The 434,184-nt window shown below is 37.0% G+C and overlaps 13 protein-coding genes and 3 long non-coding RNA genes across 28 annotated transcripts; 6 read left to right on the forward strand and 10 right to left on the reverse strand.

The window, feature by feature from the left end:
• Window positions 1-3,029: 3,029 nt before the first annotated feature.
• LOC123867829 (mannosyl-oligosaccharide alpha-1,2-mannosidase IA-like) lies at window positions 3,030-92,648 on the reverse strand. 2 transcript variants are annotated; one of them, XM_045910115.1, is made up of 10 exons: window positions 91,958-92,648; window positions 13,145-13,363; window positions 10,509-10,688; window positions 6,827-6,929; window positions 6,218-6,325; window positions 5,374-5,601; window positions 4,779-4,917; window positions 4,384-4,528; window positions 3,958-4,074; window positions 3,030-3,358 (listed from the first exon to the last, which is right to left on the reverse strand). In XM_045910115.1, exons 1-10 carry the CDS (start codon window positions 92,567-92,569, stop codon window positions 3,203-3,205), a joined length of 2,007 nt encoding a protein of 668 aa, XP_045766071.1. In that variant the 5' UTR covers window positions 92,570-92,648; the 3' UTR covers window positions 3,030-3,202. The 2 variants fall into 2 exon arrangements, with proteins under 2 accessions (XP_045766071.1, XP_045766072.1); XM_045910116.1 differs by lacking the exon at window positions 91,958-92,648 and adding an exon at window positions 15,144-15,583.
• Window positions 92,649-94,918: 2,270 nt separating this feature from the next.
• LOC123867863 lies at window positions 94,919-189,036 on the reverse strand. 8 transcript variants are annotated; one of them, XM_045910162.1, is made up of 6 exons: window positions 188,494-189,036; window positions 176,153-176,394; window positions 137,828-137,920; window positions 100,212-100,514; window positions 99,640-99,759; window positions 94,919-99,524 (listed from the first exon to the last, which is right to left on the reverse strand). In XM_045910162.1, exons 2-6 carry the CDS (start codon window positions 176,318-176,320, stop codon window positions 95,316-95,318), a joined length of 4,893 nt encoding a protein of 1,630 aa, XP_045766118.1. In that variant the 5' UTR covers window positions 176,321-176,394; window positions 188,494-189,036; the 3' UTR covers window positions 94,919-95,315. The 8 variants fall into 8 exon arrangements, with proteins under 8 accessions (XP_045766118.1, XP_045766126.1, XP_045766119.1 ...); XM_045910170.1 differs by lacking the exons at window positions 176,153-176,394; window positions 188,494-189,036 and adding an exon at window positions 149,861-150,055; XM_045910163.1 differs by lacking the exons at window positions 137,828-137,920; window positions 176,153-176,394; window positions 188,494-189,036 and adding exons at window positions 113,293-113,660; window positions 120,769-120,930.
• Window positions 140,787-163,537, forward strand: LOC123867868. Its single transcript, XR_006796523.1, has 3 exons — window positions 140,787-140,800; window positions 154,868-154,872; window positions 163,388-163,537. It is a non-coding gene; the product is annotated as an uncharacterized LOC123867868 (long non-coding RNA).
• A 1,141-nt stretch (window positions 189,037-190,177) lies between the features above and the next one.
• Window positions 190,178-192,790, reverse strand: LOC123867867 (DNA excision repair protein ERCC-1). Of its 2 annotated transcripts, XM_045910175.1 has the most exons (5): window positions 192,502-192,790; window positions 192,333-192,403; window positions 191,859-192,053; window positions 191,258-191,443; window positions 190,178-190,546 (listed from the first exon to the last, which is right to left on the reverse strand). In XM_045910175.1, exons 1-5 carry the CDS (start codon window positions 192,602-192,604, stop codon window positions 190,253-190,255), a joined length of 849 nt encoding a protein of 282 aa, XP_045766131.1. In that variant the 5' UTR covers window positions 192,605-192,790; the 3' UTR covers window positions 190,178-190,252. The 2 variants fall into 2 exon arrangements, with proteins under 2 accessions (XP_045766131.1, XP_045766132.1); XM_045910176.1 differs by lacking the exon at window positions 192,333-192,403.
• A 1,274-nt stretch (window positions 192,791-194,064) lies between these two features.
• LOC123867865 (Fanconi anemia group M protein) lies at window positions 194,065-210,392 on the forward strand. Of its 3 annotated transcripts, none has more exons than XM_045910173.1 (19): window positions 194,065-194,123; window positions 194,285-194,481; window positions 194,843-194,975; window positions 195,580-195,763; window positions 196,046-196,311; window positions 196,579-196,725; window positions 197,289-197,413; window positions 198,704-198,947; window positions 199,320-199,428; window positions 199,513-199,614; window positions 199,927-200,110; window positions 200,236-200,305; window positions 200,655-200,855; window positions 201,773-201,956; window positions 202,749-202,934; window positions 203,677-205,760; window positions 206,868-207,043; window positions 207,616-207,715; window positions 208,575-210,392. In XM_045910173.1, exons 2-19 carry the CDS (start codon window positions 194,333-194,335, stop codon window positions 208,791-208,793), a joined length of 4,863 nt encoding a protein of 1,620 aa, XP_045766129.1. In that variant the 5' UTR covers window positions 194,065-194,123; window positions 194,285-194,332; the 3' UTR covers window positions 208,794-210,392. The 3 variants fall into 3 exon arrangements, with proteins under 3 accessions (XP_045766129.1, XP_045766128.1, XP_045766127.1); XM_045910172.1 differs by having other exon boundaries at window positions 194,066-194,164; XM_045910171.1 differs by having other exon boundaries at window positions 194,066-194,481.
• Window positions 210,393-214,019: 3,627 nt separating this feature from the next.
• On the reverse strand, window positions 214,020-224,706 carry LOC123867866 (cell division cycle 5-like protein). The gene is made up of 16 exons (XM_045910174.1): window positions 224,492-224,706; window positions 224,134-224,399; window positions 223,020-223,150; window positions 221,568-221,727; window positions 220,605-220,773; window positions 219,764-219,898; window positions 219,058-219,212; window positions 218,479-218,637; window positions 218,330-218,405; window positions 217,890-217,982; window positions 217,421-217,589; window positions 217,061-217,243; window positions 216,288-216,493; window positions 215,707-215,869; window positions 214,861-215,000; window positions 214,020-214,376 (listed from the first exon to the last, which is right to left on the reverse strand). The coding sequence occupies exons 1-16, from the start codon at window positions 224,534-224,536 to the stop codon at window positions 214,230-214,232; spliced, it is 2,397 nt and encodes a 798-aa protein (XP_045766130.1). The 5' UTR covers window positions 224,537-224,706; the 3' UTR covers window positions 214,020-214,229.
• A 690-nt stretch (window positions 224,707-225,396) lies between these two features.
• On the forward strand, window positions 225,397-229,601 carry LOC123867892 (membrane-associated protein Hem). Its single transcript, XM_045910204.1, has 2 exons — window positions 225,397-225,591; window positions 225,893-229,601. The coding sequence occupies exon 2, from the start codon at window positions 225,894-225,896 to the stop codon at window positions 229,269-229,271; it is 3,378 nt and encodes a 1,125-aa protein (XP_045766160.1). The 5' UTR covers window positions 225,397-225,591; window position 225,893; the 3' UTR covers window positions 229,272-229,601.
• A 4,404-nt stretch (window positions 229,602-234,005) lies between these two features.
• Window positions 234,006-236,494, forward strand: LOC123867895. Its single transcript, XM_045910206.1, has one exon. The coding sequence runs from the start codon at window positions 234,173-234,175 to the stop codon at window positions 236,093-236,095; it is 1,923 nt and encodes a 640-aa protein (XP_045766162.1). The 5' UTR covers window positions 234,006-234,172; the 3' UTR covers window positions 236,096-236,494.
• A 3,647-nt stretch (window positions 236,495-240,141) lies between these two features.
• LOC123867893 (disintegrin and metalloproteinase domain-containing protein 10) lies at window positions 240,142-308,275 on the reverse strand. Its single transcript, XM_045910205.1, has 16 exons — window positions 307,725-308,275; window positions 277,220-277,413; window positions 272,311-272,377; window positions 264,617-264,808; window positions 253,427-253,595; window positions 251,991-252,156; window positions 251,533-251,700; window positions 251,178-251,349; window positions 250,586-250,797; window positions 249,934-250,168; window positions 248,730-248,847; window positions 247,936-248,105; window positions 247,206-247,468; window positions 246,245-246,477; window positions 245,690-245,862; window positions 240,142-245,242 (listed from the first exon to the last, which is right to left on the reverse strand). Exons 1-16 carry the CDS (start codon window positions 307,783-307,785, stop codon window positions 245,139-245,141), a joined length of 2,697 nt encoding a protein of 898 aa, XP_045766161.1. The 5' UTR covers window positions 307,786-308,275; the 3' UTR covers window positions 240,142-245,138.
• A 1,103-nt stretch (window positions 308,276-309,378) lies between these two features.
• On the reverse strand, window positions 309,379-314,784 carry LOC123867358 (methylthioribose-1-phosphate isomerase). Its single transcript, XM_045909358.1, has 7 exons — window positions 314,312-314,784; window positions 313,390-313,488; window positions 312,550-312,686; window positions 311,823-312,031; window positions 311,348-311,511; window positions 310,765-310,966; window positions 309,379-310,120 (listed from the first exon to the last, which is right to left on the reverse strand). Exons 1-7 carry the CDS (start codon window positions 314,441-314,443, stop codon window positions 310,005-310,007), a joined length of 1,059 nt encoding a protein of 352 aa, XP_045765314.1. The 5' UTR covers window positions 314,444-314,784; the 3' UTR covers window positions 309,379-310,004.
• A 414-nt stretch (window positions 314,785-315,198) lies between these two features.
• Window positions 315,199-316,916, forward strand: LOC123867314 (peptidyl-prolyl cis-trans isomerase-like). Its single transcript, XM_045909299.1, has 2 exons — window positions 315,199-315,368; window positions 316,275-316,916. Exons 1-2 carry the CDS (start codon window positions 315,300-315,302, stop codon window positions 316,701-316,703), a joined length of 498 nt encoding a protein of 165 aa, XP_045765255.1. The 5' UTR covers window positions 315,199-315,299; the 3' UTR covers window positions 316,704-316,916.
• Window positions 316,917-317,629: 713 nt separating this feature from the next.
• On the reverse strand, window positions 317,630-324,128 carry LOC123867315. The gene is made up of 3 exons (XM_045909300.1): window positions 323,977-324,128; window positions 320,656-320,831; window positions 317,630-319,077 (listed from the first exon to the last, which is right to left on the reverse strand). Exons 1-3 carry the CDS (start codon window positions 324,017-324,019, stop codon window positions 318,829-318,831), a joined length of 468 nt encoding a protein of 155 aa, XP_045765256.1. The 5' UTR covers window positions 324,020-324,128; the 3' UTR covers window positions 317,630-318,828.
• Window positions 324,129-327,490: 3,362 nt separating this feature from the next.
• On the reverse strand, window positions 327,491-349,271 carry LOC123867316. Its single transcript, XR_006796384.1, has 3 exons — window positions 349,131-349,271; window positions 333,914-333,919; window positions 327,491-327,502 (listed from the first exon to the last, which is right to left on the reverse strand). It is a non-coding gene; the product is annotated as an uncharacterized LOC123867316 (long non-coding RNA).
• Window positions 337,984-349,323, forward strand: LOC123867317. Its single transcript, XR_006796385.1, has 3 exons — window positions 337,984-337,994; window positions 338,656-338,660; window positions 349,265-349,323. It is a non-coding gene; the product is annotated as an uncharacterized LOC123867317 (long non-coding RNA).
• Window positions 341,355-365,152, reverse strand: LOC123867313. Its single transcript, XM_045909298.1, has 5 exons — window positions 365,093-365,152; window positions 343,816-344,048; window positions 343,384-343,487; window positions 343,122-343,243; window positions 341,355-342,770 (listed from the first exon to the last, which is right to left on the reverse strand). Exons 2-5 carry the CDS (start codon window positions 344,044-344,046, stop codon window positions 341,893-341,895), a joined length of 1,335 nt encoding a protein of 444 aa, XP_045765254.1. The 5' UTR covers window positions 344,047-344,048; window positions 365,093-365,152; the 3' UTR covers window positions 341,355-341,892.
• Window positions 365,153-383,014: 17,862 nt separating this feature from the next.
• On the reverse strand, window positions 383,015-431,602 carry LOC123867433 (A disintegrin and metalloproteinase with thrombospondin motifs 3-like). Of its 2 annotated transcripts, XR_006796419.1 has the most exons (18): window positions 430,971-431,602; window positions 430,406-430,512; window positions 429,890-430,058; window positions 427,130-427,295; window positions 412,653-412,793; window positions 411,795-411,914; window positions 408,280-408,412; window positions 404,463-404,632; window positions 403,735-403,886; window positions 402,052-402,170; window positions 401,554-401,662; window positions 400,017-400,384; window positions 397,077-397,177; window positions 392,576-392,698; window positions 389,780-389,884; window positions 385,140-385,272; window positions 383,255-384,759; window positions 383,015-383,104 (listed from the first exon to the last, which is right to left on the reverse strand). XR_006796419.1 is itself a non-coding variant. In XM_045909465.1 (17 exons), the coding sequence occupies exons 1-17, from the start codon at window positions 431,581-431,583 to the stop codon at window positions 384,481-384,483; spliced, it is 3,108 nt and encodes a 1,035-aa protein (XP_045765421.1). In that variant the 5' UTR covers window positions 431,584-431,602; the 3' UTR covers window positions 383,015-384,480. The 2 variants fall into 2 exon arrangements, 1 of the variants encoding a protein (XP_045765421.1); XM_045909465.1 differs by having other exon boundaries at window positions 383,015-384,759.
• Between the last annotated feature and the right edge of the window lie 2,582 nt (window positions 431,603-434,184).

Genomic DNA, 434,184 nt, shown 5'->3' on the forward strand with positions numbered 1-434,184 from the left:
ATTGTAACTTTGGTTTAAATGTTGAGTTTCTTAACTCAACATTTAAACCAAACCAATTCTTTCAAATTTGTTCGTTTAAGTTTGACGGTTAAATGTAATTTCGGTTAAAATCTTGTAAATCGAATCTTATTGTAAATCAAATCTTTGAAAAGAGCAACCGCTGAGTTTCTTGCTGGTTCTTCTCGGCAGGAAAGGCGTTCCGAACCAGTGGTAGATTCATTTGATGATTCAAAAGTATTTGTAAAGGTTTATTTGGATAAAAGTAATATTAAAGATGGTTGAAGTTTGATAATAAACTGTGATGAATAATAACAATGGCGCGAGTTTTATTGGAGCTAGCTCTCCTACTCTTACATACATACATTTATTTAGCTAAAATATTGTGGTTTGAATTAAAATAACTTCATGTAACATAGCGTTCCAAAACGCAAGGATTTTTGAACCGGCCATAGATATTATCTCGTTTTACCTCTCTGGCTTTTCAGTCACCTACTTGTCTTTGCTTTGTTTATGAATACTTTATGGCATGTAATTTACTTGGCAACGTCTTTTGTCGAACTTCTAATTCATTACAATATAACAATATATAAGTTTGTAAAAGGGACAGCTATATATTAGATAAGATAGTTTAACTTTACTACAATAATAATGATAAATAATAATTGGAAAGACAGAGAAAACAGAAATATTTTTCACATAATGATAAACTGATTTTGAAATAAGTCCCATTATACCGCCTGATCATATCCTAAATCATAGACATATATACTAACTGATAGTTTACGTACTTATAAAAAGAAATAGTTTTTGTGCCGATTTAAAGTGGCTCACCGAACGTACCGGTAATTACAATAATTGACGTCTTATCAAGTGGTCTTCGTGTTTATACAACGTACCGGTAATTACAATAATTGACGTCTTATCAAGTGGTCTTCGTGTTTATACAACGTACCGGTAATTACAATAATTGACGTCTTATCAAGTGGTCTTCGTGTTTATACATGTCTTATCACTAACATTTTGTTCAGAGTACGTTCACATGACTGCTGCTGTTAGCTCCAAAATTATTGTGATAGTCAAGTTGCTTCAAAGAAAAAACATCATTTGGGACGGCATGATGGGACTTATATCAGGATCAGTTTATCATTCTATCACACACATATCTAGCGTACTATGTAAATATTATTATATAATGTCTATAACCCAAAGCAATAACTGCACGCTTACACTCTGACTTCTAAAAATTAAGAAAAATATAACAGATAATAATTAAATTGAAATTAAATTAATTTATTTTTGTTTTTAACTATTGCTTCATATTACAAAATCATTAAATTAAATAATTTAACAATCTTTCTCTTATATTAAAAAAATGATAAAACAAGTCCTTTACAAAATTACGCGAGTTTATATTACATAAGCTAAGTTTAAAACCACGTCCACATCAACAAAAATTTGCACTATGAGGTGTTGAACTGTATGCCGTGTAAATATTGTCTCCGAATATTCAGATAAAAATTTCTAAAGACGTCAACAGTCAACAGTGACGATAATAAAATTGTGTATCTGTTATAGTCAAAAGCCGAAACGCCAGCACATCACGATTGGCCTAGGGAATCCTCAAATTGGCCCAGAGCGCTTAGTCCAAAGCGAAAATCCTGCCTAACAAGCTTTCAGGCAAATCTAGAAGACGTGTCTAAATCGTACTCCAAAGCCGAAACTTCAAGTTGTCTAGGCCCTTGTCCAAAGCCGAATTGACAATGTCACTATTGCCTAGTTACTAAGAAATTGTGAAATTGTCATTCTATTCATAATTGACTAGGCAAGAAATGACTAAATATAAAATGTTTTTGGGATTCTTATGTTTGTTGTTAGTAAAGTCATACAATTTAGAATTCCTGGGGGTTGTTAAGGCCAATAATGAAGTGCCGCCATTCCGGCTTTTGACAATAATAGGGCACAATAATAATTTTAGTCAAACGCGACGCACAACGCAAAGTTTTATAGGTGTGCATGCGGCTTAAAATGTACAGCTACATTTGGCCTATAACAACAAATGTATCTAAATTTACTATTGACTACAATATTTTATTATTTTTATATTGAGATATGCTTTCGCCTGCAAGCTCTTTTTTTCTAGTTACCGAATATATTATTAAGAGTTAAATAAATCAGTTAGGGTTTAAAGTTACGAAAATAAAAGGAATCGTCGAACACAGTGGTTCTGCTACAAAAAAAGTTTTGAAAACCTAAAATTATGATAAGGGTAAGACTCAAGACTCCAATAGAAACTTAATCCATACTTTCATACTAATATTATAAATGCGAATGTGTGTATGTCTATCTGCTAGCTTTTCACGGCCCAACAGTTAAACCGATTTTGATTAAATTTGATACAGAGTTAGCTTACATCCTGAGGACGGACGTAGACTACTTTTCATCCCGGAAAAGTTGAGTTCCCATGGGATTTAAAAAAATCTAAATCCATGCGGAAGAAGGAAGTCGCGGGTATCATCTAGTATCATAATAAAGTCAACAAAAAAGTCGAAAAATGTAGAGAAAAAGGTAAATCGGAGTGATTTTATACAATTCATTATAGAAAAAGGACAGCTTGCTAGAAAAAGGGCAGCAGTGTACAACAGAATCAGTATAGAATTAAAGAAAACAGCCACTCTATTAGGATAATACCACCCTTAGAGTGGTATTATATATTACATCATTATCTGGACTAGGCACCGGCCATTGTAATGTTTACCGTGAGATCACATCAGGGTCACTCGCTCAATAAAGAACCAAGTCAACATAACACTTTCATGTCCCGTCCACATTAACGACCAACAACGCAACAGCATTTCCCGTTTAACGTAGATGTGCCAGTAGCCACAATCAACGTACAACGGCATTCACAATGCCGTTTGGCGTTAGAAGATCATCATCATCTGAATCCACTACTTTGCCGTCCTATTTTTAAAAAGCGGCTAATTTTAAACTACTTAACTTTAGATATCACCGAAAGTTGTTTTTGCAGCTACCCGCTTTTTAGAAATAAAACGGCAGTACAGAACATGTGTTTCCTCTTAGAACGAGAACAGTAAACATGAATAAAAGACCGTAATGTGGTCGTACGGTAAGGAAAACAATCAATTTAATCCATAACATGTTCTTCATAAACGTTTGTGTCAACAGAGCGCTAGCTGGTTGCTTAGAGGCGGTTGTCCTCGTGCACCAGTAGCGGGGGCTTGGGCGCGGCGCGGTACAGCGGGTTGCGGTCTTTGACGGGGAAGGGGTGCGCCTCCGTGTTGAACACCCACTCTTCCAGCGGCAGCAGAGAGTCGTCCGAGAACAGCAAGTATAAGTACTGGGGGAAAACACAAAAACGGCTTGATGAAATATACATACGATCGAGTTACGCTCACGCTGGGAGACGTGTCTGAAGAGTTTTTATATGTGACTTTGTTCTAACGCCAAAAGAGGTTAGCATGAGACGTCAAAGTGTAGAGACTTGGAGTGAAATTCGGTGATGTTAATCAGACTCTAGCATTCCTGCTTCCAGCGTCACATTTCCTTGTTCCTTATTCAATTATGTTATGGTTGAAAAGATCACTTGGTAGTAATTGTTAGAACTACCACTTTATCCCGACAGTTGCGCAACAAGGCCATAAAAGTATACTTACTACCTGTATGGTCAGTTAGTTTTATGTATATGGAACTGGCTATACTGAGTCTCAGAGTACATTTATGCTGAGCTGTAAAACGCCATAATTTAAATTGTACGAGCTTCCAGGTATCATACATCTTTTAATAATTCATGAAACACTCGCTTATTGTATCGATATCAATAACTTTTAGAAAAGCTGGCAAACAAACAAAACAAACGATTTTAATTTCACATTGACCGGACCTCTTGTGGCGTCCTTTGAGATGAGTTTACTTGGGGATCCCCATCACAGTTATTACCTTGAGCGTCTCAGCGAGGAAGAAGCTCTGCTGCACGTCGTCACCCAGCGGCGTGGGATGGTACACGTTAACTAGTCCCGTGTACCCGCCCTCCACCCGGCAATGCTTTTCTAGAGCCTGCGAAGCATACAAAAATAATGTCACATCCAGTTTATAAAATAATATAAGAAACCTAGACTAAAAATAGTAAAAAGGAAGAATTTAAGGTTACAAAATGCATTTTGGGCAATGCAGTTCAAGTATTTCAAACAAAATGAAGCTGGTACAGACCGACAAGGCTCTTTTGGCACTTGAATGAGGGCGCTGTTGTAGCTTTATGCCGACATAGCGAACTATTAACAAGTGCACTTCTCAAGACGGCGGCTTTAGTTCCGATTTTGGCCACGCGCCAAAAGAGCATTTTCGGGCTGTAGGTAATATGTTCACCTGGACAGCTTCCCAGCCCCAGTCGCGGTACTTCTGGTCCTTGGTGAGGCGCCAGAGGATGAAGTAGCTCTCGAAGGTCTCGGGCCGTAGTAAGTACATCTTCTCGTTGCTCTTCATCGCGCGCGCCTCCGCGGCACCCGAGAACCTGCAATCATTATTTACTATGCGTTTTAAAGTAATAATAGGCGAAAGTTTGTACGCGTTTGTGTGAATATTTGTTACTCTTTCAAGCAAAAACTACTGGACGGATTTGGCTGTTTGGAATGGAAATGAAAAATTATACCCTGGATTAACACATAGGTCTTTTTATCCCCGAAAATCAAAGAGCAATCAAAACGCACGGGATTTTGAAAAACCTAAAAGTCGCGGGTATCAGCTAGTATAAAAATAATAACCTGAAAGCTTCTGGACTCAGCTTGGTATCGGCCCGAGCGTAGGCCTCGTGGCAGGTGTGCGTGAGCTTCTTGGCCACGTCCATGTACCTGTCACTCAGCGTGTTCTGCAGAGTTGTGGACGCCAGCGCGAACATGCCTCCTGCAATGTGCGATGTAAGCAGGATTAGACACCGTTAACTATCTGTTCTCTATCCTTCGTTCGTATCGTTCTCTGTGAAAACTTGTTATTAGCTTTAATTTTCTTCTGTTCTTATTAATTTACTCATTCGAATTGGCTGTAAGATCTGTGAACTAACCCAAATTCGCAATAAAGATAATTGAATTGAATTAGATTCGTCTAGATGGCGCGAGTGTCACTGGGTACATAAAGTAGGTACAGTCAAAGGCCGTAAGTCGTTTAGCACCTTAATGATCATATTCGCGTGACACGATTATGCACATGTGTTAGGTGTGTGTAGCGTGTTTATAGAAAAAGGTCATGAGTGTAGACAGGTTTTTGATGAAATAGTTTCGGGGAATTGCTACTCGAATGCTGAGGCCAACGGTACACAAAGTACAACAAAAGTGGTCCTAAAAGTGACTTGTAAAAACTTACCTGCGAAACAAGACAAGTGGTCCATTTTCTCCTCATAAACTCGTCCGTACTTGACCTCGGCGAGGTAGGAGAGGCCCGAGGGCGAAGTGCGCAGCATCTTGTCGAGCGCGGGCTGCATCGCCTCGTCGAACATCATCCGAGCTTGCTCGTCCTCGTTGTTCGTCACGAGCCACGCTTTTAACAGATACTCATAGAAGGAGTCGCCCAGTGCACCGAGTGATGTGTGTCCTGAAATATAATTTATCCATACTGATATAATAAATTCATGCTAATATTATAAATGCTCAATTGTGTCTGTCTGTCTGTCTGTCTATCTGCTAGCTTTTCATGGTCCAACAGTTTAACCGATTTTGATAGGTACAGAGTTCGCTTACATCTCGGGGAGGGACAGACTTTTTGTCTCGGATAATTCATCAAAGACCGTCCCATCCGTTTAACCAATTTATATGAAATTTGGTACAGAGTTAGCTTGCGTACTGACATAACTAGCATAGACAATTTATTATCCCGCAAGATCAAAGAATTCCCACGGGATTTTTAAAAACTTAAATCCACGCGGACGAAGTCGCGGGCATCATCTAGTTAGATATATGTAAACATAAAAAGGCTACCGACGACACTTTTCAAGGGAAGCTCTTTCAGTTGTTGTGTGATAAATCGTTCTACTTTGTTTCAGATTACCTCAATTTATATATCGTGGAGATTATAGTGTTTCATTAACTTCAGATAATTATTTAATTAATTGTGATTTCGTTCACACCTTAAGATTTATAGATCTCATTCAATTTCGTCTAATGGTTATTCTTTTAGTGAATGGTTAATCTAATAAAATAAATTATCATACTTTGGCCCCACATTCCGGTCCGCGGGTTGATGTAGTTGGGATAGAGGCCCTCCGGCTTCTGAATGTTGTGCAGCACGTCGCGGATGCGGTCCACCTTCTGTCTGTAAACTGAACAAAAGAACAAAAATTAGACTTTTTATACAAATTAGTGAAACTAAGCCTAGGTTACAGCTAGGTTGGTAGAACTCTACTGATTTAGATCGCATAATATAAACATAGTAGTCTAAGGTAGTTTTTCTAGTTATGTATTGTAAAATTATATAAAACATAATAAAAAGTTTATCTCCTTATTTCGGACTCAGCGAAATCAGAAATTATGCGATGGGATCTGAGAAACTATTGCATAGTATCCTAAGAATTTATATTAGTCTAAGGCAGGTTTTCTAGTTCTTTGTTCCAATTTCATGTAGTCTGCGGGTGGACACTTGGACGTACCTAACTCTTGGACAGCAGACAAAAGGCGACATGTATTGTAAAATTTTTATGTGAGTGGCGTCTTTCGTAGTAATAGATAGTTATCCACCATTATCACAGAATACTATTCTGTGATAATGGTGAGAGTCACGACCCTCAACGACGATAATCAAGCCGCAAAGGATGTCGACTCACTGTCATTTCCCGTCACTTCGCTCAGGTATGTGAACTCCATGTGCAGCGTTCCCACTTCTGAAAGAATACTGTTCGCGCCCGCCCAGTGGTACTGCCGGTTTACCTGTCGAGAGAACATTATTAAATAAATAAAAATCCAATCTAGATCAAAAATGATTGAAAATTTAAACACATTTTTTTTTTAAATTATGTAACCACAAATTCACGGTTTTCGGATTTATTCCATTACTTGTGCTATAAGACCTACCTACCTGCCAAATTTCATGGTTCTAGGTCAACGCGTAGTACCCTATAGGATTTCTTGACAGACACGACGGACGGACGGACAGACAGACAAACAGACAACAAAGTGATCCTATAAGGGTCCCGTTTGAGGTAGGAACTCAAAATGTACGCACTCATAGTTCCTTCAATTTGTAGTTCGCTTTAAGGCATATCCAGACAATTCTTTTTGATTCCTCCATCCATTCAAGTGTTTACCGAGCAAACGGTATTTCCGAAGGAGGTCGCCTAAAATATTACGAATTTTCCTTTGTACTGCTACTTACGAAAACCTACTTATATCATTTTAATATTTCATCTCTTTTGTTTCGACTTTACTTTTTGTTAAGTATCTTTTCTTCTGTCGGTATTAAATCCAAATTATAGTCATCAGAAAGATATGTATAAAGGCAAACATACAGAATGCGCGACGGACGGTTGCAATACAAGGAATGCCTAACTGAACTGAATCAAGGCATTGCGAACTGCAGCCGAACGCGGTTCAGTCAGCGTTATTAGACTGAGATGTATAGAACGCACTTTGACTTGGCTTAGACTTAAGACACTGTTAAAACGAGACAGCGCTATACCGCTGACATAAAACTGTCTCGTTTTAACTGAAGCTTAAATCTGAGCAAAGTCAAAGTACGCTTTATAGATCTCAGCCTTATACTTCCTTGCATTAATTCGAACAGTGTTTATGTACACGCGCATTCTGTGTAGACATGTTCAGTTGCACGTTTGAGTAAAAAAAAAATCGAACCAACGTCACAGTTCATAAAGTCGACTTTATGCTGCTACTAGCTGATACCCGCGACTTCGTTCGCGTGGATGTAGGTTTTTTAAAATTCCCGTGGGAACTCTTTGATTTTCCGGGATAAAAAGTAGCCTATGTGCTAATCCAGGGTATAATCTATCTCCATTCTAAATTTCAGCCCAATCCGTCCAGTAGTTTTTGCGTGAAGGAGTAACAAACATACACACACACACACACACACACACACATACAAACTTTCGCCTTTATAATATTAGTGTGATCGTAAAAGGACGCTGCGCTGTGCCTCGGATCCACTCGACAAGCAAAATTGGTGATTCAAAGAAAACTTCAATTAATTCTTTGCCCTAATTTTTGCAAAGTTGCGACATTCTGTATAAATTCTGATAATCTGATTAATTCGCCAATTATTGAGTACAGGTATAATAATAGGTCTCGGATAATTGGAGAGATCATTAAACAGCGTCTCGGGTTGAGCGATCTCGAGAGCAGTACAAGAATCTATTGAATTTTAAGTACTTATTTCAAATTAATTGTGATAAGGACACTCAGGGGACCTCTCGACCATTACTTGAACTCTTCTGTTTATTTATATTTTCGAATGTTTACCGAAGATCGTCGTAACTGGATTTTTGACCTGAAAATTGATTAATTTTATCAAATACCCAATATTTTAAGTTCTAAGGAATGTCCAAAGTAAATAAATGTTTCAGTTTTTTTTTGACATTTAGATGTCTTCAACTAACAATTTTAAGTTACTAACATAAAAACTTTAATTCTTCGAGCCATACAAATTAGTTAATTTAAATAAATTTTGAAATAAAAATATGTCCGTTATTTCATAGTCAAGGGTTTATTTAGCCACATTCGTTGAACCTACAGAGACTTTTACAATAATTGAAAATGTTAGAATTTGTGAAAGAGGAGGATGATTAAGGTAATAGAATAAGTACAGACCCTTTAAACTAAGTGGTTGTACTTACCAGTTGACTTTATCAAAATTATTTAAATCGCCGATATCGATAAACGTATGGCGGTTTTGAGCATTCGACGAATAAATTTCGTATCCAATGCTTTATTGATAAGAAAAAAGGTTTGCGCTCTGGCTAATGAGTGATTCGTAAAGGGAATGATAACGAGATGTAAGGTTGCCAATTTTTAACGAAATAAAATAAAGTTAATAATTAAAATTAAATTAATTTTTGATAAGTCTTTATATTTTACTGAAGGATCTGGTTGCCTACCGAATAAAATAAATGGAATATTTTCTGTCACAGTAAAATTGTGACCAACAAAACAGTAATTGCTCAGTTATTATTATTAAAATAATTAAATATAGCGTTTGGCGCCAAAATTTAGCAGTCCACCGCTAATGCGCGTGCCGCACTAGGCGATATTAAGATCATTGACAATAGCTACAGACAATAGCATACGTCTTAGGTATACGAAACGACCAATCGCCACGCGCGGATTTGCCGCCATAGCTCTAAATCGCTAAAATCCAGAGCAGTAAAGCAGGCCGAATTGTACGTTAATGGGAAAAAAATATGTTTCATTATTTTGCAAAGAAAACAGTGCTTTAATTCTTTTCATATTGTAAAGATGTATTTGGATGAAGTAAGTCAAGAAATGATATGTTTTGAATTCATAATCAAGATTTTAAGATATGAGCGTAGATAAATATAATTTGCACCCTTGTAATTTTTTTAAAGAATATTAGCCCTTTTCTCTCCGACTAAGCGTAAGCTTGTGCTAGGTACGACGACGACGGTTTGAACTTTGAACCACCGTTAGGAATTCAGTCCGCTTCTCAGCCGTTGAACTATTAAGGCTCTATTATAACGATTATTTTGCAAATCAATGAAATAAGGAAGATAAAAGAATGTGGCAAGAGGCAACCCTAACGCGCGGATCGCGGCGGTCGCGGTCGCTTTGAAGTGATAACGAAGTGCGGTTTGCAATGGCCATCGGATTTTGATTCGACAGTGATTTAATTAGAAATATTGTTCCAAGTTGAATAAAGAGAGATTGACTTTTTTGTGCGATTTTTAATTTCTTACCGCCTCCTCTTAATTTTTTAAATGTTTCCATTAACGTAATTGAAGTTGTATGAGTTGACTAAAAAAACAGAATGCACACTACCTTCTTGCAGTATTAAAATGAAGTAGGTAGAACTTATTTGATTGCAGGCCGCAATATGTGAGTCGATATGTTATTTGCAGATTTTATAGTAGGTACAGGCTATCAGTCTTATCAGACAAATAATATAGATATATTATCAAAGACACTTTTGAAATAATTTATAAAACTATGGACTACCTACTATAATTAAATTGTACTAGGCTTTATTACTATAGTGCGCGAAATGTCGAGATGGCAATCGGAGTGGTGACGCCCGCACTCCCGCACTAACTCGGTACAGATAGCGCGAGTGACGTGCGGGTGTGCGGGGTGTCTCACCTCATACTCATAAGTTAGGTACTTACGCTGAGTTACGCATTTTCTGTACTGAAAAGTATGTACTTTACGCTTTCTGGTCCCGTACCTAATGATGATCGTCGATAGGTTTATACGGAATGTCAATGGAGGTGTCGAAGGCTGACCGCAGCTTCGTGTGCTGTACAATGTAGTGATATTAGCACTGACCTTATTGGATGGGTTTATGAGCGCGTACGGAATGCCAGTGGGCGTGTCGAACGCGGGCAGCAGCGCGTCGGCCACCTCTGCAGCCTTGTCTCGAAAGACCATGTCGCCAGTCAGCGCGTAGCACGACAGGAGGCCGCCCACGAAGCGAATCGTTGTTTCAAACACTGACAGATCCGTGTCCTGAAAGGGAGGTGGAAGACATGGTATAAGTATTTACTATTCACGAGTCGGTAAGTACTAAGTAAGTTAGAAGCTATATCAGCAATAGTCTATTCTATTTCTAGAGCCCGAGAAAGTCATCTCTTCACGAAGCTGATTGTGGACACACTCTATGAACTATGCCCGAAACATGTTGTCTCTACTTCATTCTGGACTGTGTACCTAAGCTAGATAGTATTTTCATTATTAGGTATAGGTCTTCTACTATGTGGTTACGCTCTTGACAGAGCGGTCGTGGTCGTCACTGCCATGCTGTGGCACTCTTCACTATGCGTCTCCATTCTCTATTCACAGGTTAGGCATCTATAGACCTCACATTTCTGAAATTTTCCTTTAATTGGAATGCAAACAAATGAGAATAGGTCTCGTGTGTTTTTAATATACATCCAAAGTGTAACAAGCGCAGAAATAGGCACCGTTTAAACCGACGGCCGACGGCGATATTAAACCGTTGAAATTTTTTCTTACTATTTTGAGCACTATTCCGACGAAATAAAAGCATGCCTTGAATGCCATCTTGTTTTTATGACAATAATATTATTAGAGTTCATTTTATAGTCCTACATTTAACCTACATTTAGTCGTTTAGGTACCTACTTATAAACCAAGACTTTGTCTGGCCCGAAACTGGGTAACGTAATAAATTTTATTAATCTCTTTCTGTCTATTCTGTCTTAAACTCTCATAGTAGGTACATTATATTATAACCCAAGTTTCATAAACAGGAAAAAGATAAAAATTAATAACATCTTATTAACGTCACAATTGATATGATATATCTATCTACTGCATATGTTAAGTATTTACATACTTAACATAACCTTGAACAAAATGCAGGAACAAAAACCACCAACAATATAATTATATCTACTTAGCTATAAAAATATGAACTGTCTGTGGTCTGAATCAAATGACTAAGTATGTATTATCAATGATCTGGTTGTTAACGGTGGGCCTCAGAAAGCTCAGAGTCACTCAGCGGGCGATCTAGAGAGCTTTGCTTAGAGTATCTCTATGAGATCAAATTGTTAATGAAGAGATCCGGAGGAGTTAGGAGTCCATAGTTCGAAAAAGCAATGGTAAAGTCCCAAGGTTCTGGAATGGTGACCTCGCATTGGAAAGCACAGCGCTGCAAGACCCCAAACTATGTGGACAGACGACATCAAACGAGTCGCAGGAAGCCGCTGGATTCAGGCGGCGCAAGACCGCGGTGTGTGGAAGTCCTTGGAAGTCCTTACAAGAGACCTCTGTCCAGCAGTGCCAGTCTATTGATGATGATGATTATCCAAAACTTCTACATTTAGAATCAGTATAGTTTAAGCTACGGGCAAAGTCTAGTTTTGAATTTTCAATCGCGGCTTAACCAGGTTACAAATCCGTTAAAATAATTTAACCCACTGACACAATTTTACAAATTAAATAAACAGTTCATTACCGATAACTTATATCAACAAAAGTATTACAGTATTATTTGGTTAGCAATTTGCATTCGTTTTGTTAGCATAATACAAAAAATATTATATTCTAGGCCGCAAACGGTTGTTGGGGACAATAATCCATGACCGGACAAAGTCAATTGTTGGAATTTCGGCAAAACCAGCCAAACAACAAAATGTTTTGGTAATTATGTAAGTGTAGACAGTTTAACTTATTTTTTCTACTCAGTGATACTACTAACATTTGAGGAAAATAACTAATTGCTCGAAAGGCTGTTCGGTGTTATACCTATGAGATTATTACTCAAAAATAATGAATTGATAAAGATGATGAATTACCTAATGAATAAAGATACTTGCCAATAAAGATTTGGGTTTACTTGAAGACGAATTAGGTAGGTAGCAATATAAATATAAATTGAACCTGACTAGCTGAATCATGTTGCCTACATAGGTTGCTACTTCAACTTACTTCTATTTTAATTAGTAAATTGGGTTCGAGACCATTTTGTACTAAACGGTACATTCATTTTTAAACTTTTTACCTTCATAAATCAACCTCTTACTTACACTATCGGTACCACTACCAGCTACCACTGATCATGTATGTATGAGTAACTTATTCTGTACTTATTATTGATTTCAATGTTAAGGGAGACTTTGAACTCAAAATTATTGGGTTTCTGGTTAGCCACTACTAATGATTTGTATGGCTTCATTCAGTATACAGAAGGGCATTACGGTATTGCATTGGCCAGGCGTATATTTTTTTTATTCAATGACAAGCTTGATAATATTTGTAATCGACGATGTCAGTGAGTAACCTTGGAATTAACAGAAACTTCTTGATATTCTTTGCTCATGGCTATGTCGTCAGCTGTGGTGGTATCCAGGTTTTCGCCACCAAACACGTTCTCATGTATCTCAAGATCAAATTTGTATTCACAAACATATGCATTAACCTAAACGAAAATTACTTACAATTTCATTGATATGAAAATGATCGGCTATCCAATCCCTTCCTTCCCGGAACTCGTCCATCATGCCCATGATGTAGAGGGTGTCCATGCCGTCGACGATAGTGGCGCCCAGGTCTCCGCCGCCGAACACGCTGGTCAAGTGTGCCCGTTTGGACATCGGCTTCAGTTCGTTCTTGCCCCACGCGTACAACTTGTAGTTGTTCCAAGCGTGACGCATCATCTGTGAACAAAGAAACGACAAATTAATGAAGAACAATTTTTTTTCGCAATCTTCGAATTCATTATTGAATTAGACAACCTCTTTTTCACAGCGCGAGGTGTGAATAAGAGGTTGAGTTGTGACTGAAGCAGAAAAAACGGAGAGGAGAAAAGATCTGCAGAATTACTTAATAGGCCATTCCCATTAGAATAGAATAGAATTTTTTTATTCAAATAACCTTTTACAAATACTTTTGAATCGTCAAATGCATCTACTGCTGGTTTGGAATCCAGTTATTATTTTATATCCATATCTTTGTCATCTTGTTTTAGTATTTTGATTGGTCAATTCTTCTGTTAAAATTCGAAACGCTCCCTGATAACATCAAAAGCTTCTTTTTGATCCTTGACTGAGGCTCTTTCCAAACAAGCAATCTGATATTCAGCAAATAAATAAAATTTCATTTCATTTCATTTCAAGCTGGTTTGGTCTGGTACGAGGAACTAGACGAAAAGTAACATAAGAAGAAACTGCTATCAGTTGCTCGGATAAACAATTCAAGAAAAAGTAAAATAAACATAATACCCATCGCAAACAGCGATCACAGTAAAAAGGGCAAAACTACACGCCAAGTTCCAAGTTCCAACAGTCACTCTCAACATACACAAGAGAAAATTCGAAAAACATTGCTCTAGAAATGCATTTCGAAAACAAAGCATGTTTGTTTGTGCTTGAACTCCCATAGCAAAAGTTGTTTTTGTGAAACAAACTTTCCGACGACGTCCACATTTTCCCAAAGGCGGCACGGAAAAGAAGACCGTCGTTTTATAAAGCCTGCAAGCTGCAAGGCTGTAGCCCGAAGCGCAAGTTTTAATCTCAGCGGCGTACCCGACCGAACACTAATGAAAGGATATCGGACTTACGTCGGGACCATTAATTATTATTAGGTTCCAACAACTTTGCGGAGTGTCGCCATTCGCCAATTACTTTGAAAAACCCGACACTTCACCAATGAACAGTTAAACAGAATGAGGGCATTGGAAATAGACATTTTCAGGGACTGTTTTGTAGAAATTGCAAAGTTTGAAGATTATTAGTTATCTCGTCCAAGATCTTCGTCAATACATAAAGTTAAAACTGACGTTGGAGCTAGAGAGCTGAAATTTTGCCTTTATAACTAAGGTAGGCAAGAAAACAGGCCGGATTTTCGAAATTCTTACGAGATAAAGAGAATTTTTGACCGAGCGAAGCCTGTAAGCAGTCGCTAGAGTAGAGTAGAGAGTAGGAGGACAAATAAAGAAAAAAATATAATTTCCTTTAAAAACTAAAAACTTGTCGAATTTTGCTCAATTTAGAACTAGTGGAACTAGTTAACTATACCTAGTAGTTTTTCCTAGTATTGATAGCAGCGAGAAAAATTAAACTAAAATGAATGTTGATAAGATATCAATACGTAATGTAAGTATAGTCGACAATATAATCTTGTACGTTGTGATAGTTGCTAAAGTAGATATCATGAATGATGTAGATTACGGAATGAAGTACCTAGGTACTTATATTAAAAAAAAATTCTCTTGTATTTTTAATCTTTATTTGATCCTAATTTTTACGCAGAGTTAATTTTACTGCTATACCTGAATATACTATTCAAAACTTGTAGAAATTAGGAAATAGTCGAGTATCGGCATTGTACCGGGACCTAAATCGCTTGGCGTGACGTCTCTGCCGGTAAAGTGGTAACTAGCCACGGCCGAAGCTTCCCACCAGACCAAAATTTCAATACGGGGCCCATAATACACACCTCAGCGACTTTACGTTGTCTCTCAGCGGTCGTATTACGATCCCAATCCGCCTGTTTTGGGGGTTCAGCGTCCACCGATTGAACCGCTCGGGCCATTCTCTCCAACCTATTAACACCTTGACTATCCAACTGAGACACTCTGACCAACAAGAGCATAGTCACTACAAAAATCATAGCCGCGGTAGCATAACGTATTAATTTTCGCATTTTTGTTTTAAAACTAATAGCTGATAACACTTTTTTGCTACACAAAATTCACTGATTATAAGAGATAAAAAACTTATTTGATCGCTGAGTTTAATTTCAGCAAATTCCTGTTAATTAATATTAAGTCTCAATTGTACTAATTAAAATCACTACGTTTTTAATGCCCCATCAAAATGTAATGTTTGATTTTAAATGGGCAATGCGCGACTAAGCGCGCGCGCGTTGCTAACTTGTCTGAGGGAGGAAGGCGTAACTGAAGTTTGCACGTTATCGATATTCAACAATCGATTCGTGATCTCGATTCACTGTTAAGTGTAAATATGAAAGCCCTCTCTGTGTTTTATTGCAGTTTATCTTAATATAATTATAAGTTTTTTTTTTTAATTTTTACTCAGATACAAGTCAGCCCTTGACTGCAATTTCACCTGGTTTCAAGTGATGCAATCTAAGATGGAAGCGGGCTAACCTGGAAGGGGTATGGCAGTTTTTACTAAACCCATACCACTTTGGTTTCTACACGGCATCGTACCGGAACGCTAAATCGCTGGCAGCACGGTTTTGCCGGTAGAGCACGGCCGAAGCCTTCCATCAGACCAGACCAGAAATTTAGAAATTATAAAATTTCAAACCCTGCCGGGAATCGAACCCGGGACCTCCCACTAATAAGACCACAAACTGCGCCAGGGAGGTCTTCAAAATAGATTAGGTTCATCATCATCATCAACAACCCATTGCCGACTCACTACTGAACACGGATCCCCTCTCAGAATGAGAAGGGCTTGGACACCACGCTGGCCAAGTGCGGATTGGCAGACTTCACAGACCTTTGAGAACATTATGGGGAACTCTCAGTCATGCAAGTTTCCTCATGATGTTTTCCTTCACCGTACATTAGGTTAGGATAATACAAATCACATTAACGATATCCAAGTGACCGGAATCCGTGATGGTTAGCAATAATTTACGATCAACTATCACTAAAGATTTATTAGTTAACGAAAGTAGAGACAAACTAGCCATCATCATCATCATCGTCAACCGATAGACATCTACAGCTGGGCATACATAGGTCTCTTGTAGGAATATCCACACATCACGGTCTTGTGCCGCCTGAATTCAGCGGCTCCCTGCTACTTATTTAATGTCGTCTGTCCACTGGGTGGGGAGTCTACCTACACTGCGCCGTTCCAGCACCTAGGTATCCCAACGTCTATCGGTTATTCGGAATAAGTACCCTGCCCATTGCCACTTCAGTTCGCAACTAGGACCTCATTTCTCATTAAAACTATAGATTTTTTTTAAATTCAGTTGTAGATTATTTTCCCCCATTTTTACTCGTGAATAATGAATAGGGATATATAGGTGAACATTCGTTCGGCATTCGTAAACATGTAAACAACATGTAGGTAAACAAAGAGAGAATGCGATGATGTCAATCAATTTTCTTCTGTGAAACAAACAAAATGAGCTTCTCGCTTCCATTGTTTTAATTTCCATTTATGAAAAGTGATCACTCACTAATGTGATATCAACATACAGTTAAGTTGAAGTAAACTGGTGTAAGTCTTTCTGTAACGTAACAGGTAGATACCTACTAGTGTCATCGTTAGCTTTTAAAGAAGGGATTTTCAGAAATTACACTTAAAAGAAGCCAGAGCTGGGCAGTCAGTTTAAATACAGGAAAATTCAATACGTCATACCTAACAAGAAACTTTGACGTTTGGCTGTTTATTTAGGATTTCGACGCAAACTTGATTTCAGATTTATCGCTCTCCCAATTATTCCTCTATCGAATACCGTTAGAGGAAAACCGATCTTAATTAAAATCCTAGACTAAGCACGATACCTACTGGTGATACGAACGTTTATAAATCAACAGGCAAAAATGTGCAATAAATCACAATTCAAATATTATGATGTATTTGACCCAAAATTTAACATACTACTTCTAATAATTCATTTGATAATAGAGTTCAAAACTTACACGTTTCGATTTATCCGATAACCTTTATCTTCTAACCTCAATTATTGACATTACCCGATTAGACTTTCATCGTGTTCTGGTTATATAAAAGAAGTATCGTGTACCTATATGTCTTAAAGTCAATAAAAATCACACAAAAATTTGTTGTGGTTATGTATATAAAAGAAGCATCTGTACCTAAATTTTAAAGAAAATAAAAATCGCGTATAAATTGAAATGTGCATGGTAATGTGCGCGATCCTTACCCATAATACAGATTACAGATCAATTATTTTTGACAGGTATTTTTGATCTACATACTTTAAACTTAAGGAGCACCAAAAAATTACGACCTCCGCACCGCATGCGACAGTTGCATAGATTCTGTTGTCTTTCTTTAAACTTTAAGAGTGTCTGCATCTGTTTTCTTTTTAATACTGCAAAAAAAAAAAGACGGAATATGAATTTTAGATTTAAAAACCCAAATTTGAGTGCGCTTTAATCAATAAGTTCACGACTGGCACCTAAAGTCACGAGGTTTGACAGTCCTAAGTTACATTAAGTTTGTCTGTCCTTTTCTAATCACATTGGTAGGGAAAATATACGAATACTCTAAAAATTTACTGACTGACATTTTTGTGACATGCGGCGAACAGGGTATAAAGGACGTTTTTGAACGGGAAACGTCGATGTAAAAAGACGATCTTTCTAGCGGTACCCGCCAACCCTGACTTCCGTAACCAGAGCTTAGGATTCGGGTAATAAATATGCCAAAACAATGCAATGTTCGCAATATTTGTGGTGAACCGAGATATCCGGTAAGTAGTTAATTAAGTGCGAAAGGCGACACCAGAGTCCGCTGCGACTGGCGTAAATCTGAGGGCAGATTTACTGTTATGGCCGAACCAGATACCCACAAATACTCCTACGAAACTTAATAGATGCCATATTAAAATGTTTTAATGTCAACAACATTGCAATTATGAAAATGATGTTATGTTACTATGAAGTTATAATCATTATACGTCTATGAATCATACTAGCTTGAAGTAAGTAGTGACATGAATTTTGGATCTGTCAGAAAGTGTCTATCTGCCCGGCCTGTCTTTTTACGGCCATACAGATGTAGCCTAGGAAGGCTAATTTCTGTCCTAGAAAATTAAAGAGTTCCTACGCGATTCTTTAAAATCTAAATCCACATGGACGAAGTCGCGAGCATCATGTAGTTAATAATATTAGCTTCATAAGTTTACATTTTCTATAGTTTTAAGTTATTAGGTTTTGGTAAGAGCCATCTATTATATGCAAAGGTGGAAGCCGCGAGCGAACTATGTAAAATATTACATAGTTCGCTCGCGGCTTCCACCTTAATCGTTATAGATTAAATTATATAGAGTGGGTAGGTCATAAAGCCCAAAAAAAGCTAGTATGGCAGAGTCGCTAATATCCGCCTAGAAGTAATCTGGTAAGTACGTAATTAAACGCGTGTATCAGAGACGGTTCTGATTGCAGCACAACCGTAAATCTGTGAGACCAGATTTAGTGTTATGTTCCGACCAGCTAGCTGCAAATTGTTTCCATCGGAGCTCAAGAGACGACTTTCATACGTACGAGTACCTATAGGGTGCTCGCATAAAGAAGCAGGTTTTCGGTACCGACGGTCGATGCGGGTCGGTATCGGTATGTTTTCTTATACGGTCTATTACGTACCTCTCTCTCCCTATGTGAAAGCTTATAAGATAACATGGGGCTAATTTACCCGCACCGATCGGTACTGAGTACCTACTGACCCGAAACCCCTAGCTCTTCATGCTAACACCCAGTGAGAGGTAAGATTTTATGGTAAAGGTCCAGATAGTTATTAGAGCAGGTTATAATGTGATTACGCAGATCACTCGGTCTAATTTCTCAACATAAAATAGGTACCAAAACCTGTTACAGACAAGACGACATCGCGGTTTGACATCTTCGTGAAATTTTTGAGTTTTTCACACAGTTAACGTTAACCTAAGCAGTTACGTTCACTGTTTAGTTCCTAAGCGGTTTAGTTCAGCGCCCAATTCACTGGGCGCTGAACCGCCAGCTGTGATTTTCACGGTGAATGACGGTTAAAATAGGTGAGATCAATCAAGCCACACTCAGGTTATGAATTATGATATCACTGATATCTGAAACTTTTACGAAGCTTACAAGCTTGTCTTTGAAAGAGACTTGTTTGAACTAACAGATGATATACGAGTCCGGGGGATGACCAAGGAAGGCTCAATCGATCACTGGCAGCTACAACTTGATACCTCCGGCCGGCGCTTGTGGGCGTGTTGAACGATCCTATCTGAGATATTTCGCGCTAGACACCCGGCGATGACGCGGGGGACGTTTGGGAAAATTTATTGGTTGTACCTACCGTAGATATTACTCTAGTCTGATTTTTGATTCCGTGGAATCCTGACGTTTCTTTATGTTACCAGAGATAAAATGTTCCCACAAAAAAAAAAAAGAAAACAAGGACAAATCAACTAAAATATAATTCCTATGAATTCTAAGTTCTAAGTTTGGTTTTTTAATGTAGTACGTGCACACGCCATGTTTCAGTAAAAACATAACATGAAACATAAAATGATAGAGCTTGTTAACTAAGAATATGGCGTCAATTAGATTAGATGAGTGAAGTATGTCCATTATTGCTTGGACAATATTGTAATAATGATAAGATATCAAAATTATTAAATCTGATCGCAGACGCCTTATTTATATTATATATATATACTTATTATAGCGAAGGTAGTCTGAATTCACACGAACGGTTTTTCTAACAAGTGTAAATTAAAAATTTATAACACCCCCGACAAGTTAAGGTTACAGTAATAACTAAAAAAGAGCTGATAACCTTCAAACGGCTGAACCGATTTTCTTAGATTATAGCTAAGAACACTCTCGATCAAGCCACCTTTCAAACAAAAAAACTAAATTAAAAGTTCATTAGTTTAGGAGCTACGATGCTACAGACAGATACAGATACACACGTCAAACTTATAACACCCCTCGTTTTGGGTCGGGGGTTAAAAAGTAACTCGGACCCTCCCTTTGAAATTTATGAACAGTTTTCCCTCTATGCCAAAAGACCGGGATCACTGGTCGAAAAAATATTGTATTGACTTGTTATCGAACCGTGAGTGAATAGTCAGTTGAATTGTATAGTTCGCGACAGGTTGAGATGGCAATCGGGGTGGAGACACCCCGCACACCCGCATAGCCTCCGCGCTAACCCGCTCCGGGATGACGCAGGTGACGTGCGAGTGTGCGCGGTGTCTTCCAGGTGTTTTGCTAGCTAGGCTACGGGAATGATAGGACAGTGACGGGGAATTTCGTGATGCAATCGATCATTGTTTACGGCCATTTGACTCCTCCAGACGGCGCTTAGTGGCGTATTGAATGTTGATAATAATAATAATTCATTGTGCTTTCCGACACACATTAATATATTAATACTGAGACAAAAGGCATACACGGGACATTTAGACGATACTATCGACACTAGAGTCCATGATATTGTATTTTTAACCCCCGACCCAAAAAGAGGGGTGTTATAAGTTTGACGTGCATCTCTGTATCTGTCTGTGGCATCGTAGCTCCTAAACTAATGAACTGATTTTAATTTAGTTTTTTTTGTTTAAAAGATGGCTTGATCGAGAGTGTTCTTAGTTATAATCCAAGAAAATCGGTTCAACCGTTTGAAAGTTATCAGCTCTTTTCTTGTTACCGTAACCTTCACTTGTCGGGGTTGTTATAAATCTTTAATTTACACTTGTTAGAGTTAGGTTTAGACATAATAATATCGAGAGAAAGTAGAGATGTCAAATTACTAGAGCGTGCAATGGTACATTTAGGTATGTACAGTCAGTCATGCTTTTTGGCCCTGGGTCTGCCTATTAAATTTGTTATATTATGATGTAACTCTTGCGATGATGTATGATGATTTTATGTTTAATTATTACGTTTGTTTATATATTGAAAACGAACAAAAAGCTCAATCTATACTAATATTATATGCGACAGAGTATCTGTCTGTCTGTTAGCTTTTCACGAAGATGTTAAGCCTACAATACACAATTTACAAAGTTAAATCGTAGAGTCAATATTTCAGGAAGCTCCATTTGTTTATTACTTCTTTTATTTATTTATTTATTTACATTTTATTTTAATTCTTAAGCTTATTTGTTATGACAACATAGGGGTGCTTTTTTGTTGGCTGTTTTTATGTTCCATAAGTTATTCTGTTGCTCCATAAATATAATATCTCGATGGTTGGTTCCAGAGATCAATCGATCACTGCGAGGGACGCTTTGACACCTTTGGTGTTTGTAGGCGTGTTGAATAATAATTGCGCTATCTGAAACCTATTTTGCTGAACAACGGTAACGGGCGAATGGTACGAAAACACGAGAGAATTTGTCATCCCTGTTAGATAGATGGCTTCTGTCGTGCGTGAACATTACTATCATGTTACGGGACATAAAATGTAAGTCCTATATACAAAATATATTATATACAGCCTACGCTGTAAGCAACATTGTGAAACAATACGATCGTTCTCTTTGACCCACCTGAATCGCAGTGGAACTCAACTAGTAGTCAAACTTTTGCATCAAAGTTTAGGCGATTGATGCACATACGAGTACGTACCTACCTAACTGACTATCTTAGGGACGTTTTAACCATGCACTGACGAAACATTTACACAAAAACGTGTTGAAAACTTGTTTTTGTTCATGTATCGTGCTGTGTTGGTATTGTTGTGCTTGTATCAATAAAATATTGAAATCTGTCAAAAATTTTACCCGATTTTATAAAGTGCAAGCGGAAATTCTGAGTTATGAGAAGTTATGAGATTCGTCACATACGAGTACCTGTCAAACATTGCTATCTCATGGTAAAGAACTACTAAATATTGAACCCAATTGCTCTTTAATTAACTTAGTATAATTTTCAAAGCTTCAACACTGTGCACCGGTGTAGGAGATAGACTTACAACTCGAAAATTAGTATAGGTTCTAATCTTCCTTGCCTGCTTGTAAAAATAATCTTATAAAGTGCTGAACAGATTTTATCCTTTCAAATTTTCATCAATAGATTTCTGAACAACAGAACAGTCTGAAGCCGTGGTGAGTCCGAATAATCTATAAAAAGAATCGTAATTTTCACGGTAGGTACGCAAGTCACAACATCACAAGAACATGATATTCGGCAGCGTAAGCAGCCCTACAGAATTAAGTTAACGAGATGTCTCTCGTTCCGACTCCCGTCCCTTAATCGATGTCAGTCTCCGCGCTCCGTCCGCTGCCGGCTCTCTTTTCTGTTTCAATTTTAATTTAACGGATTGCTAGTTCGCTTTGCCTCGTTTACGTCGTAGGGGAAATGTTTCTATAAAGCCTCTATAACTCAACGGTTAAGGAGCGGACTGAAAATCGGAAAAGTCAGCAGTTCAAATCTCACCCCGTTGCAGTATTGTCGTACCCATTCCTAGCTTAAGCTTTACGCTTAGTTGAAGGGGGAAGACGAATATTAGTAATGAATAACGCGGCTATTCACACATGTCCAATGTCCAATGCAATTTTAAGATTAAACTCATCTTTAAAACTGAAGGACGTAGGGGTAGAAAAAGACGAAAAAAAGATTCCGACGAATTGAAAACCTCCTCCTTTTTTTGAAGTCGGTTAAAAACGACAGCAGCAGGCCTGGACTCAAAAAGAGCTGTAGCGCCAATGATGATGTCACTTCAATTCAAAGACTAATTTTCAAGTACATAGATATAAGTCAATTTGCGAAGAGATTATTTTTAACTAGCTGACGCCTGCGACTTCGTCCGCGTGAATTTAGGTTTTTCAAAATCCCGCTGGAAATCTTTGATTTTCCGGAATGAAAAGTAGCCTATGTATCAATCCAAGGTATAATCTATCTCCATTCTAAATTTCAGCCAAATCCGTTCCGTATTTTTTACGTGAAAGAGTAACAAACTTACACACATACATACAGACAGACAGATCTTTATAATATTAGTGTTATTTGGATCAAGTCTCTCTGATAGTAGTTCAACAGAAGGAAGGTAGCTGTCAATTAATTTTTAAGTAGCTACTGTTGTAGAAATGGGTCATAAAGTCACGAACGAGCCAGTCGTATTACACTAGGTTTTTGGATCTGAAGATTTCGTGACCAGACGTACAATGACGGCTTTTATTAAGATTATAGTGGGTATACTAAATGAAATAGGGCCGCATCGGTCGAAATGACAAGTTCACGACGCTTTGTCACGATAAGGCAAAGATGGGCGGAGGACGGGCCAAGTTTTTCACTAACGGAAAATCTGCATAATGAAACGTCTTCATTCTGATTCGAGTTTGGAGCCATTACATTCTATGGGATGGGGATTTCAAGGAGAAACTTGTGTTAAAGAAAAAGCAGTTTTCAACTCTCGGACTCTACAACTTCTACTGTTTAGTTTATTTCTTTTCAAATTGTATGAATTATCCACACATTCAATAGTTTTTTATTCCTTAATTCCGAAAAAAAAATTAACTCGTTAATCCAGTAATATTTCATAAAACTAGCACGGTTTAATTGGCACTTCTCGGCCGGGCAAAACTAAAACATAAAATCGGCTCAATAAATCTGAGTAGAGGAATTACAGTAGGTACTTATTCGAAATAGGTAGTAGGTAGGTTCGTAGGTACTTAGCCGGTGTGAAGCTGGAGGCAACCGCTGCGGTCATTAAGTCGAAAGTAATTAAAGAAATTAAAAAGAACGATTTCTTGCCAAAAATGCAGTAAAAAGTTAAAAAATTACATTTGAAAATGATGTCACACAGCCGCTTTTTTTCAATTTATAGCCAATGTCATTAGGGATGATGTAAAGATTCTACCAATACCCTATACATCCAAATCTGTTTAGGCATTTAGAAGTTATGGTGTAATAGAGAAACTCACATGAACCATGAAAACATTACTCTTCTTTTTTGGGCAGTTGTGTAAAAAAATATCAACCCTCGGGTCGCTCCGGTCGACGCGCCAAGTTTGCGTCATGACAGGGTAAGCGTGGACCGTATACGAGTAGGTACGCCGGCCGGCGAACTGAACGAGCTTTTCAGTAATAGAAAATCTGCATAATGGGACGTTCCCCTCCTGATTCGATTTGTTCGGAAAGCGTTATCCCCAGCTCGCTGCCTACCCTCCTAATGGACCGCTGCTATTCACTTAAGAAAAGACACTTTTTGTTAAACCTTTTACAAGACTCCTTGACTGTTTGAAAGTAACTTCCTTTGTAAACAATGTTACAGATAAAAACCGGCCAAGTGCGAGTCAGACTCGTGCACCGAGGGTTGCCCACTCGGGTGTTTTTATCCGACTTTTTGCACAATAAATCAAGAACTATTATGCATAAAAACAAATAAGTCTTGGAATGTACAGGCGAAGCCCTTACTATAATACCAATTATTTTTTATGACCACATTTTTTTTGTGATGTAACCGCAAAATCACGGTTTTTGGATTTTTCCCCTTTTAATTTTTTCCTTACAGACAGGCAGACAGACAGACAGACAACAAAGTGAACTTATAAGGGTTCCGTTTTTCCTTTTGAGGTACGGAACCCTAAAAATGTAAAACCGTATTCGTATTAAGGCCTATTTTAATCAAGTTGTAAATCGCATATCGACAGCTTAACCACAGTACAGCCACAGATTTGTGGTTGCGTCGTGTTACGAGCGAGTTAAGCCTTAGATCGCCATCGCGACAAATATGGGTCTTCGTAAACGATATCCAATATCGGCGTACCCTTGAGCATATTCGTGTTTCATGCCTGTTATAGACGTAGCGATCATGGAACTTTGTGAGACCAGTATTCCCCAAACGAAACGTGACACGGATAAAATGAACCGTGGTAAATAGGACTGATGACAATAAGAAATAATGTTATCATACCTGGGGAAAACAATTTAATGATGCAGATTAGGTACTGGTCGAAATACTTTTAGAAGAATCGTTTAAAAATATGTTACACCAGAGGTTGAAAGAGTTGGTACCTAAACAATGTATTGAATTTGAAGAACAATACGTCAGCAAAAAAGAACCGATTATACTCGTACGTTTAATTTTTCTCGACGTAATCTCTGAACAATAGGTATGATAAAAACTCGTCTGACAAATAGAATTTCCGCGGTTCCGTTCGTGTATTATGGCGCGGACAATGCAAATCCAATTTGTGTAGATTCGCCAGTCCCAGGGGCGTATTCGAATAAACATTTTGATGAAATAGAAGCTACGGCGGCCATTTGTCATAATCAGGTTGACGTCGCGGCCGGGCCTGCCGCACCTTCTGCTGCAAAGTATTCAAAATATTTAGCTAAACAATATTTTAATTTTTTCTCATAATTTATTACAGGGTTGACAGACCCCCCCACTAGGTCGAAATCAAACGAATCGCAAGGAAACGAATCAGCGGTGCAAGAACGTGGTGTGTGGATGTACCTACAAGGGACCTATGTCCGGCGGTGGACGTCTATCAGTTGATGATGAGTTAAGATATTTTAATATGTTCTTGAGAAACTTAACACTTACTTACAGCTTCAACAGCTGGGTCTAAAAACATGAGATTATGCAATATATGCAGGTATCAAGATTTTCTCAATAACGTACGTACGTAACGTAAAACCAAAATATAGAAAGTGGGATTTTGGCCTTTTTAAAACGGATTGTCAACCTACGAGATATTAGTTAGTCAAAATCTAGAGGCACTCGCAGGTGTCAGTAAAAAAATAATTTGAAGAGGGCAAAAGGAAGGTTAAAAGATAAATTGGACTTATATTAAAACCGATTTGTAAGACCCTCGAAAGATTAATAGTTAGAGAAGAAATTGCTTTACAATTCTTATCGTAATGTTGACTTTCCAAAGCTGCTAAAGTTGACACAGGTCTCGACAGGTCGACATGGCAATCGGGGTATGAGGCGGGGGGACGACCCACACACTCACACAGCGCCCGCGCTATCCCGCACTGGGTTAGCTCGGGGGCTATAGCCCGACTGACGATAATACAACCTAATGATTGTCAATGTTTAGAATTTAGATCGTGATTTCAAAAACGAATAGCAATCGTGCAGTAATCAAATAAATATCGCCATTAAATATAGCTTAATCTATATAAAAATACTAATTTCGATATTGTGAGGACTTCTCAGTCCGTATAATATCGAGAATGCTATAACTAAGCTTTGGTTTGAGTACTTAATTATTTTGCATTTTATTTATTAGTCTGCTTGGATGATAAGCGTATTTTTTCAGTCAAAGTAGATTGTAGGACAGTGTAAAGCTAAGCAGCAGCAGTGGTCAGAACCTCCCACGAAGAAAATAAAGACCTTTAACATAGACGAGATATAATTTATAAAAGTACTACCTACTCAAAATATTTGAAACTCGCCCACCGCTTTTGTTTCGTGTAGGTAGAAATATTGGATAAGTTAAGGGATCAGTCTCCTCATCCTTTCATAATATTGTTAGCGAGAAAAGTTTATTAATAATAAACAAACCGTATAAATAGTTTCTAATACTACCCTCTTAACTAGCTAAACGAGGAGTTACCGATTTATTGAAAGTTTACTATTTACCTACTAACCGACTTCCAAAAAGGAGGTGCTTCTCATTTTTTAGGTACATCGATTTTTTCGAGGTTTCGCAAAAAGTTGGCCCATAATATGAGATAGCTCTATTTATCAATTTTTAGAGTCTACGTAAATATCCGTCATTGGTCAAAATTCAAAAACACCAATTTAAAACGGTCCAAGGCATCATTAAATACAATTTTAACTCCAATACTATCTAACAAATGGATATTTATAGTGATAGATTTTCATTTTCATTTTCAGATTACCTTTGTATATATTTCTGACTTTACTAATTTCACTTACCTACTCCAAACATCGAAGTGTTGAATCAGTAGAGATGAAACCGGGAGACTCCGTTTCCCTTCAAGATATACCTTAACGGGGTTAACCTTATCACTTAAAGATTATATTTTCTATACATTGTGTAGTCTCTTCCCAGCTCGTTATAAACAGCGTGAGGAAATCTGAGCTTCTTATGGATGTGTATCGTGACTCGTTTATCTTTTAATGCTCTTTGTTCGAGAATTATTTCAAAATTATTGGAGCACTTTACCTTATAATATACCTTATAAACTGTTTTGATATAGGGGATATCAAAGCAGTTCCAACTCAAAAACACATTTAACTTAATATTCTCTCTTCTGCTCTCGATAGTTATTAAAATGCACTTTTTCTTACTTTATGAAAAAAAAAGTTTTTTTGAGACAGTGTTGATATTAGGTGTGCGAGACAAACAGTTAAATTCAAGTCTACGAAAACCTATGCAAAATCTTATATTTCTAGGCTCAGCGATTTGAACAGTAACATATAGATTGATTGGGAAGTGTGTGATGTGATTTCGAACTTCGATACCTGCTAACATAATATAGAGACGGTTTCTAAATTAAGACGCTCCAAGTTTCGAATGGCCTCGAGCATTTGGTTCCCTCTCGCCCCTCTACACCTCGACATTAATTTACTTTAATTTTTACCGCCATCTAGTGGCGGTAAACTGTACTACGGCTACAGGTCAACCAAGTTAACAACCTCAACATTGGCGAAAAAAGAAACGACATAGCACCGATGCGCTTAGCTTTTTAGGGTTCCGTGCCTCAAAAGGAAAAACGGAACCCTTCTGGGAACACTTTGTTGTCTGACCGTCTGTCTATCTGTTTGTGTGTCCGTTTGTCGTGTCTGTCAAGAAAATCCATAGGGTACTTCCCGTAGATCTAAAATCATGAAATTGGGCTGGTAGGTAGGTCTTATAGTACAAAGGAATAAATCCGAAAACCTTGAATTTGAGGTTACATCACAAAAAAAATATTCATTCAAAATTCCAAATTTCATGATTCTAGGTCGACAGGAAGTACCCCATAGGTTTTCTTGACAGACACGACGGACGGACGGACAGATAGACAACAAAGTGATCCTTTATGGGTTCCGTTTTTTCTTAACCCTAAAAATAGATAAAAAACTTAAAAACCATCAACACTAAATAGTAAAAGCAATTTAATTTACTATCCAAAAAATGATACTATAGAACTACATTTTACTCCTGTATACATAATAATGTGTTCGATAAAAATTAAATTATTTTTTATTTTTTAGTATTGGTGGGGGTTTTTTTTTATTATGCATAATAGTGATTGATTTATTATGCAAAATTGAAAAAAATACCCGAGTACGGGACCCTCGGTGCGCGAGTCTGACTCGCACTCGGTTGGTTTTTTTTCCATAGAGCAAAAGCGTGTTAGAAGCGGCAATGGAGAAAATTTAATGTGTGTTGATATCGTAAAAGACCTGAATTAATATTTTTTATTCAATTATAAATTAGCACTTGTTTGCTATCTCACCTGGTAAATAGCAGTAGGTAGTAAGTGACGATGTGAAGCGTACTTTGACTTTACTAAGACTACATTCAGAGTCAATATTGAATCGTGCTATAATGCATAAAATTTAAGAAAGTGCTTGCCATTTAAGTTCTATCCGTCAATTGATATTTGAAAAAACCGGCCAAGTGTGAGTCAGACTCACGCACTTAGGGTTCCGTACTCGGGTATTTTTTCCAACATTTTGCACGATATATCAAAAACTGTTATTCATAAAAATATGTTTTATAATGTACAGGTAAAGCCCTTTCATATGATACCCCACTTGGTATAGTTACCTTACTTTGAAAATCAAAGCACATTTAATTTTTTTTCAAACGATGTAACCAAATGCGGGGTTTTCAGATTTATTCCTGTACTTGTGCTATAAGACCTACCTACCTGCCAAGTTTCATGTCTCTAGGTCAACGGGAAGTACCCTATAGGTTTCTTGACAGACACGACGGACAGACGGACAGACGGACAGATGGACAGACAGACGACAAAGAGATCCTATAAGGGTTCCGTTTTTCCTTTTAAGGTCCGCAACCCTAAAAAGGGTAAAGGATAATAATATGTAAACCAGTGTCCTACCCGTTCAGAGTTCAGACCTGAGCCAATTTGGAAATTGTAAAATACTGACTCGATCGGGGGCTTGATATCGAACCCAGGACCTCCCACTTAAATGCAATAGGTATATAAATAAGATCATGTTAACAAACTGGATTAATTGAATTTATACACAAGGATGGTTGGTGAGAAATAAAAATGGTTTTGTAGGGGTAATAAAAAGTATATATTTTTTATATTAAATTTATGAATGAATAAAATATATGAAAATAGAATATGTTTGGTATTATAAAAGTGAGGCAGTATTAGTGATTTTCATCAGTTTATTTTAACACAGAAAATTATTTAACTTGTTACTGAAAATTAAATCTGATTCAAAAAATTAATCAGTGATTTAGATATTTTTATTTTATTTTTAAATTTCACTCATAACTTTGACCACAGTGCCGAGTGAGAGTGCAGATTGTGAGTTATGAATAAATTTACAAAATGCCTACACTTAAAAGAATTCAGAAGTCAATTTAGATGTGAAAGCCCTAAGGGCAACAATAATTTAGTTAATTTTATAAGTTATTAAAATGTTCGCGTAGAAGCTTATCAAGAGTTTCGATCTTTTAAATAACCTAACTGCAATATTAATTTGATCAGAGTGCACTTGATTTTGCAATCACTTAATCAAAATGGCGACCTAAACACAAAAGCGTTTAATAGTCATTCAGTCTCGAGTCGGAACGAGACTGGCTTAAAAATTATTATAATTTTTTTTTTTTATAATTTAAACTTTAATTATTACATTTTAATATTACTTTTAATTTACGTAATTTAATTTGTGTAGAATTAATTATGGACATATAATTACTGTCTGAAATAAAATATTTTTATTTATTTATTTATTTAAAAACCGTCATGCAGCCGTATTTGTACAAATTGATTGAAGATGGCTGCCCGGAAGAGATCGTGTGACGTCGAATGGGTCAAATATCTGTTTCATTACTTTTATTTTAAAATAATTCTTGAGAAATAAATTTTGAAAAGCTAACAAACTGAAACAAAACTTTCCTGGCTTCTTCACGCCTCGTGAAATAACCGAGTGCAGAGTGACCCATTATGCGACCCCTTCATGTTCACAACAACTGCAACAGGAGGTAACTCCTCGTTTGTTTGCAAGTAGGTAGGTAATAAATATATCCATTAAATTACAAAATCACCAAAGATGTATAGATAGATCCAATAAGAAAAAAACCGGTCAAGTGCGAGTCGGGGATAATATTAATCAAAACTATGTAATGTATTTACAAGTTTCCCTAAAATTTGCCTTAATAAGTAGGGCTATATATTTCGACATAATACTATGTACTATATACTAAGTACTAACTATTTCTGAAACCGGTAAAGAAGTTTTGCTTTAAATAAAAGTTGAAAAACTATAACCCGACTACGGAAAAATGAGACAACTTGAACTCGACTTGGTACAAGTAAAATAAACTAAAAAGAAAGAAACAAGATAGGTGCTTAGTGCATCGTCTTGAGTAAGATTCAATACGAATGCCGTGGTCGTGCGTTGTCGACAGCGTATTTCTTATCCTTGATTGACGGCATTCCCAATGATTTTATTTGTCTACCAAATTAGAATATTTTCTTTTTGCTATCGACAACGCACGACCACTGCATTTGTATTGAATCTTACTCAAGACGATGAAGACGATGATAGCACTAAGCACCTATCATGTTTTTGTTTTTTTTTGTTTCTTTCTTTTTAGTTTATTTTACTTGTACCAAGTCGGGTTCAAGTTGTCTCATTTTTCCGTAGTCGGGTTATAGTTTTTTTAACATTTTTTTTTATTTGAAACTTTTCCGTTGTCTATGATGCGACGACCAACCGAGGTCTCGTGAATGACCAACAGGTGGCGCTGAATAAGAAATAATAATTATAATAAAAAATGGTTTTCTGTCGCTTGGTATATTTTAATAATAACTATATTTATATTTATTAACTCAAAATTTTCTCCTCTTTCATTGGACATCTCACTCGACACAATAGCAATTAATTTTTTTTAAGACCCTCACTTTTTTGATGTAACATCCATCTGGCCGATTTTTTTTCGTATAAAATATAGCCTATGTCACCCGGGCCTTTACAACGAATCGATTGACACCTCATTCATCAAAATCGGCCCAGTAGTTTAGGCGCTACGGTGGAACACACAGAATCTGGATACAAACATACATACATACATACACTGCTAAAATCATAACCCTTCCTTTCAGCTTTGCCATAGTCGGGTAAAAAACGCTCAAGGTATTCTGTCTTTTTTATTTATTTGCCGCCTCTGCCACTTTCATAAGCTGCCGCGAAAACTCTGCGTCATCACTACATAGTATAAAACCCATAAACTGTCAGTCCCTACGTATGCTTAGATTTGCAAACGCTGGCTATGAGATAGGTCAAAAAAAGGGTTCCGTTTTTCCTTTTGAGGTACGTAACCCTAAAAATGTATGCCATCAAGAAATAATTAGTATTTTCAAATTTCAAAGGTAACTATTTATAACAAGTGGGGTATCATAATATTGTGAAAGGGCTTTACTACGTATATATTTTTATGCACAATAGTTTTTGATTTATCGTGTAAAATTTCGAAAAAATACCTGAGTACAGAACCCTCGGGGCGTGAGTAAACTACAACTAAAATAATAAAAGTAAACAAAGAATCTGTTGTTAGTAACCTACCTATCATGTACCTATCGTACAATTTGCAATATTATGAAGGTATATAGTACACGACAAATCGAGATGGCAATCGGGGTGGAGACGCCCCGCACACCCGCACAGTCCCCGCGCTAGCGAGCGGTGCGGGCGAGCGCAGGTGTGCGGGGCGTCCCCCCGCCTCATATTCCAATTGCCATCTCGACCTATCGCGAACTTTAGTCGGCGATAGGTCGAGGTAGGTTATTATAACTAGCATAGCTAGGTCGACATGGCAATCGGGATGGGGACGTCCCACTCACCCGCACAGCCCTCGCGCTAACCCGGTGCGGGATAGCGCGGGTGATGTGCGGCTCATTACCCGATTGCCATGTCAACCTGTCGCGTACTATGGGGTGCTTTTATAGGTACCTCTACCTACTTATAAAATAAGTTTTGACCATTATTGTAATCTGTGTCGGTAGGTAGGAAGTTACTAGGTAGGTAGGTACTTAGTACTTACCTACTTACAGTATTTTGCCCAGCTGCTTACAAGAATGACGCAACAAGGAATGGTGTGTGTTTATCTATATACTAATAAATAAAATTGGAGTGTCTGTCTGTAATTTCGAAATAACTACCTCATATAAAGCTCATAATATGGTTATTTGAACGATACCATAACCGAATCACACGTTTTTAAAATTTTTGTCTGTCTGTCTGTCTGTTTGAAAAGACTAATCTTCGGAACGGCTGAACCGATTTTGACGGGACTTTCACAGACAAGTAGAGGATTCATCAGGGTGTAACATAGGCTACTTTTTTAACCGACTTTCAAAAAAGGAGTTGTGTTTTTCTACCTATGTATACCGAAATCTTCGAGATTTCTGAACCGATTTGAGTAAATTTTTTTTTAATCGATAGAGGAACTTTGCGACATTGCTCTATAAAAAATTTAGATTCCAACTCCTCAATCCTGATGCTGCAGGGGATCTGATCACCAAAGTGGATGGGATTTAGAAACTGTCGTCGGTTATAACTTGATATTGAAGGTATATTTACCAAGTAAAGACTTTGTCGCGCGGTACGGATAGACTACTTTTGTTCTGGGAACTCAAAAGTTCCCACGGGATTTCTAAAAACCTAAATCCACGCGGGCGAAGCTGCGGGCATCAACTAGTTCATAATAAAAAGAAGAAAAGTTTGTATGAAGTAATCTCTGGAACTACTGAACCAATTTTGAAAATTCTTTCATCAGTAGAAAGCTACTGCTTTCTGCTAAGCATTATTCCTGAGTGACATAGGCTGTACCTATTTATTTTCAAAAAAGCCGTAGGTACGAAGCCGGGGGCGAGGCCGTTTATAGTAAGTAGTAGTACCTAGTTAGTCAGGAGTTTCAATGTTCCACTATGAGTGACAAGGTTTTGGATTCAATTCCAGGGATCGGGCCAAAAAAGTGTGCCGCACAATATTTTTATGTAATAATAGGTATATGGGAAGATAAGTAGGTACTTACGCGATTTTCATGCTTTCAATCTTTTGTAGTTGAGATCGTTTTAGTCGAGATATTTTCGGCATCCTGATATTTGACTATGATACCTTCGTACCTACCTAACACAATTTAAAACAACGAAATAACTCTAAAAAACACTACTAAGTACCTATTTACTATGGAGTTCACTAATATTTAGATGATAAAAGTTTCTTAAAACTAAAACAATTAATCATCCTTATTCAATAATTTATAAATAATAATTTCGCTACAATTACACAAAAAATATTTTCCGTAAATCGAGAGCGATTGGCGGGAAAAATTGCGCACATCCACCACGTCTGAAGGGCGCCTGCCGTATGCGTCGCGTCTCCCGCGCAGGGCCGACTAGGATTATTTTACCCAAATGTGAATTTTTCATAAAGAATGTCGAAATACAATAAAATACGTTTCGAAAGTGTATCATATATATATTCCCTATTATTAAATGTAAGATTTACTTTCATGGTTGCACAGGTAAAGAAGTTGATACACGATCTTATATGAAGCTACTATTGTATAAGATTCGTGTATTTATCATAATAAACGATTATTTGAAAAAAGAAACTCCACATAACTAAAGACCATTAACCAAACTATTGAACATATTTTTTTGAAAATTTTGTGATGTCATTTGTAGGACTAGATAGGTGTTGAATAACAATACTTTCAAAGGAATAATGTCGGCAGGCCCTTAAACCTAGATTCCGATGTGGTGCATTTAAAATGTATGGAATGTGCTTTCTATATTATATTCGCCGGTAAGGTGGTAGGAGTGACTAACTCAAAAGGCATCTTTGATTCAGTTTGATACGATATTAAGTAATACACATACATCTTGCGCCGTAAAGTAAAATGAGAGGATTATTGCTTTTATATTAGTACTGATTCTAATTTAAGTTCCAACTTAATTTTAAATTAATTTTAATGTTCGCGACACACTAGCGATGCGTCGCTGGCCCGTGTTCCTTTGCCCACGATCCTGTATCCCTACTGTCACGATTCAGAATCGCGTTCAAAACACGCGCGGCTGTATTCGCTACAAATGAAATCGCCGTGGGGGATGTCCCTAATAAGCAAGTTTTTATAAGCAATAGTTAATGAGCAATGCCTGTATTTATAACCTGTTAAATCTAGGGTAAACACTAGGCTGGTTCTGCAATAGAAGCTAGGAATGTAGTAATTAAACAGGCTTTAATGAATGAAACTTTGCCTGGAGACAACAAAACAATGAGCGCATGTTTTAACGTGCGAATGGCGATTTATATTTCCCTTTATCGCCCCATTAAGCGTTTCACTCCCATAGTGGCTCTATTCAAGCTGTTTCTAATACGTGAAGCGTCTGCTGAACACTCATTTGAATTTATAAACGGTGCATATAAGGACGTATTCAAATAGCGCGGTTATGTAGCATGCGTGCTACAAATTTGATATATGTAGTATAGTTTTATCGTCTATTGTCCAAGTGAGAAATGTGCATTTAGGAATTTAAGGAAACCCGTAGAGGATTTTTTCGGGATGAAAAATAGTCTATATCACTCTTTGCGGAGTTCTTTTTTTACGTAGGTAATACTTACTACAACTAGGTTTTGTTTTTATAAAACCAAAATGGCGGTAGAGATAGAAAGAAGTGAAGAAAGAAATAATGCATATCTCTAAATATGTCTTTTTAAATCATGATGATCTTTTCTAAACTATTTTATAATCATAAGCTCGTTTTAAGAATTAACCTGAAAGTCGAGTAGGTAAGATCTCTACATATTTTATTTATTAAAAAACACCAGCCATAGTGCAGTGCAAACCGCCACAGTCAAGTTTTTGAAAACTTTATCTTTTTTTACCGTTGTAGTTCGACAGCTACAGTGTGATGATTGAAATCATGTCTGTGATTAGCTGACACTCTCTCACTATTGGCTTGCAAATGCACTAATGCAGCATAAATTCAGTCAATCATAGCAATTGAGATTGTAGCAATGTGAACATCACAACTTTCGTGCTACGTTGTCAGCTATCACTTGCGATTCTACACGCAGCGTTTACGAGCGTTGCAAATCCCCGTGTGCACATGTCCTAACCGCAATGAAACGCCCGCCTATCAGGCCTACAGCAGCGCCCCCTATTTGTTAACGCGGGACGGAAGTTGGTGTAGGCGTGCATCGCAAACTACCTAGTTTCCGTAAACACGACTGTTCAATGAATGTATATGGGGCGCGCGAGTATATTGGCAACGATATATCACTTGATTATCTGCACGCGCTTGCGAAATGGCTTTCGTATAAAATAACATGTAAATAACACTGGTTATACATGATCAAGTGTACGGTCAAGTTTGCAGCGGACTTGGAGCGGGGGCGCGGCGTCCAGTCAACTGATAGCCAAACAGCGTTAAGTGTGCATAACATTGTGCACACTTATAGCCATAGACAGTCAAGTTTTCTCGCCGCTTCAAGTCCAGTACCGCGTACCAGTGTTATTTACATGTTATTTTATACGAAAGCCATTTCGAAAGCGCGTGCAGATAATCAAGTGACTTGATCGTGTATGGCAAGCGTTATGTCGACGCGCATATTTTATTATGCGAATTTTTATTTATTAAATCCATAATTAACATTATAAAGGCGAAAGAATGCCTGTCTGCCACGGCATATCCCTATAACCGATTTTAACAATTGGTACAGAGATAGCTTGCATCTAGGGGAAGGACACTGGCTTATTTTTATCCCGGAAATTAAAGAGACTAAGATATCGACCGATATGTAAAAATTTAATGAAAATGCAGGAAAACTGTCTATGACAACTTCAGCTTATAATGAAAATAAGTAAGTAATATCCGGTCTGAAATCCAAATGGTTTTAGAATTGAAGCAAGAACATTATTTGATCTATTACCTAGCTAGTATCGTGTAGGTAGATGCCTATTCTTTCTTTTTAGCAAGTAAAAATAAGCTCCACGCAGTTTGATGATATAAGGAAAAATATATTGTACCACAAGCCACAACAATACCTTTTCGGTATAAAGCATTTTTAATGTATGTTACTTTGCTATTTGTTTTGCAAAAAGGGCAGTACCGGACCAGCCTTTCAATAACACACCGACGACGCACGTAAATGTAAAAATAAATATTTGTATGTAGGTACGTATGAGCACACCTGTGAGCGCGTAATTTGGCCGAGGTGCCTGTAGGGTTGCTATTCTTTAGATTGTGACTTTTATATCACGGTGCAAGTCGCGACAAAGATACGTAATAAATAATAAATTGGTCGAACTCTTAAACAAAAGTGAAGTTAGTGTAAAGGGGCGCCGAGTACGTCTCTCACATGGATTAAATATACTAAAACAGGAAGCACAATTCTTGATCTATGCAAGAAGCATCTGTTTACGTTAAGTACACGAAACGACCTTAAAAGCGTTAAAAGGAATATAAAAGTAATATGAGGTCGAATATTATTAGTCACAAATCATCACAGAAAGGAAAAAAAGTGAATTTAGAAGAGGGACAAATGTAAGTACATACATACACTAAATAAATTGGGGGAATGGACGTGGTACAGAGACATAACATGGAAAGAACCGTAGGTACCGTCTGCATGTGATAGGAAATAGGAATACTAATTAACCTATCTATAACTCACGTAAAACGAATTACAATTCTGAAAAAAAAAATGTCTTTATTAAAGGAAATATATTCATTTGAATAAACATTGACGTAGTTATTCAAGAGCTCGGAAGGCAATTTGTAAAAGTGCTTTGTAGAGTTGTACCTGTCTAATCGACGAAACAAAGCATTGGGTGACTGCATAATTTCCGAGATTATGCTAAGTGAAAGAAGAACACGCTACAAGAGAGGGTACATTTAAAATAAACCATGACCTACTAAGCCCTGATCGCGCGACTAGAACAACAAGTCGCATAACGACATAACGTCGCATTGAATGCGTTTCAGTCGTTAATGGCAACGTTGCAAGCTCTGGACTCAGGAGCAGTAAAGCGTCTAAATTTTCGTGTCCGTCGTGCATCGCTTCCTTTGCACCCTTAGGTTGAAATCTATAGAGCGCAGTTTGACTTTGCTTAGTCTTAAGTTTCAGTTAAAACGAGACATATTTATGCCAGCGATATAACGCTGTCTCGTTTTAACAGTGTCTTAAGTCTGAGCAAATTCAAAGTGTAGATCTCAGCCTTAGTCTGACCAGATCTTAATTTAATTGTGATTTTGATTTACCTACCCGAGTAAAAAGTTAAGTAAGTACTTAAAGTTAGGTTTGCACAGAAGAAAACCTCTGTTCGAAAACATAGCCGCGATTCTGTTAAATAAAAGTTACGAACTCGTGGTTTATAAGGTTCACGTCATAATTTGCAATAAATTGGACGCCATGTGGTGCGATTTACTTCCTTGGGGATTTTGTGCCCTGTGGAGCAGCGTAAGGCTGAACAAAATTTGGTTTATCTTAGTGCAACATTTGTAAAGTATATCCACGAAACAAAATCGCCTTTCTGAAGTGGCTAAGTCTATCTGTTTGAGGGTTACCGTCTTCGTGCAGAGCCTAAGCTGACTAGAGGCTAAGTCGATTACCGTCTTCTTATCGCCTAATCCTTTAGCTACCTAATTGACTATCACTTTCTAACTTTCCAAGACAGAGTTGCATATAACGTGCCTCATTAAGGGCTAGTTTAGACTTCCGGAGAATCCGTGCGGTTGCAAACCGCGCGAACTTTATTTACATTAGCGTTTTTATATTTAAATCATCAAAATAAATAATATATAAAATCTCACTATGCATTGCGGAGACTGCGCGTTTCAGATCTGAAATAGTGTCCGTATAGGTAAGTTAACTGGACTCTAGTCTCTTATACAATATTCTCATTTCCCAAACTTACTGCTCTGGCTCTTATCAAAATTATTATAATGATTATTATATATTGATATAAGATTTTATGAGTTTCATTTGTTTCTAAAAAAAAAGTACAAATGTAAATAAAGTTCAGTAAAGTTGATATTGCGCTAAAGGTTCTACTTACGAGAACGTTTCGCTTTTAGACCCAGCCCTGAGATACGAGCAATAAAGACCCTTGCAAATATTTACGTCAATAATGCCAGAGAATTAGGTACTCACTACGAAAATCTTTTCTCTTCCTTATAGACGTCACTAACAAATCAAACATTTTTATTTAGTTTCACTTTGTATATTGCTTGAAATCTTGTAAAGGAATTTTTTATGACTCCTACTGAATCGATACTTATTAAAACTTACCTATTCGAATTTTGTTACCGTGACAATAGGTACAACCTAAGAAGAATACCGGCTTTGAACTCGTAAATCCTGATGTTATTTCAGAACTAGTCCACCTATACAAACCACTACGAAGACTAAGATCTCCCGACCAGTTAGTAGGCATCTTCAAGGCAAGCGCGCTCTATCATCACTTGCTAGCATGTATAATTGCAGCCAATTGCTAGTCTAAGACTGTGACTTGGATATTATGGAGGTATAGACTTGGTCATTGAATCTTTCAGTGTACTTAATGCTGCAGAGACATCAGAGACAGAGCAATCATGTGACATCTCCACAACCGTAGAGATCAAGAATGAAACTCAATTCTAGCCTTATCGACTAGAACATTTTTTATAACGGATACAGAAATTCACATGGAAAGTACTATTTAAAGATATACACAGAAAGGTAAATAGTGTAGGTACATTATGATAAAGTTAGTCAAAAGCTGCAATAACCTAGCTAATCGTACATACGAGTAATATTTTTCACACGTCTAGTCTAGGCATTGCGTCTGGGCTATATCTCTAAAGTAAACTTTCATTCCTCGCTAAGCTGACGGAGTTGAAGTTTAAGACTTTCGGCTTAAGGTAAAACCTGCATCCAAAGCCTTTGAAGAGCCGCTGCATTTCGAAGATCACGAACTACGACTTAGTAGCTTAACTGCGGTTTTGCTCGTCTTGTTACTTACGACTATTTTTTTTCTACAGAAAACCCCCTGATATTTTTATATTTCAGGTTCCTTGAATATTTGAATATATTTGAAAAATGTATTACTACTTATTTTATTTATGTATCACGAATATATATCACACTAATACCTATTATTATAAAGGCGAAAGTTTCTGTGTAGGTATATGTCTGTTACTCCTTCACGCAAAAACTAGCGGACGGATTTGACTGAAATTTGGAATGGAGATAGATTATTCCTTGGATTAACACATAGGCTACCTTTTATCCTAGGAAATCAATGAGTTCCCACTGGATTAAAAAAAACCATATATACGTCAACGAAGTCGTGGGTATCAGCTAGTTAATAGTCATAATGACGAAGCCACGCCATAGTCGACGTTTTCAAGTACAGATCTATAGGTTTTCTGCTAACAAGGTATAATTTATTTGTTCCTTGTTTAATGTTTATATTTAATTTATATTCCAAATAAACGTTTGTGTTGAGTGTTTGAGTAGAATATCATATTGTTCCCTTTATTTGCAAGGATGTTTTGATCAGTTAAATAATGAAGTCGCTCCCAAGTCCCTGCTCCCTCCTTGCTCTGACATCTTCTTTAACAAGCGATCGATTCCCTTCAAAAGCAATTAATGTTCGTCTTTTGAGAACATTGATTTTCCGTTCCGTAGTTGTCTACTTAATTTAGGTGTCAACGCCGGTCAATAAAAAAAAAAAATTGTCCGAACTCCATAGAAGTTCGGATATTTTTTAAAAAATATTACTCATGTTAATCATAACTAATATTCCCCTTTCCCCTCCACCTAAGCGTAAAGATTGTGCTAGGAGTAGGTACTTACGACAATAGTGCAACGGATGGGGTTTGAACCACCGAGATTTCGAATTTCAGTCCGCTCCTATAACGTTAAGCTATTGAGGCTTAAATAAATTTCCTTAGTATAATTTCAAACTCGTATAGTCTATAATTTTTTTTTTATTAGGTAGGTACCTACTGTAACTCTTTTCAGCTCAGTTTGACGGCGTGGATTGATTTAGGTTTATACAAATCCCATGGGGGCTCTTTGATTTTCTGGATAAAAAACTAGCTTATGTCACTTTCCAGATTAAGTTTAGAATGTACCAGCTATACTCACGTAAAAAGGACCCCAGATTGGTTCGAAAATAGTCGGACTTACATCAACTAAATACCTACGTGAGTATAGCTGGTACATTCTATACTTAAAATGGAAATAACTCGCGATAGTTTAAACATTAAAACTCTCCAGATTTTTACTTTATTCCAGCAAAAAATCACGTCGATCCGTTGATCTTTTGAGGTGTGATTGAATAACAAACCGACACTTTCGCATTTATAATAGGGGTAGTGATATCATATTATCAAGATTTAACTTTTATCAAGATTTACTATGTTTTCACTTAAATAGCATAAAATTAGACAGCAATGATAAATCATAGTAGTTAAAAACTTTAACAGCTTTGTTACCAGTAACAAGCTTTTATCTAAAGTGCTTACCCGCGGAATTCTTTCACTGAAATTGATCACCTAGACTTAAAAGGAAAAAGTAGAAAAACAGCAAGAAAGATTTATCTTCACGGACAGTTGTAACACTAACGATGCTCAATGGGACCGCGGAGAGACTACGACATGAGAAAGGCGGAATTGAGCCTCGTCACGGACAGAAGCATACACATATAGTGCAAGCATAGTGTCCAAATACACTCTTATCTATTTATCTTTTCAATGACAAAAGAAACGTTCTCAACATTACAGTTACATTAAACGCATATCCCCGGTTTCTACGCGGCATGGTACCAGCAGAATGCTAAAATGCTTGGCGGCTTTGATTAAGGAACTCTTGGCGGCACGGATTTGCCGGTAGGGTAATTTGGCTTTCTATCAAAATATATTCAGTTTTAAATATTCCAAGATGACACAAATTTTGGAGGCGGTGTAACTTTGAATATACCTACACATTTTTACGTAAATCTGCCCAACCACGTGCACAGAATTCAAGTAAGAACCAAACTACGTTTGTATATAATACGCTGGGGAGCGGGCTAGAGTTACTTATCAACACTATAATTATATACAAATACGTATATATTGTAACACCATAGCTCTCGCCACTAAACCACGGAGGCTTTCGAAACCATTTCATTAGGAGTTTCTGACGAGCTCTTGTGAGTGAATCTGTCAAATTATTATCGTTAATCATGTTTAAGCGTAAGTAACAAAGAGATCAATGAGCCTAGCATATAGAATTATTATTGAAATAAGTTTTTCAGATTACCAATTTTCACTCAAACGATTACTATCTAACCATCCTTATTTCTGAAGGTAAGATGTTAATCATTCTCAACCCTGATAAATTATTATCAAGGTCGGATCTTCAATAACCTGTAATATTAGGTCGTGATTAGATCAAAGGTATTTTTGCTTGAAAGCTTGTCCGCAACTTATCAGCAATTTAGTTTATTAGAGCGACAATAGAGCGACACTTGACTCTGAAGTTGTTTCAGGTCTCAGTATAATGCCTGCAAGCATTTGTCTAGATATCACCTATTACCACTTCCGTAGAATCTTTGCCTAAGATTCTAAACCCTTGAAATTATAAAGTTACCCTTAGAAGAGAAAGATTTTTATTCAAATAAACTTATACAAGTGCTTTTTAAGGAAGTTTATTCAAAAAAGCCAGACAGGACATCAAAACGTTCGATAACGACAAAAAGCCGCAATGTTAGCTTTTGGCTTTAATTATAAACAACATAATATATGATGGTCTTCAGCATGGTCGAAAGTACCTCTTACTGCATTGGTTATGTTGTTGCAATAATATTGACGCCACGCTGCTGGTGTTACTGAAATGTTATTGCTAAAATAAATACATACGTTTTCCGCAAATGTTTACACCCGGAGCGTTTTATAATGGCGACAATGTCGCTTCGCCGGAGACCGCATGACCCCGGACATGGAAAAGGCGGGCTGGGGATCAAAAGAGCGGTTGGGAGTTGCTTTATTTTTTAGACCTGATTTCTATATTCCCATATAGATCCAGGTGACAAAACAAAACAACAAATATGTAGGCGTGTATACGGCCTTAAAAATAGGTATATAATCACAAGAACAAACTATAAAAACCAACTCATAAATAACACATGCGTGTACATTGCATGTGTTTTGGCACACACGCTCGTTTGTGGATATATTCAATAGCGCTTTCGAGGAATAAAATGAAAAATTATAGGTATTCCAGCTCCAGCTCTAAAATGCAAATAGTATATTATTGAATTCTGTCACATTCAGCCCCATACTAGTTTGATGAAACATCTTAAGCGACTCTAGACCGTTAGGTACCTACCTATCTGCAGAAGTTGCAAGAGATTCCAGATAGATAATATCTAACAGGTAGACACCTATTGGTTAAAGCAAAGAAATAGATGCACATAAACAACAATAGATTAGCGCTAACTAGTAGTGAAGGTGGTGTTCAAAGTGAAGTCAAAACGTTTTGACAAGACGTGTATAGTGCGTACATTTATAAGTACCGGAAGTAACGTTATTAGAACTAAGGAACCTAAGCAAGATTTCTAAAGCTGACTCAAAACAGCTTCGTCTATCGCAGAAAATATTAGGTACATCCTACTATCATTTAGATTCAGAAAAGTTGAATAAACTTTAACAAGAAGCTTTGGGGATTCACTGAACGCGACGAAGCGCAATATGTATGCAGGATGCACATTTAGATATAGTTATATTCTTTCCGTAATATCGGGTCTTCGGAGCAAGACTACGATGCACCCGCATCGCTCGGTGCTCCTTATTGACTAACCTCAAAGAAATCGCCCTTTGCGAATACGAAATAGCTAGAAGTTTCTAAACGATTGTCAATTCCATTTTAAGTCGCTCGAATCCCCTCGCTCGTGCGCATATAAATTTTACAGTTCAAACGAATTTGTTGCTTTCGTAGTTCCAACATTCTTTCTGAAGTTTAATTTATATTCCAAATGTTAGGAGTTAACATCAAACTTAACTGTTTTAGAAAATTTAGCAAACCTTTCATTTATACATAATACAATTATTATATAAATAAAGATTTCTCTCTCAGCTTCGTATTCCTCATTGCTGATGGTCGTGACCTCGTTGAATTAATCACATAGGTACGACAATAGGGTAACGGCTGGTGTTTGAACCGCTCTTACCTTTCGCATTTCAGTCCGCTCCTTAACCGTTGAGCTATTGAGGCTCTAATCAGAAAGATATTTTGGTAATAAGTTGTACCGACCGGCTAAACGTGCTCCCCGAGACAGGGAGGAGGCGATAAGGGCAAATTCGAACCTCCCAACAATCGCAATTGATTGATATGCGATACCTCTGTCATGTCCCTCATAAATAAAGATTAAATAAAATTTGCATTTCTAGTCTAATAGCAATATGCAGTAGGCTAATATAAACACAAAGTCAAACAAAAACGATGCGGGTAGATTAAACTCTCGGCCAGCTTCCAACAAACAACGCAATAATTCCGCTATACGACAAGAGAGACAAAAACTGGGTACGCTTTGACCGAAATTAGAGCCCACTTGCGCATTTTTAACGCTAACCGGGATGCATTGTTCGCGTTTTCATTTGTTTAACATTTTGTCACTGTGGCCGTCATTGCTTGTTTAATTTTAATTTTATGATTAACAAAATCGGTCAAATATGAGTCGGACATGCATATGAAGAGTGCCGTACCTCCACAATCTGAGAATATTCTCAGATTGTGGTTAAAAGAAATAATGAAGAGCATTCTTATAACATTTTAAACAAACATGAGGTAAACGAATAAAGCAATGCGAGATATATCTTTAGAAGATCAAGAAGGAAATAGATTAATAAATCTTTACAGTACAAATCTATGTATACAAAAGGAAATGCTGTTTGACTGACTGGCTGATTGATCTATCAACGCACAGCTCAAAATTTTGGATGAATGGAGTTCGGCAAGCATATTATGACGTTAACATCCGCTAAGAAAGGATTTTTGTAAATTCAATCCCTAAGGGGGTAAAATAGAGGTTTTAAATTTGTGTAGTCCACGTGGACGAAGTCGCGAGCATAATCTAGTCTATACATATATAGTTTTAGATATGTTATGTATGTTAGTTCAAGTTGGCTAGAATGAGTGTTATTGCGTTTCGAAGACAAAAGAATGGAGAATAGAAAAGGAACTAAACGTCGATAACTTTCAGTGCAATGAAAGGCGTATCCGACGTCCGTACAAAGTTGCCAAAGTATTGTGTTTCCAGACTAGCGAGATCACAAATACATGCGGAGTTTTTATAATAGTATAGGTCACCTAAATACTTTGTTTTATTATCACCGTTTTTTTGAAACCAATATTAGTATATTCCTACAGTTACTTTATAATCAATATGCGTACGTCTACAGTCTGTTGCATTTTGAAGGCTCACTCAATGAACGGATCTTGACGGTTAGAGAGGTAGTTTGTATCCGAGATTGATATAAGGTACCTAGTAAAAAAAATTTGCTCCACGAAAAAATTTAAAGATGTTGAAGACAATCACACGCGGACAACAAAGTTGGTAATAGCAAGTTCGAACTCATTAATCCTAATCCAGACCTAACCAGTCCCCATCATCTCTATCTTATATATTATATATTCTTAGGCTTTCCAGCGGGTAAATGCCTACTTAATCTTTTAATTACGCTGCTTAAAAAGTTGTAAACGTAATCGTGTCATGAAACAGGGCCATCGTTTTGGTTCCAATTAGCAAAGTTAGCATTTGGCACGTACATTATCCAGCCAGCGTCGATGAACGACCTCTCGCAATGCCGCCATTCCACTCAGACCTGCGAGTAGTGCCCTCTTTGCATGCAATTACATAAGCAGTAAGCACTGCGTTTATTCACTTTAAACTTGCTAATTGTGTTAACAGTACCGTGCGTTTGTTTATTTGGAACACCAACGCGCAACGCTTTAAAATTTTGAATTTTCAAAACAGATAGTGACTAGCCAGACATGACTAGACAGTATTTTACTGGTTTTTCACCCCCGACCCAAAAAGAGGGGTGTTATAAGTATGCCACAGACAGATACACAGATACACACGTATCTGTGTATCTGTCTGTGGCATCGTAGCTCCTAAACTAATGAACCGATTTTAATTTTATTTTTTTGTTTGAAAGGTGGCTTGATCGAGAGTGTTCTTAGCTATAATACAAGAAAATCGGTTCAGCCGTTTGAAAGTTATCAGCTCTTTTCTAGTTACTGTAACCTTCACTTGTCGGGGGTGTTGTAAATTTTTAATTTACACTTATTAGCCAGTAGATTTAAATATCACAAATGTATCACAATATTCCCTACACTCCTTTACGATTTGCAATTTTCCCGTTTGGAGTACATTATGATTTATTTACTTGTGCCCTAGACTCCGATAAACTGTTTTCGTATCGATGTAATAAATATCTTGGAAGTTATGTCAGAGCATAATCTATACACAGGATCGCATCTGGAGTCACGAGGAGTATTGTACTGTGGCAATAAGATTTTTCACACGACCAGCGCGCGTGCAGTCTCCGAGACCAATATAAAATACATATTTCAACGATTCCATCTTGATAGCCAAGTACAAGAATCATGAGTTTTGATACTGCGATATAATGCTTTGAAAAACCGCAAGCAATAGACTCTGTTAGATACTGTTTCATCTGCTTGTTCCCTTTGGCCTTTAATAGTGTGTCAGATTCCGCTTTGAAAACACGTTTCTACCAAGTTGACAAAAAAAAAATATGTGTCGTGATGCCAGAAAAGTACTCAGTCGGTCTCAGGGCAGGAAGGAAGGACAGAATCTATCGGCAGGTCGTCTATGCGATAGACCAACCAAATTAAGATGCTGTGAGTGCAATCAGGTAGAAGTAGCAATGGTGAAAAGCGTCGCTAGCCACTCACAAAATTGACACAAAAAAATGAAGATAAAATGGAGTTTAGGTTTAGGTTTCATGTTTTTCAGTCTAAATGAACAGTAGACAGTTACAACTTAAGCTATCATTTTGTAGTAATTTTGTTGGTTTTATGTATCAAAAATACATTAATGAAGGGCGATGGAAACACTAATGGCAGGAAGGCTATTAGCAATAGAAACACGATACCAAAGGTTCTGCTGGCCGCAATCAATATCAGCCTTCTGCCCTTATAAACGTAACTGGGTATGTTTATGTGGGCCTTTTTTCAATCGCTTCGAAAAATAGCTTTTTAGAACTTGTTTGACTTTTCATCAGAGGAGTGTGTGATGCGGTAACTTATCTCTAAATTATGGTTCGCTACGAATTACGATCTTTCTATGTAACTCTCTCCGTAATAATATGGCTAGTGACCGAAAATTCTCAAAAACAAAGGTGTATGAAGAGATATTTAAGTGCGTAAGTAAATGCGTGCGCGGTAAATACGTTCTTCTTGAAAGATTATATCTCATAACCATAACGATAGAAAGGTATAATATAGGTGTATATTATGGGTTAGTTCCAAGAATTCTCATCATAGAAGAAATCAATTTGTCACGGTTTTTAATTCCCTCGAGTGTCTGTTATAATTCCGGAAATAAGAGGAAAATTTACAGAAAAACATTAGATTATAATTTCCTTTAAGGAAAATCAACAAGGTGGGGACATTCAGAGAGCTCCACAAAGACAAATCAGCGATGTTGTTTGAATAGGTTTGCGGGCAATCGGCAAAAGACATCACATTTGAGATCCAATTTCAGCGGGTGAGAGCAAACCGCGCATAAACCAACGTCGACTGCGCAAACAATTCATTTCAATTTGGAGGATGCCGGCGCCATCTGCAGCAGTGTCGCAGCGAACTGTGTGATCACGTTGGCCGACCACCCATAATATTTGCAAGTTCCTGTTTATTAAGCCACGTTTCCATTATGTTTATATTAGCATGCAAGTCAAATCGAAAATTTATAATTTCTAAAAGGTCTAGTCTAGCCTGGCCTGGAAGCTTCAGTTGTGGCTAATATTACTATCATTTTATCGGCAAAACCGTGCCGCCAAGCGATTTAGCGTTCCGGCACAATGCCTCGTAGAAACCATGTAGTGGTACGGGTTTAATACTTGTCTATCCTAGATAGGATCATTACTTACCAGCAGCTTCGATAAGCTGCTGGTAAGGCAATCAAAGGCTTTTCATTAATTAAAAAAAAATGACGTAACGTTCAGGTACGCTGCTGTATAGAAACTAGAAGGTAATTAGGGTTGTGCCTAATAAAAACTGCCATAGTCCATTTATTATGTAGTATTTCAGATTGCATCATCACTTACCACGGTGACTTTTTTTAACTAATTAGGCATGCGGTTGACTGCTATCACACCAAAATAGATGATTCAGCTTTAGGCGCAGCGCGCTTGTTCAAAAGGTGCCTATTCACTCTTCTTGAAGATTTCAATATAGTAGTTGGCAAGAAAACGGAAGCCGGAAGGGTATATTCTAGCAGTGTGTAATAGAAACAAGGAAGCGAATAGCTTCGTACAAGTCCGTAGAATTTTGACTGTGTAAAGGGTGAACTGTAGACCTTTACGATGCCATGCGGTCCAATAGTAAAATGACGAGGGGCAACTAGATCTAATAGTTCCTTAGCACACTCTCCGAAGTAGGTATCTGTATCCCGTTAGTCAAGGACTAACTTGTCCTTGACTAACGGGATACAATTTTTTTTATTCCTTGTAAGGAATAAAAAAAATTGTCAAGTGTGAGTCGGAATCGCACACAATAGGTTCCGTACTATCGTACAAGAAATTTTTTTTTTTGTGATGTAATTGCAAAACGTATTTCGGCTTTTCCCTTTAGTTGTGCTATAACATTGCTATCTGCCTTTAATGATTCTAGGTCAACGGGAAGTACCCTATAGGTTTAATTCCCTTGACGGATCTTCACAGACAAGAAAATTAAGTGATCCTATAAGGGTTCCTTGCTTCCTTTGGAGGTTCGGAACCGTAAAAACTATACTAGTAATCGGAAATCATGATAGATAAGTATCCTCTACATGAAGTTCAATTTCAGTATTTCAGTTCAGTATGTGGGAGACGGGAGCAACCGGTAAACCGCACATAAACTAGCGTGAATCGGCTGTACAAACAATTCATTTCAATTTCAAGTCGAGCATGCCAGCGTCAGCTGCTGCGACCGCAGCTAACTGTAGCAAGTCTAGCACATTGTTTCAGCATTTCTATTCTAGACTTTTTATTTTTCTCTATGTAAATTTTTTTCCATTAAAAATTGTTATGCCATCGTAATTAGACGACGATTGATGACCTCCCTGGCGGAGTGGTAAGCGCTGTGGTCTTATTAGTGGGAGGTCCCCGGTTCGATTCCCGGCAGAGGTTTGGAATTTCATAATTTCTATATTTCTGCTCTGGTCTAGTGGGAGGCTTCGGCCGCGGCTAGTTACCACCCTACCCGCAAAGCCGTGCCGCCAAGCGTTTTAGCGTTCCGGTACGATGCCGCGTAGAAACCAAAAGGGGTATATATGGGTTTAATAAAAACTGACTATACCTGTCCAAAAATAATGTTTTCGAAAACTTTGACCATTAACTCCCGAAAAAGTATAAACTATGTCATGGGATCTAATACCTTCTCTGATACATTGGCTATTAATAACAGAAGTAGAACTATTTTAGGAACAGATAAAGTAATCAAAATTACTCTCCATCGTTTGATATACCTAAGGCAAAGGTAATATTTCTCGGAATCTTATCAGGTAAACTAGAAAAGTTTCAAACAAACATACCAGCCTGGATGAGAAATTACTGGGAAGTTGGATATTTTGATGGAAATTACCATAAAAAGGAGGTGGTACTCAATTCAGCCGGTTTTTTGTAATGTATGTGCACTGATTTTTTTGAGGTTTCTGGACCACTTTGCACCCGACTTCGGCTATCTATATCCCATCCAAAATTTTAATAAGTAGCTTATTGTTACTATCATTTTGACCGTACATATTTAACATTTCTAATATAAACTGATGAATGAAAGTTCCTCGATGAAAATGTGGGATCTGTTTTGCCTCCTTCAGTTTTCAGATGGAAGCAATCTTCTTGGTTTTGTTTTGTAAATACGGTATCAAGGTTTATAATAATTTGGATTCTTTAGGGATACCAACGACTTTATTTTACTTTAATCGCTTGAACTCTATAAATCTAGCTTCTACAAATGAAACTCATGAAAACATTAAAAATATTCGCATCGACCTCTTACAAGGAGTCGGAGCAGAAAACAGGGCACTGAAAGCAGCCCGGGAGGGCGTCAAGTTGCTCGTTTTATATGCTAATTCGCCACGTCCTTATGAATATGAAAATTTTCTATTAGAACGTGTCGCTGTCAGCTATCCATTGATGTACTTCGGTACGTAGGACGCATTACCATAGTTTTTCGCCTGTCAGCTTTTCAGGGATGCAAATTAAATCAATAGCTGTCTCTTTTTTTAAGAGATTGGAGTGACCTAGTTTCACATCGTACGAGTAAATAGGAGTATATTCAATGAGTGTGTCATCATTTCGACGCTAAGCTCCCAACTCCCAAGTTGTAAATGGTCGAATGAGTTTGTTGATACTAACTTTGATCGTTCTTCCAACTGTCGACGAGTTTGTATGAAAACAAAACTAACTTTTTAGTGTCCACTTCGTATTTAACTAGCCAATCCACGTTTATTTAAGTTTTTTAAAATTTATGTGGAAGTATTTTTATTATGTTTCGATTCCGTGTAAAGTTTAAGTACATAATATGTGGTTATATTATTTTTAAATTTAATTTTAAGTACAATGACATATAATTTTTTAATTTATTTATCTGATTGAGTAATGTTTAGTTTTTAAATTTTTTTTCCGTCATGTAATGAGCCAGAATAATTTTAATATTCATAAAATCTCGTTTTGAAAAAAATCACTAACAATTTGCACACCAGGACCTGGTAGTATGTGTAAGGTGATTCAATTAATGTTAGACCTACTTGTACCCATATTATAGCGAATAAACCAATATTTATTGATTTATTTATTACCTATAAACCGCATTTCCATGCAGTTAGCAAGAAAGCGCGACCTGCATAATGAATATTTCCGCGTCTTCACCACTTCTTTGCGCTCCGCTCAACGATAGTTTAGTCTGGCTCATGAAATTTTCAAGAGGATCGCATATACTTCTTTTATTTATTCAATAGTCTGTGATTGAAATACGACGCATTCTGTGTAAAACTTTATTAGGTTTTTATATTTTTATGTACTCAAAAAAGAGAGATACTATTGCCTTAGTGTCTAGCGTTTTAGTACAGCCTGGACCAGCCAGCCGTCCATAGAAGAAGTTCAAGCTTCTCAACGGCAACTATAAAAAGTTCAAATGCTTCCATTCTGATGCCTGAGCTATACTCAACCGTCTCGCTGGAACCTAAACGGAAAATCTGCCGCTTCAGCATCTGAAAAGAAGCTAACGCAACGACAGCTGACAGTGTTCTATGGGCGTCAGAAACTAGAACAAAAAAATGTAAGAAAGATAGCCACTATAATGTATCGAGAAAAAGATGGTGATAAAGCAATGTTGGCCACCACGGTACCAAAAAATCAAATGACTATAGCGTTTTAACAGTAAACAAAAATCAATTGCATAACATTTTTGGAAATTGTAATCATCCATATAGGTACATAACTAAAAAATTACAAAAAAATTAACGTTTTCGATTAAAACTAAAAAATCTAAATATTTGGAATACTTTCAGATTTTTTTTTGTATTGTCAAGGAAATTATATACAATCGTGTTTAAACAAGTGGAATTTATATTATTAAAGACCTAAAAAGCATTTATATATTCACCTACGTCTATCGAAACATTAAAACTTGTATTTATAGTTTGCAAATAAAAAACTTCCAAAAGTCGCACAATTTTCTATATGGACCCGTTAAATCGCATTTGTCTACTTTAGAACTTAATAGCTCGGAGTTTCCTTTGTGTAGACTCAGTTCATTTTCTACTTACGTACTTTGAAGGGAAGCTTTTGTATTGCTAAAACCAAGCTTACGTTTTGTAATATTTTAGTTTAATAACGCGTAATTTGAGTGTTTGAATGCATTCAATTATGCGTTCAAGAACGTTATTATGTCATTAATATCCGTAGGTTTGTATAAGTTAACAATGTAGAGGCTGTGTATTATATTCTTATTAATTAATTGCTCAGTCGTATTTGTTCTGAAACAATGTAATTAATTATGGCTCACTTGTTTAAATACAGACTTAAGGACAATAGGAATATTTAGTTTCATTATTTTCCACAACAATTAAAGTTAATGCATCAACTATCATACTTATATTATAAAAAATGAGAAATTGTGTCGGTATGTTTGTTACTTTCACAGCCCATCCGCTAAACCGATTTTACCAGACGGGTACAAAGATAGCTTGCATTTCAGAGACGGATATAATTATTTTATATCCGGGAAAAGCCAAAGAATTCCTATGTGATTTTTAAACCTAAACCCACGCGGGCGAAGTTTCGGGCATCATCTAGCGTCCATAGAAATATTACGTAACCGATAACGATACACTTGTAGTTGTAAAGATTGTAGTAAAGTAAATAGAGTTTAAAAAAAATTCACATTCTCAAAAATTATTCTTAATGTTAAATAATTACAAATAACCACTCTCCCTGCAGAGTAGCTTAATTCAATTGCCACATTATGTGCTACATAAAAATAAAAATAGTAGCTTCTCTGTTCTGTGGTGTGCCATTTCAAAGTGCTAGATAGGACATAATTTGTCAGTTGATAGGTGTAGCAATGTCTTCGCTTCTGAAGCCGAAGTATAGTTTGGACTTTGGAGAACTCCCTGGAGTGTTGGAGAGTTTACTTATTATGTACGTCACGAACGAAAGCACGACACAGCACAGTTTTGAGCTTTGTAACGTCTGCAAACCTAGCTCATACCGTTTTGCACGTCTTTTACCGCTTGCAAAATGTGATTATGATGTCTTGATTCTAGAAATGGACTTGTTATCATTATTCCTAGTAGGTATATTTCGATTATTATCCAAGTTGTAACGTCAATGAATTCTTTGAGCTAAAAAAATTGGACTTTCATTATTTGTTAATGAAACTACGCAATCCAATCGCATGAGCAAAGCCAACAATGAACTTCGTTTCCTCCACATCGTGAACTCGAAGTCGACGTTGGTAACCTCGACATACCTAACATCGAACTTCGTTGCCTCGAAGTTTACGTTCGCAATCTCAAAGTCAATCTCCTTTACCTCGAAGTCGATCTTTTTTACCTCGAAGTCGATCTTCGTTACCTCAAGACGACTTTCGCTACCTACACTGATAACCTAAACATTTAGTTTTATAACAAGTTTTATAATCTCAACATCCGTCTTCGCTATCTCGAAATCGATCATCGTTACCTCAAGACGACTTTCGTTACCTACACTGATAACCTTCGTCACCTCTACAATGACTTTCGGTACCTCTAAGTCGATTTTTGTAACCTCGATATCGCCTTCGTTTCCTCGACATGGACCTTCGTGACCTCGAAGTCTACTTTCGTAACAACATTGACCTTCATCACTTCATTCACAAACCACCGCTGGCCCACTAAGAGCACGGGTTGTCTCTCACAATGAAAAGGGTTTCTACGTTCTAATGATAATAGAAGTAAATAGTAGCCTATAGCTAACATTGGATAGGTATACCTAACATCGGATACAGTCAGAAAATATGCATGCATAGCGTGGAATACCTAGAAGTTACCTAACAAGCAGGAATGGTATTTTCCTTGGTTCAAAAGCTTCAACGTAATATGACGCGACGTATTGGCGACAAAGTTATAAGTTCATAAAGGAAAAAGTTTTCCAAACTCTAACTGCATCTCAAGACAATTTTGCCAGGGTTGAATAGATTTTTTAAAATCATTATAAAGTTACTTGAACAGTCTGAAAAATCACCGTTTGAAAAAAACGAGTAAGTAAGAAAATAAAGACACTAAAACAAAATAATCAAAATGTTGATTTTGATAAGTTTACAGTAAATCTATAGCAGCGGTTGTTTTTGCAGTTTAAAACGCAACACAATTGCTAATCATCATTTAGCAATCATAATAACCTTGATACATATTTTAACGATAAAACAGCCAAAATTATTTAATAATAAAAATTTTAGCTACACTACACACTAGTATAAATTAAAAAATAACACCCCCGACAAGTGAAGGTTACAGTAACTAGAAAAGAGCTGATAACTTTCAAACGGCTGAACCGATTTTCTTGGATTATAGCTAAGAACACTTTCAATCAAGCCACCTTTCAAACAAAAAAAAAACTAAATTAAAATCGGTTCATTAGTTTAGGAGCTACGATGCCACAGACAGATACACAGATTCACACGTCAAACTTATAACACCTCTCTTTTTGGGTCGGGGGTTAAAAAAGAGGAAAATATTTTAATAGAATATGTATGTAGCAAATTGTTCAAAATAGCACAGGTCCCAGTGAGGCTATCACTGGGATTTTATGAAGAGAATAATTTACAATAGTATGATGTAACTAGTTTATTTAGTATTCTAGCTACATTCGAATGGTCTTGAATTTAAAAGGTATTCTGGAAGCCTCGATAATAAACTCCCTGGGGAGACCACGTGCTCGACCCATGGCCACGGTCTACTGCGCTTTATTTCACTAATATTAGCTTTAACTAGGTTGGCTAGCTAATTTTTAGGGCTCCATACCATAAAAAGGAAAAACGGGACCCTTATAGGATTACCTACTTTGTTGTCTGCCTGTCCATCTGTCCATCTAGCCGTAGCGTGTCTGTCAAGAAAACCTATAGGGTACTACCCGTTGATCTAGAATCATGAAATTTGGTAGGCTTTATAGAACAAATAAAGAAAAACCGTGAATTTGTGGTAACATCACAAAAAATAAATTAAAAATGTGTTCATGAACAAATAGTTAGTACCTACTTTCAATTTACAAAGTAAGATACTATTCGAATGGGGGGTATTATATGAAAGGGCTTTACTTGTAACATTCTAAAACAGATTTTTATTTTTTTTTATGCATAATAGTTTTGGATTTGTCGTGAAAAATGTCGGAAAAATACCCGAGTACGGAACCGTCGGTGCGCGAGTCTGACTCGCACTTAGCCGGTTTTCTAAGTAAGTATTTGTAAACGCACCGCATTATTATCCCATGAAAACCCCTTGTGTGATTTATAGAAAGAGGTCACTAGCATAAAAAATATGATGCTGAGAAAGAGAGAGAGTAAAGACCTTAGATCACATCATCACTTTCCATCAGGTCTGATTGTGTTCAAGCGCTTGCCTATAATGAATAAAAAAAGAGTTGCAAAAGTAAATAATTAACTGGGATACTTTTAGGAGTAAAATTTTAACAATATTGTAAAAGCCTTTAAACTAAAACAAGTTTAGCGTTAATAGTTTTTTTAGTGGTAATAAAATGCGAGGAGTTCCGCAGATGTCGGGCCGAGAGTGCAATGCGAGCAACAATCCGCGGGGCACGCTGCCAAACCAGCTAAGGCCGCGTACTTAAGATGCCTTAACTTACATGAATGCACCACAATGTTGCAGCTGCTGCCCGAAATACAGTTTTTAAGTTATTATCAAGATTTGTGGCTCGATTTTGCTTTGCTACATGTGCAAGATTTGCAGTAATGTAAAATTATTTAGGTGGATAAAACGTAAAAAAAGAATCTCCACGACAGGAGTTAGGATCTCACACTTGTAATACACACTTGTACCCGTTTATGTTACTTTATAATACACACAATAGATAACTAGGAAGCACGTCACCGGTCACACTGAAAGATTCAATGCACAGTTGCAGTGGAAACGCATACATTATCATCATCATATACACATCTCAATAGTCAATCCTTTGCCAATAAGTTCGGGTCTCCCTTCAGAATGAAAAAGGTGTAGACCATACTCCACCACACCAAGTACGGATTGGCAGACTTCACACCATCTTTGAGAACACTATGAACTTTTAGGGATGCAGATTTCGTCAGATTCAGAAGTTTTCCTTCGCCGTTAAAACAAGTGATATTTAATAAAAAATAGTCTCGAGTCTTGGGTGGAGACTCGATAGCTCAACGGTTAAAGAAGCGAACTGAAAACCGAAAGGTCGCCGGTTCAAACCCCACCCATTGCACTATTGTCGTACCTACTCCTAGCACCAGCTTTACGCTTAGTTGGAGCAGAAAGGGGAATAGTCAGCATGATAAACTTGGCTAATACTCTTTTAAAGAAAAAAAATTTAAGCATCAAAATACCAATATTCACAGAAATTCTTTTAAAGATGGCTTCCTTGCCACAGATCGAATGACTCAAATATCAATTTAATTAAACCAGCTTAAATCATTTCTAAAAATTCAAATGAATTTTTAACAAGAATGCTGTATGTGATAAAACTCGCTTGATTATTTTTAAATTAAAGGCTTCGATTTGTATTTCTTTGGTAACAAGTTTAATGCACCTGTACATATATAAACTAAAGTTTAATGATTTCTCTTCGGGTTGGTAAAGACGTACCTACACATACCTAATACTGCTACTACATTATTATTAGACGGTAAAATTTTAATTTTACTGAGACAAAACTATTGCCTAACGTTGTTAAGAGGGCTCTCTCCGTCACTCGTTTCATACAAACGTAGTTCCAATTTCGTTTGAATATTAAGCAACCAAAGTCCATGAAATGCAGACATATTCTAGAAACAAATATCTATGTTTGCGGTTTTCTAGATTTCTGTTAAAATATTCGGTTTCAAAGTTACACGGTCTTAAAAATTTACATACAAATCTTTGAGCCCCTGTAATTTTAAAACTACATATTTTTAGAAAAATCTAAAACACCACAGACACAGATATTAGTTTCTAGAATATGTCTGCAAAATTTCATGGACTTTGGTTGCTTAATATTCAAATGAAATTGGAACTACGATTGTATAAAACGAGTGACGGAGGAGCCCTGTTAATAAACTAATTGTTAACGTTTTACGCTGAACGACTATATAGAACGGACATACTAGGGCAAGTCTGTTTGTTTGGTTTGCGAACAGACGATGACGTAAAAGTCTTTGTATCACAGGTACATTCTACCTACTACTCATTCACCATTGTCGGTTTGGTTTTCTAACATAATTGTACTCAAAATACATTAATTTGATTAACTTAACTTTGAGATTTCTATACGATAAATGAAAGAAAATTCTCTAATGTTAACTCTTTATGAAATCAACAATACTTTTGTTATGTGGGACTAAAAGGATCTTGGCCCATTGTTGAATTTCTTTTTTTAACTTACTTTACTTAGTTAATTACTTTAATAATAAAGTAGGTAATATTCAGTTACTACTAGATGATGCCCACGACGAGCCTATAGACTGCGTAAACCGGGCTCAGACCGGGCAAAGTCGGCAGCAAAATCTATCAAAGCGGACCCCATCTAGGTCTAAATCGGAGAAGGAGGAGTTCCCACGACTTATTCCGCGTGGATTTAGGGTTTTAAAAATCCCGTGATCTCTTTGATTTTCCTGGATAACAATGTGTAGCCTTAGGTGGGTTGATTCAGGAACTGAGCTATCTATCTCCATTCCAAATTTCAACTTTCACATTCATAATATTACCTACGTAAGATTATTAATGAGTTCTACTTATCAAACTCAGAAAACTTAGGTAATTTCACACTGCTTTTATCCGAGATCAAAGAGCACCTTCAAAGAAAAATTTAAAGCCTATTCCTTAACTTTTCAAGACACGTATGAACGAACTTAAGCAATAAAACGGGAAAAGAGGCTTCCCTGTTCCCGGCCATAGCTTTTAGCAAGTTAAAGTTGTTGAAAGTGGCGCCCCGACGGGCAGGCGGCAACTTAGTGGTGGTCAACAAACTTAGTTGGCTTCGTGCTGAACGTGTAAAAACAAAGAACTTTTGAACTTTTTTTTCATTTCCGCTCTTTATTTTGATAAGAAGGCACATAGCATTTGGTACCTAGTTCTTCACAGTATGTCTTGTAAGTTGTAACATAACAAGTGTAAATTAAAAATTTATAACACCCCCGACAAGTGAAGGTTACAGTAACTAGAAAAGAACTGATTACTTTCAAACGGCTGAACCGATTTTCTTGGATTATAGCTAAGAACACTCTCGATCAAGCCACCTTCAAACAAAAACTAAATTAAAATCGGTTCATTAGTTAGGAGCTACGATGCCACAGACAGATACACACGTCAAACTTATAACACCCCTCTTTTGGGTCGGGGGTTAATAAATGCGAAAGTGTGTCTGTCTGTCTGCTAGCTTTTCACGGTTCATCCGTATAACCAATATTGACACAGTTTGGTACACATATTGATACAGATACCGACCTTGCATCCTTTTTACCGACCTTTTGGACGGACATAGGCTACTTTTTGTTCAGGAAATCAAAGAATCCCCACGGGATTTTAAATAAAATCTAAACAAAAGCGGACAACTTCGCGGGCTTCATCTATTTGGTACCGACATAGCTTGCATCCAAGACTGATAGATTATATATAGGCTACCAGTTATCCTGGAAAATCAAAGAAATCCTGAATTCACGCGGACATCATCTAGTTCTACATAAGAATAGTAAAGCAAAAAGCTTTCGAAATCATAGTTACTAGATGTATTGTTAGAAGCTTTTCACTAAGACTTCATCCATATTCAACAAGCTCGCGCCAAGGTCTCGGCCGCGCGGACTTTAACTGTGCCATTCTCAAGTATTAAGAAACTTGGTTTATTATTCACGACCGTCGAGAATTTTTACTGTGAGTCTACATCGTGGGCACTCAAATATTCCAACATCCACAATAATTCGTTTATGCCAATCCAACAGATTGAAATGTGTATCTTGGACGTGACTAAACTCTGATTTAAACTAAATTGTGATCGGTCCTCGGTTCTAATAAGTGCTTCCCTGCCCACTTTTTTTTTTCTTTTTCTCTTTATTGTTACAACTTTTTAGTACAAATAAAAAAACATTTGCTTACTGACTTTTCCGGTGAATTTTCACAATAATTTTCTTTTATACAAATCTTGTTCTGATAATAATTATGAACACAACAAAAAAAAAAATAGCCAAATAGGTCGAGCCACTCTCAAGTGATGATCTTTCATGCATGAGCAAATTGATTTTTAGGGTTCCATACCCGAATGTCCGTCCTTTTGGCTGTATCTTGTTAACCGTAATAGCTTAAAAGTTGAAATTTTCTCAGAATGTATACTTCTATTGCCGCTATAACAATAAATAAAAATGGCCGCTATGAAAATTAAAGAAAAAATAAGTTTTGTTTCTTGTACGATGGTACGGAACCCTTAGTGTGTGAGCCCGACTCGCACTTTCCATTATTTAACTATACTATAAGTATAAAGTAGAACTAATGTAAGGAATAAATGTTAATTTTCAAAAAAAAAAACATGTTTATTTCATGTTTATAGTAATGATACACATTACAGGCACGCGTTTACTCTAATTATTACAAATAGCCTGACACGACGGACAAAGCGAAAAAAGTTGTAAGAGAACCGCTAAATAGCTTAACAAAGATTTACAAGTAGATTAGGCCAGACCGAAGGCTTGTAATAATTCTACTGTCTGATGACCTACCTACGGCCAAATACCAATGAAATCGACATAATACACAAGTACGCGAACTGTGTCTTGTAGCCAATAGTAAAGTAATTTTCTTGCAGTCAAGGGCTAACTAGTATCTTAATTAAAAAAATGTCAGTCAGTCAAAAGTGATGTAATAATCACGTAGTAGCTTTTACAGTTCTGCTCTACAACACACCAAAATCAGGCTACATCACCGCACAGGATCAGCTGGTGTACGTATATTATATATTCCAACCTGCTGCCCCTTAAATCTTTCTTATCTTAATCTCAGTGCAATGCATTGAAAACCATACACCTCGTATCGGCGATCGAGAGTTTTGACAAATTAGCATGTTTCCAATAAACCAATCGAGAAATTTCTCTAAGCACACGCTACTTTAAGAGATCACAAAAAAAAAAACATTTAATTTTTATCAGAAACTAGCTTTTATTCGCGACTTTTGCACGTGCATTTAAGTTTTTTGAAACTTATGTAAAGATCCTTTATTTTTCTGATTTAAAAAGTATCCTTTGTCATTTCTCAGATAATGTTGAAGTTTTGTGCCAAATGTTAAAATAAGTTGCACAGTTGAACAAGAAGTAAAATCAAACCTACTACTACTACAATCCTACTATTTTTTTTTTCACTTGGACCATCTATCAGTTTACTTAATTACAACAAACGTACAGTTTATAATCATCACTTGAAATCAAGTTGTTTTGTAAGTTTGACCACATGCTCTTCGCCTAAGAGATCGAAAAGGAGAAGGTATACGATATCTTTAGTGCGATCTAGTCCACATAATGGCAGGGAACAAATTAATTCATTGCACGAGACGCGAGGCCGTCCTATCTGCGGCGATGCGTCTCGGCCCGAGGCCCGAGGGTGTCGAATATGAAAACTATCGTAATGAGATCAGGATTCTGGGAACATTACGTTGTATCGGCATTTGAGCTTTTGAATCGCTGACATGGCGAACAAATCTTATCGCGATTTTGGCTTTATCGCAGTTCGAACATAATATAAAGGCACGTCGGCAACAGTATATATACGGCAGGACCTCACACCGAACGTAGGAGTTAGCTCCTAGGGGTTTGTAATATCAGCAACTGCTGGTACTACAACTGAATGCTAGCCCATGGGAGGTGGTTTCCCTCAAAAGTCTCAGGCAACCACACGTTACATTGACCCTTCTGAATTCACTATAAATTAGTCTATCGACTGAGGCTCAATCTCCAAAATAAAGAAGGTTACAGTTTCTTGTATCGTATAAGTAGTATGTATGTCATGTATAGCTGCAGGGACCGGCTGGACACACCGCGCGTTGTTTAAAATGCGACAGATCTTAAGAGTTTACCTAGATTGAATTAATTCCAAGCGCAGTTCAGACCTTTAACTGAAATCTGAAAAAAAAATCTGTCGAGAGTCGGACTCGCACACGAAGGATTCCGTTCTAACGTCCAAGATATAACACTCTTAATTTTGTAGTGATGTAACCAGAACTTCAAGGTTTCCGAAGACATTGCTATCTGCCCAATTTCATTGGATTTCAATTTCAGCGGAGGCTTAGTAATAGGTCCTCGTTGGCGCCCTTCGGGTACGGAACCCTGAAATGATACAATGCGCCACAGCAGCGAGACTAACAGCTTGAATGATGCACGTCCCGCAGCAAAATGCGCCGGCAGCAACGCGGCTTCTACGCGAGCTCCGCTGTGTAAACGCCTTCATTCGGTTCCTTGTTTGTACCAGAATACCGCTATCATCGCTTCTAAATACTATGATCCATGTCGCACATGTCGCCGTCATGTCTGTCCAGAGCTTAAGCGACTTACCTAGATAATGGAACTAATGCCACACGAAAACAATGCCTAATGCGATCGCTCAGATAACGAGGCAATTAATTACTGCCACCACGGACGGCTATGACATGAATTAGTTTTAATGCCCACAGAATATTAATTAACTTTCCAATAATAATCAACTGGTATAGAATCACCTCTACCAGGCTGTAAAAACGTCATCACCTGATGATATACGGCTCCGAAATATGGTCGTTAACTATGGGCCTGATATGAAAACTCAGGCTGGGATTTATAGAGCGCACTTTGACTTTGATCAGCCACTGTTAAAAGAGACAGCGTTATACCGCTGGCATAAATCTGTTTTGTTTTAACTGAAAATTAAGTCTCAGCAAAGTCAAAGTGCACTCTATAGATTTCAACCTCAGAGCCACTAAGCGAGCGACGACGCGGACGGGGAGACCCATGATCATGGTAGGAGTGTCTCTACGAGTTCAAATAAGAAATGAAGTAGTGGACGTCTATCGTATGAGGTGTACTGTTTCAAAGGTCTAGCAAATATTTACTTTACCTACGCACTTTCTTACAAATGTAAGAATCAATTCGAAATATGATTCCAGTTATCAGTTTGTCCGATCAGCGATACAAATGTGACAAAGCGCCACGGGTTACCCCACGCGATCAATTCAGTATAACTTTGCTTTGATATTTCAAACCGAGCTGACGGCTAAATCCTTAAGCTTTCGATTATTTATGTGGCCTAAACCCAAATCCGCTCTCAGACCCTCTTCCTCCGCGTGTCACTACTTAAAGAGGAGTAATCATTCGCGGGTGCGGCTGAGTGGATTTTTCCATTCGGAAAATGGTCTAAAAAAATTAGGAATAATATTTCAAGGAAGGCTAAAACTTTTTTGCTTAGGGTCCTTTCAGACATGCTACAGCCAAACCACGTCAAAAATGTCTCCGGGCACAAAATTGCGTGAAAACGCCAGTTCCATTCACACATATCGTACCTACTCGTACCTACCACAATCTGCAGTTGTTTTGAGTGGTCATTACCGACCACATCGACGTGACCACAAAAGCAACCACAAACAAACGGCCGACTGGGATCACATTGCTACCATCCTACTAAGAGTATTGAGTAAGTTGTAGGTGCAGCACTGCAACTTCAAGAAGCTGCAGCCAGAGTGTAGACTATTCACATATTTTAACACACGATGCGACATTTTTATTGTATGTGGTTCGTCTGAATAGACGCTTTCCAGTATTTTCAACACTGTCTTAACTTTGAGAGAATACAAATATTTCTAGCGATTTTTTTTATGTCGCTCGTAAAAGATTGCGCAGTGGCGGAAGAGTGAATTGTGGAGTGCCCAAATAACTCTGTAGGAAACAATAAAGTGAGATTGCTTCTGACGCAGGGCCAGCACGTTCTGAATTAACAGCCTGCCACAGTCTGAATTAACTTTCCTACGCTTGCATGGAGTGGAGTAGGTCACAGCGCTTACCTGGAACAATGGAAATGTAACAATTAAGTTTTGAAGTAGGTTTATCATTTAAGTTTAGATTGCTTCGTTATTATTCGAATTCATATTTTACGACTCATTAGTCATGACCGACACTTTGTCTACGAGTAGGTAATTTTTTATAATAAATATACTGTGTGTGTGTACTTAAAATGATTTTCTCTGTTTTTTTTCCTCTTTTAAAATACTTATATAAGTTTTAATTTATTATTCGAAGCCATACAGACCACCTAACAATAATAATAATATGTAGTCATTGTTAAACTTTTTTTTTTTTTAATCTTTATTTTTTTGGGACTTTTGTCCGACACGGACACGCCAGTCCCATCGTAACCTAAATTACAATTACATTCTAAATAACATAGTGGAATGCAACAGATACAAGTGGAGAGATATTACTGCCTATGCAGAAATACATCAATAATACACTTGAATCCTTCTGCTGTCGGTGTACTTAACAGACTCGTAAAACTACCTATGTCAAATCTATTAATGCTATATCTTCGCACAAGACTCTCGAACACTTAAAGCTGTTCAAAGCATAATATTTATGAAAAGTCTAAGTTAAGGCTAAATAAAAAGTTAGAGGCGTGGCACAGACGTTTAGAGCCCTTGGGGTTATAAAGCCGTTGGAAAACAGAGAGTTGCTGCATTATTAGAGGAAGAAATTTCCTACAAAATAGTCTCAAAGTGATTGGTGTAGTTCATTACAAAGTGGACTGTTACCTTTTTTTATTAAGTAAATTGGCGCTAGCCACGGCTTTTACACTGTTCGTCAATAACTTCGCTATCTTACTCATAATAGTTACATAATCTTTCTCGAAATATATAAGTTTAAAGTAACAAACATAATATAGATTCAAAGGTAAAATAAAATTATATTTTATTTTTCATTACTATTACGAAGAACTAGAAATTGAAACACTCGCCTTTCGGACTGTGAAATTCACGAATTCAAATGTTTTGAGGATGTTTTAAAAATTCTTGTAAGGCATGGGGATTTACAGCTCGCCAAATCCAAGAATTCTTTCCGTGTCAGTCGATTATTATACATACCAAGGTGATCTCGTCATTTTACAAATCTAGTCCAACATTTTTTGTACCTAAAATTGAGTAGATTCAGGTGTTTTTTTTAAACTGAACTAAATTAAGAGTATCCGCATCTTTTTCTTTTAAATATTGCTAAAAAAGGACGGAAAACGAATTTGAAATTAAGAGACTAAAGGACTCTACTACTACTCTAGTGCACTCTAAAAACAATATGCTCACAACTGGTTCTTTGACTTAGGTCACGAGGTTTGACAGTTCTAAATTAAATTAGGTTTGTCTGTTCTTTTCTTATTACATTTCTTACATCAATAAGACAAAGATGCGAATACTTTAAAATTTTGTTGCGCTCAGAATCGGTACCACAAATAACTGTAAAATTTCTAACATTTCAATTGGAAATGGCGAGTGTCAAGCTCTTCCTGACATAGGCAGTTAGCGTCTTACAGCTTACTGCTATAACATCACCTGTGATGGTAATGATAGTGTCATAATAAGAGAGATGATGCAGTCTAAGTTAGAAGCGGGAACAAGTATAATAGTTTTCATAAAACCCATACTCAGCATGGATTGAAAAATCGCTTTCCGACAAGGTGTTTATTTTTAAAAAATGTTCCTAGTTTGCGTCTTTGTAAACATTAGATGAAAAGGATTGTTAGACCCTTGATGAAATCTGAATCTCTATGTTTATAGCCTACATCTCAATGTCGGAAAGCAACAAACTATGTTACACAGGGCCCGTTCGTGACGTGCTTTACAACTATACTCTTAGTACGACTTCATATGTCGCTAACATTGGTAGAACATCTAACATCGAAACACTATAAAGTCAGAGTAAAATGGACCTCAAAGCATTTGTTTGAAAGTCGTTTCTTTCAATTCTACTGAAATATTTTGCGTTATTTCCGCTTTGGGTGCACTGGAAGTAGAATGTATAAATAAATCCAAATTTTAATACAAACCATTTAGGTCAATTTTACTTTGACGTATAGTATTTTGATATTAGAGTTGAACATCCATGCTGTCGAGATGTGTAAACTTGTGCTTAGCCTACTGGTTCTCAAATGCACTTGGGAGGATTCCAATACTTCTCTATTCTAGAGACAGTTACTAGGATATATTTTTACCTAGACACTATCCGAAGATTGCTACGGAAAACTATACCAGGGCTATGATCATGAAGTTATTTAGCTAATAGTACTTACCTGGCCAATGCAATGTAAGACGCAAGTCGCGACCGTCTGTTCATCTTGTTTTATTGTAAGGAATTAAGTTCTAGGTGAGTGTAGGTTAATCCATACTACTATTATAAATGCCAAAGTGTGTTTGTCTGTCTGGATAGCTATATTCACGGCCGATCCATTTCACGTATATTGACAAAAGGTACAGCAATAGCTTACGTTCCGGGGATGGACATAGGCTACTCTTTGTCCCGAAAAACGCATGGGATCCAGAAAAACCTAAATCCACGTGAACGAATGTGCTTGCATTCTTGCGATAGATTTAGGCTGCTGTTCGTGCCGGAAAATCAAATCAGGATTTAACAAAACTAAATCACTGGACACCGCGGTCTTTAACTAGTAGGAACAGTTATTTTAAAAACACCCTTCAAACTGCCTTCAAAGGATTCCGAGCCCACAGTCGCTAATTACTCGTCTGCTATCACTCTCAAAGATCGCTTATGCGATACACCACATACACTCGACAGGGAAGTACAAGCTTCCTTTAAAATAGAAAATGAGCCACACAAAGGCTATGTACGAGCTATTAAGCTCTCAAGCAGGCAGACAGTTGTTACTCCTCTAACGAGTCTCTAGATTAGGCGCCGTAGTTTGTAACAAGCAACGATTTCTGCGTGCTCGTTTAGATATTATGGACTTAGTTTACCCCGATTTTAGATTAACAATCTCCCTGGTGCAGTGATAAGTGATGTGCTCATATTAGTGGGAGATCCCGGGTTCGATTCCCGGCAGGGGTTTGGAATTTTATATTTTCTAAAATTCTGGTCTGGTCTGGTACGAAGCTTCGGCCGTGGCTAGTCACCACCCTACAGGCAAAGCTGTACCGCCAAGCGATTTAGCGTTCCGGTACGATGTCGTGTAGAAATCAAACGAGTATGGGTTTAATGAAAACCGCCTACCCCTTCCAGGTTAGCCCGTTTCTATCTTAGACTGCATCATCACTTACCACCAAGTGAGATTGCCGTCAAGGGCTAACTTGTATACGAATAAAAAAAAACAGGCAATTTATTAAAATACTGTAATGTACATATAGATATCGTCGATTCAGGGTCAAACCAAGAGGTCCCTCACAGTTTACTCTGGTTTTACCAAGTAAAAACTAGTCACAGGTAAAATAGACAACCGAGTCGAAGACGAACATTAATAAATCACAAAGCAAACTAAAAACTAACTACTCATTGTAAAAAGTGCAGTCTTTAAAATTTCATGAGCAAGTTCAAACTATCGCTAGAGTGGGGGTGCAAAGAAGTGGAGAAGACACTGCAATATGCATTATGCAAGTCGTGCACTCGTAACTACTGCAAGTTGTGGAGGACTTGTTGACGTTTAGGTTTGTTACACAGACAAACCTAAACTACACACACACTATGATGACTAAACTACACACTATGATGGTTTTCTGCACACTAGATACAAATGCGAAATATTATCATGTTTATTCCAACATACTCAACAATATGGTAATTTTTAGGTTTCCGTACCTCAAAAGGAATCGTTTTTAGGGTTCCGTACTTCAAAAACAAAAACGAAACCTTTATAGGATCACTCTGTTGTCTGTCTGTCTGTCGTGTCTGTCAAAAAAGTCTCCTTTGGTTCCTACACGGCATCGTACCGAAACGCTTAATCGCTTGGCGGCACGGCTTTGCCACCAGGATGCTAACTAGCCACGGCCGAAGCCGCCTACCAGACCCATTTCATTTATTAATGACTAGCTTTTATCTGTAAAATTACTGGCATGTCTTATAAGTTTTAAGTAACTTCTTTACAGAGATGTGTGGTTAGACCAAAGACTTACAAGACTAACAGTGACAGATTAACGGTGTTACAAAAAATGAAACGTAAATGTGTGCGTGAAATAGAGTTGTCCTGATTTTAGCATTTGTATTATCGATAGTCTTACTGGCGAAATCATAGGACACTAATGAGTTAGTTTAACGAAGTGAAGTAAAAAATTTCAAAAGAAAAATAAAACCGACTTCAAAAACCAAAAACACTAAAAAGTAGAAAATAATTTTTGTTTAGCTACACATGTAATGTACCCTAGGTATGAAGTCGAGCGAGCATATTAAAACAAAATTAGACATCCAAGAGTGAAGCTCGCCCGACTTCATACATTACATGTGTAGCTAAACAAAAATTATTTTCTACTTTTTAGTGTTTTTGGTTTTTGAAGTCGGTTTTATTTTTCTTTTGAAAATTTTTTACTTGGAACAGGCCGAACTCTTACGGACCGATACTCAGGTAAACAATGACTTATCGGCATCTTGTTTCGCTATCTCGCTTTCGCTCGCGGCAGTGTATCTTATCTAACTACTCTCGCTCCCCCGCTTTGTCAGTCTTTGAGCGAAGCGAAAATTGTATGTCTATGGGTTAGACAAAGCAAAACAGAGGTAATATCCTGCAAACGTTCGCGGGTATTTATCAAAACGGGAACTAAATGAAAACGCAATATGTAACGGAAGTAACATCATAAGCTTTCCTTGCCGCGAAGGAACTGCTTGAAATAACTTCCTTTCAGACTAACTTAGTATCGTACTCTTTATACCTGTTATTTTTCTCATAAAATACCGCTTGTTTGACCAGATATTAAAAAAATGTAATAAAAAGTAGTTCAGAATAAATTTGTTGTTAGAGCGGCAATAGAAATGCACATTTGGTGAAAATTTTAACTCTACCTATTACGGTTAGCGAGATTTCACGAGAGTTCCCGAGCCCGTTGACAGACAGACAGATGGACAGAAAATGGAGGTTTAGAAATAGGTCCCCGTTGGCATCCATCGGACACAGAACCCTAAAACGTAGAAAATAGGTACGCTGGACTTGCGCTTTAAAACAGTGAGTAGGTACACGGTAGAGCTCATAAAGATGATATTTAAGGACCTGGAGAAGCAGGCGCGCCATGATGCATTAATGCACCGCATGTAGGTACCAACACAGCTGAAACTTTCTGAAAATTTTTACGACGCGACACCTAAGTATGCACTCGTTAAAGCATTGACTTACAACCTTGTTTTAGTAAAATCACGGAAACTGAATATCTGCACAATATAATACGTTAATTATTTATTTATGTCTCATGATAGCACACAATATACCTAACTTCAGTATAATTCAGTCGACATATTTACATAGTTAGAGAGACGCACAACAGACGGAAACGCTTGAGTGCAGAAACCAGCCCAGAGCGAAGAAAGAAAGAAGATGGCTAGAGGGAGAATAAATACTTGACAATATTATATCAATTTGAAAATAGTTTTAATACTTTCAGCTTGTAAGGGGTAAAAAAGGGGTTTGTTTGTGTAGTCCACGCGGACGAAGTCGCGGGCATAAGCTAGTTAGCAATAAAACGTCCGATGATTCGCAGATGTCGGGGCCGAGATCGAGAGTGCAATGCGAGCAACAATCCGCGGGGCACGCTGCCAAACCAGCTGAGGCCGCGTACTTAAGATGCTTTAACTTACATGAATGCTCCACAATACTGCAGCTGCTGTCCGAGATACAGTTTTAATAGCCTTTTGAGCCTAAGTTAGACTTGCTCTATAAGTTTAGTATAAAGAGTTAGGATTTATTTAGTCTTATGGCTTAGTTGTGGCCTGTGGGTAACACTAAATCTTTTGTTTTTTTAATTACTAAAAACACTTTTTAACCCCCGACCCAAAAAGAGGGGTGTTATAAGTTTGACGTGTGTATCTGTGTGTCTGTGTATCTGTGTATCTGTGTATCTGTCTGTGGCATCGTAGCGCCTAAACGAATGAAGCGATTTAAATTTACTTTTTTTTTGTTTGAAAGGTGGCTTGATCGAGAGTGTTCTTAGCTATAATCCAAAAAAATTGGTTCAGCCGTTTAAGAGTTATCAGCTCTTTTCTAGTTTTCTTGTAGAAAAGAAGGTAAGATAACCGTTAGGTTCATAATATTATGTCAATTGACAAATGTCAAGCTGTCAAGATGGACGTTGCCTAAATACATAATTATTTATTTGAAAATGATGTTTTGGAAAACTCAGATACTTTAGATCGTAGGCGCGGAATAGTCCAAGAAAATCAGTTCAGCCGTTTGAAAGTTATCAGGTCTTTTCGGTCTTTTCTAGTTACTGTAACCTTCACTTGTCGGGGGTGTTATAAATTTGTAATTTACACTTTTTAATTACTAAACTAGAAAAGTTTGTAAAACTAGCGTACTTAACACAACTAAGTTTTAAGTTATCATGCCATGAGTATATTTTATAGGTAACATAGCTAATGCTCGCCACTTCGTGTGGATTTAGGTTTTAAAAACCTTTGGGGACTTTTATTTCCCGAGATAAAAATTAGCCTTTAAGAATCCCGTGGAAACTCTTTAGTTTTCCAGGATAAAATGTAGCCTATGTCTTTCCCGGGATTTACATCCCGGGAAATAAAATCAGTTAAACTGTTATATAATATGTATGTATGTGTAATAGATAGACACACTTTCGCGTTTATAATAATATTAATATGGATATGTATTACAAACAGTACTTTTATGTGAAACATAGAGCAAAAATGGCAAGTGAGCTCTAAATATGTATGCATTATACAAGATGCTTACAAGAGTAAAAACAAAGAAACAGCATTTTTTTTTGTTTTCAGTAATTTTCTTGGACGCTGACTGCCGAGTGTAACTCGAATGGTCTACTTCTCTTAGCTGGAAGCATTTAACGTCGAATTAGCAACGTTGAACATAAAATCGTCTAAAAATAAATTGCGTGCAATTGTTTCGTTACAGCTGAGTAGTTAATTACATTTTTAGAGTTCCGTACCTCAAAAGGAAAAAAGCAATCGTTATAGGATCACTTTATTGTCTGTCTGTCTTTTGTGGGTGTCAAGAAACCTATAGGGTACTTCCCGTTGACCTAGGTCCTAGAATCATGAAATTTGGAAGGAAGGTAGCTAAGGTAGGCAGATTTTTTTTAAATAAAGTTCAAAGGACGGGCAACATCAAGCAGGTGGCCACTAGAAACAAGCCACACAAAACCGTGGAGTGGAGATCTTTTCAATAAACTTAGTCAAACAGTGATCGTCCATCGACAGGTCTAAAGGTATTGGTCATCCTTTTCATGATACTATCTGCGCAAAAGGATAGCAATAGATTTATAGTTTAGAGATACCTACAGAAGACCTTACCTTAGAGAAATTAAGTTAAACGTCTGAAAAATGAGAACTGATTTAAAGCAATTTGAAACTTAAACATTTCCATACATTTAAAAACTTCAACCAATAAAAAGAGAAAGAGGGATTCCAGTTCCCGATTAGCTTTCACCAAGCTTAAGTTTTTCAAAGCGGCAGCGCCCGGCCCCAAGGCTGAGTAAGTTAGCGGTGGCCAACGAAGTTAGCCGTCGTACTTCTGATGAAGTTATACAAACTTCTTAAGAAAACTAACTTTACTTAAATCAATGCGTTAAATATCTACGTGCAGACGACTATCACACTTCAAACTAATACTAATATTAGTTTGAAGTGTGATAGTCGTCTGCACGTAGATATTTATTTCTAAAAAGGTGAAAGTTTGTCTGTTACTATGTATGTGTGCATGTGTGTATGTTTGTTACTCTTTCACGCAAAAACTACTAGACGGATATGGCTGAAATTTGGAATGGAGGTAGATTATGCAATGGATTAACTAGGCTACTCTTTATCTCGGAAAATCAAAGAATTCCCACGGGATTTTTAAAAACCTATATCCACGCGAACGAAGTCATGGGCATCAGCTAGTAATGCATAAATTTTGAGAACTCACTCGCCATATTTGCTCTATATTCAACTGTCATGTTAAAAGTACGGTTCGCCCTTACTTACTACACCCTACTCAAGGACTAAAATCATTGACATTCATTTTATGAACATGACAGTTGGCACAAGCAAATATGGAAGGGGCTCCCAAAATTTATGCACTATATCCTGGATTATTTAGTCATCTCCAGTTCAGTTTGGGGCGATTGCCGGCCAATGTGTACCTAGACGTTTTTCCGAATTATGCCAAGATTCATAATTGTAGTTGCTGCTTTGTGTGGGCAGCCAGCGGTGAAGTGGCTGCACCACGCAACTTTGCCTACAGTGACTATCACCATCATCATCATTATCGGTTGATAATGATGATGATGCCTACGACCATGATAAGACCTATGTCCAGCTGTGGAGGTTGTCGGTTGACAACCTCCACAGCTGGACATAGGTCTTTTGTAGAGAATAACGCCTCCGTTAGATATCGCGTCGTCTGTCCGCCTAATGGACACTATAATCTTTAAAGACATAAATGAACTTTGTACACCCAGCCCAAAAAGGAGTGCATTACACTCCTTTTTGGGCTGGGTGTACAAACCCTGGGTGCACCCTTTTCAGGGTCCATCTAAGTATGTGCGTTTCTTAATTCCACCACAACTGCTAAATTCCTGAACAGATTTGGATGTAGGGGTATGGTTAGAATCCTTACATCCATACAGAATGAGCGAAAATGGCAATAATGTTTTTGAAAAAATCAATATCGCCGGATAGTAGAGTTTTTAATTTTTTAAATTAAGGTTGATAATATATAAGTAAGTAAGTGGGTACTTACTTACAACTTAGTTGTACAAACAGGTCGCAATAATTGGATCGATGTGGAAATATTTTTCCTGCGAGACGAAAGGTGAAAAGTAATTAACGAAGTTCGCTCCCGGAACGATTTTGCAGGCTGAAATAGGATTTGTTTGCCAAGAATTCAATCGGAGGAGATGGCGGTGTGAGGGAAGGCTGCTCTTTATTAGACCTGCCGACTTATTTGCTTCCTTCATTTAAAATTACATCGTTTTTAATTTTTGTTTCATGCGCGTGGATAATTTAAAAATCCCATGGGATTTTTTTGATTTTCTGCGATAAAAAAATTTCACATTTTTAATGTTATAAAAAGATTTTGAATTTTCATTTTTTTCATTTCATTTTTTGTAATGCTCTACCTATTACTTACTGTTCATGAAATACAGCTGATAGACGAACGGGCGGACAGACGGTTCCGTTGCCACCCTTCGGGTACGGAACCCTAAAAACTGCTCTTGCAAGTGGCTCTACTTTATTCCATATAAAGTACTTCATAAAATAATCCAACTTTTTGAAATAGTTTAAGTACTTAGTACGATTTAAAAGGAAGGAGCCTACATCTCTTTACAAGACCTGAATTACGTGAACAGACTCTGTGATACCCGTATGTAACATTTTTCGTTTAATATTCCAGACTGTGAAGACTTTTTGCCGCGACCTCGCCTCATAAGGACATCAATATTTCAACAACCACAATACGCTTACGCCAAATGAACACTAATTGAAATGTCGAGTATGCCGCTCCGGACCAAAATTAGTTCTAATTTTTAAATAATGAGGTGCAAGTACGAGGCTCTGGAACAATGAGAGGTGTAAAAACCGCTGCGTCAACTCACGTACGTCGTCGCAACCATGTTTGATGTTCGTTCGGGAACACACCACAGCTCGCAAGCCTGGCAGCCTACTACACGCAACAATACATGATTAATGCCTCACTGTAACACAAGTATGATTAATTTAGAGGCTCGACAGACGCCGGCGTGGTTGAACATCAAAAGGACCAACGCGAAATCCAATTTTAACGGACATTACGAGCGCGAGTCATAAGCGAACTCACGTTTAAAAAAACAACCTGCCAAGAGAAAAATTACAAATGCAAACACTCGATAAAGATAATGTGATTAAGCGAAGCACGATACATCACGACAGGGGGTAATGTTTAATGTATTCCCCGAGGGAAGTACGGCGTATTTCATTAAGAAGTTCTTATCGAGCGGACCGGGACGGTATTAAGATCAATCGAGATCAGATTAATCTTGTCGAAACAATTTTATTTTAAGTAAAAAGTTAAATACAACATTCGCCAATACAATACAAATAATACGAAACGGCTCGCTTTTAATATTTATTACAGTCTCTACATGAATGGTAACATTCACAGCACACATATCCTTAAATTCCTTGCTGAGGAAAAAAGATTTTGGAACTTAATAGCACTCATCGGTTACCAGATAAGAGATGTGTGCAAAAAGAAAAGTAAGATTCTTTGTTCCCGTCATCCATAATGATAACTGGATGTCCGTCAACCACAAGCGTTGCTGACATGACTGACATAATCAGTAAGTTATCTGTACATTGACTTTTGCTCCGATTAATAAAAAGTGAAGATAATAATGACATCTTTCGAAATAGAATATTTTTATTGTAAACTCTCCTAAAATTGGACACTGAGCGCAGAAAGAAAATATTTGGAATTTTGAAAACTGTTAGCAAAACATCAATTGCGGAGCCTTGTAAAAAGTTATTTAGAAATATTTTCCTTTATTATTTAATTGTTGTAGGACGATATTCATGTACGAAAAAAGTTCTATAATTCTTATAGATTAAAAATAAATTGCAAAAAAAAAATCTGTACCTATTTCTTAAAAGATCAGTCGCAAGATTTGAAACAAACGTACGAAACCGAAGCTAAATTAAGATTTATCAGTACTTAGACTTGATACAACTTAGAAGGGAATGCCATCTACGAAGAGCTACATCACAGCTTCCATCGTAATTCGTCACCATAGCAGTGTTGGAGCCTAGAATCTGCACGTTGTCACGACGGACTCGATGGATTTATGCTACACATTTCCCTACCTACTGTCCATTAAATCATTCTTATCTCTATCACTCTACAGCGCATTGAAACCATACGCCACGTATCGGCGATCGGGAGTTTTGACAAATTAGCTTTTACCGTATTGGATAGTTGAGATATTTTACTGAATAAAATATAAATCGACTATGACGCATTATACTTATTCACCTCAGTATATGATATTTCAATTGATGTGCTATATTAATGCAGTACTGCATTAGTAAGCTTTTAAATATGTAGTTACTGTACAACATGTCTGTACTGGTTTTTTTTAGATATAAGTAGATTACTTGCTTTAGATAGGATTTTACTTGTTTACATCATTATCAAACTGTTTGTTATACATGTATTCCTATGTGACTTTGTTGACTTATGACTTATCTCAATCTTTTACCAAAATCACGTCAATGCTGGCTGGCTTCGAGGTTGGTTATCCCGATAAACTCGAGTTTAACTATCATGTTCGGCTTTACTGCATAGAGTTTTATTATTCCGAGATCTGCCCAAAAAAAATATCGGCACGCAATAGCGATGCATTGTGGGGGGATATTGAAGCTTAGTGATGGCGCCCACTCGTTGACAGCACAATTGGTTATTTATGCCCAGGACGCTGCCTTCTAATTTACGACCACGATTCCGCCCGGCTTTACAGCCCGTTGCGGTGAACGTACCAGCCACCGCAGGACTTTGTTTGTTGCTAAGCTCCTGAACGTGAAATACCAACAGTAGATGCGTCAATATCGACGTATCGGTGGGATCGACAAATGAATAGCGGCCACGTAAAAGAATTTTGGAAAAAAAAAAAATTTTCTGGTGAACACTACCACTCTTCACGACCGTTAGGGAACTTGTAACAAAACATCGAGGCTTTGAGGTCACTGGCAGGCGTCAAACGTTCCTACATTTGACGCCAGTGAATCGCCTATTTTCCTTTGATTTCACGTCACTCATAGTCTAATACATATTTCACATATCATCGACTCAGGATCAAACCGAGAGTTCCCTCACTATAGTTTACTACTGACAATACGATTACGATCTGAGGGGTAATGCTATTCTGTATTTTTTTAACACTTAGCTAGTGGGTCGCCGTGTTGGATGAATTCTACACTTCATCCAAGGTCGCCATACAGTATTCAGGGACTAAAGCATTCACTAATTCCAAATCATGAGTTTTGATATGGAGATGACAGTTAGAGACAGAGTAGGGAACCAACGCATACAGATGGAGTTGAGGCAATTCCTTAGTACTCAGGGACTAAAGCATTCTCTAATTCCAAATCATGAGTTTTGATATGGAGATGACAGTTAAAGACAGAGTAGGGAACCAACGCATACAGATGGAGTTGAGGCAATTCCTTTTGATAACCTGCCTAAACTTCATCATTGATTTTTAAGCTTGAATGTCGTCAAGAGTTGATATCAAGAAACACTTTTACTCCACTAATAACTGCGCCGGTGGGTGTTGCGCTTAACAACAGTTGCTACAGTTCAAACTTTGTCACGAAAAATTACAGAATCTCGCTGTTTGACGAATTTGAATTTAGCAAAATTAAAATGTGGTTTTTATCATTGCTGCAATCATTGTATAATTGGTATAATTTCCGCAGAGTTTTAAGTTTCAGTAAGTACCTAGTAATCGATCGGTTCAGGTCCATCATGATCATTCATCAACGTCATCATAGCCCATCGGCAGCCCATTACTGAGGATGGTCTCCTCTCAGAATGAAAAGGGCTTAGACCATTGTCCGCCGATCACCACCCTGGCCAAGTGCGGATTGGCAGCTCGATTAGTGTCACAAAATACAGAGGCAAGGTTGAGACTAAAAGAAAAAAATCGATCAAGTGCGAGTCGGGCTAGCACACGAAGGGTTCCCTGCCATTGTACAAGAAATTACACTTTTTTTTTAATTTTCATGGCAGCCATTTTGAAAAATTATATTTTATTGTTATAGCGGCAGTAGATTACACATTCTGTGAAAATTTCAACACTCTATCTATACGTTCACGAGACGCAGCTCGCTGACAAACGGACAGTCGGACAGCGGAGTTTTAGTAAAGTCCCGTTGGCACTATTTTGGGTATGGAACCCTAAAAAGAGTTAAGACTAGCAGTGGATGCAGTATATTCCAGGGTTTTATGAAAGCGATCTATTTTGTGACAAGTTACAACTTTTCTCAAACATTTTAGAGCTTGACGGCTAAATTCTTAAGCTTCGTGTTATTTATGTGGTCGCCGCCCGCATCCCCTTTTAGACCCTTTCGACTGTGTGTCACAACCCACAACGTAAGAGGAGTAATCGTTTGCGGTTACTACTGAGTGCTGAGTGAATTTGTACATTTAGAAAAATGATCGAAGGAAACTAGAAGATTCATTCCTCATTCATCAATGTGTGGTGGTCATTTTAACAAATGGTTTCAGAAATCTCAGAGAAATCGATGTAGCTACGTACATAGAACAAACCAGACAAGTTCGAGTCAGGTTCGCGCACTGAGGGTTCCGTGTACTCGGGTATTTTTTCCGACATTTTGCATGATAAATCAAAAACTATTATGCATAAAAATAAACGAAAATCTGTTTTAGATTGTACAGGTTAAGCCCTTTCGAATGATACCCCGCTTTGTATAGTTATCTTACTTTGAAAATTGGAAATACTAATTTTATTATTTGTTCATCATGAAACACAATATATTATTTTGTGATGTAACCACAAATTCACGGTTTTCGGATATTTTCTTACTTGTGCTATAAGACCTACCTACCTGCCGAATTTCATGATTCTAGTTCAACAGGAAGTACCCTATAAGTTTTCTTGACAGACACGACAAATAGACGGACAGACGAACAGACAGACAACAACGTAATCCCATAAGGGTTCCTTTTTTCCTTTTGAGGTACGGAACCCTAAAAACGATAAAAATACAGAAAAATCTAAATAAGATCTACCATGGATTACATTGGCATTATATTTATTACATACTATTAGGAGCATTGTACGTTTCAAGAGCAGAGTTTTCAATTTTTACATAAAAAATAGCAAAATTAAAATTAGTGCAATAGAGGACACGCGCAATTTACCACCAACAATGGATGCGACACAGTCATGTCACATAAAATGCGTTATGAAATTGCGCTTTATAGCGAAACAATTACCTTCATAATAGCTTCAGCACTGCCAGCCATGACCGATTCTAGATGCCGCATATTCATTAAATAGAATAAAAACCAACGTTATTTTTTTTTTTCAATTTTAGACTAACGCTTGGCTGCAATCAGACCTGCTGGCAAGTGATGATTGCAGCCTTAGACGGAGCGCGCTTGCCTAGATGATGCCTATTCATTCTTGACTTGTAGGTACCCATATTAAAAGTTGGCATACATTATCGTAGCGTTTCGAATTAGAAACGCGGAGACAAATCGCTTCGTACGAATCGTACGAATCCGTGGAACTCTACTATTTTTCCTATTTTTTCCTACAACTTTTTGACGTTACGCGAGTCATTACAACGCGCAATCACAAGTTTCAATGGCAACGTGTCAGAAAGTCAATAGACTTCGACAGGAGACAGGATCGATTTTACATATTTGGAAAAAGGAATGATAGTTTTGAAAGAGGAATGAAAAGTAAAAAAGGCGCTTGGCACACAGGCTCGAATTTTAGACACGCCTAGGACGGACGGGTATCTAACTACTCCAAGTCCGTGGTAACAATAATCTACAGATATAGTACCCATTTGCTATGGAATGACAGTATTAGGTACCTACAAATATCACGGTTGGTAACTAACTATATACAGGGTTACTGGTAATATGTCGGCAATCCGTTAAGGGGGTGTAGGCGAAGTAATTTGCAACCAAATGACCCCTTATGACCCCTAGACAAATGTCAACCATTTTCGAGTAATTTGACTTTTTGTGTTTTTTAGAAGAATTTGAGGTATGCAACTTTGAAAATTTATAAAAAAAAAACCAATGCATGAATTTTTTTATTATTATTATTATTTGCTTACTAACACTTCAATACATAATAATCAACCATAAAATGACACTTATCTTTAATAGTTTTCAAATCACAGCTACAAATCTGTACAAGTTTCATAATTTACACCAGGTGGTCTGACAAAAATGGTCGATTTATGTAAAAAATTACTGAAGAACTTTATCGGCAGAACACATGAAAAACATGTGCAACTTCTCAGCTACCCAACGAGATACAATATGGTACCAGAAATCAGAAAATGGACGAAAAAAAATACAATTATTGTTAAAAAGACGAAATCGTCTGCAATCCAAAATTACAATAATCGTTTAGGAAGTTTAAAATAATTACGTAGATAAGTTACACTAAGCCATTAAAACTAAATTCTAAAGTTCACTTTCAAAATGTGACCCTCTATTTCTTATGCACAGGCGCATTCTTTTTCTTAATTGAGATTTTACTACATTACTAGTCAAATTGGTTCTTATTGAATTAGCTGCATTTATTATTCTAATTTTCAATTCTTCGACTGATGGCACTGGTGAGACATCGTACACTAGGCTCTTCATATGTCCCCAGACATAATAGTCCATAGGTGTCAGGTCTGGACATCTTGCTGGCCAAGGAGTTGGGCCTCCTCTGCCTATCCATCGATTGGGAAAATTAGTGTCTAACCATTGCCGAACTGTTATTCTCCAGTGTGCTGGACATCCATCGTGCTGGAATCTCATTCCTCTTCTTATTTCCAGAGGTACGTTTTCTACTAATGCAAATAAATGTTCTTTCAAAAAAGTCTCATACGAGCACTTCGTCACTTGGAGCGTACACACGTGGTCTTCCAGAATCGGATTGTCTCCTCTGCACCCGTCCCGTCTCTCTAATTCTTCGATAAACATCACTGAAGACAGACCTGTGTGGTACTCGGCGGCCAGGAAATCGGCGAAGATATTCACGGCGAGCGGCCAAAGCATTGCCGTCACAATATCCATAACAAAAAAGGATATTGGCATATTCCTCATTGGAGTACTGGGTTCTTTCTGCGGCCATTAGTCCTTTTGATGCGCCAAATTGTCGGGAGAGCAATAAATCAGAGTCCAATCACAAGCCAAATCACAGAGTATGCCAGAAACAGTCCATAAGAAAAAGCCAGGTCAATTCACTTCCAAATTCACAATGATGTAGGTACCAACTTAGGTAGAGATGATCTGTACAGTACGAGTGGCACAAGCAAACTGTAAATTTTTGCAGTTTTGCGCAAATTGTGAAACATTTTAAATGTCTTATCTTTTAAGTCTAAGAATTTATAAATACAATACAATTAAATAAGTTAAGGATCCCACCCTTCACCTAATGTACTTGCCAGTGCTTTAATTATTACCTATTCTCTGAAAAATGTTAGGCAAATCTGGCTATTTATGCCTTTGTTTTTTCTATCCAGTCACTAGATAATGTTTTTAAGCTCTTCTTATCCGAGAGCGCTGATTGGTGCACGTATTCACACAAAGGATTAAAAATGTCATTCTTGGAACTCTCATTATTTTTAGAGTGTTATTTTTAGAGTTTTATACTTCTAAAATGAATTGTAAGATTAATTATAACTCATTACTCATCCTAAATAAGAAATAAGAATATTACCATAAAATTCGACGTTGAGATATTATTTCGTATTCTTAAGACGATTTCATTTTTTTTCACAATAATTGCATTTTTTTCGGCCAATTCCTAATTTCTGGTACCATATTGTATCTCGTTGGATAGCTGAGAAGTTGTACATGTTTTTCATGTGTTCTGCCGATAAAGTTCTTCAGCAATTTTTTACATAAATCGACCATTTTTGTCAGACCACCTGGTGTAAATTATGAAACTTGTACAGATTTGTAGCTGTGATTTAAAAACTATTAAAGATAAGTATCATTTTATGGTTGATTATTATGTATTGAAGTGTTAACAAGCAAATAATAATAAAAATAAAAAAATTCATGCATTGGTTTTTTTTTTATAAATTTTCAAAGTTGCATACCTCAAATTCTTCTAAAAAACACAAAAAGTCAAATTACTCGAAAATGGTTGACATTTGCCTAGGGGTCATTAGAGGTCATTTGGTAGCAAATTACTTCGCCTACACCCCCTTAACAGATTGCCGACATATTACCAGTAACCCTGTATAAATATTTGCAACAACTACACCATAATCAGTATATTTTAACATGTTCAATGCTTTGAAAATTGTTAACACTGATAAACCTCACGGCAATCAATTTATATGTTAATTATTACTTATCGAGACCTACTGAATTAGCTTACATAACAAGTTTAAATATTTAATTAAAAAAAATCTAAATCAAAATGTTTTTTCAAATACATCCACTGGTTCGGAATACCTATCTTACCGAGAAGAACCAGCAAGAAACTCGACGGTTTCTTTTTGTTAGGGTACTCGAGTACGGAGCACTCGGTGCGCGAGTCTGACTCGCACTTGCCCGGTGATCATAGATAAGGGTTTCTTTTTCCTTTTGAGGTACGGAACCTTATAAAATGTGGAGAAGTTTCCCTAGCGCGTTTCTCAGCGCTCAGCATCCAGACATTGTGTTGGTTCTCACTTAAATACGAGTATATTAACCGACGACAAAACTCAATACAATTTCGTCGACACTTTCCAGAAATAAATATTAAAATTAAAATAAATAGTCCATGTACTTAATTTTTTGTAAAGTGCTCCGACGTGAAAAGGAAAGGGTCATATTTTCGATAAAAAATAATTTTGTGAATGTAGTTTCTTTGGGTATATAGAGTATAGTGGAAGAAAAGTCAAAGAGCAAATACCTATCTCTAAGACCTATCTGTTCGCGCTATCAAGGTCGAATCAGCTTAAGGTGAACATTGTGTGGCGTGAGAGCGATTAAGACTCAACCGTTGTGCACTAAGCTTTTAGTTAACGGTGCTTGAAACTTAGTATCGTGGTTAGAGCTTCCTAAAGGTCTTGTGGAACAGGATAACGCGGTAACTGCAAAAATCAGATCATGGATATTACTATAAAATATACCTACATGCTATTACTACCCATATTATTATAAAAAATCAAATTATAAAAGTGTGTTTGTTAATAATAATTGTTTGTTGGGCAACGAATCAAGGCAATTTTTTGCATGGATAACGTTAAAGATGTAGAAAGTGACACAGCTTGCTTTTTAACCTGGAAAATCAAAGGAATTAAAAAAAACTAAATTCACGCGGACATAGTTATACATTTATAACATGCATGTACTGACTCACAGATAAAACAGATAGTTATTGTGACGTATACAATTGCTTAAGAAGTTTTTGAAAATTTAACCCCTAAGGGAGTAAAATAGAGGTTTAGAGTTTGTGTAGTCCAAGCGGACGAAATAGCAGACTTGAGATAGTTTTTCGTCTATGTAATTATGTTTGCCAAATGATGAATGCCATTACTCAATCCTCAAACATTTTCACTCAAGGACCTCAATGGTATCTTAAAAAAGTGACAAAGTCTTAGCCACTAACTAGTATTACTAGTCCTACTAAGTTTATTTTAATATCCTACCTACTGTCATTATACTATTATCATCAACCATTCAAAATGGTTAAAGATATGTCCTGTAGCACTAGGTAAATTGCTGAGTACACCGGATGCTTACCGACATACACTGATAACATGGATCACGGGCTTGGGTGCTTAGCAAATCGACGTCCTTGGGAATATCTACCTAGCATCTACCATATGCATATTACATACCTACCTAATGAGCTATTCTTGACATGAGGTATAAGTATAATGTTTTGCTTGGATTAAATCTGATAAGATCCATCGTAAGTACCTACTTGCGAAATATTTCAAAAAAAATTACTTAAAATAATATCACAGTTGAATAGAAAACTAATGAAATATCTAACTTTTTGGTTTCGAAGGATGAATGAATTTACCTTTGAATTAATGAATTTACATACTTTTATTGTAGACCACAAAAACAGTACTTACGAAAAATTAAACACAAAATAGCAAAACAAAGTAGGTATAGGTTAATAATGTTTCTAAATAATTTAAAATACATAGGCCATAACTCAAAATTTAAAAAACCCCCGGCACAAAAACCTTTACATATAAGAAAACTAGAAAAGAGCTGATAACTTTCAAACGGCTGAACCGATTTTCTTTGATTAAAGCTAAGAAGTAGAACGCTCTCGATCAAGCCACCTTTCAAACAAAAAAAACTAAATTAAAATCGGTTCATTCGTTTAGGAGCTACGATGCCACAGACAGATACACAGATACACACGACAAAATTTATAACACCCCTCTTTTTGGGTCGGGGGATAAAAAAGCGTTCCAGGACCAATACGCAAAGGGGGACGCAGGTTCGAATCCTGCCAGTTCCGCAATTTTTGGCATAGGTAAATTATTTAGGAATTTTCTTGAAGTGTAGGTAAAACACTATCATAAAAATTATAAACAGTAATGGTGTACATAAGCAACAGATATATTTAGAGGTAGATAATGCAAGTAAATCGATGGTAGGTATACCTAAAGTCTACACATTTAATATTAACATAAACAAATACTTTTATAAATAAAAGAATCTTAATTAGGAAAATCGTTATATTATAAGTTATCTTTTTAGGCAGAGGTCATGTAACCATGCGAGTCATTCACCAAAACGAATTAATGTAGTATTTATGATTCACATACTCTTCTGTATCATAGTTAATTGGTATACGAAAAGATAAACGGACATGACGAAACTAAGTCGGTTTCCGTTCGAATATAACTAAGGAATCCTGAATATATTGCAGCCCACATGGCACATTATGACACAGCAACATACCTTGGCAGCTATCCAATTAATACATTTAAAATGTGATTACCCACATTTATATGTAGGTATATCAGCATTGCTGTCATTATACTGATCGCATATTACAGTCCAGCGCAATAGCAGGCAGTGAATTTTTCATCCATAATATTAATTCGAAAATGTGTCTGTATGTTTGTCTGTCTGATAGCTTTTGACAGCCCAACAGTTTAACTACAGATTTTGATGAAAGGTACAGAATTAGCTTACATCCCGGGGAAAGACATAAACTACTTTTTATCCCGAAAAATCAAATAGTTCCCACGGGATTTTTAAAGGCCCATCCGTTTAACCGATTTGTGTGTAATTAGTTACAGAAGTAGCTTGCATCCCGGAAATTGATATTGGCAAGTTTTATCCCGGAAAATCAAAGAGTTCCCACGGGATTTTCAATAAACCTAAATGCACGCGGACGAACTCGCGGGCATCGTCTAAAACTGAATAGTTACGGAATTCAAATCAGCTAAAGATATACCCAGATGATGTCATCGCGCATTTCTGGTAGGCTGTGAAAATTTGTTGATTTCGCCTCGTATCGTAATGTGTCATTAGCTTTAGATAATGATTATAATTTTATTCCGCAATAAACTCAAAATCGTTCGTTTACTTCATATCCTCAGAGCAATTAAAATGTGTCTGAGTTCATCACTCAGTCTAGTTAAACATATACAAGTGTAAATTAAAAATTTATAACACCCCCGACAAGTGAAGGGTAACTAGAAAAGACCGAAAAGACCTGATAACTTTCAAACGGCTGAACTGATTTTCTTGCACTATTCCGCGCCTACGATCTAAAGTATCTGAGTTTTCCAAAACATCATTTTCAAATAAATAATTATGTATTTAGGCAACGTCCGTCTTGACAGCTTGACATATTTTGGCAATTGACATAATATTATGAACCTAACGGTTATCTAACCTTCTTTTCTACAAGAAAACTAGAAAAGAGCTGATAACTCTTAAACGGCTGAACCAATTTTTTTGGATTATAGCTAAGAACACTCTCGATCAAGCCACCTTTCAAACAAAAAAAAGTAAATTAAAATCGGTTCATTCGTTTAGGCGCTACGATGCCACAGACAGATACACAGATACACAGATACACACGGTACACACGTCAAACTTATAACGCCCCTCTTTTTGGGTCGGGGGTTAAAAACAGACTCATGTTGTAGAAAGAGACTGTATCATAAGTAATAAGTATTAATATTTTCTTCTGAAAAAACCTGCCAAGTGCGAGCCGGACTCGCACGCGAAAGTTCCGTACGACCGTATAAGAGACAACACTTTTTTGTGATGTAAACACGAATTCACGATTTCCGGATATTTCCCTTTAGTTTATGCTTGTAGATTTTGATTCCCTTGACGAGCAAACCAAATCTTAATCGACTTTTAATGTTCAGGAGGTAATAAAAAAATAAGTGAGTAATTAATTTAAATATCCCTCTACGTAGCAATAACTAAGGTTCCTTCTTGTACCTACTAACGGGCTCTAAATACACATCTAGGAATTTATCGCGACATAATTATGCCAATTTGGTATAACATAAGAGTCAAGGAAAATAACTACACGATATAACTAGTTAGCCTATATTATTGTTTATTATAGTTAATTATACCTAGATAGTTACCTAAAGTCTGTATATATGATATAGAGCTACCAGCCTGTTTGTATGACAGAACCGGTCAAGTGCGACTCGGGCTCACACATGAAGGGTTCCGTACCATCGTCCAAGATATACCTAAAACACTTTTATGTAGAACACTGCAAGTTAATCAAAGACTGCGCCATCTATATGTTATTTTGTGATTATTTTTTTTCATTGTGATGTAACCACAAATTCACGGTTTTCGGATAGTTCCCTTAACTTGTGCTATAGGACTTAGCAGGACTTAGCTATCTGCAAAATTTCATGATTCTAGATCAACGGGATATAGGTTTTCTTGACAGACACGACCGATAGACGGACAGACAGACAGACTACAAAGTGATCCTATAAAGGTTCCTTTTTCCCCTTTTGAGGTACGGAACCACAAAAAGCCATATTGCGAGCAGAATTTTGAGCACGTTACCGATAACACGTGACCTGCACGTTCAATATTGTTACTTTTGCACATAATTCCTATAAATTATTCTTATCACACGCTCTGTGATAATGACAAACTTCGGGAAGAAATTTACATAACTACCCGAAATGCTCGGTATTTAAAAAGGGCTTAGGTACTTATAATATGTGCATGCAGTCCTATTTGTTTATATTATGTCCTAATATTTATATGTTACGAACATGTTTACGTAATACTGATTACTGATAGTCCAAGCCTTTATTGAGGTTTCAGTGACATCATGAGTTCAAATACGTCAAATAAGTTAGTGAAAGCTGATTATAGAAACTGACAACACTGCGCTGCGGAGTTGTTGTTTTCTATCCTTATATTTTTAACTTTTACTTTGGTCTTCAGGCACTAAGGAATTTTAAACGAAAATACATCTCGAAGCTTCCCGAACGCTGACCAACCGAGTTGGATTCGGCGCCTAAACTCAAATAAAAACAAACAAATAACTGAGAAATCTATACATTTACTAAATAAAATACAATTCTCTCAAAAATACAAAATTCTCAGTTGTTACATTTTAACATTTACTTTAATGGCTGAAAAAACAAAATTAAACACGTTTTTCCAGACATTTGTCAGGAAGCCCTTTGAATGTGCAGGTAGTAGGTACTCAGGTAGGTACAAAATGGCTTCTGGATTAACGTTGGTAAGTATTAATTGCCGAAAAAAATACAAAACAAACAAAATGTACTTTTGAAAATGCAAAATTCTGTGTGAAAATATTAATAACTAGGATAGCTCTTTATAATCATTGTGGAACTTAAAATTAATAAGTGACTCGACAATATTAGGTGAGAGTCCATCATCAATCTTATCTCAGGGTCTTATTAGTGGAAGGTCCCGGGTTCGATTCCCGGCAGGGATTTGGAACTTTAAAATTTCTAGTGTTGTCTGGCAGGAGGCTTCGGCCATGGCTAGATACCACCCTACCGGCAAAGCCGTACCGTAAAGCGATTTAGCGTTCCGATACGATGCTATGTAGAAAACAAAGGAGTATGGGTTTAATGAAAACTGCCATACCCATTCCAGGTTAGCACGTTTCCATCTTAGACCGCATCATCATTTGCCACCAGGTGAGATTGCAATCAAGGGCTAACCTATATCTGAATATAAAAAAATTGAAAAAATTTTATTGAAATTAACTGGACGTCAAAAAAAATCTAAAAGAGCAAGTTAATAATAAGATTAAGGCCAATGAAATTAGTAAGTAGTTCTGTGAACCATGCTCGTGTCGTGCGGATGCCAAAGTTCAGACGCCGCCGGCGAAATCAACGTTTTTACGAGACAATGGGAGATGATACAACTGCCGCGGTTCGGACATTAAGAGCAATAAACGAGTTCCGGGACACCGTCCCGTTTGCTAATTACAACGCGAGTTAGCTCTAGGGCTGATACAAAAGTCCTGATAATATTATTATGTTAAACAACGAAATTCATTTCATTTCTTATAATATGTAATAGCAAGCAAACGAGCAAGCAGTTCTACCTGATGCTGAAAATTTTGTAGAATTACCCACGAGAAGATTTTCGTGAATGTCGTAAAAGGGGACTAAGAAACAAGCCGAATTGCACACCAAACAAAGGCATTCTCAAGGAGGGTTGACGTCAGACAGACGGGCGGCTGTAAAAAGTACATAGTGTTATCTTGTATGAGGGTACGGAACACTTCGCGTGCGAGTCCGACACGTACTTAACCGATTTTTAATTCCGGAAATGATAGCTCGACATTTTCTAAAAAGAAGCAAGCACTCCATCCATCGCTGAAAATAAAAACGCTTTTAGAAAAATTCAACTATGCGGTACCGTCTGCCGACAAAGTAAACATGTCTTCTTCTTTTAGTTTGTGCCTCTCGAAGGAAACATGTTTGTAATTTCTACATAAAAAGAGGCAACCCTTATTACGATCGCAGCATCGTTTACCGTACACAACACAGCAAACTTAATAGATGCTGCATTTAGGACAGAGTGGAAGGTTTAATGGGGAATATTCAACCCTGCAATATCACATCAAAGGAATAATAAACTGTGATATTAAGTAACTGTGTTCTATCTTTGAAGTTTGAACTCCTCGGGAATTATTAATTTGCAAGTTTTATGCGGAACGGCAGTCTATATTTATCTTGCGCCGCGCTGCGAAGGTTTCGCTGGGTGCCTAGTTTGAGACTTTCATTTTCAATAATTAGGAGCATTTTTACTATCATCCTTTTCAACTTACGTAATTTTTGTTTCATTAGTGGATCAGGAGATTTCAGTTAGCTTGGTTTATCAATCGTTGGGCATATAGGTCTAGTATTCACATGTGGTTGCAGTTAATTTTGCTGTTGAGCTATTTTTATCAAATTTTTTCCCGTTTTCAATTTTTTTAGCTTAATGATGTCATTGGATCATCGAGATAGTTGTCTTTTAGCATTCTCCATTTAAGTAGCAATCGGGCCCATCACCTATGGATCTACAGACCTGAGACCTTGTATTTTATTAATCATCATCATCATCATCGTCAAGCGATAGACGTCCACAGCTGGACATAGTCTTTTGTTACCTGCCACGGTCTGGCGCCGCCTGAATCCAGCGGCTCCCTGCGACTCGTTTGATATCGTCTGTCCGCCTAATGGGGGGGTCTTCCAACGCTGCGCTTTCCGGTACGGGTTGCCATTCTAGCACCTCGGGACCCCAACGCCTATCGATTTTTCGAACTACGCCCACTGCCCATTGCCGCTTCAGCTTTGCAAACCAAAATTTTCGCTGGTCCCTTCATTATAGCATTTTAAGATTGCGGTAGACCAACCAAAGTTAGCCCTCGACTGCAATTTCACCTGGTGGTAAGTGATAACAGTCTTAGATGGAAGCGGGCTAACCTGGTAGGTTTATGGCAGTTATTATTAAGTCCATAACCCCTTTGGTTTCTACACGGCATCATACCGCTAACGCGCTAAATCGCCTGGGAATACCGGAATGCTAAATTACCACTCTACCTACCTAGGGTAGGGTAGGGTAGCGTAGCGTGGTAACTAGCCACGGCCAATGCCTCCCACCAGACAAGACCAATGATTTAGAAACCAAACCCTGCCGGGCATCGAACCCGGGACCTACCACTAATAAGACCACTGTGCCAGGGAGTTATATAAAAGAGATTTTTATGATTCATAACCAGAGATTGGATTTGTTCCGTAAATATCCTACGATTGAGACCTTTGCCGATTAACTATAATATGAACCGGTCTGACCTTCAAACAGGTTCATATGAAACGATATTGTTCCAAAAGTGTGTTGACTGTTGCGGTTCCGTGAGCGGTTGTTGACGCTACTTGTACTTGTAGGTCGACGATTGTCGTGGAATTCAGATGTATGTCAAGTCGGCGTGGAGCACAACCGATTGTAGGCACAATATAACCGTTACCGTCTTACGGTGGTATCAATAAAAATTGCTTCTTCCTATTACTAGTAGGTTAACTCAATAACGCCGCAATATTGCTTGTCTAACGGTCTAGCTAAGTTTAAGTATATTGACAGACAGAGACACAATCTCAAATGATGCTTTTTAGGGTACCGTATCTCCAAAGAAAAACGAACCCTTATCAGATCACTTCGTTACATGTCTGTCGTGCCTGACAATGGAATCAAAACTCGGGTAGTAAGGGTATTTCTCGTTGATCTAGAATCACAAGGTAAGTAGCAATATTTTGCAGCACAAATAAAGGGGGATATCCGAAAATTGTGGTTACGTCACAAAAAAATTAAAGTGTTATATCTTGTACGATGATACAGAATCCTTCGTGTCCGGATCTGACTCTCACTTGACCAATTTTTGCGACAAAATAATAACTAGGACTGGGAATAAGTAGGTACGTATTTAAGATGTCAGCCACATTTTTAGGGTTCCGAACCTCAAAAGGAAAAAGGAACCCTTATAGGAACACTTCGTTGTCTGTCTATCTGTCTGTCTGTCGTGTTTGTCATGAAACCTATGGGGTACTTCCCGTTGACATAGAATCATGAAAATATAACCGAGTATTGAATCCTCGGTGCGCGAGTCTGACACGCACTGGCCGGGTTTTTTTAAAAATATAACATGATCTCCTGAGCGCGGCTGGCTGTAATGTGTGATCAGTAATCACCATTATAGATGGGTAACTTGTAGGAGTTGAATAATTAAGATGAAGGCCTTTAACGTAATCATTTGAAGCTGGAACAGTTCGAAGGATAGGTCTAATACGTATGTACGTATAATGATACAAAAGGATAGATTTCAGTTGAGCTCATAATAGGTTATTAACATAGACATTTTGACTAAATAGCTCCTTGACATTTACTATAGCAAGATACACATTGCTATTACATGAAAACCGGTTCGCAATCAGACAGATAAGATATTTGCTATCTAGGTATATTAAAAGAAACTAAATACCTAAGCATTATTAAATACCTAGATGTTTTCTTATCCATAATATTGCGTAAGTATTATAAATGCAAAAGCGTATCTGACTGTCTGTTCATCTTTTCACGAATCATGCTTTTAAGTTTTAATCCATTTTGACGTTTGGTAGAGATACGTATGATTCCTGGGAAGGACATACTCTACAGATACTTTTAGCCCCGGAAATTTCCAGATTTCCAACGGGATTTTCAAAAACCAAAATCCACGCATCATTTATTTGGTACAGACCTAGCTTGCATTCTAGAGAAGTAATATACAGGCTACTTTTTTCTCAGAAAATCAAAAGTTCCCACGGGATTTTTAAAAGTAGCTATTCGCGGGCATATTCTAATATTATGTAAAAGTGTGTAATTACTTATTACAAATCATCGAAGTTCGAACCGATCTAGATGGGCAAAAAGATTCTGAAGATTAAAATATGCTACTAAAGTAATTAAATAAAAAGAGAAAGATGAATAAAAAATGTGATACCTAGTAACATAGTATTATTCTGTATTCGACGGACCAAATCGCGGGTAGGTAGGTAACCTATAAAAAGTTTGCGGAGTTTAAACTAATTTCGAATGAAAGACGTGGTCAGATCTCAGAAGCTACTATTTAAATTTACCTACCTACTCGTATATCTAATAGATAGATGTTGCTTATAATAAAAATCAACGGGTAAGTTTGTCTGCGCGATAGGTGTGCACAGTTTTTGTCGACGTCACAAATTCTTCGCAAATGATGTCACTACTCACTTGGTAAATGTGGAAATGTGGATGCAGTGTCGTAAGCGAGTTCCATTGAGCGGCGCCACGGTTCATCGACCAGAGCACAAGGGAAAGTGTGCAGGAAAACTTACGTAGGTACCTACCTTATGTTTGGTGTTTACCGTAATAATTAAAATGTATAGAAAGTGTACACCTTAGGTATGGTTTCTTCAAAACTAGCAGATCATCGCGACATTGTTCACACTGTTGTTTCGCGAATCACTGTTTTTTCCTGGGTCTAAGATTCTTATTTATTTTTATTAATTTATTCACATACAAGCTAACCCTTGACTGCAATCTCGCCTGGTGGTAATGATGCAGTCTAAGATGAAAGCGGGCTAACCTGGAAGGGGTATGGGAGTTTTTATTAAACCCATGCCCCTTTGGTTTCTACACAGCATCCTATCGGAACGCTAAATCGTTTGGCGACACGGTTTTATCGGTAGAGTGGTAATTAGCCACGGCCGAAGCCTCCCACGAGGCAAAATAATTCTAGGTTATGATATATAGGATAGGAAAAATTCTAGGATAAATAATGCCCTTAGGACAGAATTTTGGCCACGGTGGCTAATCGTCACAAAGATTAGCTACCTACGCAGGACTGGAGACATACTTATTTATTATTATTGTTTACTGAGACAATGTTACAGTGCACAAGCCCTTGCTTGAGTAGTAAAGTAACATTGTGGCTATTTCTTTTATAGGTAAATACGTACACACTACACTCCACAATCTCTAAACCAAATTGACAGGTTCTCCTATCTTATGCTATTTTTTCACAGGGATAATTAAAAAAGTGGATAGCTAAGTATTCAGCCCTGTAATTTTAATTAGTTTAGAGATTGTGTATGACAGAATTAGTCTACAGTGCAGTAATTACAGTATAAAATCTAGAACAATGAAGTAGGACATAGAGGTAAATACTTAAATTAATTGGCAGATGCTGAATTGAAACCCACAAAGCAAGATTGTACAGCCAAAAGCATTCAGCATACTATTCTGGATGAGGCAAAAAAGCTTGGTTTCTCTGAGATGAACTGAAGAATAAGGCGTTCAATAGATTTGCTTGGATATACTCAAGAAATGTCTGGCCATTGTGTGGATTTGACTCACAGCTCGCTCCAGCAATGCATTCTTAAACTATAATTTTAATTTAATTCTATTGGTTTTTCCAAAGAGTTCCTGTCATGATTATTAATTAATTCTAAGTAAACAGAAACAAAATTATAATTCTATTTGGTCTTAATTTGTATTAAGTCCAATGTAAATTTTATTATCTATAATGCTGTTGATTAGAAGTAAATGAATGATTTTAAAAAAAACTGTGCAAACCACCATGTTGCATTACTTCAGATTGGACTACTTGTCTTCTACACTCTGTAGAAGTACTTAAGAGGGGTCTCTCCGTCACTCGCTCCATACAAACGTGGTTCCAATTTCATTTGAATATTAAGCAACCAAAGTCCATGAAATTTTGCAGACATATTCTAGAAACTAATATCTAGTAGTAATCTCGGAGTAAGTGATGGAGAGAGGCCTGTTAATGTAAGCAATATGTTAAAGGTGATTTTCAATAAGTGTCAGTACACAAATAATGTAATAATTTTTAATGAAACTACCTATGTAGATTATAGAACTCTGGTTACATCTTATTTAAATCTGATAAGCGAGTGAAGATCATAAGTTTGCAAACATGTTGAAATGCTTATATATTTCTCAATGATAGATATTGTATTTAAAAATGATATGATGTGATTAAGTAGTTACTGTATATCATGAAATACTTATTACATTTTAGATGTATCATGTAAGTATTAGTACTTAAAAAATAAATGTAAATGTTTGCTTAATGTCAATCAATGCCCAAAATTAATAAAATTTATCCTATCTCTAATCCGTTGATAGATTACTTAACAATGTTATTTGTCAAAAATTGTATGGTCTTTTTACATTTTTATTAACAATGTCTAATGCTCAATCTATCTTTAACTTGTCGATAAGTTACTTAGCAGTTGTTAATTGTCAAAAACTTATCAACAGATTACAGATAGATTGATTTTAATTTTGGACGAAAGTAACTTATTGATAGGTTACAGATATGTCCATTATTAATTTCAGCCATTAGTGTTTTGAAGTAAGCAAATTATGATGATAACAAAGTAGAATAGCAATGTTTGTATCTCAATTATTCATAAAATAATAGAGCCAGCAATGTTGTCCAACATACCAATAGTTTTGGGATTTTGGACACTGCAAAGTGCAACTGATAAAGTTGACTACATCTACTAGCTTACCTCTTTAACAGTATCCCTTTTATGCCTGACATCTACATCTGTGCCTGGATCTAGCGCAGGTATCACATACTTTTGAACTGAACTATCCACCTTCTGGTTCGATGGCGATACATTCTTGTTAGCAGCATTATTACCTAATGCTGGCTCTTCTATAGCATCTACGGGAGGTTTGCTGGGCCCTCGAGATGATGAGCCAGAAGGCGCTACATCAAACTGCGGCCTCTCTAACACCTTCATTCCCATGTCCTCGTCTATCTTCGCTTGTAAGCGGTTCCTGTCCTCCACTACGTGAGGGTCGTCACCCCCTTCACCGTGTCGTGCGATTCCCACCACAGGGAAGTCGCCAACTTCGTTTTGAGCGAGAGGTGGTGGCATGAGAAGCTCCGGGCCAGCCTTCTGTATGCGTTTGTACACATTATAGACACTGTCGTTCACACTGGTGGAACTTTTAAACTCGGGCAAATAGAACAGTGCACCTAGCCACACGATACCAAATGTCAAGAGAACTGAAATAATCAAATATTTTTCGCGAAGACGAAACGAGCGTCTGGAAATGGACGGAACGGGCACCCCGTTAACAAATCGTTGGTAACTCGGTAAAATTCCCGTCATGTTTACGTAAACACGGTATCTAATAATATCCTAAATAATAACTAAACGTCAGATTCCAGCAGGCGACCCGTCATTGGTGGTCGCCATTAGAGAACTGAAATGAAATGAAAATGACAATTTTAAGGGTTGCTCTAGCAATGATCAAAAATTACCCCAAATATATACCTATTACTTATTTTGAAGAACTTAAATATCATACTTCACTCGATGAAATCCCTGCATTCATACAATTTATAATTTTAGTTTTTGTTAGTGTCATAATATTTCAGAGTTGTAACTTGTAATCCTTTTCTTTTACATCAACCATTTTCAGATCTTGTAATGTAATACAAGATATTACTGGTATTTTAACAACACTGGTATTGTAACATAGCATAGTATTTTTGCCACATAAAATAACAGCCGGGTTTTATAAAAGTCGATCGTGGTCGGTCTGATTTTTTCTATAATTTTATTTAACCTACATGATGTTCGCTAATTCATCCACGTTGATTTAGGTAGGTTTGTAAAAACCCATTGGAACTTTTTTATTTTGCACAATATTAAGTAATCCATGCCCATTTCTGGTATTCAAGCTACACCAAATTTCATCGCAATCAGTAAAAGGATGGATTGCGAAACAGTACCTGACAGACACATTTTCGCCTTTAAATGTTCTTATGGTACATCCATGTATAATTTCACCATAAAATCGGGAAAACAATTCTATATGGTAGCACTACCAAATTGCCAACTTGACACTCGTCACTTTCTTTTTATGCCTTTTTCGACGCTAAACATGGCTCTGGATTCTAATCTTTTCGAATTCGCATTAGAAGTTTAATAGAGACTTTGTCTATGTTGGCGTTTGCTGGCGCGCGTGCGGTGCTTTTTTGGAGTGTTTTTTTTTGTTATGAGTGGTCTGTTTTTGTGTTTTGCTGGTGTTTTTTGGTGGTGGAACTGACAGTCAACCTCACCTGCACGCGGAGCCCCCTGCCAATTAGCGAGCGAGGATATGACGACCGAAGAATAACCATTCCAATCTGCTAGGCTCTAAATAACACAAATCAGTGGCAGGCAGTATGCGAAAAGCCTAGCTCTGCGCTGACCAACCAGTTTGCCCAACGTGGTCATTTTAGGTCAATTTAGGTAGTTTGTAGGCTCTCGATAAACAGTGCCAACACACAAAGGCTCCAGTTCCCGGTCGGCCTGCTATTTCCTTACTCTAGGAGCAGTTGCGGTCACGGCAGGGCAGGGGTTCAGCCAGGTTTCAGCGAGGTTTCTGCGTGGTTTCGGTGAGGCCTTAGTAAAAGATCAGTGAGGTTTCTGTAAGATTTTAGTAAGATATCAGTGGGGCTTCGGTGAGGTATCTGTGAGGTTTCGGCATGATTTCGGTAAGCTTTCAATAAGATATCGGTGAGGTTTCGGCATGGTTTCAGCGAGGTTTCGGCGTGGTTTTGGTGATGTTTCGGCACGGTTTGGCATGGTTTCGTTGAGGTTCCGGTAAAGTTTTGGTGCAGTTTCGTTGAAGTTTCGGAATGGTTTTGGTATGGTTTCAATGAAATTTCGGTAAGGTTCCGGTGAGGTTTCGGCATGGTTTTGGTAAGGATTCGGTGGGGTTTCTTTCAGCGCGATTCGGTATGGTTCCGGTGCGGTTTCAACGTGGTTTCGCAAAGGTTTCGGTGAGATATCGGTGAGGTTTCAGCACGGTTTCAGCGAGATTTCGGCGTGGTTTCGGTAAGCTTTCGTTGAAGTTTTGGCGTGCTTTCGGTATGGTTTCGGTGAGGTTTCAGTAAGGTTTGGTGAGGTTTTGGTAAGGTTTCGGTGAGGTTTCCCCTAGGGGTGAATTCACCCCTAGATTTTTGTTCCAACTGATCTTAGAATTAATGTCTGCATCTATAATTTAGAGGGAACGTCTATCTTTCACAGGCAGATAGTAGTCCAGTCAAATTATTGATCGACCTCGGAATGAGAGAGAATAAGCTGTATTGAGGTTCACAAAAATTGGTTTTTTGCTTTTCCAGCTAAAGGGTAAGTTTTATCATAAAATATGTCGAACAAAAATTGTAGATCATGTATAAAAATTGTTTTACACTTTTTCCCTGAGAATCACCACTATATTATTATGTCGCGATTCAAAGATGAAATCAATTCAAGTTTGACCTTGAATAACTTACGAAGCATGGACGAAATTATATGTGATTTTTGAGACAACTTTTAGAAGCCCTAAATATACCAAAATTCAGCTTATTACCCTCTCATTCCGAGATTGGCCCCTTTTTATGCTAAATTGACTGGACTATAGAGCCCATGAATGAATATATTATTTACTCTTACTTGAGGGGTCTCTCGAGTGGTAATAAAACAAAAATTATTTTTAAATTATTATATTTTATTTAAGTAAATTTTAGAGTAACAAAATGTATTTAAAATGTTGCATACAAAAATAGCTTATCTAGGTACAAATTAATATACTTGGTTCTATAGAACAGGCAGGAAAAAAATACTTATGAATAATTAGGTAATTTAAAGAAGGGAATAATCTTTAAAAGGCTTAATTGAGATCAGTCGTATTCACTTCATTGAATATTGTATTCTTATCAATTTATTGTACCTTATCAAATACTCTTACCTATCTCTCATTAAATTCATTAGCATAATTTACATTCGCTGTTTACATTTTATTAAATAACAACTAACTACCTATCTATTTATAAAATCTTTTCAATCGGTAGGATTTATTCGTATTTCGTCATAGTCATGAATGCTATGAGCGGGGTTTGAACCTTGACATGTAATAATCGCAATCTGGGCAGTATATCGCCGGCGGGTTGACGGTTTTTTTACGACACAAATTGCAAGGCGGTTTCTGGCCAGACATCAATGACGTTGCCTGAGTGTCGCTCGCATAGTTTCCAGTCATCTGGGGCGGCACAGGGGAGTCCGTCCCTCCCTTTGTCCCCGGTTCGAAGGACACCGATTTCTTCTGCATCTGTTTCGGTGGCGGCAAGTGTTGATATGGGTTATAACCATTTTGGGAATACTGATATTGCTCAACACTTGGACCGTTATCCGAAGATTGGTTGTACATTGGGGTGCGCTGTTGAGAATTTGTGTAGTGCCTTGCATCACTGATGCGACTTTGGTTGTTCGCGTTGTTGTCGAGGTAATAGTTATTAGGAATCTTCTGGTAGTTATTGTTATTATAGTTCTCGACGGGCACGTCCCCGTGGGGCGGTGGAACTCGTTGGTAAACCGAATGGTTATTATTATAATGATTTGTACTATTCACTTGGGGGTATCGACTAGAGTAATCTGAGTTAGCGTAACTGGTCGGTGGGTTGTAGTAGCCAGGATAAGGTGCAGAAGTCTGCGAAGGTCTTAGGTGATAATAATTGTTGTTTTGTGTTTGGTGTACTTGGTTAGTGGGATGCGGGTAAGAATTCGGCATAGGTCTTTGAATGTTTGGAACATGTTTAGTCATATAGGGAGCGTTGTGCGGCGTAGGTGTCAGTCTGTTTGCAGGATTTTGGCTAAAGTTCGGTGGGCTGGTGCTGCTTTGATTGGAATATGCAGATGGCGGTTGATTATAAGGTATCGGGTTACTTGTATTCTGTTGAGAACTAGCCGGAAGAGCTTGATAAATCTGGTTATTGTTCGATAAATTTGGGTTCGGGTTCGATAGCACTGGTGAATTAGTACCATGTACAGACGTACTTTTCTGAGGATTAAATTGTTGTTGTGGCCGTGTTTGAGCAATTTCATACGTGGGGTAAGAATTCTGTACTCTATAATAATCGGCGTGGCCGCTATCATTGGGTGCGTAGGATGCTTGAGATAACGTTGATATCGTAGATCTCGAAGATTGACTATCGAATGATTCCGTTCTTTGAAGGGAAGATTTATCTGTTTGTAGGGGAATTGTTGTAAGTTCTGGTTTGTTCATTGCAGACTTTAACACTCTTTCTAAAATCGGATTGGGTATATAACTATCATCTTCTTGATCTTCTGCAGTTGCAACTAATATAACTTGGTCACAAAAAGAAACTGTCTTTTTCTTAGGTTTCGTTCGGTCACCATAAATTGTATCATTTACGTTCTTTTGGTCTTCGTCTTCGGGATACTTCGGGTCAATAGATGACGATGAAGCACGTCTCCCGTACATCCTACTATTTGTCTGATTGGAACAATTAATGACATCACGGCTTCCACCGATACCGACGTAGCCGACATGAGTTCGCTCCCCCTCATTAGATGCACTTTGCGTATTGTGTTCAAATCTTGAAGCAATGTTCCTGACGTTGTTATTATTTTCAAAGGTTTGTGTTGTGTTTTCGTTGCTATTCGAGAGTTGGCAATCGAGAGAACCAGACCGTTTTAATCTTAAAGCCGCTTGTTTTGCTTGTAATTCTCTAAGCCAATTATCTCCAGGTGTGCCGATAGTTTCTAATTGATTAAGCTTTGTGATACATTCTTCATTTCTAAGAATTTCATTTCTTTTTTCTTGTAACTGAGCCAGAAGTGAATCTTTTTGTATATCTCTATCATTATCGTTGTACCTGGCATAATTAATAGCATCGACATTATTATTACGTAGTTGTAATTTAAGAAGTTCATCCTGTAATTGCACTAAGTTTTGCTGTGCTATAACTATTGGTGGTGGAGGTGGAGGAAACTCTTCACTTGGTTGTCTTGAGTGGTTGACAGAATTCATTGGACTGGGATACGGTGGTAGTTCGAACATTGGCGGAGATCTCCTATTCGGCATTGCGCAATCGACAACATCCACGCCGTTATCAAATACGTGAGATAGATTTTGGATATTTTGCTGAGTTGGTAGTATGTTAGGCATGGTATCTCTTTTAACAGGGCTCTGTTCTTGATGGATCATAGCTTTAGTTACAACTGTATGGAAATTTTGGGATGTATCTGGTGAATCGTCTAGTCTATTGTTGTAGTGATTCATTGAATTGTCATCATAAGATGGAAGAAACGGCAGTGATTGATGTTCTTCACCATATTGTTCAGAGAACCCACCATCTTCTTCGTTATCTTGAGTATAAGAATATTCGCCTTGAGTAGAAGGTGGTAAAGGTTGTGGTGGCCGTGATTGGATGCCGTGCTCTATTACTTCTGATTCAAACTTAGTCCCGCTAAGCTGAGAAGTCGTTCGCAGTGGTGGCGGTGGAGGTACTTTTGCCGCAGTTAGTATTTTACCAGCGCTTCCATGAAAACTTTTTCTCATTAATTTGCTCCTCTCTAAATTAGGATTTGTACCACTCGCCGCTGAATATTCTAAATGTCCCTCAGACAAATAACCACTCAAATTACTTTTGTCCTCAGCTTTTCTTCTTCCTACATCTGCATCATCTACAGAAGATACGCGTACTTCTTTATTTTTAGTGTCATTGTTAGCGTCGGCTCCTTCCGTCAAATCCGGCATGGAACGGTTTTTTCTTCTAATTAATCCACCCATTAACAGTTTTCTGCGAATTTTATGCTGCTTTTTGTTTGCCTTCTTGTCTTCGGCTGGCTCTTCCTTTTTCTCAGGAGCTACGGATACTTCTTTTCGAGCGCGACTGCGGTCTTCGCTCCTTGAACGTTTTTCTCTTACTTTATCTTCATCTCGAGATTTATGTCGTGGTGGACGTTCTCTAGGAGGATTGTCTATATCATCGTCTATATTTTTAGGTGATTTTTTAGTTGAACCCTTCTTTTTCGGCAACGTTGCGTAAATTTCGATAGTTGTAGGTGAACTTTCGAGGCCGCATTTAGTGTTTCTCACTGCCGCTGATTGTGGAATTTCCGTGACCCTATTCATACCAGCCATACGTCGTTGGAGGCTACGAGCCCGCATCACACAAGTATTGTGTTTCATTCGAGCAAATGTCATCGTATGCGGATTGTTATAAGGTGCGTCCATTGCTGCGCGAGCTTTAGCCGCTGCAGCATCGCAAAGTACAAGAGCGGTTTCGTAATCAGCTGCATCTTCAGCATGACGTGATTTCTCTAACAACCTATCTGCTTCTAGACAAAGTGCTTCACAATCCCCTCGAGTGGTCAGCTCCGGAATCTGAGCAAGTTGTAAATTATGTCTTAACCCTTGCTGAAGGGGAAGACTGTCGGTTGACGATAAGGAATAAGAATCATAACCAGCGTCACATGAACCACCGCTAGATAATTCTCCCTTTCTAGTCGGACTACTCGGAATGCTACCAGGCCCTCGTCCTCTCGGATACATGTATGGACTTTCAACTGTCGAAGAGGAAGCAGACGATGCACTGTTTCTATCTCCACTCCAGTTGCCCGAATCTCTGCGTGCTCTAGGTCTCTCCTGTGTATCAGAAGCGGAGCTCGTGCTCAGACTTCTTGCTAACTGTGCCCGTCGACTGGCTTGAGCATCGAGCATGTTCTCGACAGTTTTTCTGCTCACATAATCGCTATCATTATCCGGGCCCGGAGTGACAGCTCTCCTGGCGTAACCGGCCATCGGTCGTTCAGGAGCGGGGGTGACGGCTCTTCGCGGCTCGGGTGCGGGGAATGGCACGACATCTTTTGGAGCGTGTCGTGTATCACAAGGCGTTCCATCTACTGCGGCGTACAAAAGTAAGAGAGGTTGAAATCTACCTCTTTTGCACTTCTCAACGACTTGTGACCACTCTGGTCCGATTTCTTTGACGTCAGCATCGTCGAAGTAAATCCATAACCTTAGCTTACTATGGAAGAAGAAAGTCGAGTAGTGTTTGCCGTAATATGTGACAAGACCAACGAGTTGATGGGTGGCGCGAGCAGCCCAAGCTCTGTCAACGCATGCGTGGAATGCGTCCGTGGGTCGTAATTCAGTACCCAATGCTGCGTAAACCGCTGCTACATGTTCGGCAGCTGGCCTCTCGGAATCCCAAACCATTCCAATAGATACAACTTCAGGACGATTCATCAATGTTCTGCAGATTTGTATTTTGGCTCCGCAGGCGTTCTGTTAAAAAAGATAAAACATAGTTTAAACTCTTATCACCATTCACTAAAAGAAATATTGGAATTTTGTGTTTAAATGGCATTGTTAAATATGAGAACTGATAATATGCACTTACAGGGCATTCTCGTATATCGCCCATGCCTCCAGCCTTTTTCAGTAGCAGGCCGAAGCTGTCGCCATGTTCGCCAAGAGCTGCCTGCGCGGTGAGAGCAGTTGCAGACACGTAGTGAACCATCTGCGGAAATAAACAATATCTTTTTAATATTTTCTCAAATATTTTGGAGCATTCGGATCACGTCTGTTTGAGTCCCATCTTATCCTCTACCGAGCTTTTAAGAAATATAGAAATAAGAAGGTAGCTTTTTTTTCAAGTAAACTTTTAGAAGTACTTTTGAATCATCAAGTGTGTCTTCCACTGTATCGGAATGCCTGTCCTATCGAGAGGAACCATCAAAAAACTTGGCACTCTTTAATATTCGAGTTCAATTTCTAGATTGCCTATCTATGGTTGTAGATCGCAGATTTTTTGTAACTCAGATTTTTTTGGTATATCTGATGTTATTCGGATTTATCCGGTGCGGTCCATAGTTATATCCGGTAAAGAATCTCTATTTAACTATCCACCAAATCTAAACCATTTAGTTTACTAGAGCCTAAGATCTATACGTAGTTTATGCCATAACAAACCTGAGTAAAAGGCAGAGGTTCCGAAGTAGCTTGACAGGCACCGCAAACGGACTGCTCCACCAGCATCATCGCAAACTTCCTATGGGGCACGCAATGTGGTGCCCTGCAAGCGTCATCGTCTCGCTTGTCCCCGCTGCCGGCGGCCACGTGAGCATGGACACGTAGAAGAAGGTGCTCGAAACATTCGCTCGCGTCGGCCATGCAGCCGAGTTGGAAGCGAGCTCCTCCACCGCCTAACGCCCTTCGAAGACTGTCGGCCGCTGGCGCTCGTTCTGCAGACCATTGCAGCTGGGCGAATAACTCCTGAAATTAACAAAAAAATTGATTTCAGTATTCTGCAGTCATGTAAGAGTTTTATGCTATACTATCCAAAGGGGACTTATATCTATTATTGTAAATGCGAAAGTGTGGGTAACTTTCCACGGCCCATAACCAATTTGACGAAATCTGGTACAGAGATAATTTACATACCAGAAACGGACATAATTATATACTATTGTTTATCTCGGAAAATCGAACAGATCCCACGGGGTTTTCATAAAATCGCGAGCATCATCTGGTCATTGGTAAATGATAAATCAAAGGGCAGATAATCTACTCCTATCTTATAGGAGTCAACTGACCCCTCAAAACCAAATAATATTTTAGTTGGAGGTCAGGAAACCTGCACAAATTGCTCTATATACTTAGAGCGATGTACTCCTGACTTTCCTGGCATTTTTGTTCATACATTACGGTGATACATACATAATTTTTTTTACAAACTTCTTAAAAATTCACACTGGTCTTAGCTCTTGTCTGGATTAGATACGATAAAAGCTTGCTTACTAAACTTATCTGACAAAAACTAAAGTAAAAGCGAGTCTAGGACGAAAGTTCATGGTTAGACGACAGTTCGACTTTATTTTCATTATTTAAGATTGAAATTTGTTTGGACCGGTCATTGTATGAAAACCTGTATGCCACGAATATGATAGGTCAAAAACACGCGCCTCATGACTTGGCGCCGATGTCGACGTAAAAATTTACGCTTTGTTTTTTACGTTTCGTAATCATTTATCGGTTGTTACGACAATGCTATTTATTGTACCTTCTGTAAGTTGTGACATGACTTCCAAATTACCCGCTTATTTTATTTTGATAAGTTGAAACTTTCTACATATAATATGGACGTAAAACCTAATTTTACAGTAGGTACTTAATCGAACACAGTTTCATGTGGCGATATATTTGTGTAACCACGTAGACAGCTATAGGTAATTAATAATAATAATAATAATAATTTTTATTTGATACTTATACATGGGTTACATATCAAGATTGAGATTCCTACCTTCTGCACTAGGAAATACCTGTATTGCAGAAGGTAGGAGTACAAAGTTTACTACAAGTACTTGTGTTTGTTTATGTGGGCGTGTGTGTGTGTGTGTGTGTGTGCGGTGTGTATGCTCGCGCGCTATTTCTTGACTATTAAAATATTTTCTGTTTCGTCATAGCCCTTAGCTACCAGCCAGCTTTTAACTGCTCTGGTTAGATCGAATTTATTTATTCTGCTTATGTTGATACCTTTGCTAACCCTGTTAAATATATTATATGCATATGATGAGCGAAATTCGAATTGTGTTCCAGCAAAGCATGTATTTGTAAAATGTGTAGGGAGTTTGATTACTCTTTTGCTATTGTTTATAGTGCAAGGATCAATTTTAGAGTGGAAGCGCAAAATTATTGAACATAAGTATTGTTGTCGGACATTAAGTACATTGCATTCTTTATATAAATCATCAGTGGGATATCTAAATGGTTTTTTAAAAATAGTTTTAAGTAAAGTTCTGTGAGCGCGTTCTAGCCGCAACATAAAAGTTTTGCCAGCCCCACCCCATGCACATATGCAATAGGTCATAATCGAAAGACATAGTGACTTGTAGACCATCATAGTTGTTTCGATAGGGGCAATATCTCTTAGATTCCTAAATAATGGGATGAGTTTCTTGATTTTATTAGAAGTGTTATGGATATGAGTTGACCAGCTAAGATGTTCATCTAATGTAATTCCAAGATATTTAACAGTTGTCTCTTTGGTTAAAATGTCACAGCTACAACAAGCGTCTAGCCCACTTTTCCGATTACAAGGATAAGTGTGAATAGGAAGTTTAAAGTCTTTGTCTGGGTTATTCCGAATTGATGTACTGAAACACACATACTTTGTTTTCACGGTGTTGATTGTAAGTAGGTTGTCCTCTAACCATGTCGTGATTTGCTTAAGACCTTCTTCAGCAAGCAACTTCACTTCTTTCCAATCACTGCCTTCAAATAAAACCACAGTATCATCGGCAAAACAAAATATGCGTCCAGATTTTGGGGACAGATTACAAAGTGGATTTATATAACTAAGAAATAAGGTGGGGCCCAGAACACTCCCCTGGGGGACACCATATCTAATGTTAGTAAATTCACTGGTAACATTACCAATTTTAACGCATTGTTGTCTATCCCTAAGGTAGCTCTTGAACCAGTCTAATGTAATACCCCTAACACCCATGTCGGAAAGTCTGTCAAGCAAGATAGGGATTGACACAGTATCGAAGGCCTTTTGCAAGTCAAGGAAAATACCAATACATTTCCTTCCCTTATCAAGGCACTTTGTAATATGATTAGTCACTTCTAGTACCGCGTCCAAGGTAGATCTATTGGCTCTAAAACCGAATTGGTTGGATCCAAGGAGATTTTTCTGTTCAAGGTACTTTATTAGTCTAGCGTTCACCACTTTTTCCACTATCTTACTTAATACACTTAATAGCGATATAGGTCTGTAGTTAGAAATTGACTCTTTGTCTCCACTTTTATATACTGGAATTACGACTGCTTTTTTGAAACTATCAGGAAAAACACCAGTAGATAAACTTAAATTCACCAGATGAACTATGGGTTCTAAGAGTAGATTTTTAAATCTTTTAATAAAGTACGTAGCTATTTGATCATGGCCTGGAGCACTGCTAGATTTTAGCTTTAAGATAATTTTATGAATTTCGCATATATCAGTGGGATAGAACATTAGTGAATTAAGGGGTGCATCGGATGCCATATTGGGATTATTATTTTTGCACTGCGCTCCCAATTTATTAATAATTGAAGTTGCAAGGTTATGCCCTATACTAGTAAAGTATTTATTAACCTGAGCTAATGACTCCTTAGGGGTGTTCATGATATTTATCAAGGCTGTAGCAGGCGCATTTGATGTAGGTAGGTTACAAATTTCTTTTACTGTGTCCCAAGTGCCTTTAGAATTACCTGCATTTTGTTTTAACTTTCCTTGTAAGTAGTTTCGTTTAAGTGACTTCAGTAAAGAGTTACAAGCATTTCTATACTGCGTATATGTAATTTTATTTAGTTCTGTTGGAGATTTTTTAAATATTCTATGAAGGCTATCCCTTTTTTTTATACATTTAACAATGCTATAATTAATCCATGGTTTAATAGGTTTTAGTTTTTTAGGAACAGTTGAGACATGTGTATTACTAATGATTATGTCCTTAATATTGTCAACTAGGAAATTTGCTGCAAAATTAGTGTCACTTGAGCTGAAATAGTTTACCCAGTCTAACTGTGTTAAGCTTTCCTCCATAGCTTTGTAGTTGTGAATATGCCTAGTTACATTTTGTGTTGATGAGTGTATTACTTTGTTACGTAGTTTTAAATTTAATAAAATAGGGGCATGGTCTGTTATTGTAGGTTCAAAGACAAAAGTTCTTGAATCGTTTATGTTTTTGATAGCAAAGTGATCAAGACAACGTAATTCTCTCGTAGGACAATTGACAGCTGGTATGAGAGCATTTAAAGCGAGAATATTTTGATACTCTTGGCTATAAGAACAGTGACTATCAGGTAAAAGGTCAAGGTTTAAGTCTCCAGTTAAGATGATTCGCCTATATTTTTTGCTTTCCAAAAACGTACCAAGAGATTCCAAAAACAGTTGCGGGTTACGAAAGCCTGCTGGACGGTATAAAGCTATAATATGAATATCCTTGAAAGTAATTATAAGACAGTTGGCCTCTGAAATTGAAGCTTCAAAAGTCGAGGCATGTATATGTGTTCTAATGTATACAATAACTCCATCATTTTGATTATGATTATTTTTTGTGTGAGAGCTCGAATAACCATCAACTTGTGGAGGATTCACTATATGCTGTGTCCAACATTCAGTTAAAACGAGTATGTCAGGTTTTATTTGTAATCGTGTTATGAAGACAAGGAAATCATCAAGGTTCTTGTTTATACTCCTAATATTCATGGTTAATATATTTAAGTACTGTGAGGTAGTATTATTGCTTAACATATAAGTATTATAAAATGTGTCAGGATCAGCCACTGCCGTACACGGCACTGAGGTATGCTGATCAATATCAGATGTTAAACTGTTCTGTATGTTATGATTGAATTTAAAAAGTGATAAAAATATACTAAAAGTTTATGTTGTTTAGTTTTAATTGTACCTATAAAAATGTTTTTTGTTGAGTATGATTCCAATGATTTGTAGTATTTAATGTAGTTAAGATAACAACATAATAGTTTAGATAGGAAAGTATAGATCTGTTTGGCATATCTGTGTGGATGCATCCTACTCGAACTTTTATAATTATTATTACAATTTATGCCATTGAGTTCAATTTTTGAGCTTATGTGATTCAAAATCAACATACTCATTATAAATTGTATTAACTCTCTTACAACTGGTATGGCCAGCTTACAACTTACAAAAACCTTGCATAACATTATAACTAATATACCAGACATTATCATGTTGGTGGGGTATAAAATATACAGTCCTATGCTGAGTCTTAGTAGTTTATCTGTGTGCAAAAAATGAAGAGTTACAGATTTTTTTATTAGTTTATCATAATTTAGAACATATGGTAGTAGTAGTATAGTGAAATTAATTAACTTAATTTTATGATAAAATAGTGTTATAGCTTTAAATAAGTGCCTTAAATATTTTATCACACTTATATTCAAATTCAAATTCAAATTCAAAATGTTTTTATTCAATTAGACTTTTACAAGTTCTTTCGAATCGTCAAAAGCATCTACCACTGGTTCGGAATGCCTTTCCTACCGAGAAGAACCAGCAAGAAACTCGGCGGTTGCTCTTTTCAAAGATTTGATATACAATATTATGCCATGTATAAAAGCAATTGAAGTCCTGCGCATTGCTGGAGCGAATCGAAGTTCAAATCCACGCTTTTTTATCATTTACATAATCTTCGATAGTATAATATGCTTTTCTCAAGAGCATATTTTTAATAGATTTTTTGAACCTGTGTAAAGGCAAGTCCAAAATTGACTGAGGAATTTTGTTATAGAAGATTATACCCATTCCCACAAATGACTTTTGGACCTTCCTGAGACGGAGTGTAGGAGTCGCAAGCCTGTTACGGTGTCTAGTCAGCCTGTTGTGTAGATCGCCAACCTTCTTGTAACTAAGAATATTTTGTCTTACAAAAATTATGTTGTTGTAAATATATTGAGAGGCTACGGTAAGGATACCTATTTCCTTAAATTTTTCTCGAAGTGAATCGCGTGGTTTTAAGTTATAAATTGCGCGTATTGCCCTTTTTTGTAATACAAAAATTCTCCCAATATCTGCCGCTCTACCCCATATTAAGATTCCATAAGACATAATACTATGAAAATAAGCAAAATATACTATCTTTGCGGTCTCCACGTCAGTTAATTGTCGAATCTTTCTAACCGCGTAAGCAGCAGAGCTTAGTTTGCCAGCAAGAGTTGATATATGGGTGCCCCATTGCAGCTTCGCATCTAAGGTTATCCCCAAAAATGTAGTAGTCTCTTCTATTTTCAAAATATCATTATTTATCATTAAATTAATGTTACTTGTGTTCTTGGTATTGGGCAGTGCGAATTCAATACACTTAGTTTTTTTTGCATTTAAAAGTAGATTATTTACAGTAAACCAGTGAGTTACCTGAGATATGGCACCATTTATATCGTCAAAATTGTCCTTATTTCTATCGACTTTAAAAATCAAAGACGTATCGTCAGCAAATAGTACGATATCGCAAATATTTTGGACTACATATGGTAAATCGTTTATGTATACTAAGAACATGAAAGGACCTAGAATAGAGCCTTGAGGAACACCCATTAGTGAGGCTGATCCGGATGACTTCACATCATTCACACATACTGTTTGAATACGATCACTAAGATAGGACGCAATGAGACCAAGCGCAGTGTCTTTGATTCCATAGTGGCTCAATTTAACTAAAAGAGTCTCGTGCTCAACGCAATCAAATGCCTTGGATAAATCACAGAAAATACCAATGGCATTCTGTGACCCCTCCCACGCATTGAATATATGCTTTAACAGCATTGCGGCCGCGTCGGTTGTTGATCGACCTTTAGTGAAGCCATACTGTTCAGAATGGAGTAGCTTATTTAAATTGAAATGCTGAAGCAGTTGGTTGAGCATGATTTTCTCAAATATCTTGCTCAGTGTTGGCAAAATTGAAATTGGCCTGTAATTGTTTGGGTCACTTTTGCTACCCGATTTAAAAAGAGGTATCAATTTACTACATTTCATGAGATCTGGAAAAGCGCCTGTATCCACAGACTCATTAAAAATTAAGGCTAGATATGGCGCAATAATATCAATAATATTGTTAATTATTTTTACTGATATTCCCCACAGATCTCCGGTTTTTTTGCTTTGTAAAGATTTGAACACTTTAACAATGTCATATGGAGTAACGTATTCAAACCTAAACAACACACCGCATTCAGTGACATTGGCCCTGAGAAGATCATAGGCTTCTGTTGGTGAAGAGCTAAGGGAACTAGTAGTGATGACTGGAATGTTCTGGAAAAAATTCTCAAATGTATTTGCAATTTCAATATTGGAGTCAATAATACGGTTATTAATTTTTAGCTCCAATTTATTGTTATTCACATCATTTGTCACACCTATTACATATTTTATCTTGTACTTTTCAGTGTTTAAATTATTATTATAGCACCATGACAGTAGAAAATGTAGCTTGTCATAATTTAGAACATAAAGTATCATTAGAGTAATAAAACTTATCAATTCAGTTTTATCATAAAATATTGTAATAATTTTTAATAAGTGGTTTAAATAGTGCCTTAAGTATTCTATAACAATTTTCCTACAGGTTTTGGTGCCTAAATCAGAGCAGTATGTCAATAATAAATGCAAAATATAAAGCAATAGTATAACAAAACTTAGGAACTTAGTTTTACCATAGTTTTTTTGTATTTGTTTAGATTGCATAAAATGTAATATTAACTGAGTATTTAAAGTATTATTCTTAAATGTAAGTCTTTGGGTATTATAGCCGTATATGTAGATATGTGTGTAGGGATGCCCTGTATGTAACTTATTATTAACATTAGTAATATTAAATAGCGAAGTAACTGACAATCTTATACTAATTGTATCTTTGAGTAACACTGATATAATACTAAAAACATAAAGTAATAAGACATTCAATAATAATTTCATAAAATTAAAAAACCAGAATTTAGCGACAAACCTAATTATTCTAATATTTTCCAGTACATATAATGTTATAAGAACCATCACTAGTTTAGGTTTTGCCAGGAAATACAGTTTTCCAAACAATAATAAGAGGTACGAGTATCTTGCAAGAGTAGCAATGACAAACCTACACCAATAATAATAATTGTTATTATTTAAATTATTGACTGTTATTTTGTTATACAATGACAAGTTGTTTTGCTTTTTACAGTAATTTGTATATATATCATAACAAAGATTACTTTTCTTCCGCAGTGATCTGAAATAACATGTAGAAACATAAGGATACCCGCACACTACATGAAAATTGTACCTATAAAAAAGTTTATAATAATGTTGTATTATTGGATGTTGTTTTGTGTTTATTGGTAAGTCGTTCCAGATCTTCATGATTGCGGATAGCACTAGCAGATTTTCCTTCGCGTGCTCGTACGTAGATAGTCCCGTTATTGCACCAGCAGAATTCGTATCCCAATTGTTTTGTTTGTATGCGGCACTCACGAAATAACAGTCTGTTTCTCTGCGTAAGCCGCTCGTTTATAAAGACTTTCTGTGCCGGTCCGGGTAGGTTCAAGTCGGTGCTAGTGATATTTCGGCGTGATTTGGATGCTTTGAGAAATTCGTCCCTCTTAGACCGCCGCAGTAAACGTACGACGATCGGACGAGGATACTTTCTCGCGTTTCCCGTGGCGTTCACAGCCGACAAAACACGCGGGCCCGCCCGTGAGGTCCAGTCTATATCTTGGTCTGAAACTTCCACACCGATTTTCTTCGCTAAAAGCAAGGCTAAATGGGTTGCATTCTCATTGGGACATTCGGGGATGCCACAGATTTCAATTTCATTTTTGAGATGATTTTGTGCTTGGGTGTTAATTTCCTGCTGTAGTTCGCCAATGGTGCATTTCAGAACGTCTATTTCTTCATTGCGGCGCTCGAGTGCACAGATTCTCGTTTCATTTGAGGCTACCGAAGACGTCAAGGTGTCGAGTCTCTCATTGCAACGGTTTAATGATGCTGTGGCTTCTTCTAATCTATTTTTAAGAGAAGAAATCTCTCCCGTGAGTAGCCTCACTGCTGATAATAGGCTTTGTACCTCGGATGTATCAGAGACATTAGTAATCTCGGTTGCCTGCTCTGATCTCTTACGAAGCGTGATATTTTGGGCATCGACGCTTAATTTAACGGGAGTTGAACTATTATCAACACCCTTCCTTTCTTGTGCGCTGCATTCAGGGCATAGCCAATTTTTTATACGGTCGGGTGTCAATGAGTTTAAGTTGATGCAACCGTTGCAAAAACGCCTTTTGCAAACTGGACCATTACATCCAATAGACGATCCTTCTTTGCTGCTCTTTAAACACCCAGCGCATTTCATTTTTAAAACAGATAAGTAGGTACCTGGTAGGTAGAAATTCGCACCGATCAACAACTGTGAGCGCGATGTTATTGACGTTTGCACGGCGCAACGGCGCGGCCCTGCGGCAGCGTCGGACGCGCAGTGACCGTTACTATTTCGCAAATAATAATTTAACACTGTTTTATGGGTCAAAAACACACTTTTTAGAAGAAATAACTTTATCACTGGTTTCACTAGATGCTATGTATTATTTTGATGTATGGTTTACTTTTGTACGAATACTTTAACTTGAGTAATAGGTAAATATAGCACAGAGCAATTTCATTACGATGTTACCTGCGCCTAGTCCGCGCGAGAAGTCAGAATTGTAGGTATATTATTCACAATACGAGAAGTAAACCATCTACTCTTAGTTGATTTAAAAACAACGCGTAAAAGACACGCAATGTACGGTGCTTAGGACATTCTTACCGTAAACTAACAATGATAACGTGAAAAAAACAAATTTCAGAACACTAAAGCGCCGTTTCTCCCAGAATTATTCTCATACATAATGCCTTAATTATGCCAGTGCAGTCTGCCCTGTGATGTCCATCTTTTCGTTTATTATTAAACATAAAACAAGGCGTGAAATTATAAAAAAATATTGTTATCCGGTTCACGAGCGGACGCATTGCATCGTGCCTTCCGCTTGCACCGATCGCGACAGCAAAACACATTACAAAAACTTAATTTTCATATGACGAGGAGTACCTACTTACTTAGCTTAAGCTAGTAGAAAAGTCAGGTACCTAATTAGATATAGGTAAGGTAGACTCTATCACGACTGACTCACATACTTTTAGTCAGGTTTTCAGTAAAAACTAATAAAATCTATACCAACATTCAACGCATTCTCTAGACTCCTGCACAAGATTAATCACACAAAGGAAAATTTTGGGATATTAATGCGGTGGGTTCCCAGATCCTTCCGCATATAATATAATATATTATGATACACCCCGCCCGACCTTAGATTATAAGGAGACCAATCCTTAATCTGACCCCGACTAAGAGAACGAGATTGTGGCTCTTATGTTTTAATGCACTCTTAAAAAAGGATCTTAATTTTTATATTATCCTAAGATGAAGTAGGTACCTAAGAAGACTTAGCTTAACTTAACAAAACAGAAAATCGAAAAATTCCACCAACACGCCTGTAGTTACTACGACTTTGACAGAATTCTATCATAACTTAGCAGTGGAACATTTTCCTATTTTATTTACGATGCACTTTTCCATTGATGCAAAGAGAACATGAGATAGCTACGCCAAGCCTCCGCCATATACGGAAATTAATGTATCGAGCAAAACACTGGAAAAGGTGAGAACTCGGCTAGTTCTCCCATTGTATGATTGTGAATTGAACCTTACTTTGTAGCTGCTTCTATTATGATTAGATAGGTAGGTATATGAACATACTTCCTTGCGCGAAATCTATTAACTTCTCTCTTATAACAACTAACGTAGATATCTAATAATCCATATCAATTTTGATTTAATAGGTAGGTAAGTACTTGTTTATTAGTTTCCTCAGTATTTTGCTATTTCGATTAATATTATTTAACAAAAGCTTGCCTAAATAAGATAAAGGACTTTGCAATTTCAGAAAGTCGGCATAAAGTTCAGATGTGGTAAAGTATAGGAAAGTGTACACAATGTATTTTCACACTTTTTAGTTTTGAGAGATAGATAGATAGATCCATGGAGATAAAATATTTATATCTCTATGGTTCGATCCCACAGCTATCTTTAATTTTCAATTCCCTAAAACTATTCAACCCAAGGCCTACTCCAAATTTCCCAAACCTACTTCTTGGACTCAAAGCCCTTTCCAATTCCTTCCTTAACTTACTAAGAACGCAAAAGTTTCAAAAATTACGAAAACTAGGTACCTACCTACCAAGTGAGCATGAATATTACAAACATCGATGATTACAAAACGATAGTTAGTTGTCTTTGTCAAAAGTTTTTTCAGGGAACAATACTCAATTCAAGGCACATCTTTAGAGTCTTGGCTATCGCTCGCGTCCGCATGAATACGAGCCTTGTTTTACATTTTAAACAAATTGCCGTTGGAGGCTTCGGCACAATAGCCTCTTAGGGGGTCAGAAACAGCCAATGCATCACAAGTTTTCTCTACTTACCTTGGGTACTGGAAACTGTATTGTTCTTTATTTTTAGGGTTCCGTAGGCCAACGAGATTCTGTTACTATGGCTTCGCTCTCCGTCCGTCGGTCTGTCAGTATGTCAACGGGCTGTATCTCATGATTCAAAAATATGGATAAAAGATGAACAGGTAGAGAGTTGAAATTTGCACAGAATATGTATATATTTCTATTGCCGCTATAATAACGAATAATAAAAAATCAAAATGCCTGTCATGTAAATTGAAAATACATAATCTTGTACAAGATTATGTATTATCTGAATCCTTCTTATTATTATTGAAGATTATTATCTGAGTCCTTCGTGCGCGAGTCTGACTCGCGCTTGACCGGTTTTTAAGTAGGTACACATTAGCGAAGACCAAACTGCAACTATGGAGTTTCAGGTATCAGCTATCAAGCTTATATCTGTATCTGTACTCTAATTGTATTTACAACTCCTTTTGAGTTGAAATTTAAAAATCCATAGAAGAGCGCTCGCCACATTTGCAGTTCTAACTGCGCTGGCCCTTATTCTTACAAAAGTTTTCTTGCGGAATTACAAAAGAAAACCTATTAAGGTGTTAATAAGCCTTCACAAGCATTACCTCATGTTTTAAAAGCGTATCTAAGTGAAGAAGCAACTTCATAGACCATTTATTATTTTAAGCTATCGATCGACCTACTAAACTAAGTAGGTAAGTAAGTAAGGCCTAGAAATCGGAAGTGGTTTCACTACTTAGTAAATATTCGCATGGATATGTAACTACATTGATTAAAATTTTGATACATAATATTACTAGTAATAATATAAAAACGCGTATGGACGTATGAAAATAATGTCTTCTTGACCAAATTTTGGACACGGCCAAGTGCAGCCTGATTCTGTTGAGAAAAGCCAACTATCTACTGTCAAAGGTAAACTCAGATTAAACCACATTATACAGTTTTATGTAACTTCTCATTTCAAGTATCGCTATTATTAAGCGCTTAATTATAGGACCTATATTATGCAACAATCAAGCGTCATTCGAGAGTCCATAGATCCGACCGAGCCGACCAAAGCATGGACTCCTGAAAACGTCAGAAGGTGTTAGGCATAGATATGTAGTGTTAGGCCGTGTATCAACCAATATAATATATTCCAATATCGTGTGTTATATAAAAATCGTGTGTGAAATCAGACCTATTTATGACTATGTATATGTATACCTACCTAAGTATGACTGTAATGTGTAAGGTATTTTGAGCATATTCAATGTACATTTAAACTATTTAGTGTAGTTCACATTGATTATGTAAAATATTTGCACGCCATTACATGGCAAGTGTAGTGACACTAAAATAAATTGTAAAATCTATGCTAACCTACATTTGAGCAAATAAATGATGATTTGATTTGATTTGAATACCACTTAACAGTAGTCAGTACCTACGCAGAAGATAATAAAATACTGCCGTCCTATGCCTACAAAACCTTTTCTATATATCTTCTTTAGATCCTCCTTCTCACCCGATCTTCTTCCGTATTTAACCGATGACGCTTTCAAACATTTTACCCTTTCTACTTACACCTACTCGATCATTTAATTTCTAATAACATGGACAAAAAGCAACACGAAACGTTCAATAATTAAATTGCCTATTTTATTTACCTACCACTTATTTACCTACTTACCCAATCCAATAATTACGAAATCATTACAAACTGTATTAGGCGTTTACTGTGAACCAGGTATCACCTAGGTAAGTGCTGCTGCATATTTAAGCAAACGACTGAAATCATTACAAATTAATGATCACGATTCCATTTAGGTAATAAATATTCCTGTTGAGGTTTTAATTAGGTAGAAGTTAGGTAGGTTTAACGATTATTCATTAGACAAGATAATCAAAGACTTAATTGTAATACGTATAGCATGTTTGATATTTACATACAATTTGAATTCAGTAAAGCACACTTACTTTGAAAAGAGACAAAGTGGTTTGACTTAGAAGTGATTCGGGTGGGTCTCGTCTTGCAGCGTAGGGCGGACGCGAGCGCGGAAGCGTGTTGTGGCGCACGCCGGCGAGCGAACCGCCTATCAAATCCTTAGGAGGCAGCAGCTCCCTGTCCTTCAAAACTTCGATCTTCTGCTTCTGTATCGCCGTCCCGCCTTTCCCTCCATCGTTCGTTTCCTTACGCTTGTACCGAAACTTGATCATTTCACCGACTAGTCCGCATAGCTCGCACTGAACACGAACACGATCGTCAGTCAGCGAATTAATTGAATTCGATCCCTCATTTAGATTCAATCTCCATACCAGTCGTGATCGAAGACAATGGCCGCGCGCTAAATATACATATCTCTATCAATCGCAGTCCGCGACAACTTCGTATAAGGCAATAAGTAAACTGCACACGTCCAATCGACTTAACATTTGGATTCCACTCCACTCGCAAGTTACGTTCAAGTATGCTTAGAAAAGTTTTATTACTCGCACCTATTTAGCTATAAAGGTGTTTTCGGCGGGAAGACACCGGCCGCGAACGGGTAGAGCGGCAGGTGGTTAAACGGGAAGCAATTAACAACTGCCGAATTGCGTCACTGTCTACGATAGGAAACCACTCAGACACCGATGAAAATCACCGCTAATGAAGTTACTTCAACTGTAAACTATCGGTTAAAAGTTAAGACACAGAGGGCCCGATACGCTCGCCTACGAGAAGGCTTTCTATGAGACTGACTTGACTTGAACTGGAGGCAGCGGCGCGGGGGCGGAAAAACCGAGCGCCTTTACCTTCCAGGTAGGCTTACTTTTTGTAATCTATTGTTGATGTCCCTCACGTGGGCTCAATTGCATCTCTTTCTAACGTGTGTATGTAAACATTTTGCTTCTCCGTCGATATGATGCACTTTGTTTATGTTTTTAGAGCGATAAGAAAAACTAGAAACACAAAGCTCAGCCATAAAGTTTTAATAGAGCTTTTTATTCCGGAACACGTGCGTGCTTACGATACTTACGTATTGTAATACGTTTCTAAAAATCTGTTAGGGATTTGCGAACTGTTAGTTTTTTTCCTTTACTTGTGATTGAAGCATAGTTCAAGATATATATTTTCAAGTAAGCTATCTTTAGTTGACTTACTTAAAATTAATAAATCAAAATATAGCCGCAACGACATAATTATAACTTCAAGGGTTTTTCAAAACATGATTCAACGCATAGATACTTAGATAGGTTCCTCTTTCAACTTAAATACAATAAATTATAAAACACGTACCTACTGACGATGTTACACAATGACTCATATTAGAAAAAATGTAAAGGAGCTATTTATTAAATAAACAGATTGACAAATGACCTAACGTCATGTTTGATATGGGTCAACACTTCAACAAGGATGAAGAAACTAAACTCTGTATCATATTACTATTAAAGCGTGTAAAATAGTAATTTGTTACGTATTTATCAGCTGAGTGCACTTTCTCGAAGTGAGTCAGAGTCGAAGTATGTCGGAGTCGTAAATATGTGGTCAGCTTCTATGCTACTGAAGGCAGCCAACAATATTAACTATGATGAGGCCTACTAAAATTTATTTATAGATGAGAACCTAGAAAACCCGTTTTTTTATTAAAAATCTATAAGTGCATAAATATAAAAATACTTGTCCTGACTGATTGACTGATCTATCAATTCAATGCCTAAATCTGAGGTTAGAAAATTTAAGTTTTGATAGTACGTATCTCTTATGAACACAAAGAAAGGATCTTCGGAAATTCCAATGCTAGAGGGGAAAGTTTGTATGAAAGTCTGTTATTTTTTTATAACCATAAAAATTGTTTTTTGGGCTCTCGGTTGAAAAATTAAGAAATGCGTATTTCGGGTTTTTCGGAAATTTCACTGTTTTCAAATGTTTTCAAAAATTCCATTCGAGCGAAGCCGGGTGCGGGGTCAGCTAGTTGGATCTAATGCTACTTGTATAAATTATAGAATTATACTCGTACGTTACCAAAGCTTTTTTAAATGCTTTAGATTTTAGAATAACCACTTTAAAGGACTTAAACTTTTTTTAAGCTTCCAATTAGATACGTAAATAACTTCGTATACGAAGATAAGCAAAACGGAAACTATTAACTCAGGGTGAACGATTTTAAAATGTGCTTGGTTATCGTAATGGGAAATCGTTTAAAATAAGTGAGTGATTCACTCACTTTAGCACATGTCGGCGTAAAACATTGTCTTGGGCTAAATGCTATGGGCAAAAATGGTCGGAATCAACTTTGCGTCTTGGCAAAGTTCCGCCCGTACCTAATTATTTTGCTTAACTTAACAATAACTTAAGATAGCCTTCCGTTATTATAAAATGTTCATAAGCAAGCCAAGCTGCTACTGTTCAAAAGTTTTTCTCGCGGGCTTTCTATCGATAGAGCGTTGAGAAAGACGCGAAAAATCTTTGTCGCATGATAGTTGCTTCGATAACTTGGGTTGCTGTATTGAAAACTCCCTATTAAAGCCTTTTGACAATATAATTTATATTTAGAAGAATCGTAGAGGCACAATATAACATACTACAGTTACTAGAGGCTTTCGGTACAACAGTACCTATACATTTGCCAGGAGAGCGTCTATTTTGTCGCTGTGATCTTCGTCCGTAAAATAAACGGTCTTATTTTCCTTTGTGTTCATTACGCAGGCTTTTTATGTCAAGCCCCACTAAGGTAAACGTTATAAAATGAGCCCACGCACGCAGGCCAATTTTTGTAAAGCTAACTAGATAAACATGGTTATGTATGAATGAGAACGATAAGCAAAATATTATGGTTTATTATGTGATTCACAATGAATAATGTTTTGACGAATATAAGGCAGATCGTCAAATGTATCTTACATATTCAACAATTAGGTAATTTAAAAGCGTACAATGGTACCTATTTTGATTAAATGACTTTGATTTTGATTTGGCTTGGCACATATTTTTTAGGCTTCATTAGGTAGCCTAAAAAGTATACTGTTAGACTAACAACACAAAACTGATACAAATATGTTGCTGTATCAGCCCGCCCACAGAATCTCATGAATACCTTTTTATGGTGAAAAATCTCCTTTTCTCCCAAACTTTTCTCTTCAAACTTTGCTTTATAAAATAACGTAATTAGTTAAACCTTTGTTCCATAAAAAAACTTATATAGCAATATATAGCACCTAATAATATCTGTAGGGAGTTGTAATTATAGTTGATGATGTTTATTCTATAGCTGATTAGTATTTCTCACAGTCAGCAGCAGCGCGTACGGTAACTGGATCGTCGGCTCCCTGTGAGAACCCTCCCACGGTCGGTTCGCTTCATTGAAATTATATCGTCGCTTTTACATCATTTTCTAATATCGTTCACACACATAAGTACTCAATGGTTCACACCTAATATGAACGCCTACACTTGTATTGTTCACTTATTACGGAAAAGACAGGAACCGTGGAACCCCTTTCGCATATCTAAATTGGTAAAACGCACAATAAAATTTTGCATACGTCGCGTTACTGTTACATGTATAAGTAGTTGTATTAGCTGTTTGTTAGTAAAAAAATACGTATAAATATACATTTTTAAAGAGTAATTTTTATTTCAGAGTTTCTAGTTAACTTACACTAGATAAAGTGTAGGCTCTACACTTTAGATGGAGCTTTGGTGTAGCACCACAGAATAATTTAGATTATTAGAGCCTCAATAGCTCAACCGTTAAAGGAGTGGACTGAAAACCGAAAGGTCGACGGTTCAAACCCCGCCTGTTGCACTATTGTCGTACCTACTCCTAGCACAAGCCTGACGCTTAGTTGGAGAAGAAAGGGGAATATTAGTCATTTAACATGGCTAATATTCTTTAAAAAAAAAAAAATTAGTTGGTAGCACGTACGTAAAAAAATATGTGTACAAATTACAATATGTAATTACTCTGCCGATATATGTATAGGTACGTATAAACGGTTTTTGACGGGAGGAGCAATAGATCTTGCAAAGTGGAAGCGACTTAGTAGAAAAGCGGACCCTGGCGTAAACCGTAACAAACGTTACGAAGAAGAAAATTCTACTTCCAAACCAAAAAGTCTAACCCTCTAAACTTTTCCAATAAATACTTATTTACCATTAGGAAACAATACGTGTCATATTCAATCTAAAAGCTATTTAAGTTCACCCTAAGGCACTGACTGCCCTAAGGCCAAAACTTTTCTCAACGCATAAGGAAAAACTAAAGTTATATAAAGAAGGTCAAAAGACTTTCTGTTCGAACTTCGAGGCAAAGCAGTTTAGTCATCATTTCTGCGAACAAGACGCCCATTCTCAAGCGGATCTGGGCGGCAATCTATCTCATACTTCCAAATAACGTTGCTTTATATGGATTTATCATTTTTTTGCCCAATATTCGATGAGGTACTACCTATTTAAGTTATCTAAAAGCCGATTAATCAAATACTATGTTATGGAAACTTGAACTTTAGTGTTGTTAAAATAAGGAGTATAATTTACAAACAATAGTAACATTATTGCTATTTTATAAGGTTTGAGATAATCTTTTGTACGCGCAGTTAAATGCGAACAATAAGCAAATATTGTTGAAGCAATAAGCGAAGTCTGTAATAATATTTCCATACGATTATTTATTTATACCTATGCTTTTTTTACTTATGTATCTGTATACGTTTGTGCTACTTATGCAATGAGAGATTTAGAGTAGAGGAAAAGCAATAAATTTAACATCAAAATTAACGTTTCTAAAACCGTACCTGCCTGTCAATAATTAAAAGCTATTAATTGTTACTGAATATTTTATTAACAAAGTATAGTTAATTTTGAGTAGTTGGTTAATTAAATTCTTTAAAAAAATAAAATTGTATTTTGCCCATTGTCAATTACAATATTTGTAAAACATCCGAATCGGTTTCTTCGTTCATCTTAACAAAGATATGCTACCTAACCTATCCATAAAAGAAAACTACCTATTTAGATACTTATACCTATTATATTAAGAAAAATAATAATCCTAGGCAGATATGTATCTAATGTGACTGACTGACTGATTGATCTATCAACGCACAGCTCAAATTACTGGATGAATCGGGCTGAAATTTGGCATGCAGGTAGCTATTATGACGTAGACATCCGCTATGAAAGAATTTTCGAAAATTGAAACCCTAAGGGGGTAAAATAGGGGGTTGAAAGTGCAGTCCACGTGGACGAAGTCGCGGGCATAAGTTCGTTTTACAATAATACATTTTTGCTGACGAGACTACGACTTCTGCATGCTAGTAAATAATAATGTAGCTAGGTAGATGAGTAACAGGCATAGGTTGGCGAGAAGAAAATAATCGACCATTTCTGAACTACATAACACATTCGTTTCGATTGGCTTTACGGTGGATTACACATACGGCAATCGATTTGTTCTATGCAACATCTGATTCAATCGCAGCTAGAGAAGTAACCTATTGTGTAAGTGCTATTACCTATCACACTAATATTATAAAGGCGAAAGTTTGTATGTGTGTGTGTGTGTGTGTGTGTGTGTGTGTGTGTGTGTGTATGTTTGTTACTCCTTCACGCAAAAACTACTGGACGGATAGGGCTGAAATTTAGAATGGAGATAGATTATACTGTGGATTAGCACATAGGCTACTTTTTATCCCGGAAAATCAAAGAGTTCCCACGGGATTTTTAAAAAACTACATCCACGCGTACGAAGTCGCGGGCATCAGCTAGTATAATAATATGTAAGTAGGTAGGTATGTTTACGATAAACTGAAACTGTTCTTGTGATAAACTAGTGCTGGCGTTGCACACAAATTCAGAGTGAACTAGAGTGAAGGAACTCTCGGTTTGATCCTGAATCGACGATAGTATTGGTATTAGGCTAGGCTGGCTATTAAAATAGGCGGTTTATAGGCTACCTAGCGTCAAATATGTAGGAACATTTATTGACGCCTGCTAGAGACGTTGAAATTCTATAAAAATACATAAAATAAATCCATACTGATCCATAACTTATTTAACACATGTACTTATTATAAATGCGAAATTGTGTTTGTCTGTCTATCATTTGATATGACTTCGTCCATTTGATTTTTTTTTTAATCTTTTAATTCAACGATGCAAAAAGTAGCCTATGTCCAATCGTCCATCCCAAGGATGGCAACTAATACAAGCTATCTCTGTACCAGTCAGAATCGGTTAAACGGATGGGTCGTGAAAAGCTAGGAAACAGACAGACAGACAAGCTTTCGCAAAAACATTAGTAGGGAAGTATGGATTGTCAATTTTCGTACGTAAAGTGATTGTCTATCGAACATTGTGGAGTTATGTGTGAGTGAACACTGAACAGACAATGGGCTCAATTCGATTTTAATTAGTCTCGTATTACAACAACTGTTACCAACTACGGCGAATAACAATATCGATTGTGTCCTCTATTGACAGACTGAATGGTAAATGTCGACACTTTTTCCGCGATTTTAGGTGGTACAAGAACGATGGCGAATTTTTTGGAGTTTCGAAACCGGGCGTAAAGTCCCCTGTTCTGTTTAAAATTGCATTTATTAATTGTGCCTGTAAAAGTAGACGTGTTGCCTTTCTTCTGAAAACTAATTTAAGTCAACCTTATTACAAACAACATCCCCTAAGTTATATGACTATTCTATAGCTATAGAGGAAAATAAGAAGGAGATGACTATTCTACACAAATGAATAAAATAAAAGTGCCCGTGTTAAGCTTTATAAATAACTGCCTACCTAAACATACCCTGCTCAATTTTAAAACTATACTGTTTGTCTGTTTTGCCCGGCTAATTTTCAAAACAACTGGACCAATTTTAAGGGGGCTCGCGTGCAGACAGAGGAATACGCAATGAAACATCTAGGCTACTTTTTATCACATGAAAACAAAGGGATCCTATGGGATGTTTAAGAAACTATATACACGAGAACAAAGTCGCGAAAAAAAATGTTAAATACCTTTAGACGTATTAGTCTAAAGTGGTTCTGTAGTATGAGATAGAGTCTACAATAACCAATCGAACTTTTAAAGTGGCTAAATAGAGTCAGGCTGAAGAAGTTTAATCGGCAATTAATTACATACAAGTACCTACTCGAAGTTACTCGGTAGGGACGCGAAGTCGTTAGTTTAATAATCCGTCAATAAAAATACCGTAAGTTGTTCGTATAAATTAACGTGTGATATTTCCTTAAGAGTGGAATTCGGCCCTGAACGTTATCGTTGCAATATAAGTTGTCGCAGACACATTTAAGCGAGTACATAAACTAATAGAGGTTGTATATTAGGCGCGATCGGCAAGGCTAACGAGTGATCTGTGATCACCTCGTGAATGTTCACTAGAATTCACTTCCAATATGTTACACCGCTCACTCGATTCAGGCACTTAACAATGACCTTTGACACAAACACTTACACTGACACAAATTGCAAAACTCCTACACAATTCTATATACTTCGTATAAAGTTTAATACAGTTATGTACGTATATAAATTGTTATCACACAAAATAAAAGCGTCTGTTGACTGTTCGCGGCGTTCGGATGGTAGCGTGTATGCCAGCCGTGTGACAGGCTGCGCAGGCGCTTGGGTAAGAACGAGATAGGAAATATAGGCTTCGGCGCCCCGTATACAACTTCACGAGTGCAAGCAAGACGCAAAATCGACGTAAGAGGGAGTCCAGTTAGTATCTCGTCTCGATATAGCAAAGATGAAGTCTTTGTGGCTAGAAGCTTTTGAACAAATGCTTTTCAATTAACATTTGTAGCGACAACTACCTATCTACTTTATAGTTTACACGTTTCGTTATGTGCGAAATTTATAACCTAACTAGTAACTAAAGTACTTTTATAGTAATACCATTCGACTATTTGTTTAACTTTGAAATAGAAAATCCTGAATTAAGAACACAGATTACCAAAACTTGGTACTTGGTAGTATTTTAATTTAATTTAGATTATTTTAATTTAGATAACTGTTGTAAAAATTAAAGATAAATAAAAGTTATTATTAAGTTACAGTTAAGCTATACTAGCTATTCTTAAACTTATTTAATTGCTTCTCAGCTTAAAAGATACGTACCTACGAGTATTAGATCATCGACCGAGTAAACGATTCATCTTAGATGTGGTAAAAAATCTATATACTTACTACTATTTTTTACGATTTAAATAAGTATGTAGGGTACTGATTGTAGTATTTGTTTATAGTTTTTAGCATGACAGACAGACAGACAAAAATTTTAAAAACGAGTGATTCAGTCGTGGTATAGTTCAAATAACGATATGAGCTTAATATGAGGTAGTTATTTTCGAAATTACTGACAGACACTTCAATTTTATTTATTAAAAGTATAGATTACTAGTACAATATGGATCGTTTAAACCCAATTGGTAACGCTGACCTAAAATATCGTTGGTTCAATGTTTAATGTCAGTTAACCTTTGACTCTACAATGAAAAAGTAAAAGTTCATTTCAATTTACGACGAATAGATTTACAGTTTATGTGACTTTGAGTATTTTATTCAAGGTTCATTTCTCTTAAATTTTTAAACTGTTTTAAAATTACTTTAGATAGTTGCTTGAAAATTCATGACTCTAGAACTAGTGCCTACCTATAATAAACATACAAAAACCTTTTTTATTTTAACTATATTTTTAACCTCCGACCCAAAAAAAAGGGTGTTATAAGATTGACGTGTGTATCTGTGTATCTGTCTGTAGCATCGTAGCTCCTAAACTAATGCACCGATTTTAATTAAGTTTTTTTTTGTTTGAAAGGTGGCTTGATCGAGAGTGTTCTTAGCTATAGGTAATCCAAGTAAATCGGTTCAGCCGTTTGAAAGTTATCAGCTCTTTTCTAGTTACTGTAACCTTCACTTGTCGGGGACGATATAAATTAATTTACACTTGCTATAATTTATTTATGAGTAATTATGCTTTCAGTTTTACACAGTTACCTAATAGCTACGTTAGAATCGAACACTAGCCTAGGTTACCTAGGAACGGACTCGAGATTACAGCACTAGAAGCCGGGTCAGTCAGCGACCGACCGGTTTGTGCAACTCGATGCGTTTCCACGGACACACGACACCCGTGTACCTACATAACTATACGTAACTGATAACGATAGTGTAACTCGACGCTTTATCACTACGCACTTGATGCAATTCTTCCGCTAACAGTAAAAGATTCAGAATCAGAACATATTATAAAGGGACTTATTAACGTTCATTACTTTTTAAAATTGGTCCACAAGTTGCTATTTATTTTTTGATAGGTACCTTAGACAATTTTTCACTACAAGAAAATATCAAACTTGATAATATGTTAACATTCTCAAAATATATCTTTTTTAGGGTTCCGTACACAAAGAGTTTCAACGGGACCCTATTACTAAGACCCCGCTGTCCGTCCATCCGTCCGTCTGTCTGTCAGCGAGCTTGTATCTCGTGAACCGTAATACCTAGATAGAGAGTTAAAATTTTCACAGAATGTGTATTCCTAGTGCCGCTATAAAAACAAATAATAAACATTTCAAAATTACCGCTATAAAAATTTTAAAAGTGGTATTTCTTGTACGATAGTACGGAATTCTTCGTGTGCTAGTCCAACTCGCGTTTGGCCGATTTTTTGTTCAGATATAAGTTAGTTCTTGACTGGAATCTTACCTAATAGTATCTAAGTGATGACGCAGTCTCTTGTCAAGATGGAAACATACATGAAAATAAATTTATGAAATGAATTGAAACCTACCTTACCTTAAAAGGCATTTGGGTATATTTATTTAAACAATAAATATATTTTTGTATTGAATTTAAATTGTTCTACGCTCAATAAAGTTATAAAGTGGGCATTATACTGAATTAATTAATACAATTTTATTTACAAGAACACGAATGCGAAAGTCGAAATCTTAGCAAGTCGATAAATTGTAAAAGTGGAATTTTGCTCCACTTTTACAATAATTCGACGTCTGGCCAAAATGCATTTTTAAATTAAATAATTTATTCCTTTTATTTATTACATGTGGTTACGTGTACACTAAAGCAATTGATCAAAGATGTATAATGTATATACACTGTACATTTTAGATACATTAATTAATTATTTATTTGTTATCAAGGGAATCGTATCTGGGTTAGAACAAACAGGCTAGCTATTTAAGCAACTAAATATACAATTCATAGGCAACTCTCAAAATATGAAACCACTTTCAAAAACCGCAAGAAAACGCAAATGCGAGTAGATTGGCAGATTAAACGTAAACTGGATGGATTGACCACATTTCTGTGAAGGGAACACCACAACATAGTAAGATCAACTCTAGACTGGAATCCCTAAGGAAGATGGCCTGGCTTGCAAAAACAATCTTGTCAGCTAGTTCGCGTGGACCAGGATGACGTGGAACAAGATAGATACATAGAACACTTTATTGCACACAAAAACACATAAAGGAACACAACACAGAAAGAAGAAAACAGAAAAAACAATTGTGTGCAAAGGGGGCCTTATTGCTTGGAGCAATCTCTACCAGGCAACCTTTGCTGAAAGGAGAAGCTAAGCTAGTGTTGTATAGTACCAAGTCGCAAGGAATTTTTAAACAAGGTCAAGTGTGTAGCTACGAGTAGGTAATAAGGGTTCCGTTTTTTGCCATTTAGCTACGGAACCATAAACCACTCGTTAGTGATAACCTCGTGGTTAATACGTCGGCCTCCTATTTGAGGGATAGGAGGTTCAATCCCAGGCACGTATCTCTGATTTTTGAGTACTTTGTGCGTTTCAAGCAAATAATGTAACTTGCTTTAAGGAAAACATCGCGAGGAAACCTGCATACCTGAGAGTTCTTCATAATGTTTTCAAAGGTGTGAGCGTCTACCAATGTGCTTCATGATGATGGTAGCGTAATAGGTACTGTAACCACATGTAAGCGCCCTCTGCCACACTAGGTGGACAGGACAAACGAAAGCCAAGACAAACAAAGTTTTTTGACTAATAAATTTTCATTTAATTTCAGCAGTGTACACTGTACAGTGTACAGAGTAGAATTACTAACGAAAACCAAGCCAACGAGTTGTCATCTTGCATCTATTTGAAATCTGTGCCATTGTTCCACTTCCGCACGCGGCTATCTCTTCCGACCAGTTCCGAAATTCTCCAACCCAACACCGGCTTAGTTTCATTTTACCAAAACATGTTTTATACATTGACTAGCTGATGCCCGCAGCTTCGCCCGCGTGGATTGGTCAGATCCCCTGCAGCATCAGGATTGAGGAGTTGGACTCCAAATTTTTTATGAAAGAAAGAATGTCGCAAAGTTCCTCTATCGATTAAAAAAGAAATGACGCAAATCGGTTCAGAAATCTCGGAGATTTCGGTGTACATAGGTAGAAAAACACAACTCCCTTTTTGAAAGTCGGTTAAAAAAGTAGCCTATGTTACGCCTTGGTCAATCCTCTACTTCCTTGTGAAAGTCCCGTCAAAATCGGTTCAGCCGTTCCAAAGATTAGCCTTTTCAAACAGACAGACCGACAGACAAAAATTTAAAAAACGTGTGATTCAGTTATGGTATCGTTCAAATAACCATATGAGCTTAATATGAGGTAGTTATTTCGAAATTACAGACAGACACTTTTATTTATTAGTATAGATAGTATGAGTAAAATCACAGGTGGATACTCAAAATCTCCATATGAAAAGCAGGAGAAAGGAGCCTCGATATAAATCTGATCGCACACTTTGAGGCGAATAATCAGCACTGCATTGTTAGGGTTCCGTACCTCAAAAGGAAAAAGGAACACTTATAGAGTCACTTTGTGTCTGTCGCACTGTCTGTCTGTCTGTCCGTCCGTCTGTCGTGTCTGTCAAGAAAACCTACAGGATAGGTACTTCCCGTTGATCTAGGGCTAGAATCATGAAATTTGGAAGGTAGGTAGGTCCTATAGCACAAGTAAAGGAAATAATCCGAAACCTGTGAATTAGTAGTTACATCACACAAAAAAAAAAGAATGCGTTTATGAACAAATATTTAGTATTTTCAACTTTCAAAGTAAGATAACTATACCAATGGGGTATCATATGAAACTTTCCTTTACCTGTAGGTACATTCTAAAACAGATTTTTATTTATGTTTATGAATAACAGTTTTTGATTTATCGTGCAAAATATCAAATAAAATACCCGAGTAGGGAACCCTTGGTGCGCGAGTCGGAGTCGCACTTGGCCGGTTTTTCTGTACTTGTCCACAAGAAATGTCCACGTTTTATGAATTTGAATATTCTAATCGCTATAAATCGCAATAATGATATAAATGTTAAAGTTTAGTTTTTCACGCCTTCAGGCCACAAGGACTGAACCCATTCGACTGTTTGGAATGGAGCTTATAGCCTGAATTTATCACAGCTACTTTTAATCCCGGAAAATTAAATAGTTCCCACGGGATTTAAGAAAACCTATATCCACGTAGATGAAGTTGAATATTCGTAATCAATCCATCCGCTGCGACACGTTTGGCTGCGACGACGTACGATCAACATTCTTTCCTTGATTCAAACAACTTATTCTGAATTACAAATAAATTCTTAGGTACCTACTTAAAATAATATAAATCTATAGCCTATATCAACCGTTGTAAAATCATTAAAGACATTCTCCTAGCTAGAGTGTTATTAGTTTTGTCGACATAAAAAGCTTGTACGGATTTAAATGCACGGTTCAAATTGTTTTTATGTTGCAAAACGCCAAGAAACTCTAAACGGCTGAAGAATTAAGCGCGTATAAAGGCATTACATTTGGCTTTGCCCCGCGGCTTTGCCCTCGTGGATCATTATCTTTACCAAGAGAAGCATGTTATATCGTAACGTCATAGCAGTCTGCATCGAGCACTTCTGCTTCGAAAGTTTTGTCTCAATCCGTCACTATAGTGCTTTGTACGTGAGGTGCACACTAGGGATGTTATGGATATATAATTTCGGATCCGGATATGGATATGGATATGGATATTGGTAAAAAATAATATCGGTTTCGGTTACGGTTATGGAAATATCGGATAATCCGAAATAATTTAATATTATTTCGGATTATCCGATATTTTCGGTTACGGATATTAATTTTTTAAGGAACTGTAAAATGTGAACTGATGAAGGTGTCGCATTCCAGCGGAGTGCACAGTTAATTCGTACGAGTGTAGTATTTAGTTAGACTCCGCCCTATCCGAAACTATCCAAAACTTTTATTACGGATTCAGTTACGGTTACGGATATTTTTTTATTTCGGATATCCGATAGTTTTGGTTACGGATATGGATATCCATAACAACACTAGTGCACACAAACAAATAGACAAACTATGAAATTTAACAGTAGAGATTAACTGTTCTGTGTCTGGTGTATTGCGACATACTCGTACGAACTAATAGTGATTGTAATTACAACAGATAATACCGTGCTAAGATAATGGTTGGAAACAATTCACATTCCGAACCACTTTTGTACCTGACCAATCGCTAGAGGTTGAAGGCTGGAGCCAGTATTAGGAATGCTACTAATAAATCATACATTTATCGCTATAAAAATGTAATTCTATTATTTTATTACGTTATATATAGACAGGTAGGTTTACGTCATAACATTAAACAATATTTGTTAAAATCTTCGTATTTAACCAAACCATCTTGGTGCCTGGTGCAGTTCGACCACGCGTTGTGCCAGATCAGATGTTTTTTCCACGCATATGCAAACTGTGGAACCAACTTCCTTTGACAGTGTTGCTACTAGATTTCAAGGGGCTGGTAAACAAATTCATGAAAGGCCGGCAACGTATTGACGATTCCTTTGGAGTTGCAAATGTTCATAAGCGGCGGTAATCACTTTATATCAAGTGACCCACTTGTTCGTTTTCTCGCTATTTTTATATTGAAAAATAAATTGTGTCTAAAAAATAACTTAAATATGTATCTAGATGATGGGCAAGAAATACATTTAGTTTAATAACCTCGTGGGAATTCTTTAATTTTCCGAGATAAAATAGCTTATGTCCAGTCTATGTAAAATATCCATGCAAAAATCATGTTGATCTATTACTCCATGGGAGCGTGACTGAAGAACAAACCAATAAAGAAACATACTTTCAGCTTTATACAGGTATTGTGCTTTATTAATTTGATTGCAAGCTTGTAACTTCTGAAATCGCTAATATTGGATTTATAGAACGAAATATTACGAAAGACTAAAAACAATAGAACAGAGTAGGATCAGAGCGATTATTTAACTACAGTAACGCCTTTCCACTCTTTTGTTAAATCAAACAATCGAATGTAGAGAAATATAAACGTAATTTTTTCCCAACTTCCCGGAAAACTGTTGTTATACTTTGATGTTTGATAAATGTAAACTTTGGAGTATGGAAGTAAACCTCATCGAAAATTCAAACTACATATTTAATACATAGCAACTTTTCCGCTAACGTATGAAATTACAATAATTATTATCTTCACACTGGATGATGTCCGTGTCTTCATCCGCATGGATTCAATTAATCCCGTGAGAACTCTTTGATTTTTCGGGATTAAATGTAGCCTATTAATTCAGGGTAAGTATAAGCTATCTCCATTCCGAATTGGAAGATACAAACATCCTTGCATTTATAATAATATCAAATAATATAATAAATAAATATCGATAAATAAAAGTCAAAGTCACATTTTCTTTATTCAATAGGTACTTAAGGCTCTCAAGAGAATCGAAAGCTCCTATTATAGAGAAAGCTTTCGATAAAATTGCCGTATTTTTAACCGACTTAAAAAGAAGATTCTGTATTGTGCCTGTATGTATGTAACTATGTATTATGCATGCATGAATTTAGGTATGTATGTTCATGTATGTAATATGTATATATTTGTAAGTATGTACCTAATTTATGCACTGTAACGGTTTTGCATATTTCATCTTTGAATAAAACAGTGTAGGTATATTTAGCAAATGTATACCTAAGTTAACCCGTGGCGGAAGTTTTTGATTTCTAACGTACCACACCGAAACTAAAACAATTTGATGCAGTCGTTAACCTTTATCTAAAGAGCTATCGAAAAAACAGTCGCTATTAAACTGAACTCTATCAATTATCAATTAATAAAGATTGTATCATCACACTAATCACACTTCACACTATATCACACTAATATATAATATTATAAAGGCGATAGGTTGTGTGTATGTGTGTGTGTGTGTATGTTTGTTACTCCTTCTCGCAAAAACTATTAGACGGATTTGACAGAAATTTGGAATGGAGATAGATAATATCCTGGAAGCACTTAGGTTACTTTTTATCTCGGAAAATCAAAGAGTTCCCTCGGTATTTCGAATAACCTAAATCCACACGGGCGAAGTCGCGGGTATTTTCTAATTTTCACCCTATGTAATACAAAAAGCTGTTGGTTGTCCTGATAAAATAAAATAAATAATTAGGTAGTTACGTAAAATAGCTGTACTTTGCCATAAAATATAACCACAGCGCCTTCAGTCGTGTGTCAGATGGCAATGACATCTGCGATTATGAGCGACGTGTGCGCAGACCACATAAAGCCATCGTGCGGCATGCAATGTTGTATTGTGTAATTGTTTAAAACACTTTCGAGTGTCAAGGTTTCATTTTTTCTGCAGTTTTTGTGAGTCATCTAACATATTCCCAGATTTAAACCTTTATTGACGGGTAACAAAAAAAATTGTTAATGTAATTACTACATCGTAGGCGGCTTTGCTCTCGTATGAATTCCGTAAAATTAGGCCTTATTCTTTGTCTAAGTTACATTGTAAAGGGAACCTCTGTTCAAAATTTCGGCTTCTGTAAGTTCTAGGTCCAAGAGTTTGAGCTGGGCGTTGATTAGGTTAGTACGTCTTTTTACATATTAGTCAGCTTAGGTTTATACCGACCATATTCAGCCTTCATGCAATTATGTTAATGATGATAGTAGATAATTAAGTATGGAGGTCGTAATTCGTTAATACCTAGGTAATACAGATAGGAACCATAATAATATAGTAATATCAATAAGATACACATGAATTAAAAGGTGCAGTTATTATTATCTTCATAATATATAAGTCTACGTATTAGCTTACAAAACGAATGATCTTCGTGATCACCTATAATAAAATGTTAATATTACCTGCAAATAGCAATAGTGTATTTAACAATTATAAAGGTGCATTCAAGATGTTATTATAAATAAATAAATAGGTAAGATATGCCTTTGCTGTACAAAAATAAGTAGTAGGTAGGTAATACATACCATAAAAATTATTTGGGTATAATATCGACACTGACATGTGCGCTTATAATCATGACTGATAATCACATACCTAATATAGATAAGCAGAAGCTCATTTGATTGCATGTAAAACCACATAAAATTACAATAAAAACTATAAAAGCAACCCACTGCTTGCCCACGCGACGAGCTGAGTAAAAATGGAAGCGATTAAGATTTGTATTAATCAAGTGAAAACGTTACGTAACGTAAACGATACGTTAACGTTAAAATACGGCGTAAATGCGTGGAGGCGATGACACGTGGCGCCGGCTAGTCGGATTCTAGTGACCAGTTAATAAGCTTATGACGTACTATATCGGAATCAAATGAATGATTTATAGGTACTGAACTTACTTGATAATTATTGTTAGGTAAGGAATATAAACTTAGTTAATCGGCTTGGGTTACAACTTGAGTATAACTTAGGTTTACGTAAGTTACAAACAGTAGGTAGGTAAATAAGTATGTAATACAGTACTTACTAAGCCTGAATTGGAGTTTTTATTCTATTCAGTGATGTAGATTTTAGAATAATAATACCTGTAGGCCTAAATTTAATTTAGAAAATAAATTCATGGAAAACTGAGCAAAATTACTAGGAGTTCAATAAATTTCGGTGAATTTCTTTGAAAGTTTGGGCCGGGTGGCTCGCGCTATTTTTCATTTTCTGCCCAACATAAAAATACGTAATATTTGCTGCAACTATTGAAGTATTATAATGTTTTTGTAATCTAGTAAATAACATGATAAATCATTTACATATTATACATTTTCAATTATTTCGTGACATTTTTTAAATAAAAATTTTAAGAAACTTAGGAGACGGCTATATTTTATTAGTTAGCCTTAATAAAATAGCTCAATGAGCGTTTACATAATAAATTAATATACTAACAAGTTGATTTAGTCCATTGCAATATTAACGATTAACATAGGTTGTATCGGGGCTTTCAATTAATCGGTCACTAATTTGGTGGGTGGAAAACCTTGCGACTGGGGTGATGTGGGAGTTAAGTGGCAATTACGAACCTCTTATTTTCTTTGTTTTCACTTCTGATGTGTTATTTATGCAAATAATATAGTGAAAACAACAGATGCGACCAGATCAATGGGTTCTAATGAATAATTAGGTAGGTGCTACTGCAATATGTCGACGGATTTTATCTACTAAATAGTAGACCAGTAATTCCGAGCAAAAATTTTGCGGGATGCCATTCATTTTTGTTGCTAACTTGATATCCAGCCAGTGCCGGCTAGGGCGTACCTAGTAGGTACCTAGTAACCCAGTTTTACGATAGTAGGTAGGTACGACAGAATTAGGAATAATATAAAGACGTAGGTACCTACACAACTACCAAGTCGTTTAAAAAATGCTACAGTTTTGAGGATATTACCATGTATCTTCTGTAATTCATCATCATTATGATGACAAACCATGGCCGGCCCACTACTGAGACCAGGTCTCCTCACAGACTGAGAAGTGTTTAGGCGATAAACCAGCATGCTGATTGGCAAACTACCACACCATTGAAAACATTATAGAGAACTCTCTAGCCCGCAGCTTCTCTTACGATGTTTTGTTTCACCGTTAAAGCTATAGTGATATTTAATTGCACATTAACGCACATAACTGCGAACAGTTCAAGCCCGGGATCGAACTCCAGAATCCTTTCCCCCTTTGAATAGGCAGTCGACTCTTAACTCTTAACCACCAGTCTATGACAGCGTCTTTTGTAATTACTCGACTGAAATTAATTCAAAAGCTTCATATGTATAGCTATCTACTAAACTCTATAGTGTAGAGTGCCCGACGTAAACGAGAAGTAAAACCGGTCCTGCAGCTGCGCGTGCGCTGCTCAGTGGACAACCGCGTTGGCGTATCTTGTATTATCTACCAATATTTTGTGGGGCTTGCATCGGTCAAGGGTATTAGTGTTTCGTGACTGAGCTATACCTAAAACTCGTAGGTACCTACTTACATGCAATATAGAAAGCTCTTCGGTCATTTGGCAAACCCGGATTCGCCCATATAGAATTTTGTAAGTCGGTGAGGGTCATTTCCAAAATCCTGAAACGCCTACCTTCTTCTTTATTTTTGACCGAATGTCCAAATGGGTACGAATTTTCATGTGAAAGGTACCTATGAATGCAAAAAATAATTTCAACCCCTATTTAACCCCCAGTTCAGTCAATCAGTCAGGACAAGTTTTTCTATATGTATACATTGGGAATAAAACTCTGCACCTACTATTACAGTTACCAGCTTAATCCTGAATTCTTTGATTATTAGGTATTTCATATAAGCTTGAGTTGAAGAACCTAACGTATTAGACTGGTAAGCACTAAGCACCTACCTATCTGTATAGCTATTAGCTACCGGCCGATCTATTATTTATAATGGTTTATGCCGCCAATGAAAACAATTCAAGGTTGACAGCCGATTTCATTTGCCCCTCACTATTGTGATACAGTAAATACCGAGCAAGAACCTAGGTGTAGGCGTCATCTTAAATGTTTCAATTAGCATCAGTAATTAGAGGTGACTACGATTCAAGTAGGTATCAAAGTAGTTATGGAAGCTTTAATAGGGAGAAAAACGACATTATTGTTGTGATAATAATACTTATTACTATATAAGGATATGCGTATTATCCGTATGTGGAAATAGGTACTTCTCAATAAGTTCGGCCAATTTCGCCTCGAAGCCTGTCGGCATAGAGTTTTTTTTTTGTTTCGTATGCTATACCATTTTTAACTGTAGGTATATGTCGCAGTGAAATGGCATAAGGCGGGAGTTAGTCAACTTCCTTTTAATGATAGGGCTAACGCCCGGGAGATGTTAAAACGACTGCTGCCAGGCACATGAATATTTATGTTCTAATTTAATTTAATCTTAGTAGGATATAGGTCTTAAAAATCCAGTAGGAACCCTTTGATTTTGCGAGACATATACTCGTAGTACTAGTCCGTCTCCTGGAACCAAGCAATCATGCTTATCGGTTAAATGGAGCCGTGAAAATGCAACAGACAGACGCACGCATTTGTAATATTAGTACTGAATGAGTTTTCTATCAAACGTACAGTCCGTAATACAATAAACCTATTAGATAATCCTCGTATCCTCCATCCGTAATACCTATTAGGTAGGTTCTCGCGTGATCCGAGAACATAAAGCGCGTACCACACTAAATCAAATTGTGAATAACCGGATCGAAGCATTCCTCGTCCGTACAAAACCAAGTGAAAAACTATCATTGTCTTTGTACACGCACGATGAAAATTGTAAGATTATATTTTTGTAGAAGTCTTGTAGTACCTAAATAATTTTTCCTACCTTCACATTTATCACAAATTCGACATTTCCATTGAAAATTGCATGGAATCGGATATTATATAGAGGTTAATTTAAAATGTTGACATATGCCATGTATATACCTTTCAATGCATATACCTATAACACAACACAACATGACGTCATAAAGCTCAAGGCACATTGCCGCAGAAGAGAGACAGAGAGAGAATGTTACAAAACAAATGAAACGTTTTCCACATTCAATAAAACAATCTCCACATGCAAGTAGTAGGTACATTTTTTTATTGTGGAAACAGCGATTATGCTCATGATAAAAATAATGATAATTTTATACTACATAGATTATGTAAAATTCAGAATGAAACACTGTAATGAAACTGCATTCATACATAAGTGCACAACAAGTAATTACAACAAATTAATGCATATTTTCATGCATAATCTACCTACTATACATATTTGAACATCTAAGTCCAGCTACCGGCAACTACTCCGCTCAGTTTACCGAAGGCACTCCGATCTGAATCGGAAAGTATACTGTCTGAATTCAATCCTACTTCATACTATCCTGATCCATAGCTTTTTTTCTAATTCTGGTAGGATCGGTGTATAAGAGCCCTTAAAGTAGCTTATACCACTCTCCCGTTCTTTGACTATATCCATGCAAAAAGCACGTCGCGTCGGTTAGTTGCTACGTTGCGACGTGATTGAAGGACAAACCAACAAACAAACACACTTTCGCATTTATAATCTGGCAGGTGAATTTGTTACTTGCTAGCTAAATTTTGTTCCAGCATGTTTTTTTTGTGATAAATAACTTGCCCATAAGGTAGATACGATTACGAGTCTGAAATACATTTTTTTATGGACAGTTATGTGCGTTTACCTATATTTCGATAAAATAGGTAAACCAATGATTGGTTCAGTGATAGATATTGCGCGGTGCAATAGCACCGTAATTGGCTGGCCCAGTTTGAATGCGACTTCGAGCACGTACAGCCACGACACACTTCCAGGAACGTGCCTAATTATTATCTAATTCTTGCTACAACCAAATTTTATTTGAATGAAACTTTGAATAATTACATCTATTTATTTCTTTGCAGTTCAATAGTTTTGACAACCTATCTGGTGCGCGGTTAGCATTGGTAGGCTTAGGTACACCCTTACGAAAGCTCACTCACATAGTTCACTCTGTCATTATAATCCTTAAAATTGATACGCAAATTCATACAACTTATTTTATAAGAATACAAGAATCAAGAATGAACATACCTCTAAGCCTATTCGTAGGTATGTGTAGGTACATGATGTTTATAATCAATTTATGCAAGATTGTAACTGCAACATAGGTACTCGTACAATAATGCCAATACTTGAATGTATTAGGTATTTTAATATATCATAGCGATTGTCCATGGTAACAACATACAATATATGACAATGAAAATATGATGTAAATAAATAATGTAAAGGTACCTACATAAAATTTGTATTTATCTCCATACACATTCTTATAGTATTATGGGAACCATACCATACACATATCAAAATAATAACATTGACATTTAAACATATAGGAGTGGATATAAACATAATTATTATTATATTTATTTTGAAGTCTTGATGCAAAAAAAATTACGAGATATTTTACCGCGCCCGATAGAATTATCCTGGCTGTTCAACGCGGTAATGTAATACAGTCAGTATTCTTCACCGATTCACAAGTAAGTAGGTAAGTAGATTCACAATCCACTTGTGGATAGGCACCGTATGATTAGGTTATGTCAGCTGGGTATACCTAATATCGATTGGCGGGCGAGCCACATAAGCACAGGACATAAGCTTGCGTTAAAGTTTACGATGGTTTTACTTGTAGTACGTCGACTCATAAACCCGCGGTCTTGTGATGATCCACCAACGAATCATCAAAACTACATAAAGCGCGCATGTTAACCAGGCGCTTTACTATGGTATAGCAATTTTTTTTTTAATTTACTTGGCAATCTTTTGGTAAAGTGCAACTTGGATACTGCGTAATAAGTATATTGTAATACGATGCTGTGTGTCCATGCCTGTGGTTATTTTCGCGCACTTCGGTAACTTAAGAGGTCAAGCACTCCATAATATACTTACGAGTAGGTATCTAGTTACTCCTTAAGTTACCGACATGAAACGTGTACAACTACAGCTACACGTTTCATGCCATTTTCGAGATAAGTACAAAATATTTATCAACTTAATTTAAAAAGTATTGTTACATTTTAGAAATCATCTTTGTTTTGGCAACAATGTGAATCGAACCTTATGATCAAAATAAATGCTGATTGGCTGTTTCTTGTTATTTTTGTAAGCTATGTACCTATTAAACGAAGGTAAGTAGTGTGCATACGGTATAAACTTAAAATCTATACCGTATTAAAATAACAAGAAGGGTCTTAATAACTTTCTACGGTATGCATAATCATTAATCAATAATCACAATGAAGCAATAATCTGTTGTTACCTACTCTACGTTCGCTCAAATCACTAAACTCGAGGACAAAAGTTCTACGAACTCATCTAAAGTCATACAAACAACTTGACGACTTCCAACTACAGTTTATTGTAAGAAGTCCGCACTAGTACAGTCAGCAAAACTTCGATAGTATCCATTTTAATTCTTATTCCAAACGAATAAGACTTATTTCACTTAATCAATGAGAAAAATAAAAAAGCTCATCGTGGATTTTGAGTACAATAAGTGTAACTAATTTACATTTTACAGTACCTTTTGACAGTGGATTGATTTTACATCAAGCCTGCATGGTTGAAACCTTGTGCGAAACGTTATATTATGGTGTTATTAAATTATTTATTTATCTTGAAATTAAAATGTCGAATGATGACGAGATGATGGCAACAATAATCTAACTCCGGAAACTATTAACAGTGTTACGGATACAGTTCAAATGATAAACAAAGTGATCCTATAAAGGTTCCGTTTTTCCTTTTGAGGTACGGAACCCTAAAAATTAATTATTACTACAACTTGATTAGATAACACCAAAGTAATAGGTGGTAGTAGGTACATGATATTATGACACTATAGATGACACACGCGACTTCATTTACGAGAATTTAGGCTATTCAAAACCTCGTAGAAGCTCTTTGTTTTTGCGGGATAAATTAACTTTAAATTTTGTCATTTTCTTCTACGGTCTGTCTAAAATTAGTGGGCGTGGGCCTGTAAGGTGAGCCTAAAATGGCTCTTACTCTATGGCTATATTCCTATCTATATATTATCTTATTCTACCTTCAATTTATGTAATGCAGACAATGTTTTCTCATAGACAACATTAAAAATAGTTCCAAAGACTTTAAAACAAAGCCACAAAGTCCATAGACAAAGGCTCATAAACTCAAGGTAAAGGCCCGACTGCATGATAGAGCTGGATAGCGAAATCACGACGTCGGTCGTAATATCTACGAACCAGTTCTTGAGCCTGAAATAATTTGCTTTGATATATTCCTGCGGTGAAGCTATTTTAAGCGATGTCGCGTAAGAATATAACGACTTTTGAGAAATAGTGTCTCATGCAGTTATGTTTAGCACACTACAAGGCTCTAGCGCTATTATGGAGATCTGAATATGAATGATAGTATACCAGAAGTATACATGTTTATACTAGAATAGAAGGAGTTCAACGCTTAAGATCCAATAATAACAATTAAGAAACAACCGTAGGACAAAAATTACTCGTAAGTATGGAGGGCCTAGGTAGGTACTACATCTATATCTTTTAAACCTATTCTTAGTTATTTATTAACTTTTCTAACTTTTGAACGAAAGCAATTTATAGCTCTTAAAACTATTGTTTCTTACCCACTCTTGTCATACTTTTGGAGCAAATCCATAAAGCAATTTAAACACGATCCACTCTACCGTTTTTAGCGTTCGGAAAAAACGAATACGGCAATAATTTCGAAAGCGCCTACGTCTTTTCATCTTTTAGTAGAACAAATCGCTACTGAGGATCTAATTTAGATGTTCTTTGAACGTGATGTACATACACGAAGAAAACAACATCCTTTTATTGTAAAAAACCGCGAAGTCATTTCAGTTTTACGTCCGAGACGTGTCGAAAGTTGGGGCCCAAAGATTTGAGGTCAAATGAGGTACTGAACTGTTCATTGTTCACGAAAAGGTCACGTCTGATTGGCCACTCGCGCCGTGCAAGACTAAACGAACCATTTTTTTTATAAATTATAATCTAACTTTTAAAGAATTGGCTGAAGCTAGTTTTTATCATGTTTTTTTACTCTATGTATATTTGTGTAAAGATACTAACTTATTCCTGTAATGATTTATAAAATAGTTTACTAAATAATAGCTGTATTATTTATCAAACTTTTAGTTACGATTCTTCTAGCTTCTAAAACGACTTCATTCCCGAGCCTCAAAAAAATTACACAAACTCTCAATTTTGTCCAATGGCGTATGACCGTGATAGCAAACCTATAACTTGCGTTACACAGGGTGAAAACGATATAGTAGGGTATGACAAATGTAGAGGCGCTGATAAATTGCTGATAAAAAGCTGCTTAGATATTATTGAGTAAACTTAAGGTATTAAAAGTTTATTTTAGTTACAAAATTAATGTCGAACAGGTAAAATTTTCCACCCTTGTATATGACAGTCATATTCATACGCCACATTCCTGGTTTCGCTACAAAAATGGTGCTAGTAATTTTATGTCAGATTAACGTTTCTTTCTTACCAGTTACTTACACAGAAATTCTCATGGATGGCCCTATGTAGAAAACAGATACAATAAACGTTTTGCAACTAATACTCGTAATTTAGACTTACCTTTAAAGCGCAAAAAATACACGAAGGTCCAAGACAAGCGTGGCCAGTGAGCTCGCGAAAACTGCGCCGGAATATATCCAGATGCCAGAGCACCTGCAACAACACACGACTAATATTACACCTTGAATATAACAGATACAAATTATCTATCCTTAGAACGCCTACATATGTCGACTACATAATATGTATTAGCCTTTTCAGTAAGTACCTATTATTCAAAATGAATACCGCTTACAAAAGCAATTACTATGTATTCTGTAAGTTAAATAATATTTAACGGTTATGAATATTAATAACTGGCTTTCCCAATATAAAACAAATGTGTAGACTATACTAATTATATTATCAAGAAACGCACTGATCAGCTAAATTATTGCATAATCATGATACAGTTTTCAAGCTACTATTACTAGTTCATTATAATACACACAAAATTGAATACTAGTATCTAAATTATTAATATTAAGACCATAATTTAGTATATAATCCCTTAAGAGACTTGTTAAATAAGTATAATTTAGCAATTCATATGTGAATAATTTCTAATACATACTGGTTTTCTATAAAATCGGGTCAATGCTATCCATAATAATAAAATTATAAAATTGGAAACAGTTCTCTACGTATCAAAATATTTAAGTAGGTAATCTAATAAAATATAACATTGTCAGTTTCACCGAAATCCTTTGCTGTGATAGCAAGTAATAAAACATCGAAACAACCTCCGAGAATTCACGATATTATTTAGTTCGTTAATTTTATCACTGATGTTCGAAAAATATTTAAAACTTGACTCGATGCGATGATCCGATAGTCCAATGTGCATATTGGCTCCGCATGCAAAAAAGTCAATTTCTCTGTGTTCTGAACGATTTTATAATTGAGTAGCTGATGCCCGCGACTTCGTTCGCGTGGATGTAAGTTTTTAAAAATCCCGTGGGAACTCTATGATTTTCTGGGATAAAATTTAGCCTATGTGCTAATCCAGGGTATAATCTATTTCCATTCTGAATTTCAGACAAATCCGTCCAGTAGTTTTTGAATGAAGGAGTAACAAACATACTCACACACATACACACAAACTTTCGCCTTTATAATATTAGTGTTAAGTGTGATTTTGAGTGTTTACAAGCTGTTATTTTCCACATCATTCTCACGGTTTCTGCATTCTTTACCAAATCGATCTTCTTCTATTTCTTCAACGTGTTCAATTTGTTTAGAAACTTTTACTTCACCAATAATGTTGTATTAACGTGTGGCATTAATTCACACTACCTTAGTTCGTTGAAAAATTAAGTAGAATAATAAATAAGTAAGTAGTATTAAGTAGAATTTAGCTTCGTGTTAGAGGTTAGTATCTTGATAACGCCACAGGCTTCGTGGCACGTTTTGCGTCAGGTGCGAGCAACATATGACGTCGCAAAAAACTTCGCACCGACTGAAGAGGATCTTATTCACGTCATTATATTACTTGTATGTGGACATGTTTGAGACCCTTGTTCAGCGACATAATATGTAGTTGCTTCATCTAATTTTGTACAAAATTATCCTTATCATATAATAATTAAAACCACTATCTATTAGAACATTATTTATCCCTTTAGAATTCGCATAGAATGACGAGTAATCTATAATGATATGAGATAAAACCGAAAAGTTTCAATTACATTATTTTAAGGTCCTGATTTAGGATGTGTTTCCACTGAAGCAGACCAGAGCGGAGTGATTGCTTTGCTTGATTGCTTGAACTTGATCGCGCTATTGAACATGTTTTCAATAGAGCAATCATGTTTTTGGTAGATGACGTGATAAAATTGGTCGGAAACGAGAAAACGGGCACTAAATATGGGATTTTTAAATATGGAAAAATTAAAACTATGGTCAAACCCACATATTATTTTATAAGGAACACCTACTCATTTCCTGTTATCGCCTACGCACTGAGACATTCATATTTGACATAATAGATTAAAATTGCATCGAATTTTAGTGCCTTTTTGGGTATATATATTGCGTTATATTCGCTGTGGGTTTTTACGCTGCAATATAATGGATTTCAACGATTTAGAAAAAAAATCTTGATTTAAATTATCTACATCTTTTAAGGATTGCCATTAGATTGGGGTACGAAAAAAAAACTAAGTATATATTCATCGAAAATACATGTTGAACAATAAAATATAAACTTAATTAATATTTAGTTATCCAGCAAGTTAGTTACTTACCACCTAATTTGTAACATAGTCTTGCCATAGTAGGCATTTAAGTTGGTAGAAACTTAAAAGTAGCCACCTGCTAATTAGGTACATACTTCTAATTCTAAATATGAATTGCTACCTTCGATGAAGGATTCTATATGGATAATTACTACATAAATAGATTGGACCTTGACAATGCACACTAACCTAACTAACCCATATAATATGTATGCCCGATTATGGTATGCACCTGCTATCGTGCAGTTTTTCGCAACGTTTTGGCGGACCCAGGCAGGTGTGGGGCAGGTTTGAGCAGATGCGTTACAATGATGCTGAATTATGTTCGTTTTATTTGAAAAAGAGTGTCAAAATAAGTCTTAGTTTGTAAAAAAAGTTGTCGACAACCTGATTATGCATCTGTTTTAGAATAGATAAGTGTTAATGTCTTCTATCGGAACTTTGCCTAACGTGGTTTCACCTGTCCAACAAAAATCAGTCGCTGCGATGCCCTATTTTATTCATTTCGTTGTTACAATAAATAGAATAGGTATAAATCGACAAAAAAGGTTAAATAAGTCCATAGATGCTTAATTAGTGCGATTATATGAAAGTGAGCGTAACTACCTACTTTCTTATACATAATTGCACGTATCATACCTACCGGTTTGAACTAAAGATTTTCAGCCGACCGATTAGAATTAAAACCATAGATTTATAGTCAAATATCATTGATTGAAACCGTATAAACCACAGATTAAAGATATACTATAATTATGTATAAACTGCTTTTAATAATTATTTGGTTGGCCGCGGTCTCCATGGCGTCCTAATGAGGTATGGGTCTAAAAAATAATAATTAATTAAATTTAAATATTGTATTGTTTTAGGTCAAATGTTAACAGATCTGACAACTACTTGCTTTAAACTTAAATTTGTGCAAGCAATTTTATTTTTATCATGGTCAACATTTAATCGTAACCGTAAGGTAACTTTAACCCCTTGCCATGCAACTGGGCCTCAGTAAAACAAACTTACTTTTTTATCTATCGATAACCTGATGCACCTGTTCTATTTTATCGATGGCCGATGGGCGACGGTGTAGAAAGATAAATATGTAGGGTAATTCTACGTCGTAAAACAGTTATAACTAATGTATTTTTATCACATTGTCTCTACGTTGCGTTGATTAAAACTTCAGATGTCAGAACTACTTAACAGAAAATATTTAGGGAAAATCACTCGAATATTCCAAGATTATTGTGGTTGGAAATAAATGGCAATAGTAGGGAAAGTGACTAAAATAAAATGTGTTGTGGAATAAAATGTGTGTGGATATTTAAAAATTTACATATTTAAAAGTTTGGAACCTTCGTAGCTTAAGTTTTAAGTTTACGTAATTAAGTCAGCATTACATTAATTAATTATTATTATCTTAGAAATTACAGAGTGTACCTACAGTGAAACCTATGTACTTTGAATAAATCACTTTAACTATGACATTACCTATCTAAAATACTTAGATACGCGTGAATTCCATATTTAACGTGGATTTAAATGGTTTTGCCAGTAGGTACGTAGAAGATGGTTCAATTAGTTTATATACATGTATACAAGTAGAAAAGTTAGGTAAAAAGCTTCGGATTTACGCTACAATTCAACAATGCAGTAGCGGAAGGACACCAGCTGCCTACCGTTAAAGCCTACAAGCTGCCGTCCGCAGATGAATGCTGATTCCTCAAGTCACGTAACAAGGTACTGTTAGAGAATTAGAAATTTAAAAAACTGCATATGTCTTCTACTATGCTTACTATGCTATCTGTTTCCATTTACATATAAGTACAGGTAAGTAGCACTAAAATAACACTTTACAAATTCCCTAATTTAGCTGATAAGAATTTTGTGGCATGCTTCAATTACTCTTCTAGAGCTTTTGTTTAAAAGAGAATAAATATTATGTATTGTTTGATGCAAGTTCAGCTTATGAATTAGTAGTGAAGTAATAACTCCATAATTTGTGGATTTTGGCATATAATGAGATAAGATAATATGTGTTTTACACATAATATTGATTACAAATTAATTATTATCTTCATATTAATTCACGAGAAGAATAGCTCAAGGATAGCTCTTCCCATCGCCCGGTGAGTGGCTCTGAGCTTTCATAGTTTGGGAGCTTAAATACGAACTTTATTACTATCGTACGTACTTTTTACATGTTATTAAGAAGAAAGCTCGAAAAGTTATCGCATTAAAAGTAAGAACTCGTCAGATAGTAACAAACTGGTAGCTCCTGTCCCGTTACGTTCGGCGCCGGCAACTCGTTAAGGTTGTGAGCTTGATAGAATCGTACGTACGTAACGTACCTACCCGTGGCTGTATGTTAACTAGAAACCATACGTACTATATTAGTAGAGCACAATCGTAATACAAATTCGTTTATTTACATGACCAAGAAACGATAACTCAATTACGAAAATTATTTCTATCATTTCATTTTTTTGTTTTTAAATACATGGAGTCGTAGAACAAAGTAGAGTAGATTAGATTATGACGTAATTTTGAACGTAAAAGCTGTTGCTGTTGATTGTAAGTTATGACCTTATTTGAAACTAGAGGATGCCCGCGAGTTCGTCCGCGTGGATTTAGGTTTTTAATGATCCCATGGGACTCTTTGATTATCCGGGATAAAAAGTAGCCTATGTCCGTCCCCGAGATATAAGCTAACCCTGTACCAAATTTCGTCAGAATCGGTTAAATTGTTGGGCCGTGAAAAGGTAACAGACAGACAGACAGACACACTTTCGCCTTTATAATATTATAGTATGGGAGTATGGACTAGCTTTTGCCAGCGACTACGACCGCTGTACGTTTATAATTAATGACCCTGTGTTAGTCCTGGATAAATTAGTTTGCTATTGGTGAAAAATCGTTCAGTAGTTTCAGAGTTTATTGATTACAAACACAGAAATCTTTGCTTTTTATAATAATAATTTACATTAATACCTACCTAGTATAGATTGCTAACATCTACATTTAATAGAGACCTACTGATAATACTTTAACTCAAAAACTTACATGAGTCTCACTTAAGTGCTTCCTACTTTCTGAGTTCCTTGTAAACTAACTTATCTAACGCAAACTTATTTTGTTTACATTTCGTCACAACTCACAATACAGTGTAAATCTCGTGGAAGCTTATCTTATCGACGATGTGGACTGGAGCCTAGTGTTGCAATTGTTTCGAAACCTTCATTCGTCATCTCATCCATTAACATTAAGCTAAGTTTATCTGCGTGTCACGCTCCTAACAAAATAAGCCTATTTGTTCACTTTCTCAACCACTTACTTCACTTTGTTTCTTTAGTAAATAAACGTAACTATAAATTATAACCATTTCATTTGCCAGCACTAAATTGTGTGCACTTCCCCATTAATAAGGCTTGAAATCATTATTTTACCTTCAAACTTATTACTTAAACGTTTTTTATTCAAATACAAAAAAACATTTGGGTTTAGGAATATTTTAAATTTTTTACACAACTGCCCAAAATAGGAGTGTTATGTTTTCAGGGTTCATGTATGTACCTATGTGAGTTTCTTTATTCACAACACAGTAACAGTTCAGTAACACTAGCTGATGCCCGTGATTTCATTGCTATGGATATTGATTTTTTTAAATCCCGTGGGGACTCATTGATTTTCCGGGATAAAAAGTAGCTTATGTAAAGTAGTAATCCAGGGTATAATCTATCTCCATTCCGATTTTCAACCAAATCCGTTCAGTAGTTTTTGCGTGAAAGAGTAACAAACATCCATACATCCATCCATCCGTACATACAAACTTTCGCGTTTAAATGCCTAAAACAGATTTGGATGTATGGGGTATCGTTAGAGACCTTACATCATCCCGAGTGACAATGGCTACAATTTTTTTAAACAAAATTCAAAATGGCAGGGCAGTCTTGTTTTTTTTTTTAACTTATTTGTTATTTAATGTAATTTATTTTTAAGTAGAGGATGCCCGCGGCTTCGCCCGCGTGGATTTCAGTTATTTTAAATCCCGTAGGAACTCTTGAATTTTCCGGGATAAAAAGTAGTCTATGTCCTTCCCCGGGATGTATCCCAGGTCTGCACCAAATTTCATTTAAATCGGTTCAGTGGTTGGGCCGTGAAAACGTAGCAGACAGAGAGACAGACAGACAGACGGACAGACAGACAGACAGACAGACAGACACACTTTCACATTTATAATATTAGTAAGGATTTTTCATCTGATCTGTGATTGTAATTTGTATAATATTTTAAAATTAGGTAACTTATTCAATCCAATCTATCAGCTAGCAATTTACAATGCTTTCTCACGTTTACGAGCACAAAAAAATAAACACAACGCTAATAACTATTTATCTAATATACTGATTGTTTAACAATGCGTGAAAGTATTAGTCGGTAGGTACGTTAAGTAACTCAACGAATGGCTGCACTTAGTACAGTAAAAAATAATTCATTAAATTATTTTTCACAGATTTCTTCGGCAAAGAAAGAAATTACCAGCAGGGAAGTTCATTGTAAATGAGCTTTGTATGCATTACGTATTTACACAATTTTCAACCTGTATGCCGCCCTGAAAAAAATCTGTCAAGCAAACTGTTTATAACAAGTGTAAATTAAAAATTTATAACACCCCCGACAAGTGAAGGTTACAGTATCTAGAAAAGAGCTGATAACTTTCAAACGGCTGAACCGATTTTCTTGGATTATAGCTAAGAACACTCTCGATTAAACCACCTTTCAAACAAAAAAAAACCTAACCTAAAATTGGTTCATTTGTTTAGGAGCTACGATGCCACAGACAGATACACAGATACACGCGTCAAACTTATAACACCCATCTTTTTGGGTCGGGGGTTAACCAAACGCATGCAGATAACATTTCAATTAATGCTTTCTTAAATTTTATTTTCCGCAGGTTTTTGATGCAATAGTTTCATGGAATTGCTACTCGAATAAGGCCGACCTAGGTTATTTTCTATAATAATAATTATTAATATAACTTTATGTGCACACTTAGCGAGGAAAAAATTTCTCTATCTAGCTGCTAAATAAAAAGATTCCATGTACTTACTAATTAAATACAAAACCAATACGCTTTCTTTGATTTACAAAGAAATGTTCTATACTAGGAGGGTACAATTTCCACACGTTTTTGCTCGGAGGGAGTGCAGTGGTGCATCTACTGTAACATATAGAATTTATAATCGACTCGTAGGCAGTTTCTGACCACGATTTGACGCCTCTTGCTCAGCGTGGGAAGTGGCGATTGCACGATTCAATCATAACATAATTTATTCTCTTTCATGAAATGATTTACCTACCTACTATATTTATGACATATGAATATTTATTTGTATCATGACCATCTGTGCTAAGTTGGTAGAAAAAGGATTCTTTTTAGTAGGGTATACTGTATAGCATAGTGTATGTCTATGAGTAAAATACTTCCTGATTGAAAACGACTAAATATTGATCTTTTACGTTTTCTGTATAGACCAATAATGGCAAATATTGTGTACTGTACATCAATATGGTAAGCTCTGGAAAAGTTTAAGAAGTAGGTATATCTATATATTCTCTATATTTAACTTACTGTTTAGGGTTTCGTAGCCAAATGGCAAAAAACGGAACGTAGTCATTTGTGTACAAATCTAATATGACGTGTTATGACGTAATTAATTGAGTAATACGAAAGCACGTACAGAATGGTCGACAACCGGAAACATTTGAATAAAAATATATACAGTGAATTTCCCCTACGGAAGCGGCTCTCCTAAATATTGTTATATTCGTATATCTAAACATAATAAGCTAAATGTGTGTGAAGTCTGCCAATCCGCTAGTACTAATCAGTAGCTAGGCCAAGGTTGGTTTAATATGATGATGAAAATAAACTTTTTGAGCAGAAAACAATTGTCTTAATTTTTCCCTGGACTGATATAAGAGTTTTAACCTAAGGATACCTACTCTAGCCATCAAAATATCAAAGAAAATCGACTATCACTTAACACTCCAGTGCACTGTAGTTTACATCATTTATCAACAGCATCGTGAAGTCTTGTTAATGATGCTTTCAAAGCGTTGAAAACTCAATATTAAAGCGTAAATTAGTAAACTATGGCCTAAATAAAAGCGTAAACTAGTAAACTATGGCCTATTTTTTATACAGAAATCGTGAATGAAAGAAGTTGTAAAACACCAGTTTTGAGGAAATCTGATTATTTTCAGATGGTTTTCCATGGAAATTAAGACTAAAATGGCAAGTTTTTAACTAATGTTATTCTTGAACCATAAGCGGATACATCCCTATAAATACTTACTTATATCATTTTAAATATAAACAGGTATGTTCCGGAATGTGTGAAGCCAACATTAGGTATAGGTAGGTACTTAGATGCCTGTTGAAGCTACTCGTAGTGTACGCGTTGGATCGAAACTACGTGATCACTTGTCTTATCCAATGACATACTCGTAGGTAGTTTATGAATATTACCCATGTTATAAATGCAGAAGTGTGTTTATATGTTGGTTTATTGGTTTGTCCTTCAATAACGCTGCAAGTTGCAACGAATTAATCAGTTTTTTACATGGACATAGTTAATGACTTGGAGACCGACGTAGGTCACTTTTTATCCCGGAAAATTAAAGAGTTCATACAAGATTTTTAAAAATCTAAATCCACGCGGACGCAATCGCAGGCATCAGCTAATTTACTTATACGTAGACTCAAAAATCAAAACGATGATTTACAGAACGATAAAAAAGACAGAACCCGTAATTGAACATGGTCCACTTATGTATTTCTTAGTAGGTATAATAAAGCGATCCATTTACGGCCAATTAGGTATAAAAATTGCATGGGCAGATACTCTGAAACATACTTCTGATATGTACGTCGGTTAATCCGTATTACTTAGAAAATAAGGTCAACAATCCATTGCACGTCCGATATTTAATTTAGTCACGTAATTTACACCGTGTTGGCGGTCACGCTTTGTACTCGTTTGCAAGAAATCTAAACAGTAGGACGGTAAAATGCGATATCTACCTACTTACATTTATTACTAGAACTTAGAAACAGCTTTGTTTGCGATTTTCAAGTTACAGTGATTCGATGTACATATGAATATGCATATGAACGTAGATCAGTCCGCAACCGTCCGGAAAACTCGAAAGACTCGACTGAGTTTTCCGGATTGGGTAATCCGGAAAACTCAGACCGACTTCGTGTGGTCCGGAATTTTTTTTTTCTTCTCTCGTCTGGCTTTACACTGATTAGCCAATGTCAAGTGTGTAGTTATTTACAAGTTAGGAAAACTATATGTATAAGTATGGACTTCGTCTGTGCTGGCGGCCGCCGACATACACGCGGCGCCCCTTTAGAGCGCTTCTCAGTCAGTTCCTCGGTCAGTTCCACCACCAATAAACACCAGCGGGACACAAATACCGGCCACTTCTAACAAAAAAACACTCCAAAAAGTCACAACACGCGCGCCAACAAACGCCACCACAGACAAAGTCCTGGTCCGGAATTAGATGTCGGATGCATGGGAGGTAGGTATATGTGTAGGTAATGCTTAGTACACATTTTCAAAATAAGTTTTACAAAAATATTATGCTTTCTCGTTCGGTATTATTAAAGGTACAGTAAAAAATGATAATAATATTTATTTTAAGGTCCGACTTGGTGGGATTATTGTAGCAACTCTTAAAAATAAAGTAGAGCAAGAATGTTGAAATGCGAATATGTAATTATGCTGATCGTAAACTTCCGGCTCAGAAGCTCAAATATAAAATTAAATACTCGGATGAAGGTATCAAAAATATTACCCCAAGATTATCTTTGCTTGTCGACGGTCCATAACTACAAGCCGATCGCTTATCTCTTGCAAAATATCTTAACGTTTTTAATCAATCTTACAGAGCACGTCTGTGTCGATTTCTGGGCAGTAATTGAAATAAACAGATAGGCAGTTGTTAATGGCAGGCGTCAGATCAATATTTCATGAATAAAATAACTATTTTTAACCAAATAGTGCTTCACTGCAATCAATCCAAATAATAAGTGATGATGCAGTCTAAGATAGAGCGCACGTGCTATGTGATAGGTGCTTATTTTAAATTATGGAGCACCCCAATAGTTATTATTATTAAAGTATCTCGTATTTGTTCCCTTTTGTACGTGCCTGAACCTAAAAGTTGGGTGAAAGAGGTCCTGACTCCTGAGGCGAATGACTACGCGGCTTAAAAAACCAGACAGCGCACCAATGCAAGCCTTTTGTGCAAGACCCATATCAGCCAATTTATTTGTTGTATCTACTTTTATATTCTGTAGTACTGCTATAACTAACTACAAAATTTTACAATTTAGCATAGCATTACTTTTTGACCTTAAAAGTTTAGAGATTTGTAGTAGAATCAAATTAGGATCAATGGTGTAAACTGTAAAACCTTATCAAAGAATTAGGCTCTTCATCTAATGGAGCTTTGTACAATAGCTGTGAATGATGATGAGTTTTTGAGATCTAATCGTATAGGTCATATTAAAACTTAAAAGCCTCGTCCAACTGTGGTGCAGTGATGCATACATTCAGAATAGATAGGTAACATAGAATTTTTAGGTATACAAGTTTTCCTCAAACCAATGCCAATATATCGAAGCTTGTTGTTTTTATGCTTAGCTATGTCTACTGTTAATTTTCTTATATTTTAAATCTGAAAAAAAAAATATGTCAACGTCTTATTTTAAATGTATACGCATCATTAGCACTCACCTCCCGAAACGAACTAAGACCCTAAAGTTTAAAAGGCGATGCATTTTACATACAACCAAAACTGCCCTATTATAATGGAGCATCCCTTTGCCCTTTGAAATGGGGGGATCGGCCAACCGTGCAATGGCTACCTGCGTATAAGTACCTGTATACGAAATCCTGGTCCATAATTACGTACGATAGGTACACAAATTACTATAATACTATAGGTGACATCCATCTCGCTTTCGCATCAACATAATACCGCATACATTCGGTTTTCTCTTTCACACGCGCTCGTTGATGTCTTTTACTGCCCTTTTTAGGAGAGCAGGACATCGGAAAACCAGAACAATCTCCCTATTATGGGACAGAATTCACTGTCATTTTTGTTCGTTTTATGCATTTCTTTCGTTTGCAGTTAGTAACAATTTTTCTGTCGTTTGTTTTATACAAATTAGTTAAAATAGGTAAATAAACGACATCGAAAGTCGAAACCAGTTGTGTTTAGTGTACCTAGTAACTACCTACTTAGGTAGTTACTAGTATACTTATACTTATTATGTTAATCATGGAAAGTAATAGTTGAAAAGGAAATAGGTACATTCCATAATCTTACGTTAGGTTTATGAAGATATTTCCGAGACAAAGTGAATTCAAAAAGGCATCGTTATTTTGAAAGCCCAAGTACCTCCCTCGGGAGAGAAAAAGAAGGATTCACGAAGCCCGCGTTGGAATCCGGCTTGCCTTGAATTTATTTCATACGAATTATGATAGTAGGCGCATTATCTACAGCCTCTTTCACTTTTTTAAGTGGCTAACTAAAAAGATTACATAGATAGGTAGGTATATTAAATGAAAGTTCGGTTCTGTGGACTCAAGAAAGTTTCATCAAAATTGCTTTATTCGATGAATTCTTAGCAAACATAGTTCTAACAAACTTTTTATAACCTTACATTGTTAATGCAATAGTAAAGGGGAGAAAATAGAGAAAATTTCATTCATGTAATTGAAAATAATAGGCTCACCTTTGCGCTGTGGTAAAGAGCGCTGCTCCGGGTCATCTTGGCTTTCGTCATCGTGTACAGAAATCCGTTCAGTTCACAAAAAACACAGTTCGCATCACTTCACTAAAGTGTCATTTTGTTGGTAAACGATTTGACGATGGGAAATGAAAACTTCGCACGCGGGAGTTGTGTTTACAACGGGAGACAGTACGTGGGAGTGTAGTCTGTAGTGGCTAGTGAGGCGCTCACGCCGGCGGCGACTGCAGCGCCGCCGTGGATGCGGTGGCGTAGCACGGAACTAGCACGTTAACCTGTGACGGCTACGGCATGGACCGCTCTACGCTTGGAGGCTTTTGGCGGCCATTTTGTTTATGACGTCCATCGCCCGCGGGACTGCGGCTAACCGCGTAAACAGCTTTGGTGAAACAGGATTTTTAGACTCTCTTTTTACTTGAAGAGAAATTTGTACTTACCTAATATCTTATTTTAGTACCTACCTAATGTAATATTTCTTTACTGAGCCGTGATAGCCTAGTGGTTAAGGGTTAAGAAGTCCGTCCGCCTCCTATTCGAAAGGTCGGGGGTTCGAACCCGGGCACAAGCCTTTATAGATCTAATATTTGATACTTGATACCTCTACGAGTTCCTAAGAAAAATTAGTCCTTGATATAATCAGACAGACGGACCATGAAGAGATTCTACTTATAAGGGTTCCTTTTTATCTTTTCACATACGGAACCAGTGAAACAACTTAACTATACTTAACTATGAAGAATAAAGGATTAACTACATAGGTACATAATTATATGGAGCTACATAAATATTACTAACACTATTAACGTAGTTTCCATCAATACATTCTAATAATACCGTAACTGTGTACTAACTCACGTATAATTAATTAATACCGAATAAAAAATATAATTCCATAAACGTGCCCGCGTGTAAAGGTTTTTTGGTCGTTTAAGGCAGGTGTTTGATGAAAAACTGCTCGTCTATAGTTTGCAAGGGGATCTGACAGGATGATGCTTGATAAAAAACTTAAAAGGATGTTTTATTTAGTCGTTCTAAGGCCACCTTGCGATTTATGATTCTATATTATGGACATGTTATAGGAACGAATATAGGTATATCAATTTGTAATGTTTCAATTTACGCGATAAGTATAAATGATGTGTAGAAATTATCTATAATCTATATACTATATGAAACAGATCATTTCTACGCATCATATGATGATTTTTATTGATATCAATAAAAACTTGACTAGCCACTACACTTTCTTCACGTACTTAGATATGTTTTTTTAATGAGTCCATAGTGACACAAGGAATAACAAACTTAATTTGCTTTAAATCCGCTAAACCAGATAATTTTGTATGGTACAATGCAGCATGCAATACGTACTGCCCGCTCTCCTGCTACTACGCATGCAGGTAAAGCATGCCAGCTTGGCGTGATACAGCTGGACCAGTATTTGTATAATTACACCTATAAAATAATCTGTATCAGCAAATAAATAAATTGAATTGAATTGAAAGCAGTACTATTATTACTCGCAACACCACGTAAATTTTCCAAAACGCACTGTACCTACCTACGCACTTTTTATTTTTACACCGAAATATCTTCAGGAGATGTTGAGTCTACATCTCCTCAAGTACTTACCCAGATTTTGCAATTGCACACTGTAGGCTCTAAAATGCAGAGTCCATAGCGCAAATATCCACTTAGCGACGTGTTTTGCAAAGGCCCTAAAATAACTAACTAATTTTAGTTGATTGATATGATTTTGATAATGTAGGTTTTTCTTTTTATAAAAAAAAGGCTCATACCTTATAGCAAACATTCCTTCTTGTGAAAATCTACGCACGTTAAAAATTACATATTCGCCCTGCACTCCGATTGTATTAATATAGTGTATAGTACTAATATATAATATATTCTGTGACATATAGGTACATAATTATGTAAAGAGAAGGAATAATCATGACGTATGCGTTTTGGTAACATGGAACAAAGGTTTCAAATTTCTTTTGTCTAAGCGCACGTGTGTAATCTAATCACTATATAACTGTCCCGCACGCCAATGTAGTCTCTCAATCCATCAATGTTTATCAACGAGAACTACAAAATGTCTCTAGCCGCTAAAATAATAGCTCATAATCTAATATCTTAAAAAAACTATGCCATCATTACTCAAATTATGGCGTCAAATTAAAAGATAGTTGTAAATAGGAAACTATTTAAAAAAACTTATTTATTAAATTAAATCATCACGATTTTATTAATAAGCATATTAAGTTTACATAACTCCTCGTCTAATATTCATGTAATATTAAGAAAAGAATAAAGCTTTTATAAAATCGAATAAAAACCTCGTGTCTAGACTGAATCACCTTTTACGAAACTTCAAATTAAAATTGGTAATTCGTATCTATGTAATTTACAGAACATCTTCAGTGAGTTTAAATAGAGCTATCAGAATTAGATTAGGGCAAAAAACCGGATACAGATTTCGTGCCAACCCCAAATATCCGACAGAAGTATAATTTGATTTCACGCCAGCAGACCCTTTACAAGGAAAAATAAAGAAGTAGGTATACTTAACTACTTTAATCTTAACAAGACCTGTGAAGCAAAATCCTGTTAACTACTATTAATTGGTACCGTAACTATATCAGCATATTTGAGTCTTTGGCTTATTAATATCAATCTTTTTTAGTATTATGGTAGTCACAAAAAAGAAAACAATGTTAGCTGACCTTTCCCTTAGATTTATACATATTTTAGAAGATTACGCCACGTTGAAATAAATACAAAAAAAAAAATATTGCCAACACTTATAAAATATCAACTTCAATATTAATATACGTCGGCATGTAGGTACCCATTTACTCAGTAAATGTCATCTCCAAGACACCAGCTTCAAGGTCTTTAAGATGTTTTATAAAGCTTCGCTGATGCGCCGCGTAGAAGCCTTTCAATTATTATTAAAAGTGCATTCCTTGTATGTACCAAGGATATGGAATGCAGAAGAGTTTATTTTTAAACATGACTCGCCTTGGCTTCGCACAGTAATAATATAAAATTCAATTATTGTCATCAAAATTTCAATGTCGAAATATTAGTTCGTTCAAGTAATAGACACGTTCCGGAGGAAAAAAAATCTGCTTGAAGTACCTACAACAGAACTAATTAGCCTTAGGAAAACCTAAAACAAAAGGTAGACGGAAATTATAGTATCTTGCTAGTAAGTATGTATTTTAATTCGTTTTCTGTTTGAAGCATCATGGCTTCTAAACGGATGAACCAATTCCTATTGCTTTTGCTAGATAGCTATACTTAAGAGCGTTAACGCATGAGCCTGCTTGGCAAGTTTAGGTATTTACCCGAGGTTCTTTGTTTGTTTCCGTGAACGGACGTACCAAGTTCAGTTTAGTTTATAACAAACCGTTTTGATCCTAGACGATTTTCAAACGGATTATTTTTTCAATATTTTTAAGTATGTGGTGTTAGTTTGTCGTTTTTTTTAAAACAGTGATGTTTTTTAAAACAGTGTATTGTCTTTATAGATTAAGTACGAGTGAATAAAACTTATAATTGTAGTCAGTACTTAATACTAATCTTTTATATACTTGTGTAAGTATAAGAGAGTCAAGAAATTATACAAAATTCAACTTTCCCTATACATATTTACGAAAATATGGTTCCCTTATCATGCACAGTATAAATAATTACACCTACTATATTAATTTTCACATATATATTTATAAAGGCTGGTAAAATAAATGTGAAATCCGTCTAAAATTTAAAAAGTCTTAAATATTTAATTTGCAATATTATCGAAAATATAATGCAATGCTACTAATACTCATAAAGACATTGAGCAATTTTTCTTATTTATGGTCCTTTACAATCTTTTCAAATTTTATTGTTAGTACTAAATCGTACTTACCGTAAGCGCAAAACAATGGACAGTACAATGAAAGGGATTAACAGGTACAAAAATGCAGATGTTACACTTGAGTAGGTATTTATTCATCAAAAATAAGTGCACTGCTACGCGAGTCAGCTAGGGATACAAAAACAAAATGAGATAAAGTTCAAAACTGAAAGTACAAAAACCCACCAACTACTTTTAAAGACTTCACCGCAGATGATTGATTTATATTTGAATATGTATAAATCATTATATACATGTATTGGAAATTTTCATAGTACCTGCTATGATTTGATATCGAACTCGACCCATCTATTCAAGTTTATTTTTTCTTGATATACATTTCTTTTTCATGTCTTGTGTAGGTAATACCAATTTCGATATACTTTTTGAGTTTTGTAGGTTATATCTCTTACATTCGTTTTGATTATGATAAGTTCTTTTATGACATATCAGAAAATTTTATGACATATGACAATATAGCCTCTAACATACGGAATGGTAAAGCTAAGCCAAAGAGAGATCTCATTTATCAAAATTTAATGTGCAGTTTGGCAGTAATAAGTGAATTGATGAGTCGATAAACAAACAAACACGCAACACAACACGTGACAGGTTGTGATGGCAATAAAGGTAGGGACGCCCCGCACACCCACACAATCCCTGGGCTAATCCGGTGCGGGATAGCGCGGGTGACGTGCGGGTGTGCAGAACGTCCCCCGCCTCATACCTCGATTGCCATCTCGACCTGTCACGTACTATACATAGCTGCCGAAAACTCAGTCCTCCCTTAGTTGGATAAACAATTGTTTTATTCAAAAATAAAACCATCATAAAGATCCACGAGGGATGACCACGTGCAAATGATAGTAATTATCCTATTGTTTCAGGTGTTATGCTCGAGTGTACAATGTATACAACCAAAATCTAAATACAAAATACCGTACTAATGCTGTAAAAGACAATAAACTAATGCTATTATGCAAATGCAAAAAAAGAAATCATAATGGAATACAAGAAACCGCGCTAATGCCATAAAAGGACGATGAATCATCAAAATTTTATTTAGCGGCTAGGACAAATAGCAAGGGTATTGGCATATAGCATTGTCAGCCGGTAATAACTGTAAAACTATAAGCCTTTAAGAATATTTAATTCTGAAAAGTTATAATTCTAGTCAATAACTAATTATACAAAATTCAACTTTCTGTTTATTTAAAAAACATGGTTTTCCTTATCACAAACAGTATAATGAAACCTTGAGTATTGAGTTTTACAAATTTATAAAAGCTTTTGAAATAAATGTGAAACCCATGTAAAATTTAAACAGTTAAAAATTTAATTTTTAGAAATTATTAAAAATATAGATCAATGTCACTGCTCTGATAGGCATTAATCTATTCTCTACCGAAATCGCGTTTTACTGTTAAATTGTTCCCTTTCAATGAAAGGGAACAATAGATACCAATGCAGCTATTTGCTCGAGGCAATACTTATTTATTAACTAGCTAATGCCCGCAGCTTCGCCCGCGTGGATTTAGGTTTCTAAAAATCCCGTGGGAACTTTTGATTTTCCAGGACAAAAGTAGCCTATCCGTAATAGCACGTCCCCGGGATGCAACGCATTTCTGTACCACGTAAAAACATCTAAACGGATGATCCTTTAAAAATCCCGAGGGATCACCAGGATTTAGGAATGCAATTCCTTACAGCATCATATACACAATTTAAAAACATACAAAAAGTTTTTATCTATCTTTAAGAAAAAATAGCGAGTATTAAAAATACCTAGTATTGAGAAGTGATAGTCGCACTACAATTTCAGGTAAATCGTAAATAATCCGATAACAATTGCTAAGCTAACAAGCGTTACGTCCGTTCTCGGAGAGGCCTCGGCCGGTACTGATTTCCTAGTTCAATTTACTATTGCTCGTTGCACGGTTTTGTAGTGTGTTTCAAGATTATTTTTTGGAAAAAAATATTAATTAAATTTAGATTTTTTTTTCTGTATATATTGCCAATATGTTCTTCTTTAATGAGTACTTAGTTTTATTTATAAATGAAGATAAATAACCCACCTAAATGACAGTTTTATGTGTCTGTAGTTTTACGAAATTATGACTTTTTTGTTTGAATTTTTATAATGTAAAAAATGCCAAACGAAAGATTTGGTTCTGTCATCTTATTAGTTCAGGACCTTTTCTTTGGTAAATATAATTCTTTGTGAGAATCTACCAAGTAACTTTTGATGTAGTGAACGTCAAAGATGACACGAAATCCAAAATTCAGTAATAGTCTTTTGGTATTTTAGGCAATAAAAGATAAACTATGAATAAATTGCAAAATGTTGTCTGTCAATTTAATAAAACAGGAAATATTCTACAAAGTAGTATATAAATGTTTTACATAAATGCAATGTTTAATAAAATATAGGGGGGCAAAATAGCTTAAGAATAGCTCATACCGGTTCAACACTCTTAATAACATACCTGAGATATTTCTATGCTGTTTTAATGGATTCTAATGATAGGGTCAGACTTTTGACGGAGGCCCTCAGCATTAGTTAAAAATCAAGTAAAAATGTCATATTATTTTGACTTCCGTTAGGCATATTATTATGTAAAGAGGTATTATAATGTAAGCGAAATAACAAAAATACACAAATCATAGAAACCAAAGATGTCGCCTTACTGATGGGCAGAATAAAGTCATGTAATTATTATTTATGCCTTCGCTATTGAGCCGAGTAATTAGAGAAAGAAACGTGTTAATTATCAGCAATTACTTAGCGGCCATTGCTGTACGTGTTTGATTTCAAGTTAGACAAGTTATATTAGTAAAAAGTTCGAGTGACTTCGTGTAGGGATTACTAGATGAACAGCTTTTATAGCGTCATGTAGGTACCTAAACCACTTACTATACCTTCAAAAATAAATGAAGATACATCGTCAGCTTGGATCTAGGTTCTTAAAAATACCGTCTGAACTCCTTGATTTTACGGAATATAATGTCACACTCCAGGTCTTTAACTATATCTATGGAACAAGTGTAAATTAAAAATTTATAACACCCCCGACAAGTGAAGGTTACAGTAATTAGAAAAGAGCTGATAACTTTCAAACGGCTTAAACGATTTTCTCGGATTACAGATAAGAACACTCTCGATCAAGCCACCTGTCAAACAAAAAAAACTAAATTAAAATCGGTTCATTAGTTTAGGAGCTACGATGACAGATACACACGTCAAACTTATAACACCCCTCTTTTTGGGTCGGGGGTTAAAAACTCACGTCAATACGTTGTTCTGTTGAGACGTTTATTGGCTTGTTTATTGGTTTTTCACTCACAAACGAATATACAAGCCAATAAACCAACATACAAACATACTTTCGCATTTATAATATGGATAGTGATTAGTAGGCGATCTATCTAGGTGCATAGGTATTTTATTCGTTTGCCCATATGTATTCGATTATTATTTCTGAGCTTCTTGAAGGATTTCAAGTTTCAACACAGTTTTCAGTATCATTTAGAATATTTCTATATTAGATTAGGCCCATGTCAAGTTGTGGCTAGTTTTAATAATTTTTATCTTAACCTGACTTCTAAAAAACGATAGCAAAGGCAATATAAATATTATGATCGTCTAAGAATGAAATTAATTTTGACCCCCTGTATAAAAGTGCTTTATCAAACGTTCGGACTTTTGTTTTATTCACTAAAATATAGACGACGTCCAAACATAAAGGAAAGCTTTAATCTCCTATAATACCAATCACAAAGAGGTAAGGTAGCTGCATTATTATTCACCACTACTTTTTTGTAAGTCAACAATCAGGCATTTCACGCTTCCCTTTTCAACCCTTCAGATCAGTAAAAAAGCAATTTAAAACTCTTTTTATTGTTAAAGAACTTACGACGTTGATCCTTATAAATCTATTTTTAAAAATACAGCCTTAACTTTCAAGACATAAGAGCCATACCACTTTTCTCCATCTTTTGATAGAGCCGAGAGCTTTATAGCAATGATTATTTTTTTATTTAAATACTGATGATGGCTGACTCTAATTTGATTTTTAATGATAGTATCTTAGGCAGAAATTAATGGAATGTTGAAGTGCTGGAACATTTATCCGCGCTGTAGTTTAAGCTAAAAGTAGGTCTACATTTAGATACATCTAGCAATTAAAAAAATAGGTAGTTCACATTTTGACCCTATTAACCAAAAAGTTTAATATTCTGAACAGTAGTCATAAGATAAGAACATGCAAATTAGTTTAAAATCAAAATTCAAAAAACATTAATCTACAACGGCCCTTATTCTGTTCGTGCTTAGAAAGTAAAGCTTTTCTTAAAATAGTAGCTTTGAGCCCGGGTAAAAGACCTGGATGACGGTTTAAATTTAAAAACAGACGGGTACACAAAACAACGAACTAGTTTTTGTATCCTTTTCCTTCACATAGCGCCATCCCGTTTGCACTTTCATTTGCCTCGAAGCCTTTTTGCTTATTTAACGGAAAATTTACTTTATTCAGTGAAGATAGAGTGCAGAATCGAACGAAATCATACTTTTTTTGAGTCTGTAGTAAGACGTAGTAAAACCAAACAAGTTTTATGCTAAGAAGTAGACTAACCTCTTTCCAAAAATCGTTTACCGTTAACAAAACATTCAAATAGAGGTACCTTAGTGAAAACATTCGCGAAGAGACAAACTATGTAAATACATAATTGTAAGTAGGTACAGTCTACCTAAATGCGTGTACTTAGTATAGTGTGTAAAGTAAGTATTTTGTGGATTCGAATCATTAGCAATAAAGATTTAGTTTTAAACTGAATTTGGCTATCAAATCAGTGCGAATCAAATTCATTTATCTTTTGGTCATGTAAAAGGTAATTGATGACTACAAATGGAACGATACCTAGAGGCAACGTAATGACAATGACGTAAAGTGATCAACGGACACTACATACGCTCAGAATTTTATTTTTCACTAAAAAAAGACAAACTAAGTTGCACATCACTGTGTTGACTCTTGAGGATGTGCTACTTACTACATTGTAAAAGTTAACTTACTAGTAGACTTTCGAAGCTAATAAACGCCTGGAAAATAAATATAGCAATTAAGGTAACTCACCACAATTGCTACTTTAAAACTATAAGGAACCCAAATCGAAGCCACAGTGAACTAGAGTAGATAGAGACTCATCATCATCAGTCTGTAGACACCCACTGTTGGACATAGGTCTTCCCTAAAGAGCGTCACCACACCCGGTCCTCAGCCTTCCTCATCCAGCCACTTGACAGACAGAATAACGATTCGAAATACGACGAAACGCTACCGTGCCTCCTGATTACTACAGTGAAGACAAAGATATCTTTGATAGTGGGAAATGTTTGACAATCAACAATCTTTGACCAACGCTGACCAAGTGTGAAGAACACTCAGGCATGCAGGTTTCCTCATGATGTTTTCCTTCACCGTTGAATAGATTTATTTATTTTGGCAAAAAATTGGATTTTTAATAATCCCATCAGGCTTATTGCGAAACGATCGATTACGTAATTATTATTGTCACGTTACGTAAAACTGATTTCAAATTAATACCTTACTTCCTCTTACAGCATTAATTACTCGAACATTAGGTATATACGTGACGTGACACCTTACGATGAATCTCCAATGTTCGTTCTCACAGGGTTCAAACACTCTATTGTTCTCGATATAATCGCTTCCCAGATTGGTAAACTTTCGAGGATTGATATGACACATTGCACATTACCGCTTACACACAACACCCGATTCCCATGACTACATTCAAGTAGGATATTTAACTACGATAAAGTGCAACATGACTATAATCTACACTGTAAACTATTATCTTTACTAATATTATAAAGAGGTAAAGTATGTAAGTTTGTTTGTAAGAAGTAATGTCTGGAACTAATGAACCGATTTTGAAAATTATGTCACCAGTAGAAAGCTACACTATTCCTGAGTGACATAGGCTACTGGGTACTCGTACTAGCTACCCGTGCAAAGCCGGGGCAGGTCGCTAGTAATATTATAAATGCGAAACTGTGTTTGTTTGGTAGGCTAAAATTCAAAATTTACACCTTTTATCAACGATTTTGTTACCAATATTATAAAAATAAAAGAAAGTTGTAAATGGGAAAACTAGTATGTACCTATTTACTTGTTGTCTAATAAAATATACATATTTCAAGTTGTCTGTGAAGTTGTAAATCAGATTTTATAATAAAACTGGATTACGACAGTTGAAATAATCTATCTCAAGAAGAATGTTTAATTTTACATAAGTTTCTATAGTGCAAACTGCAGTGGTATTCATTACGAACGAATGGGTACGTAGGTCATATGATCATAAAATGTCTGTAAAGGCTGAAAATTAATTAGTTCACAGAAAGAATAATAATTATTCAATAATATTACATATAGATACCCAAAAACTAATTTCTATAAAGTTTGGGAATTTGCTTAGGTTCTAGTCAATGGTAGGTTCAGGTCTTTAATTATGTTTATGAATTTATCATCATGTATAAGATTTTCTATCTTATACTAACATTAAATAAATAAAAAAGTCTACACACAAGGTACACAGACGTCCACACTTTCACCAGATTTCAACGGCTGTTAAGAAAGAAAATATTTGCCTTTAGCGAACATTGCAAAAACATTCGTGTCCACACACAATCTGTTATGAAATCTTTATTACGTCTAGACATTCCACGTAGTTTTTAAACGCAGATTTGGAGATAGATTTTACACGCTATCTTGTGTTAAATTCATAACTTGTGCAGACAACATAATAACAGAATATAGACAGGTAGATTATAAATAACTCAAAATTTAAAAACCCCCGACACAAAACCTCTATAAGAAAACTAGAAAAGAGCTGATAACTTTCAAACGGCTGAACCGATTTTCTTTGATCATAGCTAAGAACACTCTCGATCAAGCCACCTTTCAAACAAAAAAAAACCTAAATTAAAATCGGTTCATTCGTTTAGGAGCTACGATGCCACACACAGATACACAGTTACACAGATACACACCTCAAACTTATAACACCCCTCTTTTTGCGTCGGGGGTTAATAAAGCGAGGTATATTGCTATTTTTACATACCGGCAAAACCAATATGATGATTTATAGCAGTCTATATAAATGTAGTATGTAGGTATATATGCACCACCCTTGTAGCTCCTAAACTTAATAATACTAAACTAAATAACTAATTTCGATGAATAAGGCGTCAAGGGTGTGAAACGATTCGTTAATATAACAATAGGTAATTAGGTAGGTATTTACGTATCGTAATGCCAGAGAAAAGGCGTATTTTGCAGTACTGAAAATCCGAGCTGGATTTTCCGTGGTGTAACACTAATAACATGGTCAATCCGAAAATAGACCTGCTGGGCTGTGTGTAAGTATAATAACTTAAAATTTAAAAATCCCTCACACAAAAACCTCTATAATAAAACTAGAAAAGAGCTGATAATCTTCAAACGGCTGAACCGATTTTCTTCGATTATTGCTAAGAACACTCTCGATCAAGCCACCTTTCAAACAAAAAAACTAAATTGAAATCGGTCTATTCGTTAAGGAGCTACAATGCCTCAGACAGATACACAGATACACACGTCAAACTTATAACACCCCTCTTTTAGGGTCGGGGGTTAATAAAATTAATTTAATTAGCAAGGATTTTCTGAGACTAACAACATGTAATCCAATGCTGATCACCATGCCTGTCTTACGAGTATTTTCAACGATTAAACTATTATCTTGTATTAGAATTTGGACGTTTTATTCGTACTGCTGCGTTGCGAGATGACCCAAAATTTATCGTTCCTACGTACAAGAACGAATGAACAGTTGCGGTAAATATTTTATGAGTAATATTCATTATATAATTTTATACTTATAGGTGCTGGCTGCGCCGCGAAGCGCGACCGGCCTATATTTCCCACGACGGCGCTCGCGACGCGACGGGCGAGGTGCTGGCGATCGCCGTGAGAGACGTCCCTATGACTTCCAGGTTATCAAATTATATTGATGGACAACCAAGCGGAAACTTAATAAAGACTAGCTGATTCAACCCGGCTTCGCTCAAGCGGGACTCCTGAAAATTCTTTGTAGTACCGTATAAAGGAAACCGACTCGTACCTACATTTATTTAAATCCAGCAGTTTGAGATTTACATTGATAGGTATGTTATTCAGTCTGTTTCAACTTTTATATACGAGTACACACATAGGTAAGCAATAAAAATGTACCTACTACATAAATCTGTTTGTAGAACCCCTGACAACCCCCCCACAACCTCGATTAAAAGTTTTAATAAAGGTCACACCCCTTCGAAGATTCGCTTCCATTCATCGAATTCACAGTGCCAAAGGCAACACGTCGAAAACTATCAACTTGTCAGCATAATAATAGGGGTTAGTATTTGTTTTTATGACTATAGGTATGTTTCAGAAAACAATTTCTTAATGCCATGTGTGTAAAAGCTAGCCCACTGTACAATGAATGCAGAAAATTTGCATAATGGCCAGTTAGATAGACACAATGAAATTACACAGGTAATCCTTTCCAACCACATCCTTTATGAGTTCATTAAAATGAATGTCTGACTTCCTCACAATGTCTTCTTAAAGTGTTGGGTAGGTACCTCTACCTACTTAACTTATCAAGTTAGTTATAACTGCAGTTGAGTGGACTGATTCTACTATCTAGGAATTTATTTAAATAAGTTTCAAGATATTTTATAGTTTTATCATAAAATTTATTTTATTGACGTTAAATACATTTAAAGCTTTTAAAATTTAAAATATGAAACTTAAATTTACATTAACATTAAGTTTCCGACCAATTAAAAAATTAATTTGTGCTAATGTGAAACGTACTTAGGTTATTTATTTGGTTATAAGAAAATATTAGACTATTTTAAAATCTATCCACGTGCTGACTATAAATGTACCAAACTTTGAGTCCCACACCATTTTTTTTAGCAAAATCGGTCCACTTAAGGAGCCATTCGAAAAAATATTGTAATTTTTAAGTTTTATTACTTACAATACAATACAAAATACAAAAATATTTATTTCGGTCAACAATTTTACATAGAATACATTGAAAGATTACAGAGAGATAACCAAAGTAAAACGAGTGTAGATAAGAATACTATCTGCAAATAAAGATACATAGACCTTAAAATTAAATAATTATTAACTACTTATACGCTTATCGACCATAGACTGTGATCAGCCAACCTTTGACCACCTGTGGCAATTAGAACATTACCCCAAAGACCGACCACCTCTGTCTTGCTTCGCTGATTTTCCCACACGAGTGGTTGGTAGCGATGGTACGTCTTAGATGTAGAGTTTTAGAACAACAGTTTTCTGTTGTTCTAAATTTTCATTTGTCACTATATTTTGGGTTAATACATTGTTAAATAAACAAGTGTAAATTAAAAAAATTATATCACCCCCGGCAGATATTCTAAGTTACCATAATATTGCATTGTAGTCAGGAATCGGGATTGAGTCCAGAAGACAGGTCTTGCATATGAATATTGGAAGACTAATCCCTACACCGGCTGAGAGAACAATTGATAATCCTCAAAAGATTAAACAGATTTTCATCGAACGTAACTAAGCACCATCTGGATTAAACAGGCTTTCGAATAAAGGAAACTCCATTCAAATCGGTCCATCCGTTTGAGCGCTACGATGACAGGCAGACACAGATACACAAATACACAGATATATTATGTATACTGAATGCTGATACACATGTTAAACTTAGGTAAGTATATCAACCTTTTGTTTGCGTCGGGGGTTAAAAAGCTACTTTCGTTTAATAAACGTTAACGTGGTGGGTAAAGTAGGTAACTGCAAGGTTGATTTGGGTGTTGGGTGTGACAAAAATCGTTAACTTGCTCATAAATTATCCAACCAGAAGAAACAAAATGACTCAAGGCAAATATCTCACAAGTTATAGGCAGTAAACTTTTTTAGTTTATTAGTTTTCAAAAATGGATGCAATAAACTCTGTCAAGTGACAACTCAAACAAACAGCGCAAAAAAACGGAATTTTAAATCGTATTGTGCAGGGCATAAAAGTCTGTATTATAAGGTGGTAGAACTCTAAATGACCTGACAATTTTATGTCGTTTAAGTGTTATCAGTGGTGTATTTGAACAATAGAAGTTTTTCCAAGTCCAAGACAGACTGAAGCGATACAATTGGTGAGTCATCAAGTCGCAGGTCGGGAGGCCACGGTTCAGTCACTTTAATACACTTTCGTGTAAATTATGCAAAGTTTTCAAGGCGATATTTTACGATAACTCAAAAAAGTGATGGAATAGGTACCTAATTCCTTTTAGTTCTTAGCTGTAATGATTACCAATTCTGATGTCATCTTGTACTGTAGCGAATTATGAGAGATTTTTTTTTTATTTACTATAGGTAAGCGCTTGACCACAATCACACCTGATGGAAAGTGGTGATGTGGTCTAAGATGGGACGCGTTTACCTAGAAGGTGCCTATTCACTCTAGAATTAGATGAACTAATATCTAAATAATTGATGATGCATTCTATGATGTAAAGGGAAGAGGTGAATGATGGAATAAGAATAGTTTTCCTTTTCCAACTAGTTTTTTGTTTGTAATGATTACGTATGAAGTTTAATCTCAACTTTTGAGTAGCAAATTATGAGGGGTGAATTCATTCTACAATGTAAATGGAAAAGGTGATAGGCGACCACAACGTGAATCTATACGATTTAAAATTCGGGAAGGTTTATGACATAGAAACGCTTTAAGAATTAAAATTCTTCCCTTTGTTAAAGCTATTAACAGACATACCTACTTCGTTTATGATTATTACTAGTAAAAGCGGCTGATGAGAATGCAATAGCTCTGTTTTACAGGTATGCAAATTACAGAACAGTGCAATGAAATACAGATACAATCTGCTACAGGGCATTTCATTGCTAAAATTTTGCCAAATTAAATAACTAAGGAAGAAGCAGATAATAATATATGTGTGCCTGTTCCTTAGCATAACTTCTAATTAGACTTTAGGATCCTGTCAAGCGAAAAAGATAATAAATGTTCAGTGAACCGTAGTGTCATGACTCGTGCGCCTCTCTATTGATAGGCCAGTGTGTCTAATGGGTCGATGTTATCCATCAATTCTTTTATAGCCCACAATTTAAATAGGTAAACTGAACAACAAAGTTTCCTGCTGGACATAAAGCTTCTTTACATACTTGACTGTTAGCAACACTGAAAAGTTATTTAACAAATTAAATTAAAAATTAAAAATTAAAAATAAGTAAGGTAAAATACATTTAGAATAATTATTATTTTAAGATAATAAATAATAATTTTTAAATTTTTTGTTTTTGTTAGGTGTCAAAATTTTAAATAAATAGTTTCACACAAATCACAATACGGTTTTGTGCCGTTGTGTCCAGCTCCTCGCGACTCACTGGTGGTCATTTCTAGAATTACTGTCTTCAATTCAATCTATTCTAGTTCAACTGAAAGGAAAAACCACTCCGCATGAAGCAATTCAGTAACTTTTTCACATCCCTATATCTTATAGCTCCCCACAATAACAGACATTAACAATTAATACGATTGTAAATTAACATTTCAACACTACTTAAGTACATAAATCTGATACCCGAAGTGTAAAGAAAACTAATCTTTTATGGCACGCAATACCATTTGACCCTTTGTAAAAATTGTTATTATTGCTTCAGATCTACATCTCAATTCTCACGGTTTCTCGGTGTACAACAATACTCAATACCTCTATTTATACACGGTAAACTAAAATTTCTCATAATTCATTCATAGTTATCCAAGGGAACAAATAGTACAGCCATAATTATTAACACATTAGATCTGCTCTTATTTTGTCGAAATTTGAGATCGTAGGAAGTAGGGCATTATCTGCAGCTAAGACTTGATAACACATTTCCGTAAAGATAGGTGGTCCCAGAACTTAATTCGTTAAGTTATGAAATGACAACTTTGTGTGGATATAAGAGATCGTACTGTAGGAACATATTATTCTCTTTCTCTATACCCGTGGTCTATAATATACACAGTGAATGGCCTCATGCGATGTCTAAGAAAGGATCACTGTTTCACCAATTATTATTTATTAAAACTAGGTATACGTTTTAGCCGTCATTTATTAACCCCCGACCCAAAAAGAGGGGTGTTATAAGTTTGACGTGTGTATCTGTGGCATCGTAGCTCCTAAACTAATGAACCGATTTTAATTTAGTTTTTTTTTTGTTTGAAAGGTGGCTTGATCGAGAGTGTTCTTAGCTATAATCCAAGAAAATTGGTTCAGCCGTTTGAAAGTTATCAGCTCTTTTCTAATTACCGTAATCTTCACTTGTCGGGGGTGTTATAAATTTTTAATTTACACTTGTTTATTGTTCGTCCTGTGAAATGTAAAAAATACGGCTATATCTTACTTCGTAGCTTTTCGTAAGTATTTGAAAAAGTATAGTTTCAACATCCCCTCTATGTATTTTCGGTGAAAATTTTCACAACACCTACGACACTCCACCACCAAAATAGATCTTTTTTTCAAATTAATTTCAAGTTATTGTAATGTTGTTGTTATGTTATGGATTTGGCCATTTCTTATTAAATAGCCATGCGTAAAATGAGATATCTATATCTATACCGCAAGAGTTAATTATCACATGCACGCATTATGCAGGTGAATTAAAGAGAGGCGTGTCGTTTCCCACGTCGTTCCTTCCGGACGCGGCGACCCGTGACGATAACGTCTTGACTCTTGGTGAAGCGTGGAGGCACCCGTTTAAGCCTCCTACACTAGAATCTAAAATTACTATTCTAACCCCTTGTTATTTTAAGTTTTTATTCAGATACAGGTTAGTTGACTGCAATCTCACCGCCTGGTAAGTGATGATGCAGTCTAAAATGGAAGCGGGCTAACCTGAAAGGGGTATGGCAGTTTTCATTAAACCCATTCTCCTTTGTTTTCTACACGGCATCGTACCGGAACATTAAATCGCTTGACGGTACGGCTTTGCTATTAGGGTGGTAACTAGCCACGGCCGAAGCCTCCTACTAGACAAAACACTAACAAACAAGATCAACGATATATTTAGGCAAAACTAAAAAAAGTTATTATCACAGCTTGTTTCTTGGTGTAAACGAGGGGGTTATACTTACCAAATTATAAAATATATCTTTAAATATTTTTTATGGAACTTAAACAAGATCACCGATATAAATTTTGGCAAAACTCCATAAAACTATTTTTGTAGTAGATACCTATATACCTACAGTACTCATTTCAAGTTTACGTATAAAAATTGTACTAGGTAGGTACGCTTCTTTTATTTACTAGAAAAACAGTTTCAAAAGTAGGTAAATACATAAAAAAACTGCAAGTATTCGAAACTACATTTGGACTTTGGAGACTTTAGTAAAAAGATATATGAATGTCCATAACGAGTGATGTATGAGATCCCTAATCGTGCCAGGAGGTACGTTGCCGTTCTTATTAGAAAACTTGTCTTATTAGAACTTGGGTTGGATACGCTTGTGTCTTGATTTATCTGTATAGGAAAACAGTTTCAAAAAAGTAGGTAGGTACATAAAAAACTGAAAGTTGCTCGAAAGTTGCAAGTCGAAACTACATTTGGACTTGGAGGCCATACCAAAAAGTTATATGAATGTTCATAATGAGTGATGTATGACATCCCCTAGTCTGCGAACATTGAGGATGTTCGCGAATTAATGCATTCCGTGACATAAATAAATGTAACTACATACTGAAACATACATACGAGTATTAGAACTTGGCTGGAGACGGTGGCCTGTGTCTCGATTTTTCTGTAGAAAAACAGTTTAAAAGTACATAAGAAACTGAAAGTTACTCGAAAGCTCAAAAGTCCAAATATAGTTACATTTGGACTTTGGAGTCCAAATGTGGTTACATTTGGACTTTGGAGGCTTTAACAAAAAGTTATATGAATGTTCATAACGAGTGATGTATGAGATCCCTAATCCGCGAACATCCCCAGTAAGTCCAGTCCTGTGGTATAAATATTTATGGTTTGCAGTAAAACATGTACTTATCTGTGACGGAAATAGCAGTCGGGCGCACGACGGAATGTCGCAGGTGCCCGGGACAAAAACCCGACCATTTATTCCACCATTGCAATTAAACGTGAGCAACAATAAAGGCGAAGGCTCTTCGTAATGTATTGCACTTGTCTTGCAACTTGCAAGATTTTATACATTTCAATTTTCAATTATGTAGGTACCCCAAGTAGTCCAGTCATTATAGTAAGTTCACCTCGGAATCCGAGATACCCAGCTGTAAGTCTGTAAATACTTCAAGGTACACAAAAATCGGTTTTTTGCGCTTTTTTTTTGTAAATATCTCATTTCCTATGGGTTTTTGCTATTTGTATTTTGACCTTTGACCTTGAAATTTGATTATTTGATGAAAATAATTTGATTGAAATTTAATAGTTGCGTACTCCCTACCATATGTAGGTTTTGAGACAACTTTTGGGGTGTCAATATACAAGTATTTACAGACTTACAGCTGGGTATCTCGAATTCCGAGATTCTTACCTAATTTAAGCTTAAATGACTGGACTAAAGGTTCTAAAGCTTTGAGTCAAATAAAATTACATGAAATAAAGATGGTATTTGATTACTACTAACGCTCTTCGTGGAACGGTAGCTAATGTGAAGCATTTGCTACACAACGTACCAGGATAAACAATCTCGTTTATCGTTTATGTTTACTTACTGGATTCGTTTGACGATGTGTTGGTTACTTGGTTTGCTATGCACTGCAGCTACCAGATATACATATACATCACTATGACTGCTACGAAGAATTCGTGTCACGGGGCTTTATAGGCAGTGTGTTGCTGTTACTGGATACAGGTTACGTGTACGAAATTAGAATCGGATTAATGCCCATAACATGATGTACATTGTACAGTCAAAGGCCGTAAGTTGTTTAGCACTTCAATGATCATATTCGCGTGGCACGGTTATGTACAAGCGTTAGGTGTGTTGTGTGTGGCGTGCTTATAGAAAAATGTCATAAGTGCGACAGGTTTTTGATGCAATAGATTCGCGGAATTGCTCCTCGAATTCTGAGGCCGACCGTATATATGAAATGGTACTGGGTAGGAAAGGAGTTAAAAGATTAAGGAGTAAAATCTAAAGAGAATCGCCAATGCCTTATAATAGTAGGTACGCTACTAAGTCATCATCATCATCATCATCATTATCAACCAATAGACGTCCACTGCTGGACGTGTGTAAGTTTCTTGTAGGGACTTCTACACGCCACGGTCTTGCGCCGCCTGAATTCAGCGGCTCCTTGCGGCTATTTTGATATCGCCTGACCTTGGGACCCCAACGTCAATCGATTTTTCGAACTATGTGCCGGCCCATTGCCACTTCAGCTTCGCAACCGGTTACTCTGTTTCTCCTACGGATCTCCTCCTTTCTGATTTGATCACGTAGGGAAACTCGAAGCATAACTCTCCATCGCCCACTTACTACTAATTTACTAAGTACCTACCTAATAGAAACCTAATATTTATTTCTTCATTTCATCCTCTATTATTTTCCTTTATATCTGTCCTACGCATTGAAAAGTTAACGTCGTAAATTTTTGATTTTTCATCGAATAACTTAGTAGGTTTTAATATTGCTATTAACTTTTCCAAATCAGTAGTAGATATCTACTTAAATAAAAATGGTCCACGTGGGTTATTGATAGGTGTATAAGTACCTAAGTATGTACTTTATAAAAGGTTGTACTACGAGTGGATATCATAGAAAGCAATGGCGCCAAATGTAAACATAGTGAGTGTACGTGAGAGGCACACATAATAGTTTGTAAAATAACTTATGTAAGCACACGTGCACCTGTTCAAAGAGGACTGTTTAGAGACGCAGAGCACGGCTATTACAGGGAATTACGTTTCAGGAGCCAATGGCTTCTTTCTTGCTCACACATCTGTCTTTAGAAGACGACGAAACATATTACCATATTAGTACACTAGAAGGTACTGGCATCTAGCACTAGAATAAGAGCCAATGGTTTCTTACTTGCTCACACACCTGTCTTATGAACGGGACAAAACATAATTACCATATTATTAGACTAGGAGATACTAGCGTCTAGCACTAGAATACTTGTAAAGTGGCTATTAAATGATCCAACTGACAACAGCGAACGTAGAACGGTAGAACCACAGTATAAAGAAAGGTACACAATAGTCCAACGTCTTAGATCTCGTGGTAAATGACGACAATCACCACCCTGCAAATAGCAACATAGGGCCCTAACTACGTAGGCCTAGGGCGTGACGAAGGGGCAACGTTGGCCCTAGGCCGTAGGCCCGACGTCGCCCCTTCGTCACGCACTTACCTACCACACGATTATTACTACGAAACTGTCTAGAACTCTAGAATCTGGACAGCTTCGTCGAATCTCTGAAATCAATATCATATCCTAACTCTGTGGTATATCATCATATGTGTAACTATATGATTTCCATAACTTCATCCGGGTTACGGGAATTCATGATTTAGGTTTTTTTTTTAAATCCCGAGGGAAGTCTTTGATTTTCCGAGATAAAAAGTAGCCGATGTCCTTCCCCGGGATGTAAGCTTGAAGCTAACTCTGTGGAAAATTTCATCAAAATCAGTCAAACTGTTGGGCCGTGAAAAGCTAGCAGACATACACACACACTTTCGCATTTATAGTAGTTAGTAGGGATTGTAATTATCATATCCTTACTCTGTGATAGAACTCTGAATTCTAGAATGCTTGCTATGAAATCAACGCATGAAGAACAGAGCTGCGATGGAGTAATGGAGATCAGAAGTACTTACCTACATCTAAATAGTTTATAAACTTTCTTTTGATAGGTCTTGTTTATTAAAGGCAAAGCGTTGCATCAGCGGTCTTCAAACGTTTTCTTTGATGCTATATGAGTGGTAGGTTGTACCTACCTATTCAATGTTTAAGTAAGGGAAGTTCATGCGTAATCTTGATAATTTTATGGGCCAGTATATTAATAAATTAATAAATTATGTATGAAATTTATATTGGTAAAAAAACATCGTAAGGAAAGTTCAGACATAAACCCCGAATTATAATAATAAAGGCGCCAATACCTAGGTACCTAGTACCTACCTTTACAATAATATTATCAAGTTGTACAAGTTCCATCCTCAAAGAAATGAAATGTAATTTTTTTGTGGGACAATATGTGGCACTTATGATTTGGACTCTACCTCTCGGAAAGAATATTATGCCTACCTACCGAGAAGAGCCGGCCAGAAACTCAGCAATTACTTTATAAGAAAGCAAAACGTTTTCCAACAACGCTAATCCAAGCTAACGACAGAAAGCCTAAAAATATATTTCTTAACCCTAACTCTGCGAGACGGTGGGTCTAATTACCTTCAGGCCTTAAAGGACTCGTATCCAGGGCGTTAAAAAAATCAAATTACTTTCAAACAAAAAAGATGCTATGCACTTGTTGCATAGCAGGTAGATACATACACAAGTAAACACTGTATGGTATACACGAGGTAGAGATAACAATGACATGACGCGTGAGGCCTGAAGAACCCTTTTTATGACGCTTGACGAGCTTAAGGAAATGGTAGCAGATAAGCCTTATCGAGGTAATTAGTAAACAAGAACAGATTGTTTTATACTTAGGAGTAGCGAAGTCGAAGAAGTGGCGCTGTATCTTCCAAGAAAGCAGTTTGGTTTTAGATGAGAGCGCGCGCCACGTCCCCTATGTATTTGACTATCACGATACTTTTATTCACATCCACTATTAAAAAAAACGATTTTTTTAGACCTTTGCAAAGAGAACTCCACTTCCATTTCCCAAGATTATTATTATTGGAAGGAAAGAGGTCCAGGTTACCAATCATAGGTGCAAATGGAACATTATGGGGCGGTAGAAAAGGCTTAGCTACCCTAGATTGAAAAAAGATAAATAGAAACAGAAAAACCTATCACATAGTGAACGCCAAAGCCCAAGCTTCCGTTCTAATATGGCAGCTTGTTGTGGCACAACCCAATAAGTAGCCATACTTCATAGTACATGCAATTAGGGGGCTATTTTCTCCAATTCTATGAGTTCAATGGGCGTCGCACAAGGGAGGCACCGAATACCAATGCGTTCTCAAGAGATTTTGGAGCCTTCCAATGCACCTGAAGGTTGCCATCGATGGTATTTTAGAAGGTAGCAAAGAAAAAGGGATGACACACAATGATGATGGTACTTGATAGCTGTTGATCTACGGAAGAGGTGATGTCTACGCCACGTCTTCATCCTGGCCAATAGATGTATTATCTCTTTGCTCTTACTTCTACACAAGCCATGCTTCTCAAGTGTCAAGACGCAAGACTCAAGATCAATGACCGTAGAGATTTAATTTGAAAATAGGGTAACCACGAGACAATGAGGCAATTTTTAAATCTGTTAGAAAGATTGATAGGGCTATCGCGTGCTCCTATTAGTTATGTAGATTTTGTGAGAACGCGCACATTGGTTAGAAACAGTAACGAAGGTAGAGATAAAGTCAATTAAGAGAAGCTTGCCATGGACACATAGATCATGGACCAGTGAACCATTTTAAAGGTTAGATAATACCTACCATCCAATGCCTACTCAGGCGATCAAAACGTACGGTCTATACTCATGAGTTTGAATAATAAAATTTAAAATTCATCACAAAAATATCATGTAAGTAAAGGTTATGTTTTTAAATAAATTCAAAATTTAACAACCCCCGACACAAAACTCTCTAAAAAGTAAATAACTTTCAAACGGCTGAACTTATTTTCTTGGATTATAGCTAAGAACACTCTCGATCAAGCCACCTTTCAAACAAAAAAACTAAATTAAAATCGGTTAATTCGTTTAGGAGCTACGATTCCACAGACAGATACACAAACACACACAGATACACACGTCAAACTTATAACACTCCTCTTTTTGGGTCGGGGTTAAAAAATAATCACGATGGCTCTTCTGTGGAAGTGGACGACACAGACGTAATTAAACGCTCTGACTGGTCAAGTAGGTACATACTCGTAGGTTTCTCCTAGATCATACTAATTACTATCTAGGTGCGTAGGTGTTTCAGCTTTTTGAAAAACATAGCCTACCTTTATGGGAAATACCTAGTCAGTATTTCCATATTTTTTTCAAATAAAATATACCTTTTACAGAACAATTCACAATTATTCTGTAATCAATCAACGCAGGACGCAATCTTTGAGTTGTCCTGTCGTCGCATCCCCAGACAGTAAATTCCTTTTGCAGGATAACTTGTTTTTTTGTTACATTCCTCGCCCGTGCCAACAATTCACGCTTTTTCCTTATACGTAGGACCATAGGTAGGTACTTGTGTGCCACGGCACACTCCAGCGTTTCATGCATTATCATCAAAGCGTACAGAAAGCTTTCATCCTTCATCCTAACGTAGTATGCCTAACTTGGAATTTTTGCATTAGAGTACCACTAATGCGTTTAATCTTTTAAAACGAGCTTAGGAACTTAGCATACCTAAGTACTTGGACTTACGTAGCAGATCGCATCTTGATGATAACTTAACAACCGTTACACTTTAAAAAAATTTAGTAAGAAATAATTTATCGGTTAGGTTTTTTTAGGATTAAAAAAACAATAAAGAGTTGTGATAGATTTTAACAGAAATTATACCTAGGCATATTTAGGTTCGAATTAGCCAGCTGATGTGGCAGTCTGCAGAACTGATGGCCGCTGGGGCAGACGTGTTCTGGAGTGAAGACCGCGTATCAGCAAGCGCACTGTGGGACGACCTCCGGGAAGTGGGTGAATGAGGAAGGTGAAGGATCGTGTGTGCTGGCGCACTCTTGGGAAGGCCTATGTCCAGCAGATGACGCAAACAGGCTGATTGATTGGTTGATTGATATTTAGGTAAGGATTTTAACTTATTGCTTAGAATAGCATAGAATAGAAATATTTATTTTTGAACAATTAAAATTATACAAGTACTTTTGAATCGTTAAATGCTGGTTCGAAATGCCTTAGTGAGTACTGATAAGTTAGGGTCCTGTAGTTTTTTCTAAAGGAGGTAGGGTTTTTACCAAGTCATTTTAATAGACATCAAACGAGGCTCTTCGTAAGTGGGAGAGCCAAGAACTGTTTTTGTCTTACCTCTGTTACCCAGCGTAATTACGTGTATGTAAATTGGATCGGTTTATCAACCGGTCAACGACGCTGGAATCTCATCACGCGTGAGTACTAAAATATTGCGTGTCGGAGCAACGTGATCATTTTTAACAGCATCTATCTATAAAATTGAAGTAACAGCCTAATAAGCACCCTACTGTTAGGCAAGGGCACAACAAATCTCCCTACCGATTTTAAGACCTAGCCGTTTTTAAAACATAGCTTGTAGATTCTCGTTTTGAAAGTCAAACCTAATTCACGCGCTCTATCGATATATTTTATTACTACCGGATACCCGGCGTGTGCTAAAAAACAATGTCCATAATGCATGCCTAAACCATCTTCGCATTATTACCTTTCTAATAAAACCGGTTTAGAGCACATCGGTTGGATAGTTTCAAAGTATGTTATGGACATAGATAGAAAAAGTATTTGTGTGTGTGTTTTTTTTAAATTACTTTAGATAGAAAAGGGTAAGGAATTATTCTATAGGTAAGTAGTTACATAATATCAATATCGTTTAACCGCAACTTTTTACCCAAAACGAAAAAGTTTTAAAACCAGATCTTCATAAGACCCCACGAAAGAAACGATGCGTAAGATTCTCGTCAATATTACATCAAAGCTAATAAAATAAGTTGTTAAGGATTTATTGGATGATGAAGAAATCCAAACCGATTTCGTAAATTACGAAAAGCATATCTGAATTCTGAAGGTCTTAAATCGTGAGAAGTTACGAGGGAAATTGATAAAATAAATGCTACAACTACTCATTATGCTATAAACTGCTATAAACAGCTAATATGATAAGATTAAATGTCATCTGGATTCTGGAGTCCAAGCACATTCACTGTGACAAGCTTTCTTGTGGTTGTTTCACAATGCAAAGCGTTGTTAAAGCCGCGAAAGAGGTGTACGACTAATAGATAATAGATTATTTATCTACTGATTGTGCATAAAACTTATGTAACTATGTTCTGCGGACTCCGTTTTCATACAATTCCTTGATTTACAACTTCTAAGAATCTTCACATTTACTTGCTGCAGTAACGCGTTGCGTCTGACCAGGGCTTAGTGCAAACAGGTTCCTATATATACTTACCTACATACTTATTGGCAGAGTCACGTCATCGTCCGACCCTCGACGTCCAAAGCCAGTATTATCTTAAACAACGTCATCCTAAAGTAAACCCTATTCCTCAGCTAGTAATGTTGCTATTAAACTAGCAGAAAAACGAAGATGGTCAGTGTTAATGAGTGCTCACCGTTATGTGGATATGTCACCGAACATATTATTGTAGGTAGGCACTTTTGACCTGACCACTTTTACGTGTACGTCAGGATGGCTCGACCATGAGAGAATTTGAAAGTTTAAGCCATGCCAAGATTTAGTACCTGGATGATCCAGCCATCCTGACGTTCACCATTTTTGCTGCTTTAATTCAAGTCAACGTTAGAACTTTCAAGTGATTTCTAGACCTAGTCCCTAATTCCGGACGCACTTAATTTAACTAGTGCCCGGCTGCGGCATTGCGGTGTAGTAAAGGTGCTTATAGATTTGCTCGTTTTTGACAATCTTTATTGTCGCTACTATGTTTTAACTAGGTTTTGACGATCTACTGTCGCATGATAACGATCGATAAAAATGTAGGTATATCGTCTGTTACACACACTGTACAGTGCACACATTTGCTTGATTTTGTTTGACAGGACGTGACGATCGTCAAACATCGAACAAATCTGTAGGCATCTAATTCTTGCGGCGGACTGCCAGCATTGTATAATCCTCTTCATATCACGTAAAGCTGAAAGTTCTTTGTACATAAAAAGATCACTAGGTGATATCAGAATGGATACGTCTGCGGATAGGCGTATTACGGTAGTATTGCTGAAACAAAAGGTACCTAACTGAAGTTTGAACACCCGCCATCGCGTCGCCTCACTTCGCATCAACCACTAAATAGATAATGATTAAATGGCCTACTGCACCGATACAACGTCAGCAGTCTTTTTACGCGTAATGAACTGTAGGTAAGAACAAACTTCATCGCTTACCTGGACCGCACTGTTCAGAAAGCAGTTGTTCTGGCCCGGGGCATTCCAAAGGCCCTTGGTGGTGTGGAAAATTCCCGAATCCCGTGAGCTCTCCCTGGAGTGCTGAGGCCGCAGCTCATTGCCGTGCAGGTACACTTCATGCGCAGGAGTCGCCATTGCGGTCGCCATTTTACACGTCACAAGCTCGCCATTTCATAAAATTTGCACGACGCAACTTAGACAGCGACATCTTGAAAACATTTCTGAAACAACAAAATGTCTTGCTTGAACCAAGGAATAGGTATTATATAGGTCTACGTCAAATCTGCTTTTTGTTTGTTTTTGAAAGATTAATTGACTAACTATAAACTAAAACTAAATAAATAACTTTTCGGAGTTATGTGCGTTTTAAGGTTTCAAGCAATTAAGTAAATAGGTATCTATCACTGGCTTTAAGGTAAAGGAAAACATCTCAGAGTTCTCCATGATTTTCTCAAAGGTGTTTGAAGTTTGCCAATTCGCACTTAGCCAGCGTGGTGGATTATGTTCAAACCCTTCTCCTTCTGAGGGGAGACCCGTGGGCAGTAGTGAGCTGGCTAAGTGTTGATCATTATAAAGGTGATGATGAGATAAGTATTTGTTTATACATTCACAAGAACTAGAATAATAATGTATCATTAGGTAGGTAATAAATAAGTACTAAGAACTGATTCAAAACATTCGAAGTATCACAACGACGATGATTACGGGGGAATGCACACGGAAGCCGAAGGTGGGCAGGTAGGTATAAAGACGAGCAGTGATTACTCGCAAGTCCCTTGGTCGCCACATAATAACCACCACTGGGTCTAGCCGCATTCCACGCGTGACTTCTGCTCAAACATCAGTGTCATAAAGGTTAGATTGCTTGCATTATAGAGTTACTAGAGGATGCCCGCGGCTTCGCCCGCGTGGATTTCGGTTTTTTAAAATCCCGTGGGAACTCTTTGATTTTTCGGGATAAAAAGTAGCCTATGTCCTTCCCCGGGATGTATCCCATGTCTGTACCAAATTTCATTCAAATCGGTTCAGCGGTTGGGCCGTGAAAACGTAGCAGACAGACAGACAGACAGATAGACAGACAGACAGACAGACACATTTTCGCATTTATAATATTAGTATGGATTAGTATGGACTAGAGGATTAGCTCGCGTGGATTTCGGTTTTTTTTTTAAATCGAAATCCACTCTTTCATTTTCCGGGATAAAAGTAACCTACGTCCCTTCCCTCCCTTTGGAGCTGCAAAATTATTTAAACAAAAACCAATTACAGTACACGTATCATTCCACATACATTCCAAGATACTGAACCCTCAGTGCGCGTGTCCGACTCGCACTTTGCTGGGGTATTTTCTGTGAACGTTGATATTTTGTATTCGAAGTGTAATGTAATGTAACATTTGTTTAAGAAGTGTTTCTAAATAAAAAGGCAAACACACGATCTATTCTCGGTCAGAGCATGGCATCACTTCCGATCTATCGAAATCGATAATTTAACAAAAATCGAGGTTAATTCCTTGATATCACTTGCGCAAACCATCCCGCTTGTTTAACATCTATTTACAAATGCATAACACGGAAGCTTTTGTTTATGTGCATGTCAGCTATTTCTTCGTATGCAACGATTTAAGTCTGAACGTGCATTGCCTAATATCGTCTTCTGAACGCCTCTCAAAAATAAAATTAAAGAAAATTTTCTACGATAAAATTCTCATAAGAGTTGACTGAGAGTATTGTGTATCGTAAATACATCATGGGTATCTACCCATGATGACTAAGATTCTTTACATTCTTCTTAGACTTAGATGAAGAAACTTAGACAAGTTGCTAAAAATCAAACGTTCAACCATTTAGTAGGTACCTAATAGTTCTTAGCGTTCAGCTGCTGAAAAAACGCGATAACTTTCAAACGGCTGAACCGATTTTCTTGGATTATAGCTAAGAACACTCTCGATCAAGCCACCTTTCAAACAAAACAAAACTAAATTAAAATCGGTTCATTAGTTTAGGAGCTACGATGCCACAGACATATACACAGATACACAAGTCAAACTTATAACACCCCTCTTTTTGGGTCGAGGTTTTTGGGTTGGGAATGACTTTAGAGTTTAGCAGCTTTGTGTTTAGGTATTTTACACTCTTCGGTTAGGTTTTTTATCTCGCGTTAGAAAGTAGTTGTTTTTCATATTCCAGGTTGAAGCTCCCAAGTCCCATAAACTTCTGACCGTGCCCAACTAATCTCAAATGATATTCAAGCCAGTTCCCGTTTAGTTCTTGAGTGCGTTACAAAACACAGATGCTACCATGTTTATTACCTTTATTATAAAGTCATCAATATGAACTCATCTCGTGGGTTAATGAATCTGTCAGCTTGAATCTGGACCTAATGCTTGGATAAAGTATGCCACGTTTAATATGAACACACTAGCATGTTTATTACATGAGCTTTTAAGCTTTATGGATCCTGTGAAATAAGAGCTTCCATAAAAATAAGAACAGTATTGCGCATTGCAATTTATTTATTTGAAACAGAATAGGTAGAGAGATGTTTCATTCTCGAGTTTCAGATGTTGATGTTTGCCCGTGCCAAAAATCTCCATATAATTTGTAAAATTTCAAATATGTAACTCCTATATTTATATAACGACGGCTTAGAGTGAAAACCTCGTAAGTGTAAAAGAAGTAACTTTTCAGGAGGAAGAAAAAACTGCGTGCTGTAACTAACAGAAGCGAGTATTTATGAGTTCCTCATTTAATGTCATAGATGACGTTACGAGTATCGAATGAACAAATTAGTCAGATCAGGATGTGCGTTGCGAGGTTTTCTTCCTAGAAACGCAATAAAATAAATTTGAGCAAAAATGCATTCCCGAGGTTTTCACTCTAAGACGACGATAAGCTGATTAAAATACATAGATGTTACCATTCTTTTCCGTGTACCGAATGAGCAAAAACAACTCTGAACTCTAACCTGTAGAGTATGCGAAGAATTTGTGTCGCAAAAAATGAGACCAACGGTTCCATATTTCTTTGGACCCAAACTAAAAGTGTTACTTTATATTGAAGTAAAAGGGCCGTCTCGATCTCAAGTGTTCCATTAGGAATAAATAATTTTAAGCGATAGCTTTAAAAGCTTTCTCATAACGGTTCAAGTGGAGACCGAGCCAAAGTTCAAGGCGATATATTGTTTCTATCTACCTGACTAATGCCGAAGTCATAAAAATATTGTTTTTTCACTGTTTTTTACTACAGTTAAGATGATAGTCCAACGGTTTCGAACTTAATTATCTGAATAACAGGGCTATGAAGCGGGGCTACACCACCCAGACCACCCTCCTTCGTCTTTTGCTAATGCTGAAGATACCACGTAATTTTAGGGTAGGTACGACCATGCCATTTGTAGTTGTACCTAAGTACGTCCTACGTAAAGACTGATTAAAGAGCCAAGTGTGGTTCCTGTTAACATTTTGTAAAAGCATGGAAGAAAAGCTGTTATTCGAAGGAGAAAGGCGTGAAAAAATAAGAAATCAAAACATTTTTTTTTAATATTCAGGTCGAAGAGCATCGAAACCATTGAATGTAGTACCTACCCTACATATAGATGGTGGGACTCATACTCAGTGGTAGGACCTACTATATTTCCTCATAGGTTGAACCTTTCCATTTTGAAGAATAATAAATTCATGTTCGAAATCCATTTCTTTTCTGATATTTTTAATTAATAACAATAGTTGTTCATGCAGATCTAAAGTATAGGTATCATTAGATATATCTAATGCTGATAGACTATAGTTTAACTAGGTCCATGGTACAGTTACGTAGTTTGTTTTTTACCTACGTGTAAGGTTATTTTTAAAAATTGATTTGAGTTGTCAAAAATAATATAAAATTATTAATTTATCTCATGCAGGTAGATTGATAAAATCGATATTTGGCTCATTCGATGTCATACAATCTGTTGCTAGGAGGCCAACAAGATTGAACTTGCATAAATACGGGTGTTTCGAAGGTTGTAGTTTAGTCTCCTTCCGAGATTCGGAGCGATATCGCATATTTTCGGTATTTGGATTGTGAACTGTATAATTAGATGTTGTGATAGCAGTCTACTGCCGCCTACGGGCTAGAGCAAATAAAATGCGAAACCTACTACTGGCTACCTAGGCTACTGATTTCGCAATTCGTATCTAACGGGCAGTAGACAGTACCTACACATTTCTAATTTTATTGCAGATTTTCATCATTGTGTGCCGTAGGTGGTACAAAAATGAAATATTATAATCAAGGTTCCCTCAGATTCTCTCTACGCTTTCTCTGATTTCGTAGAAAACATCTTAGAGCTCACCATTAATTAACCCCCGACCCAAAAAGAGGGGTGTTACAAGTTTGACGTGTGTATCTGTGTATCTCTCTGTGGCATCGTAGCTCCTAAACGAAGGAACTGATTTTAATTTAGTTTTCTTTAGTTTGAAAGGTGGCTTGATCGAGTGTTCTTGGCTATAATCGAAGAAAATCGGTTTATTGGAATTTGACTAAGTAGAACCTAGATAGGTTTCAAAGATTAGGTTTTATAATATGCTACGTATTGAAATATAAACTAACTAAGTACCTAATGCATCATGTTAATCTGACTTCAAAGTTAAATAGGTCTACTAAAAGTTATTATAAAATACATATGAATGCTAAATCAGGTTTTCATTTCTCCTATGACTGTGCAATTGCTTTCAACATTACAACAAAGCAACTCTTGAGATCTATAGGCACCTTACACCTATACCAACCTACGTTTATAAGTAGGTACATAAATATACTAAAGCCAAACAAAGCGAGGATTTCTTGTATCGCACGTGTGCTTAATACAAGCAAAACTACGCACACAGCAAAGGTAAAAGCTTTAAAATACGTGACACAAAAGGAGCAAAACCGGAGGCTGCGCGTGCGCCGACCCGACGACGGCACGAGTCAAATCGACGCACCTTAAATTATAGATATTATTTATTCCAACTTCTCGTTCTCATTTTATTGATACTGGCTTGCTGACTTTACATATTTAATTTCCTTCTAGCTTTAGTTTAGAAGTTGACGAATATTATTATCATCAAAGAAATATTCTTAGAAAAATTACCTATCTAACTAGATAAATATGTACACATAATATTTCATTTGTTAATTAATTAATTAGTTAAAACCGTAGTCACCTACGTGTTCAAATCATATACTTATATTTTAGATAGATTTTCCATGAAGTGAAAAAGAGCCTTAATAATGGCATGGAACTTATAATCCCACTTTAAATAAATTCTTTCCAAGATTACCTACGAGTACGTCATAGGTAAGCTTTTTAACGGCTGGTCATTAGCTATAGTGTATAAGAGTTATAAGACCACCAAAGCTTCGAAACGGGTTGTATTTATTATTAAGTACTGAAGAGAATTAGGAACTTTCTTTTATTTAAACCATGACGAAGTAAGCGTAGCTGATCGAAACGGACGTGAAATAGACGATTGTATAGGACACTGTATCTAAGTATTAAAGTTGGTATACCTAACTAGAACTACCTAACTACCTACATACTTATCTATATAGGTAACTATTCCTGTTGTATTATATTGCTCAGACTGAATGTCATTTTTATGAAGACCTAGAAAGATACTTGGAGCTCTTGAAAGGTATAACTAGATAAATTAAGGAATCTAGATTAAATTTTCTATGAAATATGTATGGTATTATGGATTTAAGCTTGCGGGAAACCCTTGGAGGTTCGCCCAACATCGAGAAGAATGGCGTGCACGTGAGGAGGCTTATGTCCAACAATGGATAAAAAATAAGGGCTAACAAAAAATAGGAAAAGAAGAGTATGGATTTATATTTTATATTTTATGAAAACAATATCTCACCTACTATCGAAAAAAGCTTGGCTTTGGATTTTTCGAGTTTCTCAACTCTACGAATGTGGTCCTTCAAACCGGATAACTTCATTTTTTTGCACGAGGATGAAATATTTATGCTTTCTGCGACATACACAAATCACATCAATATTAAGTATCTATCAATATTATTGGTACTTACTAAGTACCAATAATAACTATATAACTATATATAATAATAAGTACCTACTACTTAGGTACGCTCCTCGAGTTATGAAGTTACCATAGTGTCTGGGCAATTGAATGGATCGCATCAATCAACGTCACAAATTCACTATAGTCCAAACGACATTTCTCACTGTCCAAAGGTTGACCAACAATATTGTGAAAGAAGACGACATGATCTGTAAACTGCAATAGAAAATATATATGCGTGAGAGACAGCTTTTTGAAAGATAAAACTGGACAATCAATCAGAATTAAATAAGTGTCTAGACCTACCTATCTGCTTATTAACTATGAATCTGGACGAATATACTTACCTAGGTAGTTAGCTATGAATCTGAATCTTCCTCCCCTATCTATTTTTTCTACATTCTACATTATTGGGTACATCTAAACATCTACATTCTACAGATTCTATAAACTACATGGATACTTACCCGCGAATTCATCCGTCTGAATATGGGGGTTTTTAAAATCACATGAAAACCCTTCGATTTTCAGGAAAAAAATAGGAAAAAGTAACAGACTTTCGCATTCATATTAAGTAACTACTTAAGTATATCTATACTAATAAATAAAATTGGAGTGTCTGTCTGTAATTTCGAAATAACTACCTCATATTAAGCTCATATGGTTATTTGAACGATACCATAACTGAATCACACGTTTTTAAAATTTTTGTCTGTCTGTCTGTCTGTCTGTCTGTCTGTCTGTCTGTCTGTTTGAAAAGGCTAATCTTTGGAACGGCTGAACCGATTTTGACGGGACTTTCACAGGCAAGTAGAGGATTGACCAGGGCGTAAAATAGGCTACTTTTTTAACCGACTTTCAAAAAGGGAGTTGTGTTTTTCTACCTATGTACACCGAAATCTCCGAGATTTCTGAACCGATTTGCGTCATTTCTTTTTTAATCGATAGAGGAACTTTGCGACATTGTTTCATAAAAAATTTGGAGTCCAACTCCTCAATCCTGATGCTGCAGGGGATCTGACCAATCCACGCGGGCGAAGCTGCGGGCATCAGCTAGTGTATAAATAAAATAAATATGGATATAGACTGTAGAGCCTGTAAGTATACCTATCAACAATATGGCCCAAATATACCTTGTACCCAGAACTGGTCCAACTATATCTTGTACCTACCTAGAAATTCTTCCATACGAGGGCGGCACTGAAAATTTCGGGAATCAAGGAAGTGACACAACATTACTATTTAAAAATGTATTTATTGCTTTTCGAAGTATTCTCCGCGAAATTTGACACATTTTTCCATACGATGGAACCAATCATTGAAGCAACCATTCCATTCGGAAGTTGGGGTCTCCAAAATGGCCGTTTTGTAGGCGTCCACAGCTTCTTCAGGTGATGAAAATCTCTGACCACGCAATGTATTCTTTATTTTAGGGAAAGTACAGAAATCATTAGGGCTTAGGTCGGGGCTGTACGGCGGATGGTCTAATAATTCTATGTTTTCTTGCTCTAAAAACTCTTTTGTTCTGTGCGCGGTGTGAGAACTCGCATTGTCGTGATGGAGGATGATGCGGCGGTTGCAGTTCTCTTTACGGAGTTCAGAAACGACCTGTGGCAAACAAATGCTAGCATACCATTCTGCATTAACCGTTCTTTGTCCCTCAAGAGGAATAGTCGCAACATGGCCGGTTTTGGAGACAAACGTGGCCACCATTTTTTTTGCAACACTTCGTGAACGAACAATTTTTGTTGGCTTTAACTCATTTTCGAACACCCAAACTCGTGACTGGTTTTTTGTTTCAGGTTCGTACGCGTATATCCAGGATTCGTCACCTGATACGATGTTGTACACAGCATTTGAGGATCCTGCGTGGAATCTTTCGAGAGTTCTGACGCACCAAGTAACGCGAGCCGCTTTTTGCTCTTCACAGAGCAAATGCGGTATCCATCGGGAAAACAACTTTTTTACACCTAATTGTTCATGCAAGATTATTTGTATTTGACTCATGCCAATGTCTAAAGTTGCCTGAATCTCGCGGTATGTCACATGTCGATCTTCCTCAATCAGCTTACGCACAGCATCAACGTTTTCTTGGGTGACTGCAGTTTTTGGACGACCTTGACGGGGATCATCACTGAGCTTAACACGTTCACGTTGACATTCAGCAAACCAGCGATAAATTGTGGTTTTAGATGGGGCTTCATCACCAAATGCAGAAATCATCCGGTCTACACACTCTTTTTGTGTTAAACCACTTCGAAAGTCATAATAAATCATCGCTCTAGAATTTTCTCGAGTCAATTCCATTTTCTCAACGACTAAACAAGTTTTCAATTAAAAAGATTTTAATATAACAGGGACAGTGGAAATATTCCATTCCCCATACTTTCAGTGCAGCCTATGTATAGGCACCTTAAAAAAAAATTGTTAGATTGCATTATGCAGCGTAGGTATGAGTTTAATTGTAATTAAACTCATACGATGCATAATTGCATAATTAAGTACACAAAAAAACAATGAGAGCGATATAGAGGTAGGTACCTAAGTACCTATTCTCTTTGTCCCATAACATATTATTATCACGATGAAAGCGACCACGATTCACTTATGTACCTCTACCTATCTAGATAATAATTACCTAATCTATTTTTTCAAAGCAACAAATGGCTTCTCGCAGAAACACTTAAACGACACACTTTGCACTTAGATACCTACCTATCTATACTAATAAATAAAATTGGAGTGTCTGTCTGTAATTTCGAAATAACTACCACATATTAAGGTCATATGGTTATTTGAACGATACCACGACTGAATCACACGTTTTTAAAATTTTTGTCTGTCTGTCTGTCTGTCTGTTTGAAAAGGCTAATCTTCGGAACGGCTGAACCGATTTTGACGGGATCTGACAAGTAGAGGATTGACCAGGGTGTAACATAGGCTACTTTTTTAACCGACTTTCAAGAAGGGATATAGTTGTGTTTTTCTACCTATGTACACCGAAATCTCCGAGATTTCTGAACCGATTGGCGTCATTTCTTTTTTAATCGATAGAGGAACTTTGCGACATTGTTTCATAAAAAATTTGGATCCCAACTCCTCAATCCTGATGCTGCAGGGGATCTGACCAATCCACGCGGGCGAAGCTGCGGGCATCAGCTAGTTTCTAATAAGATATGTAAGTTAATATTGAAGTTGAAACCCTTCGGTTGGATTAGACTTGAAAAATACATAATGCTATTTTCAAGTTCAGTACTTATACTCGTAGCAAGCACCTAGTAACCTATAGAAGTTTTATTTCTATTAGGTTTAATATAGGTACCTAGAATCTACGTACCTACTTAAATACAATTATTTAGCTACGCTCTTTAAAGCCAAGGAGGCTTAATTCACAAATAGGCACTTATAAAATATTAATAGGCAGCTAGCGTATGAAAATGACTCAGTAGTTCATCCAGACAGTGTCTACATCTGGATACAAAGTACTTGTATAAAAAGTATAAAAAGTTCAGTCTCACCTGGCTAAGGCACGTGCCACATTCACCTGTTGGTAGCAGTTTGAATAAATAGGCAATGTAAATAAGTAGTACATAAGTAAGCAGATGCCCGCAAGTGCAAGAAAGCTCTGTTTAAGACGTGAACGCACCGAATAATTCATTTTCATAGCTTACTTTAGCAGTATAAATAAATAAAAATATTTTCTTTATTAATCTTTTACAAGTACTTTTTAATCATCAAATGCATCTACCACTGATTCGGAATGCCTTTCCTACCGAAAAGAACCAGCAAGGAAATCAGCGGTTGCTTTTTACCCGACTGCGGCAAAGCCAAAAGGAAGGGTAAAGATTTTAGCAGTCTATGTATGTATGTGTGTATGTATGTTTGTATCCAGATTCTCTGTGTTCCACCGTAGCGCCTATAAACAACTGGGCCGATTTTGATGAATGAGGTGTCAATCGATTCGTCGTAAAGGTCCGGGTGACATAGGCTACATTGTATACGAAAGAAATTGACCTAACGGATGTTACATGAAAAAAGTGGGGGACTGCAAATTTATTTTTTTAACCCCCGACCCAAAAAGAGGGGTGTTATAAGTTTGACGTGTGTATCTGTGTGTCTGTGTATCTGTGTATCTGTCTGTGGCATCGTAGCGCCTAAACGAATGAACCGATTTTAATTTACTTTTTTTTGTTTGAAAGGTGGCTTGATCGAGAGTGTTCTTAGCTATAATCCAAAAAAAATGGTTCAGCCGTTTAAGAGTTATCAGCTCTTTTCTAGTTTTCTTGTAGAAAAGAAGGTTATATAACCGTTAGGTTCATAATATTATGTCAATTGACAAATGTCAAGCTGTCAAGATGGACGTTGCCTAAATACATAATTATTTATTTGAAAATGATGTTTTGGAAAACTCAGATACTTAAGATCGTAGGTGCGGAATAGTGCAAGAAAATCAGTTCAGCCGTTTGAAAGTTATCAGGTCTTTTCGGTCTTTTCTAGTTACTGTAACCTTCACTTGTCGGGGGTGTTGAAAATTTTTAATTTACACTTGTTTGCTATTGTATCGAGTGAGATATCAAATGAAAGAGGAGAAAATTCTGAGTTCATAAATATAAATGTACCTACTACAACATTTAAATATACCAAGCGAGAGAAAAACAATTTTACTATAATATTTCAGCGTTTATTAAGATGATCGCAGTCTGGTTTTAGTTTTCAACTCTTGTTTGAAATATTTGATATATAATAGCAACACTATAGTATGCCTGGCCCATCCCCATGTAATTATATCTCTATGTCACATGTATATCGTATCACGTGTATATCTATGTTACACGTATATCGCATGGGTCTGGTAAACTTACAAAATAAGCAATTTCTGATAAAATGCAGTCGGCCTAAAACTGGGTACTTTCGCTATGCACTGAATGCAAAAATCCAGTTTTTTCGATATTGTTCTCATTAAACCGATTTTGATAACGATAAGGAGATGATATATACATCGATGTAGGAATCAATTTCTCGATTTCAGTTTTGAGATATTAGGTACTAGCTAATACAGTCCAAAGCTATACCTACCTTCTACCTATATGTGTATCGAACTATGCTATCTAATCTTATAGATAGCTCTTTCTAAGGCTATACAGCTATAATGGCTATAATGTTTCTACACCTTTTACACAATAATTGCCTAGATATCATAATATTAAATAATATCACAAAATATTTTATTTAGTATCATCACATTTAACACAAAAACGATGAACGTTATGTACCTAAACATCAAAAAGTCGTAAAGTGCAATTTTAAAAGCAGCCGTTGCAAAATTTCGAATTCTGGATTCGCAAAACATAACAAAATTAACATTTTATGCAAACGATTTTATTTATTATTCGACTAATGGAGTTACATAAATATGTATTTACATATGTAGGTATAAAACGTACATACAGTTGATAATATTATGTAGATACAGATCTAGTACATAGATATTTCTTTCTTTTCCTAAGAAGACGAGAAAATTAGGGTTCCACACTCAAAGAGCAAAACGGAGCCTTATTAATATCACGTTGTCGTCTGTCCGTCCGTAGGTACTCCGTATGCAATAGATGCTTGTAGACGGAATGAGTTACAGTTGGATATTTGGTGTAGAATGTTGATCCAAAACCGAATATTGAATTAGATTTTTTCAAAGTGAGGCCCCATATATGAAAATGATTTTACCCTGGCAATGGCATGTAAGAGCTCATTGAGAAAAGTAACTACAATATTTATTTTATTATTTTTGTCTTCAAAAAAAAGGAATGGAGGCTGTTAATCTCCTTAGTTTTACTTTGTTACAAGCTCAATCTCAAAAATTGCACTAACTTGTTAAGAATTTGGTAATTTTTAAACAAATACCGAAATCACCGATTAACACATACATACATACGGTACATAGTTTGTAAGCTGTGACCAAATGAACATATTTTAAGGGTTTTTTCTTTAAGTTAATAGGCCCTATCATGTACGGAACCCTAATAAAGAGAGGCCTGACTCGCACTTCGTTGTGTTTTTTTAGTACTTATTGTATCTTCTTACAAAATATTTTTTTTAATTCGAGATAGGCAAAGAAGGCTCATCGTTTTTATACTTACTGGGTACAGATTATTTTATCAAAAAAACAAAGAAAATTAATTAATTAGTAAGTAGGTACTTACCTAATATGAATTATTAAAGTAGTGATAAAATATTTTAAGTAGGATTTAGGAATAACTTAGTAACTTACCCGATTGTTATCCTTGAGCCACGTAGTACATTATTCTCGTAAACAAAAGATAAACAAGTCCATGTTCTCAAAAGTTCACACCTCTAGTCTCTACCTTGCTTCACACCTATTGTTTAGATGCGTTACACTTTTAAATCACCAACCTTAGCACTTTTTAAGGTTTTCAACGACAAAAATACTAAACAAAACCTATTGTCTTGAAAATAAAATTTTAACTATGGTTTCAAAATATATTAACACAAAAATTCATACGTACATAGGTACGTATTTACTTAATTAAAATTTTGCATTTTTTTAAAAACCTTTGAATGATTACATTTCACTCCTTTGCCTAGCATTTGAAAAAGTTTTCCCGCCGTTTGTATTCTTACGATCGCACTAGGCAAAGCGTATAATATTATGTACGTCCAGCCACTAGCGAAGCCGGTTTCACGCTGTTGATGTTTTATTTTGAACACGACGCGCACCGCACCAAGCCAACATGCGAGGCTTTGGTTATTTGAACTTTGAAAGCGTTAAAAAGTTTAAAAAGTAAAAAGAAAGGCACCCATAATATAATCTACTTATACCAGTGTTTTGTTATTATTGTTTTGAATACGTCCTATAAAAAATAACATGATGTACCTAAGTATCTAGTCATGTTCTATATGTACTTATAATCTATATGTATATTTTTAACCCCCGACCCAAAAAGAGGGGTGTTATAAGTTTGACGTGTGTATCTGTGTATCTGTCATCGTAGCTCCTAAACTAATGAACCGATTTTAATTTAGTTTTTTTTTGTTTGAAAGGTGGCTTGATCGAGAGTGTTCTTAGCTATAATCCAAGAAAATCGGTTCTGCCGTTTGAAAGTTATCAGCTCTTTTCTAGTTACTGTAACCTTCACTTGTCGGAGGTGTTATAAATTTTTAATTTACACTTGTATTCTATAGGCACTTATAATCTATACATTATATAAGAAGAAAAGCTGACTGACTGATTGATCTATCAACGCAGAGCTCAAACTACTGGACGGATTAGGCTCTTTGGCATGCAGAATAGCTATTATGGCGTAGACATCCACTAAAAAAGCTTAGTTTAAAATTCAACTCCTAAGGGGATAAAATAGGGTTCAGTTTGTGTAGTCGTGGTTAGTCTTTGGAGAGACATAGGCTACTTTTTATTCTGAAAGATCAAACAGTTCCCACGGGATTTTTGAAAACCGAAATCCACGCAGACGAAGTCGCAGGCATCAGCTAGTCATTTATATAAATAAACAGACTTCAAAATATCAATACACATTATTTTCTAGTTTTCTACGATTAACAAAACGAGGACGCAACTAATTCCAATAAAATGACTGATAGGATATTATGACATCTAGAAAATTATGAAAGTCCTAGAAAAAATGCCTATGCCTACCTATTGCTATTGATTACATTAAACAATTATACTTGCTTAGACATAATATTTTTTTTACCTATATAGTTACGTAATCGTAAAGTGTTAAGGTAATCACACATTACGTATCAGGCGAAACTTTCTTTTCATATATTCACGTCATCATTCAACATTCTCGATACAACAGACTGATCCAGCAGTAGTCATTCGCAATTTCAGTCCAGAAAAATGCCGTGCGGTTCTTGCGGGTAGACTGCGAACAGCTTAAAAATAGGGTTTTCATTACAAAATTAAAACAACTGTAAAAATTCCGTAAAATTAAATCTTATATTAAATTTTTGACTAAAAAGTTATCCAATAATTATAAAAAAATAACAGATCAGCTCTGCTTCTCATTTTGAATTTCATTTTCAAGCTTTTCAACATCTTCTAAGCTAATATTTTCGGAAAATTCATCATTTTTTGGCTTATCCTTGTTTAATAGTCCCCTTTTCAAGAACGGTTCGTGTAAGGCCTTATACAGTTTTTTAGCCTTGGTGGCTCCGAATCCTGGGCATTCCGCTAGTTGGGTTTCAGTTGCTTTGATAATATTCTCCAATGTACTAAACCTTGTAATCAGAGTCATTGCATCTGTCTTGTTAACAGGTTTTATAGATGATAAGGCATTTATTATCTGTGAAACCATAATATTTCAGATTTAGTTGGAACAGTGTTTCAGAAACACAAAATGTACAGAATTCACAGTTTTTGATGTGTGTTTTCTGATTGTAGTGTTTGTTTTAAATCTAGGCACAACTAAGATTTGGTAAGATGGGCAGCAAAGGCACCCAGCCTACAATACTGTAGGGTACATCTGCCTCTATACAATGTAATGTTTTATATGAAGGTATTATATCTCTATTTATAATTTACTAGATGATGCCCATGATTTGCCTGGATTTAGGTTTTTAAAAATTTTTTCTTTCTTTCTTCCGTCTGGGAAGGTTTCGCACGGGCTAGCTATCTCTCAACCAAATAGATGATGTTCGCAATTTTATTTTTTTATTTTTATTTAAAGGTTTTTTATTATGGATTTAATGTTTAATATGGGTTTAGTAATATGGATTAAAAAAAAAATTAATCCTGTGGGAACCCTTTGATTTTCCTCCTCTTCCTTTGGATGCAAGCTATCTATGTACCAAACATCAAAATCCAGTAATGAGCAAAATGTAACAAATGAGCTGTGAAAAGCTAGCAGACAAATAGGCAGACTTTCACATTTATAATATTACTACTATGGACTATGGCTATCTAATATAGTTCCTTTAAATTTCTATTCCATGACTGCACTTAGCTTTTCCTGATCCATTTAAAATAACACTATTTAGTCAGAAAATGTACTTACTTTTTGATGGGGATCATTTTCAATTTTTTCCATTATCCTATCTGGTGGTTTATTCTCAAATATTTTATAGTTTTCCACAATTTTGGCAGCTTCCTCAGGACTCCAGGCCAACATCAGAGTCATATCGGTCAAAAGGCAGATTCTGGTTAAGTTCTTCAATGCTGTGTGAGGATCTTTGAGATCAACCTGAATTTTTTTGAAAATAGATATACTTATTGTGGAAAATAATATCATCTATCAGCACTATTTTATTTATAAATAAATCTATCAATGATTATGAAGAAATAATTTGAAAGAGGTAGCACATGTTTTAGAGCTGTAGTATTTATAACTAGCAATATTGCTTGGTTATTATTATTAGGTACTTATCAAGCATATTATTACACTAGCTGATCCACCTGGCTTTGCTATAGTGAAATATCATATTATGCATATTATATAAACATAATGTTACTTCTTAATAGAGTAGCTTTCAAATGGAGAAAGAATTATTTAAATTGGTTCAATAGTTTCACATTTTTTCCATCGCAATTCATGACTAAGTATAGAAACAAAGAAATTAGAATAGATTTTTTAACACAAACAGTAAAAGAATAATTACCTGCACCAATAGCACTCGAAGTTCATATTTTTTCCCCAACTCTTTCAATCTGTTGTGAATGTAATCTGGATTCAAGTTATGATAGCGTACTGATAGAAACAGAATACATATTGCTTTGCCTATTTCATAATCAGGTATTATGTCATCATACTCCCATGGAACACTTTTTATAAATTTGAGCAATGGGTTTCCTCTCTAAAAAAGATAGTTTTTATAATTATTTAAGTATATATAAATAAACAAAAGTAAATTTATTATGCATTGTCGTTAAAGTGTCAATAAGTTCTAACATTTCTATGAAAACTTACATTTTCATTTAATAGAACAATTATTTAAATTCAAATTTGCATTAATGGAAATATTATGTACTTGCTTAGTACTGCTTGTTATCAGGAATTAATGAATTTAGGAGCTATGTATTTAGGAGTTATTGGCACTTCTTCGATAATCTCAAATACAGGAAAATATGCCTACCTGTTTCTGATTTACTAAAACACAATGTGTTTTGGATATAGCAGACTTTGTCGTTATCGAATTAGATGCTCCTATAAATCAATTTATGTATAATTAGTTTTCCCATAAATAAGTACTTAATTGTTTGTATGTACCTATATTTCATTCACATATAAATTTCTTTTTTAACCTGGTTGTAATGAACATTGTTGATCGTCTGTTCTGGGTTTCTTCGGCGAAGTGGGTTCACAAACTTCAGCCAAAAGATCATCCAAGCCATCTTCTAAATCCATTGAAGAATCATGTGAAGATTATATTTACAAAACAATAAAATGAACACAAAGTGCAGTTTTGTACTGGATAATATAGGTAATGAACACAGGACAACTTTGCAGATATTGCTGATATATCTTAAATAAGTACATAAACGAATCTATTTGAATTTGGGCTAAATTAAATAGAGTAGAATTTGAAACCAGTAGAGATGGTCGTTTTTGTAAAAACGTTTTTGAACAACGATGCGAGTATACGATGCCGGCATCCGATGCCAATATATCGAAAAACGGATGCCCGCAACGAATCGAATAATACGATCTGTGCGAACGAGATAGTTGACCACGCAACGGAAAGCGGGCGGCGCATCGGCACTCGGCAGTCGGCACTCGGCACGCCTGACGCCACTGCTACATATATATTACATTACTAGATGCGACATCTTTAATGTGGAAAGACTAGGTTTACCTATCTACTCTATCCACCTCATACAACAGCATCTATTACGTAACTTTCATATAATTTTATGACAGATTATTTTTCAGTATGTAGGTACTGTGTAGGTACCTAAGTAGATCACAAGGGCGATCGATGGGATAGGGAGTGTATAAAATATGACTGAAGTAAGTACATACTTATCTTTTTCTATCCTCAAGTTATTCTTGCAGGATGGATAAAATTTACCTATTTACTTATTTTTTTAAACTCCACTCGCGCATTGATGTAGGTACTTACTATATTGCGCTCAAGACTCTTCTTGTGAACGCAACATCTATGGTGTAGAAAGAGCACCACTTGTTTAAGTTTGTAGTTTTGATTAGTTATAGGCAAAAAATGTTATCATTACTGCATCGTTACTAACGATTCGTTACCGAGTACCTATCTCTGGCAGACTTCATCCGGCACCTAATTTTGGCAAATTCCATAGTCGAATCGATGCTAAAAAAAACGATGCCGGCATCGGATGCGGCTTACTTAATAACGATCCGCATCGATGACAAAATTCAACGAAAACGCCCATCTCTAGAAACCAGTAAAAACAGTCATGGATATATGGCCGAGCGCCGATGGACCATATTCACAGATCACTATATACAGTCTAAAGAACCACTTTGAGTTTTCTGTTTTGACTTGTTTTTGGTTTTGGCAATCAATTGACAATTTGACAGAAAATGGATAACCAATATGTTTTTTTTAACGGGCTTTATGGCTCTGGGTTCGAGCTTTTTTGAGCCTGGTGTCGCAGTGAACTTTTTGCTGCATGTTTACAGTTCACGCATTTTTAAATATTATCTCGTAGATACTCCCGAAATAAAGAATTCAACGGTTGCAAGCATTTTTTTTCTGAATCAAGCTTATTATTTTCAAGAGTATTAATTTTGTTGAGGCTTTACTAATTATTACATCTGGCAACGCTGTAGTGTGTGTCACTTGTCAAGTTGTCAAATGTCAGTGTCAACTGTCAGTTTAATTGGTTCAAGTTTCAAGAAAGTTGTTACTTGTTATAAAATTCACGGATCAAAAAATAAAATATTTACGGTTTTTATAGTCAAATTGTTATCAATGTGTACATAATTACTGTTGGTTACAATAAATCTCATTAAGTGAATTTCATTTCAAGTTCTTCTTATCAACTTCTAACATAGTTGTTTTGATTTCAATTTCTTTTGATCAACTTCTAACCATCTTTTTGCCTACAGTTATGCACCTTTTATCATCTAAAACATAAATCATAAAATGAGCTTAGAATGGCTAATAATGCTAATAAATCATGCAATCTATTTGATGATGAATTCTTTGACGACTCCTCACTTTTGGCAAATTTTGATAATTCTGCTTTCAATCAAATCCCAGATGTTGCTGATAAAAGTGTTGACAAAAGCTTCCTCAATGTCAGGTGAGTGACTTATCTAATTGAATAGAATAACCCTAGCAGAAACCCTAGAAGAATAATCCTAGCAGTCAGCAAATGCTGACTGCTAGGACAGCACATCCTAGCAGTCAGCAAATGCTGACTGCTAGGATGTGCTGTCCAAATTTTTTTTTTCTTACCCTAGCATGTGGAATATTATTGTTTAGAGCTCATTGAGTAAAGTTTGAACAAACAAACATTTTTTGGGTTTTCTTTCACGGTTTATTGCAATATTCTAGCTTGGAAAAGATGCACCCAAAATATGATGTTTATAAGTATATACAGAACCCTTAAAGAACGAAGTCCGACTCACACTTGACCAGTTTTCAACACTTAATCATTGCAGTGCCCTGTGTTGTGATGAAGAGCTCAGTGGATATGACAAGATAACAGGCAAGACATGGGTCTACCCCACAAACTACCCTGTCAGAGATTACCAATTCAACATTATCAGAGCTGCCATCTTGAAAAATACTCTTGTAAATATTGAATTTATTTACTCATCTAATATTTCTCGTTTGGCAACAACTAACAAACAAAATGACAATGTCATAATTTTATTCTAAGATGATTATGATGATTACAACTTTTATTAGGATTCATTCTGATTGCATAAATGTTAGTAAACACCCTTCATACAATAGGTTCTGCTGTCAGTTTTACCATTTGCTGTTCACTGATAATTAATGTGTGATCATTGATAAATTTAGGTTATTTTAGGCATATTATCACCAGCAAATGAGCAAAATGTTTGCTAGTGCTTATTTACATACTATACACTACTCTTAAAGAATGTAAGCAATTAAATTTTGAAATATGTATCTGTTACTACTCAATACATTGGTGAACACCTTGTCTTATAACTGGATCATAATTTTGAAATTGTCTCTGGTCTGGTCTGATGGACGCTTCTGCTGTGTTTAGTTACCATCCTACCAAGCAATTTCTAATGCTCATAGAATAGAAAATTGACAAAGTGTTGATTGTCTGTAAGCATGTATGGGTTTAAATAAACTGTGATACACCTTCCTGCCTGCCAACTTGTCATAAAACCCAGTATCATGAAGAACTTTTTTTTTATAGGTGAGCCTTCCAACTGGTTTGGGTAAAACGTTCATAGCAGCAGTGATTATGTATAACTATTATCGCTGGTATCCTCTGGGCAAGATTGTGTTCACAGCACCAACTCGACCTCTTGTGGCACAACAGATTGAAGCCTGTTATAAAATTGTTGCCCTGCCTCCTACCGACACTATCGAAATGACAGGTAAAGCTTACTAAACAGTTTAATTTTGAAAATTTTAAAGTCCCATAATTATTTGTATTGTTATTTATTAATTTGATATGGCATTTGTCAATTAAACTGATTGCACCATGGATATTTTTTTACGCTGTTAGTACTGAACTTTTGTCTACTATTCACACTAATATTATAAATGCGAAAGTGTGTCAGTCTACATTATTCGTATCTCTTATATTTTTCGAATAGTAGGTACATGATCAATTTTTTTCATTTGAAAATATTCTATTTCTATGTAAAATATTTTAGGTCATATGCCAGTCAATACAAGAAAAACTCACTGGCAAACAAAGAGAGTTTTCTTTGCTACACCCCAAGTGATATACAATGATATCAAGTCTGGTATATGTCCAGCGCAAAAGATAAGGTGCCTGGTTATAGATGAAGCGCATAGAGCCAGGGGAAACTACGCGTATTGTCAGATAGTTTCCACGCTAACAGAAATGGGACACACTGTATACAGGGTGCTTGGTTTGTCCGCTACGCCTGGGAGTAAAGTTGAAGATGTTATAAGTGTAAGTTTAACTCTTTGCACATTACACATACTCGACGCTTACTCCACTTTTACTAGATTTGATATATTTTTGATTCTTAATCATGCCAAAATGTATTTACACTATTGCACGAATTTCGATTGTCTAGGAACATTGTTTGTTTGGCTTTATATATAAAAATAATTTGTAATTGTAATAGAATTTACACTGTAAATGCACTCAACTTTTTCAATTTTTGTTATTGGTATATATAGGTACAGTAATTATCACAGATATCATGTATTCTAGGTAGTAAAAAATCTGCACATAGCTCACTTAGAGTTGCGAACAGAGGCGTGTATAGACGTAGCATCGTACAGCCACTCGCGGAAGATTAACACCGTTGTAATTCCTCTGGGCCCAGAACTGACTCATTTGAGGAGACAGTACGTTGAGGTAAGTTTGTAAACCAATCTTAATGCTAAACTCACTTTACAGTCTTTTTGTATTGTATTTCTCATTGCTGAGGGTCGTGAGCCCTCTCCATTATTCATATAATGTTTTTGTGTCATATACTGCTACTATTTATTGATCTGTTATTATTGGTCTGTCTGTTGGCGTGTTACGGATATCAAGCTCGTAGACAAAATGAGTTAAAACCTAAAATTTTGGTATTTGTTGACCCAAAACCGAATATAGAATTAGAAATTCAATTACTTATTATTTTTCATACCCTATTGTGTCCCACACACACTAGACAATGATACCCCTTATCATTGTCTAGGGCTTATTGAGTAGAGTATTTACAAATATATTTTTAATTCTTTTTTTTATCCTAAAAAGGTCATCCATTTTGTCAGTTTTAGACCATTTTCTACAATTTTAGTACAATTGAAATTGTATACAAGTACCAAAACTATGATATAGGTCTCCATAATGTTATAAGCCAGGGGGCAACATTACATATCTTATTCAGACATATTCGAGTTATAACATCGCTATGTTTTATCTTATTCAAGATTTTAGATGGTTACGCGAGGAGGCTAAAACAGTTCAACATCCTACCACAAAACTTAGGAAATTTATCCAAGGGTCGGATTGTAATGCTCTATAAGGAGTACCAAACGAGAGATCGCAGTTCCAGGTACCTACTATGTCATTTCATTCATTTTTCATTTCATTTATTTATTTTCAATAATAAAGATAACAATATTGGTTTCTTTGTGCTCGTAAGCGCTTGACGGCTTGTCTGAGCTCTGCACATTCTTCTATCATTAGCTTACATGTAGGTACAATTTATTTTACATTAATAATTTTACATTATCAACACAATCTATACAAATATTACAAATTCGAAAGTGTTTCTGTGTGCCTATCTGTTTGATATACCTAATAAGCGATCCTTATCGATAAAATAATTACATTTATCATTATATTATATACTAACATTAATTAGGTTAAGAAACGAAATTGTAATAGTTAAATGTAGAAATAAGGAAAATATGTACGATAGATAAGAATAAAAAGGCTTAGTAAATAATGAAAATCTGTTTGCTACATATTCACTTAACCGATTTTGGCATTTAGTACAGACTAAGGGCGTTTTGCTGCAAAGTGCCGTGCGAAGACAGCGCGGCTGCAGCGCTGCGGCTGTGCTGCTTTGTAAATTTTTTTTTTTTTTTTATTCACTATAGGTAAGCGCTTGACCACAATCACGCCTGATGGAAAGTGATGATGTGGTCTAAGATGGGACGCGTTTACCTAGAAGGTGCCTATTCACTCTTGTTTTAAAGATACCCGGATTGTAATTGGTAGGAAACACAGATCGCGGAAGAGTATTCCAAACCTTAGCCATGCGTATGAGGAATGAAGACGCAAAACGTTTCGTGCGTGTAGATGGAATGTCAACGACATAAGGAAATCCATATAATCCTCCATCCATAAATCCATATAATTTCGATCGAAGAACTGATGCACCGGCCACAGCGCGGGTGTAGCACTACAGTTGTGCGTTTTTATTTATATGAATTTACTAGCTGACGCCCGCGACTTCGTCCGCGTGGATTTAGGTTTTTCGAAATCCCGCGAGAACTCCTTATTTTTCCGGGATAAAAAGTAGCCTATGTGCTAATCCAGGATATTATCTATCTCCATTCAGCAAGGAGTAACAAACATACACACACACATACAAACTTTCGCCTTTATAATTTTAGTGTGACAAAGCAGCGCGGCTAATTTCAAGGCGCCCTTAGCTTACATCGCGAGGACGGGCATAGGTTACTTTTGGTCCCGGAAAATCAAAGAGTTCCCGCGGGATTTTTGAAAAACCTATATCCACGCAGATAAAGTTGCAGGCATAATCCAGAAATACAATAAATATTGTCTATATAATATTGCAATATTACTTATATTCAAATCAGTTTATTGTTGACAGGCATCCACAGCACAATTACATAATGAAAGATTTCACACTAATCATATCTCTATTCCACGGCCTGGAGTTGCTCGTCAAACACGGCTCTCGAGTGTTTCTTAACTTTTTTGATGAGCATCCTGAAAAGTCTTGGATACAGTCGGATGATCAACTCACTTCTTTGTTGGAGCGTTTGCGCGATGACCTCGGGATCGATCCACTTTCCTTGGATAGGAGCGTTTTACCTGATGGGACTATACCTGAAGTAAGATCATCGTCATCATCATTATCAACTGATAGACGTCTACTGCTGGACATAGGTCTCTTGTAGGGACTTCCACACGCCACAGTCTCGCGCCGCCTGAATCCAGCGGCTTCCTGCAATCGTTTGATGTCGTCTGTCCACATAATGAGAGATCTTCAAGGGCTGCGCTTACCAGTGCGAGTCATTCTTGGGATTGAGAACGTCCATCGGTTTTTGTATCTGCCATGCTTATTGCCACGTCAGCGTCTAAACTGCTGCAGTAAACAGTTACAGTTTATCCGTTTTGCATGCTCCAGGCCTGATCGAATATCCGCTTAGAATCTTTATTATGCTGTAATTTACTAGTGTACTAATTCTGTTTTTCGTTTGTAGATACCGAAGGATTTGTCTTTTGGCCACCCCAAATTTGATAAATTGAAAGAGATTATATTGGACCATTTTAATAAAGCAAAGCAAAATGGACAAGATACTAAGGCTATAGGTAATAGTATCAAATTAGATTTCGCCATCATTTGGCCCTTATAGCTGGAAATGTACAGCTTTTTAGTACGATTCTTTGTTGCAGTGTTTTGCGAGTATCGAGAAAGCGTGAACCTAGTCCACTGTCTGCTTCTTCAATGTCGACCATTGATAGTTCCACAAATGTTTGTTGGACAAGGCGCTTCTGGTAAGTTTATTAAACTTACACTTAAACAGCATTGTATTAAACGTCATGTACCTCTCTCATATTTGTGGTTTGGTGCACTCTATATTCCTGCACTTTCATAGTTCGACGGAATGGCAATCTGAGTCGACAGGAGAGAGATTAGGCGCAGGATCGACGACTTTACGTCATCTTCGAGATGGGTGAACACCGCCAACTTACCAATTCCGGGCCGCTACTGAGAATTTCTTGCCATAAAAACCTTATACCTTATTTATTAACCGACTTCAAAAAAGGAGGAGGTTCTCAATTCGTCGAATCTTTTTTTTTGTACAGGCAAGAACGGCAAAACGGTGGTCTCCCAGAAGCAACAACTGCGTGTGATGCGCAGCTTTAGATCTGGAGAGTGCAATACCCTGGTTTGCACGTGCGTGGCGGAGGAGGGGCTGGACGTGGGCTCCGTTGACCTCATCCTCTGCTTCGACATCTCCACGCGCTCGCCCGTGCGCCTCGTGCAGAGGTAAAGTTCCAAAAAGCAGTTCCTTAATATGACCTCCCCGTCCACTACCATTTTTTCGAAGTTTTATTTCGGTTTGCATTGACCTTGTCTGTGTCATTAAAAAAAAAAACATTATATTTGTGTAGGTGCGGTCGTACCGGTCGTGAGCGCGGGGGACAAGTACACATTTTGGTCACCGAAGGAAGAGAACATCAGGTTGGTTATGCGATATTTAATAGATAATAATTCAAACCAAGTATATAGCTGACTCGCGCCGACTGGTTGAATTTCTAAAAATCCTCAGTGGCGATTCATTACTCCCTATCTTGTAGGAATTTTGAAAAATCCGACTTTTTCTAAATTGTTGAACTATAAAGGTAACTTCAACGCAAAATTTCATCCAATGACTTGGGCTGGGCGTTGATGATTTTTTTTTATATGTATTTAGATGATACGTTCATTGTTCATATCAAAAAATATACATATATATTAAGGAAAACCTAACTAGAAATATAAGACATCATTTATATAGTTTAACGTTATTGTATTTAAAATTTTATTTTAGACCCTGCTAGATTGTATGCGGCAAAGAGACGGTTTAAACAAGAAAATATTGCAATCAAAAGAAGTGGAAAACAACTTGTACAAGTTGAACCCTCGCATGATACCTCGAGATTTCATGCCAGAGTGCCAGAAGATGTTTATAACTGTCCCCAACACTGACAATAAAGATGATGCTAAAGCAGATTCCGGAAAATCGAAAAAAGTAAGTATACAAAATTACGTAAGTAATATTTTTAATTACCTAAATTGAAGGTTTTTGCGGTCAACAAATAAAAACTAAACTAAGTATGAATTTTTGTTTATTGCTAACCCACAGACCAAGTTAATTTTCTTTGACTTTTCATAGTTAATAATTAATTTGTGCGTTTTAAGCAATTAAATATCACTTGCTTTAACGGCGAAGGAAAATATCGTGAGGAAACCTTATGCCTATGTAACCTACATTCTCAAAGGCGTGGAGTTCTGCCCATCCGTACCATACCATATGACCACTATGGCCTAAACGTTCATTCTGAGAAATAATAATAATAATAATAATAATATAATAAATTTATTGAGCAAAACATAAACACATAAACACACAAATTTAAACACTGTTGAACAATGTACTAAGACTAGATTATTATACAATTTGGTACTTATGACCACTATGGCCTAAACGTTCATTCTGAGAAATGGTGATGACAATGCGTAAAGTCATTTAAAAACTTAAATATAAAATTTAATGAATAAATAAAGTTCAGAACAAAAAATAGTTTCAAAACAAAATGTTTGAAATGTTAACAATCAGGTATATTCTGATGCTTTTCTCTGAACTAAAAGAGTATCTGCGTCTTTTTCTTTTTAATGTCGCTAAAAAGAGACGGAAAATGAATTTTGAATTAAAGAATCAAATCGTAGTGCTACTCTACGAAAAATAATAGGCTCACGACTGACACCTAAAGTCACGAGGTTTGACAGTTCTAAATTAAATTAAGTTCGTTTGTCCTTTTCTTATTACATTGGTAAGGAAAAGATGCAAATACTCTAAAATTTAGTTAGGATCGAATCCTTTTACCAGTGTCCTTTTCGGAGATATCACAATTCTTTTTTATAAAAAATAATGTTTTAATGTTTTAGGGACAAAAGGATTTAAGGAACATGTTATTAGGCAGAGCATCCACAAGTAAAGCTGCCACATCTAAAAGTGATGTGCAAAATAAAGAGTGGCTCACCAAGGAAGAGTTTGATGCAATATTTCCGCATGGTTACAGAGATTATAACTATTTCGCTGATCCTGTTGAATATTCATCAATGAGCAAAGGTGAATTTTAAAGTCCATTTTCGTAAAAAAAAATTCATAAAAAAAAAGTTATTTTATAACAACATATATTTTGGTACTGACTCTAAATAATATATAAAAAAATACCTGACTCACCGATTGACTCATCAAAGTCCAACCTAAACCCCTGGACCTAGAAAGGTGAAATGCATAGCGATTCCCTTTATAATGTAGACAAGGAATAAGGCCGGATTTTTCTAAATACCCACGGGATAGGCAACAAAAGTGATCTATATTTTCAGCAAAGTAGGAGTGGTGGTCGGTAGTCTATACTAATAAATAAAATTGGAGTGTCTGTCTGTAATTTCGAAATAACTACCTCATATTAAGCTCATAGGGTTATTTGAACGATACCTTAACTGAATCACACGTTTTTAAAATTTTTGTCTGTCTGTCTGTCTGTTTGTTTGAAAAGGCTAATCTTTGGAACGGCTGAACCGATTTTGACGGGATTTTCACAGACAAGTAGAGGATTGATCAGGGTGTAACATAGGCTACTTTTTTAACCGACTTTCAAAAAGGGAGTTGTGTTTTTCTACCTATGTACACCGAAATATCTGAGATTTCTGAACCGATTTGCGTAATTTTTTTTTAATCGATAGAGGAACTTTGCGACATTGTTTCATAAAAAATTTGGATTCCAACTCCTCAATCCTGATGCTTCAGGGGATCTGACAAATCCACGCGGGCGAAGCTGCGGGCATCAGCTAGTCTCAAATAAAAAACTATTCAAGATGTATAGGTGAAATTGACGAAAACTATCGTTTTTCACAGAAAGATTAAACAGTCAACATGAAAAGGAAGACTGTCACTTGAGACTGGAAAAATGGTTGGAGTTGCAGAGAACTTTACAGGAGACAGTCAACATTGGGCACTCGGTTGACACGAATATATTGGCAGAGCTTCTACAATACACTCGCACTGGGGGTCCAGACATACTCCTTGCTTCCCAAAATCCAAGTAAGATTTTCTTTGACATCATTTTATGGTTTACTCGGGCTCGAAAGTGTGACTCGACAAATATTTCTACAGCGGCCCACCTTCGACTGCAATCCCGTATCTCTTTTTATCTCTATATATGAAAGAGATAAGAGTTTATGCAATAGAGAGTAATATGTTTATTAAATTTTAGGTTGCAATGATGTGCAAGCTGAATTGAACTTTATTGCGTTCTATCAAGAGTCGCTATTTATTTAAAAGTCTTTGTCCTTCTGTACCTAAAAGGTACTATTAAGTATTCTGTGCTTCTGTCTCTTTTCGAAGACGCTGGCATGTGCATCAGCTTATGCGATATCAATCTACCGTTTCTTTCGGCTGACCTCTTTCTTTGGCATTATGTATTTAAATAAGATTTCTTATTCTCGTTTATTATTTTTGCCCACTACTGAAATAATTATGAAGTAGAATGATTTAAGGTGTGGTGTGTTTATGTCTGTTAGAATCTTTCTTAACATTAACTGGATCGGTTTTGATATAAACAGTTTATTTTGCGTTGAATAAGAGAATTGTTAGTCAAGTTTTACAGTTATATACCGAAATAAATATTTTTGTATTTGTATTTTTTTGTATCAGCGGGATGCATTTTGTGGATTTTCAATTTTTAATGTGTTCACTTAATATTTGTTGAGATCAATCGACGAAGTTATTCTATTTGAGTTTGATGTTGTAAATGTAATAATAGTAATATCTGTTACGTTTACAGCTCCCAATACCCAAGACGTATTCAAACGTATCACCGTTACCTCGCCGAGCAAACCGAAACAAACTAAGAAGAAACAGAAGGCTACGTTAACAAAGTCTCCAATTAAAAATGGAGATATAAGAGCTTTATTCAGTACAGCCACTAAATCTACCAAAAATTACACTAAATTAATTAATGACTTAGATATTGACGGTAATTTGCCAACACGAGTTATTAATCTGCTAGTGGACTTAACGGTGGAACAAACAAATTCTGCAAAACAATGTTATTTTTGCGAGAATGTGTGTAACTGTTTGGTCGTCAAAAAATTTAAATCGAAAAAATCGCAACCTCTGGCAATACTAAATGACAAAACACCCTACTTGCCAGATATTGACTTGATTGACAATTTAACCGCCGATGTATTATTAAAATATGTTGAAAATAAGCCAGATATTGTACTTGATCTTTTATGTGAAGAAATCAAAAGTAGTCCACCAGATAATAAGGAAATTGCACCAGATAATAAAGAAATCGCCAAAAATTTCGATTTACAATTTGATTTTGGTTTTATAAGCGATTCACCTGAAGAGGAAAAAATAACTCCATTAAAATCTAAGGAAATTAAGGATACAAATTTTGATATTGGTGATTTAGATGACATATTTGCTGATAGCAACCTACCTGAAATGCAATATAAAGATGAAGATTCAAGCGATCCTAACAAAACATTAGAATATTTTGGATTGGACAGCTTTGAAGATATCTTTGCAGAATCGGACGATGAAGTTTCAGAGGCCAAATCAAACAATAAAGCAGAGTCAAAAATAGCTGTAAATGCAGTATTCAATAGTATTAAAATGTCACCTATTAATACAAAAGAAAGATCAGTTGATGGTTTCGAAACAAATACAAATTCCGTAGTAAATACGCGCCCGGCGAGCCCTTCTTTATTATCTGGAAAACCTACACAAATTGTAAGGCCATCCACTTCACCTATCTTTAGTAGTCAATTTAAAAGTGCGAGCAATATTCAAAGTTCAACGCCTAGTACTAGTGTCAAGAAAAAACTCAATTTAGGGATTCGAAAAAATGTAAAAGTAACTAAATCATCTCGAACAACAGTAGAAGAAGATGTTGATACCGTTAACAAGAGTATGTTTACGATAACACAGCTTGTCAATATGATCAATCAATCAGATAACAAAAGTCCATTGTCAAAAAATTGTACTGGCTGCAATGAAATAACTGCTCAAAACAAAACTGACAATGTATGTGATAGGAGTTCTTCACCAATATTTTTAACTCAGCGAGATAGAGGCAAAAGTATATACTCTGAGAGCAAACCTAGCATATCTAATGAGACAGATAAACAAAACCGCTTTGATAATGCATCTGAAATGGAGACATCACCGATATTTTTAACTCAACAAAATAGACAAAAGAATGAATCATACAACCTAAAAGAACAAAGAAAGTCTAAGTCCAGATTAAATACCACACCAAGTGTTATTATTCCTGATAGTGACAGCGATTTTGAGGAACTTATGGAAATGTCTGATGATAAGTTACTGAAAGGTGAAAACAAGACTAATCGCACACCTAATAAAAGAAAACTATGTGAAGATGATGACGATGATATAACGGCTTCACCATATTTTATTAAAAAACAGAAATTACACGACAGTCGTAGTAAAGCCTTAACTTTGCAGGAAAAAGTTCTTTCTGCGCTAACTTCTAGTAAAAACATTGTATTCGGCAATAATACTCAAGCGAATTTCATGATTAATTCGCCGTCTTTTAAGTTTGAAAAGGAAAATAATGATCCCTCGCCCTTTAGTAGTCCTGAAACAATGAGTGATGGTGAAAAACTACGAAATAACCTTGCAAAGTTGCAACTGTTTCGCCGCGATAGTAATCTGAGTCCAAGAAAACCTGTATTGAACGATAGTACAAACATGTCAAGTATCAATCTATTATCTTCACGGAAATTAAGGTTCGATGACAGCGATGACGACTTTGTTGATAGTGAAAAGATCAAAGGGAAACAAAGAGTTGACGCTAACAACACTGAAAAGCGCGCAATTAAACACAAAGTGAAAAAAGTAAGTATGATCAAAAACACAACTATATCTGATGAAAACCTTAAATTATTATTACACATACTCAATATGTATGGAGAAGCTAGATTTTTATGTCGTTTTTGGGTTTCTACATTCGGTAGCATTATTATTTATTATGCCACCAGTAAAACTTAGGCAGTCCTTTATTCGCCAGACTATACTAACTATCTATAACTAGAGGATGCCCGCGACTTCGTCCGCGTGGATTTAGGTTTTTAAAGATCCCATGGGAACTATTTGATATTCCGGGATAAAAAGTTGGCTATGTCAATTACAGGGACGCGAGCTACCTCGGTACCAAATTTCATACAAATCGATCAAGCGGATGAGTTTTTATGAATCCCGCGGAAACTGTTTGTTTTTTCGGGATATTAAGTAACCCAGAATGTATCCTAAGTCTGTACAAAATTTCATTAAAATCGGTTCAGCGGTTGAGCCGTGAAAGCGTAGCAGACAGACAGACACACTTTCGCATTTATAATATTATTATGGATAACTAGCTGTCAGTGGTGACAACACATCACCGCATCCATTACTGACTACGGGTCTCCCCTGAGAATGAGAGACAATCTACCATGTGTACGAACTACGGATAGATAAACTTCATCCAGATAAACAACATTATGGAGAACTTTCAGGCATGCCGGTTTTTTCAACGATGTTTTCCTTTACTGCTAAGGGGCATGAGACGGGCGTGCTTGCGAAATTCAAATTTAATTTGGTTTTTCGCAATTTGTAAAGTAAGACGACAACGTATTGCAACGTGTCGCAATTAAAATACCATAAGCCTACGTTGTCGTATTAGTTTACAAATTGCAAAAAACCAAATTAAATTTGAATTTCGCAAGCACGCCCGTCGCTTCCACCTTAAGCAAGAAAATTCTATTACTGTTCTATTACTAAGTATATTAAATTCTATTACTATTTAGGAGTTTTAACTCCTTATATTTAAAGGAGTTAAAACTCCTAAATATTCTCTGATTTCTGAATTTTAGGTTTGATTGCCCCTCGTTCTTTGTATGCAGTTAAAAATAGAGAAGCACAAATCGTACAAAAAATAAAAAATACCTTGCGTTTTACTTTTCACAGAAGAGGAATAAAGCAAGCGAATTCCTAGACTTAGAAGCGGCGTTGTCAGACTGTGAAAGCGCGAGTGGTGACGAGCTCTCGGACGACAGCGCGGGCAGCATTGTCGACTTCATCTGCGATAATAACGTCTCGCACGACGAAGAAGACATGCACGCACTTTATTTGAAATCGGTCAAGTAAGTAGTATCGGTGTCTTTATGCGACGTATTCCTCATTGTTAAGGGTCGTAGCCCCTTTCCATTAACATGTTCCCAGGTCCCATAAAGATCATGTTAATATACTTTAAGGGATATAATAGTTTGAACGTTATCGCATGTTTGGTTCCTCAGTCCTAAGTCTATAATGTTTCAAAAACTGCTCTCGTCAGTCTACTAGAGAAAAATGTATTTAAAATCGTCCAAGCCCTGACCCACATGATCGCGCGCTGTGTACGTTGAGTTTGTGGCAAGTTCTCGGCGGATTTTTATCCTCCGCGGATCAAAGTCTCTCGTCTGCGTAGGCTCTAATATGTACTACCGGGCACTGCGTTTTAAATAAGAATACCATCGGCAAGGTATTTTGTAAACAAAAATTTAACTACGAAAGAATTGAGTAGATCAATAAAGATATTTCGAAAGTTTGACAGGTATGGTGAAGCACCTTTTAATAATAATAATGAAATGCATAGTAATCAAAATTAGATTTTTATGGACAGGAATCAGGATGTACTATAATTTTTAAATTGTTTTTTAAATATAATTTATTACAGGAGTACAGTGAATGGAGTTTTTAAAATTCCTCAACTACCGAACAAGTACGATAAGCACGAGGTACTGTCGCAATATGTTGAGGAGGATGCTTATGAAATGGTAAGTTTCTTGAAGAAAATAAAAAATCTAAAAGCAGAGAAAGCAGTGTGTTATATTATTTCATGTCGTGCATACCTATTAAGATCTCACTCGCCATGCAGCTTTGTGCCAACGGTCATATCAGAAGTACAGTAGTAGTGACAGTTGACACATAAGAATTACAAGTGTAAATTAAAAATTTATAACACCCCCGACAAGTGAAGGTTACAGTAATAACTAGAAAAGAGCTGATAACTTTCAAACGGCTGAACTGATTTTCTTGAATTATGGCTAAGAACACTCTCGATCAAGCCACCTTTCAAACAAAAAAAAGTAAATTAAAATAGGTTCATTTGTTTAGGCGCTACGATGCCACAGACAGATACACAGCTAATAAGACATATAACTTATAACACCCCTCTTTTTGGGTCGGAGGTTAAAAATGACGAGTGGGATCTTAAAATGTTTGTATTATATAATTAGTTAGATATAATTTATAGCTTACTAGATGATGCCCGCGACTTCATCCGCGTGGATTTTGGTTTTTTAAAAATCCCGTAGGAACTCAGATTTTCCGGGATAAAGCCTATGTTCTTTCCCGGGATGTAAGCTATCTCTGTACCAAATTTCATCAAAATCGGTTAAACTGTTGGGCCGTGAAAAGCTAGCAGACAGACAGACAGACACACTTTCGCATTTATAATATATATAGTATTAATGTGGAAGTAAAGTATGGATAGCACTCGGGAATAATGTACTTACCTCTATCTATATATCTATGAAAGAATTAAGATCTGATTCTGAAAATCCTTTCATTCAAAAATTCATCAGTTCAGTTTCTTATGTCTTTGTCTAAAACTTTTTTGAAATCATATTTCAGGATAGCTTCTGCGTGGATTCTCATATTGGTTTAACTCAAATCGACGAAGTGTCGCAGCTAGAGCTCGCTGAAATGCGGTTAAAAGAAAAAAGGAAATGCAGAAAAACGTCTAAAGCTGCGCCGAAGTCGCCAAAGGAAAGTGGCGATAGTCCAGTCGTTAGAAGGAAACGTAAAAATGCTAAAATGCAAATTCAGAGTGATTCGGAAGATAGCAGCTAGCATAATCATGCACTCATAGAAAAGAAATTCTTGGTACCCCATTCCCCGCTGAGGTCAATGGAATATTGCTGCAGTGTGGATCCGGAACCCCTCCTAACTATTATAGGGGTCCGTGCTTTTTTAAAATACTGGACTTTATTTTGGGAGAAGTGAGGCAGGCGAGTTGGTGAAAGCACAGCAGAAGTTCAACTCCAATTTTTCAAGTTAATACATGTAAAACTAACTGACTGACTAGCTATAGCACAGCCTAAACCGTTGGGGTTAGAAACTTGAAATTTTGACAGTATGTTCCGTTTATGACGGAGGCACTCAAGGATTTTTTAGAAATACCATCCCTAATATATTATGCTGATGTAAAAGCATCTACTTTAAGTATTCATTTAGCCATTTTATCTGTGATATTAGAAATGTCGAATCTTATTATAAAAATAGGTATTCAATTGTTGATGTAAAGGGTAATGATTAGCTGACGTTAATTGCATAGCTTCTTATGATATGAATAAAAGCGGAATCTAATTTGTTGCTAAATCTAGTTTGTTCAATGTAACGATCGTAATCACTTTCTACTGACTAAAATTGTTTAAGAGTTTATCATAATAATATACAGCAAGTTACAAAAATTGTAATGTATTTGTACCTAACTAGAAATTAGAGCCTCGATAGCTCAACGGTTGAGGAGCGGACTGAATTCCCAAAGGTCGGCGGTTCAAACCCCACCCGTTGCACTTTTATCGTACCCACTCCTGGCACTACCTTTACGCTTAATTGGAGGGGAAAGTGGAGTAAAACTTTGGTGCTACGCTTTATTTCAGTTACCTACAGAAAAAAGTAAAACCATGCACGATGCACGTTAGCTATATGAAGTACCTACATTATCTACTGCCTGAAATATTTAAAAGTACCTATTATCTACGTTTTAGGAAAAACCAGGGCGATTATGTTTTTAGATAGAGCCTCCACAAGTAGAGCTTGCACGGCAAAATATAATAATCATGTACGAAACACAGAAATGTTACCAGAAAGGTTACGACTCAACCGATCACAAAATCCGTGTAAGTTTTTTTTACTGTCGGTACCTAATCCAGATTCTATAGGATTCTATCATGACCTCTTACACATTTTTCACGCGAAGTCACTACCTGTTTCAATTGCATGATCAACTTGTTTAGCTTTAGTTAGCTCTAATTCGCACGAGCGTTAAAAAAGCGTTGCGTTAAAACCCAGCGTTGCGCTGAAGATACAAAGTGCGTCACTTGTTAAAAAAGCGTTGACGTGTGAACGGATACTTGGGAATGCATTTGTTCTATTTGAACGCTTTTTAACGAGCTTTTTTAACGATCGTTAAAAAGCTCTCATGCGAATGAGGCCTAACATTATTTTTAGTACTAAAAAAAGGGGTAAATAAGGGTAATTTACTTGTTTATCATGATAATTACACTCAATACACCTGTCTGTGTGTGCCCTTAATGCCGCCTAGAGAAGCCGCTGGAAAGAGATCATACGAGCCGCAGTGAAAGAGAACTTATAGCCAGGACCACTCTGCCGAGTGAACGATTGAGGAGAAAACTGACAAATAAAACATTTTTTATTTATATTGAATTATTTATTTCCTTTTTTTGAATCACCTATTATACAAATACACTTTTATTATAATATATGGAGCTGGCGAACATAACTGTTTAACCTACACTTCTGAACAAAATACTTTTTTTCTTTAATACATACGTTTTTGGCCCACTGAATACAAATCTGAACTCATTTCTCAGCAAAACAGCATTTACAGAAAATGAGACCAAAGTTCGTGATTTCGATTACAACAGTAAAGAGCTTTCGGCTTCGTAGAGCGTTGTCCCTGTCACTCATTCCAATGTGTAATGTGACGTTTTGTCGGTCTCAACGACAGAGACAGCGCTCTACGAAACCGCTGTCTCTTTCTAAGGGTCGATGTACAATATTTCTTGACGGCGCAACTGTAGAAGGATTTTTCCTTCTGAAAAGTTAAAACTAGTGCAATTACACCGTTTTGTTAGCCAGCTTCTCACTGTTGTAACTTGTACCTACTATAAAATATTAATTTACGCAGCAAGAATCAGTTGCATTACAGGTCCTCTTGTTGTATGTATATTGTATACGCTTAAAGCTAGGGTCGTTAGGGACAAATCAAGCAGGAATTCGGCGCATGGCATTGTGCGAGACAAAGTTCTATGGTTCTGAGACTTTATAAAAGAAGTGACATGCACTAAACTAGCGGCACGCTATGATGGCCGGTTTGACGTTTGTCCGCTCATGAAGTTCCGTATTAATTGATAACGACTTTGAAGGAAATAATTGTATTACTTTATTGACGATAGTGATGTGCAGAGATTCATAAATTTTATCGAATGTAGTTTTAGGTTTAGGACTCAAAATTTATTTATTAAATTGATTTCTTAAATGTATACAAGTGTAGAAAAATCAGTTTGCACCATTTAAGGGGTGAATGTACTTGTGAATATGAACAATTTTCACTATGTGGACAAACCTCTGAAATCTCAAAAAAATATCAATAAATTTTTAAAAATGGAATCTAATACGATCGTCACATAGGATCGCTGGCTAGCACAACTACTACCTCCGGCAAACTCGCGTCAATGCTCAATGCAAAACAAAGCAGTTTCGAATTGACGTTGCTTCGAAAAGTATAAACTGTCAGTGCAATGCGATTGTGATATAGTTTTGACCTGGCTTTGGATTTCAAATATTGATACTGCATTACTGTTGACCCTTGCTCGTTAATTTGGACTCTGTTCAAGCCCTTTGTTGTGGATTTCGTCGATATGACCGAACGTACGCAGAGAACTGTTCTAAATAGTCAGACACGTGAGTTCGTAATACGCCTTCGTAACTATTTCGATCGTGAAGCTCAAAATGGAGGGCCAATTTTACCTATAACGTCAGTGGTTGAACGCGTAGCTGATGCGCTTAATATTGGACAACGAACTGTTAGACGGATAACTAAAAAAAAATATGGCGAGACTGGCACAGAAGAAAATAAACTTCACACACCAAAAAAGAGAAAACGAGCAAAACCAGTCGTAGGCATCGATAGCTTTGATGCCGATGCTATCCGAAGACATGTTTACGGCTACTATTTACAGAAGGAGTATCCAACAAGAAAAAAGTTGGTGCATTCACTGAAGGAAGCTGGATTATTCTTCGGTGGGGAAAGTTCTTTAACGAAGATTTTGAAGACCATTGGATTTCGATACAAAAAATGTAACAAACGCAAAATATTGATGGAAAGATTTGATATAGCGATGGCAAGGTATACTTTTTTACGGCAAGTGAAAGAAATCAAAAATTGGCAAAATGTTGTGTTCTTGGATGAAACATGGCTTAATGCTAACCATACTGTAGGCCGTTCTTGGAACGATGACACAGCAGCATCTACTTCCAAAGTTCCTGTAGGAAAAGGATCGCGACTTATAATTTGTCACGCCGGAACCATCAACGGGTTTGTCGAAGGTTCTCTCATGGCTTTTGCGTCAAAAACCACTGGAGACTATCATGAAGACATGAATGGAGAAAAGTTTACTGAATGGTTTACCTCAATGTTGTGTAGCCTCCCTGAACCATCTATTATAATTATGGACAACGCCCCATACCACTCGATGCAAATTGACAAGCCACCTGCCCAATCCCAAAAGAAAGCTGATATCGTCGCATGGCTTCGTAAAAATGGCGTAGATGCAAACATGAATATGTTAAAAGCGGAATTAGTACGTCTTTTAAAAGAAAACAAACCAACCAAGATCCGATACGTCATTGACGAAATAGCATTAGCATGGGCACAGAGTTATACGGTTACCGCCTTACCATTGTGAGTATAATGCGATTGAGTTGGTGTGGGCTCAAATTAAGGGATATGCTGCAAGACACAATACAGAACCCCCATTTACCACAAAAAAAATGCTAAAATTATTAGAAGAAGCTTGTGAACATGTGACTAAAGGAGACTGGGAAAAGGTTGTGAATAGAACTGTTAAATTAATAAGGGAAGATTATGAAAGAGATGTGAAAATAGATAATATTATAGAAAACGAACATATAATTATTAATGTATGTGATGATAGCAGTGACGACAGTGAAAATAGTAGTATGGACGAATCTGATTAATTATGGCCTTTTGTGGCACCTTTTTTGGTATCTTTTGTATTCATATGTTTCTTGTGTGCATATAAAGTATGTATATTCATTTTCGTTCAAATATTCAGTTCGTTCAAATAAATTAAATAAACATATACATTTTTGTTTTATTAAACCTATTTAATCAGGTACAAAAACAAAACTTAATTGTTTTTTGTTCGAGAATAAATTGACATTCCACATCACTATTGTAATGTGTCAAACCGGCCATCATAGCGTGCCGCTAGTGTAAGTAAAAGATAACGCGTCACCCGGACTGTACCGCAGTCGCACGAAAAAACGCTCGCGGACATCATCTTTGCCGCTTGGATAAGGTTTTTCGCTCGCGGGAATTTGATCACTTATTCTGAGCATCTAATATTACTTTCTAAACATAGCCCGGTTGTGTGTGAAAAACAGTTTAGAGTTTATAATGCGCTTCCAATCCGAATCCAAAAAAATGTGGCCGAATGAACATAGCTTAGTTATCGGATTCGGCGCAGGCGCATTTCCTGCTACTGATAAGTAATGACATTCCAATTCGGTACTATAACTTTTCTCGATCGTATTCCTCTAACATTTGGACCGGAGCAGTGCTTACGTAACGCTTACGTATAACGCATGCAGAACATGTCTGTGACATCTTCTGCATTCATCATTCTGTGGTTTTCTTTTTTTTAATGACTAAAATAGATTAAAAAGAATCCTAATAAATAAGGTATTATGGCGATGCGATATATAAGCGATTTTTTTATTGCATATTTTATGTATTAGGTATAAGAGAGATATTTTAGAGACTTGTTTGATGTCTAATGTTTTAGGTGGATAAAATGTACGTTTTTACACAGATTTTTACGTAAGTGGGTATATAGAGAAAAGTAAGAATAAGATGTTTTGCTTATAAAAAGGAAACAGATATTATATTCCCAGTTTACCTGCAACATTATGCTTTTTTTTAAGAATTCACTTATAAATAGATGTACATTACCACTTATATAAGTTGAACCGATAAACCGGCGCAGTAATCTTAATTGTGAATGGCGCGAAAATAGCCAAGCCAATCATAGCGCCATGTTTTGTACGCGCGAATCATAAACGAGATAACATGAGTGTTGGTCTTGTGTTCAAAACCATAACGTCAAGAAATTAAGGTCCGTATTTCATTGCGGTACATTCGGTTTTAGTCGGCGTTAGATTGCCCTTTTCTGCGCTAACAAATTTTGCCGTTGCAACTCATAAAAGTGGTAGTATTGTTGACTATTTAATAATATATTAATGATGTTTTTCTACAGGTTTCGCCTCCACTTCCTTGCTTTGCCTCCCCTTGTGTAAGTCTTCTAACTCGGCCTGTAGCTCTGCGTATCGCTTCTGAAGTTGTTTTTCGCGTTCCGTTTGTCTGTTTACATCCTCCGTTAAAGACTAAAAAAAAAAAAGAAAATTGAAAAAGCAACCTTGCTAAGATAGCCATAAGGTTTTCCAAACCTTGTATAGTAAAATGAACTGTTTTATTAGGGTTCTGCAGTAAAATCACACATTTAAATACAATAAACAGAGGATATTTAAATTTTTAATAATTATTTCAAAAAAGTTGGGATAGCTCTTGAGTATAACAAACCCTGAAAAAAAAATGTGTGGTTTATCCTCTCGAGTGATACTACGTTACTAATAATAATTATAATCTTCTAGTACTTGTTTATGGAACAGTTGGCGGATTTTTTTGCGATTGAGGAAATTGTATCCAATCGTGTTTCTATTTCAGGAGTTTAGATTAAAAAACCCAAAAAGCTTATTTGTGGTTTTCTGATAAAAAGCTATTACGAGTCGCTAAATTTTGCATGACTTCTCAGTCATGCAAAATGATGAGTCATGCAGAATGAGATGTTAAAAAGAAAAAATTACAAACCTCTATCCTACGCGGAATGGCAGCTTTCTCCTGCTCAGCTAAAAACTTGAATGTGGACAACTCTAAATTTGCTACCTCTATCTGATCTTGCAGTTCTTGAAATTGTTTTATTAGCGATGCTGTCCTACTTTGATAACCACCTACAATAAACCAAAAATAATACTAAAACAGATTTAGAAAACGAAATAATTTGTAATAGTATTTAATAGAGAATTATCTAAGGTAAAACTAAGTGTCAATTAAAAATTTATAACACCCCCCCAACAAGTGAAGGTTACAGTAACTAGAAAAGAGCTGATAACTTTCATTTGGATTCAACTTGGATTATAGCTAAGAACACTCTCGATCAAGCCACCTTTCAAACAAAAAAAAAAAAACTAAATTAAAATCGGTTCATTAGTTTAGGAGCTACGGTGCCACAGACAGATGCACAGATACACACGTCAAACTTATAACACCCCTCTTTTTAGGTCGGGGGTTAAAAATGGGGGAAAATATTCAGTATTTTTCATCCCTATTTTTCTCTATCAAAACTTGGTACTTATATTACGACAAATATGTCTAAAATTAACGTTTTATTGTTTAGAACTTGGCCGAGCCATATTTGTTAAAAAGTGTACTGGTTCTTTCATACCATTTAAAATGTTAGGATTTGCGAGAGAGAGATCTCGAGAGGGAGGGAGGGAGGGACGCACATTCCTATTTTTACGATTTGTAATTGATGGATTCTTGATGTAAAAATACGGATCGTATTTTTACAAAAACGAATATGAATTGAATACGAATGAATGCACTAACACCCTAAACATTAACGGGAATCGTCGTATTTAAGAAAAAAATTCGTACCTGTGAGAACTCTTAATTTCTTTTCCATTTTAGAACACTTTTTGGCTTCTTTCGCCATGTGATTTCGATTTTGTTCTAATCGTTTCTCTGCAGATTCCAGTCTGTCCTTTTTGCTGGCTAGGTTAGCGCGTGTATATCTATTTTGACCCGGCAGGAACAAAACCTAAAAGTGTTACAACAAAAGTGTACAAACAGTTATTAATCTCTGCAAACATCAAGTACAAAATTATCAACGTAATGGCTGAATTATTCTGGGTCTTATGGACCATATTCGGGTATCTGCATGACTGATCAGACTTCTGATCAAAATCATATACCCCAAAAAAGATCATTGCTCAATAATCTATTGAAAGGACCATCCTTTTTTAAAGTGGGCCTTTTTCATGGTCGATACTCATTATGCACACAACACAACTTCGCATCTCCCAGTACAGCAAATAGACGAAGAAAAAACTCAGCACACCCCCATATCCCTCTGCAGATTAACACCTCCGTTTATCTCTGTAAGAGAAATACACCAGGAGCCTTTTTCCATCTCCCTCTGCGACTCCTCCGCAATATAATATTCTCGTGCTACTGACCTGCGCGAGACACTCCTCCCACACCTGCGTGTAGGCGTCGAGGCCGAGGTCGCCGTGGCCCATGCCGGCGCGCACCACCTCCATCTCCTTCTGCAACTCCTGCTTAGCCGCGGCCAGCTCTTCCGCCGAAAACTGCTCATACGGGTGCTGCTCCAAATATGCCAGGTGTGACGCTTGCAGTTGTACCGCTCGCTTCTTTTCCACACCTAGTTCCATAAAGTACAGAGTTCATGAGGAAAATCCGTTACACAGTACTGGCATGAATAAAACAAAAAATGAAAAAAAATAATTATATTTTCTCTGTATGTTGCTGTGTTTCATCCTGTGTTCTGTTTGCGCTATGTAGTCCCAAATAAACGATTATTATTATTTATTTATTATTTAAATGAGAACCGAAGAAATTCTACAACACACATTAAAACTAGACATGACCGGCACATTATATTCTTCAGTACTTTTTTGGTAGAAAAAATAGTGGCTTAGGGACATCCGATTGGTAAGGGTAACCAACATATCACAACTTTAACGTTTGGCGAAGGACTAGAAGTTGTTGTGACATGCAAATGAACCTTGTTCTGGCTGTGGGACCAAAATGGCTTGTAAAATAGAATTTCGTTTAAAAAAAGTCTGTCACAAGGTTGACTTGTGGAGTTGTACGAGTAGAGGTAGGAGAGCTTGAGGAACTTGGGGACAAGATGACTGCCAATCTTAAATAGATGAAGCATGAGAAAGAAGTATGCAGGAGTGTGATGTAGTGAGAGAGTGTGGTGTACCTGGCGGCGGATCGTGCAATGCGTCGTAGTGCAGCATGGTAAGCATCTCTGCTTTAAGCAGCTCCTCAGCTCGCTGTAACGGTGTAAGCGGACCGCCTGTGCGCACCACGCTCGCGTTCACTTCAGCCGGCCGCGCCGCGCCGCGCTGCACGGCTGCTGACCGCAACGCGCGAGCTGCTTGGCCTGCACAGGACAAATAAAGCTATGCAAAGTTGCGTGATTGCATTATTGGTGTCTCCCAGAACAATCCCACATCGAGCAGGGAAGGCAATAGATCCTCCCAATTTGCACTGAGGATGGCGCGGAGGGTCAGAGGCAGCAACATCTACTACAATGGTCCTTCGAACCAGATACACTTACGCTTCTCTTCCTGTTCTCTAGTCAAGCGCGCCTCCACATCTGCCTGGTCCTCGACGCGTGCAGCGGCAGCGGTGTCGGCAGCCTCATCTTCGTGCTCCGGTACTACAATCTCGTAGTCATTTCGCGGCGCCGGCAGCGACTGCAGTGCGTTGCGCACTGACGCTTTCAACTGTAACGGATGGCTTTAGTGTTATATATGTCACAGATAAATAATAGAGGGTTTATTAGCAACTCGTCCAGTTCGCAGATTGTCCCATTCGCAACTCATCCCATTTGCATCTCGTCCCATTCGTACTTCGTCCCGTTCGCATCTCGACCTATTCGCAACTCAGCCCATTCACTATTTGTATTAGCAAACTCGTGCCGTTCTTGGCTCTACGTTAGAGTTCCGCTTTTTAAGTAACACAGTAACTATATCGGGACAATAATTTATCTATCGTAACTGCTTAAGGTTCTGTGGCTTTGTTACCTGTTTCTGAATTTGGGTAAACTGTTGCGGAGTGTCGCCTGTGCTCATTCGGTCCTCTGGGTTGATACTTAGCTTGTCACGCAAGCCGGGGGTCTGAAAATAATAATTATATACCTGATTATTGGCTACATTGTAGTGTCACAAAATTGGCTAGCAAACAAAAAAGTTATGATTGCGAGAATCGTAATTGATGTTATTAGCTCTGAATTTTCGGTGTTATTGCTGCAATTATGCATTTAGCCAAAAGTGAAACAGTATCAGCATAACAGATGTGATTGTGATCGTAACTTTGTTACATAATTAGTTATTCACTAACTCTGTTTTTAACCGACTTCCAAAAAAGGAGGTCATTCTCAATTCGTCGGAATCTTTTTTTTTTACAGCCCAAATGGCCCATTATAAAACTAATTTAGAATGCTACCATGGGAAAACAAAATTACCATAAGTCCGGGAAGTCCCGCGCCGTGTCCGGGAGTAGCAAAGCTGCCCGGCGTCGACACTTCGCTACGCGCTGATCTGTAAACAATCAAATATTTTAGAAATTTTCTTTTGGATTTTAACAAGTATAATAATTCGTCTTTCAAATTACCTAAACGGCGTGGCGAGTACAGTGTTGGGCGTGGCCACGGCTTGCGACTGTGGCAGAGCGCCGGAGAAGTCCGACTCGTGCAGCGGCGTGTTGAGCCCGCCCTTCAGAGGCGTGTCTACGTGCGTTAGCGCCATCACGTTCTGAGCCTCCATAAGAATTCTGCAAGGCAAAATCTTCTAATAAACTAATATCTACACTAAATTAGTCTAAAGGTTCAACTGTAAGCATGATCGGCGTGTTTCGGAAAGAACCTTGGATGTTTGGTATGAGCGACATTACGAATGCTATTCATCAAGCAAGTCGGCCCACCACTATCCATATTTAATATAATGTAAGCGTCTATTTGTCTGATTTCATGAAAATTGGTACAGAGAATACAATTCTCAAGAGAAACATAGGCTGTCTTTCTGAATGTCGATGTGTTCTTCTGACCGCCAGCCTCCACCACCGGCTGCCGTGGCGGAATTTCTTTAGGGAGGAGAGAAACGTTATTGTAGCATTCTTTTATTAATATATATATCTAACGACTAGACTCACGTGATTGATCGAAGTCCGTTAAAGTATAACATTCTCTCTCACCTGTCCTGCTGGTCGACGGGCGTGCGCAGAGCGGTAGCGGGTGCAGGCGTGAGCGCGTAGTGCGCGAGCAGCGCGTCCGTGGCCGCGCCCGCCTCGCCCGCACTTTCTCGCGCTGCCTCCGACGCGCGCCCCAGCTTTACCACTTGTTGCAGCTCCTAACACAAATTATATTAGTTACTAGCTGACCGGACCCCGGTTTCGCACGAGTGCAATTTTTAAAAATCAGTGAAGGATGTACATAAATCGTTAAACTACTTTTTCTAAACACCAATTTCCAAAGATTCAATTTAAAAAATTTGGGACTTTCCTCCTTGTGCCCCTATTTGATCATTTTAGGAATGGAATTTCCAAAACTAACCCCTTTTTTACTGAGTTCGTACGTCATAACCTACTATTGAAATTCAAAATTTCAAGTTTCCCAGCGATCTCGCGAAACAACAGGTCTATTTATATTAATAGAAGATAGGCAACGGCATACTTCTTAAATGCTCTGGAGTGTTTTGCTGGTGTATTTTGTTTTTGTGTTTTGCTGGTGGAACTGACTGGGAAGCGCTCTAGGGGGGCGCCGCGCGTGTGTCGGCGAGCGCCGGCACAGACGCAGTTCATACTTCTATAGTTTCCTTAACTTCTAAATAACTACAAACCTGACATTGGCTAATCATTGTAAAGTCAGATAAACTATTTAACTAAATAAAGGACAACTAACCTGATCAGTAACTTGCGGCTCGGGCAGGACAAGCTTGCTGCGCTTCCTTGCCGGCTCGTCGCCTTGTAACATCGCTTGCGGCACATCGTTCTCTTTACGTTGCTTCAACTTGTTTTTATCCTTACGGCGTTCTCTCTGTCAACAAAAAAAAAACATTTTAAGTATCGAAATACGTTTATGTAGTGACCAAAGTCTGGTGCTATGGGTCCACCACCTCCGTGGACGTGTGGTAGAAACCCGACGCCAGCTTTTCGAACAATATCTATCGCAGAATGAGTAAAGGTCTTTATGCACATGAAGCTCGTTATATTGCCTCTTCCTTCTCGGGATACAGCTTGCTATCAAGTTGTTGCTAGTGCAGGTGTTGGCGCAATGGGGTCCATAATTTCCGTAGACGTGTCGTAGTAGCCTGACACCGGCTTCTAGAATGGTGTCGCACAACATGCATCGGCTTTTATGCATGGAGGTTCACGATATAAACTCTTTTTACTCGGAGTGTAGAAGCTCGACGCAAGTTTCTCGAATGTTATCACAACATCCTAATGGGGATGATGCCTATGTCAAAAATAAATTATTTTTTAGTAATTATTAAATAGAGGCTCTTTAAAATTCGTAAAACCCACATTCGATGCTAGTTATAAGTTTGCTAACCATTTTAAATTATCGATTTAACTAAAAAGTGCGTCAAATTACGTCAAATGTGTGTTTTTTCAAACTTCAAACGTCACATCTGTGAATTTCATACAAGCTCCCTTACAAAGCGAGTGTTTTGACGATAAAAAGTCGCTGATTTGACTAGTAGTCTTTATCCCTATTATGCATGTGACGCTCGTTATATTACCTCTTCCTTCTCGGAGTGCAGCTCGCCGTCGAGATGTTGCTGGCGCAGGCGGGAGAAGTCCGGGGCCATGGGGTCCACCACCTCCGTGGACGTGTCGTAGAAACCCGACGCTGGTTTCTTCTCAAACGGTATCTCCGAGTTGTAATCCACACCACGCTTCTTTTTACGCCTGGAAATCCATATCATCATCAGGCCGGACTCATTTCGTTACATTAGTAATTAGTATGGAAAATAAGCATCAAAACAAGTAATTTTAAGAAAAAATTGTAGTCCACGCCACGCTTCTTTTTACGCCTGAAAATCCATATCATCATCAGGCCGTACTCATTTCGTTACATTAGTAATTAGTATGGAAAATAAGCATCATAAATGGGAAAGTATGTCTGTATGTCTGTCTGTCTGTCTGTCTGGTACGTTTTCACGGCCCAACCACTAAACCGATTTTAATGAAATTTGGTACAGACTTGGATACATCCCGGGAAGGACGTAGGCTACTTTTTATCCTGGAAAATCAAAGAGTTCCTACGGGATTTAAAAAAACGAAATCCACGCAGGCGAAGCCGCGGGTATCCTCTAGTCGTTAATAAAGAGTAACCATTATTAACTGGCTTTTTCTGTTTTTTTTTTGTTTGTGTATGTATAGCTATGTTAGAATCAGACTAATATTCTCCTTTCTCTTCCAAATTGGCGAATACGAGAAGCAAGACCCAATTATTATTATTATCAAACAATTGCATGCACCCAGCACTCACAACTAATCGAGACAATTTTCAAGACTCAAGATATTTGCTGGAACCCATTATAACTTGTGTTAAGAATAGGTACAACAATAGTAAGAGGCAATTGAACTGTCGATCATTCGGATTTCAGTTGCTCCTTGCTTGTTGTGCTTCTGAGGCCATTAGAACAGAAACGCCATTGACACTTACCAAATTGGAATTTGGAATAGAAACGGAGACTTACCTCATTGGAACGGAAATGCCAGCAGCACTCAACTCCCTCCTTTTCTGCAAAGCTGCAAGTCTACGTGCTTCCTCGAGCTGCTTTTCCCGAGCCTTCCTCTTAGCCTTCTTGCCCTGTGTGTTGGCCAAACGAGCACGAGCTTCCGACAGCATTTCCAATTCTGGCAACAAATATTCAAACATCTGCCTTTATTATGCAGTTTAATTGAATCATTGGTATTCTATTACTCTCATACCTGTCAAACTTCATTTACCACTAGCAAAAGATATATTATACTTGCTTGACCTAAATTTTTGCTTGCTTGCTATAAAATTTATACTTTTTTTTTTTTTTTTTTGTTGACGCTGGGGAATGCATTTACGCATCCCCCCCGGAGGGAGGGTATGTGGGACTCGCCGGCCGAGAAGCGACCGGAATACCCACTAAACCCCAGCGGCGCTACTGCGCGTCGCCTGGCGACTGGGTCACGGGAACGGCCGAAGCAAACAACCGCGACCCAGCCAGCGACGTCTGCCAAGGCAGACCCTCCACCGGGGACCTATTCGGTCCCCATCGACGCACCTCCGGGACGCACCAACGAAGTGCGTCCCCCGACCTTGGGACGCGCACGTCGCCCGCGTCCCATCCTCCGCTTCATCCACTGTGCCCTCTGCTAGTCAGAGGGACACGCGGAGAAACCTCCCACCCTGCCAGGTCATTAGCCATAGCCAACAATATCTCCGAAGAGAAATTATTAGCCATGTTACCGGGGCGCACCGGCCCGAACACTGCTCTTCCCCTCGGACGCATCCAAAAGGGACCAGCAGCATCCAGGCACACTGGGAGGTTACCTACTTGCTTGATAAAAAAAACTAAGTTTAATAAAAAAAAAACTTATTCCTCTCTCATACCACTCTATCCTTTAACTGCTTTCTACAGTTCCATAATTTTGTTAAATTATGTGCTTGTGTTTACTAATCTGCATTTGGCCAGTGCGTGTTGTGAACTATGACTTAAACCCTTCTCATTCTGAATAGTGGGCTGGCAACGCATTGAGGTGTACCTATAAATAGCAATACTACCCATGTGGGCCTTAGGATGATTGAAAAAATGTTTAAAACTATTTAAGTGAAAATTGCATTCTTTATGTACTAAATATGGCACTAATTTAACACCTGTAAATCTGTAGTAGGTACATACTATGTAGAGGAATAAACAGGACCATGACTGATTGACAAACAACAATGCACAGACTAAACTAGTGGATTAGGACCTTGAAATTTTGCATGTAGGTTTTCTCTATAATATTGACCTAGCGAAGAAGAATTCTCTTGCTCTTATGAGTAGCAGGAGTCAACTAATTTATTAAAGGAGATGTAAATAAGCATGAATACCCTTCCAAATTTATATTGCTGAGAAATCTAACAGTATAATTTTATTTTGGTCATTTGTGTTATTGAACAGCTCTCCTACCATCTTCGTCCATGTCTTTAGGGTCTGGCCTTGCAGGTTTGGTCTCGGGGTTGGGGTCAATTTCTCCAGGCTTCAACTTGCGGGGGTCATCTCCCATGTCCTCTCCTTCTTCTTTCTTTTGTGCTTGATCCCTGCAGGATTAAGAGATTAGTCTTTACTCAATAGTGGGGGTGGGGCATTAATAAGTTAATTTACTATAGAATTCTATAAACAGAGCCAATGTGAATATGAACCAAGCCCTTGAAAACAACCATATTCATAAAGCAAACATGGCATTTGCAAAGTATTAGGTCCTGCAATTTCTTATTATTTCGGATGTCTATATCCTTAGTTCTCCTGTCTATTGTTTACCTTAAACACCTAACTACTAGATTATGAACTAGTTTCACTATTTAAATTTATATTTTTCATAAGTTATGTGGTTCTTGTAACCAAAACATGAGGTACATGCTTAGCAGGTTGTCTTTGGAAGTATGTTGAAAAAATCTTAGTGAAACTATCAGTGTATTACCAGAATTTATTATTGCGGTATTTAGTTTCACTAGTGTGAAATTCAGGTCAAAATATATCTTGGATTTTAGTAATCAATCAAAAGTAAGTAACAAATGTGTGATTCTATGCCTTAAAAGAGTGGATTTATCCAAATTGGGGCAATATTAATAATAACTGACAGATGCAATACCACCGGCATCTTCTAAGCAGATAAATGAGAACTTGGACTTACTATATTATATTTTTTGTATATATTTTTAAATGTGGTATAGAAGTAGGCATTACTAAGTGGATGTCCAAGATTTATTCTAATTAATTAGCTATAATCTGCTCATTCTTGAGCACATTTTGGATCATAGTGTGGTGGTGGTGCAGATTGCTTGTTTTTCCTGAGCTTAGCAGAGGGAGGTTGGACAATGCATATTGCATGTTGCACCATACAGATTTGTCTATTTCAGTGGATTATAGCAAGTTAAGTGTTTTTTTTTTGTCGTGGTTCTTTATTATATGAAATATTTTTAAAATTTTTATTAAAGTTGTTTTTGAAAATGTACTTTTATTTTGTATTAGTTATTTATGATTAATGTATGAATTTTTTTATATTAAGTAGTTAGAGACTCACAGCAAATATTCGTATCGCTCCAGGCATTGCGCAGCCGTGCGGCCGATGATAGGCGCGATGGTCCTCCACTGGGTCGGCATCAGCTTGGCGAGGTGCAGCAGCTTCTCGTCCTCCTCACGCGACCACTCCGTCTTCTTGATGCTCGGGTCCAGCCACTCGTACCATCGCGCTTTGCATTGCTTAGCCGACTTACGGTGCAGCAGTGAAGCGATACGGGACCATTGATTTTTCCCATATTTCATCACCGCCGCTTTCAGAATTTCATCCTAAAATTAAGTGATAACACTTTTATGTATAATCCAAATAATTTAATAGTGTATTTTATGTTAAAATAAGCGATTTTCAAATCTAAACAAACCTCTGTGTTCCGCCAAACACCACCTTTTATCATTATTCGCGGCATTGTGATAGAGTTATTGATACACTATTAACTACTATGATTTTTTTTTTAATATTATTGAAAGATTTTTTATCAGAATTCAGAATTAGGATTAAAATGATTAAATTAAAGAATTTTTATTTCCATAGTTTTCTATGATGTTCCCTTCAATCAACAATAATTGTCAACTTGACAAGCAACTAGCAAGTGACAATCAATTTGATAACCAATGTTGCCAACTCTTTAAAACCGTTTGTATGGTTTGTAGCTATGACGCCTTCCAAAGGTCGCCAGATGCTGCCATACGTAGAAAATGTTAAAAGTCGCTAGACCTCCCTAAAATCAGGCTAGAAAAGCAATAATTCTATAAAATAAATGACAATTTTTTTACTGGAATAGAGGATTTGATCGACTGACTTCCACTTCTAAAAGTGTGTATTTACGATACTGTAGTGGTAATACGGTCGAAGTCAGTTCATTGTCAAGTGACATATGACAGTGAGTCGATTTCGGGGTAGCGAAATTAAATGAGTTTGAAGGACAACTTCGAGGAATTAATGGATTTTACAAGGAACCAATAGCTTAATTTAGAACATACACGTGGGAGAGCGGGCGGTGTATAACGCATGCTGCATGTTGGACCATACAGATTTGTTTGGTTTAGCGGATTATAGCAAATTAAGCTTTTGGTTCCTTGTATATCGTGAATTTCCGCAAAATAACGCCTGCTTCTATGCCTCAATGATATGTAATTTAGTAACGAAGTAATAATATAAGGGCAGATTTTTAGTCAGTGTATGGTAGATTCTTTATTTTTACGATGGTTACACTGGTCCTGAATTCTGAAGGTTGGTAGCCCTGTCTGTCATTGCAAAATAAACGAAGGGACGGACCGCTTGTTCGTGTTCTATGGTGTTTTTCGATAAAAAGACACTCCCTTTTCTGTTTTACTACAATTTTGGACAATCGGAATACATATTGTTAAATACAGACATGAGTTATAGCGTCTACAGTAAAAATATGAGAGGGTAAACTGTATGAAAAGTTCTTGAAACGCAACTCATATCTAATCACAGGAGGTAAATATCCTGAGCATCTCGGTGGTGGCTTAATTTAATATTAAAATGATTTGTTTTAGTTAATAGCTTCGTATGAAATGATATCTTTTAGTGTTTAAAAGATAATTTATTACAGTAAGCACTTTTATTGGCTTGCATTCCTAAAACGGAAATGGTTAATTTTGTAAGTAGTTGTGGCTTTGGGGCTAACCCGGTTTACATTCCATCCATACAATCATTTATGTAGCAATACTCAATTTCCGTTTGATAGTTGGTTAATTGTTCATTGTTTTGTAATAAATGCATAATTCACTTGTTTCAGAATGTCTACCATGTCAAGGTCTGTGCATATCAGTCAGCAGAAGCTGGCTGAAAAGCTTATCATACTCAATGATCGGGGTATCGGTATGTTGACTAGAATTTACAACATCAAAAAAGCATGCGGTGATGCCAAGTCCAAACCAGCATTTCTATCAGATAAAACCTTGGAATCTTCCATTAAACATATAGTGAGAAGGTTTCCTAATATTGACGTAAAAGGCTTGCAAGCAATAACCAACATAAGGAATGAGATCATCAAATCACTATCACTATATTACTACACATTTGTAGATCTTTTAGACTTCAAGGACAATGTGTGCGAACTGTTGAACATAATGGATGCATGTCAGGTAACCCTGGATTTGACCTTGAATTTTGAGCTTACAAAAAATTACCTGGACTTAGTAACAACATATGTCTCACTAATGATCTTACTTTCCCGAGTTGAAGACAGAAAAGCAGTGCTTGGCTTATTCAACGCTGCTCATGAGATGGTCCACAACCAAATTGATCCAAGTTTTCCTCGTTTGGGTCAAATTATAGTGGATTATGATGCACCTTTGAAAAAGTTGTCTGAAGAATTTGGTCCTCATCAAAAGCTGTTGTCTAGCGCATTAAACTCATTATGGCATGTGTATCCAGCGAGAAATATGACTGCAGAACACTGGAGATCGGAACAGAAGTTGAGTCTAGTTAGCAACCCTGCTCTGCTTTTAAAACCTTCAGAGACTAATACAATGTCATGTGAATATGTCTCATTAGAGTCGCTTGAGAGATGGGTAATATTTGGGTTTGCCCTGTGTCATCAAATGCTGCAGCAGGACCACGCTAACAAGATGTGGGTCAGTGCACTAGAGTCCGGATGGGTGGTTGCACTTTTCCGAGATGAAGTTATCTACATTCATACATATATTCAGAGTTTCTTTGATGGAATTAAGGGATATGGAAAAAGGATTTCTGAAGTTAAGGATTGCTACCATCACTCAGTTCAAAAAGCAGGATATAAACACAGAGAAAGGAGAAAATTTTTAAGGACAGCTTTGAAGGAGTTGGGTTTGATTTTGACAGATCAACCTGGACTGCTGGGGCCTAAAGCATTATTAATATTTATAGGCCTGTGTTATGCTAGAGATGAAGTGTTTTGGCTCTTACGTCATAATGATAACCCACCACAAAAAGTAAAAGGAAAATCCACTGAAGATCTGGTTGACCGTCAGCTGCCTGAACTACTCTTTCACATGGAAGAACTCAGAGCTCTTGTTCGCAAGTACAGTCAGGTCATGCAAAGATATTATGTGCAGTATTTATCAGGCTTTGATGCAGTAGCCCTGAATTTAATGATACAGAATCTACAAGTGTGTCCTGAAGATGAGAGTATCATTCTGTCTTCTCTCTGTAATACTGCTGCTAATTTAAATGTAAAGCAAGTTGAAAGTAATGAAATCTTTGATTTCCGGGCATTCCGCTTAGATTGGTTTAGACTGCAAGCATACACATCTGTTGCAAAAACACAACTTAACTTGGTAGATCAAAGAGAATTGGCACAATTCATTGATAAAATGGTATTTCACACTAAAATGGTGGATAACCTTGATGAAATAATGGTGGAAACATCAGATTTGTCTCTGTTCTGCTTTTACAGTAAAATATTTGAGAGTCAGTTTCACATGTGCTTGGAGTTTCCAGCGCAAAATCGTTACATTATCGCATTTCCACTTATTTGCAGTCACTTCCAAAACTGTACTCACGAACTCTGTCCAGAGGAAAGGCACCACATCAGGGAAAGGAGTCTTTCTGTTGTCAATATCTACTTGGATGAAATGGCAAAAGAAGCAAAGAACATAATTACAACAATTTGTGATGAACAATGTACAATGAGTGACAAACTACTTCCAAAACACTGTGCTCAGACAATTGCTCATCTGGCCAACAGAAAGAAAAAGGACAAAAGCAAAAAGAACCCTATAGAAATAGTGAAGCCCGGAGATGAAAGTTACAGGATAACTAGGGAAGAGTTGACCACTATGGACAAACTCCATATGGCACTCACAGAATTGTGTTATGCCATCAATTACTGTTCTACTGTAAATGTTTGGGAATACACATTTGCCCCTCGAGAATATTTACATCAACACTTGGAGACTAGATTTTCTAAAGCATTAGTTGGAATGGTAATGTTCAATCAAGACACTAGTGAGATTGCTAAACCTTCAGAGTTGCTGGTCAGTGTCAGGGCATACATGAATGTGTTGCAAACTGTTGAGAACTATGTTCACATTGACATCACAAGAGTGTTCAACAATTGCCTGTTGCAACAAACCCAAAACATGGACAGTCATGGCGAAAAATCAATAGCATCACTGTACACACAGTGGTATTCTGAAATTTTACTCAGAAGAGTGAGTGCTGGGAATATTTGCTTTTCAATGAATCAAAAGGCTTTCGTGAGCCTGTCAGCTGAAGGTGCAATACCTTTTAATGCTGAAGAGTACTCTGATATTAACGAACTCAGGGCTCTAGCTGAATTGATTGGGCCCTATGGTATGAAACTATTAAGTGAGACACTCATGTGGCACATCGCCAGTCAAGTCCAGGAGCTTAAAAAGTTAGTCGTGCAGAATAAAGAAGTACTACAGATGTTACGAACCAATTTTGACAAACCGGAAATAATGAGAGAACAGTTTAAAAGACTGCAGCATGTAGACAATGTATTGCAGAGGATGACGATAATTGGCGTGATATTGAGTTTTCGACAAATAGCGCAGGAGTCACTTCTGGACGTGCTAGAACGACGTATTCCGTTTTTGATAAGTTCCATTAAAGATTTTCAGCAACAGCTACCTAGCGGTGACCCGACGCGTGTTATATCCGAGATGTGTTCGGCGGCCGGGCTGTCGTGCAAAGTGGACCCCACTCTCGCTTCCGCCCTTCGCCAACATAAAGCGGAACTGGAGGAAGAGGAGCATCTTATTGTCTGTTTGCTTATGGTGTTTGTGGCCGTGTCTTTGCCGAGGCTGGCCCGCAGCGAGGGCTCGTTTTACAGACCGTCTTTAGAGGGCCACGCTAACAACATACACTGCATGGCACCTGCTATAAATCACATATTTGGCGCCTTGTTTACAATATGTGGCCAAAACGACATTGAGGATAGAATGAAAGAGTTTCTAGCATTAGCGTCTTCGTCGCTCTTGCGGCTCGGACAGGAGACAGAAAAGGAAGCTATCAGAAATCGCGAGTCTGTTTATTTACTTCTCGATTTAATAGTCCAGGAGTCGCCATTTTTAACCATGGACTTGTTAGAATCATGTTTTCCGTATGTTTTAATACGTAATGCGTATCATGAAGTATATAAACAAGAACAGATGCTATTGCATTCTTAATTCCGTTTATTTAAAAGACATTGAATAATTATAGGAATTATCTTATAGTCTCGATGACAAATTCCATTGAATGAATACTAATTATTTTAGTGATAAGTTTCATATACTGATGAAATTATAGTTATTTGGATGAAATAGTGTTGCATAGATGTCATTAATATTAATTAGGCTTTAATAAGACTGGATAAATATTCCTTTTCATTAAGTTTTTATAAATATAAACATTACTTTGGCTATTATATTATCTTTTACAAGTATTTGTAAGGACCTATGCTAATTGTATTTAACCTTACCTAGTAATTTTTATACCTGCGCTAAAATCGTAGATAAGGCAATGTTGAAGCGCCTACAGCTTTTTCTCGGCAAATGCACTTTGTTGCGAATAGTTTTAATAATGTTGACAAAGGCCATAAATAATTGTTTATCCTAATGTATTTTTGTATTGTATATATTTTAAATATAAATTAATTAATTACATAACATATATTTCATGTATTAAATTCAAACCTTACTTATCTAAAATCATAAATTTGTTATCTGTTTGAAATGTCAGTTCATACAACATATTTTCTTTAACAACCCTCAACTTTATATATTTTCTAGATTGTCATTTTACGTTTTTATAATTTTTCTTTGTTCTCTTCTCTTTGTTAAAAAACAAAACGGTCTGCGCGCCAATAAATTCATTTTTAGAAGAAATATCTTTAATTTATCATCCACGCATCAACAATTGGCGACCGTAATGTAACAATACGAACCTGTAACCTACAAACAAAAGGAGACGACCAACAATAATCAAGAAATACGCAATTGCAACTTGGCGGCTACTCGACGATCCAGCATCGTGTTACAATCATCTGGTCAGAGCAGCTCAAGCCGGGAAGGTGATCGTATTTCTGGAATTGGAGGACATCTGCGCTGAAGTCAGCACCGATCAGCATTCGCATCCGTGCCGGCCTATTCAGATAAGTGCCCTACTTTTCCTACACATAACCCCTTTTGTTTCATCAATATCTCATTCCTAAATACTCATTCCTACAAAATATCATTTAAATCCTTTCTTACCTAAAGGCTACTATTAAAATACAGTGCGATTAGAGTGAAATAATAACTAAATTAGTGAAATAAAACAGTTTTAAATCATAGTACCTACGTCATCATCGTAACTATTGCATCATATTTTATTGTTGTTTTTTTTTTTCGCGCCGGAGGCTCTTTATAGATATTTAGTGTTCTAAACAATTAGATATTATAAAATTAAACTCGCTATACATATTTATCATTACCTAACTAGTAAAAATATTCAATAATTTGTTTCTTAGTTTATCATCGTAGTTTTAACATTTATACCTACCGTAACTAGTCAAGATTAGTGCCTATCAAAACTCCTTTGCTTATTGTACTGAAATAAGTACTCAAGGTCAGTGTGCCGACGATTTCAGCTTGGCTGGGTACCTACACCTACTCACGACGCGACGTGGCGTGGCGTCCGCGAGCTACACAGCGCGTTCCACGGAGCTGAGCTGCGCTTGCCGGTTCACAGGTGACACCAAGGGGACTATACAAGGAGCGTGAGAATTTTATTATTTTAGTTATTAGTTTTGGAATCATTCGAGTAACAAATATTATACAAAATGACTAACGTTAACGACAACAAAGGCGATTTGAAGAGCCTATTAACAAAAAGAACGTCAATTAAGGGCCGTATTACAAAATTTAAAAATTATGTCGATAATATTTCTAAAAAAGAAGTTTTAACGGCAATTCAAATATCCGAATTAACAATTAAATTAGAGAAATTTCGTTTACTTTCGGTTCAATACGAGCAGTTGCAAGATTCAATCGATGTTTTAAATTCAGAAAATATAGCTTTTGAAATCAACGAACGAGATGCCATTGAGCAGGACTGTGCGACATGTATGGCTATAGCTCAAACTATTATTAACGAATCGAATAGTCATAAAGACAGTCACGATCATAGCAACTCGTCCTTGTTTCAGTGCCATCGCGAACACTATGAAGCTGAGTTTAAGTTACCGCAATTGCAAATTAATAAATTCGATGGTGCCTATTTTCGGTGGCTTGAATTCCGCGACACATTTCTATCGCTTATACACAACAACGAGCGCATCAAGCCTATTCATAAATTTCATTATTTGGTATCGTACTTAGAAGGTGACGCCGCTCGTGTCATCGCAAATCTTGAGGTTTCTGCTTCTAACTATAATGACGCGTGGCGCTTATTGTGCGATAGGTACGATAACAAGCGACAACTTATTAATCATCATTTAAATGCTCTTTTTAAAATCGAAACTATGACACGCGAGACTGATCGTTCATTGCGCTTTGTGGTGGACACAGTTACTAAGAACTTACGTGCATTGTCCAGTTTGGGTCAAGCTACTGAACATTGGGACTTACTGATAATTCATATGATTTGCTCAAAATTAGATCCACGTACACTTACTAAGTGGGAAGAGATGCGTAATTCTTTGGATGATATACCCACACTTACACAATTCAATAAATTTTTAACCGATCGCGCAGACATTTTAGAGACACTTAATCGCAATAGATTGGAGAGGTCTAAGACATCATCCACCTCTTCACGCCCTGCTACAGGTCAGAATTCTATCACTAGCAATCAAACAAAATCTTTTACTTCACTAACTCCAAATAACAATATTAAAGGTTGCGTTATATGCAAAGGTGACCATAGAATATATGATTGCGCTAAGTTCAAGGCCAAGAGTATAGAAGAAAGAAAAGCTGACGTACAACGACTAAAGCTATGCGCAAATTGCCTCAGGTTAGGCCACAATCAGCGTAACTGTAGGCTTGGTCCTTGTCGTAAATGCAAGAAGTTTCATAATAGTTTTTTGTGTGAGCAAACAGCACCGTCTAATTCCAATAGCAATGATTCTACAAACACTACTGAAACAATAGTCAATTTTTCTAGACAACCATTGAATCAAGTCATATTGTCTACAGCCATAGTCGAAGTTACCAATCCTAAAATAAACAAATCACTAAAGGTCCGTGCTTTACTAGATTGCGGAAGTCAATCATCTTTTTTAACCAATCGTTTGAAAGACATTCTAGGTCTCGAGTCACAGCCTATTAATAAAATTAACGTTGTAGGTATTGGCAACAACTCTTCAAATTTCATCACTGAGAGTTGCATTGCCCATATTAGTTCAATACACCAAGATTATAACGTTGCTTTGACTTGCTATATACTCAAAGAGTTGACGGGTTCGATTCCTGCTGCTCCTATGAATTTACAAGGTTTTAAAACTCCAAATAATTTGAAACTTGCAGATCCTAATTTTGACATTCCTTCGTCCATCGATGTCCTCATTGGTGCAGACCTCTTCTGGGATGTTCTAGGCAATGATACACTCACCGTAGGTCCAAGTTTTCCAAAATTAAGAAACACAAAGTTTGGCTGGATAATTGCCGGTCCAATTTATACAAATGTCAATATGCCCAACAAAATTCAATGTAATAAGTCAATACTAAAACAAAATGAAGAAACAGAAAGTGTACATAAACTATTACCAAAATTCTGGAACACTGAAGAGATTCCAAATAAAACATGCCTTACTAAATCAGAAAAGGCCTGTGAACAACATTTTGTATCCAATACCACTCGATTGTCAAGTGGAAGGTTTTGTGTTCAACTTCCACTCATTGATACACCAGATTGTTTAGGTGATTCCTATACCATGGCTAAGCAGCGATTTCTAAATTTAGAAAAGCGCTTTAGGAGAAATCCACAAATCAAAGAACAATACGTCGAATTTATTCGCGAATATGCTGCGCTTGGTCATTTAGAAGTTCTTCCTATAACTACACCACCTGAACTTTCCTATTTTTTGTGTCATCATGCTGTATTCAAAGAGACAAGCGAGTCGACGAAAATTAGAGTCGTCTATGACGGATCTGCCCCTACCCCTTCAGGTTACGCGCTCAATGACATTCTGATGGTGGGGCCAAATATCCAGGATTCACTCTTTGCTATTCTAATTCGAGCCAGACAATATAAATTTTTACTAACAGCTGACATCGAAAAAATGTATCGGCAAATTGCATTACATGATGATAATCAAAATCTCCAATTAATTTTATGGCGAGAGCATGAATCGGAACCAATTAAAATATTGCGTCTAAAAACCGTAACGTACGGTCTAGCAAGTTCAAGTTTCTTAAGCACACGTTGTCTTTGGCAATTAGGACACGAGTGTACAGACAAATCAATCGAAACAATAATTAAAAATGATTTCTATGTCGATGATCTCATTACCGGAGCTAACACCGAAGACGAACTGATACACATTCAAAATTCGGTATCCAATACTCTTAAGTCTGGATGCTTCAACCTTCGGAAATATCGATCTAATTCTAAATCAATTTTGAATGCCATAAATCCAGAAGAAAAATTAAGCATTAGTTCCTCCACTTCCACTTTAGGACTTGGATGGACTCCGGGAAATGACAAACTTCAGATATCATTCCAGATCCCTGACAAATCTTCAAAAGTAACCAAACGTTTAATCTTGTCCTTTACATTCAAAATCTTTGATCCATTGGGTTTGATAAGTCCATGTGTCATTTTACCTAAAATGCTATTGCAGTCTCTGTGGCTTCAAAAAATTGATTGGGATGATCCCGTACCCAGAGACATACAACATGCTTGGGATGAATTTTCCAATATATTGCCAAGTCTTGCAAATTTCGAAGTTCCTCGAAACGTACTTTGTGACAATCCTACAACAATAGAACTTCATTCATTCAGCGATGCTTCACAAAGTGCGTACGGGGCTTGCATTTACATACGATCCATCAACAATGAAGGTATCAGCGTAAACTTATTATGCTCTAAATCTAAAGTATCTCCAATGAAACCAACTACAATACCTCGTTTAGAGCTCTGTGGAGCTCTCCTGGCGGGTAAATTATCCAAAACCGTCGTCGAATCTCTTCGATGCTCGGTTTCGCGTCAGGTGCACTGGTGTGACTCCACAGTGGTTCTTGGATGGCTTAATACTAACTGTCGAAAATTGAAAACATTCGTGGCGAATAGGGTCGTGGAGATATCCGAAACAACTGATATATCTTCATGGCGCTACGTGCCCACTGCACTTAATCCTGCAGACTATATTTCTAGGGGCATTACTCCTATGGATATAGTATCTAGGCAGATGTGGTGGCATGGTCCCGAGTTCTTGCAAAAACCAGAATCAGAATGGCCTGTTCTTCCATCACAACGCATTGAGGAGAACCTACCAGAAACTAAAAGCCTTTCAGCTGCGGTAGTAGACATTCCAGATTCTATTATAGAATTTGAACGTTACTCAAAATTATCAAAATTACAAAGAACTTTTGCATACATAAAACGGTTTATTCATAACCTACGACACAAAACAAATAAACTCACAGGCAGTTTATCCTTAGAAGAATTAAATGATGCATTTTCAAATCTTTGTGCCATAGCTCAAGAACAATCTTTTCCAAAGGAATTTAAATTATTAGCAAGTGGAAAGCCAATTAGCAATAATTCTAATATTATATCATTGACACCTTTCTTTGATAAGGATGCTAAATTAATAAGAGTTGGTGGCAGAATTGACAATTCTAACTATGATTTCAACAAAAAACATCCTATTTTGCTACACTCAAGTCATCATCTTACTAAATTAATTTTCGAACAATACCACCTTCGTCATATGCATGCTGGACCACAGCTATTGCTTGCATCAATCCGTGAAACATTATGGCCAGTTAACGGCAGACGCCTCGCTAGAAACACATTTCACAACTGCGTCACATGCAAGCGCCATCAAGGGAAGGCAATCTATCCCATAATGGGTAACTTACCCATCCAAAGAATTACACCTGACTTTCCATTCAAAACTGTGGGAATAGACTTTGCTGGTCCATTCTATATCTCTAATAAGAAGGGTCGTGGGTCCAGAGTCATCAAAGCATATTTGTGTTTATTCGTATGCCTAAGATTCAAATGTTTACATTTAGAAGCTGTCAGTGACCTAACCAAAGAAGGTTTTTTACAAGCGCTACGCCGATTTTCGTCTAGACGTGGAAAACCTACGGAAATTTTTTGCGATAACGCGGGAAATTTTGTCGCGGCAGCCAAGGAAATAGGCAATTTTTTAAAGGCCAATAAACAAACTATCATTGACTCTGCAACTGAAGAACAAATTAAATTCGTATTCTCACCCACGTATAGTCCCCACTTTGGTGGCATTTTTGAGGCTGGTGTCAAATCCGCTAAATACCACATCCGTCGCGTCATGGGTAACACCCATCTAAATTTTGAAGAATTAGGAACATTATTCACTCAAGTCGAGGCTATTTTAAATAGTAGACCTTTATGTCCCCTGACATCCAATCCTACCGACTACCTCTCCTTAACTCCGGGGCACTTTCTGATAGGGCGTCCACTTACTTCGTTGCCATCACCTTCGCTACAAGATTACAATCCAAATCGCCTTCGACGCTATGAAAGACTCGAACAAATTCGCCAGCACTTTTGGCAGCGATGGCAAAAGGAATACATCGCAGAACTTCAGCAGCGATCAAAATGGAGAACAAATTCAGCAAGGCTAAAAGAAGGAGATCTAGTACTTCTAATAGAGGACAACTTACCTCCACTATGCTGGAAGCTAGGAAGAGTTTCCCGATTATTTCCTGGATCAGATGGAGTATCACGCGTCGCTGAAGTAACTACATCCAAAGGCACCTTCAGAAGACCATACGTAAAACTTTGTCCACTACTTACCTGTGATGATCCAGAAAGTTGAAAGCTGCACTTTCCACGGAGGGGAGGATGTTGAAGCGCCTACAGCTTTTTCTCGGCAAATGCACTTTGTTGCGAATAGTTTTAATAATGTTGACAAAGGCCATAAATAATTGTTTATCCTAATGTATTTTTGTATTGTATATATTTTAAATATAAATTAATTAATTACATAACATATATTTCATGTATTAAATTCAAACCTTACTTATCTAAAATCATAAATTTGTTATCTGTTTGAAATGTCAGTTCATACAACATATTTTCTTTAACAACCCTCAACTTTATATATTTTCTAGATTGTCATTTTACGTTTTTATAATTTTTCTTTGTTCTCTTCTCTTTGTTAAAAAACAAAACGGTCTGCGCGCCAATAAATTCATTTTTAGAAGAAATATCTTTAATTTATCATCCACGCATCAACAGGCAATAGTTGAAGTTACTAAGTAAATTGAAATTATTATTTTTTGTAGTAAATTATGTCTTATGTTTTGCTAGCAGCACAAGCATTAAGCAGTTACGATAAGTTAATAATCCATACAGAAACACCCCATACTGGAGGGCCAAGGCAAATTAACCTATTAAAGAATGACTAGTGATTTGAGCATTTAAGTAATTAATTAGGTCACATAGTAATCTGACTAACATACCACCATCCACATAAAAGTATAGGTACCTACTTACAAAATATGACCTCATCACTGTATGATAATAGTTATTTCATCACTAGTATCACTACATATTATAAAGCATCATAGTGCCACATTTGATGTGTGAATGCACTAATCTCAAAACTGCTAATCAAATTTTTGCGTTTCGAATATATTATCCAAATAAAACCTTTATGCAACCCATATAAAGTGGGGGCAAGTCAGCCATTTAGTTATTATAACTTGGACTTATTATTAAGTTTGTTTTTATTTGCTGACAAAACATTATTTTCTTTGTTACTGTTTTTTTTTTTTATGTTCTCGTCTAGTTTACGTCTGAAACTCACACAACATGGTACGGTAACGTGTTGAAAACGTGGCTCCCTTAAATTTGTATTACAAAAACTGTACCTAGATACGATCACATTGCGAGTGTATGTTGAAGCCGCGCTTGTATGACGTGCTTCATATATTTTGTAACCGGCAAACAACTTTAGCAAGAAATGGCGTAGTAGGGGAATTGACATGTTGAGGAACAACCGATCAACTAATCGCGTGGTCCTGCGCGGTAGAAACTCCCTCGCCTACTTCGGTCCGCCTAAAAGACATCATCACTATCATTATCAACCGATAGAAGTCCACTTAATATAGGCCTGTTGTAGGCCTTCCACACACCACGGTCTTGCGCCGCCTGAATCCAGCAGCTCCCTGCTACTCGTTTGACGTCATCTGCCCACCTAGCGGGTCTTCCAACTCTGCGCTTTCCGGTGCAAGGTCGCCATCCTAGTAACTTGGGACCCCAACGTCTATCGGTTTTTCAAACTATGTGCTCTACCCATTGCCACTTCAACTTCCAAAAAGACTACGACTAATAAAAATCGACTACGGCGCATTGCTTAAGTTGTTTCCGGTCACTACAACACGCAGTGACGAAGTTTTCGTCACGCCGCAGCTACCCTTCCGACAAACATTGTGTGTTCCAGCCTTTAAAGTTAATATTGATAAGCTTGCTTATAATTTGTTAAAGTTTCAGTCTTGTTATATTTTGTTTTCTTCTGCGAATATAAAAACTAACGCAGATTTTTTTTATTGAACTTTCGTTCCACCGATTTTATATAACTTGTAGGGTATTTCTTAATCTTAAAACGGTGGTGAGACCTATAGAGCGTATTTTTTTTACTTTGTTCAGCTAGTCTACAGAGTTAAAACTTGATTAATGATTTCATGAGAGAGAATCTGTTTCGTTTAATCGGTCTGGAGTGTGAGCAAAGTCAAAGTACGCTCTAAAGATCTAAGCATTAGGCTCGGTATCCACCTAAGCGGAGCGGAGAGAAGATTTGCATAGTCAATTAATCAGATTTTTATAATATGACGTGATCATTTTTTCAAGTCATCTATTATGGTCGACTAAACACATCCCTCCCTCTCCGTTTAGGTGGATATCGGGCCTAACTTAGATTACCTTATTATATATTGTACCTATTGTTCGTTTAGTTAACAAAATATAGTCTTTAGAACGAGTATAACATTACCTACGTTTTATCAATCTCAAAAAATATGTCAATTGCCAGAAGGCCTAAAATGTTATTGGATTTAGGTACTTATACAAAACTTTTTGCCAAGTCCTTTTCTGTGACCATAGCAAAAGTTCAGGATAGAGCGTACCTACTTGCTTAGCAGTCTTAAGACACAGTTCAAACGAGACAAAGTCTCTCACATAAATCTGCGAACCAAGTAGGCGCTGCGCAAACGTAGACCTTTGTTGCCGACACGGCAAACCGCACTGGACACCGCAGTTGCTGTGTCCTTTTGCGGCAACCGGACACAGTCGCCACTGTTGCTGTGTTCAATCAGACACAGACTTTTAGTTTTCAATTACCGACACCGAACACTTTTTGATCGGCAATGAGTACCTATGTGTCAAGTGGAAGTAACTGGATACAAAAAATGTTTACGTCTGCGCAGGGAGTGGCCGATTTCATACTGGTTACTGGTTATATAGAAACCAAATATTCATTGGTAGCTTGTATCCATTGATTTTGAAAGAGCCACCCACTTGTATCCGACACTTGACACAAAAGTGTCTGTACTGTTTTGTACTGTACGCTCTGTAGATGTCAACTTTATAGAGTAAGATTGAGATCTATAGAGCGATCTATAGATCTTTGACTTTGCTCAGACTTAAGATAGTTACCTACTGTTAAAACTGGCATAAATCTGTCTCGTTTTAACTTTAGTCTAAGCAAAGTTAAAGTGCGCTTTGATAGATTTCAACCTAAAAGCCCGTAAAAGGCAAACCTATGTTATACAGTAGTAGTGGTGACTGGTGTAGTGTTAAAAGATTTAGGTACCACTTCCAGGTTATCCCGCTTTCGTCTTATCGAATAAACATACATCCTTACATATAACGCCTGGGCACAAATAATATGCAACTAGGTGCTACCCATGCGTAGACTCAACCCTGCCACTGTACCTACATATTTATGTTGGATGAACATTATTATTTAAGTACCTAATCAATAAAGCTTACACTTTTGTAACTTGTATATAGGTATATGAATTATATAAACGCACTCAAAAATATCTGTCGTCTCTTTTATTTTATACTTACGCCTTACCCACGTCAACGAATAAATCCGTCTTAAATTTTAAACTCCAACCGGAAAACTTCAATATCCTCCTGAAGGATTAATATTTCCACTTATTGAGTTCAAACAAAGAGATTTACAATTTACTGATGAATTTAAATCATTCTAAATATATAAATTACCTCATCATCACCATCATGAACAACCTAGCATCGCCGCGCGCCGGTGAGCAAATGAAGCACGGGTCTCCTCTCAGAATGAGAAAGGTTAGCCGTTATCTGTCCTTCATATTGAAAACGCACTTGCAAAATAACAGTTCCGAGAAATGGACTCCCAAGGAGCTTTCTGACACGATAAAAAATATTTTTCAGGAAAATTTTCATTGGAAATATGTTTTTTGCTAAGGATTTTGGCAGTACTGAATATGAAAATAAAAACAAATAGAAGAAATAGACTGCCCTTCAATATGAAGGACACGGCAGAATACCACGCTGGCAGACTTCACACACCTTTGAGAGTATTATGAAGAATTCAGGAATGCAGGTTTCCTCACGATGATTTTTTCAACCGTTAAAACAAGTAATATATAATAATAGAGCGTGCTTTTTTTTTTTCTTAACTCTTACTTGTAAGAGTATAACAAAAATCTGTCTCGGACTGAGCATAGACAAAGCATATCTATAGATATCCCCTTTATCATTCTGCATTTTGATTAATTTAAATTCAATCACAACCTATCCAATTCAATACCGTATTAAATAGTAACTGGAATAAAAGTACTATGTAGGTTGCTATAAAAATAAAAGATAATATTCATGTAAAATTTATTGTATTTTTTGTTATTTTGAAATCACATGTTGTAACATTCATGTTTTTAATTAAAAATATTCACATTGTCATTTAAATATTCTATTGTAGGTAAACTAGCTTACATTTAGAAGACATAATGCCATTGATTACTACACGATGGTTACTTACCATCAAATAGACGATTGGTCGAGTCACGCTACAACGGAAACATTACCCTCGTGGTTTACATACAAATATACAATATTTATATTACAAATTACAAGAACTTGTGTATTACTGAAGCCTCCACTTCACGTTAGCCCAACGTGTTTGGCGAATGGCGCTCAACGAATGATTGATCCCTTGATGTGTGCACCGAATCCGACACTAGTCGGCAATAGCCAGCGCTGTTCGCACATAGCAAATGTTCGAGTACAACAAGGGAACTTATACACATTCGCCGAGCGCGTTGAGCCAATGTATAAAAGGAGCATTACAATTTATTCATATTAAAATGGCATTCAACTATTACCACAGTTTTACAATACATACAGTTGAGCAACTTTAGTGGAGGAGAATCGGCGAGCTTCATCGACTGAGATCCATAGACCGTACTCGGACCTTGCTCAGACTTAAGTTTCCGTTAAAACGAGACATATTTATGTCAGCGATATAACACTGTCTCTTTTTACTGCAACAAAAAACAAGTAATTTAGTACTTGTTTTTGTCCCATATACAAGTTTGGGCTTCTATATTTTATCACTGAGTCACTACCTATTGTTTTATTCCCAATTTTGTTGATAGGTATCTTGCCGATGCAATGTGCCTATATATTTAAAATTTAAATACCTTAACCTACTACATTGGTGGCTTCGCCAGAGATAAGCGTTGCCCCACTGTAAAGAAATATTGTAATACCGTGGACGTCACTTAAAAAGATTGACTCTTAACATTAATGTATAGAAATCATAAAAATACATCATGCTCTTTGGCTTGCACGACGAATGTTACACTATGAAATACATTTGAAAAAATAATACTTAGAGATCAATTCAACTGAACTATACAACAGATTGAGTTTATGTTATATGCATTAGTGAGTGTTATTTCTGATATGCTACTCGTAAGTGGTACACCTCGCTAAATTATAAATCATACATTTACACTCAAATTCATAGTCAAGATAGGGGCTTCTCTAGGGGACCATTCAGATGACATGTGTCATTATTCAACATAACGCATTGCGTAAAGGTTGATATGACACATGTCATCTGAATGGCCCCCTAAAAAAGCCCCTATTTCGACTATAAATTCCAGTGTTATCATACACTTAATAAAGTACATTTGAGCCAAATAACCGCATCGAGCGGAATAAATTAGAAATGCAAATTTCATTACAATAATGTTGAGAAAATTTTTCAGTCTAGTAGTAACATTTGATCATTTGGCAATACTGTTCAAATTTCACATTACATTATCTACAAATCAAAGTAAACAATTATCGTTAAGTTGTCATAAGGAAGACTAATTAATATAAGCTTTCATTTTTATTTTTTAAATAAATTGTAACTAATTAATTGTAACGCGACGAAAAACGTCGACGACAAACATTCATAATAATAAACTTTGAAGTTTCAAATGATATCGAGTGAAAACCTTACAAAAGTATTAGTCAACAATTTGAGCCCTCGGGTTTCTTTACATTTTTTCAATCACTCATGAAATCACATTATAAAAGACACAGGAAGTAACAAAACTTGGAATACAAATTGGTATAATGGCACCTCAACGTTCCGCTTACGTTATTATAACTTTACATTAAAATAACATTATATAAAAATTACACTTACGGAGATTCAGTAAAATAACGCAGTAACCTTACATTAGTCTAGTATCGGTACGTTTATAGTAGGTAAGTATTTGCATGATATTTTTTACATTGTAGCCTTTATATACTTGTCATTTATATACAAAAATATACATAAATGTCCGGTCGGAGCGTCACTGGTGGATCTTCACGCCCTATTCTATTCATCTCGTATAAAAATAATGGCTAATTTGATAGAACACCATTTGGTTAGGCTCGCGGAACTTCTCTTGAGCTACTTGCGCCGAAGCCCGTCTCATTGCCGATGTTGAACTATGAGCCTTTTCACAATACTTACGGTGCGCGGTCGCATCATAAAATTGTACGACAACGCATCGTAGGAATTTACATGGGAATCACACTGAACACGCATCGCAAGAACGACGTCGCACCGCGACTATTGTGGAAGGGCCCTGTGGAAGGTAAAATACTAAATCCAATTCAAACAGCAGGGTGCAGGCCATAGAAGCACTGCCTACCCCTGAATTCAGGGATAGGCAGTGTTTCTATGGGGATGAGGAGTGCTTCTATCCCCTCATATTCAGGGGCAATATGACTCTAAAAGAAGTAGCTCAACGTTCATTCTTCATTATGACCTAACAGTAAAAATATACCTTACCAATGTCTTCCATGGCTCAAATCCTGTGCACGCCACTGAATACAAGTATACCCCGGTACCAGTGGCGTGCCTGAGTTCGAAGCCAGGGTAGACATTGTTTGTAGGTTACATATTTACTGGCATGTTGAAAAATGAGCATTCAACTATTCCCACTAAGTCAGGCAGTGATTTTATGCCTTGTACAGCACTGCCCTGTATGGGGTTTATTATCATTCAATTAATTAATGATATGAACTTCATTGTTCAAAATCTAAATTGGTATGACTAAGAACAAAGCTGTTCTTTATCACAAAGAATCTTGGCAATACCTACTTCTAATTTAGCCAATTTAAGATTTATGAACAATAAAGTTGACATCACCATCAAACTCTACAGGGCCGTAGCCTGAAACAAAGTAAAGTAAAAATCAATATCCCTCAGAATATGAAGTATACTTAAACAGAAGTTGTCGCAATATAATTGTATTAACTGCACGACTTTTAGAAATGTATGTGTACGGATATTCAGTAACTTTACTTGTTGCTGGCTACAGCCTGGATTTATTACGCAAGCATACTCTCAAACATGGGCTAAACTCACAGGCAGTATTAGTTGTCTTGGAATGTCGTTATTTCAGTACCTATTATAATATCAATCTCTTCAGAGAGTACATGAGTTATTTTGACATGAAAGCTTTATGGTAAGTATTATTTTGGCAGGGAGGGTTGAACACGGAAAAATATCGCGCTCGCTTTACTCGATTTCTGACTTCGCGCTTATTTTGGAAAAGAAATCGAGGGAGCCTCAGGGTGAGATTTATAGAGCGCACTTTCGACTTTGCTTAGACTTAAGATTGAGTTAATACGAGACAGATTTATGTTAGAGATATATATATCTGTCTCGTTTTAACTCTGTCTTAAGTCTAAGCGAAGACTGAGTGCGGCCTATAGATCTCACCCTAGACTTCCGACTACTTTCTGGATACTTCTTAGTATCCAGAAATCTATGGTTTTCTTTCTAAATCAGTCATAATGAAAAAATGGAGGAGAAAGTAAGATATTGAATATGGAACGAAAATTGGGAAAGTTTTTATTTGAGCAATACGGACACAGGGGAAGGTCTAGATTAAAATGGCATGAATTTATCTGGTATCAATTCAGATTTCTGACAATGCAGAAGCAGATCCAACTGTTCCGAGTAGGTATGTTCTAAGAGGTAATGCTAATATATTTTCATACTAACAAATAGTTAATTACCTATTCATAGATCACGATCTAACTTGTTGGTTCAGCGATGACGCAATAATAGAATGGGTTAACTGTGCTAAAATAAACGTTTCGTCCACCATCATTCCATTACAAATATACAATCCATGGAAGTATGTGAAATAAGGAATAGAATCGCTTCATTTTCGTAGCACATCTTTCAAGACACGCTATGTCTACAGCTTTAAAGAGTGTGGGTGTTGAGCCACAAGTTCAAACTAGTACAAAGTAAAAAACCGTTAGTTTTCAAATATATTTTTGAATTCATGATGATCAATGAATTTCAACAACTAGCAAATCGAACCTATAAGAATTCTGGCTCTCACGTGTCATCCGGGAGTAACGAAACTCTGATGCAAACAAGTCACTCATACGCCCTAACCCTTTCAATTTTAGAAAAAGTTCATGTAGACATTACCAAAAACAGGAGTTCTGACAGCTTTGATCGATTAGAGGATTTACTTCATTTATAACTTTTTCTCACATTTAGCCGCTTTTGCACAAGAGTCGCGAGCTAACATTTCATACGGTTTTTAAATAAATTGCGGTTTTGGCTTCCTTATAATGCTGGTTTGGAGATAGAGAGTGATGCGCGTGAACTGTATAGAATGACTCGGGTTGGTCGCAAACTTAACAGCCTTAATGAGCCTGATTAATCAGGCTTATTAAGGCCAGTCCCAAATTATTCGAGCTTTTGTATCAGAGTTCAACAACTTTACAGTCGCACAAAGTTTGTCGCTTACTTGTTCCGCTTATCGGGCTCATGCTAAGAGGGCGCTTGGTGCGCCAAATTCACGTAAGCGTTATTGAATAACGGGGTTGCTCACAAATTATTCAGGCTTTTTAACCAAGTCTATACATTCACAGTGGCACAATATCCACGCTTACTTGTTCTGCCGCTCATGGGGCGCATGGTGCGAAAGGGCGAGCGTGAACTTTAGAATAACCCGGGTCGGTCACAAATAAGTGGGGCTTATTTAGGGCTGATCACAAAATGAATTGGGCTTCTTTATCAGAGTCCAACAAGTTCACAGTGGCACAACGTCCGTCGCTCACTTGTTCCGCTGGTCGGGGTCCTGGGGCGGGTGGTGCGCGACGGCGAGCGTGTCGGGCGAGTGCAGCGTGATGGTGGTCTGCGAGGCGACGGTGGACCGCTCGGCGGGCGCGCGGCACACGTAGCCCAGCAGCAGCGGCACGCCCGGCGCCAGCGCCACCAGCTCCAGCTGCGCCTCCCCAGCGCCACCCGCCGCGCCCCCCACGCCCCCCACCCCGCCCGCCGCGCCGTACTGTCAGACCTTCTGCGGGGGCCGCATCTCGTACGACTGCGGGTACGCGTTGGCGTACGGCTCCGCGCGCCGCGCGCTGGGGCCCGCTGGTCCCGCCGGTGCGGACGCTGTACAAAAATGATCAAGTTTCCATCAGCCACTCCTATGTTCCAACATACAGTTCTACAACTTTTATAAGTTACGCCGATGTATCTGCACATAAATCTTATTTTAGAAAGTCGCGAAAATATCTCAGCCACTCATAGCGCACGTCTCTCCGCTATTGGTTGTTGCCTATGCGCCATGCTATGTACGAATTATAAGCGAGATAGCACGAGTCTTTGTTGTTATTGTGGTTAAAATCTTAACGTCTAGCAATAAGGTCTGTATTTCATTGGTATACATTCGGTTTTAGTCGGCGTTAGGTTGCGCTTTTCTGCGCAAACGAATTTTGGCGATGCGACTTATAAAAGTGCTAGAACTGTACACACAAAATATTAAAGCAACAAAAGGTGCTCTCAACATAACGAGGGATAATAGAATACACGCACACGTGTTTCCAACATAAAACTCACCGAGGTCCCTCGCGGCGTACGCGAGCGGCGGCGCATACCCCTTGTGCTGGCGCGCGCGGCGGTGGCCGGGCCGCGGCGCGCGCTGGGCGCTGCCCGCGCGCCGCGCCTCGCCCGCCGCGCCGCGCATCCGCCGCAGCGTGTTCATCGGCCGACGGAGCGTCTCCGACAATCGCCTGCCACACAATTTTTCAATTTTTTTTTCAAAATTGTTCAATGTCTAATCATTGTTTCCGTCTTCGTATGCATTCAAAGTTATTTAAAAACTCAGAGAGTGATTCCTATAAAGACTAAACAAGGGGGAACGAAGTGGAAACATACAGTAAAGGAACAATTTAATTAATGATGGAGGACATGATAATTTTATGTCATCTCTCTTTATGTTAAGTTTTCATTTTACAAAGTTGCGAACCGTTTTCAAGTTGAAACTAGAAACCCAATAGAGATCTTGTCTAATCATCGAATGAAAGCTCACCTTTTACAAAATTGTGGATAAAACATTATCCAGTTGAAACAAATAATCACAGAAATAAACCCATACAAGTATGAAAGCGTTACCTTGCAGGCGGTCTCTTCGGATTGGAGGAGGGCGTGTGAACAGCGCAGCACTTGACAAAGGCGCCCATGCACACGATGAGGGCCACTCCGCCGAGCAGCACGGCCCACCACTGCTCTGTAACCCACGCTTGCACTGTCTGCAACGTCGCGCGGTTCAGCAGCAGATTCTTCAGCCTCACTAGTGGACCCTCGGCGTCCACTGCGCGGCATTTCAGGAACACATCACAGTAGCCCTGAAAATTATTATCATCATCATCGACCCATCATCGGCTCCCTATTGAACACGGGTCTCCTCTCATTGACAAACTTCACACACATTTAAGAACATTATGGAACTCTTAGGCTGTGAGATCTATAGAGCGCACTTTGACTTTGCTCAGACTAAGACACTGTTAAAACGAGACAGCATTATACCGCTGGCAAAAATCTGTCTCGTTTTAACTGAAACTTAAGTCTAAGCAAAGCTAAAGTCAGCTGTATAGATTTTAACCTTAGGCATGCAGTTTTTCTCACGACGTTTTCCTTCACCGTTAAAGTAAGTGGTACTTAACTGCTTAAAATGCACGTAGCGCCAAAAGTTAGAGATCCGTGCCCAGTATCGAAAACCGGACCCCTCGATTAGACCAACGTTTTAAGTTCATAACCTAACCTAGGCTGGCAGCGCGTGCAAAAATTACAATAGGATTTTTAAAAAAATGCAGGCGTTGAACGACTATCGTGAAAATATATATAATATGCAATACAATACTATTGGTGCTACAACCGTTTTTGTGATCCTTGGCAAAAATTCGACATTCCTCGATTGCACTTGGTCAGAAGCTCCCTCCTTTTTCCTCCCCAAGATTCCTCCACTTAGCCTTGGGTTTGCTGATCGATCTTCCAAGCTGAGTTCCAAGAGTCGTGGGCAAGGCCATAATACACATGACACAAAGCAATTTCAAAACCGGATTACAGCAATTACCTGGAAGTTATCACAAGGGGATCCAGGTCTTAAACTGATACCACCAGTTGGCAGGCCCACTTGGTGAGCAAACTCTGCAGTACTCCTACAGGACTCAGGGTCGGGCCCTGTCTGGCAGGCCAATTGGCACAGTGCTCTTCGGTTCACAACCGCCGTAACTCCGTCGCCTATCTTAGTGGGTGACGAGGATAGGAAGCACTCTTTCATATTCCACGCGAGACATATGGAACCACTGCATTCACCTTTGATGCATAGCTGTGTGCCTGGAAATAAATTATGCATATTAGTTATTTGTAAAATGCAGCTTAAAATCAAGATATTAGACACAATATCAGTCCGTTATCAGTCAATAGAGTCCGGTGTTTTAATAACTATTGTAAGTTGTTGAAGCTATTTCCAAAAGGAAAATGCAGAAGAAATGAATTATATTATAATAATTAAGTTTAACATTCCTCGCACATTTTAACAGGAAGAACAGCACCAAAAAGATTGCTCTGCAATTTATTTATTTCGATAAAGGTAGAAATAGACATACCTACTAATCAAAGGTATCAGAATAGTTTGAAATTGAAGTCGGGCTTCTTGCCGCTAAGAATATACAGTCGAAACTTTGCAGTAGTAAAATAATAAAATCAGAACCATTCTATTACAAAATTATATCACGCAAAAGTATACATATTAGTGAAAAATTCTGAGCAATGAGCATAGTACATAAATATAAGTGTCTCACCATTATTGCACTTGGTGTGGTCGTTCATGGCTCGCGGGGAGGGGCACTCGGCAGAGCGGCCGGAGCAGAATGAGGCGTGACTGCACTCGGTGGCTTCTCGGCACGTCTGATTGGTCACTGCCGACACGAACTCGCACGTATTGGCGTTGCAGCACGGACCTTGCGACGGACTGAAAGAACAATCATCAAATGCAATTCCTGTAACAGTGACTCCTGAACTAAAATGACCAACGCAAAGTAGCTGTTTTTAGTTAAAGATAGAATTCCGTGGGGTCACGCACGCCCGAAGCGATTGACTTTATGCTGCCCTTTTTTCATTGTTTTTAAAATTTAAAAAAAATATATTCAAATACAAGATAGCCCTTGACTGCAATCTCACCAGGTGGTAAGCATCTTTCTTTCTTTTATGACGTTCTGGCGAATTGAAAGACTTTAGGCATTCTCATATTTATTTAGTTAATAGAGGATGCCCGCGACTTCGTCCGCGTGGATTTAGGTTTTGAAAGATCCCGTGGGAACTGTTTGATTTTCCGATATAAAATGTCTATGTCAATTATTACAGGGACGCAAGCTACCTCGGTATCAAATTTCATAGAAATTAGTTAAGCGGATGGGTTTTTAGGAATCCCGTGGGAACTCTTTGATTTTCCGGGATAAAAAGTAGCCTATCTCCGTCCCCGGGATATAAGCTAACCCTTACCAAATTTCGTCAGAATCGGGCCGTGAAAAGGTAGCAGACAGATAGACAGACAGACAGACACACTAGCATTTATAATATTAGTATGGATTATTACCTGCATTGTGTATGTGCTCTCCTCTGACATCCTTTCGCTGAGCTGTTTCTCTCTACATCGTAGTTGCTCAGCTGCCTCGGGTAGCAGCAACGATCGTTACATTCCTTGTCGTTGTAACCTGTCATTTGAAATTTTACTTAGTAAAAATATATAATTGAGAGGCCTTTGTTTTACGATTGAACGAAAAAAAAATAAGATTAATTCAATCATTCACTAATGTATTTTTGGCAAATGCGGCTTCAAAATAGATACTTGATATTTTTCGAATTTAATGCGAAAACATTGTTGTCGGGCCGGCCACTCAATGTTGCAGACCCAAGCATTTTCTACCTCCCAGATGACATGTCTATGGGCTAATCTCGCTGATGTAGCCCACGGAACGGGCGGAGAAGCGACTGTTGTTGTCTGATGTTACTTGTACCTTCTCTACCTCCTGAATGACATTCCTATGGGTTGTCATGCTGGGGAGGATATAGTCTTCTTAACTTACCACAGTCACACTCTTCGCCGTCCTCAACGATCTTGTTCCCACAGAAGGCACCCGCGTTCTCTTTGAGGCAGTCTCGTTTCCGGCCGTCTCGCACCGCGTCCAGCACCGCGCTGATGTTGCCCACGGAACAGGTGGAGAAGCGACTGTTGTTGTCCGATGTTGCTTGTACCTTCTCTACCTCCTGAATGACATTCCTATGGGTTGTCATGCTGGGGAGGATATAGTCTTCTTAACTTACCACAGTCACACTCTTCGCCGTCCTCAACGATCTTGTTCCCACAGAAGGCACCCGCGTTCTCTTTGAGGCAGTCTCGTTTCCGGCCGTCTCGCACCGCGTCCAGCACCGCGCTGATGTTGCCCACGGAACAGGTGGAGAAGCGACTGTTGTTGTCCAATGTTGCTTGTACTTTCTCTATCTCCTGAATGACTTTCCTATTGACTGTCATGCTGGGGAGGATTTAGTCTTCTTAACTTACCACAGTCACACTCTTCGCCGTCTTCAACGATCTTGTTCCCACAGAAGGCACCCGCGTTCTCTTTGAGGCAGTCTCGTTTCCGGCCGTCTCGCACCGCGTCCAGCACCGCGCCGATGTTGCCCACGGAACAGGTGGAGAAGCGACTGTTGTTGTCCAATGTTGCTTGTACTTTCTCTATCTCCTGAATGACTTTCCTATTGACTGTCATGCTGGGGAGGATTTAGTCTTCTTAACTTACCACAGTCACACTCTTCGCCGTCTTCAACGATCTTGTTCCCACAAAAGGCACCCGCGTTCTCTTTAAGGCAGTCTCGTTTCCGGCCGTCTCGCACCGCGTCCAGCACCGCGCTGATGTTGCCCACGGAACAGGTGGAGAAGCGACTGTTGTTGGGCCGGTCGCCCGACGTTGCGGACGCGAACATTATGTAGTTGCCCTCTTGCCCTCCCGGGCGACATTCCGATGGGTAATCGTGCTAAGAGAAGAATACAATCATTCAAAGTAACATTAATGTTGATTCCACACCAAACCACGCGCCTGCACATATTTTAGAGTAAAAGTGGATGGCGTTCGGCGCGTAATCCAAATCGCAAATAACGACTTACGCGCTGGGTCAAAAAATAAAAAAGCAATTCAAGAACTTCAACACTATTACCACTCGACCATCAGAACTATGTTATCCAAATTTGCAACCCTATACGACTGGTAAGGTTATCTAGAAGTGTGATTAAGTGTAAGTAAGTGTGAGTGTATCTAATATCGGATAGCATCGCGTCGTATCTTTGTGTGTTATACATACGCGCGCATTAGTATGCTCTGTCAAGCGAATAGTTTTTCCGTGTGTACATGCCACCAGTTGTATCTATACGTCTTATTGTAATGTTTAACTTACCGGAGAGCCAAAGTTATGTCCGATCTCATGTGCCAGAGTGAGTTGGCTGACTTTAGGCGGCACTCTGCTGTTGTAATTGACGAAGGTGATGATGCCAGTGTTGAGCGAGCGTTTGGTGCTCTGGTACATGCCCCCAGTTGTCTCAGTGTACGTCTTGTACTTTTCGCAGATGCCACCGGAGGCGCCACTGGCGCTTGCCACCCATGCTAGCCCTGAAATAGTCGATTGTTAATATCGAGCTTTAAAAACGTAAGCTGAGTATTTACATATTTAATAGTAAAAGTAAAGTTAATAAAGTAGATAAGTGAATTAAAGTAGAGATAGCTTTACAACATGAATTAAAAATTACAATTTCCAAGTATTTGCAGTACTGGATTTTTTTACATTATAGATTGCTCTAACAGAGTCATCGCTTCTAGTTTTTCAATATAACCATCATACTATTTTATGCGACAAATTAGCTTAACTATGGATGAAAATTAAACATTGTCCTAAATCCAATTCAAACATATTTGTAAATAAATACAATTTTCATGTAAAATTATCACTCGTTTTGTTTCTATAAACAAAATGCCAAGTTAAAGTGTCATACCCAGAGTGCCTCCAGTGAAGTCCCTGTACGTGAACACATAGGCAAGACAGAAGTCCTCGTGGTTGCCGAGTGAGTGGAGATTTAGAAAATTTGACACGTCGATGTTCTCCAAGCAGAACTGGTTCGTTTCGCTTCCGAATACATGTGGCGTGCACAGGGAGTCGTCGTCGATCTGAATAAAAAAAAGGAAGTATTATAGGTGCTTTCAAAGTAAAATTTATTAGTCCGATTTGAGGATGGATTGAGAGTTTTTTAGATCTATTTTGACAGGAGTAACATTCATACGTCACTTTCGCAGAAAACGGCCGCCAAACAGATCAGCTGTTCTGAGGCTGCTATCTTTTATCGAGAGTACCTTTATTCTTTGAACTTCAAACTGTATGTTCCGGTGCTCCTTCTTGCGGCCGTCGAATTTCGTGTACCGGTAGATGTAGTTGACTGCGGTCACGTGGTGCGATATCAGCGAGAGGATCTCTTCGCGGGTCTTGGCGTCCACCTCGCTTCTTTTGTGCGGGTCTCGGTGCTAAAACAATAAATTTTTAATGTATATTTATGTACATACTGTATACCTTTATGTACACGCGTTCAGGTCAAAACGCTGGCTTTAAAAGTTTGAGAATTTGCAAATAGGTTTTCTAAATAACAGAGATCCTCGCTAAGAAAGGATTTCTGAATTCCACAGTAGGTAAGTCTTTTCTGGGCAAGCCAGGGTGCATCAAGTAGTAACTAATCTAAGCTCAGGGTTTTTAGATTTAGACACGATACAGTACTATATTTTAACATTGGTGTTGAAAAAAACAATGCAATACTTACGTCAGGAAAACCTTCCCTAATATGCCGCCATATTAGCGGATCAGTCTGTATGTAGAGTGAACACATATTTCTAATCTTTTCGTCCGACGCCGCTCGCCGAGCGCGCGAATGTTCGCCCGTGTTCGCGGCGCGCGAATATTTGTTGTAATGATGGAAGTCCCAATTCCTGTACATAGAGATTAATTTCATTTATGATTTAATAAGAAAAAACAAATTATTAAGAAATACCAACTTTCTATAGTCAAGAGAACCTAGAGGCTAGGAACATATATTATTTTCTATGTTCTGTGTAGATAGCTTGCCTATTCGTTTTTTTATCAGATAAGGATTTTATGAATAAAAAAATTCATTTTTATAGGTCTCATACAAACTTTTTTTGCACTTCAATATTTTGAAGTTCCAGGCTTACTCACTAACTGAAAACAACATCCAGCTTAAATCCTTGATCCTAGAAGCTAAAATTTTACACAAAGGTTCCCTTTGGAATTAGGGGCCGATATTTTGAAATTACCATGGGATAGGCAATAAAGAGGATTCATAGTTTAGGCGAGCGAAGCGGCGAGCGGTCGCTAGTATAGTATATCGTTGCCTATTAAAGGTGGAGTTTTTCCTTGTGTGATTTTTTATTTCAATGTAAGTATATCCGGTGAGTCACCTAAATAACAAATTATCTAATGGTTTTCCTTATCAGTACTCAATCATCTCCTTGGTTACAATTATAGCAATTACATTCATAGAACCATAATAGTTTCCTTTAACTATAGGTTAACCTTTAATTCGAATTATAAAATGTATATTTTCCACAAGTCACGCGCATAATACGTACGTAGATAATAGTATTATAATTTATAACAATAAAATGTTATCACTGGGATTTTTCACTGTAACCACAAACAAGATAACAATTTCCCATACAAGCAAGATAAATTATTATTATTTTAAACTGTGGAGGAGAGGAGGTAAGAGGTTTTATTACGAGCATGGCATTGGTGTTTTGGTAATAAAATCTAAAAACAGCAATCAATCTAGCAATCAATTAGTAACGATCAAACTAGAACAAATCCATTATTAGTTTTGATTAAGGGGCATGAGACGGGCCTGCCCGCGAAATTCAAATTTAATTTGGTTTTTCGCAATTCGTAAACTAATACGACAACGTAGGCTTATGGTATTTTAATTGCCACAATGGCAGTATCATCCTCACAGGTTTATATAAAAATCTTTACTTGAAAGGGTCCAGTTTAAGAAATTAATTCTAGTATTGACTATTCTCACAAATTAGTTGATACTAGAATGAATTTCTTAAACTGGACCCTACCACTACGAATATGCAAGTACGCGTAACGAGGATGTCGTCCATACCAGAGTTCTATATGCGCTCCGTCCACACCACGTCTGTAAGTCAACAACTAGGCTGGGATAGGAAAAAAGTCTACCTGGACGAATCATCCCTCAAGCTGTTAGGATGCTGCGAGTTGGGCGCCGGCGACTGGTACGTGTGCGTGGGAGTGGCAGACACGGGAGGGTCGTCATCCACACCCGAGTTCTGTATGCGCTCCATCCATTGTACAACCTCGTCTGTGACACCGCACCCTCCAACGTGACCTGAAATTAAAATACTAGAATTAGCCATACATCATCAAATAAAACAAATAAAAAACACACACACAGACCGCTCAAGCAGTTATTGATCAAGCTTGCTGCAGCAGTCGGTTTCAACTGCTAGATCAGTCGCGGGCGGAAGGCACGCGCGACTTGGAGGTGGCATGCGGGCGGAGTGGGTAACTGCGCGAGAGCAGTCGACTGCTGAAGAAGTCAGCGTATGCCTGGTAACTGCTTGACCGCACGATGAAATTTTACGCACTGCTGACCGCCCGGAACAGTCTCGACTGCTGAAGCGGTTCAAGCTGCCCTTGTAAAGGCCAGCCAAACACGTTCGTGGTAGTTAAGGTTCATGTATGTGTCGACGTTAACCATAGTTTTCTCTTCGGCGTCGGTCGACGTTGTGCTAAGGCTTGTTGTTTTTGCAACTAAACTCTGTTACTTTTAACTATGACTGAATAAGGTTTTTAAATTGAAAAATTATAGTAAAAAATATTCAACAAGGCTCTCTATTTAAAAGATTTCCCAGTGTGTAGGTAGATTTTGACGATGATAGCCGACAAATAAAATAGATGGCTGCAGTGCCCACTGCTCAGCAAAGAAATCCTTGTTCTGTAGTGGGTTAAAAGGCATGTTAGTTTAAAATAAAAACAAAACATGAATCACCAAACTAAATACATTCTGCTCTGAGAAGGTATGTAGGAACGTTAAAATGTAAAACATAGTACTACTAGTTGATTTTACACATTGTAGTTGCGATCTAAACGACACGATATATTTCGGAAATGTAAGCCATTCTGCATTTGCCAAAATCCGAAGATACTTTACAAAACTATCATCTAGTCTAGACTGTACAGAGACATAGCGTCTTATAATATGGTAGTCAGTTTTAATTTCATTTGGGTAAAAATATTTGACCTAAGCAAAATATCCTAAATTTTAGGATGTATTATTTAACTACATATCACTATTACACTATTTATATTATTATAAATGCGAAAATATGTTGTTTGTTTGTTGGTTTGTTCTTCAAAGCAAGCGTAACGGATTGACGTGATTTTTTGCATGCATATAGGTAGGGTACATGGTTAACCTCGCGAGTGACATAGGCTACTTTTTATTCCGGAATATCAAAGAGTTCCTTCCCAAGGAATTTTTAAGAAATCATATCTACGTGGATGAAGTGTTATTGTTTATGTTATTAGCAAATTTAATTAACAAGTCTATCATCACTTTGCTTCATACCAAAGTCTAACATTTCAGTGTCACATCCCGCCACAAAAACAAAGTTTATTTTTAGCGAAGGCAAATATTACATAGGAATAAAATACCAACCGAATCGTCCCCAGTTTTAAATTTGAATTGTATTGAAAGGGCTGTGTGTTGGTAAAATATTTGCAAATACCGAAACCGGGTAACAGAATCAATACGCCCGTATTTCACTGCAATCGATCTGGCAGGTTGTAATATTTCGCATAATGCAAGAGAATGTTTTAAATTATTCATGACAAATCCAAGTTTGCGGTTCAAGTTAGCGCTGCCCGGGAAAGGAAAAATAAAACTAAGCGATCGTCAGCCGCGTCGCCGTCGCGACAGTATCAGCCAAAGGGAAACTTGGACTTGGATATTTAAGGATCGGACATACATAACGCGTGACGGAATGGCGTTCAACACCTAGAAGTTGTAATACAAGGGAATATGTTTACTTGTGTAGAGCACATAACGGTCCACACTCCGCAATCCTGTGTTCTTAGTATGAGATTTTACATTTCACCAGCGTTGATAGAATTCGAGCGTCGAAACACTCCAGAGCGTTAATGTTAAATGGAACCTAAAGTACTTTGTTTTAAAGCTCAAGTTTCTCTATGCATCTAGTCAGTGCTCCAAGCGGAAAAATTACAAAATTAAAATTCGTGGCCTGAATTTTTGTCATTAACCCATTAAGTCCATTTTACTTTGACGTTATTGTATTTTGAATTTCGATGCTCTAATTCTAACAACGTTGGTGAGATGGAAAAGCTTTTGACGTGACAACGTCTTATAATTCGATAGAGCCGGCTGCACGCACGAAAAAACATGACTCATGCGGCGTTACCTCGCTCTGAGGCGTTCCATGTAAGGCTTGAAGTGCAAGCGAGAGCGCGGATCGAGCGACAAAGAAGCACAATCGGCCTTTGTTGTCACGTTCAACTATCGTCAGTAAACCGACTTTACAGACAACCAATTTTTTTTCCATAATTTGTTTCTCAGTAGAATCTGTATTCCGATTTCCAAACCGGTACAGTGGTAGAATCACGGACGTAGTATGAGAGAGACTAATTGTCCTACATGAAAAATAAATAAATTTTGATTTTGATTTCATACTAAGCTGTCTGACAAGCGTCCGTTCAGTGCAAAGTTGGTCACCGTGCAGTTACCGTTGCGCTTTGTGTCTGTTGAGGCCTTTAAGCGATCGACAGCCGCTCCACAAGCGCCGTCGCGACGGTGCAGGCCAAGGGGAGGCTTGAAGGAGCATTTAAATCATTTTTTGTTCATCTTTGGTGTTGGTAAAAGCTTTCTATTGTTCATGTTCTGATTATTGCATTGTAGATAAAACAATAGCTCTAACGAAGCAACAGCAATCTCTATAAGATGATAGAAGAGAATATTTTACGATGAATACTTTGCTTCCAGACCACAAGCAACTTTTACAAGCTTTTAGTATCTAAGCTTACCGAAAAATGAGTTACAAAACTCTTACTCGGTAATCGTAGCTCATTAGTGGAATATTTATTTATAGTCTGGATTAAAGTACTAAATGTTATCTTGTACTTAGAAAGCGGCATATATACATTTTATGATCTAAAGAAAGACGTAGATAAAGAAATGTTTTTATCATTTTATCACATACTAAGAATATTTCCATTAAAGATTTTCTCTAAAGACTCTGCAAAGTTCTAACAAAAGAGCTTATTGCAAAGAAACGACATCTATTTTATCGTCTAGTTTCCTGTCATGATTAACGACTAACCTAATAAGGAACACGCTGCTTAAACGATGTTTAACGGAAGTTCTGTAATAGAACGAAGCCTGCATAAATCAATCCGTTTTACGATAGATCTAGGATAGGGTTATCAGATGTTAAATTGAATAGTTCTGACAAAAGCGTGATTTCTAGTGAAACGTCCTTACATTATGCCGCGAATAAGAATTTTCCAGTTTATTTAATTCATTACCTAGTTGACCTGCTCCGGCTTCGCTAGGATTTAAGTCCTGTTAATCCTTTGTTAGTTGAGGTACTTATACTGAAAACCTACATATAATAAACGAAATATAAAGTTATAGACCCAGTGGTTTGACCTCAACGTTGAAAGTAAATATGTTAGTTTGTCAATTTCTCCTTTTAAGCATAGAAGGTGTTAATCCTGTTTTACTGATTACCCATGTTTTACGATGGTCAGAAACCATAAAATGTGCAATTTACTAACAAATTAATTCTATCTCACATTCCTCGTCTCAGGTTAAAAGGATTTATTTACTGAAATAGCACGGAAAGCAATTAATTATATTAAAAGCAAGCAAAGGTCAAATTGAATGAAGGATAGAGAGGAGGGTAGATAAATAATCTCGAATGTGGTACAGCTGTGTCGGAGTTAATGAGAGATGGTAATAAAAAGCTCCGTTAGGGAATACATGCTGCTGCTTTATTTATACCTGTATTAAGCTTTTGTGCTCTTTGTAACGGTAAAATGTAAAATTATAAAACTACACGCTTGTAATATTAAAAATATCTCTATCCATAGTACTAATATTATAAATGCGAAAGTGTCTGTCTGTCTGCTAGCTTTTCAAGGCCCGTCCGTCTAAAGTCTAAACTCTAACCGATTTCGATCAAACTTGGTAGAGATAGCTTGCATCCCGGGGACGGACATAGGCTACTTTTTATCCCGGAAAATTTAAGAGTTCCCCTGGGATGTTAAAAATCTATACCGCCCGACCAAACTTATCTTATGTGTAATTTTCAAATGTAAACTTCGAAAAGAAAACGCAGAATGCGTAAGAGGTTATCAATAGGTTTTTGCCATTGCAAGGTCCTTTGTAATCCCGCAGCGCAAAAAATATTTAAAGAGAGCAAACAAACACACAAAAGCAAAAGCCGGGGGCTATGGACGACTGCAAATGAGGGAAGTTGTTAGAGTTTCGACGCCGCGCCCGTTCGCAAATATCAAACATATGCGCCACCAACTTTTGACTGAGCCGGCGAATATTTAACGGAACAAGAGGTGAATTTCATTTTTGACGAGCCCATGAGTCAATCAAAATTGTTAAAATCCCTGAACAACAATGCATGACTAAACTCGAAACTCTCTGATATTTGACTATATTATCTACTTACATATTTGTTATGGAAGACAATCAAGGAAAAATACAGTGGTACTAACGTAACGGCATGTTTACACCAACAAACATGTTGTGTTTCCAACAAACTCAGACAAAAACTAACTATCATCTAGACATATTACGTTACCTGTCTCTTGCGATAACAGATAGAAGACCAAGCTAAATAAAACAATACGAGTATTTTACAAGTTTCGTACACAGCTACTGTCACCATACCTACAAACATACCTAAAAACATAAACATACCTAACACAACCATACATATTATCTACTTTCTTCATGTAGAAATACATGTTTTAGATTTTAATGTAAGTGAGGTATTAGATTTATTTGACCTAAGGCAGTTAATTTATTAATGAACATGATTATTCATATTCATTAATTTACTTAAACAGTTCTATAAGTTCAAGTAAAACTTGAATAAACACGGTTAGGACATCCCTAACGTTGCAACTGAAGGTGGGGGCCACTGAAAGGGCAAACTCAGCCATAATTCTATTGTAAATTAAAAATCGCATAAGAGCACTAATGATGCCCTCATAGTCCTTAACCGTGGTATTTGAATGGGGACAGCTACGCCGGGAGATGCCCCCGCTGCCGGTAATTTCCTGTTATCTGACGGTCGCGTATGAGAGCTTCGTTAAAATGCATCTCGCCGGATGCGGAGTGCCAATGTGCACTAAGAGCGGACATACACGGGCAACTTGAGCAGTTGATAGTTGAACATCAACCAAACGGCCCGATCGAGCAGTTGCAAAGTAATTCAACTTTATCCACTAGGAGAGGGAGTTGCGCTTTAGATTGTCTTGTCAGGCCCTAAAATACAAAAGTCGGACATTTTGCCCTGAAAGCAGAACGTTATTTAAAGTCGGGTTTTAAAGCTAGGCATGGTATGTTTTTTCCTCAGCCGTGGGTCAGCATATTCGCTCTGGCTTCGCTCGTTCTGCAAGCGATTCATGAGATGCGTTACATTGACTAAAAGCCTAGCAAAAGCCGAACAGGCCGGACACATACATTTTGTCCCGATATAGTATATACCATAGATAGCCAGACATGTCCGGCTAAATCCGGATGTCTGGCAACACTAACTGCACCAGAGCAGTCAACAGCTCGAGAAGCCGAATGCAGTCAGTGTATGCCTTATAACTGCTCGAAAGCTCGACCGCAGTGGCGAATGGTCATAGCTCAAGCGTTCTCGTGTGTGACAATGAAAGAATGATCACAGTTGGCTATGCAACCGCAGCTTGAAGTAAGTTGTCCGTGTGTGGCCGCTCTAACACTACATAGGCTAAAAAAAAATACTACGCCTATTCAGCGGTTTTTAATTATAAATCTCCCTACGCCTTGTTGTTTCATGACCGTTCTGCGGCTTCGTTCGTTTGTAATAGAGAAATAAGGTTATAATAAAACCATAACCTTTTAGCATGATTATTCATTGAACTGGACTTAAAATTTTTATTATTATAACTTTTCCAAAGATTCCTTTAATAAGTATCTTGTTTTTACATAGCTTTCTAAGATCATAAAAAACACAATTCATATAATAAATCAATCCACAAATGTGGCTTATAAGTTTTGTTATTTTTGTTTTGTGTTTCTTATAAGTATTGAATTTTTGATTTTCTGTGTTCTAAAATTTTTTAAAGCATTACTCGAGACTCGAAACTTATCGTTAAATACATACATAAGTATGCGGAATATAGGTACACGTAGGAAATAAGATATCTAAGTATAATATCCAGGTAAGTCGAGCAAAATTTGTTGTGGTTTGCGGATTACCTATTCTTTGTTTACGACGAAATATTTTTCGCTTATAACTGTTGTATTATTTATAGTTTACTGTTATTATCAACGTTATTTTTATTGTACTGCTGCACTGCGTTTAGAAAATTGAGATTTTTGTATGGAGGTTTACCTATCTAACTAAGTAGACTCCCCTAAGAAAGGATTTTCAGCACCTTAGCGAACTACAAGTGGGTAAAGGGCCAATTTTTCAATCGACAAATATTTAAATCTGACCTTTTGATTAATTTCAAATATTGTTTCATATTAAATGTACGGTCGAACCCAATTGGGGGTTTGTTACACCAAATAGAAATATTTAGATGCGAAATGAAACTGTATTTCTATTTAAATAATAATCACACTAATATTATAAAGGCGAAAGTTTGTATGTGTGTGTGTGTATGTTTGTTACTCCTTCACGCAAAAACTACTGGACGGATTTGGCTGAAATTCGGAATGGAGATAGATAATATCCTGGATTAGCACATAGGCTACTTTTTATCCCGGAAAACCAAAGAGTTCCCACGGGATTTCGAAAAACCTAAATCCACGCGGACGAAGTCGCGGGCGTCAGCTAGTAGTAATATACTTACGTTACATTCCAACGCGACATTTTTCTACTTATTCATTTTAACTACGCTCCTCTTCAAAAGAAGAGCTTTAAGGATTTTTATAGCGGCAAAAAATTTACATAAATTTTTTGAAGCACACATTCGAAGATTATATTGGATTAAATTTAATATTTTGCATGCATTTTACAGCGGAATATGGAGTCGTTAAGTGTTTAATTATTTTTCTCCTTGATTTCGGGCTATGCACACAGAATAATAAAGTTGGTAGGCATTCTTTGTTAACTTTAAGGGCTTTGCCTCATTTGTACGTTGCGTTGCGTCGTCGCAGCGTCGACGCTGCGTCGTTTTCCATATATGTATTTGAAATGACATGTCACATTAAAAGCGTTGCGTCGTTGCACGCGACGAGAGGTCTCTTCTTTATTATAAAATCTACTAGTAGTATTATGGGTATAATCCATACTAATATGATAAATGCCAAAGTGTGTCTGTCTGTCTGCTAGCTTTTCACGGTCCATCCGTTTAACCGATTTTGAGGCAAGGTACAGGCATAGCTTGCATCCCGGGGAAGGACATAGGCTACTTTTGGTCCGGCAAATCCAAGAGTTTCCACTGGATTCAAAAAAGGCTACATCCATGCGGACGAAGTCACGGGTTTTATCTAGTTATTCATTAAAATTTCCAGTTCAGGTCACTTATGTTCGTTCATTTAAGCGTATGATGATATTGTTTGAATGAATTCATCTTTAACAATGAAACAAATAAATCCTACGTATAGGTATGTACTTTATTACAGTCTGTATTGCTTTTCAGTGCTATTCAGTAAAGCCAGTCTTTCATATTCAAATGGAGGTTCAATAGACAAGAAATAAAAGGGCGCACCCCAATACAAATGTCCAATAAGTCGTAATGAAAACAAATGCTAAACACGACCCTTCCTGTTGGCTCAATAGGTATCTATTTACGTGTACTTATGGTCTTTTTCGTTTAAATCAATTTTTTACTGACAGGAACATTCTTGTCCAGAGTTTCAAGCTTAAGAGGGCTCTCTCCGTCACTCGTTTCCACTCGTTTCATACAATCGTAGTTCCAATTTCATTTGAATATTAAGCAACCTAAGTCCATGAAATTTTGCAGACATATTCTAAAAAACTAATATCTATGTCTGTGGTTTTCCAGATTTCTGTTAAAATATTCGGTTTCAAAGTTACGCGGTCTTAAAATTTTCATACAAATCTTGGAGCCCCTGTAATTTTAAAACTACATATTTTTAGAAAAATCTAAAACACCACAGACACAGATATTAGTTTCTAGAATATGTCTGCAAAATTTCATGGACTTTGGTTACCTTTTAACTTTTTTACCTATTAACTTTTTCGCACATTTCTGTATTTCCCGGCAAAACCTAAGAATAAATCTAACACCAAAGTTCACCACAATTAAACAAAGAGCGTTCTCAAATCTAACACAACCAACTTTGGGTAATCGACCCATAAAATTATTATTACTAATCCATCAGATTAATATTACAATAATAGGTATTAATCTCTGTACAGCCGGTTTACAGTTTATGCTCATAAATATAAACTCACGTAATGAAGATTGCTTTATTCCATTAATTTAATATCGTATTATAATTGAAGCACTCAGGATTATTTGCTTATTCTGCTATTCTATAACGTTCTTTTTAGAAAGTAATAACGTAAAATATTAAAGTGGGTACATCGTAAATTTTTGAATAGTAGTAAAATGAAACATCGCGCATCAGATAAAAACTGTTCAGTTACGCTTTCATAAATAATGTTCAATTTTGTCAAACAGTGACATGTTAATGTAGGTAAGCTGACTTATGGAAAGTACAATGTCGAAACTCAAAAGTCTATTAATGCCATGTTTCAAGCTGACGAGGAGGACGACGTTAGCATCTGTTGTAATAATAAAAGATAAAGTTTCAATACAAGGAAACCGTATATCAAACAACTGGGTCGCCACAAATAACTAAAATGTACATATATCCAATTTATATCTTTGCATCCAACAGACAGACTTTTATAGTAGGCAGTAGACACCAATCACAACACTGCCTGTAAAGTTGACAAAAAATGCAAACAGTGACAGCGTGGAGCGATGTTGTTGACGTGAAATTACCATTTCAGCGCGGCCTACGAACCGATGAATATGTATTATGTAACACGGAATTGGACCGGTTTGATGACAGTAACGTAAACTGAATCGAAATACATTTTAGCGTTCCAATCTGAGGAATGCGAGCGAACTGTGAATGACAATTTATTGTTCCCAGAACGGGTGACGTGCAAAATACCTCCAGCAATTTCCAAACAAAGTTATCTTCAAGCAATTCTATCGTCCTATGTAAGACTTTTTGAATGCTGGAAATCAGTGTTTTTGGACTTGTTTTAATTTAAGGCTAGGTTGTTTTCAATTTTGTGGCGTCATTGGGTGGTTACTGAATTACGGACGATTATTATCTGTGATGAAGTAAAGTACTGGATTTTCGGTATCACTACTTGGTTTGGTTTGTAATCAGGTCGCAACGGAGCAACGGATCGCCGTGATCTTTTCATGGTTATAGTTAAAGACCTGGAGAGTGACACAGGCTAGACTACATTTCATCCCGGGAAATCAAAGAAAACATAAATCCTCGTGGACGAATACGCAGGTATTAGTTAGTTTTCCATAATATTACAGTCACCATTATTTTGTCAGATAAGTATCTCTGTTTGGATAAAAGAATCACAATCATCGTAATCTGCGCTAATAGATCTCCACTTTATTAACTCGAAACTACGCTTGGTGACTCGAACGTAAGTTAAATCGAAATATATATTTTAGCGTTCCAATTTGTGAAATGCGCGCGACAACAATTGTTCGTTGCCGAAGCGAGTGCTGTGTAAAATAGTGTCTGCGAACAAAGTTATCTTGAAGCAACCCCAAGGTAGAACAAGTACGATTCGTGAACAAATAACATTTTCACGCTGCATTGTAATGTCAGGTCTTTGGTATGTCCTTACATTGAAGAGACACAACAAACTTTAGGTGAAGCGTAAGTTTTAGACAAATCACTTACGGCCAAAATATTAATTTCCTATTAGGTACAGATAGATTGATTATTACCGGCCGAAATCAATAATAATTCTATCTGTAATCTGATGATAAGGTACTTGGCAACATTGTTATTTGTATAAAAACACCATGTAAATTTTTGACAAATCATAAGGTTTCAGGAACATGACAGATTACAGATAGGATTGATAATTTGATCCGTAAATCAATCTATCTATAACAATCTATCGATGAATTTCTTAATAACAATGTTATTTGTCTCAAACACCATATAATTTTGATAGACATGGCGTGATAGATTGATTATTATTAAATTCAGCCGCTAATTGGCCCATTCCATTCCTATCTTTTTTTAAATCTCATGTCCAAAATATTTTACGAAACGAGAGCAAAATTGCGGGCAGCAGCAAATTTAAAATATAAAACACACGAAAGGCATCCCGGCATTGATTGGGGCACAACTCAACAAATTAAACGATGGCCGGTCGAATGAATTTATGACATGACTGGTGGACCAATAAAGCGTTCAAATGCCTCGTAATAAATTATAGCGAATTTTCCGATGCAAGCGGCGTGGCAATCAGACGACAGAACCGAGGCAATGAGATTAAACTTTGTTGAACGGCCTCACGTCACCTCACGTTGCAATTCATTTGCTGTGCGCTGCTGTGGCGAAACTTGCACAGAACTGTCTCTGGGCGCCATCTACGTACTGGATCTAGTTTCGAATTTCTACTGTTAATCTTGTTGCACATCGCAACCATACGTTACCTGTTTTAACGAGGTTAGTGCCGCGACTAATTTCTGTAGGAAGACGACTGGCGACTGAGACAAATAACGTTATTTACTTGTTACTTTACTGTCACCCTTCATTTTAATGAAACGATTCGCAAATCATAGTGAGGTAAGTATATTTTTATTACAACAGCAGAAAATTCTTGAGTTTTGTTAAATGCAGTCCAAGTGCAGGAACAAATCGAACAGAAATAAGCGAGTAAAAAAAACGCGTACAAAATCACTTAAAATGTGTCGCAAGGAAGTATTAGGACTTAGGAAACAACACCATAAATAATCTATAGTCTATACAGAGAAAACACCAAAGAGAATATTCTTGGGCGATTTTTCGCTAGATCTGTCCTTGGCATTACCTGTTTTGCTACAATGGATTGGTAGAACTTGTTCGACATGATATTTCTGACTTACCGTGTCTTCTATGCGCGTAGGGGTCCACGACGTCACCCTCGCGGTAGATGACGGAGTGCACACGTGTGCGCGTCCCGTTCGGCGGGAAGTAGCGCCGCGCGTGCTCCACATAGTAAGCGCCGTCGTTCAGCACAATCTTCCCCTCGAACACACCGTCCGTCACCGAGCCGAAAACTGTTGACTGCGGTTCATCTGATAAAAGGAAAACACATGAGTTTATTTCAGAATTTGAGCTATCAAATCAGGTAGTAATTTAATCACAACTGTCCTACTACGACTGGGCCGAATCCGCCCGAAAGAACTGTTAAATGCGGTTTGTTTGGTAATAAGAAAATATAATGCGTAAGTTTTGAAAGTATCATTTAGTACGGTAAGTAAACCTAAACCGTACTTTTCACATGACATATGACAGTTAACAGCAAATATGGTCAAAGGCCACCCAAAAACTGTTGAAGGCGGTAACAAAAACTACAAGAATTTATTCCAAGCTGAGATAGTCAGATCTGTAATTTAGCTAATCACAACTAGGTAAAGGCTGCCCAAATAATCTGTTGAACGCGGTTCATTTGGTGACAAGAAAATACAAGAATTTATTTCAGACTGAGCTTTAAAGCCAGATCTGTAATTTAAACACATCCTGTACCACGACTGGGCACAGGCTACCGTTCGCTCTCTACAAATTCCCATTTCATGCCTCTTCCGCTCACTTGGCTGAAAATGGACTCCCTATTTCATCGCGTCATAGTCGAGTGGGTAGGTATAAACTACAGCAATCGAACGAGATCGGGTACGACGCAGACCTTTTAGGTTTCAGATCCAAGTGATTGAAGTCCTAATTTATATTGGAGCCACAGCTGCAGTAAAAGATAAATGAATTTAAACCCAGATCTTTTTGAGACAAATTTTGTGAGGATTTGTAGGGTTTAAATGCTTAAATAAATTAGTTTTTGTGTCATTTTACCACGACTATTCATTTGCTTTTAGACATCTGACTCTTGACAGGAGATTCAAGTGCTATCTAGTTTTTAATACAAATGTACGAGAAAATTAAGAAGTGAGTAAAGAAAGACAAGTATCTAAGCTACGTTTCCGTTCAACCATAATAATAATAATTATCGGCGGTCTCTTCGTCACTGGCTCCATACAAACGTAGTTTGGCTCTCATTTGAATATTAACCAAACACGATGTATTTTTGTGGAAGCGTATGTGGTTTGCCAGATTTCCGATAAAATAATAGTTAGTTTTCAAGTTACACGGGTTTAAAGATTTGTATTTCAATTCTTGAGACCATGTAACTTGAAACTGAATATTTTAACGGAGATTTAGTCCTTAGAACGTACATTTCATTGAGTTTGACCGGTTGTAGTATAGTTAGTAGAGTCACATGAAAGAAAAACTAGGATTGTATGGAACGAGTGTCGGAGAGACCCCTCTTAATAGAGTGATTTTGACCTAATTTGGTGGGACTACGACGGCTCACCTAGCTACATAAAATACACACGAATCGCTAAATAGGCGACAATGACCGCAATCCATAAAACAACGTTCTGCCTATTATTTCCATTGCAGCTAAATAAAACAGGTCAAGTGCGGTCTGGCTGTTACTTTATTAAGCAGCTCGTGCCTCGACTGCGCCACTTTTCGTTCAGATATATTTTGAGTAAACTCATGGGGGATACTCTCGTACACATTTTGGTAATAAAATATAAGAAAAGACAATACACTTTGCAATACAAATAGTGCAACGGATTATTAAATCACTTCTTGTGAACCAATTCTGGTAGAACTTCGCACACGTCCGCGTCGTTTTCATGAAAATACAACATTATGTGAACTTTCAATTCCAACATTTCAATGCTGATGCTGCAGAGGTAATGTTCGCATAAATCTTATTAACGACAGTGTGGATGTCTCGATTATGAATTGAGATTATGGTTGAATTCAAATATTTTAAAGTTTTTATGTCCAATCAATAAATTGTTATTTAAATGACAAAAAAATACAAAATCGAACTATACTATCACTTTAATGAATGGCTATGTGTCTGTCTGTCTGTCTGCCAGACTTCACGGCCAGACATAGCCTACTTTTTATCCTGGAAAATCAAGGAGTTTCCACGGGATTTTTCAAAAGTTAAATCCACATGGACTAAGTCGCGGGTATCATCTAATAATTTTAATTATTTTACTGAGTTATCTTTCAAGAAAATTTAAGGTCTGCTTCAGACACTTGTTCAGTTCGACTTAATACAATTATGTGCCTTTTTTAGCCTAAGCTAAAATGACCGGATATGAGTAAGTACAATATGAGAAGGGTTGCAATAATGTTTATAATCAAAATAGTTCCTACCCTCTTTACTGCGTTATAGTACGGGTTGTCGGGGTAATCGAGCACTGTAATTTGTTGCAAACTAATTGTATTTGAGTCAACCCTCATCGAGTTACATTGTGGTGTAGTTACTACTTGTTTCAGTCTACTAGTGTATAAGTTTTAAAGGGTTAGCTGGTTAGTTTACTGATACCAAGAAAAACGGGAATTAGTATCATAAGTTCTATGACAATATTCAGATTTTTTGTTTGAGTCAGTAGTAATATTGTAAAATGTGATATGTAATGTATCTATTGATTTGTAACTGTTTTGTGCCTCAACAGATTTTAACTTCCCGGGATTTATTAATCTAAAAGATGGCGTTGCAAGCAGTAGCTATACTGATATTGTAAATGCGAAAGTCGGTCTGTGTAATAAAAAATCCTACGGAACTCGGAAGCTACGCGAGAAAGTACAATGAAATTAAGTTAAGACTTTCTTCATATTTTTTCTTTTGCCAATAGCGATATCAAAAGTACTTAATAATCTTAACATCGAGCTTACTTTATTAAAGCAAAATCCCACGTTACCGATAAAATCGCAGAGAGGTATAGGTATACTAGAGGTAGGAATGTTCCGTAAAACGGCTTCAACTCGATTGATGAACAAGTGAGGTGCCTTTTGTCATTCAGTGAATTGGTGCTTGATATACGTGCATTTAATATGCTTAGCCATGGATCTAGGAATCAGCTTAATAATAATACGATTATCTATGTTCATTTACATATTTGTATAATTGTGTTTGCCAACCCGCACTTGGCCAGTGTGGTTGGACTATACCCTTTTTAGATTCAATCATTCAGAGAGATCCATGCTCAGTAGAGCGCCGGCGATGGGTTGAATGGGTTGAAATGATGACGATGAAGATAATTAATCAAGGGCGCTTTTTTGACGCCCTGATTTATGAAACTCTATGATCGATACATTCAATGTAAAATCGTATTTAAAAGTATCGTATGTTCTATAATAATGTCAAGTTCACGTTTATAACTGTTTCGAGTCCGGTATACTTCGTCGTTCAATCAAAGACAGGAGGTAATTATAAATACCGGCCTACCTTACTCACCTCATATATCTATCTATAGCCTTAGTGAATCCATCTTAATATGGTTAGGAGCCATTTGTGTAAGTAATTTTTTTTACTTTCATATTTTTACGTGTTACGTAGAACTACTTCAGATAAAACCTATATATACTGAGTACAATTCGGCACAAACTTAGGGCACTATTTAATTCAATAATTAAGATTAAAGTTGACAGATCTTATTATGAGAAAAGTTGTGAATCGTGATTTTTTAGGGTTCCTTGCCTACCTCAAAAGGTAAAGGAAACCATTATAGGCTCACTTTGTTGTCTGTCTGTCTCTCTGTCCGTCGTGTCTGTCTGTCTGTCAGTCCGTCTGTCAAGAAAACCTATAGGATACTTCCTGTTGACCCAGAATCATGACTAGGGACTGCGAAAAATCTGCCATTCCAATAAACGAAACACACAATATTAAATTTTCAAAGCCATGGTACGTAATAGGCGAGTTATCTAAAAAAACCTAAATCCACGCGGATATCATCTAGTTTTAAGATAAATTATCTCGACTTGTGTTTGTGTTATAGGCCGAATACACGATCGGAACCAACCACCAACATAGAGCACCATGGTTGAAAATCAACCGTGACGTAGGCTGATATAAATTTTTGGTTGGACAACTGAGTGACCTTCCTTTGCATCCCTCCCTACCAAGGGCAAATATATGTCATTGAGTTGAGCTACAAACGTGTGGACGCCTGTTTGCCCTATTGTAGCCAGGTATACACTTAAAAAATTGATCCAACCGTATAGACTGAAATCCCACTTTGGTTGATTCATCCAAGGTGCCCTTGGTTGTGATTGGTTCTGAATCCCGATCGTGTATTCGGCTCATATGATTGACTGACTTTGTACACATTATTGCCACGATGACGAACACCTGTAGAAACTACAACTGGTTTTTTTATTTATAAAATTTTTCTAGTGTAGTATTACGTATCTATAGTCCACCTGTAAATATCTGGCAGTTAAATCTATTGGCAACAGACCATCGAAAATGAATTGACTTTCATTACAACAAGCACAGCATGCGACTTTTATTGGAAAATTATTTGCAGCTCGCAATTCGTGCTCAAATAGTATTAGAGTTGAAATTGATTATATCTGATAGCGATGGTGACTCATTTCATTTGGGGCAGGTGACAAGAGGGCGATATGACAATTTATTCAAAAGGGATATTGTACCCATTCATTTGATACGTAAATATTCAATAACCAGTATTTGCGCGATGATTTGAATGAAAGCTTTCAATATGCAAATTGAAATTTAATATGTACTAGATATTGCCAGTGGCTTCATTATTTTGTGCGGGTTCATACAGGTAGAACAGAGACAGAGTCCAATATCTCTTATTATGTAGAACGCTACAATATTAATGTACGCAACAATAATATACGGTAGGTACGTGCAATTTGGGCTAGACAATGAATCATCTACAACTTGTTTGGGCTGGGGCTTATTGTTCTACTAGCCGATGCCCGCGACTTCGCCCGCGTGGATTAAGGTTTTTTGAAATCCCGTGGGAACTCTTTGATTTTCCGGGATAAAAAGTAGCCTATGTGCTAATCCAGGATATTATCTATCTTCATTCCAAATTTCAGCCAAATCCGTCCAGTAGTTTTTGCGTGAAGGAGTAACAAACATACACACACACACACACACACACACACACACACACACACATACAAACTTTCGCCTTTATAATATTAGCGTGATAGTGTGATTAGAATGTGCAAAAAATTAGGCCACAAAAATAAATTATTTTTTCGAGCTCAGTTTAACAACTAAGTAATTTTTGTTTCAAACTCATTAGCATTAATCTGGAGGAACTTTTTGATAAAAATAAACTAATGAAAAACCTCCTCGCCTCCTACGCGATCCTAAGCCTGAGTTGAAAATTGCCACAGTATAAATTTTGTTCGAAAAATCCGAGCCAGACTGCGACATTATGAAATTACACAAGTTAAGGAGCGTAAATATGAGAGAGATGTGATGTTTTGCGCAAACCGCAGGGCTCCGAAAATGTCTTTAGTAAAAAATTAAAAAGACCCGTTGAAAAAATACGCGTTCATTTTCATAAGTCACGGGGCTTGTTGCTAGCTGTTTTATTTTTATCACTCTCGTTAATTTTTCCACTACGGACCTGTTGGTATACCTACTAAATTGATGTTTCAATATTAAAGTTGCTAATTGGTATTATATCGTTAACTATTAAAAAAAACTACTTACTAAACAAACTAAACTTAATTTAAAAGTGTATAAAATTCATATTTAATTTACCAAACATCGTAATCTTTTACATAAATATACAGATAAGGAGAACCATTTCCTTTAGGTGCATAACGACTCAAAACCTTAGAAGGTCAAAAATCCTGCAAACGAGTTCAGAGAAATCTAGTTCAAATCAACCTTTTTTAGGAAGATATTAGACAGAGTTAGTCGTTGGACAACTTTTTAAAACTATGCAACTTAGGACGACCTATATACCCACAACGCGGTTTGCAACTCGGTGGCTAAGTGCATCGGAACAGCGGTAAGTAGGGCGACGAACTGCGATCGATGCCGCTCCGCCCTCGCAACTTTATCCATTTACACTGTACCAAACTTTCACAATTATTATTACACGACTAATGCACGCATTGCTTAAGCATATCTATGCATCACGATTAGCATCACAACTGACAGGGACCCGCTTCGTAACTTTTCAACAACTCGAAACGCTTTTCCCTTTTTGGCAAAAGACTTTGTTGTGCATAACTTTCCAAAATATTCAGATGAGGAATGTCTGTAGTCTCCGTAGCGTTTTCGGCAAAGTAATTATTTAAATAGATAACATCCGCAGCGTAGGCGAGCGCCGGAGATCCTGTCTGTCGGTATTCGGCGTGCGCTCCGGCATTAAAAGTCAAGTGGCCGCCGAAAGCTCCCAATTAGCCGAGACTTTGACGCCGTAATTGCAAAAAGAAATATGTTTTAGTTCTCCCCTGGAATCATTAATAGAGGGAACGGATTCATCTTACACAAGTCAACGAACGTTACGAGAATTCACGTCTCCCTTATTAACAAGTATGATAAACTTCTCTAAAGTTGAAGTATTTCAGGCTCGATTCCCTGTGCATTCGACGTATGCTACTTGATACAATGCTACTGCATAAAATCATCAATCATAAAACTGATACCTCTCTATTATCAAAAATAGGTGTGAATTGTAAAATCCCTAAACGAAAAACTTGCACTTATAACGTATTTCCAACTAAGCCCTGCCGCACTGTTTTTGCGCAGCACTCCTTCATCAATCGCATTTGTCATCAATTTAATATGCTTCATCACAAAGATCGGCAACTCAACATTTTTAATTCTACGACGACCTGCTTTCGTCGTAACGTCATTGCCTCCCTGCGTAAGGGAGTTAATTAGTTTGTAAGAGATTTAACGATGTAACGTGTTAATTTAATATTGATATTCATTATTGCATCTAACCCCACTTTACTAACTACTAACCTTTTAAAATATCATTGTATCTAAATCTTTTGTACTAGCCTTTTATTAACGTTTATACTATGTATCTTTTTTGCCATAAAAAAATAATTTTTTTGTAAATATTTTATGTATAAAAGTAAGTCAAATAAAAAAAAAAAAAAAAAAAAAAAAAAAAAAAAAAAACTCTTGAGGTTTAATTTGTGTCGCAGCAAAGGGTGCGCAAACAAAAGCGATCTGTCTTGGCGTAGATAACGTCATGTGCTGAGTCAACGTGTACAATAGAGTCCGTGCCAGGGGCCAGGGCACATCACCCGCAAACTTTACCCTCGTCTTACACAGCAAGTAGTCCCTTCAACTAGGACAATTATATTATTAGCCTCCGGTGTGTGATGACTGACGAATGGCGATAAACCCAAGACATCTTGCTTGAAATTGGGCAAGGGCACATCTCAAGCAGAGACCGTCAATAAACTTCTGCTATCTGTATAATAATCTACAACTAGTACATCTTTCATGCTACATATTATAAAAATTAATGTTTGTGTGTTCACCTGTGTTCGCGCACTATTCATTCGATTGAGTTGAAACTTTGATATTTGATGGCGATAGGTACTTACGTGAAGGTTTCTGACATAAGAATATCAACGTACAAGGCGCGTGAGTCGCATTGCAACGCATGCTGGGCATCTCTTAGTATTATTATGTAAAATCGTAGTCAAAGTATGTGAAATGGTTCTCATATTTCGTTGGACTCATGCCTCTACTTACCAACCAACTCTCCATGGTAGATGTGTGATGTGTCAACGTCATGTAGTTGACCCTGAGATCCTTCCACCTAAAACAAGGTAAATTATAAATTAACTGTAATTAAGGCTTTAGCTTTCATATCCTATGAAAAAATTGAATTTTCAAAAACGAGGTGCCTAATGTTTAAAAACATACGATTAGGTACTCGTATATTCAAATACTAGTTGCTCTTGTCGGCTTCACAAGGGGGCGGGAGGGGGTTTACCTATTCCATAGACAAATAAGAATGTAATACATATATTAGAATATTTATAAACCTTCTTCGTGAAATCTTCTGAATGATAATTTTATTAGAATGTTTTGTAAAGAAAAATCTGTCTTTACTCCTTAGTCGGGTTTATCAGACAAGTAGACTGGTAAAATCATAACACTTCCTTTCGGCTTTGCCGTAGTCGGGTAAAAATCTGCACCTAAATTGCTGGTAGCTCAAAATAGTAGGTAGGCATTGAAAAGCATTCAGCTTCAAAATTACTGGTTGTCCCATGACTGAATTCACTCCCCCAGTTTACCCGAAATCGGATAGCTTTACGGCTTATGTACCTACCAAAGGTCCTATTCGCAATCCAAATGCAACTACATTTCGGTTAATGTGGCCAGGAGAACCGCGTCCGTTCGGACAGGCTGAATTTCAATTATCAAGCTCTGTTGACAGTAAATTAATGATCTTCAGGCATGCCTTTCTTTTTTTTTAGTATTCCGTACCCAAATGGTGCTAACGGGATCCTATTGTTGTTTCCGTTGTCCGTCTGTCTGTTAGCGGGCTGTAAGAATCTCTTGAACCGTAATAGGTAGAGAGTTAAACAGAATACATAATATGTATTTCTATTGCCGCTACAACAACAAATAATAAAAATTTCAAGACGTGATTTAGTTCAGTCAATCAATTTAATTATTATATATTTTATGTGCTAACCTAACCTATCTAAACTATCACTTTGTTATCTGTCTGTCTGTTCGTCTGTCGTGTCTGTTAAGAAAACCTATAGGGTACTTCCCGTTGACCTAGGATCATGAAATTCGGCAGGTAGGTAAGTCTTATAGCACAAATAAAAGAAAAACTCCGAAAGCCGTGAATTTGTGGTTAGATAACAAAAAAAAAAATTAAAATGTGGTTCACTTTTCAAAGTAAGATAACTATTCCAAATGGAGTATCATATGAAAGGCCTTTACCGGCATATTCTATAATAGACTTTTATTTATAATTATACTCAATAGTTTTTGATTTATCGTGCAAAATGTCGGAAAAAATACCCGAATACGGAACCCTCGGTGCGCGAGTCTGACACACACAGCCGGTTATTTTTAAAAGTGCTCATTAATTTGTAATATAGATCAAATAGATTTTTAGAGGATCAATTAGTTCCTTCCTTTATTTATTTGTTGTGTATAAGAGTGTCTCACTATGCTAGAAATATAATTGATGTCATATAATATTACAGAATCTTCTTTAGGAATAGGTCCTAACTAACATTTCGGCAAAGAACTAACCCAATGGTCCTCAATATATTTTTGTCAGTCCCAGTTTTAACATTTAAAACACCTGGTGACACTAATCCCAACCGTGCTTTAGGGCTTCACGAAGCGTGAATTTCGCATTATAAGTGGGCAATTTACGTGTGCTATTTTGCTAGAGAATAGTTCAGTTACTGAATTTTTAAGGTAGGAAATATCTTTGGAACGCAAACGTGCCCATTTGAATATTTCTTTGGGTTTTATTATGAGTCTTCTTTTTAAATACCTAGTATACTTACAGAATTTGAACTCCATATTATTTAAAAAAAACATGTTCGTCCTCACAGGTTAATTACTTAAGAGAATCCAAGCGAAGAAATCCGGTGGATATTAATAAAATTTGTTTATTATACTAACTATTCGAAAAGCCAGCATTGATAAAAGACAGTTTTTTTATTTATAAAAACCGGCGAAGTGCGAGTCAGATTCGTGCGCCGAGGGTTCCGTATCTACTACAGAAGAAGTTAAACGGTAAGAATGCTTTTGTTAACGAACCGCAAAACTAACTATGTTGGTAGAGGTTAATAGTTAATATACAAAAAAAAACTATGATAGCTAGAGCGTTATTTTTCCTGAGAATGAAGTGATCCTATAAGGGTTCCTTTTAAGGTACGGAACCCTAAAAAAACAAATCATCTGTAGCTATATGACTATTCGAATGAGTGAAGCTAGCGTCATCTAGTGTCTATGCTATACTTGTGTGGAGAATAACGCAAAATAACTTTTTAAAACAAAGTCAAAACATGTTTCAAGCCGTGTTTAAAACAATGCCAACCCTGGTTAAAACCATTGCTTTTTGTATTATATTTTCTACACGGAATATAATGATGGTCTGGGCTGCATATCTTACATAATATAAGTATCTACATACATAGAGGCTGAAAATATAATATGCAAACGTATGCGCACCGTGCGTGCATTTCTTGTTGATTAAATCACACTAATATTATAAAGGTGAAAATTTGTGTGTATGTGTGTGTGTATGTTTGTTACTCCTTCACGCAAAAACTTCTCTACAGATTTGGCTGAAATTTGGAATAGAAATAGATATAATACCTTGGATTAGACATAGGCTCCTTTTTATCCCGGAAAATCAAAGAGTTCCTAAGGAATTTCGAAAAACCTAAATCCACGCGGGAAGTCACGGGCATCAGCTAGTATTTTTATAAGTGTATAAATAAATGAGCAGCGCGTTATAACTACACTTATACTAGCTGATGCCTGTGACTAGCTATCTCTGTGCAAGGTCGGTTCAGTGGTTGAGCCGTGAAAAGGTAAGAAATGGACAAATATTATACAGACACAATTTCGCATTTATAATATGAAAATAATTAATTAAGTTTAAAGGCTGTAGAGAGCTAGAAAGTGTAGGTAGGTATGTACGCTAGAAACAACAATGTTCTGTACCTTTTGTTTAGGCAACGTAGGCCCATGTAGGTGGTACACGTATATAGATAGATGGCTAGACTATCGTACTAAACTATGCCGGTCTTTTGTCTCTGTGCCATGTCATTCCCCCGTTATACCCACTCATTGTCGCTAACACCTGGCGATAATAATTGTTATGGGAAAATTATTCTAACCTGGTTAAACGTCAGAACAGACTCAGTTAAAGACAAAAGATGCTATCCACAAGTTACAACCGGCTACACGCTTACTATATCCGAAATATTTGATGTCGAGCAAAACAATGACGAATTTGTTCAGCACCTTTAAGGGCTGGACAGAGATAAAGCATTATGGCATCATTTCCTAGAAGTTGCAATAGAAGGAATTCTGATAACCTATGAAGTCGTTTACACTGCGGAGCGCTTTATGCCTAACACACATTTTATACCGCAATTCAAAGATGATAAAGACGTCTTCTCAGCAAAATCTGTATTGCGAACAATTCAAGTTGGTAAGGTCTTAGGCCTTGATCTAAATGCTCCTTTGTGCAAGTGTCATGCTCTGGGACTGGTCCGACCGTTACAAATTGGAACTTGTGTATTATAGTCTACTGAGATTAACACTTCATTAGCAGGATCCAAACTTCACAGGAAGTGATTGAAGATAACTGTAAGTGTAGTGCCATCTAGTTTCTAACATCGTTAATTTACTACGGTCTTAGGCTTGCAGTAGGTACGTGATTGCAGTACGATTCTTTCGTATGAGTGCGAGTATAGTGCATGGAGAATGCACTCGCCATATTATGTGATCTGTGTATCAATAGGGTATTTTACTCTTTTTTGAAAAGTGTCTCAATTTAATCCTAAGGTGATAATTTACCACTAGAATTTTTTTTGAAATTTTATTCAATCGATAAGTACCAAAAAAATGCATTTAAATTTTGCATTTTAAATTTTCGCGCGCAAGTTGACGAAAACGGTAGCTATGCTACCTAGACGCCATGTTATGACGTCATCGGGATAGTAAACTAAACTCACAGAGTAGGCAGGAACTAGAGATCACAAAGTGGCACAGAGTAACTTTGTCTGTAAACTAGATAGTAAGCTCACAAAGTATCAGTACCTCCTAGAGATGACAGATTGACACAGTAATTTTGTCTCTATACTAGATTGTAGTCTGTGATAATAATAATTCTAAAGTAAACAACAACAAGCTGACGCGGTGATAAATTATTAAAATAATACAATTTAAAATGAGTTATTATCCATATCATTGGTGTTTCATTTTACGCATACAGTATAGAAAATTGTCTATGGTACCCTTGTTTCCCATACATTAGGCATATCGTTCCATAACACGCTTGTTGATGAAAAATAAATGACTAATGTAAAGAAAAAAAACCATGTGCCTCACGCAAAGATGAAAAGTATTTTTAGATTGGGGAGCCTAAACTATTTAATCCATGCATCAGTAATCCCAAATTCGTGCAGTTCGATTCTTAGGCCTTTTGTACTGTGGTCATGCAATTAGAAAGGGAAGGATTTACTGACATGATGACGTAGTAATATGGCGGGTACATAGGCGGCTAGCGGCTCGCATAATTGTTGCACAGATAAAAAAAAGTGAAAATTTCGAATTAAAATATAAAATTTATTTTATAATTTTGTGAACTGATACTTACACTTGCCGTTTTCTTATTGCCTAAACTATCGTAAATAAATATTTTTAGATCATTTCTCACTAGGTGTAAAATACCCTATTGTAAGTGTACGGTTTATCCTTAAAAGGACTGAAATCATACTTTTGAAATGACAGTTGATACATAGAGCAAATATGGCGAGTGCGTTCTCAAAATGTATGGCACTATAAAATCCGAAGACCGCCACACGCCTTTAACTACATTAAACAAATGATTCGGTATGCCTTTCATATTGCAATTGTTCATTAACATGTGGAAATAGATTGATACCTTAAAATCCTCGCTAAAGGCAGACAGATCGCGCCGCAGACGCATTTTGAAGTGCCTCCCGTGGGCGTGGAAGCTGATGTGAAGGTCTGGCGGGCTGGCCGAGCGACGCGTTCGCTTGTGATGTGCGTGGACGACTTTTGCGTCATACTCCAGGGGCTCGTAGTGTTCCACATATTCACTGAGCCGCCGGGATGCTGTAACAAATGAGAAACAAATGACGTTTTTGGAGACTACGACTATTAGCTTCTGAAGCTTCACTTATAGTATAGGATATTTGACCAAACTTCTTGAAAGCTTGGAGGGTAAATAGTCTACTGCTGAAAATAGCGTTTTTATATTACCTACTGTAGATATAGATCTTAAACATCTCTTTGAAGTGCCACAAAGTAAGTGCCAGAAAGTCTTAAATTCAGTACCCGTGAATCGTGTTCGAAGTTACGTCCATTGTCCTTAAAGTCGGGACTCGGAAAGTTTATAATTAATGTCAGAGGAAAAAATTTTGTCCAGGGAAAATCGAATCGTTCCTCGTATTCCTTTAATAACTGCTCGTGAGTTAGTTATTGAGAAACTCGCTCGTAATGCTCTGTATTTATGGAGTTGCAACTACAGAAACGATAGCCTGAAAAATCATGAGCGATAGCTTAGAGTGCGCTTTTACTGAAGCGGAGCGGAACAGAGACGTGTTCAATATACGAGTACTAATCAGGTTGTTGTTAGATGATCTGATAATTTTGTAACGCCACCGTTAAAAATCTTATTGGTTGAAAACACGCGTTTAAACTTAGCTTCAGGAACCTTAAGCATGCACCTAATTGTAACTATAGTTATAAATGCTTTTCAATTTGAGAAATGTTTGCGATTGTCGGCCAGTACAGAATGAACACCAATGCGTGCTGTAACTTTTAGGTCAAGTACTTAGCCCAAAAAAGTGGCAGCATTGGCATTGGCAACCCACCATAAAGTACTAGCTGAATCGTCGATATCAAACAAGTCGTAGGGAGCCGCTGAAGTGGACCTAGTCGGCGCAAGACCGGTGGAAAGCCCTACAAGAGACGGTCCAGTAATGGGCGTCTGTCGGTTGACGACAATAGCCCAAATAGGTTTGTACGCTGCACTGGCTCAAACTGTACAGACGTACAGTGACCTTTATGAATTCCAGGATTATTATTTTTTATTCATATTAGTTGAATGTCTACAAAATGAATAAGCGTTTGACATGGTAATTCGGTATGGGTAAAATTTTTAGATTTTGAAAGTCCAAGAGGTAGATCAAAAACCTAAATTAAGTACTATAACTTCATCTTATGTACTTATCGTCCTCTTATCTACTTAACATTTTAAGTAGATATATGTATATTTAAAGCAAAAAGAAATATACGGGTTGAATTGTCATTAATTGGATAGTGCAGTTCGGTCGGGTCGAATTAAGATTTAGTGGCTCTCGAATTGGTCCACTCGAGTCCGATAGAACTTCCTGGCCGATTTATTATCCTGCCAAATTAAACGGGATTTTCGCGAATAAATCTTGAAAAACAAAAAGTGGAGAGGTAAAAGTTTGGCTAGAAATTATTTGAATAGTTAGGTACTTAGCTAAAGTACCAGATGGAAAATAGCTTTCATAGAGTGTTCAAAGTTTAAAGATTTACTTACTAATAAATGTGCTAATAAAGTTAGATAATGTGGCTAATTCTGTTGTACTCAATTTCTAAACTAAATTGACAGGCCTAAATCTAGTGATATCCTGTTCCGCAGGGAGCATTATGACAAGGAGAGCAATAAATACATTTAGACCGGTCAATATTAGTTAGACTGCGTACAAGTTTCAACAGAACTAGCCACATTTTACTATACCTACAAATTGATTGATAAATTATAATTATAACATGACAAAATATTATGAGGTAAGTATGCTGTACCAAATATTTGATGTTTTCGTTGTCTCGGCTACTTGACAAACGTTCAAACAGTGTCAAGTTAACAGAAGTTGATTTCCGCGATCAGATGTTTGCAGGGTTGCTACATTGGATTTTCAAACAAATTCTAAGTCTAAGCCCTCATAATATATTACCTCCCACGGGTTTTACCTACGCTACAAGGCTCAATATATGTTTGTAACATCTACACATCCATTCTTATCTCAGCTAGCCGGGATATTACGGACACCATCAGTTCTAACACCTCGTGTGTTAAATGCTGTCCGTAATATCCTCGGTTAGATGAGACAGACACACAAGCTGTTAGAATATGGTGTCCATAGTATCGTTATTAGTGAATAATTCTAGGTTTAACAAAAAAACAAGCAGTGGATACCAAGCAATATAATATAAAAGTTAAAACTATTTTAGTCCATACAATAATCCTACTTTGACAAAAAAAATGCTCACATGCAACGTTTGCAACGAACCAAACACACATGTGCGTTGCACGTGTCGACACGCCGACCGTAATAATTAGATAATCGAAATGTGATAAGCTTAACCATAAACATAAAACGCTTGAAAGACTGCTGATAAATAAGGAAGTAATATCAATTCACCTAAAATCAGCTTTTATTCTACATTCTTACTCCCGAATCTAAGCATATAAAAGGAAATGATGACTGACTGACTGATCTATCAACGCACAGCTCAAATTACTGGACGGACCGAGCTGGAATTTGGTATGAAACCGAATATTTTAACGGAAATCTGGAAAACCACAGGCATAGATATTAGTTCTCGAAACGTTTCTACAAAATTCCATTGAGTATTATTGGTTAGTATTCCAATGAGAGACGAACTACGTTTGTATGGGGCGAGTGATGGAGAGACCCCTCTTAAGGATGATCAAATAAAAAACTTTCCTTTCTTCTTTCTTGCTTTCTTAATTGAAGTCCAGGAGGTTTAAGTCCATAAGTGATAGATACTAAAATGCGCCATAAAATGTGTGTGGTCAAGCGAAAATGACTTGAAGCTTTCGGAGTGATTACAAACGGTTTTATAATAATTTTGATTCTTGGGACTATTTATTTTTCCCTTTCCGCTGGACCAAATTAGCATGCTGTCAGACACAAAAACATTGAAAAACTTGTTGTGGATAAGTAGGTACTTACTTAATATTGTTGCTCTAATCAATTTAATCGGCATTTTAGATTTAGGTCTAAAACACGATGTTCATCAATTTGTTCTTCATTTCTTACAATGAAAATAACATTGAATTATATTAAGCAATTACTCTTACTCGGTAATTACAAAAAATAAAATAAAAAATACAGGAATTAAATAAAATAAGTGAAGAGGTTACACACACAGGTTGGGTACAGAGGTTATTCAAAGAACACAAATGTTTGTATGTATATAGCACGCTTAGTGTATGCTGTAAAAATTACAAAGAAACTCAGAAACCATAATTATTATAGACATGTAAAATGAATATCTGCACTCGGGGCACGTAACTTAAGCTCGACCAGACAACTAGCCCATATATTCTCGTCAACCTTTCCGCTTACAGCCAAAGGATAGAATTGCAGTTTACACAACGACTAACGTTAGAGAGAAAACTAGAAAGCTCTCGCTCCACAAAACGATGCAACTATCACAATATTTTATTGCGAATATAAAATTAAAATCATACAAAAGGGAAAATTATTCAGGATGCTACTCTCTCTACGTCTATTTTAAGTCCTCCTTTAGTACGAGGGTTTAGAGTGATACTACCATTACTCACTGATGAATAAAAGGCAAACTCTTTGTGTTTCTTTGTTGCAAGACACTTTAGTCCTCGCGTGTAGCAAGTAGGCCATTATTTTGTATATTGTACGATGTATTTAATTCGCATGTTCGCGTTCAGTAGATTTGTTTGTTTGTAATTACAAAGCCTAATGAACCTCCGAAAACTATGCTAATATTTATTTGTTAATAACTATACTTACCAATAAGTAAATAACTCTGTGTCTAAATATGAAAGGCATGCAATTTTAGATTATAAATATGTATTTGGTCAATACAAAGAGCGATAAGCTTTACTCAATAAAAGCTGAAACCGTTAGTTAATACGTATAACTGGTTATTGACCGTTTTGATAATATCCAGACCAGTATACTTTTGATGCAAACGAACGATAAATGCGAAATGTTTCATATCAAGGTACCTCTTGAATAAAACTTTGAAAAACATTTGAATAACTAAGTAAATGTAATAGATGTAATAATTAGAAGTAAGTATGTATTCGCAAAATAGATCATTTTTTTGTTTTGTATATTTAAAGAGATCTAATTAATTTTCTAAGTAGCTTTCTAATGGTGAAAGAATTATAGAAATCGATTGCACAAGCACACACACAACACTAAGTTAAAACAAGCAAGTCATAGGCATGACTTTTCATATTCACATAGGCATGAAGTAAAAATCGGATTTTGATCTCTTGCTCACAAGAAACGTTAACGGACAAAACTTATTATTTTTATCACACAAAATAAGGAACCTAAACTCAATATTCTTCCACTCTAGATAAAAATAATTAATCAGCGCCACCACGGAAGAGAGAAGATTTCAAATCTAACCAGCTACCATCTACAGCCTGAGGTACAAAAAAGCAATTCAGTGAATTTATCGATCACAAACAAACCGACAAACTCAATATGTCAACTGTTGCAGGAGCGGACTGAAATCATTAAGGTCAGCAAGGTCTAGCATAAGATGTACGCTTAGTTGGAGGGAAAAGAAAAAAAACAAACCTTTCCATAGACAAATAAATTTAAGGTAAATAAGTATTCTTATAATATAATAATGTAGTTTATAAAATGGTTTCTCTGGAATTGCTTTGCCTCATCTTGTTTACTAAAATTAAAACCAATTCGGATTTACCAGGTATTTTGTTGTTAACACAGAGATTTGTTATTTGCCTAATGAATTCTCCGACAGTTATTTTGATAACATACATTTTCTCCGAACCGTTACAAGGCAAAATGTATTTAGCAACACGCGTAATGATATTAATGAGAAGCACCATCAATCACTTATCAGTCGGCAATCGATTTGTAGGCTGTTGCTACAATCCGGGTCTTTGGCTAACATCATTTGGTTTAGCTGTAACGAAATCATGTTCACATTATAAGTAACTAGTAACCCGGCCAAGATTCGCACGTGTGCAATGAAGATATACTAATGTGGTGTCCGGGTGGTTATTTCGTTATATTTCAATAAAAAAAAAGGACAGCTTCGGCTTGATTTCTTTCGGCTTTCCCTTTTTGAGGGTTCCGTACCTCAAAAGGAAAAACGGAACCCATTATAGGATCACTTTTTTTAATTCATTACAGCGCATGACTATAATCACACCTGATGGAAAGTGATGATGTGGGCTAACATGGGACGCGTTTACGAAGATGCCTATTCACTCTTGTTTTAATGATACCCGGATTGTAACTGGTAGAAAACAATCTCAGAACGAAAAGGTTCAGCACGTCCAAATAAATACTCCACGCTGGTCTAGTGCGGATTGGCAGACTTCACACACCTTTGAGAACTCTCAGGCATGCAGGTTTCCTCACGATGTTTTTAAAATTAAAAGTGCGTGCTCGGGATCGAACACCAGACCCTCCAAATTGAAGGCCTCTATCAATACGCTTACGAAGGCAAAGAAAGACTATTCGACCATCCTTACTAACTGATAGTTCAAGAAACCCAAAACACGAGATTGTTTACCAAAAATATGTAACCTGCATCTCCTCATCTGTAGAGAAATTGTACCTAATTATATGTTGTTAATAATGTAGTTCGCTTGTAAGCATGTACAGAGCTTGTGCTTTAGGCATGCCAGTAGGTCAGTAGAACACTAGCTGGATGCGAACACAAACCTAGTAACTAGCAGCTCGCGCCTCATTTGACACTCATTGTGTTTGCATCTAACAAGGGGACGATGTCAACCGCAACGTGTAAAGGGCCTCGTACACGTTGGCTCAGTGTGTTGGGCAATGCACCGGGCAAAGTATATAGTATGCGCGCAAAATAAGTAGTCTAATCTAAACACAAGGCGTACGACTGTAGGTACAATTTTTATTTTCAGTAATTTTTACAAAGACAAATTAACGCTGTGCAAGTGAATGAAAACGTTTACCTACGTGCATCTGTGTTTTAACTTGAACATACAACATTATTTAATTCTTGGTCTATGTATAATCTCTTTTTGCGATCACTTTTACCACTACTCCTGTGTACAATATACGACAAGGAGCATCGTACACGATGACATCGACCGCGTCCTTATAGTTTTACAGGACTTTTAAAATTTAGCTTAGAAGTTGTCATTTCCTATTTTCCCCAAATTTAGACGCAAAAAACAAAAATAAATGGGCGTGACGAGGGCGTCGCGCCCTAATTTTAATTTTGCTTCACACATGAACCTACACTATTTTTTTTTGGAGACAATTTCATTAAATCTAGAAAAGACGCATCGCTTCGCTTTGACTCTGCCGCAATATGTCTCGACTCTAAGATAAAGTTTACGATACCTTGCATCCGGTAAGAACAACAATAGCCCGATGACAATGTGACGTTGATAATAATGTGTATTGTGATATTGTATTGTATGGTAGGCAATTGTATGCACGTGCTTTTGATTTTATTATAACCCCTCTGTTTGCGCCGTGTCTCTCACAGGCCACTTCGTCTGATGTACAACTTAATTAACTTGCCTACTTAATAGAAACTGTAGACGACATCTTTTTAATATATCTACTTAAGTAATGAAATTGATATTAAGTAACAAAGTTCAAAAACTAAAACGCGCCGTCACTCCTTAAACGGATAAAATGCGCAACGTGCCGCGCGATGCGTCATATAAGCGCCGCGCAACGCCCCGCGTCTTCCTGGACGAGCCCTTAGCGTGAAAAGCTATTTTTAGGGTTTCGTACCTCAAAAGGAAAAACGGGACCCTTATAGGATCACTTTATTGTCTATCTGACCGTCTGTGTGTCTGACGTGTCTGTCAAGAAAACCTATAGGGTAGGTAGGTACTTCCCGTTGACCATCATGAAAGTCATCATGGGATTTCACCGTTGAAGCAGGTAGGTAGGTCTTATAGCACAAGTAAAGGAAAAAATTTCAAAACCGTGAATCTGTGGCTACATCACAAAAAAAAATGTGTTCATGAACAAATACTTAGTATTTTCAATTTTCAAAATAAGATAACTATACCAAATGGAGAATAGGGCTTTACCTGTAGAGTGTAGACTCTAAAAAAGATTTTTATTTATCTTTATGTATTTAAGTTTTTGATTTATCGAACAAAATCCGAGTACGGAACCTTAGCTTCGGTGCGCGAGTCTGACTCGCACTTGGCCGGTTTTTTATTTTAATCTAAAAACAGGAGCTATACTCGTAAACTTGTAACATTTCTTCGATCCAACAGAGTAAAAGAAAAGCTCCCTCAGAGATTATGGATTAGCAACTTGATTGCCCCTTATGAGTATTAAAATCTCTCAATGCTAACCCCTCCCTTATTCTCCTCAAAATATGAAAACTACTTACTTAAAATGTCTGTTGCTTGGTTTTAACAGTAGTCAGATAAAAGTAGTGGGTTTATTGGATCAAATAACCACTAATAATTAGTTTCTCTCTTTATATAACTACACATAACTTTTCATTTCTTTTATCTTTATCATATTATGTAATTTAATTTAATCAGGAACCAAACTTACTGTAAATCATTTATTCGCATTCGAATAATAAAATCTAAAATGGCAATAATTTTCAGGAAATAAATCGTTATTTGACCTAGATTCCTCTACAGCCCACTCAGCAAATTCAATGCTGTCAGCTGTGTCAATATACATAAGTAATATTTATTTGTAGACATACAGCTATTGCAAACTTTTTGCACGCACATATTTACACACATAAGAATTAATGTGATGAATCCTATAAATGAGAAAGTATGTTTGTTCGTTGGTTTATTCTTCACGTCGTAACTGAGCAACAACGGATCGACGTGATTTTTTGCATACCTATAGTCAAAAATCTGGAGATGGGTAGGCTACTTTGTGTCCCGTATAATAGAGGATTTACTACGGGTTTTTTAAAAACCTAAATCCACGCGGACGAAGTTGCGGGCATCAGCTAGTAATAAGTACCTATATAAATATATTTTGTCGGCCTGTCCGGCGCAGTGGTAAGCGCTGTGTTCTTATTATGTGGAGGTCCCGGGTTCGATTCCCGGGAAAGTTTGGAATGTTATAATTTCTAAATTTCTAGCTAGTTACCACCCTACCGGCAAAGCCGTGCCGCCAAGCGATTTAGCGGTTCGGTATGATGCCGTGTAGAAACCAAAAGAGTATGGGTTTAATGAAAACTGCCATACCCCTTCCGGGTTAGTCCGCTTCCATCTTAGATTGCATCATCACTTACTACCAGGTGAGATTGCAATCAAGGGCTAACTTGTATATGAACAAAAAAAAGGGAACTCTACACTATAACTTTTTTATTACAACCCTAGACTTTTATTTTCACGAAAGTAGAAATGAAAGTGAATTAGGTTAAGCGGTTTGGCAACCACTGTGAATGTCGAGAAGAGAATACTGACTGGCAACCGAGGTCTCAACTCTCAAGGGGACGCGACCAATTACTTAGCAACCAGAACATCGATAGCGTTCCCTTGTCAACTTGTTTTCCACTGTTTTTTGAGGCTTTACCTCATCTTTTACTAAACTAAAAAAAAAAAATTTTTTTTTATTGAGATACAAGTTAGCCCTCGACTGCAATCTACCTGATGGTAAGTGATGATGCAGTCTAAGATGGATGGAAGCCTGGAAGGGGGATGGCAATTTCCACTAAACCCATTGTATGGGGTAGAATGTATAACATTAAACTGACTATATTTACAATATTTTGCTGTACACACATAGTTATTGTACACAAAATAAAGCAGACAATTGTTATACAATCAGCGCGTCAACTGGGTTGAATTGGCCAACAATCGAGCAATATAAACACAGAGGGGAAGCCACTACCGATCGGTATTTGTACCTAACGACCTAATTGACTGTACGGGATGCATCTGAACTGCTGCTCCAATTAACAGACACAAAGAAGGCAATCCTTTTTTTTATTTGCTTTTCACTAGAGCTCACACAAAAGGTTAACAAATTCACCGGCTAGATCAGTGAAACTATTTTTTTTTGATGGAAAGAAACTCTAAGACCCCGTTCACATGGCATTAACAGCATGTGTTATTTCAGGATAAATCTTACGCGGTGCGGTGCACAGTGATACTGCACACATTGGGTAGGTAACTATGGAACACGTTGTTTGTTCTGCAAAAACACGTTTACAGTTTTAACAGTGTGAACGATTCAATACTTAGTGTAAAAGCCACTACGTATTCAGCAAGATTTATCTTGCAAAAAAAAAGTACAGTGTTAATGCCGTGTGAACGGAGTCTTATGATCTTTGTTTACTCTCAATCTTCAAAGGGTTTGTATGTACACGCAATATCTAAAGGATTTACACAAATAGCTCTACACTTTAACAAAATGCTAAGAACTTAAGTAAGCAGATATGACTACTTATATTCTACAAAAGAGTCTAAGCAGAAACTTCTCAAGTATCGAGTCAACAAGCCGTCGATATAGCCTTATTGAAAATCTGCGCAGAACGTATCTGAATAGCTTTGCTCCAATTAACGAATATAGAAACAAGGCTTCATATTTTTTGCAGACTGAATTAAGTACTAAGGTATATTGGTTTTTATTTCAGGCTACAATATAATACGTAGAATGTATTATTGTAAAATATATTCTGTGATATTTTTGGCAGCATTTTACTTAGTTTCAATTAATAAGTATGTATTAATTAATTATTTTAGGATAATTAAACATTACAATGAATCTGCATTATTTACTACTGTAATGAAAATTATGTTTGCTCTATTTATATTTAAGTAATAACCTCCAAAATGTTCTCTCTGCTCTAGTACTTTGTTGCAAGTTCAAACAACATAGTGTGGTAACATTGTTGTGCCTATAAAGTGAAGTTACTTCATTTCATCATACATAGCTAACTTTTTCCCGCGACTTCGCGTAGGTACCTAATTTATATCCTCTCGGGCTGGGATAATATAGGCTCTATCTCTATCAGCAAAAGAATTTTCGGAATCGGATCATTAGTTCCGGAGATTACCCCCGACATCTAAACCTACAAACTTTATCCCGTTATTAACATACTTAGATGTGACATGATGTAATTTTACTTTTAAGGCATTGAAGATAGAACGTGTGTCATTTTATCAATGTATTATCACAAAAAACCGGCCAAGTGCGAGCCAGACTCGCGCACCGAGGGTTCCATGCATGGGTATTTTTCTCGACACTATGCACGATAAATCAAAAACTATTACCATAAAAATCTGTTTTTGAATGTACAAGTAAAGCCCTTTCATAATATGATACCCCACTTGGTATCTAGTTATCTTACTTTGAAAATAAATTAATCATTAAAAACTAATAATTATTGTTAGTTCATGAACACCATTTCTTTTTTCTGATGGACCTGATACCAGACCTACCTGCCTGCCAAATATTCATGATTCTAGGTCAACGGGAAGTACCCTATAGGTTTTTTGACAGACACGACAGACGGACATACAGACAGACAGACAGACAGACAACGAGGTGATCCTATCCTATTAGGGTCCCCTTTTTTCCTTTTGAGGAACGGAACCCTAATTAGGATGTTATCACTCAGGTAGACATATAAAAGGATGAGTGATCACTATTCAGTGTAGTTACAAAATGGCCTGATAATGCCTTTCACTAACGCATACCTAGTTTAGACTTTTTATATGCGCCCACAGCTGGACATAGCATTTTACGGGCGTGCACGCCACACGGTTCTGCAACTTATTCAGCCAGCCACTTATCGCCACTTTCTTCGGGTCTTCTTTATAACTCGGAATGGTCGAAAACTTTTAAAAGTTGTGCCAACAAATTACCGATACATTCTAATTGACAAACAGTGTACAGGACTAAAGCCCTCACCGCTGTTCCAATTAAGCCGACACGAAACAATCCTAATCCATCCTCCTTTCCACGCTCTAGTACCCCATTCCAAGTTCAGGCAAACATATACAGTGAGGAAATAGTCACGTAACGCCAGTTACGCATCGTTTCGTCACTTAATTTTTTAAGACTCCGTATAGAAGGGCGTATGAAGTTGGGAGTCTACACCTCCTGAGTCCCGAGGATGGTCCGGTGTCGGAGAGAAACGTACGTTGTGTGTTGGTGGTGAGTATTTCTTGCTGTTCCTGCTTCTTTAATAATAATGGGGGGGCAGGAGGTGCAAATCGTATGCTGCACGTTGTGCCATACTGATTTGTCTGTTTTTACCTATAGAAAATTAAGTTTATGGTTCCTTGTATGCCATGAGCTTAATTTATGGTATTCAGTGCATTTTAGTCAACCGAGAAATTCAATGAAAGGTGATTGCGGTTCAAACATTTTTCAAAATAAAAAACGGTGTTGAAACGGCGTAGATACCAGTACAATGAAATGTTTTGTTTTCTACTGTCAAGAAAGAAAATTGGACGTCTTAAAAATATGGCAACAGTTAACGGGCGAGACTTGTAGTGTTCTCAAGGAGGCGGTGTCGGCGTCATATGCCACTAATTGCCTTCGTTGTTGCCGTCAGTGCTTATTTCCTAACCTTGTTTCTGCACTGAATCGCTCACCACTTATTGACCAGTTACATAATTCATTACTCGCGAATATTTTTTTCTCTTGTCTTCCTGCAGTCGCACTATAGACTTTTTTATTCAGATACAAGCCCTTGACTGCAATCTCTGTTGGTCGTAAGTAATGATGCAGTCTAAGATGAAAGTGGGCTAATCAGGAAGGGGTATGGCAGTTTTTATTAGACCCACACCCTTTGATCTACACTACATCGTACCAGTACGCTAAATCGCATGGCGGTACGGCTTTGCCGGTAGGGTGGTAACTAGCCACGGCTAAAGCCACCAGACCAGACCCGAGATTTAGAAATTATGAAATTCCACACTCTCGTTGGGAATCGAACCCGTGACCTCCCACTAATAAGACCGTAGCGCTTACCACTACGCCAGGGAGGTCGTCAAAGTTATAATATCCGTTACTTTTTTCGGCTCAACCACTGGCATATAAGTTTTTATCCGGACTTTATGGCAACTTATAAACTTTTTGTACGGAATAATATCTTAGTCATACCAAAAATCACCAAATTGCCTATAAGAAAATTTTCTAAAGCTCAGAATAGAGCTCGAAGTTGTATACTATAAAGTTTGTCTTCTCACATTATGTAGGGTGTATGTTCATTGCACAGTTAATGTTTTCAGTTTTATATTTGGCATAGTTACCCACATGTTAAAACCCGGATTAAACCCGTGCAGTTATCTGCTACGTGAAGCGAGTGAAGCTCCAGTGACCCAATTATTTTCTCGCACAAACACGGTTACTTTACTGAAATGTTAAAACTCGAAATTCAATAGAAAAGTCCGGTAGGACAATATTGTTGTATCAGTAAACTATTATAAAGTTGCAATGGCGCTCTTGCAAATTATTTTCAGGGTTCCGTACCTCAAAAGGAAAAATGGGCCCTCATAGGGATACTTTGTTGTCTGTCTGTCCGTCCATCGTGTCTATCAAGAAAACCTATAGGGTACTTCCCGTTAACCTAGAATCATGAAATTTGGTAGGTAGGTAGGTATTATAGCAAAAGTACTAGTAGTATTATAGTAAAGTACTTTACTTATAGGAAAAAATCCGAAACCGTGAATTTGTGGTTGCATCACAAAAAAATGTGTTCACGCAAAAATTAATTTACTAAATCACACTAACTTGCAGTGTTTTACATAAAAGTGTTAGGTAACTTGTACGGAATAAGTACGGAACCCTACATGTGCGTGACCGACTCGCACTTGACCGTTTTTTTCACTATATCAACCTTAGTAACTAAGAAGTTAAAAGACAGTAAGTTATGAAATCCTAAACAATCAAATAGTCAAAGACGATTTTGCTTTCTTTTCCTGTCAATTTATTTAACTGGCAAGTTGCAATCAGCCCATTCCATAATTGATAAAACCTAATAACGTCAACTCCAACAGTATAGGCGGAACTAGACGTCTAATCTAAGGTGAATTATTAATGAGGAACAGTTAATTCTCATGACAAAATCAACAATGAATTACAAATTAATTTAGATTTTATTTATGGTGCTCAGCATCGACAAATGAGACCAATAAGAAACCAATGAAACTATCTAATTTCGTCCAAGATATTCACTGTCCACTCGTGTAAATTAACTATGTGGATTTATAGGTATCATTCATCCCCCGGACGACTGCAGGTAGCAGTAGTAGATAGCTATCTAGTCATGTGTATTGGTGACGATCGATAGCTTGTGATCTAGTTAGGCAGTAAACCCGGCTCAATTATGACTATTGGATTGGATTGGATTGAATCAAGATGTCAAGAGCTACGCAAGATAATACAGTCAATGGTAAGCATGTAGGTACTTACTTCTCATACGTTTCGATGGCAAATTCTAATTAACGAATTTTTCACTTCAGTGATTTTTAGGGTTCCGTACCTCAAAAGGAAAAATGGAACCCTTATGGGATCCATGTGTTGTCTGTTTATCTGTCTGTCGTGTCTAGCAAGAAACCTATAGGGTACTTTCCATTGACATAGAATCATGAAAGGCAGATAGGTAGGTCTTAAAGCACGAGTAAATGAAAAAAATAATCCGAAAAAATAATTAAAAATGCTTAGTTATTTTTTGTACGATGGTAGGGAACCCTTCGTGTGCGAGTGCGACTCGCACTTGCCTGGTTTTATTGGCAAGATAGACTTGACGACAATCATGAAGTGTGAAAGCTATGGATCTAATTCTAGGCTATAACACGCGTGCCTAGAAATTGCAAAAAAGACAAATAACTTTAGCATGTTATGCTGGGAGAGTAAAGAAGTAAATATTAAGTTAAAGCCGATTGATAGCTAGTTCATTAGATATACATTATATTATATTTTGCAGTGTTGCCCAACGCCCGCCCCACCTAAAGCGCGGTCGAGTTCAATGACCGTTTACTTCCCAGTGGGTTTTCATATGACACATAGATGTATAAAATAGTAACAATGTCTAAAGCTTTCAGAACATCACTAAAAGCAATTTAATGCCCATAAAGGTCAAGGAGGTATGAGTGATTTTATTCGAAGGACTGCTTACTATTCTATTTGGCAGGCTACCAGCTTTTAGGCGGGTGGATGGCCAGATCTACAATCCGTATCGCGTATCGCGCGAAGAATTACAAAAAAACCACAAGTTTAGAAAAAAATCCATTTAAGGTGTACGAATATAATTATATTAATCAACTATTCACTGCAACCAGTCTTTAATGAGTATGTCCTACCTGTGATGACGTATGGTGCAGACACGTAGACAGTGAGAGCTGGCTTCTTTCACAAGTTCAAAGTCACTCGGCGATTTATGGTGGGTGTAAGGGATAAAATGCGCAACGAGGAAATCCGTTGGAGAACCACAGTCCAACATAAAACAGAGGACTAACAAGCTGAAGTGGTGCGCCCATATCTCTCGCAGATAGATTAGCCGTTGAGACAGACGTCTTCTAGAGTGGAAACAGCGTGCCGGTAAGCGTAGTGTGGGATGACCTCCAGCCCCCTAGACCGACTAGTTTAAAAAGATGGCAGGAATTGGATGGATCAGGAAGGCGGAGAATGGAGTGTGGTGGTACTTTCCAAAATACTTGTATCCAGCAGTGGACGGGAGCAGGTTGATCGATGAATAAAAGCATCAAGCAAGGGTAACTGGTAACGTAAAAACTAAAGCAGCAAAATAATTTAACTTATAAAACTTCGCCATCGAAAGATCTTAAAGTGTGCGGCAGTTTACTACAAGCGCTTTCAATACTTAAAGTGCTTAAGTTTGTCAACAGCCTTTGAGGCTTTCAAATATTTATTATAGTGTGGCAAACTTTTTTCGTTCATTTCAAGAACGAAACAGACGGACGATTTTACTCAATCGTAAACCTTAGTTTATAGTTATTGCACAAAGCAAGTAAGTAATTATTTTGTTCTAACTACACTTTAAAAGGAGTGGAAACCACTAATGCCCATTTCTTTACTTATTCCACCTGTAATCGTCAAAGTACCTATGCAACACAATTGTTCGTCAAAATTGTATGGATTGTTATATGACGACAACAACAACATTGCTAAGGAATTAAATTTATAGATTTAGATAAATTGGATATTATAGAAAATGGAAGTAAGAGTACTAAGGCATTAGCCAGGATCAGCACACTAGCACAGTTCGCGACAGGATACTTGTAACAAAACGTCGTGGCTTCACCAACACTGGCAGGTGTCAAATATAGGTATAGGCTAGGTAGGCTATTTTGACCTGGAACTACTTTTTAATCTTTGATTTCACGTCACCCCCCTTGTATTTGATAGATGTCGATTCAGGACCAAAATGAGAGTTTCCTCACCCTAGTGTTTATCCTGGGCAGTCCCTACTACTTGGAGACGATAGAATCCAAAACGACAGAACATGTTACATTTGTAACCCTTTTAGTTATCTAATGTAAGCATGATCGTTACTGTAAATGGTATCAAGTTAGCAGATAACGTATAAGAATACAACGGAGTCCTATCGGCATTTCTGTTAATGGCTCATGAATCATGACCCTCGCTTGAATCATAGCGACGAGGAAAACAAGACCGCAGAAGAATAATATAGCTATTGGAAGTTAGTAAACATTTCTGTTTCCTGAAAAAATACAATACGCTTATGGATGTTAGTACTTACTAACTTTTGGTACTTAGATGTGCATACTTAGTTTATACTTACTTATTTTCGATGTAAATCCAAACCATATTATAAATTCGAAAGTGTGTTTGTTGGTTTATTGGTTTGTTAGTTTATCCTCAATCACGTCGCAACGGAACAACAGATCAACGCGCGATGTGATATTTTGCATGGGTATAGTTAATAGACCAGAAGAGTAACATAATTGACATACTTTTTATAACGGAAAATCAAAGAGTTCCCATGAGATTTGTAAAAGCCTAAATCCACGCGGACGAAATCGAGGGCATCAGCAAGTATTTAAATTTTGCGAAATAGTGCCGAATTTTTAAAGTCAAGTACGAGTACCTATTGCATAGTTTAGAACTTGGTTTCAATGCTTTAAAAACATTCAATAGCAAAACTGTTTCCAATTCAAACCACAAAGTTAAACTGGACATTATTTTTCAATCGGATTATTTGGGATTTCGTGGAAACAAACAAAAATAGCGTGTCGCAAGCATCGGCTTCGATATACCTACATGTCGCAAAGCAGTCTGGCGTGACGATCGACCAATCGGTCGCTGTCGGAGGAATGTCGGAGTGCCAAATCGCTCTACTACAATATACTAGAGTCTAGACTCTAGAGTCTAGACGCACGTCTCCATATTATCCTCGTAAAATGTAAACTATGCGTTTCAGAAGACATGATGGTCGACAATATATCATTCCGTAACTCACGTTCTTACCGGTCTAAAAGTCCTCACTTCCTGACTTTTACACGATTGTAAAAAGAAAAAAAGGGGTGTAGGTACCTAATGTTTTCAGGGTTCATATTAGTTGTATTTCCTCATTCCACTATAACTTCTAAATGCCTGTACAGATTTGGATTGATGGGGTACCTATCATTAGAATTCTTACATCATCCCTAATGACACAGGCCATGAAATGGAAAAAAACCAATACGGCAGCTGTATGACGCCATTTTTAAATTTGATTTTTTTACTTAAAAAAAATACTCTTCTTGTCTTTCTTTATTGTAGGTACTATTTTTTCTGCATAAAAACAACAGAAAATACACTGCCTTTGAAAACATCTTTTCTTACGTTTTGACGCCAAATACAAAATACGGATTGCATGCAAAATGTGGACCGCAATGTCAGTATGACGGTTTATCAAGATATTTGAAATGCATAGTATGACTCCGCTCGCTTTAATCTGTCTCATCACGACATGTCGCGACACTATACTTGGTTTCCACATTTAACAAAATTTAGAGCATTTAAAATCCCGGCGGATTTTAATCACTGGTGGATTGTAAATAAATAAAACCTAGGCTATTTCGCAAAGCCTTTCCTCGCAAACACTATTACAGGGTATTGCGAAAAATGCGAATAAAATCTCATTGAATAAACACAAAAAGCAAACACGAAGCAAAATTCGCATCCACTTCAATATCGCAGGCTCCTAGAACCTGCCGAAAAGTTGAACTCCACTACAAAACTCGCTAATAAGCTTTTAAAAATATGAAATAAAATGCATTAAATATAATAATATATTATACTGTGTAAACTGTATATCGCTTAACGTCACATGTTACATTACGAAAATGATTACTTAACTATGAATAAAAATGTACTATTATGAAAAATGCAAGTCAAATTTATATTTAAAACGCGGTTCCACTCATAGTTTTCGTAATTCATAGTGAAAGCGCTCGACAATATAATTATACAATCATAAAAAATGAAAAAGTCCGTCATCATAACCAAACAGTGCTCACGAGCCACAATAACATTAGGTATGTTATTTGTATGAGTCATGTCTGCAGACAGTGTGCAGTCACGTACTGCGGAGGATGGAGGCGTCTGCTCAGTTTGGCTCCGTGAGCGGTCATTATTCAAATACTATAACGTCTTGGCAACGCACTAAAGTAATTAAACCCTTGGTATCTTTGAGGCGTGAGTCAATGTTATTATCATAAGGCGGTGACCGAGACGGCTGGCGTCGCATCTCCGGCAATTCAGTGTGTTTAATCAAAGAGGACGTCCGTTGACTGTTACTGACCACTCATACATGGCGGCGCATTTTTTTTAACGGGCCCCAGAGCTAGCTCATAGTTCGAAGAATCGATACACGTTGGGGTCCTAAGGTGCTGCAATGAAAGCGCAGCGTTGGAAGACCCCTCACTAGGTCGACGGACGACATCAGTCGAGTCGCAAGGAACCGCTACTGGAAGTCCCTACAAGAGACCTATGTCCAGTAGTGGACGTCTTTCGGTTGTTGATGATGATGATGCGCTAGCTTACAAATTGCATTACAATAAAATTTTCTTTATAGCTAATTGATAAGCCAGAGTGTGTATTAAAATAGATTTCCAATTAAAGTCCATTGATGTTTGTGGAGAACTCTCAGGCATACAGGTTTCCTGACGATGTTTTCCTTCACCGTTAAAGCAAGTGATAGAGCAACATAATATTTAATTGCTTAAAACGCACATAACTCCAAAAAGTTGGAAGTACGTGTCTGGGATCGAACCCCTGATGCTCCGAAAAGAAGATAGCTCAAAAGTATGCGAAGTCTGCTAATTCGCATTGGGCCAGCGTAGCAGTACCTAAACCCTTCTCATTAAAGTCCCATACTCAGTAGTGGGCTGACAATAGGTTGATCTGATGATGTTTGTGAAGTTATCGCAATATTTCATGTTCAGAAATTAAGTTATCCAATCCTAAGTTATCCAAATTCAACAAACTACTCATAACTGGTAAAAATAATAAAAATATAAAACTGGTAGATAAGTAAAAATAGTAAAAATATAAAACCGTTTCTAACAAAGCATAAAATTGTGTCTGGCCTTGACATCGTTTATAAGGTCTGGTGATAATCTTCTAGGTTTCAGAGCAACACGTCTGAATCGATGAAATTGCACGCCTCGATATTCGAGATACGAAGAAACAAAAGATTAAAATCTAAGTCGGACCTAAGATGGCGTGTGTTGAGGCGAGTCATGCTCGGCGGAGCGTGGCCTTCCAAGGTTGTAACGCGATTTAACTCTTTGTCCTCGAGCTAAGCCCTACGTTTAGGTTTTTAACACAGGAACCATTTACCTCGACACGACCTATTCCACTTACCTACACACACACAGTGTTGAAAGATTTCATAATATTTTTCTTTATGTCCTATTAAGTAGAGTTTAAAACTACTATCATCCATACTAATATTATTATAGATGCGAAATTGCTTCTGTCTGTCTTTTTACAGCCCACCCATTTAGCAAAGAGATAGTTTGTTAGAGACAGGTTGGATATAGTCTACCTTTTGTCTCAGAAATTCAAAGACGGGATTTTCAAAAAACCTAGTTCCCGGTGGATATTGAGTCACGGGCATTATCTATTAGTAGTTACAGCTTGCATTCCTTGTACGGATATAAGCTATTTTTTATCCCGGAAAATCGAAGAGTTCCCTTTACATTAAAAAAAACATAAATCCATGCTGATGAAGTCGCAGGCATCATCTAATCATTTAAGTACATAAAAACAATATAAAGTCCATTTTAATAAAGCTCTAGTTACTCCTTAAATACTAGTTCCAGAACATTACAAACCTTTGTTTATTGAATTATTTTGTACCTGCCGTGACACGCCAGAGAGTGAAGACTGCATCTTTTTAGGTTTCCGTACCCGAAGAGTGCCAACGGGACCCTATTACTAAGCCTCCGCTGTCCGTCCGTATGTCTGTCAGCGGCCTGAATCTCGTGAACCATAGTAGGTAGAGAGTTGAGATTTTCACAGAATGTGTAAGGATTTCTATTGCCACAACAAATACTTGCTGAAAATTTCAAAATAACTATGAAAATTAAAAAAAATATTTCTTGTACAATGGTACGGAACCTTTTGTATGCGAGTCCGACTTGCATTTGACCGATTTTTTAAATATTATTCATCTTTTATGTGTATTTTACGATCAATTTATTGAAACGGGAAGTGCAAGCTTTGCATCAAATGCGATAATTAGGTACTCAGATTTTTCGCTTGTCAGAAATCTTTCGACTAGTCGGAGCGAGCTTTCTAACGATCAGCTTCAAGTCTACTTTAAGCTACGTAAGAACACTAACACTACCAGAAATGCGGTGAAACAATGTTAAGTAATATAGAGAAGTTCAGCGATTTGAAAATAAGTGAACCTGTATATTGAACAACTAATCTAAGAACAATGTTTGTTTTAGGATGTTATTATAATATCAAATCATTATCCTCTCATTATGAAATATTTTTGATGCCGCATCGATGGATACCGTAAATGAAGTTTCCAATAAGTTTATTATCTTTCATTGCTGATTTTGCTATAAAGTTTCAGTCATTATGCAGATGACCTGTCAATTTAGCGGTAACCTGAACTTTCCATTTCCGCTGTAAATATTATAAACTGAACTTTCCACTGTGACACAAGTTTTAAATGGATGTACTACGTCACGCACGATTATGTAACCTAAGCTAGGTATTTGAGACAAGAGAGAATACTTCTCACACTAAGTACTTAATTATTGTCACTAACAAAAAGTGCAGTTCACTTAAAAAAATCACTAGTACCGTAACTATAACTATTCAGGATGAAAATCAAAACAATACAACTATAATTTAAAAACGCAATAGATAACTTATCAAAACTGTTTGTGTGTAATAAATTAAAATTGGCCAAAACCGTGGGAATAGCTGAAACCTGTATAGATTGTACGACTAAAGTTATCGCGGTCAAGGTTTTTTTGATGACCGATTAGGTAGGTGCCTAGCTTATTTTGAAAATTCTAAATATTACAATTATTTGTAATCCTTTTTTCTACGTTTGTGTTCATTATTTTTACTTGGTATCATTCCCACCAGCTACATTAATATGTACTAGTTAGTACATTGCTATGGACCTCTACGCATGTTACAAACGCATGTTGAATCATGGAAGGTAACAGATAGACTGCAACACAACACAACAAACTTAGATAATAATTGTTAATCAATCCATCACGAAGGCGCTCGACTGGACTTTACGAGCTTTGAATTCATTTTGGGGAGCGAATAAGCGACCGAATTTAACTTGTAGGGATTAAAGCAACGTTCGTGTCGAGTGTCCTCATGCTATTTCGCTTTGACATCACACTCAGTTATTACCTGGATGTAGCTCAGTGAGGCGCAAGCTTCCGTTACGATAGACATTAAGGAGACTTCAGCGACTTAAGAACTATCAAATGTGGGGGGACTGTCGATAACGCGACAAGTTTCAGTTTAACTACCCACCCCTACTGAATAAGCTGTCGCCTTGCTACTAAGGGCATATTATGTAGCTTATCTCTACATCTGGATGAGTAACCAAAGATTAACAATTAAAGCCAGCTATTAAGTATAAGTTATAACTCTCATATAGCTGAGTAACCATAGTTAATCTTCTTGGTTTGATGATGGGAACCTAATAATTTATGTATGCATAGGAAACTGTACTATATAAATAATATTTACGATTGATAGAATAGAATAGAATAGAATAGATTTTTATTCAAATAAACTTTTACAAGTGCTTTTGAATCGTCAAATAATTTACCACTGGTTCACTTGGTTATTTGATGTTTACAAATGTTAGATTTATTGTTAACTTATAAACCGGTTTTTCTGATTTGTTATTAATATCTTTGAGGTCGCTTTAATTTGTCCTGGTCCTTAACCTTATTGACCCACCAAAACGGAACATCTTTGACCCCTTTTCGTCCTTTTGTGGATCATTATGACCCTTTCCGTTTGTCTTCGCCATAGAATTTACCAAAAACCCCCTCAGGCAGTTAATAATAGCTTTCAAGTTACAGACACTCGACTGCTTTGGTCGAGGATATTTAATTACGTCGTTTAATAGTTCGCTATAGTTATAACTATAAAATATTTGTAGGAATAATAAAGAGGTTATTCATTGAACTAGAGTTTGCAACAACGCGCAGGACTGTAACGAATGTATTTTTTTAAATTATAAATCATATAGTGCGCAAAGATCACAAGTATTTTCATCCTATGAATCAGCGTACTACCTATTGAGAGTAAGACATGATGCTAGGACTACAACAACGTTGCATAATTACAGATAATGACACTGCACCGGTGCTTTCGTAACGTTTTTAAAATGATACTTGAAATGATACCGTTGCTTTATAGATTTTAATTGCTATAATAAAGCGGCTATCCTCTATCCACGGAGAGAACTTAGTATAGGGCTCTCTCTGTCACACAATGCTATACAAATGACAAAAACAAAAAACTCAGTGGGTGTTAACTACTTTGAGTCACCAACCAATCACGAACGAAATTATGTTTTCCGTGCTAGGTACTCTATTACAGACTCTGTTAGAGAAACTATGTTTACTAGAAACATTCGAAATCATAGATTCGTTTGTGATTGGTTGGTGTCTTAAAATGGTTAACGCCCACTGAGTTTTTGTCTTTGTCCTTTGTATGGGATAACTTAACAGAGAGCCCTACATATACTAACTTTACTCTGTGGATAGAGTTTAGTCCTATCCTGTCAGTGTCTTAGTCATAACAAAGTCTGTCTTTTCTATTTAAAAGTTAAACTTATAACTCCCCATATCACTGTTGTCAATGTAGCCGGATTTTGCGTCACTGGCTGATGATGACTGATTAGGAAAAGCCGCTTTGTAAGCTGCGTGGGATCGTAAAACCTAACATTCAGTTTATCAAAATGTTCTAAAATTATCAGCTTTATCTTTCCAAACGCTTTTTGTTTGACTTGTTCGTATGTTGTCATTCCATATGGCAGGAATTTGTTTTTATGAGTATAGTTTAGGTACACTTTTCAAGAAGTGCAAAGACAAGAGCCTGATAACTGGATCTCCCTAATGGCATATGATAGGATAGTTGTGTTTGTAGTTTGGACTTGGATATCATTGTTTTGTTTTCATAAGTTTCCACTTCCATCCTTGATCCTGTAAGTGAGTACTTACATTTAAAAAAATAGTTTAAAGATTACTTAATCCGTATGCCGTATCGGTGTTTATAGACCTATAGATTTCGCGTGTTAAGATAAAAAATATTGATAAGAAAACCAGTGTCACACGTAATCGTTGATCGTGCAAAAGACACGGTTGACGCATCGAGCAGAGCGCGAGCTGTGACGGTGACGAGTGCGTTCGTTGAACCACCCGCCGAGGTCATGACCATCGTGACGTGTGCTGCCTGCAAACGTTTCCTGCACGCCTGACCGCCACGGGCCGGAAACTCGGCTGCCAAATTCCCAATATCTCTGCTTTTAACCCGACTACGGCAACGCCAAAAGGAAGACTTATGATTTTAGCATGTATCTATGTATAGGTTTGTATTTATGTGTGTTCCACCGTAGCGCCCAAATTACTGGGCCGATTTTGATGAATAGGTTTCAATCAATCCGTTATTATGGTCCGGGTGACAGGCTACATTTTATACGAAAAAAGAAAGTGCGTACCGTACCGTACCAACTCGGGTATTTTTTCCGACATTTTGCACCATAAATTCCCTTTTTTCCTCCTAATTCTTCCCGGTCGAATTTCGGGCATGGCGGTTAATCTCCATATGTAAGTAGTAGTACAAGTACCTAGTTATAGGTAAATACATATTTTTCGCAACGGTTCATGTTGAGTTGATAACCAGTATCTGACAAAGAAAACGCAGGTGTCACTTTATGTCCTGCCCCTAATCACGAATCCTGTAGAGCGAAAATATCTCTTAAGCCCTCGAACCCATTTCTGCTATTTTGGAACTCATTTTATACTTCAGGATAAATGGTTTCTTTTTATTTATTGGTGACATATTTACGCTTGACTGAGATCATTTGTTATTAAGTAAATTGAAGAGAAAGAGTATTTGAAGAGTAACTATTGATTATATTATTACGACGAATTATAAGCCCTATTTAGTTATTCCAAATTGCGTTTTATATGGTACATTTCGTAGTAAGTAGCTAGGTATCTATTTCGAAGAAAGGCAACTGTCTAATTGGCATAATATGGCATGTATGCTGCAAGGCATAATATGGCATGTATGCTGCAAGGGTTGGCCAGATATTATGTGGGAAGACACCCTGCCCGGCTAGCATGGGCAGTAGATAAAAATTATATCCCGCGATTATATCCACTGATGTCATAGAAATCAGTGGATATAATCGGGGATATAATTTTTATCTACTGCCCATGCTAGCCGGGCTGGTGTTACATGACTATAATATTGTGTCAATTTAAGTAATTATACCTGTAACTACAGTAAATCTCAGTCAGTAAACGTATATATTGTACTTACTAGCTTATGCCCGCGACTTCGTGGGCGTGGACTGCGCAAATTTCAAACCCCTAGTTTATACCCTTAGGGATTGAATTTTCAAAAATCCTATCTTAGCGGATATCAACGTCGTAATAGCCGTCTGCATGCCCAGCCCGATCCGTCCATTAGTTTGAACTGTATGTTGATAGATCAGTCAGTCAATCATTAGTAATTTTACTAGTGACTGATTGTCTTAAGTCAGTCAGCTTTTCGTATTATATGTTTAGATTTGCCACTACTCGAGCCCTGTTTTAACTTAGGCTCCCAACTAAGTTTTCAACAAAATAATCATTATTGGCAAACGAATTAAACTATTTATTTCGCATGAATCAAAAACATCAAAGCAGCAGGAACATTGAACAATCGCAAATGACGGAGCATTTACCTTGTCGTGAAATTAGTCACGGCCGAGTGGGCTTCCAAGAAAGATTTAATACTGCCGAGCGAATAGACTGCAACCATCACTTTGTGGCTGGGTGTGCGACATAACGACCTCTCGCTTTTACCGATACCTGCTTAATTAAACAAAGCCTGACACGCCTCGCCTGTTCTTCTTTTCATAGGATTAATTAATCATCCTTTGTGGAAACACTGAACCTAGAGGTATGAAAATCAAGTGCAAGTGCAAGTCGGACTCACACACGAAGGGTTCCGTACCATCGTACAAGAAATAACACTTTTGTTTTTTTTTTTCTTTTTTTTTTCATGGCGGTCATTTTTATTTTTTTAATTAATTGTTGTTATAGCACAATCGAAATACACATTCTTTAAAATTTCCACTCAATTATATTACAATTCATGAGATACCGCTTGTTGACAAACAGATGGACGGATGGACGGACGGACAGCGGAGGCTTAGTAGGGTTCCGTACACGAAGGGTGCCAACGGGACCTTCGTTGGCACAGAACGGAACCCTAAAAAAGGATGCGCCAGGCGAGCAACCGCGACGGCTCTTATTTTGTGCAACTAACAATGAGCAAGCTGTTTCAGCAAAATAAGTTTTGTGGATTTTTATCAACCGCGCCATTTCCCGTGGCCACACCCACATAAAATCGTTAAGAAGGTATTTTCAGGATTTCATATTATAACAACGAACCTTATTTTATAGTTTTTATAGTTTTGTCCAATCGGTCTATTCGTCTGTCTGTGTGTCAAAGCCATTTTAAAAATAAAATAAGTAAACAGGATTACACAGAGCCATATTTATAAAAAAGATTTTCCTGGGGTACTGTAAAAATTAAGGTGGTAGGTAGTTACGTACCTACGTACCTAGGTACGTATAATTAATAGGTACGTACGTACCTATTAATTATTTACTTACTTACAATGTATGTTTCCAAATATGATCGCCTATTAAAGAGCCTTTACAATTCGTTACTTAATGGCTGTTATTGTTCTAGTGAGTAGTCTTAATGACTGGTCTAATTGATATTATGCCAATTAGGACTGCCAAGCTTCCTGACCATCATGTCAGATAGTTAAGGTTCTAAAATTAGACGAACAAACATTATTCGCATTTCGCAGTTATCATTATTTGTAAGTGTTTATTAAAAACTAGATAATACCTGCGACTTCGTCCGTGTGGATATAGGTTTTTTATCTCGCAAGAACCCTCTAGCCTATGTGCCAAGGTATAAGCTATCTCAGTTCCGAGTTTCAGCCAAATTCATCCAATAGTTTAGTGTGACTGATAACAGTCTCTACCAGAGAGAGAGAGAGAGTGTGAGAGAGAGAGAGAGAGAGAGAGAGAGAGAGAGAGCTACGTAGTTCTGCTCAACAAAAGAAATACGAAATGACAAAGTTTCAACCTGCCTTTTTGTAAAGAAAATTATTTATTCAGAACATTTACCATATTCACCTCTAAAAAAAATAATATTCACTTAGATCGAAATCTCTTTATCTCGTAAGGCGAAATCGTTGTCGATAAAATTGGAACCTCCATAACTAAGTAAATAAAGTAGGTAACTCTATGTTTTTAAATTATTTATTAATAAATAGTTATTATCCTGAAGGGTGCCAACGAGACCCTATTACTAAGCCTCTGCTGTCCGTCCGTCCATCCGTCTGTGTGTCAGCGGGCTGTATCTCGTGAACCGTAATAGGTAGAGCTGAATAATAAAAAAATCAGAATGGCCCCCATGAAAATTAAAGTGTTATTTTTTTGTAAGACGGTACGGAACCCTTCGTGTGTAAATCTGACCCGCACTTGACCGTATTTCATTTTGTTCAAATCTGTTGTAGAGGATCCGTTCTCCTAGTTAGTAGAGTTCGCACATATCGAAATCCTTCATTACTGAGACTGACCAATTTTTGCATAATAGGGGTGTATTTTGTGGATCATCGAATTCTGTTTTAGAAAACCAGATATAATAAATATCTCTTATATGGATACTAAATAGCGCATACAGCGCTGTGCTGTTACTGTGCAGGACAAATAATATGCCCCTCGTTGATATATGAAGCGTAATCTGAAGGATGCAAATAGTAACAAGTGGGTATTTCCTCTTGACACTTGTCTTTCTCTATGTTTACATATAGCACATAGTTAAAATTTATGAATAGGTACTCTAGCGACTCAATCTATATTTAGCTACTCAATAAACTTTTGCCTGATCTTAGGTCAGTTTCTTTAGTAACAAGGAAGTAGATACTTAGTTACTGGTAAAAGTTTTATTTCAGAGAAGAAAACAACACAAACTTTAGACAAGACTCATTGCTAACTAGTAATTCTCTTCTAGGAAACTTAGGTCCTTCACAAGTTCATTCGGGATCTTTTGCCTGATTGTGAGCAGGAGAGGTACAGTACCTACTGTCTACCTGGCAAATATTTTGAGTATAAAGCGGCCAGGGAAAAACTATATAATACTATGCGAATAAACAAAATATAATACTAGTATGGGAATACGGGTAGCAGGCGCCAACTTATCATGCATATATTTTTATAATATACTCTGTATATTATAATATACATAGTATATTATAAAGAGGAAATATTTTTTGTAGGTAATCGATAAACTTTGAAACTACTGAACCGATTTTAATAAACCTTACACCATTAAAATGCTAACTTATCTAGAATTAACATAGGTCTAAAAAGAGGAAAAAAATATTTGAAATTAATAAACTTTGAAACTACAGAACCGATTTTAACAATTCTTCCAGCATTAGATAGTACAGATCTTTATCCAGAAGTAACACAGACTGCATATTGTCTGTGTGTAGTTATAGATACATTAAATTTCACCAGAGCGAAGCCGGGCGGATCAGCTAATCAAAAATATCAACCAAATGGGAGCTCCTGCACTATTGGATCAGCCAATTGTGTGGTGTGCACTGTGCACCCCGCCATTTGCAACCATTCAAGTCAAGAATGAATAGGAAACTTCTAGGCAAGCACGCTCCATCTTAGGCTGCATCATCACTTGCTAGCGAGTCTAATTGCAGCCAAGCACTAGTCTATATAATTTAGAAAAAAAAAATCACCATTTGCATTATTTATCATGCTATTTGCACTTTAGTTATGGAGGTAGTTGGTAACTAGGGACATAAATGTCATCAAGAGGAGCATAACAGGTCATAAGAGGTCATGGAGTCAATACAAACATTAACCGGTTTCCTTGTCTTCTAGACTTCTAGCCTATCAGACTTTTTCAAATTAATAGGAAGAAGTTTTCCAATTTGCGAATTTGCTTTGACATTATTCATAATAGTGGTTTTCCTAGTTAATCATTGATTTCATAGATTGATTTTAGATGATAATCAAATTTATTTTGAAGGCAGCTTCAACACTAAACAAGATATTGGCATAACTAAGGCATCCAGATAAGTAAGTAGGTGTGCTATGAATCAGATATTCCAAACTGGTTTTGCACAGCCTATGGCAATTCTACATTTCATTAAACACTGACAGAACTGTGGTAAGGGTGAAAGTAGCACAGCATGAGTTGCGATCAATGTGTTACTGTACATAAAGCGTTTATGGACAATAATGATATACCCAATATGGAGAGTGAAAATACATATGATGATTTATTAACTTGAGAAAGGGTCATAGCTAGGCTCTAGAATTATTGCTCACTATCTCTTTTATGGGTTTTCTTTCTAAAAGTACTTAAGTATGAAATTTGCTTAACATTTTGCTTAAATAATTTGTAAAATTGTATTGTTATTGATGTACCTAAATGTAACAAGCTGTTGGTAAGCCCAATAATAAAAATATAAAAGTAAATACATAAAGTTTGAATTGTTATCAAAAACAATTTCAATATAAATTTTTTGCAATTCCTTAAATACATTCCTTAAATATAATATTTGGAGTAAATACTGTGATTGTACAAGGTTGTATTATGGATACCCAGTTAACAACTCTTGTTAGAATTCTGAAATGTGTAAAATGTTTGACCATGAATCATGCTCCTTGCAGTGTTTTAATGTGACATTTTTCTAATTATTATTATAAGAAAAGAAGATGTATTCTGTTGACCACTCAGAATTTTAACAATTTTTTTGTAATTTTTTTGCAACCTCTGTGAAATACATAGTCTGTGAACTCTCTATAGCGGTTCATGAGACACAACATACTAACAGACAAACAGAGGGACAGCAGAGGCTTAGTAATAGGGTCCATTTGGCACCTTTTGTATATGGAACCATAAAAAACTAGCACATTATTTTAACAGAAAAACCAGTACTATTTACTAAGATCTTAGTTTAATCGCAACCTTGATGTTGAACCTAAATGAGTTTATGCTGTTGAAAAACATTCTGACTCAGTATTTGAATTGTAACAGGTAAATAAGAAACTATGACTAACAGAAATTTGTTTTTGTAACATTAAGATTCCCTCTCAAATGAAATTTTGCTGATACCTATTTGACTCAATTTTTTTTTTATTAAAAAAATTACATTGTTTAGTATTGCAATCTATCTAATAATGACAGTAACTATAGCCAGTGGTGTAACTATACCATTAGAAGCACATGGCCAATTCATTGGCCCTCCCTGAACATAAAGATGTTAACCAACATTGTAGACTATTTTTAATAAACATTAGTACATACAAACAATATTAAGTATAACTATTTGTGGATTCCTATAAAACAATATTAAATATAATTATTTGAGGCATTCTGCCTCTTTTGCCATCCTATTGTTACACAAACATTATAGCTCCTTTTGAAACATGTAACTAGCATCGTTTTAATTCTTTTCTTTTAAATTGAATCTTAGTTGTTTAAAAAGCGTTTTCTAGCTTAAATCCTATGTTTAGCTCTGTTATCACTTCAACTTATTAATATCCTTTAGCTGGGCAAATGCCTCTTCTTGTAAGACAGACAGAAAACAGTGCATCAATCCATGATAATATTGTAGGAGAATAGGTTACACATACTTTTAGAATTCATCCCTCTCTATATTATTAATGTTGAAACAAGTACATAATACAAAGACTATAACTACTAAGTTATAAATATAAGTAAGATTTTAATGACCCATTAATTTTAGTTCTTACTAGCTGTGCCCGCGACTTCGTTCGCGTGGAATAGTGACTTTTCGGGCAGCATATTTTGAATTACATATACCGTTTAAATTGACATAACTTTTTTATTTATGAACCAATTGACATGAAATAAACACTAAATCTTAAGTGAAGCTTACTACAATATATTAGTGAAAACCGTATCTAAATCGAATAAGCAGTTTCTGATATTAGCGTGCACAAACACACAGACAAACAGACAAAAAAAAATTAATTACAATTTCGGGTTCGCCATCGATATAATAACAACCCCTGCTACTTGTTTTTATATATTTCCATTGTACAGACACCACTTTTCTACAATTTTATTATATGTATAGATTTTAGGCTTCTTTTCAGACCATGTTTGGAACCATTTAATTTTCATAAAAAACTTACAGTTTAAAATTCAAACCTTCACTGGGGATTTACAAATTCAAACTAATACTCATCATAGCTTGTAAAAAACATTGTATTGTATTGAGTTTTCTGTCATAATATTCTGTATTCTTAGAAAAACAAAACAAATAAATATTTATTTATGTAGTACTTGCAGACTTAATGTCTCTTTCAGTAACTAATGAGCAATGCCACATAATGGAATTTACTCTCAAATAAATGGGCTAGTATACAGCTTCATAACAATGATTTATTAACACAGCCCAACTCAACAAAGACTTAGAAATTCTTTCAATCAATTTATGTTTTTTTTACAGGAAAATGAGCAACCTATAAAGAGAAATATGATGATCATACTGTTAATTCTGATCTTTAATTCTCGTTTTGTTGGTTTGTTGAATATGTTGTCCATATCAAGGATAGTTACCAAAAAAGCACTTACCACTTTCTATGTAAGGAAAGGCGAGGAGCAGAAGAATTATGTATCCAATTTCACTAAACATTGTCGCTTACAAACACACACTTTTCGTATCACTAAGCCATCGCACACACAGCTGATTTTCGAACCACACAAAACCTTTGTCTGTTTTCGATGGAAACGCATGCGCGTGCAAACAGTATTTTTTATTTACATTACAACAAATCTTAATCTTAATAAATAGAAATCTGTACAAACACGCCTAACAACACCACTATTCCGATCACTGTTGCATCCACGGTTTAGCTTCGGTCGAAACATTAAATAAATAACAAATTATTTTCGTCCTCCTTATCTTAATCAACTAAGAAAACGTAACTCATTGAGTTCTAGTAAACAATACAAATTAAAACAATTCCACTTTTGCATTATTGAGCCATCTTTAACTAATATTCACATAATTATTACTAAATTTTATGTACAAAATGACTGCAAAGGCATTTTCTGTACTTTCTGAGCTCGACTGACATATTGGAATTTTATTGATGTTGCCATTTGACATTTTGATTGTCAAACTTGAGGGCAGGGCAGCCATTATTTTGTTGAATCTTTAGTTTATGGTTTTATAAAGGCGATCCTACATTGTTCCTCTATTAAGCTGGGCGCGCATTAATATTTTTGTAGTAAAAGTCGATTAAAATCGATACACGATCAAGTTTTCTGCGAGCTTGAAGCGCCGTCCAATAAACTTGACGTGTAAGTCATCAAATTTACTGTATCAAGTTAGAACGGAAATAAGGGTTCCGTACCGTACCACAAAATACCACTTTTTAATTTTCGTGGTGGCCACTTTGAAATTTTTACTAGCCAGCCGGCGGCGTCCCAGTCCCTGATTCTCTTCTGTCTCTCTCGCGTGATACGTTATCAGTGCTGTTCATTTTTTCTCTGTATTCATAAAGTTTTGCCATTCCACAAAACCTTTCCTTAGTTTACTAAAACGGAAAACCTCTCATTTGTAATATCTAGTACCTGTGGTAGGATGTCTTTAATAAATAAATGGATTTTTATAGCAAAAATATTTATTTTTAATAGTAACAACTTTTATCGTAAAAAGCGTTATATATTATCTAATTTACAATGAGCAGTGTTGTTATGACTTATAAGGCTAATAATATTTCATTGATATACAATAATATGTTGCATATATGCTGCAAAATCCGATATTACAAAATATAGGTAAAAATCTTATTACAATAATTAATTAGCTAAGTATAATTTAGTTTTTGTCCTATTTGTGGACTTGGCATTTTCTTTCCCTAATAAATTATTCAACATAGGTAGTATTAATCACCGACTTGTATATTCAAGCATAGATAGTCAGTCCATGATGTGAAGCTCTGAGATTAATATGTTTGTTATGTTGATAAATAAAATTACATTCGTATTATAAGTATAAATGGGCTGGGTTGTGGTCGGTTGACATTCTATAAAAGACATGAAAATTTATTTCGTTACATACTGGGTATGTTACGAGTACAAACCCTCAGGCTAGGCGTAAATCTAGCGGGATTCCGCAAGCGGAAAAACGGGCACTGAATTCCGCTCTGTCTCGTATTGAAATATTAGAAGTGTCACATCTGAGCGGAGCAGATGTCGCACCATCTAGCGCTTTTTTTCCGCATATCCGCGACAATGCCGGGTTGACACGGAATTCCCGCAACTTAGAGCGTTACTTTTACTGAACTCGCAAAATTCAAGCGAAATCTTCGCTTAGGTTTGTCGCGTGGTTAGAGTGCAATCAAGGATCATAGCAGTGCTTTTAGCATCAGTGATCGGTCAATTTACGACTATAACGATGCCGCACTGTGTTTTGAATTCTATCACTGCATTGAAATTGAAATAATAAATAAAATGATTGCTGCAACTAGAGGTTGCATGTGTGCGGCGTCGAGCATTCAATCTTGCTTCCGAAAAGCAACAAATCTCTGATGCTATAAGCATCGTTTCTGCTATGACCCTTAGTGCGACGAAGTTCCAGATCAGTCTCTGGTCCTAAGCTACAAACATTACACGTTGTGCTGTGTTGCATCACAATTAGACGTGACAATCGAAATCGCAGCGAGTCTAACTGCTACGACAGACTAGTGTGTGCACGCACGTCTTTATTAAAAATTATTGACTCCGATAGCATTCTGTGGCGTCTTGAAAACCTTCACACAGTAATGTGTTCGCGCCTTTATTCAAAATGTAGGAACTGTATTAAATAAGATCTAAACATAAGAACAATAAAATGATTCTTGTATATTATTTAGGAACTTCTTCGTATAATCTGTCGGGAGCGAAAACACCTTTTTCGGTAATGATCCCTGTTATTAAGGCGGCTGGAGTCACATCAAATGATGGATTCCAACAATTTATACCTGAAACAATAAAATTGAATTAGGATTTTTATTCCGGGAGAGGCCCATAATTTATTAGGCAAGTAGCTGGTTAGGCCAATGAGTATCACTATTAGTACCCACTATATGCATGGTCAGTGGCCACGTAGATCAAACTTTGTGTTGATACTAGCTAGACTATTACCACAGAATACTTAACAATAAGTTCCAGATACAGAAAGATCACTCTGTAAAGACGTTTAAATAAACGGTAACTCTTGTTACGTCACAATAAAGAGCATTTCAGTTCGCACAGCACTGCAGCCTAAATATTTAACAAGTGCCTCTCTCAAATGCTTCTTTTATTACTCTTTCTCCTAGGAAAAGAGTGACGCGAGTGCCATTAAAAGGCACGCCGCCTTAAGTACTTTAAAGTCTAGACTCTAGATTAATTAATGGTCAACTTGATTCTGAGTTCTTGTCCTGCATATCTACTTCATAAAAGGAGAGTATACTGACCGGGTGCTGCAATCCTATGTTCTCCAATGTGCGTCATCTCTCTGTCCGGCCGCTCCTCTATCTTGATCTTGTCTATGGAGGTGAGAGGCGCGGCCACGTATAACGGAACGTTGTGGTGATACCCACTAGGTTACTAATTACTATGGATCTACTATAGATATACTGACCGGGTGCCGCAATCCTATGTTCTCCAATATGTGTCATCTCCCTGTCCGGCCGCTCCTCTATCTTGATCTTGTCTCCGGTGCTCAGAGCCATGTCTATGGAGGTGAGAGGCGCGGCCACGTAGAACGGAACGTTGTGGTATCTCGCAACTATCGCTATTTGATATGTGCCTATTTTATTTGCGGTGTCACCGTTCGCTGCTACCTTGAATTAAAAAAATATAAAGATTTCAAAAAATCTGGCAGATCAAAGCTAAAGTACATAATGGGTGGTAAGTAAATACCAATTGAAACGCAAATCACACTAATCTTATAAAGGCGAAGGTTTGTATGTATGTATGTGTGTATGTCTGTTACTCTTTCTCGCAAAAACTATTTTGGACAGATTTGGCTGAAATTTGGAATGACGATAGATTATACCCTGGATTGCACATGGGCTACTTTTTATCCCGAATAATTAAAGAGTTCCTACGGGATGTAGAAAAACGTAAATCCACACGGACGAAGTCGCGGGCGTCAGCTAGTAAATAAATAAATAGTGATTGATGCAGGTTTTCTGGACTCGACCTATTGATGTTCAACCTACCCTGTCAGCCCCAACCACCACCGCAGTGATGCTCCTCGCGTGCATCAATGCTGAGACCATGCTATCAACTATGAGCGTGGCGGGGATCTTCTCGTGAACCAGCTCGTAGGCCGTGAGCCTGGCGCCTTGGTTGTACGGCCGGGTTTCCGTGCAGTACACGTGCTCTGTAAAAGTAAAAACATACAAATAAAAACTTCTGCTGTCTCTTTTCATATCAGGCACAGTGAAAAGGACATCAATACCATGCCAACCTAATCGTTTCATTGCATGCAGTGACCATATAACACCTTGCATAGAGCTGTATCCTGCCGTGGCAAGTGAGCCAGTGTTGCAGAGTGTGAGTACTTGCAATTGACTGTTCCCTCCACTATTCAGTAATAGCTTCACAATGCAAACAAAACCAAACCTACTGCTATCTATTTTCATGTTAGGCAAGGTGAAAAGGATAGCAATGCCTGCCTATAAAGTTACGAACCTAATCGTTTCGCCGCATGCAGTGACCGTATAACGCCCAGCGCAGTGCCGTATCCCGCCGTGGCGAGGGAGCCAGTGTTGCAGTGTGTGAGCACGCGCACATGACTGTCCCCTTCCAAACTGTTCAGTATAGCCTCACAGCCAAACTTGCCTATCGCCTTGTTGTCTTCTATGTCCTTTATTAACATGTTTTCTATACTTTTAATGAACCTAAAAATTCACAGAACAGACACTTCAATTTTATTTATCGGTAGGTATGGATAAAACTGAAGCATTTTTTTACTGTGAGATATGCTTGCGCTTGAAAACAATCATGCCTGAGAAACAAAGCAATGGTGAGGTCTAGTTTGAAGAGCATTTGCCTACTCTCTCTACCTCGAAGGTGTTCAAGTTATACTTGGCAGGAAACACTGACGGCAGAAGGGCATTCCACAACTTCGAGGTACGTATCATAAATATTGAGTAAAAATGATGATGAAGCATACAAGTAGATTATGTATAATTAGAGTACCTAAGGCCTCATTCATACGAGAGCTTTTTTTAACGTCCGTTAAAAAAGCGTTCAAATAGAACAAATGTATTCCCAAGTATCTGTTCACACGTCAACGCTTTTTTATCGCGTACTGTTGTATTTCCACCGCATCGCCGGGTTTTAACGCAACGCTTTTTTAACGCTCGTGTGTATTAGGGCTAAGTGTATGTTAAAATTATAACATGACAGCACATACCTCTCTTTAAAATCATTAGCTGTGACATTCTCATCTGCGCTCAAACTATTTGCCAAATTAATAAGATCATCCGCCGCTAATTTTATATTTACAGCTGTTGGCCTCGCCGACACCAGATAGTTTAATTTGCCTTCGATCTGAGATTAATGAGATAATCTATTTTAACTATCGTACAACATTCTCAATAGTAAATTCACGTAAGTTAAGGCTGGTTTTCTTCTTACACAAAACAAAATTCGATACGAACATCATAATTTGATAAAAGTTGTCAAGTTAGATTTTCATTTCTATTATAAAAAGAAGTATGCATTATTATCTAGCTGTAGATACATTAGAATATGATATCTAAATCCAGACACTCTTTGCTGTGACTCAGTCTGGGATTAATTAATAAAGAAGTAAATAAGTTCCTTTGGGATAAAATGTATTTAAAACATTCTTATATAGAAATGCTATAATGTGAAATCATTTGAGTAAATCCATCAACTACTTTTGGATTTTGCGGACACAAATATGAAAGCTGAATTTTTATATATGGAGATATTATTATCCTCTATCTGACTAAGATTTATTAGCTATCATCATATTGTGTACTATCATTATATTAAGTGTCATAAAATTCAACCAAATTCCCAAACATACAAAGTATGTATAATTACCAAGATTACTTTCCATGTGTATAGTGTAATATTAGATCTTGTCATAAAACTTAAAATTCACGTGTACAGTTTTATAATGTACATTTTCTAAGATTGTAACATTTAATGACTAAATCAATGTCAGATTTGTAATAGTGATTATGAATTATTACCACACTTAGTAATAAGTTATCAAACTGACCTCTTGCCTCATAATTTTTTTATCTGAGCACTCATCTTTTAGTAGTTCAATAGCCAATGATAAGCATCCAACAATTGCTATGGCAGGAGCACCTCTCACCTAAAACAATGATTTATCACATAATATCCTCAAAGTAGAGGGAAAAAGGTACCCAATGGAGAACCTCCTTTTTTTTGGAAATCAGTTAAATAGAGAGAGGTTTATTACAAACACTTAAATAATTAAAAAAAAGCTATGATTTAAATTTCAATCAATCAATCAGCTCATTTGAGTCACAACTGAACCTAAGTGCACATCTTCATACAGTCTACTGCCTTCTTCATCTAAACACTTTCAGCCACCTTATGTAAATTAAATCATTTGATATCATTATTGAATCATCTTCATGGATGTTAGCCTTAGCAGACTGGTTCTGGTCTTCATTTCAACTGTAGCTTGTTGATAATCCATCTCCAATTTTCCCTAGTGGTTATATTTCTTGTAAGTAGATTCAAGTAAGGAAATTCCAATGTGACCTTTATTTGATTACCATTTTACATGAATGGTAGTATCAAATTGCTAATAAAAAAAAAAACAAATATTATCAGTACTACCATATTATGCCCTACAACATATCAACACACTCAAACAGAGTAGCCATAGTGTGGATTGTAAAAATGATAATTTTATTTAAGGAATCTCTCTCTCCGGTTGTTCCTTCATTCCTGAAGATTGTGGTCCTGGCAAGATCCCAGCCTCAAATGGATCAGGACTGGTGTTTCCATTTTCTTCTGTCAGTGGTCATTTTCGTGATGGTGTAAAACTGGCATGAATTGGATTTCTTCATTTGATCAGACCATCTTGTTATCAGACCAATTAAGGAATATGTGAGTGGAATTTGCAAATAATAATAAAAAAATTGGGATTAATTGTTTAAACAAACCTGCATTTTGTTAATAACTTTCCATCCATCTTCAACCCCCTGTACCTTAACATATCTTGTCTGCAGAGGCAGTAACAGTTGGTCCAGAATTTCTAGTCTTCCTCTCTCATATCTTATTGATTCTAAACTCATTTCTTATACCTTTTATACTCAACTGGTATAATTAGTACGGGTATAATTTATCCAAAAAAACTGCTTCTTAGGACACTGGTGAATGCAAGCAATGCGGTAATACGTAACTGATAGGAATACACGACACTAAAGCCGACTATGTTAGAAGTTTCGGTTAGACAACTTTTGCTAAATATGTAAGTACATATTTAAGATAGAACTATAAAAATGTTAATTTTAGATTCCAGTTTTTCTTGTAGTACATTTATTACTATTTTTAAATTGTTATCGTTAAATAATATTATAATTAATTAAAAATAAATTACAAAATATGAAACGACAGCTGACGACTGCTCGTTCCTTGACACTTGACAGCGCTTGACAGTTTACAACAATTTGACATCTGTCACATCATCATACGGCACGGCTTTGGATTCTAGTCTTTGGTACCGCAATTTGTTAAGGTATCTCTATACATTCTGATTCCATCCAATACGATTTTCAGTCGTCGCAAGTTAAAACGATTACTTGATTGGAAATTGTACATTAATAAAACTAGCTAAATAAATACTTTACTTTTATTTGAATAGTTATTATTTAAAACTAATTGCATTTGAATACCTGGTTTTACCAGTTTTTTCATACTGGATTTAATTTTTAAACGTCCAAGCAGATGCAGCCGGTGCTTGTACAACCCACACATTTTCTTCTTCAGCGGTCTTATTAGTCTAGTATTTGTTTTTGAACGAAAAAAGGAAATCACATAGTCTATTTTGTCTATGACTTCTTTAATTTCCGCCCGGCATTAACGGAGACGCATCGTCATTCTGTCGTGCTTTTCTATAGATAGGTTGGTGAATCAAAGGAAGTTACAAAAATGAGCTTGCCCCGAGTTTTCCTGGATGTGGCTGTCGATGGTGCACCCTTGGGAAGAATCGTTGTTGAGGTAAATTTTGATTCTTTACTGTGTTAAGGAAGGGTGTTCACCCCGGCCGGCGTGCTAGACCCCTGACTGACCAGTCACCACGCTGTAGTGAAAATTGAGACTCGCAGATTTCTAATTTTGTTATCCTTCCGCTTGTGGGCACTCCTTTATCTTTGAAGTTTAGGATACACAGGGTAGAATTATACGAATATAAATGTATTTCTATATTTCGGATTAATACTTGTAATAATTTATAATATGAGCGACCGCGATTACTCCTTGAAGGTCAATTCCGTTAGGACCTTGAGAAAGGTGTTAGGAGTGGAAAATGCCATGTTGGGTGCATGCGAGTTCATCTTGTCCTAGTCATTTAAGTTAGGTCCATGTTATTGTGGTGCTACAGTATTTTTACCTGTAATTAAAGTTAATAATTCAAATAAGTATGTCAGGTGGAAAAAACTTATGAGTCATACTTAATTATAAACAAGCTAATTTACATAAAATTATTTGTAGTCGAGCAATAATTCATCTATTAAGCTTACTTACTCCCTACTCCCTTATTTTATACAAACATGTCACTGATTACTTATTCAATTTGTTATTTTCAATCTTAAACAAAGCCATAAGTAGATTTATTTCCATTATCTATGCCTGACAACAATGATTATATAGTAAATTCAATAATTTGAAAATTATGAGGCTTGTTTAGAGAAATTTTGAAGCAGCATTATGTGTTTAAAAACAACTGTTAAAAAAACGTCAAATCACAAAACTGACAAATTCAAGGCAAGCTATACTTGTACTGTAAATGTTGATTGAAATAGCAAACTCTCATAAAATCACATGATAGGGAATAGGGCACTCTTTTAAATCTCTTTAGGAAATAATTTGGATTTCAATTCATTAATTTTCCTATTCTTGTTTCAGTTAAGATCGGATGTCACTCCCAAGACATGTGAAAACTTCCGTGCGCTCTGCACAGGTGAAAAGGGCTTTGGCTACCGAGGCTCCACCTTCCACCGTGTCATCCCCAACTTCATGTTGCAAGGGGGTGACTTCACCAACCACAACGGCACCGGTGGAAAGTCCATCTATGGTGAGAAGTTCGCTGATGAGAACTTCATCCTCAAGCACACCGGACCTGGTGCTCTGTCTATGGCAAACGCTGGCCCCAACACTAATGGCTCTCAATTCTTTATCACCACGGTGAAGACCTCCTGGCTGGACGGCAGACACGTAGTCTTTGGCAATGTAGTGGAGGGCATGGATGTAGTCAAGCAAGTGGAAGCTATGGGCTCTCAGTCTGGTAAACCATCCAAGAAGGTCATCATTGCGGATTGTGGCCAGCTTTCTTAAGATAATACTGTAATATTTATAAAATAAAATGCGATATTTTAAGTTAAATGTAATGTCCTCCCAAAATGAACCTTCCCAGTCAGTATGTATCTGTATAAAATTTGAGGTCATTCCAATATGTTAAAAAAAATTAAGTATGATCTAGAGTTGCGACTAAAATTTGCATTTACTTCTGTGCATTGTTTATTCATAATAAATTAACTTATATAACTATGTACTGTTTTTATTTTTATGTTTACTTTTATACTAGTTATAATAATGATTGTTGCAGCAAAATTATAGGTAAACCTGACGAGTTAAAACATGAATCACTGAAGGTCAATTGTCATTCTGTTGTAAGGCTGCATAATTACATCGTTATCTGAGTACCTAACATTACTATTGTAAATATCAACAACATGCACGTCACTTTAGACCCAATACGCACGGTCGACTAGTCGTGTCTACGGCGACCGTTAGAATCTGTAATTTATATGGAAGTCTCCGTGTGTATGCGTATGGAGTTGCGGCGGCTGCGTGCGTAGACACGGCGACTTATAAGGTTGTAATTCGTCGCCGTCGACTGAGTTGCCGGGCGACTAGTCGACCGTGCGTCATGGGTCTTTGATTGTGTAGGGAGGTGGGTAGGTTACGTAATCTTATAAGGTGTATCTGTTCAGTTATGGCGAATTTTCTAAATAACTAGGTGGGACCGAGATTTGGTTCCGATTTGTGAATCTATTAGGTAATGGTAATGGGCATGAGAGGGGTCTGCCCGCAAAAATTTGTAATATAATGTCTACCTAGCCTATAGATACTTAGACGTACCTACTACCATCAGTGCGAAACCGCGCGGCGAGTTTGAAAACCACATGGACGTAGAAAACCATCAAACAAGGGAAATAAGAGACAAATATTTGACATAAGTAATTAATTTATTGAGAAGGTTTATGAGATACAACAATAATAATAATGGATTTGAATAGAATGCAACATTACTAGATATTGATATTTTACATTGATTAGGTATCGAAATGAAAAAAATATCTACGGAACTCACTTCAAATTGAAAAAAATACAAATCTACCTATCTAGCATCTTAATTATTATTATAATACGTGACGGATAGGCAAGCTATTAATGATAACTTTATTGATAATATTTTTGCAAGCTATTACTTAGTACCTAATTACAGTGAGAAATAGGTATTTTTCTTGAGCACATTAAAATAAGAAAATATGACTATCTAATAATTTAATGCAAAATCGGCATTAATTTTACTACCTATCTAACTCGGATAGTACCGAAGTACTTACTGTGCTCTGAGATCTCTCGAGTTCATCAATTTTGACTGCTTTGACTAACTAGTAATTAAGTCAAAAATATAATAAGTTAGTGTAAATAATAATAAGTTTGGCTGAGAATTTACATGTCGAACGTAGGAGGTGGAGTGTCGGGCTTTGAGATATTATATAATGCATCCACATAGCGCGACGGCAACTGCACTGCAGCACGCGCGCGTATCCGTGTACAATTTTATGAAGGGCATCACATAGTTGAGCATAACGAAAAAAGAGCCGACAATAATAATATTATACCTAGTCAGTATAATTATTATATACTCTTTGGCGGAAATTATACATGTGTACGAGCGCGCACAATCGTAGAGATAATTCGTGCAATCCTTGCCGCCCAGAAATTAATCAAAATCGTAGTTGCATATCTCGATCGAACGTCCCACTTCCGCCATGACATAAATTGGTCGCTATCGCTATCTCAGTCACTCGTTATTACTATGTAGTTTGTTGTTTGGGATATCTACTCATGTGCAGCCTGCAGTAACGTAAGATAGCGCGACTTGTACGTACCACTGAATAAATACGCGCGTACACGTGTACGATTTATATACAAGAAGCAGCTGTATGTAGAACACCTGTAAAGCCCGTGCCGCATCGCATTGAATTTGCAAATCCTCACATAGTATCGCTTCACAATCAATCTAGCTAGGACGTCGCCTAACAATCAACCGCACGCCCAACACCAAACATGTTGAATACGTTTTCGTCGCGCATTTTGTTTCCTAACCCTTAACTCATATAGGTAGCTTATGAGTTAGGGGTTAATAACGTAGGTACATATTATGTACTTATAATAAAAATACATAAAAGAAGAGGAACAAGGCTGATACACCACTGCTTATACAAAGCGAATTGGCCCCGGAGCCGTAATTACAAAGGGACGACGTGCAGCAAGACGTGCAGGAGTAGAGTTTGGTGCGTTCGCCGATGACGATGCAGCCTGGTTCGCAGTGCTTGGTGCAGTTGCGTTCTAGAGCCCACATTGTCAAGGCTGTGGTGGAGTTTTCGGTCGACGTTGTGTAGGAGAACCGTTTTACCTGCAACAAGAAAATAAACTTAAAGAATATGTGGATTTAGGTTTTAAGAAAACCTCGTGGAAACTACTTTTCCGGGATAAAACGTAGCTTGTATTCATTTCCAGGATGTAACAAATAATCCAAAGAGATGATTCGTCCACGTGGATTTAGGTTTTTAAAAATTTCGTCGGTCAATAATTGGTGTAGGCCGTGAAAAGGTAGCAGAATGACACATTTTCGTATTTATAATATTAATATGGAAGTATGGATGAATTTAAATGTAAAAATCTAGCTAAAAAATGTTGATTCATAAAAATGTATATATATAATTTAATGTATGTATATGTATAATTCATAGAAATGTAATACATTTTATATGAAGGCGTGCACAGAATATAGGTGTTGTGACTCGTGACGCCCTGAATGGTAGGGGGCGGACCACCCCAAGCCTCGAAATCTCTAGAAAGCCGATTTAGTCAAATCCCAAATAATGCATGCAAAGTGGTATTTTTATTCTAACTGTTGACCCCCTTGGCGGATCGAGTCGTTCTCTACCGCTATGCACGTGGACTCATCTGCCACCAAGGCACCTACCATTATCCTCTCGCTACTTACACACTATGTAACGCGAGTTCTTACAAGGTGGTGCGTCTTGCCTGGTGCGTCCTCCAGCACAAGCGTTGCAAATATCTGATTAAAAAGATCACTCTTTCGAAGCATAATCTCTAAAAAATAGAATAACAGTAGTTATTGTGTGAGTGGTCATCATTGATCGATAGGCTCGAAAACTACTGCTCGAATAGGGCTCTTGTAGGGACTTCGACGCTCTACTTTGTCGTCTGTCCATCCTAGTGGGCAATCTGCCAACGCTGCGTTTTCGAGCCTTATTAGAAAGCTCAGTGTCATTTAACGTGTGATGGAGAGAGTTATGGTGGAATATTCCCTACGTGATCAAATTAGATGAAAAGAGATTCGTAAAAGACCCAGAGTAACCGACAGCAGCTGAAATAGAAATGAGTTGTACGTAACGTAATATTATAATACAAAGAACCGATAGCCGTAGTGCTGGAATGGCGACTTAATCTTGTTGTTATATTTTAATAGCGAGCAAATGCTATCTGCTCTATCTGCAGCAACAACAGAAGAACTGCCAATTCGTTGCCGAATTTTGAGGAATTTGATTGACCAACTCTTAAATATTATTGCAATTTTGGGGGAAATAGATGGCAGCTTATTCTACAAATACCATGTAGCTAGGTAAGAAAAAAGCTGAAATACCAGAAGGTGGCAGAATACCCAGGCATCCAGGAAATTGGTATCGACGTAAAGTGCTATCAAGAATTCTCTTGTTCTTACCATGCATACTCTCTTCTCGTTAAGGCAATGAGCGTGAAATTATTCTGCTGCTGGTCCGCGCCCTTGTCGTCCGGCACGTGGGGTGCAAACATGATAAGATGCCAGTTGGCTTCAAAATTAGCAAATACCTACTTAGGTAAGAAAAAAACCTGGAATACCGAGAGGTGACAGAGTACCAGGCATCCAGGTGGTGCGGAGATATCTTTCTGTGACGTAAAGTGCTATCAAGAATTGTCTTGTTACCATGCATATCCTCTTCTCGTTATGGCACTTGTGTATGAGCGTGGAGCTGTTCTGGCGCAAGTCCGCACACTTGTCGTCCGGCACCTCGGCGCGGCACTTGTAGCACCACAGCTCATTGTTGGGCCGCGCTGCCGCAGATGTCACGTGGACGCTGTCGCGCAGGAGGTCGGATTCACCTGGAAACAATTAAGATACCTCTTAACGCTGAAACGAAAGCTTGAATCTTTTGAATCTTTGGGGTGGGTGGTTTGGCTGTGGCGAATTAGGTACCACGTCCTATCTGCAAAACCATGCTTTCATTTTGATTTCAAATTCAGCATTCCGGTACGATGATCCCTATTCTAGGTTATGGGTTCCAGTTTTGGACGCCAAAAGCTATTTTTGCGTCCGTGTTTTTTGCCTCGTACCACGTAGGTATAACTTAAGTAAGTAGCTATCAGTGAATAGGCATCTTCTGGGCAAGCGTTTTCCAACTTCATCCTTGCTTTCTATTTGGATGATCGTCTATCTCGCCAAGAACTGCCCAACGCGGCTTCTGATGAAACTGTATTTTTTTTTCTAATACCTAATCTATTTTGCGACATGTGCACTGTACAGAAGTTTTGTTTATTTGTACGCATGCACACTGCAGCCTAAAATATATATGAATACCTACGAGTAATAACTGATGTAAGTATAATGCAATATTGTATGCAAGAAACAAAATTGTAAATGCAATAATAAATCAGTAGAATCATACTAATCCTTTTCACGACAGGTACAGCAGGATAAACTTTAATGTATAAGATACCTAGTAAGTAGATAGGTACCTACCTAGTAGACCATAGACAAGAATTTGACGTTTATTACATACACACTGAACTGAACACTAACTCAGAGATACACTATCATTAGGTTAGGTAGTCTGCTAACACTGAAATAGCACATAAAAATAACTTAATTACCTTTTTTTTTTTTTTTTTTTTTTTTTTTTATAACCATAAAGTACTGACAGCAGTACTTTATTAAGATTACAATCTAGCCTACGAGTAAAGCTAATAAGTAATATTATGTTAACCTAAACTTATAAAAGTACTTATATCTAAGAGTCCGTCCATTGACATATTTCTTAGTTTATCGTTAGTTATTATTTTATGACACTTTGTTCTTGTGTTCATTATATTGCACTAGCATTAAATTTTCACTTTGTTCTTTCTTGTGTTCTTTACACTGCACTAACACTATAACTACACTAGCTCAAAAGGCTTAGTCCTTTTAAGTCTACGTTTTAGGTCTGTGTTGTCGAGGAGCTGGATAGCCTCGACGTTCACATGTTGATGGAGCCTGCGTTCGTGGGATTTAGCATGTTTGCTAATAACTGAGTCCACGAAGTCCATTTGAAGATCGCGATGAATGTCTTCATTTCTGACGTACCAGGGTGCATTGATGATACCCCTGAGTACTTTATTTTGGAATCGCTGTATTATTTGAATGTTGCTTTTTCTGGTACATCCCCACAACTGGATACCATAAGTCCACACTGGCATTAGGACCTGTTTATACAAGAGTTTCTTATTTTGTGTTGATAGTAAAGAGTTTCTACCTATGAGCCAGTACAATTTTTTGTACCTTATCTCTAGGTCTTCTTTTTTCTTCTTGACATGAGCTTTCCAGCGTAGCTTGCTGTCAAGAGTCATTCCAAGATATTTTGCCGTATTAGCATAAGGTATCTTTTGTTGGTCAATATAGATAGGGTGATAGTTCGGTTTTTTATTTGTAAAATCAATATGGGTAGACTTGGAATCGTTCAATTTTATTCGCCATTTTTTCGTCCATTTGTTGAGTTCATTTAATGCTGATTGTACTTTTCCCGCCGCCTCCTGATGAGTATTACCCACAGCTATGATGGCAGTGTCATCGGCAAAAGTAGCGATGGTATTATGATCAGGTTGTGGAAGATCACAGGTATACAGGAGATACAGGACAGGTCCTAGAACGCTTCCTTGAGGTACTCCAGCTTTGATCTCCTTGAGTTTGGAGTAGGCTTCCTCTTGCCTCACTCTAAATACTCTATCGGATATATAAGATTCAAGTATGTTTGCGAATGGTTGAGGGAGTAATACTTTAAGTTTGTGAACAAGACCTTCATGCCAGACTTTATCAAAGGCTTGTGCTACATCGAGAAATACGGATGAACAAACTTTCTTTTCTTCTAGTGTTCTTTCAATTATATTCGTTATTCTGTGAACTTGATCGATCGTCGAGTGCTTTTCCCTGAATCCGAACTGATGGTCGGGAATCAGATTTTTTTCATCCAATATAGGTTTTAATCTGCTGAGTAGTAGCTTTCCAAAAAGTTTTGAGATAATTGGTAGCAGAGAAATTGGTCTGTATGATGTAACCTCATTTGGTGGTTTTCCTGGTTTGGCGATCATAATTACTTCTGCAACTTTCCACAAGTCAGGGACGTGCTTCATTCTAAATGCTGCATTAATCAGCGTCGTTAATTTAACGATTCCTTTTTTTGGAAGGTTTCGCAAGATTTCTGTAGTAATTAGATCATATCCTGGAGCTTTTTTCAGGTTCAATTTATTAATTATATTAAGTATTTCTTTAGGGGTGACTAGTTTAATGGGAGTGTTTTCTTGACTTGTTTCAATTGTAGTAAAGTCAGTGTGTTCTCCTTCGTTTGGTTGAAATATTTTTTCTAGATATTCTGCAAATCTTTTAGCTTTTTGCTCACTATTTCTTGCCCACATTCCATTTTCTTCCTTGATTGGAGGAATATGCAAACATGGTCTTTTTAAATTCCTAGTGGCTTTCCAAAGTGAATAGTCGGTGCTCCGTTCGCTTGTAAGGCTTTGAAGATAACTGTAGGTTGACGAATTGTTAAAGTTTTTTATTTGTTTCTTTAGAGCCTTAGTCAAGTTATTCAACACCCTTTTATCAAGGGGAGATCTCGAATGATGCCACTTTTTTCTCTGTTTTCTCTTTTCAATGATGAGTTCAAGGATATTTTTGGGATAAGCAACCAGTCCTTGGGGCTTTTTTCTAAGCTTTGGTGTATTATTCCAAGCAGCCAGCTGAATATCTAACACAAACTTTCTTACTTCTTCGTTTAGTTGTTCCGAGCTTTTAAGCGGCACATTTAAGTTAATATTATTAGTCAGATCCATTTTGAAGCTGTCCCAGTCTGTATTTTTGTTTACAAGTACAGGATAAGGTTCTTTATATATGATTATATCACTTAGCGTTAAGAGGATAGGAGAATGGTCTGAATTCATGTCGAATTACATTAAATTTAACAGATTAATTTGTAGTTATTTATTTGTTTTGACGTACCTGGTGTTAGGAACGTTAGCACGACAGCGATCACAAGGCGCATGTTTCTAGTTTCCAGGGCGCATGTTCCTGCCACCAGCCTCCGGAGCCTATCGATCTTTCTCCCATGACCTGTTGCTGGAGTGCTCCCGGCGATCCCCGCACTCCACCTCTCCCCTCTCTCCCCTCTCTCCCCTCTCTACGCTCCCTAGCCACTATGCCCAAGGAAAACAATCTTAACTTTTCAACTTCTTAAGGAAATTAAAACTTTTTGTCTTGTCGCAACAGCAGGTTAATTAGTTACCGCTCGAGCTTAGCAATTATTATTATTAGTTAAAGCGGAAACTCATTATTTAATTTAAAAAACCGGCCAAGTGCGAGTTTGACTCGCGCACCGAGGGTTCCATACTCAGGTAATTTTTCCGACATTTTGCTCGATAAATAAATCAAAAACTATTGTGGATGAAAATAAATAAAAATCTGTTTTAGAATATACAGGTAAAACCCTTTCATATGATACCCATGGTTATCTTACTTTGAAAATTGAAACACATTTTAATTTTTTTTTTAAATTATGTAACCACATAATCACGGTTTTCGGATTTATTCCTTTACTTGTGATATAAGACCTACCTAGCTGCCAAATGTCATGATTCTAAGTCAAGGGGAAGTACCCTATAGGTTTTCTTGACAGACACGACGAACGGGCGGACGGACGGACGGACGGACGGACGGACAGACAGACAGACAGACAACAAAGTGATTCTATAAGGGTTTCGTTTTCCCTTTTGAGGTACGGAACCCTAAAAATAATATGTAAGTATCTAACTATGTAAAGTTCTTTCAATGTTTATGTTGTAGTTTAAGTTTTGATACAAAATATAACGAAAATAAAAAAACAACTCCAATAATCTCGGTTACCCACCACGGTAAATATTATTAGTGAAAATGTTTTTAATTCGACCTAGTTACATGGATCGCGGTTGTGACACGAGAGGCATTCCGATTAAAAATAAACATTCGGAGAGTTTTACGTCTAGATCATTTTATTTTATGCAAGATGATCCCATGTTTTCTTCTGCATTTTTAACCCCCGACCAAAAAAGAGGGCTGTTATAAGTTTGACGTGTGTATCTGTTTGTGGCATCGTAGCTCCTAAACTAATGAACCGATTTTAATTTAGTTTTTTGTTTGAAAGGTGGCTTGATCGAGAGTGTTCTTAGCTATAATCCAAGAAAATAGGTTCAGCCGTTTGAAAGTTATTAGCTCTTCCTAGTTACTGTAACCTCCACTTGTCGGGGGTGTTATAAATTTTTAATTTACACTTACTGTATAATTTACGTATAGCACTCGTGAATTATGTGGCTATCTACCAGTGAAAGAATTTTTACGATCGAATCATTAGTTCCGGAGATTACTGCACCCTACATACAAACTAACAAATACCTCTTTCTAATAAACTAGGTTTTGCCTGCGACTATATCTGTGACCCATGTTGACGTGCACTCGGGGATAATTTATGGTTTTTATATTTTATATCCATCAAGAAAAAAATTCTGTAATTGGATAAATGTTTTTGGAGATTCCTAAGTAAGAAGGTACATCACTTACAAACTTTACCCCTTTATTGTTCTTCACAGGTGGTCTGTGTCTTCACATTATAACCCTGTCAAATCAGGTTTTTTACCTTATGGCCACAATTTCACCCGCGTGGGCTACACAAATTTCAAACCCCTATTTTAACCCCCAAACTTTCAAAAATCCTTTCTTAGCGGATGTCTATGTCATAATCGCATGAAAGGCATGCAGTTACGAACTGCATGCATGCGATTCGTTCAGTAGTTTGAGCTATATACGTTTAATAGATCAGTCAGTCAGTCAGCCGGCTTTTCCTTTTATATAATTTGAAGGAAAGGAAAAGGATATCTTTTAACGCACAGCTCAAACTACTGGACCGATCGGACTGAATTTGGAATAAGTTCAGATATTATAAGGTTATCCGCTAAGAGTTTAAAAAAAAATTCAACCCCTAAAGGGGGCAAAATAGGGGCGGACGAAGTCGCGAGCGTGTACCTAAGCTAATTGCAGCAATAAGTGGCTTCACATTGTCGGGTTTAATTTTCATCTTTTCTATTAGAACGCTGTATTTTTTAAAGACTAGCCAGTAGCCATTCAGTAGGTCCCTAGAAAAGGCTGAATCAATACGAAACGCTTACACTGCAGAAACAAAAGCCCGCACCACTTGTTGAGTTACAATTTTCCCGGAAATGTCTGCTACGTTTTAGGATTCCGTACACGAAGGGTGCTAACGCAGAACTCTATTAATAAGCCTTCGCTGTCCGTCCATCCATCCATCTGTCTGTCTGTCACCGGACTGTATCTCTCGAACCGTAATAGGTAGGGAGCTGAAATTTTCACAGAATCAACAACTCAACTCAACAAATAGAAAAATTTAAAAATGGCCGCCATGAAAATGAATAAAAACAATTAAAAAGTGTTATTTCTTGTAAGATAGCGCCAAAGCGTTCGTGTGCTAGTCCGATTCGCACTTGCCCGTTTTTTTTTGTATTCTTCTTTCAACATTTTCCTGAGAGCGGGTTTGAGAGAGGGTTTAAATAACTTATTTTTAAGAAACCCCTTTTTCAAAAAATATTAAGATTTTCTGGAGTAAAAAGTAGTCTAGATTACCCCTAGCATTACTTTCTTAGTTCTCAACCTGCATGCAAAAGTCCTGTCAAAATCAGTTCTGTCTTTACGAAGATTAGACCAGACAAACAAACAGACAAAGAGATTCATTTTTATAATACGAGTATGTTTGGAAAAAATGAGCTAAATATACTCAATAGAGTGTGAGTGTATTTTTCTGTTTTCGTGGCTCTGTCCAGGGCGAATGAAACGTGTCATGCCAGTCTCAAAGAGATGTGTCTCCTTGTAGTGACATACAATTCACATGTTGTACCTACATGAGAATACCTATTTGTACCTTACCCAGTTTCGGCCATTTAAGCAGTGGCTCCTGGCCTTCATGTGGTCTTCTCTCCGTGAGTTAAGGCAAGTTGAGGAGGTCCAGGAACCAATTCCCAGGTCGAGTAAGTACCTACTAACTTGGAGTTAGGAAGTAGGTAATGCGTCGGAGGACATATAAAAGCCGTTCTGCACCTAAACTCTCTCCAGTTGTGTCGGATTGCCGTCCCATCGGACTATGACAGTAAAGGATAGAGGTACACCTTTGTTTGTGCACACGTGTGTACTACTTACAGCATCTTCCGGTAGATGGTTAATCTGTGTGGAGATTGGCCGCCGTGGCCAAAATTCGGTCGGGAAAACATTATTAGGTGCCGTTCCTAATCCTAAGGAAATAAAGGTAAGTAGGTATATGTAGGTATAATTATCCATTAGCTCCTAATCACTGCTGGCTCAATCAATGAGCGCAGTACTATAATAGTGGCAACAGCACTTTTCATGTTAATTTACTGGAATTGTGAACGACTTTGTATCTATGCTAGAAAGTTCGTGGGAAACTGCACTTGTGGATTCAAAGCAAAGGCTTTATAAACAAGCACACTACAGTACGGTGGTATACTACGGAGCTGTGACAAAGGCTCCAGCATCTCTATTTGCACGTCTAACAAAATTGTGCAAACTTTTGTTTTTGGAATAGGTATTGCTTTTGTTACGAACACATACATTTCTCGTTGGTTTTCTATGCCAACTGGTTAACTAACAATAGCTTTTTAATATCCTGCGAGTGCTTGCGTGAGTGATTTACAAATTAGGCACTTACTAGACTTATACCTTTAAAGAGTATGTTTTTTCTATATTTATATTTAGAATTATTCTCATATATGTGAACATCGTTCTTCTGAGTAATAAACTCTTTAAACCTCAAACCTATTTCCATAATGTCCTGCTCTGATATATTATGTGCGACAGTTTGTTACATATTGTACTGTATCTTATTGTATGTATTCTCTGTAATTGATTAATAAACACGCATCAAGGTGTTGCAGTTGAAACATATAAAGTGAAACATTATACAAGTGTAAATTAAAAATTTATAACACCCCCGACAAGTGAAGGTTACAGTAATTAGAAAAGAGCTGATAACTTTCAAACGGTTGAACCGATTTTCTTGGATTGTAGCTAAGAACACTCTCGATCAAGCCACCTTTCAAACAAAAAAACTAAATTAAAATCGGTTCATTAGTTTAGGAGCTACGATGCCACAGACAGATACACAGACACACAGATACACAGATACACACGTCAAACTTATAACACCCCTCTTTTTGGGTCGGGGGTTAAAAAGAAAACGCATCTCAATCTCTAAAGGGCTTCTCTCTCTCTACGATAACTTTTTGCCGGGGTTCCAAAGGCTGCAGTTTGTGAGTGCGGCGTTATTAATGTCTATCATCCCCCGTACATTCCGGACAGGGCCTCATCTAATTATTTTCTTTTTGAAGCAGGAATTGAGGGATAAAAATTTTCAAGGGACTAGTATAATTGCAAACGGCCGTCTAAAGACGAGCTAGTATCGAAAGTAGCGTTCTGTTTTGGTGGGCGTTTTCGACGGAAAAGATGTGTTCAATGATACTTCCGTGCGTTGCAATCCAGATATAAAACAAGAGTGAATATAAATCTTCTAGGTAAACGCTTTTCATCTTAGACTACATCATCACTTTCCAAGCATGTGTCTATAATGAATAAAAAACTTCCGTGCGATAAAAGAGTTACTCTTAAGTGGCACCTAAAGTAATTCAATGTTCGGAAGAGACGTAGGAGCAAATCTCAAGGCGAATATATTCGTATGAACAGGATTTGATTTGGTCCCTCACAATTGCACTGTAACTTCGTTCCATAGTTTCAATTCACTTGGCTCGTTTCATTTTCCCCTATTCTTTTATTTGCCTCGATGGCTCGATAGGCACTTTTGTTATTGTCGACACTGTGATTTATGAACGTTGGGAACTTTGTTTTTTGCTCTGCTTTTCAGTGACTGCTTAGATAGGAAGGAATACTTACTTACTAGTTATTGAATTTCTTATATTTTGTCTCCCAGAGCCTAGTAAGTTCAAAATAAAAAGATCTCATGATATGCCATGTTGATAGTCAAAAAGTGGGCTTGTCCCAAAGTTAGACAACAGTCACAAAATATTCCCAGTTTACGGTATCATTTTGGCAGGGATTTAAGTAACATGAAAAATGGCGACATTACACAAACTTTCACTCCCTATTCAACCCTATGTTCATTATAGGTTCATACCTACTTCTATTTACCAAATTATATTGTAGTGTGCATTTACCGCCGCATCATACGGGGATCAAGTAGGTAGTTATAGTTTTGCTGGTAGAGTACCCGGTAACTAACCGCGTTCAAAGCTTCCAACACAAAACATGTTTAGATAGGTAGCTTGCCCGTAAGCTGTTTTAATTAACAGACTGATGAGTTTTACAGTAGAAACGGTAGTAAAACGATTTCCAAATCTAAAGTTTACAGTGATTTTTTGATTGAAAATTGTATACAGTAAAACTACTACTTATTTCTTCGTAAAGTAGTCAATAAAGTTATAGCTATGAGGTAAAATCAATTGTGTATTTTCGTACTTATTTAAAACATGAGCATGATCATTGGTCGAGTGCACTTGTGATTATAGCTGCCATTACCAAAGCCAAGTTCATCTTGTAGGGATTCTTTCAGAGTCGCGTTTTCCGGCCATTATTCAAGCATCGTGGAAGCACAATGTGAATATCTATTGACTCTATTGATTCGTCAATTATATTGAATCAATACGCGCCTCGTCCATTGCCATTTTAGCTTTTCAACCCGGGCTCTGTCGGTTATCTCTGCTCCTATGGATCTACCCATTTTTGATTTGATGATCTCTGTCAAATTTAGGCTCTACGGCTACAGAAATAATCAATCTCCTTTGGGCAGGGCCGGCCATCATTAATAGGCGAACCGGCGTTTGAATGGCGAAGCAGTTATAACGTCTAAGGGTACGGGTAATTATTCTTTGGTATGGGCACATCATAGATAAGAGGCGACTAAATGGACTCATGGACTCTAAAATCAAAATGCGCTCAGGGCAACAGGTATGATGTAAGAGAAATTACACTCATTTTACTTGCGGTTTATCAATAAGTATACCTAATAGTACCTGAATAACCAGCTATTTTTATTTCCATTTTCCAGACTTATTGTAAGTAGCACTTTATAAATAAAAAATAACATTAAAATGATAATTATAGTATGGAGATTTAAAAAATGTACCTTTTTTTTTAATTCACAATAGGCAAGCGCTTGACCACAATCACACCTGATGGAAAGTGATGATGTGGTCTAAGATGGGACGCGTTTACCTAGAAGGTGCCTATTCACTCTTGTTTTAAAGATACCCGGTGACATGAAGAAATGGTGAAGTGGGGACAAGATCGAAAAGTTCCTAAGTAACTAAATGAAAGTTGCACCTATACTGCCAGGGGGCGCCAAAGTTGAATCTTGTACCGTCGACAAAACTGGCTCAGGCCACCATTCCTATTTACTATAACAGCATAGCAATTCAAAATTATGAACATTTAAGTAATTTTTAACAACAATATCGAGTATACTTACTTCTAGCTTAAACCGACCCCCCATCCGTCACATTTGTGTTCTACGAGTATTTTGTTGCGAAATTGTATCAAAGGGTGCCATTTTAAACACTGGCCTAGGGCGCCGAGCTTGCTCGAGTCGCCCACCGCTCCCCTCACAGGTTTATGTCCGCATAATATACCACATAATAGAGATATTTCATTGTTTAGGTGCTCTTCCGTGTGCTGTGTTTTAGTCATACTAATGAACAGGTACTAAAAGCTTGTTACTTGTTCTGACCTTGACCTAGTTTAAGTTTAATATGAAGATACTTGGCTAGGCGGGGTTTCTGAGTTGTGACTTGTGAGTGCCGGTAGGATTTAATTAATAAGGTGTTCGCGTACGATGTAATAATTAATTATAGCATACTTAGCTGTATGTTTTGAATTCCTAATTTATTTATTATGACCTAAACTTACATTAGTATTTAATGTGATCATTTATTATTAAAGAAGTGTCCAGGATCTTGCATGAAGTTTCTTCATTCGACCTAGGTCTTACCTTAAAATTACCGAATAAAAATCTGAGAGGTATATTCTATCGCCAGGTGGTTCACTCATAGTGCGAACTTAGATTAGTCAGTGTGAAGATTATTTAAGAAGGCATAGGTTAGCTAACTATAAACCAAACTGTATGGAAAGTCCTGGGAAGCGCGCTAGGGTTACCTACAGCTACTTCTCTTAAATAAAATCCAATCAGAAAGATTCCGGTCATTTTTTTGTCTGAATTGAGTGAACGTAAAAAGGCTACATAGGAAGTTTAATTTTCTTTTGAAGTTTTAATCAAAATAATACTTTCTTCAATTCGTAAAAATTGTTTTACTTTAATTTATTAGAATAAGCTTAATTTCATTTTCTTCTTTTAGCTGTCCCTCTTTTGTATTGTAGAGAATTTCCAGTCCTTTGACTAAAGTACAGTGAGAGATCAGAGACACCATAGATTTGTCAAATTATACTAAAGGCGAAGTAAATCAAACGATTAACTTGAAAATTATTGAAGAACACGATTTAATAGTTCGGAATAGCTGTTCTATAGGTGGCTAATTAGTGTATCGTTATAATTAGGTATAGTATAGTTTCGCCATATTAGGTAGGACTTTTACAGTTAGATAATACAACATTCTTCATTGTGTAAGTACTAGTCAAGTTGAAGCCATTTTCCAGAAGTTTTTGCCATATCGTCGATTCTAAAAATATGATTAACTCTATGACCGCGACGATAAATGTCCAAGAACTTATGACAAAGGAGATATGATGAAGAAGTTAATATGACAAACTTGTAAAGTTGCGGACCAAGTTAATTGGCAATAAACTAAACTTAGGGCAAATTTCATGACAGCCCGCCGCGCGTCGCGTCGGTGAAGCCATGACCACATCAAATTACCAAGTAAACAGCGAGGAGAGCAATATAATTAATAAGTAATAATACTCATCTATAGATAATAAAATTAATAGTCATGGTAACCTAGTGGCACAGCTAGTGGTTAGGACGTCCGCTTCCTGTTCGGGAGGTCGAGGGTTCGATTCCGGGCACGCACCCCTAGTAGTCACACGTTGCACGTCACCCGCGCTATCCCGCACGAAGTTAGTGCGGCTGCTTCTGGGTGTGCGGGACGGCCCCACCCCGATTGCCATCCCGGCCTGTCGCGGGACACTGCCTGCCTGCTGTTGCCTACTTTTTCATTATTGACTGTTCTTTAATACTGCGCGGAAAATGAAAGGTTGACTGATGAACCAATCACGCGGCTTGGTAGGTAAACACCCCCGGCATCTTGCCACATTTTGTGCTATCAAATAGATCGATAAATCATCAAGGTTTAAATTTTTTTAAGAGAGAGCTTTCTTTTTTTGTGACACCAAGAGCTGTAAAAACCACGAGCGTTAGGCACTTTGTGAATTAGACAGGCATGTACGTTTAGCTTGTGGTATCTTTGCCTCCTTCAATGTGGGCTTTTATAAATATTTAACAAGGGTCCGCTTAATATTCTGACACAGATGTGACAGGCTGAGAGTTTTTATGTATAAACGATAGGATCCCAATTAGGGGAACCTGGATATACCTACCTTGAAGGGAATATTTGTCATGGAAGTATATTTTGAGCAAAATTTTTGAAGTAAAGGTTGCGCTTCAGTTCAATCCAAGTTGATAGTTAAAGTTAAATAGTAGAATGGGTGTGATTGCAGATTTTAAATCATTTTCATTTTGTGAAATAATTCTTTTTTCACATCGTTTTTTCACGCAAAGTGATTTTTAATTTTCATTCCCGATCACAATCGTTTGCTACATTAATTTAACTAGGAATAAAGACCAAAATCAATAGATATATTTGCACTTATCATTATAAGTGCGAAAATTCGCTTTTCATAAAACGTAGCAAAACATTGTTTGCTACGTTACTTGAACGAAATGTTTTCCCTCTCTCTCTGCGAGTGTTCTCGCTTGCGCGCTCTTTAGCCCCGGGAGATGTCCGTGTGTGCGCGAAATATAAACAATAAGCGGAATTTTCAAACTTTGTGAGATATTTGCTTCGTGAATATTGAATATTCATAGGCTACTTTAAGTACAATAAATAGTAGGAAAAGGCTTTTCACACGATTTTTCACTTGCTGTGAAGTGGTCCATCTCTAGTAGAAAGCGATTGGCTATAAACATTTCTGTAACACCACTGCCTTTGCGTTGCCAACTTTATAACGACTTTGTACCTATAACCCAATTTCTTTGTTTTGAGCGAAACAATGCAGATGGAAGGCGGTTCCATAATTTGCTTGTAGGTACGAGTGTAGACATTTACCTACAATATCTTCTTGTACCAGTTGCAGTGTAGATATAGATTTACCTCGAAATATAATATAGTTCGCGACAGGGCGACATGGCAATCGGGGTACGAGGCGGGGAGACACCGTCACCCGCGTTTCCCGCACCGTGGTAGCACGGGGGCAGGGCGGGTGTGCGGGGCGTCCCCACCCCGATTGTCATGTCAACTTGTCGCGAACTATAGTCATAATCGTTTGTCAAAAGATAAAGATTCTTAATTTTCTTTTAATATTATAAACTAGAGAAGGCCCGCGGCTTCGTCTGCGTGGATGTAGGTTTTTAAAGTTGAAAGTTGAGATCCCAGAAAATCAAATTTTTTTTTGCGAGTAAGAAAATCAAATTTATTGTTGCGAGTAAGTTACGAGCTGGACGAAGTCTAGATGCATTATCCTGTATTTTATATAATAATTAATAATATACATATAATTAATAATATATATAACAACTTACGAAATCTCGTTACGAATAAAGTTTTTTTAGTACTTAGTTATTTTTATAACGAGTATTTTTAACAAGTTTCTATTTTTGTAAGTAACATCCTGCAAACCACGAACTTCACTTAAAATATTTTAACGTATTCCACAAAATTTCGACAACTTACCCGTAATTCAGCATTCTCTCGTCCTGGAGAGCCATTTCCGGTGAAGAGCACTCCGGTGTTTGTTGGCTTATTTAACATTAAAGCGGCGGACAATGCCGTTTTATAGAGCCTTTGAAACCCTCAGCATTTCAAAGAGAATGCAAATGGTAAAGACAAATGGCGAAAAAATTACAGAGCATTCGTACCGTAAAAGTAAGTTAGGCAGGTAGGTACCTACTTGCCTTTTACCCAGTGTTTTCAGTTACGATTTTGGTTTTACCTTAGTTTCTGTGAAAGATCGCCCTAAATTACCCTGAAACCCCTTATTTATTTATTTACTTAATCATTTATTTAGGGCAAATAGGTAATTAGAACAACACCATTTCATCTTTTTAATATCCATGTATTTCTTCCATTTTCAATTAAGCATTAAAATTTTACTAACTCTCAATTTCATATTAATAATTAATTATTGTTGCATCTGATTCGTAATAATTATACTCATAATAAAAATAAAATTATGCAATGCAGACTGAAAAACTTTTTCATTCTCTCCTTATCCTTTTTGAGCATAAATCTAAAAAAAATACAAAATATAGATTGGGTGGGTAATGGGTAGGTATAGAAAATAGAGTTAACACTTAGTTCGATTTTACCCCAAATTATCCTAAATCCCTGTCAACATAAAAAAACCCTCTAGCCCTACGTATGCGGTACGCGGTACCTACATAATATCAATTTTAATATGACGGAAGGCAGTCCGAAAACAGGGCGAAATCCTAATAAATAAATAAATAAAATGAAGATTTTTTTTCATATACCTACATAAGATTTCTTCTAAAAGTGAAACATTGCTTTTATCTTTCTAGTTACCGATAAAAACAATTTTATTGTCGGTAATCGTTTTCCTCAGTAAAAGTTCAACAAATCGCAGAAAACTTCTGGAAGAAACTCAAGATTTTTCCTGGCGCTTTAGACATTCTGGTTTTTTACTTTTATCACAATTTCATTGTTAGTTTGCGATACGAATGTCCAAAGCGTCAAGCATGGCGCGACCTACGCGTAGGTACGAGTAGACCGTACTTGTTGGCGTTTAAATTAGAAATAAAACTTTAGTGATTTATTTTATAAAGATACCATCAACTCATTATTGGAACCTATAAAGCCTATAAAATATAACAGTTTAATTTTGATGCTATAATATATGGTTGTTAAACAAAATATTAAATGGTCGTAAATGAATGAGAAGTATTAGATACAAAAGTCTCTGAGGATTTTCATCAGATCTTCGCCTTTAAATGGAAATAAAGTAACTTTAGCAAAGCAAATAACTTGCAAACTTTACCTACCCAAGAAGATTTAAATGTGTAGCACGTGTGATTTAGGAGAGAGATGTAATATTATAAGAGAGTGCAATGTCTTGGAAAATGGTCACATTTCGTATCTTTTAGGGATCCGTATCCGTACTCAAAGGGTGCCAACGGGATCCTATTACGAAGCCTCCGTTGTCCATCCGTCTGGCCGTCCGTCTGTTCGTTGTCTTGTTTGTCGCGGGCATCATCTAGTAATTAAACTTAAGTTAGTAACACACTGGTGCACTACAATATCTTGTGCCGTAGGCAGTCTCGGTTGAGGTTGGCCGCCTAAATTAAGTTGGGAGGAACATTGTACTCAATTTGCAGCGGAGGTTTTTAAGGTTCGGTATCCGAAGGGGATCGGGACCCTATTACTAAGCCTCCGCTGTCCGTCTGTTTGTCAGCGGGCTGTATCTAGTGAACAGTTGTAGTTAAAGAGTTGAAATTTCACGGAATGTCTATTTTAAATGCCGCTATAACGACAAATAATAAAAATTTCAAAATGGGTGACTTGAAAATTAAAGTGTTATTTTTGTACGATGGTACGGGACCCTTCGTGTGCGAGTCCGACTTGCACTTGGCCGATTTTTTGATGATGACGAGGTTTGCTCCTCCAGTAATATTATGACACCTCTCAGTTAAGGAGGGTGTCTAATGGGTTTCTGTACACTTGGTAGCGTCGCGTCGCGAGTCGGAGCGTGTCGAGATTTCAATTTAGCCACAGATTCCATTTTATAGCGTCTAGCTTCGACTAAAGCCCTCTTCGCATAAAAATAGGTATAATATGTAATAGTATTCAACGAAACTGAAACCTTTTTTAGATAGGCTGCCTTTTCATGAGAATCTTCTGTAATGCGTAGCGGACATTTAGCGAGCGATGCGTGTGAAGGTGAACCCATCAAAAAAGACAAAAATACTGTCAATATTTACCATATATTTACCATAATATAGACAACTATAACAGAAAACAAGAAATGTATTTATACATGTTTGTCGAAGTATAGATTATTATCGGTATGCGATGATGAAAAGAGAAACTGCTGAGGTTCTTGTTGGCTCTTTCTCAGTAGAATCTGAACTGGCGCGGGCGCACCGGTAGAGGCTTGAAATATATTTAATTGTAAGAGCTTTTTTAAATTCAAATTCAAAATTCAAATGATTTATTCGAAATAGGTAATATTTACACTTTTTGATAGTCCACGGAAACTTAAAACTAAAGCTACGAGGATTCCAAACGCACGCAGGTCTGAGAAGAGCCTACACCAAACTCAGCCGGGTATTCTTTTTATTTTCACCACTTTACGCTCCGACTACATGCTCATTGCTCCGCCTTGCCTGCGCAGTCCAATCTTTTGCAGCTTTTAGAACTGCACGGGATACCGTCTTGCTGTCTACATGCACGCACTTTTATTTTATTTATATTTATTATTTTAAGGTACGCCCACAGCATGTTCACAAAACACTTAAAAATACAATAGGTATAGTCTTATTCAGTGTGACACACCACTTACGGGCACACACAACTCCTGCAGGTAAAACAATGTAATATACATGACCGATCGCATAATATTAGTACATAATAAAGGAAAAATTATTTAGCTCCGAAGAATAATAAAACAAAAACAAGATAATATTAACAAATAGCTGTGCTAACTGGCTTGTGCAGGCAAGCTCTCAGTTAAGAGTGCGTAACCGGAGCTTTTAGCAGGATAGACTGTGTGACGAGAATTTTAAGACAGTTTATCCTTGTTCAAGATATCGAGATATCGGTTGCCACAGCTTAAGCTGTACCTATGAGTATTATAATGTTGTAGACCGTAGCAGTGCCTCAGGCGATAATTTGATCACAAGCCCATTCACCTGTGATGGACCAATTACTAGCTAGGTAGGTAGGTAGTTTACTACATTTTCCTCGGCAATTTTCCGGACTTTAGAACTCGAGATCGTTAAAATATGTAACATGATCTTATAACCATAGAGCTACGAAGTATGAATCAGCTTGTTAATGGAGCTTACGAGTGGTTCGCCCCAAACTGAGACCTCGCGGTAGGTATCCCATAGTTCCTATAAGATAATATTGTAATTTGTAATCATTGATTTCGAAAGAGCCATATTTGGTTATTCTGAGATTGTAATAGAAGACAGCACCATCTACTTATTAACATCACTGTGAAGTTATGTTAAAAATACAGATGCCCATTAAAAATGAAATAATTTCGTATCTTTATAACATTTCTGTAATTTTAGTATTTGTTGTTCAAATACAAGGTACTTATAACTGAAATTATACACAAATTTCAGTTTTTCGTATATAGTCGTTTTTGACATATTACATATAACGTCGGATTCAATCTCCACTTTGAAAGCCCTCCATTTCGTGAATGTTAAGGGCAAAATAAAAAATAAAAAATTCTGTTTATGGTACATAATATACCGAAATTTCGTATTCCGAACTACTTTAGTTTTTGAGATACCTATATACAGCTGAACGTTAAAAATATCTTTTTTCGTTGCTAAAGTAGCAGTTAGCACTGATATTTAAAATGAGCTAAAATTCTCTCTGTCTTAAAAACATTCAATATGTCAAGGGCATTTTTCAGATATCGACGGCTTGAAAAATGTTCAGTAGGTCTAGAGGAAAGAGGTCGTTTCTATTTCAGTAATAGTGCCTGTAAAAACTGGAGCGATGTTTCCATTTTATAAAATACGCGGGCACATTTTATAAAGAATCTCACCTGGGGATTACGTAGGGCAGATATTAATAAGTTGTTTCAATGATGCAAGTTAGACCCATTCCATAGTCGCCCGGCAACTAAGTCGACGACGACTGCAGACTGAAGTCGCTGTATGTAAACGCACGCAATCAACTTCACACGCATACATACGGGGAGTTTCATATAATAATTTACAGATTCTAATGATCGCCGTCGACTGAGTTGCCGGACAACTAGCCGACTGTGCGTAATGACTATTAAAATCTCTAATTTATATGGAAGTCGTCGTGGCTATGCGCACGGAGTTGCGGCGACTGCGAGCCCATAGACACGGCGACTTCCATATAAATTACAGATTCAAGTTCAAGTGTGAGCCGGACTCGCACTCGATGGGTTCCGCAGCATCGTACAAGAAATAACAATTTATTTCATGGCGGCCATTTAGAATTTTTTAGTATTTGTTGTTATAGCGGCAATAAGAGTACACATTCTGTGAAAATTTCAGCTTTCTATTTCTCAACATTTCTGTAATGGTTTACGAGTACAGCCGCCGACAGGCAGACAGACGGGTGGACAGACGGACGGACAGCGGAGGCTTACTAATAGGACCTGTTGGCACCTTATGGGTAAGGAACCCTAAAAAAAGCTGATAAAAAATAAAAAGTCATAATGAACAAATTATTATTTTTTATCTGCCCGTTACGAAATATAGCTGAATCACGCTTTTCCTGCAGCCCAAGCACTATTAGGTATAAAAAGCTTTCACGCAACTTTTCACTCTGCCATTCTTTGGCAGATTTTTGTCAACCTTCTTGGCACAGTGGTGTGCACTTTGGTCTTATTAATGAGAGGTCGTGAGATCGATTCCCGGCAGGGGAACTTTTTTAATTTCTAAATTTTCTCTGGTATGCTTTGGTGGGAGGCTTCGGCCGTCGCTAGTTACCAGCCTAGCGGCAAACCCGTGCCACCAAGCGATTTAGCGTTCCGGTTCGATGCCGCGTAGAAACCAAAGAGGTAAATGGGTTTCATGAAAACTGCTATATATCCCTTCCAGATTAGCCCGCTACTATCTTAGACTGCATCATCAATTACCACCAGCTGAAATTGCAGTCAAGGGCTAACATGTATTTGAATTCAAAAAAAAGCTTTGCGATAGCTGGGAGAGAGATGTCACACTGATTGTACTAGGACTGGAGCTGAGGGTCTAAAAGTTGCGCTTAAGAGGGGTCTCTCCGTCACTCGCTCCATACAAACGTTGTTCGTCTCTCATTGGAATACTAACCAATCATACTCAATGGAATTTTGTAGAAACGTTCCGGGAACTAATATCTATGCCTGTGGTTTTCCAGATTTCCGTTAAAATATTCGGTTTAAAGTTACGCGGTCTTAAAAATTCACGTACAAATATTTGAGCTCCTGTAATTTTAAAACAACATATTTTTAGAAAAATCTTAAACACCACAGGCACAGATATTAGTTTCTAGAATATGTCTGCAAAATTTCATGGACTTTAGTTGCTTAATATTCAAATGAAATTGGGGCTACGATTGTATGAAGTAAGTGACGGAGAGAGCCCTGTTAATGAGGCATTATAAATGTTTAATTAAAATCGGGCTTCCGTTAAACGTTAGGTACGCAGCGCTCGACTGAGAATTTGCTACTACGAGATTAGGGGTTACAAGCGAATTCAGTGGGGTGTGTAAAATCGACTCTGCCCGGGTTGATCAGAATAGCTCAAAGGTATGTTCGACAAGGAGGCTGACAGAAGAATTCAGCTGGGCTGGGCAGCATTTTCAAAGCTACGTCAGGTCTTCGAATCGTCGATACCGCAAAGCCTTAAGACTAAGGTCTTCAATCAGTGCGTCCTACCTGTGATGACGTATGGAGCAGAAACGTGGACACTGACAGTTGGCCTCGTCCACAAACTAAAGGTCGCTCAGCGCGCTATGGAGCGAGCTATGTTGGGTATTACTCTCAGGGATAAAATCCGGAACGAGGAAATTCGCAGAAGAACCAAAGCGACCGACATAGCTCAAAGGATTAGCAAGCTGAAGTGGCAATGGGCAGGTCATGTCTGTCGCAGAACCGACGGCCGATGGGGCAGACGTGTTTTGGAGTGGAGACCGCGTACCGGTAAGCGCAGTGTGGGACGACCTCCTGCCCGCTGGACCGATGACCTGAAGAAGGTGGCGGGGAGCGGGTGGATGAGGAAGGCGGAGGACCGTGTTTGGTGGCGCGCTCTTGGAAAGGCCTATGTCCAGCAGTGGACGCATACAGGCTGATGGATGGATGGATGGATGTTCAAACCAGTAAGTGATACTTTTATGCTTCAAACTACGTACGTAACTGTATTAACTTACCTTTTTTTATGGTTCCTTATTTCAATGTTGCTGAATTTCGTTTAGACTGTTTTTTTACATTTAAAAGTAGTTTTGATTGGATAAGAGTTTTTACTGTTACTCAAAGAATTGTAATATAGCCATTTCATTAAAAATATATTAAACTATAACTATATAACAAAATTCCGTAATCAATTTTGCATTTACACAAGTTTAAAAAATCGATGAAAACTATGCTCCTGAGAAAAGCATATTTTACAATCGAAGATTATGTAAATGACAAAAATTGTATAAAAAACTTGTATAGTGTGGCATATTATTGTAAATTAAACAGTTGAAAAGAGCAACCTCCGAGTTTCTTGCTGGTTCCTCTCGCTAGGAACGCCATTCCGAACCAGTGGTAAAATTATTTTGACGATCCAAAAGCACTTGTAAAAGTTTATTTGAATAAAAATAATATATTCTATTCTATTATTATTATTAATATATTACTACTCTTATAATATACTACAATTCTATATATTACAACTATTTTCAGTAGTAAGGATAGGAGGTAGTTATAACTGGCGGTATATCTTGAAACAACTCAAACTAAGTGGGGGTGCTCTTAAAACCAAAGGGACGTCTAAAGTCGAAATTGCTATGCTTGTGGAATGTAAACATAAAATAGGTATGCCTACGCTCGGTACAGAAATCACCCACAGGCGTCTTCTAATTGCTAAAGTTTACTCGTAAGTACCTTCAATTGGATTTCAGTCTGTCGAGCTCGTAAACATTAGATCCTTTCGCTTTAGATTGCCTTCTCCTGAAATTTACAACTTGATCTAGTTATCTAATATGAGATAAAGGCCGAGCCATTATAAACGTCACGCTAAGTGCTTACAAAATATTTAAAAGGCTTTGAAACTATTTTTGTTGGTCAAGGTCTCTCATTGGGTACTATAGGAAATAAAATAAAATATCAAGAAACATCGATAAAAATTTTATTGATATATTATGACGACTGGAAGTCGCATTCGTCTATTAAGCGTACGTTTCTCCCGACGCGACGTCTCTTTTGATTATCTGCTATACAATGACAAAGATAAAATTGTTAATGGTTAACATTCGATTACAAGACGAAGACTGTCCGACGAGACGGGGCGGGGATGTGGGCGCGCGCGCAGTGCCGGCGCGCGGCCGGAGTGGAAAACGCGCGGCCCTTATTACAAATACTTACAATTTTCTAACTAACAATAAGTCTAATAACTTTGTTTTCTAATATCGAAAAATTTACAATGAAAATAGAATTTACTCTATAAATAATATGACGCAGAGCGGACGTCGGTCGTGAGTCGACTCAGGACGACCGGCGCCGGCGCGGGCGTTCAGTCTATCACATTGAAAGATTCATGAAGTAAGGTACATCGAGCGTACATGACTAAGAAGTATCTCGCGTTTCACTCACCACCTGAGAAAATATAGTCAGTACTTGACAACTATGTAATATTTGAATTTGAAATGCCTACACGAAAAGGTCTTTTAGCGACGAGCACAGCGTGGCATCGCATCCCTCCGAAGGCTCTTCTTCCTCGGATCTGTTCAGAAACCAGCGCTCGCCTTCGCTGCGCCCCGCTTTACTCGTGCTAGGTGTCGGCCGTGTTTCACTCTCGGTTTTAGATATCGTCGTCTCTTTGGGGATTTGTGCGCCGGACGTAGATGGCCCAGGGCTTGCAGTGCCACCACTTCGGAGGAAAACTTCTATAGCACTTCCGAGCGCACTGGCGTCCACGACAGAACCGGTCGGCCTGTCCCAAACTACGGCAGCTGCGTCGCCCGAAGACGGCTTGGAGTCAGGTGCGAATGTCACTTTAGGTTTCCTGGTTTCATTTTCTTTCTTTTTAGTTGCTAATGTTTGATGTCGCCTAGCGAACCAAGTAGCTCCAGATTCTGTTAGTTTTTCCCTCAGTGCTGACGCATCGAAGCTGCTCGAGCGCATGTCTGCTAGTCGTCTATTTTTCAGTTCAGGCTTGCCGCACCGGTCGATTTCCGTGGCTGACGATGTCAGAGCGTTGAGCATGAGTTTCAGATCTGTGTCTGTGCACACGACCCCTGCTCCAGTACGCGGTGGAATGGGGGGAGGTGGAGGCATTTCCGAGGCACGGCGACGAGCTGGGATGGGCGGTAACTGTGCACCCATGAAGTCCGAATGTCTGCGTCCTCGGTTTGTGTACCTCACTGAGCCGCTACTAGGAGACCGCTCATCCAGAGGTTGCACTTCGCAAACCTTTTCATTTGACGTATTCCATAAACGCATTCGTACTTTCCGAGCCTGTACTATGTCGTCCATTATATCCAGTTGGAGATTGTGCGTGCTGCCGAGCGTGTCTGTAGCAGGTGGGCCTGTAAAAAGAGTTTTTGCTTTGAACACATCAACATATATCATCTATCATTTTTACTCGAATCCCAAAAGGATGGTTATATGTTGGACCTTTATGATGTACGTCCGCTCCGATGTACGCTCGTAAATACTCAATGGCTGAACCAATTTTGATAAATGATACTATTATATTCTTGATGGTGCGAGCGTCACTGGGTACATACAATTCTTAAAAACAAAATGGTGGATTTAATGCGGTTTAATGTGCGGGTTGAAAAAGATGGAGTGCAAACCTGAGTCGGGGATTATTTGGAAACTTTTTAATACGCTTGTTAATAATTTATTCAATGAACATGATAAAATATTTGTTTTACATTTTTTAATACTCGCTCCCGAGTCACGTCGACTGCCGAGGGCGGGGAACGCCGCGATTGATTCTCGCCGGCCTCGTCCGAACAGCGCCTGAGGCACTCTTGATATTGTTACTACGGAATGTCTGAAAAGAAAACTCTTTGTAAGCTATTTGTTGTAGAAAAACAGTTCTTATTAGAAAAATAATAATAGAGTATGTACCTCTTAGGTACATGTAATTGTAATAATGAATTAATTATTATTATTCATGTCTTTCAGACATACCTTCGACCACCTGGCTGTGGTGAAACCTGACTTAAAGTAGCCAGGAATGCAGCTTCCCGCGCCTCGTGAGCTGCGCCTTCTCCTCTTTCGGACAGACGACGTACCTGTCACAAAATAAATACATTGAGTGATCGAGATGCATTTCGTGTTCATATAGGGCCTACGTATTATAATCACAACATATTTTAGCGAAGCCTAAATTGAATGAATTTTGTTAATTTTATCATCGAAACCCATCATCGGCTTACTACTCTCAGAATGCGAAAGTTTTGGCCATTACGCTGGCTAAGTGTGGATTGGCAGACTTCATACATCTTTGAGAACATCATCGCTAACATGCAGGTTTCCTCACGATGTTTTCCTTCACCGTTAGAGAAAGTGATATTTAATTGTTTAAAAGGTGACTGGAGATTTATGTATTTCATGTGTTACCTGACTAGCTGTAGGTCCCGACGTGCAGGAGGGTGTTGGTAACGAATGCTTGCGCGTTTCACGCCACGGCGACAGATGGTAAGGGTCTGGCGGGGACTCCTGGTCCTCGGAGAAGCCACGGATGGGGAGGGGCGCGCGGTAGCAGGCCTCCGACTCTTCAGCCCCGCTTTCCTCCACTACGATCAAAGGCTCGCCGCCGCCGGCCATCGCCATTGAACCGCGCCGCATCATAGCTGTGGGAAAATATACCTACATAGAATAAACCGAACCGTTGATAGAATAGTGCTTAGGACATCCGCCTCCTAAAATAATAGTTTTTATAATTCATTGAAAGTCTAGCGAATTAAGTCTATTTTTGTTGTATTTTCGCTGTTTACTTTTAATTCAAAATACCTAAGCAGCAAAAGCAATTTTTAATTTAATATACCGTACGCTCGGTACTTGAGTTCCGCCCGACACCTGCTTTCATTTAATTATGAGCCACTCTGCGGGAGGTACTGATTATTATGAATAACTACACGTAATTTTCAGACTTCAGTAATTTCTTGCTATGAACGCAGAACGTCAAGTAAGTTTATGATAATTAAACTTGCAAAGATCATGTAGCTATACCATCAGCTATTATTTATTTTCCAATTAATACCTACCTACCTACTTTGTATGTTTATTGTTTACAGAATAAGAGAATCCCCTTGTTGTATATGTCCCATATCCATTTAAAGTAATGCGAATCACATCACTAAAAATAATGTTAAATATGCATGTGGAAGGAATAAAGAGGAGAGAAAGACCAAAGAAAAGGTGGATGGATTGCGTGAAAGAGGATATAGGTACGTGAGAAAAGGGTGAATAACGTGTGACCGGATGACAAAAGTAAGTAGAAGAAGAAGACAAAGATATTTTGTGTCGAACCCACGTAGCTTGGATTAAGGTCAGGAAGCAGAAAATTTTTTGATCGAGGTGTGAATTTAGTATGAATGTTAGTCTTAACGTTAGAACATTAATTTAAGTACGAGTAGTTTGAATCATGATAAGATATACAATGGAGTTGCTAAACTCATGAAATCGATTAAGGTAAGTCGTAGCTTTCAGTCATGGACTTATTTGTCCGAGCTTTCAGAAGCAAAGTGCAACAGTGTGTTACCATATCCCGGGGATTCTGAATCGATATATCAACAGGTACCAACGCCAAGGCTGCAAGGCAAGGGCTGTCAGGTGATTTGTAGACAATGCGGTTTATTCACTGGGGATACATCGTGCATTTCGTCTGTCATATGCCGCAAATACAGTAGATCTATACATATGGTAATTTCCATCAGTTTATAGAGAAACGTTTCTGAGGTTACAAAATACAATAAAAATCTCACTACTTAGAATTTAATAGATACCATGGGTCCGAACTCCGAAGCTATGTTCGGTTACCTATTACTGAAACTCAATCCACGTCTTCGAATTACAAATATCCGATATGTTCAAAAAATATAAATTCCGAGGAAAGAAATATTAGCTGATTTTCATGTGGGTGGAATCCAAAGATTTCCTGCTTATTTACGACTATTCGAGCAAAAGTCGTACATTTCTATTAGAACAATAAACATACAAAGCGCGAACCATTTTCGTAAATCATAATTTATGGACCTATAAATTGTGATTTACAAACGAGGCATATATTATTTATTGGATACTATTATCCTTAAATATATGTTCCTCTGTATTTAAATATATTCATAACTTTATTCTAATAAATTGAAATTTAAATTGCTCAGGTTATATTTTTAAAGGTACTCAAACCACCTAAAAACAATAATTGTCTTAAAATTTTGTAAGTATATATTTATAAAATTAATTTTAACTGTATTTAAACATAACTAAAACATAATAGACATTGAAGTAACATGACATTTTTAAGTAGAGCTTTTCTTGCCCAATGTAGAACTTTAAAAAAAATTCTATCCTATCCTATCTAATGCAGAAGCTGAGAGCGAGAGATTAAACTCTAATTTGCTGGTTTGAATAAACTTTAAATCTTACTAATGTTATAAATGTGAAAGAGTGTTTATTTGTTGGTTTGTCATTCAATCACGCCACAACGGAGCAACATTTCGATGTAATTTTTTGGATGGGTATAGTAAAAGATTTGACATAGGAAAATTAAGAAGTTCCAAAGGAGGTTTTAATTTTAAACCCAGATAGGTAAATCTACGCGGATGAAGTTGTAGGCATCATTTAGTTTTTATACATAAGTATAAAAAATTATTGACTCTATAAAGGCGCGGCAACCCTAGCTGTGACCTAGTAGAGTGACCGAGACCGTTCCATATCTACTCATGTGACCTACCACGTTCTACTGGCAGTAGTAGCACAGGTAGTAGTATAGTCATCTACGTATATTGGGAGGCACCTTGCTATTGTAGGTAAATACTTCGTTGCCGAACATCAAGGATGAGCGCAGCATAGCTCCATAGTCATTACTAAAAGCGTAGGTGAATCTCACATCGATCCCCAGTGCCATCGATTTAGGGTAGACTGGGACAACCCTCAGAGAAGTAACGAAGTGGCGCAGCATCTTTATTTATCAACTCATATAGACCTTTGAAATTCAGTTCAAATAATTGTCATAGTTAGATTCAGTCACTCAGGGCACTGTTTTACGTCTTTATTGTAAATGCGATGGTTTGAATCTCTGTACATGTACAGTCAATTTGTTACTAGTTGATATTATGTCAGTTCTGAATAAAACAGCTTGGTAATATAACTATTCAAATTGGTTCACTAGTTTTAGATTCATCGAATAAAAATAAATAAATAAGTATTTTCTCTATATAACATTTAAGATATTACCCATCTTATTTTTTAAATGTTGGTTGGAAGCGGGCTTACTTTGTAAGAAGTACGTGATACACAAGGAACAACAAACTTAGGTAATTCTATTTTGGCGATTATAATCCAGTTCCTTGTACATATTTATTTTAAAATAAAATAACCATTGATTTTGAAAATAAGAAAATAACTAAATATTCTTTTGTTTAGAACCATAATGCAAACACAGTATACAGTACAAAAAACAGAAACACAGAAAAAATAAAGATCACGAAAACTTAATCCTAAAATACACAGCATGTACCTACTACCTACCTATTTCAATTTTCAATCGAGAAACGCGGTGGGTTTCTCGGTTGACAATTGATTTTCAACCGAGGTTCATTTCATATAATAAGTTTTTACAAAAACAACCAACATTTCAGGATATGCGTTTCATGGTGACAGCTCAGGAATTAAGAGGGCTCCTCCGTCACTCGTTTCCACTCGTTTCATACAATCGTAGTTCCAATTTCATTTGAATATTAAGCAACCTAAGTCCATGAAATTTTGCAGACATATTCTAGAAACTAATATCTATGTCTGTGGTTTTCCAGATTTCTGTTAAAATATTCGGTTTCAAAGTTACGCGGTCTTAAAAATTTTCATACAAATCTTGGAACTCCTGTAATTTTAAAACTACATATTTTTAGAAAAATCTAAAACACCACAGACACAGATATTAGTTTCTAGAATATGTCTGCAAAATTTCATGGACTTTGGTTGCTTAATATTCAAATGAAATTGGAACTACGATTGTATGAAACGTGTGGAAACGAGTGACGGAGAGAGCCCTGTTAACATGCATTTCTCGCTGTACAACTTTGATAACTACAGAGCGCTTTGCGGTCGATGTCATTTTCATGTTAATTTATTCCAGATATACTCTCTAAAAATTTTCAGAATGAGGATTATTGACTATCAATCCATGCAGAGCGTTCTAAAGGTCAAAGTCTTCTATCAATACCTAACGATAAAATCGATGATTCATTTTACTGTATATCAAGTATGGATGTATACAGTAAGCACTTTATGCATTCCAGACTGCAAGCCAAGCCATTTAAGATATCTATGTAGAAAAATTGGCAAAAATAAAATTGCCATGAAAAGGTAACAAAAAGGTGTCCACTTTAAGGGTACGGCTTGGGATATTATTTAGGCTATTATTATGCTTTAAAGGCATTATGTCGACAGGTATTTACGGTAATTTAGGGTCAAATTTCTCTTCTGGTGATAACGCTATTTTTAGCCACTCAATGTTGAATTTTTTAGATTTACCGAAGAGGATAGCGAGAAATGGCTGAATTAAAAAATAACTGCATTGCAGAGTAGTAGCATTATGTAAGGTAGAAGTAGGTTAGCTAGCTATATTAATTAATATTCGTAAGTGATCGACGGATTAAAAAAAGAAAATTACAACCAAACACCAGCTTAGTCACAAAAGTTTTAAGATTTCGATTCGTGAAAGCGAAATAGTTATGCACCCTAAATTAGGTCATTTCAAAATAAAATTTAAGGGTCAAGGGCGAATTCCTACAGGAATTAGGGTAAAACCAATATCGTAAGTGGAAACCCTGGACACAATGTCAAATATAGGATTCAATTTTTAAAAAAAAGGGTTCTGGATCGATGTAAAAACCTTGACGATGACCTAGTTAAGTGATCCCGGTCTGCCACACTGGATCGTAGCTTAGTAGTGAGGAAATGGTGCCGGCCATTTCCTCGCTACGGTAACTTTATTACTGTGACAACTTTGAATGACTTGCGATGCTATCGGCTCACCAGGCGCCTTGATTGTTTCAAATTGCTATTGGGGCACTTTTTAGGGTAATTTAGCGCTAGTTTCTACAGAAACTAGGGTAAAACCAAAATTGCAAGTGGAAAGACTGGACAAGACTACACAAAATCGAATGTGGAATAAAATTTTTAAGAATAAGGGATCTATAAAATTCTTGATCGATATGGAGACCTTGACGATGACTTAGTTAAGTGATCTCGGTCTGCTACATCGCTTCGTAGCGAGGAAATGGTGCCGGCCATTTCCTCGCTACGGTGACTTTATTACTGTGACAACATTTGAACGACTTGCTATGCTATCGGCTCACCAGACGCCTTGATTGTTCCAAATTGCTATAATGCAAGTTTTGAGTATAAGGGATTAATTTTGGATCGATGTGGAAACCTTGACGATGACCTAGTTAAATGACCCCGGTCTGCCACACTGCACCGTAGCGAAGAAATATGCCGGCCATTTCCTGGCTATAGTGACTATTACTGTGACAGCTTAGAATGGTTTGCGATGATAGCCTGGTCAGCTGATAAGCTCACCAGGTGCCTTGATTGTTTCAAATTGCTATAGTGAAAGTTTTAAGTATAAGTGATTAACTCTGTTTCTTTGTGGAGACTTTGACGATAACTTAGTTAAGTGATCCTGGTCTGCCACACCGGACTGTAACGAGGAAATGGTGGCAGCCATTTCCTCGCTACGGTAGGGCTGCCATACGTCCCGGTACACCGGGACATGTCCCGGTCTGAAGCGTTGTGTCCCGGTATCCCGGTCAGTAAGTTAGTTGTCCCGGTTTGGTGTTAGAGCGTTTGTCTGACACCGCTATCAACGAGACGGCAGCGAGAAACGAGATTATTTTGGACTGAGTTCAGATTTGTCAGAGTATCGACTAATTTGTGATTAACTCATGTCAAACTCATTATCATGACTAATTTCTTAAGCCGAACGCTTTTTATATAAACCTGAGGAGATAATACTGCCATTGGAGCTATTAGAATGCCATAGCCTACTTTGTCGTATTAGTTTACAAATTGTGAAAAAACCAAATTAAATTTGAATTTCGCAGTTAGACCCGTTTAATGCACCTTAAAACGAGTCATCTCGTTTAAACTCTAAGCAAAGTCGGAGCAAAGTCAAAATAACGCACCTTCTTTCGACATAGACAGCTGTATACACATAGCAAATATGGCGAGTCCTTTCTCAAATTTTACACGTAATAACGCTTTCGGCTCTATAAATATATTACTTTTCAGGAGCCAAAAAAATCACTCTACATACACAATATTATATGGCCTTGCTTTTGTACATTGTAATCAACATATCACGTGAACGGTTCCGTGATTTATTGGGTATACAAACAACCTTATCAAGAATGACAAGAAAATCTATCGGAAAATCGAGAAAATCCGACTAAAAATGTCAACCTGGGATTTTTCATGTGCGACAAGAGTTAGATACATGAAACGCGTCATTATTCATTACCCCACGCCATGGTGGAAACTTACATTTTATTTTACAAACTCGCATGTAACAACTAGCTTTTTTCCACGAATTCGTACTATAAATATTTAAAAATGTTTTTTATTCTATAACAAGTTAGCCCTTGACTGTGATATCACCTGGTGGTAAGTGATGATACATCATCACTCACCACTAGGTGATATTACACGCATCCATGGCATGGCAGTTTTATTAAATCCATACCTACCCCTTATCGGTTTCCACACGGCATCGTACCGGAAAGCTAAATCGCTGGCAGTACGGCTTTACCCATAGGGTGGTACTGAGCAGAAGCCTCCCACTAGACCAGACCAGAGAAGGTTTAGAAATTATAAAATTCTAAATTTCCCCTGCCAGGAATCGAACCCCGGACCTTCCATTAATAGGACCAAAGCGCACTCCACTGCACCAAGGAGGTCGTCAAAAATGACTTTGCCATAAAAAGTTGCTAGAATGCTTTTGATACTAACCCGGGAACCCGAGAGCCCCCACTTCTAAGTCCACAATGCTCACCACCCACTGCGCCACTACTTTCAAAATATTTGAAAATTGAAAAAAATTCACTATTTTCAAGCTTTAAAGTGCCATGACATGCACCGGTTTTTTTTTGGTAACCTTAATTTTCTGAATTGGTATTGAATTCCTCTATTAACAAATGATTGATGATATTAAAAACCTATAAAAACTCATTTTTACTCTAACTTTAATTAAAGTTAGTCTTGAATTTCAAGCAACCCAGTCGCGCGGTATATATTCTTAGTATCACGATTCATAAAAAAATACTTTCCACGTGGCCAACAGATGGATGAAGGTCGAACTTATTCGGAAGCTCGTACTGCAACTAAGCAAAGCTCTAAGGATTACGATCGCCTATCGGAAACAAATTATTTTTCTAACATGAAAATCTACTCAGAAATATCGTAATGTGAAATCGTAAAAAGGAAATGGACGTTCACTTTGAAATATAAAACGTCTGTGAAAAATTTGTTTTTGTGATGGATATGTTTTCGTGACCCTTCTTTTCTCGGATCGGAGGTGCGATCCCAGACACCCATAGAACTTTTCGAAGTTAATATGTGCGTTTTAAGCAATCAAATATTACTTGTTTTAACGGTGAAGGAAAACATCGTGAGGAAACCTATATGCCAGAAAGTTCTCCTCAATGTTCGTAAGGTGTGTGAAGTATGCTAATTCGCATTTGGCGGAGGACTATAATGGCCGCAGCCTTCCTTCTTTGACCCTTCTTATTCTGAGAGGATGACCGATCTCAGTAGCGTAGCCGGCGATGAGTTGATCATGATAATAATAATGTTAACGTAAGCTTTACGTAATTTAGGACCCTTAGCTTATAGATAAATAAATAAACAATCTTTATTTTGCAAAAATAATGCTCACATAAGTGTTTTGACCACTTACTCCCAAAGAAGTAAGAACTTTGTCATGGGAGCTAGAAAATATACATAGCTAAACTATGTAAGTAGGTACTTTCGCTATCCAAATCAAGCTGGATCTCTTTAGTTTCTTTTCACCCCTTGAAAGTTTGATAAACGAGTTTTAAGTTGTTTAATGTATTATTGAAAGAAACAGACACTCGTCGTCTAACTCGATGAATGTTTTTCGTTTTGTTATTATTAGTATAAAGATTAAAGATTCTAATTAGTCTACGAGTTCTAAAATAAACTACAAATGTTCTTTTTACCAGCCCCACTCACTTCAGCTTTGCACGAGTGGGCAAGTGCTCGCTCATCTATTCTAAAGACTGTTTGAATTTTAATACAGTGGAGCAGATATTTCTACACAATTTTCATGAGTTGTTTTGAATGCATAGATATGTTTGAATGTCGTTAAATTGAAGTTGAATACTGCACCTACTACGTTCAGTAACATATATAGCGAGTTAAAGTGAAAGATAAATATTAAGATTTTGTATTATATAGCATTATTAGCATCAGGTTGATTTGTGAACGTGTAGGTTTCTATAGAAAAAGTCGTAGAGTTTAATCCCTCAAGGGAGCAAGCCCATTTCACGGCTTGGTGATATATCACAATTATTATCAATTTTCTGAGTCCCTCAGCAGTGATTTTCGCCTACCTAACTATAAATAATAACAAGAAATAAAATCGGGGACAGGCGGAAGACATGAATGTCCTCGGTGGGTAAAACAGATCATAATCATGGATGTTCTGGAATCTGTAAAATTATTGGTAAAATTGTACAAAATACAGACGGCGTTTTATCTGAGTAGATAAGTGATTGAAGCAAAGTAAGATGTTTCATGCACACAGGTAGGTACCTACCTCCAAAGTCCATACTAATAAAAAGGCGATGATAATAATATGTAGTAAAGATTTCTAAGTATGAATATATACGTATATACGTACAGCACACTTCTGTAAACTCGAGCAGAAAGTGAATAATATTAAATAAGAATAAGTATTAAAGACAAAATTTCTTTGCCAATAGTAAGATTTCATAAAATCCTTACACAGTAAGTACGTACTACCTATCTAAAAAAAAAAAGAAATGCTTTAGGAAAAATATGAAAAAGAACAGATTTATTAAAACTTCTGGGGACTGAAGTGTGAGGAGATAAAACTTGAGACATGGGCATTAAAGCGTAGAAAATTTAAAAGGCTGATGATAAAAGGAAGAAAGGCGTCAGAGATAGGATCCTTAAATATCATTTGATGCCTGTCGCAAAGTGCGTGGGACTTGCGTGGGGTAGGTACATTTGTTATACCTATACACAATATCTAAACTACATCAACAGGTCTAAATCTAGTGCTATTCTTTTCTGCAAGAAGCATTACGAAAGGAATAGCGATACATTTATACCTGCCATTTCAGTTTTTAAGAGATTGTGAACAACAGAATTAGTCACATTGTCGTTGTGTGATAAATGTCTGCCAAATGTAGTAAAACTATGAAAGATGAGCACAATATATACCTACTTTCAATTTCAGTAAAATTGCGTAGATAGTGATAGTCAATTTTAATTAAGTAAAAATCCTTTGAAAATAGTAGGAATTCATAAAATGAGAAAAAGAAAATACTTAAAGAAAAGAAACAGTTTTATTAAAACTCCTGACCCTGAGGATTCAAGAGTAGGTATATAAGCTATAGACAAGGGCAATAAAACGTGGCAAAGTTAAAAGGCTGATAATAAAAGGAAGAATGGCGTCAGGGGTCTTTAGGATTCTTAAATATCATTTGATGCTTGTCGCGAAGTGCGTGAGGCAAACTTCGGGTTTAATTACGCTGAGGAAAACCGTTTCGGTCTTGTAAACGTTGTTTCCACTTTTCTTTTTACTTACGTTTCTTTTTTTACGATATTCAAAAGCGCTAACACACTAGGACGTCACGGCGTGTGTGACACGAATTCGATGTGTGACAGTTAAAATCCATCCACTTAAGAGGGCTCTCTCCGTCACTCGTTTCATACAATCGTAGTTCCAATTTCATTTGAATATATTAGCAACCAAAGTCCATGTTTTGCAGACATATTCTAGAAACTAATATCTATGTCTGTGGTTTTCCAGATTTCTGTTAAAATATTCGGTTTCAAAGTTACGCGGTCTTAAAAATTTACATAGAAATCTTTGAACCCCTGTAATTTTAAAACTACATATTTTAGAAAATTCTAAAACACCACAGACACAGATATTAGTTTTTAGAATATGTCTGCAAAACTTCATGGACTTTGGTTGCTTGATATTCAAATGAAATTGGAACTACGATTGTATGAAACGAGTGACGGAGAGAGCCCTACTACCAAAAGGATTGTGCATTGACTCGAGAATATTATTGGACGGGCAGAGCTCTATATACCTGAAGCAAAACAACAAAAGCCTTAAAAGCATTTTCTAATAACACTTCACTACCTCCTTCATAACTATAGGTAGATAGATATAACTAATACTTAGAGTTTATATTCGAAATTACACCGATATTTTTGAGGATCTAGATGAGCTTACTTTGGCTTTGCTCAGACTTTACTTCGAGTTAATACGCAACAGATTTGTCTTTTCTTGTCCGGTTTTAACTGAAACTTTGCTCTAAGCATAGTTAGAGTATACTTTATAGGTCTCCTGAGGGTTCTCCATAATATTCTTAAAGGTGTGTAGACTTTGTCCATCCGCACTTAGCCAAGGTAGTAAACTATGGTTTAACCCTTTCCATTCTGAGATTAAGTATGACTAAGTACTCAGAATTATTCATGCGTGTTTGTATTTGTTTGTACGTGTTTGCCCGAGTCAAATTCGTAGGAAATGCATTCAAAGTGCGACTAGTCCGTATGACTAGCCTTATAATATTTAATCTACGATAAATGAAAAACTCCTGTGAATATGGGAGGCTTATTTGATACAGATTATGCTCCTTAGCATGAAAAGTACATGAAAATCTACTCAAGAATACTGTTATGTGGAATCGTAAAAGGAAAACGAGGTGTGCTCCCTTAATAGAATATGAAACGCGCGTTAAGAGTACGTTAATGGCCTAAAATAAAAGCTCTTGTTCAATAGGGTAGGCAGAGGCTAATAAAACAAATGCTGTAAAGAATATTAAATTAAGTAAATATATTTTGTAGAATTGGACTAAGAGCCCGCGAGGGCTGGACCTTCGTTATTTTATAAAAATTGAAGGTTTCTACGCGTATTGTCCTCAACACAGAGAGGAACGATCAGCGTCTATGAAGTTTGGGTTATGGTGGCTTTGGGGGATAACAGGTAACAAAGGTGCAAAAAATCTTTCATCTAAGTGTAGGTAGGTACTTAATTTTTTTATATTTTCTTTGGAATAGTATTAGAAATCATCGAGTGCATTGAGATTGTTGGTAACGAAAGTACTGTCGCACTATTCGATTAAATTTAGTGTAGCAGCCCAAGCACAAAAAGTGTGACGATGCTATCTCACGTCATTCTCGCAGATTTTGACTCAGCGGTGAGCATTGTGGTGTCGGATACAATTCCCGGTGGGAGGAATATAAATTTATATTTTCTCAAGTACCTCTGGTTTTGTCTCCTGGAAAACTTCAACCATGACTAGCTACCGCCCTATCGCCAAGCAATTTAAACGTGGGAACCGTTTCATATCCCTTCCAAGTTCGCCCGCTTCCATCTGAAACTGCTTACCAGGCAATGATGGCAGTCAAGGGTTAAGTTGTCATCTATTAAAAAATTGTCCCGAGGAGGCGTGGTCGCACCAATAGTGCTTGGGCTCTTGCGGTTACTATCCTATCGCATACAGTGTGAAATGCAACAGGCGACAAAACAAATGTAGGTAGGTTTAGCCAACTTAAACATCATGATGTTTTAGTGTACAACAGATTTCAAAATATTTACAGAAGTGATAAGAAGCGTGAGCTTATGTGTAGTGAAACATCAGTGTTCGTTATTTTAAAAAGGATATAGCAAGCGTCCCGGACTATCGGGATAGGATGAAGATAAAATGTATGGTACGGGCGCGCGGCGGACACTTGTTGTATTTCGTTCCATGTGGCGTCCTCGCCACAGTTTTCGCTATTAATGCGCCCGTGGCACTTGCTTTAGTGCGAAAGCACACTACGGACAGGACTGAGGGCAAAAACATTCTATGGACAGGACAGCACAAAACGTCCATGAAAAATGTCGGCATCATATGGGAGATATTATGTTTCGTCCTACCGCGTTAGTCTGTGCACTGTGCAAAGTGCGTGGTCAGACTTTTTAGCTTCTGTGTTTGAGCTTTTTACTACTTTTATTTAGTGGCTAATTTGATTTGCTAGGGATGTATATTCCTTTAAATTATTTTTGTATGTAGTAGTTGCCAGTAAAATAGGCGACACATTGTCTCCCTACGAAAGTCTACAGATACAATTTCTATCACCTTATTTTGAATTCTGTAATGAGTACCTACTGTATATTATGTATCATAGTTGTTATTATAGAAATTGTACCGGGATATTTTTTAACGTCACGTTTAGTTCTAAAGACTGGAATTACCCTAACTTGTAATGTATCGTATAACTTTGTGTAAAGTGCACTTCCTCGTATGTATCTACGTGAGTTATAAAATTAATAGCTAAAGTTTCTTCATTAAGTTGCTCAGAACTTACTTTGTGGTATTACTTTGAAGGACTTATTACATACAGGGCCAGGCCCGGCCTGCGTCAGTTTTACATGGCGCAGCGTTTCCTTCACCTTTAAAGCAGGTGATATTTATTTGCTCAAAACGCACATACCTAACTCTTAAAAATTAGAGGAGCTTGCCGGGATCGAACCCTCGGCCTCCCTAAAAGGAGATAACGCAAGGACCAAGAATAAACTAAAATGATAAGAATTAGAACTAGGATTTAGAACTAAATATTTTTATCTACGCGCCAATAAGATTTATAATAAGAAGATTTTTATAAGCCTTGCACGCAACTGGAGGCTTAGTTCAAATAAAGTGTGAAATAAGATTTGCCGTTGAATTCCAAGATCCGCGGAACGAAAAGGTCAAGCAAAGTTAGAATGAACAAGTGTAAATTAAAAAATTTCAACACCCCCGACAAATCATTTTCAAATAAATAATTATGTATATCTAGGCAACGTCCATCTTGACAGCTTGACATTTGTCAATTGACACTTGAATATTATGAACCTAAGGGTTATCTAACCTTCTTTTCTACAAGAAAACTAGAAAATAGCTGATAACTTTTAAGCGGCTGAACCAATTTTTTCGGATTATAGCTAAGAACACTCTCGATCAAGCCACCTTTCAAACAAAAAAAAGTAAATTAAAATCGGTTCATTCGTTTAGGCGCTACGATGCTACAGACAGATACACAGATACACAGACACACAGATACACACGTCAAACTTATAACACCCCTCTTTTTGGGTCGGGGGTTAAAAATGGAAGCTAGCATAGTACTCGTAAGTAGCATAAATATTTGATTTGGTGAGTGATAGCAGCTAGAGACATACTTTAGTATTAAAATAATTACCAACGAAAACGCGGTGACGGATAACGTGGTTTGATATTTTACAATCAAAAACAATTAGAAATCCTTACATTTTCGTATGGTCGTCCGTCTGTAGGTACGTTTTGAGAAAAAAAAAATTCAACTTATTACAGTTCTCGAGATATTTCTAATACCACTATAACAACGAATACCTAATAAAAATTTCAAAATGGCTGCCAGGAAAAAAAATACCTTGACTGATTTTTGAAGTTGGTTTGAAATATGGACACTGAAATAAAACGTGGCAAAGCTATAATGCTCATAATAAAACGAGGAATGTCGTTGAAGGCCCTTGGGGGATCTTATATCACTTGGCGCGAAGTACGTGGCTTCGAGCCTCGGGTTTAAGGTTTAATTACGCTATTAGGATAGCTCTAAGGATAATAATGTTCTTCAGTTATCACTCTACTGATAATAATAATAATGGTTGTAAAAACATTTGGAATTTCTTGGAATTTTTGTATAAAACTTGTCCGTAAATAGTGATGAGTAGCTACTAAGTAGGTACTTAGTTATCAAAATCTCTGATTTAATTGGCCAAGTGCGAGTTAGACTCGCAGTATCAGACTCAGGGCATATGATAGATACCCCACTTGGTATAGTTTTCTTTGAAAATTTAAACTCATTTTAATTTTTTTTGTAATGATTTTTTTTCAAATTCACGGTTTTCGGATTTATTCCTTTACTTGTGCTATAAGATCTACCTACCTGCCAAATTTCATGATTCTAAGTCAACGGGAAGTACCCTATAGGTTTTATTGACAGACACGACAGGATGGACAACAGACAGACAGGCAGACTATAGTGATCCTATAAGTGTTCCGTTTTTCCTTTTGAGGTACGGAACCCTAATGAAGAGAAGTAAAATACGTAGGGATACTATCTTCTAGAATGTAGGAGATATAAAATCATGCGCGATGTTCTAAGAAAATCGATAAATTGTGTAGCTCTAAATCAATCCTCCGGAAAATCCAATTTGTGGAACTCGATCGCAGAAATCAAACTTATATCTACCATATTAGTGCCGCTCTGTGTCTATTTGATTCGCCCGGGTGACTGGTGAACTTGCCTATCACCCTTTCCAGCTCTGATCAGCTAAGCGGAATTTACATTACGAAATTAGTTTCACGACATTAATTTAATTGTCAATTGCGTGTGTAAACGTCTTATTTCGTGCATTTGATAATGAAACTAATTTCGTGCCACTTATTTCGTAATATAAATTCCGTTCTACAGTTCGTTTATATGCGACTACTGGAGGTACATCGGTGTACTATGTTTGTCGGTTTATCGGTTCTTTCATAATAAGTGCTCAATGCATAATTCGTATTCGTATCGTATAAGTATGTTCGTCTGCTACCTTCTCACAACCCATTGGTTGAACCGATTTTTACGAAATTTTATGTTTAAAGTATCTTTTAAATGAAAAAGTAGGGTGTGTACAAAGCCCTATCCAACTAGATATGTTAAGCATGGCTAGTAATTCCCTTTCCTCTCCATCCTAGGCGTAAAATTGCTTGAGGTTTCCCACGGTTCTTACTTTGAAAAACACTTATAAAGCGTGGTTCAGATTAGATCCGATTGAGTATCAATCTGCCAATAAGCTAAAATCGTCGATTCGATTCGAATAGTTATTTCGCTTGGGAAATTAAACACGGGCTACCATTTCCGTAATCCGTAGTGCTCACATTCATCCACATCCACCGTCCATCAGTTCTATTGACAGCTGAACTTGTATCACAGAATACCTTCTTAAAACGGTCCCATAGTAGAATAGAATATATTTTTATTCAATAATTTAGTACAATGTAGTAATAGTAATCACACTAATATTATAAAAGCGGAAGTTTGTGTGTATGTTTATTACTCCTTCACGCAAAAATTACTAGACGGATTTGGCTGAAATTTGGAATGGAGATAGATAATATCCTAGATTAGCACATAGGTTACTTTTATCCCGAAAAATCAAAGACTTCCCACGGGATTGAGAAAAACCTAAACCCACGCGGGCGATGTCGCGGGCATCGGCTAGTAAGTAATAAGGCTCCGTTGGCACCCTTCGGGTATAAAACCCTAACAAAACCCTAAAAATTTATATCAAAATTAAATCAAATAAATAACTCAAAATTTAAAAAACCTCCGACACAAAAACCTCTATAAGAAAACCAGAAAAGAGCTGATAACTTTGAAACGGCTGAACCGATTTTCTTCGATTATATTATTATAGCTAAGAACACTCTCGATCAAGCTACCTTTCAAACAATAAAACTAAATTATAATCGGTTCATTCGTTTAGGAGCTACGATGCCACAGACAGATACACAGATACACATGTCAAACTTATAACACCCCTCTTTTTGGGTCGGGGGTTAAAAAATAAAACTTCTTTTTAACCCTGTTGTGAACCTACTCAGAAAATGAGAAGGTTACCTATCTAATAATTATAATAGCTTACCGTTTAAGAGGGTGGACTGTGGGTGGACTACGAAAAGTTCGGAAAACTCTGCGGTGTGTGCACACCCAGTCAAAGAAAAGCCTCGCTAGGCTGCCTTGCTTAGAGGGGAATCGTATTTTTCACTTGAACAGTTTCATAACAAACCATTCAAGTGAAAAATATGATATTCAAGTGAAGATATAGGTTTATTATCGGGACTAGGTAACCCGTCTTGACTTCGCTGAAGTGGAATTTCTGAAAAACCATTCTTAGTGGAGGTCTACGTCGTACCTACTTATGACATTAGTATCGCAAAATATTTATAAAGATATATTTTTAATTAGATTAATATTAATCTTTATAAACAAAGAGGGAATACACAAATCGGCTGACTAGAAATTACCATAAAATATTGCAACCAAGCCAAGTGCTAAGCTAATGTACACTATTAGTGGAGTAAATAAAGCCGTAAAATAGCCAATCTTAGGAAGTCCTCAGAAACAGCTCCGATTTTGATGATTTTTTTTTTAAATTCTTGTTTTTTATACATTATTTAAAATCAGAAACGTTTTGAAGCGGGGAAATAATTTTTAGTATTTTTTTATCCATATGTGCGATATTTATCCACGAAGTCCAGAAAAACGCTACCTTCTCTTTGAGAAGTTGTAGAGGAGGTTAAATGCTACAAATGACCTCTAAACACTTATGCGCAAAAACCGCCCGTTTTTGAGTTACTGATCGTTTTCAGAAAAATACGTATTTGTTTCTTTAAAAAAAAAAGTGAGGCATATTTACGACTTTTTATTTAATTTCTAAGTACTAGACATCTTAATTAATAATTGTGAATACTAAAATAAAAATAATCTTTGTAGGTTCCCCGGTTAGGGATCCAAGACTGTACCAGTTTCATAATTTCTATTGGGTTACTTTGCCAAAAATGCTATTTTTTTTTAAGTTAGAGAAATTTTTGGCTTGCAAATTATTTGCAAAGCTTCTACAGATTCTCAGCTATCTAATGATGTACAAAACATTAAAATAAGTTGAATATTAGCTAAAAAAACGATAAAACAATAGCACAGGGAAGAAATTTCTTAACGCTTAAATTTTAAACAAATCGTTTTTTCTTTGTTTAGAGGTAGTCTCTACTTAAAAAGAGGTAACAGTTTACTGTGAATATGTGATCTGGTCAAGTCTGATCATAAAATTGGCCACGGGATAGCTCAATTGATCGATAGGAACGATTTATTTAAGATTTAAGCGTTAAGAAATTTCTCCTTTGTGCTATTATTTTATCATTTTTTTAGCTAATTTTCAACTTATTTTAAAGTTTTGTACATCATTAGATAGCTGAGAGTGTGTAGAAGCTTTGTAAATAATTTGCAGGCCAAAAATTTCTGTAACTTTAAAAAAAAATAGTATTTTTGGCAAAGTAACCCAATAGAAATTATGAAACTGGTACAGTCTTGGATCCCTAACCGGGGAACCTACATAGATTATTTTTATTTTAGTATTCACAATTATTAATTGAGATGTCTAGTACGTAGAAATTAAATAAAAAGTCGGCAATATGCCTCACTTTTTTTTTAAAGAAACAAATACGTATTTTTCTGAAAACGATCAATAACTCAAAAACGGGCGGTTTTCGCCCATAAGTGTTTAAAGGTCATTTGTAGCATTTGACCTCCTCTACAACTTCTCAAAAAGAAAGTAGCGTTTTTCTGGACTTCGTGGATAAATATCGCATATATGGATAAAAAAATACTAAAAATTATTTCCCCGCTTCAAAACGTTTCTGATTTTAAATAATGTATAAAAAACAAGAATTTAAAAAAAAAAACATCAAAATCGGAGCTGTTTCTGAGGACTTCCGACGAAAATGCTTCGTTTACTCCACTATATATTACATGAAATAAATAAAGATTTTATGACAGAACATAATATTATTTAGAAAGTCTTCTAAAATATAGGCCCAGCAGTGGTTTGGGCGCTTGGTCTTTTTAGGGTTTTAGGGTTCCGTATATCCAGAGAAAAAGGGACCCTTATTCACTTCGCTATCTGTCTGTTTTTCTGTCTGTCGTGTCTGTCAAGAGAATCAAAACCAATGGAGTATTCCCCAATGACCAAGAATGATGAAAGGCAAGCGAATGGTCAAGCAAATTTAATGGAAAAATACGAAAAAGGAAAAACGGAATCCTTATAGGATAACTTTGTTGTCTGCCTGCCTGTCTGTCGTGTACGTCTGTACGTCTGTCGTGTCTGTCTAGAAAACCAATAGGGTATATCCCGTTGACCTAGAATCATGTCATAAGTAAGATAACTATATCAAGGGGGGGGGGGGGGATCATATAAAAGGGCTTTACCTGTACAGTGTACATTCTAAAACAGATTTTATTTATTTTGATGCATAACAGTTTCTGATGTTCCTATCGTGCAAAACGTCGGAAAAATACCCGATTACGGAACCCTCGCTGCTCGAGTCTGACTGGCACTTGACCGGCTTTTTACATAATATAGATAAATAGTTTAGCTATTTCGGTACCTACCTAATTTCACACATCCTTGTTGACTTTGCTTCGTAATTTATAGCGAGCGAAGCGAAGCGATGACAGAACAATGAACGATACATCAACATTCGCAGTGAAATCGATTATGATGATGAAGGTTACACGAGCTACAGTTAGCAGTAGCATGTAACAGATTTGGAAACAACATCATGAGTGATATTGAGTCTAATTCAATTGCACAATCTTCAAATAAACTAAACTAAAAGACAGGTTTAAATGTATTGCTAGCTAGGCTTTTAAATGTATCCTCACAATCGAAGATTATGTAAGTGATAAAAGAGCGTGTGGATTTGACCTAGAGCTCGCACCAACAATGCGCAGGATTGCAATTACCTACTTAGTTGTATTCATGGAGAAATATTGTAATTATCGAATCTTTAAAAGAGCAACCGCCGAATTTCTGGCCACAAGAAATTCATATTGGTAGATGCCTTTAACGATTCAAAAATATCTGTAAAAGTTAATTTGAATAAAAATATTTATATTCCATTCTATTCTATTATTCTAATGCTTCCTGCGGAAACGGACTAGATTTAGACCTGTCAATTTTTAGTTCAGTAAAACAGACTTGAATAATCCATATTATTTGTTTCTATTTATTAGAAAATCAAAGTGGTAAGTGTATTCGAAGTGACAAGAGAAAGCTTGATATTATTATAACACAACCAACACTAAGCAGATATATTATGTAGTTATTTTAATTCAAGTGTGCCTATCAATTCATCATTTGAGTTTGCGGCTTTAAGTTTAAACCACTGAACCAGAATTGATGCAATTTAACACAGAGATTTTTGTCGCAGGAAAACAGGCTAAAAAGAAAAACCGAAAAATTTCTAAAATACAGCTCTATATAAAATGTATGAAAATATTAATTTTTATTCATCGTAAAAAGTTGTTATACTAGCCACCACTCGCGGCTTCGCTCGTCCAAATATTTCAATATTCCCTACCCCTTGGGAATTTCAGAAAATTCCAACTTATTCCTTGCCTACATTATAAAGAAACTGCTGTGCTTTCAGCTATTTAGGCCCAAAGTTTTGGGGCTGAGTGTCAGTTTAAAAGTTTTGAGTTTATTTCGTCTGACATTATCCAAATACATAATATATAAAATGAAACGGTAACTGTCTGACTGACTGACTGATCTATCAATGCGCAGCTCATACTCCTGAACGGATCGGGGTATTCAGGTAGATATTTATATGACGCAGACATTTCTGCTAAGGCAGGATTTTCGAAAATACAATCCCTAAGGGGGTAAAATAGAGGTTTGAAATTTGTGTAGTCGCAGACATAAGCTATATATCGTATGTTTATTTTTCCGGGGTTAACTTGAATTCATGTTTAGTAAGCCTATAACTTAACGATAATCTTAGATCGACAGCATTATAGAGATTAGAGAGAATATTTGAAAAGAGCAACCGCCGAGTTTCTCGCTAGGTCTCGATAGAAAGGGCTTTCTTAACTTTTCGGAATTGCTATTCCGAACGATCCAGAAGCACTCAAGTAATAGTTTATTTGAGTAAAGAACTTTTCTTTTCTATTTCAGAGAATTTTGGTTTAAAAAGGATAAAACGTTGTCCATATTATGTACCTTTGCGAAGGAAAGTAACATTCTCATATTTATTATGCTCCCACCTGGGCCATCACGAGTTTGTGAATAATAAAGCAAGGGTCCTTTAGTGCCAGAAGGTTGTTTATTACATTTGCCTGGTCCAGGTCGTAAAATAAGCAAATATACGTTAGATGTATACGTTAATGATAATCCACAATAAATTAATCGTAATTCTGTTTAGAATTATAAATTGTAGCTAAGCGAAATCAATTTTATATATAGTAGATTTGTTTACCATTAGTTTGGAAGGCATGTAAAATATTAATATTCTACGAAATATTAAATAGTTAATTCTAGTTATGCCAACCTCCAAAACCACAGATGTTACTTTTTGAAGTTATTTTGAAAGTAGGGAGGAGGTATTTTTAAGAAGTACCTAGTCATTATCATGATTAATATTCATCCAAGTGATCAACCCATCGTTGGCTTTTAGCTTTGAGAAGGGTTTGGCACGCTAACCAAAGGGCGGATTGGCAGACTCAGGTAAGATGCAGGTTTCCTCACGATGTTTTCTTTCCGTTAAAGCATTTAACGTATAGCATTCAAATTGCTTAAAACGCACCAAACTTTGAATTAGATAGAGGTGCGTGCCCAGAATCGAACCCCTGACCCTCCGAATAGGCGGTCGTCGTCTTAACCACTTGGCTATCACTGCTATGAGAAGTAGTCGTATTCTAGAAAGTCACCAAATTCTTCAAATACCAGAAGTTAGGATGCATAATAACAAGACAACCATACTTATAAACCATGAAATTCACCAAAAAGGCTGATCTTATTGACAATAACTCGTGGTGAATTCGCTAGCTATACGAAAAAAATAATATTGAAGTGCTCTTATCAAACAACAGGAAAATCCTTGGCTGATTATTATTCGTTCATTTATTCCGGCATTCAAGTCAATTGTTTGATCGAATGGATTGGAAAAGCGCTGCGGCCGAGTGGTCCCGGCGGTATATCAAAGAAAAACTCCAGCAAATAAATAACGTTAAAGTCGTAAAGTTTCCCTTAGAAGTTCGGGTTTCATTGTGAGTAGAATAATGTTTACAAATACGCAGTAGCTGTAAGTGGAAATTAGGAAGGCCATTTTATTCTGTAAAATGTTTGTTTTTGTAAAAATTGCAGTTGGTCAAATATTAAATTTGTAAAACTTGAAAATTATGTACTAAATTTCAAAGTTTAAAGCAATAAATTAAATATGGTAATTATTAAGTAATCGTGTTAATCATTATTCGCATAAAGTTTTTAAATGTTGGAGAAAAAAGTGAAAATCTCAAACGACGTAAACAATCTACGACATACACTGACTGACATTTTTAAGTGGTATAACAATCGGAGACGGAAAAGCGCATGCAAACACCGAATACGCTGTGGATAATAATTGCGCGAGTTGCGAGGATTTGTGCTTCGCGCAATTAGTATCCGCGAGGGTGAGTGGGGGTGGGCGACGACACTGTGGGTGGGGTGGGTGTGGGTGTGGGTGTGGGTGGTGAGGGTGAACTGAGGGTAGGGTTACGTGCGTGTAAGCGTGGCGCGTACCGACGGGTGCGTGGTGTGCGTGCGCCGCGCGGCGTGCTCTCTAGACGGCGGTCGGCGATCTACTGCGCGGGAATCGGGATCGCAGCCTCAACCCGGCGGACCGCCGCCCGCCCAGTCCCGCCCTTCGTATTCTTTGTACGAGCACAACCCCTACACAAGCCAGGGTGCCTTCACACTGAGTGCATGCTCAATATTGTCGCATTTCGATCGAGAACGCCACGGCCGATGGAGCTGGAACCATCCTAACTAGTATCGTTACATTTGTTTTGTTTTGTAACAATGAGATTCAGTTCGCATTGTCTCGGACGCCAATTTTATAATTACTTTAATTCGAAAGTTCTAATAATCAAGATCAGTTCTGTAAATATCACAATTTATAAATTAAAGTTGGTTTATTTTTTAGGGTTGGTTACATTAGGTAGGTACTTAAATATAATTTCGGGTTCTAATGGACCTAATTAAAAATAGTACCTACATACCTACTTATTAAATCACAACAGTTCCGTTTCAATCAGTGCAATGATTTAGCGTGCACGGATAAACAATAATTTGCAAACTATGACAATTATTTTGAATTGAAGGAGTTTTTTTGTTGTTGTTTTTTGAACTGGATAGGTACCTAGGTACTTCATAAACATTTGATGAATTAGTAAATATATTATTAGAGCTCTCTCCATATTATTACCAAAGTAATAAAATTACAAACAAAAATATACTTATTCATAATATAAAAGTTGCAAGTATAATGTTGTTTTTAGGCTTAGATACGAGTAGGTATTTTGTCTACCAGCCTATCTCAGGCACTTTATTTCAAATGCGTTAAAACTTTTGTGTTTGTATAATTTAGTAATCCTTCCGTCAATTAATTACCACTATGCAAAAGTCTACGGTTTAGGTAAATTCCGGAGGATCTACCTACTATACAAATAAGTAGATAGGTATGTAAAACTGTGTATGCAGATGCATATCCATTTAAAAGTTACGTAAGACGACTTTGAAAGGCAAAATGGCGTCTACTTATAAAATTTCTCCATAAAATGTGAGATTCAGCGACACCGCCGGAGAGCTTGTCAGTTTTCACGAAGCGATATTTTTGTCTTTCAGCAAAGCGGACACAAACCTATTAGACAAGTGCCATATATTTCCTCCAGGCTCACATTCTGCAACTTACCTTTTTGAGCTCTACCAACATAATATTATTACACTAGGTGATGCCCGCGAGTTTGCTCGCGTGGATTTATTGACTCTTTGATTCTCTGATTTTTAGGTATAAAAAGTATCCTATGTTTCCCATATTTGTCTCCTAGATTCCAGATATCTCAGTACCTATCAAAATGTATTCAGGTATTGACGTGATAGACAGACAGTACTTTCCCACTAATAATATTAGTACAGCTATTATAGTATAGATATATTGATTTATGTAACCGTTATTAAGATATCGACAAAAATTATAATCCCGAGTGAACCCTAATATTTTTAGGGACAAAAACTATCTGGGTGTATAAATGCAAACCAGAGTAGGTATTAGCCATAAATATGCCAAGTTATCAGTGGTCATGAATCTAAATTGGTTATGATTACTTCTGGAGTTCCTCAAGGATCAATTCTTGGACCTCTTTTATTTATTTTATTCATAAACGATATTCATGAATGCTTTAAGCATAGTAATTTCCTACTATATGCAGATGATCTTAAAATATTTAAAACAATTGAACTACGAGATAATCATGACCATCTTCAAGCTGATTTAAATAGATTTACTATATATTGTTCACAAAATAAACTTAATCTAAGCTTAAATAAATGTAAGCATATTACTTTTACAAAAAAGAAATCCGCTAGCTACTATACATATTCGCTCTGTGGAGAGGCTCTAGAGAAGGTTAGTGATATTAAAGATCTAGGAATAACATTGGATAGTAAGTTACATTTAGACACGCATGTACAAAATATTGTGAATAAAGCATATAAAATGTATGGATTTATAATGCGGACCGGTACTAATTTCAAGAGAGTTGCTACCTATCTACATTTGTATAAATTGCTTGTTCGCGCTCAACTGGAATATGCTGTTTGTATTTGGAATCCCTATTACGATAAATATGTTAAGAGATTAGAAACTATACAAAAAAATTTTTTACGGAGGATGCACTATAAATGCACAAGAGGATACCTTCCCTATGACCAACTTCTTTTAAAATATAATATACTAGACTTACAGTCGAGGCGCAAACAACTTGAAGCTATGCTCTTATTTGATCTGTGTCATAACAAATACGATTGTATTCCCTTAACTCGTAAACTCTGCTATAAAGTACCAGTTAGAAGTCATGTACGTAGTAATCAGACGCATAAACTTTTTGCTATTATAAAATGTCGTACAAATTCTGGCAAACGCTCACCACTATGGAGAATGACACAGTCATATAATGCATGCTTTGGTAATATTGATATCTTTTCGACTCGCGTGGGCTCTTTCAAGAAGCTGGTCATAGATTCTCTTAAAAATAATAATACTATATTAAACTAAGGCTGTAGGATAATTAGAATATAGACGATAAATTAACTAATATATTTTTAATTACAACACTAATATTAATTTATAGATGTAACTATGTAGTAAAGTATAATTAATAATATGTGGTTGACGTAGTGGGTAGCACATATAATATTACTATATCTATATTATTACTGTTTTTTACCGCTTGTGTGCTACCGTTTGTTAATCCAAAAATAAATAAATAAAATAAATAAAGTTGCGTTCAAAGCTGTTCAGCAGTTTCTCCTTGACTTGGGCTGGATAGCCCAATTAGCGATAAATGCTTACTACATTAAATTTTTTAAAAATATTACATTTTATGATTGTAAAATAATTAAAATAAAATAATAAGCTTCACTTTGACTAACTAATTATTATGACTGTTAGCACTGAGACATTATTAGATATGGACTCTATAAACGGAAATAGACTATAACTTTGCGGGAGAACTTTTACTGTAGAGATGGATGACCGGATTAGCTTCATCGCTGCAAGTTGCAACTGAGTCATCTTTGACTAACTTCTTCAACTTTATCCGTGTGGGATAAGGATTTTTTAAATATCCCGTTGGAATCCGTCAAAAACTTTTCTTACCCTGAATTTTAGATGCTATAGTCTATAGCGCCGATCGTAGAGGTCTACGTAAAGGGTGCGAAAAGATTTGAAGTTTAACTTTCTTTAATTTTTAAGGCATTGTAAAGTGAAATATAGATTTTTTCGTTTTTTTTTCATAACGTAGACCTCTACGGTCTACGCTATTAGACTCTATAGCGTAGATCGTAGAGGTATACGTAATATACCTACGGGGTAAGAACTCTATAAAGGAAAGCAAAGGAACTAAATCTCAAGTTTCTAGGCCTTAAGTTTCTTATTTTTAAATAAGAAATTAAGAAGAAGTTAAAAATAAGAATTCTCAGTTCTCAATTCGTCGGAATCTATTTTTTTTTTTTTATGAATGTTCGCCGATTACTCAAAGACGCCTGGACCGATTTGGATTTTTTTTGTTTCGCAGGTGGTCCCATATAAATTTGGTGAAGATCTGATTAATATCTTCGGAGATGATTGTATTATGATGATGATTATTGAATTGCTCGCGATCAGTGTAATAGGTTTTTAACTAGGCATAGCATATTTTAGTACAGTGGCGCCACTAAAACTTGTGAATAAAAAAAATTCAAAAAAAACCACAAATACTAAAATGTAAAAAAAAATATTTTTATTTCTACACGTGTTATGTAGGTATGTATGAAGTCTTGTGAGCTTAACTTGACACTTAACAGTTTCTTTTATTATGCTCGCTTAATTTCTTACATATAAGTACATAACACGTAGAAACAAAAATATTTTTTTAATTTTAGTTATTGAAGTCGGTTTATTTTTTAGGGACCTATAAGACACGTTAATGTCAGTCACTCAGTTTCTCCTGCATGGTAGGTACTGAAACAAATTTTCCCACGACATAAATTATCCTTGTCCAACGTCATAATTATTTTCATACAAAGTTAAATTGCTGGGCTCGAAAAAATCCATTATAACCGTAAAATGTTCCCGCTTTGGAAAGTTTCCATGTAAATTTTAAATAAATAAGTAGGTATGTTACGTCGTAAAATTCCCATTTACGGAACGCAAACTTTGCGAAGAACAATGCCTGTAATGTTTTAGTCAATTTACTCTTGTACCTGGTTAATAAAGTTAGAAACATTGCAAAGTTGTGGAAGTGCTTTGCGCATTCATTGCTAACATTTGTTTTTGCCATACTTGTTAGAGTGTATGAATGGTATGAATCTCTATTAGGTAATGAATAAAGAAAACCCTCTCACGGTAGGTACAAATAGCAGTTAATTAGTTGGTTGCCCCATATTCGGTCGTCGCATTTCCAGAGAATTCAATTTTGAAAGTACGTGCAATTAAAAGGTTTCATGTAATTGTATTAATTGTGAAATTAAGTGCTTTGAGTATACGAGTATGTTTCTCATTACGAGTACGACACAGTTATTTGGTTACATGTTGGCAGGTAGGTACCTAGACAAAAATAGAAGCTTATTAAGTCTGCTTCTAATTGAAGTGATTTAATAAACCAAATCAATTCATTTAGCTTCGAATATAATATGGCATCAAATCATCGAAACTATTAGGAACAGATTAAAGTAGTCCCTGGAATTATATTTTGTTCACGAGTGCCACCATCTTTTCGTATTGGATTCCCGTAGATTTTTCCTCCTTCCATGAAAAGAGATTATAGTCTCAACGAGCACGTCAAGAATTAGTTATGAGGTTAGCCGACGTGCCCTCTATTTACGCACTTACTTGCTACAGCGTGCCCGATGCTAATGACACTCTCATTTTCTGTACTGAAATATTAGAGCCTTAATTACTATGACCTGCCCTGACGTACCTAGTTCGAAGTTCTAAGTAACAGAGAATAACCTAAGAGAGTATACATGCAAAATCAAAATTTTCTAGACTCAGCTGCTGAGCTATACCTACATTGATATCAATCAATACCACTGTACCCACATTGATATCAACCAATAGGATATTATATTGTATAGATAAAGCCTTCTTCTATTGAGAGTTATTTAATCAACGAAATGAATCCATTTAGCGTCGGTTATGTGACATCAAATCATCGGAACTGTCGGGAACAGATTGAATAACCCCGGGTCCTGTCATTATTTGTTCACGAGGGCAGCTGCCTGCATCGGATTTCCGTGGATTTTTCCTTATTCCTGAAAATGACTTGGCGAATTACTAAGTAGTAAAAAGTGATCGTATATGTATACCAGGTTCTCAAGAGCCCAAGTGGTGCACGCAAAGCATTACAAAGGTGTACCACTAAGAAAAAAAAAATACGGGCGAATTAAGATAGGTACGGGTTACGATTACGGTTAAAAATGCGTGATACCAACATCAAGAATCAATCGTATGGGTGAATCGCATTGTTGATGACATCATCTAATGTGACCTCACCTATTCGTTGCTGGCAGGTTGAACACATCGATGGGTAAGAACACTATTTCAAAAGAACCAATCGAAAATCCCACTGGTTCTTTGAGACGTCGTCGGTCGAGAGCTGTTATTCCTGTGCTTACCTCTGAAGCTGTCTTCAGTATTGGATCTTTATTATTGATATGTGACTAGCATCTAAACAAGATAGCCTAGGTCTTGTTAGATTTTATGGCCCTGAAATTGCCTATACTTACTAATAATAAAATTATTTGTCATGTGATTTTAATGTAGTCTTGCGAGCAGTTCTCTTGGTCCGATCGTGTTTACAGTGTCTTAAATATAATACAGGTACCGTAATGACAATGCAATAAACACCAAAATATGTAACTTGTGCGAGTTTTGTTTCTTGGAGTAAACCAGGGATACAATACTAGGTTTAGTTACTAAGTTATGTTATGAAGTATTCTCAGTTCTGAAAAACGCTTGTTTAACGGCTGTGTCGGCAGTATGCGATCTCCTTAAATACAACATGTCCGGATAATAAGGGTATCTTGCTGAAGATGTCACTTATATTTTTCGTATAACTTTTCGAGATAAATTATGTTCATGCTATCTTATTACCGAGATTATATCAACGTCAAATTCATAATTATATATTTTTCTATATTCTATTTTAGTGACTGACATGTACAATGTAACATCGGCCATAAAATTCCACGCTTAGGTTGAATATCACTTGCACATCACAAAACTAAAAGCTCTCTTTTCGTTTACAAGATCTACATACATTTATAAAAGTCTAGACCTGAGAGAAATTTTGATTTACTTACACGAAGTTATTGTCAAAAACGGTAAAGCAATTTTATGGCCGACACCTAATCTGATGGTCGGCTTACTTAGAGTACCTATTCAGTTAATTATACTTAAAGATATAACATACTGAAACCTTTCCTGAAATTTTATTTAATAATGGTGAAAGTCGTGGTTATAAATCTTTGATTTTCCAGGATAGAAACTTTCCTATGCGGCCAAGCCGCCTCTAGGATACAAGCTAACTCTGTGGTTTTTGTCTCTGTTGGTTCATTGTTTGAGCTGTGGAAAGGTAAGAGATAGACAGACACATTTTCGCATTTATAATTTTAGTATGAATATAGTTATGTAGAGAATAGAAAAGAAGTGTATAATATTTTTCATGGTACCAACTAAGTTAACATGATATTATACTTAGTTGCCGTTTGCAGTCGCGAAGCCTGGGGCTACATCATAGTCAAGAAAAAAGCAACGTAGCACCACCTTCATAATTGCCTTCTCAGGATACATATATAAGTAAGTATGCAAGAGTTATGTGACAAAGATGGGATTTTTTTATGAAAGCCATTGACATATTAATAAGCGGTAATAGCTTAGTGGTTAAGACGTCGGCCTCCTATTAGAGATGTCGGGAGTTTGATGCTTGAGAGTTTTGATGATGATTTGAGATGCTCTCAATGGTGTGTTAAGTCCGCACTTGATCAGCGCGGTGGACTGTGGCTAAACCCTTCTTATGCTGCGAGAAGATTTGGCGATGGATTGTTGATGATATTAATAATTAGTTTCAAAAATCTTTTTGGTCTGAGAGCGAATCCTGGGTAATCTTTTAACGCTTAGTGAGGCTTCTTATTTGTAATCAATACCTAACTATACTAATGAAAAATAATAAAAAAAAAACTTTACATTAACCTGCAAGCATGAGAGTTCTCTGTAATCTCCGACTCAGGAAGGTCCATAAGTCATTTGTGGGAATAGATATAATCTTTTATAACAAAATTCCTGTATAAATTTTGGATTTGCCTTTACACAAGTTTAAAAATCTATTAAAAATATGCTCCTGAGAAAAGCTTAAACAATCAAAGATTATGTAAATGATAAAAGAGCGTAGATTTTACCTGCAGCCCGCTCCAGCAATGCGTCCAGTGACTTCAATTACATAGCATACATAGCATAATAATGTATATCAAATCTTTCAAGAGAGCAACCGCCGAGTTTATTACTGGTTCTTCTCGGTAGGAAAGAAAAGGATCCCAAACCAGTGGTAGATGCTTTTGACGATTCAAAAGTAGTACTTGTCATAGTCTAATTGAATAAAAATATTTTGATTTTATTTTAATTTTGTGGAAATTTCAAGTAAGTAGGTATTAAAAAAAGTTTCACCAACCAACTTGTGGAATGTATTTGTATAAACACGTATAAGTAGGTACTTCTATGAGATGTGTTTGAGAACGTTCGGAAGGCATAAAGGCTTCGCTGGATGGAGACCTGTTGCTTCCTTTACCGGATCTTTTAGGGCGTTAAATTTGAGCCTTCTAGCTTAATTTCAATTAGTAATTGTACTTTTTATATTTCTTCTGTATACCTTTTGATGAGCGCCGTGGGCTTATTAGTGGGAGGTCTCGTATTAGTGGGAGGTCTCGGGTACGATACCCGGCAGGGAAAATTTAGAATTTTCTATTATAATTTTTAAATTTTCTCTGGTCTGGTCTGGTGGGAGACTTCGGCCGTGGCTACTTACTACTCTACCGGCAAAGCCATGCCGCCACACGGTTTAACGTTCCGGTACAGTGCCGTAAAGAAACCAAAGGTGTATGGGTTTAATGAAAACTATCATACTCCTTTCAGGTTAGCCCGCTTCCATCTAAGACTGCATCATCACTTACCACCAGGTGAGATTGCAGTCAAGGACTACCTTGTATCTGATAAAAAAAATGTAATTTATTGCATCAACGATGTGATAACCTATATCTTCTAGCGATTAGGACTTCAATCACCGATTCCATTTTTTTAAAGAATTTTTAACTAGTAGTAGGTAGGTGTTCTTGCTTTAACGGTTAAGGAATACCTACATCCTGAGGAAACCTATATGCACAAAGTTGTAAATAGATGATAGTTACAGAAAAGCTCTTATTCCCTTGCAAAATGGTAATAAAAATACAAATTCAGCGAACTCCATTAATAAAACTCCAATGGAATTCAGAGTTATTTGCTATGAGAAATTGTAATACGCGCGTGGGAAAGACTTATTGTTTCAATATTGCTAAACTTAGACATCGATAAAATAATTTCCTTCGTAATAGAACTGAAAAAAGAGGTAGATATGTAAATAATGTAAGTGTCTAAAGGGAAGACTGCCAACCAAGACACAATTTTCTACGTAGTAAATTACTTGTAAGTTATTTAAAAAAAAACTACACTTTTTAATTTTATAAATTTTCATGGCAATTATTTTGAAATTTTTACTATATTTTGTTGTTGCAGCGGCAATATTAGAACATTCTGTAATTTCAACTCTCTATCTATTACGGTTCACTGTACAGTCTAATGACAAACAAACAGACGGATGGACGGATACGGAGGCTTAGTAATAGGGTGCCGTTGGCACCTTCGGGTATTTTAACGTAACTCTGAAAAGAATCCAGATAACTTACACGAGGCAGGCAGATACGTATAAAAGAAAAAAATAAGTTCTTGAAAAACATATTTACCATTCGCTAGAATGTGGAATGGGAAGTAATTATAATGAAATCGCAGAAAAGACACAACCTCTTCCTGTGTATTCTTAAGCCTCCGAGCAAACGGGCCACCGACAGCAACCGGTGGCTGTCGCGTCCTATGGTACCGCACAAAATATGAAGGTGGCCAGTGGTTGCCACCTAGTGGTCGGTGGCCGCTACAATTTTTAACACTCTCCTGCTGAAAGTAGCGAGTGGCCGCTACCATTGGCGGTGGCGTGTCGCGGACACTGAGTCAAGAGTGGACACCACTCGCTAAACATGTGCGGCGATTCCATACAAAGCGTGTTAAAAATCATGTAAACAGCTTGTCGCCAGCCACCGGTGACTATGGTCGGTGGCCCGTTTGCACGCAGCTTAAGTTCACTAATGAGATGATTTTATTTTTGCTACGTACCTACCTACTTGTTATAAAAAAACTGCAATTTCCTTTGTTGTTTGGCTTGAAAGTTTGTTGAAATATTTCTTGTTTGCTTCTCTTTAATACTATTAACCTAAAGGAATTTTACTTCGATCTTTTAATCAATATGTTACAATGGAGTTTTAATGCAATATGGTCCATATTGCTTTAAAACAAAGATCGAAATAAAATTCCGACATCTTGAACAATCATCGTCATATTTTAACAAATTAACACAAAAGATTATTAAACTATACTTACGTATCACTCTATTAATGTAACCGCACTAAAATCCGTTACGTAGTTTCAAAGGTCTAAGCGTACACGGGCAGCGACTTTGTTTTATACAATGTAGAGAATAGAGATAACTGAGAAAACGTACAATATGATAAAATAGTCTTAAGCTATCGCACATAACCCTATCAGGTCCGCTCATTATGGGACCACCCATGGACCACCATATATTATTTGGCTAATAAAAGAAACACATCGTTCAGGATCACAAATGTCAAAAACTCAAAACCGGCAAAAGTTAGTAAATACCAATATACATCGATGCCATAAACAGAAGCTGAACGATATTGAAGAGGTTTGATTCAGCCAGGTCTATATCACAGTGATAACACATTCTCTTTCCACTAGCGAGCGCACTAAATTCCGAACGGCAGTTTCCAAACACTAATTGGCTTTTCGGATAGTGATTCAATTTCCATAGTAACGTACAATGGTTTAATCTAGTTATGCCATACGTAGGGTCAAAATCATTTTATGGTTCCGTACCTCAAGAGGAAAAACGGAACCCTTATAGGGTCACTTTGTTGTCTGTCTGTCTGTCCGTCGTCTGTCTATCTGTCTGTCCGTCTGTCCATCTGTCTGTCTCTTCATCTGTCCGTCTGTCAAGAAAACTTATAGGGTATTTCCTGTTGACCTAGAATCATAAAATTTGGCAGGTAGGTAGGTCTTATAGCACAAGTAAAGGAAAAAATCCGAAAACTGCGAATATGAAGTTACATCACAAAAAAATATTAAAATGTGTGTTAAAATTAAAAGTAAGATAACTTTACCAAATGGGGTATCATAATATGAAAGGGCTTTAGGTAGTTGTAAATTCTAAAACAGATTTTTATTTATTTTTATTCTTAGGTAATAGTTTTAGATTTATCGTGCAAAATGTCGGAAAAATACCCAAGTACGGAACCCTCGGTGTGCGAGTCAGACTCGCACTTGGCCAGTTTTTTTATTATAGCTAAGCCCAATCAAGCCTGAAACAAATGCATTGTATGACGCTATGAACAAATAAGACGGTAAATACCGAATGGAAATGAAATGTGTAATTCCATTGATTTAATTAAGATTAAGCCTATGCCTCTCAGTGCTCTCAGTTTATTCATAACGACTTAACGATCAATCTGGGAGGGACTCTTAAAACTGATTGAAGCCCTTGTTCAGTTGAAAGTAATCACGATTCAGTGCGAAAGGTTTATTATTTGCCCAAATATTTCTAATTGGATCTTGAAGCAAATCGATTACTTGGAAAGGGGTTGGAGTTGATTATTTAATAAGTACCTATCATCATTTCAATGTAGACGTCTTATTATTTCTTCTTCTTCTTTAATTTATGAGCTTTGCTGTAATCGGCTTAGCTGTTTCCTTCTTTGTATATTTATTTCAGTTACCTGATAAATGATATTTGTCAATGAATGGATTGAATGAACTCAAACTCGAAATCATTTATTAAATGTAGGGTAGGTATTACCTATTTACTATTTGTACACCTTTTGATGGTTAGAATTGTTAGATTTTGTAAGATGATATAGTGGAGATACGCAATTTATTACGTAAACTTCAAACTAAAACTACGAGGGTTCCAAATGCGCCCAGGTCTGTGAAGAGCCTACAACAAACTCAGCCGTTTTCCTGTCATCACTTCACAAAATCACTTAACTTATTATAACTATCAAAACTGCTATGCAACTCATTCCCAAGCTTTTTTTGATTTAAATAATCGTTTATACTTAGTATGATTTTTCAATAAGTTTACGTTTAACAATAACTTTGAACTTGTTGAGAGACATCTCCAATAAGTATCCTGGGAGCTTATTGTAATGTTCGATAAAGTTTACAGGTAAAGCTATCTAGATTTTTTCAATAGTGCGCGAATAATATGAGAAACTAGCTGATACCCGCGACTTCGTTCGCGTGGATGTAGGATTTTTAAAATTCCCATGGGAACTCTTTGATTTTCCGGGATAAAAAGTAGCCTATGTGCTAATCCAGGGTATAATTTATCTTCATTTTAAATTTTAGCCCAATCCGTCCAATAGTTTTTGCGTGAAGGAGTAACAAACAAACACACACATAATATACAAACTTTCTTCTTTATAATATTAGTGTGATGTGATGTCTTCGCGAGGTCGCTCGCTTAGTGTGGAACCTGAACCCTAATAAAATTGGCATTGTTAGCCGATGGTCACGGGTCACAGAATCACTAGATTTTAATAGCGTGTGAATTATTGGACATCATCCTATTCAGTTTCTATTATTATCTTTCTAGTTTCTAGCTATTGTTTCTAATTCGTTTCTATTAATCATGGTATAAATACACGTTCCTACCTACAGATTAATAACGCCAAAAATGTTAATTTACCGAATAAGTAAGTAGTTTGATCTAAATTCTAAATTTCATTTCATGCCTTATTCGAATTGACCAAAGAAAATCTGATGGTGTCATCCAAACGCACTTCCAAAAACGGTCACCCATTGATTTGGGTCAAAGTTGCTTAACAAACGCAATCGATTGGTGTGAGTTACACGTCTCTCTAGGTACGTACAATATAAATACAAATAATGCTTGCGTATATTTTATGTAAGTATAATAGTTTTTGATTTATCGTGCAAAATGTTGGAAAAATACCCGAGTACAGAACCCTCAGTGCGCGAGTCTGACTCGCACTTGACCGATTTTTTGGTCAAAACATATTTAACAATGTTATGAAAATCTGATACAAAAATTTATGGAAGAATTCAAAAAGATATCTCGTACCGTAATAAAATCCCTACGGTCTTGCAATGACCGAGTTTTATTAGTACCATAGGTAATCTCTGGGTGGGATCGATTGGGTCGGAAATAGAACTGGCGAAGCGCTTTGTGAAGTTTCTTTTCTGTCAGCAACTTTGTAGCAGTAAATAGTTGTCATTTTGTAACCTCGAGCTCGAGACGTATGTAGGTACCTATAAGTATAGATATGATGGACTTTGATTGTACTCCATTATAAGTAGGTATACTTTAATGGTATTTATTCAAACATTTCGTAGTCAAATTTTGTTGAATAGATTAAGTTAATAGGTAGGTACTTACACTTAGAAATTTTTTTTTAAAGTCTGAGCTTTTTTAATTTCGTAATTTTCACACTAAACTAAAATAAACTATACTCAATCGTACAATATTGAAAGTAGTCGAAAAATCACATATAATCTGCCTATCATTTCGCTGAAATGACAATTAAATATACGAACAAAGCAATCCAATAAAAAACTTTAAAAAAATCAAAATTATTCAAATCTGATTTGTTAAAAAACACAGATGCAAAAAGTTCCCTGATTTTCTGAAATCGTATTTGAGCTCGAAATCTATTTTGTTTTTTTTTGTCTGACGAAAAATTGCTATTGCACGCATTGTACGGATTTGACTGGAGTTCAGGCGCAGCATCTTTTTTGATAACAATTAGGAATTTAAGTATTTTGCTTAAACGATAAAGGAAAATATCTTGAGCAAATCTGCATTTCCAAGAGTTCTGAGAAGAGAAATGAGAAAAATCTGAAATATGAGGAGATGTAACCAGAGTAACCGACATAGCTCAACGGGTTGCGAAGTTGAAGTGGCAATGAGCAGGGCACATAGTTCGAAAAAACAAAAGACGTTGGGGTCCCAAGGTACTAGGTTTTGACAGAAGTAAGGTAATATCTAAGCATCGAGATCGTTGCTGGTAAGAAGGCTGTCTATGAAAATAAAAATTCATTCCTTTCTTTTTTGGAAATTCAGAGCGTTCCAGTAAGTATATTTCGATTCGTATTCGCAAATATAAATATCTGAATACATAATGGCGTCGCGCGTCGGGGTGAGAAACGGTTGAAACGAATGCAAATCCACTTATCTGGTAAACCCGAATCTAATTATTATACCGACGGATATTGACAATAGGCCATTTTCCTCGAAATCCTGTGTGGAGTCTTGTTTATAGCCAAAATGAAAATTGTAAGCAATTAGTGAATATGGTCATACCCTTCTCATTTTGAGATAAGACCCGTCCTCAGTAGTGAGCCGGCGATGAGTTGATCATGAGGATTATGGACGTGATGTATGTTATTAAATTAACGGATAATTAATTTAATAACTTACAACCCTGTCACTTCCATGGTCATTGTTTAACCTAGTAAGAATAACAATAATTAAAGCATTTATAATAAACGAAATTACTGTTAACTGAACAAGGGTTTAATGTATTCCAAGCTATAAACTCTGAGGGATTAGATTGCAAAGTTTTGCGAACTAAATTCGCTTGCTACCGAACTTCCCTAATCTTATTCAAATCAAGTACGTAGGAAATTTGTTTTATATTCCTTCGTTTATTTTATTTGCATAACAAGACAAAAAGGTCATCACTTAAAATAATATATTTTCTATTTTCCAATCATTCATTTTCATTACAAAGAGGGATCGTTTCATAACTCTGAATAAAAGCTTTGGATTATTGAATTCTGGTCATGTCCGTTTCGGATGCTTATATAAATATTATTATTCTACACGCGCACGACATATTATTTGCTTTATCGAAATACTAGTTGACTCGCCCCGGTTTCACATATTAGACTAGCCGATGCCCGCGACTTTGCCCGCGTGGATTTAGGTTTTTTGAAATCCCGTGGGAACTCTTTGATTTTCTGGGATAAAAAGTAGCCTATGTGCTAATCCAGGATATTATCTATCTCCATTCCAAATTTCAGCCAAATCCGTTCAGTAGTTTTTGCGTGAAGGAGTAACAAACATACACACACACACAAACATACAAACTTTCGTCTTTATAATATTAGAGTGAAGTGTGATATGAGGTCTAATATTATGAGACAATTATTAATAGAAGTTATAGATCATATAAACATAGAAGTAACATACAAGAGTTATAATATAAATTGGTCTTCCAACGCTGCCGGTCTTTTCACTGCGAGATTGCTTTCTAACACCCCGGGAATCGGGACCCCAAGGTCTATCGGTTTTTCGAACTATGTGCCGTGCCCATTACCACTTTGCAGCTTCGCAACCCGATAAAACTTCCGATAGTAAGTATAAGGTCTGAAATTATAATATTTCTCTGTTTATAACGATGTCTCATTTACATATTCAGCGGGCGTATACGTATCTATTTGACAACTTGTCGACATGTTGTTAGTGTACCTACTGTAGATTCGCACTGTTTTCTTGAATTCCCTTATTATGTAGGTTTAAGAGGATCGTCTAGTCCTAAATGTTCAAAAGCGATAACGTTTTTCTCCGCGTAAATATAGTCCAATTTTCATAACTTTTAAAAGTGTTGTAGATGTATGAAGAACTATTTTTACGTAAGTATGTTGTAATTATAAAGAAATATTTCTTTTGTTAAAAGTTACTTGCATCTAAATATCTTGCATTTTGACCTAAAATCTTTCTTGAGTATTTTTTTAATGTAACTAAACTAAAATACCTACAAAAAAAAAAGTACGAGCCTAGATTAAGCTGTACTGAATCTAATGAGATCAATGATTGTAAACGTTTGGGGGACAAAAACGTAATATTTCGAGAATTAATTGTAACTGGACTATGAAAAAAAAAAAAATTGGAAAATTTACAACTAGACTATCCTCTTAAGTGTCTAACAGTATTGCCAGCATAGAAATAGGTACCTACGTGAACTAGCGACATGTCCTATCTGATTTTTTTGAAGATTTCACTTTGTACTATTTTGTACTCTACAATGTACGCCACCTTTCAAAAAAAAACTAAATTAAAATCGGTTCATTCGTTTAGGAGCTACGATGCCACAGACAGATACACAGATACACACGTTAAACTTATAACACCCCTCTTTTTGGGTCGGAGGTTTAAAATGCTCTGAGTGAAGGATCATACTGACATCCATAAGAAAGTTCACAGATACTTATAATCAATTTACAGACAAATTGAAATTGAAATGAAATGAAATTAATTAATTTCATGTATTTAGGACAGCATGTGCCACTTATGACTAATATCATAAGTGGCACAACTGACTCTACTAGTGGTCTTGACTAATGTCGAGACTCGCGAATTGTAAATGTGGATAATCTTTAATATTTAAAAATGATAATATTTCTTATCACAGTTGTATGCTTGTATAATAATGATGTCTCATTTAATAAGCATACTTAAAGCACATAACTCCTATAGTATGCGGCGACAGGTCGAGATGGCAATTGGGGTGGGAACACCCTGCTCACCCGCACATCATCTGCGCTATCCCGCATTGTGGTAACGCGGAGTAACGTTGTGCGAGTGTGCGGGGTGTCTCCAACCCGATTGCCATTTCCACCTGTCGTGTACACTTATTTTTGAGAGCCTGTCCCGTACCTACCAATGCAATGTCGTTAGTTTGCACTTTGCAAAATTCGCTTGAACTCGCTCAGTATGTAGATTTGAGCATCTCCGGAGTGTTGCCAGCGTACGGAATACGAACTTTTAAGTGATGTTTTATTTTAGAGAGAAATAACTGAATTTTCCCAGTTTTCCATAAATGCAATTGGGTAGGTACCTCTTTTATATGATGCTGTAGATACATAATACAGTAATAAAATATTGACGCGCGCCGCATTAGGAAGTTTGGACATTATTTTAAGCGATTATTAGTACAAAAGATTAGTTTCACAGACCATAATCATCATGATCAACCCATTGCCGGCCTCTTAGAATGAGTAGTATGTAGGTAGCCAGCCTAGTGGCCTAGGTAGCCTGGCCAAATGCGAATTGGCAGACTTCAAACAAACCTTTAAGAACTCTCAGGCATGCAGGTTTCTCCTCACGGTGTTTTCCTTCACCGTTAAAGCACATTTACTAGTGTGGTTAAATAAAGTAAGTCATTTTAATTGCTTAAAACGCAACAAATTCCGAAAAGTTAGCGGTGCGTGGCAGGCATCGAACCCCGGATCCTCCGACTGGAAGGTTGACGTCTTAACCACAAGGCTAATAGGTTTTATTTCAGAGAGTTAATTTAGTACCCACTACACAAGATGTTTTAATTTTTACATAAAATCAGCTTGCGAACAAACGGCGTTAAGGAGGAGCAAAAATACTGCTTAACTTCGGACTCAATATTAGCCCAGTTTTAGACTGCTTTGCTTGAAAACGAGGTCAAGTTTGTGTTCAGTGATCGAGAACTTTGGACTCAATTTCAGTGCAGTTTTAGACCGTTTTGCTTGGAAATGAGTTCAGATTTGTATTCAGAAAAAGTTATTTTGGTCAGTATTACACCGTTTTGTTAGGCAACTCCTCATATCATTTGTATTAAGTACCTTATTTTAAGTTCTGTGGTTTCTAGATATAAAGTAAATAAAGAGTTCAGTGCGACTGAGGTGCCGTGCGAATAAACAAACCGCTCAAATGTTGTCAAAGCGGTTAATTTCTCTTTGAGCGCGCTAGTCAAAGGCTTGAAAAGATTTTCCGATCATGTCCGCTTTCCAAGAATTTCGGGATTGAATTATAATCAATTTGTTGAAATTTTCCCTTTGAAATTGAACAGGTACCGTAATTGTTAGTAGGTAAGGTATAAATAAAGGAAAAGGTCAAAAAAGGTTTATGTGGAAAAAGGTAAGTATGATACCTCTATAGTGGAACCTACGTTCTATTTATATTTACTTACGGTTTATTTCATAGTGGGTATGTACTATAATAGTAGATACTATCACACGTCAGAAATTCATTTCGTGAAACCTAACATACGCGCAGTGTCAAATAAATATTATAAATTATAATACAATTTGATATTATTGTTTTTTTAATGAAATGATGCCGACAACTTCACCCGCGTGTGAGAAAATCTCTTTAATATTCTGGGGCAAAAAGTAGCCTCTGTCCTTCCGCGATATCCATCTTAGACCACATCATCACTTTCCATCTGGTGTGATTGTGGTCAAGCGCTTACCAATAGTGAATAAAAAAAAATAAAAAAATTTCGCGCAAAATTCGTCAAAATTGTCTCTAATCTCAGCGGTTTAAGCCATACGTTGATAGATGAATCAGTCAGTCAGGGCAGGTATTTTTATACGAGTAATATGTACCTATCCATAGAAGATTCCATGCTACTAGTCAGATTTCTTACGTGACTCGCCGGCTCGAGTGTAATTTTCCAGCACTATAACTACTAATTCATTGTTACCTATTTCATTACCTAGTTAATAAGAAAACAAATGAAAACAAAACCTCATAGAAATATTACATTTATTTTAAAAGTTGAAGTGTGTACAATTACATTATGGCACTTCGTTACGACCAATGTAAAATACCTTAAACACTAAGGCTGAGCTATAGAGCGCACTTAGACTTTGCACAGACATAAAACACAGTTAAAACGAGACAGCGTTATACCGCTGGCATGAATATATCTCGTTTTAACTGAAACTTAAGTCAAAGAAAAGTTAAAGTGCGCACTATAGATTTCAACCTAAGATTGCCTACATAAATATTGATAAAATAGACAACTATAACAGAAATCAGAATACTGATGGATACAAAACACTTATTTATTGTTAAACAACATCACATCTTACAAATATTTGTAGATTTTGTTCCTAGTAAGTCCTACCTATACTTATATTTTATTTAATGCTTCAATCCTTTTTTTTTATTAGAACTTCAATTGCTAACTTGAAAACAGTGTAAGTTTTCGAGTCCGACGTGATAAATTAACGTTAGCTAGTTGAAAAGTTAATCTAGAGCCTCTGGCACTGATGCGGAAGTATTTAAAATATTAATTTGAGGGAACTTTCCCTTGCTCTCCTCAACTCGCTTTATACTTAAACGTAGTTTGGTTTCTATTTGAATACTATAACTAACCAATTAAAGATAATGAAATGTAAACACGTTCAAAAAACTAACATATCTATGTCTGTGGTTTTCCAGATTTCCGTGAAAATATCTACTTTTAAAGTTACATGAATTCCAAGATTTGGTACTTTTTCATATTTTTACCTAGTTGAATTCTATGCGGCTACCAATTCGTTACGTACCGTATACAGACTAACGTTAAGTTAAAAGAGACAAATTTTACGTATAAATAAATTACAGATTTAACGTACAAATAAGTTCCCTACTGCTATTTATTTTACCAAGTCGTGCAGAAAATACAGCGCGTTTCATTACAGATTCAAGACGTTGACACCACGTCTAGTAGGTACAAATGCTTCAACAAAAATCTGATACAAACGTCCATAAATAATAATTTAATTTAATCCAAGTTATGATTGACTGCGATACCACCTAAAGAAAGTGTACCATACAGTCTGATTGGAAGGGCAACTTATTAAACTCCCAAAGGAATATTTTAATTTCCCCTAAACAGTGCCTACAGAGCGTCCTATTGGAACGCTAAATCGCTTGGCAGTACGGTTTAACCAGCCGCAGTCAAACCTATCAGACCAGAACTGAGCCAATTTAGAAATTACGATCGATTCGAAACCAAGACCTCTACTTATTAGGTCACAACGAATTCGACGGCAGGTAATTAATCAACACACCCGTTGGACACTGTCATGTAGCCGCCAGGTGACTCAATCATCGGCGATTGTTATCTTCTATGATTTAAATGGGTGAACCCACTGTCGACTAATCGTAATATTTTCAGCCGCTGAGAAACTGACTAGTCGTCAATAGGGAATAACTCTAATAGTTCTAAGATACTCCATCAATGCGGCCGACAGCTCTGCAGGCGTTGCAACAATACTTTTTGAATGGTGGTACGATGCAGTTCCTCTCGAGCTGTTCTCTGGTGAAGAACTCGCAGTATTGGGTGGCATCGGTTGCAGGACAGTCGGCACGTGGTCGGTAAGGGCATCGACGGAGACGGCAGCGGCGCCGGCGTTCTCGAGGCTTGGTGCCGCAGAGGGCCTCGTTGGATGCCGGACAAACTAGAGGCCGATAGGATACCCCTCGACCGCAAGTTGTTGAACACTGGTAATAGAAAGTAGAGATCAGATTGGTTGGTTAGTATCACAACTTATAATTAACTTTTTTTTCGAGGAATCCGTCCTTGACTTCATGTGTACTCTTGGCTGTATAATATTATGTATTACGTACCTATTTATAATTTTGCCAATTCCTCATTTTACATCATATTATCACAACTCACAAGGTTAAGTCATCGTACAGCGCAATTTGTTAGAGATGGTGTTTGGGTAATTTATTTGAGTTCAATGCGCCTCTTGCCAATAAACCGGATAGGCTATTTGGTTGTAGAGCTGCTTCTTATCTGACTCAGAAAGCGGGTAAAGAACTGGTGAGACACTTCGCCTTGTCATTTCAAAATGATGTGAATGTTGTAGGTACTTTACCTGAGTCCAAGGCATCTCTTGCCAGTAAACTGGACACGATATTCGGTTGCAGGGCTGCTTCTTCTCTGGTTCAGAGGGCGGGCAGAGTGCTGGCGAGACACTCCGCCTTATCATTTCCCTTCGTGTAGTTAAGCTGCAAGGAAAAGAGATGAAATTAGATGATCAGTAAAGTAGGTGCTGTCCGACCTCTATGTACTTATTACGCACTAGACGGGTCATTGTGAACGAAAATTTTTGCAAGCTGCAACTCGCTTTTGCTTATAACTTGATGACCAGTCTTAAACCTATTTTTACAGTTTCACAAAACACGATGTTTGTTTGGAATGACCATGGAATGACCATCTATTGCGTAGTGACAGAGTGAACTAGAGTGAGGGAACTGTCGGTTTGGTCCTGAATCGACCATATATCAAATATTAGGTTATAGTGACGTGAAATCATAGAAAAGTAAGAAGACCTGCGTCAAATGTACTAACATTTGACGCCTGCCAGTGACAAGCTCCTTGGAGCAGTGGTAAGTGCCGTGGCCCTATAGTGGGAGGCCCCGGGTTCGATTCCCGGACGGGGTTCAGAATTTTATAATTAAATTTCTGGTTTGGTTTGGTGGGAGTCTTCGGCCGGGGCTAGTTAGTAGTTACTACCCTACCGGCAAAGCCGTACCGCCAAGCAATTTAGCGTTCCGGTACGATGCCGCGTAGACACCGAAGGGCACCAACCCATTGGTTTCAACGCGGCATCGTACCGATTTAATAAAACTGCCATAGCCTTTTCAAGTTAGCCCGTTTCCATCTTAGATTGCATCGTCACTTACCACCAGGTGAGATTGCAGTCAAGGGCTTGTATCTGAATAATAGATAAAAAAAGATCTAGATCACAAGCAGTAAGATTGACTCCTTATGAGATACCAAAGCGATCCTGCGAAGAAAATAAAGTAGATAATAAATAGTACGTTTATTTGTTTAAAGCAGACGTCGACTTTCACAGCCAGCTGACTTGATGGATCCTATGGGCGTGTTATTGGAAATCGCGTTCTGTATTTACTTACACAAGTAGGTATAGTCGAGCAAGTAAGGACACTCACACATGAACGACTTTTGGTGAAAATTGTAAATTTCTTTAATGGGTAAAAACTTCAAGGTCACGTCATCGCGACCTGTAAAAACTAAGCTAAATATGCTAATGGTATTGATTTACAAATAATTATAATTAACTAATTTATGATAATATAATTAACATGAAAATTGTCAATTTTTATGCTATTTGTATGATAAGCAAGTGTTTCACTACGATCTTACAATGATGAGATGATGCGGTCTGACTGAAGCGAACTTAGAGCGCAAGCAGCTGGGTCTAGAAACTTAAGAATTTGTTTCGTATGTAGGTTCTCTCCTTAGAGACATTATTAAGCCCTATAATGTACCTACCGAAGAAAGGATTTTGGAAAATTTCAAAGGGATCCAGTGGAAGGCTTCGGCCGTGGCTAGTTACCACCCTACTGGCAAATGCGTGCCGCCAAGCGATTTAGAGTTTCGTTACGATATCTTATAGCGACCGATAAGAGTGTTGAATAAAACTGTCATACCCCTTCCAAGTTAGCCCGCGTCCATCTTAGATTACTCAATCAGTAATCGTAATCATTTACAACCAGATGAGTTCACAGTCAAGGGCTAACTTCTAGACAAAGTCGCGGGAATCAGCCAGTCCTAAAATATAGAGCAACGGTTAAATCGCCCGTGTCCCGTCTGACCGCAAATGGTGATATGAAATATGAATACAAAATTAATTAACCCTGAGGGATTTATCATTCATGAATTATTCAAATGTATGAAACACGCGTTATTTGTAACAAAAAGATAATAATTAATATGTAATGATAATGCACATATAATTTTGGTTGCAGTAGGTATCTAGTTTACACTACCGACCTACCTACGTCACTTTTTTACCGATTTCAAAAAAGGAGGAGGTTTTTCGGTGCGTTGTTTTTGTTACTAGGTTCGTACAAGCAAATTATTATGTAACTAGAAGATGCCCGCGGCTTCGCCCGCGTGGATTTCGGTTTTTTAAAATCCCGTGGGAACTCTTTGATTTTCCGGGATAAAAAGTAGCCTATGTGCTAATTCAGGATATTATCTATCTCCATTCCTAATTTCAGCCAAATCCATTCAGTAGTTATTGCGTGAAAGAGTAACAAACATACACACACATACACACACACACACACACACATACAAACTTTTGCCTTTATAATATTAGTGTGATTTAATGATGCCAACGACTTCGTCCACGTATATTTATAATGGTTTTTAAAATCCCCGCGGGAACGCTTTGATTTTCTGTAATAAAAAATTGCTATGTACTAATTCAGGGGATAAGCTATTCAGCCAAATCGATTCACTTATTGTGGCTTGAAGAAATCCAAACATTCTCATAGACCTTAATTAGTCGAGAGATGAAATTTTCAGTGTGTATTTCTATCGCTAAGGTGTGATTACTAACATCACATTCTTTCTACTTGTAATTACCTATTGCACCGCAAATAAAATACGGAGAATTCAATCCAGATAAGAAGGATAAACCGATTAACCTTCTTCCTATTTCTTCCAAGCTACGCGTGATTGGCGAAGTAAATTGTTCTGTGTCGGCAAAACAAAAAGCCAATTTACTGTCTATAGGTATGTATGCCGTAACAGTCTAACAAGTCGTAAGTAATCAAAATAATTAAAAGATTGCCCTGCCAAAAATGAACTAAAAAGCAAAACTTTTCACATTTGAAAAAAATAGTTACATGGTGCCATACATCTTTAAAAAAAATTATAGGCAGTGTGACTCGGATGCTTTAGTATAAGGATTCTAAAGATATACCATATATCAAAATCATGATAGAACAAACACAGAAAAAGGAGTAGACCAAAATTTTAAAATTAAGTACTTAATGAATTATTCAGATTTTTGTATAAATTAGCTAAATCCGGTCACGCTTTGCTGAGGCGTAATATTGAAGTAAATTATTCCCTTTCCAGAGGGAACTTCACTATAAAAATATATGAAACACTCATAAGAAACATGTAAAAATTTCAGGTAAATCTATCGAATATACTTAATTAATTATCTACTTAATATTATAAAATATGTGAAAGTGTGTGTGTTTGTCAGTCTGTCTGCTGGTTTTTCAAAGCCGATTTTGATGAAATTTGGCACAAAGTTAGCTTACGTCCCGGGGTCAGATATAGGCAACTTTTATCCCGGAAAAGCATAGAGTTCCCACGGGATTCTTAATACACCTATACGTGGATGAAGTCGTGGGCATCATCTAGTTTTTATATACAAAAAAGTGAAGATAAATTCATTAGATTAAGGTCGTAAATGTGTGGGCTGCCTAAATACAAAGTAAAGCTGATTTGCTTATCTATGTAAATTCAAAAAGTCTCTGTACCTTTCGAATTCGTATGCGAATGCCGCATTCGTATTCGCATGGTTGATCGGAGTCTATAGAAAAAAGATTGACTAAACAACTAGAAATTGAAATGAAATATCGAAATATGAACTCATGTATTTTTGCCTTCGGCTTCGCCCGCGTCACTTTTTAACTAGATCCCTTAAGAGCTTTAAAGCCATCCTAAAGGATAATAGCCTAAACAATAAAGATAAAAAAAACTAGTTAGTAGTATCATTGAGCGTAAAGCTTCAAAAGCTCAATGGCCAAGGAGCCGATTCGTATCCGAAAGATTGACGTTTCAAATCTCACCCGTTGCACTTATTCTCGTCCTGGCACAGCATAAGTTTTAGGCATAGTTGGAGTGGGGTTTTTGAAAAAAGTATCAGGGCAGAAAAAACTCATAATTGGGAAACTGTAGAAATGAACATTAGAGCAATGTAATCTATTGAAACGAAACAAAATAAGCACGTATAATAGAGGAACATGTTCGAGGCTCTAAAGTCTAAACAATCATGGTTTTACAATATCTATAATCTGTATACATACCTACCTACATTATACAGTGTTCATTTTCCAAGTATTCGCGAAAGATTTCAAATTCCGTAATAAAGCTATTCGAACAAAAGCCCTTTACACGAGTAAAACTAACAAGTACATACTTGTAACTCAAAAGAAGGCTTTATTATCTAGTTACTACAATAAGGGCTTGGCCAAAAAACAAGCGGCGGCATTGACACGGTACGACCGCACGTCTGTCGCGGCTCCGAGCTCATAGAACATTTAATTGAGTTTTGAGATTCTCTTGTATTCATGAATCACTAGTAGGTATAGATATTAGATTTGATCTAGGCTAAACGAGTTTCGTTATACTACGCCCCAACAGCAGCTCTACCTCTACTAATACAAAGAACGTTGAACCTGCGATTGCCAACCTGTTTTTAAAGTGATAATTTTGGCACTGATAGCAGCAGTGAGCTTCATATTGTAAACGTACTCTTACACTTTCAATTCCCGGTATGCTCGATCGTGTGGCAGACATATTTATGTCAATTTCAGGGCTCGCCACCCAGGCGAAGTTACAACTGCAACAAAGCACGACCATCGCGCGTCACTGCTGCCGCTGCGCTTCATGTACGACCAGGGCTTGAAAGCTCTTCACAAAGCAAAAGTATGATAAAATGCAGCTCTAAATAATACCCACCTGATGTTAGCTGGAACACAGAACAGCTGTCTCTCCTGCACACCCTTCTCCCCGCAGGTGGCGCTGCACTCCTCCCACTCGCCGGTCGCCCAAGCGAAATTGCAACTGCGGAACAATACGCAGTTTTTAATATCTTTATTTTTTGTATGAACTGTGAACCTCACCCACTTTTAAAAGCACGAACGAAATTCAAACTGCAAACTATTATGCACTAGCCGATGCCCGCGACTTTGTCCGCGTGGATTTAGGTTTTTGAAATCCCGTGGGAACTCTTTTATTTTCCGGGATAAATAATAGCCTATGTGGCTATGTGCTAATCCAGGATATTATCTATCTCCACTCCAAATTTCAGCCAAATCCGTCGAGTAGTTTTTGCGTGAAGGAGTAACAAACATACACACACACACACACACACACACAACACACACACACACACACACACACACACACACACACACATACAAACTTTCGACTTTATAATATTAGTGTGATGTGATGTCGCACATTTCACCGCACGCTTCATTTTCACTAGATCAAAGTGCGACGTTGCGGCATGCTACAGGGCTGTGTGTTAGATTAGATGTTATGTTAGATTATGCTCGTAGCTTTAGTTTTAAGTTTACGTAACTAATTATCACCACTTATATCAAATTACAAATCTAACAATTCTGATCATCAAAATGAGTACAATAGAACCTACTTTGAATACATGATTTGAGTTTTGAGTTTGTATGATAAAAAAAGTAATTTAAAGTATAAACAAGAATCGTAAGGCTGTCGTTCCGTAATAATTTATTCAAATTTCATATAAAATGTTGTCTCATCATAAAATAGATTAGGTACCGCATGAATGAAGAACTTATTCGTAGCGGACTTCAAACAAACGCAGTTTGGTTTTCATTTCAATATTAATCAATCAATACCACACGTTGCGTTGTGAAAACAAATCTGTGTCAGATTTCCGTAAAAAAGCATAGTTTCAAAGTCACAACGGCTCAAAGAGTATGTAAATCTTGTAATATAAGTTTGTATGAAAAACACTGGAAGTGCGCTACGGAATAACTACATTTCTATTTTGTAGCATGTCGCATTGTCGCTTGTTGTTGCTCCGGCGTATAGCAATCTTAGGGGATCCGTCTAACTGGAATTACATTTTGTGTCATTAGGAAATGTTAAACGTGGATTTAATTTAACGTTGACTGCATGACAACATGAGTCCGTCGTCCATCACATCAAACGCACCAATAAAATGTGGATGTCGTCATCTCTTGCCACATTCATTTGTCGAGCGTGGCACGTACAGATGACGCCATTTGCATATTTGTACACTACTAATATGTGTTAGCAGCATAGCAGAAACTCAGACGAGCATTCCAATAACTTCCGTAAAACATCGTTGGCCGCAACGGTGCGTGATATTCCGGATGAATGCGGACCAGCCCACACCCACGCACCATGGGAAGAATATCCACGACGCACTACCACGGGCAGACTGCAGACGCGTCTTCGATATTGTGCCTAGTCAGAGCCGTCTCGTAAACTATGTCTATCTCCAAAATACAAGTTATCTTACCAAAGCATCCAACTGACTGCACATTGCAGTAAAGGGCTAACTTGTTATTTAAAAAAAAAATTGTGAGTTTTGCTAGTATCCTGAAACGAAGTTTCGAATCAAATTGTACTGTGCAGTTATAAAATGTCGACTACTGCACCAGCTGACTGTTGACGTCCGATCGTTTGCTGATACGAAAAACTCGTAATAAAAAATTGTACTTATTCAACAATAACCAATTTTCAAACCACGAATAAACAGCACAAATAATTCATTGTTCGCATGAATAGATGTTTCTCATTTTCCGCTTGCGGTTATATTCTGAAGTTTTGAAAGTAATCCTGCTGATCCGACAGATTCGGTATTCGTACTTAGGTAAACGTAGGTAGGTATTTATAGAGGTTCGCGGGTTTAAAATTGGTTGAAAATTTATGAAATTGTTTCGAGCTCTTCGCGATGTGTCTGATGTCTTATCATTAAATTCCGTTTTTCGTATTATAAAATTGATAAGCGTTAAAGCATAAAATTGATGGCACATATCGATCAGTAGGTAGATATACTGCGTAATGGGTATGCTATATGTACTAGCTGATGTCCGCGACTTCGTCCGCGTGGATTTAGCTTTTTAAAAATTCCGTGGTAACTTTTATTTTCCGGCATACAAAAATCACGTCAGTCCGTTGCTTTTACGGCATTATTATGTAGATAGCTGACCCGGCGAGCTTTGCTCAGGTGGAAACTCTTTCTAAGAAGAAAGTCGTCTGTCTACCTTATAGGAAAAACCAATACAAGGTGTAAACAGGGTGCTAGCAAAAACTTAGCGTTTTATACTACCTAAACATAGTCTAATGCCAATAATAATTTGCCTTATCTTGTAGTTTTTCTGATTGTAATTTTCAAACCCGCAATGCATAACGATCGAAACGGAGGTCAATGCTCCATCTGCGACGCGGCATTGACTCCGAGTGGCTTATTTACGTAACTTTCGTTGACATCTAGCGTCAGTCAGATGTTTTATTTGTAGTATTGAACTTTTAAAAAATACAATTTTTTTATTCATTTTTTGCGTTTTTTTTGTGGCACCTTATCAGTAGTCATCGGTACTATCACCGGTCTTCATTTTTGCTAGCGTTCTAGTTACACCTTGCATGAAAAATCTAAAAGTTCACGTCAGCGGTTTGAACTGTACGTCGATGATATTATTCAAAATTCAAAATGTTTTTTTTATTATGTCAGTTAGTTACCTGTAGGTATTGCATCGCTCGTAGCGGGGCGGTCCGCAATACTGGCCGCGCGGGCAGCGCGGGCGAATCGCGCGGATGCCGCCGCCGCACGACACCGAGCATGGTCCGCGCTCACTCGACCACCTTCAATTAAAGAAATATGTGAAAAGACAGAAAGCTTTGGAAAATACCAGATCTAAATCATGGAAAATAAAAACGAGCGAAGCGAGCTCGATTTTTTCTAAAATGCTACAGAAATAATCCAATGGACTCATTGCTTTTTGACTCTAATATTCCCGCGAACCTCCAACTTCAAATTGGCTCTTTTTTATTGAACAAAATATTTATTGTGTTTAATATGTGTTGAATCAGCAAATAAATCTTATTCTATTCTATTCTATAATGCAATTTTACCGAAAGAATACTAAATGCTCCCTAGATACGAAGCTCGGGGCAGATCGTCCTCCTCATCTCAACAATTTAATAACCAAACTTATTATTTCCTGTGTTCCACCCCAGTCTAGCCCGTTGTACTGAGTATTTATTATAGGCATTTAATTGGGGAAACGATCTTTAAGAAAAAAATATTCTTATAATATTCTAATCCAAATTTCTCAGTAAACGTAATTTGAGGAAGGGCGGCACTAATACCTTTGAAATTCAGACTGAACGTAAATAAGATTGCCTTATTTCATAATATGAGATAGGGATGATAAAACTGGAAAATGTTGAGGAAGATGCTGTACGGTTTTTTTTTTACCTCCAACAGAAAAAGAGGTGCTCGTATGTAGCGATTTTGATGCCAATTTGTTTGCCTGTGTGTCTGTATATTGTAGCACTCAACTACTGAATAGGAATATTAAGTAATAATCAAACAAAATGCAAGCGCGGGAGTAAAAAGAAAAAATAAAAATAGTTTCTAGATGAAACAAAAGCAGGTAAGTAATTATAATGGAAGGGATATCAATCAGCTTGAAGATATACGATAAATTCATTACGAAATCTCTTATTTAAGCTTTATAAGTGGCTTCCGTATGTTCATTCTTAAACAGACACTAGGAAATGTATGTCTGTCTATCCACCCTGACTAAACAGTAATATACAAATTCCATTTAAGGTAGTAGGTAGCAGATTCCATTTCGACACACGTTTCTGAGTGTACACCCTTGGATGGCTATTTTAGGGCGGAAAAACGGAATAAGCCTATTAAGTCTATTAACTTTTAGTATATTTAACTCCGGTCTAACATACATACATTGATATAGGAGAAATATAATTATAAGATTATAATACAGAAGGACCGCTTGCACAGTGTTCCATATTGATAATTCAAAGTAAGCTTTCTGTCCCGTAAAGCTTTTCCTCAGCGGGCAGTCTGAAAATGAAGACGCGTACCAAGATAAATATCTTGGAGCAAAATATAACAGTATAATTTAGGTTTGTATCCATTAAAAGGACCTTCTGATGCTTGGGGCGCATAGTTTTTTTATGTAAACAATATTAACCAAGCCAGTATTTTTTTCTATTTACTGACTAGCGCTTGGCTGCAATCAGATTTCCTGGAAAACGATGATGCAACCTAAGATGCCTTCACTCTTGAACATATCTGCGTTCAAAGAGATGAAAAAAAAATCATTATAAACTGACATTTTAATTAATCAGTAGCCACTGAAAAAGCTTGGAAAAATTACAAAGAGACTGCACAGTAAAGACATTTTCACGTACAAGTTCATGTATTTTTCCCGTAATATTATGAATACAGTCGTAGAATATATATTTCCTTCTTTACGTTTTGCGCACGTTGAGGCTCTAATGTGTTTTACTGTATCGATGATGCGTCGAAGGATGATGATGCCTCACAAATGCATACTAATAGTATAAATACGGAATGTGTTTCTCTATCTGTTCCATTCTTACGTCCCATCTGTTTAACTCAAGTTGATGAAAAGCGTAGGTAAATATAACTTGCATCCCAGACAAGGATGACAAAGGCCACTTCTTATTCCCGGAGATCAAATAGTTCTAACAGGATTTTCAAATATCCATCCGTTTTTAACCCCCGACCCAAAAAGAGGGGTGTTATAAGTTTGACGTGTGTATCTGTGTATCTGTGTGTCTGTGTATCTGTGTATCTGTGTATCTGTGTATCTGTGTATCTGTCTGTGGCATCGTAGCGCCTAAACGAATGAACCGATTTTAATTTACTTTTTTTTGTTTGAAAGGTGGCTTGATCGAGAGTGTTCTTAGCTATAATCCAAAAAAATTGGTTCAGCCGTTTAAAAGTTATCAGCTATTTTCTAGTTTTCTTGTAGAAAAGAAGGTTAGATAACCCTTAGGTTCATAATATTCAAGTGTCAATTGACAAATGTCAAGCTGTCAAGATGGACGTTGCCTAGATATACATAATTATTTATTTGAAAATGATTTGTCGGGGGTGTTGAAAATTTTTAATTTACACTTGTACCAATTTTATTGAGTATAGAGACAGCTTGCATTACGAAAACAGACAGGCTTCTTTTTTCCCGGAAAATCAAAGAGTTATTTTTCAGGAAAAGGAATTTTCAAAAGCCATCCGTTTTGACGTTTGGTACAGAGATAGCTTCCATCCCGTAGACGGACATAGACTACTTTTGATTTCGGAAAATCAGAATTCCCTCGGACGCGGACGAAATTGCAAGCATCATCAGTCGACTTGCCTAGTAGCCTACATGACGAGTGTGCCAACAGTCAACAAGTAGGCATGTGCTTATAGTAATATATTATATAAACAGGATTTGTATGTAGTAGTACCTAGTAGTAGTTTTAGTATGGTGGTCCATTTACAAACCGTATACGATTAGTTAGGGATTGCGGTTGAATTCAGTCACATGGGCTGCTGTTGTTAGGGTATGTGGAGATTAATACTAATTGCCTCTAATTCTCATAATTGATTACGGTCAAACCACACGTGCCTATTTAAACATGAGTATATTATGATGTATTTAGGACAGCTCCCGTGATATAATTAGGATTGTCAATATGGTATGGTATAGGTACGTACTTTTGTTCTCTGTTTATTTAGGTAAAATTATCACATAGTAGCTAACAAAGTTTGATGGCAATGTATGACTTTAAAACAATGTTTTAGGTATTATCTCTCGTAGTATGTTCCTACCTACCAGGTACTTCCTATCGTGTGCAATAAGTTCCTATAAGTAAACTACAGACCTATGCGCAAAATTAAACTTTAAATTCTGTCAATAATCTCTTAAAAAATATCATCTCAAATAGTCAATAATCTTTTAAAAAATATAAGAAAGATATGCTATAAGATTATATTATAGATTGATAGAAATGTAACATTGCGATAATTTTTTGTACTTCTGGTGGCGTATTATTGTTTATTATAAAGAGAACTAACTGCTCGTGACCACCTTAAACACTCAACAAGTGGAAGTGGAACCCGAAATTGAATTTTACATTTTATTTAGGTCATAAAACCAATATAACTTTATTTTGGTCAATAATGAAATGGAAACTGTACCTCTACCAATCTACTACTATTTCACTTTAACCGTTTGACGTCAGAAATGATGGGACGAGGTAGGAGGGGGTGGACAAAAAGGTCAGACAGAAGAAAGGGCGATGTGGCCCAAAGCTTTTAAAACGCTTCGCGTCTGCAAATTATTTAATATTTTAAGCTGGATCAGGGTACACAAACTTAAAACAGAATATATTATCATTTTTTAAGTAAATGTCCTTAATCAATCCTTCAAAGTGCAGACTAAGAGAAAATGTGACGGCACTGAAGCCAGACAATCGTTTATCGCGCAGACGATTTACAATAATTAAGTTTCTCGGTGCCTAAAAGTTGACTGACTTCAATAAGAAAAGTTTTAACTGTATAAACTTACCTATAAGTGTATAGACATACCTAATGTAGAGGAAAAAAACGATTTCTTTGTGCCGTAAGATGAGTGTATACGGAGCATACTTCATACCAACGAAGTCTTATTGTCATTTAAATATTAAACTTATCAAACTCATATTATGTAAACAAGCTCAACAAATTAATGATTCTGTGGTTTTAGATTTCGGTACAAATGTGTAAATTCAAAGTTACAAGGTTTCTACAAACCTTTGACTGAGAAATGAGAATGCACTCCTTTTAATTATAATTAATTAACCTTAGCATGATCACAGAATAAGGATTAAGGAAACATAGAACTCCGACGCCTTGATCTCTTGGTAACGACAACCTTTCAACATAGGTCCCTAACTAGATAAGTCAGTTATACAAACCTTTGAGTGGGAAAGGAGAATGCTGCAGTCCTCTTAATTAATTAATTAACCTTAGTATGATCAGATCACAGTATAAGGAAACACAGAAGTGCGGCGCCTTAGGTACTTAATTAACAACGAGTACATAGGCCAGTTCGGATAGCTCCTTCGCCCGCACTTACCTCACGATTGATCTGTCTTTTCAGACCTTTGTAATAGCAATAATACTATCACTCTGTGGTATGATTACAGCATTAGGTACCTGTATTCCATAGGTCTGGTGCGGCCGGCGGGCGTCGTGTAGTTGACCGATACTTCGACCGCTGCCGTCTCGTCGGGCGGTATTGAGCGTTCAGGGACAGCCTGCGAATCAAATACCTTATAATACTTAAATTTTACTGCACAAAACAACTTTTTAAAGAAAATTCACAAAGGTAAAATATTAACATTAAGTATCATATATATAAAATATTAACAGTAGTTCATCATTATCATCCCATCGCCGGCCAATACTGAGATCGGGTCTCCTCAGAATGAGAACAGTTAGGCCGCCCACCAGGCAGGTGACATGCAAATTGGCAATCACACCTTTTGATAAAATTATGAACTCATAGGCATGAAGGTTTCCTCACGATGTTTTCCTCCACCGTTAAAGCTAGTTATATTTTGTTTAGTTAAATACTAAGCAACTAAATATTACTAATAGTAAGCTGAATTCTTATCGACTAGGCTTTCGACTTCCTTGGTTAGTAGGGGTGAGGAAGCAAATAAGTTCATAGGGTAGGATTTGATTCCTACGATTTCCATCTATCCTCTAATTCGTTGAGTTTCATACTTGAGGCTTCAAAGAAATTACCTCACATTTCATTCTTGATTTCATCATATTACTCCTACGGATTGTTGTGTGATTTTTTGTATTCACCGGACAAAAACGTCACATCTCGGTATGAAAGAACATAAAAGGAGCGCCGGTGGAGCGAGGTCCTAATTAACTTCAGTCGAGTTGAAAATGACCGTGAATAATTAACTAACTGCCCGAATAATTCGGACCCTGCAACCCTCATCGGCGAATGCTACGCTCCGTTTCACGTCACATAGTTCGTTCGCTTTTGTATTCGAATCATATATTTTAGTTCAAGGCCTCTAACCTTGAACCTGGACATTGGTTTATTCACTATAGGCACAATCAATAGCCTATAACAGTCCACTGCACGACTAAAGGCCTCTCCCAAGGGGAGGATTTTCCCATAATCACCACGCTGGGTAGACGGGTTGGTGATCGCAGGGGATGGTAGTAATAGCACAGAGGACGCTGCTGCCCGTTCTCCGTTATATTCCCTTAGTCGCTTCGTACGACACCCTCGAGAAGAGGTGTTGTGTTGATAACTGTGTTCTGATCTGCCGTCACCACACGGCAAATAAATAAATAAATATAGGCACAAGCTTGACCACAATCACACCAGTTGGAAATTGATGATGTGGCCTAAGATGGACGGGTTTGTCTAGATTTAGAAGATACCTATTCACTCTTGTGTTGAAGATACATTAGGTGAATTATTCTGAGAGCGCAGTACAAAAAACATTCAGAATATTGTTGCGGCTACCGATGGATTGTATGTTTATGGAGGTCAGGACTAATGGCTTTCATGCCATCATCAGTAAAAAGATGGCCCCACTACTGCAGCGCTTATACGTAGGTGGACACTGGACAGAAAACTTCAAACAAGTCGCAGGGAGACGTTATGGACAATACGCAGAGAAACCTTCAGCTTTTATAAAATAACTAAGGTCTGGCCCTCTCGGGTTCTTTCCCTATTACACTTTCGTGTTTGGGTCGTAAATTGTAGTAGATTTGGGCCAAATCGATTGTGAGAGACGGAGAGATGGACAGACAGACACACGAGGCATTCCGATTTTTCATTCGGACGTACGGGACCCTGAATAAGAGAAAATGATGTTTCGCTTATTTCCCTTGAGGCCTTGAAACAATACTGAGCTTGAATCAGCTTGAATAAATTAAATGATGTAAAAGGATTTCTTACCCAAATGAAATAAGTATTTTCTTAGAGATTTATAACGGGAGCCAGCAAAAATATAAGAACCCAGCGAAAGTAAAAATATTTTCGTGGAAATCTACCAAGAACTGAAGTACCTAGATATTTGATTAAAGATATAATGTAAACTATTTTATGTAAAATATATTTTGTTATCCAATTTACATGTTTGTTTCTTATTTACAATATTTACTCACCATAATTATAGGTAGGTATAATAGTATCGTTAGGTAAACTCAAAGAACTAAATTAATGTAGGCGCGTGAACGGAATAATATGAAAGAAATCATTACTTTATATTTAACGAGCGGATTATTTGTCCTTAATGGTGCTTTTTTAAATTTATTTTTGGATGTTTTGAGTACCTAATTATTTTAAAATTGATATTATAATTCAAAATAACTTCCCACGCGCCGTTTTAATTGTATGAGTAAACTCTTATGTCAAAAGAACGGTTCACCTTTAAAATAAGGACTAAAATCGTACTTTTCACATAATATTTGACACATTGAAGTTAAAATGGCGCGTTAGAACTCATTTATTACAAACAGTAAAACCGGGTTGTTATTCTAAGATTAAAACATTTGAGCTCACGCCTAATTTCATTTTAAACTTCACAGTTCGCAGTAATTTTTGGAATAATTCCGGGTCAAACAGTAAACTAATTAACTTTGACGGCGTGACAAGCGCATGTATAATATAAAGCTGGGTACGTAGAGATGTAGCATTATATATTATATCCTGTATTATACATCCATACCCATAATATAATATAAATGTGAAAGTGTGTCTGTCTGTTACCTACCTTTCAGTCTACCTTTTCACGGCCCAACGGTTAGGCCCGATTCCTACGAAATTTGGTATAGGGTCAGCCTATATCCCGGGGACGGACATAGGCTACTTTTTATCCCGGACAATCAAACAATTCCCATGTGATCTTTAAAAACCTAAGTCCACGCGGACGAAGTCGCGGGCCTCCTCTAGTTTGGTATAATGATAGCCTTTTTGTTCCGGAAAATCGAACAGTTTCCACGGGTTAATTAAAACCCTAAATCCACGCGGATGAAGTTACGGTCATCTAGTAAATGATTATCGCATTTTTCCAGTTTGCCACCTGGTTTTAACATTCTGAAGTAAATTTAACTCACCATAATCATCAAATCGCTGTGTAGTCTAGACGTAGATGTTATAAACACATCGGTGTCTGTCTGTTTCCAACTAAGCAGAGTGCCCGCCGCTATCACTTCCCCCTCCCACCCGAAGTGATCCCCTTCCTTTATATCAATCACGTTGCTATCAACTTCGATGATCTGTAGGTTTTGCGGTACATTTGGGTCGTATTTCAGATAGTTGTCCTGCTTGTGGTCTAGTTCGAAGCGCTTGGAGTGTTTGATCAGTTCAAGGATCGGTCGGTCCCGTCGGCGTTCACGGATGGCTATGTTGAGTGCTACGGGTGTCCCGATGTGTACCGACAGCTGGTTTGCTTCGTGAGGAATTACAGTTAACCGGGTCCAACCTGTTCAATTCATAGACAAGATTATTAAAACAGAACTTTTATTTTTTCAACATACTACCTACTTAGTTATGGTATAGTGTGTTTTTTAACTGGGATAGTATGGGGAAGTCCAAATCCACAGGAGGATACAGGGAAACAGTCTTAGGAACCTTTAGACTTTTTTTGTGAAAATAATTTTGGCACAGTCAATTTTTTTTGGTCATAACAATCAATGACTAATTGACTATTTTTTTTAAATGCCGATCGACACAGTGATATAAGGATCATTTCATAGAATCGAAAGAAAAAAATCGGAACATTAGAAATTGGTCAAAAAGTATGTTTATTTCATACAAAATTCCTTGTACTTTTCGTCTATGGGTTTTAATTTCTTCATAATGTCCAAGTTAAATAAAACACACTGTATATTATACGAGTAGATGTTAGTCGTAACATCGAATTATATTATCAGCAGGCAAGTTTTCTTACAGTCTGTTATTGTGTCTGTCATGTCAGTATCCATTTCTGCAAGTTATTACGAAGTTTACACAATGCAAGTGACATGCAAGTGAATTGTGGCTATTTTCAGCAAGTTTTATTGCTAGTGGACTTGCCAATAGGTAATTTATAATAAAAATTGTCTATAAACTTTATTTTAAAATAAATGATCCGGAAAATTCTCTCAATAGGAAAAAGATGTATAAAGCTAGTGAGTTTATTAGATAAATCTACCATCCAACGAAGGCAAGGTTGTGTTGGAAGGGACTACGACAATAGAGGCATAAATCATAAATAAGTAGCCTTTTTATTTCAGTCCATACTCCACCCTTTTTATGAGATTGAATGCCCTTAGGTGCCGACAATGATCGTCTGTCCTTTTTGTCTGAGAGTCATTTATTAACACTTTGAGTGCCAGTCTATATTGCCAGAGTGAACAAGAGTGTAATTTTTTTCTCATTTGAATACTAACCAAACTCAATAAAATTTTGTGACACGTTTTAGAAACAAAATCTGTAGTATCTCCGATTATCCTTACACCGGCTAAAAGATTTGTATGAAAATCTACGTTTAATATAAAAAGCTTTAAGGAGCATGCATTATTTCTTTGATATTTTCATGGGATTTTATGACAATTTTTTTTGAAATATTAAAAATGAAATGAAATGATGAATTGAAATAGTCATAAATACCTTTGCCTAGTTGCCTGGTATGGAAATGCGTGTTGTTGTTGCAGTATCCATCTGGACACCAGTTGCAGGCGGGGTCGCTGCCATTGCACTGGCCTTGTACACATGTGCCCTGTGATTCATTCATACTTAATTGCACCAAACGGTTTAATAGGACTTAATTTGATAACTATTAGAATAAAATTTAAATAACAAATTTAAAAGAGTTTAAAAAAAAACTCCCGACTGCATTTGCATTGTAACTTTTTCAGCTCGTAAATTAAAGCGCATAAAATCCGTCCTTCTGATTATGTAAGTTAGTATTTTACATGTATTTTATATACCCAATGACACTTGCGCCATCAAGGCAAATTAAATGACGTTATTGATCAAAATCGGTCGAGTCGTTGAATTTTTTTCCAAAAATTTATACCCAATATCAATAAAATAAAATCAATTTCATTAATTCACAAATTGTTTTTATCAGCTATTTTTAAATAACTTTTTTGAATAAATAAGTACCTGGTAGCAGAGATCAAAAGGCCGTTCATAGCTACAGGAAGTTCCATCCGGTAGGGGCCCAAAACCAGAAGGTTCTCCGCCTGCGTAGTCCACGCACCATATTTCACAGTGTTTGGATTCTGTTAAAGAAATCAGATTTGCGTCCTTAGTCTTCAATGTAGTAACTATGTATATTTATCAAAAAAAAAATTGATATTAAATGCCAGATAAATATTTAATTTTTCATTTCAGAACGAAATCTGAGCACCCCGACCCCAAACAGTCTTATCTGTCCTATTCCTAGAGTGTTTTTTGTAAACGCAAAGCCAGACTGTGGCTAGCGAGTGGAGCTATGGGAGAGGTGGTGAGCGAAGCGAGCCGGCGATCTCCGCAGCGACGGAACGAGATTTCTTAATGACACAAGCGATAGAACCGGCGAGTGCTAGGCGTTGTACATACTTATTTGAGAGCAAAACCATAGTGAAGTTAGAAATAGCCTCAAAAATAGTAACTAAATGATTATGAAAAACATTATGAAAAAGCTTTCAGCGCTGTGGAATTTAACAAGGGTTTCAGGATCACCCCCCCGCTCTCCTTTCATTTCACCTAAAATAAAATTGATGATCACTCTTTCTATACTTTTATGTGTATTCATTCTATCCATGTTGCAATATACCTAATGTAGTCAGCTTCGTATTTATTTGATTTGCTTAATTAAGGGCAAGCTCTTAGACTAATAAGGGTAAGCTTATTGAGCATGCATGAACGCATTAGCGTTTGTCATCAACAGTATACTCACTCGGCGAAGTGAATTAATGGCTGGCGTTGCATTATTAATAACATATGACTATTTTTATTTATGCTACTGACGATATTATAATGATATGTTTGAATATTCTGAGCTGTGATGATAATTTACATTTAAAGTAAAAATGGCGTATTATTTATTAATTCAAACTTCTCAGCTGCTTTAAGCTTCGTCAGCGTAGCATAAACGATTCCTACGGGGTTATTAAGCTTAGACGGTTTTATATTTAAGTATATATCCCGTAGCAATCGTAAGTTTCCCTGGGATAAAAAGTAAGCACTTATCCTACGTCACTGACCAGGATGGATGCTATCTTTGTGTCAGAATTTATCAGGTTCAGTTCAGCTCAGTGAGTGAATCGTGAAAAGGTAACAACAGACAAACAGTGTTATTTATTAAGTAGCATTTTTTTATTTCTAGGTGATGCGATGCTATCAGGTAAAAAGACCCTCGCACGCTTGCATGTCAGTGGAGAGGGTTTGTCTTCAGGCTAATGGTAGGTACCTTATACCTACCAGCAAGGAATTCAACGCATGAGCGACAATAATGGAAATACGACTTCAATATATCTGCCTACTTGTACATTATAGTACGTAGTACATTAGGTACACTTTGTTAATTAGAGAACAACAGTAAAGATACAGTGTTATAGGTAGTACGCGGTACATAGTACTGCGGGGATACTTGCGATACCTACCTACCTACTCTCCCTATAAGGGAGTAGACAATAGGCATGCTCTATGAAGACTGGAAAGCGCAAGTTTTACTGATGGACCGATAGCGTGGCTACAAAGATACACACACCGTCGCACCCTATTTCGTAACACCGAAAGATTGCAAAATCATCCTCTGCGCAAGTTCAATGTCAACATTTTTTCTTAACGTCTATACTCTACCTTCAGGGTGTAAGTAAGGGATGAGATGGCTGGCCTGTCGGAAGCACACGTCCGCCCGCATGTCTCTAATTGTGGCACACGCGTTTCCTGACCAACACGTGGCGACCTGCGACCCGGCGCCTTCGCACGCTGTTTCCGATGTACGCGTAGATCTGAGAAAAACCTCATCATCTCATCCATATACATACTTACTATGTAATATTATAAACTAGCTGGATGCCCGCAACTTCGTTCGCGTAGATTTCGGTTTTTAAATCCCTTGGGAACTGTTTGATTTTCCGGGATAAAAAGTGGCCTTGTTACTCTCCAGGTCTTTAACTATACTCTTACAAAAAATCACATCGATCCGTTGCTCTGTTGCTACGTTGAAGCACAAATCAACAAACACTTTCGCATTTATAATTTGCATGCCACTCAGGTGCAGATTGTAGTTACTGTACCTACCCATAATATGCATAACATCTATTGTACTCCTCAATCTATGCAAATAAATGAAATGAAATATGAAATAATATAGGAAGTGAGGAGGGGATGTGAAAGTGAGTGCTGCTAGCTATTCACGGCCCATCCATTCAACCGCTTTTGACAGCCACGTGCGATGGAAGCAATCTCTGTACCGAACATCAAAATCAGTTAGTTGAACGGATGGGCCGTGAAAAGCTAACAGACAGCCAGACAGACAAACACACGTTTGCACTTATACTATTGTACGGATATTGGATACCTACCCTTTATGCCGGCAGCGACGAATACGTGAACTGAGGCCGTAACCGCAGTCAGCGTTACATTTGCTCCAAGCACTCCACTCGCTCCATTCAGGCTTAGACGGCGCTTGTTTATCCAGCTTATTGTCCACAACGTGTCCAGGCATTGGCTCGCAGATGCGGTCGACGCACCACTAAAATAAAACAGACATTGCTTTAAAGTATAAACCTCAATAAGCCAAGAAAGTGTTTGCCTACTTGGCGGCAACAAGTTCCGGCAAGAAAATATACCTATGTGGCGATCACAATTATAATTTTATTATTTAAAACAGCCAAAGTAATCAGGGATTTGAGTCTTAGCCATAACAGAAAAGAAGTTTCAATACTTCAGCGGTTTATTGGTTAAACTATTGTCGTTGCCTACACTACTCGTACAAGCTTTCACTACCACGGTCATCATTATCAACCCATCGCCGGCTCACTACAGAGCACGGGTCTCCTCTCAGTATGAAAATGGTTTGGCCATTAGTCCAGCACTCTGACCAAGTGCGGATTGGCAGACTTCACACACATTTGAGAACATTATAGAGAACTTTCAGGCATACAGGTTTCCTCAGAAGGTTTTCCTTAACCATTTTAGCGAGTGATATTAGTTTCTCAAAGTTAGAGGTGCGTGCCCGGAATCGAACTCCTGACTAAACACAAGGCTATTACGGCTCGCTACCTCAGTAGTTACTAATATCTATTTTGCGATTTCGCTTCTTTGCAAGGTATGGACAATGGACATCTATAATTAATTATATTTATTTATTGTTTCTATTCCTTTTTATAAAGGACCGCAAGCGTGGCCAAATGATGCAAAAAAAGCTCTACAGTTCAATTAAATTCAAAGTTAATTTTCCATTTAAATAGGCATCATCCTTCGGGCTATAGAAAACAGGAAAGAAAAATTCTATTTCCTCTCAAATTCTCGCAGCTGCTTCACTTTAAAACGATTAAAGTCAGAAGTTTGTGGAATAAATTCAAAGATTACTTTCTTTGTGTTTATTCAGGAGCTCACAAGCTGAACTTTATAAGCCTTTTCTTGAGAAAATTCCCTCATTTTCTAATGGGTAAAAATAAGTTATATAAAAAAATGTTTTTATGTTTTCCATAAAAACTCTTTGATTTTTCGAGATCAAAAGTCACTTCACACACACAAGTCAAGTCACAGATCACTCTCCAGGTCTTAATTATAGCCAGCTACCCATGCACACAATCACGTTGATCCGTTGCTTAATTGCGGTGTAATTGAAGGACAAACCAACAAACAAAACCACATTTGCATTTTGGGTAAGCTGTGATATTTTCCTTAGAAGACGTTAATTTAACGTAGTTCTGCTCACACATTTCTAAATCACACCCGATGCTGCTGATACTCGTACTTTTACCATTGAGTGCGGTACATCCTCGAAAATTGTCAACGTTTTTAAAGATAGGTAGGTACACGTAATTAATCATACAAATACGGGTCTGACCCTTGGCCTCGCGCCAGGAAGCTCACCTAAACAAAGAGAGGCTAAATGAAAACATAAAATTAACAGGTTCATCATGACGGCACAAAAACCTTCGAAATTATAAGGATGATGCCAAAAACAACACGAAGTTGACCGTCGAGGTCGGCGGGTAAATCGTGTTTTGTTTACAAACAAACAGTTGGACAAAATTATTAAACATGAAGTCATCAATTTCGGAGTACAATTTATCACCCAATGTCAAGAATAAATTGCATTCATTCAAGGTTCATTAATTTTAAAAAATCGATCGATGCCGATGCAAAGTGTAAAATAAAGGAGGAATTTGTAGTTCCATTTTCTTTTCCGTTCCGTAAGGTAGGTAGTCATCTTATTCAAAAACTGAAAATCAAAGAATGTAATGTGAATAATGGCTTTGACTTTGACTTGAATAAGTGTAGAGTTGAAAGTTCAATCACAGCTTTTAGCTTCTGAAAACCGATCAAATTGCCTATGCGTAAAGTTTCGTAACTTTTAGTCTTTACTTAGCATATATTTTGTGTAAATAGGTATAGTTCGCGACAGGCCGAGATGGAAAACGGGGTATGAGACGGGGGACGCCCTGCACACCCGCACGTCACCTGTGCTATCCCGCCCCAGATTGGTGCGGAGACAGTGCGGGTGTGCAGGGCGTCCCCACCCGGATTGCCATGTCGATCTGTCGCAAACTATATGTAGGCACCTGTGAATTGAAACGGGAAGGGTTTTATTGAATTTATGCGCGCACACGGACGGTAAAAATCGTTGATGGAATTTTAAACAATAGGTAGATTTGTACAATGTATGCATATTGCTTTTCCGCGCAATTTGGAAATGTGGGCACGGGCGCGGGTTACAATTACTATGCAGATGGTAGTTTGAAAATATCGGAAATTCCACCCTCACTAGCTGTTGATTCATTTTCATACTCTCAGTGCTCTCACTTCAAAGCTTGTACTCAAAATAAAAGCTGGAAAATAAACCCACAATAGTCAATTTGTTCAATCTCGATAACATTCAATTCGTTCGCTCTTGGTCATTAAATTCTCTATATACCTACCTATTAAGTATGTAATATTGTAATATGTATTTAATTTATTTTATTAGGTTTGTACCTATGCAAATAGTTTTTCCTCGCAATTGGGAAATGTGGACACGGACGCTTGGGGTGAATTTAAATCGAAAAAGTCGGAAGTTCGACCCTCACCTGTTGATTCCCTTTCATCCTCTCACCTCAGAGCTGGCGCTCAGTTGAATCTTGAAATAAAAACGGGTAGCTAAACCCAATAATAGTCGATTCATTTAATCCAATGCTCTCTCGGTCGAGAAATTCTCTATATATCTGATAAGACATAAAAGATATATAGAAACAAAACCATAATCATTATGAAATTACAGACCAATTTTTTAACTAATCGTTTTTTGGAATCGCTGAAGGGTAAAATGAAGCCCTATTTCTGTCTGATTCTCACGGGTCTTTAGCTCGTAGACGAATACTTTTCGGGGAGGGGGGTGTGTTTACATAATATAGTGAATATTTATTTTCTTACCCTAGCTACCATATACTTAAAACTTATACCGAATACTTTTTTAAACAACAAACACTGAACTACGATTCATATAGTAGTTTATAAGCTGTAACCAAAATATAATATAATGTACCGAACCACAAAAATAGCGAGGCTCGACTTGGCCGGTTTTTTTAATCATAATAAATACCTGTCGACGAAAACGTATTGTAAATTGATATCATTAGATCTTGTAGCATGAAGCAAATTCTCTTAAAATAATATTATTCCATGAGAAACTTTTGAAGTTGAACACAGACTGAAATATCAAGTTCAAATACCGACAGTAGATATCCATTTCTTTTATTTGAATAGCGAAAATGTGGCAGAACCGATGCTGTCTTTTTAGGATTTCGTACCCGAAGGGTGCCAACGGGACCTCATTTCTAACCTCCACTATCCGTCCGTTCGTCTGTCTGTCAGTGGGCTGGTCTCATGAACTGTACTAGGTAGAGAGTTGAAATAGAGAGATGATATTGTAAGTATATTTTGCCGGACAGTTCGTGAAGTTCCAACAAATAGAAAAAGAAATGTTTTTTATTTAAATAAATTTTCACAAGTGCTTTGGAACCATCGAGTGAATATACCACTGCTGGTTCGAAATAACTTTCTTATCGAGAAGAACCAGTAATAAACTCCCCTCCAAACGAAAAAGAATCTGCGCTTTATTGAAGGGAACTGAGAGTCAAATCCACGCTCTTTATGGTCAAAAATAAAATTCCCTGTCAATAAAATACTGACTTGATTGACTCCACATGGTGTTCCTTCAAGAGGTGGAGCTCGTTTTGATCGGCAGACGTGAGGCATGGAGCGGTGAGCGCACCACAGCCGAGCACAGGACGACTTCACTTTCACTGACTTGCATACCGAGAACCTGTTGAAATAAATAATATTAAATATTATAGTAGAGATCAAACGAGGAAGGGAAAAGAGGAGAGGATGACCAAAGAAAACGTGGATGGATTGCGTGAAAGAGGATATGCGTATTCAAGGGGTGGATGGTACGTTGATGGATGACAGAAGCGAGTGGAAGAAGACATATTGTGCCGACCCCATATAGCTTATATAAGGTCAGGAAGAAGAAGAGGTAGCGATCAAACGAGAAGGTAGGTCACCTTATGACAAGTGACTAACGCCACCCAAAAGCATTTGCACTACCTACCAGAGGAACCGCCAATGCGTTGCTTGCCGATTTTTCAGAAATTTGTTGATCCGCCTTTTGAGTAAACCCCATCATTGAAATCTAAGGGAATGATGCCAATGACTTCATCTGTATGGATTTAGGTTTTTCAAAATCTTAAGGGAACTCTTTGATTTTTCGGGATAAAATGACCTATTTCCGTTTCCAGGATGTAAACTACGAGTATATTCTGTATCCGTCAAAATCGGCTAAACGGATAAGTCGTAAAAGACAGTTTAAGTTCGTTTCGCCATAATTCGCGGACACGATCTGCACTTCTGGACTAAAAAGTTAACAAAGATAAAATAAATAGGTAGATACTCTTGAAAGGAAGTCGAATGATAAACGCCAGTGAAAGAAAACCTCCATTCAAAAGAAAAATCTAGTTAAAAGAGAAATCAGATACAAGAAAAATCTCGGTCAAAAGAATAATCCCCAGTTAAAAGAAAATAAAACACAGAACTTTATTTAGCTTTTCTATCGGCACACAATTTTGTCATCCATTTTCGAAGTTCTTCGTACCTCTTTTTAAATCGGATAAAACAGCTCTACTGAATAGGGTCTACTCTTAGAAGGATTTAGGCATTAGTCACGCTCTGGCTAATTGCACATTAGCAGACTTTAAACATCTTTGAGAAAATTACTAAGAACAATCAGGCGTGAGTTTCCTAACGGTATATATTCCTATAATTGCTCAAAACGCACTTAACTCCGAAAAATTAGAGTTACGTGCCTGGGATACAGCCTTGGACCCCTCGGATAGGAAACTAGGAGGCCACTACAGCTTAGTGACTAGGCTATCACCGTTTGAGCAGAGTAGGTATACCACACAATATGCTAGTGACCACAAAAGCAATTATATCAAAAGTAAAATGAATGAATGGCACTATCTTTTGTTCCCAATTCAGGCACGTTCAGCACAAATGAGAAATTCCTGCCGTTCATATCAATACCTAGCAGCTGGCTAGTCTTTCACAAAGCTCGATATAAGCTTCCTTTTCAATAAAATATATTTTATTCGTTTATAACTAGCTGACCCACCTCGGCTTCGCTTATGAAGAATTTTTGAAAAAGTTTTTGAAAGAATTTTTAGTGTGGGCCTACGTAAGTACCTACATAGAGAAAACCCGCAGACTTTTCATGCATGCATGCAAATTACTATAAAGTTTCTAGACCAAAAGTGGTGTGAGCTGTACGTAAGTACATGGTGTGATGTGTCAGTAAGTCACTTTTTCCGAAATCGACAGCAACTTCTTCTTTCAGCTAGGGAGCTATAACCATTTTTTAACCGACTTCCAAAAAAGGAGGAGGTTCTCAATTCGTCGGAATCTTTTTTTTTTTTTTTTTTATTTTTTTTTTTATGTATGTTCCCCGATTACTCAAAGACCCCTGGACCGATTTGGAAATTTTTTTTTTTGTTTGAAAGAGTATACTGTGCAGTTGGTCCCATATAAATTTGGTGAAGATCTGATGAATATCTTCGGAGATGGAGAACAGAACTCCTCAATAGATAGGAGCAAATTGCTCGCGATCAGTGTAATAGCTTAGTAAACAGTAGGGTTTTAACTAGGCATAGCATATTATAGTACAGTGGGCCACTAAAAATTGTGAAATAAAAAATTTTCAAAAGAAAAATAAAACCGACTTCAAAAACCACAAACACTAAAAAGTAAAAAATAACTTTTATTTAGCTACACGTGTAATGTACCTAGGTATGAAGTCGGGCGAGCTTCACTCTTGGATTTCTAATTTTGTTTTAATATGCGCGCTCGACTTCATACCTAGGTATATTACACGTGTAGCTAAATAAAAGTTATTTTTTACTTTTTAGTGTTTGTGGTTTTTGAAGTCGGTTTTATTTTTCTTTTGAATTTTTTTTATTGCAATTTCATTTTTGTAATAGCTCGTCACTGGCAATGATAATGGGTTAATATATTATTCCTCGTTCCAATGAATGGGTACACATTACGTCACAGATATTGCAAAGTTCATAAAGTGTCGTTACAAAACAGACGCGGGCGCTTTTATGATAACTTCGCACTTTGATAACATGATGATTTATGAGCATTTCAATAAGATTTGAGCAATAAAATAATAGAGATTGTTGGTTTTGGAATATTTAAGCTTTGAGTGTACTGCGTTTGAGTGTACTGAGTTTTGCGTTCCGCGGTAGAAAAATACCTACATAAGTAGGTAGATATTTTTCTACCGCGGATTACGATAAAGAGTTGTTCGCGATGTTCAAATTAACGTTACGTTAGTTTGACCATCACGGACAACTTCTTTATCGTTTTTTCGTTCCACGGGATTTAAAAAAAAGACTATCCACTAGGACGAAATCGCGGGCATCAGCTTAGACGTCATGTTGTATTATACTTGCACTATTCGTAATATTTACTTCAAAATTCTGTTTATTCGATAAACATGTACAGATGTAAGTCAACAGGAACTGTCTTATAAATATTTAGACATGATTTGTTAAAAACATTTAGTTTCTGGCTAAGAGATTGTTTTGATAGGTAAGCTTGAGTTGTTGCGGCAAAACCCACACGGTGTTGTGAATTTCTTTCTTGCGTTTAGTGTTTATTATACTTACCTATTTACTTATTGTTTACACTTTATACGCTCAAGATCTTGTCTACGTCGCTAACGACGCAGAACTTTGTTATTTATTTTGAGCTCTACACATTTTCCAAGTACTTAAAAGTTTGATTACCTACACGGGCGGTATTTCAAGTTTTTTCGTTAAACTAACTAGGTACATTTTACTACATCTTACTACGCACTAACATTTTATTATGTACTACATGCCCGCGAGTCGCGACTTCGTCCAAATAAATTTAGTTTTTTAAGAATCCCATCTGAAATCTATGATTTTTCGAGATAAAAAATAGTCTATGTTGGTCTCCATTATGCAAGGCCAGCTCTGTAACAAATAAAGATGATGCCCGCAACTTCATCTATGCATTTATGTACTTTAAAAATCCTATGGGAACTTCTAGGATTTTCTGGGATCAAAAGTAGCTTCATCTCCCTCGCTCCCTCCTCCCTCAAATTTTGGGTAAAAAGCACTTACCCCTCGCCGAATTCAGTGCGGCACTGCTCATCCATAGTGAATACATAGTTAGAGAGCTCCTTAGCGCCCCCTAGCTCCACACCCTCGTCTCGGCTCCTCTCGTGAAGGCACCACCATTTCCTGCAGAACACTTCACTTTTTATTTTTCTCTAGGTCTTCTAATTTAAATTAATAATTTCTCTATCTAATAAATCTAATTAAATTCTACATCTATTCGTTTGTGTCTTATTCTTCTTCCTTTCAACCTTTCCTTCCGCCAATTAAAGAGTCTCTTTTTCTTTCCCTCTTTGTCATATTTTCACTAAAACTATCGTCCACTGCATGATATTATAGAATGTAAGAATTTCGACCGGATTCTATTTAGAAAGCTATTTGTAATTTAGCTAATTTAATTAATTTATAGTTGCTAACCTCATAATATGAAAGCTTAAAGTCACTTAGAGGACGATGGAGAGAAACTCCAAGCTAAGAGAGAGCTATCTCTCTTAGGTTGGAGTTTCTCTATGTGGTTAAATCAGAGAATATAAAGAGATCCATATGAACCAGAGTAACAGTCATAACTCAACGGGTTGTGAAGCTGAAGTGGCATGGCAAATAAATGGCAATGAGTCGTAAAGACTAAGGAGCCGTTGAATTCGGGGGGTGTAAAGTGTAAACCCCTACAAGAAACTTAAATCCAGCAGTGGACGTCTACCGGTTAATAACTATGATGATGATAATGAATTTATTTATTTTCAGGTCGAGTCAAGTCTGGCGGGATATCCCGTGGGTTATATTCGGCGGAAGGTTTACCCTATTAACCACCAGCCTCAATTAAAAAACCGTTGCCGGTTTATAGAGAGAGGCAGCAGTACTAACTTTGACTTCTCATGGAACTGTTTCTTGGAGCACGAAGACCAGGCGAAGTTGTGAAGCGTTGCGAGAACTGTGGGCGCCATTACTGAACCTCTGAGACCTTCTGCTTCGCACTGCCCTTCCCCGTCGTGAGTGAGCCCTAACCTGGAACAACGAGTTAAAACAAATAGAGATAAATATCTTTATCATCATACCAACCGAAAAACGAAAATTGGCTTTAGAGAATAGCGAGAACCCAATTCAATCTAGTTCTTAGGCCTCCTTCGCACGAGAGCTTTTTTAACGTCCGTTGAAAAAGCGTTCAAATAGACCAAATGCATACCCAAGTATCTGCTCACACGTCAACGCTTTTTTAACGCGCACTTTGTATTATCAGCGCAACGCCGGGTTTTAACGCAACGCTTTTTTAACAAGTTTGAGCTTTCTCTCTTTTGATTGGTCCGTTTGGACTTTAGTTCACGAATTGTCAAAATGTATCCTATCTGTGCAGTGCTTGGACAAGCCGTCAAGCACGTACGAGCACGAAGAAGCCAACATTGTTATCTTTTTTCTGTTGAAAAAACCTATAAATATAAATTTTTAAATAATAATCTTGGGTTTATTACGGCCCGGGTACGCGAACCCACTAATTCAAAGTTAATTAAGTAAATGACTAAACGATTGTACCTAAATTGCGAAAGAATCCTGCAGGTTTTCCTTATTATTTTAATGGAGCTCTTAAAAAATTAATTTTCAGTAAAATTATGGTTTGGTTCAGAATTCAAATTATGAGCCTGTAATACATTCAAAATTATAAATCCAGAATTTATTTGTTTTTTATCTTTTTATAGCTGAGCTGATCATAGAGACAGTAGAATCTTGGAGATGGACGTAGAATTTTTAAAACCGGGAAAAAGAAAAGTTTTAACAACCTAAGCAAATCCACGTGAAAAAAGGGACACGAAAAAGTTTCAAGTTATTATCTTTTTTAAAAAATCCAAAAATCAGCGTTATATTTTGTGGCATTTGTTTAATGTTAAAAACTATTTTTTTTAATATAAAAAACATGCTTATATAACACTTATTTCAAACATTAATTGTTTAAAACTATCCCAACTCTGCTCATGATAATACTAAATGATGCCCGCAATTTTATCCGCGTTGATTTAGGTTTTTAAATCCCTTGGAAACTCTTTTATCTTCCGGACTTAAAAAGAAACTAATACCTATCCGTCGCAGGGATGCAAGCTATCGCTGTACTTTTCGTCAAAATTGGTAACGAAGGGCCATAAAAAGCTAACAGACAGCCAAACAGACACACTTTCGCGTTTATAATATTTATCATCATCATGGTCAACCCATCGACGGTTCACTACTGAGTACAGGTCTGCACTACCCTCTTAGAATGATATGGATTCTCGTTTGGATTATTTTTTGTCTTGTGAGTATGTATAATTAAAATAGTAGGTATACAAAATGAAGTAGGATTAGTACCTAATGAACCGAATAATGACGATGACGAGGATTCAATGAAAAAGACGCACAACGGTTCGCGTTTATTGAAGTGAGGATGTGGGATGATTGAATACGCGACAGTAGTGCTACCATAATTTCTATGGGATTTAAACAGCGAACATTTTTTGAAGTGGAAACTTCTCTAAGCGCGTAACCTAGTAATTAATGAGTAGTACTAGTAAGTAACTAGTAGTAATTATTAGTAATAAATTAAGTGAATATAGTTGCTGCTAGTCAATTATATCAACAAAAAGTGATGTTCTTATCTGCATCGGTCTTTTCGCCGCCCTGCAACGTATAATACGCAGGGCGAGCTTAGGGCGAGCGGTTTAATACTTCGCTCCGCGAACCGCCGCTTTCCACAGATACCTGCTAGTAGATTAAGGAAAATCTACATCAATCATTATTATATGATTGGCTGAATTTATGGTATTCTTCTTGCAACAATGCGATGTAGCCAATTAGAGGTGGTTGCGATCGTCACACCCACACTACTTGTTACCACCTTCGACAATTCAAGAAGTTTGGCGTCACATCTGTATCCTGAAAATTTTAAGCCATATGGTCACTCTAGTTGGAGGTCAATGTCAGACATTCCGCCTGCTATGAATTAATAAAAACCCGTTATTAAAGAAGCCGCTATGGTAACCGATATTTGAGATGTATTTTAGGATAATTGTGTCACTCGAAATAATTACTGAGTAGTTTTTATCAGCATCTTTAGTAAATAGCGTGCTAAATACATTTTTATTTCTGTTTTTTTAAATTCTACTACATATTTGTAATTTTAGTGACCGTAATAAAATATTTGTATGTATTTAATATTTAACGTAACGTTATATAACGTAATATTTCATAGGATATTTTGCGCTTTTATCAGTACAGCTACATTACGAAACTAGTAGCACGATGTAATGTATGTATGTACACGATATTGTTGATGCATGATTTACACCTAAATAAAGCGGAATTTACATTATGTTTTCATTACATTATATCGTGCTACTAATTTCGTAATGTAAATTCCGCTTTAGTCACAAACATCTCTAATTGAATAGACATCATCTAAAACATGTATTGGGTGACAGAAGGGCTGGCTCATTTTTTGCGCAACGGATCAGCCTTGCTGTCCAACGCGGAAATGCAGCCAGTATTCTTGGCACCATTCCACGCGGGCATGATTTGTATAGTAATTAGATAAGGCTAGCTTTAAGTTTTATTGTAATATTTTCAATAAAAAAAAAACATGTAATTAGTACTAAAGTTGACCCTAAAAACTGTACATGCGTGAGCCAACATGACCTCTCCCTCCCCCAAAATCTTGGTTTGCGACCGCGCCTGATGGAGACAACATTTAAAGTTAGATATCGACGTAGATAGAGAAACTAGGTACCTTCAATATATCTACGTGATTCTCGACCCTTTATGTAAAGTTTTCTTATCGTTTGAACAAGATGAATTGCTTCCGGAGACCTGGGCGCGCCGAATGATTGTTTTTATGGGTTCTTTGTTCAGAGGACAATATTATATACTTGAGCCCCTTTACCTTCTGCTTATAGTCTACAATGAATTTATAATTACAAGGCATGTACGTACTTTATCGGCCATGCTGAGTTTGCTAATTGTTAGTTTTTTATTTTTATAGATTTAATGTACTTATAACACATGTTTATGTAACTAGCAATAAGAAAGCAATAAAGCCTATTTATTATTATTATTTATTATTATTTAATAGTTGATACTCGTAACTATCACTCTGTAATCTCGCATCATCTAAAAGTATCCTATAACCTTTATAGAACGGTCCTTACATATTTGGTTACACGTGTAAAAGGCAGTCCAAATACAGAACATAGTTTCTAGTGTAACCTTTTTAGTACAAGTAAGTACTGAAAAGGCTGTGTGACTCCAATTAAGTAAAGACCTACGATTACATTAACTTTGGGAATCTGGGCTAGCTTGCTTAGGTAGGTAGTTAAGTACCTATCTATTACCTATACATATACTCTAGTATGGGAATATAAAGCTAGGATAGTAAATGAGTCGGACGCGGCTCTTAGCATTTGTAGCACACTGCTTCACACGGCGGCTAATCGATATTCCAACACTCTTATAATCCAACGGGAAGACAAGGAACAGCACCGACTGTTATATACCCTGCTCTACTAAGGATGGGGATGTTACACCGTGAACTTCCTAACTCTGACCTGCTATGTAAAATTTATTGACAGACAGACCTATGTAGTGATTTTTTTGCTCGTCTCGAAACTCAAAAATGAATGCTCGCTTCATATAGAGGAAGGAAGCTCGCTTTCTTTGGACACTTACAGAGAGCTTACAGAGCCTAATTTTCATTCCGAAAATTAGTGTTGGAATTAAGAATTAATAGCCAAAGGTCAGCAAAGACGCAAATGGTTGGACGAAGGAGGTGGACAGTACAGATATGTATTAGTTACCCGAAGTTAAAAGAGGCGGCTTTGGATAGAGAAGCTTTTCGTATGATGCCAAACTTCATTTCAAAGAGGGCACGTGATGATGATGGCCTGAACTTGAACCCGGGTCCTCATGATTCGCAGCTACTAAGTACTTAAGTAGTAAGTAGCCACTAAGTCGACGAGGCAGTTAAGGGCACACATTTACAGTGAGATGAATAGCAAGTGAATACTTAGTACATTTCTAGCTAAGTATGGATAATTGTGGTCTAGATGCCTTTGAAATATTCGTAATTTTGCAGACGGTGCCAGTCTTTGTAGGTTCAATAAACTTCTGTCTGAAGGACTTGGGTACACACTTTTACATTCAATGTAATTAAAGTTTCATTACTCAAAAGCTAAAATGTTTGAGTAAGATCACAGAGCACCTTAGGCAACAGGCGATGATCAGATGTCTAAAACCCGCCATATAAAGACTTGGTTTTTTTTTTTTGCTTTTGTATTGAGTGGGATGTCAAATGAAAGAGAAGAAAATTTTGAGTTCATAAATATAATCCTACTATAACATTAATAATATATACTAAGCGACAGAAAAACAATTTAACTATAATATTTCAGCGTTTATTAAGACGATCGCTGTCGGGTTTTAGTTTTCAACTTTATCTTGTTACAACATGCATTGGCTATTTCAGTGACCTTGGTTCTTCTGCATTATGAATCATAAATAACCATGAATGAATCTTATCGTTCAGAGGAACTTCTAAAGTGGGCAACTTTAGAAGCTCCCCTGAACGGGTAAGATCCCATATCAGTGGCCGACTTCAATTGATGGATAAAGCCCTTTGTCAGTGTCCATATTTCAGCGCCTTAATTAAGTGCATCATAATAACGGCAAAGATATTAGCGAGTAGTAAAAGCAGATCCAACGCCAACTTGCTGAATGACAGAAGCACGACCGGTAAACTTTTCTCAAAGAATACGGCCGGTTGAATTCTTTTGCAGGACATTGCTACTCTAGTAATATTACAAGTGACAACTCATGTTAAATAAACGAAGCTTGTTGAGCTGTTACCGCAAAGGAAACGTTGTAATGAAGCACGTCATAAAATGTATAAAGGGAAACGTAACATTATTTTGGGATCTCATGGGGGTTTGTTTGAGAATTGAGTTCTTTCTACATGAACAATCAACATGCATGGTCCCATCGCCGGCTCACTACAGAGCACGGGTCCCCTCTCAGAGTGAGAAGGGTTTTAGCCATAGTCTACTACGCTGGACAAGTGCGTCTTGGCAGACTTCACATACCTTTGAGAACATCACACTTCACACTAATATTATCACACTAATATTATGAATGCGAAAGTTTGTATGTGTGTGTGTATGTTTGTTACTCCTTCACGCAAAAACTACTGGACGGATTTGGCTGAAATTTGGAATGGAGATAGATAATATCTTGGATTAGCACATAGGCTACTTTTCATCCCGGAAAATCGAAGAGATCCCACGGGGTTTCGAAAAACCTAAATCCACGCGGGCGAAGTCGCGGGCATCGGCTAGCTATGAATACATAACACTTCCGTAGTAGAGCCGGTAGGTATGATAGCCTAGTGGTTAGGATGTCCGCCTCCTAATCGGAGATTGGGGTTCGATCCCGGGTACGCATCTCTAACTTTCGGAGTTATCACTTGCTTTGATAGTGAAGGAAAACAACGTGAAGAGACCTGCATGCCTGAAAGTTCTCCATAGTATTCTCAAAGGTATGAGAAGTCTGACACAGTGCGGATTGGCAGACTTCTCATACTTTTGAGAATACTATGGAGAACTTTCAGGCACTACTTTACGCCAATAAAATGGTCAACCTATGCATTGACCATTTTGCCTATAATTAAATTTAGACAGAACCCTTACCAGTCCCACAAAGACGAAAACTTAAGCCCTTCTCATTCTGAGAAGAGACCCGTGCTCAATAGTGGGCCGACGAGTGATGTGTTGATGATGATGATTGCAAAAGATTCTCCTTGGCGACAACTTGACTTTGTAATGTTGGTAATATTTATTTACGTACTCGTTCTCGTATGTTTGGACTATTAATCACATCATATTCTAAAGTATTCATCTATTCGGTAGCTGGGTAATTATTATCGATTTGCCTCTGAGCTTATACCGACAATACGGTTAATTCTGTTGTAGACAATCTTTAGATTAAATTGACATGCTTAAGCCTAGTGCTATTCTGTCCCTCAGGAAGCATTATGAAAGTCATAGCAATAATTAATTAAGGCAGAAGTTTATAGAGCATAAGTTAGATAGATATAAGTTTCGTTTAAAAAAGGAATTAAGTGCCTGAAATAAATCTGTCTCATTTTAACTCTTCGTAAAGTCTCAGCAAAGTCAAAGCCCAAAGTGCCTACTCTCTAAATATAGTAAGTAATATGATCTCAATTCTAAGAACCCGTCAAATTAGTTTAGAGATTATGTACTATAGAATTAATCACAATGTTGTAGGTATATCTACTCAAAGCTTTTAGAAATAATTTGAAATTCAAAACATTTTCAGAATTAATTTTCAAATCATTAGAATCTGTTTGAAAATTCAAAGGAAAACTTTGAGGCGAGTCACTGAAACGGGAAAAACCATTTACACTTTTAAAGGCCCATTTAACACGCACTTTTTATTGCCAGATACGAATTTAACGGCCAATTAAAAATTCCCCGACCACGATAGGGCTCGTAAAAATAACGAGGATCTTTCCCTAAAAAAATATTATTAGGGCTGTTACTTGTTACAGTTGCTTGGCGATTCAGATACACGGTACGTAGGTAGGTACGTAGTTTTATAATTTTACGCCATTTACTGCTTATTTATAAACAAAAATATTCTTTAACAGTGTTTTAAGTGAAAGTGCGGAAGCGGAGGCCCGGCATAGAACACAGATCTCCGAATAGGAGCATTCGGAGATCCAGGGTTCGATCATAATTATCATCAAATCGGGTGTTATTTTGAGCAACTACAACTGATTTAAAAGGAGTCTCACCGTCACTGGCTCCATACAGACGTAGTTCGTCTCTCATTGGAATACTAACCAATCACACTCAATGGAATCTTGTAGAAACGTTCCGGGAACTAATATCTTTGCCTGTGGTTTTCCAGATTTCCGTTAAAATATTCGGTGTCAAAGCTACGCGGTCTTAAAAATTCACATACAGACCTTTGAACCCCTGTAATTTTAAAACTACATATTTTTAGTAAAAACTAAAACACCACAGGCACAGATATTAGTTTCTAGAATATGTCTGCAAAATTTCATGGACTTTGGTTGCTTAATATTCAAATGAAATTGGGGCTACGATTGTATGGAGTAAGTGACAGAGAGAGCCCTGTTAACAGTGACGGAGAATGTGCAAAAACTTACATGCCTAAAAATTCTCCATAATATTCTCAAGGTTAGTGAGGGGTCTGTGAACGGTGCGCTTTCCGGTGCGAGGTCGCCATCTTAGCACCTTGGGACCTCACCATCTATCAGTTTTTAGGGTACCGTATCTCAAAAGGAAAAAAGGAACCCTTATAGGATCACTTCGCTGTCTGTCTGTCTGTCGTGTCCGTCAAGAAATCTATAGGGTACTTCTTGTTGACCTAGAATCATGAATTTGCCAGGTAGGTAGGTCTTATAGCACACATAAGGCGAACACTAGTTCTCCTACGGATCTCCTCCTTCCTGAATCACGTAGTTACGGAATACTTATAGATAGGTATATCGTGTACAGTTTCCGCAACGTACATACGATGCTTGATGTAATAAAAACAAATCAGAAATAAACCAACTGACTGTGAATAGCAAATTGGGTGGGTATACTACGCTGATGTAACATTTGCGGATATTTATTTATACCATGCTCAATCAATTGAATCGAAATAGACGCGATCTGAACCTACTCTGCGAACTGGGTCACGGTACATACCTAATCTCAGCTTGTTTTGATTAGGAGATTATTTGTATTTAATTAGCAGGGACTAAAATAGACCGCTTCCGGGCAAAGCGCATTGTTTACGTGAAAAGTTTGCGGATAAATACTAAAAGAAAAATATTTAAGTATTAAAACTTTCACTATATCTACAATAACCTAAAATATTTATAGTGTCATTTATTTAATTAGGTGACTTGTGAGAACTATAACGCTGGGTACATGACACACCTAGTTTATTATTTAGGTGAAACTAGTCGTATAGAATAACTAACAAACTACGAGATGGTTCTCCTGTGACAGGGGAATTGAGTACTAATAGAGCTTGAATACTAATTAATGTCTGGCAAAGGCCTTTGATGCTCACGTTGCTGCAATGATCACAGACTATCTTTACGATAGCGATTAATGCGCTGAAACTCGAACTAGTAACTACCTTATCAAATACCTTTTAATAGTTATTTATTATGCAAGGCTGCAAAGTTGTTATTTTGACGCGAGAGAGTTTGAACTGACTTCCGAGCAAGCTCTTATCAAACTAAAATGGCGGTAGAGACGAAAAAAAACTGGCGTTTCATGTTGTGTAGCATTTCACTGAATACTTAAGTCTTTCAAAATCAGGATGATGTTTTTAGACTATTTTATCATATATGCTCCGTTTAAGAATAATGTAGGTAGTATCTCTACATAATAATATATCTTGTTAATTTAATGAAAACTCAGACAATATCCCATCATGTCATGGCGTAGTACAAACCGCAATCTGGTTTTTTTTAATTCTAGTCGTAAAACTAAGCGAGATATGGATTTATTTCTTTATTTTTAAAGTTATGACCGATTGTATTTTAAGGAAAGTTTTGAGGCAACTTCATGTGTAAGGAAACCATAATAAGTATAAAAAACTACAAAAATGCAAAAGTAACAATTTTGGGATAGAAGCAGGCGCTACTTTATAGAAGTTCAAGATATTCAAGGAGCAATGTGCCTTTGCGGTAATCCACTAAAACTGACAGATCTGAAAGTACAGCTGCGATAAGCTGCACCCGCCCTCCCACTGCTAAACATGCGATTTGCAAAATTTTTAAACTTTGTTGTCTATACCTCCGGTGCAGGAGTGAAAGTACTTACGTTGATTGTGTATGATGTATATTGTTTGTATGAATATATGATAAATAGAAGCAGTCGCGACCCTCAATCGTGAGGAACAATACTGATAATTTGATACATCAGTACATTTGATGTCAGGACTCAGGTCAGTATCACTAGCGGCAATAGCATACAGCATCTTCTTTAATTAAATTCATTTCACACTTGACTGATGTTTTCTTATCAAACCGATTCAAGTAGACCTCGATCATCACCTCCATCAAGGTTCTTGATTAATATTTATTAATACTTAACAGTCTCGAACCGTCCAGCAACATTTTAATCGATCAAAGAGAATAATTTATTGTCCATGTAATTTTGTGCATTCACTCATTGACATGTTACAAGGGGAAATTGGTACAGTGCGCATCAAAAAGTACAGGTAAGTGAGTTTATTTGAACTCGAAATAATCTTTTTAAGGTTTCGTACCCGATGGGTGCCAACGACGGGAGCCTATTACCAAGCCTGCGCTATCTGTCCGCCCGTCCGTCTGTCTGTCTGTCAGCGGGCTGTAGGTATCCCATCCCATGAACCATAATATGGGAAGAGAGTTGAAATTTTCACAAAGTGTTTTCATTGCCGATCTAAATATATCAAAATGGCCGCAATGCAAATTAGAAAAGTTTAAAACGTGTTATTTCTTGTACGAAACGCTTCGTGTGTAAATCTGACTAGCACTTAACCGGTTTTTCTTTTTCCTAAACCTCAGATTGCTTGGCAGAGCACGCTTCTAAGCGAAGAGGCCACCTTTTTATCCATCTTCGTATTTTTCTTAACTTGTTGTGGTGTACAAAGTACAAAATATAATATCTACGAGTACCTAAGTATCTAATAAGAAGATTAATTAAGTACTTTAAGAACCCATACTTTGAATTCTGTCTTCTTCGTCCTTTGCTCTGGCTCTAAAATCAATGGTCCTTTGACAGGCTTCAAATAATAAGTTATGCAGTCTCTGTTTTTCAATATACTTCATAATACGATTAAATTATAATTAATATATTGGTTCGTTGCTTTGACCGTCAATCACGTAGCAACGTAGAGAGAACGGATTTAAGTAGTTAAAGATCTAGAAAGTGACCTATGCTACTTTGTAGCCCGGAAAACCAAAGAACGAAGTCGCGGGCGTCAGCTGGTAGTATTTATACTATACTGAAACGGGTAGTGTCTGAGATATATTCATATTGTAGATGCGATTGTGTGTTTGTTTGTTGGTTTGCCTTATGATATCAAGCCTCAACGTAGCAACGGACTTTTTGGATGAACAAATTATTACTCTTTCACGCAATAACTTCTGGACGGATTTGGCTGTTTAGAACGGAGCTATATTATAACCCTGGATTAACACATAGGGTACTTTTTATCGCGAAAAATTAAAGAGTTCCCACGGAATTAAAAAAACCTACATCAATGTGAACGAAGTCGAGGGCATCAGTTATTATATAACATTACTTAACACAATTTTCAATATGTACAGGTACTTTTAAAGTACTTATAATAAGTTCGAAAACATAAATTGTGTTGTTCAAGTTTCAAATAATATTCTTTTAAATTCAATTTTAGTTTACAGTGTTTCAGTCGCATGTCGCCCTGTCATACCGAATCAACTTTGAATATTTTCTACTGTTAAGTTGGAAAAGTTTCTTTCTTACGTCTTAGTTTCCCAAGTCTTTTTGGTAGCTTTTGTATATTTTTTGATCTCGATTTTCTTTTGTAAATTCCGTTACGCTTCGTTTTCTCAGCATAAAAAGGAACTTGATCACATATTGGAAGCCAAAGTTCGGCAAAATCTGTTCAGCCCACTTGAAGAAAAGTCCAAACAAATAGACAGACAGAAAAGAAATTTAAAAATAGATGTTTAGGTTTTTATAAAATTTAAATAGGTAATCATAAATTATGTGCTATTAAAATAGATGTCATGAAAACCACAGCGCACAGACAGAATCTTGAACATAAAATTTTTATTCTTGAGTGTTTTGATACTCGAAGACTTTCTTTTTATGAAGTCAACAGTAGATCAAAGCCGGTAACTCTGAATCCGATTTGCTTTGAATGTAGTTAAATAGAGAAAAACACTCGAGAGCACTTGAGATAGTTTTAAATTACAAACTAAGTGCTTTTTAGACTGGAATACTTTATGACCAGAGATCCGGTGTTACAAAAGGTGGCAATAACTACTTAATAACAAAAATAATATCTTATAGTTTTCTCGTGCAATCCATTATTATCAATTTTGACGTTTGGTACTAGAGTTGCTTGCATCCCGGGGATAAACACAAGATAATTTTTGTCCTGAAAAATCAAAAAGTTCTCTTGGGATTTTTAAAACCCTAAATCTACACGAAGTCACAGGCATCGTCTACAGATAACGTTTAAACTTCCTGAAATAGAGAGAACTGCTTAAAAATACCATTTTATCAAAGTTTATAGTCTACTAATTGGTTTTCCTGTAAATAAACATCGGTTCGTTTACGAAACCGGTGTTTATCAATCGTCGCGCAAAGAGAATGTTATTGGTGGCCCCACATATTCTGCTGAATTAAAACATCCACAGATGTAGCGACAAGTCATTCACATTAAATTATCCAATTTTAAACTGTCTAAGGCCAGATGTTGAGTGTTTCCAATCACTAAAAATTTATCTGTAGGTACCTACTATTATAAAGGATGAGCGCGAATTTTGAGTTTCTGTATATGTGAAGGATAATTTCCTCAACCAAACCTATTTGAAAAATTATTTTTACATTTAAGTTTTTTTTTTTTAAATTAAAATACATTATTCTAGATGAATCTAGGTTATAGGCTAAATATCACAATGGACGACAGCTATACCACACAACCAAGTAGGTATACAAAGTGACTCCTAAAAGTAACTGATATAATATGAATCAACGAGTTGCTATGCCGTGTACTATGTAGGTTATATTGGGCCTATTAACTGATTTAACAAATATATTATAGCTATAGACTTTTGAATGAAATATTCGTCTGCCGACCTATGTTGGCTTCGTAGTTGGCACGTGTGTAGAAATTATAAAAAGGGAGTGTTGCTATTTATAGTAATAACAGTTTTGAAGAGGAAATATAGAGCAAAGTCTTGCAACTTCTGAAGATAAGTTATTCACAGACTGAAAATCACGGATACAGAAAAGTAGACTTGTAGGTAATTATTACCATAATTTCTATGTCCAAGCTTTTAGGATTCTTAATTATATGATTCCAGTACAGTGATCCAATCTAGCTGTTGATTGTTGGTCATTACTCAGTGGAACATAAGGATCATTTACATAGCTTCCTGTCTTAGGCTACTGTCTTGATATGGTTTTACGAAAGATCCACTCACTCTCCGACCTCTTCTAGTCTCCTTTTTCCGATAGGATGCCATTGAAACGCCACTTGTGCAGTATTTTTATCTTCTTTACTAGAATATGCCCAAACCATCGCCATCGTCTAAGCTGAGCGCTATTTTCGAATACGCTAGAAGTTGATGGCACATTTCTTTTCATTCCGAATCGTGGTCGGGCCCAAAAAAAAAATCATCGACCACGAGGCATTTGTTCAGGAAGTTTTAATAATAAGAACTAGGGGTTTAATAATAAGAGATTTGGTTGTCTTAATGTTTCTCATCGATAATAATCACACTAATATTATAAAGGCGAAAGTTTGTATGTGTGTGTGTGTGTGTGTGTGTGTATGTTTGTTACTCCTTCACGCAAAAACTACTGGACGGATTTGGCTGAAATTTGGAATGGAGATAGATAATATCCTGGATTAGCACATAGGCTACTTTTTATCCCGGAAAATCAAAGAGTTCCCACGGGATTTCAAAAAACCTAAATCCACGCGGGCGAAGTCGCGGGCATCGGCTAGTAAATTATAATATCGGTGTAAATGGCAGCGTTTTGATTTTATTACAGTGCAGTGTACTGAGTGTAAATGACTAAGAATACTTAGGTACTGTACGAACCTAAATGAAGCTGTTCATTCAAGTCCAGAGCTGGAATGAATTTGCTGGATTACTGCATTGAAATAATTTAAACTTAGCATTGGGCGAATAGGTAGATATGACAAGAAAAGATTTATAGTAATAAACTCTTTCTTTTGATTTCCTTAGGGAAATCAGACGACCCTAAGGTCAGTGCTAACGTTGCGTGGAAAATCCTATTTTAGTTTAGATAGGACTGTTATTAACTTCTTCACTAGGTATTTATTTGGTTTTATATTATGGTATTTTACTATATAAATACCGCCTTTAGCAAGTTTTTCTATCATTATCATCAACAACCCATCACCAGCATACTACTAAGCAAGGGTCTCCTCTCAGAATAATTGGCAGTTGTTGAGGGCATTAAATGGAGAACTCTCAGCGGCAGGTTCCCTCACGATGTTTTCCTTCACTGTTAAAACAAGTTTCCGAGATCTCCAGACCACCCTCGACCTCCCGAAAAGAAGGTGGATATCGTTAGGTCGTTTGAGATCGTATATGTTTGAGAAACGTTCGTTCTAAATGTTCGTTTAGGTATTGACCTTTACATTATTGTGAGAGCGTGGCTATTTATAATGTAACAGTTTCGGGTGAGTAAATATAGGGTACAGTCGAGCATATTATGGCGTATAATCATCGTTTAGTTCATTCATTCACGACGGAGCTGCTAGAACTGCTCTGAGAAGGTACCTACTAACGAATTATGTACTAAATTACAGCTAGTTAGGTTACGGCTGGTGTCGACGGAGAATAATTCCGCATCTCAAATGAAATCCCCTAAGATATTATGAAAACAGGGATGAAAAATGTGGGAAAACCTTGAATCTAGCCAGCTGAGTATTGTTTATTTACAATTAGGGAAGATACATAGTACATATTTTATTAATACGTTCAGCTGGTTATTCCGTATCTGTTAATTTCGTCGTGTCAATTTGATATATGATTATAGTGTGGACGTAAGAAAAATTTATTCTGGTCAATCTTATGATATCTCGTGACGAACTTGGTTTTTTAACGGTTGAATTAGGGTTTTATTTAAGCTGATTTGACAAGATTAATGGTTTAATGTTTAAACTATCGTGACTTATTTCCATTTTAAGTATAGAGTGTATCAGCTATACTTAACCATACCTATAGGCAGTCTGAACTGCGACGCGCGCGAGCCGAGTCCCTATGAAAAAGCTTTCAGGCTCAAAATGATGAATGAGGACCCCGGGTGGGTGCGAAACTAGTCGGGCTTACATCAACTACATACATGAGTATAGCTGGTACAATATATACTTAAGATTCATAGTAATATGACGGCTTAGAATAATAACAATGCGACCATGAGAGACTATCTAGATTAAGAGACGTACCTACTTAGGTTGATTCACCAAAATTGATGTGTGTACGTGAGGAGCCATAATACCTAATGTTTAAATGGTTGTAAATTAAATTAAATTACGTCTGGTCTACTCACAAATGCGCCAACTCATGAGCGATGACAAATGCGCTGGTCAGGCCTTCGTCTCTGTCAATGGCGGCGGAGCGCGTCCGGGTGCAGACGCCGCCGACCGGGGCGAAGCCCGACGGGCCTCCGAGCGGGGCCCGCGTCAGCCACACTGTTGCGTCCCAACCGGTACTGTCTGGACACGAAATAAACAAAATATGCAAATTATTTTTACGGTTCCGTACCTCAAAAGGAAAAACGGAACACTTATAGTATCACTTTGTTGGCTGTCTGTCTGTCTGTCCATCTGTCTGCTTGTCCGTTTATCCGTCTGTCCTTTTGTCCGTCTGTCCGTCCGTCCGTCTGTCTGTCTGTCCGTGTGTCGTGTCTATCAAGAAAACCTATAGGGTATTTCCCGTTGACCTAGATTCATCTTTGGCAGGTCTGTAGGTCTTATAGCACAATAAAGGAAAAAATCCGAAAACCGTGAATTTATGATTACATCATAGAAAAAATTAAAATGTGTATATATTTTCAAAGTAAGATAACTATACCAAGTGGGGTATCATATGAAAGGGCTTTACCTGTACATTCTAAAACAGATTTTTAATTTATTTTTATGCATAATAGTTTTCGTTTTATCGTGCAAAATGTCGGAAAAATACCCGAGTACGGAACTATTGGCGCACAAGTCTGACTCGCACTTGGCCGGGTTTTTAAACTAAATCACACCAACAATCACACCGAAGTAGGTGATGATGCAGCCTAGAAGAACTAGGCAAGCGCGTGGAACAATACGGTGGAGAATCTGATACAAATATACATACATAAATACATAGACTGTTAAAATCACAACCCTTCCTCTTGGCTTTGCCGTAGTCGGGTAAAAAAATTATAGATTGATACTAAGTAGTATATTCAAATGATGTCATTATATTTTTATTATCTTTTGTATTTACGGTTTTTGTCGGGAAGGTACAGCGGGATACAATACCTATTTCTATGTATCACACGTCTGAGTTTTACAATAGAGATTTAGATACGACAACGTAGGCTTCCTCTAAGCAAGATAAGATAGTATACCTTTAGATAAAAGTTTATTACATTGAGTTCTTTAAACTAGTGCGTAGTGGGCCCTCATTTATGTCACTTGAAGTTATTCGAAGGTAGTTTTTTACAAAAGTCGTGAGCAACGAAGATTGTATTAGGATTTCAGGCCTTTAGGCATGAACTTTACCTAAAATTTCAAAAATCCTTTTCGGTGGTTGTCTAATGTCTATGTCATAATAGCTATCTGCATGCCTTTCAGTCCGATCAGTCCAGTAATTTGAGCTGTGCGTTGATAGATCAGTTAGTCAGTCATAATATGTATAGTCAGGCTTTTCCTTTTATATATACATATTTAAAGCTAATTAGGCTCTATTTAACGTTTCATCAAACAATAAATAATGAAATTATGATAGAGCTCATAATATAGGTATGGATACTTCTGGGAATTCATTGGAAAACACGAGTGGCTCCGAAAAGCTGATTTCAACAAAACAATTCTACTGAAACAAAATATTTTATTATGATGTGATACCTATTTTGTTTCCATATAATAATGAGGTCAAATTTGTCTTTTGTATAATAAGAGTTAAGGCCATCCATGCGAACTCACACTACGCTACTGAGCATGGGTCTCCTCTAAGAATGAGAAGGGCCATAGTCCGCCACGCTCATAGATACAAGTTTCCTTTGCTGGAGCAATGCTGAACGCTGAAGCGAGCTGACCAAGAGCGAATTAGCAGCATTCACACACCTTTGAGAACATTATTGAGCACTCTCAGGCATGCAGATTTCCTCACGATGTTTTCCTTCACAGTTAAAGCATGCACGTAACTCCAAAAAGTTAGAGGTGCGTGCCCGGGATCGAACTCCCGACCTTTCGAATTGAAGGCCGGGAATTACAACTGGCTATCAACGCTCTTAGTTTTTTAATCCCCGATCCAAAAAGAGGGGTGTTATAAGTTTGAAGTGTGTATCTGTGTATCTGTGGCACTTAGGCTGTAGCTTCTAAACGAATGAACCGATTTTAATTTAGTTTTTTTTTTGTTTGAAAGGTGGCTTGATCGAGAGTGTTCTTAGCTATACCTAATCAAAGAATATCGGTTCAGCCGTTTGAAAGCTATCAGCTCTTTTCTAGTTTTCTTATAGAGGTTTTTGTGTCGGGGGTTTTTTAAATTTCGAGTTATTTATAGACCTAATAAAACTTTAATTGAATGCCTACATTGAAATGATTGGTACCTAAGTCGTAAAAGCTCTACAATCTCTTTTTGTTAGTCAATCAATCACTTTAATTGAATCACCCTGTCTTTTGTTTAGTGACGAAGATAACAAGAGTTCACAAATAAAAGTAATGACATCCTAAAAAGCCTTCGACGAACATCAGATAAACTATACATCAGATAAATTGATATAAGTTTGAGTGATTCATAGTTTCGTGGAACCACGAATTTAAGCCAGCATCAGACTGAATAAAAATTAATAAATGGGAAGGGTTTTGCAAAACATGGTTTATCCTCTCGAGATAAAATATCCTATGCCCGTTGTTAGGATGCAAGCTATCCCGGTGCCAGACATCAAAATTTGTTCAGTGGTCTGACGCGAACAGGTAATAGGCAGACATAACAGTATATGTATAACTAGCGTGGATAACAAATTGTGCATTGTATGAGCACTCCCATTTTACCCCACTCATACATACCTGTTTGTCTAATGACTTTTTAATTTAACAGCTTTGACTAGTACCTGTTGGTAGTTTCATGAGGTGCCGGTAGTTCCATTTGTTCACGGCTTCCAACGATTTCTTCACATTCCCGTACTTTATAACAGGATCCTTCTCCTCGTACATGAACAGTTTGTTGATGACGAGCGTCATGTTCGAACCCAGAGACTGGTCGTTGAAGATGGCACTGACCTTTAAAGTATTACATAAATATTACAATAGAACTTAAAGCTAACCTTATCTAATTACAAGACAAATCATGTCCGTGTGGAATGGTGCCTAGAATACGGCCTGCATATCCCCGTTGGACAGTCAGGCTGATCCTTTGCGCAAAAAATGAACCAGCCGTTTTGTGACCAGATGAGGTTACTAACTATAGTGAAACAAAAAAAAATAGCACGAATTTTCAATGGCCCCAGGGAACAGGCCCCACACCAAACGGAATGAAAATGTAACTCTCGATAAGAGAGGCATACTCGTTTGAATTACGAACGTGTTTGTACCTAATTGAATACAAGTATCGTATCTCGTGTACTTACGATGTTCATGATAGCTAGGATGTAATGTTTCACTCGCTCCTGTCCGTGGAACTTCAGCATTGTATGATCTGCAACTATGGCTAACTCGAGCCATAATCCTTTCGCGCCTGCAACAATAAATACGTAACTATATTATTTCAACTCTTCTAATAACATGATTCCGAAAGAGTTCTCAGATTTGTCATTGCGTAAAAAACACTGTGTCGCGGTTATATTAACCGCGACTTATCAACATCTGTTAGGTCTGTGGTTTTTACAAAATTAAGGAATTTATAGAAACTCCACAGTAATGGCATGGAAACGGTCGGCTTTGCAATTAGCAACCTACAGTATAAGGTAGTGTAAAACTTACATTGCTTGTGTATTGTATATTTACAGAGAAACATTTTTTTATTTTATTTAGAAAGACCAACTACCGGAGTTTTTTGCCGGCTCTTCTTAGCAGAATTTGTTTTCCGAACCGCTGGTAGAGTCTTGACCATATTATGTGGCACAGGCTGTCTTACATGAAATAAATAAATAAATTCAAATTCTTCACGAAATTGAACACTTCACTGAAACACACCTGAAACTGGTCTCGTATATGTCCGGAGCCCATTTCTGTGGTAGTCGATGTCTGAATGTTCACTATTGCGCGGGCGCACGTGCATCGCTGGCATCACCTCATCTTCTTCGAAGTCAATGTCAAAGTCATTTACCATGTCCCCGGTAAGGTTGTACGCTACCGGTTGTTCCGTCTGCAGCACATCACGTCTCCTCAACACGTGGCCGTCGTCCGGCCTCGTCGGTTGAAGGACGAAATCTTCTCCGCCGACTTGAAGTAATCCATACAGCTGTCCTTCGCATTCCGTCACCGTCACTGTTGAGGATTCTTCGTAAAGCACACGCCCCTTGTAGAACTGACACTCGTTGTAGTAGGGGGAGCGTATCGCGCGGTTTTCTTGCAGTTCTAAGTGCCATCCTAGGATGTGCAAGTGGCGGATCTGGTTGCGCGCGTGGCGGGGAACGCGAGAGCGCGCGATGGGCACGAGCAGGGGCTGCGACGGGGGCCTCCACGCGGCCGCGTGCACGACGAGAACTGCGAGGAGCGTAGTTGCCCACAGCCAGCGCGCCATCGTCCGCGCGCTGCCGCGGGCACCGCCTCTCTGCCTGCCGGCGCATGCCATGCGCTCACGCATCTACGCAAGTACACATGCCGTCGCGTCGCACGGAAGGTAAACGACTCCGCACTTTATAGATTGCAGTGAGCGAGCGCCATGCGTCACTAGTAAACAAAGAGCGACGATTGCCTTATTCGCGGCATGCCCATGCGTAATTAGATGTTTTATATCTTCAATTGGACATACGGGTCTTGGAGATTGCATAATGGAGCGTTCAAGTACCAGACAAACTTTATATGCTCCTATTTATAGATATCCTATACGCTCATATTTATTTTGTACCTACCTATCTAATGTTTTCAAATAGATATCTTAAACGTTTTGCACCGATAAATCCGTAATAGGTTGAATATAGGTAGGGATCTATAAGCGAAAAGGTTAAGCGATTACGTGATCCAATGCGGTTTATAGATACGGATTCCACGGCTGAGAGTGAAATGCCTAAATAATGGCATTTTTTTGCCAAAATGAGCCCGGGATTCAGGAATGTTAAACAATAAACTTGTGATATTGCCGACCGTGAAGTTATAAAAGCTTGCCGCTTTTAGCAGTTTTAAAAAGGATATAATATAATGGTATGTAATCTGCATTCTTTAGATAGTGTTTTACAAAAAATATTAAGTAGTAGGCAGGGATAAAGATGCCTTCGTATAAACTAAACACTGAATGCACATTTTTCGTTTAACCACGCACAGATAAATGTAGATAGGTATTAGTTATTACCTACCAATCCACTGAGCTATCTAGTACCTAATAAGTACTTACCTACTTAACACTAAGTACCTACCTACCTCCCTACATAGTTTCTTATTCCTAGATTAATTAGTAGGTATATCTAGGTATAGGAGCGTAGTAGCGGTAGGTACTTACCTATTTTTTTAAATTCAGATACAAGATAGCCCTTGACGGTGATCTCACCTGATGGTAAGTGATGATGCAATATAAGCGAAGCGGGTTAATTTGAAAGAGGTATAGCAGTTTAATACCCCACCCAGATCTGTTTATTACATGGCATCATACCGAAACGCTAAATCGCTTGGCGGTACGGCTTTGCCGTAAGGTAGTAACTGTAGTCATGACCGGGCCAGACCAGACCACAGAATATTTAGAAAATATAAATTCCCAAATTGCATATGCCGGGAATCGAACCCGGGATCCCCAGCATATAAGACCATAACGCTCATCACTGCACCAGGAGGTCGTCAAAGTCCGGTATAGTGACAAGAAGTTTAGCTTTTAGCACATAAAATACAGATTCTTCACTCGGACTGCATGATATGTACCTACCTAGGTATGCGGTCATCATTATAAAACAACTAAAGGCTCTCTGTGTAGCTACTCGCTGCTCGTAGGTGACTGACCGGGATATTGTAAGTAATGGTAAGTGAAGGCAAATTGCTAATTGAAATGTAAGTCCATACTCGTGTTCGCTCCTAGGGCAAGTACTCACGATTCGAATAAAGAAAAAAGAAATATTTTTTTAAAAATATCTTGCAACACAAAATATTATGTCTAGCATGGAACTAAAGATGATACAATATAAAATGTTAGTTATTGAATTTTCGTAAAATGAAAAATGAATAATTTCTAAAGTAAGCACTTACCTAGTGTAAATTTAAGATTAGGTTATTTTAATGCGGAATTTCTCAATTTCTATTTAAAAGTACACATACAGATGGAATTCGTCATAAGTAATGCGTCAAATGTTGGGCCACTATATTTCCCGACTACACTAGCGGCACGCTATGATGGCCGGTTTGACACATTACAATAGTGATGTGGAATGTCAATTTATTCTCGAACAAAAAACAATTAAGTTTTGTTTTTGTACCTGATTAAATAGGTTTAATAAAACAAAAATGTATATGTTTATTTAATTTATTTGAACGAACTGAATATTTGAACGAAAATGAATATACATACTTTATATGCACACAAGAAACATATGAATACAAAAGATACCAAAAAAGGTGCCACAAAAGGCCATAATTAATCAGATTCGTCCATACTACTATTTTCACTGTCGTCACTGCTATCATCACATACATTAATAATTATATGTTCGTTTTCTATAATATTATCTATTTTCACATCTCTTTCATAATCTTCCCTTATTAATTTAACAGTTCTATTCACAACCTTTTCCCAGTCTCCTTTAGTCACATGTTCACAAGCTTCTTCTAATAATTTTAGCATTTTTTTTGTGGTAAATGGGGGTTCTGTATTGTGTCTTGCAGCATATCCCTTAATTTGAGCCCACACCAACTCAATCGCATTATACTCACAATGGTAAGGCGGTAACCGTATAACTCTGTGCCCATGTTCTAATGCTATTTCGTCAATGACGTATCGGATCTTGGTTGGTTTGTTTTCTTTTAAAAGACGTACTAATTCCGCTTTTAACATATTCATGTTTGCATCTACGCCATTTTTACGAAGCCATGCGACGATATCAGCTTTCTTTTGGGATTGGGCAGGTGGCTTGTCAATTTGCATCGAGTGGTATGGGGCGTTGTCCATAATTATAATAGATGGTTCAGGGAGGCTACACAACATTGAGGTAAACCATTCAGTAAACTTTTCTCCATTCATGTCTTCATGATAGTCTCCAGTGGTTTT

This window comes from Maniola jurtina, chromosome 8 (assembly GCF_905333055.1).
Source record: "Maniola jurtina chromosome 8, ilManJurt1.1, whole genome shotgun sequence".
In the NCBI taxonomy this organism is placed as follows: Eukaryota; Metazoa; Arthropoda; class Insecta; order Lepidoptera; family Nymphalidae; genus Maniola; species Maniola jurtina.

Excerpts from the sequence above, each read along its gene's own strand:
- LOC123867829 (XM_045910115.1), bottom strand. The coding sequence starts at position 92,569 with ATGACGGGAATTTTACCGAGTTACCAACGATTTGTTAACGGGGTGCCC. Across the intron at positions 10,689-13,144 it reads ATTTTCATATCAATGAAATT|GACACGGATCTGTCAGTGTT; the intron begins GTAAGTAATTTT and ends CCTCCCTTTCAG. Across the intron at positions 5,602-6,217 it reads GACCGGAATGTGGGGCCAAA|GACACACATCACTCGGTGCA; the intron begins GTATGATAATTT and ends ATTATATTTCAG.
- LOC123867863 (XM_045910162.1), bottom strand. The coding sequence starts at position 176,320 with ATGGCGACCGCAATGGCGACTCCTGCGCATGAAGTGTACCTGCACGGC. Across the intron at positions 137,921-176,152 it reads TTCTGAACAGTGCGGTCCAG|GTGCTCTGGCATCTGGATAT; the intron begins GTAAGCGATGAA and ends GTGTTGTTGCAG. Across the intron at positions 100,515-137,827 it reads GTATTTTTTGCGCTTTAAAG|GAGTTATTCGCCCAGCTGCA; the intron begins GTAAGTCTAAAT and ends TGTTAATTTCAG.
- LOC123867867 (XM_045910175.1), bottom strand. The coding sequence starts at position 192,604 with ATGGATTTAGAAGATGGCTTGGATGATCTTTTGGCTGAAGTTTGTGAA. Across the intron at positions 191,444-191,858 it reads TTCGAGTGCTATTGGTGCAG|GTTGATCTCAAAGATCCTCA; the intron begins GTAATTATTCTT and ends AAAAAAATTCAG. Across the intron at positions 190,547-191,257 it reads AAAATGATCCCCATCAAAAA|ATAATAAATGCCTTATCATC; the intron begins GTAAGTACATTT and ends ATGGTTTCACAG.
- LOC123867865 (XM_045910173.1), top strand. The coding sequence starts at position 194,333 with ATGGCTAATAATGCTAATAAATCATGCAATCTATTTGATGATGAATTC. Across the intron at positions 196,312-196,578 it reads AAGTTGAAGATGTTATAAGT|GTAGTAAAAAATCTGCACAT; the intron begins GTAAGTTTAACT and ends CATGTATTCTAG. Across the intron at positions 207,716-208,574 it reads AGGAGGATGCTTATGAAATG|GATAGCTTCTGCGTGGATTC; the intron begins GTAAGTTTCTTG and ends ATCATATTTCAG.
- LOC123867866 (XM_045910174.1), bottom strand. The coding sequence starts at position 224,536 with ATGCCGCGAATAATGATAAAAGGTGGTGTTTGGCGGAACACAGAG. Across the intron at positions 217,590-217,889 it reads TTACCCAAATTCAGAAACAG|TTGAAAGCGTCAGTGCGCAA; the intron begins GTAACAAAGCCA and ends CATCCGTTACAG. Across the intron at positions 215,870-216,287 it reads GGGAGGAGTGTCTCGCGCAG|GTTTTGTTCCTGCCGGGTCA; the intron begins GTCAGTAGCACG and ends TAACACTTTTAG.
- LOC123867892 (XM_045910204.1), top strand. The coding sequence starts at position 225,894 with ATGTCTACCATGTCAAGGTCTGTGCATATCAGTCAGCAGAAGCTGGCT.
- LOC123867895 (XM_045910206.1), top strand. The coding sequence starts at position 234,173 with ATGAAACCAACTACAATACCTCGTTTAGAGCTCTGTGGAGCTCTCCTG.
- LOC123867893 (XM_045910205.1), bottom strand. The coding sequence starts at position 307,785 with ATGTTTAGTGAAATTGGATACATAATTCTTCTGCTCCTCGCCTTTCCT. Across the intron at positions 247,469-247,935 it reads CCACACCAAGTGCAATAATG|GCACACAGCTATGCATCAAA; the intron begins GTGAGACACTTA and ends ATTTATTTCCAG. Across the intron at positions 245,863-246,244 it reads CCGAAGAGACCGCCTGCAAG|GCGATTGTCGGAGACGCTCC; the intron begins GTAACGCTTTCA and ends ATTGTGTGGCAG.
- LOC123867358 (XM_045909358.1), bottom strand. The coding sequence starts at position 314,443 with ATGAGTTTAGAATCAATAAGATATGAGAGAGGAAGACTAGAAATTCTG. Across the intron at positions 312,687-313,389 it reads AAAAAATTATGAGGCAAGAG|ATCGAAGGCAAATTAAACTA; the intron begins GTCAGTTTGATA and ends CATTAATCTCAG. Across the intron at positions 311,512-311,822 it reads GCATGCGGCGAAACGATTAG|AGCACGTGTACTGCACGGAA; the intron begins GTTCGTAACTTT and ends TTACTTTTACAG.
- LOC123867314 (XM_045909299.1), top strand. The coding sequence starts at position 315,300 with ATGAGCTTGCCCCGAGTTTTCCTGGATGTGGCTGTCGATGGTGCACCC. Across the intron at positions 315,369-316,274 it reads TGGGAAGAATCGTTGTTGAG|TTAAGATCGGATGTCACTCC; the intron begins GTAAATTTTGAT and ends TTCTTGTTTCAG.
- LOC123867315 (XM_045909300.1), bottom strand. The coding sequence starts at position 324,019 with ATGCGCCTTGTGATCGCTGTCGTGCTAACGTTCCTAACACCAG. Across the intron at positions 320,832-323,976 it reads GCTAACGTTCCTAACACCAG|GTGAATCCGACCTCCTGCGC; the intron begins GTACGTCAAAAC and ends AATTGTTTCCAG. Across the intron at positions 319,078-320,655 it reads ACGAGAAGAGGATATGCATG|GTAAAACGGTTCTCCTACAC; the intron begins GTAACAAGACAA and ends TTCTTGTTGCAG.
- LOC123867313 (XM_045909298.1), bottom strand. The coding sequence starts at position 344,046 with ATGATGCGGCGCGGTTCAATGGCGATGGCCGGCGGCGGCGAGCCTTTG. Across the intron at positions 343,488-343,815 it reads CGGGACCTACAGCTAGTCAG|GTACGTCGTCTGTCCGAAAG; the intron begins GTAACACATGAA and ends ATTTTGTGACAG. Across the intron at positions 343,244-343,383 it reads CCACAGCCAGGTGGTCGAAG|ACATTCCGTAGTAACAATAT; the intron begins GTATGTCTGAAA and ends TTTTCTTTTCAG.
- LOC123867433 (XM_045909465.1), bottom strand. The coding sequence starts at position 431,583 with ATGCGTGAGCGCATGGCATGCGCCGGCAGGCAGAGAGGCGGTGCCCGC. Across the intron at positions 400,385-401,553 it reads TACCAGGCAACTAGGCAAAG|GTTGGACCCGGTTAACTGTA; the intron begins GTATTTATGACT and ends TGAATTGAACAG. Across the intron at positions 397,178-400,016 it reads ACAGCGATTTGATGATTATG|GCTGTCCCTGAACGCTCAAT; the intron begins GTGAGTTAAATT and ends TTTGATTCGCAG.